The sequence below is a fragment of the Ambystoma mexicanum genome, chromosome 3q (genome assembly GCF_040938575.1).
Source record: "Ambystoma mexicanum isolate Mex_15411 chromosome 3q, UKY_AmexF1_1, whole genome shotgun sequence".
Lineage (NCBI taxonomy): Eukaryota > Metazoa > Chordata > Amphibia > Caudata > Ambystomatidae > Ambystoma > Ambystoma mexicanum.
In genome coordinates this window covers 760512045-761009923 of record NC_090926.1, presented here as the reverse complement: position 1 = coordinate 761009923, position 497879 = coordinate 760512045, and the positions used below count along the sequence as shown (strand labels likewise).

Genomic DNA, 497879 nt, shown 5'->3' with positions numbered 1-497879 from the left:
GGATACAGAAAACAGTCCCCAAGTGCAGGGCTTGCCGGAAGGCAGTGCAGGAGTGCGACTGCTGGGGGAGGGGACCTGGGCCCGAGATCAGAGGGTGACCAGGAACCAGTGCAATTTCAATGTCAGCCAGGAAGTCAGCAAGGGAGAGGAGGAGAAAAAGCAGAAGCAAAGAGAAAGGTTTTGAGGTGCTTCCGGAACCAAAGATGATTCTCCTCAAGTTTCAGGAAGGCTGTTCCAGAGGGTAGCCCCAGCCAAAGAAAGAGATCTACCACCAACACGTTGCTTGGAGAAGCGACTGACCCTGAGGGAGTTTGAGGTAGATGAGCGAAGAGCTCGAGATGGAAGGTATTTAGGGAGAGAGAGTTGAAGGTATTGAGGCTCCAGGCCGAAGAAGGTCTTATGGACGATGCAGAGGGTTTCGAACTTCATCCTTGCAGCCACTGGGAGCCAGTACAGAGATTCCAGTCCGGAGAGATACGATCCCAGGGCTTGAGGCCAAGGACAAGTCTCGCAGTCCTGTTCTGGATAAGTTGCAGAGGGCGGAGAGTAGAAGCAGGCAGATTTAGAAAGAGGTTGTTGCAATAATCCAGCCTAGAGAGAACCAGAGCTCTGGAGACCGTGGGCTTCTGGGGGAAGGAGAAGAAAGGAAGAATACCTCTGAGGCGGTGCAGCTGGTAGTGTGACTTCTTAGCGATGTCAGAGATGTGAAGAGAGAAGGAGAGTGTAGAGTCAAAGATGACCCAGAGGTTTTTAGCCATGCAGGAGGGGGCAGGATGAGGGCCAAGAGAGGCCGACCAGTGAGCTACAGGAAAGGAGGGAGTGGGTGTGCCGAGGAGGAGAATCTCAGTCTTACTGGCATTAAGGCAGAGGTCATTGGCGGCACACTACTCTTGGATAGCAGACAGACAGTCAGAGATGAGGGAGGTAGAGGAGGAGGCTGAGGGTAGCCTGAAGATGAGCTGGGTGTCATCCGCATAGCACTGCAAGTTGGGGCAGAGAGCGGCGATGCGGTGGGCCAGGAGTGCCAGGTATTGGTTGAACAGCCAGGGAGAGAGGTTAGACCCCTGGGGGACACCACAGGTAGAGAAGAAGATAGCAGAGAGGAAGGACCCCAGTTGGACCTGGGAGGGTCGGTCGGAGAGGAAAGAAGTCAGCCACGCCAGAGCCTGACCAGTGATACCCAGGTTATCATGGAGACGGTTGAGCAGGATGGCATGGTTGACAGTGTAAAAGGCAGAGGAGAGATCAAGCAGGATGAGGACACAAGGAGTGTTCGAGTCAAGGTTGGAGAGCAGGTCTTCACGGATGTTCAGGAGAGCCATATCCGTGATTCTGGCAGCTCTGAAGCCAGACTGATGGTCATGAAGACAACCAACAGATTCAGTGTGGAGATTAAGCTGGGAGATGGCCAGTTTCTCCAGGAGCTTGCCCAGGGAGGGAGTGATGGAGATTGGGCGATAGTTGGCCGGGCAGGAGGGGTCAGCAGAGGGTTTCCTAAGAAGAGGGTGCACAAGGGAGTGCTTCAGGGGTGATGGGAAGACTCCAGTGGCGAAGGAGTGATTGCAGATATCAGCCAGGGCAGGTGCCAGGGAGTCGATGTGATGCTTGATAGTTTTGGAGGAACAGGTTTGAACCTGTTTCGATGAGACTTTCATAGATCGGACTTGTCTAGAAACCTTGTCTGTGGAGAACAGTGGAAAGGCAGAGAAGGAGGGAGGAGAGGTGGCTGCAGAGAGGCCAGAGAAAGAGCAGGGAGTGGGGGGAGGTGAGGAGAGGACAGGAGGTCCTGAGTTTTAGAGATGAAGTGAGAAGCCAGTGCCGTACAGATGGCTTGGGAGGGGACAGGGGAGGTAGAGACTGCGGCAGGATTGGCCAGTTCCTTGCAGATTTTAAAGAGTTCAGCTGAGTTGTTAGAGGCCGCAGAGACGCGGGCTTGGATATGTGCTCTCTTCTTGGTTAGGACAGAGAGCCAGTATTGTCTTTGCAGCAGGCGGCAGGCCAGTTTGTCAGAGGATGTACATGAAGCACGCCATTTCCTCTCGGCCACCCTACACTTGCGTTTTAGGGTGACGAGGTCAGAGTCATACCATAGAACGTGCAAAGCTTATGTTGTTTGTTCACAGTCAGCCATCATTCAAATGTCAAGGGAATTACAGGAGTAACAAGTCCCTCACCTCACGTGTGTCCGTCCCACACATCCAGCATGGCCGCCAAAGGAGACAGGCACGACTCACAGGTGGTACGCCTTCCAAAACCAGCAAACAGCACACCAGACCTTTGTGAACAATGATCAGAATACAGTAGATTCAGAAGCTTAGATTAAAAAAAGGTAATGGATTTAAAAGTCAATAAAGGTCTTCTAGATCAGGATTTTGCAACATTTGACTGTTCAGATGTTTTGGAGCCCAACTCCCTTCAGGCCTAGCCAGCATAGTTAATGGTGAGGGATCATGAGAGTCACAGTCCAAAACATGTGGTGAGACGGAGATCTCGGTCGCCTAGCCTAGATGGCACCAAGGGACAGTTACATGTGTCATTAGGTTTTTGGGTCCAAATGCACCGAAATGCAGATTTCTATGATGCTCCATCATTACAAAAACAAATGATCTAAAACTTCCTTTCCAAAATCATTCTCTGCACCTTTCTCACAAACACTGGCTTGCCTCAGATTTTAAGTCCCCAAAAAAGGTGAGCGGGCTCAGTCCTTCTAAAGAGCACATACGCCATAAATATTGAGATAAACAGATGTTTCACACAGCAGACCATTGGCAACAGTATGTCTGGAGGATAGAGCAAATATCCTGACTTTTAGGATTGTCCATGATATGTGCAATGAGTCAAGGAGATGGCTACAACATTCTGAGAGAAAGTCCTTTCTTCAGGCAAAAGCCCTTCTGGATTTTTTTGTTGGTTCAATTCCTAGCGGCATTACCGACTGGTTCTTTGTAATGTACCTTCAAATGTTCGTGGACTTTGTTAGCTTGTGAAAGCTAGTCAACTGGATTATTTTCCACAGAGGGACTGACCCATCTACCTGAAACTGTGCAAATAGAGCCTGAGCCACACTGCATGATTAGTTTGTTTTGGTGTTTTATGTAGAGCTGGCATTCTACTTTGAAACTATGCTACATGCTACCACAGCAAAGAAGAAAGACCTGGTACAGTAAATAGAGCAAGACTCAGTGCACCACATGTTCAGTGCTGTGGACCAAGATCCTGACAGCTCATGCCAAGGTATACACTCCTAAACTCCCTTTTCTATAGGCAGGATGCCAGAGTGGCCCCAAGGATATTCCCAAGTGAGGGAGTGCTTCAATCTGCGAAGTCCAAACTCGATGCACAGTACCATTTGTCTGCTCTCTTAGGAGTCATCCCATCGTGCTAGTATGCTTTTGGGGTTCTATTGGTGGTGTGACGACAGGGCCCATTTTAAGCCAGTGTGGGGCTCTACTGGGAATCATATGCATAAGTGCCGCCTCCCAAACTCCCTATGCATGCTGTATTAATCATGCTTAGTGCATATTTGTGTTTTTAGGAGCAAATTGTCAATTGGTTTGTTTTGTGACTTTTCAGGAAATGGCTCCAAGAGAGTCCATGCCCGAAACACCCAGACCAGAGCCCTCCCACAGCTAGTTTCATCTCCTGATGACATTAGCAGCTTGACTCGCTTGTAATCCATCTCGTCTAATGTGTGTCTAGATCTCCGAGGATCAGTCCTCTCCTCAATATGTCGGGGCACGAGCGGGCAATGGTGCAAGGGTGGTTACGTGTTTTAAGTGGGATGAAAAATCAAGGGGGTGGGGCTATAAAAGGGGGGCAGGCTAGGTGATGGTCAAGGCCTGAGATATTCTGGGTGTCTGCTAAAGGGGGGGCAGGTGGCTTTACCCCTCTCCAACCAACGTCTGCAACACGCAGTCATTGATTACAGAGGCTTGGATTCCTTGTCTTTGTTTTCTCTGGCCCAAGCCAACAGTCATTAACTGCTGCTAGCAGCAGGTGAAGCAGAGTTCTCAGCTGTGTGATGGGTGACGATTAACAGGTGGGGAGTTAAATCTCCCTCTGCTGGTACATGCTGTTAAGCCCCATCGCACCACTGGGGACCCTGCTTCATCCGCTGCATATAACAATTAATCTGGTTTTCAGTTTAAGAAAACAATTTTACTTGATAATTTAGTTTTTTTTAATTAAAGAGTTTGGAACACGGAGTTCCAAATCCTGTAAAAATGCAGGATAAGCTTCAATGGACCATTTTCGGACCCTGAAAAACACCAGTTGGTTTCTTTATATTTGGAGTTATGGGAATGCACACCAACTACCATTTAGGCCATGCCCACCACTCAAGCCACACCCCACATTAGAGTCACCCTCCCCGTGATGTCTCATCCCACTTGAAGGACAGAGTGTATCACTGTACAAAGGGGGAAGGGGGTCCAGTTACAAGTATATTAGAGGTTGCTGAGTTGTTCTTCGAAGATTAGGGTCTTTAGGTCCTTCCTCAAGTGTAGGGCTGACCCTGTAACAAGAAAGAAACCATCAGGTAACGTCCAGTACCAAGTCATGTACAGGGAGCTCTCTATTGTTTTGCTTATAGTCCCTGAGCAGGGAATAGTTAATTGCCCAGGACCTGAACAAATGCCAAGCTACAGGGGTGGACTGCGAAACAAAAGCGTCCCTGGAAATAACGTTCAAAGTGGCCCCATATTACACATTTTCAGCAAACCCAAACCCTTTCCCTATGAGAACACATACAAATTAATTTAGGTTGTCACACAGGCTGCAGAGGCCTAGCGGGAAATCTCCAGGGTTCCCTATAGGCCAGTCCACCTCTGCCAACCAACTTCCATGGTCAGCCCACAATTCATCATGTCTGTTAAGAAAACAGTTCTAATTCTCAGCAGATGAACAGTCGACCGGAGTTTATTAATTGAGGTTTCTTGCAAGAAAACAGACAGCATCCCATCCTGACCCCGAATCCCAGCTAACTCGCCCTGCCCCACCAGCTCTGCTGCCCTTATACATCTCAAGACGCACGACCCCACATCTTGGCAGAGGCCTGCGTAGGCCTTCCGGCACATAGTTTCCACCTACCACATAGCAAAGGAACTCATTGCAGTCCATTCTCTACTTCCGTAGCTCTCCAGTCTCACGTGGTTATCGACTTCCGGGTCATGGTGTTGAATTTGACATGATCCATTTCGTCCCCCTACGGCGACGCACACCCCCTGACGCACATTCTATTTTAAATCAGTACAGTCTATAAAATGGTGGGCCGATGGCCTTCACGCACTAACCCAGTGCTTGTCAAAAAATCCTGAGCTCGGCAACTTCTTGGGCACACACACATCTAGTTCTTATTATCACCTAGATTTATTTGCTTCAGTGTGAAAACCCTCAACAGAGTCTGCCGTGAGCTGAAGAAAAATAACAGACACAAAGACTAGTGGTATGTGGGTATAGCGAAAACATCAAAAGGGTAAAGAATGTTTTATAAAAAAGAAAAAACCTGGATAGCGTGTACGCTATTTTCATTACCCACCCCACACACGATCGTATCCAGTCATGATGTCCACATGTCCTAAACAATTGTGTTGCAATCCGGTCAGCAGCCCATTGTTGCATGTCAGCTGGACCTCCCTGCTGGGCGAGGGAGCTCCTGTGTGCGTTGGGTAGGCCTGCGGGCCATAGCGTCCATCAATAAACACGTCCTCATGGTTCGAGGTTTAGCGGGGAACTGCATGTGCCTTCCGGCTATTTTAATTAACTTGTGCGTAGCGTCTCGCAATCACGCGGTGATGTGACGCGTACATAACATCCCTCTTTTTCCATAACGACAAAATACATAAACATTTCCCGACCTTACTGTTTAGCCATGTAATAAACTCAAGTTCGACTTAGCACACAAATGCTCTCAGCTTACCCGGGGGCTGCGGACCGTCCTCAGGTGGCATCCACTGTAGTGCTGGCAGTGCGCCACTTCAGCAGCTTCCTCCTCGTCACGCTCGCCATCCAGGTTGGGGTCTACTTCTTCCTCCGTTTGGTCAAAAGGTTCCAGACTTCATGCTGTCTCCATCAGTGTCGCATCGGGGTGGTGTGTTTTTTCACTCTGCCTCTGTGTCTGGTTCTGATCTTCTGTCCACATTTCATCCGGGACACGCTAGAACCATGATGCGTTCCTCATAATAGTCTCATAACCTCTGCTGGCTATCATTGTCCCTTCTCTCCTGATTTCTTTCCATGGTGCAAGGTCATAACGAGTCGACAGTTTGGCTTTTGTTGCATTTCTCAGCACCAATACTTTGTCCCCCACCTTGTGTCTTGATTTTCTGGCTCGTCGCCTGGTGCTCATGTGGACGCTAGCTCTCACCCGCCTGGATGGGTGCGCCCCTTGTCTAGTCTCTTCACTGACCTGCTGGGATGATTTGGTATTGACGAATTAAGGATCGTTCCATACATCGGATCTTCCGGGGGGATTGTCTGTGGAGCTATGTGGGGTCACACTGTAGTTTTGCAAAAACCTGTATAGGTCTACTCTCCATGGGCTGTTCTGGGCCTTCGCTATCCGCAACACCTTGTTTATGGTTCTCATGAACTGTTCGGCGTCGCCGTTTGCTTGTGGCCACCATAATGTAATGTGGTGGTGGCAGATATGTAGATCGTCCATGTATTTAGTCAGTTCCTTTCCTTGGAACGGCAGTCCATTGTCGCTCTTGATGTATCTCGGTAATCCATGTGTGGCGAACATCTTTTCCAGAGCAGGGATCGCTGCCTCTGCCAATGTCAACTGAATAATCTCCACTTCAGGGTATCGTGAATAGTCTTCCATGGCAACCAACAGGTATGTTCCTTCCTGCACCATGCAGAAGTCAACGCTGATCGCTTCCCATTGCGCTGAGCCCCTCTTCGCAGACTGTATTGGCTCTGGCCTCGGGGGTGCACTGGTCACCTGGCAGGGGTGGCATGACTCGATGCTCTACCTTTGCCACTATTTGGGGGAACCACACCCTGTTTCGTATTCTGGCCTTGGTTCTCACCATCCCTTGATGTCCCTTGTGCGCCAATGTGATTATGCAGTCCTACAGGCTGGCGGGGATGAGGAATTGTGTGCCCCTGTGAATTAGCCCTTCACTTGTGATGGAGAGTTCCTGGCGAACCGCAAACGTTCCTGTCAAATAGTCTCTGGCGGCCTCTGTGCATTGTTGACATTTCGGAGGAAAGTTTTCCATTCGTCTGCAAGTATTGTGTTCTTTATTATGTCGCAGCATGGTTCAGCTCTGGTGGCTTCCGCGATTGTCAGTGATGCTGATGGCTTTCGGTTTCATTGTGCTGATGATTTGGCAAATATGTTCCTCTGTTTCTCTGGACGACTCCACCTCGACAGGTGTCGCTTCCGTCGGGTGCCTGGATAGGAAATCCACTGGGTTATCACCTGGTTGATACACAAGGTCAAAATCATACTGCTGGAGGTGTAGGAGCCATTTGCCAATCCTGGCTGGTGGATGAGGTGATGATCCCATGAATATTGGCAGTAGCGGCTTGTGCTCAGTGTATGCCTTGAACCTCCACGCATAGAAGTACAGGTGGAAATGTATGCAACCCCATAAGACCGCAATGGCCTCCTTCTCTATGTGCGAATATCTCTGTTCTGTCGGAGCACGCGACACATAGGCAATTGGTTTTATTTCTCCCGTGTGCAAAGGTTGTACTAGGATTGCTCTGAACCCGACGGGGCTGGCATCGACATATAGCTCTGTCTGTAGTGTCACATCGTAGTATGCCATGGTGACAGTGGCGTAACACAAAATGTGGGGGCCCCGCTGCGAGCCATGCTGAGGGCCACCGCACCCTAACTCAGCAACAACTCACGGGTCGTGCCACACTCTGGGCCGGCCTAGATTATCACGCTTGCACAATACGCACGAACGTGCTGCTGAAGGGGTATGCCGCAAACTGCACTAGGAGAAAAATAAATGGGCCTCATTACGGGTCTGGCGGTTACTCTGTGAGTGATACCGGCGGGTTGCCGCCAGACCTGAAAAAAATGACTGCCGTCTGATGTCCCGGTAAAACAGGGGTATTACAACCCCGGCGGCCGGGAAGTCAGGTGCCGGTAATTCTGTAAATCCCCATTCCCATGGAGTCATATAGTACTCTATGGGAATGGGGAACACAGAAGCACCGGCACTGTTAATAACGGTACCTCCGTTACGGTCTGCTTACTGTGGCCGCTGTGCCCAGCAGGGTCAGACCTGCCGGGCACAGCAACTCCGGCAGGCAGACCCGTAGTGTGCCGGTCCAGTAACAATGATGCCGTAGGCTTACCGGCACCATTGTTACTGGACCAGCACACTTGTAATGAGGCCCAATATGTGCTTTAATGCAATATACAGCACACTTGCTCAGAAAAACTGTCTAAAAAGCAAGAGTGTTTGCCATTTATTTGTAGGGTAACACCAATCCAATACAAGCAAGTCACCAACAATGCATGCCATGCCACATTAAAAACATGCCCCACTGGCTGCACAATGTAGACCAGTGTCGACATGTGATAACAATACAGTAAAGCATGCCAGGCCACATTTAGACATACCTAGACTGGTTTCACCAAAATGCCAGTTGATGCAATAACACTCATCAAGAAGAGAGCACACATTCAAGCCAGGGTCTCTGCGGCCTCTAACAACACGGCCAAACTCTTTAAAATCTACAAGGAACTGGTCAATCCGGTCGCAGTCTCTACCTCTCCTGTTCCCTCCTAGGCCCTCTGTATAACTTCAGTTAAAACTCAGGACATCCTGTCCTCTATCTCCTCTTCCTCTCCCTCTCCCTCGCCCTCTTCCTCTCTTGGTCCCCATTTGGCCATCTCTACCTCTCCTCCTCCTATCTCCTCTTTCTCGCGTGACGGGATTTCTAGACAAGACCGATCTATGCAAGTGTCATCCAAACAGGTGCTCCCCTGCTCCTCCAGAACAATCAAGGACCATATTGACACCCTCGCTTCAGCCTTGGACAATTTCTGTAATCACTCTTTTGCCACTGGAACGTTCCCCTCTCCCCTTAACCACTCCCTTGTGCACCCACTCCCCAAGAAGCCGTCTGCTGAACCTACCTGCCTGGCAAACTATCGTCCAATCTCCATCAGCCCTTTCCTGGGCAAACTCTTGGAAAAGCAGGCCGTCTCCCAGCTTATTCTCCACACTGAATCTGTTGGTTGTCTCCATGACCATCAGTCTGGCTAAAGAGCTGCCAGAGGCACGGCAACTGCTCTCCTGAACACCTGTGAAAATCTGCTCTCTAAAATTAATTCCAGCGTTCCTTCTGTCCTCATCCTCCTTGATCTTTCCTCTGCTGTTGACATGGTCAACCATGCCATCCTGATCAATTGACTATGTGAGAACCTGGGCATCACGGATCAGGACCTGGAGTGGCTGACCTCCTTCTTCTTGGACTGCCCCTCCCAGGTCCAACTTGGTCCCTTTCTCTCCGCCACCTCTCTCTCTTTACCTTTGGCGTTCCCCAGGGCTCTATCCTCTCAACCTGGTTTTTCAACCTCTACTTGGCCCCTTTGGCAACCTGATCTCTACCTTCTCCTTAACTTTCAGTGTTATACGGATGACACTCGGCTTTCCTTCAGGCTCCTCTCCTCCCTCGCTCATTCCTGACTGTCTATCCGCGATTCAGGATTGGTGCGTCTCCAACAATCTCTGCCTTAATGCCAGTAAGACAGAGATCCTTCTCACTGGGACCCCTGCCCATGCATTCCCTCTCTCACTCTGTCCACCCACCTTGGACCCTCTTCCTTTGCCTTCCTGCAAGGCAAACAACCTTAGTGTAATCTTAGACTCCACTCTCTCTTTCTCTCCTCACATCGGGGATATCGCCAAGAAGTCCCTCTACCAGCGGCTCCTCCTCAAAGGGACTCTTCCCTTCCTCACTTTCCCCCAGAAGCTCACTGTCTCCAGAGCCCTGTTTCTCTCTAGGCTGGACTACTGCAACAACTTCTTTCTCAATCTGCCTTCCTCTTCTTTCCACCCTCTCCAACTAATCCAGAACAGGACTGTGAGACTTATCCTTGGCCTCAAGCCCAGGGATCGTATCTCTCCAGCCCTGAAATCTCTCCACTGGCTCCTAGTGGCTGCAAGGATCAAGTTCAAGACCTTTTGCATTGTCCACAAGGCCTTCTGGGGCCGAACCCACACTACATCCAACTGTCTCTTCCAAAATACCTTCCATCTCAGGCCCTTCCACCAGCTACCTCCAACTCTCTAAGGGTTAGACGCTTCTCCAGGTAGAGAGTGGGGGGTAGGTCTCTCATCTGCAGGTGCCTCCCTCTGGAATGGCCTACCTGCCCCTCTCAAAATTGAGCAGACCACCTGAAGTTCCGGAAGCAGCTCAAAACGTTCCTCTTCTCTGCTTTCTCTCTCTCCCTCCCTTGATGGCCTACCTGTCTGACGTACCCACTAGTTGCTTGGCTACCCTGAGAGCCTAACTGAGTCCAGGCTCTTTCTTGATCAGTCACCCTTGCACTGCCTCCTGGCCTACCATGCACTTAGGGGCTGTAACTGTAACCCTACCGTTCCTTGTTCTCCTTGCACTACCCAGAGCCGCGCTGCACTTATTAGAGCATTATTGCCTTGTTTTCCCCTCCCCTCTTCCTTGCACTTCCCCCCCTCCCTTTCCCCTTGCATTTCTCATTCTCGCACGATCTGAATGCCATAAGGCTTAGTAAGATTGTTTGTCTTCCTTCTGTCTTCCCTCCCTTGTCTTGTCGCGCCTAGAAACACCTGTGTACAGGCGTGTTATAAATGACTTTTATCATATCATTTTATCACAGATGCCCAGAAAAATATACAATGCCGCCGTAAGAAATGGCTAGACTGGCAGTACCCAAATGCCAGTCTAGCCAGGTAATTACTCTTAGCAGGACTGCTTTATCAGAAATGCGCAGTAAAAAAAAAGGCATACTAAACTGAGGAATGACTAGACTGACTGCACCAAAATGACTCTAGCCACTAATACCACATATCATGTGCCTGCTTAGCCTGCACATGGACAACCATTATGATTTATTGCACAATCCCGCCCCCACCCATCCCCTCTCCCTCCCAACCCTCTACCCCAGGGGTGCACAACTGATTTTGACAGAGGGCCAAAAGTACCTTACATGAGGGCTATAGTGGGCCGAAAAGTAAAAGTGGGCAGGGCAGTAGGCGGGACATGTCAGGAGACTTTTTCAACCCCCAATTTGTATTAAACACATGGAAAAAGAATATGTTTTTGAGGGGTAACGATTTTTATTGCATTTCAAACTTACATTTTGTACTACACATTTTCCATTGTTATCATTTATTTTGATTTAGTTATTGTATATCGTCTGTTTAATTAAATTATATATATTTTATTGACCCTTGATTGGACATTCTGTTATTTTGGACTGCTATAGTTTGCTGTTTGGGTTGCCCAAGAAGAGTATGGCCTTCGTTGAGTCAGGTTTCCTCAAAAAAGCAAAGAATGTACATCTCCAAACTGTGCCTTTTTTAGCATTATTATTGAGTTCACTCTTGGAGTGCAACACTATGCCCCATGGCTCCCACCCCCAACCAAACACTATGCCCCATGGCCCCCTCACCCCCAACCAAACACTATGCCCCATGGCTCCCACCCCCAACCAAACACTATGCCCCCTGTCCCTCACCCCCCAAGCAAACACAGACGCGAACCCCCCACCCCCAACTCAGCACACACACTCTCAAGCATACACCATGCACCCATACAGACCCAAACCCCCCAACTCAGCACACAAACTCTGAAGCATGCACCCATACATGCACCTCAACATACACAACACGAACATTCAAAAACAAACATTCATGCACATCCGACACGCCCCTATCTCATCATACACAACACAAACACTCAACAACAAACATTCATACACATCCGACACGCCCCCCACCCCCTATCTCAACATACACAACACAAACACTCAAAAACAAACATTCATACACATCCGACACGCCCTTCCACCCCCATCTCAACATACACAACACAAACACTCAAAAACAAACATTCATACACATCCGACACGCCCCCCCACCCCCATCTCAACATACACAACACAAACACTCAAAAACAAACATTCATACACATCCGACACGCCCCCCCGCCCCCATCTCAACATACACAACACACTCAAAAACAAACATTCATACACATCCGACACACCCCCCCACCCCCATCTCAACACACACAACACAAACACTCAAAAACAAACATTCATACACATCTGACACGCCCTCCACCCCATCTCAACATACACAACACAAACACTCAAAAACAAACATTCAGACACATCTGACACACCCCCCAACCCTCCCCCCCATCTCAGCATACACAACACAAACATACAGCAGAACAGACCCGACACACAAACACAAACACACAGACCACTTACCGGAGACGTGCTGGAAGGCAGGTAAGCCGGAACGCTGGCGAGGTAAGTGGAATCGTACTACGGCTGGCGTGGCAAACAAGGTTGAAATGCCTTCCGGCATCAAGCCTTACTGGCCACGCCATCAGTAGTGCTGGCACTCCATTGGTGCAGCACACCCGCACTACGTGGCTCATAGGAGTGACGTGATGCGTGTGTGCTGAGCCAATGACGGCCAGTGTTTTGTCCGGCCCGCAAGACAACAAAGACTTTCCTAATGGAGGGCGGCCGATGCTGCTTGCGGGCCGGAAAAAACAGCATGGCGGGCCGCAACTGGCCAGCGGGCCGTATGTTGTGCACCCTACCCCAACCTCCAAAATGAACTCCGTGGCCCAGAATTACCTTCAAATCCCTCTTCCTTGTCCCAGAGCTTACATATTAGGCTCCTTGCCTCATAGGTAAGTACTGGGATGAGGAAGAGTGGGACTATGAGTAATGAAGAGTACAGGTAGCAGAGTCAGGCATTACCTCCATGCACCTCTACCTCATCCCAGTACTTGTGTATGAGGCAGAGTGCCTCATTCACAAGTACTGCCTCATACACCAGTACAGGGACGAGGAAAAATAGGGCTAGGAGTAATGGCGATTACCAATAAGTAATCAAGGCATTAAACACAAGTAGTTGCATAACACCATCGAGTTAACTGGGCTTCAGCACTCCCCCCTGAAATTTTGGGCTATGTTGACTCAACCTGGCTGACTTTCAGAGCAGTTGCCGGACAGAACAGGACACAGATGTTAAACGGCACCTGGGTTTCACTGTTAACAAGGGTGCAGCAATTACTAACGTAAAGCATTTCACTGTTAGTACCTGCATTCAAACAGCACATTTTTTAGCAATTTAAATCGTGATGTGGGTTTCGTACTTGTATGTCAAGGGAGTGATTGGAAGGGTAGTGAGGGAACAGGAAAACGCTCATTCTCACAGCAGTCCATATGTGGGTGATTCCAGACTTAAAGGAGAGAGTTAACTGCTTGTAACATTGAAGTTGCACTAGAATAGTCTCATTAAAATGCGTAAAGAAGTTAGATGTCCCCACACAAATAAGTTTGCCCCTCCACCACCGCCCGTGAAGTTAGCCCCTCTCCCAACATTTGAAGGATCAGCCCCCTCGAAATGTAGGTTTTGTTGTGCCACTGAACACGGGCACACACACCATTCACCATATACACACACGCACACCCAGCTATACATACATTTAAGTGTGCACTCTTTAACCATACAGGCACACCCAGTGTGCACCCTTTCACCATACAGGCACACCCAAGCAGCCACCCGTACATTTAAGTGTGCCCCCTTTCACCATAGAGGCGCACACACACCCAGACAGCCACCTATACATTTAAGTGTGCACTCTTTCACCATGCAGGCACACTCAGGCAGCCACCACACACACACACAACACACACCATGGGGTTCAGGGGAGCCCTATTACTTCAAAAAGAAATTGTCTCTTTCAGTCATTCTGACTTCATAAATAAATTATTTCCGTTAAGGACCGAACCATAACGGAAATAATTTCTTTACAAAGGCAGAGTGACTTCAAAAATAAAACTATTTATTTTTGAAGTCATAGGGCTCCCACCACCCCATGACATGGAGTCCTCCAGCCTGGGGTCTTCCATGTCATGGGGTGGGGCGAACACTCAGACTTCAAAAAGAAAGTTTCTTTTTGTAGACACTATACCTTCATAAAAATATTTCTGTTAAAGAAATTATTTCTTTATGAATGCAGAGTGAATTCAAAAAGAAATATAAAAAAAAAAAACATTCTCCAATTGGGGCTACAAAACCATTATATTAAAAAAAGACAGTCACAAGGGGGCACGGATGGGGTGGTGTTCAAACAGTTAGGATGCATGCTGAGCAGTCGAAAAGCAGAGGACATGAGTTAGCGGGCCCCCCGCACCGCAGGGGCCCCATTACGCCAGTGCATGGTGGGGTCCGCTGATAGGGATGCTTTGATGTGTTTCAAAGCTTCCTGGGAGCGTGTGTTCCATTCCCACTTGATGCTCAGTTTGGTCAGCTCCCTCAAGGGTTCCGATATGGTAGCCAAGTTTGTTATAAATCTGCCACAGTAAGTCACCATCCCTAGGAGGCTACGCACCCCCGTGGGTGTGGGCGCCCGCGTTGCTCCCTTGGCATCTGCAACTTTGAGCGGGTCAGCTGCTACCCCATTATTGTTGAACACGTAGCCAAATAAAGTGATCTCCTCCTTCAGGAATTCACACGTGAATGATGAGTCCTGCCGTTTCCAACCTGTCAAGTACCACTTCCAGTCTGAGCAGGTTTTCTTCTCTAGTGCTGGCGTGCACAGGGATGTCATCACTGATGTTTAGTACCCCTGGTATGCCCTGAATCACCTCCTGGATCACCTGCTGAAAAACTTCCACGGCAGAGGATATGCCAAAACGCAACCTCTTGTATCTCCTGAGGCCAAGGTGGGTCGAAAAGGTTGTGAAGTATCTCGAGTCATGGTGTAATTTTAGCTGGTGGTATCCAGTGTTGAGATCAAGTTTGGAGAAGAACCGGGAGCCTGTGAGGTTCGTCACAATCTCATCCAATGCTGGGGTGATATGATGTTCCCTGATTATTGCTGCATTCGGAAGGTGCATGTCAATACAGATCCTCACCTTCTCCAGTTGTTTTGTTTTCTTCGTAACCACACTCCTTGGCAACTAACACATGCATGTGAAACGGTGTCCTCCTGCATTGTACCATCTTGGGTTGCACCGTTGGGTCAATGTGTAGTTTGACCAACTTTCCTTTCAGGCATCCAATGCCCTGCAGGAGACTTGGGCGTTTAGTCAGTAGATCACTGATTTTGTTTCAGTCTGTAATGTCACAGATTAACTTTATCAGTCCTAGATCCTCTGCAGAATCCCAACTGAGTGGGTATCCTATGCCCGCATTGATGACGTATACTTTGGACTTGATCTCCTTGTCTCCCCTGCTAAGCGATTTTCTTAATCGTTCAACGACCAGCAGTGGTGTTTTGAGACACATACGCGAACAGTAGGGTGTCTGTGTGTTTCTGTGCTGGCTGGGGTTTCATCTGCTTGAACATGTCTGCAGGCATACCGTTGACAGATGCTCCCGTGTCAACCGTCACTGACAGTACCTTGCCCCTGTATATGTATGCAGCACCTGGGTCTCCTCTTCTTCTTCGGTGTGCGATCGCCTTGTTCTAGGGCCGAGATGAGGTGTATTTTGCCTTTTTGCCTACGTCCCGACTCCACTGCTGCTGCCTCTCCATCGTCGTCATCCCCGGTTTCGTCTGTGGAGGAATTATCCCCAGTCGCAACGAGGGGGGTGTCTGCCTGCTTCTTCTTCCTGGGATACACTTTTGGCGGTTGGGATTGGGTGCATTAGGGCAGGCCTGACGATCGACATACGCAGGCCCCACTTTCCCAGCACTGCTTTGTAGAAGGGTGGCGACGCTTAAACATGCCTTTAAGTTCAGAATAGGTGATACGACCAAGGAATTGGATTTGAGCAAGGAGACCATGCAACTAGGGAAAAAATTATTGAGGAACGAACATTGACCAACAGGTAAGTGACTGTGGCCGCATCTCTTTACATATTTTTCCTCTGGCAGCCGTAGACTCCTGTTACACCTTTCTATCCATTATGCCCCTTGAATTCAATTTTCCACTTTTACAAAAACAGAGTACAAAACAAATGTGAAAACAGTCTAAATAACGTGTTGTTTATTTGGTTCTTGGTGTGCTTCAGTGCAACCTTTTCAGAGCATCATTAAAAGGAATGACATGTTTTAGAAGCATAAATGATCAAAATGTCATCACATTGTTACAACGCAGATAAGCACTACAATCTACACACAATTAAACTATAACATATATTCGTATTTTTGCAGGTTCATTTCATACCATTACCACGTTAATGTCTAATGGTTAAATCAGCGACAAGCAACACACAGCATGAATTAGGCGCACATTCTTAAGATGGTAGTGGCTCTGTCTTACTTGCTATAAAGCGAATTTATTTTTCAAGATAGGCGCCGCCAGGATATTGATATCAGTCGCCCGGATGGCATCCTTTATCTGGGAGAGAGCAACTTCCCAGAGGGTAATTATTGCAATCGTTAATGCCGGCGTTGACCCCGCCATGCATCTGCCCCAAAACATTGAGGTCGCAAATCTTGTATTGTTATCATGCACAAAATGGCCTGCACGTTCTATACGTTTGTTGGCCAATGTCGGGCACTGTGTGAATAAATGCCTGCGTTTCTACTTTGCTGTTCTCTTGGCACAGGCGGCAGATTAGACCTCCCTCGATGTATTGACACGGGCATTTACTGCGAGACTTGGCAGTTGATTGAATCTGGTTAGCATGAATAGTCGCCTAACTCAAAAACCAGGAAATAACCTTACATCTTGTAGTATACTCTACATTTTGTAAAAAATGTAAATGCCACCTGAAAAGTATGCTTTGCAGGTAGCATTTACAATGAATTCCCATGGAGTCTGCCTGCTCTGTGCAGGTACTAAAGGCAAGCAGATTCCACGTGAATCCATTCATATTACACCTGCATGCAACGTTCATGCAGGCGAGAAACCAGGCGGCATTTCAATGAGGTGGAATGCAAGCTGCAAATCCGAAATCCATTTCCTGCCCCGGCTCCTCCTTCAAATGTATTGGAAATCCCCTGGAGAGTAGCGGCAAGGCATAAACAGCTTACTTCTTGCTTTTACGCCTTACTTTGCCACACCACCCCATACAAAATGACCGCCTTCTTAGGAGTGTATCAGAAAGCGAACGTTTGTTGCTAAGCCTGATTTTACAACTGCCAGCACTGCGAGCCACAGGGGGCTCTTGCTGGAAAAACGCTCGCACTCGCCTTCAGGAGGAGGCGGAGCCCGCCAGCGCCCACGTGACGGATCACGTGCCCGGAACTCCATTTAACTCTGCTGCAAGCGCCCGAGCGGCGTGTGATACAGCCTTCTTAGGAGTGCATCAGAAAGCGAACGTTTGTTGCTAAGCCTTATTTTACAACTGCCAGCACTGCGAGCCACAGGGGGCTCTTGCTGGAAAAATGCTCGCACTGGCCTTCAGGAGGAGGCGGAGCCCGCCAGCGCCCACGTGACGGATCACGTGCCCGGAGCTCCATTTAACTCTGCTGCAAGCGCCCGAGCGGAGTGTGGTGCAGCCTTCTTAGGAGTGTATCAGAAAGCGAACGTTTGTTGCTAAGCCTGATTTTACAACTGCCAGCACTGCGAGCCACAGGGGGCTCTTGCTGGAAAAACGCTTGCACTCGCCTTCTGGAGGAGGCGGAGCCCGCCAGCGCCCACGTGACGGATCACGTGCCCGGAACTCCATTTAACTCTGCTGCAAGCGCCCGAGCGGCGTGTGATACAGCCTTCTTAGGAGTGCATCAGAAAGCGAACGTTTGTTGCTAAGCCTTATTTTACAACTGCCAGCACTGCGAGCCACAGGGGGCTCTTGCTGGAAAAATGCTCGCACTGGCCTTCAGGAGGAGGCGGAGCCCGCCAGCGCCCACGTGACGGATCACGTGCCCGGAGCTCCATTTAACTCTGCTGCAAGCGCCCGAGCGGAGTGTGGTGCAGCCTTCTTAGGAGTGTATCAGAAAGCGAACGTTTGTTGCTAAGCCTGATTTTACAACTGCCAGCACTGCGAGCCACAGGGGGCTCTTGCTGGAAAAACGCTTGCACTCGCCTTCTGGAGGAGGCGGAGCCCGCCAGCGCCCACGTGACGGATCACGTGCCCGGAACTCCATTTAACTCTGCTGCAAGCACTCTTGTGGCGTTAAGACCGTTGGAGACAAGCCCACAGGCTGTTGTGCGGCTGTTTGGCGCTGGAGGAGCGCATTATAAAGGTAATTTGACTGCCGGGCCGTATACAATTTCTGATTCATATTTCTAGGATCTTTTGTGCGGAGTGTTCAGCACAGTGTGAAGCTAGAGGCTCAACATGGACTCTACATCGACCGTGAACTTCGGCGACGCGGTAAGCACTCAGGTACCGAATACCCATAGTCGCTCGAAATTGCCCGGTGCCGGGGGCTCAATGGGGGACAAAAGTGAGGTAATGAGTGGCGCTCAAGATCTAGGTAAGCCAAGCTCTCTGCTCCTTGCTGCGCCCGTACCCCCCACTGACGGTATGTTCCACACAAACAAAACCGCTGCCTCCCCAATCCCCCTCTCACGCACCCCTCCCTTTTCCACCCCCCCGGTAAACTCCTCACCCGCCCTGGATAAATTTCACTTCTCACCGTTGCGCAGCTCCTCTATCAGTCAGGTCGGGTCGCAGTTTGTGGTATGCGACGGGGCCAGTGGAGACGCACATGCACATGGCGATGAAGTCATGACAGCAGAGTCAGGTAAAGCTTGCGGAGCCGAGCGAAGTATAGGGGAGCAAGCGCGAACTGGAGACTCGCTGCCCGAGAGTGGGGTGGTGCCTGCGAGGGAGCTAGCAAGGAACAAAGGCTTCTGTCTTCCACAGGAAGAAGCCTCTTTTGCAATAAAGCAAAAATGAATAATAAAATCAATAATAAAGTCAAAGTACCAAAAACATTTATAGCAAGTATTCTATATGAGAGTATTAAAGCAGCAGTATGTTTGGACGGCATGGAAAGCCCCCAATCTACAAAAATAAAAAGTACAGCAGTAAAACAAAATGCACGGAAATTGTGTGAGAAGGACAAATCAAACCTATTGTCCTCCCACAACAAAGAAACAATGTGTGTTCTGGAAAAGAGTCTCGCACAATGTAACACACACAAATCACCTAATCTCGTGACACAAGAAAAAACAAATGCAAAAACAAACCTAATCAATGGGGCAGGTGGCCCTCTGAAACAAGTTCCCATTCGGAAACTTAAACCGCGCGCCTCGTCCCTCTCAGGAATAAAGACCATAAGATGGCACTTCAAAAATAAAGACTTACTCTCCTCTCAGAAAGATCATACCATGGTATCTAGGATTATGGACTCCAAACAGCAGCAAATTGAAATGGAAATGGAAATGTCAGACCATGACCTTCTTCTAGCGTCTGGCCGATGTGAGGAAACAATGTCTCAGGACTAACAGCCAGAAATAGACAAAAGCGGCTCCAGAAAAACACTTAGTGGTGAAATGATTACAGAGACCGAAGGAATTAAAAATGTTCCCGCAACAAATGCAGCTTCTGACCAACAGAAACAATCTGAAAAATTGGGTGAAGCCCAAAAAATATCTATAAATGAACCAATAAGCACCTCAACTCCACAGACCGTTCGAACAAAAAGGCAATATTGAGAGGCAGAAGTAAATAAATCTACTGCTCTTATGGTCCTGGAAAAAAGGAAAAAAAATTAAAACAAAAGTGCTATGATTGTAAAAGAGGAAGTGAACACAAAAATCACTTCAGAACTGCAAGACGATGTCTTTCTTCCACCACGAATATCTAATGAAGATGTACCTCAAGAAATAAGTAGCAGCATGACTTCGGCCACACAGCCGGATGATGAAGAACACATCGTGCCAAGCCCAAACAGCATGGAATTAAAAAAAAACGATTTTGGAAGAGAACAAGTTCCGTCACAAAATGCATGGCCATTAATAGACATTTGTGCAAACATGCAAGCTGCTGTAGGGTCAATGATGACGATAGCTCTTGCTCCATATTTAAAGATTTATGAGGCACTACACGAAAACTGTAAGGATCAAGCCTATGTATTGGCACAAATCCAAACTAAATTAACTAAGGTGGAAAAACAGTTCGAGGTCGAAAAAGAAAGAAAGACACAACAAAAAGAGTCAGAAAATGACATAATCAAGACTCTAAGCGACCTAATTGAAGAGGCTCGGCAAGATAAGAGAGCTTTCTTGCACTGTTTCAGTGACACCATCAAGCTACTTAAATCAGAGAGCCAAAAAGACTACGTCCAATCTGAGAACAAAAGCACTCCAACAGAAACACTGGACACAAACCCAAGGCCATGCGAGGAACAAAGAAGGGTAATTGAGACGGACTTTCGGAGTAGAAAAACTGAAACAGCAAGCACTTGTGTGATAGATCAAATGGACAGTCGAAATCTGCCAATAGGCAATCGAAGAAATGAAAGAAACTTGGAAGAGGCCTTGAATAACGGGCCAATGGTACAGGCTACACAACATAATGACGGCCAAAATCAGCATGATGGTATTTATCCTTTATTCTCCATTGAAAATATAAAAGAATCAAAACAATCAGACAAGGTTGATAAATCAAAGGACGACTCAGAAAAACAACAAAAAAGAAGTTGTGGAAAAATTAGACAAAAAGCCTAAAAACTTGCCAAACCAAAAACGATCGACATTTGAAGGAACACGGCAGTTTATCAGAAATCTAAAGCCTATTGGACAAGAGACAACGAATCCTATTCAACAAGTGCATATAACGAAAAAAAAAGGATGAGCCACTACAAACAAAAAAACAGGATCGAGAACATATCAAAGATGTGGAACTAGAGAGTACCTTAGAAAGCTCCTTAAATGAGTCAAATGGCCAAGAATCTCTACTACTCTTATCAGTATATGAGAATGAAAGCTCACAAGAGTCAATGGAGTACTGTGAAGATCCTAGAAACAAGGAAAACAAATCACCGGAAAGTCTAGAAGCTTCGGCTCTGACCTTTCAAACTCTGCATGAAAAAAGAATGCAAATTGAGAAGAAAAATGATTTGGAAAAAAAGCAACAACATCTGCTTAATGCTATGATTGAACAATCTAGCAAAGGTTGGGTAAGAAAGAGCACAAACGTAAATAAGAGCTCAGGATTGAAAAGCTCCTATGAATGTGATGACACCAAGGGTAGAAGGAGCGATAAGAACAAATCAGAGCCCTCTAATAACCAAAACCATTTATACAAATTAAGAATGGAGAAAGTTTTAAGAGCAAAGGACGGTCTGATCTTAAATAGATCAAATTTAATGAAACTCTTGCATAATGTCCCTCAATTGAGAGTTATAGAACCGAAAGACAAATATTGTAGAATTCCTGAACAAAGAACTTACGGACAGAATATGCATACACTTAAAATCAAAGGCGGTCATGAACTCAATATGGCTAGCAGCAGATGACCTCCGAGTACTGGGTTTTGATGTCAAAATAGAAAATCAACAACAGAGTGAAAAAGACCCAAAAAAGAATACACCAAAGAAAAAAAGCTCTAAAGAGCCAAAACATGCCTGCGGGGATCAAAGTGAAGATGAAGTGGACTGTAGACCTATACAGTTCTCTCTGACAATATTACGGGGCCCAAATGCTCTTCGGATAAAAATCAAAGGAAATGAGAAATTGAATCTAGCTTCCGAATCGAATACTGAGCTTGCTATTAAAACAAAAATTGATACAGAAAGCTCATGGGGATGGTTAGCAGAAACACTGGATACAAAATCAAAAGAAACAAAAAACTAGATCGATGGCCAGGATCTCTGAAGAAAAACAAAATTTGCCTCCTGGAATACAAGAGGTTTTCATCATTTGGTTGAAAAAATAAATAACGAAATTATGACCGCAGACATTATTTGCATTCAAGAGTGTTGGCTGCAAGAAAAACCATATTTACATGGTGCGACCTGTTACCTGAACAAAGCTCTCAAAGGAAAAAAAGGTACACCTTCTGCAGGCCTCTTAACCATTATAAAGAATACGTATGGTGGAAATGTAATACGTACGATTCAACCATCCTCTCAGATACAAATAATAATTCTGCAAGAAGATGTAGAAGGAAATGGCAATCCAAACGAAAGAGGGAAAAAAAGACTCTAATCATCTTTAACCTGTATTGGAATGTTAAGGCCAAAGATGGACAAACCTTACTGGAAACACTTACCAACTATCTGGATCAACTGAGATCAGAATACGATAATCCAGCATTAATTTGGGTGGTGATCTTAATATCTCCTGTGATAAAAATAAGAATAACCGGGTAAAGATGACGAATCACAATTGACAAAAACAATCGAGAGCGAGAAAATGGCAAATGGAAATGGAGAACCGTGACCTTTTACAAGTGAATGGTAATGTAGAAGGAGATTTAGAAGGAAACCCCACATGGGCATCGTACAATTCAATTGCAACTCTGGACTATTTCTTTGTAGATCGAGAAACTTTTGGCACAATAATGTCTCTAAACATTCTACCAACAAAAAGTAGTGATCATGAAATTCTAATACTCACTTGCTTAGAGACAGACATCGCTAATAAAAATGACAAGGAACAAAGGAAAATTTGGCCAACTGAAGTTGACACAAATGAGGGTCGAAACAAACTGAGAATAACAACTAAAGTGATTCCTCTGTTAACTAAATCAATAAACAAATGGGAATCTACAACAGGAAAAGATGTTGAGTATGAAACTTGTCTTACAATTTTGGCCACTGAAACTAAAAGAAGGAACACAAAAAACAGGGTGCACCATTTAAACGCTGAAATAGCGGAAAAAAAACCACAGTTAGCACGAGACTTAAGAGCCCTGAAAAAATAGAATATTGCTTGTGATGATATGGCAATAAAAAGTAAGGCACTCAAAAAAGGGCATCGAAATTGGATCAAATCCCATAGGGCGATATTATTTCAAAAAGACTCTGAACAGATGCTTATGGCAACACGAAATAAAAACTCAAAATACTTATGGTCTTTGCTAAATCAAAAAGGAAATCAACAAGGTGAAGAACAACTTAATCCTATACATGAAAGCAAATGGGAACAATACTTTGAAGCAAAATACAACTGTGAGCTTGCAAATGAGTTATTCCCTCGAGTAACCAACAAGGAAAATGGCTGGGACATCAAATTTACGAAAAGTGAAATTTTAGCATTGATCACGAAAGCGAGTAGATCCAGAGCCCCAGGGCCGGATGGCCTGACAAATGAAATATTAAAGCAAGCCCCAGAGGTATGGGCAAACATGTGCTTTGTACTCTTTACACGAATAGTAAAAATAAGGCAGATTCCAGAATCTTGGAGGACATCTATTACTATTACGATACATAAAAAAGGAGACAGAACATGTCCAGAGAATTATCGTCCAATATCACTTTTGGACGTCATAGGTAAACTCTTTGCTGGTATACTTCTAAAAAGATTAAAGGAATGGATTCAAATCTCTGGTCATTTCGATCATAGACAAGCAGGTTTCGTAGAAAAAGTAGACTGTAGTCTGAACCTCCTAATTCTAAATCTATTAAAAGCAAAGACCATCCAAGAAAATCAAAAACTCTTCATCGCCTCAATAGACATGGCGGCAGCATTCGACAGAGTGGATCGACAAATTCTCTGGGCTAAAATGACAGAAAAAGGCTGCCCGATAGATCTGATAGAAGCTATTAAAACTCTCCACACAAATACATCGATGCGTGTGAGATTGGATCGAAAGGGAAATCTAACAAAGGCAATCGTGACAAAGTGTGGGCTAAAACAAGGATGCCCACTAGCTTCCATACTCTACAACTTCTATATCTTGGATGTAAAAGATTGTTTGGAACCATTAAGAGCTTGCTCTCCTAAAATAGGAGAAACAAAAATAGGTCACCTACTATATGCAGATGACCTTATAGTGATGGACAAAACCCAAATCGGGCTACAGAGGAAACTGGAAGCATTAAACACTCATTTGAAAGAAATCAAACAAAAAATTAATCCAGAAAAATCAGTCATAATGATAATCCCAAAACCAGGTCCCAATACCAAGAAAGCTTTCAAATGGCACATAGAGAATGAAGCAATAAAAATAGTGAAAGACACAAAATACTTTGGAGCAATCGTGAGTGCGAATTGGAGTGAGCAACCTTGGATCGATTATCTACAGCGAAAAATGGATCAATTAACATCACAGGCATTAATATTGAAAAGGAAGTTTTGCAAATTCTCCATTCGCCCGATTGTAGAATTTTACAACGCTAAAGTAATACCTACCGTAACATACGCAGGAGAAATGGCCCTGAGGATCCCATGGGAAACGTGGGACAAACTTGAAGCCAGATTCTGGCGTAAATTGCTGAGAATTCCTATATGTGTCCCAATAAATATTATACGGCACGAGCTGGGATTGTACTCTATGCAAGCTCGAATAGTCTGGAAAACACTGGCCACCTATAGAAAAATCTTGCTGGAAGATTGTCCAAAACAATATCAAATACTAAAGAAGGAAGGAGGAAGAATTTCCTTTTGGCCAATGGACGAATGGAAACTGAAATGCAGGGAATTACTGCAAAATATGAACGTATCAATGAGAGCCCTGTGTCAACATCCGAAGAGGGTAAAATTACTTCTACTATCTATTGATTGGGCAGAAACAGAACGTGCGAGAGAGCGAATTCGGGTCATCATACCTTGTCTGAAAAGATAACTAGATGCCCACAGATATTGCCAGGATATCTAGAAAAAAGCGCCAATCAGAATCATAGAGATCTAATATTGCGATTCCGTTTGAACATTCTAAGAACAAGGACAAATCTGGTCAGATATGGCCTGGCAAAAGAAAAACTTTGTAGACTATGCAAACAAGAAGATGAATCGACTCGACACCTAATCATGTTTTGCCCTGAACTTAGAACTGAAAGGGGATGCATATTACAACCAATATTTCTCCAGCATGTGATCTAGATTCCGACTTATGGTGGTCAGCCTTATATGACAATCCAAATAGGAAAATTACCAAAGCTTTAGGAATCTTCCTTGAATCGATGTCAAAGAGACTTGAAATGATCTAAAAACACAATGGACAAAATTTGTTTCTTAACACATAGCCAAACATGGATCCACTCTGATGCAGAACTAAGAAAGAAGGAAAATAATGGGTTTGGCTTGTGTATGTGGATGAGGGAAAAATGTGTATATAAGCAAAAGTTTGTATTTTTTTACGCTAAATGCTTTAAATAAAAAAATGTAAAAAATGACCGCCTTAGACTTTTGCTACATTCCGAGATTGGTTTGGCACTCATAGACCGGCTGCTGTTACTTAACATTCATAATGTTTATTGCAATCTTAGGTCTATTGCTTCCATAGCTTGTTTATCCAGACTGCGTGTTGCACCTCTGCATCCATACACTGTTATTGCCTTCATACATTGGTAGAGCTTCCATAGATTGATTTTCCATCCTCAGATGGTCTGTTTCACCTTGGCATCCATAATCTGTCTCGAAATCACAGATCGACTTTGCCTCCATATATCGATTCTGCACCTATAGACTGTTTTTGCAGTTATACATTGAATATGTATTCATGGCCATTTGTTGCACCCATAGACTGTTGTTCATCCTGTATGCTGAATACGGGCTCTGTTGCATCCATATATTGCATGCGTATTCCATGCCCTGTTGCAGCATTCATGGTTTCATTTGCATCTCATATACTGGTCTGATCTTTGCACCATAGACACCATTTCCTCCATAGATTGCTGGTCCCCCCTTGATTGATTTGCAACCCACATATTGCTCCCAATGTCTGCACCTACGGATGGATCGTTACATCCATATAGGATTTACTAGACCAATAATCTATTGCTGCACCCATAACTTTCTCTCCTTTTGCTACACTTCATAGTTGGACTCTTACATGACAAATATATGCCTACACTCTGGTTAGTCTTGCTGTCTACCACCCAGAAACCACATATTTCTTTATCCCAATCTGACGGTAGGTCCTGTTGAGGAAAGCACATGACCTACATTATACCTGTGATCAAAACAAAATGATGGGTCCTGATTTACAGACTAGGGGTACCGCAGGTATACATCAGACAAAAAAATCATTGAGCCCCCTTTGTTCAGCATTTCCCAAATCAAATCATAAAACAAAATGCATTAAAATGCGTTTCGCTATCATTTCTATATTACATTTTGGCGAAACCATACTCATTCTTGACCCATTACTTCACGCCTTCAATAGTGTCTATAACAAACATGACATTAAAAGAAAACCTATTTGAGCATTTCACACACATTCCCAAAACTAATCCAGTACATAAAATCTACAGTCCCAAAATGTTGGACATCGTTATGCATCGACAAACCATTCCACCATGTATCAGTCCTAACATGAATCCCATATCCTTTTCCAGGTGAAAAGGACCTGTGAGGTACATATCAGATTGATGACACTACTAAAGGCGGCAAGTTATCTTTAAATAAAATACTTGCTGTGCACTCACAGTATATATTAAGTTTACATTAAGGTGGTGGAGTCTAAAATTGGCACAATTCCTGCTGCATGCCGTTTGTTTGGTTTGTGAGGACCCATGAGGAGGGGATAAGATAAAATTCACTTCCTCCTCAGCTCTAGTCAATATTAAAGGGAATTCCAGTAGAAATGTTGCCCATCTTCCTCCCGATGGTGGAACCTCTTGTGTGACCACGGGGTCTCTAGTGCTATCCTTTATCTCAATGTAACTTTTGTGGTATATTGACGGTCATAACCAAAATGTAGGACATCCTGACCTCACTCTCCTCGACACCCTTCCCTTTCCCTTCACCCACTATCAGGCCTCCCTTAGCCCCCCTCTCCCTTTCCCTCCTACTCTCCTCTTTCTCGCCCATATCACCGGATGAGGTCTCTTGACAAGTTTGCTCTATGATAATCTCTTCCAAACAGTGGTCCCCTCTGCCTCCAGAACTATCAAGGAGAACATGGCCTCCATTGCTCCAGCCTTGGCTGATTTCTGCAATCACTCCTTTGCCACCGGCTCCTTCTCGCCACTCCTCAAGCATTTACTTGTGCATCCTCTTCTCAAAAAGCCTTCTGCCGACCCCTCCTGCCCAGCTAACTACCACCCTATCTCCATTGCCCCCTTCCTAGGCAAACTCTTGGAGAAGCTGATCATCTCCCAACTGATCCATCACACTGAATTTGTTGGTTGTCTCCACGACCACCAGCCTGGCTTCAGAGCAGCCAGTGGCACAGAAACTGCACCCATGAACTCCTGTGAAGACTTGCTCTCCAATCTCCATTCCAACTCTCCTTCCATTCTCATCCTTCTTGACTTTTACTCTGCTTTTGATACAGTCATTCATACCACCCTTTTAAACTGGCTCTGTGATATCCTTGGCATCATGGACCTAGCACTGGACTGGTTGACCTCCTTCCTCTCTGACTGACCATCCCAGGTATAACTGGGCCCTTTTCTCTCTTTCATCACACTCTCCACCTGTGGCGTCCCTCAGGGCTCTATCCTTTCGCTGTGGCACTTCAACATCTACCTTGCCCCTCTAGCCCATTTGATCTCCGCCTTCTCTCCTCACTTCCAGTGTTATGCAGACAACACGCACATGCCGCTCTCCTTCAAGTTTCCCTCCACTGCCTCCTCTTCCTTCCTCTTTCATTCCCGGCTGTCTGACTACTATTCAGGCATGGTGTGCTGCTAACGATCTCTGCCTTAATGCCAGTAAGACTGAGATCCTTCTCATTGGGATCTCATATCCCTCCTTCCGTGCTACTCTCTGGCCGCCCTCCATGGGCCCCCTCCCCTCATTCTCTTGTGATGCAAAAAACCTTAGGGTCATCTTCAACTCCTCTCTCTCCTCACATCACAGACCTTGCCAAGAAGGCCCACTTCCAGCTGCACCTCCTCAGAGGCATTCTCCCTTTCCTCATCTTCCACCAGAAACGCAATGTCTACAGAGTTCTGGTCCTCTCCAGGCTGGACTACTGCAACAGCCTCTTCCTCAATCGATCTAAATCCTACCTTCGCCCCCTTCAACTAATCCAGAATAGGAATGCAAGACTTTTTCTTGGCCTCAAGCCCCGGGACTGCATCTCTCCAGCCCTAAAATCTCTCCTGGTTGCTGCGAGGATCACGTTCAAGACCCTCTGCATCATCCACAAGGCTTTCTAGGGCCTGGGACCCTGCTACATCCAACTCTGTCTCCCTAAATACCTCCCTTTTAGAGCCTGTGTGTCTTCTAGCTCCAACTCTCTGCAGATCAGATGCTTTTCCAAGTAGAGAGTGGGGATAGATCTCTCTTTTCCACAGGTGCCTCCCTCTGGAGTGGCCTCCCTGCCCCTCTCAGACTTGAGCCGGATCTCCTTAAATTCCAGAAGCTTCTCCAGGCTCTCCTTTTCTCTTCCTTCTTTCCTCTCCACCTCCCCTGCTAATGTCCCCCTCTGACTCATTTTGACTGGCTGCCTGGTTCCTTCCGAGTCTTATAGGGCACAAGGCCCTCCTCAACCAGTCTACCCCAGCACTTGGTCTCCCCTGGCCACCCACTCCCTACCTGCACGTGTCCTTCCAGGATCCCTCCCCCTTGCACTAGCCTGGCTGTGCCTGCACCCGTTGCCCCTGTTGAGCCTACCCATCCCTATCCTCGCACTTAGCATGTAGATCTTCTGTCCCCTGCACTCTCTGCATTCAAATGGCACTTGTTTACCTGGCCTCCCCTCAGCACTTGCCTACCCCATGGGCCTCTCCCCCCCTAACTCCTCCCCCTCAGCAACTGCACGCTCGCTACTCCAACCTGCACTTCCTTTCCCTCCTTAGCATTAGCGCCTTCCTCCCTCCCCTGCACTTCTTGTTACTGCACTTGCACGATCAGAATGACATGGCCTAGTAGGACCGTTTTGTTTTCTTCATTCAGGTTATCCTCCCCCCACCCTTTGCCTTGTTGCGCCTTGAACCACCATTTGTTGTATAGGCGCATTATAAATATCCAATAAATTAATACAAAATAAAAATGCCTGTGTCTCCAATTAAGTCTCAATACTGGTGGGCACAATACACAGCTACAGATGAACTCTGTGTACTGTCTGCCAGATACCGGGGAAGTTGGCCCTCATATAGGTGTATGCCTACCTTTCTATTCTGGTATTGACTATATCAGATAGGTCTCTCCACTTCGCCAGGCACAGGCTTCTACTGCTGAAAAGGATCACACTTGCAATCAAAGTCCCTTTTCCCCTTTAGTCCCTGTGGAAGCACATATTGAGGCGCAGCAATAGATGAGTGGGACAATCAAGTCTTCTTTTCTTTATCTTAGTTAGAATCGTGGGCTAGAATGCCTGTAGACCAGAGGCGTCGCTGGGGGAGGATATGTGAGGGGCTATAGCCCCGAGTCTTTTGGTTGTAGTCCCGGATAGAAGCTCAGGGACTACAACCAAAAGGCTAGCTAGTCCCAAGTCCCGACAGCCCCAACCTTAGTGTATCCCTGGATCTTTTCCAGACCTAGCAACATCCCTGCGGTAGAAATATTATGATGGCACTTTCCGTTCCTTAGTTGGATGTGTGAGCTGACATGAAGGGGCTAGAGTCTCCCCAGAGCATCCCGCAGAGTTAAAAAACAACACCTGCCACCCCACCACAGGAGTCCCGGAACATATTTGCAACACAACTACTGCAAGGTCACAACCAAGTCACTAAAGCATGCCCACAGTATCTATGGCAACAGACGAAGGCAGAGGGAGGAAGAGACAATCTTTTATTCTAGCACTGGTTTGGCCACTCTTGGGAAAGCTATATGTACTAAACCCTAAATAGTGCAACCACACACCCACCCCCGAGGAGATAGATGCTAAGTGACAAACAGTAAAAGGTCTTGTTTTTATAAAGGTGTGCAGTACAGCTGGCTTCTTGTGATGTAAAGGGATAGTTTCTAAAGGATGTCCACTCTATCTGACTTTGGCTCTCTTCCTCCTCTGCATAAATGCTGAGCCATACTAATGTTTCACCTCTGTTCAGTATTCGGTTTTCTGTCTCTTGTTGGTAAGGTCACAGTCCCAATAACCCTACATCCATTTGAGGTCCACCTTGAGTCCTATTGCAATGGCATTCGGGAGGAATATCACCAATCTTTGCTCCAACTGACGCCGTTGTTTCTCTGATAGGGCCTCGCTGCCACCTTAACGGCTCCTCAATGATGCAGGTGCCACTGTTCTCAAGATACTCTGAATCTTGGAAATGTGTCTAACAGTATTGCATCTCATTTCGTCTTAATGCCGCTTCTCTGCTGTTTGATGCAGGTTTTGGCTGCAAGATGTCTTCTCTTTGTATCTTTTACTGCACTGTAATGACATCATAGGTCTGACCATTGCTGTATTGCAATTACTCAGGGATCTTGGTTTGCATGGTTTAAGTAATCACATGTGCTCCACTGTGGTAAGGTTGGTATAAAGGCATACAGAGAAATTCCCACAGGGGTAGTGTTCAATCACTTTCGAGATCGCCACCAGAGGTTAGCTCGGAGGAATCCACTCCCATAAATGTGCAAAGGGTCTTTCCTTGTAAGCAAAGAGTGGAGACAATTCAGGGCAAACATGTACACCCTTCCACTATTGAAATGCACCAGCTGCAAGCACTCTACAGTCGGAGTGGGGCGTGAAAGCCCATTGAAGTGGCTAGTTAGGTCTTACTACCTTCTTTGAACCATTTATGTATTTTACATTTGTAAAGTGCACTAAAACCAGGGGCACTTAGGCGCTGGTTGCAGTACAAGAGGAGGCAGGTACATAGCATAGTTGTCATATAAACTAATCAGGCGAGAGGTAGCGGTAGATCAAGTCAGTTGAAAAGCCAGGTTTTCAGATATTTCCTGAAATGCCAGTAGGACTGTTCCGAGAGCAGTAGTGAGTTTCATAGTGTGGCAGCAGCGATAGGGACGCTAGATCCTCCTGCTCTGTTGCGCTTGAATCCCGGAGTAGTGAAGCGTGTGGCTCTCCTGGAGAAAGATTTAGTGATTCTGTGAGACAAGCATGAAGGGGCTGTATTTGAGAGCCTGCGATGAGTAACGGTGAACACTTTAAATATGATGCGCTCACGAATTGGGAGCCAGAGTGCTTCTTTCCTAGCTGCTGTGATGTGGTTACGCTTGGAAATATCAAGTGCAGCACAGAGGGTGTTGTTTTGGATAACCTGTAGTTTGGTGAGGTTCCTTTCTGAAGTAGTTGCGAAAAGGGCCTTACAATCGTCTAGCTTAGAGCCAATAATGGCACAGGAGATGGTGAGATGGATGTGTGTTGAGAGGAATGGTTTACAGGCATTGATGAGTTTGATAGTGTGGGCAGCGGAACATGCGATTGAGTTGACATTTTGTGTCATGTTCAGGGTGGTGTCAAGGTAGACACCCAAGGTTTTGACTGGGTGAGACTGGGATGTACAACCCGTCAATTGTAAAGGCTTGATAGGCACAGTCGAGTTTTGAGAGAAGGTTTTGGGTGCCGACGATGAGGATTTCTGTCTTGTAATCATTAAGACAGAGTTGATGGGCTACCATTCCAGCCTGGATGGTCTCATAGACGGGGTTAATGGTGGCGGAGCCCTGAAGATAGTTGCAAGAAAGTGTGAGGAGGATTTGTATGTCATCTGCATAATTAGTGTAGGAGATGCCGAAGGAGTCAAGGTGATCAAAGAGCAGTCGGGTGTATATGTTGTAGAGTGTGGGAGGGATGCAAGAACCTTCAGGGATGCCACACGAGATAGGAGCTGACTGGGTGACAGAGTTGCCGATAAAATCTCCAGGCAAATCTGTCAGCAAGAAATGAGGCAATCCAATTGGTGGTTTCAGTAGAGAAATTAGCTAAGTAAGGTGGTGGCAGAGGTTTTGCTGGTTGACAAGATCAAATGCAGCAGAGAGGTCAAGTAGGAGAAAGAGAGCCGATTTGCCCGAGTCTCTTATGTCATCAAGTTGGTTCTTTAGGTCAAACAGGATAGATTTAGTTCCATAGCCGGATGTAACGCTCACCTGGTATCCACAGGGACGTCACTCAGCCTGTTTTGACCTCTTACGATCTCAAACCCTTCCCTGGAGTCTACTCGACTGGAGACTGGTCCTGAAACACAGGATTGGTAGAGTTGAACTCCCTATTGTCTCTGTGTGCTTGAACCCCTTCTTTCCCGGGGTACAACCCTTCCCTTTGATCCATAGCTCACCTTGTTTTCTTGGAAAGTGTGCTCTCCGTCCAGGGGCGCGTTGATTGATGCAGGTTCGTTGCTGCCTAGTTACTTCACTGGCAAGAGTCCGACAGGTAAGTATAATGAGGCTTTTGAACAGTTCTCTGACTTCGTTCCTTTCCTTCCTTAGATGATGGCCGGCGTCCGGGGATGGCGACGTGCTGCTGAGATGAGTAGCGCTGAAGATGAGTGAGAGCGCAATGCGCAATGTGCGATGCAACACTTTCGTATTTGTATTGAACTGAGTTCTTTTTCTGTGCCTTTTAGGTGCCACGACGTTTTCAGCATGGATGCAGGTTCTTTTTTTTTATTTTTTTTTTTTATTGAAACTTCAAACTTGAATGCCTCAGTGCAAACACTGTGGCATCAGACTTTTGTTACAACATACTGATTTTGTTGGTTTCTTCGCTAAACACACAATTTAGTGCAAAAATGACGACAATTTGTCGATCAATTATCATATAAAAGCCTCCAACTCTAAAGAGTCTATAAAATCCACCACGGCGCAAGTTAATTTCACAGAACTACCAGCCATTGCATATGACCACCAGTCTCAGGATTCAGGATTCACTGGACTGAATTTTCCCAAGTGCAGAATCCGTTTTTGCATGGTCTGAGTACATTTGGTAAGAAGGTGTTCTAAAGATTCAATTTCTTTCAGGCAGAAGCGACACTTATTGTCATTTACATCCTTTGAGTGACGAAGCCACATCATCGCCCTGGTTTTTATTGAATTTAGACGAATACGCAAAAATTGTTCACGATGATGTCGGGAAGGACAATTTGTTAGGTAGCGGCATGGTGCACCCAACTTATGTGCTCCCAATCCGGAATCTAAAGACGTTGGCATTTTTAAACGTTGGTCATTATTTTGAATCCAACATGAAAGTTCAAATTTTTTCTTCACGGATTGCGGTCTCATTACCAAAGCTTCTACTGTTACATCGGCGTGTGTTAGGATCTGTTCCATACATTGTTTCCACTCTTCAAGGAGATTTGATTTTCCTGTGCCTGGTCTGGTGGAAAAAACTTGATAAGCTGGTGGAATTGGCATTGAGATAATTTTCTGCAAAGCCATCAAGGATTTCCACATGACACATGCATGAAGAGAATTCAAAGAGAGTTCGTATCTTAGCTGCCTCATTGAAATATAAGCCGGTAGCTTCAAGACTCACCGCCAAATGATGCCTTCTAATTTCTGCCAAAAGATGATGTCAATGTTCCATCCCGCTTCAGACCCAAAAGCAATAGCCGGAAATACTTTTTGGGTATAAAATGTCAGTACGGGAGTTGAGGTGAATTTTCTGTAGGTTTTATTCAACAGCTGAGCTTGGATACTAAATTGAATCATTCGATTTGTCAAGTCACTCTTCCAATGATGTTCGCACAGTGAATTATTAAAGGAAATTCCCAGGTATCTTATTGAATCTACCACATCCAGATGTTTCTTGTCAATTTTCCATCTAAATTGACGTTTGTTTTTGGTATTTGTTCGACCAATGATGATAATCTTGGTTTTTTCAGTATTTAATACCAAGTCATTTTTATTAAGATAGTCATGTAGATTTGGTATTTGCCATTGTAAACCTATCGGGGTCTTATCTAAAAGGACCAGGTCATCAACATAAATGATGCATCCGATTTCTGTGTTGTTTAAAGTAGGCGGGAAACATCTTACGTTTTTGCGATGAGCTGGAATATCAGCAATAAACAGTTTGAATAACTCGGCAGCCTTGTTTCACGCCCATATTTGTAGATATTTGGTTATTCAATCTTATGCTTATGACGGTGTCTGAATACAAGGCTCTTATAGGTTCAATTAAGTTGCTGGGACATTTCCAATTTTCCAATTTTTGCCATAATTTGGATCGATTAATGCTATCAAAAGCACCCCGTAGATCGATGAAAGCTACATACAATCGTGTTTTTGTTCTTAAACTTTTGAGATTCAGTATAGTCATTAGTAGGAGGTTCACTTCGACACCAACACCTTTGGTAAAGCCTGTTTGCCATATGTCTGGAATTTGTTTCACTACAGACCATTGTACCAGCTTCTGATGTAAAAAAAGAAGCAAATATTTTCCCAATAGTATCTGAAAGGGCAATCGGGCGATAGTTAGTTGGATCTGCCCGATTACCCTTTTTATAAATGGGGACAACTATTGCTTCACGCCAAGAGACCGGAATCGTCATTGTTGCTGATAGTCGTAAGAATAATGATTCCAGGAACATTGCCCATTCCTCATCATGTTTTTTCAACATTACGTTCGTTATTGAATCTGGACCGGCACATGTGAATTTTCCAGGGTCCGTATTACAGCTTTTATATCTTCGCCTCAAATTTGCATGTCCCATGATGACAAATTGTGTTCAGCAGGTCTTATTTCTTCATGATGTGGATTACTGAAGATTTTTGCGAAGTGAAGTTCCCATTGCAATGCATCAATCCCATTTGACAAAGTAGAGTGATGTTTTGAGTTTCCTGTGTTCAGGATTGCCCAGATTTCCCGTGAATTTTTCTGGACTGTTTCATTAGTAACTCTGCTTTGACTTGCTCAATGATCATTTTTTGGGATTTTAACCAATTCCGATACAATTGGCGACGCTTTTTAATTGCAGTTTTGATGGACCCTATTACAATTTCCTCACATCACGTCGCATCACCTTTTTGGCTAGCGTCAATAATGTTGATGAAATATGTTTATGTTTTTGTCCCATGACAGAATTAGAGGTTTTTTTCCAATCACGAAATCTGAAAGCAGAGGAACATAGTCAACCGACATTGCTTTATCATTGAGAATTTTCTGATTAAGTTTTTGTATTTTGGAACCATCTATTCTGAGGCGATTTCCACCGGCATTCACAGAAACTGGTATTTCGTGTATTCTTGTTTCATTTGTCCATTCCACTGGGCAGGCAAACCGCAACAAGTTATGGTCACTGCTTGACATAGGAGATATTATAAGTGACAAGTCCTTTTCAAATAAGTTTCTGCCGGTTATGAATAAAAAATGCGGTGAGCAAGCACGGTATGCAGCGCCTCTAGATGTTTCCACGCTAACCTGGAGTGTCTTTTCCCTCTTACAGATGGATGAGAAGTTCCGGAGACAGAGTTCCCTCAGAGTGGCTGGGATTCAGGTAAGCGTTTGAAGCTCGTACAGTCTTTAAAAAATAAGCGAAGATATGCTGAATGCTTACTAATGCCTTTTTTCTGTTCTTTTCCCTTAGGAAGCGGCGTGCTGGGATGGGGATGACACCACCGAAGATGCCCGCAGAACAGAAGAAGCAATGAATGATGGGCAGAAGCGCCGCAAGGTAAGGCTGTTCCCAACGGTGTTCTTGTTCTTGCAGGAGCTGAGCGCAGAAGAAAGATGCAGGCCTACTGGACACTGATCCGAACACGGTGAGTGTCACGCTGCAGGTGAAGAAAACACAAAGCATGTTTCTCAGCCTGGGCATGGCTTAAATAGTCTCTGGGTATCCCAGGTGTCTCTGGGATGAACCACACCCAAAAGACTAGACTGCACATGCAGTTCTGGGAACCGAAATATGTGGGGGCATCCATCTTGTCCCCATCAATGCACTACAAGTCCAATCCCCAATGTTATCCTATGGGAGTGAGTGAGTCTGGTGCCACAAGCGCCAAGTCTGACTCCAAGTGGGTCTTTGGAGGGATGGAGAGGCCCTTGAGGGCCATGTAGGTGATTATGGCCTGGCTCCAGCCTGACATCTTGGAGAGCTGGGGACATGAGGAGCAGGAATCATGACACCGGAACGGAATCCTGACTGGTGGGGGCTGAGGATGTTGTGCTGTTCTTGGTTTTGTATCTGGAAATAGGCTGCACGGTCTAAGATTTTGAGAAGGAACAGGACTGTGGTGATGGGGCAGTAATTAGTGGGAATGGATAGGTGAAGCAAGGACTTTTTGAGGAGGAGTGAGTTCCAGGCTTCTTTCAGACTGGTGGAAGCAGAACAGGAAGCAAAAGATGAGTTTAGAATGGCAGTGATGATGGGAGATAAGGCATCTGCGCAGTCTTTGATGAGTGAAGTAGGACAGAGGTCTTGTTTGCAGCATGAGGGTTTAAGGCCACTGATGACCTTAGTAGTGTCGGACTCGGAGATAGTCCGACATTGAATTGGAAGATGGTGAAGGGTGGTGGTGGAGGGAGAGGGCAGGGCAATAGAAGTTGGGTTTTGAAGCAAATGACTGCTGACTTTTTTGGATTTTATTTTGGAGCATAAGAAACTTACCCAGGAGGACACCTTGGATCTAGTCACACCAGGTGTCATCTATGATGAGGTCAGGGGAGGAGAGGAAGGTGTTTCAAGCTCACACAGGATGGCGAAGAGCTCTTGAGAATCAGAATTGGCCCTGGACATTCTTTCATTGTAGACGGCAGCTATGGCGTCATGAATGCCTTGCTTGAATTCTTTGGAGATGGTGGTGAAGCGTGCCTTATTGATTTCAGTGGGGGTTTTGCACCATTCGGCTTCGATGGCACGTTGCTGATAGATTGGAGGTGCTGGGTGAACCCAGAGTTTGTGTGCGGAATGCTTAGCCTTCCGTGGTTTTAGAGGGGCAAATTGGTTTATTGTTTGGGAGACAGTATTGTTGTAGAGACCCACAAGCATGGTGGTGTCGGCCATATGAAGGTCAGGTGGAGGAGTGATGAGGGGCTTGGACGGTATGAGTGGTGGTGAATGGAGATAGGTGGACTTGTAGGGAGGTTGGAGGGAAGTAAACCCTCATAGTTGAGTGATGCAGTGGCAATGGTGCATTAACGTAGGTGTATCTTTCTGATGGGGAGGGGGAAAAGGGAGCTAGTTGTTGAGGTGAAGTGAGTGCGGCTGGCAAGACAGTTTGCCAAGGCTGAAGCATGGGAGCTGGATTAGATGTAGGCAGCTAAGTCTTGTTGTAATAGTGGCTGGGGAAGTGTGGAGTGAGCATGTGTCAGTGCAGGGTGGTGTACATTATAGTGATGTCCCAGGGGGTAGCAGTGGGGTGGGGGGGTAATTTGGTGGGTGGTATAGAAGAATACACAATCAGGTGGCAGCAGGCAGGTGGTGGTGGTGGTCACATACCTGCAGGATGGGAATAGGCAGGGTGATGAGGCATCCAGGTCGTCTGTGCCTGCACAGGCCCAGACAGGCAAAGGCCTAGTGTGTAGGCCTTGAGTGTGGTCACTGACTTCACCTGCCTGCTTGCACTGGTACCCACAATAGGAGGCAAAAGTGGCCAACCAGGACAGCTAAGGGCAGGGCAACTTGGAGGTAGGTGGTCAGTTGATGGTCGGCGTGATGGAGGTCGGCAACAGCGGACATCTTTGAATGGAACCAAGGCTCCCAAGTATCAATGCGGCGACCACACAGAATGATCAGGCTGGACATCGTGGGGACACAGAGGCGAGGCAGCTCCTCTCTTGCAGGGAGTCTGGCGGTCGAGTCAGCCCAGACAGGCAAAGGCCTTATGTGTAGGCCTTGCGTAGGGGCTGCCGACTCTACATTGCCTGATCAAAAAACAACAGGACTTTTTCCATAGTTCGCACCCCTCAATCCTGCAACACTAGATACTGACCTGAGTGTGGTCTTTCTCTTGGTTGGAAACCCTGTTTTGCCAGTATGTTAGATGATTTTACAACCCTGACCAGGGAGCTGTGGAAAAATCACTGACTCTAAATCATACATTTTCCATTTAACTCTGATATATGATCTCCTAGTATAGGGATACAATGACATTATAAATTTACCAGTTAGGTTTTATTAAGTACCAGCCACAGCATAGCTATCATGTATTAAATCAATTTTTGGGTAGATGCAGTATTCACAGCGGCTAAATCAAACACACAGGGAACACTTTAGGAATACGTCCCCACTTCTCACACATAGGAACAGGACTGGTCAACCCTGAATCATGGCCAAACTCATCCGGCACGCTGATGCATCAGCTCCCTCTCTCCCAATCTTTCTTTTCTCTCTGCCCATATGTTCACTTTTGTTTTTATGCATAGTTCACCATTGACTAGACAACATGAGCCTTGGGGATCACCTCTGAGCTTGATTTCAGAGTGGTACACATACCCAATAAAAGCAGGTTCCCATACTTCAGCAAATCTCTAGTCCATCAAGCAACAGCCCATCACGCAACCACACATACTAAAAAACATTCTATCGATGCACGGTACTAACAAGTGCCAAACTAACATATCATGTAACTAGAAGTACCACAAACTCTTCTACACCTCCACCCCTGCACTGACTCTTGCTTCCATCATGACACTCGGGAGAACATGCATCCATCCCCTCCTCCATATGTGCACATTCTCAGTTCATCAAGGCCTTGCTACCCCATTCCCCTCCATTCCCCTCCTTCCTACCACAGAGCTGGGACTGGAAACCCAGGCTGGTCCACTATATGCCATTCTCCAGACAAGCTTGAGCACCGGGGGTCACTACTGTGGAAACTGACACAGTACAAATGTGTCTTACATTAAAGTATTTGGCCCGCTACCCAAAAGGAGGCAAGGACATTGGTAAGAAATCGCTCATTCAGTTGTTCTTCCCTAATCCAACCCATACAAGTTTGATAATTCATTTTATTTATTACAATACATTGGTTGCCCTGACCTAGCACTTTCTTGCTGATGACTGATGCAATTAACTTTTTTTTTTATCTGTCACTAACATCACTTTCTCTGTAGTGCAATGACACCAACAGGCAAGAGTGGAGGGGAGAATAAAGCATTTTGTTTCATGAAATAGTGGTAAAAAAGCTGCATAAATCAATTTAAGTGCCAACACAAAAAAGCCCATATTAAATTGCAGATGAAGTATATAAACTAAAATGCAGAACATTGTTTCGTATGTAACAAGTACACCAAGTTGTGTGTTCTCGACCATGAACCGTCATGGTACAAGAGAAGAGACCAATGCCTCCTGATTAAATGAGGCAAACAGAAAGAAAACACAAACTGGTTTATTTTGGCACATGTGTACAAGTCAGCAGCCATAAGAACTCTACATCCATCCTTCTTGACCTTTGTGAAACAGATTGTAGCAGTGGATGGTATCAAAGTCCCCATTGCCAGGCAGTGGTGAAGCAGAGAATCTCCATCATCCAGCGGCTTCTGATCCTCATCTAGCACAGGTGTACTGCTGCTCCGGCAGAGGGCTGGGTAATGTAGAAGGTTGGTGTGCCACTGTATTGCTCCTGTTCAGAGTCAAAAGAAGATAAGATGCTTAGAAAAGAGATGCAGAGTACCTTGTCACATGGGGCCGATGATGTGCAAAAAGTCATGATCAATTTATCCCACTGATGTGGCTATTTATAATATGATATTGGGATTGCTTATCACTAGTATTAATTAGCTACTATTCATTAGCCCAGTACTACGCTTCCTCAACATAGTACTTACTTATATAGGACATTTATATGACAAATGTTACTTGGCAAGTAATAGTCTTTCTGGTACTGGTATCTGTTAAGTCACATGATTTGCATATTCTGCCATCTGGTGGCTGGTCCAGGGCTTTAAAAGTTGTTTACTTCCAAAGTAAAAGTAGGCTTCAACAAGTGGCATTCCTATCACACTATCAATCTACACGTGCAGGTTCCCACAATGCCCCTTAGTGCCTAGCCCTTAGATGGTTTGTTTTATCTAAGTGTGTTAATGTTAGCGTACATGCCAACCCTACCAAAGCGGGCAGGAGACACCCAATTGTTTTAAACACAAATGTTGCTATTTTCTACTTTCTCCCTTCTAAAATAATTCCAACCCCAAAGCTGCCAAATTGGAAATTCAATTCTCCAGGTTTCTGTGAGAAAATCTCCCTCAGAGGTGGGTGCATGTGACTCTAGATAAAAGCACCAGAAAACCTATTGCTGGGAAAATTACTGGGCAAATAATGTTTGTTTTATGGGGCTTGTAAATCTGTTTAGACCAACATGCTTTGAATAGACGATCGAGCAGTGTTTTTGTGTGGAGGTGTGCAAATTGAAAACATAGCATAAACAAGTTACAAAAGGACAGCCAGATCCAGCTCCAAATGCCCTCAAGTGTGTGAAGCTATGCAATCGTATTGTACAAATGTGTGCACTGAACTCCACACATTGACGCTTGGCAAAAATTGCCTTGTGAAAGACAAGCATTGCTCCTATTCCTCTGGCAGAGTCCTCCCATGTGGTTGCTGTCACTGCCTTTTGTGCAAGTGCCCAGCATTCCTGAATATAATGTAAAAGATATTTTTCAGTGCTGGGTTGTAATTGTTTATTTGTACAGCGCCTATACACAATTGAAGTGCTTCAAAGCGCTTCAATGCAGGAAGGGTACAAGGCAAAACAATAGTCATTCTAAGGCCTTGACGTTTCCGAATAATCTAACAAAAATTAACTATTAAAACGCTATATAAATTCAATAAAATACAAATAGTATACTAGGCCAGAGGCATTTCTACTAGTGCAAGTGCATAACAGGAGGGAAGGAGAGAGGGAGGGGGAAAGGGGAGAGCAAACCATCACGCGCCTATTCACAAGTGTTTCAGGCGCGACCACGCTAGGGAGGGAAGACAAAGGGAGGACAGGACAAAATGAACTTGCTAGGCCTAGTGCATTCATGGTTGGGCAAGTGCGCAGACAGGAAGTGCGAGGGATGGGGAGAAGGGACAAGTGCGCCCACTCCATCAGGGCCTGGGTTAAGTGCAGAAGAGGGTGCCTTTCACATGGAACGTATTCAGAGTGCAGAAGTGCGAGTCATAGTGCATAGGCCCGGCGGTAAGTGTAGGACTGGCGGGGGAGCCTGGAACTTGTGTGGCTCTGGAGGTACACTAGGCGACCAGTCAGCGAACTGAGCAGAGTTGGGGAGGATAACGAGAGAGGAGAAAAGGGGGTTAGCAGGGGAGAGGGAGAGAGAAAGAGGAAGAGGAAGGTCTAGACGAGTTTACGGGAACTTGAGGAGATCTGGCTCAAGGAGGAGAGAGGCAGGGAGGCTGTTCCAGAGGGAGGCACCTGCAGAGGATAAAGTTGGTTCACTCACAGAGAGTTGAAAGAGGCCGAGCGGAGGACTCTGGAAGGGGAGTATTTAGGGAGAGAGCATTGTAGGTAGTGCGAGCCCCAACCCCAGAATGCCTTGTGGACGATGCAGAAGGACTTGAGGGAAGCCAGTGGAGAGATTTCAGTGCCTGAGAGATGGGGTCCCTGGGCTTGAGGCCAAGGATACGTCTCCTGGTTCTGTTCTGGATACATTGAAGAGGTTGGAGAGTCAAAGTAGGAAGATTGAGAAAGACTGTTACAGTAGTCCAGACAACAGAGAACTAGGGCCCTGGAGGGGAAGGTGAGAAAGGGAAGAATACCTCCGAGGAGGTGAAGCTGGTTGTAGGACATTTTAGAGATGTCCGAGATGTGAGAAGTGAAAAAGAGAGTGGAGTCGATGATGACCCCCATATTTTTTGCCTCACTAGTGGGTGAAGAAACAGGATTAAGGTAGGCCGGCCAGAGTGCAAGTGGGAAAGTGGAAGGAGGGGTTCCAATGAGGACGATCAGTGTCTTACTGGAATTAAGGCAGAGATCATTAGCAGCATACCAGGACTGAAGTGCGGACAGACAATCCGAGATGAGCGAGGAGGAGGCCCAGGGTAGCCTGAAAGAGAGCTGTGTGTCATCCGCATAACACTGAAAGTTGGAGGTGAAAGAAGAGATCATGTGGGCCAAAGGGGCCATGTAGACATTGGGGGATAAATAAGATCCCTGGGGGACACCACAAGTAGAGTCAAATATTCGACAAATATCACTTTTCAACCTCCCCTGACCCCCTCACCACAGAAAGGGTGGGCTGGGCGGAAGGGCTGGGCCAGACGGAAGGGCTGGGCCGGGCCAGGTTGAGAAAGGGTGGGCGGAAGGGCCGGGCTGGGTCGAGAAAGGGTGGGCTGGGCGGGGTCGAGAAAGGGTGGGCGGAAGGGCAAGCCTGGGTCGAGAAAGGGTGGTCGGGGTCAAGAAAGGGTGGGTGGAAGGGCCAGGCGGGGGTCGAGAAAGGGTGGGTGGAAGGGCCGGGCACGGTCGAGAAAGGGTGGGCGGAAGGGCCGGGGGTTGGTCGAGAAATGGTGGGCCGGCACTTCCAACTGGGGTCAAGGAAGGGTGGGGATGGTCAAGAAAGGGCGGGGAGGGTCAAGAAAGGGTGGGGAGGGTCAAGAAAGGGCGGGGAGGGTCAAGAAAGTGTGGGCGGGAGGGCCGAGTGGAGGTCAAGAAAGGGTGGGGAGGGTCAAGAAAGGGTGGTCAAGAAATCCGAGTGGGGGGGGTCGAGGAAGGGTGGGCGGGAGTTCCGAGTGGGGGGTCGAGGAAGGGCCAAGTGGGGGTTGAGGAAGGGTGGGTGGGAGGGCCAAGTGGGGGTTGAGGAAGGGTGGGTGGGAGGGCCAAGTGGGGGTTGAGGAAGGGTGGGTGGGAGGGCCAAGTGGGGGTTGAGGAAGGGTGGGCGGGAGGGCCAAGTGGGGGTTGAGGAAGGGTGGGCGGGAGGGCCAAGTGGGGGTTGAGGAAGGGTGGGCGGGAGGGCCAAGTGGGGGTTGAGGAAGGGCGGGCGGGAGGGCCAAGTGGGGGTTGAGGAAGGGTGGGCGGGAGGGCCAAGTGGGGGTTGAGGAAGGGTGGGCGGGAGGGCCAAGTGGGGGTTGAGAAAGGGTGGGCGGGAGGGCCAAGTGGGGGTTGAGGAAGGGTGGGCGGGAGGGCCAAGTGGGGGTTGAGGAAGGGTGGGCGGGAGGGCCAAGTGGGGGTTGAGGAAGGGTGGGCGGGAGGGCCAAGTGGGGGTTGAGGAAGGGTGGGCGGGAGGGCCAAGTGGGGGTTGAGGAAGGGTGGGCGGGAGGGCCAAGTGGGGGTTGAGGAAGGGTGGGCGGGAGGGCCAAGTGGGGGTTGAGGAAGGGTGGGCGGGAGGGCCAAGTGGGGGTTGAGGAAGGGTGGGCGGGAGGGCCAAGTGGGGGTTGAGGAAGGGTGGGCGGGAGGGCCAAGTGGGGGTTGAGGAAGGGTGGGCGGGAGGGCCAAGTGGGGGTTGAGGAAGGGTGGGCGGGAGGGCCAAGTAGGGGTTGAGGAAGGGTGGGCGGGAGGGCCAAGTAGGGGTTGAGGAAGGGTGGGCGGGAGGGCCAAGTAGGGGTTGAGGAAGGGTGGGCGGGAGGGCCAAGTAGGGGTTGAGGAAGGGTGGGCGGGAGGGCCAAGTAGGGGTTGAGGAAGGGTGGGCGGGAGGGCCAAGTAGGGGTTGAGGAAGGGTGGGCGGGAGGGCCAAGTAGGGGTTGAGGAAGGGTGGGCGGGAGGGCCAAGTAGGGGTTGAGGAAGGGTGGGCGGGAGGGCCAAGTAGGGGTTGAGGAAGGGTGGGCGGGAGGGCCAAGTAGGGGTTGAGGAAGGGTGGGCAGGAGGGCCGAGTGGGGGGGTCGAGGAAGGGCGGGTGGGCATATGGAGTGGGGGGGGTCGTGGGTAGGTGGGTGGGTTTTACGGAGTGGGGGGGTCGAGTAAGGGTGAGTGGGGGGGTTGGAGGGTTAGGGCAGAGTGGGGGTCGAGGAAGGGTTGGTGGGAGGACCGAGTGGGGGTCGAGGAAGGGTGGGTGGGTGTCACGGGCCGAGTGGGGGGGTCGAGGAAGGGTGGGTGGGTGTCACAGGCCGAGTGGGGGTCGAGGAAGGGTGGGTGGGTGGCACGGGCCAAGGGGGGGGGGTCGAGGAAGGGTGGGTGGGTGGCACAGGCCAAGGGGGGGGTCGAGGAAGGGTGGGTGTGTGTCATGGGCCAAGGGGGGTCAAGGAAGGGTGGGTGGGACGGGGGCCGAATGTGGTTCGAGGAAGGGTGGGTGGGTGTTCCGGAGGGGGTACCGAGTGGGGGTCGAGGAAGGGTTTGTGGACCGAGTGGGGGTCGAGGAAGGGTGGGTGGGAGGACCGAGTGGAGGTCGAGGAAGGGTGGGTGGCAGGGCCGGGTGGTGGGGGGGGTCGAGGAAGGGTGGGTGGGAGGGCCGATTGGCAGTCGAGGATGGGTGGGAGGGCCGAGTGGGGGTCGAGGATGGGTGGGTGGGAGGTCCGAGTGGGGGTCGAGGATGGTTGGGTGGGAGGGTCGAGTGTGGGGGTCGAGGATGGGTGGGTGGGAGGGTCGAGTGGGGGGGTCACGGATGGGTGGGTGGGAGGGCCGAGTGGGGGGTCGAGGATGGGTGGGTGGGAGGGCATAGTGGGGGGGGTCGAGGATGGGTGGGCGGGAGGGCCAAGTGGGGGGGTTGAGGAAGGGTGGGTGGGGGGGTCAAGGAAGGGTGGATGGGGGGGCCGAGTGGGGGGGTCGAGGAAGGGTGGGTGGGAGGTCCGAGTGGGGGGGTCGAGGAAGGGTGGGTGGGAAGGCCGAGTGGGGGGGTCGAGGAAGGGTGGGTGGGGGGGCCGAGTGGGGGGTCGAGGAAGGGTGGGTGGGAGGGCCAGGGGGGGTCGAGGAAGGGTGGGTGGTCGGGCCAAGTCGTGGGGTCGAGGAAGGGTGGGAGGGCCGAGTGGGGGTCGAGGAAGGGTGGGTGGGAGGGCCGAGTGGGGGGGTCGAGGAAGGGTGGGAGGGCCGAGTGGGGGGGGGTCGAGGAAGGGTGGGTGGGAGGTCCAAGTGGGGGGGGGTCGAGGAAGGGTGGGTGGGAGGGCCGAGTGGGGGGGGTCAGGGAAGGGTGGGTGGGAGGTCCGAGTGGGGGGGTCGAGGAAGGGTGGGTGGGAGTGAGGGCTGAGTGGGGGTCGAGGAAGGGTGGGTGGGAGGGCCGAGTGGCGGGGGTCGAGGAAGGGTGGGTGGGAGGTCCGAGTGGCGGGGGTCGAGGAAGGGTGGGTGGGAGGGTCGAGTGGGGGGGGTCGAGGAAGGGTGGGTGGGAGGGCCGAGCGGGGGGGGTCGAGGAAGGGTGGGTGGGAGGGCAGAGAGGGGGGGGAGTCGAGGAAGGGTGGGTGGGAGGGCCGAGTGGGGGGGGTCGAGGAAGGGTGGGTGGGAGGGCCGAGTGGGGGGGGTCGAGGAAGGGTGGGTGGGAGGGCCGAGTGGGGGGGGGTCGAGGAAGGGTGGGTGGGAGGGCCGAGTGGGGGGGGGTCGCGGAAGGGTGGGTGGGAGACCCGAGTGGGGGGGGTCGAGGAAGGGTGGGTGGGAGGGCCGAGTGGGGGGGTCGAGGAAGGGTGGGTGGGAGGACTGAGTGGGGGGGGTCGAGGAAGGGTGGGTGGGAGGTCCGAGTGGGGGGTCGAGGAAGGGTGGGTGGGAGGACCGAGTGGGGTCGAGGAAGGGTGGGTGGGAGGTTCGAGGAAGGGTGGGAGGGCCGAGTGCGGGTCGAGGAAGAGTGGGAGGGAGGGCCGAGTGGAGGTCGAGGAAGGGTGGGAGGGAGGTCGGGCCGAGTGGAGGTCGAGGTAGGGTGGAAGGAAGACCGGGCCGAGTGGAGGTCGAGGAAGGGTGGGAGGGAGGGAGGGCCGAGTGGAGGTCGAGGAAGGGTGGGAGGTCGAGGAAGGGTGGGAGGTCGAGGAAGGGTGGGAGGGAGGGCCAAGTGGGGGTTGAGGAAGGGCGGGAGGGCCAAGTGGGGGTTGAGGAAGGGTGGGCGGGAGGGCCAAGTGGGGGTTGAGGAAGGGTGGGCGGGAGGGCCAAGTGGGGGTTGAGGAAGGGTGGGCGGGAGGGCCAAGTGGGGGTTGAGGAAGGGTGGGCGGGAGGGCCAAGTAGGGGTTGAGGAAAGGTGGGCGGGAGGGCCAAGTAGGGGTTGAGGAAGGGTGGGCGGGAGGGCCAAGTAGGGGTTGAGGAAGGGTGGGCAGGAGGGCCGAGTGGGGGGGTCGAGGAAGGGCGGGTGGGCATATGGAGTGGGGGGGGTCGTGGGTAGGTGGGTGGGTTTTACGTAGTGGGGGGGTCGAGTAAGGGTGAGTGGGGGGGTTGGAGGGTTAGGGCAGAGTGGGGGTCGAGGAAGGGTTGGTGGGAGGACCGAGTGGGGGTCGAGGAAGGGTGGGTGGGTGTCACGGGCCGAGTGGGGGGGTCGAGGACGGGTTGGTGGGTGTCACAGGCCGAGTGGGGGTCGAGGAAGGGTGGGTGGGTGGCACGGGCCAAGGGGGGGGGTCGAGGAAGGGTGGGTGGGTGGCACAGGCCAAGGGGGGGGTCGAGGAAGGGTGGGTGTGTGTCATGGGCCAAGGGGGTCAAGGAAGGGTGGGTGGGACGGGGGCCGAATGTGGTTCGAGGAAGGGTGGGTGGGTGTTCCGGAGGGGGTACCGAGTGGGGGTCGAGGAAGGGTTTGTGGACCGAGTGGGGGTCGAGGAAGGGTGGGTGGGAGGACCGAGTGGAGGTCGAGGAAGGGTGGGTGGCAGGGCCGGGTGGTGGGGGGGGTCGTGGAAGGGTGGGTGGGCATATGGAGTGGGGGGGGTCGTGGGTAGGTGGGTGGGTTTTACGTAGTGGGGGGGTCGAGTAAGGGTGAGTGGGGGGGTTGGAGGGTTAGGGCAGAGTGGGGGTCGAGGAAGGGTTGGTGGGAGGACCGAGTGGGGGTCGAGGAAGGGTGGGTGGGCATATGGAGTGGGGGGGGTCGTGGGTAGGTGGGTGGGTTTTACGTAGTGGGGGGGTCGAGTAAGGGTGAGTGGGGGGGTTGGAGGGTTAGGGCAGAGTGGGGGTCGAGGAAGGGTTGGTGGGAGGACCGAGTGGGGGTCGAGGAAGGGTGGGTGGGTGTCACGGGCCGAGTGGGGGGGTCGAGGACGGGTTGGTGGGTGTCACAGGCCGAGTGGGGGTCGAGGAAGGGTGGGTGGGTGGCACGGGCCAAGGGGGGGGGTCGAGGAAGGGTGGGTGGGTGGCACAGGCCAAGGGGGGGGTCGAGGAAGGGTGGGTGTGTGTCATGGGCCAAGGGGGTCAAGGAAGGGTGGGTGGGACGGGGGCCGAATGTGGTTCGAGGAAGGGTGGGTGGGTGTTCCGGAGGGGGTACCGAGTGGGGGTCGAGGAAGGGTTTGTGGACCGAGTGGGGGTCGAGGAAGGGTGGGTGGGAGGACCGAGTGGAGGTCGAGGAAGGGTGGGTGGCAGGGCCGGGTGGTGGGGGGGGTCGTGGAAGGGTGGGTGGGAGGGCCGATTGGCAGTCGAGGATGGGTGGGAGGGCCGAGTGGGGGTCGAGGATGGGTGGGTGGGAGGGCCGAGTGGGGGTCGAGGATGGGTGGGTGGGAGGCTCGAGTGTGGGGGTCGAGGATGGGTGGGTGGGTCGAGTGGGGGGGTCGCGGATGGGTGGGTGGGAGGGCCGAGTGGGGGGTCGAGGATGGGTGGGTGGGAGGGCATAGTGGGGGGGGTCGAGGATGGGTGGGCGGGAGGGCCAAGTGGGGGGGTTGAGGAAGGGTGGGTGGGGGGGTCAAGGAAGGGTGGATGGGGGGGCCGAGTGGGGGGGTCGAGGAAGGGTGGGTGGGAGGGCCGAGGGGGGGGGTCGAGGAAGGGTGGGAGGGCCGAGTGGGGGTAGAGGAAGGGTGGGTGGGAGGGCCGAGTGGGGGGGGTCGAGGAAGGGTGGGAGGGCCGAGTGGGGGGGTCGAGGAAGGGTGGGTGGGAGGTCCAAGTGGGGGGGGGGGGGTCGAGGAAGGGTGGGTGGGAGGGCCGAGTGGGGGGGGTCAGGGAAGGGTGGGTGGGAGGGCCGAGTGGGGGGGTCGAGGAAGGGTGGGTGGGAGTGAGGGCCGAGTGGGGGGGTCGAGGAAGGGTGGGTGGGAGTGAGGGCCGAGTAGGGGGGTCGAGGAAGGGTGGGTTGGAGGGACGAGTTGCGGGGGTCGAGGAAGGGTGGGTGGGAGGGCCGAGTGGCGGGGGTCGAGGAAGGGTGGGTGGGAGGGTCGAGTGGGGGGGGGGGGTCGAGGAAGGGTGGGTGGGAGGGCCGAGTGGGGGGGGGTCGAGGAAGGGTAGGTGGGAGGGCTGGGTGGGGGGGATCGAGGAAGGGTGGGTGGGAGGGCCGAGTGGGGGGGGGTCGAGGAAGGGTGGGTGGGAGGGCCGAGTGGGGGGGGGTCGAGGAAGGGTGGGTGGGAGGGCTGAGTGGGGGGGGGGTCGAGGAAGGGTGGGTGGGAGGGCCGAGTGGGGGGGGTCGAGGAAGGGTGGGTGGGAGGGCCGATTGGGGGGGGTCGAGGAAGGGTGGGTGGGAGGGCCGAGTGGGGGGGGTCGAGGAAGGGTGGGTGGGAGGGCCGAGTGGGGGGGGGTCGAGGAAGGGTGGGTGGGATTTCCGAGTGGGGGGGTTGAGGAAGGGTGGGTGGGAGGGCCGAGTGGGGGGGTCGAGGAAGGGTGGGTGGGAGGGCAGAGTGGGGGGGGTCGAGGAAGGGTGGGTGGGAGGGCCGAGTGGGGGGGGTCGAGGAAGGGTGGGTGGGAGGGCCAAGTGGGGGGGTCGAGGAAGGGTGGGTGGGAGGACCGAGTGGGGGGGGTCGAGGAAGGGTGGGTGGGAGGTCCGAGTGGGGGGTCGAGGAAGGGTGGGTGGGAGGACCGAGTGGGGTCGAGGAAGGGTGGGTGGGAGGTTCGAGGAAGGGTGGGAGGGCCGAGTGCGGGTCGAGGAAGAGTGGGAGGGAGGGCCGAGTGGAGGTCGAGGAAGGGTGGGAGGGAGGGAGGGCCGAGTGGAGGTCGAGGTAGGGTGGAAGGAAGACCGGGCCGAGTGGAGGTCGAGGAAGGGTGGGAGGGAGGGAGGGCCGAGTGGAGGTCGAGGAAGGGTGGGAGGTCGAGGAAGGGTGGGAGGGAGGGCCGAGTGGAGGTCGAGGAAGGGTGGGAGGGAGGGCCGAGTGGAGGTCGAGGAAGGGTGGGAGGGAGGGCCGAGTGGAGGTCAAGGAAGGGTGGGAGGGAGGGCCGAGTGGAGGTCGAGGAAGGGTGGGAGGGAGGGAGGGCCGAGTAGAGGTCAAGGAAGGGTGGGAGGGAGGGCCGAGTGGAGGTCGAGGAAGGGTGGGAGGGAGGGCCGAGTGGAGGTCGAGGAAGGGTGGGAGGGAGGGCCGAGTGGAGGTCGAGGAAGGGTGGGAGGGAGGGCCGAGTGGGGGTCGAGGAAGGGTGGGAGGGAGGGTCAAGGAAGGGTGGGTGGGGGGGGTCGAGGAAGGGTGGGTGGGAGGGTCGAGGAAGGGTGGGAGGCCCGAGTGCAGGTCGAGAAAGAGTGGGAGGGAGGGAGGGAGGGAGGGAGGGCCGAGTGGGGGTCGAGGAAGGGTGGGATGGAGGGAGGGCCGAGTGGGGGTCGAGGAAGGGTGGGAGGGAGGGAGGGCCGAGTGGGGATCGAGGAAGGGTGGGGTGGAGGTCAAGGAAGGGTGGGAGGGAGGGCCGAGTGGGGGTCGAGGAAGGGTGGGAGTGAGGGCCGAGTGGGGGTCGAGGAAGGGTGGGAGGGAGGGCTGAGTGGGGGTCGAGGAAGGGTGGGTGGGAGGGTCGAGGAAGGGTGGGAGGCCCGAGTGCAGGTCGAGGAAGAGTGGGAGGGAGGGAGGGAGGGCCGAGTGGGGGTCGAGGAAGGGTGGGAGGGAGGGAGGGAGGGCCGAGTGGGGGTCGAGGAAGGGTGGGCCGAGTGGGGGTCGAGGAAGGGTGGGAGGGAGGGCCGAGTGGGGGTCGAGGAAGGGTGGGAGGGCGGGCCGAGTGGGGGTCGAGGAAGGGTGGGAGGGAGGGATCCGAGTGGGGGTCGAGGAAGGGTGGGAGGGAGGGACCGAGTGGGGGTCGAGGAAGGGTGGGAGGGAGGGCCGAGTGGGGGTCAAGGAAGGGTGGGAGGGAGGGCCGAGTGGGGGTCGAGGAAGGGTGGGAGGGAGGGCCGAGTGGGGGTCGAGGAAGGGTGGGAGGGAGGTCCGAGTGGGGGTCGAGGAAGGGTGGGAGGGAGGGCCGAGTGGGGGTCAAGGAAGGGTGGGAGGGAGGGCCGAGTGGGGGTCAAGGAAGGGTGGGAGGGAGGGCCGAGTGGGGGTCGAGGAAGGGTGGGAGGCAGGTCCGAGTGGGGGTCGAGGAAGGGTGGGAGGGAGGGCCGAGTGGGGGTCGAGGAAGGGTGGGAGGGAGGGCCGAGTGGGGGTCGAGGAAGGGTGGACGGGAGGGCCTGGTGGGGGCTGAGGAAGGGTGATCGGGAGGGCCTGGTGGGGGTCGAGGAAGGGTTTGCGGGTCAAGGAAGGGTGATCGGGAGGGCCTGGTGGGGGTCGAGGAAGGGTTTGCGGGTCAAGGAAGGGTGATCCGGAGGGCCTGGTGGGGGTCGAGGAAGGGTTTGCGGGTCAAGGAAGGGTGATCCGGAGGGCCTGGTGGGGATCGAGGAAGGGTTTGCGGGTCAAGGAAGGGTGGGCGGGAGGGAAGGGTGGGTCGAGGAAGGGTGGGAGGGAGGCCAGGCCGAGTGGGGGTCGGTGAAGGGTGGGTGGGAGGGAGGGCCGAGTGGGGGTCGAGGACGGGTGGGTTGGACCTCGGGCCGAGTGGGGGTCGAGGTAGGGTGGGTGGGAGTTTCGGGCCGAGTGGGGGTCGAGGAAGGGTGGGTGGGAGGGCCGAGTGGGGGTCGAGGAAGGGTGGGTGGGTGGGAGGGAGGGCCGAGTGGGGGTCGAGGTTGGGCCGAGTGGGGGTCCAGGAAGGGTGGGTGGGAGGGGGGGGCTGAGGAAGGGTGAGCGGGAGGGCCTGGTGGGGGTCGAGGAAGGGTTTGCGGGTCAAGGAAGGGTGGGCGGAGGGCCGGGTGGGCGTCAAGGAAGGGTGGGTGGGTGGGCCTGGTGGGGGTCAATGAAGGGAGGGTGGGAGGCCCAAGTGGGGGTTGAGGGTGGGTGGAAGGGAAGGCTGAGTGGGGTCACAGAATGGTGGGTCGGTGGTACAGGGGGCTGAGTGGGGATCGCGGAAGGGTGGGTGGGATGGGGGCTGAGTGGGGTCCCAGGAAGAGTGGGTGGGTGGGATGGGGGCTGAGTGGGGTTCCAGGAAGGGTGGGTGGGTTCGGGACGGGGGCCGAATGGGGGTCGAGGAAGGGTGATCCGGAGGGCCTGGTGGGGATCGAGGAAGGGTTTGCGGGTCAAGGAAGGGCGGGAGGGAAGGGTGGGTCGAGGAAGGGTGGGAGGGAGGGAGGGCCGAGTGGGGGTCGAGGAAGGGTGGGTGGGAGGGAGGGCCGAGTGGGGGTCGAGGAAGGGTGGGTGGGAGAGCCGAGTGGGGGTCGAGGAAGGGTGGGTGGGAGAGCCGAGTGGGGGTCGAGGAAGGGTGGGTGTGAGGGCCGAGTGGGGGTCGAGGAAGGGTGGGTGGGAGGGGGGCCCCGAGTGGGGGGGCGGGTCGAGGAAGGGTGGGTGGGTGGTTCGGGGGCCCCGAGTGGGGGGGGTCGAGGAAGGGTAGGTGGGAGGGAGGGAGGGCCGAGTGGGGGTTGAGGAAGGGTGGGTGGGAGGGAGGGCCGAGTGGGGGTCGAGGAAGGGTGAGTGGGTGGCTGGGGGGCCCGAGTGGGGGGGGTCGAGGAAGGGTAGGTGGGAGGGAGGGAGGGCCGAGTGGGGGTCGAGGAAGGGTGGGTGGGAGGGAGGGCCGAGTGGGGGTCCAGGAAGGGTGGGTGGGAGGGGGGGGTCCAGGAAGGGTGGGTGGGAGGGCCGTGTGGGGGTCGAGGAAGGGTGGGCGGGAAGGCCTGGTGGGGGCTGAGGAAGGGTGAGCGGGAGGGCCTGGTGGGGGTCGAGGAAGGGTTTGCGGGTCAAGGAAGGGTGGGCGGAGGGCCGGGTGGGCGTCAAGGAAGGGTGGGTGGGAGGGCCTGGTGGGGGTCAATGAAGGGAGGGTGGGAGGCCCAAGTGGGGGTTGAGGGTGGTTGGAAGGGAAGGCTGAGTGGGGTCACAGAATGGTGGGTCGGTGGTACAGGGGGCTGAGTGGGGATCGCGGAAGGGTGTGTGGGATGGGGGCTGAGTGGGGTCCCAGGAAGGGTGGGTGGGTGGGATGGGGGCTGAGTGGGGTTCCAGGAAGGGTGGGTGGGTGGGTTCGGGACGGGGGCCGAATGGGGGTCGAGGAAGGGTGGGTCGGAGGGCCGAATGGGGGGTCGAGGAAGGGTGGGTGGGAGGGAGGGAAGGCCTGGTGGGGGCTGAGGAAGGGTGGGTGAGAGTGAGGGAAGGCCTGGTGGGGGCTGAGGAAGAATGGGTGGAAGGGAGGGCCTGGTGGGGGCTGAGGAAGGGTGGGTGGGAGGGAGGGCCTGGTGGGGGCTGAGGAAGGGTGGGTGGGAGGGAGGGCCTGGTGGGGGCTGAGGAAGGGTGGGTGGGAGGGAGGGCCTGGTGGGGGCTGAGGAAGGGTGGGTGGGAGGGCCTGGTGGGGGCTGAGGAAGGGTGGGTGGGAGGGAGGGCCTGGTGGGGGCTGAGGAAGGGTGGGTGGGAGGGAGGTGGGGGCTGAGGAAGGGTGGGTGTGAGGGAGGTGGGGGCTGAGGAAGGGTGGGTGGGAGGGAGGGGCTGAGGAAGGGTGAGTAGGTGGGAGGGAGGACCTGGTGGGGGTCGAGGAAGGGTTTGGGGATCAAGGAAGGGTGGGCGGGAGGGCCTGGTGGGGATCGAGGAAGGGTTTGGGGGTCGAGGAAGGGTGGGTGGGAGTTCTGAGTGGGGGTCGAGGAAGGGTGGGAGAGAGGGCTGAGTGGCGGTCGAGGAAGGGTGGGAGGGAGGGCCGAATGGGGGGGGGGGGTCGAGGAAGGGTGGGAGGGAGGGCCGAGTGGGGGATCGAGGAAGGGTGGGTGGGTTTTTAGGCGGGAAGGGTGGGGGTTGAGGATGGGTGGGTGGGCAGGAGGGGGTCGAGGAAGGGTGGGAGGGAGGGAGGGCCTGGTGGGGGCTGAGGAAGGGTGGGTGGGAGGGAGGGCCTTGTGGGGCTGAGGAAGGGTGGGTGGGAGGGAGGGGCTGAGGAAGGGTGGGTGGGATGGAGGGAGGGCCTGGTGGGGGTCGAGGAAGGGTTTGGGGGTCGAGGAAGGGTGGGTGGGAGGGCCGAGTGGGGGTCGAGGAAGGGTGGGAGGGAGGGTCGAGTGGGGGGTCGAGGAAGGGTGGGAGGGGGGATCAAGGAAGGGTGGGAGGGGGGTCGAGGAAGGGTGGGAGGGGAGGGCCGAGTGGGGGCTGAGGAAGGGTGGGTGGGAGGGAGGGCCTTGTGGGGGCTGAGGAAGGGTGGGTGGGAGGGAGGGAGGGAGGGTGGAGCTGTGGAAGGGTGGGTAGAAGGGAGGGAGGTGCTGAGGAAGGGTGGGTGGGATGGAGGGAGGGCCTGGTGGGGGTCGAGGAAGGGTGGGTGGGAGGGCCGAGTGGGGGTCGAGGAAGGGTGGGTGGGAGGGCCGAGTGGGGGGTCGAGGAAGGGTGGGAGGGAGGGCCGAGTGGGGGGTCGAGGAAGGGTGGGAGGGAGGGCCGAGTGGGGGTCGAGGAAGGGTGGGAGGGAGGGCCGAGTGGGGGGTCGAGGAAGGGTGGGAGGGAGGGCCGAGTGGGGGGTCGAGAAATGGTGGGACGGAGGGCCGAGTGGGGGTCGAGGAAGTGCCGAGTCGGGGTCGAGGAAGGGTGGGTGGGTGGGCCGAATGGGTGTCGAGGAAGGGTGGGAGGGAGGGCCGAGTGGGGGTCGAGGAAGGGTGGGAGGAAGGGTGGGAGGGGGGGTCGAGGAAGCGTGGGAGGGAGGGAGGGAGGGCTGGGTGGGCGTCAAGGAAGGGTGGGTGGGAGGGCCTGGTGGGGGTCAATGAAGGGAGGGTGGGAGGCCCAAGTGGGGGTTGAGGGTGGGTGGAAGGGAAGGCTGAGTGGGGTCACAGAATGGTGGGTCGGTGGTACAGGGGGCTGAGTGGGGATCGCGGAAGGGTGGGTGGGATGGGGGCTGAGTGGGGTCCCAGGAAGGGTGGGTGGGTGGGTGGGATGGGGGCTGAGTGGGGTTCCAGGAAGGGTGGGTGGGTTCGGGATGGGGGCCGAATGGGGGTCGAGGAAGGGTGGGTCGGAGGGCCGAATGGGGGGTCGAGGAAGGGTGGGAGGGAGGGAAGGCCTGGTGGGGGCTGAGGAAGAATGGGTGGGAGGGAGGGCCTGGTGGGGGCTGAGGAAGGGTGGGTTGGAGGGAGGGGCTGAGGAAGGGTGGGTAGGTGGGAGGGAGGGCCTGGTGGGGGTCGAGGAAGGGTTTGGGGGTCAAGGAAGGGTGGGCGGGAGGTTCTGGTGGGGATCGAGGAAGGGTTTGGGGGTCGAGGAAGGGTGGGTGGGAGTTCTGAGTGGAGGTCGAGGAAGGGTGGGAGGGAGGGCTGAGTGGCGGTCGAGGAAGGGTGGGAGGGAGGGCTGAATGGGGGGGTCGAGGAAGGGTGGGACGGAGAACCGAGTGGGGGGTCGAGGAAGGGTGGGTGGGTTTTTAGGCGGGAAGGGTGGGGGTTGAGGATGGGTGGGTGGGCAGGAGGGGGTCGAGGAAGGGTGGGAGGGAGGGAGGGAGGGCCTGGTGGGGGCTGAGGAAGAATGGGTGGAAGGGAGGGCCTGGTGGGGGCTGAGGAAGGGTGGGTGGGAGGGAGGGCCTGGTGGGGGCTGAGGAAGGGTGGGAGGGAGTGAGGGCCTTGTGGGGGCTGAGGAAGGGTGGGTGGGAGGGAGGGCCTTGTGGGGGCTGAGGAAGGGTGGGTGGGAGGGAGGGAGGGGCTGAGGAAGGGTGGGGGGGAGGGAGGGAGGGAGGGAGGGAGGGGCTGAGGAAGGGTGGGTGGGAGAGAGGGAGGGCCTGGTGGGGGTTGAGGAAGGGTGGGAGGGAGGTCCGAGTGGGGGGGTCGAGGAAGGGTGGGAGGGAGCACCAAGTGGGGGTCGAGGAAGGGTGGGAGGGAGGGCCGAGTGGGGGTCAAGGAAGGGTGGGAGGGAGGGCCGAGTGGGGGTCAAGGAAGGGTGGGAGGGAGGGCCGAGTGGGGGTCAAGGAAGGGCCAAGTGGGGGTCGAGGAAGGGTGGGAGGGAGGGCCAAGTGGGGGTCGAGGAAGGGTGGGAGGGAGGGCCGAGTGGGGGTCGAGGAAGGGTGGGAGGGAGGGCCGAGTGGGGGTCGAGGAAGGGTGGGAGGGAGGGCCGAGTGGGGGTCGAGGAAGGGTGGGTGGGTTTTTAGGCGGGAAGGGTGGGGGTTGAGGAAGGGTGGGTTGGCAGGAGGGGGTCGAGGAAGGGTGGATAGGGCCGAGTGGAGGGGGGGTCGAGGAAGGGTGGGTGGGAGTGCCGAGTGGTGGGGGTTGAGGAAGGGTGGGTGGGTTGACAGAGTGGGGTTCGAGGAAGCATGGGTGGGTGGGTAGGGCCGAGTGGGGGTCAAGGGTGGGTGGGTGGTAGCGAGGGAGGGCGGAGTGGGGGTCGAGGAAGGGTGGGTGGGCGGGAGGGCTGGCTGGGGAAGGGTGGGTGGGCGGGAGGGGCTGAGGAAGGGTTGGTGAGAGGGAGGGAGGGCCTGTTGGGGGCTGAGGAAGGGTGGGTGGGAGGGAGGGAGGGCCTGGTGGGAGTAGAGGGAAGGGTTTGGGGATCAAGGAAGGGTGGGAGGGAGGGAGGGCCGTGTGGGGGTTGAGGAAGGGAGGGAGGGAGGGCCGTGTGGGGGTTGAGGAAGGGTGGGAGGGAGGGAGGGCCGTGTGGGGGTTGAGGAAGGGTGGGAGGGAGGGAGGGCCGTGTGGGGGTTGAGGAAGGGTGGGAGGGAGGGCCGTGTGGGGGTTGAGGAAGGGTGGGAGGGAGGGCCGAGTGGGGGTCGAGGAAGGGTGGGAGGGAGGGCCGAGTGGGGGTCGAGGAAGGGTGGGTGGGTTTTTAGGCAGAAAGGGTGGGGGTTGAGGAAGGGTGGGTTGTTAGGGGGCCGAGTGGGGGTCGAGGAAGTGTGGGTAGGGCCGAGTGGGGGGTCGAGGAAGGGTGGGTGGGAGGGACTGGTGGGGGTCAATGAAGGGAGGGTAGGAGGCCCCAAGTGGGGGTTGAGGGTGGGTGGAAGGGAAGGCTGAGTGGGGTCACAGAATGGTGGGTCGGTGGTACAGGGGCTGAGTGGGGATCGCGGAAGGGTGGGTGGGATGGGGTCTGAGTGGGGTCCCAGGAAGGGTGGGTGGGATGGGCCCCGAGTGGGGGGGGTCGAGGAAGGGTAGGTGGGAGGGAGGGAGGGCCGAGTGGGGGTCGAGGAAGGGTGGGTGGGAGGGACGGGCCGAGTGGGGGTCGAGGAAGGGTGGGTGGGAGGGACGGGCCGAGTGGGGGTCGAGGAAGGGTGGGTGGGAGGGACGGGCCGAGTGGGGGTCGAGGAAGGGTGGGTGGGAGGGACGGGCCGAGTGGGGGTCCAGGAAGGGTGGGTGGGAGGGGGGGGGTCGAGGAAGGGTGGGTGGGAGGGAGGGCCGTGTGGGGGTCGAGTAAGGGTGGGCGGGAGGGCCTGGTGGGGGCTGAGGAAGGGTGAGCGGGAGGGCCTGGTGGGGGTCGAGGAAGGGTTTGCAGGTCAAGGAAGGGTGGGCGGAGGGCCGGGTGGGCGTCAAGGAAGGGTGGGTGGGAGGGCCTGGTGGGGGTCAATGAAGGGAGGGTGGGAGGCCCAAGTGGGGGTTGAGGGTGGGTGGAAGGGAAGGCTGAGTGGGGTCACAGAATGGTGGGTCGGTGGTACAGGGGGCTGAGTGGGGATCGCGGAAGGGTGGGTGGGATGGGGGCTGAGTGGGGTCCCAGGAAGGGTGGGTGGGTGGGATGGGGGCTGAGTGGGGTTCCAGGAAGGGTGGGTGGGTTCGGGACGGGGGCTGAATGGGGGTCGAGGAAGGGTGGGTCGGAGGGCCGAATGGGGGGTCGAGGAAGGGTGGGTGGGAGGGAGGGAAGGCCTGGTGGGGGCTGAGGAAGAATGGGTGGAAGGGAGGGCCTGGTGGGGGCTGAGGAAGGGTGGGTGGGAGGGAGGGCCTGGTGGGGGCTGAGGAAGGGTGGGTGGGAGGGAGGGCCTGGTGGGGGCTGAGGAAGGGTGGGTGGGAGGGAGGGCCTGGTGGGGGCTGAGGAAGGGTGGGTGGGAGGGAGGTGGGGGCTGAGGAAGGGTGGGTGGGAGGGAGGGGCTGAGGAAGGGTGAGTAGGTGGGAGGGAGGGCCTGGTGGGGGTCGAGGAAGGGTTTGGGGATCAAGGAAGGGTGGGCGGGAGGGCCTGGTGGGGATCGAGGAAGGGTTTGGGGGTCGAGGAAGGGTGGGTGGGAGTTCTGAGTGGGGGTCGAGGAAGGGTGGGAGAGAGGGCTGAGTGGCGGTCGAGGAAGGGTGGGAGGGAGGGCCGAATGGGGGGGGGCGGTCGAGGAAGGGTGGGAGGGAGGGCCGAGTGGGGGATCGAGGAAGGGTGGGTGGGTTTTTAGGCGGGAAGGGTGGGGGTTGAGGATGGGTGGGTGGGCAGGAGGGGGTCGAGGAAGGGTGGGAGGGAGGGAGGGCCTGGTGGGGGCTGAGGAAGGGTGGGTTGGAGGCAGGGCCTTGTGGGGCTGAGGAAGGGTGGGTGGGAGGGAGGGAGGGGCTAAGGAAGGGTGGGTGTAATGGAGGGAGGGCCTGGTGGGGGTCGAGGAAGGGTTTGGGGGTCGAGGAAGGGTGGGTGGGAGGGCCGAGTGGGGGTCGAGGAAGGGTGGGAAGGAGGGTCGAGTGGGGGGTCGAGGAAGGGTGGGAGGGGGGGTCAAGGAAGGGTGGGAGGGGGGTCGAGGAAGGGTGGGAGGGGAGGGCCGAGTGGGGCCTGAGGAAGGGTGGGTGGGAGGGAGGGCCTTGTGGGGGCTGAGGAAGGGTGGGTGGGAGGGAGGGAGGTTGGGGCTGTGGAAGGGTGGGTAGAAGGGAGGGAGGTGCTGAGGAAGGGTGGGTGGGATGGAGGGAGGGCCTGGTGGGGGTCGAGGAAGGGTGGGTGGGAGGGCCACAGAATGGTGGGTCGGTGGTACAGGGGGCTGAGTGGGGATCGCGGAAGGGTGGGTGGGATGGGGGCTGAGTGGGGTCCCAAGAAGGGTGGGTGGGTGGGAAGGGGGCTCAGTGGGGTTCCAGGAAGGGTGGGTGGGTTCGGGATGGGGGCCGAATGGGGGTCGAGGAAGGGTGGGTCGGAGGGCCGAATGGGGGGGTCGAGGAAGGGTGGGAGGGAGGGAAGGCCTGGTGGGGGCTGAGGAAGAATGGGTGGGAGGGAGGGCCTGGTGGGGGCTGAGGAAGGGTGTGTTGGAGGGAGGGGCTGAGGAAGGGTGGGTAGGTGGGAGGGAGGGCCTGGTGGGGGTCGAGGAAGGGTTTGGGGGTCAAGGAAGGGTGGGCGGGAGGGCCTGGTGGGGATCGAGGAAGGGTTTGGGGGTCGAGGAAGGGTGGGTGGGAGTTCTGAGTGGGGGTCGAGGAAGGGTGGGAGGGAGCTCTGAGTGGCGGTCGAGTAAGGGTGGGAGGGAAATCTGAATGGGGGGGGTCGAGGAAGGGTGGGACGGAGAACCGAGTGGGGGGTCGAGGAAGGGTGGGTGGGTGGGTTTTTAGGCGGGAAGGGTGGGGGTTGAGGATGGGTGGGTGGGCAGGAGGGGGTCGAGGAAGGGTGGGAGGGAGGGAGAGAGGGCCTGGTGGGGGCTGAGGAAGAATGGGTGGAAGGGAGGGCCTGGTGGGGGCTGAGGAAGGGTGGGTGGGAGGGAGGGCCTGGTGGGGGCTGAGGAAGGGTGGGTGGGAGGGAGGGCCTGGTGGGGGCTGAGGAAGGGTGGGTGGGAGGGAGGGCCTGGTGGGGGCTGAGGAAGGGTGGGTGGGAGTGAGGGCCTTGTGGGGCTGAGGAAGGGTGGGTGGGAGGGAGGGCCTTGTGGGGGCTGAGGAAGGGTGGGTGGGGAGGGAGGGGCTGAGGAAGGGTGGGTGGGAGGGAGGGAGGGCCTGGTGGGGGTCGAGGAAGGGTGGGAGGGAGGTCCGAGTGGGGGGGTCGAGGAAGGGTGGGAGGGAGGGCCAAGTGGGGTTCGAGGAAGGGTGGGAGGGAGGGCCGAGTGGGGGTCGAGGAAGGGTGGGAGGGAGGGCCGAGTGGGAGTCGAGGAAGGGTGGGAGGGAGGGCCGAGTGGGGGTCAAGGAAGGGTGGGAGGGAGGGCCGAATGGGGGTCAAGGAAGGGTGGGAGGGAGGGCCGAGTGGGGGTCGAGGAAGGGTGGGAGGGCCGAGTGGGGGTCGAGGAAGGGTGGGAGAGAGGGCCGAGTGGGGGTCGAGGAAGGGTGGGAGGGAGGGCCGAGTGGGGGTCGAGGAAGGGTGGGAGGGAGGGCCGAGTGGGGGTCGAGGAAGGGTGGGTGGGTTTTTAGGCAGGAAGGGTGGGGGGTTGAGGAAGGGTGGGTTGGCAGGAGGGGGTCGAGGAAGGGTGGATAGGGCCGAGTGGAGGGGGGGGTCGAGGAAGGGTGGGTGGGAGTGCCGAGTGGTGGGGGTTGAGGAAGGGTGGGTGGGTTGACCGAGTGGGGTTCGAGGAAGCATGGGTGGGTGGGTAGGGTAGGGCCGAGTGGGGGTCAAGGGTGGGTGGGTGGTAGCGAGGGAGGGCGGAGTGGGGGTCGAGGAAGGGTGGGTCGGTGGTCAGGAGGGAGATCCGGGCGGGGGCTGAGGAAGGGTGGGTGGGCGGGAGGGCTGGCTGGGGAAGGGTGGGTGGGCGGGAGGGGCTGAGGAAGGGTTGGTGAGAGGTAGGAAGGGCCTGTTGGGGGCTGAGGAAGGGTGGGTGGGAGGGAGGGCCTGGTGGGAGTCGAGGAAGGGTTTGGGGGTCAAGGAAGGGTGGGAGGGAGGGAGGGCCGTGTGGGGGTTGAGCAAGGGTGGGAGGGAGGCCCGTGTGGGGGTTGAGGAAGGGTGGGAGGGAGGGCCGTGTGGGGGTTGAGGAAGGGTGGGAGGGAGGGCCGTGTGGTGGTTGAGGAAGGGTGGGAGGGAGGGCCGTGTGGGGGTTGAGGAAGGGTGGGAGGGAGGGCCGTGTGGGGGTTGAGGAAGGGTGGGAGGGAGGGCCGAGGAAGGGTGGGAGGGAGGGAGGGCCGAGGAAGGGTGGGAGGGAGGGCCGAGTGGTGGTCGAGGAAGGGTGGGTGGGTTTTTAGGCAGAAAGGGTGGGGGTTGAGGAAGGGTGGGTTGTTAGGGGGCCGAGTGGGGGTCGAGGAAGTGTGGGTAGGGCGAGTGGGGGGTCGAGGAAGGGTGGGTGGGAGGGACTGGTGGGGGTCAATGAAGGGAGGGTGGGAGGCCCAAGTGGGGGTTGAGGGTGGGTGGAAGGGAAGGCTGAGTGGGGTCACAGAATGGTGGGTCGGTGGTACAGGGGGCTGAGTGGGGATCGCGGAAGGGTGGGAGGGATGGGGTCTGAGTGGGGTCCCAGGAAGGGTGGGTGGGTGGGATGGGGGCTGAGTGGGGTTCCAGGAAGGGTGGGTGGGTTCGGGACGGGGGCCGAATGGGGGTCAAGGAAGGGTGGGTCGGAGGGCCGAATGGGGGGTCGAGGAAGGGTGGGTGGGAGGGAGGGAAGGCCTGGTGGGGGCTGAGGAAGAATGGGTGGAAGGGAGGGCCTGGTGGGGGCTGAGGAAGGGTGGGTGGGAGGGAGGGCCTGGTGGGGGCTGAGGAAGGGTGGGTGGGAGGGAGGGCCTGGTGGGGGCTGAGGAAGGGTGGGTGGGAGGGAGGGCCGAGTGGGGGTCAAGGAAGGGTGGGAGGGAGGGCCGAGTGGGGGTCGAGGAAGGGTGGGAGGGCCGAGTGGGGGTCGAGGAAGGGTGGGAGGGAGGGCCGAGTGGGGGTCGAGGAAGGGTGGGAGGGAGGGCCGAGTGGGGGTCGAGGAAGGGTGGGAGGGAGGGCCGAGTGGGGGTCGAGGAAGGGTGGGTGGGTTTTTAGGCAGGAAGGGTGGGGGGTTGAGGAAGGGTGGGTTGGCAGGAGGGGGTCGAGGAAGGGTGGATAGGGCCGAGTGGAGGGGGGGGTCGAGGAAGGGTGGGTGGGAGTGCCGAGTGGTGGGGGTTGAGGAAGGGTGGGTGGGTTGACCGAGTGGGGTTCGAGGAAGCATGGGTGGGTGGGTAGGGTAGGGCCGAGTGGGGGTCAAGGGTGGGTGGGTGGTAGCGAGGGAGGGCGGAGTGGGGGTCGAGGAAGGGTGGGTCGGTGGTCAGGAGGGAGATCCGGGCGGGGGCTGAGGAAGGGTGGGTGGGCGGGAGGGCTGGCTGGGGAAGGGTGGGTGGGCGGGAGGGGCTGAGGAAGGGTTGGTGAGAGGGAGGAAGGGCCTGTTGGGGGCTGAGGAAGGGTGGGTGGGAGGGAGGGCCTGGTGGGAGTCGAGGAAGGGTTTGGGGGTCAAGGAAGGGTGGGAGGGAGGGAGGGCCGTGTGGGGGTTGAGCAAGGGTGGGAGGGAGGCCCGTGTGGGGGTTGAGGAAGGGTGGGAGGGAGGGCCGTGTGGGGGTTGAGGAAGGGTGGGAGGGAGGGCCGTGTGGGGGTTGAGGAAGGGTGGGAGGGAGGGCCGAGGAAGGGTGGGAGGGAGGGCCGAGTGGTGGTCGAGGAAGGGTGGGTGGGTTTTTAGGCAGAAAGGGTGGGGGTTGAGGAAGGGTGGGTTGTTAGGGGGCCGAGTGGGGGTCGAGGAAGTGTGGGTAGGGCGAGTGGGGGGTCGAGGAAGGGTGGGTGGGAGGGACTGGTGGGGGTCAATGAAGGGAGGGTGGGAGGCCCAAGTGGGGGTTGAGGGTGGGTGGAAGGGAAGGCTGAGTGGGGTCACAGAATGGTGGGTCGGTGGTACAGGGGGCTGAGTGGGGATCGCGGAAGGGTGGGAGGGATGGGGTCTGAGTGGGGTCCCAGGAAGGGTGGGTGGGTGGGTGGGATGGGGGCTGAGTGGGGTTCCAGGAAGGGTGGGTGGGTTCGGGACGGGGGCCGAATGGGGGTCAAGGAAGGGTGGGTCGGAGGGCCGAATGGGGGGTCGAGGAAGGGTGGGTGGGAGGGAGGGAAGGCCTGGTGGGGGCTGAGGAAGAATGGGTGGAAGGGAGGGCCTGGTGGGGGCTGAGGAAGGGTGGGTGGGAGGGAGGGCCTGGTGGGAGCTGAGGAAGGGTGGGTGGGAGGGAGGGCCTGGTGGGGGCTGAGGAAGGGTGGGAGGGAGGGAGGGAGGGAGGGAGGGAGGGCCGAGTGGGGGTCGAGGAAGGGTGGGAGGGAGGGAGGGCCGAGTGGGGGTCGAGGAAGGGTGGGCCGAGTGGGGGTCGAGGAAGGGTGGGCCGAGTGGGGGTCGAGGAAGGGTGGGAGGGAGGGCCGAGTGGGGGTCGAGGAATCCGAGTGGGGGTCGAGGAAGGGTGGGAGGGAGGGAGGGCCGAGTGGGGGTCGAGGAAGGGTGGGAGGGAGGGAGGGCCGAGTGGGGGTCGAGGAAGGGAGGGAGGGAGGGAGGGCCGAGTGGGGGTCGAGGAAGGGAGGGAGGGAGGGCCGAGTGGGGGGGTCGAGGAAGGGTGGGAAGGCCGAGTGGGGGCGTCGAGGAAGGGTGGGTGGGAGGGCCGAGTGGGGGGGTCGAGGAAGGGTGGGTTGGAGGCCCAAGTGGGGGGGTCGAGGAAGGGTGGGAGGGCCGAGTGGGGGTCGAGGAAGGGTGGGTGGGAGGGCCGAGTGGGGGGGGGGTCGAGGAAGGGTGGGTGGGAGGGCCGAGTGTGGGGGGTCGAGGAAGGGTGGGAGGGAGGGCCGTGTGGGGGGTCGAGGAAGGGTGGGTGGGAGGGAGGGCCGTGTGGGGGTTGAGGAAGGGTGGGAGGGAGGGCCGAGTGGGGGTCGAGGAAGGGTGGGAGGGAGGGCCGAGTGGGGGTCGAGGAAGGGTGGGAGGGAGGGCCGAGTGGGGGTCGAGGAAGGGTGGGAGGGAGGGCCGAGTGGGGGTCGAGGAAGGGTGGGTGGGTTTTTAGGCAGAAAGGGTGGGGGTTGAGGAAGGGTGGGTTGTTAGGGGGCCGAGTGGGGGTCGAGGAAGTGTGGGTAGGGCGAGTGGGGGGTCGAGGAAGGGTGGGTGGGAGGGACTGGTGGGGGTCAATGAAGGGAGGGTGGGAGGCCCAAGTGGGGGTTGAGGGTGGGTGGAAGGGAAGGCTGAGTGGGGTCACAGAATGGTGGGTCGGTGGTACAGGGGGCTGAGTGGGGATCGCGGAAGGGTGGGAGGGATGGGGTCTGAGTGGGGTCCCAGGAAGGGTGGGTGGGTGGGATGGGGGCTGAGTGGGGTTCCAGGAAGGGTGGGTGGGTTCGGGACGGGGGCCGAATGGGGGTCAAGGAAGGGTGGGTCGGAGGGAGGGAGGGAGGGAGGGCCGAATGGGGGGTCGAGGAAGGGTGGGTGGGAGGGAGGGAAGGCCTGGTGGGGGCTGAGGAACAATGGGTGGAAGGGAGGGCCTGGTGGGGGCTGAGGAAGGGTGGGTGGGAGGGAGGGCCTGGTGGGGGCTGAGGAAGGGTGGGTGGGAGGGAGGGCCTGGTGGGGGCTGAGGAAGGGTAGGTGGGAGGGAGGGCCTGGTGGGGGCTGAGGAAGGGTGGGAGGGAGGGAGGGAGGGAGGGCCGAGTGGGGGTCGAGGAAGGGTGGGAGGGAGGGAGGGCCGAGTGGGGGTCGAGGAAGGGTGGGCCGAGTGGGGGTCGAGGAAGGGTGGGCCGAGTGGGGGTCGAGGAAGGGTGGGAGGGATGGCCGAGTGGGGGTCGAGGAAGGGTGGGAGGGAGGGCCGAGTGGGGGTCGAGGAAGGGTGGGAGGGAGGGAGGGCCGAGTGGGGGTCGAGGAAGGGAGGGAGGGAGGGCCGAGTGGGGGTCGAGGAAGGGAGGGAGGGAGGGCCGAGTGGGGGTCGAGGAAGGGAGGGAGGGAGGGCCGAGTGGGGGGGTCGAGGAAGGGTGGGTGGGAGGGCCGAGGGGGGGCCGAGGAAGGGTGGGTTGGAGGCCCAAGTGGGGGGGTCGAGGAAGGGTGGGAGGGCCGAGTGGGGTTCGAGGAAGGGCGGGTGGGAGGACCGAGTGGGGGGGGTCGAGGAAGGGTGGGTGGGAGAGCCGAGTGTGGGGGGTCGAGGAAGGGTGGGTGGGAGGGAGGGCTGAGTGGGGGTCGAGGAAGGGTGGGTGGGAGGGAGGGCTGAGTGGGGGTCGAGGAAGGGTGGGTGGGAGGGAGGGCTGAGTGGGGGTCGAGGAAGGGTGGGAGGGCCGAGTGGGGGGGGTCGAGGAAGGGTGGGAGGGCCGAGTGGGGGGGTGGAGGAAGGGTGGGTGGGAGGGCCGAGTGGGGGGGGTGGAGGAAGGGTGGGTGGGAGGGCCGAGTGGGGGGGTGGAGGAAGGGTGGGTGGGAGGGCCGAGTGGGGGGGGTGGAGGAAGGGTGGGTGGGAGGGCCGAGTGGGGGGGTGGAGGAAGGGTGGGTGGGAGGGCCGAGTGGGGGGGGTGGAGGAAGGGTGGGTGGGAGGGCCGAGTGGGGGGGTGGAGGAAGGGTGGGTGGGAGGGCCGAGTGGGGGGGTGGAGGAAGGGTGGGTGGAGGGCCGAGTGGGGGGGGTCGAGGAAGGGTGGGTGGGAGCGCCGAGTGGGGGGGGGCGAGGAAGGGTGGGTGGGAGGTTCGAGGATGGGTGGGAGGGCCGAGTGCGGGTCGAGGAAGAGTGGGAGGGAGGGCCGAGTGGAGGTCGAGGAAGGGTGGGAGGGAGGGAGGGAGGGAGGGAGGGAGGGAGGGAGGGCCGAGTGGAGGTCGAGGAAGGGTGGGAGGAGGGCGGGAGGGCCGAGTGGAGGTCGAGGAAGGGGTGGGAGGGAGGGAGGGCCGAGTGGAGGTCGAGGAAGGGTGGGAGGGCCGAGTGGAGGTCGAGAAAGGGTGGGAGGTCGAGGAAGGGTGGGAGGGTGGGAGGGCCGAGTGGAGGTCGAGAAAGGGTGGGAGGTCGAGGAAGGGTGGGAGGGAGGGAGGGCCGAGTGGGGGTCGAGGGAGGGCCGAGTGGGGGTCGAGGAAGGGTGGGAGGGAGGGAGGGCCGAGTGGGGGTCGAGGAAGGGTGGGAGGGAGGTCCGAGTGGGGGTCGAGGAAGGGTGGGAGGGAGGGCCGAGTGGGGGTCGAGGAAGGGTGGGAGGGAGGCCCGAGTGGGGGGTCGAGGAAGGGTGGGAGGGAGGGCCGAGTGGAGGTCGAGGAAGAGTGGGAGGGAGGGTCGAGTGGGGGTCGAGGAAGGGTGGGAGGGAGGGTCGAGTGGGGGTCGAGGAAGGGTGGGAGGGAGGGCCGAGTGGGGGTCGAGGAAGGGTGGGTGGGTTTTTAGGCAGAAAGGGTGGGGGTTGAGGAAGGGTGGGTTGTTAGGGGGCCGAGTGGGGGTCGAGGAAGTGTGGGTAGGGCCGAGTGGGGGGTCGAGGAAGGGTGGGTGGGAGGGACTGGTGGGGGTCAATGAAGGGAGGGTAGGAGGCCCAAGTGGGGGTTGAGGGTGGGTGGAAGGGAAGGCTGAGTGGGGTCACAGAATGGTGGGTCGGTGGTACAGGGGCTGAGTGGGGATCGCGGAAGGGTGGGTGGGATGGGGTCTGAGTGGGGTCCCAGGAAGGGTGGGTGGGTGGGATGGGCCCCGAGTGGGGGGGTCGAGGAAGGGTAGGTGGAAGGGAGGGAGGGCCGAGTGGGGGTCGAGGAAGGGTAGGTGGGAGGGAGGGAGGGCCGAGTGGGGGTCGAGGAAGGGTGGGTGGGAGGGACGGGCCGAGTGGGGGTCGAGGAAGGGTGGGTGGGAGGGACGGGCCGAGTGGGGGTCGAGGAAGGGTGGGTGGGAGGCACGGGCCGAGTGGGGGTCCAGGAAGGGTGGGTGGGAGGGGGGGGTCGAGGAAGGGTGGGTGGGAGGGAGGGCCGTGTGGGGGTCGAGTAAGGGTGGGCGGGAGGGCCTGGTGGGGGCTGAGGAAGGGTGAGCGGGAGGGCCTGGTGGGGGTTGAGGAAGGGTTTGCAGGTCAAGGAAGGGTGGGCGGAGGGCCGGGTGGGCGTCAAGGAAGGGTGGATGGGAGGGCCTGGTGGGGGTCAATGAAGGGAGGGTGGGAGGCCCAAGTGGGGGTTGAGGGTGGGGTGGAAGGGGAAGGCTGAGTGGGGTCACAGAATGGTGGGTCGGTGGTACAGGGGGCTGAGTGGGGATCGCGGAAGGGTGGGTGGGATGGGGGCTGAGTGGGGTCCCAGGAAGGGTGGGTGGGTGGGATGGGGGCTGAGTGGGGTTCCAGGAAGGGTGGGTGGGTTCGGGACGGGGGCTGAATGGGGGTCGAGGAAGGGTGGGTCGGAGGGCCGAATGGGGGGTCGAGGAAGGGTGGGTGGGAGGGAGGGAAGGCCTGGTGGGGGCTGAGGAAGAATGGGTGGAAGGGAGGGCCTGGTGGGGGCTGAGGAAGGGTGGGTGGGAGGGAGGGCCTGGTGGGGGCTGAGGAAGGGTGGGTGGGAGGGAGGGCCTGATGGGGGCTGAGGAAGGGTGGGTGGGAGGGAGGGCCTGATGGGGGCTGAGGAAGGGTGGGTGGGAGGGAGGGCCTGGTGGGGGCTGAGGAAGGGTGGGTGGGAGGGAGGTGGGGGCTGAGGAAGGGTGGGTGGGAGGGAGGGGCTGAGGAAGGGTGAGTAGGTGGGAGGGAGGGCCTGGTGGGGGTCGAGGAAGGGTTTGGGGATCAAGGAAGGGTGGGCGGGAGGGCCTGGTGGGGATCGAGGAAGGGTTTGGGGGTCGAGGAAGGGTGGGTGGGAGTTCTGAGTGGGGGTCGAGGAAGGGTGGGAGAGAGGGCTGAGTGGCGGTCGAGGAAGGGTGGGAGGGAGGGCCGAATGGGGGGGGGCGGTCGAGGAAGGGTGGGAGGGAGGGCCGAGTGGGGATCGAGGAAGGGTGGGTGGTTTTTAGGCGGGAAGGGTGGGGGTTGAGGATGGGTGGGTGGGCAGGAGGGGGTCGAGGAAGGGTGGGAGGGAGGGAGGGCCTGGTGGGGGCTGAGGAAGGGTGGGTTGGAGGCAGGGCCTTGTGGGGCTGAGGAAGGGTGGGTGGGAGGGAGGGAGGGGCTAAGGAAGGGTGGGTGTAATGGAGGGAGGGCCTGGTGGGGGTCGAGGAAGGGTTGGGGGTCGAGGAAGGGTGGGTGGGAGGTCCGAGTGGGGGTCGAGGAAGGGTGGGAGGGAGGGTCGAGTGGGGGGTCGAGGAAGGGTGGGAGGGGGGGTCAAGGAAGGGTGGGAGGGGGGTCGAGGAAGGGTGGGAGGGGAGGGCCGAGTGGGGCCTGAGGAAGGGTGGGTGGGAGGGAGGGCCTTGTGGGGGCTGAGGAAGGGTGGGTGGGAGGGAGGGAGGTTGGGGCTGTGGAAGGGTGGGTAGAAGGGAGGGAGGTGCTGAGGAAGGGTGGGTGGGATGGAGGGAGGGCCTGGTGGGGGTCGAGGAAGGGTGGGTGGGAGGGAGGGCCACAGAATGGTGGGTCGGTGGTACAGGGGGCTGAGTGGGGATCGCGGAAGGGTGGGTGGGATGGGGCTGAGTGGGGTCCCAAGAAGGGTGGGTGGGTGGGAAGGGGGCTCAGTGGGGTTCCAGGAAGGGTGGGTGGGTTCGGGATGGGGGCCGAATGGGGGTCGAGGAAGGGTGGGTCGGAGGGCCGAATGGGGGGGTCGAGGAAGGGTGGGAGGGAGGGAAGGCCTGGTGGGGGCTGAGGAAGAATGGGTGGGAGGGAGGGCCTGGTGGGGGCTGAGGAAGGGTGTGTTGGAGGGAGGGGCTGAGAAAGGGTGGGTAGGTGGGAGGGAGGGCCTGGTGGGGTCGAGGAAGGGTTTGGGGTCAAGGAAGGGTGGGCGGGAGGGCCTGGTGGGGATCGAGGAAGGGTTTGGGGGTCGAGGAAGGGTGGGTGGGAGTTCTGAGTGGGGGTCGAGGAAGGGTGGGAGGGAAATCTGAATGGGGGGGTCGAGGAAGGGTGGGACGGAGAACCGAGTGGGGGGTCGAGGAAGGGTGGGTGGGTGGGTTTTTAGGCGGGAAGGGTGGGGGTTGAGGATGGGTGGGTGGGCAGGAGGGGGTCGAGGAAGGGTGGGAGGGAGGGAGAGAGGGCCTGGTGGGGGCTGAGGAAGAATGGGTGGAAGGGAGGGCCTGGTGGGGGCTGAGGAAGGGTGGGTGGGAGGGAGGGCCTGGTGGGGGCTGAGGAAGGGTGGGTGGGAGGGAGGGCCTGGTGGGGGCTGAGGAAGGGTGGGTGGGAGTGAGGGCCTTGTGGGGGCTGAGGAAGGGTGGGTGGGAGGGAGGGCCTTGTGGGGGCTGAGGAAGGGTGGGAGGGAGGGAGGGGCTGAGGAAGGGTGGGTGGGAGGGAGGGAGGGCCTGGTGGGGGTCGAGGAAGGGTGGGAGGGAGGTCCGAGTGGGGGGGTCGAGGAAGGGTGGGAGGGAGGTCCGAGTGGGGGGGTCGAGGAAGGGTGGGTGGGAGGGAGGGAGGGCCTGGTGGGGTCGAGGAAGGGTGGGAGGGAGGTCCGAGTGGGGGGGTCGAGGAAGGGTTGGGAGGGAGGGCCGAGTGGGGGGGTCGAGGAAGGGTGGGAGGGCCGAGTGGGGGGGTCGAGGAAGGGTGGGAGGGAGGGCCGAGTGGGGTCGAGGAAGGGTGGGAGGGAGGGCCGAGTGGGAGTCGAGGAAGGGTGGGAGGGAGGGCCGAGTGGGGTCAAGGAAGGGTGGGAGGGAGGGCCGAGTGGGGGTCGAGGAAGGGTGGGAGGGCCGAGGTGGGGGTCGAGGAAGGGTGGGAGGGAGGGCCGAGTGGGGGTCGAGGAAGGGTGGGAGGGAGGGCCGAGTGGGGGTCGAGGAAGGGTGGGAGGGAGGGCCGAGTGGGGTCGAGGAAGGGTGGGTGGGTTTTTAGGCAGGAAGGGTGGGGGGTTGAGGAAGGGTGGGTTGGCAGGAGGGGGTCGAGGAAGGGTGGATAGGGCCGAGTGGAGGGGGGGTCGAGGAAGGGTGGGTGGGAGTGCCGAGTGGTGGGGGTTGAGGAAGGGTGGGTGGGTTGACCGAGTGGGGTTCGAGGAAGCATGGGTGGGTGGGTAGGGCCGAGTGGGGGTCAAGGGTGGGTGGGTGGTAGCGAGGGAGGGCGGAGTGGGGGTCGAGGAAGGGTGGGTCGGTGGTCAGGAGGGAGATCCGGGCGGGGGCTGAGGAAGGGTGGGTGGGCGGGAGGGCTGGCTGGGGAAGGGTGGGTGGGCGGGAGGGGCTGAGGAAGGGTTGGTGAGAGGGAGGAAGGGCCTGTTGGGGGCTGAGGAAGGGTGGGTGGGAGGGAGGGCCTGGTGGGAGTCGAGGAAGGGTTTGGGGGTCAAGGAAGGGTGGGAGGGAGGGAGGGAGGGCCGTGTGGGGGTTGAGCAAGGGTGGGAGGGAGGCCCGTGTGGGGGTTGAGGAAGGGTGGGAGGGAGGGCCGTGTGGTGGTTGAGGAAGGGTGGGAGGGAGGGCCGTGTGGGGGTTGAGGAAGGGTGGGAGGGAGGGCCGTGTGGGGGTTGAGGAAGGGTGGGAGGGAGGGCCGAGGAAGGGTGGGAGGGAGGGCCGAGTGGTGGTCGAGGAAGGGTGGGTGGGTTTTTAGGCAGAAAGGGTGGCGGTTGAGGAAGGGTGGGTTGTTAGGGGGCCGAGTGGGGGTCGAGGAAGTGTGGGTAGGGCGAGTGGGGGGTCGAGGAAGGGTGGGTGGGAGGGACTGGTGGGGGTCAATGAAGGGAGGGTGGGAGGCCCAAGTGGGGGTTGAGGGTGGGTGGAAGGGAAGGCTGAGTGGGGTCACAGAATGGTGGGTCGGTGGTACAGGGGGCTGAGTGGGGATCGCGGAAGGGTGGAGGGATGGGGTCTGAGTGGGGTCCCAGGAAGGGTGGGTGGGTGGGTGGGATGGGGGGAGATGGGGTTCCAGGAAGGGTGGGTGGGTTCGGGACGGGGGCCGAATGGGGGTCAAGGAAGGGTGGGTCGGAGGGCCGAATGGGGGGTCGAGGAAGGGTGGGTGGGAGGGAGGGAAGGCCTGGTGGGGGCTGAGGAAGAATGGGTGGAAGGGAGGGCCTGGTGGGGGCTGAGGAAGGGTGGGTGGGAGGGAGGGCCTGGTGGGAGCTGAGGAAGGGTGGGTGGGAGGGAGGGCCTGGTGGGAGCTGAGGAAGGGTGGGTGGGAGGGAGGGCCTGGTGGGGGCTGAGGAAGGGTGGGGAGGAGGGAGGGAGGGAGGGAGGGCCGAGTGGGGGTCGAGGAAGGGTGGGAGGGAGGGAGGGCCGAGTGGGGGTCGAGGAAGGGTGGGCCGAGTGGGGGTCGAGGAAGGGTGGGCCGAGTGGGGGTCGAGGAAGGGTGGGAGGGAGGGCCGAGTGGGGGTCGAGGAAGGGTGGGAGGGAGGGAGGGCCGAGTAGGGGTCGAGGAAGGGTGGGAGGGAGGGAGGGCCGAGTGGGGGTCGAGGAAGGGTGGGAGGGAGGGAGGGCCGAGTGGGGGTCGAGGAAGGGAGGGAGGGAGGGCCGAGTGGGGGTCGAGGAAGGGAGGGAGGGAGGGCCGAGTGGGGGGGTCGAGGAAGGGTGGGAAGGCCGAGTGGGGGCGTCGAGGAAGGGTGGGTGGGAGGGCCGAGTGGGGGGGTCGAGGAAGGGTGGGTTGGAGGCCCAAGTGTGGGGGTCGAGGAAGGGTGGGAGGGCCGAGTGGGGGTCGAGGAAGGGTGGGTGGGAGGGCGGAGTGGGGGGGGTCGAGGAAGGGTGGGTGGGAGGGCCGAGTGTGGGGGGTCGAGGAAGGGTGGGTGGGAGGGAGGGCCGTGTGGGGGGTCGAGGAAGGGTGGGTGGGAGGGAGGGCCGTGTGGGGGTCGAGGAAGGGTGGGTGGGAGGGAGGGCCGTGTGGGGGTTGAGGAAGGGTGGGAGGGAGGGCCGAGTGGGGGTCGAGGAAGGGTGGGAGGGAGGGCCGAGTGGGGGTCGAGGAAGGGTGGGAGGGAGGGCCGAGTGGGGGTCGAGGAAGGGTGGGAGGGAGGGCCGAGTGGTGGTCGAGGAAGGGTGGGTGGGTTTTTAGGCAGAAAGGGTGGGGGTTGAGGAAGGGTGGGTTGTTAGGGGGCCGAGTGGGGGTCGAGGAAGTGTGGGTAGGGCGAGTGGGGGGTCGAGGAAGGGTGGGTGGGAGGGACTGGTGGGGGTCAATGAAGGGAGGGTGGGAGGCCCAAGTGGGGGTTGAGGGTGGGTGGAAGGGAAGGCTGAGTGGGGTCACAGAATGGTGGGTCGGTGGTACAGGGGGCTGAGTGGGGATCGCGGAAGGGTGGGAGGGATGGGGTCTGAGTGGGGTCCCAGGAAGGGTGGGTGGGTGGGATGGGGGCTGAGTGGGGTTCCAGGAAGGGTGGGTGGGTTCGGGACGGGGGCCGAATGGGGGTCAAGGAAGGGTGGGTCGGAGGGCCGAATGGGGGGTCGAGGAAGGGTGGGTGGGAGGGAGGGAAGGCCTGGTGGGGGCTGAGGAAGAATGGGTGGAAGGGAGGGCCTGGTGGGGGCTGAGGAAGGGTGGGTGGGAGGGAGGGCCTGGTGGGGGCTGAGGAAGGGTGGGTGGGAGGGAGGGCCTGGTGGGGGCTGAGGAAGGGTGGGTGGGAGGGAGGGCCTGGTGGGGGCTGAGGAAGGGTGGGTGGGAGGGAGGGCCTGGTGGGGGCTGAGGAAGGGTGGGAGGGAGTGAGGGAGGGAGGGCCGAGTGGGGGTCGAGGAAGGGTGGGAGGGAGGGAGGGCCGAGTGGGGGTCGAGGAAGCGTGGTCCGAGTGGGGGTCGAGGAAGGGTGGGCCGAGTGGGGGTCGAGGAAGGGTGGGAGGGAGGGCCGAGTGGGGATCGAGGAAGGGTGGGAGGGAGGGCCGAGTGGGGGTCGAGGAAGGGTGGGAGGGAGGGCCAAGTGGGGGTCGAGGAAGGGAGGGAGGGAGGGCCGAGTGGGGGGGTCGAGGAAGGGTGGGTGGGAGGGCCGAGGGGGGGCCGAGGAAGGGTGGGTTGGAGGCCCAAGTGGGGGGGTCGAGGAAGGGTGGGAGGGCCGAGTGGGGGTCGAGGAAGGGTGGGTGGGAGGGCCGAGTGGGGGGGTGGAGGAAGGGTGGGTGGGAGGGCCGAGTGGGGGGGGTGGAGGAAGGGTGGGTGGGAGGGCCGAGTGGGGGGGTGGAGGAAGGGTGGGTGGGAGGGCCGAGTGGGGGGGGTCGAGGAAGGGTGGGTGGGAGCGCCGAGTGGGGGGGGCGAGGAAGGGTGGGTGGGAGGTTCGAGGAAGGGTGGGAGGGCCGAGTGCGGGTCGAGGAAGAGTGGGAGGGAGGGCCGAGTGGAGGTCGAGGAAGGGTGGGAGGGAGGGAGGGAGGGAGGGAGGGCCGAGTGGAGGTCGAGGAAGGGTGGGAGGGAGGGCGGGAGGGCCGAGTGGAGGTCGAGGAAGGGTGGGAGGGAGGGAGGGCCGAGTGGAGGTCGAGGAAGGGTGGGAGGGCCGAGTGGAGGTCGAGGAAGGGTGGGAGGTCGAGGAAGGGTGGGAGGGAGGGAGGGCCGAGTGGGGGTCGAGGGAGGGCCGAGTGGGGGTCGAGGAAGGGTGGGAGGGAGGGAGGGCCGAGTGGGGGTCGAGGAAGGGTGGGAGGGAGGTCCGAGTGGGGGTCGAGGAAGGGTGGGAGGGAGGGCCGAGTGGGGGTCGAGGAAGGGTGGGAGGGAGGGCCGAGTGGGGGTCGAGGAAGGGTGGGAGGGAGGGCCGAGTGGAGGTCGAGGAAGAGTGGGAGGGAGGGTCGAGTGGGGGTCGAGGATGGGTGGGGGGTGAGGGCCGAGTGGGGGTTCGAGGAAGGGTGAGAGGGAGGGCCGAGTGGGGGTCGAGGAAGGGTGGGAGGGAGGGCCGAGTGGGGGTCGAGGAAGGGTGGGAGGGAGGGCCGAGTGGGGGTCGAGGAAGGGGGGTCGAGGAAGGGTGGGAGGGAGGGCCGAGTGGGGGTCGAGGAAGGGTGGGAGGGAGGGCCGAGTGGGGGTCGAGGAAGGGTGGGAGGGAGGGCCGAGTGGGGGTCGAGGAAGGGTGGGAGGGCCGAGTGGGGGTCGAGGAAGGGTGGGTGGGAGGATCGAGGAAGGGTGGGAGGCCCGAGTGCAGGTCGAGGAAGAGTGGGAGGGAGGGAGGGAGGGAGGGCCGAGTGGGGGTCTAGGAAGGGTGGGAGGGAGGGAGGGCCGAGTGGGGGTCGAGGAAGGGTGGGAGGGAGGGCCGAGTGGGGGTCGAGGAAGGGTGGGAGGGAGGGCGGGCCGAGTGTGGGTCGAGGAAGGGTGGGCCGAGTGGGGGTCGAGGAAGGGTGGGAGGGAGGGCCGAGTGGGGGTCGAGGAAGGGTGGGAGGGAGGGAGGACCGAGTGGGGGTCGAGGAAGGGTGGGAGGGAGGGAGGGCCGAGTGGGGGTCGAGGAAGGGTGGGAGGGAGGGAGGGCCGAGTGGGGGTCGAGGAAGGGTGGGAGGGAGGGAGGGCCGAGTGGGGGTCGAGGAAGGGTGGGAGGGAGGGAGGGCCGAGTGGGGGTCGAGGAAGGGAGGGAGGGCCAAGTGGGGGTCGAGGAAGGGAGGGAGGGAGGGCCGAGTGGGGGTCGAGGAAGGGTGGGCCGAGTGGGGGTCGAGGAAGGGTGGGAGGGAGGGCCGAGTGGGGGTCGAGGAAGGGTGGGAGGGAGGGAGGGAGGGAGGGCCGAGTGGGGGTCGAGGAAGGGTGGGAGGGCCGAGTGGGGGTCGAGGAAGGGTGGGAGGGAGGGCTGAGTGGGGGTCGAGGAAGGGTGGGAGGGAGGGAGGGCCGAGTGGGTTTGCGGGTCAAGAAAGGGTGGGCGGGAGGGAAGGGTGGGTCGAGGAAGGGTGGGCGGGAGGGCTGGGTGATGGTCAAGGAAGGGTGGAGGTGAGGGCCTGGTGGGGGTCCAGGAAGGGTGGGCGGGAGGGCCTGGTGGGGGTCGAGGAAGGGTGAGCGGGAGGGCCGAGTGGGGGTCAATGAACGGAGGGTGGGAGGCCCAAGTGGGGGTTGAGGGTGGGTGAGAGGGAAGGCTGAGTGGGGTCACAGAATGGTGGGTCGGTGGTACAGGGGGGTGAGTGGGGATCGCGGAAGGGTGGGTGGGATGGGGGCTGAGTGGTGTTCCAGGAAGGGTGGGTGGGAGGGAGGGCCTGGTGGGGGCTGAGAAAGGGTGGGTGGGAGGGAGGGCCTGGTGGGGAGGGAGGGAGGTGGGGGCTGAGGAAGGGTGGGTAGGTGGGAGGGAGGGCCTGGTGGGGGTCGAGGAAGGGTTTGGGGGTCAAGGAAGGGTGGGCGGGAGGGCCTGGTGGGGATCGAGGAAGGGTTTGGGGGTCGAGGAAGGGTGGGTGGGAGGGAGGGCCGAATGGGGGTTAAGGAAGGGTGGGGGTCGAGGAAGGGTGGGTGGGAGGGAGGACCGAGTGGGGGTCGAGGAAAGGGCCGAGTGGGGGTCGAGGAAGGGCGGGTGGGAGGGATGGGCGAGTGGGGGTCGAGGAAGGGAGGGTGGGAGGGAGGGGCGAGTGGGGGTCGAGGAAGGGAGGGTGGGAGGGAGGGGCGAGTGGGGGTCGAGGAAGGGTGGGTGGGAGGGAGGGGCGAGTGGGGGTCGAGGAAGGGTGGGTGGGAGGGAGGGTCGAGGAAGGGTGGGTGGGAGGGAGGGCCGAGTGGGGGTCGAGGAAGGGTGGGAGGGAGGGCCGAGTGGAGGTCGAGGAAGGGTGGGAGGGAGGGAGGGCCGAGTGGGGGTCGAGGAAAGGTGGGAGGGAGGGAGGGCCGAGTGGGGGTCGAGGAAGGGTGGGGAGGGCGGGCCGAGTGGGGGTCGAGGAAGGGTGGGAGGGAGGGCCGAGTGGGGGTCGAGGAAGGGTGGGAGGGAGGGCCGAGTGGGGGGGGCGAGGAAGGGTGGGTGGGAGGTTCGAGGAAGGGTGGGAGGGCCGAGTGCGGGTCGAGGAAGAGTGGGAGGGAGGGCCGAGTGGAGGTCGAGGAAGGGTGGGAGGGAGGGAGGGAGGGAGGGAGGGAGGGAGGGAGGGAGGGAGGGCCGAGTGGAGGTCGAGGAAGGGTGGGAGGGAGGGCGGGAGGGCCGAGTGGAGGTCGAGGAAGGGTGGGAGGGAGGGAGGGCCGAGTGGAGGTCGAGGAAGGGTGGGAGGGCCGAGTGGAGGTCGAGGAAGGGTGGGAGGTCGAGGAAGGGTGGGTGGGAGGGAGGGCCCAGTGGGGGTCGAGGAAGGGTGGGAGGGAGGGCCGAGTGGAGGTCGAGGAAGGGTGGGAGGGAGGGAGGGCCGAGTGGGGGTCGAGGAAGGGTGGGAGGGAGGGAGGGCCGAGTGGGGGTCGAGGAAGGGTGAGCGGGAGGGCCGAGTGGGGGTCAATGAACGGAGGGTGGGAGGCCCAAGTGGGGGTTGAGGGTGGGTGAGAGGGAAGGCTGAGTGGGGTCACAGAATGGTGGGTCGGTGGTACAGGGGGGTGAGTGGGGATCGCGGAAGGGTGGGTGGGATGGGGGCTGAGTGGTGTTCCAGGAAGGGTGGGTGGGAGGGAGGGCCTGGTGGGGGCTGAGAAAGGGTGGGTGGGAGGGAGGGCCTGGTGGGGAGGGAGGGAGGTGGGGGCTGAGGAAGGGTGGGTAGGTGGGAGGGAGGGCCTGGTGGGGGTCGAGGAAGGGTTTGGGGGTCAAGGAAGGGTGGGCGGGAGGGCCTGGTGGGGATCGAGGAAGGGTTTGGGGGTCGAGGAAGGGTGGGTGGGAGGGAGGGCCGAATGGGGGTTAAGGAAGGGTGGGGGTCGAGGAAGGGTGGGTGGGAGGGAGGACCGAGTGGGGGTCGAGGAAAGGGCCGAGTGGGGGTCGAGGAAGGGCGGGTGGGAGGGATGGGCGAGTGGGGGTCGAGGAAGGGAGGGTGGGAGGGAGGGGCGAGTGGGGGTCGAGGAAGGGAGGGTGGGAGGGAGGGGCGAGTGGGGGTCGAGGAAGGGTGGGTGGGAGGGAGGGGCGAGTGGGGGTCGAGGAAGGGTGGGTGGGAGGGAGGGTCGAGGAAGGGTGGGTGGGAGGGAGGGCCGAGTGGGGGTCGAGGAAGGGTGGGAGGGAGGGCCGAGTGGAGGTCGAGGAAGGGTGGGAGGGAGGGAGGGCCGAGTGGGGGTCGAGGAAGGGTGGGAGGGAGGGAGGGCCGAGTGGGGGTCGAGGAAGGGTGGGAGGGAGGGCCGAGTGGGGGTCGAGGAAGGGTGGGAGGGAGGGCCGAGTGGGGGTCGAGGAAGGGTGGGAGGGAGGGCCGAGTGGGGGGGCGAGGAAGGGTGGGTGGGAGGTTCGAGGAAGGGTGGGAGGGCCGAGTGCGGGTCGAGGAAGAGTGGGAGGGAGGGCCGAGTGGAGGTCGAGGAAGGGTGGGAGGGAGGGAGGGAGGGAGGGAGGGAGGGCCGAGTGGAGGTCGAGGAAGGGTGGGAGGGAGGGCGGGAGGGCCGAGTGGAGGTCGAGGAAGGGTGGGAGGGAGGGAGGGCAGAGTGGAGGTCGAGGAAGGGTGGGAGGGCCGAGTGGAGGTCGAGGAAGGGTGGGAGGGAGGGAGGGCCGAGTGGGGGTCGAGGAAGGGTGGGAGGGAGGGAGGGCCGAGTGGGGGTCGAGGAAGGGTGGGAGGGAGGGCCGAGTGGGGGTCGAGGAAGGGTGGGAGGGAGGGCCGAGTGGGGGTCGAGGAAGGGTGGGAGGGAGGGCCGAGTGGGGGTCGAGGAAGGGTGGGAGGGAGGGCCGAGTGGGGGGGGGCGAGGAAGGGTGGGTGGGAGGTTCGAGGAAGGGTGGGAGGGCCGAGTGCGGGTCGAGGAAGAGTGGGAGGGAGGGCCGAGTGGAGGTCGAGGAAGGGTGGGAGGGAGGGAGGGAGGGCCGAGTGGAGGTCGAGGAAGGGTGGGAGGGAGGGCGGGAGGGCCGAGTGGAGGTCGACGAAGGGTGGGAGGGAGGGAGGGCCGAGTGGGGGTCGAGGGAGGGCCGAGTGGGGGTCGAGGAAGGGTGGGAGGGAGGGAGGGCCGAGTGGGGGTCGAGGAAGGGTGGGAGGGAGGTCCGAGTGGGGGTCGAGGAAGGGTGGGAGGGAGGGCCGAATGGGGGTCGAGGAAGGGTGGGAGGGAGGGCCGAGTGGGGGTCGAGGAAGGGTGGGAGGGAGGGCCGAGTGGAGGTCGAGGAAGAGTGGGAGGGAGGGTCGAGTGGGGGTCGAGGAAGGGTGGGGAGGGAGGGCCGAGTGGGGGGTCGAGGAAGGGTGAGAGGGAGGGCCGAGTGGGGGTCGAGGAAGGGTGGGAGGGAGGGCCGAGTGGGGGTCGAGGAAGGGTGGGAGGGAGGGCCGAGTGGGGGTCGAGGAAGGGTGGGAGGGAGGGCCGAGTGGGGGTCGAGGAAGGGTGGGAGGGAGGGCCGAGTGGGGGTCGAGGAAGGGTGGGTGGGAGGATCGAGGAAGGGTGGGAGGCCCGAGTGCAGGTCGAGGAAGAGTGGGAGGGAGGGAGGGAGGGAGGGCCGAGTGGGGGTCTAGGAAGGGTGGGAGGGAGGGAGGGCCGAGTGGGGGTCGAGGAAGGGTGGGAGGGAGGGCCGAGTGGGGGTCGAGGAAGGGTGGGAGGGAGCGCGGGCCGAGTGTGGGTCGAGGAAGGGTGGGCCGAGTGGGGGTCGAGGAAGGGTGGGAGGGAGGGCCGAGTGGGGGTCGAGGAAGGGTGGGAGGGAGGGAGGACCGAGTGGGGGTCGAGGAAGGGTGGGAGGGAGGGAGGGCCGAGTGGGGGTCGAGGAAGGGTGGGAGGGAGGGAGGGCCGAGTGGGGGGGGTGGAGGAAGGGTGGGTGGGAGGGCCGAGTGGGGGGGGTGGAGGAAGGGTGGGTGGGAGGGCCGAGTGGGGGGGTGGAGGAAGGGTGGGTGGGAGGGCCGAGTGGGGGGGGTCGAGGAAGGGTGGGTGGGAGCGCCGAGTGGGGGGGGCGAGGAAGGGTGGGTGGGAGGTTCGAGGAAGGGTGGGAGGGCCGAGTGCGGGTCGAGGAAGAGTGGGAGGGAGGGCCGAGTGGGAGGTCGAGGAAGGGTGGGAGGGAGGGAGGGAGGGAGGGAGGGAGGGCCGAGTGGAGGTCGAGGAAGGGTGGGAGGGAGGGCGGGAGGGCCGAGTGGAGGTCGAGGAAGGGTGGGAGGGAGGGAGGGCCGAGTGGAGGTCGAGGAAGGGTGGGAGGGCCGAGTGGAGGTCGAGGAAGGGTGGGAGGTCGAGGAAGGGTGGGAGGGAGGGAGGGCCGAGTGGGGGTCGAGGGAGGGCCGAGTGGGGGTCGAGGAAGGGTGGGAGGGAGGGAGGGCCGAGTGGGGGTCGAGGAAGGGTGGGAGGGAGGTCCGAGTGGGGGTCGAGGAAGGGTGGGAGGGAGGGCCGAGTGGGGGTCGAGGAAGGGTGGGAGGGAGGGCCGAGTGGGGGTCGAGGAAGGGTGGGAGGGAGGGCCGAGTGGAGGTCGAGGAAGAGTGGGAGGGAGGGTCGAGTGGGGGTAGAGGATCTGTGGGGGGTGAGGGCCGAGTGGGGGTTCGAGGAAGGGTGAGAGGGAGGGCCGAGTGGGGGTCGAGGAAGGGTGGGAGGGAGGGCCGAGTGGGGGTCGAGGAAGGGTGGGAGGGAGGGCCGAGTGGGGGTCGAGGAAGGGTGGGAGGGAGGGCCGAGTGGGGGTCGAGGAAGGGTGGGAGGGAGGGCCGAGTGGGGGTCGAGGAAGGGTGGGAGGGAGGGCCGAGTGGGGGTCGAGGAAGGGTGGGAGGGAGGGCCGAGTGGGGGTCGAGGAAGGGTGGGTGGGAGGATCGAGGAAGGGTGGGAGGCCCGAGTGCAGGTCGAGGAAGAGTGGGAGGGAGGGAGGGAGGGAGGGCCGAGTGGGGGTCTAGGAAGGGTGGGAGGGAGGGAGGGCCGAGTGGGGGTCGAGGAAGGGTGGGAGGGAGGGCCGAGTGGGGGTCGAGGAAGGGTGGGAGGGAGGGCCGAGTGGGGGTCGAGGAAGGGTGGGAGGGAGGGCCGAGTGGGGGTCGAGGAAGGGTGGGAGGGAGGGCGGGCCGAGTGTGGGTCGAGGAAGGGTGGGCCGAGTGGGGGTCGAGGAAGGGTGGGAGGGAGGGCCGAGTGGGGGTCGAGGAAGGGTGGGAGGGAGGGAGGACCGAGTGGGGGTCGAGGAAGGGTGGGAGGGAGGGCCGAGTGGGGGTCGAGGAAGGGTGGGAGGGAGGGAGGGCCGAGTGGGGGTCGAGGAAGGGTGGGAGGGAGGGAGGGCCGAGTGGGGGTCGAGGAAGGGAGGGAGGGCCAAGTGGGGGTCGAGGAAGGGAGGGAGGGAGGGCCGAGTGGGGGTCGAGGAAGGGTGGGCCGAGTGGGGGTCGAGGAAGGGTGGGAGGGAGGGCTGAGTGGGGGTCGAGGAAGGGTGGGAGGGAGGGAGGGCCGAGTGGGTTTGCGGGTCAAGAAAGGGTGGGCGGGAGGGAAGGGTGGGTCGAGGAAGGGTGGGCGGGAGGGCTGGGTGATGGTCAAGGAAGGGTGGAGGTGAGGGCCTGGTGGGGGTCCAGGAAGGGTGGGCGGGAGGGCCTGGTGGGGGTCGAGGAAGGGTGAGCGGGAGGGCCGAGTGGGGGTCAATGAACGGAGGGTGGGAGGCCCAAGTGGGGGTTGAGGGTGGGTGAGAGGGAAGGCTGAGTGGGGTCACAGAATGGTGGGTCGGTGGTACAGGGGGGTGAGTGGGGATCGCGGAAGGGTGGGTGGGATGGGGGCTGAGTGGTGTTCCAGGAAGGGTGGGTGGGAGGGAGGGCCTGGTGGGGGCTGAGAAAGGGTGGGTGGGAGGGAGGGCCTGGTGGGGAGGGAGGGAGGTGGGGGCTGAGGAAGGGTGGGTAGGTGGGAGGGAGGGCCTGGTGGGGGTCGAGGAAGGGTTTGGGGGTCAAGGAAGGGTGGGCGGGAGGGCCTGGTGGGGATCGAGGAAGGGTTTGGGGGTCGAGGAAGGGTGGGTGGGAGGGAGGGCCGAATGGGGGTTAAGGAAGGGTGGGGGTCGAGGAAGGGTGGGTGGGAGGGAGGACCGAGTGGGGGTCGAGGAAAGGGCCGAGTGGGGGTCGAGGAAGGGCGGGTGGGAGGGATGGGCGAGTGGGGGTCGAGGAAGGGAGGGTGGGAGGGAGGGGCGAGTGGGGGTCGAGGAAGGGAGGGTGGGAGGGAGGGGCGAGTGGGGGTCGAGGAAGGGTGGGTGGGAGGGAGGGGCGAGTGGGGGTCGAGGAAGGGTGGGTGGGAGGGAGGGTCGAGGAAGGGTGGGTGGGAGGGAGGGCCGAGTGGGGGTCGAGGAAGGGTGGGAGGGAGGGCCGAGTGGAGGTCGAGGAAGGGTGGGAGGGAGGGAGGGCCGAGTGGGGGTCGAGGAAGGGTGGGAGGGAGGGAGGGCCGAGTGGGGGTCGAGGAAGGGTGGGAGGGAGGGCCGAGTGGGGGTCGAGGAAGGGTGGGAGGGAGGGCCGAGTGGGGGTCGAGGAAGGGTGGGAGGGAGGGCCGAGTGGGGGGGCGAGGAAGGGTGGGTGGGAGGTTCGAGGAAGGGTGGGAGGGCCGAGTGCGGGTCGAGGAAGAGTGGGAGGGAGGGCCGAGTGGAGGTCGAGGAAGGGTGGGAGGGAGGGAGGGAGGGAGGGAGGGAGGGCCGAGTGGAGGTCGAGGAAGGGTGGGAGGGAGGGCGGGAGGGCCGAGTGGAGGTCGAGGAAGGGTGGGAGGGAGGGAGGGCCGAGTGGAGGTCGAGGAAGGGTGGGAGGGCCGAGTGGAGGTCGAGGAAGGGTGGGAGGTCGAGGAAGGGTGGGTGGGAGGGAGGGCCGAGTGGGGGTCGAGGAAGGGTGGGAGGGAGGGCCGAGTGGGGGTCGAGGAAGGGTGGGAGGGAGGGCCGAGTGGGGGGGGCGAGGAAGGGTGGGTGGGAGGTTCGAGGAAGGGTGGGAGGGCCGAGTGCGGGTCGAGGAAGAGTGGGAGGGAGGGCCGAGTGGAGGTCGAGGAAGGGTGGGAGGGAGGGAGGGAGGGAGGGCCGAGTGGAGGTCGAGGAAGGGTGGGAGGGAGGGCGGGAGGGCCGAGTGGAGGTCGAGGAAGGGTGGGAGGGAGGGAGGGCCGAGTGGGGGTCGAGGGAGGGCCGAGTGGGGGTCGAGGAAGGGTGGGAGGGAGGGAGGGCCGAGTGGGGGTCGAGGAAGGGTGGGAGGGAGGTCCGAGTGGGGGTCGAGGAAGGGTGGGAGGGAGGGCCGAATGGGGGTCGAGGAAGGGTGGGAGGGAGGGCCGAATGGGGGTCGAGGAAGGGTGGGAGGGAGGGCCGAATGGGGGTCGAGGAAGGGTGGGAGGGAGGGCCGAGTGGGGGTCGAGGAAGGGTGGGAGGGAGGGCCGAGTGGAGGTCGAGGAAGAGTGGGAGGGAGGGTCGAGTGGGGGTCGAGGAAGGGTGGGGAGGGAGGGCCGAGTGGGGGGGGTCGAGGAAGGGTGAGAGGGAGGGCCGAGTGGGGGTCGAGGAAGGGTGGGAGGGAGGGCCGAGTGGGGGTCGAGGAAGGGTGGGAGGGAGGGCCGAGTGGGGGTCGAGGAAGGGTGGGAGGGAGGGCCGAGTGGGGGTCGAGGAAGGGTGGGAGGGAGGGCCGAGTGGGGGTCGAGGAAGGGTGGGTGGGAGGATCGAGGAAGGGTGGGAGGCCCGAGTGCAGGTCGAGGAAGAGTGGGAGGGAGGGAGGGAGGGAGGGCCGAGTGGGGGTCTAGGAAGGGTGGGAGGGAGGGAGGGCCGAGTGGGGGTCGAGGAAGGGTGGGAGGGAGGGCCGAGTGGGGGTCGAGGAAGGGTGGGAGGGAGGGCGGGCCGAGTGTGGGTCGAGGAAGGGTGGGCCGAGTGGGGGTCGAGGAAGGGTGGGAGGGAGGGCCGAGTGGGGGTCGAGGAAGGGTGGGAGGGAGGGAGGACCGAGTGGGGGTCGAGGAAGGGTGGGAGGGAGGGAGGGCCGAGTGGGGGTCGAGGAAGGGTGGGAGGGAGGGAGGGCCGAGTGGGGGTCGAGGAAGGGTGGGAGGGAGGGAGGGCCGAGTGGGGGTCGAGGAAGGGTGGGAGGGAGGGAGGGCCGAGTGGGGGTCGAGGAAGGGAGGGAGGGCCAAGTGGGGGTCGAGGAAGGGAGGGAGGGCCGAGTGGGGGTCGAGGAAGGGAGGGAGGGCCGAGTGGGGGTCGAGGAAGGGTGGGCCGAGTGGGGGTCGAGGAAGGGTGGGAGGGAGGGCCGAGTGGGGGTCGAGGAAGGGTGGGAGGGAGGGCCGAGTGGGGGTCGAGGAAGGGTGGGAGGGAGGGAGGGAGGGCCGAGTGGGGGTCAAGGAAGGGTGGGAGGGCCGAGTGGGGGTCGAGGAAGGGTGGGAGGGAGGGCTGAGTGGGGGTCGAGGAAGGGTGGGAGGGAGGGAGGGCCGAGTGGGTTTGCGGGTCAAGAAAGGGTGGGCGGGAGGGAAGGGTGGGTCGAGGAAGGGTGAGCGGGAGGGCCGAGTGGGGGTCAATGAACGGAGGGTGGGAGGCCCAAGTGGGGGTTGAGGGTGGGTGAGAGGGAAGGCTGAGTGGGGTCACAGAATGGTGGGTCGGTGGTACAGGGGGCTGAGTGGTGTTCCAGGAAGGGTGGGTGGGAGGGAGGGCCTGGTGGGGGCTGAGGAAGGGTGGGTGGGAGGGAGGGCCTGGTGGGGAGGGAGGGAGGTGGGGGCTGAGGAAGGGTGGGTAGGTGGGAGGGAGGGCCTGGTGGGGGTCGAGGAAGGGTTTGGGGGTCAAGGAAGGGTGGGCGGGAGGGCCTGGTGGGGATCGAGGAAGGGTTTGGGGGTCGAGGAAGGGTGGGTGGGAGGGAGGGCCGAATGGGGGTTAAGGAAGGGTGGGGGTCGAGGAAGGGTGGGTGGGAGGGAGGACCGAGTGGCGGTCGAGGAAAGGGCCGAGTGGGGGTCGAGGAAGGGCGGGTGGGAGGGATGGGCGAGTGGGGGTCGAGGAAGGGAGGGTGGGAGGGAGGGGCGAGTGGGGGTCGAGGAAGGGAGGGTGGGAGGGAGGGGCGAGTGGGGGTCGAGGAAGGGTGGGTGGGAGGGAGGGGCGAGTGGGGGTCGAGGAAGGGTGGGTGGGAGGGAGGGCCGAGTGGGGGTCGAGGAAGGGTGGGAGGGAGGGCCGAGTGGGGGTCGAGGAAGGGTGGGAGGGAGGGAGGGCCGAGTGGGGGTCGAGGAAGGGTGGGAGGGAGGGAGGGCCGAGTGGGGGTCGAGGAAGGGTGGGAGGGAGGGCCGAGTGGGGGTCGAGGAAGGGTGGGAGGGAGGGCCGAGTGGGGGTCGAGGAAGGGTGGGAGGGAGGGCCGAGTGGGGGTCGAGGAAGGGTGGGAGGGAGGGCCGAGTGGGGGTCGAGGAAGGGTGGGAGGGAGGGCCGAGTGGAGGTCGAGGAAGAGTGGGAGGGAGGGCCGAGTGGGGGTCGAGGAAGGGTGGGAGGGAGGGCCGAGTGGGGGTCGAGGAAGGGTGCGAGGGAGGGCCGAGTGGCGGTCGAGGAAGGGTGGGAGGGAGGGCAGAGTGGGGGTCGAGGAAGGGTGAGAGGGAGGGCCGAGTGGGGGTCGAGGAAGGGTGGGAGGGAGGGCCGAGTGGGGGTCGAGGAAGGGTGGGTGGGAGGGAGGGAAGGCCTGGTGGGGGCTGAGGAAGAATGGGTGGAAGGGAGGGCCTGGTGGGGGCTGAGGAAGGGTGGGTGGGAGGGAGGGCCTGGTGGGAGCTGAGGAAGGGTGGGTGGGAGGGAGGGCCTGGTGGGGGCTGAGGAAGGGTGGGAGGGAGGGAGGGAGGGAGGGAGGGCCGAGTGGGGGTCGAGGAAGGGTGGGCCGAGTGGGGGTCGAGGAAGGGTGGGCCGAGTGGGGGTCGAGGAAGGGTGGGAGGGAGGGCCGAGTGGGGGTCGAGGAAGGGTGGGAGGGAGGGCCGAGTGGGGGTCGAGGAAGGGTGGGAGGGAGGGAGGGCCGAGTGGGGGTCGAGGAAGGGTGGGAGGGAGGGAGGGCCGAGTGGGGGTCGAGGAAGGGAGGGAGGGAGGGAGGGCCGAGTGGGGGTCGAGGAAGGGAGGGAGGGAGGGCCGAGTGGGGGGTCGAGGAAGGGTGGGAAGGCCGAGTGGGGGCGTCGAGGAAGGGTGGGTGGGAGGGCCGAGTGGGGGGGTCGAGGAAGGGTGGGTTGGAGGCCCAAGTGGGGGGGTCGAGGAAGGGTGGGGGGGCCGAGTGGGGGTCGAGGAAGGGTGGGGGGGCCGAGTGGGGGTCGAGGAAGGGTGGGTGGGAGGGCCGAGTGGGGGGGGGGGTCGAGGAAGGGTGGGTGGGAGGGCCGAGTGTGGGGGGTCGAGGAAGGGTGGGAGGGAGGGCCGTGTGGGGGGTCGAGGAAGGGTGGGTGGGAGGGAGGGCCGTGTGGGGGTCGAGGAAGGGTGGGTGGGAGGGAGGGCCGTGTGGGGGTTGAGGAAGGGTGGGAGGGAGGGCCGAGTGGGGGTCGAGGAAGGGTGGGAGGGAGGGCCGAGTGGGGGTCGAGGAAGGGTGGGAGGGAGGGCCGAGTGGGGGTCGAGGAAGGGTGGGAGGGAGGGCCGAGTGGGGGTCGAGGAAGGGTGGGAGGGAGGGCCGAGTGGGGGTCGAGGAAGGGTGGGTGGGTTTTTAGGCAGAAAGGGTGGGGGTTGAGGAAGGGTGGGTTGTTAGGGGGCCGAGTGGGGGTCGAGGAAGTGTGGGTAGGGCGAGTGGGGGGTCGAGGAAGGGTGGGTGGGAGGGACTGGTGGGGGTCAATGAAGGGAGGGTGGGAGGCCCAAGTGGGGGTTGAGGGTGGGTGGAAGGGAAGGCTGAGTGGGGTCACAGAATGGTGGGTCGGTGGTACAGGGGGCTGAGTGGGGATCGCGGAAGGGTGGGAGGGATGGGGTCTGAGTGGGGTCCCAGGAAGGGTGGGTGGGTGGGATGGGGGCTGAGTGGGGTTCCAGGAAGGGTGGGTGGGTTCGGGACGGGGGCCGAATGGGGGTCAAGGAAGGGTGGGTCGGAGGGCCGAATGGGGGGTCGAGGAAGGGTGGGTGGGAGGGAGGGAAGGCCTGGTGGGGGCTGAGGAACAATGGGTGGAAGGGAGGGCCTGGTGGGGGCTGAGGAAGGGTGGGTGGGAGGGAGGGCCTGGTGGGGGCTGAGGAAGGGTGGGTTGGAGGGAGGGCCTGGTGGGGGCTGAGGAAGGGTAGGTGGGAGGGAGGGCCTGGTGGGGGCTGAGGAAGGGTGGGAGGGAGGGAGGGAGGGAGGGCCGAGTGGGGGTCGAGGAAGGGTGGGAGGGAGGGAGGGCCGAGTGGGGGTCGAGGAAGGGTGGGCCGAGTGGGGGTCGAGGAAGGGTGGGCCGAGTGGGGGTCGAGGAAGGGTGGGAGGGATGGCCGAGTGGGGGTCGAGGAAGGGTGGGAGGGAGGGCCGAGTGGGGGTCGAGGAAGGGTGGGAGGGAGGGAGGGCCGAGTGGGGGTCGAGGAAGGGAGGGAGGGAGGGCCGAGTGGGGGTCGAGGAAGGGAGGGAGGGAGGGCCGAGTGGGGGTCGAGGAAGGGAGGGAGGGAGGGCCGAGTGGGGGGGTCGAGGAAGGGTGGGTGGGAGGGCCGAGGGGGGGCCGAGGAAGGGTGGGTTGGAGGCCCAAGTGGGGGGGTCGAGGAAGGGTGGGAGGGCCGAGTGGGGTTCGAGGAAGGGCGGGTGGGAGGACCGAGTGGGGGGGGTCGAGGAAGGGTGGGTGGGAGAGCCGAGTGTGGGGGGTCGAGGAAGGGTGGGTGGGAGGGAGGGCTGAGTGGGGGTCGAGGAAGGGTGGGTGGGAGGGAGGGCTGAGTGGGGGTCGAGGAAGGGTGGGTGGGAGGGAGGGCTGAGTGGGGGTCGAGGAAGGGTGGGAGGGCCGAGTGGGGGGGTCGAGGAAGGGTGGGAGGGCCGAGTGGGGGGGTGGAGGAAGGGTGGGTGGGAGGGCCGAGTGGGGGGGGTGGAGGAAGGGTGGGTGGGAGGGCCGAGTGGGGGGGTGGAGGAAGGGTGGGTGGGAGGGCCGAGTGGGGGGGGTGGAGGAAGGGTGGGTGGGAGGGCCGAGTGGGGGGGTGGAGGAAGGGTGGGTGGGAGGGCCGAGTGGGGGGGTGGAGGAAGGGTGGGTGGGAGGGCCGAGTGGGGGGGTGGAGGAAGGGTGGGTGGGAGGGCCGAGTGGGGGGGGTCGAGGAAGGGTGGGTGGGAGCGCCGAGTGGGGGGGGGCGAGGAAGGGTGGGTGGGAGGTTCGAGGATGGGTGGGAGGGCCGAGTGCGGGTCGAGGAAGAGTGGGAGGGAGGGCCGAGTGGAGGTCGAGGAAGGGTGGGAGGGAGGGAGGGAGGGAGGGAGGGAGGGAGGGCCGAGTGGAGGTCGAGGAAGGGTGGGAGGGAGGGCGGGAGGGCCGAGTGGAGGTCGAGGAAGGGTGGGAGGGAGGGAGGGCCGAGTGGAGGTCGAGGAAGGGTGGGAGGGCCGAGTGGAGGTCGAGAAAGGGTGGGAGGTCGAGGAAGGGTGGGAGGGTGGGAGGGCCGAGTGGAGGTCGAGAAAGGGTGGGAGGTCGAGGAAGGGTGGGAGGGAGGGAGGGCCGAGTGGGGGTCGAGGGAGGGCCGAGTGGGGGTCGAGGAAGGGTGGGAGGGAGGGAGGGCCGAGTGGGGGTCGAGGAAGGGTGGGAGGGAGGTCCGAGTGGGGGTCGAGGAAGGGTGGGAGGGAGGGCCGAGTGGGGGTCGAGGAAGGGTGGGAGGGAGGCCCGAGTGGGGGTCGAGGAAGGGTGGGAGGGAGGGCCGAGTGGAGGTCGAGGAAGAGTGGGAGGGAGGGTCGAGTGGGGGTCGAGGAAGGGTGGGAGGGAGGGTCGAGTGGGGGTCGAGGAAGGGTGGGAGGGAGGGCCGAGTGGGGGTCGAGGAAGGGTGGGTGGGTTTTTAGGCAGAAAGGGTGGGGGTTGAGGAAGGGTGGGTTGTTAGGGGGCCGAGTGGGGGTCGAGGAAGTGTGGGTAGGGCCGAGTGGGGGGTCGAGGAAGGGTGGGTGGGAGGGACTGGTGGGGGTCAATGAAGGGAGGGTAGGAGGCCCAAGTGGGGGTTGAGGGTGGGTGGAAGGGAAGGCTGAGTGGGGTCACAGAATGGTGGGTCGGTGGTACAGGGGGCTGAGTGGGGATCGCGGAAGGGTGGGTGGGATGGGGTCTGAGTGGGGTCCCAGGAAGGGTGGGTGGGTGGGATGGGCCCCGAGTGGGGGGGGGTCGAGGAAGGGTAGGTGGAAGGGAGGGAGGGCCGAGTGGGGGTCGAGGAAGGGTAGGTGGGAGGGAGGGAGGGCCGAGTGGGGGTCGAGGAAGGGTGGGTGGGAGGGACGGGCCGAGTGGGGGTCGAGGAAGGGTGGGTGGGAGGGACGGGCCGAGTGGGGGTCGAGGAAGGGTGGGTGGGAGGCACGGGCCGAGTGGGGGTCCAGGAAGGGTGGGTGGGAGGGGGGGGGTCGAGGAAGGGTGGGTGGGAGGGAGGGCCGTGTGGGGGTCGAGTAAGGGTGGGCGGGAGGGCCTGGTGGGGGCTGAGGAAGGGTGAGCGGGAGGGCCTGGTGGGGGTTGAGGAAGGGTTTGCAGGTCAAGGAAGGGTGGGCGGAGGGCCGGGTGGGCGTCAAGGAAGGGTGGATGGGAGGGCCTGGTGGGGGTCAATGAAGGGAGGGTGGGAGGCCCAAGTGGGGGTTGAGGGTGGGTGGAAGGGAAGGCTGAGTGGGGTCACAGAATGGTGGGTCGGTGGTACAGGGGGCTGAGTGGGGATCGCGGAAGGGTGGGTGGGATGGGGGCTGAGTGGGGTCCCAGGAAGGGTGGGTGGGTGGGATGGGGGCTGAGTGGGGTTCCAGGAAGGGTGGGTGGGTTCGGGACGGGGGCTGAATGGGGGTCGAGGAAGGGTGGGTCGGAGGGCCGAATGGGGGGTCGAGGAAGGGTGGGTGGGAGGGAGGGAAGGCCTGGTGGGGGCTGAGGAAGAATGGGTGGAAGGGAGGGCCTGGTGGGGGCTGAGGAAGGGTGGGTGGGAGGGAGGGCCTGGTGGGGGCTGAGGAAGGGTGGGTGGGAGGGAGGGCCTGATGGGGGCTGAGGAAGGGTGGGTGGGAGGGAGGGCCTGGTGGGGGCTGAGGAAGGGTGGGTGGGAGGGAGGTGGGGGCTGAGGAAGGGTGGGTGGGAGGGAGGGGCTGAGGAAGGGTGAGTAGGTGGGAGGGAGGGCCTGGTGGGGGTCGAGGAAGGGTTTGGGGATCAAGGAAGGGTGGGCGGGAGGGCCTGGTGGGGATCGAGGAAGGGTTTGGGGGTCGAGGAAGGGTGGGTGGGAGTTCTGAGTGGGGGTCGAGGAAGGGTGGGAGAGAGGGCTGAGTGGCGGTCGAGGAAGGGTGGGAGGGAGGGCCGAATGGGGGGGGGGCGGTCGAGGAAGGGTGGGAGGGAGGGCCGAGTGGGGGATCGAGGAAGGGTGGGTGGGTTTTTAGGCGGGAAGGGTGGGGGTTGAGGATGGGTGGGTGGGCAGGAGGGGGTCGAGGAAGGGTGGGTTGGAGGGAGGGCCTGGTGGGGCTGAGGAAGGGTGGGTGGGAGGGAGGGAGGGGCTAAGGAAGGGTGGGTGTAATGGAGGGAGGGCCTGGTGGGGGTCGAGGAAGGGTTTGGGGGTCGAGGAAGGGTGGGTGGGAGGTCCGAGTGGGGGTCGAGGAAGGGTGGGAGGGAGGGTCGAGTGGGGGGGGAGGGGGGTCGAGGAAGGGTGGGAGGGGAGGGCCGAGTGGGGCCTGAGGAAGGGTGGGTGGGAGGGAGGGCCTTGTGGGGGCTGAGGAAGGGTGGGTGGGAGGGAGGGAGGTTGGGGCTGTGGAAGGGTGGGTAGAAGGGAGGGAGGTGCTGAGGAAGGGTGGGTGGGATGGAGGGAGGGCCTGGTGGGGGTCGAGGAAGGGTGGGTGGGAGGGCCACAGAATGGTGGGTCGGTGGTACAGGGGGCTGAGTGGGGATCGCGGAAGGGTGGGTGGGATGGGGGCTGAGTGGGGTCCCAAGAAGGGTGGGTGGGTGGGAAGGGGGCTCAGTGGGGTTCCAGGAAGGGTGGGTGGGTTCGGGATGGGGGCCGAATGGGGGTCGAGGAAGGGTGGGTCGGAGGGCCGAATGGGGGGGTCGAGGAAGGGTGGGAGGGAGGGAAGGCCTGGTGGGGGCTGAGGAAGAATGGGTGGGAGGGAGGGCCTGGTGGGGGCTGAGGAAGGGTGTGTTGGAGGGAGGGGCTGAGAAAGGGTGGGTAGGTGGGAGGGAGGGCCTGGTGGGGGTCGAGGAAGGGTTTGGGGGTCAAGGAAGGGTGGGCGGGAGGGCCTGGTGGGGATCGAGGAAGGGTTTGGGGGTCGAGGAAGGGTGGGTGGGAGTTCTGAGTGGGGGTCGAGGAAGGGTGGGAGGGAAATCTGAATGGGGGGGTCGAGGAAGGGTGGGACGGAGAACCGAGTGGGGGGTCGAGGAAGGGTGGGTGGGTGGGTTTTTAGGCGGGAAGGGTGGGGGTTGAGGATGGGTGGGTGGGCAGGAGGGGGTCGAGGAAGGGTGGGAGGGAGGGAGAGAGGGCCTGGTGGGGGCTGAGGAAGAATGGGTGGAAGGGAGGGCCTGGTGGGGGCTGAGGAAGGGTGGGTGGGAGGGAGGGCCTGGTGGGGGCTGAGGAAGGGTGGGTGGGAGGGAGGGCCTGGTGGGGGCTGAGGAAGGGTGGGTGGGAGTGAGGGCCTTGTGGGGGCTGAGGAAGGGTGGGTGGGAGGGAGGGCCTTGTGGGGGCTGAGGAAGGGTGGGAGGGAGGGAGGGGCTGAGGAAGGGTGGGTGGGAGGGAGGGAGGGCCTGGTGGGGGTCGAGGAAGGGTGGGAGGGAGGTCCGAGTGGGGGGGTCGAGGAAGGGTGGGAGGGAGGTCCGAGTGGGGGGGTCGAGGAAGGGTGGGTGGGAGGGAGGGAGGGCCTGGTGGGGGTCGAGGAAGGGTGGGAGGGAGGTCCGAGTGGGGGGGTCGAGGAAGGGTGGGAGGGAGGGCCGAGTGGGGGGGTCGAGGAAGGGTGGGAGGGAGGGCCGAGTGGGGGGGTCGAGGAAGGGTGGGAGGGAGGGCCGAGTGGGGGTCGAGGAAGGGTGGGAGGGAGGGCCGAGTGGGGGTCGAGGAAGGGTGGGAGGGAGGGCCGAGTGGGAGTCGAGGAAGGGTGGGAGGGAGGGCCGAGTGGGGGTCAAGGAAGGGTGGGAGGGAGGGCCGAGTGGGGGTCGAGGAAGGGTGGGAGGGCCGAGTGGGGGTCGAGGAAGGGTGGGAGGGAGGGCCGAGTGGGGGTCGAGGAAGGGTGGGAGGGAGGGCCGAGTGGGGGTCGAGGAAGGGTGGGAGGGAGGGCCGAGTGGGGGTCGAGGAAGGGTGGGTGGGTTTTTAGGCAGGAAGGGTGGGGGGTTGAGGAAGGGTGGGTTGGCAGGAGGGGGTCGAGGAAGGGTGGATAGGGCCGAGTGGAGGGGGGGGTCGAGGAAGGGTGGGTGGGAGTGCCGAGTGGTGGGGGTTGAGGAAGGGTGGGTGGGTTGACCGAGTGGGGTTCGAGGAAGCATGGGTGGGTGGGTAGGGCCGAGTGGGGGTCAAGGGTGGGTGGGTGGTAGCGAGGGAGGGCGGAGTGGGGGTCGAGGAAGGGTGGGTCGGTGGTCAGGAGGGAGATCCGGGCGGGGGCTGAGGAAGGGTGGGTGGGCGGGAGGGCTGGCTGGGGAAGGGTGGGTGGGCGGGAGGGGCTGAGGAAGGGTTGGTGAGAGGGAGGAAGGGCCTGTTGGGGGCTGAGGAAGGGTGGGTGGGAGGGAGGGCCTGGTGGGAGTCGAGGAAGGGTTTGGGGGTCAAGGAAGGGTGGGAGGGAGGGAGGGAGGGCCGTGTGGGGGTTGAGCAAGGGTGGGAGGGAGGCCCGTGTGGGGGTTGAGGAAGGGTGGGAGGGAGGGCCGTGTGGGGGTTGAGGAAGGGTGGGAGGGAGGGCCGTGTGGTGGTTGAGGAAGGGTGGGAGGGAGGGCCGTGTGGGGGTTGAGGAAGGGTGGGAGGGAGGGCCGTGTGGGGGTTGAGGAAGGGTGGGAGGGAGGGCCGAGGAAGGGTGGGAGGGAGGGCCGAGTGGTGGTCGAGGAAGGGTGGGTGGGTTTTTAGGCAGAAAGGGTGGCGGTTGAGGAAGGGTGGGTTGTTAGGGGGCCGAGTGGGGGTCGAGGAAGTGTGGGTAGGGCGAGTGGGGGGTCGAGGAAGGGTGGGTGGGAGGGACTGGTGGGGGTCAATGAAGGGAGGGTGGGAGGCCCAAGTGGGGGTTGAGGGTGGGTGGAAGGGAAGGCTGAGTGGGGTCACAGAATGGTGGGTCGGTGGTACAGGGGGCTGAGTGGGGATCGCGGAAGGGTGGGAGGGATGGGGTCTGAGTGGGGTCCCAGGAAGGGTGGGTGGGTGGGTGGGATGGGGGCTGAGTGGGGTTCCAGGAAGGGTGGGTGGGTTCGGGACGGGGGCCGAATGGGGGTCAAGGAAGGGTGGGTCGGAGGGCCGAATGGGGGGTCGAGGAAGGGTGGGTGGGAGGGAGGGAAGGCCTGGTGGGGGCTGAGGAAGAATGGGTGGAAGGGAGGGCCTGGTGGGGGCTGAGGAAGGGTGGGTGGGAGGGAGGGCCTGGTGGGAGCTGAGGAAGGGTGGGTGGGAGGGAGGGCCTGGTGGGAGCTGAGGAAGGGTGGGTGGGAGGGAGGGCCTGGTGGGAGCTGAGGAAGGGTGGGTGGGAGGGAGGGAGGGAGGGAGGGCCGAGTGGGGGTCGAGGAAGGGTGGGAGGGAGGGAGGGCCGAGTGGGGGTCGAGGAAGGGTGGGCCGAGTGGGGGTCGAGGAAGGGTGGGCCGAGTGGGGGTCGAGGAAGGGTGGGAGGGAGGGCCGAGTGGGGGTCGAGGAAGGGTGGGAGGGAGGGAGGGCCGAGTGGGGGTCGAGGAAGGGTGGGAGGGAGGGAGGGCCGAGTGGGGGTCGAGGAAGGGTGGGAGGGAGGGAGGGCCGAGTGGGGGTCGAGGAAGGGAGGGAGGGAGGGCCGAGTGGGGGTCGAGGAAGGGAGGGAGGGAGGGCCGAGTGGGGGGGTCGAGGAAGGGTGGGAAGGCCGAGTGGGGGCGTCGAGGAAGGGTGGGTGGGAGGGCCGAGTGGGGGGGTCGAGGAAGGGTGGGTTGGAGGCCCAAGTGTGGGGGTCGAGGAAGGGTGGGAGGGCCGAGTGGGGGTCGAGGAAGGGTGGGTGGGAGGGCGGAGTGGGGGGGGTCGAGGAAGGGTGGGTGGGAGGGCCGAGTGTGGGGGGTCGAGGAAGGGTGGGTGGGAGGGAGGGCCGTGTGGGGGGTCGAGGAAGGGTGGGTGGGAGGGAGGGCCGTGTGGGGGTCGAGGAAGGGTGGGTGGGAGGGAGGGCCGTGTGGGGGTTGAGGAAGGGTGGGAGGGAGGGCCGAGTGGGGGTCGAGGAAGGGTGGGAGGGAGGGCCGAGTGGGGGTCGAGGAAGGGTGGGAGGGAGGGCCGAGTGGGGGTCGAGGAAGGGTGGGAGGGAGGGCCGAGTGGTGGTCGAGGAAGGGTGGGTGGGTTTTTAGGCAGAAAGGGTGGGGGTTGAGGAAGGGTGGGTTGTTAGGGGGCCGAGTGGGGGTCGAGGAAGTGTGGGTAGGGCGAGTGGGGGGTCGAGGAAGGGTGGGTGGGAGGGACTGGTGGGGGTCAATGAAGGGAGGGTGGGAGGCCCAAGTGGGGGTTGAGGGTGGGTGGAAGGGAAGGCTGAGTGGGGTCACAGAATGGTGGGTCGGTGGTACAGGGGGCTGAGTGGGGATCGCGGAAGGGTGGGAGGGATGGGGTCTGAGTGGGGTCCCAGGAAGGGTGGGTGGGTGGGATGGGGGCTGAGTGGGGTTCCAGGAAGGGTGGGTGGGTTCGGGACGGGGGCCGAATGGGGGTCAAGGAAGGGTGGGTCGGAGGGCCGAATGGGGGGTCGAGGAAGGGTGGGTGGGAGGGAGGGAAGGCCTGGTGGGGGCTGAGGAAGAATGGGTGGAAGGGAGGGCCTGGTGGGGGCTGAGGAAGGGTGGGTGGGAGGGAGGGCCTGGTGGGGGCTGAGGAAGGGTGGGTGGGAGGGAGGGCCTGGTGGGGGCTGAGGAAGGGTGGGTGGGAGGGAGGGCCTGGTGGGGGCTGAGGAAGGGTGGGAGGGAGTGAGGGAGGGAGGGCCGAGTGGGGGTCGAGGAAGGGTGGGAGGGAGGGAGGGCCGAGTGGGGGTCGAGGAAGCGTGGTCCGAGTGGGGGTCGAGGAAGGGTGGGCCGAGTGGGGGTCGAGGAAGGGTGGGAGGGAGGGCCGAGTGGGGATCGAGGAAGGGTGGGAGGGAGGGCCGAGTGGGGGTCGAGGAAGGGTGGGAGGGAGGGCCGAGTGGGGGTCGAGGAAGGGTGGGAGGGAGGGCCAAGTGGGGGTCGAGGAAGGGAGGGAGGGAGGGCCGAGTGGGGGGGTCGAGGAAGGGTGGGTGGGAGGGCCGAGGGGGGGCCGAGGAAGGGTGGGTTGGAGGCCCAAGTGGGGGGGTCGAGGAAGGGTGGGAGGGCCGAGTGGGGGTCGAGGAAGGGTGGGTGGGAGGGCCGAGTGGGGGGGTGGAGGAAGGGTGGGTGGGAGGGCCGAGTGGGGGGGGTGGAGGAAGGGTGGGTGGGAGGGCCGAGTGGGGGGGTGGAGGAAGGGTGGGTGGGAGGGCCGAGTGGGGGGGGTCGAGGAAGGGTGGGTGGGAGCGCCGAGTGGGGGGGGCGAGGAAGGGTGGGTGGGAGGTTCGAGGAAGGGTGGGAGGGCCGAGTGCGGGTCGAGGAAGAGTGGGAGGGAGGGCCGAGTGGAGGTCGAGGAAGGGTGGGAGGGAGGGAGGGAGGGAGGGAGGGCCGAGTGGAGGTCGAGGAAGGGTGGGAGGGAGGGCGGGAGGGCCGAGTGGAGGTCGAGGAAGGGTGGGAGGGAGGGAGGGCCGAGTGGAGGTCGAGGAAGGGTGGGAGGGCCGAGTGGAGGTCGAGGAAGGGTGGGAGGTCGAGGAAGGGTGGGAGGTCGAGGAAGGGTGGGAGGGAGGGAGGGCCGAGTGGGGGTCGAGGGAGGGCCGAGTGGGGGTCGAGGAAGGGTGGGAGGGAGGGAGGGCCGAGTGGGGGTCGAGGAAGGGTGGGAGGGAGGTCCGAGTGGGGGTCGAGGAAGGGTGGGAGGGAGGGCCGAGTGGGGGTCGAGGAAGGGTGGGAGGGAGGGCCGAGTGGGGGTCGAGGAAGGGTGGGAGGGAGGGCCGAGTGGAGGTCGAGGAAGAGTGGGAGGGAGGGTCGAGTGGGGGTCGAGGATGGGTGGGGGGTGAGGGCCGAGTGGGGGTTCGAGGAAGGGTGAGAGGGAGGGCCGAGTGGGGGTCGAGGAAGGGTGGGAGGGAGGGCCGAGTGGGGGTCGAGGAAGGGTGGGAGGGAGGGCCGAGTGGGGGTCGAGGAAGGGTGGGAGGGAGGGCCGAGTGGGGGTCGAGGAAGGGTGGGAGGGCCGAGTGGGGGTCGAGGAAGGGTGGGTGGGAGGATCGAGGAAGGGTGGGAGGCCCGAGTGCAGGTCGAGGAAGAGTGGGAGGGAGGGAGGGAGGGCCGAGTGGGGGTCTAGGAAGGGTGGGAGGGAGGGAGGGCCGAGTGGGGGTCGAGGAAGGGTGGGAGGGAGGGCCGAGTGGGGGTCGAGGAAGGGTGGGAGGGAGGGCGGGCCGAGTGTGGGTCGAGGAAGGGTGGGCCGAGTGGGGGTCGAGGAAGGGTGGGAGGGAGGGCCGAGTGGGGGTCGAGGAAGGGTGGGAGGGAGGGAGGACCGAGTGGGGGTCGAGGAAGGGTGGGAGGGAGGGAGGGCCGAGTGGGGGTCGAGGAAGGGTGGGAGGGAGGGAGGGCCGAGTGGGGGTCGAGGAAGGGTGGGAGGGAGGGAGGGCCGAGTGGGGGTCGAGGAAGGGTGGGAGGGAGGGAGGGCCGAGTGGGGGTCGAGGAAGGGAGGGAGGGCCAAGTGGGGGTCGAGGAAGGGAGGGAGGGAGGGCCGAGTGGGGGTCGAGGAAGGGTGGGCCGAGTGGGGGTCGAGGAAGGGTGGGAGGGAGGGCCGAGTGGGGGTCGAGGAAGGGTGGGAGGGAGGGAGGGAGGGAGGGCCGAGTGGGGGTCGAGGAAGGGTGGGAGGGCCGAGTGGGGGTCGAGGAAGGGTGGGAGGGAGGGCTGAGTGGGGGTCGAGGAAGGGTGGGAGGGAGGGAGGGCCGAGTGGGTTTGCGGGTCAAGAAAGGGTGGGCGGGAGGGAAGGGTGGGTCGAGGAAGGGTGGGCGGGAGGGCTGGGTGATGGTCAAGGAAGGGTGGAGGTGAGGGCCTGGTGGGGGTCCAGGAAGGGTGGGCGGGAGGGCCTGGTGGGGGTCGAGGAAGGGTGAGCGGGAGGGCCGAGTGGGGGTCAATGAACGGAGGGTGGGAGGCCCAAGTGGGGGTTGAGGGTGGGTGAGAGGGAAGGCTGAGTGGGGTCACAGAATGGTGGGTCGGTGGTACAGGGGGGTGAGTGGGGATCGCGGAAGGGTGGGTGGGATGGGGGCTGAGTGGTGTTCCAGGAAGGGTGGGTGGGAGGGAGGGCCTGGTGGGGGCTGAGAAAGGGTGGGTGGGAGGGAGGGCCTGGTGGGGAGGGAGGGAGGTGGGGGCTGAGGAAGGGTGGGTAGGTGGGAGGGAGGGCCTGGTGGGGGTCGAGGAAGGGTTTGGGGGTCAAGGAAGGGTGGGCGGGAGGGCCTGGTGGGGATCGAGGAAGGGTTTGGGGGTCGAGGAAGGGTGGGTGGGAGGGAGGGCCGAATGGGGGTTAAGGAAGGGTGGGGGTCGAGGAAGGGTGGGTGGGAGGGAGGACCGAGTGGGGGTCGAGGAAAGGGCCGAGTGGGGGTCGAGGAAGGGCGGGTGGGAGGGATGGGCGAGTGGGGGTCGAGGAAGGGAGGGTGGGAGGGAGGGGCGAGTGGGGGTCGAGGAAGGGAGGGTGGGAGGGAGGGGCGAGTGGGGGTCGAGGAAGGGTGGGTGGGAGGGAGGGGCGAGTGGGGGTCGAGGAAGGGTGGGTGGGAGGGAGGGTCGAGGAAGGGTGGGTGGGAGGGAGGGCCGAGTGGGGGTCGAGGAAGGGTGGGAGGGAGGGCCGAGTGGAGGTCGAGGAAGGGTGGGAGGGAGGGAGGGCCGAGTGGGGGTCGAGGAAAGGTGGGAGGGAGGGAGGGCCGAGTGGGGGTCGAGGAAGGGTGGGAGGGAGGGCCGAGTGGGGGTCGAGGAAGGGTGGGAGGGAGGGCCGAGTGGGGGTCGAGGAAGGGTGGGAGGGAGGGCCGAGTGGGGGGGGCGAGGAAGGGTGGGTGGGAGGTTCGAGGAAGGGTGGGAGGGCCGAGTGCGGGTCGAGGAAGAGTGGGAGGGAGGGCCGAGTGGAGGTCGAGGAAGGGTGGGAGGGAGGGAGGGAGGGAGGGAGGGAGGGAGGGCCGAGTGGAGGTCGAGGAAGGGTGGGAGGGAGGGCGGGAGGGCCGAGTGGAGGTCGAGGAAGGGTGGGAGGGAGGGAGGGCCGAGTGGAGGTCGAGGAAGGGTGGGAGGGCCGAGTGGAGGTCGAGGAAGGGTGGGAGGTCGAGGAAGGGTGGGTGGGAGGGAGGGCCCAGTGGGGGTCGAGGAAGGGTGGGAGGGAGGGCCGAGTGGAGGTCGAGGAAGGGTGGGAGGGAGGGAGGGCCGAGTGGGGGTCGAGGAAGGGTGGGAGGGAGGGAGGGCCGAGTGGGGGTCGAGGAAGGGTGAGCGGGAGGGCCGAGTGGGGGTCAATGAACGGAGGGTGGGAGGCCCAAGTGGGGGTTGAGGGTGGGTGAGAGGGAAGGCTGAGTGGGGTCACAGAATGGTGGGTCGGTGGTACAGGGGGGTGAGTGGGGATCGCGGAAGGGTGGGTGGGATGGGGGCTGAGTGGTGTTCCAGGAAGGGTGGGTGGGAGGGAGGGCCTGGTGGGGGCTGAGAAAGGGTGGGTGGGAGGGAGGGCCTGGTGGGGAGGGAGGGAGGTGGGGGCTGAGGAAGGGTGGGTAGGTGGGAGGGAGGGCCTGGTGGGGGTCGAGGAAGGGTTTGGGGGTCAAGGAAGGGTGGGCGGGAGGGCCTGGTGGGGATCGAGGAAGGGTTTGGGGGTCGAGGAAGGGTGGGTGGGAGGGAGGGCCGAATGGGGGTTAAGGAAGGGTGGGGGTCGAGGAAGGGTGGGTGGGAGGTAGGACCGAGTGGGGGTCGAGGAAAGGGCCGAGTGGGGGTCGAGGAAGGGCGGGTGGGAGGTATGGGCGAGTGGGGGTCGAGGAAGGGAGGGTGGGAGGGAGGGGCGAGTGGGGGTCGAGGAAGGGAGGGTGGGAGGGAGGGGCGAGTGGGGGTCGAGGAAGGGTGGGTGGGAGGGAGGGGCGAGTGGGGGTCGAGGAAGGGTGGGTGGGAGGGAGGGTCGAGGAAGGGTGGGTGGGAGGGAGGGCCGAGTGGGGGTCGAGGAAGGGTGGGAGGGAGGGCCGAGTGGAGGTCGAGGAAGGGTGGGAGGGAGGGAGGGCCGAGTGGGGGTCGAGGAAGGGTGGGAGGGAGGGAGGGCCGAGTGGGGGTCGAGGAAGGGTGGGAGGGAGGGCCGAGTGGGGGTCGAGGAAGGGTGGGAGGGAGGGCCGAGTGGGGGTCGAGGAAGGGTGGGAGGGAGGGCCGAGTGGGGGGGCGAGGAAGGGTGGGTGGGAGGTTCGAGGAAGGGTGGGAGGGCCGAGTGCGGGTCGAGGAAGAGTGGGAGGGAGGGCCGAGTGGAGGTCGAGGAAGGGTGGGAGGGAGGGAGGGAGGGAGGGAGGGAGGGAGGGCCGAGTGGAGGTCGAGGAAGGGTGGGAGGGAGGGCGGGAGGGCCGAGTGGAGGTCGAGGAAGGGTGGGAGGGAGGGAGGGCCGAGTGGAGGTCGAGGAAGGGTGGGAGGGCCGAGTGGAGGTCGAGGAAGGGTGGGAGGGAGGGAGGGCCGAGTGGGGGTCGAGGAAGGGTGGGAGGGAGGGAGGGCCGAGTGGGGGTCGAGGAAGGGTGGGAGGGAGGGCCGAGTGGGGGTCGAGGAAGGGTGGGAGGGAGGGCCGAGTGGGGGTCGAGGAAGGGTGGGAGGGAGGGCCGAGTGGGGGTCGAGGAAGGGTGGGAGGGAGGGCCGAGTGGGGGTCGAGGAAGGGTGGGAGGGAGGGCCGAGTGGGGGGGGCGAGGAAGGGTGGGTGGGAGGTTCGAGGAAGGGTGGGAGGGCCGAGTGCGGGTCGAGGAAGAGTGGGAGGGAGGGCCGAGTGGAGGTCGAGGAAGGGTGGGAGGGAGGGAGGGAGGGAGGGCCGAGTGGAGGTCGAGGAAGGGTGGGAGGGAGGGCGGGAGGGCCGAGTGGAGGTCGACGAAGGGTGGGAGGGAGGGAGGGCCGAGTGGGGGTCGAGGGAGGGCCGAGTGGGGGTCGAGGAAGGGTGGGAGGGAGGGAGGGCCGAGTGGGGGTCGAGGAAGGGTGGGAGGGAGGTCCGAGTGGGGGTCGAGGAAGGGTGGGAGGGAGGGCCGAATGGGGGTCGAGGAAGGGTGGGAGGGAGGGCCGAATGGGGGTCGAGGAAGGGTGGGAGGGAGGGCCGAGTGGGGGTCGAGGAAGGGTGGGAGGGAGGGCCGAGTGGAGGTCGAGGAAGAGTGGGAGGGAGGGTCGAGTGGGGGTCGAGGAAGGGTGGGGAGGGAGGGCCGAGTGGGGGGTCGAGGAAGGGTGAGAGGGAGGGCCGAGTGGGGGTCGAGGAAGGGTGGGAGGGAGGGCCGAGTGGGGGTCGAGGAAGGGTGGGAGGGAGGGCCGAGTGGGGGTCGAGGAAGGGTGGGAGGGAGGGCCGAGTGGGGGTCGAGGAAGGGTGGGAGGGAGGGCCGAGTGGGGGTCGAGGAAGGGTGGGTGGGAGGATCGAGGAAGGGTGGGAGGCCCGAGTGCAGGTCGAGGAAGAGTGGGAGGGAGGGAGGGAGGGAGGGCCGAGTGGGGGTCTAGGAAGGGTGGGAGGGAGGGAGGGCCGAGTGGGGGTCGAGGAAGGGTGGGAGGGAGGGCCGAGTGGGGGTCGAGGAAGGGTGGGAGGGAGCGCGGGCCGAGTGTGGGTCGAGGAAGGGTGGGCCGAGTGGGGGTCGAGGAAGGGTGGGAGGGAGGGCCGAGTGGGGGTCGAGGAAGGGTGGGAGGGAGGGAGGACCGAGTGGGGGTCGAGGAAGGGTGGGAGGGAGGGAGGGCCGAGTGGGGGTCGAGGAAGGGTGGGAGGGAGGGAGGGCCGAGTGGGGGGGGTGGAGGAAGGGTGGGTGGGAGGGCCGAGTGGGGGGGGTGGAGGAAGGGTGGGTGGGAGGGCCGAGTGGGGGGGTGGAGGAAGGGTGGGTGGGAGGGCCGAGTGGGGGGGGTCGAGGAAGGGTGGGTGGGAGCGCCGAGTGGGGGGGGCGAGGAAGGGTGGGTGGGAGGTTCGAGGAAGGGTGGGAGGGCCGAGTGCGGGTCGAGGAAGAGTGGGAGGGAGGGCCGAGTGGAGGTCGAGGAAGGGTGGGAGGGAGGGAGGGAGGGAGGGAGGGAGGGCCGAGTGGAGGTCGAGGAAGGGTGGGAGGGAGGGCGGGAGGGCCGAGTGGAGGTCGAGGAAGGGTGGGAGGGAGGGAGGGCCGAGTGGAGGTCGAGGAAGGGTGGGAGGGCCGAGTGGAGGTCGAGGAAGGGTGGGAGGTCGAGGAAGGGTGGGAGGGAGGGAGGGCCGAGTGGGGGTCGAGGGAGGGCCGAGTGGGGGTCGAGGAAGGGTGGGAGGGAGGGAGGGCCGAGTGGGGGTCGAGGAAGGGTGGGAGGGAGGTCCGAGTGGGGGTCGAGGAAGGGTGGGAGGGAGGGCCGAGTGGGGGTCGAGGAAGGGTGGGAGGGAGGGCCGAGTGGGGGTCGAGGAAGGGTGGGAGGGAGGGCCGAGTGGAGGTCGAGGAAGAGTGGGAGGGAGGGTCGAGTGGGGGTCGAGGATGGGTGGGGGGTGAGGGCCGAGTGGGGGTTCGAGGAAGGGTGAGAGGGAGGGCCGAGTGGGGGTCGAGGAAGGGTGGGAGGGAGGGCCGAGTGGGGGTCGAGGAAGGGTGGGAGGGAGGGCCGAGTGGGGGTCGAGGAAGGGTGGGAGGGAGGGCCGAGTGGGGGTCGAGGAAGGGTGGGAGGGAGGGCCGAGTGGGGGTCGAGGAAGGGTGGGAGGGAGGGCCGAGTGGGGGTCGAGGAAGGGTGGGAGGGAGGGCCGAGTGGGGGTCGAGGAAGGGTGGGTGGGAGGATCGAGGAAGGGTGGGAGGCCCGAGTGCAGGTCGAGGAAGAGTGGGAGGGAGGGAGGGAGGGAGGGCCGAGTGGGGGTCTAGGAAGGGTGGGAGGGAGGGAGGGCCGAGTGGGGGTCGAGGAAGGGTGGGAGGGAGGGCCGAGTGGGGGTCGAGGAAGGGTGGGAGGGAGGGCCGAGTGGGGGTCGAGGAAGGGTGGGAGGGAGGGCGGGCCGAGTGTGGGTCGAGGAAGGGTGGGCCGAGTGGGGGTCGAGGAAGGGTGGGAGGGAGGGCCGAGTGGGGGTCGAGGAAGGGTGGGAGGGAGGGAGGACCGAGTGGGGGTCGAGGAAGGGTGGGAGGGAGGGAGGGCCGAGTGGGGGTCGAGGAAGGGTGGGAGGGAGGGAGGGCCGAGTGGGGGTCGAGGAAGGGTGGGAGGGAGGGAGGGCCGAGTGGGGGTCGAGGAAGGGTGGGAGGGAGGGAGGGCCGAGTGGGGGTCGAGGAAGGGAGGGAGGGCCAAGTGGGGGTCGAGGAAGGGAGGGAGGGAGGGCCGAGTGGGGGTCGAGGAAGGGTGGGCCGAGTGGGGGTCGAGGAAGGGTGGGAGGGAGGGCCGAGTGGGGGTCGAGGAAGGGTGGGAGGGAGGGAGGGAGGGAGGGAGGGCCGAGTGGGGGTCGAGGAAGGGTGGGAGGGCCGAGTGGGGGTCGAGGAAGGGTGGGAGGGAGGGCTGAGTGGGGGTCGAGGAAGGGTGGGAGGGAGGGAGGGCCGAGTGGGTTTGCGGGTCAAGAAAGGGTGGGCGGGAGGGAAGGGTGGGTCGAGGAAGGGTGGGCGGGAGGGCTGGGTGATGGTCAAGGAAGGGTGGAGGTGAGGGCCTGGTGGGGGTCCAGGAAGGGTGGGCGGGAGGGCCTGGTGGGGGTCGAGGAAGGGTGAGCGGGAGGGCCGAGTGGGGGTCAATGAACGGAGGGTGGGAGGCCCAAGTGGGGGTTGAGGGTGGGTGAGAGGGAAGGCTGAGTGGGGTCACAGAATGGTGGGTCGGTGGTACAGGGGGGTGAGTGGGGATCGCGGAAGGGTGGGTGGGATGGGGGCTGAGTGGTGTTCCAGGAAGGGTGGGTGGGAGGGAGGGCCTGGTGGGGGCTGAGAAAGGGTGGGTGGGAGGGAGGGCCTGGTGGGGAGGGAGGGAGGTGGGGGCTGAGGAAGGGTGGGTAGGTGGGAGGGAGGGCCTGGTGGGGGTCGAGGAAGGGTTTGGGGGTCAAGGAAGGGTGGGCGGGAGGGCCTGGTGGGGATCGAGGAAGGGTTTGGGGGTCGAGGAAGGGTGGGTGGGAGGGAGGGCCGAATGGGGGTTAAGGAAGGGTGGGGGTCGAGGAAGGGTGGGTGGGAGGGAGGACCGAGTGGGGGTCGAGGAAAGGGCCGAGTGGGGGTCGAGGAAGGGCGGGTGGGAGGGATGGGCGAGTGGGGGTCGAGGAAGGGAGGGTGGGAGGGAGGGGCGAGTGGGGGTCGAGGAAGGGAGGGTGGGAGGGAGGGGCGAGTGGGGGTCGAGGAAGGGTGGGTGGGAGGGAGGGGCGAGTGGGGGTCGAGGAAGGGTGGGTGGGAGGGAGGGTCGAGGAAGGGTGGGTGGGAGGGAGGGCCGAGTGGGGGTCGAGGAAGGGTGGGAGGGAGGGCCGAGTGGAGGTCGAGGAAGGGTGGGAGGGAGGGAGGGCCGAGTGGGGGTCGAGGAAGGGTGGGAGGGAGGGCCGAGTGGGGGGGGCGAGGAAGGGTGGGTGGGAGGTTCGAGGAAGGGTGGGAGGGCCGAGTGCGGGTCGAGGAAGAGTGGGAGGGAGGGCCGAGTGGAGGTCGAGGAAGGGTGGGAGGGAGGGAGGGAGGGAGGGAGGGAGGGAGGGCCGAGTGGAGGTCGAGGAAGGGTGGGAGGGAGGGCGGGGAGGGCCGAGTGGAGGTCGAGGAAGGGTGGGAGGGAGGGAGGGCCGAGTGGAGGTCGAGGAAGGGTGGGAGGGCCGAGTGGAGGTCGAGGAAGGGTGGGAGGTCGAGGAAGGGTGGGTGGGAGGGAGGGCCGAGTGGGGGTCGAGGAAGGGTGGGAGGGAGGGAGGGCCGAGTGGGGGTCGAGGAAGGGTGGGAGGGAGGGAGGGCCGAGTGGGGTCGAGGAAGGGTGGGAGGGAGGGCCGAGTGGGGGTCGAGGAAGGGTGGGAGGGAGGGCCGAGTGGGGGTCGAGGAAGGGTGGGAGGGAGGGCCGAGTGGGGGTCGAGGAAGGGTGGGAGGGAGGGCCGAGTGGGGGGGGCGAGGAAGGGTGGGTGGGAGGTTCGAGGAAGGGTGGGAGGGCCGAGTGCGGGTCGAGGAAGAGTGGGAGGGAGGGCCGAGTGGAGGTCGAGGAAGGGTGGGAGGGAGGGAGGGAGGGAGGGCCGAGTGGAGGTCGAGGAAGGGTGGGAGGGAGGGCGGGAGGGCCGAGTGGAGGTCGAGGAAGGGTGGGAGGGAGGGAGGGCCGAGTGGGGGTCGAGGGAGGGCCGAGTGGGGGTCGAGGAAGGGTGGGAGGGAGGGAGGGCCGAGTGGGGGTCGAGGAAGGGTGGGAGGGAGGTCCGAGTGGGGGTCGAGGAAGGGTGGGAGGGAGGGCCGAATGGGGGTCGAGGAAGGGTGGGAGGGAGGGCCGAATGGGGGTCGAGGAAGGGTGGGAGGGAGGGCCGAGTGGGGGTCGAGGAAGGGTGGGAGGGAGGGCCGAGTGGAGGTCGAGGAAGAGTGGGAGGGAGGGTCGAGTGGGGGTCGAGGAAGGGTGGGGAGGGAGGGCCGAGTGGGGGGGTCGAGGAAGGGTGAGAGGGAGGGCCGAGTGGGGGTCGAGGAAGGGTGGGAGGGAGGGCCGAGTGGGGGTCGAGGAAGGGTGGGAGGGAGGGCCGAGTGGGGGTCGAGGAAGGGTGGGAGGGAGGGCCGAGTGGGGGTCGAGGAAGGGTGGGAGGGAGGGCCGAGTGGGGGTCGAGGAAGGGTGGGTGGGAGGATCGAGGAAGGGTGGGAGGCCCGAGTGCAGGTCGAGGAAGAGTGGGAGGGAGGGAGGGAGGGAGGGCCGAGTGGGGGTCTAGGAAGGGTGGGAGGGAGGGAGGGCCGAGTGGGGGTCGAGGAAGGGTGGGAGGGAGGGCCGAGTGGGGGTCGAGGAAGGGTGGGAGGGAGGGCGGGCGAGTGTGGGTCGAGGAAGGGTGGGCCGAGTGGGGGTCGAGGAAGGGTGGGAGGGAGGGCCGAGTGGGGGTCGAGGAAGGGTGGGAGGGAGGGAGGACCGAGTGGGGGTCGAGGAAGGGTGGGAGGGAGGGAGGGCCGAGTGGGGGTCGAGGAAGGGTGGGAGGGAGGGAGGGCCGAGTGGGGGTCGAGGAAGGGTGGGAGGGAGGGAGGGCCGAGTGGGGGTCGAGGAAGGGTGGGAGGGAGGGAGGGCCGAGTGGGGGTCGAGGAAGGGAGGGAGGGCCAAGTGGGGGTCGAGGAAGGGAGGGAGGGCCGAGTGGGGGTCGAGGAAGGGAGGGAGGGCCGAGTGGGGGTCGAGGAAGGGTGGGCCGAGTGGGGGTCGAGGAAGGGTGGGAGGGAGGGCCGAGTGGGGGTCGAGGAAGGGTGGGAGGGAGGGAGGGAGGGCCGAGTGGGGGTCAAGGAAGGGTGGGAGGGCCGAGTGGGGGTCGAGGAAGGGTGGGAGGGAGGGCTGAGTGGGGGTCGAGGAAGGGTGGGAGGGAGGGAGGGCCGAGTGGGTTTGCGGGTCAAGAAAGGGTGGGCGGGAGGGAAGGGTGGGTCGAGGAAGGGTGAGCGGGAGGGCCGAGTGGGGGTCAATGAACGGAGGGTGGGAGGCCCAAGTGGGGGTTGAGGGTGGGTGAGAGGGAAGGCTGAGTGGGGTCACAGAATGGTGGGTCGGTGGTACAGGGGGCTGAGTGGTGTTCCAGGAAGGGTGGGTGGGAGGGAGGGCCTGGTGGGGGCTGAGGAAGGGTGGGTGGGAGGGAGGGCCTGGTGGGGAGGGAGGGAGGTGGGGGCTGAGGAAGGGTGGGTAGGTGGGAGGGAGGGCCTGGTGGGGGTCGAGGAAGGGTTTGGGGGTCAAGGAAGGGTGGGCGGGAGGGCCTGGTGGGGATCGAGGAAGGGTTTGGGGGTCGAGGAAGGGTGGGTGGGAGGGAGGGCCGAATGGGGGTTAAGGAAGGGTGGGGGTCGAGGAAGGGTGGGTGGGAGGGAGGACCGAGTGGCGGTCGAGGAAAGGGCCGAGTGGGGGTCGAGGAAGGGCGGGTGGGAGGGATGGGCGAGTGGGGGTCGAGGAAGGGAGGGTGGGAGGGAGGGGCGAGTGGGGGTCGAGGAAGGGAGGGTGGGAGGGAGGGGCGAGTGGGGGTCGAGGAAGGGTGGGTGGGAGGGAGGGGCGAGTGGGGGTCGAGGAAGGGTGGGTGGGAGGGAGGGCCGAGTGGGGGTCGAGGAAGGGTGGGAGGGAGGGCCGAGTGGAGGTCGAGGAAGGGTGGGAGGGAGGGAGGGCCGAGTGGGGGTCGAGGAAGGGTGGGAGGGAGGGAGGGCCGAGTGGGGGTCGAGGAAGGGTGGGAGGGAGGGCCGAGTGGGGGTCGAGGAAGGGTGGGAGGGAGGGCCGAGTGGGGGTCGAGGAAGGGTGGGAGGGAGGGCCGAGTGGGGGTCGAGGAAGGGTGGGAGGGAGGGCCGAGTGGAGGTCGAGGAAGAGTGGGAGGGAGGGCCGAGTGGGGGTCGAGGAAGGGTGGGAGGGAGGGCCGAGTGGGGGTCGAGGAAGGGTGCGAGGGAGGGCCGAGTGGCGGTCGAGGAAGGGTGGGAGGGAGGGCAGAGTGGGGGTCGAGGAAGGGTGAGAGGGAGGGCCGAGTGGGGGTCGAGGAAGGGTGGGAGGGAGGGCCGAGTGGGGGTCGAGGAAGGGTGGGAGGGAGGGCCGAGTGGGGGTCGAGGAAGGGTGGGAGGGAGGGCCGAGTGGGGGTCGAGGAAGGGTGGGAGGGAGGGCCGAGTGGAGGTCGAGGAAGAGTGGGAGGGAGGGCCGAGTGGGGGTCGAGGAAGGGTGGGAGGGAGGGCCGAGTGGGGGTCGAGGAAGGGTGCGAGGGAGGGCCGAGTGGCGGTCGAGGAAGGGTGGGAGGGAGGGCAGAGTGGGGGTCGAGGAAGGGTGAGAGGGAGGGCCGAGTGGGGGTCGAGGAAGGGTGGGAGGGAGGGCCGAGTGGGGGTCGAGGAAGGGTGGGAGGGAGGGCCGAGTGGGGGTCGAGGAAGGGTGGGTGGGAGGATCGAGGAAGGGTGGGAGGCCCGAGTGCAGGTCGAGGAAGAGTGGGAGGGAGGGAGGGAGGGAGGGAGGGAGGGCCGAGTGGGGGTCGAGGAAGGGTGGGAGGGAGGGAGGGCCGAGTGGGGGTCGAGGAAGGGTGGGAGGGAGGGAGGGCGGGCCGAGTGGGGGTCAAGGAAGGGTGGGCCGAGTGGGGGTCGGGGAAGGGTGGGAGGGAGGGCCGAGTGGGGGTCAAGGAAGGGTGGGAGGGAGGGAGGGCCGATTGGGGGTCGAGGAAGGGTGGGAGGGAGGGCCGAGTGGGGGTCGAGGAAGGGTGGGAGGGAGGGCCGAGTGGGGGTCGAGGAAGGGTGGGAGGGAAGATCCGAGTGGGGGTCGAGGAAGGGTGGGAGGCCCGAGTGCAGGTCGAGGAAGAGTGGGAGGGAGGGAGGGAGGGAGGACCGAGTGGGGGTCGAGGAAGGGTGGGAGGGAGGGAGGGCCGAGTGGGGGTCGAGGAAGGGTGGGAGGGAGGGAGGGCCGAGTGGGGGTCGAGGAAGGGAGGGAGGGAGGGCCGAGTGGGGGTCGAGGAAGGGTGGGAGGGAGGGAGGGCCGAGTGGGGGTCGAGGAAGGGTGGGAGGGAGGGCTGAGTGGGGGTCGAGGAAGGGTGGGAGGGAGGGCTGAGTGGGGGTCGAGGAAGGGTGGGAGGGAGGGAGGGCCGAGTGGGTTTGCGGGTCAAGGAAGGGTGGGCAGGAGGGAAGGGTGGGTCGAGGAAGGGTGGGCGGGAGGGCCGGGTGAGGGTCAAGGAAGGGTGGACGTGAGGGCCTGGTGGGGGTCCAGGAAGGGTGGGCGGGAGGGCCTGGTGGGGGTCGAGGAAGGTTGAGCGGGAGGGCCGAGTGGGGGTCAATGAACGGAGGGTGGGAGGCCCAAGTGGGGGTTGAGGGTGGGTGAGAGGGAAGGCTGAGTGGGGTCACAGAATGGTGGGTCGGTGGTACAGGGGGGTGAGTGGGGATCGCGGAAGGGTGGGTGGGATGGGGGCTGAGTGGTGTTCCAGGAAGGGTGGGTGGGAGGGAGGGCCTGGTGGGGGCTGAGGAAGGGTGGGTGGGAGGGAGGGAGGTGGGGGCTGAGGAAGGGTGGGTAGGTGGGAGAGAGGGCCTGGTGGGGGTCGAGGAAGGGTTTGGGGGTCAAGGAAGGGCGGGCGGGATGGCCTGGTGTGGATCGAGGAAGGGTTTGGGGGTCGAGGAAGGGTGGGTGGGAGGGTTGGCCGAATGGGGGTTCAGGAAGGGTGGGTGTCGAGGAAGGGTGGGTGGGAGGGAGGGCCGAGTGGGGGTCGAGGACAGGGCCGAGTGGGGGTCGAGGAAGGGCGGGTGGGAGGGATGGGCCGAGTGGGGGTCAAGGAAGGGTGGGTGGGAGGTCGGGCCGAGTGGGGGTCGAGGAAGGGTGGGAGGGAGGGCTGAGTGGGGGTCGAGGAAGGGTGGGAGAGAGGGCCGAGTGGGGGTCGAGGAAGAGTGGGAGGGAGGGCCGAGTGGGGGTCGAGGAAGGGTGGGAGGGAGGGCCGAGTGGGGGTCGAGGAAGGGTGGGAGGGAGGGCCGAGTGGGGGTCAAGGAAGGGTGGGAGGGAGGGCCGAGTGGGGGTCGAGGAAGGGTGGGTGGGTTTTTAGGCAGGAAGGTTGGGGTTTGTGGAAGGGTGGGTGGGAGGGGGCAGAGTGGGGGTTGAGGAAGGGTGGGTAGGGCCGAGTGGGGGTCGAGGAAGGGTGGGAGTGCCGAGTGGTGGGGGTAGAGGAAGGGTGGGTGGGTGGACCGAGTGGGGGGTGGAGGAAGCATGGGTGGGTAGGTAGGGCCAAGGAAGGGTTGGTGGGTGGTATGCGAGGGAGGGCCGAGTGGGGGTCGAGGAAGGGTGGGTGGTCGGGAGGGAGGGCCGGGTGGGGGCTGAGGAAGGGTAGGTGGGCGGGAGGGCCGGGTGGGGGCTGAGGAAGGGTAGGTGGGAGGGAGGGGCTGAGGAAGGGTTGGTGAGAGGGAGGGAGGGCCTGGTGGGGGCTGAGGAAGGGTGGGTGGGAGGGAGGGCCTGGTGGGGGTCGAGGAAGGGTTTGGGGTCAAGGAAGGGTGGGTGGGAGGGAGGGCCATGTGGGGGTTGAGGAAGGGTGGGAGGGAGGGCCGAGTGGGGGACGAGGAAGGGTGGGTGGGTTTTTAGGCAGAAAGGGTGGGGGTTGAGGAAGGGTGGGTGGGAGGGGGCCGAGTGGGGGTCAAGGAAGGGTGGGTAGGGCCAAGTGGGGGGGGTCGAGGAAGGATGGGTGGGAGTGCCGAGTGGTGGGGGTTGAGGAAGGGTGGGTGGGTGCACCGAGTGGGGTTTGAGGAAGCATGGGTGGGTGGGAGGGCCGAGTGGGGGTCAAGGAAGGGTGGGTGGGTCGATTGAGGGGTCAAGGAAGGGTGGGTGGGAGGGTTGAGTGAGGGGTCGAGGAAGGGTGGGTGGGAGGGCTGAGTGGGGGGTCGAGGAAGGGTGGGAGGGAGGGCCAAGTGGGGGTCGAGGAAGGGTGGGAGGGAGGGCCAAGTGGGGGTCGAGGAAGGGTGGACGAGAGGGCCTGGTGGGGGCTGAGGAAGGGTGATCGGGAGGGCCTGGTGGGGGTCGAGGAAGGGTTTGCGGGTCAAGGAAGGGTGATCTGGAGGGCCTGGTGGGGGTCGAGGAAGGGTTTGCGGGTCAAGGAAGGGTGATCCGGAGGGCCTGGTGGGGGTCGAGGAAGGGTTTGCGGGTCAAGGAAGGGTGATCCGGAGGGCCTGGTGGGGATCGAGGAAGGGTTTGCGGGTCAAGGAAGGGTGGGCGGGAGGGAAGAGTGGGTCGAGGAAGGGTGGGAGGGAGGCCTGGCCGAGTGGGGGTCGAGGAAGGGTGGGTGGGAGGGCCGAGTGGGGGTCGAGGAAGGGTGGGTGGGAGAGCCGAGTGGGGGTCGAGGAAGGGTGGGTGTGAGGGCCGAGTGGGGGTCGAGGAAGGGTGGGTGGGTGGGAGGGCCGAGTGGGGGTCGAGGAAGGGTGGGTTATTCGGGGGGCCCGAGTGGGGGGGTCGAGGAAGGGTAGGTGGGAGGGAGGGAGGGCCGAGTGGGGGGGTCGAGGAAGGGTAGGTGGGAGGGAGGGAGGGCCGAGTGGGGGTCGAGGAAGGGTGGGTGGGCCGAGTGGGGGTCGAGGAAGGGTGGGAGGGAGGGCCGAGTGGGGGTCGAGGAAGGGTGGGAGGGAGGGCCGAGTGGGGGTCGAGGAAGGGTGGGAGGGAGGGCCGAGTGGGGGTCGAGGAAGGGTGGGAGGGAGGGCCGAGTGGGGGTCGAGGAAGGGTGGGTGGGTTTTTAGGCAGGAAGGGTGGGGGGTTGAGGAAGGGTGGGTTGGCAGGAGGGGGTCGAGGAAGGGTGGATAGGGCCGAGTGGAGGGGGGGGTCGAGGAAGGGTGGGTGGGAGTGCCGAGTGGTGGGGGTTGAGGAAGGGTGGGTGGGTTGACCGAGTGGGGTTCGAGGAAGCATGGGTGGGTGGGTAGGGTAGGGCCGAGTGGGGGTCAAGGGTGGGTGGGTGGTAGCGAGGGAGGGCGGAGTGGGGGTCGAGGAAGGGTGGGTCGGTGGTCAGGAGGGAGATCCGGGCGGGGGCTGAGGAAGGGTGGGTGGGCGGGAGGGCTGGCTGGGGAAGGGTGGGTGGGCTGTAGGGGCTGAGGAAGGGTTGGTGAGAGGGAGGAAGGGCCTGTTGGGGGCTGAGGAAGGGTGGGTGGGAGGGAGGGCCTGGTGGGAGTCGAGGAAGGGTTTGGGGGTCAAGGAAGGGTGGGAGGGAGGGAGGGAGGGCCGTGTGGGGGTTGAGCAAGGGTGGGAGGGAGGCCCGTGTGGGGGTTGAGGAAGGGTGGGAGGGAGGGCCGTGTGGTGGTTGAGGAAGGGTGGGAGGGAGGGCCGTGTGGGGGTTGAGGAAGGGTGGGAGGGAGGGCCGTGTGGCTGTTGAGGAAGGGTGGGAGGGAGGGCCGAGGAAGGGTGGGAGGGAGGGCCGAGTGGTGGTCGAGGAAGGGTGGGTGGGTTTTTAGGCAGAAAGGGTGGGGGTTGAGGAAGGGTGGGTTGTTAGGGGGCCGAGTGGGGGTCGAGGAAGTGTGGGTAGGGCGAGTGGGGGGTCGAGGAAGGGTGGGTGGGAGGGACTGGTGGGGGTCAATGAAGGGAGGGTGGGAGGCCCAAGTGGGGGTTGAGGGTGGGTGGAAGGGAAGGCTGAGTGGGGTCACAGAATGGTGGGTCGGTGGTACAGGGGGCTGAGTGGGGATCGCGGAAGGGTGGGAGGGATGGGGTCTGAGTGGGGTCCCAGGAAGGGTGGGTGGGTGGGTGGGATGGGGGCTGAGTGGGGTTCCAGGAAGGGTGGGTGGGTTCGGGACGGGGGCCGAATGGGGGTCAAGGAAGGGTGGGTCGGAGGGCCGAATGGGGGGTCGAGGAAGGGTGGGTGGGAGGGAGGGAAGGCCTGGTGGGGGCTGAGGAAGAATGGGTGGAAGGGAGGGCCTGGTGGGGGCTGAGGAAGGGTGGGTGGGAGGGAGGGCCTGGTGGGAGCTGAGGAAGGGTGGGTGGGAGGGAGGGCCTGGTGGGGGCTGAGGAAGGGTGGGAGGGAGGGAGGGAGGGAGGGCCGAGTGGGGGTCGAGGAAGGGTGGGAGGGAGGGAGGGCCGAGTGGGGGTCGAGGAAGGGTGGGCCGAGTGGGGGTCGAGGAAGGGTGGGCCGAGTGGGGGTCGAGGAAGGGTGGGCCGAGTGGGGGTCGAGGAAGGGTGGGAGGGAGGGCCGAGTGGGGGTCGAGGAAGGGTGGGAGGGAGGGCCGAGTGGGGGTCGAGGAAGGGTGGGAGGGAGGGAGGGCCGAGTGGGGGTCGAGGAAGGGAGGGAGGGAGGGCCGAGTGGGGGTCGAGGAAGGGAGGGAGGGAGGGCCGAGTGGGGGGGTCGAGGAAGGGTGGGAAGGCCGAGTGGGGGCGTCGAGGAAGGGTGGGTGGGAGGGCCGAGTGGGGGGGTCGAGGAAGGGTGGGTTGGAGGCCCAAGTGGGGGGGTCGAGGAAGGGTGGGAGGGCCGAGTGGGGGTCGAGGAAGGGTGGGTGGGAGGGCCGAGTGGGGGGGGGTCGAGGAAGGGTGGGTGGGAGGTCCGAGTGTGGGGGGTCGAGGAAGGGTGGGTGGGAGGGAGGGCCGTGTGGGGGGTCGAGGAAGGGTGGGTGGGAGGGAGGTCCGTGTGGGGGTCGAGGAAGGGTGGGTGGGAGGGTGGGCCGTGTGGGGGTTGAGGAAGGGTGGGAGGGAGGGCCGAGTGGGGGTCGAGGAAGGGTGGGAGGGAGGGCCGAGTGGGGGTCGAGGAAGTGTGGGAGGGAGGGCCGAGTGGGGGTCGAGGAAGGGTGGGAGGGAGGGCCGAGTGGAGGTCGAGGAAGGGTGGGAGGGAGGGAGGGCCGAGTGGGGGTCGAGGAAGGGTGGGAGGGAGGGAGGGCCGAGTGGGGGTCGAGGAAGGGTGGGAGGGAGGGCCGAGTGGGGGTCGAGGAAGGGTGGGAGGGAGGGCCGAGTGGAGGTCGAGGAAGAGTGGGAGGGAGGGCCGAGTGGGGGTCGAGGAAGGGTGGGAGGGAGGGCCGAGTGGGGGTCGAGGAAGGGTGCGAGGGAGGGCCGAGTGGCGGTCGAGGAAGGGTGGGAGGGAGGGCCGAGTGGGGGTCGAGGAAGGGTGAGAGGGAGGGCCGAGTGGGGGTCGAGGAAGGGTGGGAGGGAGGGCCGAGTGGGGGTCGAGGAAGGGTGGGTGGGAGGATCGAGGAAGGGTGGGAGGCCCGAGTGCAGGTCGAGGAAGAGTGGGAGGGAGGGAGGGAGGGCCGAGTGGGGGTCGAGGAAGGGTGGGAGGGAGGGAGGGCCGAGTGGGGGTCGAGGAAGGGTGGGAGGGAGGGAGGGCGGGCCGAGTGGGGGTCAAGGAAGGGTGGGCCGAGTGGGGGTCGAGGAAGGGTGGGAGGGAGGGCCGAGTGGGGGTCAAGGAAGGGTGGGAGGGAGGGAGGGCCGAGTGGGGGTCGAGGAAGGGTGGGAGGGAGGGCCGAGTGGGGGTCGAGGAAGGGTGGGAGGGAGGGCCGAGTGGGGGTCGAGGAAGGGTGGGAGGGAAGATCCGAGTGGGGGTCGAGGAAGGGTGGGAGGCCCGAGTGCAGGTCGAGGAAGAGTGGGAGGGAGGGAGGGAGGACCGAGAGGGGGTCGAGGAAGGGTGGGAGGGAGGGAGGGCCGAGTGGGGGTCGAGGAAGGGTGGGAGGGAGGGAGGGCCGAGTGGGGGTCGAGGAAGGGAGGGAGGGAGGGCCGAGTGGGGGTCGAGGAAGGGTGGGCCGAGTGGGGGTCGAGGAAGGGTGGGAGGGAGTACCGAGTGGGGGTCGAGGAAGGGTGGGAGGGAGGGCCGAGTGGGGGTCGAGGAAGGGCGGGAGGGAGGGAGGGCTGAGTGGGGGTCGAGGAAGGGTGGGAGGGAGGGAGGGCCGAGTGGGGGTTGAGGAAGGGTGGGAGGGAGGGCTGAGTGGGGGTCGAGGAAGGGTGGGAGGGAGGGAGGGCCGAGTGGGTTTGCGGGTCAAGGAAGGGTGGGCAGGAGGGAAGGGTGGGTCGAGGAAGGGTGGGCGGGAGGGCCGGGTGAGGGTCAAGGAAGGGTGGACGTGAGGGCCTGGTGGGGGTCCAGGAAGGGTGGGCGGGAGGGCCTGGTGGGGGTCGAGGAAGGTTGAGCGGGAGGGCCGAGTGGGGGTCAATGAACGGAGGGTGGGAGGCCCAAGTGGGGGTTGAGGGTGGGTGAGAGGGAAGGCTGAGTGGGGTCACAGAATGGTGGGTCGGTGGTACAGGGGGGTGAGTGGGGATCGCGGAAGGGTGGGTGGGATGGGGGCTGAGTGGTGTTCCAGGAAGGGTGGGTGGGAGGGAGGGCCTGTTGGGGGCTGAGGAAGGGTGGGTGGGAGGGAGGGAGGTGGGGGCTGAGGAAGGGTGGGTAGGTGGGAGAGAGGGCCTGGTGGGGGTCGAGGAAGGGTTTGGGGGTCAAGGAAGGGCGGGCGGGACGGCCTGGTGTGGATCGAGGAAGGGTTTGGGGGTCGAGGAAGGGTGGGTGGGAGGGTTGGCCGAATGGGGGTTAAGGAAGGGTGGGTGTCGAGGAAGGGTGGGTGGGAGGGAGGGCCGAGTGGGGGTCGAGGACAGGGCCGAGTGGGGGTCGAGGAAGGGCGGGTGGGAGGGATGGGCCGAGTGGGGGTCAAGGAAGGGTGGGTGGGAGGTCGGGCCGAGTGGGGGTCGAGGAAGGGTGGGAGGGAGGGCTGAGTGGGGGTCGAGGAAGGGTGGGAGAGAGGGCCGAGTGGGGGTCGAGGAAGTGTGGGAGGGAGGGCCGAGTGGGGGTCGAGGAAGGGTGGGAGGGAGGGCCGAGTGGGGGTCGAGGAAGGGTGGGAGGGAGGGCCGAGTGGGGGTCGAGGAAGGGTGGGAGGGAGGGCCGAGTGGGGGTGGAGGAAGGGTGGGTGGGTTTTTAGGCAGGAAGGTTGGGGTTTGTGGAAGGGTGGGTGGGAGGGGGCAGAGTGGGGGTTGAGGAAGGGTGGGTAGGGCCGAGTGGGGGTCGAGGAAGGGTGGGAGTGCCGAGTGGTGGGGGTAGAGGAAGGGTGGGTGGGTGGACCGAGTGGGGGGTGGAGGAAGCATGGGTGGGTAGGTAGGGCCAAGGAAGGGTTGGTGGGTGGTATGCGAGGGAGGGCTGAGTGGGGGTCGAGGAAGGGTGGGTGGTCGGGAGGGAGGGCCGGGTGGGGGCTGAGGAAGGGTAGGTGGGCGGGAGGGCCAGGTGGGGGCTGAGGAAGGGTAGGTGGGAGGGAGGGGCTGAGGAAGGGTTGGTGAGAGGGAGGGAGGGCCTGGTGGGGGCTGAGGAAGGGTGGGTGGGAGGGAGGGCCTGGTGGGGGTCGAGGAAGGGTTTGGGGTCAAGGAAGGGTGGGTGGGAGGGAGGGCCATGTGGGGGTTGAGGAAGGGTGGGAGGGAGGGCCGAGTGGGGGACGAGGAAGGGTGGGTGGGTTTTTAGGCAGAAAGGGTGGGGGTTGAGGAAGGGTGGGTGGGAGGGGGCCGAGTGGGGGTCGAGGAAGGGTGGGTAGGGCCAAGTGGGGGGGGTCGAGGAAGGATGGGTGGGAGTGCCGAGTGGTGGGGGTTGAGGAAGGGTGGGTGGGTGCACCGAGTGGGGTTTGAGGAAGCATGGGTGGGTGGGAGGGCCGAGTGGGGGTCAAGGAAGGGTGGGTGGGTCGATTGAGGGGTCAAGGAAGGGTGGGTTGGAGGATTTTGAGTGAGGGGTCGAGGAAGGGTGGGTGGGAGGGCTGAGTGGGGGGTCGAGGAAGGGTGGGAGGGAGGGCCGAGTGGGGGGTCGAGGAAGGGTGGGAGGGAGGGCCAAGTGGGGATCGAGGAAGGGTGGGAGGGAGGGCCAAGTGGGGGTCGAGGAAGGGTGGACGAGAGGGCCTGGTGGGGGCTGAGGAAGGGTGATCGGGAGGGCCTGGTGGGGGTCGAGGAAGGGTTTGCGGGTCAAGGAAGGGTGATCGGGAGGGCCTGGTGGGGGTCGAGGAAGGGTTTGCGGGTCAAGGAAGGGTGATCCGGAGGGCCTGGTGGGGGTCGAGGAAGGGTTTGCGGGTCAAGGAAGGGTGATCCGGAGGGCCTGGTGGGGATCGAGGAAGGGTTTGCGGGTCAAGGAAGGGTGGGCGGGAGGGAAGAGTGGGTCTTGGAAGGGTGGGAGGGAGGCCTGGCCGAGTGGGGGTCGAGGAAGGGTGGGTGGGAGGGAGGGCCGAGTGGGGGTCGAGGAAGGGTGGGTGGGAGAGCCGAGTGGGGGTCGAGGAAGGGTGGGTGTGAGGGCCGAGTGGGGGTCGAGGAAGGGTGGGTGGGTGGGAGGGCCGAGTGGGGGTCGAGGAAGGGTGGGTTATTCGGGGGGCCCGAGTGGGGGGGTCCAGGAAAGGTAGGTGGGAGGGAGGGAGGGCCGAGTGGGGGGGTCGAGGAAGGGTAGGTGGGAGGGAGGGAGGGCCGAGTGGGGGTCGAGGAAGGGTGGGTGGGAGGGAGGGCCGAGTGGGGGTCGAGGAAGGGTGGGTGGGAGTGCGGGCCGAGTGGGGGGGGTCGAGGAAGGGTAGGTGGGAGGGAGGGAGGGCCTGGTGGGGGTCGAGGAAGGGTGGGTGGGAGGGAGGGCCGAGTGGGGGTCGAGGAAGGGTGGGCGGGAGGGCCTGGTGGGGGTCGAGGAAGGGTGGGTGGGAGGGAGGGCCGAGTGGGGGTCGAGGAAGGGTGGGCGGGAGGGCCTGGTGGGGGTCGAGGAAGGGTGGGTGGGAGGGAGGGCCGAGTGGGGGTCGAGGAAGGGTGGGCGGGAGGGCCTGGTGGGGGCTGAGGAAGGGTGGGCGGGAGGGCCTGGTGGGGGCTGAGGAAGGGTGGGCGGGAGGGCCTGGTGGGGGTCGAGGAAGGGTTTGCGGGTCAAGGAAGGGTGGGCGGAGGGCCGGGTGGGCGTCAAGGAAGGGTGGGTGGGAGGGCCTGGTGGGGGTCAATGAAGGGAGGGTGGGAGGCCCAAGTGGGGGTTGAGGGTGGGTGGAAGGGAAGGCTGAGTGGGGTCACAGAATGGTGGGTCGGTGGTACAGGGGGCTGAGTGGGGATCGCGGAAGGGTGGGTGGGATGGGGGCTGAGTGGGGTCCCAGGAAGGGTGGGTGGGTGGGATGGGGGCTGAGTGGGGTCCCAGGAAGGGTGGGTGGGTGGGATGGGGGCTGAGTGGGGTTCCAGGAAGGGTGGGTGGGTTCGGGACGGGGGCCGAATGGGGGTCGAGGAAGGGTGATCCGGAGGGCCTGGTGGGGATCGAGGAAGGGTTTGCGGGTCAAGGAAGGGTGGGCGGGAGGGAAGGGTGGGTCGAGGAAGGGTGGGAGGGAGGCCGGGCGGGGGTCGAGGAAGGGTGGGTGGGAGGGAGGGCCGAGTGGGGGTCGAGGAAGGGTGGGTGGGAGAGCCGAGTGGGGGTCGAGGAAGGGTGGGTGGGAGGGGGTCGAGGAAGGGTGGGTCGAGGAATCGGGCCGAGTGGGGGTCGAGGAAGGGTGGGTGGGTGTTACGGGGGCCCGAGTGGGGGGGGTCGAGGAAGGGTAGGTGGGAGGGAGGGAGGGCCGAGTGGGGGTCGAAGAAGGGTTGGTGGGAGGGAGGGGCGAGTGGGGGGTCGAGGAAGGGTGGGTGGCCCGAGTGGGGGGGGTCGAGGAAGGGTAGGTGGGAGGGAGGGAGGGCCGAGTGGGGGTCGAGGAAGGGTGTGTGGGAGGGAGGGCCGAGTGGGGGTCCAGGAAGGGTGGGTGGGAGGGGGGGGTCGAGGAAGGGTGGGTGGGAGGGAGGGCCGTGTGGGGGTCGAGGAAGGGTGGGCGGGAGGGCCTGGTGGGGGCTGAGGAAGGGTGAGCGGGAGGGCCTGGTGGGGGTCGAGGAAGGGTTTGCGGGTCAAGGAAGGGTGGGCGGAGGGCCGGGTGGGCGTCAAGGAAGGGTGGGTGGGAGGGCCTGGTGGGGGTCAATGAAGGGAGGGTGGGAGGCCCAAGTGGGGGTTGAGGGTGGGTGGAAGGGAAGGCTGAGTGGGGTCACAGAATGGTGGGTCGGTGGTACAGGGGGCTGATTGGGGATCGCGGGTGGGTGGGATGGGGGCTGAATGGGGTCCCAGGAAGGGTGGGTGGGTGGGATGGGGGCTGAGTGGGGTTCCAGGAAGGGTGGGTGGGTTCGGGACGGGGGCCGAATGGGGGTCGAGGAAGGGTGGGTCGGAGGGCCGAATGGGGGGTGGAGGAAGGGTGGGTGGGAGGGCCGAATGGGGGGTGGAGGAAGGGTGGGAGGGGGGGGGTCGAGGAAGGGTGGGAGGGAGGGCCGAGTGGGGGTCGAGGAAGGGTGGGAGGGAGGGCCGAGTGGGGGTCGAGGAAGGGTGGGAGGGAGGGCCGAGTGGGGGTCGAGGAAGGGTGGGAGGGAGGGCCGAGTGGGGGTCAAGGAAGGGTGGGAGGGAGGGCCGAGTGGGGGTCGAGAAATGGTGGGACGGAGGGCCGAGTGGGGGTCGAGGAAGTGCCGAGTCGGGGTCGAGGAAGGGTGGGCAGGTGGGCCGAATGGGTGTCGAGGAAGGGTGGGAGGGAGGGCCGAGTGGGGGTCGAGGAAGGGTGGGAGGGAGGGCCGAGTGGGGGTCGAGGAAGGGTGGGAGGGAGGGAGGGAGGGCCGGGTGGGCGTCAAGGAAGGGTGGGTGGGAGGGCCTGGTGGGGGTCAATGAAGGGAGGGTGGGAGGCCCAAGTGGGGGTTGAGGGTGGGTGGAAGGGAAGGCTGAGTGGGGTCACAGAATGGTGGGTCGGTGGTACAGGGGGCTGAGTGGGGATCGCGGAATGGTGGGTGGGATGGGGGCTGAGTGGGGTTCCAGGAAGGGTGGGTGGGTTCGGGACGGGGCACGGAATGGGGGTCGAGGAAGGGTGGGTTGGAGGGCCGAATGGGGGGTCAAGGAAGGGTGGGAGGGAGGGAAGGCCTGGTGGGGGCTGAGGAAGAATGGGTGGGAGGGAGGGCCTGATGGGGGCTGAGGAAGGGTGGGTGGGAGGGAGGGAGGGCCTGGTGGGGGCTGAGGGAGGGAGGGTGGGAGGGAGGTGGGGGCTGAGGAAGGGTGGGTGGGAGGGAGGTGGGGGCTGAGGAAGGGTGGGTTGGAGGGAGGGGCTGAGGAAGGGTGGGTAGGTGGGAGGGAGGGCCTGGTGGGGGTCGAGGAAGGGTTTGGGGGTCAAGGAAGGGTGGGCGGGAGGGCCTGGTGGGGATCGAGGAAGGGTTTGGGTGTCGAGGAAGGGTGGGAGGGAGGGATGAGTGGCGGTCGAGGAAGGGTGGGAGGGAGGGCCGAATGGGGGGGGGTCGAGGAAGGGTGGGAGGGAGGGCCGAGTGGGGGGTCGAGGAAGGGTGGGTGGGTTTTTAGGCGGGAAGGGTGGGGGTTGAGGATGGGTGGGTGGGCAGGAGGGGTCGAGGAAGGGTGGGAGGGAGGAAGGGAGGGCCTGGTGGGGGCTGAGGAAGAATGGGTGGAAGGGAGGCCCTGGTGGGGGCTGAGGAAGGGTGGGCGGGAGGGAGGGCCTGGTGGGGGCTGAGGAAGGGTGGGTGGGAGGGAGGGCCTTGTGGGGGCTGAGGAAGGGTGGGTGGGAGGGAGGGAGGTTGGGGCTGTGGAAGGGTGGGTAGAAGGGAGGGAGGGGCTGAGGAAGGGTGGGTGGGAGGGAGGTTCAGGAGGGCCTGGTGGGGGTCGAGGAAGGGTGGGAGGGAGGTCCGAGTGGGGGGTTCGAGGGAGGGGGGCAGGGGGGGTCGAGGAAGGGTGGGAGGGAGGGCCGAGTGGGGGTCGAGGAAGGGTGGGAGGGAGGGCCGAGTGGGGGTCGAGGAAGGGTGGGAGGGAGGGCCGAGTGGGGGTCGAGGAAGGGTGGGAGGGAGGGCCGAGTGGGGGTCGAGGAAGGGCCGAGTGGGGGTCGAGGAAGGGTGGGAGGGAGGGCCGAGTTGGGGTCGAGGAAGGGTGGGAGGGAGGGCCGAGTTGGGGTCGAGGAAGGGTGGGAGGGAGGGCCGAGTGGGGGTCGAGGAAGGGCCGAGTGGGGGTCGAGGAAAGGTGGGTGGGTTTTTAGGCGGGAAGGGTAGGGGTTGAGGAAGGGTGGGTTGACAGGAGGGGGTTGAGGAAGGGTGGGTAGGGCCGAGTGGGGGGGGGTCGAGGAAGGGTGGGTGGGAGTGCCGAGTGGTGGGGGTTGAGGAAGGGTGGGTGGGTTGACCGAGTGGGGTTCGAGGAAGCATGGGTGGGTGGGTAGGGCCGAGTGGGGGTCAAGGGTGGGTGGGTGGTAGCGAGGGAGGGCGGAGTGGGGGTCGAGGAAGGGTGGGTCGGTGGTCAGGAGGGAGAGCCGGGTGGGGCTGAGGAAGGGTGGGTGGGCGGGATGGGCTGGCTGGGGAAGGGTGGGTGGGCGGGAGGGGCTGAGGAAGGGTTGGTGAGAGGGAGGGAGGGCCTGTTGGGGGCTGAGGAAGGGTGGGTGGGAGGGAGGGAGGGCCTGGTGGGAGTCGAGGAAGGGTTTGGGGGTCAAGGAAGGGTGGGAGGGAGGGAGGGAGGGCCGTGTGGGGGTTGAGGAAGGGTGGGAGGGAGGGCCGTGTGGGGGTTGAGGAAGGGTGGGAGGGAGGGCCGTGTGGGGGTCGAGGAAGGGTGGGTGGGTTTTTAGGCAGAAAGGGTGGGGGTTGAGGAAGGGTGGGTTGTTAGGGGGCCGAGTGGGGGTCAAGGAAGGGTGGGTAGTGCCGAGTGGGGGGTCGAGGAAGGGTGGGTGGGAGGGCCTGGTGGGGGTCAATGAAGGGAGGGTGGGAGGCCCAAGTGGGGGTTGAGGGTGGGTGGAAGGGAAGGCTGAGTGGGGTCACAGAATGGTGGGTCGGTGGTACAGGGGGCTGAGTGGGGATCGCGGAAGGGTGGGTGGGATGGGGGCTGAGTGGGGTCCCAGGAAGGGTGGGTGGGTGGGGTGGGGGCTGAGTGGGGTTCCAGGAAGGGTGGGTGGGTTCGGGACGGGGGCCGAATGGGGGTCGAGGAAGGGTGGGTCGGAGGGCCGAATGGGGGGTCGAGGAAGGGTGGGAGGGAGGGAAGGCCTGGTGGGGGCTGAGGAAGAATGGGTGGAAGGGAGGGCCTGGTGGGGGCTGAGGAAGGGTGGGTGGGAGGGAGGGCCTGGTGGGGGCTGAGGAAGGGTGGGTGGGAGGGAGGGCCTGGTGGGGGCTGAGGAAGGGTGGGTGGGAGGGAGGTGGGGGCTGAGGAAGGGTGGGTGGGAGGGAGGTGGGGGCTGAGGAAGGGTGGGGGGGAGGGAGGGGCTGAGGAAGGTTGAGTAGGTGGGAGGGAGGGCCTGGTGGGGGTCGAGGAAGGGTTTGGGGGTCAAGGAAGGGTGGGCGGGAGGGCCTGGTGGGGATCGAGGAAGGGTGGGTGGGAGTTCTGAGTGGGGGTCGAGGAAGGGTGGGAGGGAGGGCTGAGTGGCGGTCGAGGAAGGGTGGGAGGGAGGGCCGAATGGGGGGGGGTCGAGGAAGGGTGGGAGGGAGGGCCGAGTGGGGGATCGAGGAAGGGTGGGTGGGTTTTTAGGCAGGAAGGGTGGGGGTTGAGGATGGGTGGGTGGGCAGGAGGGGGTCAAGGAAGGGTGGGAGGGAGGGCCTGGTGGGGGCTGAGGAAGAATGGGTGGAAGGGAGGGCCTGGTGGGGGCTGAGGAAGGGTGGGAGGGAGGGAGGGCCTTGTGGGGGCTGAGGAAGGGTGGGTGGGAGGGAGGGAGGTTGGGGCTGTGGAAGGGTGGGTAGAAGGGAGGGAGGGGCTGAGGAAGGGTGGGTGGGATGGAGGGAGGGCCTGGTGGGGGTCGAGGAAGGGTTTGGGGGTCGAGGAAGGGTGGGTGGGAGGGCCGAGTGGGGGTTGAGGAAGGGTGGGAGGGAGGGCCGAGTGGGGGGTCGAGGAAGGGTGGGAGGGGGGGGTCGAGGAAGGATGGGAGGGGGGCCGAGGAAGGGTGGGAGGGAGGGCCGAGTGGGGGTCGAGGAAGGGTGGGAGGGAGGGCAGAGTGGTGGTCGAGGAAGGGTGGGAGGGAGGGCCGAGTGGGGGTCGAGAAATGGTGGGACGGAGGGCCGAGTGGGGGTCGAGGAAGTGCCGAGTCGGGGTCGAGGAAGGGTGGGCGGGTGGTCCGAATGGGTGTCGAGGAAGGGCCGAGTGGGGGTCGAGGAAGGGTGGGAGGGAGGGCCGAGTGGGGGTCGAGGAAGGGTGGGAGGGAGGGCCGAGTGGGGGTCGAGGAAGGGTGGGAGGGAGGGCCGAGTGGGGGTCGAGGAAGGGTGGGAGGGAGGGCCGAGTGGGGGTCGAGGAAGGGTGGGAGGGAGGGCCGAGTGGGGGTCGAGGAAGGGTGGGAGGGAGGGCCGAGTGGGGGTCGAGGATGGGTGGGAGGGAGGGCCGAGTGGGCGTCAAGGAAGGGTGGGTGGGAGGGCCTGGTGGGGGTCAATGAAGGGAGGGTGGGAGGCCCAAGTGGGGGTTGAGGGTGGGTGGAAGGGAAGGCTGAGTGGGGTCACAGAATGGTGGGTCGGTGGTACAGGGGGCTGAGTGGGGATCGCGGAAGGGTGGGTGGGATGGGGGCTGAGTGGGGTCCCAGGAAGGGTGGGTGGGATGGGGGCTGAGTGGGGTTGCAGGAAGGGTGGGTGGGTTCGGGACGTGGGCCGAATGGGGGTCGAGGAAGTGTGGGTCGGAGGGCCGAATGGGGGGTCAAGGAAGGGTGGGAGGGAGTTTAGGCCTGGTGGGGGCTGAGGAAGAATGGGTGGGAGGGAGAGCCTGGTGGGGGCTGAGAAAGGGTGGGTGGGAGGGAGGGCCTGGTGGGGGCTGAGGAAGGGTGGGTGGGAGGGAGGGCCTGGTGGGGGCTGAGGAAGGGTGGGTGGGAGGGAGGGCCTGGTGGGGGCTGAGGAAGGGTGGGTGGGAGGGAGGTGGGGGCTGAGGAAGGGTGGGTGGGAGGGAGGTGGGGGCTGAGGAAGGGTGGGTGGGAGGGAGGGGCTGAGGAAGGGTGGGAGGGAGGGGCTGAGGAAGGGTGGGTAGGTGGGAGGGAGGGCCTGGTGGGGGTCGAGGAAGGGTTTGGGGGTCAAGGAAGGGTGGGCGGGAGGGCCTGGTGGGGATCGAGGAAGGGTTTGGGGGTCGAGGAAGGGTGGGTGGGAGTTCTGAGTGGGGGTCGAGGAAGGGTGGGAGGGAGGGCTGAGTGGCGGTCGAGGAAGGGTGGGAGGGAGGGCCGAATGGGGGGGGTCGAGGAAGGGTGGGAGGGAGGTCCGAGTGGGGGGTCGAGGAAGGGTGGGTGGGTTTTTAGGCGGGAAAGGTGGGGGTTGAGGATGGGTGGGTGGGCAGGAGGGGGTCGAGGAAGGGTGGGAGGGAGGGAGGGCCTGGTGGGGGCTGAGGAAGGGTGGGTGGGAGGGAGGGCCTGGTGGGGGCTGAGGAATTTCGGGCCTGGTGGGGGCTGAGGAAGGGTGGGTGGGAGGGAGGGAGGGAGGTTGGGGCTGTGGCAGGGTGGGTAGAAGGGAGGGAGGGGCTGAGGAAGGGTGGGTGGGAGGGAGGGAGGGCCTGGTGGGGGTCGAGGAAGGGTGGGAGGGAGGTCCGAGTGGGGGGTTTGAGGGAGGGGGGGTCGAGGAAGGGTGGGAGGGAGGGCCGAGTGGGGGTCAAGGAAGGGTGGGAGGGAGGGCCGAGTGGGGGTCAAGGAAGGGTGGGAGGGAGGGCCAAGTGGGGGTCGAGAAATGGTGGGAGGGAGGGCCGAGTGGGGGTCGAGGAAGGGCCGAGTGGGGGTCGAGGAAGGGTGGGAGGGAGGGCCGAGTGGGCGTCGAGGTAGGGTGGGAGGGAGGGCCGAGTGGGCGTCGAGGTAGGGTGGGAGGGAGGGCCGAGTGGGGGTCGAGGTAGGGTGGGAGGGAGGGCCGAGTGGGGGTCGAGGTAGGGTGGGAGGGAGGGCCGAGTGGGGGTCGAGGTAGGGTGGGAGGGAGGGCCGAGTGGGGGTCGAGGTAGGGTGGGAGGGAGGGCCGAGTGGGGGTCGAGGAAGGGTAGGAGGGGGGGGTCGAGGAAGGGTGGGAGGGAGGGCCGAGTGGGGGTCGAGGAAGGGTGGGAGGGTTTTTAAGCGGGAAGCGTGGGGGTTGAGGAAGGGTGGGTTGGCAGGAGGGGGTTGAGGAAGGGTGGGTAGGGCCGAGTGGGGGGGGGTCGAGGAAGGGTGGGTGGGAGTGCCGAGTGGTGGGGGTTGATGAAGGGTGGGTGGGTTGACCGAGGGGGGTTTGAGGAAGCATGGGTGGGTGGGTAGGGCCGAGTGGGGGTCAAGGGTGGGTGGTAGCGAGGGAGGGCGGAGTGGGGGTCGAGGAAGGGTGGGTCGGTGGTCAGGAGGGAGAGCCGGGTGGGGGCTGAGGAAGGGTGGGCGGGCTGGGGAAGGGTGGGTGGGCGGGAGGGGCTGAGGAAGGGTTAGTGAGAGGGAGGGAGGGAGGGCCTGTTGGGGGCTGAGGAAGGGTGGGTGGGAGGGAGGGCCTGGTGGGAGTCGAGGAAGGGTTTGGGGGTCAAGGAAGGGTGGGTGGGAGGGAGGGAGGGAGGGCCGTGTGGGGGTTGAGGAAGGGTGGGAGGGCCGGCCGTGTGGGGGTCGAGGAAGGGCCGAGTGGGGGTCGAGGAAGGGTGGGAGGGAGGGCCGAGTGGGGGTCGATGAAGGGTGGGTGGGTTTTTAGGCAGAAAGGGTGGGGGTTGAGGAAGGGTGGGTTGTTAGGGGGCCGAGTGGGGGTCGAGGAAGGGTGGGTAGGGCCGAGTGGGGGGTCGAGGAAGGGTGGGTGGGAGTGCCGAGTGGTGGGGGTTGAGGAAGGGTGGGTGGGGGAACCGAGTGGGGTTTGAGGAAGCATGCGTGGGTGGGAGGGCCGAGTGGGGTTTGAGGAAGCATGGGTGGGTGGGAGGGACGAGTGGGGGTCAAGGAAGGATGGGTGGGAGCGTCGAGTGAGGGGTCGAGGAAGGGTGGGTGGGAGGGTCGAGTGAGGGGTCAAGGAAGGGTGGGTGGGAGGGCTGAGTGAGAGGTCAAGGAAGGGAGGGTGGAAGGTTCTGAGGAAGGGTGGGCGGGAGGGCCGAGTGGGGGGGTTGAGGATGGGAGGGCCGCGTGGTGGGGGTTGAGGAAGGGTGGGTGGGTGGACCGAGTGTGGTTTGAGGAAGCATGGGTGGGCGGGAGGGCCGAGTGGGGGGGTTGAGGATGGGAGGGCCACGTGGTGGGGGTCAAGGAAGGATGGGTGGGTGGTAGCAAGGGAGGGCCGAGTGGGGGCCGAGGAAGGGTGGGTGGGTGTTTCAAGTGTGGGCTCAAGGAAGGGTGGGTGGGAGCGTTGAGTGAGGGGTTGAAGAAGGCTGGGTGGGAGGTTCGAGTGAGGGGTCACGGAAGGGTGGGTGGGAGGGCTGAGTGAGAGGTCAAGGAAGGGAGGGTGGAAGGTTCTGAGGAAGGGTGGGCGGGAGGGCCGAGTGGGGGGGTTGAGGATGGGAGGGCCGCGTGGTGGGGGTTGAGGAAGGGTGGGTGGGTGGACCGAGTGGGGTTTGAGGAAGCATGGGTCGGCGGGAGGGCCGAGTGGGGGGGTTGAGGATGGGAGGGCCACGTAGTGGGGGTCAAGGAAGGGTGGGTGGGTGGACCGAGTGGGGTTTGAGGAAGCATGGGTGGGTGGGAGGGCCGAGTGGGGGGGTTGAGGATGGGAGGGCCGCGTGGTGGGGGTCAAGGAAGGGTGGGTGGGTGGTAGCGAGGGAGGGCCGAGTGGGGGCCGAGGAAGGGTGGGTGGGTGGTCAGGAGGGAGGGCCGGGTGGGGGTCGAGGAAGGGTGGGTGGGTTTTTAGGCAGGAAGGGTGGGGGTTGAGGAAGGGTGGGTGGGAGGGGGCTGAGTGGGGTGTCGAGGAAGGGTGGATGGGAGTGCCGAGTGGTGGGGGTTGAGGAAGGGTGGGTGGGTGAACCGAGTGGGGTTTGAGGAAGCATGGGTGGGTGGGAGGGCCGAGTGGGGGTCAGGGAAGGGTGGGTGGGAGTTTCGAGTGAGGGGTCGAGGAAGGGTGTGTGGGAGGATCGAGTGAGGGGGTCGAAGAAGGGTGGGTGGGAGGGCCGAGTGTGGGGTCGAGGAAGGGTGGGTGAGAGAGGACCCAGACGAGAGAGAAGCGTGGGACACCCATGGAGGAGCCACTGTAATAGAGGAGGGTGGAACCTCAACAGAACATAAGGGATTATATCCCTTAGCTGCTCACCCAGCCACAGGATACACTAACCCGACCTATGTGCCTACCCCAGCCACTGCTCCGCCACCACCGTACATTACCGCCCCAATTACTACTCCACCCCAAGACTATAAAGGGCAGAGAGAGTTGGAGGAGGCCCTGGAAGCGGCGCAAGTAGAGTTGGCAATACTGAGGACATCACAGAGTGAGGGGAGGGTGAAGGAGACTGGACTAGATGAGTGGAGGGCAGGAGACATTTTATTTACATTGGATAGTATTACTATAAAAGATGCGCGTGTTGAGACTACAGAGGGTGAGGGTGGACGATCAGGAAGCACAGGGTATGGGACAGTGGGGTCCGACAGAGAAACAGACAGAGTTAAGGGAAGATGAATGGGACACAGTAGACGAAGCCGAGGATGATGAAATGAAGGGACAACGGGCACCAGAGATATCACCACGACTAGAGAGCTTGTGCGGACCACGATTAAGGAATAGGTATGGCCGAGTGTAAGTGGTATATGGAGGGAAGGGGACAGGCACGCAGATGCCAATGTTACATAAATGTCCGGGGAGGGAACATTATGTGCCCTGGGTACAAATGGATAAAAATAACTTGATCAAAGCACTCCCGCCCCTTACTGCTGGGGCTGGGAAGTGGATTTACGCCTTTGAGAAGCAGACAGAAGATGTCCCGCTATCTGTGGGGGATATTAAAACTTTGCTGGAGTCAATTGTTGGTGACTGACATATGGGTCAAGGCGGGATATCCGGGAGTTTAATTGAACAACGATGCTCATGATGCTCATGACGGGGCATCTTTCAACAACCTTAGGGCCCAAGACTGGGATGCACTATGGTTGCTATATCTCGACACCCCAGACTTATTAAACTTCAAAAGATGTGGAGGGTGGAAAGGGGGGACCAGTGGGACCGATCAGTTCCCTTTTTTTTTTTGTTACAAAAAGGGGCTTACCCAAGGAGGTGCAGAAAGCACACGACAAAATAGCGGGTATTGATCGAAAGGGTGGGCAGGGATTCACACAATCATAATACACCATTGTAAAAGAATAAAGGAGTGCAAAAAGGAAGCAGCGGTACGGATACAGGCAGAAGAAGCAAAACTTGTAAAGAGAAGGCTAGCTAAAATAGCTGTAGAAGGGGCGGCACCCACTTCTGCGCCAATAGAAACTACAGGCACCCGCAGATGCAAGGATAGCTGCATTCTGGCCAGGAGGAGGAGGAGGAGGACAAGGGCAGCGGGATGGGCAGCACCAGCAACCCGGCTCCGAGTGGCAGCAAGGAGATCAGCAGCAGGGAAGAGGTGTGTTTAGAGGGGGGAGGTGAGATTTGTAGGGCTTGGAGGGATGGGGCCCGAGGTGGTGGCATGGGGCCCTCACAATGTTGGAGCTGCGGGAAATGGGGACACTTTACAAGACAACGTAGGAGCAGACAGAGAGCAGGATATAACACATATAGCAACTATTGTCCACAGCCCCAACAACGACAGCTCCAAATACCAACTTCCATACTGTATGAGATCCATCAGGAATATACCCAGCTGCCCCTTACCCCCTAAATGCACAAATACAAAACCCACAAGCCGCCCAGCCAGACAGGCCCCCACCCAATGCATTACATGGAGGACACATGCCCACACCTGATGCTGTACCAATGGCACTGTTGCACCTTACCAGGGGGTCAGCGTCATGGGCGGCAACCCTTTTTCATTCCCTGGTACAAAGACATACCCTGACTGGGACAGCCCACAGAGAGCTCTCGCGTGCTCAGTACTATCCATGATAGTCCACCCTGACGAGGAACCCTTGGTGAGCGCTGAGATAGGAAATTAACACTTCATCTTTAGGGTTGACACCGGTGACACTAATTCATGCAAGGGAAACTTCCCGTTATCGGGTGAAACTCTATCTGGGGCTGTCGCCACGGTTCCATACACTAAATAGGTTGACATTATAATAGGTGGGGGGTTGTGCAGTCTCCCCCGTTATACTCTGAAAGTTCCCCGATATACTTGTTGGACCGCGAACTGCTTAGAAAATTGAACATGATTATCTCCTTTACAGATAGCACGATTGTCTGTGCCACCCCAGGAATATGTGCAATGAATGCAACAGTCATCATATACGCAAAAGTGGGAGAAGTAGTCGTTTGCAGAATTCATGTGGACCCAGACATGTTTATGTACGGGATTACAGTGCTTCTTGAGGCAGTATGCCAAATTGGCAAAGGTTGCTGATTTCATTTTCTGCCCTGTAGTGGCTCCCGAGTTAGTGGAAGGAACAATATTGTCCCTAAATTTGCAAGGTCTGGTGATTTCAGCAAAGCAAATGGTTGTTCTAGTGATTGACCATGAGGGGAGCGAGTGGTGCGCAGTGCTCTGTATTGATGCTACAGTACCTCTTAGGGAGGACTGATTGTTGAAGATAAACCCAACAATGGTGAAATTGTATTGGCTATCTGTCTCGCCTGTGAAACTATGGTACAGTACCGGAAGGTTCAGTGTCCTCTCATGGCCCTTGCCACCCGCCCCACTTCACTGACTGAGATTTAGAGCAGGTACCCGAAAGACTTTGGACTGTGAACACCAATGATGTAGGGCTGTTACGAGGAGTGACCCTGGTGCAAATAACACTGAAGTTAGGTGCCATTCTACCCCGAGTGAGACAGTACCCCCATCAATGATGGCAGAGGAAGGGATTAAGGACACCATCACTGCCCTATTAAACTAGGGAATAATAGTCCCATCCACCTCACCATGCAACACGGCTATCTATCCTATAACAAAAGGCAAAGGGGTCAGTTGGAGGATGATCCAGGGCTTATGGCCCCTAAATGACATTGTACAGGCCGAATTTCCTGTGGTTCTGGACCCTGCGACAATACTTTGTAACATCCCCAAGGCAGCGACCCATTTTACTTTGGTGGATCTTAAGAACGCTTTCTTTTACATTACACTGCACCCTGACTCACAATACATCACTGCCTTTACACATGGGGGAGGGGGGTGATATTTAAAACACAACAAGACTGCCTCAAGTTTACTCCGAGGCCCCAAGAATCTTAAACAGAATTGTATAAGGGTACCATACCCCATCTGCCCCTCAAACTGAGTACAGATAACGTGATAGGCTGATCAATGGTTCCAGTATTGCAAAAATCAGAATTATAGTGCATTTTGAAGATGAAAAAGTGCATATGGAGCGACATATTTTTTGGGGTCAGAATGACCCAGGAAGTGAAGGGTGCCTCAGGTATTACACACATGAATATGTAAAAATATATTCTGGAAACTGGATAGAAAATGAGATTTGCTCAAAAGTAAATAATGATTCACCGCTTGGTAGCGAGGCTGAAGAGACTGAGATAGATTTTAAAATGGATGCCAAAACACAAAATGGCATTGTGAGACCAGGTGTTCGAGTCCGGACTCATGCTGACATTGAATATTGTTTGGCAGCATATCACTGTAAGATAAGCACGTCTGAAAGGATATATTGAGAATTTTTGGCAGTGAAAGTAGACATGATTGATGGTAAATCAGATAAAGGAAAGTTACCAATTAGTACAGATCAGCTGCTTACTTGGCAACAAATTAAATGAGCTCATGGGGTTTTTCATGGTATGAGCTGCCAATTAAATTTGGCAGAACATTGAGAAGCAGATGTGGACTGTTTTTTAAAGGATGTGTAATTGTGTCTGACTGGGCCTAAAATAAGCTGATCAGTCTATGTGTCAGTCAGTCAGAGCTTGCCAAGAGTGACTAATGTGGGCTTAGTGAGTGACAGATACGCCAACCAATCAAAGATAAGGAGGGCTTTTATTCTGGCTAAGAGAACCAGATCAGAGATGTATCCAGAATTTGCATGAAAGTATTGCATCATTGAAAAGACCTATATAAGCAAGCTGATTGCAGCAGCTATGTGTGCCACTCCAGTGTATCTTATGAACTTGTATTAAGGATGACTGAACTTGTAGCCGGGCGTTCGTTCTTCCTTTGGTCCAGTCGCAGTACGTGGATGATCTGCTGGTGTGCAGTGACAACGAACACCAGTGTAGAAAAGATTCCATAACACTCTTACAGCTCTTGGCCCGCAAGGGGTACCAAGTTGACAAAAAAATTACAGTATTGCCTGCAGGAAGTACTATACTTGTGGAAATTAATATCTGTGACCAGAAAAAGAAGAATACCTGATCACGCTGCATCTGTGTGCACCACTCCATGGCCTACCACAGTGAAGGAGATGCAAACGTTCTTAGGCTTTTGTAACAATTGTAGGGCCGGCATACTAGACTATGCAGCCTACACTAGGCCCCTTTTGCAGGGCCTCAAAGACTGATAACCAGATTGTATGGACAGAAGACATGCTTATCAATTTTGATGCCCTCAAAGAAGTAATATCTACTTCCCCAGTATTAGCCACCCCAGACTAAACTCAGAGTTTTACCTGTTTTCTCACTCCAACGGGCAGTTTATGACTGCAGTACTAACACAAAAAAGTACGATAGGCCACAAACCATTGGCTTACTACAGCGGCATGCTAGACTCGGCAATGCAGGGAAAGTTTGCATACTAACAGGAACTCGCTGCTGCGGCAATAGCAAATGAAGGGCTCCAGTATAGTAATGGGGTGCTCCGTCACCTAGTATGTGGAGCACACAGTGTTTACTATCCTGGTACGGTCAAAGTTGACTCTAACAACGAAAAGACAGTCAGCCTACGATATCATCCTATCCAGCACAAATATCCAAATTTTAAGATGCAAAACAGTAAACCTGCTAACCTGCTACATTTCAGACTGAAATGTGCACATGGCCCGGCATGACTGTGTCTTATGAGGGGGAGGAGGAGGACAACATTCCCAAAGCAAAAGATTGCCCACTCCGGGGGGGGGTCCTCTTCGTTGATGGGTCAGTGACAATTGACCAAAGCACAGGCTTGAGACACACTGGGGCGGCTGTTGTGCACCTGACGGACGATTAATACGAACCCTTAGTTGACAAGAGATTGCCAGTACACTTTTTGGCTCAGGCGGCAGAGCTAATAACACTCATAAAAGCGCTACAAGCATCACATAGGTGCTACATGACCATCTATTCAGATTCGGCATACGTCACTAAAACAGTACACGCTGATCTTGCACAGTGGAAGATTAGGGGTTCAGGAGGGCTGATGGGTCCCTGGTTCAACATGCCACACTATTAGATAGGCTAATTTTTCGCACTCCCCCCCCGCATTTATATGGGGGGGGTCACATATAAAAAGGGGGGATGTCTATGCTGCCTATCAAAAAACACCACTGTTTATAATATATCTATTACTAACACAATTACAACTATAGCTTTACTGTCCCTAATACACAACAGCAGGAACGTAACTTTACATGCCAGCACCAACATTTCTGTCTGTTACAGGCACACACCTGGGTTCAGGATTTTTAAAATTCATAGCTAAGTCCTTGTTGTTTCCCAGTGTTTTTCACGATACAAGTTTTTCCAATGGCACTAGTAGTTCTAAAATTATTAATGGATATACACAAGATTCTAGGTGCACAAAAAGACAAACAAAAAGGGCAAAATACGATGCCTACCACGGACTTGCTGTACAGACGATGTACACCACCCAGAATTGTCAAATAGTTGGTACACGGACATGAGCACAGATGGGAGAGATGAGGCGAATGGAAGTTATGTGTGTTTGTTGATACTGCATGCATCTGGGGTCCCCAAGGTCTTAGTGCCACAGAAAGTACCCATTCTAGAGGCTCAATGCCTAGTCCATCTAGCGCTATGCAGGATACGATGCACGTTCCAGGGACATACCGGGAGGCTCGAAGTATCTGATCCAAACAGATTGCAACGCAACAACAATCCTAAAAGCATCCATTGTTTGCCAAGACCGCATTTGGTGTTGCAAGGACTTAAATACGTGGCAAACAAATGGCAAGAAATGATGCAGAGTTTCATGGCTTGATAGGGTTCGGAAGACAAGGTCCTGGCTCGGGTGGACACAGTATGTTCACCATTCTGGATTGAGCATATCACAAAACGAACAAGGATAGAGGCAGTGGAAAAAACAGTTAAAGTGCACAGAGAAGAAACATATGAACTTTGCTTTTACAATGAGGGAATTGTGTCCGTAGGCGCCAATCAACGTAATAAAACTTTGCTCATCCTAGACCTCAAGAAAGGCACAGCTGCAGTTATGGACTATTACTGGGTGTGTGATCAGCAGGCGTATTTGCACCTTCCACCATCATGGGGAGTGGCTACTGTTTGCTCGCTACCTTAAACTCAGCACTGCTTGTAATACCAGAAGAGCATCTCCAAGGGGGCCGGTGGACTCATCCTAAACAATGGCAGTTCCCACCTCCGATGTGCCTACCAGAAACCCATTGCAGGCCCCGAAGTTCCACATGCTTCTTGAAATTGAAAGAAAAGAACTGTTGCGGCGAAAGAAAAGATCTAACTATTCATCTTGCGTTTCATCCGAACTTCTCAGCGAGATACCCGATGAGTATAGGCTATTCAGTGGCACAGAAACGTTCTTTATGTCACTGTTACTGCCTGGGGTCCAAGCAGCTGCTAACACCAAATGGCTTGAAATAGTATGCTAGAAACTGATACAGCAGGCAAATGACACAGAAAAAGGGTTCAACACCATAAAAGTAGAGTTGCGGGCCCTGAGATTGATGACGATGCAGAACGCTACGTTCTTGACCTCCTCACAGCGATGGAAGGAGGCATGTGCAAAAAGATTGGAGATTCCTGTTGCACATTCGTGGTTCCTAATGATGCAGAGATTTTGAGGTTAGGGCAGTCGAAGATTTTGAGTTTTTCAAAGTTTTGGATTTGAGGATAGTGTCTGGGATATGTTTTTTAATTAGTTCTCATTTTTTAATTATTAGCAAGGGCCGTCGACGCGCCTTTCGACGCACGGTCGCTGGTACCCGAGGACTTATCTTTTTTGGTTGCAGTGTTGGAAACAGACTTCGGTGTCTGCTTTAAGGGCCTTTCCTGTGGCGAACGCGATAGCCCAGAGGACAGGAATTTTTCAGACCTTCCCTGTGGTTTATCGGTCGCTGACGTGGTCGACGTCAGCAATGGGGGGGGGGTGTTTAGTGTGGTGTGCAATGCGGGTGCTTGTGCCGCCGGGTGGCGTCTCTATAGCAGAAACGCCAGCCTGCCTGTTGGAGTCAGGGGCTCACAAGCGGGAATCCGTCCGGTCCCGATCACCCTCGGCATCACTTGGGACGCTGATGGTGCCCATCGCTGGAGGCTCCCTCAACGTCCATGGTAGCCTTGGCCTGCATGGCGTGGTTGGCCACGTGTTTAGTCTTCCGGTCCTTTAGTGTCTTGGGCTGAAACAGTTAGCAGGACTTGCACTGTTTTTCGGAATGGTCCCTAGGAAGCAGATATTATACGCACTGTATGAATCCTTCCAGGGAAACTTCCTGTTACAGGAAGGACAACATTTCAAATGATGTGTTTTTCATAGTATGGAAAGATGGCAGCTCGGCGTTGTAAAAGGAAGAGTAGGGAACGGGCATTCTCCAAATGAAATGAATTATGACCTCCCCTCACTCTCTCTACTGTGCAGGGCCGAGGCCCGTTGGGGCCTATATAGGCTGCACACAAAGTTCGTCGAGATGGGTAAGTCGTTGTCATAGACGTATGACCTGGACCTCGAAAGCCATCGCCAGAGGTCTTGCGGTGTACGGCCGTCGAAAAGATAGGAAGACAGTCTAAATTTAAACTTCTTATAAGTAATGGCGTTAGCCAGAAGAAGGACTGACTATGATGGCGGAATAAAACAATCTAAGGGACCTCGACGCATGATGGACCATGGGTACAGGAGACATCACACTAGGGATAATATTACGGGCATGCTCTGTCGACGTCCCTTTTCGAAAACAAAAAAATGCAATACTCTGCGGCTACCAGTAGATGTCGGCCTATGCATAGCATGTGATCTAAGCAGATCCACAAACCTCCGAAAAAAAACTATATACTAAATACAAAGTATCCTAACTGCACTCTACTGTAAAAATTGATAAAGCGAGACACAGGGCATCATCACAACGTAGGTGGCCGCGGAATGAACGGTGCCGGTAAAGGACTGGCACCGTTCATTCTGGGCCACCACATTACGAGGTCTGCAGCGGGCCCCGCTCTGGACGTCTGGCCAGACCAGACGTGCAGAGCAGGACCCGCTAGCAGACCAGGATGCTAACAACGGGCCTGTCATTAACGGGACCGTTGTTAGCATCCTCCCCATTCCCATTGAGCCCTATGGGGGCTGAAATGGGAATGGGGATGTACCGGGTTCGGGTCCCGCGAAAAGGGGATTACCGGGTCCTCCAAGGTCGGAATGGCCCGTTAAGTCCCCTTTTGCAGGACCAGGACTCGGTACCCGGTTTGGGGGTAGCCATGCCGCTAGAAACAGCATGGCTACCTCCAAACTCGTAATGAGGCCCATAGTCTCTCCATATGGACAGTCTGAGATTAGTCAGTTTCCCCATAAGAATGTGCAAAGCAGGCAAGGGAAGTAAAGAAGGAGGCTTTACTCAACTGCAAAAAGTCCAGATATGGTTCAAAACAAGCAAAAGGAAAATGGGTCCCATAGGAAAGATTTTCTTTTTGCACCTTTCCCTCCATAGATTTCTAACAGAAACATTTGATATGGTGTGCAGCCGTGTGGAGGACGCTTGTCATAGGTGCTAGGGTGGTGGGGAGAAGGCAGGTGCAGGGCATTTCCTCCATCCTGGGGAGATAGGACCACGGTTTGTGTGTTGGTTGTTAAGATGGTGTAAGGTAGAAAGAAGTTGATTTTCCAGAATGCTACCTAAATCATGAAAATATTGGCTGTATTTTCAGGACACATTTTCCTGAAAATGGAATTCATTAAGACACAAATTGTCTGGGGGGAAAAGAGAGTAAGAGGCACTGTAAAGTGTACAGGGGGAGGGAACGCATGCAACATTGGGAGGAATCGAGAGAATATAGTCATAAAATGGCATTTTGGGAAAGCACACTGAGTGTGGCTCACAGATCCTATTTTCAGGTGTTGCCATGCATTCTGAGTTTTCTTTGCCATCTGCATTGTTAAAGAGAGGTGGCTGACTATATGCAATCCCAGACACCTAGGCAGCGCATCAACTGCAGGGCGACGCCTTCAAGGGTCTTGGCAGATGGCAAAGTGTGGCTTAGTGTGGGGTTATTGAGAAGCAGGAATTCCATCTTCCTGGGGTTCATTCTAGGGACAGCCACATCTGGATCATGGCAAGATATGCCTCGAGTTGTTGGAGCTCCAAAGCTGATATTATCAGGCAGAGTCGTTTCATTGTTTGTGCATTCACAGATGTGAATGTTATGGTTGCTGAAGAGGGTTCCCATGGCACCATGTAAAGGTTTAAGATCGTGGGTGAAAGGATGAAGCCCTTTGGGACACAAGAAGTGATGGGTAGGTAGTAATATGATAGCATCCATATGGCCAAACAGATGGTGAATTTTGAGGTAGGAGAGCCAGGGGACAACGTTATCCAAGACTCTCATGCTTTTGTGTAGTATGTTGAGGAGGAGTATGACTTGCTCTCCAGTTTTCAAATGTTTCAGAAAGATAGAGGTATGATATGATATATGATATGATATGGCATTTGTAACGCGCCTATACACAAGTGTACCAGGAGGCAGCAGTTTCTGTCAGAGTATACGCAGTGAATCATTTATCCCTTGGGGGAAGGTGGTGGATGGCATTGTACTGCATCTGGATCTGAAGCCCAATTTAAAGTTTCACAGGAGGCTGCTGATGCTGATGAGTGTTTAAAGCTGTGTGTCGAAAGCTTTTTCCAAAGATCTTGCCTAGGAAAGGATGGTGTGTGATAATCTTAGATCTGAGTCAAGCAATGTTTTTATAAACAGGGGATGATTGTTCTGGTTTTGAGTAATGTGGGGAAGGTGCATCAGTGATGGCGACATTGAGGATTGCTGGGATGGGGTGGAGGGCTTTTGGCCTTTGAGGATAATGTGTGTTTGGTTGGTGTGTATTGAGCCAATGATGTGGGAATCAATGAAACCCCATTAGAGCACAAGCAGCCATTAAGTGTGAATCAGTGATATGCCTTTCGAAGCAGCACAGATGTGATATGCATCTCTCTGTATTGCAAGACATGGTCAGAGAAAAGTCTAAGATTAACATGGGTGAAGGATACTTTAGAATATACTGCCTCCAAACATTCATTATTTCACCAAAGACTGAAAAGTCAAATACCAACCTTGATGTGTTCCATTGCTCTATCAACTGCCCCAGCCTCCAAGAGGGTAACCGTGCAGCCCCCAAAGCCTCCGCCAGTCATTCGGCTGCCATACACACCCTCCACATCCAGCGCAGCAGTCACCAGGGCATCCAGCTCTGGACAGCTGACTTCAAAGTTATCCCTGGGAGAAAAGGCGGGAGATGTCATCCGTCGTGCATTAAATCACACACCTGTGCATAGGATTACTGACAGGTTTACACCAACGGCATACGTGTACATTGATAACTTATCAGAATACAAACATGTCCACAGGATCATACCTGTAATTAGGCACTTATATAGCGCTACGAACCCTCAGGTATCTGAGCGCTGCTTATTATTACCCACGGTGTGTGGTGCTCATTTATCGACCTCGGAAGGATGAAAGGTTGAGTTTGACCCTGCCGGGATTCGAACCTGCGTTAGCAGGCTCTGCACGGATGTCAAAGCGAGCGCTCTACTCGCTGTGCCACTTGACCGGCTGTACACACCAATCACATACCTTCGTTCACTACTCAAACACCTGTACACAGAATCTGTGACAAAGTCTCCTACATCTGCCTGGGGGTATTGGATGGGGTGGTCACAGAGAACAGATGCCACCACCCCCAGCGTGCTGATGGATCAAGAGGAGGTACACACAGAATTACCTGGACCACCCCTCATTCCCCAGGTCCTTGTCAGGGGACTATTGCATAAAACATACCAGGACTAAGTCTGTCCCTTTAGGGATATCTGGTGTGTAGACCACCCCCAAAATAGTCATGGCCCTTTGTGCTATGGTTCCTTTCTGATGCGGCCCTTGGGAAATAAATATGTAATAACTTTACAGTAGCAGGAGAAGTATGTCAAAAGTGGGGTGTGACGAATGGGAGCGCCAATGTCAGATGAAAGGAGATGAGGCCTGAGGGCGGTATCGTGTACAAAGAGAATCCACGATAGTCATCATTTTTATTTCATGGACTCTAGGGCCACTTTTAGGGCCCCTCAACATTCTGCTTTTTTCACCTATGTTCTTTATTTTTGGTGCCAGAGGGACTTTCCGTGAAGTCCCCATGCCATTACATTGCTTTATACCTAACTTAAGGTATATGGTATTTTGTCTCCCTCAACGTGCCCAGCACCAAGGGTGCCTCATGGGTCTAACATTTGTCCCCTAGGGTAATTTTATCACACAGGTTTTAGGGAGTAGGATATGGCATGCATTACTCACTCATTGCACCCAAAATCCCTCATGCGTCGAGGTCCCGCCAATTGTATTTTTCTGCCATGAGGGAGCCCAATGACTATCATGAGTGAGTATATACAAAAGAGAAAGTAGTAAGACATCTATGTTCCTTCCACCTGAATGGGGAGGAAGGGTGGGCGCATGTGAATCTAAGCAGATACAATCATCTGAAATGCTATTACGGTGAGTAACACATGTCCTCTGATGCTTGTTAATCTGCTTAGAATCACATGCTGTGCATAGACTAGCGAGCAGTTCCCGGAGTTGGAGGTGGGTTGTGAGAAGGAACAGTAGTGAAAATATGTCTTAGTACTGCTTGTCCCACCTGAGAATCACACCTAGAATGAGTGTGTAAGCAATAGTGTTTTGTAAAGGTGTGTACAGAAGTCTAGGTTGCTTTTTGCAAATGGGCTCTAGGCGAACATTTGCAATGAATGCTATGGAAGCCACAGTGCCTCGAGTAGAATGTGCTCTAGGCTTGAAGGGCAGGTCTCCCTTAGCAAGAGAGAAACAGAGTGTGATGCAATTGACAATCCACCATGAGATGGCTGATTTAGAGACAGGATCCCCTTCTCTACCAGCTGCCACTGAAACGGAAAACTGATTTGTCTTTCTCAGGGGTCTAGTTCTTTCCAGGTAAAACAGGACTGCCCTGCGCACATCTAATGTGTGTAGGCTTCTTTTGGCCAAGTTAGTGGAATTTTGAAAGAAAGTAGGCAGATCTATTGATTGGTTCACATGGAACTTGGAAATAAATTTAGACGCAAATCAAGGATAAGTGCGCAGAACCACCTTATCTCTGTGGACCAAAGGGTCTAGAACTGAAAGGGCCTGTAGTTCACTAACTCTTCTTATAGAAGTGATAGCCTCTAGGAAGGCTGTCCTATATGTAAGATCCTTGAGACTTGCCTTATACATAGGCTCAATGGGAGACCTCATAAGTCTAGTCAATACCACATTTAGGTCCCATCTGGGAGCCTGGTTAGAAATGGGGCGATTAATTCTCTTAACCCCTTCCATGAAAGCCTTAATAACTGGTACTTTCCACCACAACACCTTCTGTTGTGATGTAGTGTAGGCTGAGAGAGCAGCTAGATGAACCTTCAGGGAATTCAACACCAGACCAGAGTCTAGTGAGTCAGGTACAACACAATGTGTATAGGAGAGCAGTCAATGGGATTGATGCCCTTGGAGTTGCACAAGACAACAAAGTGCTTCCATTTACTGGAATAGCAATATTGGGAATTAGGTTTTCTCGCCTCCCTAAGTATGTCCATGCATCTCTGAGGGAGTTGTAGGTGCCCGAACTCTATAACCTCAGCAGCCAGGTCACTAAGTTCAAGGTTTGCGGGCATGGGTGAAGTGTCTCCCCCTTGTCTTGAGATAACATGTTGTACAGGCAGGGCAGTTTCATTGGAGAAGATCGGGACATCTCCATTTGATGAGAGAACCATGATTGGCAGCCCACATGGGGGCCACTAATATCATGGTGACTGGTTCTTGGTGCATTTTGTGCACGATCTTGTTGAGTAGGGGAGTCGGGGTGGGGAAAAGCGTAAACAAATTTCCCTGACCATGCAATCCAGAGACCGTTCCCCTTGGATCGGTTCTCGGGGTACCTGGTGACGTAATCTTGGCATTGAGCGTTCTCCAGAGTTGCGAACAAGTCAATCTCTGGGAAGCCCCATAGTATGAAAACATTGGAGACAATGTCTTCATGTAGTCGCCATTCGTACTCTACGGGCAGTGGGAAGTCTCTGCTGAGCACGTCCGCCAGAAGACAGAGTTCCCCTGGAACGTGTTGGGACAACAGGAACATCCTGCGTTTGAGAGCCCATTTCCAAATGTTCTCAGACAGCTTGGAGTGTGTGTGCTCCCTTTCTTGTTCAGGTAGTACATGGCTGTGGTGCTGTCTGTGAGGATAATCACCGTCTTCCCATGTAACTGTGTCTGAAAGGCTTTCAGTGCTTTGAATACAGCTAACAGCTCCAACAGATTTATGTGGTTGGATGCTATTTCTGGGGACCACAGGCTGTGCACTGTCTGCTGAAGCAGGTGAGCCACCCACCCCGTGAGAGATGCGTCCATCGCGAGAGTGGCTTCTACTGCAGGGGTGGTGAAGGCCTTTCCCTTCAAGTGGTTTTCCCTCGACCACCACTGCAGAGAGAACGAGAGCTGGCGAGACAACTACCAGATCTTCCCATTGTCCACTGGCCTGACACCACTGGCTGTTGAGCCACCCTTGCATGGGACGCATGCGTGCGCAGACGCACATGAGGAACCAAGTCAATGCAGGATGCCATTATTCCTAACAGTCGCATGGCTTTGTGCACCGTCACCTCTCGACTGGCTACATACTGAGGGATCTGAAACAGCATGTTTTGAACCCTCTCGCTGGAGTGGAAGACAAGGCCGTCTTCTGTCCGAATTAGAGCCCCTTGAAACTGTGACTTGACTGGGGTCTAGGCTGGATTTCTTCTCGTTGATGGAGAATCCCAGGCTGAATAAGAGGTCTATCGTCTTTTGAGTGTTCCGTAGGAATCCCCTGTTATGAGCCAGTCATCGAGGTAAGGGTAAACCGGGACGGATTCTCTGCGCAGGTGCGCTGCTGCCACTGCCAGTACCTTCGTAAACACCCTTGGCGACGAGGCAATGCCGAAGGGGAGTACTTTGAAATGTTAGTGCTTGTCCTCTATCATGAACATTAGATTAGGTCTTGTCGGTGTGGCGGCAACATTGAAATATGAAAGTATGCATCTTTCATATCCAATGTTGCCATGTAATTCCCCTGTATAAGCAGCAGGATTACTTCCTGCAACGTGACCATAGAAAACTTTTGAGGTTTGACAAATTTGTTCGCTGGGCGCAAGTCTAGCACAGGGCGCATGGTGATATCCTTTTTGGGTACAAGGAAGTACACTGAATAAATACCCTTATTTACCTGTAGAAGAGGGACGACTTCTATGGCGTCCTTTTCCTGCAGGATCTCGACCTCTTGCAGCAGGATGCATAGGTGTCCGGCGTTAGGCGTCTTGATTTTGGCGGTCTGAATTGAGGTGTTCGCCAAAATTCTATGCAGTACCCATGGGCAACGGTCTTGAGTACCCACTGGTCTGTTGCTATCCCCTCCCATGCATGAAGAAATGATGTTAGACACCCCTGACCGGGGTGGCATGAGAGGGACCTGGATCTGAGGGTCATTTTCTGACCTGAGGCCAGGGAGCTTCTGGGGGTGGAACTCCGGCCTCTATCCTTTCCACGCCGCTATCCTCTAGGTGGATACATGGTGGTGGTTTTAGATCATTGTCCTGAATTCCAGTCGTTTCCTGAACCATACTGGTTATGAGGGGAGCAAGATTGCCCACGAAAGGAACGACGAGAGCTGCCCCTCTCTGTTGTGAAGGATTTCGAGTAATCTGTTGTAAGGACTTGTGAGCCTCATGTTATTTTTGTCTCAAGTACTTCGTTCATGGCCTTGCCGAACAAGTTGGTTTCCTCAACCAGCTTGTTTATTAAGGCTGCCTGGGTTTCAGGCTTAAAACCAGAGTTCCTCAACCAGGCGCGCCATTTTAGTAAGGTACCCTGGGCCAAGGTTCTTCCTGCTTTCTCGGCAGCGTCCAAAGTGTTCTTAAGAACGTTCTGATTCACTTGCTTGCCTTCCGATACAATTGCAAGCAACCTAGCCCGCATTGGTTCAGGAACCTCTTGTAGGCCCTCTTGCAGCAGGTTCCGCTGTACGTCTGCGTAGCTAGCCAACAGAGTGGTGTTATTGGCTATACGGGTGGAGAATGCAGCAGCAGTTGTAACCCTTTTTCCCAGTGCATACAACCTTTTGGATTCTTTATCAGGCGGTACCTCACCTGTAGACAGGGGTACACCCGCCCTCTTTCCAATTATGGTAACTACCAGAGAATCTGGGGTGGCATGGCCCTTGATCTAAACAGGGTCGGTAGGAGAAAGGAGAAAAAACTTCTCTACCCTGGGATTAAGCGCTGTGGTCTGAGCTGGTGTCAACAATGAAGGCGCCAGACGTCTCTTGATAGAGTTCAGCAACGGAATGGCCCGACTGGCAGGAGGCTTTTCCTTTAGTATGTCTTCTACAAAATCCAAATCCGGCACAGCCTCCTGTGTGGCAATTTCAAAATGTTCAGCCGCCTTCTTTAAGATGGCGTTAATCACCATCTGATCATCCACAGCTGAAGCTTGGTGGACTGGAGTGGTGGGGGGGGGGTATCCATACACAGAATGTCAGGTTCCGGGGTAGGAGTAGGGGACGCCCAAGGTTGATTATCAACCGGATGGCTGCCTTCCCAACCCTCCATTCGATCCACAGGATCAGTAGGGTACCCGAAGGGAGCATCATCCTGTACATAGGGGTCCATGGGGACTTCATAATCAGTAAGGTCATAAATATCCTCTTCATGAGGATCCTCAAAGGTCCTCTGAAACTTGGCCATAGGCATATAAGGAAGATCCTCACAAGATCTTTTGGGAGCAGACCTCTCTGAAAATGTAACAAACTTCTCCAGTCTGTTCATACACCCCTCAAACTTCTCCCTGGTCCATGATGATGAACCAGAGGAGTCCAATGGAGGAAATGGGTCCTTCCGACTATCTTCCTCTCTAGAGTGTCGAGATTTATCTCCTAAAGTGTTGGATAAAGACAAAGGGCTCTCAGAGTAGTCCTTTCGAGGCTCTGTGCGTTGTGATGTGCCTCTAGACGCGTCTCTAGGCCGTTCTTTCTGTTTCGACATTTCTTTTGACTGTTCCTTTTGTTTGACTACCGAAGCGATCCTCACGATACTATTTCTGATGCTCGGGGTAGTATGGAGGTGTGCCGATTGAGCCGGTGGCTGCACGGTGGATTTCAGCACCCCTGTCTTTTGGTGCTAGCGCCCTTTCCTTTTGACTGCCCAGACGCATGCCCAGAGCTGCCGATCATAAAGATCAGTGGACCCCGTCGAAGTATCCGACGAGGCCATTGGCGTTTTGGAAGACTTTGACTGGACCGCCGAAGCCGATGCTTGGGTTGTGTGTTTTGTGTGGGAATCTTGTGCGTCCCTGTCACCGGCATGCATCTTCCCCATAGCAGGACTTGTGCCTTTCGGGGCCGGCGACGGATGCTGCGGCTCGAAAAATTCTCTGCCGTATGTAAAAGTATGGAACGAAGCCCAAGTGGCTGCTTCACAGATGTTACGAATAGGAACACCCCACTGCAGGGCAGTAGAGGCAGCCATACCCCTAGTAGAGTGGGCCCGTAGGCCTACCGGAGGGTCCTTACCCGCCAAGCGGTAATATTCAGAAATTGCTAAAATAATCCATCTAGACGAAGTCTGCTTAGTTACAGCTTGTCCCAAACGCCCTCCACCATAAACTATAAAGTGCTGATCATCCACCCTGACCCAGGACATGCATGAAATGTAGAAACGTAAAGCTTTCCTAGGATCTAACCTATGGAGCCTCTCCTCGTCCTTACCAGGATACGGAGGAGGATAAAATGCTGGAAAAATGACCTGGCTTAAATTAAATTCCGACACCTCTTTCGGAAGAAAGGAAGAACGAACTCTAAGGACAACCCTTTCCTTATGAAACACAGTGAAGGGTGGCTTAACTGAAAGTGCCTGTAACTCACTCACTCTGCGAGCAGAAGTGACCGCAACTAAAAATACTGTTTTCAGGGTTAACAGTCTCAAAGGACAAGAATGTAAAGGCTCAAATGGAGCACCCATTAGAAACTTGAGAACAAGGTTCACATCCCAACCGGGCACCTGGAAAGGTGACAGAGGGAACACATTAGTGAGCTCTTTCAGAAACTGAAAAATTAAAAGGGAATTTAAAATAAGAACACTCCTCAGACGAGCGCTTAAACATGGACAGCGCCGCCAGGTAACCTTTAATGGTACCCACTTGCAAGCCCTTGGGGGCTAAAGAAAGCAAAAAAGACAGAACCACAGGAATGTCACATGAAAAAGGATCCACATTCTTAACCTTGCACCAGTCGCAGATCTTTCTCCAACGGCAACGGTACAGTAAGTTTGTTGCCGGCCGTCTGGCCGAAGGCAACACCTACATGACGTCTTCAGGGAGGTCCCAATCCTTACACCTCAACCTTTCAGAAGCCAAGAGTGAAGGTTGAGGGATCTTACCTCTGGATGGAGAACCTGACCCCCCTCCCGTGAGAGCAGATTGTCTCGGTGGGGAAGACGGCGTGGAGGGCAGATGGACAAGTCGAGAAGGGCCCACGGCGGAGCAATGAGGATCAGCCGGGAACCGAACCTCCGTAACCTCTGCAACACTTGCGGGATGACGGGGACTGGAGGAAACGCGTACAGCAGTGGGAAGGACCACTCCACCACAAACGCGTCTCCTAAGGCTCCTCTTGGAGGAAATTCCCGCAAGCAGAACCTTTCGCACTTCCGGTTGACACTGGACGCGAAGAGATCCACTTGAGGGGTCCCCCAGAGGGCGAAGATCTCCAGGAGAATCTCCCGAGCCAACTCCCACTCGTGAGAGAGCGCGCTCTGCCTGCTCAGAGCGTCTGCCGTCTCATTTTCGTCTCCGGCCAGATGAACTGCCGAGATCGAAATTCCCTGCTGGATGGCCCAGAACCAGAGCTGCATCGCCTCCCTGCACAGAGGAAGTGACCATGCCCCCCCTTTTTGTTGAGGTAGTGCATGGCCACCGTGTTGTCCGTCAGAATCAGGGCATTCTTTCCTCGCACATTCAGCAGAAAAGCCTTCAGGGCAAGCCTGACGGCCCTCAGCTCCAACAGATTGATATGGAGTCAGGACTCTGACGGAGACCAACGACCGCCGACTGTCAACTCGTTGGCATGAGTTCCACAACCCATGAGGGATGCGTCCGTCACGATCGTCCCCTCCAGCCAGGGTAGCCAAAATGGAGCCCCCCTCATCAGAGTGCCTTCGTCGGCCCATCACAGAAGGTCCTGAGTGACTGAGGGTGGCACCTGAACGGGGGTCCGACATCCTGCCTGAGGACTGTGACCACTGCATCTTGAAAGCCCATTGCAGCGATCTCATCCGCAACCGGGTCTCTGGCACCAGAAGAATGCAGGATGCCATGAGGCCGAGCAGCCTCAAGAACTCGAATGCCGGGAGACTCTGGGCACGTTGAAACTTGTGTAGCATCTGCTGAATGTGATGAGCCCTCACCTGGGGAGGAAAACACTGCCCCAGGGACGTGTCGAGCACTGCTCCGATGTACTGGAGCCGCTGAGTTGGCGTCAAGTGGGACTTTTTTTAAGTTGAGGGAGAATCCCAGCTTGTGAAGTGAGTGGCAGGTGACGGACAGATGATCCAGGACTTGCTCGGGAGAGCGCGCCCTGATCAACCAATCGTCCAGGTAGGGGTAGACGTGAATCTCCCCTTTCCTGAGATACGCTGCCACCCCCACCATGAGCTTGGTGAAAACCCTCGGGGCGGAGGTCAATCCGAACGGCAGGACCCGAAACTGAAAGTGTGAGTCGCCCACCGCAAACCTCAGGTACTTCTTGTGCTTGGGATGGATCGGCACATGAAAGTAAGCGTCCTTGAGGTCGAGAGACACCAACCAGTCCTGAAGTTGAAGGGCCTGGAGGACTTGAGAGAGAGTAACCATCTTGAACTTGTCCTTCCTGAGGAGCTTGTTCAAACCGCGCAAGTCCATGATGGGTCTCAATCCCCCGCCTTTCTTTGAAATAAAAAAATAAGGGGAATACCATCCCTTGTTCCTCTCCGCTACAGGCACCAGTTCTATGTGCCTTTCTCCAGCAGGGACTGAATTTCCTGCGCAAGGAGCGGATCCGGACTCTTCAAAGAGCGATTCCCTGGCAGATTGTCGTGAGGCCTCTGCCGGAAAGGAAGACAGTAGCCGTGGGCTATGATCTCGAGGACCCACACATCTGAAGTAATGGCCAGCCTTTCCCCCAAACGGCGTACCATGGGACATGGCCTCATGACTGAGCTGAAGTGGCTGCAGCATTGCCTGAGGGTAAAGAGGCAACTACCCGAGCGGCCTTGGCACCTCGAGTACCCTGTTTTCCACCTCTGGCACTCCTACAGTGGCCCCTTTGACTAGCAGCTCCTCTCAATCTACTAAAGGATAAGTAATATCGAAAGGAACCTCCCCTCCATTGCTGTCCCCTAGAACGAACCACGGAGGTTGGCGAACTGCAGCGCTCAACGACTTCGCTGCAGCTTTGGAGGTCTGCAACCTCAAGGCTCTCGTCAGCCTTGCTGCCAAAAAGATTTTCACCATCAAAGGGCATGTTGAGGAGCCGGGCTTGCACATCAGGAGCAAACCCCGACTTCCGCAACCACGCAAACCTGTGTATTACGGTGCTCGCCGCCATGGACCGGCTGACACAATCTGCCATGTCCAGACCCGACTGAACGGACTCACATGGCATCCTTACCATCCTGCACCATGGCAAGAAAACCATCCCGTTCCTCCCCTTCGGGAATATCATCAGCCGCTAACGAAATACAGTTCCACAGAGTGTGCGTGAAACGCGACATGGCACACACGGAGTTGGCTGCCTGCAAAGCCATACCCCCTGAAGAAAACACTTTCTTCGCCCAGCCATCAAAATGCTTGTCGTCCCTATCAGGAGGGATGGTAGGGTACGACGCCTGCTTTGCTGGGGCCGTAGCCGCCTGCATCACCAAACTCTCCAGAGTGGGGTGCGTGGTCAAGTAGCAGGGGTTGTTACTGCCTGGATGGCATTTTCACGGCAAAGACTTGTTCACTGTCGGGAGACTCTCCGGGGCAGTCCAAGCCGCCGCCACCCTTCTTTGCAAGGCCATATGGAAGGGCAGTACCGGGTCAGTTGGTGGACCTTGGTCGAGGATATCCGTCAGGTCATCCTGCAGAAAATCCACTGGTGGCGCAGACCACCCCAAGAATTCTGTTACCCTCGACATAAGGGGCCGGTACAAGGACTTGGCATGGGTGCCAGGCTCAGGCCTACAGAACTCCACCTCCGGAGAGGTGTCCAGACCACTGGCGTCATACAATGACTGCCGCAGGTCTTCAATCTGGCTATGCCCAGACAAAATCTCATCAGGTACCTCTTCAGGAACCATACCTTCCTCAGACCCTTCATCCACCTCAGAAATATAATCCAGAGGCTGGAAGGAGGGCACAGAAAAAGGGACAAAGACATCTGTAGCCTTGGCCAGAGCCTTTCTAGGGGGTTCTACCGTGCCACGGGCTACCTCCGACAAAACAGCCTCGAAAGGCGTTGATGGAATCGGCGTCTACGTCGAGCGTGGTGCCGACAGCTTCGACACAGTCCTCGAGGGCGGCGCCCCGAGCGTGTCCTTCGACAGCCTGGGCACCGATGGCATCAACGGCTTCCCCGAAGGCAGAGTCTCGAGAGAGTCCCTCGATGACCTCGGCGCCGTAGGCGTCGATGTCTTCTTCGAAGACTTCACAGGCTTCGACGGTCTCGAGGCCGCCGAGGACCGGGACCTGGAACGGGCATGTCTAGAGCGACCAACCTTGTCCGACTGGGACCTCGAAGGCGACCTGGGATCGCGACGACCACTCGAGCCCAAAGGCGTGCGAGTGGTGTCTCTAGCACAGTCACGGCCGGCGTCTTTCGGCGGCATGGACGGACCGGAGCCCTGCGACTGAAAAATAGCCATCATCTCCTGCCGAAAGGAATCCCATTCGGCAGGAGTAGAATGCTTGTTGGGACAAGCAACCCAGCGACAGGCGGAGTCCTCGGACGAGGACGGGGAAGGCGACCAGTGACGGCACTTCCGTGAGTGCCTCAAAGAGGCAGAGGAATGGCGGGACCTACTCCGGGACCGAGACCCCCCAGACCGACGACGACAATGCGGAGAGTCGCCCCTCGAATCGTCAGTCGAAAGACCGGTGGACTTCAACTTCGGGGCTTGGCCACCTTACCTACAGAAAGCTTCTTCTTACACTCCCGCAAGGCCTTCGAAGTAGGCGACTGGCAGTCCACACAGTCATCCGTGTCGTGGTCCCCACCGAGGCCCCAGAGGCAAGCGACGTGCGAATCTGTCAACGACATCTTGGACCCACATTCCCGACACTTCTTAAAACCCGGCCGCGGGGTAGAAGACGACGAGGACATCATATAAATTCACAAACTGAGCTGGGTGGCTAAATGGCCGCGTAAGAGGACGCGTTCGTGAAGAGCTCCCATGATCCGGCATCGATCCTTAACATAAATTGCAGTTTCCAGCTGAAATTGCACGCCGGCAACGTCGCCGTGTGTGCATGAATATCTGCGGCATGCTTTGAGCGCTGGAGGGGCCAGATCAGGTGCTGGTGCGGGGAGTTGCCGCTTGAAAAGGATGCGAAGTGCCCACAGCTTGGAATGGGCAAGATGGCGGCCCTGAACAAAGGGCCATAAACTGACGGCAGCGCCGGAGCGGGAGTGCTCGCAGGAGCGGTGTTCGTGTGCCCGGCGCTGCAGTACGAGGGCACTGGTGCCCAGCCTGGAGGCTTGGTGGCGGACCCAGACGGTAGGAGGCCGGCGGAGCTCAGAGGCAGATACAGCTGCCCTCGGTGTGTTCGGAGGACAGGGGACCCCGCCGGGCTGCGCCACAGCGTGCTGCACAGAGTGGGTACATGTGCCCCTGTGCGCGTACGAGGTAAGCGGACCGGCTTGTAAGGAGGAGGGAGCACCGGCTCGCATTGAGACTCGGCTGCCAAGGAGATCATAAGCAACATGGTCAGAAGACTTCCTTAACGGAATGTTCACTCCGATGACAAGGAATGACTGTGGAATAAGGAAGGACTGAGTGCGGAGTACGGCCTGAAGAACGTCGGGTGCCATCTTGCAAATCACACAAAGCAGATCAGGAGGGAGACCCCAGAGTAGGATTTGCCCGACGGAGACACTGAAGAAGCTAGAGTGTTAGGTTCCACCGAGGGCGAGGCTGTGATCCGTTGACCCTACACTCCGACGTTGGCCTCTATTAGGCAACCAACGTGGCGACAACCTGGCGGTGTCCGACTGCCTCCACGACACCGGCTTGCAGATTGAAGCAGTTAGCCTTGTGGACAAACGGACGAAGGAGAACTCGACCCATTTCAGAGGAGTCCAGTGGGAGCAACATCCGTCCACATTATCATTGAGGACCAATGGGCCAGGCCACGCCGCGATCGAATTGGAAACTGATCTCCGCACTCCAGCTGATGGAGGGAGACACGAGACGTTGACCGAGGTCAGACCAAGAAGTGATCAGTCCACAACAGGAGGTTAGTCCGCTGCCCGCGCCCCCACACGCTCAGGGTGCCACAAAAGTCTTTAAGTGCCAGACTGCGAAGAAGACAGGGTCTCAGACTCTTAGAACGCGAGCGCACAACAGGGATATTCACTGGGCGTGAGGCAGCTTAATCTGCACCATACGTAGGCTGGTTTATGGCGAGGCAAACATCCTAAAACCTCGGCAGGAATAAATAAACACCACACACGGCAAGGAAGATAGGCGGAGTGCTAGCTCAAACTCCTGCAACAACATAAACTACGCCAGATGACACCACCCTGAATTAGGGACACCCAGGAGGACGAAAGCACTGAAGAGCTGCACAATGAGTAATAACCCCACCGTCTGAGACATAGCAACACATTGAATATTTGCCTCATTACTAAGAAAGAAAGGGAAAAGTGAACCAATACTACTGACTGTGGAAAAACATGCACTAAACTAACAGGGTTACCTCGGATAATAGGAACAAACCCTACAGGGCATCTACAGAGCGGAGAGGCAAGGAATACATGCAAGATCCTACAATAAAATCGAATTGGCAAACGACTGAAAAAGCATTCACATCTGCAGTACGAGGGCACTGGTGCCCAGCGGGGTACTTTGCATGCTGTGGATTTGGTCCGCGTGCACCGTTGCACTGAAATGTCCAATAAACCCCCCAGACTGAGGGTCAAGCAACCCACACTAGAGGACTTTGCCAGAACGCCACCAAGCACAGAAGGGGCCAGGAAGAAAGAAAAGAACCCCAGCGAGGGTTCCGGCCCTATGGGCAACCAGGAGGTACTGGAGGCAATTACAGACCTGTGTCACAAGTCTCTCCCCTTCTCACCTGTTTGTTGTGTACTTGCGACCTTCTGGGATTTCTTCTTCTTTACGGTCCAGGATTTGTATAGACCCGAACACCGATCTTCGGCATCCAGCGTGAGAGTAGCGGTTCAGTTTCCAGGAGCGTTCAAAAAGTCCAGGGTAATTCCAGGAAGTAATTAAGGTACGCTCGGAGGCACGTGAATCGAGCGCGCAAGGTTTTCCAGGAGATTGGAGAGGGAAGGGAACAGGAGGGGATTCAAGGAACTGGGAACAAGGAATCAAGCGAGAGCTCTGATCGAACTCTGGCTAAGCACGTCCGACTACCGGTAGCGGTAGCGTTGAGACGCGCAGAGCCGCGGGGCGTGTCTCTTTTGTAGAATGAGCAGCGTGGAACACATAGACTGATCCGGAGGATTCCGTTCCGGGCGGCCATGTTGAAAGGATAACGGCATGCAATCCCCTGCGAGTCAGGGACCAGGAGGTCCAGAAAGGACGTAGACGGTTCATGACAGCATGCCTCCTCTGGAAACCAGATCCTCCGGGTTTTCCCGGATGGATCAGATGAAATTGTCGAAGCAATCTGGGAGCATTCATGTTTGACACGGGTTCCCAGGTACGCTCACTGGAAGGGTACCCTTTCCACTCAACCAGATATTGTAGTTGACCACGTCGATATCTTGAGTCAGAAATCCTGGAAACCTCGTATTCCAGTTGATCATTTACAATAACAGGGGTAGATCTAGGAGCTGTTCGGGATGACTGAATGTATGGTTTTAACAGAAGTGTGAAAGACTGGATGGATTATTTTCCAAGATTCAGGTAACCGAAGTCGAAAGGCCACTGGGTTGATGATTTCTTGTATGGAAAAGGGACCGTAGTATCTGGGAGCCAGTTTATTGGGGCGCAGGTGTCGAGGAAGGAGCTTAGAGGATAACCATACCTTATCTCCTACTGAATAGGAAGGTCCAGGTCGTCTTTTAGAGTCAGCATAACGTTTGACATCTTCTCGGGCCCGTTCTAGGTATTCCTTAACCTCCTTATGTACTGTGATGAGGTTTTCGATCCAGGAGTCTACTGCAGGTACTGGAGTAGGATGTGGGAGTACGGAGGGTAGGACAGATGGATGGAATCCTTGACTACAGTAGAAGGGACTGGTCTTGATAGCTGAATGATCTGAATTGTTATAGACGAATTCAGCCATAGGTTTTCGGAGTGACCAATCGTCCTGAACTTTGGTGGCGAAACATCGTAGATATTGTTCGAGAGTCTGGTTCACACGCTCCGTGGCTCCATTGGTTTGTGGATGGTAGCCAGAGGATAAGGCACGTTGGATTCCCAGAATAAGACATACTTGCTTCCAAAATTGAGATATGTACTGAGGTCCTCGGTCTGAAATAATCTTGGAAGGCAACCCATGAAGTCGGAATATGTGTTCAAGGAAAGTTCTGGCAAGGTCTGATGAGGAAGGTAGTTTGGATAAGGGTGTAAAATGAGCCATATGAGTAAACAAATCAATAGTGACCATGATTGTTGTGTAGCCTCTAGATGGTGGTAATTCCACGATAAAATCAGTGGCGATGAATTCCCAGGGTCTTGTTGGTATTGCTGGTTGGAGTAGGAGTCCGGCTGGCTTCTTATTATCGTGTTTGTTCTGATTGCAAACTGCGCATGTTTGGACATGGATCCTAATATCATCGTTCATTTTGGGCCACCAAAACTGTCTTTGTACTAGATGGAGAGTGTTGGTTATCCCACGATGTCCCGAATGTAAGGTATCATGACATAGACTTGTGATTGTTTGTCTCAGTCCAGGAGTGGGAATGACTAAGCGATTATTTTTGAATAGATACCCGTCCTTAGCTGTGAGATTCCATCTGTTATTTCTCTTGTGCTCCTTCCAGAGGTCCGAAAGTCGAGTTTGGACTTGGATATTCTCCAGGAGGGCGAGTGCTTGGGCAACAAAGATCGTGTGAGGAAACATCTTTGGAAAGGTCCGATCCTCAGAGTTCTCATAGTCAGGACGTCTGGAAAGGGCATCAGCAATTATGTTTTGTGATCCAGGCACATGATGGATATGGAACTGGTACTGGGCAAAAAAGAAGGCCCAACGGGCCTGAGGACTGTTCCTACACTCCAAAGATTGTAGAACTTGAAGATTTCGATGGTCCGTACGGACCTGGACTGGATGCCTAGCTCCCAGGAGTAGATGTCGCCATTCTGTGAAGGCTTGGCGGATGGCTAGCAGTTCCTTTTCCAAGACGGAATAATGAGTCTCACTGGGCGTCAGGGTTTGTGAAAGGCAAGCAATGGGGTGCTCCAATTTGTCCTCAAATTCCTGTTTTAGTACTGCTCCTATGGCGTAATTGGATACATCCGTCTCCACTAGGAATGGCCGGTTTATATCGGGTTGAGCTAGGATGGAGTCTTGAGTAAACTCTGTCTTTAATCGTTGGAATGCCTTGTCTTTATCTGTAGACCAGAGAAATGGAGCATCTTTCTTCAAGAGAGCAATGATCATTTGAACAATTTCAGAGAAGGACGGTATGAACTTTCGGTAAAAATTGGCACGTCCCAGGAAAGATTGAATCTGTTTCACGGATGTGGGAGCCGGCCAAGATAGTATGGCCTTTACCTTTGAAGGATCCATTCCAATTCCTTCTGGACTAAGGACAAATCCTAGGTAATGAACAGAAGTGACGTGAAACAGGCATTTCTCGGGCTTAGCTAGGAGTTTGTGTTCACGTAATCGTTGTAGGACTGCCTTAACATGCTCTTCATGCCTTAGAAGGTCCTTGGATTGGATCAAGATGTCATCCAGGTAGACGATAAAGAGGAACAGCATGTCCGAGAACACCCTATCCATGAAACGTTAAAAAAACTGCTGGGGCATTAGCAAGTCCAAAGGGCATGACCAGATATTCAAAATGGCCAAAGGGAGTTCTAAAGGCTGTTTTCTATTCGTCACCTTCCTTTATATGAATGAGATGGTAAGCACCCCTTAGGTCTAATTTTGTGAAGATGAATGCACCTCTGACTGCTTCCAGGAGATGAGGGGTAGAGGATAATGGTCCTTGAGAGTGCACTGATTTAGACCACGGTAGTCCACACATGGTCTGAGTTCTTTGGTATCTTTCTTTGGAACGAAGAACAATGAAGCACCCGCTGGAGATTTGGACGGGCGTATGGTGCCATTTTCCAGGTTAGTATCCAGGTATTCTCGGAGAGCCTTCTTTTCAGGTTCAGATAATATAAACATTCTGCGGAAAGGAATCACAGCTGTGGGTTCGGTATCGATGGCACAATCCTCTGGCCTGTGAGGAGGGAGAGCTTGAACTATCGCGGTTGAAAAAACATCAGAAAAGTCTTGGTAGGCCCATGGGAATCTGGATGATGTTAGAAACAGTGACTGGACTTTGTTGGTTCTCTTGAAAGTCTCTAGAAGGCTTTGGTAAGGTATCCAGGGATAGGCAGTGAGCCATACAATATTAAGATCCAAGAAACAGTGAGCCGGCTGCCCAGTTGATGTAAGGATTGTGCCTCTGCAGCCAGGGCATTCCAAGAACCATCGGATAACGGGCTGATTTAATGAGGTCAAATTTGATTCTCTCTTGATGGTGATTAATAGAAAGTAGGATCTCTTCAGTCTGAAGGGTAATGGGTCCTGAGGAAAGAGGCCTTCCATCAATTGCCTCTACTGGTTGCATTGTAACTCGGCTTTCATGTGGAATGTTATGCGCAGTGACCCAAACTTGATCTAGAAATACGCCCATAGCTCTGCAGTCAACTAATGCCAGGATGGGGTAGGATTCTGTCTTGGAAGGCGATAGTAGGGCCTGAAGAACCACAAGGTTATTTTGTCCTGGAGAGTTCAAGGATGGAATTGACATGGAGCAAACATCTCTCTCCCGACACTGTGCTCCATCTAGGATCGGGAGCTGGCGTTTCCCGAACGCCGTGGAGGAGCAATGGGACATTCTTTCACAAGATGTTTATCGGAGGCGCAATACATGCATAGACCAGTATGGATTTGTCGCATTCTTTCTTGAGGGGTAATGGGTCCACGAAAGGCTCCTAGTTGCATAGGTTCTGGGTCCGGGTAGAAGGAACATTAGACTCTGCTCTAGGGGCATGTTCCGTGATGGTCTTTTGGAAACTTGCCTTAGACTTCCTCTTCTCTGCTCTGCTCTTCTTTCTTGGATTCGGAAATCTACCTGTAAGGATAGATCCATAAGAGCCTGGAAGGAGCTTGGGCGGGCCACCCTAGCGAGCTCATCTTTTATTTCTTCGATCAGCCCCCTTCGGAAGAGTGTAAAACTAGCTTCTGTAGACCAGTCTGCTTCTTTCACAAGTTGTTTGAAATGAGTAACATAGGTGAGCATATCCTGGGACCCTTGTTGAAACTCGAGTAGTTTCTCTTGAGCAGTATACACCTGCTCTGGGCGATCAAACATTTCCTTAAGGGCTCTCACAAAGCCATCATAGTCATCCAGGAGAGCGTTGCTTGTATTGACTAGGGGGGTTGCCCAAGTCAATGCATTTCCAGTGAGGTGAGAGATCATAAAACCCACCTTTGCTCTAGGAGTGGAGAAGTAGTAGGGCTTGAAAGTGAAGTGAACTAAACACGAATCAAGGAAGGCACGTAGAGTCTTGGAAGAACCGTCATACTTGTCCACTATTCCTCCCAATATTACATTTTCTTTGGTTGCGGAATCACGTGATATAACTAGCTGCTTTAATGCTGCGTTCTCTGCCTTGAGGTTCTGTACCTCCGTTGTTAATTCCTGCATGCCTCGCATGAGGTCTTGAACAGCGGCTTCCATCTCTGAATCTGTATCGTTTTTAAGGCGTCTCAATCTGTCACAAGTCTCTCCCCTGCTCACCTGTTTCTGTTGTGTACTTGCGACCTTCTGGGATTTCTTCTTCTTTACAGTCCGGGATTTGTATAGACCCGAACGCCGATCTTCGGCGTCCAGCGTGAGAGTAGCGGTTCAGTTTTCAGGAGCGTTCAAAAAGTCCAGGGTAATTCCAGGAAGTAATTAAGGTACGCTCGGAGGACCGTGAATCGAGCGCGGAAGGTTTTCCAGGAGATTGGAGAGGGAAGAGAGCAGGAGGGGATTCAAGGAACTGGGAACAAGGAATCACGCGAGAGCCCCGATCGAACTCCGGCTAAGCACGCCTGACTACAGGTAGCGGTAGCGTTGAGACGCGCAGAACTGCGGGGGCGTGTCTCTTTTGTAGGATGAGCAGCGTGGAACGCATAGACTGATCCGGAGCATTCCGTTCCGGGCGGCCATGTTGGAAGGATAACTGAACGCAATCCCCTGCGAGTCAGGGACCAGGAGGTCTAGAAAGGACGTAGACAATGGTTCATGACAACCTGAAGGTGGCCTGGGAGACCAAGATGGGCCTAGCAATGGACAAACTGGAAGCCGCACTTGAGCTCAAAGTAGGAGCAGTGCAGGAGGACGTGAACCTTCTCCGCCAAGATGTAAGGTCACTGGCTGAGCGCACGGGGACCCTCAAAAAGGAGGTGGCCCCGAACATGGCGGCCCGTGCGACTCATCGATCAGAACTCCATGCACTAGCGCAACCTGTGGGCAATCTGGAGAACAGGGCGGAGGAGGTGGAGGGACGTGCCCGCAGAAATAACATTCGCATTGTCGGATTGCCGGAGGGTGCCGAAGGAACTAGCCCCACAGAATGTATCGAGTCCATGCTACTACAGGAGATCCCTGGAGGAGCCCTATCCCAGGGGTTCGCCGTAGAGAGGTCGCACATGGCCCTGATGAGGAAGCCACCGCCAGGGAACCCTCCTAGGCCAGTGATTGCTAAGATCTTAAATTACCGAGACCGAGAAAAAATCCTGGAACACTTTCGGAAGGGAGGCACGATACAGAGAGGGGCTGCGGTCAGAACGGCATACCCAGATTACACCTTGCAAGTACAACGCAGCCGTATGAACTTTGGGTCGGTGAAAAGGAGATTGCGGGAAGCCGGCCACAAGTACATGCTACTCTATCCAGCTAAACTGAAAGTATTCCACAAGTGCAGAACCTTGTTCTTCCACACTCCTGAGGATGCTATGGGATGGCTAGGCGCGCAGAGCTGCTCCCAGGAATCAGAGATCCAGGAAAACGATGGCGAAGATAAGTAGCAAGTGTTTGGAGCTTCCTGGGTGCTGTAGCAAGTGACATTGGGACTTGAATATAGCATTACATGTAATTGATGGGGGTACAAGCCTGGGGCCGCAGTAATAAATATGATCTGGGGGCACTGGAAACTTTTCGATAATAATGGGGGAGCTACGCGGAGCCCGACCACATAACCCCCACCTAGTAGCTTAGTTAGGTCACTGGTAGTCCGGTGACACCCTGCTGGGCTCTGGTCCTGGGATTCTAGGGCAGAGCCAAACGCGGGGAGGGCCTGAGATCCGGGGATGGAGCTGGGCATGTGTTGGGGTCGAGGTTGGAGGGGGGGGGTGTAGGGGTGTGCAGTGGTTTGAAGTTGGGGAATTGGGGGCGGGGATGTGGGTGGGAGGGGCGATGGATGGGAGGGAAAGGGTAACGAGCCAAAACGTGAATCTCCAAAGGTGGGATAATAGATGGAGGAGGAAGGTGAGACACTGTAGTCATGGCGCCAGGGTGCCTTAGAGTGGTCACCTGGAATGTCAGGGGCCTAAACAGCTACCTGAAACGTAACAGGGTGGTGATGTACCTGAAAAGGATGAGGATTGACATAGCGTTATTACAGGAGACCCACCTCACTAAGGAGAAACTAGAGGTGGTCAGGAAGAAATGGAAGGGGTGCATGGGGGGGGCCACGTACTCTGCATATGCTAGAGGGGTCATCACTTGGGTGGCACCGCATGTACCGTTTCAGCTGCTACAGGCTGTGGCGGACCCGGACGGCAGACTGCTTGGTGTTAGAGGGTTGTTAGAAAACCGGGAAGTGTGTATTTTGAACCTGTACGCCCCTAACCATGACACAGCGCCCTATTATAGGACGCTGTATAGCAAAATCAGCCCCCTGCTAGGGGGCGGGATCCTGTGGGGCAGAGACTTCAACTGTGTACTTAACCCTAGGGTGGACAGATCGGATGGTAAATCAGACAAACCCACCCCAGCAGCATGGGTGCTGAAGGCCCTCCTGAGAGACTTCGACTTAACCGACGTCTGGAGGCTGCAGCATCCCGTTGATAGACAATATTCACACTATGCGGCACCGCAAGACCTTCACACGAGGCTGGACTATGTGTTCACCTCCACAGGGCTGGCAAAAGAGATCGAGGGAGCGGAATACAAAGCCAGGGTGCTTTCGGACCACTCCCCCCCCTAGCCCTGGAGTGGCGACACCAACCCCCAAGGACGAGGATCCCCACCTGGAGACTCAGGGCCGAGGCCCTGCTGGACCCGGGATACAGTGAGGACTTAAGAGAGGCGATCACTGAATACTTTGAGATCAATACTGGTAGTGTTAGCTCCATGGGGAGCATGTGGAAGGCGTTCAAGGTGCTTATGCGGGGGGTCGCGATATCGAAATCCAAGGGACTTCAGGGAGGTTTAGAACAGGAGTTGAGGAGAATTGAAGAAGAGCTGGAGGAGATGGCACGCAGAGTGGGAACTTCTAAAGAGGATAGAGATAAGATAAGGCAGCTACAACAAGCTAGCGGGGAATGCTGGGACAGGCTATGTAATATAAGCTACAAGAAGTATGTGGAAAGAAAGCATGCAGGAGGAGATAAGCCGGGTAGGTTGCTGGCTTGGCTATACAAGAGCGAGAAGCTGCGACCAGTGATCAGGGAAATAGAAGGGGACGAAGGGCAGACCCGGAACACCCAGGAGGAGGTAAATGTGGAGTTCTTGAAATATTACAAACACCTCTATGGGGACCCAGGTGGCCCAAGAGACCATGCAATCAAGGAGACGCTGGAGGACGTGGACCTACCAACTCTAGATGATGCGGAACGTGCTGACATAGATGCCCCTATTACAACAGAATAACTCGAGCTGGTAGTCCAGCAATTGCCCACCTGTAAAGCCCCTGGGTCAGACGGGCTGCCGAGCAAATTCTATAAAGCCTATAAACAGGAACTGCTTCCCCCGCTGCTGGCCATGCTTAATTAGTCGTACGAGCAAGGCAGACTACCGGAGTCCCTGAGAGAGGCGATGATTATTCCACTCCTGAAGCCGGGCAAGCCTAGCACGAGCTGTGGATCGTATAGACCCCTCTCGATGCTTAACCAGGATAGTAAAATCCTTACTGCCTTCCTAGCGAACAGACTGAAGGCTGTTATTGGTAAACTGATACATGTAGACCAAACAGGCTATGTCCCGTACAGGAACATAACTGAGAACCTTAGGAGGCTACACCACATCATTGACCAAACAAGAGAAGACCCAGGAGAAATAGTTATAGTATCATTGGACGCGGTTAAGGCCTTTGACTCAGTTAGATGGCCTTGGCTGATTGCGGCCTTAGAGGGTTATGGAGTGGGTCCCGGGTACCGCAGATGGGTGGAAATGCTATACAGCTCCCCGATTGCTAGGGTTAAAACAGGGGCTATTATCTCAGATAAATGGCAGCTCAGTAGGGGGACCAGACAGGGTTGCCTGTGGTCACCTATGCTATACATACTGGCGCTGGAGCCATTGGCCATCTGTCTGAGACAACAATACGAGATAGGCATCCGAACTTCAGGGGGTATGCATCTTGTTTCCCTATATGCAGAGGATATATTGTTGTATCTGCGCTATCCGGAGGAGTACATGCAGTATATATTGGAGATGATGGAGCAATTTGCTGCCCTCTCCGGCATAGCGGTGAACCCCATGAGGTCCAGTGTGTTCCCCCTGGGGAGGTACAGACATGTCCGCCCTGAGAGCTTGCCTATACTGCCAATAACTTGGTGTACTTGGTGAAGTTGTTCCGATACCTCGGAATAGACATACATCCTACAGCGGGTGAAGAACATGTACACAACACGGTTAAGGCAGTGGCGGGAATCAAAAATAGCATGGGATTCTGGTCCAGGCTACCCCTGGCTATGGTGGGGAGAGCCGCTTTGCTCAAAATGGTAGTCTTGCCCAGACTGTTGCATTTTTTTGTTAACATCCCGCACGTGATCCCGAGGTGCTTTTTCGCAGGTCTCCACGGTTTGTGCCGAGGCTTCATTTGAAACAACTCCAGGAACATGGTGGCCCTTTGGAAATTGCAAAACCCGTGCGACAGGGGGGGGATAAACTTTGAACTGTATTACCTGGCAGGGCAGTTGCAGTATGTAGCGAGGTGGCTATCTGATGATGAGGCGGATGAATCTAGGTTGCTGGGCGGGGAACCGGTCCCCCTTCTTTCTCAGAGAGGTGGTGTGGCTGTCCAAACCAAGGGTCTGGGAGATGGCGGGGCTTCTAGTACTGGGCTGGGAGCTGTGGCATAGAGCGTGGCAGACAATGGGACACCCAGTTCCGTTCTCCACGCAGGTACCGCTGGCGGCGCTATGCATGGAAGGCCCCCAACTGATGCAGGGGGTCCGCAGGTACTGGGAACCAGTAGGCCTGCCCACCCTGGGAGACATATGGCAAGAGGGGGAGGCGATAGAGTTCCTGAAACTGATAGAGGATACGGGATTGCATGAAGGGCAATATATAACATACATTAGGATGCTGAAAAGGGTGCGAGCAAGGTGGCCACCGGCGGTACTCACAGTGCAACCAGATGCCACCATGGAGATGATATATGATGTCTTGGAGGGCGGGCATGAGGTTTCTCGTATATATGAGCTGCTGGGGACCAAGGTGGGGAAGGAATTGACTCAACTGAGACAAAGGTGGGAAGAAGAGGTGGGGGAGCCCATGACGGAAGGGCTCTGGGAAGGGGCCCAAAAATATCACAAAAAAGTGTCTCGGAACGCTAGGCTCCAGCAGATCCAACTGTATGTCACGCATTGAGCATACCTCACCCCCAGTAAGATCGCCAAGTTTGGTGGTCAGGCGGCTCAGAAATGCCCTAGGTGCGGGGAGATGGAAGCCGGACTGCTACACATGTTCTGGGCTATCCGGAGGTGGGAAGGTTCTGGTCAGAAGTGAGGACACGCTTAGTAGGATGCAGCATCGCCATGGAGGTGGAGTCGGCCTGGGCGTGTATGTTGGGGGGGGTTCTCTAGGCCACGCAAGTCAAGGCATATAAGCAAAATGAAAGACCTAGCATACATCCTGGCCAAACGAAGGATAGCAATGGGGTGGAAAGCGGCCCAGAGACCAAAGATAGAGCTGTGGTGGGCTGACCTCCTGAAATGGGCAGAGGCAGAAACCACAGTCTGGTTTGAAATGATATGTAGAGGGGGGAGGAGGTAGGACCCCTAATTGAATGGAGACAGCTGGTGGCCACCATGAAAGGCCCACCTCAGTCCGATCACAGTGATGCTTAAACAAATACCGAGACGGTAAACCCACCTGAAGGAACATAAGCTGATAAGAGATAATTTGGCTCAAGTTGGAGGTGTGGGGGGAAGGGACTTCAGAACTCAGCGTGTAACATTATGATGGTGAACTACTTGTGGATGTCCTGAGTTTTGTAATGTTTGGCGTGTTGTTACAAAATAATAAAAATGTTTAAAAAAAATTCATTAAAAAAAAAAGAAATTCACAAACTAACCCTTTTGAGGAACCGAAAGAACAGAACTCAGAAGAGTCGAGGCGCTCCGAGATCTCCGAAGCGAACACGTTCGCGGAAAAAACAGAACTGAGGCTACGGGCGTCGTGCGCCCTACTTATAACATCCGGTGAAGTCGGCTCAATGAAGGCCCTCGAGGACAATGTATCGACGCAGGACGCAGAAATATTTTCCGAAGCAGCACAGCTGTGGTGATTACTGTCATAGATATGGAATACTTCAGAGGACCCAATCCCCTCGAAAGTTAAGTTTTGGCTTCACTAAGGGTGCAAGCTATTTTATCGCATTGGTAGCAGCCGATGTACCATGTTGGTAGTGATTTGGGTACCAATATTGTGTTTCAGGGCTTCCTTTGTTCCTGGTGACCAAGATAGGCTTCAAATGGGTGTGCTGACCAAAGCCCACAATCTCCCTCTTTCTCCCTCAGTCTCCCTCTATGAGGCTGGCTATGACTAAAGAGCAGTCCTATGGACCAAACAGCATGGCTGGTCTTCTGATCCTTCGCCAACAGCCCCTTTAGTGATTGGTGGAGTTGCCTTTGGCTCAGGGATTTAGGCTTTGCCCTGCCCCCATTTCTCTATCTTGCCGTTATGTTCCTGCAACTTGGCGGTGGCTGGACTGCTGAAGGTGTTTTCCCACACTTCACGCAATTAGCCTTTTTTGAAGCCCTCACTTGCTGAATGCAGTGGCTTGGACATATTCTGGTTTGGATCTTTTGCCTCTGGAGGTCATATGCAAGCTTCCGGAAAACTCCTGCAGACTTCCCACATCGGCTGGGTTGAGCCTTCCACTCTGGAACTGTTTTCTGGGCCATTTACTGCTGCTTCCAGCCAGGATCATCTGATTGGCTGTAGGGCACTGCTGGTGTCCAGAACAGTCGTGAGGTTGCCCTTATCTAGCCATTTCTTTAGCTTTGGATATCCAAGAGGCCTGCGGTTGTTGTCTGCGCCCTGGGATAGTTTGCCGCTATCCAGTCTTCATCTTTAGTACATCAAGGCACTGGGATCTGTTTGTGGGGATTCCCTCACCCTTCCTGAGTCCTTCCCACCGAAATCTCTGATTCAGGCTTGAAAGTCCACGCTATGGCAAGGTCTTAGTTTCTCTTCTGGTCTGTCTGGGCAATCGCTGGTTGAAGGTGGTAAATCACACCTGGAAGAGTAGCCATGCACTTACTAGGATGTTTCGTGCTGCCGGAGCCATTTTCATGAAAACCAAAAACACTAGTTCCTACCTTTTGATGTTAGGGTGGGTGATTTCTCAAGATACTCCACCTTGAGGGTCCCGCTGGTCCAGAGTTGAGATTATTTGGATGCAAGAATCTACCACAATTCCCATAGACTTCTACTGGAGGTCCTACTGCTCTGCTGCTTTGATTTAAGTTTATTTATCAAGTGCCGAATGTGGTTGAACGTATCGGACAGTCGGTACCGCATCTGGGCACAGCTATCAATGCAAGTGGAAAAAAAACACTTCAAGAAAAAAAAAAAAAGGATTAGGGGTGTTGAGAAGATTTTTTAGCATCAAGCCTGGTGGACTTATTTTAGGAGGCCACTCTCGTTATGATGAACAGGGAGCTCTGAGAGGTTAGCCAAAATGCATTCAAGGTATATGGAGGAGCAGTCAAGGCTTAGTCTCAGGAGAGTACGAGTGGGGGTCAGGGACCCTCAATGAGAACACAAAGTATGGCAAACAATAATTCCAATTTAGACAGCAAAGTATACAAATACAGTTATTTATTATAGATCTTCTGAACATGAATATGTATAGTCAGCATATGTTCAAGCTCTGCTACTAAATTATAGAATTCTCTGTAAGCACAGTTGCTCACTGTGGCCTGGAGGTGGTCTATCAGTCATCTATCAATGTACACGGAACTGCGCGATTGTGCCTTTCACCCATTTTCTTAAAATGGAGGCAATGCTGATTCACCTATCCTTATCTGCCTGTCCGACCTTTCATGTTCTAATAGTTTGCCATCCTACGCCTGACTTATCCTTCCCCTTGGCCTTCGCTGTGGTTGCTGCAAATTTAAAATTGCTATTCCCCAATTTAAGTATTACTGTTGACTTTGACTTACACCCTAATGACCCTACTAATCACTCCACTACTAGCTTTATAGCAGCAATCGAGGATGTAGGCCTTTCTCAGCTGGTTCAGCAGCGTACGCATACCCTTGGCAACACACTTGATCTAATATTTGCAGCTAGTAACACTGAACGCAGTGTTTTCTGCCCTATCTGTTCTCTGGATAGGCCACTTTGTTGTACCTTTTACTGTTAACATTCTGGTGGCTCGACTTGTGTAATCAGGCCGTCCAAGGCCCTTCCCAGCATAAATTGCATCCGACATACCCTGCTGACATTTCTGCTCAGATGGCCAATGCCTGTATGTCATCTACTAAAACGGATCTTGAAGGCCTTTATTAGATATTCACTACCACAGAAAATAATCTAGCTCCCTTGAAGTCCTGCCGTCCGTGCTCCCACCCAGCGAGCCCTGGTTTACCCCTCAGTTAGCTGAACTTGGGATGGAGGGCTGGGTATTGTCCAAGCATGAGAGTCAGATTTCGGAGCTTGAGGCAAAATGCTTCCCTTTCACTAATCATGTGGAGGTGGCTCTGAATCAGTCGAAGGAGCTTTTTCAGATAGTTAAGTCACTGTCTTCTATGACCACTGAGGAGGCTTCGGTTCTCCCCTCCTAAGCCTTATGTGACTCACTGTCTACCTGCTTCATTGACTAAATTCTGGCCATTCACCAGAATATTGCCTCTTCTATTGCGCCAACTCCTTTTGAGGCTGACCCTTCAACAATTGGAGTTGAGATGGCCTGTTGGTCAGTCTGCCCACATTTCTGTTCTTTGGATATCATCAATACCACTCAGAAGATGAGGCCGGCTTCTCCTTTGGACTCAATTACTCTTTCTACTATTAAATCGATCATAGAGGGCAATGGAATCACTGGTCTCTCCCTTACTCTCTTCTTTCATGGAAAAATCCTCCTTTTTTTAACCCTTTTTACTGGCTTCAGGCCAGGGTGAGGTACAAAGTTGGTGCTTATCTTAGTCGTGGACGATCTAGCACGATTGTTCGATCAGGGTGGGGGGTCTGGCGATGATTCTTTAAGATCTATCAGCTGCCTTTGACACCGTTGACCACTCCACCTTGGCTGCCTAGAGCCAGTATCTCCGGTTCGGTCCTGTCCTGGTTTGGGTCCTTTCTTGGTAAGAACACAGTCACACTTTCTCTTGACACTTTTGTTAGGCAAGATTGTGTGCAGTATCCTTTGAGAGACTACAGCAACCTTGACCTCCTGGCAATAGGAACCCAACCTTTGGTATAAGTCTGTACTACACAGGTTGGTAGTGTGGCTGAGCAGCCAGGCTTATCTCAAGAGGGGTCAATGTGAGCAGTAATATTGCAACACAGTTTCACAGTGACAATTATTCATATAAACACTTATACTCGAGGTTTCTTGATTAAACAATTATTAATTTTACAGTCAGTTATATAAGCCTTCTTCATAAGGGAACAAAACATGTAACAATTATAATACACTTCAAAACACACTCCGTTTCTCTAAATCAGATGATACCCATTAGGGATGGCACACAGACACTTCCTACACCCTCAAGTGACTTAAATAGCTACGACACTGTGGACATTGATCTATCGCTGGTACATTTAGAGCAATACTGAGTTTAGGTGTAAAAGATTAGATAGAGGAATACAACAAAGATTAACAAACAATTAATTAACTGGTAAGTACTTTTTAAACCTTCCAATGCAAAGTAAATTAACCCTTTCCTCAGAGAAAGGCAAAGGCACAAAGTAAGAGGAGTCTCTCAGAGAGCCAGGACAATCAATGTTAGTTGAACAAAGTCTAGGGGCGCTGAAGATCTTCTTGAAGGTAAGTAAAAGTCTTGCACAATGTTTTTAGAAAAGTTTGTAGAAATAAGATTCACTTGAAGGGCCAAAGCTGGCAGGCTTGTGAGGGGCAAAGCTGCAAGCGGCTCTGCAAAAGCAACCAAGACAAGTCTCAACTGAGGGCAAGTAAGGCTACACAACAAGTTAAGTCCTCTTAGGTTTATGGTACCTTTGGTTAGAAGAAGTGGTTCCAGCTGGCTTCTGTTCCTGTGTAGCTCTGCAGATCCTGTTGTTCTTGTGCCTCAGTCATGGGGACAAGAGGGAGGACCTCTGCAACACAATGGGAAGGTCGGCAGCAGCAAATGTCAAACTTCAATTCAGCTGCACTTCGCGGTTTCAGCTCTTCGTTTCTACAGCAAATAGCAACACTGCAGTTCTCGGATACCACTTCAGACTTTCCTCGCATCTGGGATCCAGCACTCTGTTGAGGTGGCTCAGGCTTGGTCAGTCCTGCTTCAGGGAAGTCCGGAGGATCTTCCTGGCACTCGAGTCCGATTTAAAAGCGATGCACTCAATCTGGTGTTCCTCTCCCTGGCACTTCGATTCCAGCAGCAGCAGAAGTACAGTCAGCTCCGAGAGGATGTCCAGACGAGTTCACTTTGGGGTTGATTGGTCCCACCAACCCATGGGGAGAAGTCGTCATTGCAGGGGTTCTCTGGTCGAGATGTATTCGGAGCTTCAGCACAGCAGCAGGGCTTCACTGGGCAAAACAACGGTCCAGGAGTTGCAGCAGGCATCTCTTCCAAGTTCTTCTTTGTATTCATTCGTCCAGTGGTCGACTCTGCCTTCCAAGCCAAAAAGCCATGCCTTTTACTCAGGTTTCTCCCATTCATTCCAGCCAAGCTGTCAATCACACAGCAGGGTGGCTGTCCTCCAAAGACAGCCAGCCAGCCAATCAGCTTTGGGTGCATTCTGTAACTAAGGGGATTAAGACCAGGGAGTTTCTGGCACCTCCCTCACTTCCTGCCCCTGCCAGACATACCCATGAATCCTGCCGAAGACAAAATGAACAAATGTACCAAACCTGGTTTGTCGACAGAGTAAATCTCAAAAAGGACCGTTCCAACAAGAAATGGCAAAAAAAGAAGACCAAGGCCATTTTGACGAAATGGGCACCCATGGGTGCCTTACTGCAGCTGCGAACGCAGCCCGCGGTAAAAACACCCAATGGTAGTAAAAAGTAAACCACTGCCACCAGCCATTAATCGTAGAAAGGGTAACATAAAAATGTTACATGAGAAACGAGACAAAGGGGATACTAAGTAACCCCTCCAGCATCCTAGGGTGAGATAGTGTGTGCTGGGTGTAGAAAGTTACAAAATGTAAGTAAAGTCAATTTCACTCTACTGCTCTTGGAAACAGTAGTTTTACCAAGAGAACGTATTTAAACCTTTGGGAAATCTAGGAGATGTCCCTGTGCCACTGCACTGAAGGTGCTGTGTGTCACAATGTGAAAGATTATGCCTATGGAGTTTGTCAGAATCCAAAGTCACAAGAAACACAGAGTCCAAATCACAAGAAAATACATGAGAGTGGGAAAAAGGTCTCACTCTCTCCAGGTTAGGAATTAAAAAGTCCTGAAGTCCAGCAAAAGAGCCTGGGGTCTGTAAGGTAGAAGGGAATTAGCACATTTCTGAGAATTCTCCCCAACAACTTTCAATCTGATCCTCTTTCTATCACCTATGGGGTTCCCCAGGGTTCTGATCCGTCTCCCATTCTGTTTAGTGTCTACATTCATTGCCTTTGCCCTAATATTTTACCCAATGTCCACGATGAAGGGGATACCCATCTTTAAAGAATACATTCAGCCTTTGGACAGGCTTATTCAGTCCCCGGGTTCCGATGCTTCTCATACGCTGATGATACCCAAATTGTCGTGCGACTCGATCTGGCAGCAGCTGACATGGCTGTTAGTCTGCATGGCTGCGTGGAGTCAATCTAAATTGACTGAAGCTAAATGCTGACAAAACAAAAGTTCTGGAGGTTGGGCATTCTTCACCTTCCTTCTTCTGGAGACAGGCCTTCTGGCCTATTTCTCGGGCCCTCTTCCAACCCCAGTGGCGGTGGTGAAGGACCTGGGCTGCAAACCTCTGCGTGTGTCTGTGGAAGCCCGTGCAGTATGGTTTGCAGAAATGGATACTTCAAACATAAAATCCTTTGGAAGGTTCTTTTTACATGTAAACCTTTGCAGTCCTGTGATGTCATCTTCCATTCTTGGAAATTATGTTACTCACCGTAGTGACTAAAGTACTCTTAGTCCTTAGTCCCCTTTCCTCCATATTGCATGGGCGTCCCTTCCAAGGGACAGGAGACGGAACCTTGTTCACCAGAAAAAACCTTCTTCCCCTTTAGATTTAGAGGGGTGCGGCCCAGTGAGCATGCGCTGCCCTGATTCAGCCCTCCAGCACCACACCTCAGTCCCCACTGACACGTCGACAATAGATTTAACATTGCCTAATGACACCAGTATTATTAGGGGGGAGGATGGTGGGACGTATAGATGAAAGGGGACTAAGTACGTTAGTCACTACGGTGAGTAACTTATAATTAATCTTACGTCCCGTCCTCTTTCCTCCATACTGCATGGACGATTACAACTGAATGTAGCCCCAGGATGGAGAGGAGAGCCTACTTAAGCAAATAGGTTCTTGAGAACTGCCTGTACGAAAGCTGCATCAGAGCTAGAGCCGGCATCCAAACAGTAATGCTTGCAGAAAGCGGAGGGAGTGGCCCAGGTGACCGCCCTGCTTATGACTTGCCAAGGGACATGGCGCTGGAATGCGATGGTCGTTGCCTTGGGCCTGACTGCGTAGGCGTGCACGTTGGCTAGAAGCGGCTTGTGCTGGCCCTCGTACGATTCCTTGATGAGGGAAACCATCCAGCGAGATATGGAGGCCTTGGAGGCCTGATAGCCTGGTCTTGCGCCTCCGAAAAGTGACAAACAGGGCGTCCGATTTGCGGAAGCCATTGGTCCTGTCCAAGTAGAATTTCAGGGCACGCCCGACAACCAGGCAGTGCAGCCCTCTCTGTGCTTCGTCCTTAGGATCGGCAAAGAACGTAGGAAGGACTATTTCCTCGTTCAAGTGGAAAGCAGACGGTACCTTGGGCAGAAATGCTGGGTGTGGCTGCAGGACTACTTTGTCCCTGTGGAAGGTAGTAGTATATGATTCCAAGGCAACCAGCGCCTGTATTTCGCTGACTCTACGAGCCGAGGTGAGGCCGACTAGCAAGGCCGTCTTGATGGTGACCAGCCTGATGTCCGTGGACGCCATTGGCTCAAAACGGTTTGTGTGCCAGGGCGCCCAAAACAATATTGAGGTCACACACAGGGTGCAGTGTCTTGCCGGGCGGGTAGAGCCTTGCGAGCCCAGTCAAATGCTTCTTGACAATAGGATTGGAGAAGTTCCTGTAAACCCCGATGGCTGCAAGGTATGTATGGCAGGTGTCCACCTGCACACCAGAGTGGGTGAGGTGCGCCGAGAAGGGGAGCATCTGATCCAAGGTACATGCCAGGTGGTCGATTTCCTTGCAGTCTGCCCAGTGGCAGAATCTGGTTCATTTACTTTCATACTGGGCCCTGGTAGCCTTGCTCCTTGTGCCCTGTATGATTTCCAGTATGCCTGGGAGAGGCTGAGGTGCCGCAGCATTACCTGCTCAGGTACCGTGCTGCGAGGGCTAGTTTCTGTGGTGCGGTGTGGATGACCCTGCCCCGCTGCTGTGCCGATTGCCAGTCTGCACAGAGGAGGGGATCTGGTGGCTCCCTGCTTGTTGACGCAGTACTTGCTGGTCGAGTTGTCTGTCTGGATGAGAACAACCTTGCCCCTGAAAAGTGGTAGGATTGCTCTGAGAGCTAGCCAGATGTCATTCAGCTCTAACCAATTGATGTGGTATTCTTGCTCCTGTCGGGTCCAGGTGCTGTAGACTGAGATATCGTCCAGAGTGGCTCCCCTGCCCTGGAGCGAGGAGTCTGTGGTGATGGTGGCCTGCGGGTTGGGCGGCCGAAAGGACTTGCCCATCCGTAGGTTGCAGGCCCTGGACCACCATGTTAGGTCCGGGTGTAGAGATGGTGGAAAGTTGATCATCTCGGATTGGGAGCCCCGCTCCTGGTTCTATGAGGCCACGAAGTGCAGCTGAATCCTCCTCGTCGTCAATCTCGTGTGTGGGAGGGCTAATAGGACCGCCGCCAAAAGACCCAGGAGGATGCTGGTACCACCATGCAGAGGTCACCTCTCTGCTGAGGAAGTGGGTGGTGGCCCTCTTGATGGCCGAGATCTTGTCCTCCGACGGGAAAACCTTCTCGGAGCATGTGTCCCAGATGAGGCCCAAGAATGTCAGAGTCTGAGTGGGCTGCAGCTGCAACTTCTTGAGATTGAGTGAGAAGCCCAGATTGTGCAATGTGTTCATAAGGGCACGGGAAGAGTAGTAGGATAGGCTGAGAGCAAGAGTGTATCCCCCTCTATCTGCCTGTACTTGGCATCCAGGGTTTGATTGACCATCTGGGCCTAGTGGGCTTAAGCCAACCCTTCTTGGCCAGGGAGACTACATCGGTCTGCAGAGGAATCCCTGTTTTGGCAAAGGGGCGTCGCGTGAGGACTTGTTAGGCAGAAACCTGCGCAGTTCCCTCTGGGATCACTGCAAAAGATTTAGGACTACAGGTGTTTGGCAGTAAACCCACTTGGTAGCAGTCTGTACCACACAGATTCACTTGGTAGCTGTGGCTGAGCAGTGAGACTTCCCTCAAGAAGAGTTAGGCAGTATACAGAGTACTCACAATAGGTCAAGAGAACACAATAGAACAAGTAAACACTGACCAGGGCTTGGTGTAAAAGAGATATAATTATTTATTTAAAACCACATCTAATAATAGTAAGCAATTCAAAAACATGGTCACTAAAAGATATACACTCCCTTAAAAGAATATTAGACAAGTCTTAAGTAAAGCCCCACTTATTTTCAGACAGCAGTGAGCGCTTAACGTAGATGGCGCTCTAATAATTCTTTTTTAAAAAAAGGCAGAAAAAAGCAGAGAATAAATTGAAACAGATCCCAACACTTTTTCACAAACACAACAAGAGAGAAAGGCAAAGTAACACCGTGAATTCAGAGTCAGTAGGCCTGATCCGCTTTAAAGGGATGGACTAGTAAAAATGTTTATTTAAAAAATAGATAGGCCACATAAAAAATAAAATACTAGCATCCTCCGTTTTAAAACTTCCTATGTAAAATTTTGAGCTATTCAAGCTCAAAATTCAAAAAAGCAAGCACAGGGGCGCAGCCATTTTGTGAAATGGAGGCCCTCCTGTGCTGGCTTTTGCTTTTGCGGCACTAATGAAGGAAAAGCCAGCCAGCTGTAGTAAACAAAGTCTACCGCTGGGTGGCTTTCCCTTGATTAGTGCCGGGACTCGGAGGACGCGGACCGGAGACCAGAGCAGGAAAGCTGCAGCTGAATCTCGGTAAGTGCTATTTATTTTTTTTACAAAAAATAAGCACTAGCTGCGTTTTTTTTTTTAAGTTTTCCGGGCTGGAGGAGCCCGGAAAACTTAGAAATAAAACCGCAGCTTTAAAAACGTATTTATGTTTGCGGTCGCGACCGCAAACATAAATACAACGTTATTGTGTTGGAAAACGCTGCGGTTTTTCTTTCCAGGTTTCTCAGGCTCCTCCGGCTCGGAGGAGCCTGAGAAACTTGGAAAGAAAAAACGCAGCGTTTTCCAACACAACCGCGTGTGTTTCTGCCTGCTGTGGCTATCACTTTGGGTCTCCGGTGCTCCAGCACCGGAGACCCAAATTGAAAGCCACAGCAGGCAGAAACACACGCGGTTATGTTTACATGCCGCGTAGTGTTTCTACCTGCAGCTGATTTCCCATTTGGGGCTCTCGGGCTCCCCGTGGGGAGCCCGAGAGCCCCAAATGGGAAATGCTAAATGCTGCGTTGTCTGCCTAAATCTGCTTTCCCATTTGGGGCTCTCGGGCTCCCCGTGGGGAGCCCGAGAGCCCCAAATGGTAAAGCAGATTCAGGCAGACATAACGCGGTTGTGTTGGAAAACGCTGCAGTTTTTCTTTCCGAGTTTCTCAGGCTCCTCCGAGCCGGAGGAGACTGAGAAACTTGGAAAGAAAAACCGCACCGTTTTCCAACACAATAACGTTGTATTTATGTTTGCGTCGCTTCAAAAGCGACCGCAAACATAAATACAACATTTTTAAAGCTGCGGTTTTATTTCTAAGTTTTCCGGGCTCCTCCAGCCCGGAAAACTTACAAAAAAAAAACGCAGCTAGTGCTTATTTTTTGTAAAAAAAATAAATAGCACTTACCGGGATTCAGCGGCAGCTTTGCTGCTCTGGTCTCCGGTCCGAGTCCTCCGAGTCCTGGCATTAATGAAGGGAAAACCACCCAGCGGTAGACTTTGTTTACTACAGCTGGCTGGCTTTTCCTTCATTAGTGCCGCAAAAGCAAAAGCCAGCACAGGAGGGCCTCCATTTCACAAAATGGCTGCGCCCCTGTGTTTGCTTTTTCGAATTTTGAGCTTGAATAGCTCAAAATTTTACATAGGAAGTTTTAAAACGGAGGATGCGAGTATTTTTTTTTTATGTGGCCTATCTATTTTTTAAATAAAAATTTTTACTAGACCATCCCTTTAAGAGAATCAAAACGAAATGTGTCCAAAGACACACGGTTGTAGTGCACAAAAGTCTTGTAACGGTTCAAAAAGGAGTTGGACCAAAGAAAGGGACCAGTTAGAGGGTCAAGGCGGCCAGCCCAGTCCAGAAGGTTAAGGGGTTATTATTACCTTGTAGCAATCTTTAGAAAGGGAGGCCTGGCGGCCACGGTACCTCAAAGTGGTGAGAACACTCCAGCGGGGGCAGTTGTTCCTGGCAGCAGATGCAAGTCGGTGCTTCGTCCGGGGGAAGAGAGGATCTCGTCGGGGAGGAAGACAGGAGTCTGTTGCACTGCCAGGGAAGGAACCAGCCGCGGAGTTTCTCAGGTACAAGGAGCGGTCTGTTGATTCGTGGTCCAGTGGTAAGTGGCTATCCGGCTGCCGGGGTGCTTGGCACGGGCAGTTCGACCACAAACCGGTCTGGGGTGCGAAGAGAAGAAGGTAAACTGGTTGTGCCCACCAGTCAGGGGAAGATGCCTCTCCAGCCGGGAGATCTTCTCTGTCGTCAGGAAGTGGTGAGTCGGTTCCGCAGGGCTCCACCGGTGGTGTCGTCGTGGTAGGTCGGCTCAGCTTCTCCCTTGTCAGATTCTCAGGTCCTGTGGTGACTTCTGAAGTTCCAGTCCCCAAAGCCCTGCTTTTATGCAGCATACCCCCATTCACTCAGCCTAGCTGTCAATCAAACATGCTAAGTGGTGAGCCGGCCGGCTCACCACTTGAGCCAATCACACAAGAGTGCGACTTGAGTTACCAAGGTAACTCAGTCCAGGGTGCCTAAACACCCTCCCACACCCCCTGTGGTACCCAGACAGAGTGGCACCACTTTTGGAGGCTTCTGTGGAGAAGCCCACCAAAAAGTGGAACAAAGGGCTCGACTTGAGTTGGAGTCACAGAAGAGAACACAAACGCCATTTTAGAATCGAGTCCTGGCAAAAAATACCAACCGGCGAATTAATATTCATTAAATAAACCGGCGGTGTGTTCGAGGCTATGAGAATTAAATAATTAAAGTTGGTAGCCTCAAACAATGGGAAAATCCCATAGAGATATATTTGCGGTCGAATATAAAAAGTAGTTTCCACTGCCACCAGCCAAAACTCGATCAGGGGGGACGGAGACGTGCCCCCTCGACTAACAGACCCTGGGGCAATCGAATTGCCCCGACCAGTACGTCCACAATATGATGGTTTGTACTGGTTTCTGTTAATAATTTGGGACTAGTAAAGCCAATGGTGACTTTACATGCCCTGGGAGACAGTAGTCAGTCCCAGGGTATGGAGTCTATGGTGGGGTGTAACTATGGCACCCCTATGTTACTGCATGGAGGGTGCTGTGCAACACACATAGTAAAAACACATGAGACCCTATGGAGTAAAGGACCCCATAGCCCATAAAACACATTAACAGTCAAAGGAACACCATAAATCATGTCCAAGAGTGGGAGAAAAAGAGTCTCACTCTTGGCAGGAGAAAAAAACAAACTCCAGAAATCCAGCAAAGCTGCTGGGGGACTCACTAGGTTAGGAAATTCAGCCTAAAGAGAGAATTCTCCCTAACAGGACTTGAGCCAGAACCCCCTCTGCCGGCTGCTCAACCTCGGGCTGGGGTAGGCCCAGGTATTCTGCCAGCCCAGCAAGACATTTGTGGAAGGCCCTGGCTGAGGATGGCGTGACCGGATCCTCCTCATCATCCGTGTCCTGCAGATCAGGAGGATCCTGTGGAGGAGTAGTTGGAGCCAGAGGCTGGGGCACAGGGACCGCAGTCGGGGGCTGAGGAGGCGGCAGAGGCTGCACCGGGGCTGGGGGTGTCAGCGGAGGCACTTGTGGTGCTGCTAGCATAGTCGGGAGGACTTCCCTGATGGTGTCCTTGAGGATAACCCCCTTCTGAGGTGACTTCATGAGCCTGAGGAACCTCTCGAAGAACCCCTCTCTTCACTGGTCTGATGGGGGCAGGGGGTACAGACGGGGTAGCCGGGGGCTGCTGGATCCGCTGCATACCCTGCCCTGCACATAAGAAGGGTAGGCTGTCGACCACGTACCTGGTTGAGGCCAATCCCACCTCGACACTCGTTCTTCGCTGAACTCCTGGAATGGCGTCGGACGGGTGCCTCTGTCTGGCACGGTGCCAGTCTTGTCGAGCTGCCTGCCACATGCCTGTGACGTGTTGCTCGGCTCGCTAGGCCCAGCCTCCTCCTGGACTCTTATATATGGATCACAAGGCCTACCCTGCTCCTCGGGCCTAGGCCTGGTAGGTGTGACACCCTCCACCCGGGGGTCGGTAGAGCTGCGTTTAGGCACCCCTCGGACGTATTGTCGGCACTAGGGTATAGCGCTTCTGCCATATTGCTGGTATAAGGGCGGAGCCCCTCAGATGATGATCCGGTACAAGAACCTTCCGGTCCCTCAACACTGCCACCGGGAGGATCCGAGGATCCCCCGGCCCGAGGGCCGGTAGCTGAAACAGCCTAAGTGCACATGCTGGTCCAAGGACCTGACGGTCCCTCCCATGTGGGAGAGTCCTTGGGAAGGAGTCTCCTTTGCGGGGTGCAATGGAAAATTGTGGCCCTTACTTGGGCCTGGCTCGGTGTTTCACGAAGTTCTTGAGGTCCTCTGGAGGTGACTTCTGGAAGACCTCACTCCACCTGGCTAGTAAGTTCTTCAGCGCTTTCGATGACAGCGAGCCACGCGCTGAACAAGCCTGCCAACCATGGTCTGGGCCAAGGCAACGTAGACAGAGGGTGTGGGGGTCTGAAGTTGGGAAGAGCCTGTTGCAGGATGGATACCTGCTGAACCCTGTGGAAGTCGACATGCGCCGGGGAGGAGGCGCCCGAGGACCGAGTACCTGAATGATAAAAAGACAAAGAGAAGAAATATCCGCGCGTGGAATTACATGGCCGAAGCAAAACCCAGGAGCACTGGTGAATTTGGCACATTCCCATTGGCGCGGAAAAGGGGACTGAGGTGTGGCGCCGGAGGGCAGAGTCAGGGTAGGGCATGCTCCCTGGGCCGCACTCCCGCGCACCTCTAAATTTAAAGGGGAAGAAGATTTTATCTGGTGAAAAAAGTTCCGTCTCCTGTCCCTTGGAAGGGACGCCCATGCAATATGGCGGAAAGGGGACGGGACGTAAGAGTATGGTCAACTACTATAACTTTCTGTACCTAGCTCAGCCTTGTTATCTCTTCAACAGGCTAAAGGTGGTAGAAAATTCTGCTGCCAGAGCTTTCACTGGCACCTCTTTTCATGCTTCCATCTCGCCAGTCCTTCCCCACCTGCACTGGCTGCCTGCTGCATGCCGTATTGAATTCAAGGCACTCTGCATCGTCCATCATGCTTTTTATGGAGTTGGTGCAGGGTACCTTCAGGACAAATTCCGTCCATATACTCCCACCGGGCTTTAAGATCAAAGCATGCTTACGCACGCAGGTGGGAGGACATGCTTTCTCTGTGGCAGGAGCAGTTCTGTGGAACAAACTGCCATGCTTCCTATGTGCGATAAACAATCATCCGTTGTTTCGACAACAATTTAGACACTTCTTTCCAATCTCTTTTCTTGGTTCCCAGCTGCTTTTCCTCTCAGTCTCTTGAGCGCCATGATGCCTTTATTGGTGTAGGTCTGTGCTATACACGTTCTATTTACATTAACATTCAAATATACATCAAATAACTTGATTAGCAAAGCAGGTAAGTTTTTTTGGATGCAGTAAATAATGCAACCAGATCACAAGACAATAACCTAAAGTGAACGGAGCATAGCACAGGGGCAACGCACTGGTCTTGGAAGCAAGAACACGCAGAGCAACATAGGTTTGAATCCCAGATCCATGCTTAGAAACTGAACTCAGGTATGGTATTTGGCGCGTTAGAAAAAAACTATTAAATAAATCAAATAAATAAGACATACAAACCCTGAACTGAAAGGGGCCTTGTGCCCAAAAGTCCCAGGAGCCAAACATTTTCTCACCAGAATGTCTTCTCTGTAGGTGGGTTTCAATAGGCCTGTGTTGGTGATCGTTTTAAAGTTCTACAACAATTTTACCAGAAGTATGAAGGGTTTTCCTTTCTTTCAAACTCAAGACTAACCCAGGGTCAGGATACCCGACACAGGTTCGACGACCAAAGGGGATTGGTCTGCAAGAAAGGAGAACTCTTGTATACCTTTGGTAAAACAAATTAAGAACTTTGAAACAATCTCTTCAATCCACATGCCTGTATTGGGTTTTGGCTAACTTATCAGAGTTCCTTTTTCTTCATAACCAGGGTGATATGATATGGCATTTATAACATGCCTATACACAAGTGTTTCAAGGTGCGACAAGGGGGGGGGGAGGGAGGACAGACATCCTACTAGGCCAGGTGTCATTCAGATCACGCAAGTGTATGATGGGATGGGGGAAGGGACAGTGCAGTACATGGGAATAAAATAACAACAATAAGTAAAAGTAACGGCCAACAGGTGGCAAGTACAGACATCAGGTTTCAAGTGCTGGTGGTGGGACTGTAAGGGTACATAAACAGTCCACAAGTGCGGGGGTTCCCATGCAGGCAGTGCAGGCGTGTGGGACTGGCGGGGGAGGGACCTGGGCCCGAGATCAGAGGGTGTCCAGGTAACCTGTGCAGTTCCGTTTACAGCCAGGAGGTCAGCAGGGGAGGAGGAGGAGAAAACGCAGAAGCAAAGAGGAAGGTTTTGAGGTGCATCCGGAACCAGAGATGGCTCTCCTCAAGTTTAAGGGAGGCAGGGAGTCTGTTCCAGAGGGAGGCCCCAGCAGGAGAAAGATCTACCACCAATTCGTTGCTTGGAGAAGCGACTGACCCTGAGGGAGTTGGAGGCGGATGAGCGAAGAGCTCGAGAAGGAAGATATTTAGGAAGAGCGAGTTGAAGGTATTGAGGCCCTGTGCCCCAGAAGGCCTTGTGGACAATGCATAAAGTTTTGAACTTAAACCTCGCAGCCACTGGGAGCCAGTGCAGAGATTTCAGTCCTGGGAGAGAAGATCCCTGGGCTTGAGGCCAAGGACAAATCTTGCAGTCCAGTTCTGGATGAGTTGCAAAGGGCGGAGAGTAAAGGCAGGCAGATTTAGAAAGAGGCTGTTGCAGTAGTCCAGCCACCAGAGCTCTGGAGACAGTGAGCTGACGTCAAAGATGTGAGGAGAGAAGGAAAGTGTGGAGTCAAAGATGACCCCAGGTTTTTAGCCTTGCAGGTGGGAGCAGGAAGAGTGCCAAGAGTGCTACAGGAAAGGAGGGAGCGGGTGTGCCGATGAGGAGAATCTCAGTCTTACTGGCATTAAGACAGAGGTCATCGGCGGCACACCACTCCTGGATAGCAGACAGACAGATGAGGGACGGAGAAGAGGTGGCCAAAGGTAGCCTGAAAATGAGCAGAGTGTCATCTGCATAACACTCAAAGAGGGTGGCCTCATAAAATCGGTCCACAAGGCCAGATTCTAGAAATCCATCTTAACAACAAAAATTATAAATCGCACAATATGAATGTAAAAATTCAACTGAAGATAAACCTTGCATTCGTGACAATGTTCCATCCCCACTTGATTTGCTTTACATACAGAAATTCTTATTTCAATAAAAAAGTAGGTTTTAATTTTGGACATCTGTACAGCAACAGTACGATCCGAGAGTAAATAGTGGAGTGTGCCTCGGTGAAGGTGTAAAATGATACTTTGTACAAGTGATCATATGTTGTTTTCATTGTATGCCATAACAGTTCTATAAAAAGCAAGCATTGAAGGAGTCATTCAAACCCAGCTCCCATTTCCTGTTTCCAAGTTAACTTTTCAAACCTCTAAACTACCAATGTTGTGCTCATATATATCATATGATAGTGACGACCTGTATTGAGTTTTATCTTGAGTACTATGCACTTGGCACCATCTTGGAGATGACATAGAATGTCTTATATGCAGAAGAGTAGTTAATATAGCATTTTTGTTATGGCTAAAGCCTTGCACATGGGCAATTCTGTGCAGCAGTGCGGTTTGTCTTTCAGACTATCTGTGAATGGAGAAAAAAGAAAGACACGTTTTGGAGGCTGCTCACTAAGATATACCATCTGTTATCATGGCAAAGATTTCATAGCTTGTCAACTGATATTACAAAATGTCCATGATTGTTGTGACTCTTAAGAATGACATAGAGAGGTGGGAACTATTCAATCGCTCGTTATGGGGGTAAGTTAATGCATTAAAAATGGTTTTGGCTCCCAAAATCAATTATGTTTTAAGCATGCTCCCGCTTAATATTGAGAATCACTATTGGAAGGAGTTGGACAGGCTTGTTCAAGGGTTTTTGTGGGATAAGAAGCCCCCTAGGTTACGATTATGGAAGTTACAACTGCCCCTAGAGAAGGGTGGCTTAGGTGTCCCTAATTTCAGGGCCTATCATCTTGCATATATTTGTGATTTCATTGTTGATTTCTTGTCACCCTCGCCCGACGATTGGGTTAGGGCTGAGACGAGGCTTGGGCCCATTATCACCAAGGGCATTACTGACTTCGGAATCGGGAGGGAGGAAAGCGAAGGATCCACTGACGGCCTGTTTGAGGAGCTCGTGGTCGAAGCTGGCTGGGTTTTTGGGTATGGATGCGTACAGGAATCCGGATGCTTCCATTTGGCTGAATCCCTCTGTTAATTTGGGGAATAAATCTTTGTTCTGGCCGGATTGGTTCTTGGGGGGTGTTCATTGGATTGGTGACTTACTCTCAGAAGGTCATAGGATGTCTGCCAGGGAGTTGCAACAACGATTTAAGATTGACAACTTTAGGGTTTCAGACTATAAACGGTTGAAGGCTGCTATTGGTGGGCTTGTTCCTCAGGAGAAGGCGGATGTGAACTTTCTCACTAGGAAATCAATGGTGGGTGAGAGTGGCCGGACTAGCCGGATGTACAAACGGATTGTGAGTGAATATAAGGGCAACGATGGGCTAAGAGACGAGTGGAGTAAGAGGCTTGGTGTTGTGATAACAGTGGATACTTGGACGAGGATGTGTGCGAATGTCAGTCTGTGTTCCCTGAGCCTTTCTGAAAGAACGAGACAAATAAAGATTCTGAATATGGGTGTACTGGACCCCGGAAAGATTGTGGAAGAGGGGTTTGAGGGATGGACCGGAATGTTGGACATGTGCTCTTGAAAATGGTACTTTCGAACGTGTGTTCTGGACCTGCATGAAAGTTAAAGATTTTTGGAATGACATAGGTGGTGTTATGGAAAGTGTCTTGGATAAACAAGTTTGTTTGGATTTTGAAACGCTAATTCTGGGGAATGATCTGAACTTGGAGGAGACCAATTGCCAAAAAAAAATTGATATTTCGGGGTGACTTGATTGGGGAAAAAAAATCATCCTACGAAATTGGAAGTCTAATGTAGCACTATTGAAGGAAGAATGGTTGAATGAAATGCAGTCTTGCAGCAGTTGAGAAATGTATATATAGGAAACATGGCAAGTCGGGATGGTTCATGAAGATTTGGGGTGGATTTCTGGCAATGTACTGCACCTGAATCTTGAGTACTTTTAAATGTGAACTGTGTACATATTGGGGAGTGGGGGCGGGGGTAAGGAGTTTGGAGTTATTATGTTGTAATGGTTTTATTCTTGTAATTTGTATATATTTGTATCTATTATCGTTATTGCTTTAATTTTATGTAAATCATAAATAAAACATGAAATTATTTTTTGTTAAAAATGTCAATGGAGAGTATTGGCAGTGCAAAAACACCCAAAACCCGGGAACACTGCTTTTTTCCCCCATGTTCTGATACATTCACTGCTGCCGCCACTCAATTCAGAGAGTCCTTCCCAAATATGTACAGCTCCAGAAACAACTTAAGCCTGGCTATAGGGCTCTGCTTCTAGGCAATATTTTTATTTTAGTTGGGATTTCTTTTAATCTTTACCTGCTTTTCTCTCCTTGCTTTTATTTTACGTTTGTGCAGCGATATGATAAATAATAAACCAAGATGCTTTGTTTTTGCCTCAAGGAAAATATGAAATAAAACTGAACGGTTCTGCAGCATTACTCAAGATCAAAGGCCCATGAATGTCAGTGCATGTGGCTCATCACACAACAAATCCCCACTAATATTGGGTGACAGCCTGACAGGTGAACAAGAGCAGTAGGTTTAGAGGGGGTGTTTGTGGCCACGTTTTCGCTATGGCTCCCAGCCTCCATTTTCTTGTTTGTCAAGGTCGTTGGTTATTTTGCTATTTCTTCCGCTGTAACGTCAATTTCTGCGTCAATTTCTGTTCCGCTATGACCATCCTTGATCATAGTTTGAGAACCGTTTCCTTGAAGTTGTTTAATTTCACATCCAGCCTAGAAGTAGATGTTTTCATTCTTTGGAGCATTTGCATGAGAAGGTCAGCAAGACTCGAAGGCCTCTAGGTCTTCTTTGCTATTCCGCTAGAAAAGAAACTATGCCCTACTTTCTCTAGAGGGTTTCTTAAATGTGTACATGGATTGGGAAAAATTTTATATTTTGGCCATCAGAAAAAACATCTCTGTGTGTGAGAGGCAAATCATGTGTTAAATGTGATGAGGTGGGTGGAGTTACTGTGGGAAGATGGGAAGATGAGCGATAGATTATTGTAGACTTATTCACCGCCTGATTAAAGCTAGTTATCGATCAAGGCTCATAGTTGGATTGGCTGTGCTACTCGATCGGAAAGTAGTTTCAAGCATAGGACTCATTTCTGTTAGTGGTCGTTTTTTCCTATATCTATAACACTGCGTTTTATTGGGTGTGTTTGGAGTGGGGAGATTGGTTCTGGGTTAGGATGTATTGCCTGGCATGTGGTGGTTGGGACAGTTCTTGTTTTAGTTATTTCTTTGGTGAAAAATGTACCCGGGTCAACCAGAAATTAAAACCAAAATGATTTCTACATCGATGGCGCTTTTTAAAATTCTTCTCAATCTCCCAATTAACTCCTTTCAAGAAATGGAGGTGTCCTACTTGCCCCTACTTCTTATCAGGATATTATTTGCCTAATGTATCAAGTATCTTCTGGTTGGCACACTTTAGTATCTCCTCGCTATTCACACATTTACCCAAACCAACTTAAACTTTGCTTGAGCACACGACTGCTAAAAAAAAGCAGGTGGAAACCAGATCATCCTTAATTTTAAGACCTTACACAAGTTTTCCATTCATCTGGAAAATTATGCAGAGTGCAGTAACTATGCACTTGCAGGCCCATACAGACCAATGTGCCTGTTTAGGGACCTATCAATCACAATTATGACCAAGTGTAGTACAGAGACAGCTACTCTGCTGATAGCCGATGACATCCTCTGAATTACCAGTGGCACTGTGACATGTTTGCTGAGGTTTCTGGATCGCTTAGAGGCTTTATGCATAGTGAATCATTGTCACTCCTTTCCATTATTTCAGCATGGATGGGCACAGAGTATGGACCCGGATTGGTTTTACTATCTGGCTGGCTTGCGGTAACCCTTTCAGATTTAATCTTCAAGTCGCCATGACTTTTTAAGTGATATGCAGCGTGGCCATCTCCTTTGTTCTTCCTTCTTTACATCAGGGGTGTGCTACCTGTGACTCTCTAGATGTTTTGGACTACAACTCCATTATTCCTCACCATTGACTACGCTGGCTAGGGCTGATGGGAGGTGTAGTTCAAAATATTTGGAGGTTACAGTCCCCTGCTATGCATGGAGCCACTGGGAGTTCTGGTCGCAGGATGCACCTGAATGCAGTTATATGAAGGCATTCTTTCAGATGAGGGTTTCTACCACAATGGAACCTAGATGGCCAAAGTAAGCCTTACATTTAATAGTATTTCTGATTTGGCCCTTAGAAATCTACTCCTTGGCTCAATCGTTGCAAACAATCCAGGAGGAAGAGGTATTGCTCCATTTTCGTCTTGGTCTGTGTGGTGCCTCGTTTTACATTTGAACACAAAACTCCCCTTGCAAGTTCACCAGAAGGACCAACTAGATCATCATTAGCTATTGCTTCTCCTGACTGAGTCTTTTTGTTTCAAGGTGTCCATGTTAAAGTTTTACACTTTACCACTGTGGCAATGTTCACTTGGTCAGGGTCTGCTGACAGTCCTGTGCCCTCTAAAATCTGATTTTTATAGAACGGCCTGCTTGGAAGCAAGAGCTGGGAGTTTTGACTACATAACCCACCCATCCTAGCCTTTCTTTTTTGATAGCCTTCTGAGTCTAGAATTCTATTTAAGCTTTGTTGCTTGGTGTATTGCCCAGGCATTGGTTGTGTGCCAATGTGTCAACCCAGCCTTCAAATTTCATCTATTAGGGGGGATAGGAAATGTGAGCATTCAAAATCTGTCAATGCAACTGTCCTCAGACTCAAAAGCAGGCCTTATGAGGGGCTCGAAGAATTCCCTTCTTGTTGCCTGGAGTTTGACTCCCTCACGAATTGTATTTTTCCCAGAACTAACAACATTTCTGTTGTACTATATGTACTGCCGTTCTTAGCAGTTATAAATATGTTCTCGGTTTCTGTATTGAACGCAGGCTGGCTATTAGGGCAAGGTTTATGCTTTAGTAAGTACTTTAAATGAATAAAAATAAAAACAGATGTTTGGGGTATTCAAAAGGGAGCTGGTCTTGTTCAGATGTGCCAATAAATGTAATCTCTTCGCTCTTGGATGGCGTGGATCTTCTTAAAGGGTTACTTGCAGTGCGCACATAATCGACCCCTGGTGGGGCAAACTGAAAGGACGAAATACCAGGAAAGTCTGTTGCATCCCCCCTCAGTGATAATGCCCCGTTTAAATTCATCACCCCGAACAATTTCAGCATGCTTGCTCCTCAATTTCCTCACATCACTGGTGTAATGCTCTACCAATTGAGGTAAAATGCTTGCACAGTGACTTTTGTGTTGCTTAAATTAAGTGAGATTCAGACTGCCTTTGCCAGTGGGAAACCTCTTGAATCCTGCGTAAGGGCGCTTCCAGAGTAGCATATGACCAGCTATGGTTGTGTAGGGGAAGGAACTATAGATAAATACACATATGTATGGTATTGTGATACCAGAGCACCGACTACACGCCTTTGTATGGAATCGAACCACCTCAACATTGACTGTACACATGTACTTGGTCGGGCCTTTGATTATAGATTCAGGTCGTCACTTAACACAGGGATTTCTGCATATGCAAAAGCGTTCCCCCTGCCTGCCCCTACAGCACTCAGAAATTCTCAGTGTCTGTTCCCCCCAACTGATTCTACTGGATGTCTGCCACACTCTCCACACCCATGAGTCTAGATACCTGAGGGAGTTGTGACTCTCCACCATTAATTTTCCGAACTCCTTGTATTCTCCAGACTTCAAGCACTCCGCCCCTCTGGAGGTTCGAGCGATCTCACCAATGACATGACTGGCACGGCGGAACATCTCTTGGTCCATTTGGGCCTTTGCAGCTACACAAGAGGGTGATAGAAAATAGAAAGGAGGTCGGATTTTTATATCTGAATTCGCATTTATTAGACAAGATGGTGATATCTTTGGCTAGGTTCTGTTCAGACTACTTCATTAAAGACCTTGCTAGTAATATGTATCAGTAGTAAGTTGGGAGGCAGTTCCTGGGTTATTTATTTTTAATTTAGATATTTATACTGCACCCAATGGACCCAAAGACGTAATGGCGCATACAGACAATGCAATAGTACAACATGAAACATAAAACATAAAGCAAAGTAAAGTACAGCATAACAACCAGATAAACCCAAAAAAAATGCTAATCGTCCCATGGCAGTGCAATTAGCGGATCAAAAAAGCATTAACAAGAAGCCTTCCGATCTAACAGGGCACTTAAAGTATTAATTTACAGTTTGTGCCCCCTCTGGGGAAATATTATCACATGCTAAGGTAGTGTGGTAACGTGCTGGACCCACAACCCACTATAACGCAGTCACTATTCGATAGAGAGCACCAGTCACTTAAGTCAATACAAGGTGATACACTGTGATAACTTTGAACAACTAGACATGGGTGTCTCAGGAAGGGATATTTAATTAGCCCATTTCAAACACTACCAATGTATGTTGGAATGGCATGTGAGTTGCAAAATGATTTCATTTGCGGTGGAAACTTTTGTTGAAATCAATAGGGATTTATAAAACCTTTGGGGTTTTCAGTAGCTCCTTTGCTGGGGGTGATTGCAAGTTTCTATCCTTCAAAGGAATGTTACAAAGCACTTCACTGGAAAGGCCCTAAACACTTAAACTGAAGCAAGACTAAAATAGAATTTCACATGTGCGCATAGTGAAAATGGAAGCACAACATCTCAAAGTGATGGTTCGGACATGGGGGAGGCGGGAAACGAGATGTTGGTCTCTGAATTAGGTGTGGCAAAACTAAAGGTCAGAATATTCCAATCACCAATGATCCTCTTGAAAGGAGACATTACAGATCACCAGTGCCCAATTCTGACCACTTGTGAATGCAGCAGGTATGGGAAAACAGCTCTAGTGGCTTGGTGGACCGATGCAAAATGCGCTTACAAAGATGGTGCTATATCTATGGGAAAATTAAAAAAGAGAGGAGGGCACCACTTGTAAATATAGTCTTTAAGTGATTGCATAAAATGATGAAAAAATACAGAAGTGTATTTTAAAATATTTTCTCCTGGAGCTGCCAGTCCATAAACGGTCCTGTAGCACTAGGACCGATTCAAACACATAATCTCCAAGAAACAAAGTGACTCCACTTTGTTAGGAAAGGCGCTTCACAGTTAGCCCCAATTAGGTTGCTAATACTTAGTCTACTACAGAATATATCAGAATGTTAATCAAAAGAAATTCAGAAAGTCGTAAGTTTCATAGCAGGAAATGTTTAATGCACATTCCTGAAGTGTCTACTAGTAAAGTTTGTCTTCGTAAATCACACAATAAGTGTTCATCTAAGATTGCCCATAATACTCTGGTACCTTCATCAGGGCGGTATTATAGCAAAAAATGATATCACATGACTGTTATTGTAACAACGTTCACAGAATGCATCACAATACACACATAGCAGTCATTATCAAAAATATTTACAAAAGCACATACCGATCCGTGAACCACATCCGTTTTGATAGATTGTGGAGAGAATGAAACAAAAAAGCATTCCAATTAGTTAACTGTAGTGATTGTGCATGTTCCGTCTATGTATCAGCCATAAAGGCAAGTCATACTTTAGTCATGCCAAAAAACGCTTGGATCGTAAAGTTGTGCGGTTGCACAACGGGTAGATCTACAAGAAAAGAATTAAATGTAACTATGAGTCACCCTCGCAAACTTTCGAGGGTTGAGCATATATGCCGCTGGATGTATCAGTGCTTACCGAGCAGCTTGCAGGACGTGTTTGCCGGGAGAGCTGCTTCTAACGTGCTCGCGGTGGAATTGCTTTCGTTTTAAATGTTACCATGGAGACGGTGCGAGGCGTCGTGGTCCGTCTGGAGCACGTACGCCTCGCGGCCCACCCCCGGGCGCAAGCCCTGTGTCGGGGATGTCTCCATGGTGACTGACACTTGGAGGATGCCTACACGTAAATTGAATCTCATGCCTGCGGGGACTTAAAGGAACCAATGCTAGTTCCAAATGAATCGCGTATGGAAATAGTTCTGTATGCATGTTCCGAAAGAATCGCGTATGGGGAACGTTCTGAATGGTGCACTGTGGTATCTATTCTGTATACCTAACAACGATCACATTATTATTTATACTGGGTCCGGTGGGAACCAATGGATGAGAGTTCCTGGGGTTTACACGGATGTGTATATGCTTAGCTCAAATTGAGAAACGTGTAGCTATCATATTGTGTACATTAGGTCCCTAACAGACCAACGACTTATACTAAGTGTGCCACTTTAAAGCATATTCATTTAAATACAAAATGCATCTGAAAAAGCGAAGTAGAAATTACAAAAATGCACAAAAGTCATTTGTTAAACATAGATCCGAACTGGGCCAACAAATTGATCAAAATCTTTGGAAATAAGAGCATGATGAATACAATGTGCTCCACCACTCTAACGGAGGCAACAAGGCTAAATCAAAAAGGTTAAAAATTGCAACACAATTTAAGTGAATACACAAAAGGCATGTGAAAGGGAGCCATAGAGACAAGGAGCAGAGGGTCCACATCTTCATAAAAAAATCAAAATATAGCCAAAACTATTAGTTCAATTACTCCAAATGATATTACAGGAAGCACATGTAGTTTATTTCTTCATTAAGCCCCTTTAGAGTGAGGGAGCTTAGACGGTCAATCCAAAAGGTTTCTCTTTGGTCCATCTTCCTTTGGAAATTCTCATGCGTGTCTCTTCTGAAAACCACTTCTAAAATTACAAAACGGATCTGGGCTTGGTTGCGTTTCCTCTCATCTCAATGTCTTGATACCGCTGAGTTAGGATTGTGGTTCCTTATGCATGATCTGTGTTCATTCCATCTAGTCTTAGCTACTCTGAGTGTCTGACCCACATAGTACAGTCCACATGGACATTTTATGGCATAAATTACGTTGTGATAGTCACATGTAGCAAAGTTCTTGAGTCTAATTGTCTCCCCTGTGTGGGGATGCTTAATTGTTTCTCCTTTTATTACATAGCCACAATTGCTACAATTCAAACAAGGGAATGTCCCAATCTTTTCTGTGAGTTTCTTCTTCAGTGCTGGTTTAGTTTGAACTAATCTGTCCTTTAAGTTTTGACTCCGCTGGTAAGCGAATGTGGGAGTTTCTTTAAACAAGTGTTCCACTCGATGATCACATAGTAGTGTATTACAATGTTTTTTGATGATGCACTTAATGCGATTACTTTGACATGAATATTTGGACACAAAGACAAGTGGAGGAGCTTGATCCTGCTTAGTCTTAACCTTAAGTAAGTCTTCTCTGCTCTGAGTGGCTACACGAGATTGAGCTGTGCTTATCTCTTCTTCTGAATTTCCTCTGTCTAAGAACTTTTTGCCCATTTCTTGGATAGCCATCTGGTAATCTTCTGGGTCACTTACCAATCTTTTCACCCTCAACATTTGGCTGTATGGAAGGTTTTTTATGAGGCTCGGTTGATGGAAGCTGAGGCGTTGTAGTAGATTGTTCCGATCTGTTGGTTTCCGAAAGATGGTGGTTTGATATCCCATGGTGGTAATCTTAATGTCTACATCCAAGAAATGGATATTGGTGAGAGAATATTCCCGAGTAAATTGAATGCGGGCATCTATGCTGTTGAGATATGTAAAGAAACTAAGCAGTTCTTCTTCTGTGTCTTTCCATACTCCAAATATATCATCAATATACCTAATCCAAAGGCCCAATTTGGAATGCCAATGTTCATTCTGTAGTATATTTTCGGATTCAAATTTGTGCATGAAAGAATTAGCATAGGAGGGAGCCATGGTGGATCCCATAGCTGTCCCAGCTACTTGGAGATAGTATTCATCTTTATATCTGAAGTAACAGTTGTTACTAATGAACTCAAGAAGTGCCATTATGAACTCCTTTTGGGCTGGTATCTCTTCAGCATTGAGTAACATCCACTCCACCGCCTCACCCCCTAAGTCGTGGGGGATCGATATGTAAAGACTCTTGACGTTGATTGTAAAACAGATATTATTGCAATTGAATGTAGTTGAATTCAACAGTTGTAAGAAATGCGTGGAGTCCTTGATGTATGTATTGGTTTTTTGAATAAGCGGTTGCAGAAAATAATCCACGTATTTGCCTAAAGGTTCTAGTATACTGTTCATCCCTGCTACAATGGGTCTCCCAGGGGGTTTAACCGGATCTTTATGCACCTTAGGGAGCATGCAGAAGTGTGGTATTCTGGGGTGTGGATTAGTCAAAAATTTCTTGGTATGGTGATTGATCCACTCCAACTCCTCCGCCTTATCTAACAAAGACTCCAAGTTTTCTTTTATCTCAGGTGTTGGGTCATGTGCCAATTTGGCATATGTATTAGCATCACTCAGTTGTCTTTCACATTCTTGTTCGTATTCTCTTGTGTAAAGCAGTACTAGACCTCCTCCTTTGTCTGCAGCCCTTATTCTGATCGATGGATCTCCATATAAATCACGTATCAACTTCAGTTCATGGGGTTTCATATTGCGTGGTGAATGTCCTTTAAACTTATGTTTTTCAAAGTCTCTTGTAAGCTGTTTTTGGAAGATTTCTATGGACGGTATACTTATTGGAGGAATAAAGGTGCTTTTACTTCTGAATTCTTTTAGTTCTGCTTCTTACTTGGCTTGTTGATCTTCCAGCTCATTAAAGAATACTTTAAGCTTCATCTTTGTGATGAGTTTGTAGGGTTCTATTTTGGACTCAAATAATGTGCTGTCGTGCGTTGGAACAAAGCTTAGACCTTTCTGTAGTGTTTCTGTTTCTTTGCTGGTCAATATTCTGGTTCATTACTATGTTCTCTTTTGTTGAAGTCTCGTGTTGGGTTTCCCTTTTGGTCTTTCTCCTCCCCGTCTCGTTCTCTTCTTCCTTTGTCTAAAAAAGAAGCCGCTGTACTCCTAGATGGTGTCTCTTCTGTTACTCTAGAGGAACCTGAAGTGTTTGCCGTGCTTGCTTCTTCTCGATTTGGGGTTTCCCTTTCTGTATCTGTCCCCGAACTAGAAGTTTCACTTGAATTTGTGGGCTTGGGTTTCCTTAGTGGAGGACCATATTTGTCCATCCAATTATAAAACTTCATCTTTGAGATAGTCGTAAGTGTCCCTTTTGAACTTGCAAATTTTCTTGGACTCCAATTCTGTTTTATAATCTGCCAATTTCTTTCCTTTCGGATTAGATACTCTAATTGTTTGATCTGTTGTTTAGGATCTTGTCGTTTACTACTGCCAGTTCCAAAACCACTGTCTATATTCTGTAGTAGACTAAGTATTAGCAACCTAATTGGGGCTAACTGTGAAGCCCCTTTCCTAACAAAGTGGAGTCACTTTGTTTCTTGGAGATTATGTGTTTGAATCGGTCCTAGTGCTACAGGACCGTTTATGGACTGGCAGCTCCAGGAGAAAATATTTTAAAATACACTTCTGTATTTTTTCATCATTTTATGCAATCACTTAAAGACTATATTTACAAGTGGTGCCCTCCTCTCCCTTTTCATTTTTTGATTTTTTCACTTGGCACAAAGAGGTGGAGCACACAACCCTGAAGAATTATTTAATAGAGAACACAAAAGGATTGCTGGAACTGAAATAGGATGTCATACACCGACATCGAAGCCCTGACCACAAACAGGGCAGACACATTGGGCTTTTCATCTGAAGAAGCGGATGCCATATTAGGTCTTATAAAAGACAGTGGTTTTGGAACTGGCAGTAGTAAACAACAAGATCCTAAATAACAGATCAAACAATTAGAGTATCTAATCCGAAAGGAAATAAACCGCAAACTGCATGCAATAACTTTAGGGAGATACCATAAAAGTCAACGGATCCCAAGAGGGCTACGCATCCAGTTGCGTCCGACATTGTGCAAGGAGAGTAAGACTTTCGTGAAGAAATGGGAAGCTATACTTAACAAGTGCTCGTTAGGCCTCATATTGCTGACCATACAGGAGTTGGCAAAAGATATAACTGATCTTAACAAAGAAATCCAAGAGATGGAAGAGGCTTTGGTAACAACATTGAACAGAGAAGAAGTTGACTCCATCCTTCAAGAAATTAACGAGAAATTGGCAGATTATAAAACAAAATTGGAGTCCAAGAAAATTCGCAAGTTCAAAAGTGACACTTACAACTATCTCAAAGATTAAGTTTATAATTGGATGGACAAATATGGTCCTCCACTAAGGAAACCCAAGCCCACTAATTCAAGTGAAACTTCTAGTTCGGGGACAGATACAGAAAGGGAACCCCCAAATCGAGAAGAAGCAAGCACGGCAAACACTTCAGGTTCCTCGAGAGTAACAGAAGAGACACCATCTATGAGTACAGCGGGTTCTTTTTTAGACAAAGGAAGAAGAGAACGAGACGGGGAGGAGAAAGACCAAAAGGGAAACCCAACACGAGACTTCAACAAAAGAGAACATAGTAATGAACCTATCTACCAGAATATTGACCAGCAAAGAAACAGAAACACTACAGAAAGGTCTAAGCTTTGTTCCAACGCACGACAGCACATTATTTGAGTCCAAAATAGAACTTTACAAACTCATCAGAAAGATGAAGCTTAAGGTATTCTTTAAAGAGCTGGAAGATCAACAAGCCAAGGAAGAAGCAGAACTATAATAATTCAGAAGTAAAAGCACCTTTATTCCTCCAATAAGTATACCGTCCATAGAAATCTTCCAAAGACAGGTTACAAGAGACTTTGAAAAACATAAGTTTAAAGGACATTCACCACGCAATATGAAACCCCATGAACTGAAGTTGATAGGTGATTTATATGGAGATCCATCGATCACAATAAGGGCTGCGGACAAAGGAGGAGGTCTAGTACTGCTTAACACAAGAGAATACGAACAAGAATGTGAAAGACAACTGAGTGATGCTAATACATATGCCAAATTGGCACATGACCCAACACATGAGATAAAAGAAAACTTGAAGTCTTTGTTAGATAAGGCGGAGGAGTTGGAGTGGATCAATCACCATACCAAGAAATTTTTGACTAATCCACACCCCAGAATACCACACTTCTGCATGCTCCCTAAGGTGCATAAAGATCCGGTTAAACCCCCTGGGAGACCCATTGTAGCAGGGATGAACAGTATACTAGAACCTTTAGGCAAATACGTGGATTATTTTCTGCAACCGCTTATTCAAAAAACCAATACATACATCAAGGACTCCACGCATTTCTTACAACTGTTGAATTCAACTACATTCAATTGCAATAATATCTGTTTTACAATCGACGTCAAGAGTCTTTACACATCGATCCCCCACGACTTAGGGGGTGAGGCGGTGGAGTGGATGTTACTCAATGCTGAAGAGATACCAGCCCAAGAGGAGTTCATAATGGCACTTCTTGAGTTCATTAGTAACAACTCTTACTTCAGATATAAAGATGAATACTATCTCCAAGTAGCTGGGACAGCTATGGGAGCCACCATGGCTCCCTCCTATGCTAATTCTTTCATGCACAAATTCAAATCTGAAAATATACTACAGAATGAACATTGGAACTCCAAATTGGGCCTTTGGATTAGGTATATTGATGATATATTTGGAGTATGGAAAGACACAGAAGAAGAACTTCTTAGTTTCTTTACATATCTCAACAGCATAGATGCCCGCATTCAATTTACTCGGGAATATTCTCTCACCAATATCCATTTCTTGGATGTAGACATTAAGATTACCACCATGGGATATCAAACCACCATCTTTCGGAAACCAACAGATCGGAACAATCTACTACAACGCCTCAGCTTCCATCAACCAAGCCTCATAAAAAACCTTCCATACAGCCAAATGTTGAGGGTGAAAAGATTGGTAAGTGACCCAGAAGATTACCAGATGGCTATCCAAGAAATGGGCAAAATGTTCTTAGACAGAGGAAATTCAGAAGAAGAGATAAGCACAGCTCAATCTCGTGTAGCCACTCAGAGCAGAGAAGACTTACTTAAGGTTAAGACTAAGCAGGATCAAGCTCCTCCACTTGTCTTTGTGTCCAAATATTCACGTCAAAGTAATCGCATTAAGTGCATCATCAAAAAACATTGGAATACACTACTATGTGATCATCGAGTGGAACACTTGTTTAAAGAAGCTCCCACATTCGCTTACCAGCGGAGTCAAAACTTAAAGGACAGATTAGTTCAAACTAAACCAGCACTGGAGAAGAAACTCACAGAAAAGATTGGGACATTCCCTTGTTTGAATTGTAGCAAGTGTGGCTATGTAATAAAAGGAGAAACAATTAAGCATCCCCACACAGGGGAGACAATTAGACTCAAGAACTTTGCTACATGTGACTCTCACAACGTAATTTATGCCATAAAATGTCCATGTGGACTGTACTATGTGGGTCAGACACTCAGAGTAGGTAAGATTAGATGGAATGAACACATATCATGCATAAGGAACCACAATCCTAACTCAGCGGTATCAAGACATTGGGATGAGAGGAAACACAACCTAGCCCAGATCCGTTTTGTAATTGTAGAAGTGGTTTTCAGAAGAGACACGCATGAGAATTTCCAAAGGAAGATGGACCAAAGAAACCTTTTGGATTGACCGTCTAAGCTCCCTCACTCCAAAGGGGCTTAATGAAGAAATAAACTACATGTGCTTCCTGTAATATCATTCGGAGTAATTGAACTAATAGTTTTGGCTATATTTTGACTTTTTTATGAAGATGTGGACCCTCTGCTCCTTGTCTCTATGGCTCCCTTTCACATGCCTTTTGTGTATTCACTTAAATTGTGTTGCAATTTTTAACCTTTTTGATTTAGCCTTGTTGCCTCCGTTAGAGTGGTGGAGCACATTGTATTCATCATGCTCTTATTTCCACAGATTTTGATCAATTTGTTGGCCCAGTTCGGACCTATGTTTAACAAATTACTTTTGTGCATTTTTGTAATTTCTACTTTGCTTTTTCAGATGCATTTTGTATTTAAATGAATATGCTTTAAAGTGGCACACTTAGTATAAGTCGTTGGTCTGTTAGGGACCTAATATACACAATATGATAGCTACATGTTTCTCAATTTGAGCCAAGCATATACACATCCGTGTAAACCCCAGGAACTCTCATCCATTGGTTCCCACCGGACCCAGTATAAATAATAACGTGATCGTTGTTAGGTATACAGAATAGATACCACAGTGCACCATTCAGAACGTTTCCCATACGCGATTCTTTCGGAACATGCATACAGAACTATTTCCATACGCGATTCATTTGGAACTAGCATTGGTTCCTTTAAGACCCCGCAGGCATGAGATTCAATTTACGCGTAGGCATCCTCCAAGTGTCAGTCACCATGGAGACATCCCCGCCCCACGGCTTGCGCCCGGGGGTGGGGCGCGAGGCGTACGTGCTCCAGACAGACCACGACGCCTCGCACCGTCTCCATGGTAACATTTAAAACGAAAGCAATTCCACCGGAGCGCGTTAGAAGCAGCTCTCCCGGCAAACACGTCCTGCAAGCTGCTCGGTAAGCACTGATACACCCAGCGGCATATATGCTCAACCCTCGAAAGTTCGTGAGGGTGACTCATAGTTACATTTAATACTTTTCTTGTAGATCTACCCATTGTGCAACCGCACAACTTTACGATCCAAGCGTTTTTTGGCATGACTAAGGTATGGCTTGCCTTTATGGCTGATACATAGACAGAACATGCACAATCACTACAGTTAACTAATTGGAATGCTTTTTTGTTTCATTCTCTCCACAGTCTATCAAAACGGATGTGGTTCACGGATCGGTATGTGCTTTTGTAAATATTTTTGATAATGACTGCTATGTGTGTATTGTGATGCATTCTGTGAACGTTGTTACAATAACAGTCATGCGATATCATTTTTTGCTATAATACCGCCCTGATGAATGTTTTATCCGAAATGCATTGGCACCAGAGTATTATGGGCAATCTTAGATGAACACTTATTGTGTGATTTACGAAGACAAACTTTACTAGTAGACACTTCAGGAATGTGCATTAAACATTTCCTGCTATGAAACTTACGACTTTCTGAATTTCTTTTGATTAACATTCTGATATATTCTGTAGTAGACTAAGTATTAGCAACCTAATTGGGGCTAACTGTGAAGTGCCTTTCCTAACAAAGTGGAGTCACTTTGTTTCTCGGAGATTAGCTATATCTAATGGGAGCCAGCACTGTGAGGAAGTTTATGGGTGGTGCAGTGAAGGCATGTGGCCAGGGCAATTGACAACCTACTCGACTAGCAGATTGCCTTTCCCTGTCGCTTGCAACAACCTATGGTGTGATCAGGCCCAACTAGAGCCAGAACCCATAGACTATGGGGTCCCGGTTGTAGTAGCAAACTGGAACCACGCCCTGGATAAAGTTCCACTGCATCCATTGCTGGTGAGGGAATAGCCACGATTTACTGTGGGTGCAGTTGGGGAAGAAGGAGGAGAGGGCGGCAGTCATTTTTTAGCCACGTTATGGCAGATCGGTGGAATCAGCAAGTGATGGGGGGGGGGGCCTTCTTTAATCCAGCTCACATTCTGTTAGAGACAAGGTAGTGTAGGGGCCTGCAGAGGCACAACCCCTGAAAACTAATTGTGCACGTGGTTTAAAAGAAGTGCAGGCAGAAATGTTAGTACTCCAGATATCAGTCAACAAGATGGAGAAGTTGTCCTACTCTAGGGAGGCCCACTTTAAGGCACTTTCAGGGCAACTTAAAAGCTCAGAGCAAGGATGAGGTGTTGGAGGATCAGTTGAAAATGTGGAACCCCGGAAGGGAAGAGTGGACCAGATTGTAGCTCAGATACAAGACACAGGATTTTAAGAAGGAGCCCCACTGAACATTTCAGGCGGGCCCCAATCGTAAGGATCCTCAGGGCTCCAGGCACAACGTCTTATGAAGTTTTCTGTGAACTGCTCCAAAAGGTATTTGTCAGATAAAGTGGGCTGATGAACTAATAGAGAGGCATACACATTTAAGAGGGCTTACTACCTCGCCTCAAGCAAATCATCTACTTTTCTGGTGAATTCTGTAAGGACAGTGGAGGCAGTCCTGCAGGAGCTGGATGCTAACGACGTCCTTCAACAAAAATTGGCACAAGTTGACTCTATGGACTCCGAAGTTAGAACACTTCTCTTTCCTAATAGGAGTAAGATGTCCCTAATGCGACTGAGTAGACTTGTGCATATCAGGACACAAATGGCCCAAATGAATTTGCCTCAGTCTAGGATCATGCTAGTCTTAAAGGCATGGTCTAGTAAAACTTTTTATTGTCCCTACAGGTCGGCCATGTTTTTTTAAGCCTAACTGGCTCGATTTTAGAAAACGTTCCTATGGACCTTACCCGAGTTTTCGTCCATTAAACGCACGCGAAAACAGGCACCAGGGAGCCGCCATTTTGTGATAATCCTATCCCTTACCGCATCGCCCTGGCTGACCTGCTTCTGCAGCACTAAATCAATTCCCCCGCCCTTGAGCCTGACATTATCCAAACATTCATATTCCCCGCCTCTCTCCGTGACGTTACTGTGCTGCATAGGCAAACGCGCCCAGTCGTCTTCTACGCGACTCCACACAGAACCCGGAAACCAACACAGACCATCTCACAACACAGCGCGCCACAATTCAGAATATGAAACTGTACTTTAAAATCAAACAGCAACACGGTACATTTGGTAAAGTACATTTATTTGACATTAAATGTTTAGAGAATATTCAGCAATTGCCATATGAACTCCGAAAGCCATTTATTTTCTTTTATCTGTATCCGCCATGGTACACAGGGTGTTGCTTTTCGTTAAAAGAAGCACTTTGGAAGCACGGTGAACCGCAAGGCTGTTCCATCAACTAGGCACTAGTCCATCGTAAAGGTTGATATGTTGCTTCAAGCCACTGGTACAGCGTAAGGGCATGTGGGCCCTTGGCGATCGTCCCATAAAACTGTCAGTGTGCTCCAGTTGTTCACACGAAGCTTCAGGTGTCTACTGTAAAAGCCATCTGCTGGTGTCTCAAACCGATGGCAGTAGCAGAAGGGGAGCAAATACCTGTTATGTAAACAAAAAAAATTATAATTAATCTCGCCAGCCGATCTTCATTAATATTACTCATTTTATTTATTACAGCCGATCAGAAACTATTTGCTTGCAAGGATAGTTCAATGGAGTATGTTCGGCTCTAAAATCAATGCGAAAAGTAACGAAATAAATCGAGGCCAACACACAATGATAAACGACAGTTAGTCTACATGCGTGAGGAATGATATGATATATGATATGGCATTTGTAACGCGCCTATACTCAAGTGTTTCAAGGCGCGACGAGGCAGGTGGGGAACAAGGGCAGACAGACAACGATCCTACTAGGCCAGGTGTCTTTCTGATTGCGCATGGGGAAGGGGGGAGGCGGGGGTAAAAGTGCTGTACATGGTTAGTTGAATACAAATTAAATAATAGGGCCAGCTGGTGGCAAGTGCAAGGTAAATGCCAGGTGAAGGGGCTGAAGGATACAGAGACAGTCCCGTAGTGCAGGTAGGCAGTGCAGGGAAAAGTGGCTGGGCCAAGGACCGAGATCGGTGAGACCAGTGGACCTGCATGCCCATGTGCCCACTACGAACACGTTTTCCTTGCTTTTCCTAGCTCTTCATTCATTCATTTATTCATGCACCCATTCATTAAATCTTCATTCCGGTATAAAAGCGTGTAAAGATTTACTTACATTATATTTGAAATTTCCATTGTGTCTCTTCGTAATGCAGTCTGTAAAACGGACCGTGCTCTTGACAACGATTTTTCGTATACTGAACTAAAATGAAACTCAGTCTAGTTTCTGAATTTTCAGCCTTATCGTCTTACGTTATTGCGCACCCCCTTCAAATGTAGTTCTTTCGGCATGGTCCCTGTCTCAAGGTCAAAAAACAATAGACCCTTATACTTCCAGTGCGACTTGTGGGCCTCATCTGGGCGCGAGCTGAAAATCAAAGCCGCTATCCTTCGCATTCTTTATTTGCAACATCACGTAGTATAGGCATCTGTGAGAACTTGAAGTTTAGAATCCCTCTATGTAGTGCGCCTCAATGTGCAAATGCGAACCGGCTTCTCTCCCAAATGCCACGGCCCGCTTGGAGCGTTCTAAGTGCCCCAATTTTGTCCCCGTTGTCTGCGAGCTTTGCAGCCCAAATTGAGACATTTAATTTTTGGCGGAAGGTCAGGGAAAGTATAAAGTACCACAGGAGTTGAGTTAAAAGTGAGATTTATTGTTTGTTTTATTATTTGCAATACGCAAGCCTCCCCTCCATTAACAGTGCGCAACATTTACATTTACATGAGATGAGACATGAGAAAAATATATACATACACATATATGAGGTGAATATAGAGAATTCAAAGATGACACCCAGCTTGTTCGCCACCCATGATGGTGAAGGTAGGGGTTAGGGTTACAGGTACACTTTACAATAACATTTATTTACAAAAAGACAAACGTATAGCAATTATTTAAACCGGGATTTGTACTTCACAACCAGCTGTGCTTCGGGTGGGCATGGCACAGTCGCAATGTTCGGTGGCAATGGATCACTGCTCTGCACAGAAATGTCCAAAATTCCATATCTGTGCTTCTCTAACACAGCAACAATAAGGCCTTTCACAAAGTCGAACTGCATTTCATCATAGACTGGTTTGATCACCCATTGCTTACTTCGTTTTGAAAACACCTTAGTGTAGCGAGGCATCCTTACTTTACCCCTAGTCCTAGATTGTTCACGTCCGACATTGCTAATATGGGCCAAGACCGCTAGTAGAGTGCGATGTTTCATGCCCCGAAAGCTAAAATGCAAGCGCTTTGGCCTGTACTTTAGGCACATATTGTGGAACACCTCCAAATCTCCTGCGTGACAGAATTCTGTCAGTCCTCTCAAATCTCTTGATAGAGTTTTGTCGAAAACAATGAAGATGGAATCAACCACTTCTTCTTCCGTGCCTCCTCTGGGGACAAAGGGCCATGTTCACATTGGTGGAAATGTTGATTTGCTGTCCAGCGGTGAACGTTGGTACAGTGGTGCATCAGTGACCGCCATTTTTCAAGTAGTATTTCCACTGACCCTTCACAAGTTTTTGAGCTCCACCAAAGATGGTTGGTGATAGAATGGGACCACTGCAAAATACTTTCAAACCTTTTTTTTTTTCCCTGCAGCCGAGATTTTCTTACTGATTGATTTAGCAAGATGCCATACGTCAAATTGATGATTAATATGTGGGAACTGCTCTCTCGTCTTGGCAATTGAAACGTGTCTGTCCGTGGCTATGAGGTCAATGTGCATTCCCCTTGATTGTAGATATTCCACTGATTTTATAAATCCTAGTTTCTCCATGGGTACTGACGATGTACATTGTGTTACCTGCACGACCACTGAACTCACAATTTTCTTACTATCCATGTCCTGAAAGTGGTAGGTGCAGTACTTGGCAGAAAATCCAGGGCTGTCGCACTGTCCATCGCCGGCTAGCCTGAATCGTTTGCCTTCGAATGTACTTGCTACAGACAATTGTTAAATTTTCCAAGCATCACTAATGGCCAGAAACAGATAATCACGTTGGTATATGTAGTACAGCGCTTTAGAAATGAAATGGAGTCCCACAAACTGAAAGAAATCCTCTAACTTTCTAAAATTGGAGCCACTAAAAAGTGATGCAGCTGCACACAGTAGATTGCCTGCTGGCAGTTTCCCCAGCATCGGTTGTGCAGACCATGAGAACCTATGATTTAATCTACAGGCAGCATTTATTTTGACGTTACTGCCTTTTATTTGACGAGTCACATTAATCAATGGCTTCCCACATACTTTCCCTCTAATGGAATGCACACATTTCAGCATACTTATAATTTCCATCAAACAACTGTTGAATACAATGTATTTGCTCTCTTTCATTAGACTGTCTTCCTGCGTCAACGTTGTTTCGGCCTGTGACGTTGCGGAGATTTCAACACATTGGAAAGTAATATCGCTGATATCAAGTTCTGATGCCTCTATGGATGCTGCAGCTGGTTCATTCTCTGTCATTTCGACATCTATTACTTCGACATTGATGGGAGAACACAACAATGTCGACAGGGTTTTGGGTGGCAAATTTTTGGCGGGTGTAGATTGTGTGAATTGATCTGCAACTACTTCAGAGCTATCTTCAATACATTCAATAACATCTTCTTGTGGTGGTGCGGTCGCACTGTAGCTATGGTCCAATGCAACTTTGCTGTAGTCTCCAAACACAGTTAATTCATGTTCTGGCCATTGGACATGAGCATCTCGAGCCTGAACACGCCTTGCCTCAATTAATAGGTCCTCCATAGTGTACATGGTCTGACAAGCAACATCTCTCATTCGCTTCACTGTCTGTGTATGTATAGTTCTGACACCCACGGGTAACTGGAGGAGAGATTGGAAAAGGGATGTTCAGTTTAAACACGAGATGGAGTGTAGTCCAATTGACTGTAAAAAAAACATAAAATAGTCCCCAGCACAAACATTTTTTTAAAGTTATGAACTGTTTGTAACAAACCTTTTTTTGGTTTTTTTTCTTTGCAACTTTTTTGACTCGACCTTCAACATCTGCACGCTGTAGCGCCGATTCGTTTCCGCATGTCCTTCCTTCCTCTTGCGCTGCAACGACTATATTTTCTGTATCCGCATAGACAGCACGGAATGAGGCTCCATTGTCTCCCTGAAACATAGTACTTTCATTACTATGTATCAAAATATTGTTAGCATAAAACACACGTGAGGACGAACACACGGGTACATCTCAATAGCCAAACATGATTTAAACATTGTGTGCAACAATCAAACAAGTATTCGACCAGTGATGATCTATTTCGATGGAGCTGTCAGTATCCATACCTCTGGCTCTGCATGGACTGCCATGAATGGTTGTATTGGAGAGGAGGCATCAGCATCTCCCTGAAACACAGTACTTGCATTAGTATGGTTTTCAATATTAGAAACATAATACACTTCGGGTCGACGGCATAGGTACATATAAAGAGATAACCACAAATGATGCATTGTCTAAAACAATCAAGGAAAATTTAATTATGCAGATTTCATCGACTTATTTCTCCGATTCTTTTACATCTGCATCATCTAAATGGGATGTTGTGATTGTAGTGGAAGCTTCGTCGTCTCCCTGAAACACAGCACTTGCGTTAATAGGGAAGAAAGTATAGCAAATGGAATCACGTTATATGATCACGCATGATGGAGCTGTCAGTATCCATACCTCGTGCTGCTGAAGAATATCTATGGATGTTGCAAATGAGTGCGCACTTCCGAAAGCTGTTGCGCCGATTCGTATACGCATGGTCCCGCTTCCACTTCCCCTGGAATTACTTGAATGTCAGGCTCTGCATCAAGTGCAGGGGTTGATGCTCCATCAACTTCCTGAAACATAGTACTTGCATTAGTGAGGATTACAATAGTGAAAACATAACACACCTGGGGTCGACAGCACAGTGTAACGCTCACCTGATTCCCGTAGAGGCGCCGGTCTTGACTGGGCGTATACCGTATCTTCAAAGGTGATGTGTAACACACGGCTGGCTCTTTGGGCTGGACCTCTGTGCACTGTATGTCTGACTCGAAGGGTAAGATGTCTGCAGATAGAAAATATGGGATTAATGAACTGGGTTATTGAATGTCTCTCTCTTCTTCCCTTTCTCTTCTCCTGTAGAACCCCAAGGTTAACGCTCTCACCTTAGGTAAGTGAACGCCGTGCTCTCCATCTGCCTCGGGGCAGGGTGCTGTAACCAGTTTCTTCACTGGATAAGGGGAGCAGGCCTCTTGACTTCAGAGGACTGCTGTCCGTCGTTTACTGCACGAACGGTAAGTTTCGAGTAATTCTAATGTCTTTAAAAGTCTTTAGTAATGATGTCTCTTGTTTTGCAGGGTTCCGGCGATGGCGGATGACGGGCTGAAGTGAGTTGAAGATGGAGCCCGTGTGATGAATAGAAGCGCCTGGAAGCACGTAAGTAAGCGCTTGTTGCCTGCTTCACGATGCGCTCTAACTGTCTTTTTATTTTGCAGGTACAAGTTCGGAGCGGCTGCAGGGTGCCAGAATACCCATTGGGTTAGATGTGGAAAGGAGTAATGGCACGTGAGTATTAAAGTTCCCCAATGTCTCTAAACGCACCTTGTTTTGTCTTTCAGATGCGGGATGCAGCGCCGAAGGCCTCCGGAGCGCACAAAGAGTAGGTAAGCCTTTGTCTTTCAGATGCCGGAATGCAGCGCGAGGCGTTGGTGACAGCCGATGGACCAGGTAAGTGAAGCGCTGTCACTGAAGACCGTAATGCTAACCTGTTCTTTCTTGTCTTTATAGGTGTTGCTGAAGATTGGATTCAGGATGGTAAGCCTTTTTCCTTAGGCCAGGATCAGATGCAGAAGACACGGTGAGCGTTCTGCTGCAGAGGATGCAGAATAACGCAAAGCAAGATTCATCCATCGGGTGTGGTTTAAATAGCCTCCTGTAGTGCTTAGGTGTCTCCTTCCACAGCCACGCCTAGGTAAGAAAAGAGTTCCTGCTTTCCAGAAGAGTTCCAGTGTTCTGAACCTAGGGAGTGGCTCCTGCCCCACCCAACAGGAAAAGTAGTTCCAAACAGAAGAGGATCAGAGGCTCAACTGGCAGGCAAGTAAGCAGCCTGGTCTGCTGCAGGTAAGTCCACCCAAGCATTATGAGCCCGGCGCTTCCAGCGCTGGAACTGGGAATATTTATGAGCCTGGTGCCACTGGCGCCAGGACGGGGTCCAAAAGGTCCCAATTGGGACTGGTTGGCACTCGGAACCTGGGTTATGGATCTGCTTCCAAGGGAGTTGGGAAAACCCTGACCTTTTGGAAGCAGAGATCATGACACACAGGTACATATCAACGGCTAACCACGAATGAAACATGGTGTAGAACAATCAAAGGACAAGAATTCCAGCTCTGACGATGACGCTCGATGGAGCTGTCAGTATCCATACCTCCTGCTGTTGAAGAGCATCTAGAAATGTTGTAGATGAGGCGGACGCTTCAGCATCTCCCTGAAAGACAGTACTTGCATTAGTATGGATAACACTAATTATAACTGAAAACAAACACCAGTGGACGATAACTAAGGTGTATATCAATTGGAAAGCACTAACCAAACATTCGGTAAAATAATTACACGATAGAATAAAACTATTACTTGACATGCATAAAACAAGTCTGTAGCGGATTAGCCTAGTAAGATTACCTGATACGCACTAGAAGTGGTTGATAACTGCGACCACATCAAGGATGTAGAATGTTCTTGCTTCAGATTCAAGGGATAGTCAAGAAGTTTTAAAGGTAAATTATTGATTGATAATGAAATGCCAATATTAAAAATAGCCATGTAAGGCGACACAATACTTGAAAAATGCTCAATACAGCACAGTTCCCTGTTCCCATATATATACATTGCGTTTGTGGGTTATGAAATCGAAAAAGAATATATTGATAAATGTCATTATTCAAAAAACTATACACTCATATCAATATCGAAATTAATACAAGGGATAGAACACCTACAATATCAATGAATCCATTCGGCTACCTACACACTACCGCAAGGCCTAAAGCTAAATCTGGACACTTGACTCACCGGTGGCGGAATGTGGACGAATAGAGTGGGAATAGCGTTTTCGAGCAATTTCCGTGTCGTTCGCCGTTTATTCTTCTTTTTTACCCAAGATGTTGTGTACATGTCCAAGGAAAAGTGCCGGCTGCAGATGCGGTATCGATCACCCCTCTTGTCCTGTAAGACTTGTTGGACTCTACTTTCCAGCTCATCCAGTGGATATCCGCAATGTCTGACCCATTCTCTTATTCGATCAACAGTTTTCGGGAATACATGCATTGTAGTGCCTTCATATTTCGCATGGGTCTTCGAAGGGCAACCGCTAATCGAACAGGCAGGCATTGTTGATAAATCTGAAAAGTAAATATCGACATTATTATACAATCTACAAGAATAAAGATTTGATACAAAAGTAAATGAATCTTACAATGATCAATGCTAGGTTTGTTTTGGTCTCAGGAACTATACCAGTTCATTATGTGTGGCTTAGTATTTGGATAAGTTGCAGAAATTTATAAATGATGTGACTAAAATCTGAACATGTGACTCGTCCCTTGGATGTTCTGTCTTGCACGAGAAGGAAACATGCTTACATTATAGACTGGACCCCCGAAGGATGCAATTCGATGACAATTGATACAGATGAAAATAAATAGAACTATTGATAGCGTAGCAATGGAAACTCAAGTCAATAGCAATGAGACCAATGAACATAGCACTATTGTGTACTCTACTCGCAAATAGATAGAAATTTAAAAATCTGCGAAATATAACTAGGATACATGGCCTTACCTTGACCAACAAACAGTTGGATTCAGTAAGCAGAGCAGTATGTTGCAGGAGAATAGGTGGGTGGCCACGGGTAGCACACTGATGGGTTTGCTCTAAGCGGTCACAGAAGTTCACGGATAGCACGACGACAAGCAGATTAGCGTAGATCTCAGTGGTTGCCAGGTAACACGTTCAGGAGTTGACTTGCAAAGCACAAAGATGTTCTCATGAGACATATCAAGTGGTTTATAAAGTACTAGAAACAGGGGTGTGTTTGTGAATGAATGACGTATGTATGTCGTGGTCTTAGGGGGGGCGGCCTGCTTGAAGGGGAGGCCTGGCTGGAGAGACGGGGTCTGAGGAGGCCATGTGAGCGATGGCCCCTGGGCGTGGGATATCTTTTGAAGTGTACATGCAGTTTGGCACCTTAGCCTTTCGCGCCCCTGACGGCCCCCCATGCCAGCGCTCATCCACTGGTGCGAACCGCCTTTGATAGTATATCGTTGCTTATCAATAGCAAATGCCACATACCAGAGATTCTTGTGACCACAGACCCACACTTCAACCGGTGTATTATAGTGGTCAAGACCCTAAGGCCTGTATAATCCAATGGTGATTGTTAGTATATATATATATATATATATATGTGTGACTTTTATAGAGACATAACCTACTGAAAGACTTTGAACAAGTGTTATTTAGTGCATGCATTATCGAGAATATGTTATGTTAGCTTAGATAGATAGTGACCACCCTGCTTCACAGCGACCAGACCTTCACCCATTCGGAGCACAGATGTCTGACGTCCATCCTTGAATGGAGACACACTTGATTCATTTAAAAAATCGAAACAACCGTTGTTAAAATATATGTGGTGTTTTATTTTGTATCTTATTTTCATGACACAAAAATACAAGACTTTAAAGATTATACAGGTCAGGTTGCAGCACAGCGAGAGAAAATCCCCTGTACTGACCGCTGTCACTCGGGAACGTTTCTCTAATGGCACGAACGGCACAGGCAGGTATCACTCTTCGAACGCGGTGTCCAAGCCTCCCGTGGAGCCACCATGTAAAGGAACCAGCCTGTACCACCTGTGAAAAGGAATGAAACAAACTGTTTTTAAATGACCAAGATAAGTTTAATAAACGTTTGTTGTCAATGACAATTCTTGTAACTAATGACATTCTGCACAGACAAATGCTATCTAGACAATGCACACTATTGAACGACTTACATGCGTTACAATGATATGTAGATGTAATTTTGGATATAGTAGAAGAACATGAAATAGGAGTGGCATGACAAGCAGAGTATACTTACTCGTTACTCGGATTACGAGGACGAACAGTTGCGCGAAGTTCGTGCATAAGCACCATCATTATTCTCAACACGGCCCGTGTGAGGCAGGCTGCCCTGAAGTCTGGCAGCTCGGTGATGCATTGCGGTCGTGGCTCACCTTCCGAAATGTAGGCCAGGCATCCAGAGTTTTCTCGGCAGCAGCAGTTCTTCTCCTCGGTTGGCATTAGCTCGCACCGATTGCATGTGCACCAGGTGGAGACGCCGTCCATGCGACTAGGCCCAGGCTCTTCATCTGTTGATTCGTCCTGCCAACTGCCGTCTGAATCCCCATCGTTTTCGCGTGCTTCCGTTTCCAGTAGTTCCTCCTCGGTATACTCGGGCTCGTACATGTAGGGCATTATTGTAGCCATTGTGTGGTAAACAAAGTAAAATAATTTACCAAGATGGTACAGGTGTTCACACGGGCTACAAGTGGCGAAGGTAGCTGACCAGAGCACAGAAACGAGTCACAGAATACTCAAAGTAACACAGAGAGAGGAATGGAATCGAAAATCTGCTGCTGTGTGTTGTGAAACGGTCTGTTTATACTTATTGAGGAAAGAGGCGTCCTGCCATTTCCATGGCGACACGTCATTAGCTGAAGCGCAGCGAATGTTGACACAAGAAGTGCTTTGGCGTTGGGAAATGGGCGTTACAAGTCTGCTGATGACAGGCTCAGGGGCGGGGGATATGATTTAGTGCCGCAAAAGCAGGTCAGCCAGGGCGATGGGGGAAATGATAGGATTATCATAAAATGGCAGCTCCCTGGTGCCTGTTTTCGCGTGTGTTTAATGGACAAAAACTCGGGTAAGGTCCATAGGAAAGTTTACTAAAATCGAGCCAGTTAGGCTTAAAAAAACATGGCCGATCCGTAGGGACAATACAATTTTTTTACTAGACCATGCCTTTAAGGGTTTATATTATTTTCTTTATTTTGACACTTATTTAGCGCACAAAACCGAAAGGTATCTAAGTGCTTTTAGTTAAAGAATACGGTTACAGTAAGTGTTTCAGGTTACAGAAAAGGAAGCTTAGGAGGTGAATTACAACGTGGAACGTGCAAATGGTAAGTAATAGATCATACGCCAAGTGCAAAAGAGAAGTACATGGTGATCACATCCATTGGGCCTAATCCCATGTTTCCCGGCGGCCGCAGCACACAGATGCAAAGTCAAATCAAAATCAAGGGGAAAATACATGGTGCCTACCCCATGTTGCAGGGCGGTTGCAGCACACAGGCGAACAGGGTGGGTGGGGGTTACCCACAGCATCACAGGTGACCGTGGGGTGCTGGGTACACAGCATCACAGGTGACCAGGGGGGTACACACATCACAGGCGACCGGAGGGAGGGGGGTACACACTGCATCACAGGTGACAGGGAGGGGGTACACACAGCATCACAGTGGACCGGGAGGGGCGGGGGGTTACACACAGCATCACAGGTGACCAGGGGGGGGGACACAACATCACAGGTGACCATGGGGGTACAGACAGCATCACAGGTGACTGGGGGAGTGGGCGGTACACACAGCATCACAGGCAACCAGGGGGCGGTGGGGGTACACACAGCATCATTGGTGACCGGCTGGGGGGGTACACACAGCATCACAGGCGACCGGCGGGGGCGGGTACACAGCATCACAGGCGACTGGGTGGTACACACAGCATCACAGGTGCCTAGGGGGCGGTGGGGGTACACACATAATCACAGGTGACTGAGGGGGGTAAACACAGCATCATAGGCGACGGCGAGGGGGTGGGCGGTACACACAGCATCACAGGCGATCGGGGGAGGACACACAGCATCACAGGTGACTAGGGAAGGTGTGGGAGGTACACACAGCATCACAAGCAACCAGGGGGAGCATACCTGTAGTGGACAGGGAGCAGACAGGGGACTTGGATGTGGGCCTTTGGTAGGGGCCAGCTGAAGCCTGCCAGTAACCCCTGAATGGCTATGAAGAAAGGGCCAGCCAATCGGGGATCAGAAGGAAGAAAGGCAAGGCAGGAGGGGTGCCTGCAGAAGAAAATCAAAATGTGGCGGCCATTATGAAAGGCCCACGCCGTGCACAAAGCAAGCATGTGGCCAATGTTATCAGGCCCTGGATACAATTTAGATACTGCGCTCGCAATGTAGATGAACCAAACAAGAAATAGCACTACTTTGATGCCAGCAGTCAGCTGGTGCAGCGTGAACATTTGCAGATGATTTTTAACGTTATGCCAGATTTTCAAATAAAATCAAATGATGCCATCCAAACACACAATATATGCCAGCCACATACCCCTTTGATGCTACGGGCAGAAACGATGTAATAGGAGGCTCTAGCGTCACCCATATCAGTGGGGAGGAACCAGGAAGGGTTCCTCTCTCCAAAGAGGTCAGCTGTAGTGGTAAATTACACTTTTGTGGATTCTGAGGTGGCCAAAGCTTTCCTGCAGAAAATGACCAAGTGTGGTACATGCTCCCACTGTCCGAGCGAGTTATCCTTAAATATAATGCTCCAAGTTTTGTCAAACTTTTGTTTATTAGTTGCCTTACCACTGTTGTCCAATTGCTTTTCCGATGTTGAGGTTGGGGCAGAACTTTGGGTTGATCATTTACTCATTTGGGGACCTGTCCACTACTCATGTTTTTTCTTTTACTTTCGAGAACCAGTTTGTTTGTTGGGATGGGTGTCCCATTATCAGTCTTAGTTTGCCTACCTGTAAACCCCGTTTTTTTTTCCTGGACCAGGGAGGCATAGTATTATAACTACTCCAGGCCAGGAATAGACCCCACTGACATCACCTGGTTTTCAGGTCATGGTCCGGGCAAGGATGTACTCTTCCCTTCCCCGGAACTGAGACAGTTCCCATGTATACCACCCCACCATCCCAGACAAGCTGCTCTGGGGGCTGCTAAGCAACCTGCAAATAAAAGGCTATTCATTCAGGAGATGGCCCACAATTTTGAGTTCCGGATGTTAATGAGGCACAGTACACCAGAGGGGGAGTTTTGGTGCCCTTTCAGGCTTTTAAATAAAAAAATCACTTGCCATCTGTTCTTCTCCATGAGAGACCGCACCCTTTCAGTTTCCCATTCCACTTGCTGTATGAAGTACAAGGTAGAAGATGCCATGTAAAACAGACTCTCAAAATATTAACTTTGACCGAGTTCCCAACTTCACATACCTTAGGCCTCTTACATTCATGTCAACCCTTCCATTAGCCCCTCAGACACTTCGTACATTTTTCCCTTTCCTCGCCTACCTGACAGCTGCAGACTGCCATTACTTTAACTTGTCAGTTTGTATTAATTAGTCACATCACATAACATATAGTGCACAGTACCTTCTTGTTGCAGCACGGATGCTTAAGTTCCTTCCAAATTTAACTTCATCCCTCCCAGCTCTGCCGCGGTCACAGGACACTTGTTTGCACTCCATAGGTTGTGGAAGCCTTCACTTCTCATAGGTCTTTTTAAAACCCTTAACTCTCCTTATGGGACTTTAGGAGCCCTTCCTCCCTTTGTGCGCTTTGGAAGCCCTTTGTGGTGTTGTGTTTTTGCTTTCACTTATGGGGCTTTAGAAATCTGCATTTTCTCCATGGTGGTGCATTAACTTAGCCCTGTGCTTTAATGGGACTTTGGAAGCCTGTTTTCCCTCTGTACCACAATGATTCATTCACGTCCTAGAGCTTTGGGAGCCCTTTGTTTCTTTTCCTCTGTGGCTGTTGCAAGGCTATGTTGGACTCCGCCCAGGCCCGCCCACCTGAGCTGATTCAGCGTTCACCAGCACATATCGTGCTGGGCCCCGGCCTGTGGCTCTCCGGGTAAGTACTTCTTTCTCTGCTCTCCCCTTCTGGCCCTGGGGAGAGTGGATTACATGCAGGCCACCCGGCGGTGCTGGTGGTCTCCCTGGTGCAGCCGGGGTCTTCATCTTCATTGCCCATCTCGCCTGGGGTGGGCGGGCTTTCAGCAGCATGGCCATGATCTTCCCCCGGGCCGCATCACACATGTGGCCCGGGACTTTTCTCACCACCGGGCCACGCTTCGGTTCTGGCCACCACACACGGCCAAAGACTGGGGCATCATCTTCAGCCAGGCCACACTGCACATGGGGCCCAGGTCTTCGGCCGACCCGCCAGGACTGGCGGCCGGGTGGGATGCAGACTCCCAGGCCACGCTCGCATCTTGAGGGCCGCCCCCACACACACAGCCCCAGGTGCGGGTGTTTCTCTTTACCCAGGGTGCGCCGCGCCACACACGGGGCCTGGGGCAGTCTATTACGCTGGGCTGCAGCAGGCAAACGCAGCCCGGCTCATTAAAGAATGCCCAGTGGGGTCGTTCGAGGCCACAACCCCACCAGGGAACCAGCTCTTCTTTTCTTTCTCCTTTGCTTTCCTTAGGAGATCCTCTTTCTGTCTTTCCTATTGCTCCCCCTTCCTTCAACTGTCACCTTTCAACTTTTTTGGTTGGCAGGGGAGACCTGCCATTGTCCTTCAGCGTCAAGATTTCATGTGTCCCCCATGGTGGGGATCATGGTACAGTCAGGTAAGTTGTAAAGCACATACACATTTAATTAAGCTTTGAATAAACTCCTGGTGTGTCTTGGCTTTGTTTATATATTTATTTATATGCTTCCCATAACCCCCATCTTCAAAGGCCCCTTTTGGGGCCGGAGGTTACATACCCTCTTCTTCATTTCCTTAATCTGCTTTAATGTTCCCTTTTTTACGTGTGGCGTGTGGCGCTAGAGCATTGTTCGCTCTCTGCCAGTTCTCGTCATTGAACAGGTCTGGTACGTCGGCTCTAGGGAAAACAGAAAGAATCTAGCGAGCATGTGTCTTAGGAGGCATGGTGTGAGACAAAGGGGTACTGCACATAAGCAAGCTGGCACGGGGGGGTGTTGGGATTTCTCTCAACTGCCACCGTCCTCCTCTGGGGTATCACTGGCTCTGGATTTCTCCCTGGTATGTCCCTCCAGCCTAGGCATAGAGGGGTTAACTTGTCAAGATCTGGCTTTCCATGCGGCTTTTTATGCTCTTCCCAAACTCCAAAAAGACAGCCTAAATCCTCCAGGGAGACCGATTGTGTCAGGATGTGGTTCAATTCTAGAACCAATCTGCTAATTCATAGACCACTTTTTGAAGCCTCTAAGCCAGCAAACACCCACGTACCTAAGAGACACCATGTCTATCTCCAAATTTGAAGGACGCCAATTTAACAGCGAACAGGAAATCCTAGTCACCATGGACGTAGTCAGCCTCTACACCAACATCCCACAAGAAGCAGCGGTAGAGTGTATTCGACATCATTTAACCCACTTTATGACCTAGAAAAGAGTTCCCACCAACTTTATAGTGGAACTGCTTGAAATTGCGTTAACCAATAACTTTTTCACCTTTGATGACGAATATTATCTTCAAACAAGTGGAACCGCTATGGGAGCAGCATTTGCCCCTAGTTTAGCTATCATTTTTATGGCAGAATTTGAAAAGCAACATGTCATTGACACATACAACCCTTTCCTAGATAAAATCTTCTCGTGGTATAGATATATCGATGATGTCTTCTTGATATGGAATGGGAATGAAAACAGCCTTACCTCATTTTTTGAGTGGATCAATGCCCAGACCCAAGAGATAAAATTCACCATGCAAAAGAGCAACGCTGCCATTAATTTTCTGGACCTCACCATCTTAGTCAAGAATGGCAAACTACAATGTGATCTTTTCACAAAAGAAACTGAGAGAAATACCCTACTTCACTACAATAGCCATCACCCAAGAAACCTAAGGGATAATCTCCCATATGGTCAATTTTTGAGACTTAGGCGCAATTGTACAGAGATGGATACATTTCAAGAACATGCCATAAAACTACAAAGTAAGCTACAAGAAAGAGGGTACCCAAGAAAACTCGTCAGCCGGACTATAAAAAGAGCAAAATATACGCCCAGAGAAAGCTTGCTAACACCAAGATTGAACAATCTGGATCAAGAGAACACTCTCACATCCCTGACACAACCAAACTAAAAGGGATATTGAAAACATTTTGGCCCCTGGTACAATTAAGCCTGCCAGAAGAAAAGACACCAAGAATGGCGCTCAAAAGATCCAAGAATCTTAAGGACATCTTATCACATGCCAGACTAGAGAAGAAGTCACAAAGATCCACGCTCTGGAACATGCGGGAAATAAGGGGGCACCACCCCTGTGGTACCTGTACAGTTTGCCGCTTCACCAGAAAAATGTCTTTATTCAAAATTGGTGAAAAAGACTGGGAACTCAGACAGTTCTCTAATTGCAAAACAGCTAACGTGATTTACATTATTGAATGCCCTTGTGGTCTCCGCTACGTGGGTCAAACAACTCGCCAAATCCACAAAAGGATAGGTGAACACAGATCTCGCATCCGCTGCAAATCTGCCAATGCCCCAATGGTACAACACTTCATTCAAAATCATCATGGCCCAGACGATATCCTGTGGTGGATAGCAGACTCCGTACCTAACACAAGCAACGCCACTAACTCTCTCAACCATAAAGAAGCGTGGTGGATTTTTAAACTTAAAAGCATTACCAACGGCCTTAATGAGATGGACCCCACTCGCTTCTGCAGATAATCATACATCTACGGGTCATATTCTTCACCTCATGAGTACTTCTTTTACCTCTCCTGCCTTTTGAAGACACCATCATAGATGGCTTAGAACTATATCCATTTCTATTCTTCGTCCTCACCAGCTCTCAGCATATTATATTCTTTATGCTTCTTCTTTTTTGTTACCTTGTAGGAGCCGCTTGCTCCCCAACACGGCACCTACTACTATATTCCCGTCCGAATAAGAGCAACCAATTACTCCTTCTCCAAAAATATTTGCCTACAGCATTACTTTGTTTCTTACATTACCCCGTCTAATATGAGTTGCCCAACATATTTGGTCCCCAGACTTCCTCTAGAGTCAACTCATTTGTACTCCAGACTTCATAACAGCCTACATAAGCCACGGGGTAACACATTACCCTTCCATTTCATTTCATGTTTGCAAGGTAATGGACACTCCGTTAACTCACGCGCGTGAGCAAGTGACTAGCATTCCACTTTAGCAGGCTCACCCAGAAACGCCTTCCACTTCATGTTCGCAAGGTAATGGACACTCCATTGCCTTACGCGCATGAGCAAGTGACTAGCATTCCACTTTAGCAGGCTCACCCAGAAACGCTACAGGAGCGCGAACACAGACATGCGCACACGTCGGGCAGTACAGTAAACACTACCCGGGGCGCGCATGCGCAATTCAGTACAGCCGTACACAGTTCGGCTTTTCCTTGGTGATTTTTCTCGTGTGTACGTGGCGCTCTACTCGCAAGCTACACACGCGACTTCGCTCACAAATCTGCAGAAAGCTCGGGACTCGGTTTTCAGGTAACTAGACCCCCTATCCCTGCACAATTTTCAGACCATATTTGCATTATCCAAGGACACGGGCACTTATATCTCGCTCTTTTTTAACAGCCCAAGATTATAAAACGAATTTGGCACAACAAAGTCACCATTCCACACGGGTCCGTAATCCTGCGGACACCAGCCGATTAACCGGCATCCCATGCCTCTCATGTGAATTTCCACACAGAAGCCTCCCAGCAAGGTGAGCGTTTGCCTTGTTTGACGCACCCAAGCCACCATGGTCCAGTTCTGATCATCCATAACTGTTAACTTACCCAAAATTGTATGTGTTTTTGACTCCTGTAGCCCTTCACAGCCTGCAGTTATCGTTTAAAAGCCCCATTTTTTCCTGCACCTCACGCTACTTTGGTGCTACAAGCAATCTCCAGATACATGCAGCATTGCAGCCCCCAAGGTCAGTCCTTTTATCTCCCTTGCCGCCTGATTTGATTGTGGTGTACCAAAGTCTTGGAACAGACTCTGTATTGTGTTTTTAAACAGTTTTTAACTCTCAACTCAGACACTAATAGTGTCCTTATATCTCTACCCTAGGGAGACCTACCCCAGGCCCAAGATGAAGGCACTCTGCCGAAACGTCTTAAGGACCAACATTTATATATCTATCCTGGTCCAACATCTTTTTGATCTACTTCTAGACGTCGACCATGTATTCACCCTCCAGCCTGGCTATAGACAACAAAGAGTTTCCGCATTTTTTGCTTCTGTTTGGATTGTCTTGTATTGAATACACATTAATCACTTGTCACAAGAGGTGGTGGTTACACAGTGCTCTTTATAGCATTATCTTGTTTTATCATTGCATTTTTGCAATTTACCTTGTCATAATAATTGTGTAAGGGCTAGGCTAAGACTGAGAATTAACCTCCCTGCACACCCAGTATTTGTGAAGAATTTGTTTGCATTTTTGTTTGTTATCTTTACAAATACCTCTTTTTGAATACCACTGATGCATGACTACTAAATGCATCCAGCAGCAAAATAAATTTAAAAGCGGTCTGAATGATATCTATTCTTGTCTGAACTCCTCATTGTACATCTTCACATTTAAAGTGTTTTTGTATTTTCTTGGACACAATAGAAATTACCTAGGCCTACTACAATCAATAAGTAGCCCCCCTAAATGTTACATGTCAGAACAGACCCCATTTGTTAACCAATTTCCATATGGGCGTAGCAAATATGGATGGGTTGCAGTATTAAGGCAGGTAAGTGATGCTCCGAAGAAAACAGTTCTAATACAATGCTATTAGGCGCGAAGCGGGTGTCCCAACGATTGAGTGAAAAGGGGAACTGTCCCTCTAAGGCCAGTATGGCCAATTATCATTTTCATCGAAAAAGGAGACTGGTGCTCCAATCTGAAATACTGTAAATAAGAACAATAGTGAGCGGAGCAGTCTCTTTGTAGAGTACATTAGAAGAAACTCTGGGTGATCTTACGACCTGCGCTTAATCAATGATTATAATTTAATATATAAAGGGGAGGAACAGTAGCGTGGCTACTCAAAAGTTAGGACACTCCACCGGTTGTCCCTAAAGTGGAAGATATGAGCAAACACCTTAGTAGGAAAAGGGTGTTAAGATGCAGATACTATAACAGATGTTCTCAGGCATTATCATTATTAAGCACATGATAACAGATTGAAGATTTACAGATTAATATAGTGATTTTATTCTAAGGTACATATAGCGTCCGTGCCATCAGTGCCCTAAAGCGCATATAACGGCTGGCCGTAACCATCTGTGCCGACACGTGTTTCACGCTTGCATTGCCATGAAATGGCTCCAGAAGTGGATACACTCACTACGTTGTTTCAGTTAGAGAGCACAGGTGTGCTATTGGTATGGCGCCATCAGGATTATTTGCCAGCCGTAGCTGGCGCGCATCAGGCGGGAAAAATGTTTCCCCTCCTAGCAACCTCAACCTCCTGAACCCATCATATATTTATTACGGGTATGGAAATAATTATGCACAGTAAATCAATGCGAGAACATCAGCAACTATTTTAACTGACCTTATGTCTACACTGGTACTAATACTCACCCAGAAAGTGACAAGATTCATGTACACCAATAGAACATCTGTACTCTCTAACTGAAACAATGTGAATGTATTGGTTTGTGCATTGTCATAAAAATCTGCATGAGTGAAAAACGTGTTGGGGCAGATGGTACGGAGGTTGTATGCACTTTAGGGCATTGTTGATACTGCGCTATATGTTCCTTAGTTGTAATCAAATCTATTACTTACTGTGTACATTTTGACTTATATTATGCCAAGACTAACCAACAGAAAATTACTCAGGCATTACCATTATTAAGTATATCTTTGAATGTGGGCTACAAAGAGGTGTGCGCATATCTTTGTAGTGTGCTTTGCAATACATGAGAATGGCAGATCAACAGGATGTGATCCAGTTAGTGGAATTATGTACATGTACTTTACACCATGTATTTATACATGGTGTAAAGTATTTGATAGTGTGTCCTATGTGCTATGCAGGGTAAAGTCAAGTACTAGGGGAGAGAGAAGGTGACACTTTAAATCTCCTTTGCCCCTTCCCTGTGTTCAAGGTGCATTTTAAGAGCAGTGTTGAAGGCCTATAGAGAGACCATGTTCTTGAGATCAGCAGGGTTGGGAGTTCCGGTGCTTTGGTGCAAGAAGGGCGAAGGAGCGCAAGGCAGCGGAGTGCGGGGGTCAGAGAACTATCAAAATGATCAGAGGAAGGTCAGGTTCTATTGTGATGATCAGTAAGCATACTAAAATCAGTTTCAAGTATGTTCAGCTAGTACAGTAAAGGCAGGCAGTATTAGTCTCAGTTATCACATCAGTGCCAGAGTCCATTACTCCCACTTACCATAGTAAGGGTAATTTATAATGGGTCGGTCTGAAATCTCGCATTGATCTGCTAAGTGGGTATAATTAAATGTCAGTCTTACTGTACTAACTCATCAGAATGGAATCCTGCACAGTCATGCTAACTGGGCATGATGGAATTTGGCACTTCTGTACAAACTGGGCATAACACTATTCAACAGTACTGTACTACATGGCCATAATGGCACTGGACACTAGCGTCCTAAATGGACATAAGAGAAGCTGGAAGTGATATGTTATGTTGCTGTATCATTGCTATTGGTGATGGTAACTTGGCAAGGGCTTTTGTACTTGGGCATTTGATAACGATCTCTTTCACTCCAACACTCCTCTCTACTCCCAATCTCATAATACAGGGTTACAAGGTGCATCTCCACACGCCAGCACTCGTTCTGGAGAAACTGTCACTGCCCCCCCCCCACTCTCACATCAGAAATGTTCATAACCCACGCTGCAGGGGACCACATTCATCCCTCAACTCCAGCACATCCAGTGTTCCTACACACAGGGTCCAGAATCCCTCTTTTCAACACTGCAGACCTGAAGTTAGAAGGCACTGAAACTCTTACAAACACAATGCCACGATAAATGCTCTGGTCCCTGCCCTGTTGTATGCCCGCGTGATCTCTGTTCTGCCCATAGGCCCTTCTCAGGTCTCACCTTCCAGGCTCTGATTCGTAACTTCTCTCAAACTGGGCTTCCCCAGGAGCTGGGCAGCTTCCTCACACTGGCGCCGACGGCTGGGGTACTCGCTTCCAGTCAGCGTGTGTCGCACATTGGAGTTGGTTATGAGCACCACCAGCTTGGGGTCGCTCAAAGGGATCAGCTTTGCCTCCAGAGACCTTCAGAGAATGAAAGAAAAAAAGAAAAGATATTCATCTAATCAATGCTTTGTTGAATGCTCTTATGGAGGTGATGGATCAAGAGTCTAGGACTACAGGAATTTTACGGCAAATACAACTTCTGAGCCAAAGAAGCAGTTTCAATCATACATTGCAACCAGATTTGTAGCTTTGCTGTTTTGTCTGTCTGATGGACCAGTTTTACATGACCGTGATCTGTGGACAATTATCGATCACTAGTGGTGAGTGCACATTTTGATGACCAAGTTATGGTTACTTTGCTAACCATAACTGGTGAGTTTCACTGACTTTATTTTTGTGTTGCAAGCATCAGTTCATTTTAACTACATTTTTTTCAATGAATGTCTACATTTTTTTTTAAAAAACAGAAGTTTAAATTATAACCATCTCCAGTGAATTTCAAAAGTAATTATTACAGAAGCGCAACCATAAATGTACTTCAAGTTTTCCATTGAAAACTTATTTGGCATTTTAATGACATACTCTAGCAATCTGTGTCAACTGCCAGCAGTCACAGTGCACACAGGATGGACTTGAGCATGATCCAGGCACAGTAAACCTCTCTGTAATAGCCGCTACACATGTCCTGTGGTCATTCATCGTAAGCCATTCAGCCATGGTGTAAGGCACTGAGCCATGACACGGGCATAATAATACAAATGTGAACAGTACGCGCTGGGCATGGCTCCAGACCGCTCTCACTGGGCAACAAAGTTAAGAGAGAAAAAGTATGTTGGGGCCTCCCCTACCTACATGAAATCTCACAAATGTTTATAGTAGGCGCTATATAGTTTTAGTAAGGGTCATGCAATTCTATCCGTGGGGCACACGTTAAAAACCTCCCAAAAGTGCCTTTTTTATGGTTAATTTCAATCAGTATATCCGGGAACGAAAGTTTTGCAAAACCCCACATCCAGGTCGGGATCGTTGGAAAGCAGACATTCCACCCCTAGTGGGCACACCCTTACCCTCTCTGGGTTCAGATGTGCCCATTGGGTACTGCCATATACCCATTTGAAACATTTTCTCGTATTTTAATCCAAAAATGTGAATCCAAGATGAATGCCAGGAACACATTTTTCAGCCTGACTTCAGCCAATCACAATTCTGAATGACTCTTACCAGTTGGGGCCACAGACTCAAAATCTCAATCTATTTGTCACATGTTAACTCCTTTGTTTCCTTTTATTTTTCATGAAAACTGTTGGATGGATTTTCACCAAACCATGTTAAAATCACAAAATTCTGTGGAGAGCACCATGTTACACAGGTTGGGATACAAATCCTGCCAGCTTTTTTTGCTGCATGCAATAACAAATATTCACAGTGGGAAACAACTTATAGGACCCACCCAGCTAAACACACTCTGCCACCCCCTCCCAATTTCAAATGTTTACATTTAAAAAAGTCTTAGAGTGGTAGATGGATGTATGGCGCATAGCTGCGAACCCGTACGTGCCCATGAAGGAGACTACGGTTGCTGGGGTCAGAACCCTGCGTGGGCGTTGCGCCGACCCCCTGGATTGCCTCGTGGATAGTGAGGTTGGTGCAGTAACAGTGCTCGTCTGGAGAGCGAATTCGGCCCATGGTCAGTGGGGGCAGGCTGCACTGTGGGCCGCTCCTGACTTGCCACCGACAGCCCCCGAGAGACACACATCATTGGTACCTGCTAGCCTGGGCACTCGGAACCCCGCTCACACTGTAAGCAAGGCTTTGTCACTCAGGGACAGATGCAGGCCCACAGATTGCTTCACTGAGGGTCTGGTGAGTGGGTCAAGGAGATCACCCATTCCTCTTACAGAGTCCAGCACGCAACAGCAGCCTCTTTCCTACCCTGCCAGCGAGAGCCATCGCCCGCGACCCAACAGCCCCATCTGTGAGGCCCAGTGGCCAGGGAGGGCCCGTTGCAGGCCGGACCCGCAGTTCGACACAAAGAATGGCGGGCAAACGCGCCGACACAAGAGGCATGGCGGGTGCCGCCCCTTAGTGGGGGTTACCCAGCCAACCTCCTCCCCCTCCTCAGAGGCAGGGGGGCGGGCCCCAGAGTGCAAGAGGTAGGCCCGCCCCCGGAAGTGGGGAGGGACACCGTCGGAAGGGGGACGGGGCGGGGTGCCGAGGGAGCGGGGAGTCCTATAAAAGGTCCAAGTCGAACGGGCCACCACTCTCTCTCCCTCGCCACCTGGCCTCGCCTGAAATACGGATTGCATTTCGGTTGGGGGGACACAGCGCCACGCACAGCCATCTAAGGAGAATCCTTACATTGGCAGCATTTATGGGAAGCAAGGGTTTAGCAAGTGGGACAGGCATCAGCATTGTGGGCACATTCTGCCAAATTGGGTGCAAATGAGGAGCATGTGTCATATTCAGCAGACTTTAAGGGTGGCTGCCGCGCAGCGTCGGTTCAACATTGCATGTTGTCACTGGAAATTGGCCGCCGCGCCACGTTAAACATAGGTTGGGGCAGCAAGCTCATTAGCGGGAGGCAGGGCTTGAACTAGTGGAACACGTATCAGCACTTGGGGTGGCCACCGCGCCACCTTATTTTGTCACCACATACTTTATCACAAAGGGAGGGCTGCCACGCTATTGCACGACTGTCGACACCTTTCACATATGGGGTGTACTAGTACAGTAAACGGAACGTGCATCCACAATTTTGGGTCGCCACGCCCAAAGTCAGGTGGGCACCATGTTTCGCAAGAGCGGCCGTCATCAGGCAGAGCATTTCTTCATTCATGGGGCAGGTTAGGTTCGAGCAATTACTGTTGCACGCCAGGTCGGGGCAACGGATGCTCCGCGGACGCGCTTGGGGAGCAGCGGTTTGGGAAAATGCGGTTAGGTCGCACCACAGTGCCATGGGGCAACAGTGGCACTGTGCGGCGGTTCTCTTGTGTAAAGAGCACACCTTAGGAGGCAGTCACCCATGCCGTGGCGAAAATGTTGATTGTCCCCCGCTGTTGCATATTTTCCGAGTTTTTCCTGCCATTGCGGACCTCCGGACGGTGCAATTTTCGATTTACATACCGGGGCGAGGGAGAGGGCGGGGGCAGTTTGGGCAGACCTGCCAACACACAAGTAGTTACCAACCACTGATGCCGAATGAATGCAGCAGCATGACTGTAGTGACACAATCAATTTTGTCTCCAAATAGGTTAACATGTCGACTCATGCAATCACAGTCAACCCAGGGCTCGACGTCGTAGAACTCGTATTAATGGAGGACGGGCACAGAGAGGAGGAAGTGGCGGGATAGTTGTCGGCAGGGCGTTTTATGGATGCCCAATCTTGGGCAGAATACGCCGCCCTTGCGGAGGTCATAGGGTGGAAGGCAGCCATCGCAAGGACGGGCGGCCCATCACCGGCCAATACGAACGCAACCCCTGGGTCCAACCAGGAGGCGGACAAAACAGTAATTGAGGCCAAGGACCTTTCACGCAATGAGATCGGCAATGGGGCCGACCCACCGCCACCGAATAGCGGCCAGAAGGTTAGCACCGGACGGAAATGAACGGCAAAGACAAGTGGGGGCACACACCAAAAGAAAACAAAAAAGGGATCTGGAGGAGGAGTTAGCTGCATTAAAGGCACACTTTGGGGCGCCGCCTGCGGGCCCCCCTAGCGCCCCCTAAGCCCCGCTGCCCACACCACAACTTCAGAATCTCACACCCAAGCTGGTCACTTCCCCCGACAGGGAGGTGGGGGCTGGCCTGAGCAATGAGCCCTCGAACAGAGATGGCGAGTCTGAACTTATACAAATGACTGCGAGGGCAGTGTTGGTACTACAAGAACCAAAAGCTACGCCAGCCCCCTTGGTTGCCAACAACAAGGGGCCAGTCACCACGGGGGCAAGCAATGTGTGGCGGGGGAAGGATCAAGCGGTTACCAATGGTAGGCCAGCCATCAGCGCAGCGGTGGGGAGCGGAGCGGGCACCCAGTGGAACGTGGACAAGGAGGGGGCAGGCACAAAGAGCCTCACTAAATTACCAGCCGTAACAGGGGACGATTACTCCACCTGGCTCCTCCCCGAATGGGTAAAGAAGCAGATATGGGCGGGGAAATTCATAAATTTATTGTCCCTTCTCGAGCATGATATGAAAGGCCAAGATACATTGCAGGAAGCAGGTGCGAGAGAAACAGTGAAGGCCAGGAAGAGAGTGAGACCAGCGGAAACGCTGGCGAACTGGCTGGCCGCATTCAAGATACTGGCTCAAACAATCCATCAAAAAGACCCGGCCCTAGGGCCGGCATTAAAAGGGTACAGGGAGCGCGTCATACACAAACACAACCAACTAGGGGGCAACAAATGGCTCCTGAGGGACCAGCGCTTCCACCTAAGGATGGAACACGACCCTGATCTTAAATGGGACAACAAATCTGTGGAGGACTGGCTGGGGTCCACCAGGGGGACCATTGAGCAGGCAGACGGCACAATCATTCTAGCTGGAGGGCGCGCCAAACACAGTGCCGACCTAGATGAGGGATTCTCGACAGGGAGGGCAGGAACTACCATGGTACCCATAGCGCCCAAACCGGGGGCATCAAGGGAAGGAAACGCCGAGCCAGCCACATGGGGACACGGGAGCAGCATGCCACACCTGGGCCGGGCAGGCACGAGATCAGCATTGACGGCAACTGGGGTCAGTCAGGCACAAGGGGCTCCGAGGGCAGGGAGTGGAGGGCTGCGGAATCATCACAATGGAAGGGCCCCGCTCTATTGCAGATTCTACAATGACGGCCTAAGCAATTGGGGCACAAACTGCAAGTTCAAGCACTCCTGCTCTATGTGTGGCGCACAAGGCCACCCAGCAAGAAGTTGCAGGGGACGGGCGATGGCAAACGAACTAATGAAACAGGCTCAATAAGAATTTTCCGCAGGGGGCATAAGGCTCCAGGCTCCATTCTGTCGTTTATTCAATCAATGCTAAATGTCTGTGTAAACATGCTGTATATTAAAATAAACATGTATTTCTTTAAGGTGGCTATTTATCTGGTACTGCAAGGAGAGAATGGTCAAGGGCACTCACACCGGCTGGAGCAAACAAGCAAAGCCACAAGGGTAATACAGGATCGCCAGGGGCCCAAGGGCGGGGCGGAAAGGGGGGGGTGGGCAACGGACTGGACAGTAAAGGTCTTTCTCCGATCAAGGCCGATAGGCTGCTCCCTTGGCTATCACAGTATCCTTTGGCTAGAGAAAGACCTGCTGGCGGGGGGGGGGGGTTTCACGATGGGGTTCCGCATCCCCTACAAAGGGCCCATAGGTGCCAGAATAGCAAACAACCTAAAATCAATCCATGAGTGGCCTGAGGTGGCCCGGGACAAAATCAGCAAAGAGCTGGCATTGGGCAGGATTGCAGGCCCGTACCAGTCAGCACCATTGAATGATCTGATCATTTCACCATTAGGGATCGTACCAAAAAAAGAAAAAGGGCAAATTCTGCCTCATCCACAACCTATCCCACCCAAAAGGGGGAGTGGGGTGGTGGGGGGTCGAGGGGGTCAGTCAACGACTGGTTGGAGGAGGCGGATTGTTCAGTGTTGTATGCGTCTTTCGACCAAGCGGTCTGCCTGGCCTGCATAGCGGGAAAGGGGGCCCTACTGGCAAAGGTGGACATAGAGGTAGCTTTCAGGCTACTACCCATGCACCCGGACAGTTTCTTCCTACTGGGTTTTCAATTTCAGGGGCAGGTGTACGTAGACAAATGCATGCCGATGGGGTGTAGTATCTCCTGCGCGTACTTTGAAGCTTTCAGCTCCTTTCTGGAATGGGCATTGAACAAACGGGAGAGCAGGGGAGGCAAAACTCATTATCTAGATGATTTCTTGTTTGTGGGTAGGCGGGATTCAGACGTATGCTCCTCACTATTAAAAAATGTCATCTCCTTAGCCGAGGAACTGGGGGTACCTCTAGCAGGTGAAAAGACGCAAGGGCCGTGCACAAAACTAACTTACCTGGGGATCGAAATAGACACGGAGGTGGGGGCATGCCGCCTACCCAGCGACAAGATAGAGGAGTTCATGGCTGACATCAACACGGCATTATCAAGCGACAGAATCACTGTAAAAACCATCCAATCCTTAGTTGGAAAGTTTAACTTTGCCGCCAGGGTCATCCCGGCAGGGAGAGTTTTCGCAAGGCAGCTGGCAGCAGTAACTCGGGGTACAGCGAATGGCTGGCACAAGATACGCATGGGGTCAGGCCTGAGAGAGGATCTGAAGGTATGGCGCACATTTTTGAGGGACTTCAACAGGGTATGCTTATGGCAGTCACCATGGACAGCTTGCGCACAGCTGCAGCTGTTCACCAATGCCGCAGGCAGGGCGGGGTTTGGGGCCATCCTGGGTAGGGAATGGTGCAGGGGCGATTGGCCTAATGCATGGAACAGGAATGGCTTGAGCAAAAACAAACGTACTCGAATTATTCCCGGTGGTCGCGGCACTGCATATTTGGTCGCACAAATTGACGAACAAACGCCTGGTTGTTTGGTCAGACAACATGGCAGTAGTCCAGGTGGTAAACACCAATTCAGCACGATGCCCCGCCACTCTGTGCTTGCTGCGTCATTTGGTCCGCAAATGTCTAAACATGAATGCAGCTGTGAAAGCGCGCCACATACCCGGGGTTGTTAACACAGCGGCCGACACTCTCTCATTCACAGATGACACGATTCCGGAAAGCGCATCCCCAAGCACTGCCCACAATGACTCCGTTCAACGACCAACTGTGCCAGCTAGTGAGTTGGGAGAAGGAATGCGACAGCTAGCCACAAGGTCACTGGCGGGAAGCACAAGAGCCAGATACAGGGCCAACTTTAACACCTTCTTAGAGATCTCGAAAGACATGGGGGAATTCAGCGATGAAGAGAAGGTGGACGGTTTTGTGCTCTGGGACAAAGGGGCAGGGAAATCAAGGTCATGGCTCACGGTGCACCTCAGCGCGGTGGCATTTCACAGTCAACTAACAGGGTGGCACGATCCAACCAAAGGCTTTCTGGTGAGGGCAGCGCTGAAAGGTTGGGACAGGGACAAGGGGTCCCCACAGACAGCGAAAGAGAGGAGACCCATCGATTTCGAACTACTAAATAAAGTCATGTCTGCAACTGCAGTGGTCTGCTACTCATGGCACGAGAGCACCATGTTCAAAGCATGCTTTGCTTTGGCCTTCTTCGGGGCACTATGGGTCAGCGAGCTGGTGGCAAGAGCAAAAGGAGACCACACTCACAGGGCCCTGCTGGTCGGTGACGTATCATTAAGGGACGAGATAATGCACGTCACAATAAGACTGTCCAAGACTGACCAGGGGGCCAAGGGCTGTGAGCTGGCATTGGCAAAACTAGGGCAGGAAGCCTTCTGCCCAGTGGCAACCATGGCGGTGTACTTAGCAGCCAGGGGCGGAGGAGAAGGCTACATGTTCACACATGAAGATGGAGCCCCCCTCACACAGTTTCAATTCAGAAGGGTGTTAGCCGCAACCCTGGCAAGATCCAGTGTCGACCCGTCACTGTATTCCACTCATTCATTCCGCATAGGCGCAGCAACAACAGCGAGCAGGGAGGGCTTGGGGGGAGGACATGGTCAAAAAGATTGGGAGATGGGACATGGACAAATTCAAACTATACGTACGGTAACCCACGATGTGGCCCCGTGGGGGACGACGGCGGGGGGGGACGGGCAGGCAGGACCAGCGGCGCCTGGGAACAACCGTGCATGATGCTAAAGCACCCTCTCATGTCTTTACAGAAACCACCCGGGTATGGGTCGTGGGACATTCCTTCGTGTCCAGGGCAGCAGTAAGAGCAAGGACGGCATTCAGAGACAGCAACCTGGGCCTAAAAAAAACACAGATTAAGCGGATCACTAAGGCAGGCCTCCAAATCAACCAACTATGGGCCACATTGGAACAAGCGGCTCAGCAACACCCATCACCTGACATTTTGTTGCTACACATCGGGGGCAACGACCTGGTGGCGAAAGGAAGAAGGGACTTGTTGGAACTTCTGAGATCGCTCCTCACGAGGATTGGGGGGGTGTTCCAGTGCACCAAGGTCATGTGGTCTGAAATGACACCTGGGCAAGAATGGCGTTGCCGTGGAAACCTACAAACAACAGTCACAGACAGCCCCCAGCGATGCGCTGGACGGCTGGTCTTTTCGGTATACATCGCACTCGATACGAGGTGAGTGCACACACGGACGTTTTAGTCCATAGTATTTTCATTGTCGGATGGGTCTATATTCATGCCTAGATCCGAGCGTCTCGGAACGCCCGTTACTTTTTTGGAACGCCGGCGGATACCGGTTTGAAATCGAGCTAAATCCCATCACGCTACTCGGCTGCACGTCTCTGGACCCAGGTTAGGTGGAACCTGGCCGCTCCATGCAAAAGTTTATCTGCCCCTCTGTGTTGCACAGCCTTGACTGTTCACTCTGGGGATGAGACGTAGTTGGTTAGATGCCCCTCTGTTGGTTTGAATTAATTAAATCCTGTACCCCATTTTAAGGTGTCTTTATGTTGTGCTAGGAGTCGCTTTGAGGTTGTAGTGAGGTATTCACTACGCATGTAGTTAGGTTCTCCCTATTTAACATATGCATACTTTCCCCCTCCCCGTAGGATACTGAAATACTCAGAATCCCACGCCTACCTGCTACTGGTCCCAGTCGTGCACTGAGGTCCCGTAAAGTTTGGTTCTACGAATTGACAACACCTATTGCTGATGGATTATAAGGTTAGTGTTCTAGCGTTTCTCGCTAGTGATTGAATTAAGGTCGAGTATGTTAATTATTAGTGATTATATCTTTTGGTTACTTTCTAGAGATCTGAACTGTGAAACATTATGAAGAATGGGAACAAATAGTTACCTTAGCCCTGAGGATGGATTCTGCGATAATCCGAAACGCGTTGGCAAATGATTGAATCTAATGGTGCTATTTGGAATGTGTTTCAGTGACTTTAATGAGTTCATAAAAACGCTAGTGTGAATGTTGTAAACACTAGTTACTTATGTTTTTATTTGAAAACATTTGGCGAATTTTGTCGTGTTCTGGAAAATCGCTATTCTTGTTGTATTAAAACAAAAAAAACCTATGTTTATAGCTTTGTTGGAACATTTTTGTACTTACCATATTGGCTTCATTGCCAGTACTTCAAGTTTACTATGATTGAGCACCTGCTCTCTACTTGAGAGCTATGCATATTAATCACTTATGACATAGTGAATTGCTCTAATTACCTAAGGGATATTATCCCGTGAGGAGTGCATATGGGGTTACCGTGTGGAAACTCACGGTTTTGTTTGTTTAGTGTTTAATTTGCCCCGAGTGGCCTTGTGGCTTTTACCCCTTTGCACCTGAAGTTAATTCAGAACTCTAAGTTGTTTTTGAATACCCCTTGTCTTTAAAAAGTAATATTAGCAAGTTATATATTTACGTGCTAGTGCCTCCCACCCCCCATTGTTTTGCAAGAATGGAGAGGGGCACAACGTCACGGGGCAATAGAGGTGACGAGGAGAAAGGCCAACTCCAGGATGGGGGGGGTTTCTTGAAAGGTAGAGGTATGGTATGGGTACGGCACCGACTCATCACCTTAAAGGTACCCGGTTATTTCAGTGGAGACGGAACACACCTGTCTGATGTGGGCACCGCTCTCATTTCCTAGGAATGGAGGGAGGCCCTAAAAAATTCAGGTTGCACCTAGGGGCTGCTTGGGGTTACTGGCCGGGGGGGGGGCGCGAGGGCCTGAGGACAGGCAACGGATAGGAGCGCCTGAAGGGGTGCGACCTGCGCAGGCTGGGGGGGACTCTCAGCCACCGGCAACCAGCAGAGAGTCTTGGAGGAGTCACAGGTCGATCCCTTTAGCAAAGCACTGGCAGGCCCATAGAGGAATGCTCAGCCAACAGCTTAGATCTTACGGCGCCCCAAGAGTACCAGACTCAGGGGAGGCCCTGGGAAAAAAGAGGAGGGATTTAGGGGACTTGGAAGCCATTTCCAACCCAAAATGCAGGGGGCGGGGGGAAGGAAAATAAAACTCAAACTCACAGCAAAGGTCTTCAAGGGAAGTCGGGGGAGCAAGAGCAAAGTATGGGGGCTCAGGTAACGTTGCCAAACAGTAGGGGGAAGTCAGTCACGGAAGGAGGGAGACACAGAGGGGGAGCTGGGGGATCAAAGACAGGGCTGGAAGGCGACAAGAGGGAACAGGGGGGGCACAAGGTCCAAGGAAGCGACGGGGGGGGGGGCCAGCCCAAGGCTGGGGGATAAGAGACGGGGCTACTTGGGGGGGGGAACGAGAGAATGGGGAGGGGTGTGGGGGGAGAATGGAGCCCAAGGAACTGCAGGGGAAGAAAGTCAGGGAGGGGGGGGGGTGGCCTACCGTGTAAGAATATGGCACCAGGAGAGGGGAGGAGCAAGCCGGAGAGAGGGAGGGGGAGGGCTAGGGACTACAGAACTCGACGGGGGTGAGGATACTGGGTAAGACCTCGATACTGGTTAAGACCTCGGAAGTGGGCCTAGGGGGGAGGGCACTGCGAGCACGGGTAAAAATGCATAGCCCGGCCCCGGGGACCGCAAGGCAGAATGGGGACACCTGGGGGGCATGAGGCATTGAGGTAGGGCTAGAGTATGATGTTGTGGGGCACCGGTAAAAGGTGTCTGTATAGGAACCTACGTAATAGCGTGGCACCAGAGTGGCTGCCTATTTTAGCTAGAACCAGGACATAGGACACTGAGACGAGTGTTAGGGGGGATTAGAAACAAGTATTTTAGAGCAAAGGGGGTAAATGTCAACAAGTGCGACACAAGGCAACACATCGAATGGCCATGGGTAGAGAGAAGTTGGTAGCAAGGGCCAGGCTCAACCCGAGGCGTCCACCGGACATGACAGTGACGGGGGTGGACAAGGGACACCTACCTAGGTAGCCTCATACAGTGTAGAAGAACCTGTAGTGTGGTGAATTTACGGATCGCCTGTAAGATAACTCCAAGACTTTATACAAATAAAGCTGCTGTGGCATCAAGATTTCCAACTTTTACAAAATTGTGTGACTTGTTATTACGGGTTACGGGGGGGCAGGTACGGGGGGGTGAGAGGGGGGCTGGCCCAAGCAGGGCAGGTCGGAGGGGGAAGGGAGGAGGGGGAGCCGTGGCAATGGGATGCTCCCGCTAAGGCTGTGTCCGGTGAGGATCCTGCCGTGCAGCTAATCCCTGTATCCCAAGCGTGAAACACCCACAGCAGCAGCTCATATCTTGCTCCTCATCTGCCTGAGGCCTTTTCGACTTGGGGCCGCCAAGACAAACACCCGCCTCTGACCTTTGCAAAGCAACCTGACCCGCCGCTTTATTGGGTCTGCATGGCCAAACACCACAACAAACCAGCAGTCCTCCATGCGCTGATGAATGCCACCTCAGACTAGGAGAAGCACCACAAGGTCAGTGTCACTGCACAGGTCCACACAACTGTAGCCCAATTCCAACTCTGCAGCACAGCACAACTTAGCTACACGATAACAGCACTGGAGAAACAGGCCACAGGCCTAGAATATCAGGTCAACGAAATAGAGTCCACCACGTGTGAACAATACAATGAACTGGCAGAGCTGACCTGCATGGTTGAGACACTGGAGGCCTCAGCAGAACAGCTTGCTGTAAAACAGGAGGACATGGAAAACCGTGGTAGGAGGACCAACATCCTGATTAGATGCAGACCACCCCTCATCCAAGACACAGGCTGGAGAGTTTTACCCTGAGCCTCTTCAGAGCCATCCTCACACTCCCTGCTGACAAACACATTGCACTGGACCGCACCTATAGGGTATACTCCACGTTTCAGAAATCTAAAAACATAAAACCGGATCTTCCCTCAAGTTGGCACGGTCCAAGGGCGAACTGCACTATAAAGACATTAAGTTGCAACTGTTACAAGACCTAGCCCAGGCTACGATGGCCAAACGCTGCTCATTCAAAGATGCAACTGCCTCGCTGAGGGAAAGAAATGTCAAAAATACCACTGGGGCTTCCTCTGCTCCCTCCAATTCACCTTGCAGAACAAAGCCTGGATACTTAAAGGTCCAAGAGAAGCCGAACCCCTCCCTCCATCTCATGAGCCGAGGGGGACAAGCCTAGAGCTGGCTGCCCGGGACAAGGGTTGAGAGGGGCCACAGACCCAAGGCGGGGACTGAAAGCTCACAAGTAACCCCACCCAACAACAAATGAAGATGAACTGCCCTCCTCGGCCGACGCTCACCCAGCCTGAGCACCCTCATCCTGCGGGCCACCACGGTCGCCCTGCTTACACCTCCACTTCACGCCTACTGAACCTGTCCAGCAGCTCTGGCCCCACTCCAAATGCTCCTCTTGAACTTCCTAGGTTAATATGCCAGGTGTATTCATGTAGCACATCCCAACGAATGCCCCTTTAAAAATGTTACTGTTGTAGTTTTGCCATTTCTGACCCGCCACGGCTCTTAGCTTAAAGCTGGATCACTTGGGTCGCAATGCTTTATTATCCCTGTCTCTCTTTGATGTGGGTTATCATTCTCCCTTCAAAGCCAAGTTCCCACCAATGTCAATCTTGAACAGGCGCAGCCCACCTCGCTGCTGCACCACATCTCCAGATGTCCAGCCCAGCTGACCCAGAGTCCCCATCGACAGCCCCGATAACCACCATTAATGTCCAGGGGCTGAACTCCACAAGGAAAAGGAAGGGTATACTGCAGCTCCTGTGTCAAATAGCAAAGGGCATTGCCCTTATCCAGGACACCCACCTAACAAGGGGAGACAAAACCTGCCTCAGAGACCGCAGCTTCGCCCAGCAACAATTTGCCTCCCGAAGCTCCAAAAAAGGGGTGTAGAAATTCTCATATCTATGGAGTTACTGTTCACCAAGATAGCTCTTCGCAGAGACCCAGATGGTCGATATGTATTTCTGAAGGGTAACCTGGGAGGACACATGCTCACTCTCGCCTCAGTCTATGCACCAAATGAGGATCAGACCCCCTTCTTTGAAAAGCTGGGAGCCACACAATCAGATTTTTGTGGAGTGTCTTAATTGTGGGTGGGGACTTTAATTCCATGCCAAACCCCAAACTGTATAAATATGCATCTCCCACCAGCTTGGCCTACCGCAACGCCCTAGCCCTCAGACACTCTTTTCGCACCCTGAATGTAATGGACACCTGTAGAGTTCTCCACCGCACGGAAGGGGATTACTCATTCTTTTCCCATGTCCACAGACGCCACTCCCGCCTCCACATGCTATTTTTTTTTTAAAAGTAATTTATTGGTGTTTTGTATTAAGCGCATACAAATACAAACATATAAACTGTATTCGATAACAAGTAAAAAAAGAGAAAAATGATAAAAACAAGAACATAAAAACGACAGTCTTCATGAGGTGTGGTGCATGTCTCTCGGGTGAATGTGAGTAAAGAGAGATCGCTTGTCTCGAGGAATCGGCGGAGTCTTCTGTGGTATCTCAAGCGTTCAGTTGTAGCATATTGTTGGGAGTTGTCAAGGGGGTTTGTGGTCTGCGCTGAAGGATGTGTCTCTCAGTAGGGCCTTCCAGGAGTCTAGGGTGCCACTCGCCATGTCTCCGGTGGAGTTGGCTCCATCTTGCCAGGCTCTGGTTTCAGCTGCTGTCCATCTCTGCATCTCCTTCAACCAGTGTTCGTGTCTGGGGCCGGCTGGTTTCTTCCATGCCATGGCTATGGTTCTCTTTGCTAGGATGCATGAAATGTCCATCATTTTTACAAGGTGTTTGTGTTTAGTTGGTCTGGGGTAAGTGCCCAGTAAGCATTCTCCTGGTGTCCACTTATATCTTTCCATTCCTACATCTTTGCAGGTCTGTTTGATTTTGGACCACAGTTCCATCGCTTTAGTGCATGTCCAGAACATATGGATCAGGTCCGCTCTGTCGTTCCCGCACCTTGGGCATGCCGGGGAAGCTTGTTTGTTGAAGGAAGCCACCCTGTGTGGAGTCATGTACGTTCGATAAAGGACGTGCAGCTGGATCTGACCGAATCTGGAGTTCCTGGACACTTTCTTGGGGTATATTAATGCTCTTTCCCATTCCTTGTCTGTGAGCGTGGTTCCGTTATCTGCTTCCCATTTCGCCTTCAGTGCCTCTCCCTTGGGGTTGGGTTTATCAATGAGTCTGTTGTAGAGCCTGGAGATCGGTCTCCATCCGTCCCCAAGATCGTGCATTTCCTGCAGTAGCGGGTCTGGAGTGGGCTCCTCTGACATCATCAGCGTAGAGGGAAATCACGTTGTGGGCATTGCCGACCTTGATGCCAGCATCGAAAAATTGTTGCCTAAAATATACGGCAATCGGCTCCAGGCCAAGTATATATAGCATAGGCGAGAGAGGGCATCCCTGCCTAGTGCCCCTCTGTATCTGCCAGGGTTCTGACACCGTTCTGCCTGTCTTCACTCTTGCGGTTGGAGAGTTATATAGTACCGTGATCCATCTGATGAAGCCCTCGCCAAACCCAAATCCTCTCAGTACCTCGATAAGCCACTCCCAGTAGATGGAGTCGAAGGCTTTGATGGTGTCAAGTGAGAGCACCGCTAGGTCTTCATCCCTTTCATAAGTCTCTGCCATGATGTGTTGAAGTCTTCTCAGGTTGGCTGTGGTGTTGCGACCGGGAACAAACCCGTTTTGGTCTTCGTGGATTATGGAACCCAGCACTCTGGCGAGTCTACCAGCTAGTATGGTGGTGAGGATCTTGATGTCATAATTTAGCATGACCAGAGGGCGATAGGAATCGCAATCGGTGGGTGTTTTATGTGGCTTGAGCATGGGAATGATTATTGTCTCCCTCATGGTGTTGGGTAGGACCCCGTCTGTGTAGGCCTCTTGATATACTTCGTGCAGGATTGGGGTGAGGGTGGATTCGTATGTTTTATAGAACTCAGATGGGAGGCCGTCACTTCCGGGGGCCTTGCCGGTGGCGAGCGATCTAATTGCTGCCTTCACGTCCTCGGCCGTGATCTCCTTCTCTAGTTCATCCCTCTGTTCGTTGGTGATCTTGGGGAGGTCAATCTCTTCCAGTGTATCGATGATTTCGTCTCTGGGAATTTGTTTGTCGTGAGTGTACAACCTGGAGTAGAATTTGGCAAATGCCTTGTTAATTCCCGTCTGCGTCCTGTGAGATGTCCCTTCTTCGTCTAATATCTCGGTGGGGAGCTGCTTAGGATGTTCTTTCCTGCATAGCCAAGCCAATAGCCTACCAGGTTTATCTGATTCTTTATGGGATCTGGTGGTGTACGTTGCGTAGTCGAATTTCTCTAATCTGTCCCAGGAGGATTGGCAGTTTTCGCGGAGCTCTTTCAGTTGCATCTCAATTACTGGAGTGATGTTAGAGGAAGATTCCAGGCGTGTTATCTCCAATTCCTGTGAATCAAGGGACGCCTTTAGTTGCCTGCGAGTGCCACCAGCTTTCAATATTATTTCACCCCTTGCCACCACCTTCATGGCCTCCCACAGTGTGCTCCAGGAGGATACTGAGCCCTTGTTGGTGTCAACGTATTCTTCAAGTTTTTCGGTGAGGTCCTCTTTGAACTCTGGGTCTTCGAGGGCCGCAACAGGCATCCTCCACATAGGGATGGGGGGTCTGGGACCTTTAAGCTGCCATTGCATGATCAGTGGTGAATGGTCGGAGACCGATCTGCCCAAATATTTGGAAGACTCCACCAATTGCATTTGTTCTCTATCAACGAAGAGGTAATCAATTCTTGTGTAGACTCTGTGTGGAGCCGAGTAGTAGGAGTAGACCTTTTCGGAGGGGTGTTGTTCTCTCCATATGTCCGTTAAGTAAAGCTGCGATAGTGCCTCTTTCATGGCGCTCGATGCAGGGTTTTTTGTTTGGGGAGGAGGTGTTGATCTATCCATGGCAACATCCACCACGCAATTGAAGTCACCGCCCCATATGAAGGTTCTGTCTCGGTGTTGCGCCAGCTTTGCACTGATCATTCCGAGGTGCAATGGTATCCCGTGGGGTGGAAAGTATGAGTTAGCTAGGCATATCGGTATTTGTTCTATGGTGCCCCACATGATCACAAAACGGCCTTCTTTATCAGTCTCGTATCCTTGTAGCTGAAAGGGGACATTCGGGTTTACCCATGTGAGCACACCCCTTGCATATTTGGAGTAGGGGGATCCCTTCAGCGTCCCATCCCATCGGTCCGCTAGTTTGGCCATGGCATCTTCTGTGAGGTGTGTCAATTGAAACTTTCTTCCTTCGGAGGAAGGATTGTATGCGGTTCCGTCGGAGATACGAGCCCATCCCCCTCACATTCCACGTCCTCACGCTGAGTTGTGACGCCATTGGATCAGTGTATCGGGGCTGGCGGGGGGTTCCATCCCTGGGGCCTGGAGTGACAACGGTCCGTATTTAGGGGGTCGGGGACAGGGACGGCCTAAATTTGTACTTCTTATTGCATTTCTTGCACCCGGCGTATGTTTCTTCGGCAGTGTAGATTTGAAGTCTGTGTAACTGTTGGAACAAACAACATAACTCAAACTGGTGCGCCCAGCGACTACTCTCGTGTCGTGGTGCTCGGGCGCTCTCGAGCCGTCTAGGCCCATCCGGGCTTCGGGCGCGAGTTGGGTCTGGTGTTGGCCTGACCCGGGAGGGTTGTTCGCTGGGGGTTGGGCTGGGGCCCGGCGAGGAGGCCGAACGAGGGTCGTTTCCGTGTGGCATGCTGTTACTGGATTACCTTCTGATATCCGGGTTCAATTTTTGCTGGGCTGTCTCTGCGTTGTATGTGTCCTGTTCAGGTAATCTGGGGAGCTCAGTCTTTATTATGTGGAGTGTCCTTGCCGTCGGCAAGGTTGTTGTCCTCGAGCCACATGTTGGCGGCCTCTGGGTTTTCGAGAAATATCGCTCGTCCTTTATGTATAACTTTCAGACATGAGGGGTAGAGCAGCCTGTATTTCAGATCTAGCTGGCGGAGTCTTGCTTTGATCGGAACAAAAGAATTTCTCTCTCTCTGGACTTTCTGGGTGTAGTCCGGGTATATGGTTATCCTAGAGTCTCACCTTTCGATGGGACCTTCTTCCCTGGAGTGTCTCAAGATGGTTTCCCTATCTTGGAAGTTTAGTATCTTGGCAATTATTGGTCGGGGATGCGAGCCGGGGGGGGGGGGCGTTTTTGGAGTGATCTGTGGGCCCTCTCGACCGCGAATCCCTGTGTCATCTTACCGGCTCCAATCTCTTGCAATAGTAGGGATTCTACGTAGGTTGTGGTGTTTGGGCCCTCACTTCCCTCCGGAACCCCCAGGATCCTGATGTTGCCTCGTCTGGCCCGACCTTCAGCCTCCTCTGCCCTTTCCTCGAGAGCGTGAACTTTCCGTTTCAGATCGGCAACCTCAGAGCGTAATGATGCGGTCGCCCCGGCCGTTTCTTCTGCTGAGTTCTCAATAATCGTCACTCTCTCCGTCAGGTTGCGTGCATCCTGGCGGATAAGTTGAATGTCGATTTTGAACTCGTCTATTTTGGAGTCTATGTGGGTCCTCCATGAGGCTATGGCTTCCAATATTTGAGAGTGGTTGTCTGTGGGTTCACCCTCTTTTGTTTGGGTGTTTTCGGCAGCACTAGGTCTAGCCTGGGTGGGTGTTTTCGGCTTGGCAGCAACAAAGGAGTCCATGGTGGCTGCTTTGGCTTTATACCTGGCGGCCATTTTAGAGCGGCTCTAGTGTTGTGACTAGGGCTCTGTGTTGGGGTGGAATTTCGAGTCCCTACTACCAGGGCTTGGTAGGTGTTCACAGGGTTGCTGTGAGTTCAGTGGAGATGGTAGGGGGTGATTAGGAGTGCCTATCCTTGGGTCTAGGTGGGCTCCCAATCCCCGTTGTATGGATCCAAAAAAGTGGCTTCTATTTCTTAGGGGCCGTTGTCTTCCCCCTTATCTGGAGGGCTACTAATGTTCGTAAGGCACTGGGTGATGGTGGTGGTGGTATTGGGGGGTTATAGAGGCAACTCGTGAGGTGTCTGTGTCACTGACACACTTATATGTGACCCCAAGTGCCAGGGGGCTGTGGGTGATTACCTCTCGTGGCTGTTGCAGGGTCTGTCTCGGTCTGTCCTGCCGTGCTGCTTCCTCCGTAGCTCCGGTGTTCCGCCTCCTGGTATCCGGGTCGCCAAGGGATTACGGGGGGGGGGGGGTGTGCCGCGGGTGCTGCTCCTCCGTGGTCTCGCCGCCGGGTCAGCTGCCGCATAGGAGTCGGGTGTGGGCCCGGGGACCGTGTGTTCCCTCTTCAGGCTGTTCGCGGCGCTGGCGGCGTCCGCGTATCACGGGCTAGGGGTGGTTGAGCGGCTCCGCTGGATCAGCGGTCGCAGAGCGGAGGGGCCGCCCGACGCAGGCTCCGGAAACTGGTGTGAGCCTCAGGTTGCCGCCGCACCCGGGTTCCTCGGTCCTTGGTTCACTGCCTCCTACTCGGGCAGTAACCGCCGACGGTGGCGCTTCTCCGCGGCTTCGTTACTTGGCACGCGGCGCCATCTTGTTTTCTTGCGAGGCGGGGGGGAGTGCAGTTCGGGGCCGCTGGTGTCGTCTCGGGGGTCCGATTCCCCGATTAAGCGAGCGGGGCTTGTCGGGATCAGTTTCCCCCACCTCCGTGGACTTTTATTATTGATGCAGCTTCGCTCGAGCCGGGATAGAGGATCTGGAAACGGCGTCTCGGCCGGAGCTCGGCGGATTAGCCTCCGAACGCCTTCGGCTCCAGGCCACGCCCCCAACTTAATTTCGCCTCCACATGCTATAACTGTCCCGAGACCTGGTTCCATTTTTATTGGTGTGAAAACTGGGATTAGACACTTGACGGATTACTCTCCAGTTTCCGCTGACCTCCTAATACATGGGCTCTCCCCCAGGCCAAGACCAGTGAAACTGTGATCTATGAGGATACATGGAAAATTATTAACTAATACTTTGAGCCACACACAGCACCGGCCATGCCTTGGAATACCCTTTGGGATGTCTTTAAGGCAGTCCTCAGAGACTAATTCATTGCCAAGGGGACAGCATTCATTAAGGACAGAGAAAGCACCAGTAGCCAATTAGAGGCAGAAGTCAAAGACCTAAGAAAAACTCCATAAAGCCTCCCACTCCTTTAGGGTCCGCCAGATGCTCCGGAGAGCCAGAGCTAAACTGGAAGCACATTAATTCAACCACATTGGGCATGCCATTGCTGCAACAAAGCAGAGATCTCCCACCTTTACGCACCACAATATGGCGAGACAGAAAAACGCAATGTGGTGTTCCAATACTTCTCCCAGTTCATATCCACCGAATCACGAGGCGCGTCAGTGCAAAAAGCAGATTACATTAGAAGAGCTTGCCTCCCTAGGCTTTCTTCGGAGGACAGGGAGTCCTACGACTCACCAGTCTCTAAAGTAAAGAAGAGGTGGACGAGGCAATATCCTCCCTCCCCCCAAATGAAGCACCATAGGCCAGACGACTTCCGCACTGACTTTTATAAGTTATTCAAAGCCCAGCTGGTCGGTCCCCTAATTAGCCTGTGTAACTCATTCTTGACCTCCAAGGCAGTGACCCAAACCCTGGCAGAGTTGCATTGGGCCTTTTCCTGAAACCAGGAAAACCAGAGGACAATTGCAATTCTTATCATCCCATTGCCCTGTTGAACTCAAACGTGAAAATATTTGGTAAGATCCTGGCCAACAGGCTCTCAGCGGTCCTACCATCCATTATTCATGTCGACCAATCCAGCTTCATCGCAAAAAGACGCACTCAAGACAGCGTCCGTAGGACGCTAAACCTACACAAAACAGGCATGCGCCAGAATCTAAACTTCTCCCTTGTAGCGCTAGAAAGGCGTTCGACTGCCGAGATTGGGGTTTCCTGGAGCAGGCCTTAGTGGCGTTTGGGTTCGGTCACAACTTCAGATCGTGGGTTCGGGCCATGCAGGCACTGCCCACAACCCAGATCAAGGTGAAGGATCATGCTATGCCCCAAAACATCTCAGGGGTTAGCACCAAGGCTGCCCTCTATCCCCCCTATTATTCGCATTAGCAATGGAACCCCTAGCAAGCAACATTCGGTTGCGTGCTCACATCCAGGGATACCAGCGGGACCTACTTCCCAAAAAACAGCCCTCTACGTCGAAGACATACTCCTGTTCCTTATCCCCACTGAGCAATCCCTCCCTCACACGATACGAGAGCTCGAAGAATTTGGGGTATGCTCTGGCTAAAAGGTTAAATATAACAAATGTCACGGGCTGAATGTCTCAGAGCCGACAGAGACGATCCTCTGCTTGGAAGACTAATTCCCCTTGAAACGGTGGAGCGAATCGTTCGAATATCTGTGAGTTCACATCACCCAGCGGAGAGACTATCTCCTCAAGTACAATTTAAGACCGCTCGAGACCTCCCTCCTCAGACATGGAAAAGTGGGGCCCCCTGGAGATATCGTGGCTGGGGCGCATTCACTCGATGAAAATGCATGTCCTCCTGAGACTCCTCTACCTCTTTAGCAGTCTCCCAGTTCAGATGCGCACATCATCTCTCCGGAACACTGAATAGATGTGTAACTTCATATACAGGGGCAAACACTCTAGGGTCTCCAGGAGGTTCCTGTACAGTTCCGCAGTAATAGGCATCCTGGGGGTCCCAAGCGTACATCAGTATCTCATGGCAGGCCAGTTGGCGCATCTGAGGAAATGGGGCGGGGCCTTCACAGGCACAGGGTGGCCACTCCTGGCACAATCTCCCACCAACTTCCAACTGGCATACCTGCTGTTCCTGCGGAAGGGGGGGATGATTACGAGGCAGCCCTTTGCTGGACTCCTCAATGGTGACTCTATTCTACTGTGACGCTGCCCTTAGGCTCTAAGACATTAATCTGGACCCGAGCCTCCTCTCCCTGGTGCTGGGGAACCTGGACTTCACCCCCAGTCTGGACCTTAGGGTGTCCCCCCCACTGGTTTGGGGGGAAAACCAGGCCAGCGCCAGGATTGTTACACCCGTGGCCTCCCATGTTCCTTCGAAGATTTTAAAGGAACATTTTCTTTGCCAGAAACCGAACAATAACACTACTGCCAGCTCATACACTGGATCAAGTCCAGGGAAATCCGCTGCAGAGGTACTAGGGAACCCAAAGCCTTAGAATTGCTCCTCAGCAGCTCGTCAAGCAAGAACAACATCTCAATCATTTATAAGCTCCTGAATAGACATGCCTCTGATGTAAGACTGCCACACATGGCGGCTTGGGAAAGGGGCCTTCAAATGGATAGCCCCAATGACTCATGGTTGTATCTGGGCGAGAGGGCAGAAATGCTCCAAATGTATCTGTATTAAACAAAATGCCTATAAAATAATGCTACACTGGTACTTCCCCCTCGGCCCCCTCCACTCAGTGCTTTCATAAAATCTCCCTGGGTTATTCACAAATGTGCTGTAGGGGCTGAGGTCAAACAGGTACACTGGAGCATATGTGGTGGTCATGCCCCCATTCCCAATTTTATTGGAAAGAAAGGTTATCGAGAATTAGGGGAAATCACAGGGTTACAGCTCCAGCCCTGCACACTTACTCTGATCCTGGGGGACACCGACCAAGACGGTGCATAGAACCAAAGCGGTGATAGGGCATTCCTAACCAGCCAACTGCTGATGGCAGCTCGCTTGACCTTGCGTGGTCATGGATAGCCCCGCAGAGGCCCGTACTGAGCCTATGGTGGGCAAGGAACTAGGAGATTTGGGCCTCAGAAAAGAACAGCTACCCTGAACAACAAGCTACTGACGCTTTCCTGAATTTGGCTCCCATGGGTCATATATTGTAGGGACATGCTTGATGCCCGACCTAAACCCAACACTTTGCGCCATTTATCCTCACTCTGAATCCCCATACGCCTGGTTAGTAACATCGCCTGACACCGAGGCGGGGGAGGGTGGCTCTCCAGCCAAACAGAGATCAAAACCAGGGCTTCCACCTTCAGAAGTATATCAAGCAATTGGGACTAAGCTTCACATCTTCATCCGAGACTGGGATTAAGCTTCTCATCTCCATCCGAGACTCATCCTTGCTGCGTGTGTTAATAGATTCCTTCCTGTGCATGTATAATGCGCTCATTCATGGCCTTGCGTTTTCCCTACTTATTTTCCCCCTCTATTAACTCAACCAAATGTCGCCTACTAACACAGCCTTCTTGTTTTTTTTGTTGCTTTAAACCCTTATATGCATCCTGTAATTTGAAACATTTCAAATAGAGTTGAGGGGAAGAAAGTGGCCTTTCTATGGTGGTCCAGTTTAGCCACAACTACACGATAGTTCTCGCCGACTCTAATATGTGTATGGATAGGATAGCAGACACATTTATAATTTCCCAGTAGACAGGCGGGAAGTATGGGGAAACGAAAAGAAGCGGCGAGCCTCCGTGCCATAAAGAAAGATTTGACAGATGTAACCACATGGCAAATTTACATTCAGGGATTAAGGCTGACTGGATATTTAAAGACTGGCTCGCCAGAACACCACATTTGAAATGATTTCATGCAGTTTCAAAAGATGTGCTGGTCTTAATTTAAGGATAGCACTCTTTACAATGGTGATGTTTTTGTATGTTTGAATGTGTGAAAGAAACCGCGTGCGAGCCTGAAGGGTGAAAAAAAAAACGGTCCATGTGAGAAAAGGGCTGAGAGCTGATTGGGCGGCAAATTAAAGAGGGTCCTGCACCATCAATTGGGCATACCATTTGATAATTTATAATGAAAATCATAGACAAGTAGGGATATAGGAAACATTTTTTTAAAGTGTCTATAGGAAAATATGACAATGCATTACTTACCGTAAAAGCATTTCTGATGGTTGTATCTGCTTAGATTCACATGCTGTGCATAGGTCCGACATCCAGTGGTCACTGCGGAGTATTGCATTTTGTTTTTCGTAGTCGAAAAGGGGACGTCGACAAGGCGTGTCTGTAACACTATCCCTATAGTGACGTGCATTGTACCCACAATCCCTCACGCGTCGAGGTCCCTCTGTTTGTATTTTTCTGCCCTGAGGGAGCCTTCTAGATGTGAGTGAGTACAGAAAAGAGAGATATAAAAGGAAGTCTATGTTCCTTCCATCCGAGCGGGGAGGAAGGGTGGGCGCATGTGAATCTAAGCAGATACAACCATCAGAAATGCTTTTACGGTAAGTAATGCATTGTCTTCTGATGTTTGTTAATCTGCTTAGAATCACATGCTGTGCATAGACTAGCGAGCAGTACCCGGAGTTGGCGGTGGGTTATGAGAAGGAACAGTAGAGAAAAGATGTCTTAATACTGCCTGTCCCACCTGGGAGTCAGATCTTGAGTGTGCATCTAGACAGTAGTGTTTTGTAAAGGTGTGCACAGAACTCCAGGTAGCCGCTTTGCAGATGGACTCAAGGGGAACATTTGCAATGAATGCTATGGATGCCCCAGTGCCTCGAGTGGAATGTGCTCCTGGCTTGAAGGGTAGTTCTCTCTTAGCAAGAGTGTAACAGAGTGATGCATTGTACAATCCATCTAGATATAGTGGACTTAGAGACTGCATCTCCTTCTCTTCCTGCTGCCACCGAGACAAAGAACTGATTAGTCTTTCTCAGTGATCTGGTTCTTTCCATGTAGAACATGACAGCTCTGCGTACATCTAGACTTTTTTCTCCCAAGTTGGAAGGGTTTTGAAAGAACGTTGGTAGTTCTATAGATTGGTTTACATGAAATTTAGAGATGAATTTTGGTGCAAACCTTGGGTGTGTGCGAAGAACCACCTTATCCTTGTGAACTGATACGAAGGGGTCTAATACAGAAAGAGCCTGTAGTTCACTTACTCTCCTAATGGAGGTGATAGCTATTAGGAAAGCAGTCTTAAGAGTGAGGTATTTAAGAGTTGCCTTGTTCGAAAGGAGTGCCCATGAGTCTAGAAAGTACCACGTTTAAGTCCCATCCGGGAGCTGGGCTAGCTATTGGGGGGTGTATTCTCTTTACCCCTTCCATGAAGGCCTTTATAACTGGTATCTTCCACCACGACACTTTAAGTTGGGAAGTGGTGTATGCAGAAAGTGCCGCTAGGTGGACTTTAATGGAATTAAACACTAGACCTGAATCCAGTAAATGCGTCAAGTACAGAATAATGTTAGTGGCAGAGCAGTCAACCGGGTTGATGTTCTTACTTCTACACCAGATGACAAATCTTTTCCACTTGCTAGAATAGCAGTGGCGAGTATTGGGTTTTCTGGCTTCCCTGAGGATGTCCATACATCTCTGAGGGAGATGTAAATGTCCAAATTCTATGATCTCAGGAGCCAGGCTGCTAAATTCATGGTCTGAGGGCATGGATGCAGTGTCCTGCCCTTGTCTTGTGACAGCATGTTGTACGGGCAAGGAAGTTTCATTGGGGGAGATAGGGACATCTCCATCAAGTGAGCGAACCATGGCTGCCGGGCCCACATTGGGGCCACTAGTATCATGGTCACCTGCTCTTGGTGCATCTTGTGCACCACCTTGTTGAGGAGGGGAGTCGAGGGAAAGGCGTAAACAAATTTCCCTGACCATTGAATCAACAGACCGTTCCCCTTGGACTGGTTCTGGGGGTACCTGGAGGCGTAACTTTGGCATTGTGAGTTCTCCAGGGTTGCGAACAGGTCTATTTCCGGGAAACCCCATTGCGTGAAGACGTTTAAGACGATGTCTTCTTGCAATTGCCATTCGTACTCTTTGGGTAGAGGGAAGTCTCTGCTGAGTTTGTCTGCTAGCAGATTGAGTTCCCCTGGTACATGTTGTGATAGTAGGAACATGTTGTGTTTGAGAGCCCATTTCCATATATTCTGGGACAGCTTGGACAGTCCTGGAGAGTGAGTGCCCCCTTGCTTGTTGAGATAGTACATGGCTGTGGTGCTGTCTGTGAGGACCATCACTGTTTTTCCTTGTAAGTGTTCCTGAAAGGCTTTCAGTGCTTTGAACACTGCTAATAGTTCCAGCAGGTTTATATGTTTGGATGCTAAGCTCGGAGTCCACACTCCGTGAGCAGTCTGATGGGATAGGTGAGCCCCCCATCCTGTAAGGGATGCGTCTGTGGTTAGAGTGGCTTCCACTGCGGGTGTGGCAAAAGTTTTCCCTAATAACAGGTTTTCCTTTGTCCACCACCGTAGCGAGAGAACCAAGGCCTGCGAGACCACCACTAAATCGTCCCATTGTCCGCTGGCCTGACACCACTGGCTGTAGAGCCACTCTTGCATTGGGCGCATGCGCAGGCGCGCGTGAGGTACCAAATAAATACATGACGCCATCATCCCTAGCAAACGCATAGCTTTGCGTACCGTAACCTATCGACCTGCCACATAATGGGGGATCTGAAACAGCATGTTTTGGACCCTCTCGTTGGAGGGGAAGACGAGGCCGTCCTTTGTTCGAATTAGAGCCCCTAGGAATTGTTTGATTTGGCTGGGGTCTAAGCTGGACTTCTTTTCGTTGATGGAGAAGCCCAGTTGGGACAAAAGGTCTACGGTCTTTTGGGTATTGGAGAAGCATGTTTCGTAAGAATCCCCTGTTATGAGCCAGTCGTCGAGGTACGGGTAAACCGGGATGGATAATCTGCGCAGGTGGGCCGCAGCCACTGCCAGTACTTTCATAAATAACCTTGGTGCAGATGCTATCCCGAAGGGTAGTACTCTGAAATGGTAGTGTTTGTTCTCTATCTTGAACCTGAGGTATTTTCTGTGCGCTGGCAACATTAAAATATGAAAGTATGCATCTTTCATGTCTAGTGTTGTCATGTAATCCCCGTGATAACAGTGGGATTACATCCTGCAAGGTTACCATACGAAACTTTTGGGGTTTGACAAAATTGTTCGCTGGACGCAGATCTAATACAGGGCGCATGGTTAAATCCTTTTTGGGTACAAGGAAGTACACTGAATAAATACCTTCTGTTACCTGCGATAGGGGGACAGCCTCTATAGCTTCTTTTTTCAGTAGCTCTTCTACTTCTTGAAGAAGAATAGTGAGGTGTTCCGGTGTCATGCGCCGGTTCCGTGGGGGTCTGAATTTTGGGGAACCGTTGAATTCGATGCAGTATCCGTGGGCTATGGTGGATAATACCCAGCAGTCTGACGTTATTCCCTCCCATGCTGAAAGGAACGATGTTAGCCGGCCCCCGACCGGTGATGCATGGGAGGGGACCTGAATCTTTGGGTCATTTGTTGGTATTGGGTGTGGGGCCTTTTGGACTGGAGCCGCGCCCTCTTCCTTTGCCACGACGTTGGCCTCTCTGACTGAACTGGGTGCTTTGGTTAGAGGGCCAGTTGGTAGCAGAGTAAAATTGTTGTTGGCTTTGCTGCTGGCGTTGGCCACGAAAGGAGCGTCTATTGCCATAGCTGCGTCCATTAGGTGGCCTAGAAATTTGGTCAAGAGTCTTGATGGTATCAAACTCCTTCTTCGCATGTTCTAGGGCCTCATCAACTGCTTTCCCAAACAGATGCGTTTGCTCTATGGGCTTATTTATTAGGGAAGCCTGGGTTTCTGGCTTAAATCCCGAATTGCGCAGCCAGACATGGCGTTTTTGAGAAGTATTCCCTGAACCAGGGAACGTCCAGCTGTCTCTGCGGCATCCAAGGGGTTCTTTACGATGCCCTGGTTTACAAGAGTTCCCTCTGATATAGTAGCCAACAGGCGTGAACGCGGGGGTTCTGGTGCGTCCTCTGCTTCGCTGCGCAGCTTGCTCCACTGTGCATCTGCGTAGCTAGCTAATAGGGAATTGTTATTCGCAATCCTAGTTGAGAAGGCGGCGGAGGTCGTGATTCTCTTCCCAAGTGCATAGAGCTTCTTGCCCTCTTTGTCAGGTGGTGCCTCACTAGTAGATAGTGGTACCCCCGCTCTCTTTCTTGCGTTAGTAACTACCAGAGAGGCCGGAATAGAATGTCCCCTGATGTACAAAGGGTCAGAAGACGAAGGGCTGAAGAGCTTTTCTATCCGAGGGTTGACCCCTCTGACTAAGGCCGGATTGGAAAGGGAAGGAGTTATTCTTCTCCTTATAGAAGCCAGGAGTGGAATGGACTGACTGACCGGGGCTTTTTCTTTAATAACTTTTTCTACAAAGTCTATGTCCGGAAGAGTCTCCCCTGTGTCTATTTCAAAATGCGCTGCTGCCTTGCGCAATAGTGCATTAAGTGAAGGCTGGTCATCTATGGGGGAGGTGTTCCCAATAGGTGAGTCCTTGGGAGGAGAAGGGTGAAAGACATCAGGGTCTGAGTGCACTGATGGAGAGTGCCATGGCTGTGAGGTAGCTGTATCTTCCTCAAAAGCTCCTGCGCTAGTGTAAGGTTCTTCCTCAAACCTCTCCTCCTCACTCTCCACCTAAACACTCCTCATCTTCCTGGAGGTATTGCTCCTCTTCAGTGAGGTCATATGCATCTGTAGAAGGGGGAAACAGCCTAGGAATCTTGACCCTAGGGTCATCCTGGGTCCATTCTCTTGGTCTTTTGGGTGTGGGTGGGTTTTGGCTACCCAAAAACCTCTCCATTTTTTCCATAAAAGAATGGAGTCTTTCCATGGTCTCATGGGGAACCCCTGAATAGTCTAGAGGGGGGAAATCAGTGTTATCACCTTCAAAACGCTTCGAACGCTCCCACAACGTCGACGAAAGGTTTCTGTCGCACTCAGAAAAGCCCTCCGGTAGTTCAGAAGTGCCTTTAGATGAATGGGGCAGTTCCTGGCTACTCTTGTGCTTTTTCGGCGTTTCTATTTCCTTGGGTGCGGTATTCGACGCCTGTTTCGTCGTCCGCTTACGTTTATCCTCGGAAACAATTCTCGCCAGACTCTCGACGACGAGTTCGTCAGTCGAGGGTTCTGGAGTCGGCGTTGCCTGCGCTGCGCGTTGTTTTTCGACGGCCACTCTATGGAGCGTTACGTCGGATGTTTTTGAGGTAGCGCCCGTGTTAGATGAAAGCCCAATCGCTGGTCGCGGCTGCGTTTGCGGGTGGGGCTTGAGACCCTTGCGGTCTGAGGTCGACGCCGGAGTGCCCTGCGTCCCCTTCGGCGCTGGTGGATCCTTCGTCCTCGATGAAGAAGAACCGTGGGTTGTGTGCTTAGGCCTATGGGGTCTGTGTGCGTCCTTGTCGCCGGGGTGTTCATCCCCATAAGCAGGGCGTGAGCCGAGCCCGTCGGGGCCGGGGACGGACGTCGAGGAGCGCGAGCGCTCCTTCTGGGGGTTAATGACTTCCGTAACGGACGTCGAGTTATCACCCTCCTCGTCACTTTCTGTAACAGCGGCAGCGGGTGAGGAAACTGACTTCGACATAGCGTAGTCCGCCCACCTCTTAACTTTCCGTTCTTTAAGTGTTCTTGGTTTCAAGAGCTTACAGGCCGCGCAGCTGTCCTCTTTATGATCGAGGGGCAAGCAACGATTACAGAGCTTGTGTTTGTCCTTCCAAGTGTATTTGCCCCTACAGCGTGGGCAAAACTTAAAAGGTGTCCTCTCCATAGCTGAGGCGATAAAAACTGGTGATAACAACCCCAAGGGAAAGATAGGGGAGAAAGAAAGACATTGTCGTTACGAGAAGATAAAAGTTCGAACCCCCACTCTCCCTACTGTATGTTGGCCGGCGAGGCCTGGCCACGTGTTCGGCAGCGCCGAGGGATCTCCTCCGTCTCTTCCTCTCCGTCGAAAAGTTGCACGGCGGAGAAACAGCTTCACAGCTAACGTCGAGGGGAGGGATCTTTACAATAAGTATATATTAAGGACCGAGGTCCGTAGTAATTGTTTTGCAATGTCTCTCTAGGAGCTCCGCGTAAGGCGACCATAAGCTGGGCTGAAAAAAACAATCCGAGGGACCTCGACGCGTGAGGGATTGTGGGTACAACGCACGTCACTATAGGGATAGTGTTACAGACATGCCTTGTCGACATCCCCTTTTCGACTACGAAAAACAAAATGCAATACTCCGCAGTGACCACTGGATGTCGGACCTATGCACAGCATGTGATTCTAAGCAGATTAACAAACATCAGAAATATATATTTTTTCTTTTTTTTTTTTTTTAGAGAGAAAAGCATATACACCTTCAATCTTCTTTCTTTTTTTTTTTTATAAAATCCATTTTGGTAAAACAGAGGCAGAAAAGGGGCTGTGTCTGGCACTTCGTCAGAAAGATAGTCATCCTTTTGACTTGCAACCGATACAGAGTGACAGATCTAGCACTAGGTTGGGAAAAGCTAGAAGTCGATCTGACCAGATAATATCGGAAAAACAACAAAGTCCTGGTCTGAGGTCCCTTAAGGTTTCTGGTGCAGGAACCTCCCCTCTTAGGAGAGGAGAGGTAATGCTTCAAGTACACAATATGCTCTGGACCATTCTCCAGAATGCACCGTTTGACGCATTTGGTGAGTGGCTTAGGAGAGGTTGACATTGAACTCCTAGAACGGTAATGAGCTTTGAGCCCAGTGGCTCGCATAAGACAGTGACCGGCCATGACTTATGACGTACTGGGAGGGTTAGCAAGCCACTTGCTGCAGAGCTCATGGAAAACTTTGTGTGTCACAGGTTGCAGAGCACAGAAAGTAAAACATTTGACAGGGTCACCAACTCAGAAATATTAGTGGTGGGCAAAATGTCTTCCAGAAATACGCATGCCTTGTGAAGAGAGGTTTTTCTGAAAAAGCAATCTCTGAGGATTGACAGCTTGCATTAAATGCATCGTTCTTTGTCGTGTAGAGGTCGGTTGGGTACACTCTTATACTGCTTCTAGAGCAGAGCAGTTTATGCACAGGACTGAAACATAATAATTTGACTGCACAAAAACAAATGGGTTGACGGATTAAAAAACAGATATGGGCCTTTTATAGAAAGGTTATTAGTGCTGCCGCAGGTGACATGTTTGGTAAAAATAAAGTGATGAATTGTGCATCCAGCTATATAGGATGCACAATTCATCATATATTGTGAATATATGATGAATTTAAAGTTGCCTTACTTGAGCTTTTCCTGAATAAATGTAAATGAATGCACTGTAGACAGCAAACTTTAAGCCATATTTTATTTATTTTGGCCCTTGGTTTATTTCAAACCTTTGCCAGTTCATGATTACAATAAATATGTTTTAAAAAAAACAAATTTCAATGTTGAATCCTTTTGTCTATGTTTCATTAATCAAAACATTGATATATAATCACAAAAAAAAATCATCTTCAAGAGTGAGAGAAGGGAAAAAGAAGAAAGAAAAATGAAGAAAGGGGAAAAGAAGAAGGGTATACACAGCAAAGACAACCAAGATAAAAAAAAATTAGGCCAACAGCATAAAAAAGAAACATCACTTATACTAACAGGGAAGCATTTCATAGTATGTCAATCCTGTTCGAGCAATAGAGCTGTTTTGAATAATTAATCCAAGAAAAGAGTTACGGCAAAAATTGCTTTAAAAATGTTCACCCCGGCACATGTCTTCAATACTTCAAGTTGGAACCTCATTTATAATAGAACTAAGATATTTGGTTCTTATGGTTCTCAGTTCAGGGCAATAGAGAGACAAGTCTGTTAGTGTTTCTCCTGGGTTTTGGCACAATCTGCAGACATCCATTCGGTTTGTACTTTGCTTTCTTGAATTAAGAACTTGATTGGTCGGTAATAGGTTCTTTCTAATGAGCATAAAAAGACTGCGATGGTGAGGGTTCAGATATTTAATCAGATATCTGGGAAGTATGTTCATGGCTTTAATATATTTATTTAGATGTTCATAAAGTTATTACAGTCCTTCCTCTGTCTCAGTTTTTATCCAGTCCCAGTGCCATAGTTTGTTAGTTACATTTCTAGTTTTAGGTCTGTTTTGTCCAAAATTGCCACACATTTTTTTAGACCAGAGATGTTGCACCCAATCCACGGAGAGTCCCTTGGTTCGTTGAAGAATACGAGAGTAATCATTTTCCAAATTCTTTATGGATAACTGATTCCTGCGTTGCTACGTTTTTAATTTTGGATCTTAATTCAACTCTGCGTGGTGAGTCGTTTATGCTCAGATTTATATTCAATTCCGAGGTATCTCATGCCTCCGACTTGATCTAGTTGTTCATTTCCAAACCGCCACAGGAACTTTTGTTGTTTTCTTTTCTCTTTTAGACTTTCAGACACCAGGACAACTGATTTTGAGGCATATATTTAAAGATCATTTGCTTCTACATATGAATGTAGGCAATTCAATTTTCTTTGAAAGCCAAGTGGCGTTTGATCTAGGATGATGGGATCGTCGGTGTATAGTATCCACCCCACCGGCATTCGATTTAGTTTCGGGGGGGGGAAGGAGTCTTCAACCACCATTGCCTGTTACAAGTCTAAAATAAACAAGTTGAGTAATTCGACCGCCAATGGGCAGCCTTGTTTCAAGCCACAAAGAGTCGGTATCTTTGTCGTCACTAAACCATCCCGGTTTAGACAAATATGTACGGAGGTGTCCGATGGTACGGGTCTAGGATATGAGCTGGGCAACCCCAATCTGTCCTCTTTTTCCACGAGAGCTCTCCGTTTACAATATCTAAGGCTTGTGCAAGATCAACAGAAGCGATATAGATTCTCCTTCCATTCTTCATAGCTCTGAGTTTTAGGGTATTCAGTATGAACAGGTTCAAGCAGCAACCTACTCCTTTGACAAAGCGTTTCTCTTTGATCGAAGTGGTTTACATTTTTTTACCCAATCTCGTAATTTGAGCAGAATTAAGGCGGCAAAGATCTTTCCAAGAACGCCAAAAGGACGATTGGTCAATAATTTGTTGGATCCATCCCGTTGCCTTTTAAAAAAAACAATAGGTATTATAATAGCAGTTTTCCATGATTCAGGGATCTTCCTTTGGGTCAGGATCTCGTTGAATAATGGCATGCATAATTCAGCCCACTCATCAGGGCTTTTTTAAGGATGCAAATTTGAGAGGCCATCAGGGCCCGGGGCGCGGGAATTACTGGCTCTACTAATTATGTCTTTGATCTCTTCTTTTTCCAGGGTCAGGGACCATGTTGATGTATGCCATAGAGGGGTCAATGTCGCAACTCCTGATGTTTTCCCGTAGAGTGTGCCGAAGAACCATATCCACTCGTCTTCTTGTACTGCATTACATTTGGAAGATCTCTGTTTCTCTCCCGTTTCATTTAGCAGTAGCCAGAAGCATCTCGAGTCAATGGATACTAATATTTCCATCATGTGCTCGGCGTCGTGCTGTAGCATACGCTCTTGTGGCTGAATAACCAGTTTTTATACTGTTTACAGTTTCTTTCTCCACTTGATCTGTAATGGTCCTTGTACAGAGCCCAATTTCCTGATTTATTGGTTCAGTTGGCGTTTCCTTTGCACCACTTCTTCCTCATATGCGTGTTTAGAATTAGATTGTGTTTTTCGTTCATAGGGCCTTGTCACAATGAAATCGCTAAATACAGGAGCATAATTAGGTCCAATGCTCAGCTTCTTTTTAAGCGCACGTTTGTAGTTTTAAATGATTGGCCATACGTTCCGAGGTATTAAGTGTAGTCTATTTCTACCTGGGCCAACCACTAACTGGTGGTTCCATGTAGTCACATTAGTCATGATCATTGTGATCCATTTTGATCACAACTAAAGATTTGACATGGGGGGGGGGGGGGTGGACATTTGCTGATGCAAAAAAGTAATCCAGAATAGATGCTTGTTCTCCTCGCCTCCTTGTAGGGGCCGCAGGTATGTCTCCAATGGTTTGACGATTCAGAAAGTGGATATTTCGTTCATCGAGTTCCATTTTCCACTACTTGACTTTCAAATTTTCCATATCTGTTTTGACTCCAATCTGAACATTCAGGTTGTATAGCTCCTTTCCTATAAAGTTAATGTTTAAATCTCTGCATAGAATTAGCTTGGGCTCAGTATATTGGGTTTTACAGTCGTCAATCAGTGTCATGACTTCGTCTATGAAGCATTGTGTCTTCCAGGCCACAGGGTTCCCATACAGTTCGACGACTGCCAAACAATCAGGAGTTGAATCATCATTTTTCTTTTGTTCTAAAACCATTAATTGTATATGACAGTTGGGGTTTCGAACATAAACCACGTTTAAGCCCAGGCCAATTTATGGCAATATCATTAGGCCTGCAATCGGTCTCCGTTTCAAACCTTTTTGTGCCGGGTTTAAGAAGAGAGAGTAACCATCTATCACGGGGGGGCAGGTGGGGAGAAAGATAGTCAAGTCTCCTGGAGAAAAAGAATATCGTACTGTGTTAAGTCAGACTTTACATTATTGAACAGATGACTGAACCCTCTGGTGTGCCAGCTGGCAATTGTAATAAAATTCATCTACAGGTTTTTTTGGCTGTTATTGTTCCTTATTTAAGTTTAAAGTCTTGGCTATCCATCCCCAGGTCCCCATCATCAAGATTCGTGTGTTTGGTTTCAGGCAATATTATTTCTCTTTTTTAGTCGAATTGACTGTTAATCATTATCGTGAATGACGTGCTTCTCCCTTTTAGAATCCCCTTCAACGTCATGCACCAAATCATTTATTTTTGGTAGCAAAAAGCCAGCAATGCCACATTTTCTTAAAGTTCTGTCAATTACAGTATGGTCCATCTGGTTGGTACCGGCAGGAGCTGCCTTAGACCTTTGTGGCTCACAGTCTTCAAGTGTAGGGTCTGTTGTATCAAACCCAAAAAGGCCAAAATGACTCTGCTGATTCTAGGAGTAATGAGTGTATGATCTTAGAATCGATGCGCATACTTACGAAGTCAAACTGATTAAGTATTGGAAACTCAATTGCTGAGATGTCGCTCGATTCTAGGTTTTGCAGCTTAGGGATGTGTTGAAATAATCAAAACATATTTGAACGATTCGGCATTAACCCGTCGTCCACAGAGAGCATTCTCTCCAAGATGATTTTTGACTTCCCAACGTTACATTTTTCCAGTAGTCCATTTCTTTGCTGGTCTCGATTATAAGAGTTCACAGGCTTAGGATCAACTCAATCTTTACTCTTGTGTGTATCATAAGGGGCTTAGAAATCTCTAGCCAGTGATACTCGTGAAGCTTCCTGGAATTCTATCAAACCTTTGATTCAGCTGATTTTCTTGCATGTTGGTTCCCTTCTTATCTTTCACGTTATCCCCCCTTTTCATTGGGGTTTCTTCCCGGCGGCTTTCTATAGTTAAAGTTTCAGAGCTTCTTTTGTCTTTAAATGCAGCAAGTGTCCTTAGGCGCCTTTCCTCCAGGGTCATGAATTTCAGTTGTTGTATCTCTAAGAGTGAGGTATGAACAGTGCTTCCTGTCACTGATGTTTCAATTCTATCCCCAAGGTGCATTGCCAATTTCAATTAATTCAGGGATGTCAAGGGTACAGCAATATGTGTAAGTTCCTCATCTTCCTTGTCACAGAATGAGATTTCTTGAATCTCCAGGTCCTTGTTCTGGTGTTTATCATCTCCATTTAGGAGTCTTTTTGGTTGTTCACTCATTTCAAGTTGCGTGAAATCCGTTGCTACTACCACATTGGTGAGGCATTTCTTAGTGTTACTACTCTTGATTTCTGATTGAATCAATTCTCCTTCAGGTTAGGATTCTTTTAGATTGCGGATGAATACACAAGACTCATTTACTTTTGACACATTCTTGGAAGGGATGCATTTTATTTTTTTTTTATTTGTTGCTGTTGTGAACGCGTGTTTTTCCTGCAGATTTGCTTCTTTTTCTTCCGGGAGTAAAATATTTCATAATTGTTATTACTATTATCATAGGTTTCTATTGTCTGTTCGTTACTCAAATCGATGACTGTTGTCAATGCTTGATCAGGCTGGGAGTTCAAACATGGTACTTTGGTTTTTGATTTATTAGCTGTTTCAATGTTGGAGGCATCCGCCTTTTCCCGACTTCACAGCTAACAACGTTTCTTCTTTTGAAGTTTGCCCTAGTTCGCTCTAGTTCACTCTAGTTCGCCAGCCAATGACTTGGAGGCTCCGACTCTTGAGCTTTTTCAATGCCTTGCACTTCTCCTTGATAGACATTTGGGGTGGTGAGTATTGGCGGAGGAGTAAGAATTTTGCTAGCTTTAATCAGGACTGAGGCATTAAGAGGAACTCTTTTCACTGTTACTTTCCCCCCATTTCAAGATTTCTTTCGCCACGTCTAGTTGCACTTTTTTGTCTGCTTCTACCTCTATCATATGATCACATAGTAGTTTCTGAAGGAGTCCTTCTGTTTCTGTTTCAGGATCCAGCCTTTGCTGAATATGAATTATGAAAGCTTCTATATGAATCCATTTTGTGTGCGTCATAGCCAACAATGTGGCTTGATATTTATAGTTCTCGCTGATGAATTCATACAATTTCATAAATGGTGCCAATTATATTGCCAAGGCTGACATAAGACTGTATTGTGTTTGAAAACTCATCTTGTCATGTTGTTGGTGGCGTGAGGTCTTGCGTCTTCTCTTATACTTGTCTCTTCCTAAACTGGGATTATTTGGTCGAATGCCAGATGATTCGACAGAGGAATCAGCATCTGTGGTTGTCCGAGATATAGAACCTGCTGAATCTTCATTTATTGCATACTGCATTGCTCTACAAATGCATTAAGATTCTTTATAATTTCTGCTTTACCTCGAAGGCTTGTCTTTCTTGAGCTTTGGTTAAGTTTCAAGTTTGAGTTGGATGGAATGTGATCCTCAGTGGAATTTTCTACGGACTACCTGGCCAGGAAAATATGTTTGATTCCTCATGACACTGGTGGAATCACAGGGCGTGATATTTTCAGGACTTTGAGAGTTATAGTTCAACTGCACTATGCTTTCACTCTGCATATCAAGAACTTGTTGATCCTTAGGACGAAGGGAGATTTACGAGAATGGGATGCATCTTAATTGGGAGGCAGACATCCATCTTTGAGGGCTTGCCTCACCCTCCCCTCCTCTACCACCCCTACTTAATATGTTCAAGGAGCCCTCCTTAACGCAAGAAGTTGTTGTTTCAGCTGGGGGTTCTCTTCTCACATCTTAAGACCCGTCTCTGGTGTGGGTTGGTGAATGCTCCCGAACTAGTCTGTTTGTTGTATTTGATGGGTTCATTATGTCAGCTGTGGTAATCAAAGTCGAAAATTGTTCTAGGCCAGGGGGTCATTATAAGGATCTGCCCAGGCTTTAGCTCCAATGAGTCGTCTTTTGCTCTCTTTTCTGCCCAGATGAGGGCACTGGGGACTCGGGACTACGTCAGATATGTCAATATTTCGGTCTATGGACATTTCACTACGCATTTCCTGACATTCCACTCTTTCTTCGCATCGCTTTCTTTGGGTAAGGCATCTACCGGCTCATCCCGCACTTCTAAATATGTAGTTAATTCAGGCTCGTCATTAAGATCATCAGCCTGCTCCGCTATACGCACGAGGGATAGCAGAGGAGGCAGAAGAGGTGTGGAAGAAGGGAACAGAAGCAGGGAGGGGGGCTTGACAGTGGGATCGCTTGAGGTAACTTGCTCCATTGCAGCGTTCATAGACGCTGCAGAATTCAAATCAGGGAGAAGGGATGCAGATTCACTGTTATGGGCTTCCACCTTCTTTCTATGCCGTTTTACACATGAATCAAGGGGAGAGTTATATGTTGCTGCCGATAAAGTAGACCGCAGGCAGAGAGAACGTTCAAACAGCATAGGAAGAGCACTTTTACTTTGATGCAATTTTGTAGTAGCACCGCTGCCCGCACTGGGCGGCACCGGGCTTCTAACACACTGGGTTTCATGCACTTCATGCATTGTCATTATCAGAGTTTTTTCTGCATATTAAAATACCAATTTAGGTGCAATGATCAACGTTTTAGATTGATTGTTGGTGTTCATTAAATCGCTGTACCTGGGCTGGAGAAATGCTTGGCTTCTTGTCTGTTGTGCTGCACTCGCACTGGGGTTCATTATGCCTCTACTCCTCAGCAGATGAGTGGATACAAATTGGATACAAATTGATGTTCTACGAGGCTCCTCCGACTCCACGGACAGCATGGCAGCCACTCTGCGCTGCTCTGCGTGTGGATGGTGTTTTTGAAGGAAAACTGCCTCTGACAGCAACCAGGAAAGAAAGACCAAATGGGCTGCAGCACACCAGCACAGACAGCCACTGTTCACCACTCCGCTATCCCATATTTAGCCTGCGACTGGAAGCCAAGTTCCTTTGGGCTTAGGTTGTGGTTTGCAATCAGGGCGGTGCAACACTGCTGCTGGAAAACTGAAAACTAGGTAAGCACTGCATGCGCTATTGTCACAAAGACTGTATAAAGTGTTATGGAGAGATCTCAAATACCATACCCGACCTGCAGTCTATGAGCAAGGCGTGGCCCTCCTTCCCCATCACAGAGATGAACTGGTCCATGATGCCACAGGGCATGCCTGCAAATGTGTGCTCTGCCTTTTGACACGCCATGGCCTTGGACACCTGATCACCATCATCTGGAGTGCAAAGAGGGGGGAAAAAGGAAAAAAGTTGAATTTAGAACGGGCCAGTTCATGCCAATTGATTAAAACTCTGTTCTAACGGCTGGTCAGAAATCGGAAGAAATCCTGGTGGACTGTTGCCCTTGGAAGGCTTGTGGTTCTGAGAAAGGAGGTTGTGACTGGCATATCACCCTCTGTGCCACAATTGTGCCCATCTTTCAGAGCCACAAGCCTGACATGGCAGGGACTCTTTCCCAGCCATAGACTTCACCTGGACAGAGCTGCTGCAGGAAAGTGTAAGCTGCGACCTCCAGCGAGGCAGAGCTGGACAGGCCTCCACCCAATGGGACATCACTGGAAATAACTGCATTGAAGCCAGGCACGGGTCCAGCTGCGGAAGACAAAAGAACGGGTTACTCAAAAGATCGGCTAGGAAGCATTTCAAAGAGGGGCATGCCAGTGGCTATTCCCTGTGGCCACTTCACAAGAGTTACAATATCAGCCTCTGTAAAAAGGGCCAGACCCACAGCACAGCTCACCAAATTAGAATTGCGGACCCCCAAAGACCAACAATTCTTGTCTGCACATATAAGTTCCCACACCAGGGAAGCTAATAATTGAGTTAGTCAAGTTCCAATAAAAAAAATGTAAACTAAAAAAAAACACTAAGCAACTCTGGAAGAAGTAGGGAGAATATGGAAGGGTGGATTGAGTTTTAGTCACAGACAGTGACAATAGGTTTAGAGGGGTTAGAGGAATCCCGATTCATTAACTGTGCCTGTTAAGAGTGATTTTTCCAAAGCCAGCTAAATCTGTATGCACAATTTTCATAACTTTCATATTTTATCTACTACAGTGAAAACATGTTTGATTATTTGTGGTTTTCAATAGCGGAGGGGATTCCAGAGATCCAATATTGTAGATACAATTTATGAACTGAAGTTACACACTGTATTTTTCACATGTAAATGGGGTATACAGATTTAGAGAAGTTTTGTAAAATGTACAGTTTGTGATTTTTAAATAATACTGATGATATATTTTATTTATATCGTGCTCATACACAAGAGTTTCAGAGCACGAAAAATTGAATAAATATATTTAAGAATACCTAAGTATATTTTCGAGTTTAAATGTTGACAACAATAGTAGTAATCGAGGGAAGACCAAGATTTTCTTTCGGTTTCTTTTCACAGCTTCCATTAGTGTATTGATGACTTATGCCCCGCAATAGCTGCGGTGGTACAATAGCTGGAGGCCCTAAATATTCTTGAAGCTTGGTCTAACGCTATCCCACGATTCAGCAAGTACCCACGGTGTAAGTAAGCCCAAGGAGGAAGCCTCCCGCAGTGAGAACCCAGGACGCAATAAACACAGCAGCACCACGGCAGCAACAGGAGCACTCTGCAGGAGTCGGATCAAAGGGAAGCGGGAAGATACAGCCAGTAGGCAAGAAAATGCTCCACCAACGGAGGCAACGGCTAAACACAGTCCAAGAGCTCTAAAAAGCTATTCAAATTTAATTTCAAGTCCAGGAAGACCCCTACCTCTAGGCAATTGGGCCAGGGTATGTTGCCGGGGGTGGAACACTGCAAGTGAGCTAGAGATCAGTAAGCACAATCAGTCCAAACAGCAAAGAAGACTAGAGGAACTCAAGTAAAGGGATTCCACCAGTCAGGAGAAGCAAGGATAAAAAAGGACACATGAGCCAGCGACCAGTAAAGTATAGATAAACCTGGATTCTTAGCAGGAATCTTCCACAGTTTCAGGTTACAATACAAAACATCCCCAAGGTGTACCCACAGACATCTACGGCCAGGCCCAGCCAGTCCACCAATCACATTCCAGCCAGCACACAAAGGCTTTATAAACCATCAATGGCATAGGCAATCTCAAACAGGATGTAGTTTAGGAAGTTGGAGCAATAGTCTACACCAGTTTAAGCCACAACGGAGGCTGCATGGTTGCCCTCAAGGTGAGCCCTTGTCAGCAAAATGGCCATTTTAGGTCTTTGTCAGTGATCTCAGCTGCCTTCACTATGACAGTACACTAGAAGTAAGTCCACAAAACAAAATGGCTGGCAGTGGTGAACCTAAAGTACATGTGTACCCTTACGTCTACCATACAAGTGTATTGGCCTACCAAAGCAGTAGAAAGGGCTACACGTATAGTGAGCCAAAACTGAATTACAGCTGCCACCAGCCTATCCAACAACACAATTACAAGGAGAAAGAATCACGCTGGGACCTGAATAGGCGGTTTTAAAAAACACTCAGCCCTGGTAGTCATAAGGGGTACGAGGGGCAGTAAAAAAAACCTGAACAGGGGTTGCAATGACAGGGGACTTTAGTAGAAGTTTCTCCAGTCACAAAAATAAAGTAAAAGCATGCAAGCCAGCAAAATGTTTGGGGAACATACAAGGTTATGGGCAAGTACCCCAAGATTATCCATCGGTCAGAGACAGCTGTACTGAGAACGAGAGGTAGGTCTCAGCCACATGCAATGAGATATGGCCTCACTCGCCCCTTGGTCGATCAGGCTATCTAGGGGCATGATAAAGCAACGAAAATAGAATTCCAAGGACTTTTTTTCTATAGAAAAAAATAGGAATAAAAGGTTTCCATTGGTAGATTGTGATACGCGAGGTTAGGGAACTACATGTGTGAGTATTTTCTTAATTTCTATATTAGTTTTTACTGATGTGCCGAGAAACGCTATAGTGAGCAGTCCGTTGTGCACATTAGTTTGATGTTTTAGGAGAGTGACAGTTGACACGGACAGTGCACCGTTTGGTTAGCAGATAGTTTTTTTTTTTTTTTTTTTTTTAAACTTTTATTTTTATTGGCAGAGGTTCACAGGGTACAAACATCGGAACAACAAGCATATGAATCGAGTGGCTCGTAGAGCCGTCAATGGGCCACAATAACATCTTTACAACAATGACTGCAATATTGTACAAACAAAAGAGGAGGCTGGATAAGATCACAATGCATGGGTGGGTGCCAGGGATGGACAAGACCCCGTTGTGGCATCAGACAGGTTATTGAGATATGTGGTGAATTCACTCCAAATGTTCTTAGGACGAGAACGAGCAGGCAGCGTAGCCAGATAGTCCTCCTCGCAGTTCCTTGACCATGTGAGCATGCCCAACCATCTCTGAGGGGTCGGGGGAGAGGAACATCGCCAGGCCTGAAGTATACACTTCTTGGCAACCATGCAACTTATGTCTAGAAACTTTTTCAGGCGTTTAGTTTCCTCGGTGCCCCAAACCCCAAATAGAACTGCCAGAGGGTCGGGATCGACAGTGGTTTCAGTTACCGCACTAAGTGTGTTCATGACCCCTCCCCAGAAATCGGACAGCTTGTGACAGGACCAGAACATATGGAGGTGATCAGCATCTGTGGCCTTGCAACGAGGGCAAAGGCGCACCTCGGAGCGAGCAAACCCAGAAGTCCTGTGCGGTGTGTAGTATAGCCTGTTGAGGAGTTTATACTGCATGGCCCGAAAGCGAAAGTTGAAGGAGACTCTTTTGGTGTGGAGGCACATGCCATCCCATAACCCATCCGGTATCTCTAGACCCAACTCATCAGCCCATTTGTTGCGCGCCCCAAGGATCGGGGCAGGGGAGGCAACCTGCAGGATGTGATACAGTGATGAGACAACCCCCCGTGCCCCGCCCGAATTGGCAATGTACGCTAAAGCAGGGTCGTCTGGGGGTTCGTTTGGGAAGGAGGGCCACATAGTGCGGAACGAAGCACGAAGCCTGAAGTATTGAAGGGTCTCTAAGGGAGATTTGGTATGACCCGGCCTCCACGTCCGGGGATCTATAAATTTGCCCTCTGGGTAGAAGTCAGATAGTGCCCTATATCCCAAAGCCTCCCAGTGGCGGGTCAAGGCCACATCGTGCGTGGGTTCCAGGCCCGGGAAGGCCCACACAGGCAGCCACTTGTAATACGGAGAAGTCCCAGGCGACGGGCTTAGTATGTGTGACCAGGCGAATAATGTCGCGGCTAAGGGGTCAATGGGGGAGTCCGGTGCGTAGTGTCGGTGCAGCACTAGGGTCATCAGATTAATACCCGAGGATGCCAGCCGTTCCAGCTTGACGTGAGGGCGTCCCGGGGCGCCAGGGTACCAGTGGGTGGCATACTGGGCTTGGGCCGCGAACCAATATGTAGCCAGGTCAGGGGCAGCCATGCCCCCCCGCCTGTACGAGAGTGCCATGTCAGTCCACTTTTTGCGCACCGCACCAGAGTGCCAGAGGAACTGTGCGCAGAGTGTGTGAAGCTTAGTGAAGTATGCCCTCCCAGGCCACAGGGGCACATTACTAAAGGTGTAAAGGAGCTTGGGGAGGAGGATCATTTTGATCAGGGACAGTCTACCCGCAAAGGACAATGGGAGAGTGCGCCATCGTGAAATTTTTTCTTCAGGAGTCCGCGCTACAGCGGAGTAATTATCGGTGAGTAGGGTGGGTTTAGTGAGGGATACATGTACTCCCAGGTATTTAATACCGTTAGGGGCCCAGCGCAGAGGATATTCAGAAGCAGGGTGTGTAGTAATTTTCGTAAGCGGGAAGATCTCCGACTTGGAGTAATTGATCGTAAAGCCGGAATGTGTACCAATGCGAGTGATGTCTCTCAGTATGGGGTTGAGATGGGTAGCGGGATCCCTGATGTAAAGTAGGACATCATCTGCATATAGGGATATGATTTCAGGCTCCTCTATTAATCTTATACCTTTGCGAGAATGTCTCGAGCGCACATAGTCCGCCATCGGTTCAATCGCCAGTGCGAAGAGAATCGGCGAGAAGGGGCAGCCCTGCCGGGTGCCTCTGAAAAGCGTGAAGATCTCAGATGTAAGAGAGTTAACACGAACCCGCGCCACGGGGGAGGTGTACAAAAGTCTGATGAATCCTATCATGTTTGGACCAACACCCATTATCTCGAGGACCAGCCACATATACTTCCAAGAGACCATGTCAAAGGCCTTCTGGGCGTCTAACGTAACCGCCACAGCCTGGGCATCCTGGTCTATGCGGGACATGACATTAAACAGTCTCCTGATATTGTGGGAGGTGGACCTGCCCGGGACGAAGCCCGCCTGGTCCTCATGCACAAGGTGCGTCATTATCGGCAAGAAACGGTTGGCAATAATTTTAGCGAAGATCTTTGTGTCCAGGTTCATGAGAGAGAGGGGTCTATATGACCCACATTCGTCTTCCGGCTTGCCCGGTTTGAGCAACACCGTGATTACCGCTTCACGCATGGAGGGGGGAAGGATGGAGGTTTGTAGCGCCTCGTTCCATACCTCGAACAGACGAGGGGCCAGGACGGCAATGTGTTCCTGATAAAAGTCGGCGGTGAGGCCGTCAGGGCCAGGCACCTTGCCTTTGGGCAAGTCGGAGATGGACGCTACTATCTCGTCTAATGTAATCGGGGAGTCTAACTGGTCCCTAGTCTGTTGGGAAATCTCTGTGGTAGGAGTTTGCCCGAGGAGTTCGCGCATATGTTGCTCGGCGTGTTCTGCGGGCTGGGAATAGAGGGAGCTGTAAAACTCAGTGAATGTCTCTAGTATTTTCGGGTCCGCCCATTGCACGTCCCCATTCCGATCCTTGATGAAGGAGACCTGTGTACGGCCCAATTCCCCCCTAGCCAGGGTCGCAAGCGTTTTCCCAGGTCTATCGCCCTCCCCATATCTCCTGGCGGCCTGTGGGCGACTGAAATAACGGACTTCGGAGGTGGCCAGTGTATTATATACTTGAAGTTCGTCAGAAATCTGGGCAAGAATGGAGGTGTCAGAGCCGGTAGTGGCGCGTTGCTCAAGTTGTTTCAATTTGGCCTCAGATTGCCCCAGGGCAGTTCTAATGGCCTTCAGCACCCCGGCCTCCCGGGAGATGGACATGCCCCTTATATATACTTTGAAGGCCTCCCACCTAACCGCTGCGGTCGTGTCCTGGAGAGAGTTAAGTTCGAAGAACGACTCGATATCCGCTAGTATTTCGGCCTTAAACACGATGTCCTTTAGGGCCTCGGATTTAAAACGCCAAGTGCTGACCGTTGGAGCAGTAGTGCCTAATTTCAGGGACAATGTGATTGGGGCGTGGTCCGAGAGCGTGCGGGCCAAAATGCCCGCGCCCTCCACTCCGCCCATTACCTCACCGGAAACAAGAAACAGATCTATCCTGGACGAGCTGTCGTGTACAGACGAGTAATAGGTATATTCGCGTTTCTGCGGGTGGAGAGTCCTCCAGGCGTCACAAATGTTGAGGGATTTCATGTGACCCCGTAGCATGCGCGCCGCGCGGGAGACTGCCCTAGGAGTCGTGGATGTTCTGTCCAAGACAGTGTCCAATATCAGGTTTAGGTCTCCTCCCCATATAATGTGCACTCCCACATAACCCAGAAGTATGGTGGCTATTGCGTCAAAGAATTCCGGTGAGTCCACATTGGGGCAGTAAGTGTTGACGAGCAGGTATTCCCTATTGACCAATGTACAGTGTAATATAACGTAGCGACCTTCGGGGTCGATGTAGCTTTTATGAAGTCCAAACTTAATTGATTTGTGGATAAGCGTGAGAACCCCCCTGGACTGCGTGGAGTAGGAAGTGAAAAATCTGGCGGGACCCCAGGATGGGGCAAATGCCCTTGGTATCAGACCATTGGAGTGTGTCTCCTGCAATAGCAGGATCCTAGAGTTATGCCTGTTGGCATACGCCATGATCTTGCGCGCTTTGGTATGGTTGCTAAATCCTCGAACATTCCAGGACATTATGACAGTAGGCATTTTAATCGTAGCCATATTCAACCGCAGTATTCATCCTCAGTGAACATCCCAACCCAAGTGGCAATGTGGGCCTCCGTAGTTAAAACAGCATGCGCGCTTGCGCCCCGCCAGCATGCGCCCAGCGAAACCTCGTGTGCCTTTTGAGAAAACAACCCCCTTCCCACCCCCCACCCGCACCACTAACCGTGAATCAGCAGTGTACCCATCACCCACCCTTAGCCGCCCGACATTAGGCCAACCACAACCTGGCCAGAACCCCCCAAGGGCCCAACAGGGGCCAACCCATAACAACAGAACAGAGAAAAACAGTGCAATCGCAATGGGGTGCGCCGTTGCCACGCACTAGCACGCCTAGAGCCAGCGGCTCTGTTACCAAACAAACAGTATCAGTGGACTCCCAGCGCGAGTCCCCGCCCACAAGCGGAAATGTGGGGACCACACGCAAGCCCCTGCGGCCCCGCAGCCACCAGACCAGTGTCAACAAACGATTAGCATCTACCCCATGTGTCCCCTGAGTGGGGAACTGGAGCGGTCTTAATGAAGTGGGGGTCTCGCAGTAGTGCCGCTTAGGGAGGAAAACATGACAGTTGGGCAGCTAAACCTCACAATGTTGGACCCATGTACAGCGGCAACCCAGACCAAAGGAGGAGTAGGGCCCCGGCATCCCAACCCGGGCAATAACGAGTGCATAGACCATCACAGTGAGATAGCGTAATCACAAAGACAGCAAATGCAGCGAATAAACCCTTTCCTCGACATTCCCTCAGTTCTCATCAGCAAGGCCCTGGAGCGGTATCTCCATTTCAATAAATTTCGCCGCCTCTTCAGGGATGGTGAAGAAAAAGAGTTTGCCCCTGTGGGTGATTTTGAGTCTGGCAGGAAATAAAATGGCATATGGGACTTTGCGCTCCCGAAGCATCTTCTTGACGCCAAGGAACTGACGCCTTTCCTGCTGCACAGCCACTGAGAAATCCGGGAAAATTCGAATAGTGTTAGACTCCAAGCGCAGCTCACCCTTCTCGCGTGCCAGGCGGAGAATGAGGTCTCTGTCCCGGTAATTGAGGATCTTGGCTATAATGGGCCTGGGGATATCGCCAGGCTTGGGGCGCGGGGACAAGGCACGGTGAGCTCGCTCAACAGTGAAATAAGGGGAAAATTCCGGGTCCCCAAGCAAGTCCTTAAGTAGGCGCTCGACCGCCTCCTCCATACGACCCTTCAGGGCGGTTTCGGGAACCCCAATGATGCGTAGGTTGTTCCTACGGGAGCGGGATTCTAAGTCGTCACATTTGGCCCTTACGCTCTTCATGTCACGCGACAAGGCAGCCACAGTGTCCTGTAGTGTGTGTAGGTCGTCTTCGTTGGTCGAAATCCGATTCTCGGCCTCTGTAATTCTGGAGCCAGCCTGATCGACACGTGTTTTGAGCGAAGCCACATTAGCATTGATGTCGTCAAGCTTCTCATGAAAGGAGGCGAAATTTTTTGCCATCGATTCCATCATGGCAGTAAGATCAGGGGATGGAGCCCCGGGGCTCTGCTCGATATCAGGTTCCTCTGGCGTAGTTGATGCGTGGCCCCCCTCGGATCGAGGGACCGCTTTGGTAAATTTGTCCATGGCACCCCCTCTAGCGCCGCTCTTGGAGCGATTCGACATGGTCGACGGAAGAGAATGAGAGGGAGATGCAGAGCGAAGAGTAGCCAGATGTAGCGGCCCGTTCTGCTACGGGCACGTAGGAGGTGGCCAAGTAGGCCTAGGTTGGTAAAGCCCTGAGCCGGGAGACGATATGCGTGGGAATTGAAGATATGAAGCCAATGCAGGGCTCAGCAGAGGGACCGGCAGCCCACCCAGCACAGACCCAGTGATGGACTCCGCCAAGGCGAGCAGCGCGTAGTCAATAAGAGGTTGGGGCGCTGAGAGGGCGAGATGTGCGGAAGAGATGCCGCAGAGCCAGTGGGAACGGTCCGGTGCGGTAAAGTTCGCCGCCAGTGGCGGGCCCGGTTAACGTGGCGAGGATCAAGCAGGACCAGGGAGGCGGGGGTCCGTTAGGTGTGGAGCAGGACGCCCACCCTAGAGGAGGTGAGGTGCAGCGTAGGCCCAGGAGCGGAGTGAGGTCCCCATGCAGCCCCAGCAGCGGTCCATACATCCAGGCCTCAGCTGGCCATCCCGCCGGGAAGAAAAATACAGTCACCCCCGGATCTCACCTCGCAGTTCGCCGCACAACCGGTCAGGTCCAGGCAGGGCCGCCGCAGCACGCCGGACCTCCAGCAGCCCCCCGGGAGCGGAGGGAGAGGTCGCAGATCCGTGGGTCGCCCTCAGGGTCCGCAGCCGGGCGGGGGACGATCGCGAGCGGGCCCGCCAGCACACTCCCTCAGCCGCGGCCCGACAGCCGGCGCAGCAACGTTCCTCCCCCCGGAGGGGCGGGCAGGCGGAGATGGTTGTAACTCCGGGCCAGTGGCGTAGAGGAGCCGCGCCTAAGACGCAGGCACGATCCAGCAGCAAAGTGGGCGGCGGCGAGCGCCGAGTCGGGGCCCGAGAGACTCGGGAGACGAACGATGGCACAGGCCGCGCCGCCGCCCGCGTAGTTCGTGGGTGGATTGCGGGTACCCGGAGTCCGATTTCTTCCAGAAGTTGTTGTGGAGAGAGCCCCCAGCAGCAGCCGTCGTTAGTGCGAGGCAGGGTACCAGGATCAGGCAGGGAGCCGCAAATGTAATCGGATAGGTGGCGGCTAGGCGTGGAGCTCGAGCGCTAAGCGGCCATCTTGCAGGCTGCTCAACAGCGCCCCCTGGTTAGCAGATAGTTGAGTCTATATTTGATAAGTAAGTTCTTTGCAAAGAATTGCACATGAATATGTTGTTGAACGGCTGAGTTGTTTTCATTTAGGTGGATGAAATAGTCCCTACATTTCGAAGAGTGCGAGTGGAGGGCCAAGCTTTTTCTACCCTTGCACCTGCTATGCGGAACTCTCTCCCGGATCAGTTACGGGAGGTGAGTGTCCACCTGGGCTTCAGGAAAGCTCTGAAGACCTTTCTGTCTTTTTTTTATCTGTATCATAGAGGTTCTCCCTCCCCGGCTGTTTCTAGCGCCTAGATGTCTCTGGGCCATAGTTTAGTGGTTTACAAAATGCTATTACATTACAAATACAGGATGCTTAGATCTTCAGTTTGAGTGATGTGGTAGGTCGTTAATATCACTTGCATGAAGGATAGAATATACAACATACCACGCAGTGTGCACTCTGGGGTTTTATGTTCAAAAGAACAGAACTATTGGGACTCTAGACTGTTACTCAGGGGAAGCACATGGAAATGATAGTTCATTTTGGACCCCACTTCGGTGTGGTCGATTGGTGTGATAGTATAGCTGAAGTTTTACACCTGGGGTGGTGGAATTCGTTTTAAGGTTGAGATTTCGTTTATAAACCTTATATTTATTACTAGCAAAAGTACCCGTCGTCCGAATGGGTTTTGTAGAGAGACACGATAACACTCATCAATTGATATATGCAAATATCTTGGAAACAGTGCATCCTTGGGCCTTGAAACATGGTTTTCGAGGTCTCCATGTTCCTCGTATCGGGACCGGTCCTTCTACGACCACATTGATGTTTTGCTGATTTCAGGCAACCGTCTCATCTGTGAAGGTGCTGAAGTCCGGGGAAAGGGGTGGGATGTCCAAATGTTATGTAGCCAATCATGTCCGGAGGGATCCTTACAGGTAACTATGCAGAATGTGGTGCAGATTGGTGAAACGGTGTGGCATTGTATAAGGAACAACGCTTCACCAAGCCACAAACCCACACATTTAAAGTTTTACTGGAATCCAGGGAAAGCAGTGGGGTGTCCACATGTCGTGTAGCCAGTAATGTCTGGGAGGTCCTAACGGGTAACTATGCAAAATTAGGTGCAAATTGGTGAGTGTGGAATTATATAAGGAACAATGCTTTGCCACAAACCCAGCCACCCACACATTTTCACTTTTATAAATATAGATAGATTATGGGCTGAGAGCTAATCTACCTTCATCAAATGGAGTGTTAGTAATTTACTCCAAAGAATAATTTGTGAATTTTGTGCGTGTATTCTAATGTAGATGACATGCTCTGAAGAAGAGTTGTTTGAACTCGAAACACGTCAGACCGCATAAAAGAACTTGCATGCCATCACTAAGATTTTAAATTGTGTTTGTAACTCTGCTTTGTATGAAACATTCTGAACTGACCATTACTTGGACGCTGATGATAATGTTCAATTAAATGTTCATATTATTTAAAGGAAGCAATGACTACCTGCATATTATTTAGGACGCGATTATTACCTGCGTACGATTCATTATAAAAAAAAATGTATAGGATTGGGCAGTGTGCAACAATTGTCCACATTGAATGATCGATGTGGCCCATAGTACGAGATCAGACTTCAACCACAGGATGCAATCACAGCCCACGGGTACAGATTGGATGATCAGGCCTAAACTTAGACCTCAGTCAAAGACGGAGTTCAAGCCTCCTTCACAGCTCCAAGGTCAGGCATCCATCAAACAAAGTGAGATGGATTCTTAGTCAAAGGCCGTGATATCTGGGCTAGGTTATGTTGTGAGGGGACTGCATGTTTGGATGTACCCTTTACGAACATGTCACAGTCAGGCGAGGAGGAGGAGGAGTCGGGATGAGGGGGAAGCGTGAGGATATTAAAAAAAAAAGTTAACAAAGCGAGAGAAAGTCTCTGTGTCCTTTTCCTTTTAAATGTAATACATTCCGGCCAAAAACCGGTGGCATGGAAACAAGCCCGTTTCCGAGTGCAGCCACGTCTGCTGCGACATCCAGTGAGGCTACGTGGGTAGCCATCCATCCTTGCGTCCACCGACGCGTCCAGTAGGAGCCCCTCCGGCGTCCTGCGTCCACTGACGCGTCCTCCATTCTCCTGCTGTTAGAATCCAGCCCAGAATGTTGCCAGTGGCTACGGCGAGACGGCAGAGCGGGCCAACGGCCGCATGTTTTCCCCAGAGGCTGAACTGCTGCATAATACGCGAACCGTAGTGCGCACGTCGGGAGGCCTGGGAGCCTCATTCCCGTCACTGCGATGAGTTGCATTGCGCAGCTGAGCCACGCTGCCGCGGCCTAGGCTGCCTGGAGAGCCATCACATGGCCAGAGGTTCCCATATACACGTTGGTGTGGCTGCTAGTGAAGTGGAACACGGAAAAAGCACGTGGTTCTGTCAAACCATATGAATTGTTTAAAATCACACCTAGTCCTCAGCATTAATTTGATTTTGAATACTTATGACATGCACCTGACGAGCTAAATCGTATCTGGGCACAGATTGCACCAGCAAACGGGCCGCCATTACATAACGGACTGCCCCAAACGAACTAGAGCAAAGCTGAAACCTGAAACCAATGTTGTTTCTTTATACTGTAACCCACCTGTGCCAGCTATTTAAATAGGTAGGTTTTCAGTGCCATACAAAACTGATCATGTTTTTTTGGGACTGAATTTCCTTTGGTAGTCTGTTCCATAGTTTAGGGCCATACACACAATCTACGGTCACCTCTAAACACATGATTGGACCCAAGAATTTCCAAGAGCAGCTGGTCACTGGAACCACCGGGGTGGTACAGCCGAATTTTCACAGATAGGTATGATGCAGCCATATTATTTACACTCAAACACAAAGCACAGGATTTTAAAATCTATCCGGTCCTTCACTGTGAGCCAATGCAAAGATCATCAGAAATTGGAGATTGGACAGCATTAGACCCTAAGGGAAGTGAAAGAAAGAAATCTTAAGATTTCATAACTACATACTATTGATTTATGTTACATGTGACGGGTCCCACATCAGACTACCGGCACTGCTGACTCCCAGCAGAGCACCAGCCAACACCAGCACGTTCACACTGGCATCGTGCAGCAAGGGCCACGCGTAGAGCTGCGGACCACACAACATTGCTGAGGAGAGTGGAAGGTAGATGCCAGGAGTGCTGAGTAGGCTTCCACATACAGGAGGCAGTGTCCCGGGCGCCGCAACAGCTGATAGACAACAACATAATTGAGACGGCAACTGGTCCCACACAGTGAATCTCACCCCTGGTCATAGTGCCAAAAGAAGAGAATAAAATAAGACTATGGGTGATACCAAGAGGACCGCCAGTGAATGAGGCCGTGTTGTCCTCAGCTCCGCTCTCTGCGAATAAAAGAAACAGGCCGGGCATTCGTGATTTGGATGCAGGCTGGGCAGTGAAGCACCCAGAAGAGGCAGAATGGAGGGGTGACGCAGGTTAGTAGCCTGGTACGCCCCCGGGAGAGGAGCGGCCCTCGTAGATGCAGAGGCACGGAAGGCAGTTAACAGAGGAGCTGGCTTGGGAGAATATGTCTTGCAGCGATGCAGCAAGAGTTGTCGGGCAGCTGAAACGGAGGTAAGGAAGGCAGCGCAGAAGAGAACCCCAGGCAGAGTAAAGGAGCCAGAGCAGAGGAATTGAACGGCCGGTGAGGGGGGGGATCGTGGCGGGAGTAATATCCCCATACAGGATGGCTGCCTAATAAGGATATATTGGACCCCTGGGGTTGACCGCGTGTTCCCTGAAGGAGCTATTAAAGTAAGCCACGGTGGCTGAAGTAGACCATAGTGTGGAGGCCTGCGAGATGGAAGAAAGAAAGGGTGAGGTGTGGGCAGCAGGTCCGGTGGCAGGCGTGGGAGGAAGTAAGGGAGTCGGGACCGAGGAGGCAAATGCGCAAACTGAACGGGAATGCCAAGAAGATAGCATCCATAGGAACGCCATCAGAGCTCTTGGAGGTGGAATAAAGCGGGAAAACAACAGATCCGCAGTGGCAAAGTGGAAGTTGGAAGGGCATACAGAGGGAAGGAACCAAACACTAGCTAAGTGGCATGTGCATAAGAGAAGCATAGGGGAAAGAGTGAAACCTAACATTTGCAATTTGCACAGTTATAATTTCCCAAAACAAGTGGTTGTGCCATACATTCTGGTGGTGAAGGGACACTCAGATGCCAGGAGCGAAAGGGAAGGGCACTCAGGCCAGCAGGAGGCAACCCCAAGGGGCTCAAGAAGGACATTTGGAGCGCTGTTGGAGGCAAGGTGACGGGGGGCAAATTAAAATCAAAGAATGGAGACACCAATGAGAAGATAAGGGGCGCCCAAGAGTCTGTAGAGATGCCTCTTAGTAAAGAAGATCAAGGAATGCCTCAAGAATATTGAGGGGAGAAAGACCAACACGTTCCAAGAGCAGTTTGCATCATTGCGAGACGAACTTAGAACCTCGTTGACCGAAGTCAAGGGTGAAGTGAAGACACTAGGAGAAAGAGTGGATGTAACTAAACAAGGTCTGGTGGAGACATCGAAGGAGGTATGTCAGAATAGTGAACTGTTGGACCAACCGGTTAGGGTCTCCCATAATCTGGAACTGCAAGCAGACGACCCGGAGAACAGGTCACGTCAGTCCAATATACGTGTGAAAGGTTGGTGTGAAAAAATCCCGGACATAGACTTGAAAAACACAATGCAACAATGTTTCGGGAACTTGCTGATGGATGTGCAGCCAGAAGAGTTTGGGATTGATTGAATACATAGAGTGGAGAGCCATGGGCCAAGTTACGCAGGCTCTCTTTACAAAGCATATCCCATATAAGTGGACGTTTCCATTTGGACTGCTGTTCAGCTTAGAAGGAGTGCAACATCATTATTACAATGTGTGCAGATGGCCTAACATTGTTGAATTTGGAGGAAGAGGATGGCCAAGAAGATAGACAACCAAGGTCCTCCTTCCAGCGAGGGGTGAGACAGTGGGAATGGTCCACGGTACTGGGAGGTTGGGTGGTAGAGGGGCAAGATTGAAAGGTCCGGGAAGAGGAGGCCAGGGATGAGGGGCGGAGGAGGGACAGGGATAGATTCTTGCTGAAGGGAGGGGATACAGCCAATATGGGAGGGGGAGAGGAGGTAAGAGGAGGTTGATATTGGTTACCTACCCTGGAGCGGAGTGCTGCTGTGTACTATTTTGGAATCTGTGGGAGGCGTTAGGATATTTCCAGATGGGGGTTACCTCACATATTTTCATGGACCAAGGCTTGGGGGAGTGTTTAGTTGGGTGTTTTGGGGCGTGGGCCGGGGACAAATGGGCGGAAGGTGAAATTATCTGGAGATTAGGGAATAACAAAGAAGGCTATAGATTCTATTCCTATGTCTTATATTTAAAGTCTTATAGCTTAATGTGAGGGGAGTAAACTCCCCAGTGAAGCATAAAAAAGTGGAAGCATTAATGAGAAGGGAGGGGGGCGGAAGTTATCATGCTACAACAAACACATATAAAGAAAGCTGAAAAGTCGGCTATTAGATGGTGGCAATTCTGATGGGGTTCAGAGATACGCTTAGGGCTAAGGTGGTGAGGGTCCAGGTGGATGTGGAGGGCGGGGATCTCTTTGTAATAGTGCAATTGGAGCATGAACAAGTCACCATAGCAATGGTCTATGCACCCAACTCAGGACAGGATAGCTTTCTGCGTGAGGTGGCAGCGAAACTAGAGTGCTTTGCAGTGGGTGAGATTTTTACTCTTAGGAGATTTTAATTTGATATGGGATCCCAAGAAGGATAGGGATAGGAGGGCGGGGATCATCACTTCCATCATGGGCACTGAAGGAAAGCTTTGATTACCTGACCTTACGAGACGTATGGCAGACCAGGAACGGAGATGAGAAGGGATACACGTGTTTCTCACATATCTATCAATCTTTGTCAAGAATAGACTACGTGTGGGCAACAACTAGGCTGATGGGAGAGGTGAAGAAGTCGAACTCAGGTCAATCATGCCACACTGCTGTTATCGATTAAGGAACACGTGCACAGTAGTGGGTTGTGGGCAATGAACGATTAAAGGGTGGCAGAGGTTATTGGGGACAAGATAGACCAGTGTTTTCAGGCTAATGATAGCATGGATTTTTTGCCAGAGGTGATTTGGGAAGCCTTCAAGCAAGTGATGCGAGGGGAACTCATTTCATTAAGAGCACAGAGGAAGAAACAGAGAATAGCAATGGAGAAGGACTTTGAGTCCCAATTAAAGAATACCCAGTACGCCTTAGTTAAGCGCCGAACAAAACCACTGCACAAAAGTCTAAGGGAATTGCAGACGAATTGGAGCTACCCAAAGGGCAGAGAGATCATAGTTAGCAACTAAGCAGAAGTATTATATATGGGATAAAGCAGATAAGTTGCTGGCTCGGCAGTTGAAGGTATCAGAAGCAGCTAGGATGGCCCAGCCAATTGTACAACCGGACGGGTCTACTGTCACTGACTCAGAGACCATTTTAGAGGCATTTGCCAAATTTTATGAAATGTTATATGCCTCGGGAGGTCGGACCCACAGGTTGTGAAACAATACTGTTTAGATATATCAATACAGAAAATAACACCTATAGATAGAGATGGCCTTGACGGGGACATAAGGGAGGATGAGGTGGAGACAGCTATCAGGGCATTACCCATGAACAAAGCCCCTGGGCCGGGCATTTTACAAGAAGTGTGCAAGCAAGTTGACCCAAAGCTTGGTAGGGCTATTTAATTCAATTGCAGTTAAAGGGGGAGTGACAGCAACTATGACAGAGGGGAAAGTAGTGGTGTTTGGGAAACCGGTTAAAGACCTGACCAAATATGGGTCATATCGACCTATTTCGCTGATGAATATAGACGTGAAAGTGTACACAGGGGTGTTGGTGGCGAGACTGGTGCCTCTTCTTCCAAATTTAATTACTACAGACCAATCCGGGTTCATTAGGGGGAGACACACATGGGATAATACAAAAGAGTCATTCACTTGATAGAGAAGGTTAATGCAAAGCAGATCCCAGCGGTATTGGTGTCTTTAGACGCATAAAAGGCATTTGACCAAGTGGAGTGGGCTTTTTTGTTTACTACAATGGAAAGTATGGGGCCAAGTTTATACAGATGGTTGAGGCAAATTACAAGGCTACCATAATGCGTTTGTCGATTCACAAGCAATTATTCAGTAAAATAGAAATATGATGAGGTACAAGGCAGGGATGCCCATTGTCGTCACTGCTTTACACTATATACTTAGAGCTGTTCCTGGTCAAACTCCGGCACAAGGCGGTAATAAGTGGTATCCCTTCGGAGGGAGGAGTATAAAGTTGCCACCTTTGCAGAGGACATGCTGTTAACCTTGTTACACCTTGGACCCCACTTCGTATTTCACAGATGGAAGGATGGCTACCATAAAAATGGTGATACTCCCAAGGGTGCTTTATTATTGCCAGACTCTCCCAATACCAATCCCGCATCAGTTTTTTTCACAGCATTGAACAAAATGGTCTTAAGATTTATATGGCACAATAAAACTCTGAGGGTAGCATTGCGCATCTTAATGGCATCTAGGGATAATGGGGGGTTGGGACTTCCGAATTTTATAAAATTGTACGAGGCCGCACAGCTGGGAGTGCTGAGGGAATGGCTTATGGGGGAATTTATGGAAACCCTGGGCTAGGATGGACAGGGCGGTAGCAGGGTGCCCACTTGAGGGGATCCTCTGGCTATATAGGCAGGACCGAACACAGAACACATGGATAAGTGATATACTGACCTGTGTGTGATATATGGGACCACCTACTTGAAAAGGGGTGCATATCTACGCAAGTGCCCCCTTCCCTCCGTTATTTGGGAACCCACAATTTCAACCAGGAACCATACAGGGAGTGTTTAGACAACGGCAGAAGGTGGGGTGTACAAAGTTGCGGGACATGATGCAGGGGACCGAGATTCGCACTTTTATGGAATGTAAGCCGGACACAGGACTATCGGAAACCGATAGAATGGAATACTACCAACTGCGACACTGGATAGCCAGCTATGGGGGGAGGGCAGCAGCGGGGAGAGATCTAACAGTGTTTGAAAAGTTCATCACTACACGCACTGGTAACAAACAACTAGTATCAAAGCTTTACTCGATTTTATTAAAAGGGGACTCCGATCAAACTTGGGGTTATATACATAGATGGGAAAGGATATTGGGGATTGATATACCAAGGGAACATTGGGTACTTTTGTAGGCAAAAATCCCTAAGCTGATGAGGTCGATCCAGGTTAGAGAAGCTTGGTATAGAATCATAGTTCAATGGCACTACTAGCCAGAGAAATTTGATAAAACATACCCGGCAAGTATGGATCAGTGTTGGAGGGAATGCGGCATGAGTGGGGATTGGAAACACACCTGGTGGGAGTGCCCAGCACTTCAGGAATTTTGGGAGGAGGTCACCACTCAGACAAGGGTAGCATTGGATGCAGTTTTGACTCCAAGAGAATAGATGCGTGGGTTATTTGATCCGGGGGTCTGCCTGCCTTCTAGGGTGCATAGTAAAGCTTTAATGTTAATGATTATAGCTGCATGGTTGGTCATTGCGAAATTTTGAAAATAGAAAATGCCCCCAACGACAAGGGACTGGTTATTTAAATTGTGGGACTTTATGGCAATGGAATGGATGATGTATAAACTTCAGGGCGAAATAATTAAATTTCAACAACATTGGTCAATGGTTCTGGACTTCCTTAGTGGAGACTATGTACGTCATTGGTGCCCACACAATATGACAATATTGGACATAATGTAATCCCGTAATTGTGCAGAGTAGTAAAACAAAATGAGACTATTGCTTCTGCTGGAGGAGGGTTGGGTGGGGGGGTGGGTTTAAACAAAAAAAAAGAAATAAAGAAATATCAGACTATGGGCCTCATTCCAGGGTTGCCGGTCTGGTAAAAAAGTGGCGGTAACAATGGACTACGGCACTTTTACCAGAATGGAAAACTACGCATGAGGCAGACCACCATAGGCGGAAACATTGCCACTGGTAAACAGACATCCATTAAAAATGTGGGGAACGAGTCTAGAGGTGCTCCCAATGCAGCATGGAGAAGATGAAAAGGTCACACCTTCCACTGACACTTCCAAACATCACAATGCTGCCACTGGCTGCAGTCAGTATTGACCTGCAGCTGCTCCAGGCCAACATAGCCCTGCAGAAGCTTGAGGAACAACAGAGGGCACAAGAGGCACTGGACAGGAGGATGAGGAGGAGAGGCGCCATGCAAGGCATGCACACATACCCAATGTACGGCCCACACCATGGACCCTCAGTGACATAAATCCTAACCCTGTACCGCCTCGACAGGGAGAGTATAGCATATGTCCTCATCAGGATCCAGGGAGTCATTGAGAGCAGGATTGACATCCGCACAGCCATACCACTGCTGGTGAAGGTAGTGTCGGTCCTGCATTTTCTAGCAACGGCACATTCCAGACTAATGGAAGTCAGCTGCATGGACTAGCACAGCCAACATTCTTCAAAGTATTGGTGGAGGTGCTGGATGCACTCCTGCTGCATGTGGGACAGCATATTGCACTCCCAACCACCCTGACACAGGTGAATGCCACTAAGGCAAGGTTCTACGCCATGGCAGACATGCCCAAAGTGGTAGCTGCGCTGGATTGCACGCATGTCGAGCTGGTTGCACCCCATGCCCAGGAGGAACTCACAGGAACCATAAGCAGTACCATGCACTGAACGTCCAGGTTAGCTGTGATGCAGACCTCATGATCACTCACTGCTGTGCCTGGTTCCCAGGCTCAACCCATGATGTTATGGTCCTGAGCAACAGCATGCTGCCAGCGTACATTGAGGGGCACAGAGGACAACGTACCTGGGCATTGGGTGAGTAGAAGTCACAATACACTGAGACAGCTGTATTGGTGGGGAGTAAAAGGGGGGGCAGGGAGTAGTCACAATGCCAATGATTGGTCTGGGAGGTCCCCCACATACACCGGACCCACAACCTCCCCAATCCCCTCCTGCCGACGAGAGGCTGCTGTACACAGTCATGTGACATGACGCACTGAGCAGCAGTGAATGGCTATATTGTGCAACCCAAACAGGTCACAGACACAGGACAACAGCTACCACAATGCAACAGTGCCAAACACACAGAAAGCATGGCTTGCAATTGGGCCCGGACATGGGTTTGTAGGTGAGCAGAAACCATGTGTTCAGGGGTGCAAATGTCCCTCGATGAGGTGTACATCCAACATGCCACAACACACCCCTGCACCAATGACAAATGGCACGGTCAGCAGGAGCACCCATCCGATCATCATACAAGTGAATCAATGTGCTGGATGGCACACTGTGCGTCAGAATGGGATGCCGAACCACAGAGACACATTGTGTGTGTGGAAGGACACGTGCAAGCTACGGGCCTGCATCACAGCAATGTGAACCAGACACATGGGGTGCACACCATACATAAGATGTGTGTCAGATGAAATGACACAGTGGGACCCCTCAGCAGGAAAAGACACGGCATGTGAACCAAATCAGTCCTGTGTGCGCACAACCAGGGCTGATAGGCATGTAGGGTGTGAGCATCATTAAGCATGTATTACAGCCCCCGCTATGTAGGTGGGGGCTCTCACTGGAATGGCCCACTGCCCCCATCAGACTTGAGCAGGACCCCCTTAACTTCTAGTGACTTCATCAAACTATGCCCATCCCTACCTCCTTACCACTATCTCTTCCTTGCCAATCATCCCTCTGCCACTGACACCTGTGGCCTGGACCTTCATGCCACTCACAGGTTACCAGGCCCCTGCCAACTCGACACCACCACCCTCCTGCCCCCCTTCCCACCACCACCCTAGAGGGCACCCCACTCGGTGGATGTGCACACCAACCCTGGGTCCACTCCGGCTTAGCACCCTCCCACCCTGGAGCCCCTCAGTGCTTCACGCCGGGGCCTGCATCAGCACTTGCCCATAACCTATGCCCCTCCCCTATCTCCTGCATGTCTCTTTACAGCACTTGAACGTCCAAATGCCACAAGGCCTAGTACGGCCACGATTGCATATGTACTGTCATTTGGCATTGTTGTTTACTTCTCTTGTCGCTTCCCCATATTGCTGTGTTGGGCCCGGAAAATCGTAGTATCAGCGCCTTATGAAAGGAACACTAATTGAAATGAACATAAATGACAGAAAAGTACACTCCACATCCAATGGCCATATGCAAATAGGTGCTGTGCTACCACATGTGACCTGCCCTGTTACACTGATCATTGTGATACTGCTGTAATGATGCACCCATCCATAGTACCCAATGACATGCTCCCATGTCTGTCCTTCTTGCAGGTGGCTCCGGATATCTGAAGTTCCAATGGTTAATGACTCCCCTAAGGAATCCCCAGACACCACAGGAGGTGGCATACAATTGTGCCCACATTCGGACCAGGGTGGCAATTGAGCGCACATTTGGCCTGTGGAAGGCACGCTTCCGGTGTCTAAATCGTACAGGGGGAGCTCTGATGTACAAGCCAGACAAGGTGGGCAAGATCGTGCTTGCACGAGCCATGTTGCACAACATATGCATCCGGCATAACATACCCCTGCCCCCAGAAGTGGACATGCCCTTCTCACCCCCAGATGATGATGCTGATGCTGTGCCTGTGGGTGGCACACATGAGGACACTGTGCGTGCAGAGGCCAGGCTGGGTCGGATTGCTCGCCAGGAGCTAATTGGTAGCTAATTCTACCATTATCCCTAGCAATGCATCCTTCACTGTTAAATGCACACAATAAAGGCATGTACACAATGATTAATGTCTGATCAAGGGTGCAAGTGTAAAGTATTTATATTGTAAAGTGTCAATCAAAATATACATGTATTGAGCATCACATCACCCGCCCAAACAGTACACATCAGCAACATTACTTTGTTTGCGCCTCACTTTAAGGCGCATTTGGGCTTGGGGTATGCTTCCTGGAGCCTTGTGGTAGGGCGGCGCATGGAAGGTCGCCTAGGTGTGCTTTCATGTGACCTCTCAGTGGGCGTAGTGGAGGTTGAGGGTTCGGAACCCTGTGCACGGATGTATTGCAGCATTAACTGCATGGCCTGTGTTAGGGCCTCTGCTGAGGCAGATGTGGCGTATGTGTGCTTGCGAAGTATGACCATGGCAGCTGTTGCATTACCTAGGGCACGTGCCATGCGGCGGGTGCACCCCTGCATGCAGTTGCGTATTTCACGTATCTCGGTTAGTTGTTTCCCTGCCATTGTGTGGATGTCCACCTGCTGGCGCTCTATCTGGTGCAGATGTGACCGTATTGCACGCAGGTTGACATCAGGCAGTGGTGGCGGGCTATGTGGGCTTAGGGATGTGACTGGACTGAAGCCAGGTGTGGTGTCCCCCTCATATTGCTCATAAGTCTCCATGGTCACATCCTGTTCCCCATTGGAGTCGGGCTCCTCAGTAATATCCACCTGTGGAATCTGGCAGCAGGCATGGCAAAAGGTGGTGCTGGTGTGTGTGGGGGCGCTGTCCTGTGGCACATGTACACTGTCACCGCCTGTGCTGTAGTTGGAGGGCACAACAGTGTTTGCAGGTGGCACTGGTGCCACTGCCAGAGATGGTGGTGGCTGGGCAGCTGCAGGTGTTCCCGCTGGTGGCTGGGTGGGCCCGCAGAACTGAAATGGTGCCCGCTGTGGCCTGCAGTGGGTCTGGCCTGCACAGGAGTGGTGGCTTTCCTGTTGGCTGCATGCAAGGGTCCTGCCTCGTTGCTGTCCATGGAGGAGGCACCTGTTGGGGAGACGAGATGAGTTGTTAGCTCTTTGCCACACATGTCGTCAGTCATGCATTCTACCCATCCTATGATGTGTGTGTCCCAGTGTTGTTGGTATCATGCGTCATACATGGGTCATATTCTTCAGATGGGTGGCCATGCAGGGGCTGGGGGGGGGTGAGGATCATGCGTGGTGGAGCAGGGGGTTATGCTGGGTGTGTGTGATGTGCATGCATGCGTGTTCATCGGGGTGCTACTGCCATGGACGGGTTGCAGTGCATGACATGCCATGGGTCAAGCCACTTGCCATGCCCGTTACTCTCTGCTCTGCTGGTGGATGCATGCAAATGGGAGGGGGATGCACATGTACATGCACTTGTACTTACTGGCATCTTCTTGGTTCCCTGCTCCTGTCTCAGCGCCTCCAATGCCCTAGATCCCCTCCATGTGGAGGATGCTGCTGAGGTGCTCCTCCCACAGCGGGAGTTGTACGGGTTCCATGGTGCCGCCACCAGTGGCGGTGCACTCCCTCCTGTGCTTGGCTATGGCTGCGCGGACCTTGGCCTTTAGGCAATCCCACCTCTTCCAACAGTCCTTTCTTGTCTGGGGAGCAGTCCCGACAGCTGTCACATTGGCCACCACCTCACCCCATATGGCACTCTTGCTCTGGCAGCTTGTCATGCACTGCCTAGCTCCAAACAACACCTCTGCATACTGCAGCGCATTTTCCACCAGGGCTGTATGTTCAGCATCAGCAAACTTTTGTTTGCGTTGGCAGGAGTCCTTGCCTGGTGTGCTGTGCTCCTGGGACACCTTTTTCCGGTAGTTCTGGGCCTGGATGGCTGTGAGAACCAGGGGATTCAGTTGGCTTGGGGTTTTTATAATGGCTGCTGCACTTCTTCCGGTTTCCGCAGCATTTCTGTTTCCCGCGCCGGTATAAACGCCATTCCGGTGTTACACCCATTTGTTTGTGGCGGATCCGTTAGCTCTGTCATTTTCTATCCGGTATTGCTCGATGTTCTACCCCTTCATCCGCTAATACCGGCAATCAGTACAGCAGGGATTCCGTTGCACACCCAGCAGGAAACACTAAAACCGCATTGCCAGCAGGGCTCAAGTCGAGGGTGCATGCGGGTGGACGGGGTACAACCACTTTTTTCAGAGGGTGTCATCGGCTGCACAGGATGTAATCGGCTGCAGAAAAATTTCAGGAGGCCATCAGGCAGCTGCTCATCCCAGTGAAGCCGGCATTTAATTACTCTGATGACATTCTAATATCCCAGGAAGAACATGATCATGCCCTCATGGCTATGTGTGACATCCCGAGTAGAGCTGGACTTACATTGAACTATGAGAAGTGCAATATCAGCAAGGACAAACTACGTTTCCACAACCACATCCTCGCCCAACATGAACAGCCCATGGCACCGGCAAGTTGTGTCATTGCCTATGCCAGCCGGGCGATATCCCAAACAGAAAGTGCATACTCACAGGCAGAGAAAGAAAGTTTGGCTGCAGTCTGGGCATGTGAGTAATTCCACCACTTCGTAATAGGGAGATTCACACTTGTAACTGACCACCAAGCCCTCCGGTCTGTGTTTGCAACCAGAGGACGAAGATGCAGCTCAGGATAGAGAGATGAGGCATCCGCCTCCAGGAATACGATTAAGACATCATCCACAGGCCAGGACGGACAACAAGCCAGCCAACTACATCTCACGGCACCCGAGTTCAAAGCAGCAGTCACTGCGAGAAGGGGATGCAGAGTATCTTTGCTACTTAACTCAGCAGGCCATGACACCGGCACGGACAATGGAAGAACTGGCACAGGTATCACATGAAGATCCGTCCATCAGCATGGCCAGAGAACTAACAAACACCAACAAGTAGAAGGACTATGAGCAACAGTTTACGCGGCACAGAGGTGTCAACAAGCAAGAAATAGAATGGAAGGCAAAAACATGTACGGAGCTAGCCATGTCAGAACAAGGGATACTGCCGAGAGGCTGTCACCTCATCCTACCATACTCCCTGCCAAGGGGCCTGGTGTTGCTGGCACACGAGGGACACCCAGGGGTGTAGGCGACTATGAAGATGCTCAGGCAGACTGTACAGTTCCCGTTCATGGATGTCGTGGTGGAGGAGGCGGTCAGGAAATGTTTCCTGTGTCAATGTGTGGCCAAGAGTGATCTGCCGCTCCCACTACAAGTGACAGTAATTCCCAAGATGTAGTGGTACAAGGTCGCAATGGACTTCTATGTATCATTGGAAACTGGAGACTAGTTACTGGTGATCATGGATGAGTTTGAGGTTTCCATTTTTAAAGAGGACTGCCTCCACAGCATTCACTCAGGTGGTGGGGGCATTCACCACACCCTGAAAACGGACAATGGGCTGCCATTAAATGGCCAGGAGTTCCACAAATTCACGAAACACCCAAGGTTCACAAACCAGACGATTACTCTGCTGTGGCCTCAGGCCAATAGCATGGCGGAACGTTTCATGTCGTATATAAAGAGGACAATACAGAAGGGATGCCACATCAGATCTTGTGCCGAATGTTGCGACACTACAGAAACACACCCCACACTGTGACGGGAGTACTGCCCGGTGACCTGAGGAGAGCTTACAATGTAAAGACACAGCTACCCCAGGCAGAAGGATTGAATCGGGCCCAGGCAAGAGAAATGGAAATCATGGAAACAAATGTACGAGAGAGAGATGCCCGAGACAAGGAAATGGCCAAAGAGAAAACTGACTTGGTGAGAAAGGCGAAGATGAAGGGCTTTGGTGAAGGAGATGAAGTCCTAGTAAAGCAAAGGATACAAAGAAAGACTGATTTGAGATATAAGAGCATGCCATTGCGAGAGACAGAAGTGAAAGGGACAATGGTCACTGCCACCAATGGGAAGAAGGAAGCGATCAAGAACGCGTCGTTCTTCAAGTATCTAGTACCTGGGGGAGACAGACTCTGACCAAGAACATACCAGGGTGCAGATTACACAAGAAACAACACGAGAAGAAGAAGGAGCCGTATAGCAGAAAGGGCCAGTCCCCCTAGAAGTCGAGAAGATGGGGAAGACGACCGGCCGAGACGGATCATTAAAAGACCCAGCAGACTCAGTGAAGAAATATGAGATGGACGTAAGGAGATGTATGGGTAAGGTGTTGTAAGGGGACTGCATGTTTGTACGTGCCCTTTAAGGACACATCAGGGGAGGAGTAGCAGTCAAGACAAGGTGTTAGGGAGAATTCTCTCTTTAAGCTGAATTTCCTAACCTAGTGAGTCCCCCAGCAGCTTTGCTGGATTTCTGGAGTTTGTTTTTTTCTCCTGCCAAGAGTGAGACTCTTTTCCTCCCACTCTTGGACATGATTCATGGTGTTCCTTTGACTGTTTATGTATTTTATGGGCTATGGGGTCCTTTACTCCATAGGGTCTCATGTGTTTTTACTATGTGTGTTACACAGCACCCTCCGTGCAGTAACACAGGGGTGTCATAGTGACACCCCACCATAGACTCCATACCCTGGGACTGACTACTGTCTCCCAGGGCATGTAAAGTCACCATTGGCTTTACTAGTCCCAAATTATTAACAGAAACCAGTACAAACCATCATATTGTGGACGTACTGGTCGGGGCAATTCGATTGCCCCGGGGTCTGTTAGTCGAGGGGGCACGTCTCCGTCCCCCCTGATTGAGTTTTGGCTGGTGGCAGTGGATACCACTTTATATTCGACCGTAAATATTTCCCTATGGGATTTTCCCATTGTTCGAGGCTACCAACTTTAATTATTTAATTCTCATAGCCTCGAACATACCGCCGGTTTATTTAATTAATATTAATTCGCCGGTTGGTATTTTTTGCCATTCGATTCTAAAATGGCGTTTGTGTTCTTGGCTGCGACTCCAACCCAAGTCGAGCCCTTTCTTCCACTTTTTGGCGGGCTTCTCCACAGAAGCCTCCAAAAGTGGTGCCACTCTGTCTTGGTACCACAGGGGGTGTGGGAGGGGGTTTAGGCACCCTGGACTGAGTTACCTTGGTAACTCACGTCGCACTCTTGTGTGATTGGCCCAAGTGGTGAGCCGGCCGGCTCACCACTTAGCATGTTTGATTGACAGCTAGGCTGAGTGAATGGGGGTATGCTGCATAAAAGCAGGGCTTTGGGGACTGGAACTTCAGAAGTCACCACAGGACCTGAGAATCCGACGAGGGAGAAGCTGAGCCGACCTACCACGACGACACCACCGGTGGAGCCCTGCGGAACCGACTCACCACTTCCCGACGACAGAGAAGATCTCCCGGCTGGAGAGGCATCTTCCCCTGACTGGTGGGCACAACCAGTTTACCTTCTTCTCTTCGCACCCCAGACCAGTCTGTGGTCGAATTTCCCGTGCCAAGCACCCCGGCAGCCGGATAGCCACTTACCACTGGACCGCGAATCCACGGACCACTCCCTGTACCTGAGAAACTCTGCGGCTGGTTTCTTCCCTGGCAGTGCAACGGACTCCTGTCTTCCTCCCCGACGAGATCCTCTCTTCCCCCGGATGAAGCACCGACTTGCATCCGCTGCCAGGAACAACTGCCCCTGCTGGAGTATTCTCACCACTTTAAGGTACCGTGTCCGCCAGGCCTCCCTTTCTAAAGATTGCTACAAGGTAATAATAACCCCTTAACCTTCTGGACTGGGCTGGCCCCCTTGACCATCTAACTGGTCCCTTTCTTTGGTCCAACTCCTTTTTGAACCGTTACAAGACTTTTGTGCACTGCAACCGTGTGACCTTGGACACATTTCGTTTTGATCCTCTTAAAGCGGATCTGGCCTACTGACTCTGAATTCACTATGTTACTTTGCCTTCCGCTCTTGTTGTGTTTGTGAAAAAGTGTTGGGATCCGTTTCAATTTATTCTCTGCTTTTCTCTCCCTTGTTAAAAACGAATTATTAGAGTGCCATCTACGTTAAGCGCTCACCGCTGTCTGAAAATAAGTGGGGCTTTACTTAAGACTTGTCTAATATTCTTTTAAGGGAGTGTATATGTTTTAGTGACTGTGTTTTTGAATTGCTTACTATTAGTGCCTGTGTGTTTTTCTAGATGTGGTTTCAATAAATAATTATCTCTCTTTTACACCAAGCCCTGGTCAGTGTTTACTGGTTCTATTGTGTTCTCTTGACCTATTGTGAATACTCCATATACTGCCTAACTCTTCTTGAGGGAAGTCTGACTGCTCAGCCACAGGTACCAAGTGAATCTGTGTGGTACAGACTGCTACCAAGTGGGTTTACTGCCAAACACCTGTAGTCCTAAATCTTTTGCAGTGGTCCCAGAGGGAACTGCACAGGTTTCTGCCTAACACAAGGAGAGGTGTGAGGATATATAATTAAAAGTTAACGAAGCAACAGCAAGTCTCTGTGTCCTTTTCATTTTACATGTAATACATTCCGGGCAACAAGTTACAGATACTGTTAAGCAAATGAAGGGGTCAGGGGATAGTTCTTGGTAGAGGTTCTCATGGGACTAATTGCTGCTGGCAATAAAAGAAGAGGTAGAAGAGGTAGTGTACAGCCCTCAGCAGTTAGTTATGCTACAAATAGTGTTCTCTCGCTACCATAACATCAGAGTATATTCACAGATTCATGCACATTGATAAACCAGCAGCCAACATTGATGTGACAGGAAAGTGCAAGTCAACAGTAATATAGTTTTATCCGTACATACACACACACACAACACTTTCGCCTTACCGATTTACCGCTTCTGCAGTTAGTCGGATAAAATCAGAACATACTGTACACATCCCTAAACTTGAACTGTAAGGTCTCAGTTTAAGTGTACTTTTAAGTAAGGTTTGGGAAAGTCCATCAAAGTGTAGCTGAGATTTCAAAACCTCTTTGGACAGCCATGAGACGTCCGGAAGTATCCCACAAATGTAAATGTGCATTAAGAGCATATGAGCAGTCTTACCTCTGTAGTGCTGGATAACTCCTTTCACATAGTTAAGCCATCTAGGTTTTCCAGGTGTTAGAGGGCTGCCTTCTCTGGGGGCTGCAAACCTCACCATCCTGGGTTCATCGGCTTCCTTTGAGGTGGTTATGAGTGAGATGACTCCATCGTCTGTTCGGCTGCCAACCATCACGGTCACAAGGGACAGAGCCTGTGCACACAAAACAGACATGTGTCCAACACATGAATACTAGAGCATCAGCATCACCATCAGAAAGACCTCCATACATACACAAACACATCACAGAATTTCCACACTTTGAAACTTATTTGTAATGGTGATATATTTACATTCAATAAGTCAACCTACTTTTACTAATACAAGCATACTTGACAAAGCCCCTGCATGGGGAGGTAGGCTTTAGGATGGTGGTGTGTAAAGAAAAAAAACAGGTCTGAGAAATGCATACAGGAAAGGAAGCTGCTGTGTTGCTGATAACTTTTTCAGCCATTTGGAGGACAAACTCCTAAAGTTTCCAAGGGAAAACCCTTTTGAGTATTGTGACCGTGGAACCACACAGCAGAGGCGCAAAAAGCATTGGAGATGCTGGAAAGAACCAGTGTGTCTACCCAAAGCAGCTGGGGACCCTGGGGAATGCCAACATGCATTTAGATGGTATGAGATTGCTGATGCAGAAAATACAAAGTTTGTTTAAATGCAGTCAAGGAAAAATATAAAATCAGCATCCAGTTTTGAATGTGGACAAAACGGTATGAAGAAAAGACCTGATCAAGTATAGATGTATGAGATGCTAGTGTAGGGACAAGTTTGCAAAGAACTGTGATAATTAAAGAATTTTGAAACACATAAAGAAGCCCTGGCAGGTGAGAACACCAGACAGCTGAAAATGTATCAAGATTCTGGGCAGGGGAGTATACCAGAGAATCAGAAAACCGTAAAGAAACATCCTGACAAGCGAGTATACCAGGCATCTGAAATTGATGAAGATTCTTGGCGCAGGAATATACCAGGTGATCTGTAAATTTATCACAAATACTGTAGAAAGACCGTTACAACCCTTATTGTTTAAACACGAACTCTGTGAGTCCAGTGAAGACACAAAGGAACTGTTAGCTAAAGGAACATTTTTGTAATTCTATCTAAGAATCAAGGGGAAGGGGAACAACCTCTAGATCCAACAATCTTTACCTTGAAGAACATTTTAATTGGAGTCATTTTTAGACTTTTGGTTTTCAACACGTTTTGCCATCATCAATATAAAGACATTTCTTTGCACCTTTTGCTATTCTGTTTGTAGTGTGAGGGTCAGAATAAGGTGCTTTGGGCACAAGACAGGCCCTTAGCTACAGTTTCTATGTAGGAAGGTTCCTCTTTAGAATAGGGCTAGAGAGGTATTTTCCCAACCCCTATAGTTTAATAAAAAATATCTGATTTTGAAAATATGACAACTTTGTGCCCTACTTTCATTTCTGACCCCCCCATAGGGTGTTAGAAGTGGGATCAAGCTCCGCGGACAAACTCAGTAACAGAGCTTCAAAAGGGGACCGCATTCTAATACCTACAGGCTTAGTCCTCATAATCCCCATCCTGGAACCTACATTAGACTTGCCTCCAAGTCAGATTTAGCCGGGTGGTATAGCTTAGACATATTAGCAGGCATCATCCACCACAACAACCGGGGAGTTATAAAGATACTAATGAAAAATAACGGCAAAAAAGCCCATCAAACCAACGTGAGGAGAGAATATCCCAGGGGATTTTCCAAACGGCTCTGTTCCCCAAACCCCAGGAAATTAAGACTAGTAAAGCAGAAATTGGATACTAGGGATTTGGGGAGGCAGACAGAGCCTCGTGTTACACCTGAGGCAGCTCCTCTTCCTATGACAGAAAATGAACCTGAAGACATCCCCGATTTAGCCTTTGCCCAAAGGAATGATCCCTTGCTTGCCGAGCCATTTCTTCAAGCCTTACCCGAATGGGAGGGAAGGAAGAAGGGTCGACCATTTTTTTTCTTGAGAACTTGGCCATTGCATGGGAGGTCATAATGGACCTGATGGTACCCATAGGTTACAAATTGTGGTGTCCAAAAGTCATAAGAAAATTGTGCTGGAGATCACCCACTCCCATCTGACAGGTGGACATCTAGGGACAACCAAAACCCAAACACAGATCCTCAACCGGTTCTATTGGCCGGAATATATGACGATATAAAGAACTTTGTGGCCAGGTGTTCCCTATGTCAGAAGGCCAGTATCCAAATGCTCCCTTCAGTTCACCTGCAGTCCCTACCTATAATAGCCGCGACCCTTTTTAATCTGTATTAATCTATATTTGGCTGACCTTCGTGAGGCCTTTATTATACCACATCTATGTCCAGTAAAGGTCGGCACTCACCTAACCAGCTGGCTTGCTTATGCAGATGACCTCCTGCTACTAGACCACACCCCAAAAGGACTGCAATCCCTGGTAACTGCATTGAATAGGTATGCATTTACAAACTGTCTCTCAATTAACATCGCTAAAAGTAAAACAATGTTATTCTCTCGTAAATGACTATCCAGTGTGTCCTCAATTGTTCCAACTTGGAGTGTGTGAGCTCGTACAAATGTCTTGGTCTCTGCATTAATACCTTCAACTGGTCCACTAACTGGCTGGAAACTGAAAATAAGTACATGAAACATGTTAGAGCAATTACTGCATATATTGGGCATCCAGGTGGCATCTCGATATCGACAGTGCTGTTACTTTATCGAACAAAGATACTGCCCATCCTCTACTCTGGCACTGAAGTTTAGGTTAATCGCTATCTAACCAAAATGTATTGCTTTGAAGCAATGACTCTACGCAACCTCTGCAGAATGCCACGCGAGCCATCGATTGAGTATCTTTACTTGGATTTCAACCTCAATGGAATAGATCGGAACTTCATTCACAGGGTTGTGATGTGCTGTGAACACCTGCGGGATCTTCAGAATGGCACCTCAATTGTTACCTTTTTCTCTGCATTCCTTCAATTGGATAGATGTAATTCTTTAGGGACACTAGGAGCAGTTACATCGCTCCATCTTAAATGGCAGGTAGGCTGTGTTAATCTAGCAAAAACAAAGAGGTGATGGCTGGAAGGTTTAGAATTAATCTTAACCACTGGCAATGCTCTGGGCAACCCTCCAGACCACCGTTCTTCGCCTGCCAAGCCATTACAGAAGGGAAAGACCATATGCAAATCAGGCTTGGCCCCACCCCAAAAGGGGCAGTCCAGCCCGAACTGCCAGGCCACATCCCTTCTGCACGAGACCACAAGCATCCCCGAGTGGGACGGGTATGCCCAGACGTGGGTCCCGTGCCTGCTGGGCCTGGAGACCCAAGCTACTCCTCACTGATGAGCCCCAACAAGGGCGAAACATGTTTGGGGATGCTTGTGGTCTCGTGCAGAAGGGATGTGGCCTAGCAGTTCGGGCTGGACCGCCCCTTTTGGGGTGGGGCCAAGCCTGATTTGCATATGGTCTTTCCCTTCTGTAATGGCTTGGCAGGCGAAGAACGGTGGTCTGGAGGGTTGCCCAGAGCATTGCCAGTGGTTAAGATTAATTCTAAACCTTCCAGCCATCACCTCTTTGTTTTTGCTATGTCACCCCGAGTGGGACGGGTATGCCCAGACGTGGGTCCCGTGCCTGCTGGGCCTGGAGACCCAAGCTACTCCTCACTGATGAGCCCCAACAAGGGCGAAACATGTTTGGGGATGCTTGTGGTCTCGTGCAGAAGGGATGTGGCCTAGCAGTTCGGGCTGGACCGCCCCTTTTGGGGTGGGGCCAAGCCTGATTTGCATATGGTCTTTCCCTTCTGTAATGGCTTGGCAGGCGAAGAACGGTGGTCTGGAGGGTTGCCCAGAGCATTGCCAGTGGTTAAGATTAATTCTAAACCTTCCAGCCATCACCTCTTTGTTTTTGCTATGTCACCCCGAGTGGGACGGGTATGCCCAGACGTGGGTCCCGTGCCTGCTGGGCCTGGAGACCCAAGCTACTCCTCACTGATGAGCCCCAACAAGGGCGATACATGTTTGGGGATGCTTGTGGTCTCGTGCAGAAGGGATGTGGCCTAGCAGTTCGGGCTGGACCGCCCCTTTTGGGGTGGGGCCAAGCCTGATTTGCATATGGTCTTTCCCTTCTGTAATGGCTTGGCAGGCGAAGAACGGTGGTCTGGAGGGTTGCCCAGAGCATTGCCAGTGGTTAAGATTAATTCTAAACCTTCCAGCCATCACCTCTTTGTTTTAGGCTGTGTTAATCTGTCATCCTCCGGTGACCTGTATTTAGTAAAATCACAGCTGAAAACTGTGCTAAGCCAATTCAGTTATGAACAACACTTGATGAATGTATACACCAAAAAGCCCAGTGGCACTTATTGTGAACATAGAACAGTCCGCCAGACAAAACCAACATATTTCGACGCCTTCACAAATAGCGCCATAATGCGTCAAAATTTGTTACTGAAATTTAATTTAAGCGAAGCACTTGCAACCAAATGGGCACTGCATGGGCTGGATAGATCAGAACGCAGATGTCTTTGCGGCATCCCCGTTTTAGAAACCTTAGTTAATTTACCGATTGACTGTGAGAGCCGAATATTAATTGGGCAATGTTAAATGCGCTCGTATAGCAACACCCATGATTGTACTGACATGCTGCAGCTCTGGACGATTTGTATTGAGTGCAACGATCATAATTTGATATTTCACATGGTCAAACTTTATTGGAGATATGTAGAAATTCTGAAACTTTTAGGTTGTTGTAACAGAGTAATATTAACAATCCTATTGAGGTCTTGACTTCTTTTAAATAGTAAATGATGAATTTATCTTATGACCACCAGTTTATGATTTTATAAGATGTCTCATTTTAAACAGTAATGTTTTTATGCCTTTCTGTTTGTCTGATCAATTGCCTGTATATTTGCTCAATGGTGTGTACTTGTTATTGTGTTAACTGGTTTTATTCCTTCTGTGTTTGTATATACAAAGCCATTTGGCTAAATGTATATTATCAATAAATAAATTAAATAATATATATACCGTTTTCACTCATAGGTATGGATATAGTTGGACCCCTAAAACCATCAAAGTTGGGAACTTTCTGAATCCAGTGAAGACATAAAGGAATTGTTAGCTAAAGAAATGTGTTTGTCATTCTGTCAAAGAATCAAGGGGAAAGGGAACAACCTCTATATTCAAGGATCTTTACCTTGGAGAACATGGTCATTGGAGTCATCCTGAGACTTTTGCCATCATCAAAATAAAAGAAATCTCCTTGCACCTTTTGTTTGTGTTTCTTTTTGTTTGTAGTGCGAGGGTCAGAATAGGACACAAGGACGGATTTCTATAACAAAGGACATCCTGACACAAACATTTTGGTTTCTTGGTAGGGAAGTTCCTCCTTAGAATAGGGCTCGAGGGGTATTTCTTTCCAACCCCTTTTGTTTAATACAAATATCTGACTTTTGACTATGACAACTTGCTGCCCGGCTTTCATTTCTGACCCCTCAAAGTATATACTATGATGCTGCCAGAGAAACTTCACCTCGCCCACTTACCGGAATTCCTCTGGTTTGACCACCTCAAAATAAAAACATACTACTGCGAGATCCCTGGCAGAGATCAAAAGCTCTTCCTAGGCAGACATAAAACAAGCATATGTTATTGGGGTTGGGGATTGACTCAGAGCTTCTAGCCTGAAAAGGAAGGGGGAGCCCATTTTAATTAGCTTGTAGGCCTTTTTGACTCCTTTACAAGAGGCTACTTTCATGAAGGGTTGGAATCTTAACCTCCTCCTCCTCCCAACCACCATTTTCCAGTTTCAATGCTTCCTCCTTAAACCTCACAGCAGCTCCTAGCCTTCATGCAGTGTTCCTGCGGGATTGAAAAGAGGCTTGCTATTCCCCATTTTTACATGGTTCCCGTTGTTGGGGCAAGGCATTTTAAAGCCCCAACGAGGGAAAGATATTTACAATCCGTAAAGTTTTAGGCCCAAGTGCAGTAGAGTTGAAAGGCAAAGTTGTCACTAAAACATGGCATTCAATGTAGTTAGAAGATTTAGAGTCTTTTTTTATTAACAGATTACAGTTACAGTAGGTATTAACATTATTAGTAGAATGGACAATGTATTGCACAATGTACCATTTGCAACACTTATGAAGCGGGAAGCTTCGCGCACATGGGAACAAAAGTTAACGTGGGGAAACTGTAAATGTGAGGGTTTGATAAAGTATCAAATGTAAAAACATTACAGTATATGAAAACATCATGGAATGTGCAAGGATTTTTCACTCAGTTTAAAAGTCAGTGTAAGTTTCAGAACTTATTGATTTGCAGGGAAATGGATTTTCGGCTGCCCTAGAAGGCAGCATGACCAAGGTCATGATAGGGGGATAGAAGCGAACTGCATATGGCCGGCTTCGGAGAGGAGAGCAGGGTGCAAAACTATTTTTTCAGAGTAGTTATGGTTGGATTGAATTGTAGATACAAGAGGCAATTTCCTTGGACGCACGTAGGTTCTTGCATGGCAGAGTGAAGGAAGGGTTAGTTCATAAACCACGTGCAGGCACAGGGTTTTCATGGGCTCCAAAGGAGATAGGTAGGTTGTGGGTTAAAGACTATCAGGTCTGAGAGGGCAGTGGCAACATGACAAACAAATAATACAAAGACGCCCGAGGGTTTGAATTTTATGGTTGTTGCAAAGGAATAATAGCTCTGTACAATCACCATCTGAAGTTAATGGATTTCGGTCACATTGTGTGAATAAATGATTGTTACAATCATATGTTTGCTTTTTATGTGGAAGTTGTTTTGTGCAACGCTATGTACTAGTTCCTCGTTCTGCAGTGGTAGCTCCTGTTGACCAGTTACTGCTGGATACCCAGGAGCTGCTTGTAGCTCCTGCTTATCCCATCTGAATTTCGAGGCCTGCCACACCCAGCATTAATTCAGCTCATTTACTGCCCCAACACACAATCCAAACTTCCACACTTAATGGCCCGACTTCAGGGCCCTTTAAAAGGCTTGTGGCTTTGTCTCAGACCTAATGCTATTGGCTCCTTTAACTGAAAAATTGAACCAATGGTGTCAAGAGAGGAAGGAAGTAAAGCGAGAGAGAGAAAGAGAGAAAGAGAGAAAGAGAGAAAAAGAAAGAGAGAAAGAAAGAGAAATAAAGAGAACCCACCTGAAGGAAGCCACCTCCCTAGTTGAGCTGCGCCACAGGAGAGCAGGTACGCAGCCGAGGGCGGAAAGTGGGAGAAGGGCGACGAAAGGTCTGAGGCGCCCTTGAGAGGCAAACCCTGGGAACACCAACCAAGGGGTAAACCACACCAAAGAATCAGCAGCCATGGAAGGCCGATTTGCCCAAAAGCGGTGCAACTACAGAATACAGAATGTTCTGTTATCCAATTTTGTAAAGTGCTTGTTCGCCCGAAGGCATCTTGACACTGGGGGACAACCTAAAGACAACCAACTTCACTCAAAAGAGTAATGTTCTGAGGAGACACCTGAATTCCAGATGATTGCGGGTCGCTCTTAGTGCAAAAGGCAAAGCATTCCACAATTTACCAGCAGCTATATAAAAGGCCCGGCCTCCCATCCGAGAAAGACGAAACCTGGGGATCACCACCAGGCAGACATTAGTGGAACGAAGATCTCAGCCCAGACAATAAGGAACACATCTATCCCACAGATACACTGCTCCCTGCTGATAAAAGCTTGATGAGCTAAGCAGAGAGTTTTGAATTTAAGGCGCCTGGCCACTGGAAGCCAGTGCAGAGTTCAAAGAACTGAAGAAGTGGGAGTACCATAGGGTGAGTTTGTAGCAATACGAGCTGGTACGTTTTGCAGTACTTGGAGACGATGGATCAGTCCCACTGGTAGAGCAAAGAACCGGGCATTACAATAGTCCAGTTGGCTAAGCACAAGAGGAGCCACAACAGGAGAGGACTGGGTAGAAAAGGAAGAGCCGTCCGAAGAATCCTCAGATGAAAGTGGCCGGCTTTACAAACTGCACCTACCTGAGGAGTCATAGAAAGAGTGGAGGAAAGGACAACTCCCAGGTTTTTCTCCACCATCACAGGAAGAGGGAATTACCCAGTGTAGGGGGGCAAAACGAAGGAGTCCAAAGCAAAGAAATAGGGGGAGAACCCACCCAATGAAGTGGTGAAGCGAACCAGAAATTATCCTACAATGGGGTGAACTGTACAGTGCTTAATTTGTGGAGCCGTTTGGCATGGCTCAGCCCTGGCACTTATTTCTGAGCCCCAGCACAGCACTTATTGTCTCAGTTTGATTACAATGTGGTGTTTCAGCAACTTTATTATTTCATCAGTCAGTCAGTAGCAACCACAGAACAAGCAACAACAGTGTGCACTGGGCAGGTGTCTCTGCATCCTGGGCTGGCTCATTGCAATCCATGAGCCTGATGACCCACACCGACATACGTGGCAATGCTATTTATCCATTTCATGACTAACACAGAGATGGAAGGTGACCATGCTGGGTGCCCTTGCTGGTCATGTCCACACACGGTTTCAGTCAGCCTGCATAACATTGGCACAGCTCCACTACTGGAATAACCAGAAGCACTGCAACAGCACAGTGGGTTGACAACATTAGGACAGCAAGCAGCACCAACACCTGGGAAATGCTAGGGAAAAGGACATTGCCAACGAAGAGTGGATGTCTTGAGTGCTGTGATGAATCCTACGGACACCTCAATTCCCTGCCTAAAGTCTCCTCCCAGGTGGCCACCAGGGAAAGGCGAATGCTTTCTGACCCTGACCTTGGGGTGGGGAGCGGGCAGGGGTGGAGTTCTGCGGGAGGAGAAAAGGCCCAGTTGAATGAGAGGACTCGATGGGATGAGACACAGTATTTTTCTTCCTCTAGGAAGGATGGCTCCACAATGGCAAAGTATGCAATGGCTCGTTGTAACAACCATCTTGCTGTTCCACAAGATACACATGTAAATAGGGGTGAAAACAATCACAAACTCTGAGGCCGTGGGAGAAATAAAAACCCTTCTAAAATCCTGGAGACTTGTAAAGTTAAAGAACTCCCTAATGCCAAAAAGGTACAGTGAAAGGAAATCTATGAATAATAATGACTTAAAAGAACTGGCTTCCCCTTTTCAATCAAGTCTGATGGCTAATCCTTATGATATTCCTTTAAAGAAGGTTACAATGAACAGATTTGGGTTTAAAAATAAAACTCAATAACCCAATTCTGCAATTAGGGACTTCTAGTCCCATATTTCCCTAGGTAGTGGAACGAGGAAGAATACTAAAAGGATACCATGTTGTAGGAGTGGTCAGATCATTAATTTAAATGACCGACACCTGACGAAGACAGAGAAAGTTAAAAGGCCCCTTCAAGTGCAGGCCATAGGAAAAAGCAGATGAGGCAAGAAGCTGAAGCAGTGTGGTTCATGCAGGCAGCCTAGGCAGAAGCTGAAGGAGAGAGAGGATGCCGGGACCACTGTTTAGCAGATATCAGCTGCCGGACATGAGAGGGTCACTGTCTCAAGTCCTGAAGTGCAGAGGTTGCGGAGCGGCAAGCAAAGGTGAGGGAAGCTTTCCTTCCCAGGAGACTGTCTCGGGTGGCTGGTGTGCACCCGAGGGCCTCAGGAGTGAATGGAGCTCCTGTTGCAGGTGGTGCGGGCAGCAGCAGACTAAAAGAAGCAGTTTTCCGAATCGCGAGGAGCCACGGAAGCAGAGGTCTTGCAAGCGGCGAGGGGATCGGAAGTACAAGCCTTACCTGGTGATTTGACATGCTGTTAGTGACACCAGAACGCTCCGTACCCGCTTGCATGGACAAAGCAGGCACTCAGTGAATATGCAGCACTCGCGTAGGAGTGAAATTAACTATGAAAGCATTTGTGAATACCGGAAACATTGAAAAGCAGTTAAAGCAGCATTCGCGTATGAATGAAAAGTAAGTTTGAAATTCATTAATACCGAACCATTGTAAAACAGCAAAAACCTTATGCAACCAAGCCAAATGACTAGAACCTTAAATATGTGAATTTGTGGAAAACCCAACAACACGGTGGGGCAATATTGCGTAAAAAAAAATAATAATAAATAAATAAATAAATAAATAAAATAAAAAAAAAATAGTACCTACAAGCATTGCCCAATCCAAGAGAGACTGAAACCAAGGCAAATACAATCCAACAGATGTAACCAACAACAGGAGGGGGAAATGAAAGGTACATTAGTTGTGAAACCTGTTGCCTGCGTTTTGCACAACATATGGTAAAAACTGGGATAAACTCACATTGCCAAAGTCAAGGGAGAAGCAGAATAAAATCCTAATATTGTCAGCATTTGGTTACTTGTGCAGATGGGAAACCGGAGTGTCAAAAGGCTGCCCTTCTGGAAAAGGATATTCAGAAGGTGAGGAGCATTATTGAAAGGCACCAATGTCAATCTTGTTTTCCCTGAAGATTTGTTGAAAGTTGAAGCTGCAATGTGTTGAATATTGTGAAGCTGTTCTGAACCTTTTGCCAGTAGATCTTAATTACAAAAGCACTTGTGGTAAAAACATTGTTTGGGCAAGGGAGTATACCCGGATGGCCAACCTTTGGAGGAGTAGGCCTGGCATGTGAGTAAACCAGGTGTGAACTGAGGTAGTAGACCTGGCAGGGAAGTAAACCAGGTAGATGTTGGTGAAGTGCTATGAATTGATCCTGATGAAAACCAATTTATGTTGACTGTGGTACTGAAGGTAGAGCTGTGTAAAGTTATTAAAAAGAAGTTACATTCCTTGAGAACTTATCAGTTGTGGCAAATCATCTTGACCAAGACAACTATTGTTCCTATTGATGAACTGATAAATTGTCCTTTGTCTAAGGAGGATAAATTGTGCACTTTGAACCTTCTATGTGCTTTGTTGAATCACATGAGTTGTTGGAACTTTCTGTTAACATGCTGAAGTTGCAAAGAACTGTGTTGGAACGTTGTTGCAAACCAGGATTTCCTTCATTTCTTTTCTTGAACTGTGAAGCAGAATCCTGTTTAATCTGGGGAAAGGGAATTTGCCCAGGTTACAAGGAGAGACTGTTACATTACGAATCGAATCATTTTTGTTTTGAACTGCAATGCATTTCCTGATCTATTTGTTGTATGTATAAGTGTGAGGGACAGGTATCCTTTGTTACAGTGTTTTCTTTAGTTTATTTAGGCAGGGAAACCTCATCAGGGTAGGGATAGTGAGGCATTTATCCAACCTTCTAATTTAATAAAATGGCATTTGTTGAGAAACCTTCACAAACTTGTCTGCCTCACATTTCTGACCCCTCACTGTGCCAACCTACACAAGCAGATCCTGCTGCAGTGTTTGACAAGAACGTTATTCTGCTCAGTAATGATTTTGCTTGCATTTCGTCATCAATTTGCCATAAAAGGCAAGCATGTTTGCTCAGGTTTTCTGTGACCAGATAGTCAATAAGTTTAACTTGCCAACTAAAGAACCACAGCAAGATGTTAATAATAATTATATAAAGAAGCACTTAAACGGGTCTCATTTGAAGGCCCAACTAGTATGTTACCTTGTTCTGTTGATTGATATTTGTAAATCACATGCCTGCCATAGTCAGTGCATCCATCAAACCTAATGAGCATGTGCGAGGCACAGCATTAATCTGAAATATGTTGACAATGTGGAGAACAGCCGTGTTTCGTGGCAACAATGGCAGGGAGTTGCCCGCCCGATGTGTCACAAGAATACTAGGAAAATGTGGGCTGTAGCACTTTTGTTTTTACAAATTAAGCACTGGAACTGCACAAAAGAGTCATAAGCCCAGACATGATTTTTATCACCTCTACAACCAGAGCCTTTCCTCCACCCCAATGGGATTGTGCTGGATCCGCCCAGTAGGGGTTGTGGTAGTTATAGAGGTAGAGAGAATTGGATACCTGTCACAGAGCATCAAAGGGAGAGAGAAAAAGAGAGGGGGACAGGGGGAGGGAGAGAGAGCGCGCGAGAGAGAGAGCGTGAGAGAGGACAATAAACCCCTGCAGTGGGCTAGCAATCCTCACTTATCTACCCATGGCTGATATACTAAATGTCATTCAACTTATGAAGTGACTACTGTTGAACCTTCTACCAAACGAAACATCCACTGTAAGACAATTTACTGCAATATACACAGATGCCACTTATACACACTTAAAGCACATGTACAAAGATTCTCAATGAATGTTCACACCCTCCTGCAAAGAAATAAGTAATAGAAAGAGACTGCAATTATTGTGATTAAGCATAACACGCTCGGGAGGATAGCTCAGCGGCAACGTGCTTGCCTTGGAAACAAAATGACACGAAGCAACACAGGTTCAATCCCCGGGTCCGCGCTTAGAAACCTCTGGGTATTAAGCGCGTTATAAATACGCAACTAAGAGACACATTCCTGTAACAGCACCTCGATGCCCCCGGGCTGTGAACGCGCTTTAAAAATGCAATTTTCAAAAATATATATATATAATAAAGGTTATTAATGAAAACACATCTATCATGTTTAGCCTTAATCCCTACTTATAATGAATCTGTCATATATGTAGAGCTTTAATAGGAATTGCTCTTATATTGAAAGGTATCTTAAAAGGGCATTTTTCATGCAAATTGGCTCTCTCCAAAACGCCTCACGGATATTAATAACTCTGATAGTACCTTGCTTTTAATACATCTTCCCTTTCTCAATGTGATTTCAAACCAGGTAAAACCCATCATATTCACACCACTCCAGTAGAGAACTGAACACGGACACCAGGAAGCTGGAGGGAGGCTCAAGTTGTACAATCCCAAAAAGCATGAAAGCCACCTGAAAGAAATCATGGTCTCGAATAACTGTAACAGGAGCCTTAAAAGAAATTAGCGTCAATTGGATTAACCATGATGCAAAAATAAGCCAAATCCAAATATAATAGTTCAATGGGTTTGAGCCATGCGTTTGATGCTACCATATACAGCTCAATGAAAAAAGGATGGTTCTCTCAAAAAGTCAAAAGGAGAAGCTTTTTGAGCCTTTTCAATAAAAAAAATAAAACTGTTTGTGCTACAAATATCCAGGTCAGAAAAAGGAGCACAAAGAGCCCCTCCCTTGTCCATAAACCAGAATGGAGAGCGCTGTCCACCTTGGGTCCTCAGCTCAGCTCTGCCTCGACAGCACTCTGTGTTAATCTCGAACAGCACCCCTTTAACTCCTCCCAGAAACCCTTGTTATAGAACTTCTGAATTGTTTAGGTTTCATATTACACTGGAATTCAAAACATATGCACAGAGCGCATCCAACATATTCCATGAGAATATGTTTACACATTCTGAAGGAATATGGAACATCGTATTCACCGAGCTTCACAGGACTTAAGGCCTCCTAGAATATCCAACCATGGCTGCCTTATTAAGAGTAAATTCAGTAGGTGGGAGATCAGCCCAGACCATGGTTTATTATTAAAGGGAACTTCTGGGACCATGTATATAAACAAAACAGCCACTGGATCCAAGCCCAGAACCTATGTTTACAGTGTTCTCTCATGTACCATAAACATATGATAACCTGGCTTGAAGCCCAGACTTCACGGAGGGCAGCAAAAGATTGTTTAATTATTTATTTGTGCACAGTATATGAATACAATTCAAATATAAACACAGGCCTCATTTTACTGAAATGCATGAATATATTTTCTTCCAGCTCGGCTAAAATACATGACAGGCTTGAAGGGTCAAGTAGCCCAAAAGGGGCAAAACTAGAGAATGTCAAAACAAAGAGGTGAAGCGAACCTGAGAATCATAAAGCCTAGGGGGCTGAATAACCCACGAGGGGTTGAACCAGAAATTATCCCACAGAGTGGTGAACAGCATAAAAGAATCATAAGACATGGGGGGGGGGTCGAGAATCCCACAAGTGACTGTAATAGAGAATAATGCACAAAGGAGTGAACCCAAAACCCAGAACGATAAGGCCTGGAGGGCCAGAGAGCTTATACCAGGCTGAGGAATTCGAGAACTTTAAACTATCAATTTTTCCTGAGCAAACAAACTCCTAAGCATCAAGAGGAGGCCACACGGGTTGTGAAACCCAGGAAAGAAGTTGAAGAAAGACATTCACTTAGAGGGAGTAGAACTTTGTGAAAGATAGAAACTGTATGAGCCTTCTGAACACTGTACTTAACAAGACCTTTTTGATCTTTGAACTGTATCAACAGGCCACAGCCTGAAGAGAAGGAGAGAGACTCTTAAAACATTATTGGTGGGAGTCTGGGACTAGCCACCTAATGCCTAAAATAGTGAGCTTAACTAGTTTAGCGAGAATGTATGTTACTTATGTTATTAGTGGTAGCGAGGGAATGGGACAGATCAGGTTTGGGACGGAGGACTGAGCCTTTAGAAGACATACTGCCAAGCACTGGTTTTATTAATTATTTTCCTTATTTTTTAGCATAGGGAACACAATCATCAGTGTAGTTGGTAGGGATAGGAGAGGTGTTTCTTTTTTCTTTAATAAAATTCCTAGCTATATCATTTCCTCTGGTCTGTCTCCTATCTCTTGGTCATCACACTGTCTTTCACACGGCACAATCCCTCACCCACCCCCGGACTCAAAGGAAGACAAACTGCCACCTCCTCAAGAAACTATCCCTTAACTGCAAACTCCCTCAAAATGACTGTCCCATCACAAAACAGCAATACCTCGTCAGAATCATGTAATACTCTAAATAAGCTTCTCCAACGGCACACCAACACAAATGCATACCTAAATCAGGATCCCATCTCAGCCACTGTCCTGAGAGTGCAACACTTCCTGTTCTGGAGGACCTTTTTAACATCACCACCAAAAAGCAGACAGCCCTTCTAGTTCTCCTCAAGCTCCCATCACTTTCAACACCATCGACCACACCATCCTACTAAACATCTTCTAAAGATAAAACGGTTCTCTACTGTTTTACCTCCTTCCTCCGCGACAGGACACACTTTGTCTCCATATCCCCTGACCAATCATATCCAACCCCAGTCAAATACAGAGCACCACAAGCATCTTTCTCATCTCCCCTTCCATTAAATCTGCAGGTTGAATCCCTCAGACAGACTCTTGGTGGCCACAACATTCACTTTCATAAATACGCAGAGGACACAAATATACTTCCAAATACCCTCTCCTCTCAGGCACTGTTTTCTCCACTATAACCGAGTGGATGGCCACCCACTTCCTAAAATTCAACCCATCCAAAACTGAATGCCACCTCATCTGCCCCCAGACTCAAAGCCAACCTCGCCCCCTGGTTCAAAGAACTCACAATGGACAACCCACACATATCCTTATCCACACCAGTCAAAGCCCTTCGCTTCACAATCAACCCCCACATATCCTTCGCACACCACATAGCCACCATTACCAAAACATACATCCTGCAGCTACACATCATATGCAAGATAAGACATCTTTCCCCTTGATGACTGAGGTTCAGGCACTAGTTCTCTCCAAGATGGACTAAGGAAACACAATCCACACTGGACTAATCAACAACCCTTTAGTGCTCTTGCAAGCGTAAGGAAAAAACAGCAATACTCATTCAACATCTACCCAAACACTTGCACATCACCCCAGCTCAACTGGCACCCCATACCCCAGAGAATTGCTTTCATTGGACTATGCATCGTACATAAAACCATCCACCCTAACATCACATCCTATTTTGACAACAAATAGAAACCCTTCATCCACACAAATACCAGACAGTCCAACCAAAATATCCTAACACTGTCCACTCTGCAAGCTAACCTGAACACAATACATGCCTTCACTCAATAGAAACCCAGAGTTTGGAATGCATTCCTATCCCAAATCCTGCACCTTTCATAAAAGCCTCAAAACCTACCTCTTTCTTTACACCTAATACAGCTATACCACGTCCCCTGCTATCCTTTCTCCAACCTAGACTTCCTATCCAGTTCTGAAAACAATGCAACTAATTTTTCATATCCTCCCTTTGAACTTTGTAAGATGCTCTGAGACCCTCTGGGCAGGGCCAGCACTTTACACTTTTAAACAAACAAATATTTATCACCAATTAATCTCCCCAAAGAGAAAGCTCCCAGATAGAGAATTGCAGAGCAGGAAAAACGAAGACTCTAGATGGCCTCTCCAGCTTTGGAAAGGGTGCTTTAAGAAGCAGTTTAATCTTAGCTGTCTTGGTAAAAGATCCAGTCCTTGGGCACGGTAGCAAAAGGGGAGTTTGTGAAGGGTTGGGGGCTGAAAGGAGCAGTGTTTGAATTTGGTTTAGGAGCCACTTTTGATTTGCTCCCAATTGGAAGAACCACCATCTTTGAAGTAGATTCCCAATTCCCACCATTCCAATCAGGACACTCAAACAACTTAATCGACTGATTAAACATTCGAAAGACCTGGAGACTGCTTGTTCCTTGTCATGTGTTTACAAAGGCATCCCATTTCCATCTTATTCAACCCTAGATAATTGTTTGTGTGTGGTTTAAATAAACAATTTTGTTTGAATATTACCCTGGTTCAGTGTATAAGTAAAGTTTTCCACAACATGATCGGCAGATGCCTAGCCCACTTTACTGGAAATTACCTTATTTTCTTTGTTGCTTAAGAAAGTAAACATACAATGCAAAGCAAATTGCTACTATAAGAATATATATGCTGAAAGTTGACTGCCTCGTTTTCTATTTGTAAGAAATACAAATATCTGCATTAAGAATGTTGATCATTGTAAGCAAATTTAATGCATTTAGGAAGCATATAGAACTAGGCCTCAAGTTTAGCATTAGGCCTGATTCAACTAAGAAAGAGAAACCACTTCTGTCAAGTATCTACAGGCAGAATGGTGAAGGATTGCTTTGCCTATTAACAATGTATTTATTCACACGCTTAAAACCGCAGCACGAGCAAATGAATTTAAAGGAATGTTTTCACTGCCAATATTACATGATGGTGCAATAAGAAGATTGGTTTGAGAAGGCCACTGCTAGAAGAATCGCACTGTTTGATTGTAATCACTGCATGCAGCTGCACATTTCTCATATACACTGGACACTGACCATGAGCTTCTGAACTGGTCTGGCTTCACATAGCCTACCATTGTGTTAATAAGGGAAGACTGAAGCCATCCTTGGTGAGGTCGTATGGGGATCACTGTCCTCGAATGTTCCACTCATTGTATTGCAACCGTTTGGCTGAAAAGGGTGCAGATGGGTGTTGATTGAGGGGACGGGGCAAACAGTCTGGGATTGCATGGGGACCTGTATGATGTTCCTGTCCAAGTTCACCTGTAGTGTTTTTTTGTTAAAGATTTGACAAACTATCCTCACCCGAGATAAGTGTCCAGCGTCTGTTTTCCACAACATATTACAACATCATTTTGTACCCAATTCTGGTCTGCCTTATTTATAGGTACAGAAGACTCTTGGTGGCAGCCTTTTATTTGGTGTTCGAACATGATTTGGACTTCTTGTGCATTGCCATTTTTGCAGTATTTGTGGCACATTCGAGAGAATTCCTTTTGTCCTAGTCTTCATGGTCTTGCCCATTGACATCTGCTGGAAAGGCTAACACACATACCTTATACTAGGAAGCACCGAGAGAGAGGAAGTTGCAACTCGACAGGTCTCAGAATATGAATCCAAGCAAACGGAAGAGGTATTTGCATATACATTTTGATATATGGGCGCCACAAAGTAACTGCTTTGTCGCTGCATAAATCAAACATAAATAAATTACATTTTGGTTTTCCCGCAGCAACGCGATTATCTCACAAGAATTGAAGCCCCAACCATTGTTTGGGAAGGCCTCCCAGGAACTGCCACAATTCTAGTGGCACGATGCCAGGCATATTTTTCATCGGAATGTTGTGTGCCGGAGCCCAAACAAGTCCTTGAGGGTTCCTTTGGGGGCCTGCATTCAGGGGCAGGAGTGGAGGGAGTTTGAATGAGTGTGTATTGACTGTTATGGAGGGGAATGAGGGCAGAAGGGCGGTTCTCTTTTTCTGCTTCTAAGCAGGTGCCAACAGATCCCATGTATAACAGATCCTGCAATCTCCACCCCTCTCAGTACTCTCCCCTTCTGTGTCCGGTAAGGCAACCACACAAGTGTCTATGTAAAATTTCCCACTCTATGTCAATAATTTTAGTGATCACTATTCCAACAGGGCAACTGGCTGAGGTCAATTAAAATACAAAGAGTATGCCGAGACCAGGCAATTTGGATTACTCCGGCTTCTAAGCACTGCAATGAAAAAATTGAACCATTTAAAAATGGGTTATCATAATAGATACATAGTTATATCACTATTGTATACCCAATTTGTAAATGCTACTGAACCAAAACAATGCAATCAAACAAAATCTTAACGAAGAACTTGGGCCCTTTTAGGTACTTCAGTATTTCTTCAACCCCTCCCCCCGCCCCATTCTCCCGTCCAACACACCCACAACTCTCACGGAAAGGTACAACAACAATTACAAGGATCCATGTGTCAAAGCAGAAAGAACATAAGATGATAAAACAATGTCTAGTAATGACCAAGGGAGGGGTCCTACTCCTGCCCTAATTGCTCCAACTTCAAGAATCTGATTACAGGGAATGTTAAATATTACCCATATTACAGAACAGTGGATCCCTGTAAGACATGTTGGCACAAAATGGCACCTATGGCAACATATGAACAACCAGCACATTCTAAAGCAAGCGAGAGGATGCAAAAAACAGGGGAATTGAGCACAAGTCGAGCATCAGACTTAAGTGACAAGGTATCAGTAGCACGTGACAACTGAAAAGGCGAAACATAACACGAATAAAGTTATTTCGAAAACGGTTAAAAAAAATATGCATGATCCATGAGGCATTTGGTGTACTCTGTTCCACTGGTGTTCACCCAAAAGGCTATTGGTCAGGTTTTAAACTTGACCTTACACACACTACCTTGCCTTCCCCTACCACAATGAAGCACATTGGCGACTGCTTGCCCATGGCAGTGATTTTGTCTAGCCTGAATGTACTTCTTATTGGATATACCATTTGTACAATGCTTTGAGTATGTGTGGATGGTCCATATTTCATATTTGCCCCATGTCATTCAATAGTGTTTTCTCTGTGTTGGTTTCCGGTAATAAATCCATGACTGCAAGTACCAGAATGCATTCAAAAATAACAAGGATTGGATAACAATCTTCCAAATGTCAAGGGACAACTATGTATAATGATACCAGATGCTTGCATTTTGTTATTGGTTTTTCAGTGTCTAGGTCACCAACTTAAACGATTCATAAAAATAAGTTTAAAAAAATGTTTCATAAGGTGGAAATTCTCAGATTCAGTCTGATCCTTGTTATCTCCACCAACCCCCTCCTCACCTGAAGTCTTTATGACTGAGGTACCGTCTGAATCAGAGTCCCAGGATTCATCCGTTGGTATCTCCTTTCTTCTCTGTCTCCAAGAGTCGCTGGGCTTCTTGGGCGTCCTTACTCCTGGTTTGGTGCGATGGGTATGGGCTCCACTAGAGGCCACTTTGCCTGAGATGCAATTTGCCTGGCAGTGGGGACCCCAGGGAGCCCACCCCAGACCAGGGAAAAAGCCTTGCCGAAAAAACCCTGGCAGGTTGTGATATCTTGCTGGGACTACTGGTCCCAGAATGCACTGAGATACTGAAGGAGTAGGCAAAGTACACAATGGCTCCAAATAAACACCCAAGAGGGCAGCAGCAGGATACTAGGAGTCCGGAGTGCTAGGTTGCAGAAGAATATCAGGTTCCTCGCAAGAACTGCGAGTTAGGAAAGAGGGAGTTCCAAGAAGGTAAGGTAAGCAGTAGACAGCATACAGCGGAACAGCCGTCCGAGAACGGCAGAAACGGAAAGGGGAAGCCGTTCGGAAAGCGGCCAGGAGGAAAAAAGGAAAATAACACACGAGCGCTGGGAAACACTTTCCAAATACTGGAAGTTGCAACGCAAGTGCGTTAGCAACTTCCGGGAATATAAAGTCAAAAGACTAGAACGCGCATAGCGATTCCAGGGAAGGAGTCCGTCTTCTACCTTCTTTCCAGTCTCCATCTTGGGTATAGTCTCCACGGCGGGCGAGTTGTGACAGTATGACCCCTTTTCAGGCCTCCACCCCCTGGTTTTCCGGGATGGAGGTGATGGAATCTCCGTAGTAGACGAGGAGCAGAAATGTTCTTAACTGGTTCCCATGTGCATTCTGACCTTGGGTATCCTTTCCAAAAAACCAGGTATTGTAGTACACCTCTTTTGTATCTGGAATCCATGATGTCGGAAACTTCATATTCCTCAGTGGTCTTTGGAGACTTTTGAGGGGAGCTTTTTGTCTTTCGTGAATGAGGGTCCTCAATATATGGTTTAAGGAGTGAGGTATGAAAGACAGGATGAACTCTTTTGAGAATCGGGGGAAGGTCCAGTCTAAAAGCCACAGGATTGATCTTGGCTGAGATACGAAAGGGCCCAAGATACCTGGGTGCAAACTTTCCTGCATGAACCCATCTGGGTAAGTACTTGGTGGATAACCACACCTGCCTTCCTACTTCCCACTGAGGATTTGGGCTTCTTTTTTGATCTGCCCATCTTTTACAGTCTTGTCGAGCTTTTGCGAGATTGGATTCTGATACTCGATGCATCCTCTGTATGGTATCCAGTAGATGATCCACTGAAGGTGTGTTTGTAGGAGGGATACCAGAGAGAGGTATATGCTTTGGGTCGTAACCATAGGTGCACTTGAAAGGACTCATGCCTAGGGAGGTATGTCTAGTGTTGTTATAAGAGAACTCGGCCATGGGCAGAAGATGGAACCAATCGTCTTGTTCTTGGTTACAAAAACACCGTATGTACTGTTCAAGAGTGGCGTTCAAACGTTCAGTTTGCCCATTGCTTTCCGGGTGGAACCCTGAGGAAAGAGATCTCCTGATTCCTAATGTTCTGCACAGAACTGTCCAGAATTTGGACGTGAATTGAGCGCCTCTATCTGAGACTATATTGGTGGGAATCCCATGTAGCCTGACTATGTCCTTCAGAAAGACTTCTGCAGTCGTGCTGGCAGTAGGGAGTCCTTTAAGAGGAGAAAAGTGAGCCAGCTTGCTAAAGGAATCGATTGTGACCATTATGGCGGTGTGTCCACAGGATTCTGGCAGCTCCACTATGAAATCCGTGGATATCTGTTGCCAAGGTCCTTCGGGCTGTTTTTCTTGTTGTAGAAGTCCTAGGGGTTTGTGGTAATCGTACTTGTTTTGAGCACACACAGGGCAGGTCTTTACATACTCCTTCACATCCTTAGCCAGGGAAGGCCACCAAAATTGGCGAGATGTTAACTCTAGTGTGGCTCTTTGGCCCTTGTGTCCAGCAGAGGGAATATCGTGACACCAGGACATTGCTTGTACTTGGAGTTCTCGGGTTGGTATATACAAAGCTTCCTTTTTAAAGAGAAAGTTGCCCTTCCCTTTCAAATCCATTTCTGAACTCCTATTGTTCTGTTGTTCCGCTTTTACCCGTTGCAAAAATGTGTTTATGTTGACGATGAATGTCTTCCCTGCTAACATAAGTTCCTGTTCTGGTAGATCTCCCGAATCTTCACCCATACTCAGAGAAAGGGCATCTGCCAGAGTGTTGTCCTTTCCTGGGAGATAGGTGATCTCAAAGTCAAATTGTGAGAAGAAATACGCCCACCTAGCATGTCGTGAGTTGCGGCATTCCATCTTTTGAAGGACTTTAAGGTTTTTATGATCCGTACGGACCAAAAACGGGACTACAGAGCCTTGTAGCAGATGTCTCCATTCCTCACACGCTTGTCGGATGGCCAGGAGTTCTTTTTCTAACACGGAATAGTTGCGTTCACTAGTGGTCAACGTGCGTGAAAAATAAGAGACAGGATGTTCTAAGCCGTCTTCCTCCTTCTGTAGTAATGCTGCCCCGATAGCACCAAGGGAAGCATCAGTTTCCACTATGAACGGGCGTGTTTGATCTGGTTGTCCGAGGATCGGAGCTGTTACAAAAGATCTTTTCAAGGTTTGGAAGGCTTGTTCAGTGCCGGAATCCCAATGGAATTTCACCCCCTTTTTAAGAAGATTGGTGATAGGTAGAATAATCTCAGAGAAATTGGGGACAAACTTTCTATAGAAGTTCGCTAGTCCTAAGAATCGTTGGATTCCTTTGACATTAGAGGGTACAGGCCAATTTGTAATGGCATCCGTCTTGGCTGGATCCATCTGTATGTTATCTGCAGATAATATAAAACCCAAATATGGTACTGTGGATGCCTCAAATATGCATTTTTCGGGTTTAGCTAGTAGACTGTTTCTCCTTAAACGTTGTAAGACTTCTGTTACCAAGACACGATGTTCAGCCAGGGTGGCAGAAAAGACAAGAATGTCGTCTAGGTAAACGACCACTGAGGAGTAAAGCATATTTGAAAACACATTGTCCATGAATCGTTGGAATTGTGCCGGTGCATTGACTAGTCCAAAAGGCATTACTCTATATTCGTAATGTCCTAGAGGTGTCCGGAAAGCCGTCTTCCATTCATCCCCTTCGCGGAGTCTTAAAAGGTGATAAGCTCCTCTTAAATCCAGCTTGGTGAAGATCCGGGCCCCCTGGACAGCTTCAATGATGTCCTTCATTAATGGCATAGGGTATCTATCTCGCACTGTAAGACTATTCAGACCTCTGTAATCTATACAGGGACGTAGTTCTGTTGTTCCTTTCTTTGGAATAAAAAAGAGAGAAGCCCCTGCTGAGGAAGATGACTCTCTAATAAGGCCGTTCTCTAGGTTGGTGGCAAGGTACTCTTTCAGAGCTTGCTTTTCCGGTAGTGACAACGGAAACATTCTCCCGAAAGGCACAACTGCTTCCGGTGTCAGATCAATCTTGCAATCTTCTCTGCGATGTGGTGGTAGAAGGCGGGGTTGTGTGTCTGTGAATACATCAATGAATTCCTGATAGGGAGCTGGTATCATGTTGACACTGAAGGAATGATGCAGTGTTGCTTGAATGACTGGGGTGATTTCTGTAGTTAAGCAATGTTGACTGCAGTACTGTGATTTGAAGTCTACTGTATTCAAACTCCAATCAATGTGAGGATTGTGCTTTCTTAACCAGGGAATACCCAGTATTACCGGAAAATGTGCCGCCCTGATCAGATCAAATGAGAGGTATTCCTGATGATTAGCCATCTTTATCTTCAACTCCTGTGTTTCGTGACTAATTGGGCCTGATGTTAGTGGGGTACCATCGACTCCTTCCACCGGTATAGATCTGATCTTCGGTCGTCTGGGTAAGAGATGTTCCTTGGCCCACTTATCGTCCACAAAGTTGCCAGCCGCTCCACAGTCTAACATGGCTATGCACTCCACGGACCCTGTCGGCTCCCATTCTATTAGTATCTTGATCACCATAAGACTGCAACAGTCCAAAGCCGAAGGATGCGCTAAGTGACAGGGATTTATGGTGTTCACCCCTTCCCTTTCCCTGTTTAAGGTTGGGGTCCTTCGTTTCCCTGTCTTTTGGGGGGTACTGCAGGACAATCTCTTAATAGATGGCTGTTCGACCCACAATACATATACAAGCCGAAGTCCCTTCTTCTTTTGCGTTCGCTAGTAGATAGAGGTCCACGTGTGGTTCCAATTTGCATAGGTTCTTCCGTGGATCTCTTTTCAGGCATCGAAGAGGGGTTTGGTCCTGATAAAAAATTGCGTGGTCTTCTTCTTTCTGCCTTCCTTTCTGCCATACGGAACTCTACTTGTAAGACTTAGGAGACCAGGTCTTGGAAAGAATTAGGTCTGGCAACTCTTGCCAGTTCGTCCTTAATGTCTTCGTGGAGTCCTCTTCGGAATATAGTCTGTTGGGCAGTTTCGGGCCATCCTGCTTCTGCAGCTATCCTTTGAAATCTCACAAGGTACGTTTGAACATCCGATGACCCTTGTCGTATGTCGAGTAGATTTTCAAAGGCGGAATACAAGACCTCCGGTCTCTCGAACCTTTCTTTTAGTCGTTGTGTGAATAGGCCGTAATCAATGAGAACCGGATCTGAAGTAGTAACAAAAGGCGTAGCCCATGCCAGAGCGTTGCCTGTCAGATTGGATATCAAGAACCCAACCTTAGTTCTGTCTAATTCGTAGGTCCTGGGGCGAAAGGCGAATTGGATTGTGCAGGCATCCAAGAATTCTTTTAATTTCTTTGGGTCCCCATCATATTTCCCACACGACAAGGGAAGAGGGAGTAGTTCTCCTCTGTTATCATCCCGTTGAGGTGCCCGTTGTCCCAACTGTTGAACCTGTTGCTGTAATGCTGTATTGTCAGCTCTTAGGGACTGTACTTCAGCCGTCAGGGCCTGGATGGCATTTACCATTTCTTGGTATTGTTCTAGGGAGGCCATAATCTCTGGGCGTTGCAATCTCTCAGATTCAGTCTTCTCTCAGATTCAGTCTGATCCTTGTTATCTCCACCAACCCCCTCCTCACCTGAAGTCTTTATGACTGAGGTACCGTCTGAATCAGAGTCCCAGGATTCATCCGTTGGTATCTCCTTTCTTCTCTGTCTCCAAGAGTCGCTGGGCTTCTTGGGCGTCCTTACTCCTGGTTTGGTGCGATGGGTATGGGCTCCACTAGAGGCCACTTTGCCTGAGATGCAATTTGCCTGGCAGTGGGGACCCCAGGGAGCCCACCCCAGACCATGGAAAAAGCCTTGCCGAAAAAACCCTGGTAGGTTGTGATATCTTGCTGGGACTACTGGTCCCAGAATGCACTGAGATACTGAAGGAGTAGGCAAAGTACACAATGGCTCCAAATAAACACCCAAGAGGGCAGCAGCAGGATACTAGGAGTCCGGAGTGCTAGGTTGCAGAAGAATATCAGGTTCCTCGCAAGAACTGCGAGTTAGGAAAGAGGGAGTTCCAAGAAGGTAAGGTAAGCAGTAGACAGCATACAGCGGAACAGCCGTCCGAGAACGGCAGAAACGGAAAGGGGAAGCCGTTCGGGAAGCGGCCAGGAGGAAAAAAGGAAAATAACACACGAGCGCTGGGAAACACTTTCCAAATACTGGAAGTTGCAACGCAAGTGCGTTAGCAACTTCCGGGAATATAAAGTCAAAAGACTAGAACGCGCATAGCGATTCCAGGGAAGGAGTCCGTCTTCTACCTTCTTTCCAGTCTCCATCTTGGGTATAGTCTCCACGGCGGGCGAGTTGTGACAGAAATATTGATAAACCCCCACTGCAAACGGAAGCATATCGGACTGGGAAACAGGAGAACACATGTTTGGATTTCCAAAACCACCTTTATCCCATGGAGCTGAAAGAAAGACCATTCTGTTGCATTAGGGGACACTACCCCATTGTATTTCATTACGATTCACCCTTAACCACTGAACTGACCTAACCCAATACAAAATGGGCTAAATGGTATTTACTCTTCCCCATGAACCTATTTTTCTTCCCATTACCTCTTCCCTTTTTTCACATTTTCTTCCCAGTTTCCCTTTCCCAGTTACCCCCATCCTTCCCTGTATACTCCCATCTTCACCCCCCCTTTTTCACCCAACTTAGGTTTAAAGTTTTTAATTTGTCCTCATAGCAAGTTCCTGTGAACTACTAGCCAGAGCACCCTGGAGGCCCCTCCCTACCTCTACTTGGTCTTGGAGTGACAGCGCTAGGACTTCTTGGTGTTAATAGGAAGTCCTTTGGAACAGATAGTTTTTCCAGGCTACCAATGGACATGGGCCTACTAGCGGAATAACCTCATTATAAAGCCTGGATTTTCCTAGCGATCTACATTTTTCCGAGTCATACTCTTCCATGTCCCCATTAAAGGATAGGAGGTTGACCTGCGCCCAGATAGCAAGAAGAGAAATACATTTATGTTAGTTTCTACTCTCAGAAAGCGAGAGCGAGTACAAGAAGCATCACTCTCAGGGCATCTCTTTCTGAACAGTAGGCAGCATTATGAAAACCACATGTTCCTGGGTGGCAAGAATTAGATGAGGACTGGAAGAAAAGAGTTGGACTCGGATGAAGATTACCCACATGTAATCTGGTCATTACTCATCAGCCCTCTTCCTTGTGCCCATCCAAAGAAATTAGGATTTAAGAAGTAGGGCCAGAGATATTCACAGCAGAACCCCATAGGAGAGAACAGCAGCAGTCGGTGTAAATGTAATCTGGGCATCTACTGTGGCACAGTTCATAACAGCCAACCTCAAAAACAGCAGAACAATCACTCTGGGCCACTTTGTAGTGCAACAGGGCCATAGTAGGAGAGGCCCACATAGTTGCATGACACACGTAAAGTGAAGCAGTGCCCCTGTAAGCCACCCAACAATGTGGACAGACCCCGAATCCCTTCAGACATAGAAACCGGAGCCATTTCATGTGCCAGGAAGATGGTCATCCTTATCCATCTAAGAGAAGGAACCTTAGGTTTTGACCCCAAGTGACCCAGACCAAAAGAGATCAGGAGAAAATCAGTAGCTTGGATGGAAGCAGTGCAATCAACTTAAAACCTAAGCGGATCACCCAACACGCAAATACTGAACCTCTGCCAATTCCACATCCCCAGGCGTGAACAATGTCCTCGTTCTGGTGGAAACATGACCAGACCTTTGGCCTGAAAGGGAGGGGGTGGCCACAGAATCAGAAGTCTCCTCAGGAATGTAAGTGAGGAGACCAAAAGGAGAGCCCCTTACTCACCAAGAAAATGTGGTGACTGACTAAAGTAGTGATGTAAAATTCCTTCATATTTTGAAGTCATTGAAAAAATATGAAAGAAAATGGAAATCTGGGGGGGGGAATGGAAATAGAATACAGATGTAAATTCACTTTGATACTTTACGAAAATAAACGGTATTATATAAAGCTATGTTTGCTCGTGAAAGTACAATGTTTGTTATGTTAAAGTGTAGTGGCTAGCATGTACATGTAATCCGAACGGAAGCACTGTAAATTGAGAATGGATCCCTTGGTAGACACATCTGATGAAGGTCTGGTTGATGGCCCTTATTGGTACATGAAAATAGGCGTCCCGGAGACGGACTGCAGCAAGGAAATACCCCTTGTGGATTTGCAGGATTATTGTCTGGAAAGTTAGCTGTCTACAGGCCCCCTCATTTGTAGACCCGCTTCAGGACTGGCCTGTAATCCCCATAGGGCTTCTGAACAAGGAACAGACTGGGATAACTGCCCATTCGAAATTCCTGTCGTGGAATCGCTACGACTCCTTCCTTTTTGAGGGGTGCCCGAGTGCCTTTTCTTATTGGCAATCATTTGGCAGGGTCTCTTGGAGAAGATGCAAGCACCACTCTTGGAAGTGCTGGTTTGGCATTCACTCGATCCTATGCCCTCTCTGAGGTGTTTCAACAGAGGCGTTGCTAGGGGGGGCAAAGGGGGCTATAGCCCCTGGTCTTTTGTTTGTAGCCCTGGATAGAATCTCAGGAGCTACAACCAAAAGGCTGGCTAGCCCCCAGTCCCGACAGTTCCGACATTAGCTTAGCCCCAGGTCTTTTCCAGACCTAGCAACACCCCTGTAATCAACATCCACATGTCCTGGGTGGATGTTTCCCACAGTTTCATAAAGTCCTTTAAATGGCCTGCCTCTGGACCTCCTGCTCTCTACAGGATGGTCAATCACGATTTCTGTTGGGACTGGGGCTGAGTCATTACAGTGGCAGATGGTGGGGGTCATTCTGGAGCAGGGTCATGGGGGTGGCAGATTTTAGGGGTCATTCTGAAGTAGAGGTGCCTAGCAGATGCCCCTGCCTTGAAAGCGCTAGCTGTTTTGTGACCCCCTTGACTCCAAAAGGTTGTCTCCTGAGCAAATCCCCTCAACACCATGGTCACACTAGAGCGCCCCTATTCCTGTCCTCTGCTGACTTCTTCATAAAGGGCCTCCATTTTAGGAACAAATAGCCTGGACCCTGGAACAGAAGGGAGGAGCAGACTCTTCGGGATGGACTCACATTTTTCAGTCTCATCAAGAGCCTACGACGTGCAGGACAGACATTTTTTGCTCAATTTTAAAAGCTGCGTGCATTTTCTACTTGAGCAGCAAGGTTATATGAAAATCTGTTCCCTTGGCAAATGCTTTTTAGCGTTCAATCGTGAAGACAAGCTTGAAGAAATGTGCATATTTCACGTTGACGTACGTAGTCCCGCCACTTCTCTTTTTTAGGACTTGAGCCATGCTCACCACGCATGCCCTGGACAGTTTGAAGCTTGTTGTCACTTTAGTCCATTGTGCCCACTTGAGGCAAGGTTGCTGCAGAAGTTACAGCCCACGTCATTGCCTTCCTTCGCGATTTCAAAACAGTTTGTCCCCTTAAAAATCAGTAGACCATCGAATAAAACGTGTCTTTGTTCTAGAAAACAATTACTCGAAGGCGAGTTAGCAATTCTCCATATTGCCACAAAGGGGCAGCACAGTCAATGGACTGCCTGTTCATTAGGAAATGAGAAAAACGCATTTCCTTCTTAGTTGGTAGGTTCTCTTTTTGTTACCATTGTTTATCACATAACCTGGGCATTTGTCCACCTCTGTACCAACACACTTGCTCATTCTAATCGCCCCTTAGATACACCACCCAGGAAAGGTGCAGAATGACACACAATCTCCCCACGGCTCATTCAGAGTCTGTATCTTGCCTCTGGTCGCCAAAAACACTGCCACGCCAAAGGTGGGTCCAAGCCCACCGCGGCTCCCCCTTTCCTACTTTCTAATTCCAGCAGCTTTGTACAAAAATTCCAGTAAAACAGATCCATGCCCGATAATGACAAATGCACTCCGTCCTTCAAATAGTATTCAGGGGACTTCAAACTGATCAGGCCATGCCTGATCTGGGGGAAACCTCTGCCTGCAAAATTTCGCCATTGCCCAATTCAACTTCCTCCTCTACTTTTCCACAGCTCAATGGCTTTCAGCGCCCCTCCATTCCTGCCTTGGGATGAACTCAGACCACAAGATCTCGGTCTCGGCCAACTGCAAGGACAACTCCTGCAAAGAGAACATCTCCCCCCCCCTGCCCAAGCTTATCAAATCATTGCCACCGAGATGGATAATCAAGACGTCTGGCCTGTGCTGCTTACCCAGCAATTTGCTGATGTGACCTTGCAGCTCTGCCCATCTCTTGCCCGGCAACCCATGCCACCAAATCCAGTACTCGCTGTCAGTCAATTCCTCTCTTTCTGCTATACAGCTGGCCCTGGCCCTAGACACAAATGAATGCCCCACTACCCAAACGGACCGTCTCCACCTTCGGGCTGCTGTTAGTTGGAAGAAGATGAGAAGGAGGTAATTAAAACTACATTTTGTCCAGCCTTATGTACCTCTTGAAACACCCAGACTTCCATGCCCCAATTCTCATTATTGCTTCCAGACCCATGCCTACCTCGGCCCCTGATGTGGCCACCCCTATCCTAAAGGAATGTGTACCAAACACGCCAGCAGTCGCCCCCATACCTACCAATGCCCTGTCCATGACCCTCCTGAACTGGAAACGGCTCAAGACCAACCCATCCCCATGCAAGAATAGAGGTGACCCTGCTCCCACCAGTTGCCTCCCCTGGGAGCTAATCCGTTAGCCCCTCTACCGGACACACTATGCTCCCCTAGATGGCATAGAGGGTGACCGTCCTCCCCTTGCCCTTCTGATCGGTCTTGGACTTAAATAAATGCACACCGATCCTTTGTTAACTGCACATCCTTCACCCTTAAACCCAGAGCCCCTTCCCTCCCTATTCTCCGGCACCAGCTTGCTTACTCTAAAGGCTCCAAAGAAGGCCAGTGAAAGGGCAGCCAAGAACAAATCCCTCTCTCTTTCGCTATGGCAAACCGTCCTTAGGGTTAAAATTAAACTGTGCAGTTTCACAATATCAGTGCTAAAAATAGCTAAACAGCCACGTACAAACAGAAACTATGTGGCACCACACCTCAAAGGCGCCCTACTTAACGTCCGCTCTCTCACCGCCCATGCTCTGGAAATTAACGATCACATCTCTAGTCAGGACCTAGATATATTAGCCATCACTGAGACCTGGCTACATGAGGCTTCCGGCCCATCCATAACCTTAGCCATACCCACAGGCTACTCTATCCTCAGACAAGATAGACCTAATAAATTAGGAGGGGGGGTTGCCCTAATCTTTAAAGATACCCGTCATCTCAGGCCTATTCTTCACCCATGGGAAGGTAATGCAGACATACTATCAGCCAAATTGTCTCTCACCCACACAAACACGATCAACATTCATGTCATCTACCGGCCCCCGGGACTCCCGTCAGATTTCCAAGGGCAAATCACCCAACTACTCAGCGAAAACATATAAATAATCCACCAAAACCATCCTCTTAGGGGATCTAAACTTAGGATTCAATGATCCCAATGACAAAGCTGCAATTTCATTCCTAAAGGACCTTACTGACTTAGACTTCTCACAGAAAATGATGACCCCCCACCGACTCCAAAAGGTGGAATCCTGGATTGGTTGGTCGACCATAATTGCAACTCCATCACCTCTAACACCTTCTACCCTTGGAGAGATCACAGCTGCATACAAATCACCATCCGCACAGCACAAATTACTAAAATCACCATACACAAATCTGACACCTTAGCAAGAAGCTCCAAAAAATTAACTGCAGATAACATATAACCCCTTCTTGACATCCAATGCCTAGCTCCGCCCTTCTCGCAAGACCCAAAAATCCTAGCAGATATTCTTATGGACACTCTTACTAACGCAATCAACACTATTGCACCCCTAGAAGAAAAAAAAGAAGAAAAGTCTTTCCACTCAAACTCATGGTTCACAGATGACCTCCAAACCCAAGGCAATAACAAACGCCAGGCGCAAAAAAACTGGCAGGCTAACCCCTACGATACAACTAACCCCTACGATGCTACTAAAGAAATGTTCAAAGATATCGCTACAAATACAAATATGCCGTTTTGCATGCCAAATCTCAAGCCTACAATCGTCGAATATCCGACGCCAACTCTCATTCGAAAGAACTCTTTACCATCTTTAAAGGAACTTACAGTTCCTCCAATCTCCACTGACGAGATCGTCAAAGATTAAGCTTGGTGCAATAGCATTCAAGCCGCTATGCTAAAAAAAAAAAAAAAAAAAAAAATAGACCTCCTACAACATAAAATCCTTGACCATTACAAGGCGATGTATGCCCTCCTAAGATCATCAAGGACTGCGCTGAACTACTTGCTCCACTTATTAAAGCATTCAGTAATGCCTCCTTTAAGACTTGCTCTGTCCCTGACAGCCTTAAAGAGACGTGGGTACGCCCCCTCCTGAAAAAGTCAACTTTATACCCCGCTCAGCCTAACAACTATAGACCTATAACAACAGTCCCCTTCCTTCTCAAACTATTAGACAAAGTAGCTCACAGCCTAATACAACTTTACCTTGAAACAAACTCCATCCTAGGAAACAGATAGTCAGGATTCCGTAAAGGTCACGGAACCGAAACAGCTCTGCTGGATCTAAAAAAACAAATTACCAATATCTTGGACACATGTAAACCCACCCTCCTTCTCCTCCAAGACCTCTCAGCGGCGTTCGACCTAGTGGACCATAAAACCCTCACTGCACACCTCTCCCACTCAGCACATTTCTCCGACCAAGCCACCTCCTGGATCACATTCTTCCTAGAAGGTAGAGCCATGAAAGTTTTATCAAACACATCTAATGCAGCACCCACCATCATACACTGTGGTGTCCCACAGGGATCATGTACTGCTCCCACGCCATACAATCATTTCACAAAGCCTCCTTTTGATAAACTCAATGCACTTGGGATCGCATATACCAACTATGCAGACGATACCCAAGTGCTCCTTCCCCTAACAGGCTCATATCACAAAGACGCCCTAGCTCTACAACAAATATACGCCACAATTCAGTGTGGGTGGACACTAATGGCCTCTGCCTTAACAGGGATAAAATGAAGATCCTTATTCTTGGCCAAAAGTCTACATTTGCCAAGTTAGACAATCTCTACACCAACTTCCACATTGACAACTGCACCATCCCAGTCTTATCATCTGTCAAAACTCCAGGTGTCCACATTGATGCGACACTGTCCATGAATAAGCAGGTCAACGCCATTGTCTCCGCCTCTGCCTTAAGCACCAAATTCATCAATGCCGTCAGACCATTGTTAACCAAGGAAAACTGTCTCTCAATAGCTAGAGCTACCATAGGTGCTAAGCTTGATTATTGCAATGCTCTCCTAGCCAGCACCTCTGTAAAAAACAAACAGACTTCAAATCACCCAAAATAACTCCCTGAGAGCAGCCTTGAGCATTTCAAAAAGAGACCACATTTCACAAGTAAGACAGTCCGTTCACTGGCTCCCTGTCAAAGAACGTATTACATTCAAGATTCTTACTACAACACACAAATGTATCTACCGCACAGCACCGCCCTATCCCTCAGACACAGACCCGTCGCCACCAGACCCACCAGACTATGCTACACCAACCAACTCACTGTACCGCGTATTAATAAGGCTAAAGCAGGAGGCATAGGTTTCCCATACCTAGGCCCAAAACTATGGAATGTGCTTCCCACTGCCCTAGGAGCAGAAAGTTCTCGCCCTACCTTTAGAAAAAACCTCAAAACTTCTCTTTAACTAAAATTACCACTACTATCGGTTTGACAAACTGTCCATTGCAACTGTACATTAATCATGCTTGTATGTGTTTCTATGTGTAACTACGTTCCTGTTCTCTCGCTGTAACTAGCGCCACGGTGCCCTCGGGCTGCTGCGCGCTTATCAAATACGAATAAATAATAATAATAATAATGGGCCTACTCACATCAGGCTTCCTCTCTGTCTGCTTTGCCCAACCCTTCATTGCCATCACAATGTAATGCTCTTTGGTAGGATTGGGCCCCCCCCCCAGCTTGAAAGAATGCGCTATTGCCACCAAATGATAAGAGGCACGCACTGGCGCTCCCCTCTGCCTTTCCGTCAAGCTTTCACCTTGAAATGCCAGGAACCGGTCCCAGCACCCCTTGTACCTCCTTGCTGTGCCGGGAGCCAGTGCCGTGTAGATTAAGGAACTCAGATCCCACCCCCCCAATCATGCCCCACCACTGTACCTTCAATGGGGTCATCCTCGTGTTCGCCTCTGGACAGTTCCCCCAAAATCTCTCCCACTGTAAACGTGAGAGAGCGTCAGCGGCATTGTTTTTTAATCCAGGAATGTGTCGCGCTCTAACTTCCGTGTTTAATTTAAGCAGACTTGTTGTCAGCTCCCTCAGTAACCTCAGTACGCTCCTCACGTTGCTGGACGTCCCTTGATTGATGATCTGGACCACTGCCAAGTTATCAGACCAGAGCACCACCCTCCTGTTAGCTAATGATTTTCTCCACAGCTTGAAAGCCACCACGATAGGGAACAGCTCCAGTAGCGTGATGTCATGGTAATCCCTCCTGATGCCGGCCAGGCCTGGCCACACCAGTTGCTCCCCAGTATGGCCCCAAAACCTTGTGAGCCCGATGAGTCAGTAAAGAGCTTTAGTTTCTTGCTAGTGGCCCACTGCTCCCGCCACAGTAGTACCCTGTTGAACTCATCCAGGAACCCATCCCACATTCTGAGATATTCTTTCAGCTCTGTCCCCAGCCGCACATGCTGGGAAGCCTGTTGCAACCCCCTCGTTTTGAGCTCAATACTCCTGGTGAAAACCTTCCCTGCCGGGATCACCTTACCCGCAAAATTCAAGTTACCCGCCAATGATTGACGCTCCCTCAGGGTAGCCTTACTCCTGCCCCTCAATTCCCTGATTGGTTCCTTCAGTTTCAGTTTCATCACATTGTCCTTTGGCAGCCTACACTCCCCTTCAACTGAGTCTCTCTATTCCCAGGAATGTAAGCCTAGTGAGTGGGCCGACTATCTTCCCCTTGGCCAAGGGGACCCCCTTCCCCTCCATCAATGCCTGAAACTTGTTCATGAGTGACCCATAATAGTCTGTCCCCTCTTTCCTGATGAACAAGAAATCATCAAGGTAATGCATTACCCCACCTCCCTCTGCTTCAAAGCAAACTCGAGAAAGATACTAAACTTCACAAAGTAAGCGCAGGAAATAGTGCAACCCATTGGTAAGCACCTGTCGTAAAAGTAAGCGTCCTTTACCTTGAAGCCCAGCAAATGGTAGCTTTCCTTGTGAATTGGCAGTATCCGGAAAGCCGACTCAACGTCAGCCTTCCCAATCAATGTGTCTCTCCCTGAAGTCCTCACCAGCTCTACTGCATCGTCAAATGACGAATTATGGACCCTGCACTTCTCTTCGGCTATGCCGACGTTAACAGAGGCACCCTCAGGGAAGGAAAGGTGCTGTATGAGGCAAAACTGACCCTCCTCCCTCTTTGGTATCAATATCAGGGCTGACACTACCGCATTCTCCAATGGCGGGGAGGTGACAGGACCTGCCACCCTCCCCAGCTTAACCTCCTTAGCCACCTTTTGTGCCACCAGCTCAGGCATTTTCAAAGCTGATTTTAAATTGTCTGCTTCCCCGCTCCCCACCACCCGCTCGTAGGGGATTCTAAACCCCCACCTGAAACCTTCCCACAGCAATTAAGCATCAGCGCTATAGGGATATGTATTTAGAAAAGAAATCATTGTATGCAGGAGTACGGGAGTAGGCAAGTGGGTCTCAATGACGCTTGGACTTCTCTTTGGGTTTAGCGCTACCTCTCTGCTTTCCCTCGTGGGCGGAAGAGCTGTGGTTCCCTGCAATTTGGCCACCTGTGTGTTTAAATCTGCAGATCTTGCCAAAGGGGCAATATCCATCCTCAAATTTCCAGCAAACTGCCTGCTCCCCCTGATAACTGGGCCGATCATTCCAGGAGGAGCGCCCGCGAAAGGACCCCCTTATCCGATACCCGTAAGACCCACAATCTCTTTTATGATGAGGCTTCTCGCCCTGAGCCTTGTCCCCAGTCTCCCTTGAGGGTACCATTTTCTCAATGTATTTCAAAAAAAGGTAGCAGGCGCTCCTCTACAGAAGGAACATGGCATGATAACCTGTTCTGAGATGAGAGTTTGCAGCACGCTTTTTGCTCACTGTACCTTTCACAGATGGCAAATATCCATTTGCATATCAGTCTCTGTCCCGCCTACATGGGCAGTCCAGCACCAAAATACTATGGCAATTCCTCTCTGAACAAGAGTACCAACAGCAACCCCATACACGTGTTTCAGCCTGAAGCTGCGCCTCTGAGCACAGTGAGCAGGGAGTCCACGTCTGGTTGCCCCCAGGTAACTCAGGGTGACCAACCCCAAGTTCCTTATAAATATTTTAAAAAGCCATAGCAAAGACTGATAGGCAAATGGCTATTTCCCACCTGTGAAAGGTACAGTGAGCAAAAAGCGTGTGCTGCAAACTCTCGTTTCAGAACAGGTTATCATGCCATGTACCTTCTGGAGAGGAGGGCCTGCTATCTTTTTTTGAAACATTTTCTCAATGTACCCCCTGACATCAACCTCATCCCAGGACATCGCGGGCCAAACCTGGTTTTCTAGCCTGAAACCCCCGTTATATTTTAGCCAGGCGTCGCCACCATAAGTCAAGTACAATGTATGTATGTACTGCTCATAAGCAAACAATGACCCTGCATCCTATGGCAATTTCTCTATTGTGATGGATGGCAGCATCCTGAAAGCTGCCAACCAATTGTGGATGTTCTCCTCTACCTTTGGCCTCTCCCTATCCTTTTCCGTCTCCTTCTCAGACAATTTGCACAAGCCTATCCTCACTGGTTCCATTTCTAACAAGGTAAGGATCTAAAAAAAAACTCCTTCTGCCAAATCCTCTCCTTGTAGGCCAACGGGATGTGCCAAACCAAAGAGTTCCCCGCGACCCGTACTGGGGCAAAGCCCGGCATTGCCCTCCCATACTGCGTGGTGTCACCCCACACAATACCCTGTCCTCGGCTGACCGCCGGTGTTGCTATCAGCTTCAATATATGCTTGAACACCCCCTGCAGGGGTTTCCCTGGACAGCATGGCTGCTTGATTACCCCACACTGGTCCCTGCCGGTGTCCAGTCAAATGGTCGAAAATAAAAAAGATCGAATGACCATTTGATCGACAGTCAAATGGTCGAAAAAAAAAGGTCGAATTTTTTATTTATTTATATATTTATTTTTAGTTTTGGTTGGTTAAAAAATATTTTTAATAAAGAAAACAGGGGTTTGGGGGGAACCCCCCATTAAAAGAAAAAAAAAATCTACCATTTTTTTTCGACCATTTGACTGTCGATCAAATGGCATTCGATCATTTGGTTTTCGACCAAATGACTGGTAACCGTCCCTGCCCTGGCATGCCTGCCAGTGTTGCCAACACCTGCTGCAACTGTCTAACAACTCCCCCCCCTTGGCGGGGTTTCCCTGGGCATTGAGGAGGCTTGACTCATGCCCCTGGGGCTCGACCACCTCCCCCCCTCCACGACCCCCAACCTCTGATTCTCACCCTGATTCTCAAAAGCATTTACATTTCTGCACATTTAACCATTTCCCCATGCCTGTAAGCATTACCTGAACATACCTTTAACCTGCTCCAAGGATGCAGGTCTTGCTGCTGCCACCACCGCCGAGTTGGCCACAGGTGCGCTGGGTGCACTGCCGCTGCTCCTTGGAGCCTCCACAGGTAAGGTTGCCGGATTGGCCACAGGCTCCTGCTCTCTCCACCTGCCTTTAGCTCTAGCCCCTGGTGTTTTTCTCTTCTTGACCGCCTCTTCCTGCTGCTTACTGGCTTTAGCCTTAGCAGTCAGATTCCTCTTCATTGGTGGTTCCTCCTCACTGGGCCTGCTTTCCTCTTCGTCCTCTATGGTCTGGATCTCCTGCATCGCCTCTTCAGCTGAGAAGTTAGGGAACAATAGCAGTGATTCCAAACTTTGGCTTGGTCCAGCTGCTTCGTCGTTCAGCTGCGTTGCCACCATGTGCAACCAATTTGGCCCATGTTTGGCAGCAGCCATCCGTGCCATCAATACAAAATGCTCCATATCTTTATCAGGGCAGCAAAACCCTGGTGTGCCCTGAAGCTGTGTGGACATTTCCCTTATCGCACTGGCCTCCTGGCACACGCACTGTAATGGATTTTTCTTTAGCAGCAACCCCCAGGCACATGCAATGCAGCAGATTGTGCTTCGCTGCAGGCTTTGGGCAGTAAGCGTTGTCCTCCCAATGCTTTCTGGTGCAGCTATGATGAAGGAAGCCAAGTGCAGGAAAGCAGGCTAAATTTCTCTTGCACTGCAGGCCGGATTCCCAGCGTTCTAACGTGCCCGCTCCGCTTGTGGTCAAGAAATGTCTCCCAAATGCAATTTTCACCCAAATGCAGCCTGGGTCACACGGGCCGGAATACACATAGCGTGGGCACTCAGCGCCTTGCCTTCCCCCCCCCACTCTATCCGGCCCCTCTTGCCCCCCCCCCATCCCTACTACCCCCCTCACCCCCCCTCTCCGCATCAGTCATCCCATGCAGGCGGAAGCAAGAATTGACACGACACCAGTTTATGATTGGAAGGTTAACATGCCTCAGCAGCTTTATTTGCATAAAGTCTTGGAGTTATCTTACAGGCGATCCGTAATTCACCGTCACTGATATACTATTCCAAGTGCGGCTACCTAGGGCTTACCCCCCCCTCCCCCTCCCCATCGTCCTCGTCACGCCTCGGATTGAGCCCGGCCCTGGCTATCCACCTCTCTCTACCCCGGCCGTTGTTGATGTCAATTTTGCCCCCATTTCCCCCTGCCCCTTGCTAGGTCTTTGTTGCGGATGCCCGACCCCCCCGCAAACTTACCCCGTGTCCTAATCGGGCTCTAGCTAAAACCGGCAGCCACGCGGTGCCTCGCTAATGTTCAGGTTCCTATACCGGCACCACCACAAGTGCCCTTACAATTTCCTATACCGGCACCACCACAAGTGCCCTTACAATTTAATTTACGTATCCGTATTTGGGTCGGCACCGCCCTCCGATGCCGTCCCCCACTTTCTGCCTGCCTAGTTGGTCGTCGCTTGCGACGTCCATCTAACCTTTTCTTACCAAACTCTACTCAGCCCCCCCTACGCCTTCGCGTTGTTCCGGTTATTGGCATCCCAGTCCTACCCCCGCTATGCAAAACCCCCCCCCCAGGTCTCCCTCCTGTGTCCCCGAGCCCCCAGAAACCTCGCAATTCCCTCTCACTAAAGGCGCCCCCCCCCCAACTGCAGCCTTAGCAGGTGTCTTCCCCCCCTTGGCTGGTGTCGTATCTCTTCCGGATTCCCTGTCCCTCGTACTATCTTCCTTTCCCAACTGTCTCCCCCATTCCCCCGGTCCCCTTATGCTGCGCCCCGCCAGGCCCCCTCTTTCCTGTCCTTGCTGGCCCTCCTTGTCCGAGCTCCCCCCCCCCCGATGTTCCTACCTTTCTTACTCCCTCCTCCAGCTCCCCCCCTCTTGCCCCCCCCCTTCGTGACGACTTCCCCCTGCTGTATTTTTGTCCCGGTAGCATAACCCCCCGTATTCTCCTCTTGTTCCCCCCCAACCAGCTTCACTTGCTGCCCTCTTTTGGTTTGTTGTTCGTTCCCCCCCCCCCCCGCAATTTGGGTCTTGGAATTGTCTCCCAAGTCCCCTACATCCCTCCCCTTTTTCCCCAGGGCCTCCCCCAAGCCTATTGCTCTTGGGGCGCCGTGCATCTAAACTCTTGGCTGCTCATTCCCCTGTGGGTCTGCTGGCAGCGCTTCGTAAGGGGATCGCAATGTAACTCCGCTGGGCGACCTGTAAAACAAAAGAAAACATTTTTTTTATTCACATACTTTTTACCGGGAGGGTGGGTGGGAAAACGAACGCTGCTCCGACGCGACGGGAAACCGAGGGAGGATGTGTGATTGCTCACACAAGTCCGGGCTTTTATGGCCGGCTTCTCCCCGGTTTCCCGCCCTGCGCCTCTGCTTTCGCGCCCTTCAGGGGGGGCGGGCCCTGTATTACGTCATCATCCCGCCCCCCGGCGCGTTATTTCTTACGGGCGTGGGGGGGGGGGAGGGCGTCCTGGACCGCCCCCACTAAGGGGCGGCGCCCGCCATGCCAGCTTTCCTGGCGCGTTCGCCCGCCGTAGCGCGGGCACTCAGCGCCTTGCCTTCCCCCCCCACTCTATCCGGCCCCTCTTGCCCCCCCCCCATCCCTACTACCCCCCTCACCCCCCCTCTCCGCATCAGTCATCCCATGCAGGCGGAAGCAAGAATTGACACGACACCAGTTTATGATTGGAAGGTTAACATGCCTCAGCAGCTTTATTTGCATAAAGTCTTGGAGTTATCTTACAGGCGATCCGTAATTCACCGTCACTGATATACTATTCCAAGTGCGGCTACCTAGGGCTTACCCCCCCCTCCCCCTCCCCATCGTCCTCGTCCGGGGGACGCCTCGGATTGAGCCCGGCCCTGGCTATCCACCTCGCTCTACCCCGGCCGTTGTTGATGTCAATTTTGCCCCCATTTCCCCCTGCCCCTTGCTAGGTCTTTGTTGCGGATGCCCGACCCCCCCGCAAACTTACCCCGTGTCCTAATCGGGCTCTAGCTAAAACCGGCAGCCACGCGGTGCCTCGCTAATGTTCAGGTTCCTATACCGGCACCACCACAAGTGCCCTTACAATTTCCTATACCGGCACCACCACAAGTGCCCTTACAATTTAATTTACGTATCCGTATTTGGGCCGGCACCGCCCTCCGATGCCGTCCCCCACTTTCTGCCTGCCTAGTTGGTCGTCGCTTGCGACGTCCATCTAACCTTTTCTTACCAAACTCTACTCAGCCCCCCCTACGCCTTCGCGTTGTTCCGGTTATTGGCATCCCAGTCCTACCCCCGCTATGCAAAACCCCCCCCCCCAGGTCTCCCTCCTGTGTCCCCGAGCCCCCAGAAACTTCGCAATTCCCTCTCACTAAAGGCGCCCCCCCCTCCAACTGCAGCCTTAGCAGGTGTCTTCCCCCCCTTGGCTGGTGTCGTATCTCTTCCGGATTCCCTGTCCCTCGTACTATCTTCCTTTCCCAACTGTCTCCCCCATTCCCCCGGTCCCCTTATGCTGCGCCCCGCCCCCTCTTTCCTGTCCTTGCTGGCCCTCCTTGTCCGAGCTCCCCCCCCCCGATGTTCCTACCTTTCTTACTCCCTCCTCCAGCTCCCCCCCCTCTTGCCCCCCCCTTCGTGACGACTTCCCCCTGCTGTATTTTTGTCCCGGTAGCATAACCCTCCGTATTCTCCTCTTGTTCCCCCCCAACCAGCTTCACTTGCTGCCCTCTTTTGGTTTGTTGTTCGTTCCCTCCCCCCCCCCCCGCAATTTGGGTCTTGGAATTGTCTCCCAAGTCCCCTACATCCCTCCCCTTTTTCCCCAGGGCCTCCCCCAAGCCTATTGCTCTTGGGGCGCCGTGCATCTAAACTCTTGGCTGCTCATTCCCCTGTGGGTCTGCTGGCAGTGCTTTGTTCAGGGATTGGCCTGTGATTCCTCCAAGACTCTATGCTGGCTGCCGGCGGCGGAGAGTTCCCCCCCAGCTTGCTTTCACAGGGCACTCCCTGAATTTTTTATGGCTGGCCCCGGATCCACCCCTGAAGTTGCCAGAGTTCCCTCCAATACCCGCCTGAACTGAAAATTAGTAAGGGGGGTTCGGTCCTTATGTAGGAATAGATACCCCGGCTTCCCCCCCCCTGATGGCAAGGTATGCCGTGGTGCATACCACTGGACAGAAAGCCTCCTGTCCCAGTTTGGCCAACCGCAGTTCGCTTCCTTTGGCCTTCTGGTCTGTTTTGGAGATCCTAATATTGACCGATAACCCCTCCCCAATGTGGCGTACATCCCCCCCATCGTAAGGCTCTGCCGCTCGAATCATTCTTGGCTTTGGCTACCAATTCACTTATCCGCAGCGCCCCAAAGAAGGCCAGTGCGAAGCATGCCTTAAACATAATGCATTCGTATTGCGAGTAGCACACCCTTGCGGTTGCCGCCATCACCTTTTGTAACAGCTCAAAATCAATGGGTTTCCTTACAATGTTGGGGGGGGCCGTTGCCGTGACTGCCCCTGCCCTGTCCCATCCTTTTATTGCAGCTCTCACTAGGAAGCCTTTCGTCGGGTCCGGCTAGCCCGCCAGCTGGCTATGAAATGCCACTGTCTGCTGTGGCACAGTGTTTCTTTGTTAATTAATTTCACCCCTGGGCAGCCTGGGTGTACCGAAGTCACATGCGGCACAGTTTTCTTTAACACAGTTACAACCCCAGGTGGCCCGGGTGCACACAACTAAATACGGCACCGCTTTTCACCTCAAGGCGACCCGGATTCCAATGTCCTCCCTCGTCGCCCCGGCACTGCTCTTTCACCCAGACTGCCACCCAGGTCTTCCCGACGCTCACCTCTTGTACTGCTTTGCAGGCTCCAGTCACGTCTCACTCCCTCGCGGCTTCGCTCCCGATCGCCACAGTCACCGGCTTGCTGTGGTCTTCCTCGCAGCAGCTCCCCAGCAGCTTCCTTGCACACCGCAGCTTCCTCGCACACCACAGCCCTGTTCCTCCGCAGGGCAAAACACGAGCAGCATCCACTTCTTTCCAACGTCGTCCTGGAAACACAAACACTGGAACGGCCAAATAAAATCACAGCAGTACCTTTGGTGTGGCGGGCGTACTCTGCATGAGCTGGAATCTCTTGCAGCAGGAACCGAACAGACACAACAGGCAGTCAGAAATAAAAGATGTTATTGACCAATATAACAATACAATTATAACACTTGCAAGGATCAATGGCTTGTTTGCCCCTGGCAGGATTAGAGCTGATAAACTGCTGTTCAAACAGTGATCACAGCAGCAGGTGTGAAGCTCTGTGAGAAATATCACTAATTTAGCTCCTTGAAGTGATGTTCTGCTAAAGAAATATTGGTGCAACATGATGGGCATTTAAGAGCCAAATGGTCAGACTCTCCCTTTTATCCTTCATAGATCAATAACATTACGGCTATTGAGTTGGGTAACACCCGATATAAGTGAGGCAATGCAGTAAGCACTATATAAAAAGGGAAGCATTGAAAAAGTGAATAGGTTTGGCTTTACAATAGTAACGTCCTTCCATATTGCCATGTACTGTATTGTAAATGCCCAGATGCACATAGCATACAGCAGGTATTTGCACTGGCTGCCTGAGTAGTCGGCTCAAATGATAAGCATTCCCATCTAGTACCCAGATATTCACATCAAGCCAAATACTCCCACCAAATACTGGAGGTGCTTACATCATCTGCCAAGAATTAGAATCACGTCAAGATACTCAAATCGTATACCATGCATTGCTATCAATTCGAGGTACTCATATCACATGACAGTTATTTATCTAATGGACAGGCATTCAGACACATGCCAAGGTACCACCACTCCTGAAGAGGATTTCCATTAAATTCACAGGTACACTGTTGCTAGTGATTACCATAAAACTGCCCCAGCACACATACCTATCTCACACGTTCCCATGGGATGCACCTGTACTCATTTCATTGCCAAGGATTGTCACCAAGTGGGGTGAGGAGTCAGAAATTAAAGCTGGACATGTTTTTGGTTAAAGACATTTATTTAAAAAAAACAGTTTGGGAAAATGCCTCTCTGGCCCTATTCTAAAGAGGAACTTCCCTACCCAGAAACCAAAAACTAAGGATTTGTCTTTGTTATGTCAGTAACTGAAAAGCCGTTCTTGTGTTCAAAACATCCCATCCTAACCCACACAATACAGCCAAAACAACAAAGGGGTGGAAGGAAATGTCTTCAAATTGATTTTGGCAAGTGTTCAAAACCAAAAGTAAAAGAAGGACGCCAACGAAAATGTCAAGGTAAAGACCCTTGGATCCAGAGGGTGGTCCCCTTCCCCAGGATTCTTAAATAGGATGGCAAAAATATAACAATTTCAGCCGATTGGTATAGTTGCCTGCCAGGACTACCACAACAGCATATACTGTGAGGTGCTTGGTATATCCGTCCATGGTAACATTTACTCAAACCTTTCCCCCAAACTGTCAGCTCATGCATAGGCACTTGATTGAGGTTTGTCTTTGAACTTTGTCTTGACTGCATTCAAACACATTTTAGGTATTTTGTGCATCAGAAATGTTGTGCCATTTCGAACATTTGTTGGCGCGCTTATCAGAACGCACCGGGGTCCCTAGCTGCTTTGGGCAGACTCACCGATTCCTTCCAGCGTCTCTGACTCTGCTCACGCCTCTGTGGTGTGGTTCCTTCACCCACTTTAAAGCGTGTAGACGTCCTTTCAGCATTATGCACAGCTCTGCAGTCACACGCCAGCTTTCCTATTCAGCCTGGACTGGAGAACGCCATATATTCGAACAGCCCAACATCCAGGAGCTCCTGTATGTCTCTCAGCATCTCAACGGCCCTTCTTGCTCGCACGCAGTGTTTCTCCTCCTGTCCTGGTGGCCTTCTCCATTCCACCACACTGGCCCATGTACCTGATGTTTGTGAGCCTCAGCATGGGGTTCAACGTCTTCCCCTGCACTGCTCGATCCAATAGTGCAGTTGCCATCTTTAAATGTTGCACACACTGAAGACTTGGAAAAACAACTAGCCTGCATGTTTTACTTCGAGCTCCTGTCACTTTGCACAAACTACCTCATCCTCTTCGTCTCAGTACCCGAGTGGTTATGGAAGTTGGAGTCCATTAGAAACAAAATGTGTTGTGTGAGTTGTGGGTGTTTGGGTCATATGTGGGTGCCTGACTAGAATGACAATAGGCCATTAAAAACTCTGGTATTAGAGGGTCTCCCTCATGGGAAAGGGGGAATACAGCGTCTTGTCCAATGAAGTAAAAACATCTCCCAGGTAGTTGTCTGCCCCCATGTTATCCTCCCTCATATAACCCCCCCCCCCCAGAGACAGGCTCAGGTAGCGTCTGACGTCCCCTGACCCCATGGGAGGAGGCCACTGCCAGGGAATCCGCGATGACTCCATTGGATTCATCACAGTGATAAGAACTCATACCATTTCTAGGCATTTGCCATTTTATACCCAGGTACTCCCACCATTGCCAGAAAATACCATTGAATGCTCGGGTACTCAACCCTTTCCAGATAGTTACATCAAATACCCGGGTACTCAAGCCTATTGCCAGGGACTACAATCTAATGCCCAAGCACAAAGGATTACCATCAAATGCCCAAATACTGATCCCTTTGCAATTGATTATCAACAAGTATGCATCCTTTGTCAATCAAGGCCATCAAATGCGCTTGTAATCAACCTCTATAAAAGGGGTTGTCATGGAATTACCAGTTGCTCACCTGCCCCATTAAAAGAGGGGTTGGTCAAACTATAAAAAGGTACTCATTTCAAGGTAGGGATTGACATCAAATGTACAGGCAGGCACTCTATTGCCAGTGGAAACTATCATTGCTTGGTAGTCAATCGACTGGATGGGATCATCATCAAATTCCCATGTGTCTATCTCACTGCTGAGGGTGGCTATCATATTCTCACCTACTCTGCAATGGTTTCAGTCAAAGGCCAGGCACTCATTCCTTGTCAAGGAATTGCCACCAAATGCCCAGATACTCACCAAACTGCTTGGCTCCCTAGTAATGTGGGTATATAGGATGGTAAGGGCAGCAAAGACAAATGAGCAGCTGTACTGCACCCCTTTCTTTATAATGGCATTAGAGAGGAGCCAGAATTAGGACAGGAGTGTAACATCCCTGCACTTCATTGGCAGTCTACTCACTGATCCCATTGAGAACAGGAGCTGGTGGAGCACAGTATCAGCCCTCTGCAGGGACTTCAGTGTCTTAGGCAGTCGGCATGACAGAGAAAGCAAGTGACATGCATGGTGTCCCTTCTGCCCAATTTCACACAAAGCAAGTCAGTGCCAATGCCAGGAAGGTGGAGCAAGGGTGATTTCAGGAATGACTTGTATCACTGATGTTGTTGAGCGTAATATTTTAATAAATGCTGCTTAACTAGTTTGTGGGTCACCAGTGGGGCTGTTGGCTGAGGCCATGAACCAGGGGCATGTTGCAATCCTATAGGGCTCCTCTTTACTAGGTAGGGAAATGCAGGCCTCAGAGTGGTGCAAAATTCTCCATAAAAGATTACAAAATGGCTGTTTAGGCCAAGGGATCCGCAGGTCAATAGCTGAGTTTGTAGGTTTAAGCTAGGTCTTAGATCTGGCATGGGAGTCATGAATAAGGGTGGTGGTTCACCAGTAGTTAATGGGGAGAGAGGTGGCTACAGACCCTTAATAAGGGGAAAGTGGCCATATGGGGGGGGCTGCAGTTTGCATGCCATGGCAAGTGGCCACTTTAGGTGGGTTGGTGGTGCCGGGGGCATGGCCATAGCAAAGTGACTAGTTGCCATGGCTGCAGGCCATGGCCAGTGGCCATTCTGGATTGCTTCGGAGTGCATTGGGCAAGGTTTCCACGAGGCAGGGCTAAAGACTGTGCTCAGTGGAGCCATCATGTAGTTTGAGAGTGCCCAGAGTAGGGCTGAAGGCCCTTTCACCAGGCAATGACCAGTGGGCACATTGGGTGGCTCAGGAGTGACCTAGGCAGGGGAAAAAGCACTGGTACATTCAAAGTAGTATGGCGGGTTGTCTGAAATTCCCATCCTGACATGTGGGGGAAGCAAGCATTATGGTCTGGCCACTACCCCATGTGTCACTTAACTGGTGCAAGGAGTGGAATGATCAGGCTCACCAACCCCACCAAGGTGCAGTAACGCTCCCTTGGAGGTGTTACAGTCCGCTGCTTCTCAATAATATAAGTTATTGACATCAGGGATTTAGAAAAACGCCATACACCACCCTCAGACAACATTGCCTAGAAATTCTCTTTCATCCGGGATCAAGCAGAGCATAACCCATTAGCCATTGCCCCATTAGACCCATTGCTGATGCTGAACGCTCATCATACAAACCAACTGCTACTTATTTGGGAAATGCAATCACGGAGTCTGTGCAAAAATAACCAAAAAGCTCCCAAATATAATGGCCACCGGGTGCATGCGACTGGCTGCACATCATCCCAATCGCGAGGAACGTAGACTATGTAGTTTGTCATTCCAGACAATCCCAAAACTACGGTTGTATACACAGGAACCAGTGGAGTCCCAAGATGGCAGTGATGCTATGAGCTGCTTTTGTAGATGTGGACAAACAGGTGTGGGGAGTATCCCAAAAAGACCATACAAAGCGAGCACTGCACACAGATTCAAATATTCTTTAAGCGAATTATGAACAAAAAGCCATTCAAAAACTCTTGACACTAATCCACAATTGCACCAGCCAATCTGAAGTAACTCCCCAAAAGAACTATAAGAGTTCAGACTATAAGCAGGCAAGAAAGGGCAAAGAGGTTTGGAAGACAGCCTGTGGCCTAACTGTCTCCCCTGTCATGGCTGACATGCAGCAGCTACCGTGGAGAGGGCTAAATCAGCATACTGGCACAAAAGAGGACAGCCGGCTGGACGAGAGGTGGACCTAGTGTATGGTACCAAGCCACACAGAAGAAAGCCTAGAGGTGTAGTGTTTCCAGGAGAAAAGTTACCAATGGAAATAAGGTGACAAAATGTCCCTGAAAATGACCCTAAATAAGGGGGGGGGGGAATGCTCATTGAAATGGAAGCTGTGAAACCCAACAATTAAGAGAGACAGTACCTGAATGCTGTGAACCCATGGTCTGGGAGAGATCTAAACTTCTGCAAGGATGGTTACCTAAAACACAATAAGAACTGAAGAAAACACAGAGAAAGGAACCGAAGAACCTGGTAACTGGGAGAGGTCTTCAGAGAGCCACTCAGGGCAGGAAGACGTAGGACGGGTTTAGACTGTTACTGTTAGTGAATCTTGGACAAACTTTCTCAGGACAAGTTATCTATCTTGTGTTGTTAGCGTGGGGCCGGACATTTAAGATTAGACGTTTCTGTTGGCAAAACCTGGAAACATTTGTCTTTATGCTTAAGGTAACCTGGAGGCTAACCGACTTGTTAAGGTTAGGGTTTTAGAACTTTCTGTTGGCCACATCATTTCAACCCGGCTTTGTAGAATAGGGTGTCCCAAGGAGGGGCAAGAATTAAGAGTCGCTTAGGAAGTATACGATTTGGAGACTTATCCATGAAGGTGTTGGACATGGGAAGAAAGCTCCAGTTTCTGTTCACCCATTTCTGACACTGTTCACTTTAGAAGGCTTGCAAGGGTTAACTACTTTTACCCCAATTCCCATAGGCATTTCTCCAAGCCCTTCCTTGGGGAATCAGCTAATAAAGTCATATGTTGAACTATGTTTAGCATGTGTCGTTGCTCTGCCTAATGGCCACTGTCAGTTCCAAAGTGAATATAATTTTTAAAAAAACAAAAGAATTCCATACAAAAACGTGTTAAAAACCAGACCCTGTGGTAAAGTTGTTTTTAATAGGGCCCATTGTGGTTTTCTTGGGGTTAGCCTAACTGTAGTGAAGGCAAGTGAGTGCATAGAGGGGTGCAATTTGCCCCCATATTAAAGAGCAATGCTGTTCAGCGTGGCCAGCGGGAGGGTTCATGGGCCTCTAGTGGCCACAGGCCATGCCGAGGTCCTTCGGGAAAATCTGTGGGTATGCAGTGATAAAATCGCAGCAAAAATGCTGTGGTTTGACCGGGTAAAGGTGTACCCCCTTATGCCATTTAAGGGAAGCGGAGGTTGCGGAGGTGTCACCCGCTCCCTTTAAATGGTATAATGGGTCCAGGGGTTGCAGGGGTGTCCCCTGCATCCTTTACATGGATTGCAGTGGCAAAACCACAGCTTTTTTGCTGCGATATTTTGTGTGAACAGCCATTTTTGCCACCATTTTAACACATGGAACCAATCTGTGTCTCTGACCCGGAATGCCACCAGTGGAATACATACCAACTGTGATGCCTGTTATCTACCATTAGGGTCAATGTGACCCCTTTCCGGGCCGGTGCACTGTGAATCCCCAGAAAGGGTGTTTTCATGGACCTTAACTCAAGCAGGCAATGGGGAACTAAAACATTGCTCAATATGTACTTCAAGCACGCTTACCCGGACGCCCGCATGCAATCTAGCCACTTTGCCCCTGGTGGCTGGATCCCGCTCTGGCTCTTCCCGCTAGCTCTTTGGCTTATGGGCCCAGGGACTGCGAGTCCTCTTTGCACTTTGTTCTGTGATTCACGGATGGTATGACCTACAAGCACCACATTTGCAACTATGCCCATGGTGTATCCTGCCATCATGGCGTTTTGTTCCTACAACACTTGAAATGTTTCTTTGCTATGCACTTCTTCCTCCCCACCCCCCTCACTCAGGTCGTGATGCTCCAATTACTGATAATAACCCTTTTTGTTCCCTCCGCCCTTAGTCTAATGTCCCTCCTCCCCTTTTCTGCTTTGCACCCTGAAGTAGGATTACATACTGCAATCCGTGCTGAACAAATCAACAAGACATCTATAGAATGTGGATGCTGAGAGGCAGAATATACAGACAAACTAGGAACATTTACAGTGACATAAGGCAAAATGTAAAGCAATGGGGCAGTTTGGGGGTATTTGAAGGGTCATGGAGCACAACCTGGGTTGGGATTCAGATTGAGGGTCAATGAAACTGACATGGGGCAAAAGTTGAAGCTACGTAAATGACATGAGGACGAATCAAGGGACCAGGGAAAGTATTATTTTAACATTTACATTTGTTTCCCCTACAGAACAACTTGTACATCCTATGGCCTTTGCAACAAAATCATTTAAAGGGACTGCTGCTTGCAGCACGATGCTGACCCGGTAGGTGGGATTGGGGGTTCCTCCATGGCCTCCATCCCAAACATTCCCTCACGTGGGGCACAACCAGACAGTCTGAGCACAATCCCTTAACAGAGCCCCCCCCTTCTCACATTCTGCATATGGGAACCACAGACAGACACTGCCAAACAACCCCAGTGACAGATTGCAGTAAGATCTGTGCGATATGTGGGGCACACCGCAGCGTATGCTCCTTCCTCCCTGTGGGTAACCTGCCGGCACATCTGGTTGTGATGGCCACTGGCCAACTAAGGAAATTTGAGCCTCCTGGTGCATAGAATAACTGTAATTTTCTCCAGTCTTTGTGTGTCTGCCAACCCTCCAATCTAAAATGGCAGCCCCACTAGATTAACAATCAGCCCGTAATGCCATTCAGGGCCTCCTGAGCTGGCCTCGCTAGTGATAAGCTGCTCACAGTATGCTTAAAGGCCTCAGGCTTTTAACCATTTAGGGCAAACTAGCCCAGGTGGCTCGCAGAACGGTGGCTTGTCAAAGGAAATTGTCTCTTTTCCAAGCTCACTCTTGACCTAGACTTGGACTCCCTTCATCTACTTCAGGCCCGACGCCTCCCTGCTCCATTCATGAGAGCCCTTCAGCCTTGTTGCCTGCTCCTTTCCAATGCACTTCATACCCCTCTCCTTTTACCTGGTTTCCTCTTCCCTCTCTTGTACTTGTACGTCCCCCTTCTGTATCTGACCCACACTCTTTCTCTCCTCCTTTGAATTACCCATCATTTCCCTCCCTCTGTACCCTATCTGGAGCCACTTTCAGTCCTCTTCCTGGTTCACGATGTTCCCCTTCCGACATGTAGCCCACCCCCCCACCCCCCCAACCCCACGCTTCGATTTCTGGGGTATATATTAACTTCCGATGCTTGGGTCTCAGTGACTTCCAGTACCACCTACCTAGCTTCCTTGCACTCCTCTCCCTTCCCCCAATCCTCGTTCTGCGACAGCACATTGGACTCTCTAGGGAAGCCAGCACAATTATAGGGTTGCAATTGCTGAAAGAGGGACAGAGCTACAAATCTGCAACTGGTACACAGGAGGCAGTCTAATTGGCTCTGCGTTCTCTTTCTATGGTTCTTAGCACTAATGTTGAGACCAAGTTATTTTCTATGAAGCCTTCCTACTCACCAGCAGATTGTGTCCCTACCACTATACTGATATGATATGGCATTTATAACGCACCTATACACAAGTGGCTCAAGGCACAACGAGGCAAGGAAGGGGAAACAGAGGGAAGACAGAGACAGCGATCCTACTAGGTCAGGTGACATTGAGATTGTGCAAGTGCAGGGGAGGGGAAAAGTGCGGGGGGAAGAGCGGGGGCAGTGCAGTGCATAGGATAACAGTAAAATAAATAAGACAATAAATAATAAAGTGCGGCCAGCTGGTGGCAAGTGCAGGGGTAAATGCAGACATCAGGTGTCAAGTGCTAGTATGGGCTGTAGGGATACAGAAACAGTCCCCATGTGCAAGGGATGACAGGGGGCCAGGTCTGCTGTAGATAGAGTAAACAATACTACAGGTAGAGAAACGGCGGCTGGCCGGTCTTGTTTGTGAGAATCTAGATGTTTAGGCTAGTAGCCATGATTTTACCATGGCTCTGAATGGCCAGAATGCGGCTTCCGATCTAATTGTAGTGGGGAGGGTGTTCCAACATTGTGCTGCGAGCACTGGAAAACTGGAATTACGGACATATACACAAGAGGTCTACAAGGGAAAGAAATTGAGCAAACGAATGGACATATTTGAGTCATGGAACATGTTCTCGGATGACGGATGACGGTGAGGGGAGAAATGTGCCACGGCATCAATGATGCTGAACCAACATGAGGCCCTGTGCGAAAAACCCTCGGCTCCCTCGGCTCCCACTCCTCCTCCTCCTCCTCCTCCTCCTCCTCTTCCTTCTGAACACGAGAGTGAAGGGGAAACAGCAGGGGCACAAGGATTCTATCCAGAGAGGGAATTGAGAGCAGTGGCAAGGTACTCAAAACCAATATTTGCACCTCAGCATACAGCTAAAGGGAGTGTCAAAGCTAGGCCGGACAAACAGCTACAGGAACATAAAGTGCAGGTGAAAAGAGAGCGCAGCGAGAACCAAAGGTGCATAAAAGATAACGACCTGGGAACAGAGGGGATATTGGAAGGACTGGAGAATATAGCATTACATGAGTGGATGGGACAACAAATATTGATTAAATTAGATGGGAAGATAGCGGGAGGAGCAGGAGGACCAACTAAGGAAACCATCTACTGGTGCGGGGCTGGGAAGTCTGGCGCAGAGCATGGAGAACTGTAGGCGATCCAGACCCGCTCTCTCAGCAGGTCCCGCTGGTGGCGCTCTGCGGGGAAGACTCCCAACTGTTCAAAGGGGTCCGCAGATACTGGGAACCGGTGGGCCTTGCCACCTTTGGAGACATATGGCAGGAGGGGAGGTATTGGAATTCCAGAGGCTGCAGGAGGAGACAGGGGTGCATAGAGGCCAATTCATTACTTACACCAGGCTTATGAAACGGGTGAGGGAGAGGTGGCCCGAGACGGTATTGGTGGAAGAACCCGATGCCACCCTAGAAATGATGTATGATGTCTCGGAGGGCGGGCACAAAATATCTCGGATATATGAGCTCCTGAGCGCAAAGGCAGGGAAGGAGCTGCTCCAACTGAGGCTTGACTGGGAGGAGGAGTTGGGAGAATCCATGACAGAGGGACAGTGGGTTAGAGCCCAGAGGTATCATAAGAAGGTGTCCCGGAATGCAAGACTCCAGCAGATCCAGCTGTATGTCACCCACAGAGCTTATCTGACCCCCGGCAGAATAGCCAGGTTTGGAGGCTCGGCTACACAGAAATGCCCCAGGTGTGGGGAGGAGGAGGCAGGGCTGTTGCACATGTTCTGGGCTTGCCCAGAGGTTGGGAGATTCTGGGAAGAAATAAAGACGAGAATGGCCAGTGGGTGAGTGGTGCTTGATGTGAGGTCTGCTTGGGCATGCATGCTGGGGGGTTTTCCCAGACCACGTAATTCAAAACATATTAGCAAGATGAAGGACCTGGCCTATATCTTGGCCAAGCGCAGAATTGCAATGTGCTGGAAGGCGGCCCATAGGCCTAGAGTGGAGATATGGTGGGCAGACCTCCTAAAATGGTCAGAAGCAGAGACGGCGGTATGTTACGAAGCAGTCACTAGGGGGAGGGGAGAGGAGGAAGTAGGCCCCCTGATTGCCTGGAGACAACTGGTAACCTCGATGGCAAACCCCCACCATGTCAATCATGAAACGGAGGACTCGAACGAATTGACAAGAATTGAGATACCTTGAAATGCTTATGCAGATGGCTCGGAGAAGTCGCCTCGAGTTTGTGGGGAGGGAGGGGGGTGGACAGAGGATAACACTGAATAATGCGATGCCTTATTATTGATTATGAAGATCCTAAATGGTTGTAATGTTTGGTGTGTTGGTTGTTTTAAAATAATAAAAATTGTTACAAAAAAACCAACAAAAAAAACTAAGGAAACCATGAATTGTAAGGACATGAGTGAAGTGAGGGAATGGGCAGAGATAATGGAAGAGGTAAACTGGCAAGAGAGGGAGGAAAGGGAGGATCGAGAAAGAGTACGAAGGGAGAAACAGAAGACAGAAGAGCGAGAATGCGAACAAAGGGAGATACGAAGGAAGCAAGAGTTTGCAGAAATGGTGAGGAAAAGGGAAGACGAAGAAAGGGAAAAGCAAGTACAGATTAAGAGGGAGAAGAGGGAGTTAGAAGCAGAGCGGCTTGCAAGAGCGCAATGGCACAGGGAAGAGGAAGAGCACGCTGTGAAAGAAGTTACAGTAAAGTTGGGTTTAGCACGTTCTGACGATAACATGGAGAGGGGAGAGCAAGTAGAAAGAGACTGAGGGAAAAGCTACGGTAGGGCAGCTATAGTGCCAGACAAAAGCAATACCGGGTCCTCCGCGAGGTGGGACTGTGGGAGCATAATTGACATAGAAGAAGGGCAGCGGGAAGGCACAGTATTAAGATGACTATGCTTCCAAGACAACATTGACAGTGACGGCAGAGATACAGAGTCAGACGATGACTTTGGCGGGAGCGAGTATGAGGAGTTTGTCCGTCGGTCTCGAACCAAGAGTACTAACCGAGGCATGATATGGGAAGCCAGCAAAGACATGGGCAGATTGCGGGGCGACAAAGATAAGAGGACACAGCACTCTAGTGTCGTATTGCACAGCGTAGAAAGCGTTACTCCATATATGCAGAGACGTAGAGACCTTCCAGTGCTCAGGAGGAGAGAATAGGCGAGGGCGTTCACCAAAGACCCTATGACACTAGACAGTGAGGCTGGACTGACAGTTGCCCTTATTGGAGAAGGGAGTGTGCGACCTCAATACATACCATGGTGTAAAGATGGACTGGACCATGGCTTGTCTGCACAGAATTCTTGTTTTTTTTAAAAGAAATATTCAGAAGTCTCCATAAAATAAAATAAAGCCAAAAAGGCACAGAAAGTCTTTTCTTAAATAAAATACAAAAATTAAGGAACTCAGAATCCTTGCTGGTATCTTCCAGAATAAGGAAGTCTTTCCTTCTTATAGTCCTCATAAATCCAGCAGGGATCAGGTGCTTTCCCTACAGAATCATCTCGTCTCTGAAAGAGTGTGGAAAAGAACACATTAGTCCTTTCTTAGTTTCAGGGTTATATAGGGGCTGGTGACTAATTATCCAATCAGGGTCAAGCACACAAGAAAAGTTATGAATATCTCCTCAAGCCCCGCCCCTTTCCTTCATCGATTCCGGCCACCGCAATGCTTTGCCTCGTGGTCTTGGTGTCAGGGAACCAACATCGCTTCTCTTCATGTCACATTCCTCAGGTATGGTTTCCTGCTATCCAGTATGATTTAGCATAAGGAACGAAGGTAACGCTAACCGTGTTCCTCCATTCAATGGGACCTCGTGTTCGTGTGTTGACTCGCCTTGGGAGTCAGCCTCGAGGCTCGGGACCCTCCACATGGTTTGCTCCCAGCACGCCCTCGCACAACCAGCAGTGTTCTCATCCCGTCGCACCCCGGGTGGAGTGCCACTCATCACAGGCTCCTCTGCTTCGGCTTCACGACTTGACGCCACATCTGCCTCTCTCCTTGGCACAGACAACTGCGGCATGGAGGTCCCCACCGGCATTGCTGCACCCTTGAGACTCTTACCCACGTGGCAGTCCCCAAGACCGGAACGGCCCCACCACTCGCCCTCCAGCAACTCGCTCTCTCCGTCGGATTCCCCACAAGTGGGGCCCTTACACATGGCAACAGATAGACAAGGACAACTTGAGGTGTAAAAATGAAGGAGGGCGAGGCGCGCACTCAAGGTCCTGGTCAATTAAACCTGTTGCAAAAAATATATATCTGGGTTAAATCCCAAAATGGACAAGTATTCGCCCTCCTTCATTTTTTCAAGTTGAGGTGTAAGCTATGCTCGTTAACTGCGGGAGCAGGGAAATGGATATACAAGATGGAAAGACTAACAGCAGGTCAGACATTAGCGGTGGGGTACACGAAAAAGTTTACTCCCAGCGATTCTCTGAGAGGTTGCCGATGACGTATGGAAAAGGGCCAGGTAACCAGGAGTAACCGCCCAGAACACAGCACATGATATTTACCTGTTTAACAACTGCTGAGCAAGCTCTACGAGTGCAGTACCCAGACACCTCAGACATCAGCACGATCATGGCATGCAAAATGGGAGAAGATGAAGACCCCTTACAGTATATTCAGGCGATTCAAGAAAACTTGAAATGCGAGAACCGTAGGACAAGACAGTGGGTTTATTCTATCATATTCTATGTCAAGGGTTGCCAGAGCAAGTGCCAAAACAACTTAAGAAGATAGTGGGGATGGAAGCAAAACCGTGATCAGAAATTCAACTCACCATAGTACACTATTGGAGGCTAATGCAAGAGATCGCGAGAAAGAACCTCAAGGAATGAAAGCAGGAGGAGGCAAAGTTAGTGCAGAAGAAACTGACAAAATATGCCATAGAAGAGCGATGTTGACACCTACAGGAGGACAAAATGCACCAAAAACACCCACGGTGGGAGGTTTCATGTGGTGGGGGATGCGCATCACGGGTTAAGAGGAAGAGGGAGGCCGCCTAGGGGCTGTGGGTTCGGACACCCAATACAGCAAGGACCAGAGTGGTTCTCCGGGGACGGGGGTACCCAAGGCAAATGAGAGAACTACCCCAGTGCTGGGTATACAGACACATGTCAAGGGTATATAGAAGCAGACGGGGGATGCAGCAGAATGGGGGAAATACAATTTCAGCCAACATATCAGAGGGAACAGACTGAGTACTATGCCCAAGACCGGACGCAACGACAAGGACATCGAACACATACCCACAGACATATCAACCTATGACGCAGACACCACAGATGCAGACCCAAGCACAACTTTACCCACAGGCACCACATGTGCCACAGATGCAAAATAATATAAAGCCGCTGCACTTGGCACAACAAGGTGACGGGACACAGATGAGCACAGAATCCATGGGAATGACTCCCATTCGGAAAGTAGGAGGGACTACTGTGGTGGGGGGCAACCCATTCTCAGAGATCCTGCAGTCATGAGGGGAGGTATAGAATGTCAGGCAATGCCATGAACATGCAGGGAGTTTCTGGGGCGATGGAATTGGTTACTTTTACAGACGATGACTTTCTACAGGGGAGCATGACCTACCTCTACCCATATTCCCAACAGACACCAGTCAACATTATGGGGAGAGATATCATGAGCAAACTTAATATTAACATCTCATTCACTGACAAGGGGATACTGTATTCCACACCTGAAATTCACCTCCTAAACAGGAGGGAAATTATTAAAGCTTATTGCAGGCGCACGGTACAGAGGGTGGTGTCAACAGAACTATTTTGGTATGGAGCTGAAGTGATAATAGCATGGCTCCTGGGAATACAGGGGAAATTGTGGCGCCTTCCAAATGAGTACATGTTCAGACCAGAGTTACCATTAGACGAGAAAGAGGGAACAGTAATACCATTAGAATTAGAGGCAGTAATAGTGGGAGAAGACAGCATAACATTACACAGGACAGATGACACTGTAACAGACGATGAACTGTTCAAAGATAACTGTTCAGATCACATGGTTGTGTTTGACATTAGCATTACATACTGGGAGAAGATACACTACAGGGAGGTACCACAGAGAATGGCGGTGAGGCTACAAGCACCGCCGCCATTTCTCGAGGAAGACCGGGCAAAGGTCCCCAGTGTTTTATGGACCACAAGTCCCTATGACGTGGGGCTATTGAAAGGGATACGAGCAGTGAAGATAAAACTTAAGTAAGGAGTGATAAGAGCTAAACAGTATCCCCTGTCGAGGGAGGGAGACGAGGGCATCTACGAGACAATTGCAGCCCTAGTAAAGCAAGGCATCTTAATACCATCAGAATCACTGTGCAACACAGCAGTGTACCCTGTGAAAACAGGGGGGTGGTGGGGTTGTGTCATTTTATACAGGACTTGCGCCCTCTGAACCAAGTTGTTGAAGCAGAATTTCTGTTAGTTCTGATTCCAGCAACAATTTTGTGCAGGATCCTACGGATGCTACCTACTTCACGGTTATAAACTTGGAGAATGCCTTCTTCTCTATGCCACTACATCCAGACTCACAAGACCTAACTTTGTTTCTATATAGAAATAAGAAGTGGAAATACACTAGACTTCCTCAAGGGTATCGCAAGTCCCCTTCTATTTGACGGGTCCTCCAAATGGACTTCGGCAATGAACAGTCAGTGTTGTTATACAATACTGTGAGAAACCTGAAGGGACCTCCCCGACTAGTCCCCTGGGATCTGTCATCCAGGTGGCCAGGACAAAGCCATCGCTATTGGATCAAGTTCCTGGGGGTGGACTAGTGAGGGAGGATCACCTGGATGGGGGATCCTCGCGGAGTGGAAGTGGGACACAGACGGGTGAGACGCCGTAACCCGCTTTTTACAACACCTTTGCCCCAACCTACCACGTAGGATATTCAGAATCACTGCCCGCCTCCCTTTTTCCACACGGACACCTTTGCACACCACAAAAGACAATGGACTAACACTAGAGCTGTTGACCTGACATGTGCCAACACAAGGGTCATGCAAAGTCAGGCCATTGACCACAATCGCACACACCTGATGGCTCTTTCCTTTCCCCACAGGGATAAAAGGTGGAGCACAAGAGCACAATACGAGCAAGGCAGACCACACGACAAGAGAGCTAACTCAGCGCTGCAGGTCAAGAGGAGGAGACAAGGACAGAAATTACCTTGCCCTTTCCGACCCCAGCCCGTGAAACCTCTGCAGAAGGAATCGTAAATATTGCCACCGTGTGTTGCAGCAGAAGTCAATGGTACACAGGGCCCTCCTCTGCTGATAACCAAGCTGGGAAGAGGCGCTTGCCAGTGTGGTACCGCCCTTGACTCCAGAAACAAGAAAAGCCAAGCGGCTCATCACAGCCAGTGAGTCGAGGAAAGAGCCGATAAGAAACCGAACAATGTTGAACAAAAGTAGCAAGCGGTTAACTGACGAAAGTACAAAGAACTGTTGATACGCAAGGGGAAAACCAACTATCGAGGAGTAAGATGCTATGTGGGTGCTCACTCTGGAAACTCTGGCCGGTTACCCAGTTACCAGAAGGCCTTGGGAAAGGCGAGAAAGGGGTCCAAGTGGTAATACAGGGGTCTAATAGAGTCCTCTGTACAGTTGAAAGTGTTTGTCAGGCAGATTGTAAAGAAAAGGGAAATTAATCCTACATTGAAGAAAGTAGAAGAAATTGTGTGATTGGCAAAAGTTGGCAAGAGTGAATCCGACAGAGGGATGCCAATGAAAAGGAGGCAAAGCCTAAAAGTCCAGATGAAAAGTGTGTTGACAAGAGTGAAGCCGGCAGAGGAATGTCCACAGTGAACTGTTTAAAAAGACTTAAGATTTGTGAATGCCAGAACTGATATTGATTTGAAAGGATAACATTAGAGAAGTATCTGAGCCCGGAAGAGGGGGATCCAGAGGTGAAAAGCCATCACCCACTGGAAAAAGCCATAGTGAACCTGACAAATGTAGGTAAACATATGAGAAGGGTCTGAGCCCGGAAGAGGGGGTCCAGGGGTGGAAAACCATCACCCTATCGACAGTTGAATGCAATGGAATAAATCTTTTGAATACAAGCCAGAGTGAACACTATGGAAGAGGCTGATATTCGGGAGGGGTCTGAGCCCGGAAGAGGGGGACCCAGGAGTGAAGAATCATCATCCAAGTGCAATCAGAACCAGAACTTTAAAAAAAAATAATAATAATTTTATTCAAACCAAACAACAATACAAACAATCCCAACACGCAGTGTAGTTTACAACAATTCCATTAAACACCATTTGTATTTCCATTTTGCCACTGCTTCCCAGGTCACACCCTCCATTATGAGCCTATTTATACTTTGCGTTCAACATCTGCAACATGTGGCCAGGTCTCACTATCATCGGATTCCGTCGGGTCCGATATAGATCCGAACAGTTTCGCTATTAATAAATTCCATGCCATCAAGGTACCTACTTCTTCTCCCCCACTCATGCTGCTCGCCTCCTGCCATACTACCGTTTCGGCCTCTGCCCCTTTCTGTAACTCCTTCCACCATACCTCCACCCGTGGCTTGTGGCACTTCTTCCATCCCATGGCGATCCTCCGTTTTGCTAACACGTATGCCAAGTTTCTCAGTTTCTCAACATGTTTAAGTTTCCATGTTCTGGGGAACCCTCCCAGCAAGCAGGCCCAGGCCGTATCTATGACAAGCGTGACCCCTTTTGTCACTAATTTTTGTGCCACTTCACCGCAGAAACATTCGATTACTGGGCATGACCAAAACATGTGTGTCATGTCAGCATTTTCCATGTCGCACTTAGGGCACGCCTGTCGCCCAGCGTTTCGGAACTTGGATATCCTCAGAGGGGTCATATATGCTCTATGCGTTATGTACAGCTGTATTTGTTCAAGTCTGGCGTTTCGTGACACTTTTTTGTGATATCCCAGGGCGCGTTCTCACATCCCATCTCCCATTGGGGCCCCCACCTCCTCCTCTCAATCGAGTCTCAAATGTGTCAATTCCTTCCCCACCTTGGTCATTACCATCTCATACAATCTAGAAATCTCATTGCCCCCCTTCCGATATGTCATATATTGCCCCCACAGTAGCATCTAGTTCCTCTGCCAACACTATTTCGGGCCACGTTTTCTGAATTTTCTGAACCATCCTATGGTATGTAACATATTGGCCAGTATGTAATCCCACCTCCTCCCCAAGTTCTTCGAAATCTCCAATGGTCCCCTCTTGCCAGATGTCCCCTAACGTTACCAGCCCCACCTATTCCCAGTAGGTTCTGATAATCACCCTCAGCTGCTTGTCCCCTCCTGCTAAAGCGACCAGCGGTACTTGCGGGGAGCACGGGAATGGGTCCTCCATCATCCAACATGCTCGATGCCACATTTTCCACCCCATCATCATCATCATCCTAGGGCGCTCCTTCATATCTGTCTCAGGCAACCAGATCATCTCCCTTAAGTAAAATGGGGTACAAACCCGCCCAAACAACCTATGTTCAGGGGTCACTTCGTCGGAGAGCCAATTCGCCACATATTGTAATTGACTTGCTATATAGACGACCTCAAAATTGGGCAGCCTGATACCCCCCTTTTCGTAGAAGTTCTGCAACTTCCATAGCGCTACTCTATTCCGGGTACCATGCCATAGGAAGTCCCTGCACACACTATTCAGTTTAGCGAAGAACTTCTTTGGATATTACTAAAATAATGTAAAAGCCTAGGTAGAACCACCATCTTAAGCATTGCCCCCCGTCCCATTATAGCTAGGGGCAACTTCTCCCAAAACTTCATGCATTTCCGGATTTTCTCAACAGCTACCTCAGTGTTGTGCTTCTGTTCCTCTTCTGCGGTGTGATACACATCTATACCAAGGTAACGGAAAGAACCAATCACCCATGGTATCTGTAACACCGGCAACCTTTCCTCCGGGGTCCCCTTATAGCTACCTAGCGGGAATATACTAGATTTTTGAGGATTTACTGCTATGCCGGACAACCCCGCGTATTTCTCCATCACTTCAAGGATATATTGAAGATTCTCTTCCGGGTATTTCAAGTATAGTAAAACATCATCCACATATAAGGATATTAGATGCCGCTCCTCCCCAACCTCAATACCTATCATATCGTATTGTTGCCTGAGGTATATCGCTAGGGGCTCCAGGGCTAGGATGTAAAGCATCGGGGACCAGGAGCACCCCTGCCTGGTACCTCTACTAAGCTACATCTCTCGGATATCACTGATCCCGTTCGAACTCTGGCTAACGGCTCACTGTATAGCATTTTCGCCCACCTGATATAACCCGGCCCTACTCCGTAACCTCCCAGGGCCGCTAGCAGCCATGGCCACTTAACGGAGTCAAAAGCTTTTACTGCGTCAAGGGATACAATCGCCATTTCGCCTTCATTTCTATCCGCCCATTCGATCACACGGTGGCGTCTCCTATGATTATGGGTCATATTCCTATTCGGGACATAGCCCGTTTAATCCGGGTGGAATTACTCTCTGCAATCTGTTTGCCAGGACAGCCGTCAGTATCTTGCTGTCCTGGTTCAGCATCGACAAAGGCCTGTAGGAGCTACAGCTACACCCCGGTTTGTTGGGTTTAGGGAGCGGTATTATGATCGCTTCTCTGAGTGACTCCGGCAACCTTCCCATCTCAAACGCTTCGTTAAGCATGTCTAGCATTGGGGGGGGGGGCACTTCTTCTCTATATACTTTATAAAATTCGCTAGGGAACCCATCTGCTCCTGGGGTCTTACTGGTGGGCAACTGCCTCACAACCTCCTCCAACTCCTCCAGGGCAATTGGCGCATCAAGCTCTTCTCTCTTCTCTCTCCTCATCACTTATCTTAGGTAGTCCCATATCTTCTAGTGTTTCGGTTATCTCCTCTGACTACTCCCCTCCTTGTCCCCGTATAGCACCCTGTAATAATCTGCAAATTCCTTGTTGACTCCTTCTTGAGTGTCTACTACATCGCCATCTTCTCTAGTTATTGTCCTAATCGGGGGTCTACGGGTCTCAATCTTGTACAGCCACGCTAAAAGCCTGCCCGTTTTATCTCCTCCCGCGTGCTGTCTTTCTACATACTTTTTATAATTGAGGTTATAGAGCCTTTCCCAGTGTTCCGCACATTGCTGTTGTAGTTTAAGTACTAGCTCAGTGTCCACACTGCCACTTTCTAATGTTCTTTCTAGTTCATCTTCAACTCTTTGTAGGTCAGCCAGTACCCCACCTTGCAGGCCCTTTGACTTTGCTATGGCTGCCCCCCGCATCACCACCTTAAAAGCTTCCCATAGTGTACCCACCGAGTCAACACTACCAGTATTCGTTTCAAAATAGTTAATGATCTATCTCATCTCTTGTGTCCTCACGAAAGACCGGATCTTTGAGTGCCTCCGCTCGGAGGCGCCATGTCGGAATCCGCGCCCTCGGGGGGCAGTATTGCCACCCGAGGACCAGGGGCGAGTGATCTGAGAGGACCCTCGCCTTGTATTCTATTTGAATGCTCTCCGCAATTACATCCAGCGTGGCAAAAACACAGTCCAATCTCGTGTGTAGCTGCTGAGGGGCAGAATAATGCAAATATTGCCTATCATTGGGATGTTTTGTTATCCATACATCTACCAAGCCGAAATCATCTAGTAACACCTGCAATGCTTTGGCCGCTGGGGTAGGCCTGTCAATCCTGCTATCAGATCTATCCACCTTGGGGTTCATTACACAATTGAAATCCCCGCCCCAAATAACGCGCTTCCCACACACATACTAAGGTTGGTGCACAAAGTCCTGAAGTATGCCGCCGTGTTATGGTTGGGGGCGTACTTATTCACGATGCATACCTCTTTATTCTCCAACAGCCCTCTCAATATAACCATCCTCCCGTCAGTCTCAGCCACTTCCTGTAGCAGCTGAAATGGGACATGAGGCGCCACCCAGACAAGCACTCTCCTAGCGTAAGCAGAGTACGACGATCCCACCACAATCCCTTTCCATTTTTTCCCCAACTAGCTCCAGCTTCTCCCGCGTCAAATGCGTCTCCTGTATCAATGCAACATCTATCTTTTGCCTTTTCAAATACAGCATGACCTTATTCCTCTTCATATAACTGTTAAGTTCCCTGACATTCCACGTCACTATCCTGAGATATCCCATAGCGCTCTGATATCTTCCTCCCTCATTTCCAACCGAACCCTCCTGGTCATGCCATGCAGATACAACCCTTATGTTTAAACTAAACTCCCCAAAACTATGTACACACCAAACTTCCCACCTCCCTTCGCTCCCTCCACCCAACCCTTCCCCAACAACGCCCCCTCCAACTGTTGCCCAGCTCCATCCCTGGATCTCAGACACCCCCACATCTAGCCCCTTCCAGCACAAACTTATGCTCAGGGCTCAGTAGGGTAAAGTCGCCCTAATGGCCACTTAACTATTAATATTTCGGGGGTGGGTTGTTTCCATCCTATTGCTCCTATTTCCAAATGTATTACGAATTGTGTTAACCCTATGCAATTTCCAATTACAATTTACCTACTATATTCCAGTCCATGACGAGCACAAGGCCCGAATGCTATCCAGTGTTCAACCAGTCTCGCTTCCCGGTATAATCCGGTACCCCCAATGTCCGTGGCACCAGTTTTTCAGCCATCCTGTTCCTGCCGGTCATGGTCCACTTCTTGTTCCGGGCAGCCTTGCAGATGCAGCCACGTTACCACCTCCTCGGGAGTGTCAAAGAAGAGCGCTCTGCTCTTATGTAGCACCTTCAGCTTTGCCGGGTACAGGAGCATGTACTTGATGCCTGCTGCTCGCAGCCTTCTCTTGACGGCCACGTAGCTGTATCTCAGTCTCTGCACCAGCATCGTATAATCCGGGTATGATGTAATGTTGGCGGATGCTTTCTGTATTGTCCCACCCTTACGGAAATATTCCAGGATCTTCTCCCTATCTCTATAGTTCAAGATCCTCGCGATGATAGGTCTTGGCGAGCCCCAGGTCGTGGTTTCCTCATCAAGGCTCGGTGCGCCCGCTCCACCGTGAATCCCTGCGAAAGCTTATCTGCTCCTATTTCTTGTAGGATCATGTTTTCCACGTAGTTTGTAGGGTCTTGGCCCTCCTCCCCCTCCGGCAGGCCGACCACCCGTATGTTATTTCTCCTCGCTCTTCCCTCCGCTTCTTCCACCCGATTTTCGAGGTTAGCAACCTGCTGTTTGAGCACATGAACTTCCTTTGCATTATTTGTGCTGACATCAGTATTGGTCTTTACGGCACTCTCCATCCCACTTGTTCTCTCCGCCAGCCCCCTGACATCTTGCCGTAACAGGGTAAGTTCAGTCCCGACCGCATCTATTTTGCCCTCCAGGGCTGTCCGTAAGTCCGCCGTTGCCACGCCCCACTTGGTGCTCAGCTCCGATATACCCTCCAGGATTGATCTCCTTCTGGAGCTTCTTCAGCAGTGGTCTCGGACGCGCTCCGCTCCGATGTTGTGGGGGTCCTCTGCGCTTTCGCAAAGACCTCCATTGTGGGTTGTTTGGTCTTGGTTCTCAGACTTTTCACCGACATGATGTAACCTTGCCCACGTGTCTGGCTCCGGCCCGGTGCGGCTTAGTTGTTGGGGTCTCTGTATATCAACCTACACCAATTGTTACACATGAAGTTGTGGGTGGATTGTAACTTTCCGCGTCACAATTACCTTTCAGTGTCCGTGCCCGTTATCAGCAGGATGCCGTCTTCTGCATCTTCAATGCTTCTTCCTGGTCTCTGCATCTATCAGAGGCCGATGGTACATACAAGATGCATATACTCATTTGCTGCGTCCCAACCCTTACGAGGCCGCTTCACGGTCCACCAGTGTAATCCTTTGTTCAGGATCGGTCGCCATTTTGTTTCAGGCGGTACAGGTCTCGGCGCCACTTATTGTGTCTGTATTTGCTCATCCACTCCTCAGTGCAGCTTCGGGATGTAATCCCTGCGTGCTCGACACTTCCAACCTATTGTGGGAACGCTGTCATTCTTCTTGTCCGTTTCGTGTATACATCGTCCTGGTCTAGTGGGAGCGCCAAGGACGTGCCGCCTATCTCATGGCCCGGTGGCCCAACGCTGTGTACATCCTCTCGGGCTATTCGTGGGCTTCTCTCCGGTAGTCGGCCGCTCACTGTTCCATCCGCCGCTGCACGCCTGCAGTCCATTCACTGCCAGCCTGGCACCCGATTTCAAGTGCCGCTGGGGGTCCCTTTGTGTTGGCCAGCCGCCATCTTAGTATCAATTGCGCCGCTCCCGGATCAGGACACAAAGTGGCCTAATTCCATCTGCTGTGTCCACTTTCTCCCGCCGATACGCTCATCTACTGCCTGAAGTATTAATCCAGATGCAGTATCTTTTTTCCGCTGGAAGCAGCCGTTAACACATGCGTTTTGCTTCGAATCAATAAGTCGGATCACAGAGCTCCAAGGAATCGCAGCCTACTCCATGGCTGCTTGGCCACGCCCCCGGCCAGAACCAGAACTTGTGTTTATAATTTAGAAGAAAAGAACAGTTTGTGGATCTGACCCCAGAAGAGGGGGATCCAGGTGTGAAAAGGCATTGCCCAACGTACAAGCAGGAAGGAACATTTATTTATTATTTTGAGACACATCAGGTACTTGGAGGCAAGAGACTTTTTGTAGAAAAGAGACTTAACCACCGACGGTCTCGATATCTGCGAACCGGAACTGTCGTCTCGTGCTGTGCTCAGTAGTCCCACCTTGTCCCGTGCCCAAAACGTGGGGAAGGGAGACCCCGGCTACCACATCCTGACTTTTCATTTAACACTTCTTTCTTTCTAGTGAATATTAACCCACTCTCTTTTGTATTTAGTAGACACCACTAGGACTGCCTTATTATTTTTTAATGGTCGTAGCTTGCTCCCATCTTAGAATTAGGTTTAGATTAGGCGTTTTTCTAACCCGCATATACAGTTTAATATACACAGTTGAACTGTGATCACTTGTGTCTGTCTTTACTGTTGCCACCATGAGTTCCTTACAATACGTAGACTACATCAAGATTTGCAGAAAAAGAGAAATGCAGTGTAACGATGACTCCATGCACATGTTGACTATACTAGCATACAAGGTGTACAAGGTAGACAAGGCCAAATTACAATATTGCCAGAAAGAAGTATTATATTTTGGGCAGCTGATACCACAAGATGGGTGAAAAGTGACGCCAGAAAGAGCCGAGGCAATACGCAAGACTCCAAAACCCACAACCATAAGAAGTTTCTACGACTATGTAATTACTGCAGAACGTGGGTATTGGACTACAGCACTTAAAGTACGCCCTTGTTAAGTGCACTGAAAGAAGCACAAAGAGTGGAGGGCACCTTACAGTGGACAGAAAAAATGACCAAGGCATTTGAAGAGCTGAAGGTAGCAATATGCACAGCTCCTGTGTTAGGGATCCCAGACTGACAAATTCTTCTTATTCTCGCACTCCTATGGAGTAGTAATGACTGCAGTACTGACACAAAAGATAACCATGGGTCACAAACCATTAGCATACTACAGCGGGAAATTAGACCCAGTGATAAGAGGGCACTATGCATGCGGGGTGGCACTAGCTGCTGCCACTCCGTAGTGGACAAATCAGCGAGTATTACCATGGGATGCAGCACCACTCTTTTTGTGGAGCATGCTCTCTTCGCAATACTGGAAAGGCCCAAAGGTACATTAACAACACAAAGAGCTTTGGGGTATGAGGTGTTACTGTCAAACCCAGCTCTCAAAATAGTGAGATGCTGACTTGTCAATCCAGCATCATTTGTCACCAAACCCATAGAGGATGACGACTACGTACACGACTGCACTGGGAACATAGAAAACCATGACGACATCCCGAAAGTACAGCAGAACGCACTTGAGGGGGGGGAGACGTACTTTATATTGGTGGCTCGTCGACAATTGATCAGACAACAGGAGAAAGACATAATTGGAAGGCGGTTGTGAGGTTAAAAGAAGATAAGGCAAGTGAGGTAGTAGTGAGCGCATGTTTACTGTCACATTCTTCAGCACAACCGGAGCTAGTAGCTCTAGTATTGGCAGTGGAACATAGCAAAAACAAAAGAAGTGACAGTTTATTCAGATTCAGCCTATGTGATATCCACAGTGCATTCTGGGCTGTCACGTTGGCGGAGGAGGGGCTTCCGACGTACTGATGGGTCACTGGTACAGAACTGGCAGTGGTGAAATGCTAGGCCCACACGGGGGAGGGGGATCCCGTCTCGAGCGGCAACGAAGCAGCGTATGCAGAAGCAAAAACTGCCGCTTATTTTAGGGATATTTTAGAAATGGACGCTTCGTCCCCAGCGCATAACCATGTACAAACAATGGTATTGAAAGGATAGAATACATTACCAGTGACAAAGATTATGGAATTGTAGGAAGCGGCACCAAGAGAGAACGATTTATTGGTGAAAAGGGGATGCTCAGTAACTCCGTCAGACGCCCTATGGCGGCAAAACAACACAGGGAAAGTAGTAATGCCATTGTTATTATTGCCCAATGCACCAACACAGTTACACCATCCTACGCATATGGGAGGAAGGATGTACTTGCTGCTCATATTGGAGAAGACTGGTTCTGTCCTAATATGGCGGAACATGTGGCAGAATTTATGACCAATTGCATTGTGTGTAAACAATTCACAGCAGGTCACACAATAAGGGTGGGGAGAGGAGCCATGCCTCGCCCAATGGTTCCATTCCAACACCTTCATGTCCAAATATGCCAGGGCTACCGCTACATGATAGTAATTGTGTGCCCATTTTCCCGATTAATCGAAGCTAGTCCCTGTTCACATCCTGATGCCATCAGAGCTGCAAAATTCCTTGCTTGGGAAATATTCCCACAATGGGCCATTTGTGAGGTCCTGCAGTCTGACAATGGCACTCACTTCGCCAATGAGATGTTTCATCACACCCTTGCTAAGGATACAATACAAATTTGCTTGTGCCTATCGCCGGCAAGCAAACGGGAGTGTGAACGCCTCAATGGGCTGTTCAAAGAAGGCATTGCTAAAATAAAGGAATTGTTAAACAATAGCTGGTTGCATTATTTACCTTTGGCCTTATTTGCATTGCGCAACAAACCAGGGTTCGACCACCATGTAACCCCACATGAGGTGGTAACGGGGCGACGCATGATACTTCCACTAGCTCCTCCCACTAGGGCATCGTTAGATGCGGAAAAAATGTCTGATGCATTGGAACAGGAAATGGAGTACACTGCTTCCTTGATGGCTAGTGCCTCTTATTTCTCGTCAACTGCAGGGACCACGTGAGAGGCCCGAAGCAAGAGAAGAGAACAACAACCCAGAAGCAAACAAAGAACTTTTGAAACCGCCACAACTTTATCAATTAGACAGTGCGCTTTTGCAGGATTTACCCGCAAATGGGACCATATCTTGTTGAGGAAGGAACAGATCGAGCAGTGAAATTGCAAAACAAAAAGGCCTGGAATTACCTTGGCGAAATCAAGCCCTGTCAAGCAGCGGCCTCTCCTAGCACCAACAGCGAAAGGGCCAACGTTCTACAAGCAGAAGAACAAGGAGAGCATCCAGGAACATCACAGCCCAGCAAAGGCCAACCTATGATTACGCTCTCCAGAGCAAGAGAGATAGGGAAAAAGACTTCCTACACATCCAGAGTGAGGGCATACCGTCTGGTTATTGTTTTTATTTCTGCACACTGACAGCATTCATTGTGAAAGCGCAACTGCGATTACTGGATTGTTCCATGCTTCCCCATGGCCCTCACCTCACAACCTTCCAAGGCCAATTTGTTCACTTTGTTAGGAGATCTAACAGTGCAAGAAGAAGCCATCCTAGTGTATTCTTCTGTGTTTTCCTGGCGTATTTGTCCCACACATACCCACAACTGAATAGAGGAAATCCTTCAGTGCTTGCAGTACTTTATGATCCTAGAATACGCACTGCCTGGGAACAATTATTTTTCCTAGCAATGACAAAGCATCACGTTTGCGTGCCTTGAATTATTAAAGTACTAACACAATAACGCATTTCTAGCACATTGCAGGTGGTCAATATTCATTTTCAAAGCTACACAAGATTCTGAAGAGGAGTAATTAATGGGTACCATTATTAAAGGTGTGCTAATTGTGTCTTGTGTCTTCTTTTCTTTTGGTATTTTTGCTCTTATTTTTGGCGAATGTCCTTTGTTATAGAGAATAAAGCTGTAACCCCTACTAACAGAGCCACAATTTCGGCAGGTGGAACTACCATGTCAAGTTTCCAAGTGGAGCAGGAACTCCACACCACTGCTGGAGCAGTGGTCTCATCTGCGTTACAACAGCGCTTTGAGGTAAGCCCTCAGAGCACATTTCCATTGCCCCACTACAGCGCTCCTAAATTCGCCGATATTGCAAGGACTGGGCTGCAATTGTGCCCGTACCTACCGCCTGCATCTAGATCTCACCGCCGACCTGCTGAGCCTCAAACTGCATTATTTTCATGCAGCCACCGCCTAGAATCCATTGGCACACAAGTGACCAATAGCCACTCCAAAATGGCTGCTCTCCGCCCATCAGCTTAAACCAGACCGGCACACCCCCCACTAGAAATCGCTCACCGGGATTGGCTTCTGGAGCCCTTATACCAGCCAACTGCACCCAGGCAAGGCGTGAGCCGGCCGACAGAGCGAAGGACCACAGAGAAAAGGACAACTGCCTGTCTGTCCCTGTCCAGCCCTTCCAGACGCCATCGCCACAAATCCCTTGTCCACCCAACTCCCGCTCCCTCCGCATACTGAGCAGTCCACAGCCCGGTTGACAAAAGGGTAAGTCGCTGCTTCGCAAACAACTTACTCAGCGATACTGTACACTGCCGGCACATATTTCCAAACTGCACCGCAAGCTAGCTTCAGGCTCCCACCTGCAACCCATACTGTGGGGACCAAACTTCCATTATTTTAAGTTAGCCTACTTCTTTTGTCGCCTCCTTGAATGCCACTGCCAATTCCTATTACTATTTTCTATCTGCAGCTCTCTACTATAAGGACATTAAATGATATTCAGCCCACACCCTAGCATCCTTTCCGAAATTATTAATAGATACTCACTGCAATTATCTTGTACTGCACACGAGGGAACTGGCCACCACTACCCGGTGCTTGCCGCAAAACAGCATTGTCCTCCATGACTGCACTTCTACCAATGGGCGTTGCCTGATTTAGTTGCGACACGTATCTCATCTAACCTAGCACACCCTACCTCAGTTGTGTTGTCCATTTAGCCTAAGCAATTCCTACTCTGTTTGCATTCACCTGCTACTGCCTACTGCCTGTCTCAGTAGTGTTTTGCATCACGCTCTGCACTGTCCAACATTTTAACATTAACCTATTACCTCTACTGCATCTAGCTCTCTACCTTTGCTCCACCCTCCCACAACTACTTACTCGTACGCGACACTTTCACACAACTGGTCGCTCGTACACTCACCTTGGGGGTTCAGCTAGAATTCGCCTATGTTAAAATTGCGCCTACCTGTTTGCACACTACATTTTTAGCCTTACTGTGACTTTTGAACCTAGATGAACCCAATGTTGAAATTGCACCTACCTGCTTTTTTTAGCCTTACTGTGACCTCTGAACTTAGGTGATCCCCCCAATGTTGAAACTGCGCCTACCTGCTTGCACATTGCCCTGTTAAGTCTACACTATGATTCTTGAATCTAGGTGAACCCCTACTGCTGAAATTTGCCACCTGCACACTGCATGCTTTAGCCCACATTGTGACACCTGATTCTAGATAGTGTTAGCGAAGTAATCAATACTTATAACTACCCTGCCTACCATGAGTAGACACATGAATACCCAGACCTACCTATTCACAATTGGTTTCCTTACAATCATGGCCTCTGTCACCTTTAACACTAGCCCACCCACAGATAGAAACATGATACTTAGGGCAAGACTACCTTGCATCTATGAACCTAAAAGAAATAGCGTAAACAAGACCACTGGACTCCATTCTACCCATATCCCATATCAAACACAGGCAACTAAAACAGACACCCTAATTCCCATGCCCACCCACTCCTACACAAAGAAACACCCGAGCCAGATCCATGGTAGCCCAAGCCACTGAAATTGCAGACATTCTAAACAACGGTAATCTGGACCTTCTTGCCATAACAGAGACTTGGCTCCACGAGGCAGCAGGACCTACCCTGATGTTAGCTGTACCTGACAGTTACCAGATCCTCAGAGTAGATAGACCCAAGGCCAAAGGCGGTGGCCTAGCCATCATCTCCAAAACCACCTTGCCCATCAGGCTAACCACCTCACCTCCCTGCGCATCCTGCGAAATACTCTCAGCTAAACTGCTGCTATCCAATAACCGTACGCTGACTATCCACTTGATTTACAGGCCCCCAGGACCTGTAGGAACCTTCGAAGATGACCTTACTAGTCTCATATCCATGGGTGACTTCAACATTGGCTTCAACGATCCAGACAACAAAAACGCCCACTCTATAACTGCCCTACTTAATGACCATGGGCTCACCCAAAAAGTCCTCGCCCCTACACACATCAAAGGGAGAACCCTCGACTGGGTATCCGAACTCAACTGCAACATTGCCATTACCAACACGATCCCTCAACCCTGGACGGACCACTATTTGATAAACTTCACTGACGCACTTGATCTACTCAGCCCCAAATACATCAGCATGATACCCCCTCTCCCTACTAGAAGTAAAAAAGATATTACTACCGAAAAGAATAACACTGACCCCGACACCTTAGTGGATACCTTCAACAAAGCTATGACCATTGCACTAGACACTATTGCACCACCCAAACTACGCAAAGGCAAGCAAGAAGCCCACCTGAATGCCTGGTTCACACCCCAACTCAAGGATCTAAGAAAGCAGAAAAGAAAGCTTCAAGCTTTCTGGCACAACTCGCCTACCGACAACAATAAAGCTAAATTAGCCCAACTCTCCAAATCCTACAAGAAAGAAATTACCAACACAAAAAGAAAAATCTATTCAACAACAGAATCACAAATGCCAAATCAAACACTAAGGAACTCTTTTCCATCCTCCGGGAAATGGAATCCCCCCCTTCAACCAGTTTACACTGTCCCCAAGGACAAGATATGGTGTACTAACATACAAAACGCCCTATCGAATAAAATCTCTACCCTCCAACTTAAAATAACCAATAAAAAGGACTCTCTGCCCCTCTTTGATCAACAAACTCCATTGACCACTGAGCTCACTAACCCTACCACACCCTTCAGCTTCAAAACTATCTCAATCATTGACACTGAAAAGGTCATCCTCTCCCTGAAACCATCCAACTGTAAGGGCAACAGTTGCCCAGCGCAAATAATAAAAGATGCAGCTAGAGACTTAGCCCTGTTTATCTCGAAGCTCAAACTCTTCCTTTAAATCAAACACAGTACTGACTAACTTGAAAGAATCTTGGGTCCTCCCCCCTACTCAAAAAACAAACCCTTGATCCATCTATCCCAACTAACTACAGGCCCATCACCACCGTACCCTTCCTACTCAAAATCATCGACAGAGTAGCCTACCTAAAAATTCAAGATTATTTGGAAGCCAACCATTTACTAGGCTCTCGGCAATCGGGCTTCCGCCCCCTCCATTGCACCAAAACAGCCTTGCTAGACCTTAAGACTAAAATTGAGGAGTTAACGGATAGCGGAAAAACAGCTTTGCTACTCTTACTGGACTTGTCAGCAGCCTTTGACTTGGTGGATCCCGCGGTTTTATGCAACCACCCTAGGCTCGCTGCCAACTTCAGAGGGGAATCTATAGCCTGGGTCCAATCCTTTCTAGCCAACCGGACTATGAGAGTTTTCTCTACCTCCACCTGCGCTGATCCTATCTAAATAACATGTGGAGTCAAACAGGGCTCCTGTGTCTCACCCACCATGTATAACATTTTCACCAAGCCACTGTTTGACAAGTTGGACAGACTGGGCGTCACCTACACAAATTATGCAGATGACATCCAGATCCTCATAACCCTTTCGGGCAACTATGAAGCAGACCTGGCCTTGGTGAATAAGATATACATCCTCATTCAGGCATGGATGGCCACCCATGGCCTCTGCCTGAACAACGGTAAAACTGAGATCCTGCTCCTCGGATCTGAACACAACCTAAAAATTTGTTTTAAAAAACCCGAACTACACATCTTTCAATATCGACAACAACATCATTAAGGTTATGCCTGAGGTAAAAACTCTAGGATTCTATCTGGACTCCTCGCTCACCCTTACGAAGCAAGTCAACGCCGTCTCCTCTACAACAACTTACACCTGCAAACTAATTCGAGCTGCTAGACCATTCCTCTCCAGTGCCAGCTGTCTCACCCTGGCCAATGCTCTTATGTCTAGACTAGACTATTGCAATGCCCTGTACTCAGGAGCCAACAAGTCTGTCACTGACAAACTTCAAAGATTGCAAAACAATGCCCTAGGAGCAGTGTTGAACATCCCACGTAGAGAGCATATCTCCAAATACCGGACAGAGGCCCACTGGCTAAACATAAAGGACAGAATCCTCCTCAAAACCATATCTATCACTTCCAAATGCCTAAATAATCTAGCACGTTTTTACCTATCCGAGAAAATCACTGGGAGATCCACAACCCGACCTACGAGATCCGCCAACACATTCATGCTTGAAATCCCTAGAGGAACCAGTTTCCCGGTCAAAGCTGCGCAATCATGGAACACACTCCCAATTGACCTCAGACGCCCACTACCTTATGCCAGATTAAGAATTAACGCTCTCAAATGGCTTCGCACTAACGACCTGTAACCTTCCCCCCCCCCCCATGGCCATTCTACCCTCTTGACACTTCCCTGACCACTACGGCACCTAACATCAACACCGCTACTGACACACTGAACCTGCTTGTCCAGAACAGTAGGCGTTCCCTAATATACGCAATGTTAAGCCTGATCCATGTTATGCATATGATAAGATATTCCATCCATTTTTCACCACTGGCAACTGTCTGTACTGTATTATATACTGTAGTTTACTTTGTATTTACATGCATGTATTAGCCTGTGGAAGGCAATGTAATTAAGCTTCGAGACTTCTTGTACTGCTGCGCCCAGCTGCCTAAGGGCTCGGTGCCCATTATCAAATGAACAAACAAGTGGCGAGGTGAGCACTGCCAGACCAGTAAGGAGAGGTAGACGCAGTGCTGATGTAGATAGGAGGGGTTGATTGTTATTTCACTGATACTGCTCAAGTATCCAATAACATGTGGTATAAACACATGACTAAAGTAGGCAAGCAAACCACTTGGGAGAGCTGCTATGGTTGTTCTCTAATCCCCTATGCCATGAGTGCCTCCAGTGGCACTGAAATACCAGCAGCAAAAGCACAGTGCCTTATGTACCTGTCGATGTGTACTACCCGAGGACGATTCCATGGGACAGCGGCAACCTTGAGATGGATGTCCAAAACAACATTTCCCTATGAAGATAGCTACATAAAAACACTTGACATGATGGACAATTATTGGAAAAAAGACCAGGCCATACAATACATAACTGACGGCCCACAAAAAGGAGAGACAAAAATGATAACACTGAAAGAATTACCATGTCCGAAGAAGGGATTTAAGGAAATAGGAGGATTGCCAGGATGCTGGTAATGACCAGAGATGCTTGTGTACGGCCAAGTATACACACGCTCCTAACAGTTCCAGTGAACACAGTAAAGGAAGAAAATGACAAATGCCTAAAAGAATGGGACGCAAGTGCGAAATTATTGACCTGGGTAGAAAACGAAGCTAGACCAATGCACGTAATAGCACTGAAGAAAGCAGCATTAGGTTTCTAGAACAATGGAGCAGTAAAGGTTGTGGATAACAAAGAATGCAAGCGAACGGTAAAGTGTCCAGGCATGAAAGTTGGGACAGCTGTACTGATGGATCATTATTGGGCCTGTGGATCTAAGGCATACAAGAACCTGCCACACAACTAGTGAGGAGTATGCTCGTTGGTGCACATCAACACGACAGCACTAGTAGTTCCACAGAAAGACATCAAGACGGACAACTTCCCTAAAATGGACAATACTGGAAGAAAGAAGAGGTCAGTAGAATTGACTAGGGTGAAAAGACAGAACTACATATCGTCAGCATCAGAAGCTTCTCTGGATGACGTACCAGTGGAACACCAGTTGTTCAGCAGGACAGAGATGTTCTTCGCATCAGTAGTTCCAGTAGTATAGACATGCACAATGGCAAAACGGATCCAGATTACGAGGTGGGAGCTGATGCAGACAAACTCAACTGTCAAGAGCTTTAACAATATAAAAGAAGAGCTCCGAGCAGTAAGGTTGATGGCCCTCCACAACAGATATGTTCTGGACCTTCTCACAGCGATGGAAGGAGGAGTTTGCGCCAGGATCGGGTCTTCTTGCTGTATATTCACACCAGCAAAGGGTAAAGCAAACGGGACACTTACGGAAGCACATACTAGACTATCGAAAATGCATGCCAAAATTGAGGAAGAAGCAATGGGTTCAGGAAAAGATTAAAAATGGCTGTCATATATATTCTCATGGATGGAGAATGGACTAAAAGTATTATTAGCAGCACTGATACTAGTATTATTGACACTGTTTGATAAGGATATGCATAACACAATGCAGAAAGACAGAGAAAACAGTAGGGATGAACATAGTAGTAGTTAATAATGGTGAGAAGGACAAGATAGTAGAAGCTTGAAATAAAATAAAGACGCAGATAAAGGAGCGTGCACTGCTCCCGACTGAAATGATAATATTTGAAGATCCCAACGACTACAAAAAATATTGGGCTAAATGGCTATGGTGCAACCCAGCAGGAGAGTGCTGTTATATGACATGCAGTTTAGATGACCATGCAAACTACTATGGAGATCTTGGAGGAGTGACAAAGATCTGACTCCTGAGAGCGACAGTGAAATAGGTTTGGAGATGTGCTCGACAGGTCGACCAGCGGGAGGACTGAAGAGAAGGTCCCTGGAATGGCCCTTGTGTCCCCTATATGCATGACAGATGAAGACTGAGAAACGAGAGATGCCAGTCACTGTTTGGCCAGCCCCCCAGGAGGGCCAGTAAATTCTACTCATGCAAGCAGATATTCTCTTAGAAAACCGTTCAAACCCTATCCAGTTGATGTCTTCGCGGTACCACATCATTGGACCAGGTTGACTATTGATAAAAATACAGCCTTGTTGACATCATTAGTGACATCACGACATAGTAACATTAGTCACAAAGTAAACTTGCATCCCTGCACGAAGTTACACAGACATGCACACAAACGAAGAACATCCATACAAATGTAAGGAAGGAACTCGGGTCGTCCTGCACCCCCATCACTTTAGAATTAGGCAAGACTTCTTTTAGGCGCTATTATATGATATATGATATGATTGGTTAATTATAACGTGCTTAATACCCAGAGTTTTCTAAGCGCGGACCCCGGGACTGACCCTGTGTTGCTCAGTGTCATCTTGCTTCCAAGGTGAGAATGTTGCCCCTGTGCAAGCCGCCCGAGACGGGGGAGGAGGGGCACTGGAAAGGCTTTTTCATGCAAATATAAAATCACATACACAGACATGGGCATGCACTGAAAAAAGGTAGTTATTTTAAAATATAAAGCACAATGAACTATTAGCTGGAGAGATTTGTAATGTCAAATCCTATGCATTTGTAAAATCTTAGTACGGTATGAGTCAAAAACTCCCCCTCTCTTCTGGAAAGAATGCAGCCTGTACTAAAATTGGAATACAGGTTTCGTGGTGTTCGCAGCACACAAAATGAATCACCAGCTGTCTGGTGTCTGTCGAGGGCCCATGCAGGCTAAAATGGGATTGACAATCTCATGCAAAAAATGCAGAATTATCAAAATAAGGTTTAAAAAGGAGATTATAGGACTAGATAAAAACATGAATAGAATGAGTGAAATATGGATAGAATAAATCAAAAGGGTGTAAAAAAATTGTTTTAGTTTTTCCTGGGGCTGGGCCTTAAGGTTTGTAAAAGTCTGCAGGGTTGCAGTGCCTTTCAGTGTAATGTAGCAATATGTAAAGTAGCATGTCTTGACAGAAATCGCTGACAATGAAGAAAGGAACACTTTGGAGCATCCCAGGACGGTTTGGGATGGAGTCATCGGCCGGATCCAGTAGCACAACTGCAGCAAGTCAGGCGTATATAAACCCCTGCCTGGCATCACTGTGGCAGGAGAAAGAACGAATGAGGGACAGGAGAAGACCGTTCAGGGAGTAATACCCTTTGCTCCCATCCTCATTTCTGTAAAATTAAAATTGTTATCCTTACAAGATAGACTCTTGGCCTTATTTCCCTAAAGGGTGTATTGATTCTGGTGTAAGCATAATTAGGGACACCCTTACAATTAGGGACACCCTTACACGCACTTCTGTAGTAGGACAGATACACGAACATACTGTCAGAAACTTGTTCTCTCTTGCATTATCCAAACGCAAGAAAGCAAGAGGCACTGTGCAAGCTTGCAGCTGCTTATTGCAGCTAACAATATGAAATTTAGGGGATGTATAAGGAACCTGGAGGAGCCAAATACTAGTAACCCCTAAGAAGAATACCACAACATATGTATGTGTACAAAAAACATAGAATAACTGTAGTGTAATTGCATGAAGCCACAGGCCTCAGAATAAGGGGCAAAAAGTAGGGGATTCTGCAGTACGGAGCACAGGGCCAGTGCTCAGAGCCAAAGACAAGGGCAGGGGGACAATTCTTGGCTCCAGGGGCAAGGAGTCACCTGCAAAATAACAGAATAAATCCTCACGAATTGCAGACCAAAAGAGCTCAGTTTTGCAGTCCTCAACCACGTGACTCGACCGAGCTGACCAATCGCCATTTACCCATGGTGGGAAGAGGAGCTGTTCCCTGCAAAGCAGACAAGAACTGGTACATGTGTTTCCCAACAAAGATTGCAATCCGCAAGCACTCTCTCAGGCTAGGTGGTTATACCAGTGACAACAATTGGGACACAGTCTTTCTCATAACCTTGAGAAGATACACTGAGCGCTGTTAACAGAGCAAGGTTCCAGGCCTGGAGGGACTTGCTCCAGCCAATCAGGGAGCCCATATCCTGGGGTGGTGTGTAATGGGCAACGGCCAATGGTAGTTGTGCGACCCTGCAACAATGTAATAGATAGTTTTTGGGAAAGTCTCAGGCAAGACCATCTGACATGGAAGGACCAGTTAGGCCACTCATCTCTATAGGTAATACCACCCGAGCCACCCAATAGAATGGGCTCTTAAGTTTTTGGGTTAAGGTTAGCTGTTGTGACACCATTGTGTAATAAAAACTCGTCACAGGCTCAGGAGCTGCGATTACTGGAGAATTTGTTTTTCCCTGTATAATCCCTGTCTGTTATGGAAAATAAAGGACAGCTCTAACTTGCCCTTGGCTGAGTCCTCCATCATTGCTGGGGGAGGGTTAGTTGGGCCCTGGGTACTCTGCTCAACGGTACTGTAGCACGAACCCCAGTCCTCTGGTATACCTTTACAAAATTGGTAGCAGAGGACGTTTCACTACATTTGTTCAGCACAGAGCCGCCTCATCTGTCGCAACGCCTGGAGGGCTGTGGGGCAGCCCACAGAACACAAGGAGCACACTGAGGTGCATCCAGTGCAGAGCCTGTCAGAAGCCTCCTTGGAGAAAATCCTGACCACGGTCCGTGAGAAGCCCAGCAGACCAGAAGGCCAGAGTGGCAGTTTTGGGGAGAGCCAGTGACAGAGCAGCGTCAGCAGATCACAGAGTGCAAGTATTGACTCAGCCATGCAGCAAATAGGGGAGGTGAGGAAGAGATACTGGGTGTGGGGTGGTGTTCAGTATTGTTGGAAGTAGTGTTGAGCATTGCTAGGAAACATTCGATCTTGAGATCGGTTCAAATATTGGATGTCCTGTGGATTGGGCGTTGTAGCTCGGGTCATGGATGATGGTATCCCTTGTGTATAGGAGTAAGTAAAGGAAGCTAGCTTGAACCGCAGAAGGTGTTCTTCTGGTTAGGTCTTGCTGAGGCATTTTATCGACAAGGTGATGCTGTAGGTACAGATTGAGCTTGTGAAATTTTGGTATCCCCTGTTAGGAGGCAGGACAACGGCCGTGGGTATATGCTGTTCGTATTTGTCTAAGTGTTGGTGTTAGTATAAAGTGTTTTGGTCAAGTATCAGCAGGGTTTGTTTCCTTCACTCATGCATTATGGAGTCGACGTCACCAGTAAGGTTTCTGTATAGGACTTGATGAGCATAAGAAGGTGCAACAGAGTTGTGGTGTTCCAAGGCGGTGTGCGGACATCCAATGCACAAGATTAGTCGGTGTGCTTGAAAAGAGGGTTGCAAATGGGAGGTGCATGCAGCACTCCCATGATATGGATTGAGAATCGTAGAGGCTTGTGAATTTGTAAAACAAACTGTCAATTTAAAATTTGAAGTGAAGTGTATTTCTTGAGTGACAGCGAAAGTATCGAAACACCTGACTTGGGGTGAAGCAAGTATCAAGAATAATGTATCATGGAAGTAACGTGGTGGACACACCCTAACTGCATATGTGTCGGTCTCTGCCGCAATATAGGGACAGCATTTGTAAATATAGCGCAGAATGGACACGGAGCACAGAGGGTAAACTGCCTAAGCCTTGGCCAAAAGGTGGGACCTTCTCTAAATATGTGCAGCAACCATTACGGACATATGCACAAGAGGTCTACAAGGGAAAGAAATTGAGCAAACGAATGGCAATATTTGAGTCATGGAACATGTTCTCGGATGACGGTGAAGGGGGGAAAAATGTGCCACGGCATCAATGGATGCTGAACCAACAGGAGGCCCTGTGCGAAAATCCCTCGGCTCCCACTCCTCCTCCTCCTTCTGAACACGAGAGTGAAGAGGAAACAGCAGGGGCACAAGGATTATACCCAGAGAGGGAATTGAGAGCAGCGGCAGGGTACACAAACCCAATATTTGCACCTCCAGCATACAGCCGAAGGGAGCGTCAAAGCTAGGCCAGACAAAAAGCTGCAGGAACATAACGTGCAGGAGGTGAAAAGAGAGCGCAGCAAGAACCAAACGTGCATAAAAGAGAACAACCTGGGAACAGAGGGCATATGGGAAGGACTGGAGAATATAGCATTAAATGAGTGGATGGGACGACAAATATTGATTAAATTAGATGGGAAGATAGTGGGAGGAGCAGGAGGACCGACTAAGGAAACCATGGATCGTAAGGATATGAGTGAAGCGAGGGAATGGGTAGAGATAATGGAAGAGGTAAACTGGCAAGAGAGGGAGGAAAGGGATGATCGAGAAAGAGTACGAAGGGAGAAACAGAAGGCAGAAGAGCGAGAATACGAACAAAGGGAGATACGAAGGAAGCGAGAGCTTGAGGAAATGGTGAGGAAAAGGGAAAAGCAAGTACAGATTAAGAGGGAGAAGAGGAAGTTAGAAGCAGAGCGGCTTACAAGAGCGCGATGGCAAAGGGAAGAGGAAGAGCGCACTGTGAAAGAAGTTAGAGTAAAGTTGGGTTTAGCACGTTCTGACGATAACGTGGAGTGGGAGAGCAAGTAGAAAGAGACAGAGGGAAAAGCTACGGTAGGGCAACTATGCTGCCAGACAAAAGCAATATCGGGTCCTCCGCGAGGTGGGACTGTGGGAGCGTAATTGACATAGAAGAAGGGAAGCGCAGAGGCACAGTAGTAAGATGACTATGCTACCAAGACAACATTGACAGGGACGGCGGAGATACAGAGTCAGACGATGACTTCGGCGGGAGTGAGTACGAGGGGTTGGGGCAACCTGTCCGTCGATCTCGAACAAAGAGTACTAACCGAGAAATTATATGGGAAGCCAGCAAAGACATGGGCAGCACTCTAGGGTCATATTGCACAGCGTAGAAAGCGTTACCCCATATATGCGGGGACGCAGAGACCTTCCAGTGCTCAGGAGGAGAGAATTGGCGAGGAAGTTCACCAAAGACAAAGACACTATGAGACTAGACAGCGAGGCAGGGCTGACAGTTCCTCTTACTGGAGAAGGGAAGTGCGACCTCAATACATACCATGTGTAAAGATGGACTGGACCACAGCTTGTCTGCACAGAATTCTTGTTTTTTTTAAATGAAATATTCAGACGTCTCCATAAAATAAAGCCAAAAGGCACAGAAAGTCTTTTCTTAAATAAAATAAAAAAATTAAGGAACTCAGAATCCTTGCTGGTATCTTCCAGAATAAGGGTGAACTCTATTGTCTTTCCTTCTTCTAGTCCTCATAAATCCAGCAGGGATCAGGTGCTTTCCCTTCAGAATCCTTTCGTCTCTGAAAGAGTGTGGAAAAGAACACATTTGTCCTTTCTTAGTTTCAGGGTTATATAGGGGCTGGTGACTAATTATCCAATCAGGGTGAAGCACACAAGAAAAGTTATACATATCTCCCCAAGCCCCGCCCCTTTCTTTCATCGATTCCAGCCACCGCAATGCTTTGCCTCGTAGTCTTGGTGTCAGGGAATCAACATCGCTTCTCTTCAGGTCACATTCCTCAGGTATGGTTTCCTGATATCCAGTATGATTTAGCATAAAGAACAAAGGTAACGCTAGCCGTGTTCCTCCATTCACCGGGACCTCGTGTTCATGTGTTGACTCGCCTTGGCAGTCAGCCTCGAGGCTCCGGACCCTCCACATGGTTTGCTCCCAGCCCACCCTCGCACAACCAGCAGTGTTCTCATCCCGTCACACCCCGGGCGGAGTGCCACTCATCACAGGATCCTCTGCTTCGGCTCCACGACTTGATGCCGCATCCGCCTCTCTCCTTGGCACCAACACCGGCGGCGCCGAGGTCCCCACCGGCATTGCTGCACCCTTGAGACTCTTACCCACATGGCAGTCCCCAGGACCGAAACGGCCCCACCACTCGCCCTCCGGCGACTCGCTCTCTCCGTCGGATTCCCCACAAGTGGGGCCCTTACACATGGCAACAGATAGACAAGGACAACTTGAGGTGTAAGCTACCCTCGTTAGCTGCGGGAGCAGGGAAATGGATATACAAGATGGAAAGACTAACAGCAGGTCAGACATTAGCGGTGGGGGAGATTTACTCCCAGCGATTCTCTGAGAGGTTGCCGATGACGTATGGAAAAGGGCCGGGTAACCAGGAGTAACCGCCCAGAACACAGCACACAATATTTAGCCATTTAACAACTGCTGAGCAAGCTCTACGAATGCAGTACCCAGACACCTCAGACATCAGCGCGATCATGGCACACAAAATGGGGGAAGACGAAGACCCCTTACAGTATATTCAGGCGATTCAAGAGAACTTGAAATGCGAGAACCGTGGGACAAGACACTGGGTTTATTCCATCATATACTATGTCAAGCGTTGCCAGAGCAAGTGCCAAAGCAACCTAAGAAGATAGTGGGGATGGAAGTAAAACCGTGGTCAGAAATTCAACTCACCATAGTACACTACTGGAGGCTAATGCAAGAGATCGCGAGAAAGAACCTCAAGGAAAGAAAGCAGGAGGAGGCAAAGTTAGTGCAGAAGAAACTGACAAAATATGCCATAGAAGAGCGATGTTGACACCTACAGGACAAAATGCACCAAAAACGCCCACAGGGGGAGGTTTCATGGGGTTGGGGGGATGCGCATCACGGGTTTAGAGGAAGAGGGAGACCGCGTAGGGGCTGTGGGTTCGGACACCCAATACAGCAAAGACCAGAGTGGTTCTCTAGGGGCGGGGGTACCCAAGGCAAATGAGAGAACTACCCCAGTGCTGGGTATACAGACACATCTCAAGGGTATATACAAGCAGAGGGGGGGATACACAGAATGGGGGAAATACAATTTCAGCCAACATATCAGGGGGAACAGACTGAGTACTATGCCCAGGACCGGATGCAACGACATCGAACACATACCCACAGACATATCAACCTATGACGCAGACACCACAAATGCAGACGCCAGCACAACCATACCCACAGGCACCACATGTAACACAGATGCAAAATAATATAAAGCCACTGTACTTGGCACAACAAGGTGACGGGACACAGATGAGCACAGAATCCATGGGAATGACTCCCATTCGGAAACTAGGAGGGACTACTGTGGTGGGGGGCAACCCATTCTCAGAATGGAATGTCATTATACCCTCAATAGAACAGCCAACAGACAGACCTGATGTGTTCCATCCTATCGATTACACCCAACCCAGCGGAGGAACCACGTATAGGGGTGACGATCAGTGACAATACTTGCTCCTTTCTCTTAGACACAGTGGCAACTAGATCCTGCAGTTGGGAGGGGAGGTATAGAATGTCAGGCAATGCTATGAACACGCATGGAGTTTCTGGGGTGATGGAATTGGTTCCTTTTACAGACGATCTTACACTTTCTATAGGGGAGCATGACCTAGCTCTACCCATATTCCCAACAGACACTAGTAAACATTATAGGGAGAGAGTATCATGAGTAAACTTAATATGAACATCTCGTTCACTGACAATGGGATAGTGTATTCCACACCTGAAATTCACCTCCTAAACAGGAGGGAAATTATTAAAGCTTATTGCGGGCGCACGGTACAGATGGGGGTGTCAACAGAACTATTTCGGTATGGAGCTTAAGTGAAAATAGCATGGCTCCCAGGCATACAGGGGAAATTGTGGCGCCTTCCAAATGAGTACATGTTCAGACCAGAGTTACCATTAGACGAGAAAGAGGGAACAGTAATACCATTAGAATTAGAGGCAGTAATAGTGGGAGAAGACAGCATAACAGTACACAGGACAGATGACACTGTAACAGACGATGAACTGTTCAAAGATAACTGCTCAGATCACGAGGTTGGGTTTGACATTAGCATTACATACTGGGAGAAGATACACTCCAGGGAGGTACCACAGAGAATGGCTGTGAGGCTAAAAGCACCGCCGCCATTTCTCGAGGAAGACCTGGCAAAGGTCCCCAGTGTCTTATGGACCACAAGTCCCTATGACGTGGGGCTATATAAAGGGATACGAGCAGTGAAGATAAAACTTAAGTAAGGAGTGATTTTACCAAGAGCATCTACGAGACAATTGCAGCCCTAGTAAAGCAAGGCATCTTAATACGATCAGAATCACTGTGCAACACAGCAGTGTACCCTGTGAAAAGAGAGGGGGGGGGGTTGTGGCATTTTATACAGGAATTGCACCCTCTGAACCAAATTGCTGAAGCAGAATTTCTGTTAGTTCTGAATCCAGCGACAATTTTGTGCAGCATTCTACGGATGCTACCTACTTCACGGTTATAAGCTTGAAGAATGCCTTCTTCTCTATGCAACTACATCCAGACTCACAAGACCTAACTTTGTTTCTAAATAGAAATAAGAAGTGGAAACACACTAGACTTCCTCAAGGGTACCGCGAGTCCCCTTCCATTTGACGGGGTCCTCCAAATGGACTTTGTCAATGTACAGTTAGTGTTGTTATACAATACTGTGAGAAACCTGAAGGGATCTCCCTGACTAGTCCCCTGGGATCTGTCATCCAGGTGGCCAGGACAAAGCCATCGCTATTGGATCAAGTTCCTGGGGGTGGACCAGTGAGGGAGGATGACCTGGATGGGGGATCCTCGCGGAGTGGAAGTGGGACACAGACGGGTGAGACGTGGTAACCCGCTTCTTAGGACACCTTTTCCCCAGCCTCCCACGTAGGATATTCAGAAACACTGCCCGCCTCCCTTTTTCCACATGAACACCTTTGCATACCACGAAAGACAATGGACTAACACTAGAGCTGTTGACCTGACATGTGCCAACACAAGGGTCAGGCAATTGATCAGAATCACACACACCTGACGGCCCTTTCCCTTACCCACAGGGATAAAAGGTGGAGCACAAGAGTACAATGCGAGCAAGGCAGACCACACGACAAGAGAGCTAACTCAGCACCGCAAGTCAAGAGGAGGATATAGATGGCGCAAAGCAAGCGGGTGACAAGGAGAGAAATGACCTTGCCCTTTCCGATCCCAGCCCGTGCACCCTCTGCAGAAGGAATCGTAAAACCGCGAACAATAGCCACCATGTGTTGCAGCAGAAGTCAATGGTACACAGGACCCTCCTCTGCTGAAGCTGGGAAGAGGCACTTGCCACTGTGGTACCGCCCTTGACTCCAGAAACAAGAAAAGCCAAGCGGCTCATCACAGCCAGTGAGTCGAGGAAAGAGCCGATAAGAAACCGAACGGTGTTGAACAAAAGTAGCAAGCTGTTAACTGACGAAAGTACAAGGAATTGTTGATATGCAAGGGGGAAACCAGCTATCGAGGTGTAAGACCCCATGTGGGTGCTCACTCTGGAAACTCTGGCCGGTTACTCCGTTACCAGAAGGCCTTGGGAAATTCGAGAAAGGGGTCCAATTGGTCATACAGGGGTCTAATAGAGTCCTCTGTACAGTTCAAAGTGTTTGGCAGGCAGATGATTGTAAAGAAAAGGAAAATGAATCCCACATAGAAGAAAGTAGAAGAAATTGTGTGATTGGCAAAAGTTGGCAAGAGTGAATCCGACAGAGGGATGCCAATGAAAAGGAGGCAAAGCCTAAAAGTCCAGATGAACAGTGTGTTGACAAGAGTGAAGCCGGCAGAGGGAAGTGAACTGTTTAGAAAGACATTAAGATTTGTGAATGCCAGAACTGATATTGATTTGAAAGGATAACATTAGAGAAGTATCTGAGCCCGGAAGAGGGGGATCCAGAGGTGAAAAGCCATCACCCACTGGAAAAAGCCATAGTGAACCTGACGGAGGGAGGTAAACATACGAGAAGGGTCTGAGCCCGGAAGAAGGGGTCCAGGGGTGGAAAACCATCACCCTAGCGACAGTTTAATGCAACGGAAGAAATCTTTTTAATACAAGCCAGAGTGAATACGATGGAAGAGGCTGATATTCGGGAGGGGTCTGAGACGAGAAGAGGGGTACCCAGGAGTGAAGAATCCTCATCCAAGTGCAATCAGAACCAGAACTTGTGTTTATAATTTAGTACAAAAGAACAGTTTGTGGATCTGACCCCAGAAGAGGGGGATCCAGGTGTGAAAAGGCATCGCCCAACATACAAGCAGGAAGGAACATTTGTTTATTATTTTGAGACACATCAGGTACTTGGAGGAAAGAGACTTTTTGTAGAAAAGAGACTTAACCACCGAAGGTCCTGATATCTGCGAAGCGGAATTGTCGTCTCGTGCTGGAGAAGCTCGAGCATGTGCTGTGCTCAGTAGTCCCACCTTGTCCCGTGCCCAAAACGTGGGGAAGGGAGACCCCCGGCTACCACATTCTGACTTATCATTTGTGAACACTTCTTTCTTTCTAGTGAATATTAACCCACTCTATTTTGTATTTAATAGACGCCACTAGGAATGCCTTATTATTTGGTCGTAGCCTGCTCCCATCTTAGAATTAGGTTTATATTAGGCATTTTTCCATCCTGCATTTACAGTTTAATAAACACAGTTGAACTGTGATCACTTGTGTCTCTCTTTACTGTTGCCACCATGAGTTCCTTACAATACGTAGACTACATCTTGATTTGAAGAAACACAGAAATGCAGTGTAAGGATGACTCCATGAACATGTTGACTATATTAGCAGACAAGGGGTACAAGGTAGACGAGGGGTACAAGGTAGACAAGCCCAAATTAAAATATTGCCAGAAGGAAGTATTATATTTTGGGCAGCTGATAGCACAAGATGGGCGAAAAGTGACGCCAGAAAGAGCCGAGGCAATACGCAAGACTCCAAAACCCACTACCACAAGACAAATACAGAAGTTTCTACGACTATGTAATTACTGCAGAGCGTGGGTATTTGACTACAGCACTTAAACTATGCCCTTGTTAAGTGCACTGAAAGAAGCAAACAGAGTGGAGGGCATCTTACAGTGGACAGAAGAAATGACCAAGGCATTTGAAGAGCTGAAGGTAGCAATATGCACAGCTCCTGTATTAGGGATCCCAGACTATCAAGACAAATTCTCTTATTCTCACACTCCTATGGAGTAGTAATGACTGCAGTACTGACACAAAAGACAACCATGGGTCACAAACCATTAGCATACTATAGCCAGAAATTAGACCCAGTGATAAGAGGGCACTACGCATGCGGGTTGGCACTAGCTGCTGCCGCTCCGTAGTGGACAAATCAGCGAGTATTACCATGGGATGCAGCACCAATCTTTTTGTGGAGCATGCTCTCTTTGCAATACCGGAAAGGCCCAAAAGTACATTAACACAGAGAGCTTTGGTGTATGAGGCGTTACTGTCAAACCCAGCTCTCAAAATAGTGAGATGCTGACTTGTCAATCCGGCATGATTCGTAGCCAAACCCATAGAGGATGACGACTACGTACACGACTGCACCGCAAACATAGTAAACCATGACAACATCCCGAAAGTACAGCAGAACGCACTTGAGGGGGGAGAAGTACTGCTCATCGACAATTGACCAGACAACAGGAGAAAGACATACTTGACGGCGGTTGTGAGGTTAAAAGAAGATAGGGCAAGTGAGGTAGTAGTGAGCGCATGTTTACTGTCACAGTTTTCAGCGCAAACAGAACTTGTAGCTCTAATATGGGCAGTGGAACATAGCAAAAACAAAAGAAGTTACAGTTTATTCAGATTCAACCTATGTGATATCCACAGTGCATTCTGGGCTGTCACGTTGGCTGAGGAGAGGCTTCCGACGTACTGATGGGTCACTGGTACAGAATGCACTCCTATTGGGCAGACTAATAGAGGCACTCCAGCTCTCAATGCGCATGGCAGTGGTGAAATGCCAGGCCCACACGGGGGGTGGAGGGGGATCCCGTCTCGAGCGGCAACGAAGCAGCGTATGCGGAAGCAAAACCTGCCGCTTATTTTGGGGATATTTTAGAAATGGACGCTTCGTCCCCAGCGCGTAACCATGTACAAACAATGGTATTGAAAGGATAGAATACATTACCAGTGACACAGATTATGGAATTGTAGGAAGCGGCACCAAGAGAGAAAGATTTATCGGTGAAAAGGGGATGCTCAGTAACTCCGTCAGATGCCCTATGGCGGCAAAACAACATAGGGAAAGTAGTAATGCCATTGTTATTATTGCACAATGCACCAACACAGTTACACCATCCTACGCATATGGGGGAGGGGGTGTACTTGCTGCGGATATTGGAGAAGACTGGATCTGTCCTAATATGGCGGAACATGTGGCAGAATTTATGACTAATTGCATTGTGTGTAAACAACTCACAGCAGATCACACAATAAGGGTGGTGAGAGGAGCCATGCCTCGCCCAATGGGTCCATTACAACACCTTCATGTCCAAATATGCCAGGGCTACTGCTACATGATAGTAATTGTGTGCCCATTTTCCCGATTAATCGAAGCCGGTCCCTGTTCACATCCTGATGCCATCAGAGCTGCAAAATTCCTTGTTTGAGAAATATTCCCATGATGGGCCATTTGTGAGGTCCTGCAGTCTGACAGTGGCACTCACTTCGCCAATGAGATGTCATCACATCACACCCTTGCTAAGGATACAATACAAATTTGCTTGTGTCTATCACCGGCAAGCACACGGGAGTGTGAACGCCTCAATGGGCTGCTCAAAGAAGGCAATGCTAAAATAAAGAAATTGTTAAACAATAGCTGGTTGCATTATTTACCTTTGGCCTTATTTGCATTGCGCAACAAACCAGGGTTCGACCACCATGTAACCACACATGAGGTGGTAACCGAGCGACGCATGATACTTCCACTGGCTCCTCCCACTAGTGCATTGTTAGATGCGGAAAAAATGTCTGATGCATTGGAACAGGAAATTAAGTACACTGCTTCCTTGATGGCTAGTGCCTCTTATTTCTCGTCAACTGCAGGGACCACGTGATAGGCCCGGAGCAAGAGAAAAGAACAACAACCCAGAAGCAAACAAAGAACTTTTGAAAGCTCCACAACTTTATCCAGTAGACAGTGCCCTTTGCAGGATTTTACCGGCAAATGGGACCATATCTTGTTGAGGAAGTAACAGATCAAGCAGTGAAATTGCAAAACAAAAAGGCTTGGAATTACCTTGGCAAAATCAAGCCCTGTCAAGCAGCGGCCTCTCCTAGCACCAACAGCGAAAGGGCCAACGTTCTACAAGCAGAAGAACAAGGAGAGCATCCAGGAACATCACAGCCCAGCAAAGGCCAACCTATGATTACGCTCTCCAGAGCAAGAGAGATAGGGAAAAAACTTCCTACACATCCAGAGTGAGGGCACACTGTCTGGTTATTGTTTTTATTTCTGCACACTGACAGCATTCATTGTGAAAGCGCGACTGCGATTACTGAATTGTCCCATGCTTCCCCATGGCCCTCATCCCACAACCTTCCAAGGCCAATTTGTTCATTTTGTTAGGAGATCTAACAGTGCAAGAAGATGCCATCCTAGTGTATTCTTCTGCGTTTTCCTGGCGTATTTGTCCCACACATACCCACAACTGAATAGAGGAAATCCTTCGGTGCTTGCAGTACTTTGTGATCCTAGAATACGCACTGTCTGGGAACAATTATTTTTCCTAGCAATGACAAAGCATCACGTTTGCGTGCCTTGAATTATTAAAGTACTAACACAATAACGCATTTCTAGCACATTGCAGGTGGTCAATATGCATTTTCAAAGCTACACAAGATTCTGAAGAGGATTAATTAATGTGTACCATTATTAAAGGTGTGCTAATTGTGCCTTGTGTCTTCTTTTCGTTTGGTATTTTTGCTCTTATTTTTGGCGAATGTCCTTTGTTATAGAGAATAAAGCTGTAACCCCTATTACCAGAACCACAATTTCAGCAGGTGGAACTACCATGTCAAGTGGCGAGGTGAGCACTGCCGGACCAGTAGGAGAGGTAGACGCAGTGCTGATGTAGATAGGAGGGGTTGATCGTTATCTCACTGATACTGCTCGAGTATCCAATAACATGTTGTATAAACACATGACTAAAGTAGGCAAGCAAACCACTCGGGAGAGCTGCTATGGTGGTTCTCTAATCCCCTATGCCATGAATGCCTCCAGTGGCACTGAAATACCAGCAGCAAAAGCACAGTGCCTTATGTACCTGTCAATGTGTACTACCCAAGGACGATTCCATGGGAAAACGGCAACCTTGAGATGGATGTCCAAAACAACATTTCCCTATGAAGATAGCTGCATAAAAACACTTGACATGATGGACAATTATTGGAAAAAAGACCAGGCCATACAATAAATAACTGATGGCCCACAAAAAGGAGAGACAAAAGTGATAACACTGAAAGAATGACCATGTCCTAAGAAGGGACTTAAGGAAATAGGAGGATTGCCAGGATGCTGGTAACGACCAGAGATGCTTGTGTACGGCCAAGTATACACACACTCCTAACAGTTCCAGTGAACACAGTACAGGAAGAAAATGACAAATGCCTAAAAGAATGGGATGCCAGTGCGAAATTACTGACCTGGTAGAAAATGCAGCTAGACCAATGCACGCAATAGCACTGAAGAAAGCAGCATTAGGTTTCCAGAACGATGGAGCAGTAAAGGTTGTGGATAACAAAGAATGAAAGTGAACGGTAAAGGCTCCAGGCATGAAAGTTGGGACACCTGTACTGATGGATCATTATTGGGCCTGTGGATCTAAGGCATACGAGAACCTGCCACACAACTAGTGAGGAGTATGCTCGTTGGTGAACATAAACATGCCAGCACTAGTTCCACAGAAAGACATCAAGACAGACAACTTCCCTAAAATGGACAATGCTGGAAGAAAGAAGAGGTCAGTAGAATTGTCTAGGGTGAAAAGACAGAACTACAGATCGTCAGCATCAGAAGCTTCTCTGGATGATGTACCAACGGACGTCGCATCAGTAGTTCCAGTAGTATAGACATACACAAAGGCAAAACGGCTCCAGATTACGAGGCGAGAGCTGATGCAGACAAACTCAACTGTCAACAGCTTCAACAATATAAAAGAAAAGCTCCGAGCAGTAAGGTTGATGGCCCTCCAGAACAGATATGTTCTGGACCTTCTCACAGCGATGGAAGGAGGAGTTTGCGCCAGGATCAGGTCTTCTTGCTGCATATTCACACCAGCAAAGGATGAAGCAAACGGGACACTTACGGAAGCAGATACTAGACTATCGAGAATGCATGCCAAAATGGAGGAAGAAGCAAAGGGTGCAGGAAAAGATTAAAAATGGCTGTCATATATATTCTCATGGTTACCCACATGGATGGAGAATGGACTAAAAGTATTATTAGCAGCACTGATACTAGTATTATTGACACTGTTTGATAAGGATATGCATAACACAAGCAGAAAGACAGAGAAAACAGTAGGGATGAAAATAGTAGTAGTTAATGGTGAGAAGGACAAGATAGTAGAAGCTTGAAATACAATAAAGACGCAGATAAAGGAGCGTGCACTGTTACTGACTGAAATGTTAATATTCGAAAATCCCAACGACTCCAAAAAATATTGGGCTAAATGGCTATGGTGCAACCCAGCAGGAGAGTGCCGTTATATGACATGGAGTTGAGATGACCATGCAAACTACTATGGAGATCTTGGAGGAGTGACAAAGATCTGGCACCCGAGAGCTACTGTGAATAGGTTTGGAGATGTGCTTAACAGGTCGACCAGCGGGAGGAGTGAAGAGAAGGTGCCTGGAATGGCCCTTGTGTCCCCTATACACATGACTGACGAAGACTGAGAAACGAGAGATGCCAGTCACTGTTTGGCCAGGCCCCCAGGAGGGCCTGTAAATTCTACTTATGCGAGCAGATATTCCCTTAGAAAACCTTTCAAACCCTATCCAGCTGAGGTCTTCGCGGATACAGGTACCACATCATTGGACCAGGTTGACTAATGATAAAAATCCAGCATTGTTGACGTCATTAGTGACATCACGACATAGTAATGTTAGTCACGAAGCAAACTTGCATCCCTGCACGAAGCTACACAGACACACACACACACACGAATAACATCCATACAAATGTTAGGAAGGAACTCGGGTAGTCCCGCACCCCCGTCACTTTAGAATTAGGCAAGGCTTCTTTTAGGCGCTATAATATGATATATGATATGATTGGTTATTTATAACATGCTTAATACCCAGAGGTTTCTAAGTGCGGACCCAGGGAACTAACCTGTGTTGCTCCATGCCGTCTTGCTTCCAAGGTGAGCACGCTGCCCCTGAGCTAGCCGCCCGAGACGGGGGAGGAGGGGCACTGGGAAGGCTTTTTCATGCAAATATAAAATCACATACACAGACATGGGCAGACACTGAAAAAAAGGTAGTTATTGTTTAAAATATATAAAGCACAATTAACTATTAGCTGGACAGATTTGTAATATCAAATCCTATGCATTTGTGAAATCTTAGTACGGTATGAGTCAAAAACTCCCCCTCTCTTCCGGAAATAATGCAGCCTGTACTAAAATTGGAATACTGGTTTCACGGTGTTCGCAGCACACAAAATGACTCAGCAGCTGTCTGCTGTCTGTCGAGAGCCCATGCAGGCTAAAATGGGATTGACAATCTCATGCAAAAAATGCAGAATTATCAAAATAAGGTTTAAAAAGGAGATTATAGGACTAGATAAAAACATGAGTAGAATGAGTGAAATATGGATAGAATGAATGAAAAGGGTATATACAAAATTGTTTCATTTTTCCTGAGACTGGGCCTTAAGGTTTGTAAAAGTCTGCAGGACTGCAGTGCCTTTCAATGTAATGTATCAATATGTAAAGTAGCATGTCTTGACAGAAATCGCTGACAATGATCCAGTAGCACAACCGCAGCAAGTCAGATGTATATAAACCCCTGCCTGGCATCACTGTGGCAGGACAAAGGAACGGCTGAGGGACAGAAGAAGACCGTTCAGGAGCAATACCCTTTGCTTCCATCCTCATTTCTGTAAAATTTAAATTGGTATCCTTACAAGATAGACTCTTGGCCTTATTTCCCTAAAGGGTGTATTGATTCTGGTGTAAGCATAATTAGGGACACCCTTACAATTAGGGACACCTTTACACGCACTTCTGTAGACAGAGGACAGATACATGAACATACTGTCAGAAACTTGTTTTCTCTTGCATTAGCCAAACGCAAGAAAGCAAGAGCCACTGAGCAAGCTGGCAGCTGCTTATTGCAGCTAACAACATGAAACGTAGGGGATGTATAAGGAACCTGGAAAAGCCAAATACTAGTAACCCCTAAGAAGAATACCACAACATATATATGTGTAGGAAAACAATAGAATGACTCTAGTGTAATTGCATGAAGCCACAGGCCTCAGAATAAGGGGCGGAGAGAAGCAGATTCTGCAGCACGAAGCAAAGGGCCAGTGCTCGCAATCAAGGACAAGGGCGGGTGGAACATTCCTGACTCTATGGGCAAGGTGCCACCTGCAAAATAACAGAATTAATCCTCACTAATTGCAGACCAAAAAGCTCAGTTTTGCGGTCCTCACCCACGTGACTCGACCAAGCCGAAAAATAGCCTTTTACCTGTGGTGGGAAGAGGAGCTGTTCCCAGCGAAGCTGACAAGAACTGATACATGTATTGTCCAGTAAACATTGCAATCTGCAGGCACTCTCTCAGGCTAGGTGGCTATACCAGTGGCATCAATTGGGACGCCGATTGGACCATTGCTGGCTGTTTGAATGGTGCAGATCCTTACCATTGATGGGCTTGGACTTGCTTCCAACCACGATTTAGGATAAGACTCCTGTAGTCATTTCTTCAGATCAGCATTCCCTGAAGAATAAACCAAGCAGAAGGCCTGGTCTGGTCTGGGCCTATGAACCAGGAGGATCCCAAGGATCGAGCATGTCCCTAGAATAAGCCAAAATCCATGTCCATCCAGAAGAAAGAATGAGCAAGGACTGATAAATAATCACAGGAAGGGAAGTTGAAAGAGGCATTTGCTGGTGTCTTTTTCTGGAACTGTGTATCGGACGAGAAGCCCTTTTCTGACCCAGACACATTATGGTGGGATCAGAAACCAGATACCATTATATTCTTTGGGTAGAAGACCCTCATGATACCTTTTTGTTAAGTCAGGTTCATGTGGGGGGGGCATGAATCAGGCTAGGATAGCTTTTCTGGATGGCGGACTGAATTATTTTTCAAGACATCCTGACAAGCACCCTTTTAGACTTCTTTTTCTTAAAGAATCGGGCTGAGAACTCCATGGATAGTATTGGCTTGTGTGTTCAAATAAAGAACGTTGCTACCAAAATTGCCATCTTACCTGCCTCGTGATTCTGACTTATTACAACTTATAGGGTATTATTGCCCTCGAGGAAAAGAACAATAAGGGAATGTTTTTAGGGAGCACTGTAATGTATGTCTGAGCTATGGCATACACGTGGTATAGAGCGTGAAACTTGGGCTAACTTGCCCAAGTGGTGTGCGGGTCATAAACAAAATCACACAAGCAGTGTAGATTATTTGAGGTGTAAAACAATTAAAAGATAACATTTGTTGTCAGATTTTCCTACCCTGTCGAATTTTTGTAGCCCGGCATTATTGATATTTTCCTGCAGGTAGGAATTTCTCATGGGTAGGAGAAAATGACAAGACCTTTGCTGTCGGATTTTCCTACCCTGCCAAATGTTCCTATCTGTGTATGTTTTACACTTTCTTGCAGGTGGCAATTTCTGATGGGTAGTCATTGCTGTCAGATTTTCCTACAGTGTCACATTTTCTTACCTCTGTATTGTTTACATTTTCCTGCAGGTAGGAATTTATGATGTGTACGAAAAAAATGACAAGACGTTTGCTGTTAGATTTTCCTACCCTGTCACATTTTTCAACTTCTGTACTTTTTACATTTTCCTGCTGGTAGAAGTTTCTGATGGGTAGCAAAAATGTCAAGACCTTTGTTGTCAGTTTTTACATAGACTGTCAAATGTGCCTACCCATTAAGTTGTACCTACATTTTCCTTGGGTTCGGGTTTTCTGATGGGTGGAAGAAAATTAGATGACCATTCATTAATTTGACATTACCAATGCTGTCAGATTTTCCTAGATAGGAATTTCCTACATGTAGCAACACGTGTAAAGAGGGAGACCCGTATTTGCCCACAAATGACAAGATAAGATCTACATTAAGTAACTAGTGTTGTATTGAACGCTGCGTGCAGGCAGCCTAACAGCGGACTCTGCCCTTAACCGCACCCCCATCCCAACCCACCACCCTCGATTCCCCACCCACAAACTTTGCGAGCCAGGAGCTACTGGCGCCCACCACGTCCTCCTTACCATAGGCAGCACGAATCCACGGTTGTAATCCGTGTGCTCCCCGATCAGGTTCACCCGGCCAGGGGCAAACACTGCTATCTTGGGCTCGGTGCCCCCAAATGTGGCGGCGTACACCCGGCGCGCGGAGGCTAGCAGCGCCCTCTTATCCTGGGGAGCCTCGGACATGTTGAACGGCTGGAAGAAGAGGGGCAAAGATGCTCCACTGCAGGAAACCTAGCTTAGGACTTTATTTGTTTACAAAGCACCGCCGTGTACCTGGAGTTAATCGAATGGCGCCTTGTTAAATAATAAGTGCATGCACCTTGCAAACCGAACTTTGATTTTTTTAGTCCAAACGTCGGTATATGCGCAGCAGGTCTCTGAAGAGAACGTCGCCGTTTGCCTGGTCAGTCTCGGGAACGTGGCTCGGCGTCCGATGGTCCAAACCGAGCGTCGCTTTCACTGTTTCTTTGTTGCAGGCACTGTAACCGAGTGTCTCTTTGTTGCAGGCTGCAGAAGGTGCGCGTGTCCCTCACCCCCAGCTGGCGTAGAATTTGCCCAGGCTCTTTCCGTAGGTACAGGAGACGGTTCTGTGCAATTGAAGACAGCTCTTAAAACGCTTCCTCTTCCCTGTTTGTAGGTTACCGCCCCCTCTCAGTCCCTCCTCTTCCTACAAAAAAGTAATAAACAACAAGCATTGGCAAAGCCAACAGTTGGGCATATGTTAATGTTTGTTAATGTTAAAGGTATTTATATAGCGCACCGTCACCAGCGGAGTTGGTCCGCAGGCGCTCTGGCGGATCTGTAAACAAGAATGAGGGTGGTTAGGGAGAGTGGGAGAAGTGGTGTGCTGTTGGAGGCTTCAGTTCGGTCGGTATACTGAGCTATACCATAGCTGAGCTTTGGTGTGCTTATCGGACCGGGTGAGACCTCGTGTGTTGTTGGTGCTGTTTGTTGTTGATGCAGTGTGATAAAGTGTGTGCGGTTTGCTGGGCGAGAGATGGTTGTGTGAATTTACCGGGTGGGTTAGGTATGCAGAGATTTGAAAGTTGGGTTATTGGGGTCTGTATCCTGGTTTTTGTACATCTTGTTCCATTTAGATTGTATTCCTATGGGTGGGGATATTGCTGATTACCTTTATTGGCGTCCGACTATTGCGTGTGATGGCGCGGCACTCTCCCATCTGTTTTCTAATGAACTTTGTATAATGTGATTGGGTATGTCTATTTCTCTCCCTCAGGTGCAGGAGCTGAGGATTGGGTGCTCCCTGTTCCCTTGCTATCTGCTGTGGCATAGGTCTGCTGGAGCTTGGGTATGGTTCAGGCCAGGGTGCTATTGATGAATCGACCAAATCCTTCCATCTTTGTCTGCCATTTGTATTCAGTCTTTAATGTCCTCCTATCATGGTTATGATAGGTATTTGCCAGGCGCTGCCATAATGGTAGTACCTGGCCATATGAAGACAGGTGGGAAATGGTGCAATTACCCGGGCATATGAAAGCAGTGCCGGGCAAATGTATATCTAAAACCTATGCACACGCTGTAACTGTTGCCTTTGTCAATGCTTGTTTTTAACTGGGCGTGAGTGCAAGGAACAGGTATAAACCAAGTATACCTTTAGCCACTTGATTAAGATATTTCCAAAAGTACATTTACAGCTACAATCGTGCCAATAACCCTCAACAGAATGCTTCAAATTAACACTGGGGGACCAGCGTTTAATGTTATAGCTTGATAGATCTAGCTCAAAGAGATTGCATGAGACATGTGATTTGGACAGGTAGGGAGTAGGTATGGCCAAAGGAATTAGCGTGGCTATGGGCAGTCAGTGGATTGGAAAATAACCAAACACCCACCCTCCTCTGCCTCAAACAGTGCGCCCTTCCTCGCTTATCTTCTCCTAGCTGTACACCAGTGCAATCGTTTTGGCTTATAGATAGGGGCTTAAGCATCACATAATAGCCAAAACTAAAAATGAACCAGTAAAAATTGTCCAACCGAGATGAGGTTAGATGGTAACACAAGCATTGCATCAGTTGTCAGAACTGGTACAAACCCATCTGGGAAAGCTCAACTGGATCATTGAAAAAGTAATCCCTTTCAGAATTGTGCAAGACCACTTCCCTTGATGTACAATTATGCATTTACACATTTAAAAACAAGGCTTTTTTATTTTATTTATATTATTTTTGGCAAAGTGACCACGATCATAAAAGCAACTGAATAATGCTCATTACTCAGCGGTAGTGGATGGGCAAGTCATATTTAGTGCTTGTTCAGCAAATATCAAAAGGGAACTGTGTTTTGCACAAGCAAAGCCTTAAAGTGCTTTGAGGCGGCAGTGAAGGAGAAGGAAAACAATCCAGATTGGGCAACATGAGGGAAGAAAAGGATTTGGGGAGTGGGTATCAGAGCTAACATTTTGGTAGCACACAGATGGCAAAGAATGGTGTGAAAGAGCTAATAAGGCATGGATGGGCCCTGCAAGGTGTTAATAGCATGACCTCTAGACAGGAAATAGTTTATATTAAGGAATTGTCCTACTCACATCAAAAACAGTGCCCTAGTTGTCTCAGGAACTGCATAATGAAAAAGGTTACATTCACAGGATTTACCAAGTTTATGCAAAAATAATTGAAAAGAGCAAAGAGTTCCTTAGCCCAAAAATTGCATTTCAATTATTGAATACAAATTGGTGATTCGGTGTAGGGGCAAGTCAGGCATAAGGGTCAGGAGGAAAGACGATCTGGTTGAAAAAAAGAGTAGATTAGGTTATTGAGATTTATACTGCGCACCGCTGTCATTTTCATGGTCTCCCCATGCTCAGGCTGATCTGAAAAGGAAGACTGGTTAGGGAGGGTTAGTTAGTGGGACAGAGAGGGATAGCACAAGAGCGCTTTTGCTGTGCTTTTGGTAACTTCAGTTTTGCAAAAACGATCGCTGTGTGTTGCTTTTGCTTCTAAATGGCATGGGTTTGGTGTTGTTTTGGTGTGTGGGTCTGTATAGTATTGTTTGTGCGTCTGGTGTAGTGCTTTAGATTTTGGGTCTCATCACAAGTCCGGCGATGAACCGGCACAATTACCACCAGGCGCAAATATCATTACCTCCAGGTTGTGCGGCGCAATCAACATCGTATCACAACCTGGCGTGAATGCGCCCCTGACACCGACTGTAACGCTATCAGCGTCCGTCATTTATAGTGCCACAATAAGGGCTAGCAGCACTAATATCGCTACTGCCGGCAAATCCGGCGCTATTAGCGCCGGCGGAAATTGTGTCATCGCCAGAATGGGAAGCATCGCGCCGGCCATTTTGAAAAACACAATCAATTGGATATCACCACTACCTGCAGCATTCCGGTCCTCTTAAGCTGCAAATATGTCCCAAGAGAGGCTACGAGGCAAGGGGGCTGAACATTCGCTGAGAAAGCCTACATTTAGTGAAGGGGTGCTTGCGGTCCTCACAGATGAGGTAGTGGCCCACTGTGAGGAGCTGTATGGAAGCAGGCAAAGGAAGACCAGTGACCAGGTGTGGACAGCAATCTAGAACACCATCACCCCGAAGGTCACAGCAGTTTCCAGTGTACCCCGTTGTCATGATGCCTACCCCCTGGGACCCATACCAAGTCCAGCAACCCCGGAAGCAGGCATCAAGTTACCCCAAGCAAGCCCAACAACCCCCACTAGGGGCTATTTGGGTGCAGTCCTGGTGCCTATGGCACCAGTCTCATATGGAGAGTCAGTCCTGGCGCCATAGGCGCCAGGCTCATAGATTAAAACTTACCTGAGGAAGACCATGCTGCAAGAGCTCCAAGCCAAACGAGGCTTGGAAGGGACTATTTTACCTAGGGACTATTTTTTACTCGGGTGGGGCTGGGGAGGAATACTTACCTGGGACTACTTTGGAGGCTATTTAAACCACGCCCGAAGAGCAGCACACGCTTCGAGTTATTCTGCATCCAGCAGCGTAACGCTCACCGTGCCTGCAAGTCTGCATCCAGTCTTCTGCCACGCCTGCCTCGAGTTTGGAGCGCCTAGAAAAAGGGAGAAAGAAGGAGAAAAGGTTAGAACAAGAGCAATACCTTTGATCCTTACCTGAATTCCCGATCCATCGCGCCTTCGAGCTGGAAGAAAGAAGTTATTTTATGCGCGTCGCCTCACCTGCTGCAGCGCCGCGCTGAACTCACCGGCCTTCGCCGCATCTTCACATTTCACCGCATCCTCCTGCATGTTCCCGCCGCACTCCGGCACCTAAGGAGAAGACAAGAACAGCAAGGTGAGCCAAGGGAATACACAGAGGAATACCCCCCATAGACTTACCTGATTTTACCACCGGGGGTACTATTCTTCTTCACGGGTCGGCGCAGCTTCCACTGCATCCTAGCCGAACCCCAGCTGCTAAGGGGAAACAAAAGGACAGCAAGGTGAAACAAGGGACTAACAAGGGGAACCCTCCTCACCACAAAAGACTTACCTGATTTTACCGCTGGAGGCATTATTCCCCAAGACTTCATACTTTCTCTCAGCGCCTGAATAAGGGAGAAAGCAACAGGTTACATATGGACATTATTTTTTCGAACTGTGTTGGATAATACAAATCCTTACCAGAACATTACCGGTTGCCACGAGGAACTCTTCAGTAGGGTCAAGCTGCAACCTGCAAGGAATCGGACTAGAGTGTAAATCAGGCATTTGAACTCTTACGAACTACATACTTCCGGCGTCTTGCCGGGAATATCGGAGTCAATCTTGTCCTGGAACTCACCAATTCCTTCAAGCCAGTGAAGCAACTGGTTATCTACGCACCCCTGCGCTCATTGCAGGATGGAGAGCTCATCTTTTCAAATCATCAGGTGAGACTATAAGAGGGGACATCCAAGGTGATCAGTGAGGAGAACAGCGGGGTGGGGGGATTTACGCTCAACTCCACGAGTGGTTAATTCCCTTTCTCCATTTGCAGAAGAATATTCCTATGGGCCAAGCAAACAAAGCTAGGTGGGCCAGTCCAGTCTGTCATCTCGGCCCTACGCGTCACATTGGAGGAGGCCGCAGCAGTCCCTGTCCAGATCGACGCCTCTGTGGGAGCCAGGTGAGCGTGACACCCATGATAGTGAGGACTGCCGCAAGTGGAGGAATGACCTGAGGGGAAGGGTGTCCCAACACCGCTGTGAGTCCCTGGCGACAGGAGGAGGCACTGTCGAGCCACTGCACTGGTCCTCACCGCCTGGGAGGAGAAATGTAGTATGGTGCTGGACCCCGAAGGGATAGAGGGAGTCGGAAGTGCGGAGGCGGGAGCCAGGAGGCAGGAGGTGAGCGAATCCCCCCCAACAAATACATGCACAAATGACAACCCAGCATAAGAAGCCCCAGTGAACAGAGACACAAGTCAGCAACCGCGAAACTGGGCATACAGACAGGGCAGAATAACAGGGTGGCACATCAGCCACCCTCCACAGCAGCCATGGGGCATGGTAACAAGAGCACCCCTGAGTGTCACAGCAGTAGGAAGGGCAGCCAAGTGAACCAAACAAATGCCATGCACACCACACCCCTACTGGCACACCCTGTGCTAGCGGGATTAAGGTGTGTGAGTGACCATGACACCGTGCAACAGTCACCCCAGCCTGAAGCTGTCCCAATAGGCCTGCCCCATGAGCGCATGGCAGACAAGCCACAGGGAAGTACACATCCCACACACACAGACATGTGCTCAGCCTGCCAATCACTGTGCATCACAGTACAGCCCTGCTGTCTGCGCAGCATTACCCCATATAGCCATGACAGTGCCATGGAATAAGCCATCCCTTCACCACCACCATGTGAGTGCCACCCGGGGAGTGGATGTGGGGCCATGAAGGTCCACAAGCACCCAAATACAGGCCAATGACCAACAGGCCATGGGTCTCACACCCATCGCCACAAGCAACCCCAGGACGGTGGTCCCGCATGCATCCTTCCTTGGCCAGTCATGCCCATTTGCCCTGCACTCCTGCCATACCTATAGAAAGCAAGCCAGCAACCATGCCTTCTAAGCCCTCCAAGATACAGCCCTCAGCTACTAAAACTAGCCAGACGAATCTAGCCCAGAATGCCCCCTGAGCTGCACCCTTATTAATGCCCGCTCCATCAACGCACATGCCCTGGGCATTCACAACCTTATCACTACCCACAACCTAGATATGCTTATGATCACGGAAACATGGCTGCATGAAGCCTCCGGACCTGCCCTATCCATAGCTCTGCCAACAGGTTACACTTTCGTCAGACAGGACCGCCCCGCCAAAGGAGGAGGCGTAGGCCTCATAGCAAAGGATACCATATCCATTAGGAAAATTGACAAAGCCATGGAGAATAACAATGATAACCTTCTTATAAAACGGAACCTATGCCACAACTGCTCCATTGCCCTGCACCTCGTCTACCGTCCCCCAGTCCCCTTGGGTGACTTCCAGACAGCCCTTACCCACCACATATCAGACAACCTAACAAAATCAACCAAAGCCATCCTCCTAAGAGACCTCAACCTAGGCACCTACGATCCCAAAGATCCCACAGCTAAGGCATTAAACAATGCACTTGAGACACTAGGGTTCAGTAACACCATAACTGACCCTACTCACACTCAAGGCAGGTACCCTAGATTGGATTGCCCAGCACAACTGCCCACTTACTATTACTGGAAACTCACCGACTCCTTGGTCTGACCACCACGTCATCCAGTTTGAAATCCCCAACATAAGGAATACCCACCATAACAAGCCACCTCTTCCACCAGCAATCTCCAGTAGCTCTCACCAGCTCACAGTAGAAAGGTTACAACCTCACCTACTAGTGCCGGCCTTCAGGCCCCACTTCTCCAGCGACCCTGAGACTCTGGCACTAGCCTACAACACCAATATTAAACTAGCAGTGGACGCTGGGCAGCGCGAAACTCAGTGGCCTCGGGGTCCCAGACCTACAGAAATACCAAATGGCGGCTCAGCTGTCCTGTATCCAATCGTGGCAAATCCTTACCAACCGCCCTAGATGGGTGGACCTCGAACAGGCGCAACTACCCCTCCCGCTGCGCTTTCTCCCACATATCCCCCCTCCGGAACGGCGACAGTGGCGGAATCTTCTGGCGTCAACCAAACACACCATTTCGGTATGGGACAAGGCGTTGAAACAGAAGAGGATCCCGACGGGGCTCAGCCCCCTCTCCCTGGTGTTTATGAACCCGACCTTTTCACCTGGTCTGTCTGCCCGGAATTTTAAGTCCTGGATTGCAGGAGGCCTGGAGACCCTGGGACAACTTTTTGAAGGGGGCCAACCCTGCACCTTTGAGCGATGCAAAGAACTCTTTAGGATCCAGGAACAGGATAGATTCACATATACCCAGCTGCACCACTGGTGCACCCATCCACAGACTCGCCAGGCAGCTATTCGCCCCCCCACAGCCATCGAATTGACCCTTAATGAACTCCCGCCCCGAGGGAGAATCTCCACTCTATATAAACGCCTCCAAACGGATTTCTTAACCTCCAAGACTCGGTATATGGCCCTATGGGAGGCGGACCTTGGCCATCCGATTGAAGACCAACAGTGGGTTGACATCTGGTCCCGGGCTCACACCTCCTCATCCTGCATCACAAACAGAGAATGCGCCTACAAGATCCTCCTCCGTTGGTACTACCCTCCCCTAAGACGTCATCACATGAACCCCAAACTCGACCCACAATGCTGGAGACAATGCGGCCAAATAGGCTCCTTCTTTCACATGTGGTGGTCCTGCCCCAAGGCTCAAGCCTTTTGGAAACAATGCTTAGCGACGATAGCAGACATCACTCGGGTGCGACTGCCCTTGGACCCCGAACCTATTCTCCTTGGAGCACCGATCCCCGGGATCTACCCAAGGTCTGGTCCTAAAGCCAAACTATTATCCCAATGCTTGTTGGTGGGCAGGAACGTGATAGCCCACACCTGGAAAACGACGGAAGGCCCGCTCATGCCTTTCTGGTGGATGAAAGTCTGGGACATCTTGATCGCTGAGAAGGTGACGGCTGCCGGGGCAGGCATTTTAAATCGCTTTCACAACACCTGGGGTCCGGTTTTGGACTTTGACCAAAGGTTCCCGGCCCTGACATTCAAGCCCCAACTGGCCAGGAGAACTGTTCAAGATGGAGATCCCAGCGGGGGCGTGAAGACGGAACTTAAGACCTGAGGGTGGGGTGGGAAGAGCGTCAAGTGGTATTGCTTTATGCTTCATGTCGCAAATGATTAAGCTTTGTATTGTCATAACCTGCCTATTTATAATAAACATGTTTAAAAAAAAAAATAATTGCAGTGGACACTATTGCCCCCTCACATCCCGGAAAGCCAAACCTACCAGACATGCCAATGCTTGGTTCACAACATACCTTCTAGAACTCCACTCCAAAAAAATAGCTGCCCTTTCCCTATGGCAAGCGAATCACTCGGACACAGCCAAGTTAGAATTCCAAAACCGCTCCAAAGAATACAAAAAAGCCATCATCAGAGCCAAAGCCTCCTCTTTCACATCCAGGATCTCGGATGCCAAATCAGATACCAAAGATTTTTTCAAACAATCCTGGCTGCTGCGGTTAGGTCTAACATGGCGACATCAGAATATTTGGGATTTGGTGTTTTTCAAAAAAGGATTCCTTTTAATAACCAATGGTCGCGTCTCACCGGATGGAGGGTTAAGCCAAGAAAAACCCCTGAGACTAGGTAAAATGTTTAAATGATCCGGAATGATACAGCGCCCAATAATCTAGAAAATGTGTTTTTATTATATTTGCAAAGTGCCCTTAAGTGATGACACGTGTTTCGGTCTCCCTGAGACCTTTTTCAAATCAGGCCTATTACTTAGTCATAGCTCCATAAGTACTAACAAAGCAAATGTTGGTGTAACGCATAAAACATAATCCAACATGAACATATAATTTTACATGAGTCAAAGCAAAAGTTGCAAAGTAGAATGATGGACCACAGTCATAATAATTATAAATTAACACCATAATACAAATGTGAAAAAATGAGAGAAATAAAAATTAAACAGTTAAAAATAAATAAATTAAATGCCAAGGCTTTGAAGCACTGGAATGGTTTTTATTAAAACACGGGGAAATAAATATTCACAAAGTATTGGCAATAGAACTTATCAATATCATCCTTTTTAAGAACTATTTCAGATTTAACGGACAATTCTTTTTGCAAACTTCAGGTACCTCTATGGGGTCATCAGTTGCACCCTCCTACGCGAACATATTTATGTATTTTTTTGAGTGCACTCATGTTCTTAATGAATCAATGGATCAATGTGGAAAGATAAGATCAAAAGTTGGTATAGATATATCGACAATGTTTTTGGAATCTGGAGAGGATCTGAGCAAGAACTTCTAACATTTTGAGAATATCTAAACAGTTGCAATGAGAGAATTCAGTTTACAATGGACATTGGTAAACTAAGTGCGAATTTCCTTGATGTCACTATTGAAATAACCAGCACAGGACTCAAAACTCGAATCTATAGGAAACCACCTGATGTGAACAGCACCCTACATTTCCAAAGTTTCCATCCTAAACATTTAAAAGAAAACTTACCATACAGCCAACTTTTCAGGGTTAAAAGAATCACATCAGAATTGGACAGATTACAGGATGAGTACACGACTATGAAGTCCAGATTCAAAGATAGGAGTTTTCCAGAGGATCTGATCAACAAAGCTATACTAAGAACGGAAGCACAAAGCCGTGAAGACCTACTTGAGCCAAAGATCAAAAATGAAAAAACGAACTTAATTCATTCACTGAAGTACTCTAGTCAGAGTTTTCAGATAAAACAGATTATACACAAAAACTGGGATATAATCAAAACAGACCCACAATAGAATCGCCTCTTCCCGGAACCCTCCATGCTAGCATACAAGCGAGGAAAAAACTTTTGCGACAAATTGATCAAAGCAGAAAAACGGAAACCAAGTAACCAAACCCTCATGTCCAAACCTAAAAATGGTACTTACCCGTGCCTCAATTGCCAACATTGCTCTAATGTAATAAAAGGAGATCATATTCGACATGGCAACACTGGGAAGAAAATTCCACTAAAACAATTTGCAACTTGTGATTCCAAAAATGTAATTTATGCTCTGCGCTGTCCCTGTGGGAAATATTACGCAGGGAAGTCCACCAGAAAGGCCAAGGAAAGATGGACTGAGCACAAGTCTAATATTCGCACCAGAAATATCAAATCACTAGTGTACAGACATTTTAGAGACCACCAACATAGAGTGGCACAAATGAGAATGGTGATACTGGAAGTAGTACACCCACTTCCCAGAGGAGGAGATCTACACAATCTACTATCACAGAGAGAACTCTTTTGGATACATTGCTTGGACTCACTCACCCCTCTTGGTATGAATGAGGACTATTATCTAGGACCTTACCTGTGATGAATATACCATCTAACCACAATTTCCCATAACTACCTCTTTTAAAGTACCCTCCACTATAATCCTCTACATGACTTGGCTAAGTATCTACATGCACCCTGCGATTTATCTATGGTGATTCATCACAGTAGATGAGTTATTAGGATGTCATTACCCCCTGCTATTGCTAATATTCTGTGTAATATGTACCTACATACGTTTTGTTTAAATTACACCTCATATGGTGGATGATATTGTTTTTACAAAAAATGTTAATATGAGGACATCCTGTGGAGACATTATATATCTGTTTTTGAAAAAAGGTTTTGAAAAAGGCTATGTTAAAATGTTACCACATGTGGTGGAATGTATATGTGAACAATGTGTCATAAATGGTTTGCATTTCAATTGAGTGTAAGTTATGTAATCAGACCTCTATTTTTCTAAGCGAACAGACATTTAGAGGACTGTTAGATTCCATGTACTAGGCTCGACCCTCATTCCTCTCACGTTATGTCCTTTCACATTTACATGTGTGCGGTTTACTCATCCTCTCTTTTACATTCCTCTATCTTTGTGACTTTCCTTTTAAGGTGTGTACGCTTTCTTAGCGTTAACCAATCTGTCTCACATTCTGCGCATGTGCGGCGAATTTGTTGACATGGATTTCTGACACCGGCACTGCCGTGTCGTCAGATCCATGACGTGGTCCTATCAAAAAGCCTTCTTGACACGCATGCGCGTTGAGACAGGTCCCGACGCACATGTTTGTTCATACGTCATTCAAGAATTAGGTATTTAAGAAGGCACACATTGTGTGAGATGCATCCTTTTTCTGTGGGACTCGGCACACCATGGTTGCTTTGCCGGATTCTCTGTACTGTATCAAGTAAGTGTCATGGCTGATTCCGTCGGTCTTGCCAGCACGCTCCCTTTACTTTGGGCATGTTTAAACTTATTTTCACTTTCCCTCTGCAGATGACTTGACTCATTTGCAATACCATCCTTTGAGAGCCATCTTTTGAAAGACCCCTCCTCTCCTTTTATTGATCCGTCCTGCAGGACTTACTCAGACCTTGTTGTAAGTAGAGACCTTTTCTCTTCTTATCATTTCTCCTCCTACTACCACTTTGGTTTACCCATGTTCTATTTCTGTAGCGTTGAGGCAAATGATTCCTCCAAGGCATCCACTTTATGTTCCATTGGATACCTCTTTACAACTATGTTACCACCATAGTTGGTAAGTAACATTTTTCAATCCTTCTTCCATTTGGATTTGATTTTCCTCTCAGCCCTCCAAGGACCCCTCCTAAAGTTGAGTTTTTCCCTTTGCAGATTAAATTGGTTAGAAGTTATGGTCACAATCCTCTTACAAGTAATTCCACTGTAATAAGAAATAGCTGACTGTATTTCACTAGTATTACCACACCTGTTTGACACACTTGACATTAAATTAGTTATTTCTTGTATCGAATAATAAATGATTGAAATGAAATCGTAATGTACATTATATATGTAATCATATATGCAGTTATACTAAGATGTACTTTTCTCTATCTTTTTCTCGAATTTTGTGAAATATGATTTTGCCCCTGAAGAAGAGTTTATACTCGAAACGCGTTGGGCCTAAAAACATTGTATAAATAAATGTGATTGATTGTTTTTTACATGAACCTTGTGAGCTGGTTATTTACTCCTACTGCCCCACCAACTGAACTATGAATTGCATTATATGCATTAAATGTTATGAAATTGGTTATATATAAACAACACTGAATTACTGATCTGCTCCACAGATACTAGATAGTGTGCAGGGGACGGGAGTTCCTAAATCTCTAGGAACAGCCACATTTTGTTCTTTCATTTATCCAACCTAGTTGCCAAGGTTGAGCTTTGTCTCCCCCGCACCTCAAACAATCCTCAATCTCAAAAAGGTTACTTGAAATTCAACTTGTTAAATTCTTTTCCAAAACATAGGTGTGCCCTGGTGTTTGTGCTTGTTTGCTTTTTGACATTTCTGATTGTGTCATTGTCGTGTTTATTGATTGAGGTGATGTCACACAGTGGTGCATGGCTTGTGCCACGTGAAAGTGTCAGAAATTGTTTATCAGTCCCTGGCGTGGCATTCTCCCATCCCTCACGTCATCTCTGGCAATGCGTTCATTTGCCTCTGCCACAGGCACTGCTTCCTCATTCCGTGGGGGTGGCGTGTCCACATCAGGGGGTAGTGGAACATTTCTCCTCAGGCAGATATTGTGCAACATAACACATACAAGCACAATTTTCCCAACTTTCACTGCAGTGTAAATCAGGGCTCCAGTGGTACGGTCGAGGCAGCGAAAATGGGCCTTCAGGAGGCCAAAGGTACGTTCAATGCAGGTCCAGGTCCTGCTGTGAGCGTGGTTGTAGGCATTCTCTTGCAGTGTATGTGGATCACACACAGGGGTCATTAGCCAGGGCTGTGGGTATCCAGAGTCCCATACATGGGTGGAGGCAAAGGCATTAGTCACGGTGTAAGGTGTGGTGGTGGACTTACACAAGATCAGGTCAATGGACTACTTGCGCATGCAGATGGGCCTTCATTTTACGGCATGTGTCTATTCATTTAGTGTCAATGGTGCCATGCACTGTTCATGCTTCACATTCACCATGTTCCCTTGCAGCATATGTTGTGTAGGGTGTCTGTCGGTGACATGTCCAGCAGACATGCTGGCTGTCATGTGGATGTGTATTCACACTGCATTGCGCATGTTGTTGGGTTCCCCATTCATCGTCCCTGGGTGTCTGTGGCAAGGGGCATTATGGGCTGGCCACACACGGGTGCATGGCTATGGCCCTACCAGGAATGTTTTGCTGTGTGGGATTTTGGCCATTTCTCTGCATTGCATTGGTGGGTGCATGTTGCATTGTGGTACCTGTAGTCATGTTGGTGTATTTGGTTGACAGTGTATGTGTACTTCTGCTTCTCCATGCAGGCAAGTCCGACATGTGCACGATCCTTGGTCTGTACTGTGACGTTGGTGCGGGAGGTGGTCAAGTGCCGATTTCACATTTGCTTGTCATGCCAGCCTTTGTGTGGTCATTTAAACCCCCCCCACACCCTCTATTTGGGCATGTGACCCATAGCACATGTGTGCAAGCTTTTCTACTCCCCAATATCCATGTCCGTTGTCCTCTGTGCCTCTCTATATATCCTAGCAGTGTGCTGTTCCGTAGGACCATGCCATCGTGGGTGGAACCAGGGTAGTGGGCACAGCAGTGGGTGATGATGAAGTTGGGGTTGCAGGTCACCTGCACATTCATGGAGTGATAGTGCTTGCAGTTTCAGTACACTGCTTTGTGGGCCTGGGGGGCCACCAGCGCAACATAGGTACATTACAGAGTAGCGATCACATTTGGCATCTGGGCAATGGCATAGAACTGTCCCTTCATGGCATTGACCTGGGCTGGGGTGGTAGGCAGTGAAATGTGACGTTGCACTTTCCGCAGGAGGGCTGCAAGCACCTGGACCAGTACTGCACAGAATGTGGCTGTGCCATGCCGTGCATCATGGCCACAGAGTACTGGAAGGTGCCAGTTCCAAGGAATTGTAGGATGAACACTAATTTAAGCAGTGGGGGAACATCTGTCCGGATGTTGATCCTGCTCCCTATGTCGTCCTGTATTGTGGTGAGCAGCTCTGTAATGGTCTCCCTGTTGAGGCGGTACAAGGTAACCAACTGGTTGTCAGTGATGGTCCAAGGTGAGGTTCTGATGCTGGGGATAGGGGCATGCCTTGCTTGGCATCTCCTGCTCCTCCTGCTCCCCCCACCCCCCTGTACTCCCTGTGCCCTGTCCTGGTTGTCCAGCCTCTCGACTTCCAAGCGCAGCATGAGCAGCTGCCTGCCTCAGCTCACAGTGGCTAGTGGCAGCATGGTAGGGGTGTGCCTTATGTGTGCCTCTGGGGTGGATTGGGATCACCTGTGGCTTAATTTCAGGCACCTGTCTTCATTTACATCCAGCTGGAGGCAACAGTGCCGTGTTTTTGACGGTATTAGCGCCGGTTTTGGGCACTAATACAGCCGGACATGGACCTTTGATATGGCTGTGTTTGCGCCTTGTGTGACCTGCTGTAATTGCGCTGGCTGTAATTGCATCTGCTGTAATTGCATCATCTGTGATAGCGCCGGCTGATTTTCAAGTCAGCGGTATTTGCGCCAGCTCATGATCTGGCGGAGAGGTATTGGTGGTGCTAATTCCGTTACCACCCTTTTTAGCGGTTAACGCCAGACTTGTGATCAAGCCCAAAGTGTGTTGGTGTTGAGTGGGACGTCGGATGAAGTGTGCCGTTTGCTCAGTGATTTCAAGTTTGTGGTGTGGTAGAGGTATGTGTGTGTTGTATTTAGTGGTTGAGTGATGAATTATTAGGTAATTGAAAGTTTTAGTAGGTATTGTGTTGATGATGGTCTGCGCGTTCTTGTAGATTACATTGTTTTGATTAGGCTGAATTCCTTATATGGCGATTGGCGATATACTGCTTTCCTTTCATTGGGCCAGCCCAGTTCGGTTGATTCGGTTTTGGTTTTAGTTGTACAATAGTTTGTGGTGTCTCTCTTTGGGCTGAGGTTTGGTGTTTCTCTTCAGTAATACTATTATTTAGGTGGGTGAGTTAAAGAGCCAGGTTTTTAGTTGTTTTCTGAGTTGTAGGTGTTCTTCTGCTGTTCTTAGTTTCTGTGGTAGTGAGTTCCACAGTTTTGCTGAAATGCAAGAGATGGCTGATCCACCGTATTAGAGTTTTTAGTATTGCTTTGGTTCGAGGCAAATGTCATTGCTGGATCTGAGGGTTAAATTCGGTCTGTAAATGCAGATTTATTTCCTGTATGAATTCGTTGCTTGGCTGGGTATTGCTATGAGGGCTATGCAAAGGGGTCTGAAGTAAATCCTTTGGATTTCCAGTAGGGGAAGACTCACATTGGCAAGTACACACAATGGTTGGGATTCAAAGTGGCAGCATTTTCACAATGGCAAGCGTTTTCACAGTGTCAAAGTGTTACAGTGGCAGGGCTCCAGTGGCAGAACATCTCATTGGTTGTAAAACTTGCAGTGTCAAAAAAACAGATGGGGCAAAAAGTACCAGTGGCAAAACTCACTGTGTGAAAACCTTGCACTGAGGAGATCTAGCCGTGGCTAAACCTGGTAGTGGAAGAAACTCATAGTGGGGTAATCCCACAGTGGAAAACCCTTACGATGGCAAGATCGCACATTGGCAGAATCTCAGGGGCAAAATCCGATAGTGGCAGAATCTCACATTGGCAGACTCTCAGTGGTAAAGTATCTTGAAGAGAAAACCTGGGGAAGGGAGCAATCCCCTGGAACTGTGAACTTTATCCATTGGGAACTTTTGTGTTGGAACTACGCCTTTCATTTTGAACTTGAACATTTGGGCACTTTCAAGGTCAAAGACATTACCTTTTTCACCTTAGAGTTTCTTTTAGACTGTGAGGCCCAGAACAGTATTTCAGACACAGGACATTGTTGCTTTGACATGGGACAGACACTTAGTTTTGGTTTAGGTTGGGAAGCACCTCCTAGAATAGGGACAGCAAGGCATTTTCCAACCACCCTTTTATTTGGAATAAATGTTTAAAGCCAAATCTATGAGCTATCTGTGCCCACATCTCATTCCTGGCACCTCACAGAACCAAGATATTTCCTTGACATGCTCAGAGGTACCTGGAAAGAAAGAGAGGAAGCAGTTTTACCCATCTACCAAACTGCTCAACGCTTAATGCAACACATAGCGATAGTGAGAGTGCTGGTGACTAAACACCTAGAACCTACAAGAGAATCAAAAGACCCAATATGATAAAAAGGTTGTTCCACATTCCTTTTCCGTGGGACAAAAAGTATTGGTGTTGCAGTCAACTTCAGATCAAAGGATACTCTCTAACTGGTTCGGAACTTATGAGTTCATAGACTAGAAAGGCCCTTATAATTATGTAGTCACCCAACCTGACCGTAGGCAGAAGACCCACATCTACCACATCAATCTGTTAAAGGAGTGGAGGGTTGACCCTGCTGAAGGCACCTCAGTCACTATGGCCTCTCTATTAACTGAAGGAAATCAGCACGATAGTCGTCTCTCCTAACTTAACTTTGTTCATACCATATGAGCACCCCATGAGAAGGTGGTCAATTTAAGATCATATTGGATCCCAGAAGTCAGAAGGAAGGCAATCCACCGGGAAGTGGAAAGCATGTTGGAGGCTGATATAATCAACATCGTGTGAGAGCCCCTGGTCTTCGCCAATAGTCCTTGTTGCCAAACCAGATCAGTCGTGGAGGTTTTGTATATACTTCTGGAAGTTATACTCCATCTCCAAGTTTGATAATTATCCTATGCCTGGGACCTATAATCTGATAGACAAACTGGGACAAGCGAAATACCTCTCCACGATTGATTTTACAAAGGGCTGTTGGCAAGTTCCTCTAAAAATACAACGCTTTTTCCACTCACTGAGGGTTTTTTCAATTTGATGTTTTGCCTTTCTGATTACATGGGACAACTGCCACCTTCCAGCGCCTAATGGATAAGGTGCTGCAACCCTTTTCACACTTCTGTGGCGCGTACCATGGCGATATTCGAATACATAGTGAGATTTGGGAGGAACACCAATTCTATCTGTATGTAATCATGACGGCACTGAGAAAGGTCAGACTAACTGCGAACCGTAAGAAATGCCACCTGGCGTAGTGAGCCGTCAAACACTTAGGGTTCTTCATGAGTAACGGTTTAGTACAACCCCAGGTAAAGAAGGTCAAAACTGTACAACTCACGACCCCACCAAAAACAAAAAGAGAACTCTGAGCCTTCTTAGGTCTTACAGGGTATTACCGTTGGTTTATCCCTAATTATTCAACAATAACTTCTTGACTAACGGATAAACTTAAGAATGCAGAGCCCCAAAAACTCAAGTGCCAGAAGGTAGATCAAGATAGTTTTGACATGCTAAAACATATTTTATGTAATGAGGCCGTGCTGAAGGTCCCGGCTTTAAACAGGGAATTTATCCTACAAACATATGCCTCTAAACGGGGTCTTGGTGCTGTACTCTCACAGGAATGTGAGGTAGTGGAACATCCTGTCCTATATGTTAGTTGGAAACTTCCTGAGAGAGGAACATTATGCCACTATTGAATTAGCGGCCCTTGCCATCAAATTGGCGATAACATATTTAAGATATTACTTAACCGCAGAGGTGTAGATAGGGTAGCACCTGAGCGGGCAAGGCCCATCCAAAATCTGTAAAAGCTCACTAGGCAGCGCTGTGTGGGCATTTACAGATGTTAATGTCACTGCTGTGGGCCCAACTACAGTAGCCTCAGGCTCCACTTATTAGACAATCCAGGCTACGCCTCTGCTTAACCAGAAGAAAGTTTTGGTTGGTAACTGACCATTCCCGCCTGACTTGGTTAAGCCTTAAAAAAGATACCAACCCTAAAATAATGTAATGGTTCTTCGATCTCCAACCCTACTGCTTTGTCGTAGAACATCGGAAAGGAAAGGAGCAAGGGATTTTAGATTTCCTTAGAAGGTTTCCCATCGGAGAAGAAGGGGAAAGCAGGTTCACATGGGAAAGGTTATGTGACAATTCACAGGATCTCTTTACTCCCCCCCGCCGGGGGAGCACTTCCCTGTGAGGCTATGAAAGTTAGTCCGCTATGCAACAATACCCGTGGGGGTGGTGGTAAACGGGACCTCACAGAGCGAGACTCCCCTCTTGGGGACAAGAACTCCCGTTCCATGAAGGAACTCCCTGCCCCACTTTCCTATGAACCCCTCAGACCATCTCTGCCACAGAAGACACAACCTGAACAAACCACTGTTTGCTATTGTAATACAACTTCCAGTATTCAAACCCAACACAAATCCACTGAGAAGAAGAAGAGTGCAGGAGCAGTGCTGATCACTCCTCCATCTCCATAGCAAGAAGAGAACACTGTGAAGAGTGAGTACCACAGAGCAATAAAGAATACTTCGGGGAAAGAAAAGAAGTACAAAGATCCTCTTCTGGGGGGCACCCAGTTCAGATGCATAAAAAGCAAAGAAGGACTTGCATTAGGGAGTTGTGGTCACCAACCAGGTGTAGCCTGGGAAGTTCAAACCTGTGAGAGAGAAGCCAAGACATTCCAGAAGGTCCTCGGTCGAGATGGCATGGAGAACGAAGAAGGAAAGCAGTGCAGGATCTGGCAAGGAGCGGACTCGTGTGTGGCAAGCATTGCCAGGTGGTGGCGTGACCTCGAGGAGGTGGACCATGCAGTCTGACAACGACACAAAGACCATCCAGCAAAATGCTCCGCAGAGCTGTGGAGAGTGAAGCAGAGAATGAAAGGAAGATGCTGGAAGTGTTTATCGACACAGCGTGATCCCAACCCCGCAGAAAGAACCAGTAACGCCAACCTGGCAAGTTAGCGTTAACGAGAACAGCAGGAGACCCGGAGAGGCCACGGGCAGGTGCTGAACAGCAGAGAGTATCATGAATACCGAGAGGCTCATCATACTTGTCCCAGAAACTGTAACTGTAGTAAAGAGTATAACGAATACAGAGAGACTCATCAAACTCTTCCCAGTAACTGTAACAGTAGCTAAAAAAATAACGAATACTAAGGGACTCCTCATACTCTTCCCAGTAACAGTTAAAGCAGCAGAGTATATAACGAATAGCAAAGGACTTCTCTAACTTGTCCTAGTGATTACAAAAGCAATAAAGAGAGTTAAGAAAGTCAAAAGACTGGTAATACCTGTCTCGGTGGTTGGGAAGACCAAGACAAAAGCAGTAAAGAGAAACAGAAGAACCGACATGTTGGGTCACATAACTGGCCATGCTTCGAAGATAACAAAGTGGCAAAAGGGACCGGGGACACTGGTCTCTGTGGAATGAGAGACTGTGAAACAAGTACAAGTGAGAGATGTTGATACAAAAGAAATCCAGCGGAGTAGAGGCCAAGACCCTGAAGAGGTGAAACAAGGAACTGTAAATAAGTTAAGAGAGGGGATACCTGGGAGAATGTGGCAGAGTCCTCTTGAGGAATTAAAGGAACTGATTAACTACGTCACAAGGAACAATATCAGGATAGACTTATTAAGGTCACAAAGGCCTGTCCAGGAGAAGGCAATCATTCTCTTGGAACCCCTTTTTATTTTGTTGGTTGATGCAAACCTTAGTGATAGGGTCAGAATAGGGTAGTTTTTGGACGGAGGATGGACTATTTTGATTTGAACTACCTCACTGACAACGAGCACCCTAGTTAGATTTAGGTTAGGTAGGGGAAACCCCTCTTTGCTAGAGACAGATAGGCATTTTGTTTATTATTTCAATAAAATCATAGGTAGAAAGGCCACGTCTTTGTCCGCCTCCTTCTTCTGATCTACCACACTCGGCTTTTCTCGCTGAGGTGATGTCTAAGTTCCATAGCTCACAGGATATTGTTCTTCTGATCTTCCATGCAAACCATTCCTCCCCTGAAGAGGAGAGTTGGCATAAGTTAAATGTCAGGAGGACAGTGTTAGGTTTGTACATATGTCCAACACAATATGTCATCCGATATTACAAAGTTCACAAACCTGAGTCTGAGGCAGCAGCGAGGATGAGAATGAAAAGCCCCCTGGCAATTCCTTTCCAGCCTAAGCCAATATTTGCAATGTTGGAATGAGACCGCCAGAGAGACCCTCTGGGGAAGAAAACCCTGCTTGCTCTTGGAGAATGGGCATCCTTTTGGATGTTGGCCGTGAAGAATGTAGCGCGTTTAACAGGAGAGGCAGCTTCTCCTAATGATGACTGTTAATGCAAAGGAGAATATTAGTAAGAGTGTTGAAGGAAGCTCCTTGTCTGTAAAGAATGTAAGATCACCCTGAACATAGGGAAGCCGCAAGTATGCACGGATCCAGAAGGGAGTCTGTTGATGTGATGACTGCTCTGATGTCTTGCGGGTGGGACGTGAGGGCAGGATCTGCAAGACAGCAACTGGTAAGTGAGGCTCAGTGGGGAACGAGAAATGCAAGGAAAGAAGACAGAAGAGCGAGAAAATCTTACTGGAGGCATCTTTCCGACACTCCGAGAAAGTGGCGCTGCGGCTGGAACTGCAGCGGAGCATGCGCAAACATCCAGAATGGTAAGTCAGTGTTGCTCGTTGTCGTAGCAACAATGGAACTGGAGCAATCCCTAAAATGGGGTGAAATGATTACGGCTGGGAACCGGGTTAATGATTGCCTAAGAAAGAAAGCAGGGGCTATGTGCTGGAGGTTATCTTGTCTGCATGCATGTGGGAATGTAGAGTTGAACTGGATCGGAACGTAGGAGCAAAACCAGTATTAGCAGAAAGCCCTTGGGGGAGAAGAAGTCAGAGATGAAGACGGGATAACACACAAGGAACAAAGTGTAAGATGCAGAGGTATGAACTCATGAAGCGTTATGCTATGAAGAGTAGCAACGCTCTGAATTCTTGGTTGAGACGCCAGATATGCCTTCCCTGGCAACGGGAGTGGAGTCAGCCTCAGAGCAGCATTGAGTGAGGCTGGAATGTAGCTGTGGCTACGGGCCGCCATATTGGAGGAACTGCAAGAGATAGTACCCACTTACCTCCAGCGGTGCCAGATCGACCAGCGCCTCCTGTGGGCCATGACAGACAGTGCTAATGTACTTTGGGAAAACAACAATCTTTTGAAAAGTGGATGACATGTTTATGACATTTGGAGGCTTGAGGGCAGACAGGAACTCCCGGTTGGCCTTCATTAGCTGGGGAATTCGGTCTTGTATTCGCATGGCCAAGAGGCGGCAAGGGTCTGCATCTAGGAAAGACTGAGGGCCACTCAATAATGAACATGGCGATATTCTGGGCAGATGCACAGGACATTTGAATTGCGGCTATGTGGGCCAACCCGAACATGTTCATCAAAAATTATCAGCTGAATGTGGCTAGTGAGGCAGCCTCTGCTTCTTGTACTGAAGTTCTGAATTCTGGCACATACTTCGGGAAGTGGGGGTCAGGGGTATGTTAATAAAGTTGCTGATGGGCTGTGTAACAGCATACAATGGGCATTGTTTGGTGTATCATAGGCCCCCTCATCGCTGTAGTTGGTATTCCTCAAAGGTAAGTACTGGGACCAAGAAGCAAGACATGGTGGCAATGCTTAGGTTACTTACTGGTAATGACTGGATTACAGAGGGTGATAGTCATTACTTTGAGTACAAATCTTCCTCGTCATCTTCCTCACTCATGCCTGCATCCTTCCCGGGACACCAAGCATCGCTTGAATACTTAAAAGAAAAAAACATTTTGGGAGAAATCCTGGTTTCCCTCCCCCTCACTTCCTCTCCCTCCCGCGTCATTAAAACGACACATGTGCGAGTTTGCCCTCTATGTACCCAAGCCCTCAATCCCTGCAGATTGGATGGTCCATTACCAGGGCTCGGAAGGCGACAGAGGGTGGTGAGGAGGCAGAGGTAGACTCCGCGTAATAATGCTTTCCCCCTGTAATCAGGGCATTTCATCAACTACCTCACTTCCTTCAGAGTACACCCAAGTCACACAAACGAGCCACTGACATCAGACACAGAGACAACTCAGAGACTGCTGTAAAAACAATAAATATTTATTTTAGTTTTAACAGAAACCATCGACCTTTGAGAATACGCTGAAATAGGTCACAACATTAAATTGTTGCTGACAAAAACCCCTCCCCAAAGGATAGGTCAAAGTCGCCCCCTATCCTTAGGCAACAATGGAGAGTTAATGTTTGAGCCGAAGCCTAGGCAGCAGCTATGCAGACATCAGATAAAGGGATGCCTCAAGTCTTGGCACAAGAGGCTGCTCCCCCCTGGAGGATTTTCACTGCACTATGTGAAGGTTCAGTAATGCTAGGCGGAGAAAGGTTTCTTGATTTACCAACATTTGCCATTTTATTGAAGAAATTATGCTCAATTAATGCCTCACTATCCCTACTCTCCTGAGGATTTTCCTGCCTAACTAAAGCTAAGTGAACACACTCTAGCACAGGATAACTGGCGCTCGCACTAAACGATAAGTACACAAAGAAAATAAATGTCAGTGTAACATCACATTTTATTTTTATTTAATTGTTTTTTTTACACACTTAATACCTGAGTTCGGTTTGTAAGCACGGATCCTGTATTCAAACCTCTGTTTCTCTGCATGGTCTTGCTCCGAAGACCAGCACATTGGAACAACATTCACAGTCTCTGAATAACCTAATTTCCTGGGTGATTTCCCTTCCCCAGGATTCAAAGTCAGGTCTATTAGTGTTCAACCAAAGAAAGAAATATCTCAAATCAGTTCTTGATGTTTTAAAGTGAATGGAAAAATGGGTTAACCTAGGTTCCACTAGCAAATCCCATCTTCTTGGTTAAATATCCACTTTCCACTTCCTCCAAATAGCACCAATGGCAATCCCAGTCACAATGCTTTGTCACTTCACTCAAGAAGACTTGCCACAGTTCAAAAGGAAATGCAATATCCACTAACACCAGTGATATACTGTTCTTGGTTAACAGTTTATATTCCCTTGGTTACAGTTTTGAGTTCCACAGTGGTATTTCTTTAAGGATAACTTCTTAGTGCAACTTTAACAACTTCACTTCTACATGGCTTCACAATATGTCAGGATGATTTAATAGTACTGCTGCTTCAACATTTAACCACTTCACTTCTACTTCATTTACTATGAGAACAGTCCTCTTTGTCTCACAGTACTCATCTTGGTTTGGACTACTACTACAATATTGCATCCACTGGCAATCAGAAATACTACTACTGCTTCAATACTTTGGACTACTACCACAGCTTCAGGGAGTTGTACTTTTAGACAAGCTTTGACAAGATATACTTCAAAGTACTTCAACAACTTCAAGTAGGCAAGGCACTCTTCCTCTGAATAACGTGTACCACAGTCTCTGGCACTACAGGTTGTGTCACCTTGAAAATAGTCTTTACAAGAAGCCAGTCTCCATTACCCAACATTATCTGTGACAAGGAAGAGGGATGCCGAGTACCAAGACGGTTATGTAGCCACATGAACATTGCCTGCACCTGAGGCCGAGGAGGCGGTATAAATGGCCTGCTCAGATGATGCTAAAAGAATGGAACGCTTGCAGGAGCGGCTGGAGGTGGAGGTGGAACCAGGGAGATGCGTCCCATGAGCTGGAGAGTCATTGCAGCGGAAGCAGATTGTGGCGAAAGCACTTGAAAGGTCTCTGGTAGCAGAGCTAGCCTGCATACCTCCTGGAGATGGAGGGACTCCCTCTCCATACAACCGAGGCAGCAGAGATCCTGGAGGAGAGGAGCGCCGACCCAGGAGCAGTGACAGCCAGAACAAGCCTGACACCGCAGAGAAAAGCACCTGGAGACAGCATACCCAGTGAGTTAAAGAAGCCTGAATGAGTCCGGGATGCTGAGGTATGGACCGCGTGGTTGCTGCAGGTCGAGTCGCTCGCAAGTGAGTGAGGGACCATTTAGGCAATATGAATGCCGGTCATGATTGAAGGAAATACTTTTGATAAGCACGATAACTCGTGGCTGATGAGAAACCGAAGGAAAGGTTTTTGTTGTGAATACCAAACTGTAAAAGAGATGAAATTGACAAGGGCAAGAGAGGGACCGGGAAACAGGAATATTTGAACTTGTGAATACACCTGTGAACAGAGTACAAGTTCCCGGCAGAAAAGTAAACTGGGAATTTGCTGTTGGTTTATTCAATGTGATTGATTTGAATGAAAGGAAACCTTTTTGAATACCGATCCGAAAGAAAGCAATTGTGGTCGAATACCAGTTTGATGGAAAACAGTTTGGTGCAACTCCCTGATAAAAAGGAACTGCATAACCTGAGAGAATAAGCATTGGAAAGCGCCATAAAGATATAAGGAACTGAGAAACGTGAAATCATTGGCATTGGCAGAACTCTGTGAAGATTTGAAAGTGCAACAAGTGAATGGTGGCAAAACAAGTAGTAAAGCATGCAAAGGCTGTGAAACAAGAATGAGTCAAGTAACACAGTGAAGCTGAAACAGTGGCAGTGTGCCTTAGAATAAGAAGCAAGTAAAGCGTTTCGGTTGTGTGACCTGTAATGGATGGACCATGTGATCCGACAACTGCACCTAGACCGAGTACACCCACCTAATGGAAAGCCACTTAGCTTGTGATTGAACATAAAGGAAAACTTGTATGATTTAAAAGCCAGAAGAACTGGGAAGTATACCAAGGAATTGTGTTGTATTGAAACCTTGAGAGACTTGAAAGCTTTGGGATGGGAACCTCGCTTTTGTAACATGAGCTATCTTGAATCCTGGGGAAGGGAAAACCCTTTTCCAGCAGGCATCATGTAGCAAGACACGAACAACAGATTCAAACTTCAAACAAAATGTATTTATTAACTTAAATGTTGGGATGTGTAAGGCCTAACTTACCCTCTTCTAAGGTGGGATTTCCCTAGCTAAAGAAACTAAGGCCAGTCTGAGTCAGTAACTTCAACTTAAAAGTCTGTCTGTGTCCAAGAGGGGTGGGGGTTGGATGACGTCCCATGAGAGTCAATACCATTTCCCTTCCAGAAACTTCAGGGAGAGTATTCTGGCCTCACCTTTTACAAATATGGGTAGACTAACGTGATATTGGGACATGCCCAGAGTATTCTTGGGCGCCACCCAGGACAAAGCAGCAGTCAAGATTCACAATAGCGAAGATAAATATCAAAGAAAGCATGAAGGAAACTATAGAGAAGGATTGTAAACTTTGTTTTCTCTCTCTCTCTCGCTTTGTTTCTCTTCTCTCTTTTGCCCTCGGTCATCGGTAGAAGCGGCTTTCTGAAAAACATACTTGGTTCACCACTATTGAACACCTTGTGAAGTGAAAGAAACTAGCTCTTTGAAATTGAACGAAAGTCAATTCACATCAATTTGAATTCTCTTTTAAGAAACTGTGTTTTTGTTTGTAATGTATATGTCCTGATGAGGTGCACCAGACGGAAATTGTATAGAGCGTTCTGGCAGCCCGAAACTCGAGTCGACAACACCATAGAGCCTACTCCTCCCAGAGTTGGCTCTAATTTGGCTTTATATAGATAAAATATGTGAATTAATATGTGTCCATAAGTAATCACTTTGGAACATCTACCCAGTGTTTTACTTTTAAAAATATTGTTAATTAGGCACTTTTGGAACAACTAAAATACTAACCCAAATGGATGGGATGTTCTGAGTTACAGAACAAAATTATCAGGATTGCGTTTTTTGCACAAGTATGAGTGGTGTCTTTTGTATGTATGGGGATGAAAGAGTATGTAAGGAATGATATGTGAGATGTGAGCTTTTTTTGTTGATGTGATAAAATGTGTGTTCTTGACAACTGGTTTTTTATAGATGTGTTATTAATATATTTGATATGCTCTTGTTTTCTATAATTAAAATATGATCAAATAAACTTAAAATAAATTAATTCTGACATGCTGTCTTGTGTCTAAAACATACACCCTTCAAATAGGGTTGTTGTCTTGGAGGGGATTATGCAGCGTCTTCACGCATAAATTTACATGAATTAATAGGAGGGTGTGCACTTATCCATGAATAACTGCAGTTTTTGTTTGTGTCCAGAACCTATGCTTGCCCTCACAACTAAGCTATACAATGTCTGGGGATGTCAGCAAAAAATGAAATAGTGTTCCAAATAAAGTTCTGGGCTTCTTCCAGCTTTAGGCTTACTTTCCAGCTCTGCTTCCCCAAGTTCAAGGCAGTTTCAAAACGGCCACGTGGTTCCCTTCCCCAAAGCTACAACACAGTCCCAATATGACCTCAGGGTTCCCTTCCCCAAGGCGACAATTCTTCCAGCTTGCCAATATACAATCAGTGCAAGGGTCTCATCATGAGTTGGGCGTTAGGCCTGAAACCTGGCGGTAACGGTATTAGCGCCACCAATACCGCTCTGCTGGATCAGGACACTGCACTCTTAACACCAGACTCAAAAGGTATCAGCGCTATTACTGCCAGCGCTATTAAAGCCAGCGCAATTACAGCCGGCGCTAATAGCACCAACAACACACAGTGCTATTACAGCCAGATCACAACTCCATGTAAGGCAGTATTAGTGCTTAAAACTGGCACTGATACAGCCGAGAAACACCTCCAGCCTACAGTTGGAGGTAATTCAACCTATGTGCAAGACTCGCCCAGGCCCCAAACACTGCTACCAACACCATGCAACCATTATTTGCTGCAGCTGGGACAGCGATATGCTCATTCTGCGCCTGGAGCTTGAGATGCAGGCCAACCAGGCCAGGGAACAGGGAGTATCAGGGGCGCAGGGTAGAATGATGAGGAGGAGAGGGAGGAGGAGGAGAACTGCACCAGCAAGGCGAGCAACCATCCTCAGGCTCTCCTCCTGGGTACTCAGTGAGACCCAGTTGTTTACTGGGTACCCCCTGAACCCGGAGATAATCATGGAACTGCTGGCCACAATCCAGGATGAAATCAGGAGCAGGATCCGGATCTGTACAGCAGTGCCCCCACTGCCGAAGCTGGCGGCAGTCCTGCAGTTCCTGGGGACCGGCACCTTCCAGCACTCCGTGGCCATGATGCATGGCATGGCACAGCCCACATTCTGCGCAGTCCTGGGCCAGGTGCCAGATGCCCTCCGGCGCCATGTCAACCGACACATAGCATTGCCCACCACCCAGGCCCAGGTCAACAACATGAAGGCATGGTTTTATGCACTGCACAACTGCCCAATGTGGTAGCATCCATCAACTGCACCTATGTTGCGCTGGTTGTGCCCCAGGCCCATGAGGCTGCATACAGTAACCGGAAGCACTACCACTCCCACAATGTGCAAGTGACATGTGGCCCTGACCTCATCATCACCCACTGCTGTGCCCACTAACCACATTCAACACACCACTCCATGGTCCTATGCAACAGCACACTTCCAGGATACATGGAGAAGCACAGGGGACAACAGATCTGGATAGTGGGTGAGTACAAACGCAGCAACATATGCACAGTGAAGCACAAGAACAGAAAGGGGGCTTGGGGTTAGCCACAATTTAAGTTAGCACTGCATGCCAAGAAGATGCACTGGCAGCACCTGGGCAGTAGCTGCACCTACGAAGGTGGGCATTCAAGGGTGTATGCACATGTCGTACACACCTGGAGACACACATGCTGACGGACACACACTGCTGCCATCATAATGACACATTGAACCACATGAACCACAATGCATCTTTAATGTTGCACAGCGCAGATCCACACAGCAACACCCAACAGCATGTCCACCCATGCCACAGCCTTCTGCCCATGTGCAGTCACCTGGGACATGCCACTGAACACCCTCCACAATAACACTGGGTGCACGTACAGGACAAGGAATGTAAGGCAGGAAATACAAAGGCTACACACCCATCACACATACACATTGCATGGGCAGGAAGCACACAATAATGCTCATGGCTAACAATGCTTAGATACATTGAGACAAGTACAAAATCATGAATGTCCTTGCGAGATTTCAGTTAAACAAATATTAACTTGTCCTAACACTATGCCCCCTTACCCAACCCACCATCAACACCCCAGCACACTACCCTCCTCCCCCACCCTCCACCAAAACCCCAGCACAGTTCCCCTACCTTCCACCAACACCCTAGCACACTATGCTCCCCACCCTCCACAAACACCCCAGCACATTATCCCCCTCCCCTCACCCTCCACCAACACCCCAGCACACTATCCCCCTCCTCTGTGTCCATGGCAAGGCCCCTCAGGCAAACACACTACCCCCCTCCCTCCATCCTCCACCAAAACCCCAGCACACTTCCCCCCACCCCCAACCTTCACTAGCACACTATGCCCCCACCCTCCACCAACACCCCAGCACATTATCCCCCTCCCATCACCCTCCACCAACACCCCACCAGACTATCCCCCCTCCTCCCACCCTCCATCGTGTCCATGGCAAGGCCTCTCAGGCTAACAAGAGTCATGTCGTTTCCGAAGGCCTTGCCCTCTTCTCCCAACTCCCAGCATCCAGAGAACGTGAGTGCAGCTGGCGCAGGGACCTCCGCCTAGGGATTGACTGAGGAGAATCCTCTCCAGGGGTGGTTGAAGTTGAAAGAATAGATGTAGCCACCTGCAGCTGCTGGCGTTAGAGGGCATTGCACTCCCTGATCTCTTCTCCAAGGGCAGAGATCGCCTCGCACAACTTGTGCACCCTTTGAGCAAACCCAGTCAGTGAAGCTGTGCATGCCGTGATGACAATCCTGGTCCTTGCATTGTTTCGGGCCATCCTCCTCGTGGCCCCATGGATGGCATCACAGATAGCCTCCATATGGTAAGTGTGTGCAGTGGCATTTCTCTCCATTTGCCTTCATTTCATTTAGCCACTGCCAACAGGGGAACCATAGGTGCTGGTGTCGGTGTCAGGTTGGAGTGTGTGTGTGCGCCGGCGGCGTGGTGGGACCTGGGGGTTAGGGCTGTGCTCCAGGGAACAAACTGGGCTCTCGGGTGTGGTGGGTGGTGGACGCTGCAGAATGCAGCCTGGTGTCGGGGGCACTGCCGCCTGGTGGCTGTCACTGCTGCTCCTCTCCCCTTGTTCCTCCGGAGACACGGTTTGCGGGGGGGGTGTCATCCCAGGCGGTGTGGACTGCAACAGTTGTGTCCCCAGTGGCAACAGGTGTGCTCCTGGTGGGCTGGGTTGGTTTTGTAGGCGAGCCCCTGCTGCGGCTAGGGGTGGTGGGGTGTGTCTTGCGCCTAGGGGTGGCATGTCATCCACTTCGTGATGTGCTTGTGGTAGTTGTGCGGGAGGACGCACGTGCAAATGGCCCTGCTTCATCCTCGTCCCTTGATATCTCTGGTGATGCTTGTGTGCCTGTAGGGGGCATGGGGGATGGCGTTACAACAAAATCTCTCACATGTTTTGGCATACACAACGGTAAATACATGGTGACGGGTTTGGCCCCTGGCTGTTGGACTGATGCTCAGGCCTGGTCTGGTTGCATTTGGTAGTGGATTGGCAACAATGGGTACACGTGCTGTAAGCAGGGGGGCACATTGGGGAATTGCATTTGGATGTGGTGGCATGGCAGGGGTACATTGCTGGCCCAGCTGTTGCTTGACTTGCATGCATCTGATCCCCATGACCAACAGTTACACATGCTGATTTGGGGCGGGCTGGTACTTGTCACTGCCAGGTCGCGATGGGGCACTGCTGTGCCTCCGCCATGGCTGTGTGGTGCATGGCCCTTAATTGTGACCCTTAGCTGCCCTCCTCACTACTCTGGGACACAGGGGTGGCCTTGGTGCATGGGCACAGGGTGCTGCGGTGGGTGCCTGTAGTGGCTCACACACACTGCCACCAGTCGCAGTGCCCGGTTTATGGGTCATTCCACTGGGGGATGAAGTGCTAGATTGTTGTAGTTACATGCATATTGGGAGGGGGGTTTGACTCACCTTCTGTGTCCTGGCTGCCAGCACCCTCCTGGGCTCCTCCAAGACCCTCAATCCCCTACATATTGATGACAGTGCTGCATTTCTCTTCCCAGGGCGTAAGGTCCAGTTCAGGTGGTGGGCTCCCCTCTGTGGCCAGGCTGACATGTCTGTGCTTGGACAGGAGTCCCCGAACTCGCACACGTAGGTCTTTACACCTTTTATGGCTGTTTTCCCTGTTCTAGAGAATGCGGCTGACAGCAGACACCTTCTGGCTCACCGCCTGCCAGTTTTGGGTGCAGCGCTGGGATGATGTTTTCCGCTGTCTGGCGCAATAGAGCTCTGCATGGTGGGCCACAATCTCATCCGTCAAAACCACAAACTCTGCATCTGTGAATTTGGGCTTATGCAGGCGATCTTGGGCTGCCTTGCCCCTTACCCTCTCCTGAGACATTTCAGATACTCTTGGATTGTGGATGGCTGCCATGGGCTATCATTTTTGGTGGATCAGACTTGCAAAATGTCCGTTGCAATGCTTCCTGTTCCAGCTGTGACACATTTCCCACCAGCGCTAATAGTACCAGAACTGGTAGTGCTATTGGCACTGGGTTTTTGAGCGGTAGCCTGCCTTTCCGACGCCGTTTCCCCCGGCGCAATTAGCGTTAACGCAGGGGCCATATGCGTGTGCCTGCATACTTGTGATGCAGTGCTATTTGCATCACGGGTCCCAGTGGTAATGCTATTTCCGCTTGGCGGAAATAGCACCCGCTTACCGCCCAAGTCGTGATGAGGTTGCAAGTCTCTTAAGTCTTATGACCAGTTCCAGGTCACTTTCATAATCCTTCAGGTACAGTAGATACAGATTGCTATCTTTACCATTCACTTCAGAAATCTTAGTTATCAGTGAAGATTCTTTATCTGGACTTTCCTTGACTTTTCCAGACAGGGTACTCTGGGTCTAGACGCAGCTGTCGGACCACATTGTCCACCCATTACAGGCCAGGCAACCGATAACGCTTGGTTTCGTGGCCACATACGTTTCCCTCACATCACGCCTATGCTTTAGTTTGCATTCACTGAATTATCCTTGCTATTCTCTTGGCCTTGCCACCGTTTGTTTCTGCCACATAACTCACTTCGTGGTGCTCACTCTCTTTCGCTCCCTTGTTTTGACAAACGTCATGAATGTTCATCACTTGCTTTTCACCTTATTCATAACGTGACATTCTTTGCTTTTTGAAAATGTTCATCATGTGTGTCTCACACCTGTTTCCATTTCTTTCATGGGTTTCTCAAAGCTTTCCCTCAGTTCGGTACTCACTAATATTTGTGCAGCATTTCTTTACTCCTATATTCAATAACACATGCTTCTTATTTAAGCTCCTTCACTTTAAAGATCAGCCTTTTTTGTTCATATTAAAAAAAAACTTTCTTTGGGTTCACAATCACTTGCGCATCTATTTCATTTCAACTGGCATCACTGTATTCCTTGCAGTAAGTAGCCCCAGGAGCTCTCCTGTACAAGTTATCCTTCTATTTCACTCACCGGTCCTCAGCGGCTTCTCCGAGCAGTCTCTCTCTTCTAGGCTCAGTGCACACTTTCTGTGCGTCTGCGAGCAATGCTTGCCTGCTCCGAATCCTGCTGTTGGCTGCCGGTAGCTCCGCCTCTCTCTGACAGATGCTGCTGGTGGCCCGCAGCACCTGTGAGACCTATGTGCCCCACAACTCTGGCTTTGGGCAGCAGTCAGTGAGGACTCTGTCAGCTCTGGTCCTCGCCCTGCCCGCTCGGGCCCTGCTGTCACAACTTCCTGACCGCACACACTAGCGTCCTGGCCTCCAGGCAGGACTCTCCTCAGCAGCCTTCTTTTCAGCAGGACTCCAACCCTCTCAGGCTCGTTTCTCCTGACCTGGTGTCTCTCCTCCTGGTCTTTCTCTCCCTGCAGCCGGCTCCTCCTTTTATGCACCTGCATACATGCCAACATTCTGTGACCAAAAATCTGTAGGAATCTTAAAGTTTCAAAAATAGTCAGTCGAGGAGGTAATGATAGGAATAGGGCGCGTCAGCAGCCCATTGTCATTGAATGAGCCCGCCGCCGCGGGTGCATTCAATGACAATGAGGCGCCTGCCACGCCTTCTGCCATCACGCCAGCTCGGGGGAGCCCTTGAAAGACTCACCAGAGTTGACGTGGTGGGGGGGCTAATGGCGCCTTTTGTGAAAGGCACTCGCGGCGGAGGGGCGCCTTTAGCCCACCGCAGTGGACGCCTTTTACATCAAAGGCCTGCATGCTGCGCCTTCTCCCGCTACGGCAGCTCGGGGAAGTCCTTGAAAGACTCCCCCGAGCTGGCGTGGTGGGGGGCTAATGGCGCCTTTGACCAAAAGGCACCCGCGGTGGAGGGGCGCTTTTAGCCCACCGCCGTGGGTGCCTTTGACATTAAAAGCCTGCATGCTGCGCCTTCTCCCGCTACGCCAGCTCGGGGGAAGTCCTTGAAAGACTCCCCGAGCTGGCGTGGTGGGGGGCTAATGGCGCCTTTTGCCAAAGGCACCCGCGGGGGAAGGGCGCTTTTAGCCCACCGCCGTGGGTGCCTTTGACATTAACAGCCTGCATGCCGCGCCTTCTCCCGCTACACCAGCTCGGGGAAGTCCTTGAAAGACTCCCCGAGTTGGCGTGGTGGGGGGCTAATGGCGCCTTTTGCCAAAGGCACCCGCGGCGGAAGGGCGCTTTTAGCCCACCGCCGTGGGTGCCTTTGACATTAAAAGCCTGCATGCCGCGCCTTCTCCCGCTACGCCAGCTCGGGGAAGTCCTTGAAAGACTCCCCGAGTTGGCGTGGTGGGGGGCTAATGGCGCCTTTTGCCAAAGGCACCCGCGGCGGAAGGGCGCTTTTAGCCCACCGCCGTGGGTGCCTTTGACATTAAAAGCCTGCATGCCTGGCATTCTCCCGGTACGCCAGCTCGGGGGAGCCCTTGAAAGACTCCCCGAGCTGGTATGGGCAAAAAAAAAAAATGTAAAAAAAAAAAAAATTTTTTTTTTTTTTTTTTACAAAAAAAAATCGGTATTTGATGTCAAAAAATCGGTAGGCGGTAGGACTGCTTAAAAAGCGGTATCCTACCGCCTAAATCGGTAGGGTTGGCAAGTATGTACCTGTAGCTCATTAACAGGTTGCAGGTGCGAGCCCTTGTGTGCAATTGCCTGACTACAATTACCGGTGTTCTCTGGACATGCCTGACCCTCACAATAGTCTCCAGGCCTCCTCCTCGTCTCAGTACCAGAGTGGTGCAACTGCATGTTAGTGTGTACAACGCTTAATCGCCTCTTCCTCGTCCCAGTACTAGAGTGGTATGACTGAGGGGATATCAAAGGAAGTGATTGGCAATAACCTATAAGGGTAGAGGGGGGTAAGGTTTGCTCTCACAAGGGAAAGGGGGATACCATGTCTCACCCGTAGACACCCTCTCCCCAATCCCCAAGGACCTTCCACCCGGTGATCCTCCCTCGCATCTCCATCCCCAGGGTCAGGATCCAAGAGCGATGGCCTTTCTCTGGCCACGTGAGAAGAGGATCCAAGGGGGGTAGGTATGAGGATGCCCTCAGGTTTCTCACAGAACCAAGGGCTGGAAGAAGCTCTGAACCTTTATTTGAACACTTCTCATTTGATGCTGACATCCCTACACATTGTATACAATTAGATTGAGGGCAAGTATAGGTTTTGGACACAGGCAGACATTTGCTTTGGTCTTCCTGATACAGACTATCATTAGTTTCAGTTAGGAAGGAAAATTCCACCTTAGCATAGGCCAAGTTAGACCTTTTCACAACACTTGTATTTTCTTTAATACATGTTTATAGGCCAAACTTTATTCAGTTGTCTGTGTCTGCTTCATGATGCCTACACAGTACTTATTCTTAAAAGATCTTTCTATGAACAAGGTTTGCTCAGATGTAACAGAGTTTGTACCCTGGGTCACAGATATTATATGTGGGTTAGGAACATTATAATGGCAAGATGCCATTACCTGTTTTGGCAACCCAGAAAGGCATTTCCTTTCAGAAGACACATGGGAAGACCTTTAGGCAGGGTTTTAGTGATGGATTGGTAGGTTTCACAACTATCGGTGGTAAAGGAACCCAAACCTTGGCATATGCCTCCACTACAGTTGCTGTTACCTATTTCCTCAAAGTGGCAGAGAAAGTGTGGGTCCTTTGGCCATCAGCCCCAAATATCACTAACAGTGAATCACACTTTCTAAAAGAAGTCACTCTTTCTAGGTAAAGAAACACATCTCTACGGACGTCTAATGTATGCAATTGGGCTTCCTATTTGATGAAGGATGGCAGGCAAAATTTCTGGTTGATATGAAATGCTGACAGTACCTTTGGCAAAAGAAGGCAGCCGCTCTGTCTGAGAAAACCTGTAAGCAGGGCTGATTGGCCAAACGAAAAGCGATTCTTGCCTGGACCGCATGCTGAAGTTATGTTGATCAAGAATGTGCAAACCTGCAACAAATAGAGTTGAAGGACCATGTCCAGAGAATGAGAAGACAAGAGGAATTGACTCAAGTGTCGGCTGTTTTGTTGTTGAAACGCCCCTCCCCCAAAACCTCCCAAATGTGAACTGCGCTCATTGACAACAGGTTCAGAGAGGCTGACCCTGTCTACCTACCCTGATTCACATAAACCATGGCCACCATGCATGTTTATTTGATCCTTCACCATGTGCCCCTGCAAGGAGTAAGGGAATATCTTGAGGGCCTGATAGACCCCGCTAACTCCTTCCAATTTGAGGACCGACTGGCCTCCCAATGCGACCATCTGTCGTGGGACACCTGGTTTTCCATGGTTGTAATGCACACTGGCATCTGTTTTTACCACTTGGGACAGCAGGACCCCACATGGGAAGATAGTTGCTGTTAAAAAAAACAAAAGAGCCTGTCTGACCATAGGCCAGAGGTGTAAGGAAGCATTCAGGTGGTCCCTCGGAGGAGACCAGTGCTTGAGTGATGACTGGCCTGAGGCACATGTGGGGCCAAGGGACAACAAAGATGGAAGCTGCAATGTCTCCGTAAGTCCCCCATCAAGTTCTTGCCATTGCCTGTGGATGACTAGGTAGCTTGAGGAGATGTGGACGAAGGTTGCAGATCCTGTCCTCTGGCAAACAGACTACCCTCTTGTCTGCCTGGAATCTGGCACCTATAAATTGAAAATCCTGTGATGGGATCAGGGAGGTCTTTCTCTAGTTCAGCAGTATCACAAACTGCTGCATAATATATATTCATGCAGGTAAGGGTGACCAGGAATGCCCCTGACATGGATCTGAGTTTTCACAGATGCCAGACTATTTGTAAACACATAGGGAGCAAAGGGAAGTACTTGGAGCTGGAAGACTTTCCCCTAAACCCTAATGCACAGAAAGGGGATGATGTGTTGGCCAGATCTGAATGAGAAGATACACATCCTGCATATCTAGAGAGCCTAGTTTCCCCTGCTTACTGTAGGGATAAATTGCTGGAGAGCCATCGTCTTGAGTCAACGCTCCCCGATGCACTTGTTGCAGTATTTGAGGTCAATTAAGGGACGCCACTCATCCGTAAGCTTTCACACTCAGAAGAACATGGAAAAGAGTCCTTTTGTCCTGCCTGCCTGAGCAACCTCCTCTATGGCTTTTTTCTGGAGAAGGGCTTGTATGCCTGTCAAAGGGGCTTGCTGCTTCTCTGGGCTTCGGCGTAGTGGCATCTCTCGAAATCTTGAAGGCGGCGGAATTGTTACGCTCACCTGGTATCCACAGGGACGCCACCCAGCCGGGTTACTCACTGGTATGCTTCTCAGTTTTGCCAAGATGTGGTCTGCGGGGAAGGTTCTGCCTGAAAATACAGGAGGACTGTGTTCAAGACTGGCCGACCGGGGTAAGTATCCTCCCTCCACCCCCGTATGATTTCAGCTCCTCAGGGGCCCTCTCCTCACCTTGTGGTAGAGTTAGGCATGCTCTCCGTCCTGCCTTCTTTGCAGGGGTGCGTTGTCTTTCGTGGGCGTGTGCGGTCCAGTTACTTCACTGACGCCGGCCCGTTTGATATTGTTCAGGTAGGTCTTATTGCTGTTCTTTAGTATTGTTAGTATCCTGCATGCCTCTCTTGTTTAATAATGCCTCTTTTTCTCCCTTAGGTATGCAGAGCTTCAGCGCGCCGAACTGGCATGGTTGAGCCCTGCAGGTAAATGATGGCGCTTTAAGAGCGCTACGATGCGGTAAGTAAGCGCTATGCGCAGCGCTGCGATGGCTTGCCTTTGCTAACCTGTTTTGTCTTCTTTCCTTGCAGGTCGCAGTGTTCTTCAGCGCATGTGGAATTTTCTGGAGTGGTGCCAGCCAAGAGGTGACCAGCCAGGTAAGCCTTTTGAGCAGTTCGTAATTTGCAATGTCTCTTCTGCTTTCTTAATGTTGCCTCTATCATCCTCTTTCAGGTCGTGCAGTCTGGGAGGCTTGCAGATCCAAGGAAAGCTGTTCTCAGGAGCTGCGAGTAACTAAAGATGAAGACTGCAGGTAAGATACTGCAGCTAATGATGTTCCTTTTGTCTCCATGCAGGTTCTGCTTCTCCGAGGTTCGGGAGTATAGCTGGACACGGTGAGCGTCACGTTGCAAGCTGCAAAGTAACGCAAAGCGTGTTGTCTTGCTCGGGTGTAGTTTAAATAGCCCCAACAAAATAGTCCAGGTAAAGTAGTCCCTAGGCTACCACACCCAAAACACTAGACCGCATAGCTTGGTCTCGAGGAACCAAGCTATGTGGATGCCTCCATGTTGGCTGACAACACAATAAAGTAGTTCCCAAGCACATTGTGTTTCATGGTGTATGAGCCCCAAGAGGGTTTTGGAAGAGGATGCCAGGCTCTAGAGGCCCAAGTCCTGACTCCACCTGGCCAATGGGTTTGCCAGAGGGGGTTTTGGGCGAGGGTCATGACAAGAATGGAACTTGATCAGGTAGCCCCCTCTTACTACAGAGACTGCCCAAGTATCTGTGATTTCTGCTTCACAAACAGGAAGAAAAGTTAACAGACGACAACCACCAGGTCGTCCAGTCCAATGGAGGGGACAGCTGCTATTGCTCAAGTAGGTTTATTCAAGGCTCTGGACTGACCTGCTTTTGGCTGATAATGCAGCCTGCTCATTTGATGAAAAGGGCATTTAAAGCTCCTTCGAGAGGACTGGATCTACGTTGCTGGAGGATTAGGTTTTGCCTGCAAGATGATAGCCCTCTGCTGACCTTCAAAGACCCTTTTCACAATCATACCAGTTTGACATGAATATACCTCGCCATTACTCAAGGCTTGTAGGAAGGCTTCTAAGTCTTTCTGGACTGAATTTACTTTATAAGCAATGTAATAGGCAGTGCATAATGCCAGGCTGGTCCCGGCAAATGATTTCATCAACGCAGCCCCCACCCTGCAGTCCAAAATACCAATGAGACATGGTTCACGGCCAGCTCTGTCACAAGCTTGGACACTCTCCTCCCTGACGGCTACAAGATCCACTCCGCGCCCAGGTCCAATTGTTCCAGAGTGGGTGTAGCCCTGATCCTCCCTGAGTGGATTCCCGCCTCTGTCATTCCTTCCTACGCAGGCCTACTTCTCTTTTGAATGCCTCATCTGCAGGCTCTCTCTCTCTCCTAGCCATTCCCTTACTGTGGCTACCATCTATCAGCCACCTGGTCAGATCTCCTCCTTCCTCTCTGAGTGGGTGGACCTCTCCTTTTCCATCCTTGTGTCGACCACTCAACTCCTCCTTCTTGGAGACTTTAACATCCACCTGGATGCTTCCTGTGCTTCCTCTAGACTCTTTTGCGACCTTTGCAACTCTCTCACACTCTCTATCCTCCCCTCTGGCCTGACTCACTCTGCGGGGCACACTCTGGATATTCTGACCTTACAGGCCTTCCCCTTTCTATCCCTCTCACCACTCCTCTCTCCTGGAGTGATCACTTTCTCCTTTCCTCCCAGCTCACTCTCTTCACCCCTCAAACCATGCCAACTCCAGCACTGCCACCTACCTTCTCGGTTATCCGACCCATGAAGCATGTGTCAGTTGAGGCTTTCGCCACCACTTTCTCACCCCCCGCTCACCCTTCCGCTGACTCACACCCTGACACAGCCCTTTCTATGCTCCACTCTGCTATATCTGATACTCTTAATGTTCTTGCCCCTGTCATGAGGACTGGCTTGAAGCCCAAAGCCAAGTGCAACTCCTGGTACAACTCAGACCTCGTCACCCTTAAACAGAAGTGCAGGGTGGCTGAGAGGAAATGGCGTGCTTCCTGTACATCCTCTGACAAACTGGCCTGCTGCCTGCTCCAAAGGCAATACCGGCTCTCTGTCCGTACCAAGAAGAGATCCCTCATCCAAGCCTGTGTCTCTGCAGCATCCAACAACTCGGCCAAACTCTTTAAAATCTACAAAGAGCTGGCCAATCCTGCTGCAGTCTCGACCTCTCCTCTCCCCTCCCAGGCACTCTGCACGGCCCTGGCTTCTCATTTCATCTCTAAAACTCAGGACATCCTGTCCTCTCTCTCCTCCTCGCCCCCTCCGCCCTCTACTCCCCACTTTTCCTCTGGCCCTTCTGTGGCCACCTCTCCTCCCTCTTTCTTTGCCTTTCCCCTGTTCTCCCCAGACAAGGTTTCTAGACAAGTCTGATCTATGAAAGTCTCCTCAAAACAGGTTCTCCCTTGTTCCTCTAAAACCATCAAGGACCACATTGACACCCTGGCTCCTGCCTTGGCTGACTTCAGCAACCACTCCTTTGCAACTGGATTGGTTGTCTCCATGACCATTAGACTGGCTTCAGAGCTGCCAGAAGCATGGAAACTGCTCGCCTGAACATCCGTGAAGACCTGCTCTCCAACCTTGACTCCAATACCCCCTGTGTCCTCATCTTACTTGAGCTCTCTTCTACCTTTGACACGGTCAACCATGCCATCCTGCTCATCCGTCTCCGTGATAACCTGGGTATCACCAATCAGGCCCTGGCATGGCTGACCGCTTTCCTCTCTGATGGACCCCCCCAGATCCAACTTGGGTCCTTCCTCTCCTCTATCTCTATCTCTACCTGTGGTGTTCCCCAGGGGTCTAACCTCCCTCCCTGGCAGTTCAACCAATACCTGGCACTTCTTGCCCACTACATTGCCACTCTCTGCCCAACTTTCAGTGCTATGCGGACGACACCCAGCTTATTTTCAGGCTCCCTTCCACCACCTCTTCTCCTTCTGTCATCTCTGACTATCTTCCGCTATCCAGGAGTGGTGTGCCACCAACGATCTCTGCCTTAATGCCAGTAAGACTGATATTCTCCTCATCGGCACACCTACTCCCTCCTTTCCTGTTGCTCTCTGGCCAGCCTCTCTTGGCACTCTTCTTCTCCCACATGTGAGGCTAAAAACCTCAGGGCTATCTTCAACTCCACTCTCTCCTTCTCTCCTCACATCTCTGACGTCTCTAAGAAGTCACACTACCAGCTGCACATCCTCAGAGGTATTCTTCCTTTCCTCTCCTTCCCCCAGAAGCTCACTGTCTCCAGAGCTGTGGTTCTCTTGAGGCTGGACTACTACAACAGCCTCTTTCTAAATCTGCCTGCTTCTACTCTCTGCCCTCTGCAACTCATTCAGAACAGGACTGCGAGAATTGGCCTTGGCCTCAAGCCCATGGATCGTATCTCTCCAGGACTGAAATCTCTGCACTGGCTCCCAGTGACTGTGGAGATTGAGTTCAAAACCCTCTGCATTGTCCACAAGTCTACCCTGGGCCTCATTACCTTCAACTCTCTCTTCCTAAATATTTTCCTTCTCTGGCTCTTCGCTCATCCGCCTCCAACTCACTCAGGGTCAGTCGCTTCTCCATGCAACAGGTTGGTGGTAGATCTCTTTCTTTGGCTGGGGCCTCCCTCTGGAAAAGCCTCCCTGTCTCCCTGAAACTTGAGGAGAACCATCTCCGGTTCCGGAAGCACCTCAAGACCTTCCTCTTTGCTTCTGCTTTCTCTCCTCCTTTCCCCTGCTGAGCTCCTGACTGAAACTGCACTGGTCACTTAGCTAACCTGTGATCTCAGACACAGGTCCCCTGCCCCGCCAGCTGTACACCTGTACTGCCTCCCAAGCATCCCTGCCCTTGGGGGCTGTGTCTCTATCCCTACAGTCCCCTCAAGCTCTTGACACTTAATGTCTGCACTTACCCCTGCACTTGCCACTAGCTGGCCGCACTTTTTACCTATTGTTTTTATTTATTGTATTGTTTATGCTGATCTTATGTATTGCACTGCCCCTTCCCCTTCCCCCTGCCCCTACCCTGGCACTTTCCCATTTCCCCTCCCATGCACTTGCGCGACCTCAATGTCACCTGGCCTAGTAAGATCGTTGTCTTTGTCTTCCCTCTGTTCGCCCTCCCTTGCCTCGACGAACCTTGAAACACTTGTGTATAGGCGCGTTATAAATGCCAGATCATATCATATCAATGTAAGACCTATTAAGTCGAATAGCTCTGGAACCAGGTCCTCCCCTTCCAAGTCATAAATCTTCATGAGGAATTCATGGTAAGAAGCCTTATCTAGCCCTGGCATTCCTGCAGGATGACATTCCTAATGTCATTGAGTTTTCCAAATATCATTGAGTGACATCCAAGCCGGATTCCTCCTTATAGAATGATGCCTAAATAGGGAATGGCAAGGGCCGGCGCCTGGGAAATGTCCGATTTTCCCTGAAATATGTGATCATTTCCAAGACAACATCCTTTGGGACATAGCACCCTGTGAATATTACGTTCCCTGTTTTACTCTCTCCAAGTGCTGGAAGAAGTTGTGGAGAAAGTTGAAGAGGATGATGAGTGACAGCCAAGCCGGTTTCCACCTTTTAGAATGATGCTTAAACAGGAAAGAGGAATGGGCAGAGCTTGGGGAAAGTCAGACTTTCCCTGAAATGTGTGATAATTTCCAAGACAACATCCCTTGGGACATAGCACCTCTGAATTTTAGGTTCCCTGTTTTCCTATCTCCAAGAACTGGAAGAAGTTGTGGAAAACGTCGAAGAGGACAGTGAGGAATAAGTATGTCTTCTATGCAACCTCCTTGGCCTCTTGTCCCCTCTTGGACAGGATGTCCAGTATCCTGTCCAGCTGCTTCTGGGAGACCTCCTGCCATCAGGGATTATTAGACATTTGTCTGATCTTACAGTCTCTTTTTCCCTCCATATCATTATGGCTGTAGAACTGCTGCCTAGTAGTTGCTCAGTTTAACCCAAAACATACCTTGCTCCAAAATGTAAACTTGCAAGTTCCATACGCATCCCTTCCACTTCTTTTCAGTCTACAGCCTAGAAGGGAAAGACCCATGTGAGTAGTGAGATATGGGACACAGACACAGTGATGGAGTTTTCTCACAAGTCGTCATTTATTGAAATAATAAAGGGTGAGACACACACCTATCTTTCCCTAACCTAACAAAACCAAGACTAAAGGAAAATTACCTATTGTCCAAACACTGTCTGTCCCTCACACTATCACATACAACCAAATCATAGAGGAACCATTTGGCAGTTTCAACTTTGTAACTCAACATATATTCAAATATAAGGAAAACAGAAACTTGTATGATCAGGGTTGGACCCCCTTCCCCTGGATCAATTCAGGAGAATTTAAACCCGATTTCATTTCATGAAAGTTATTGTGCCTCGTTCCACTCTAGGTGGAATACGCAGTTATTTGTCTCCAATATATCCTTCACTTGGCAAAGTGATTTCCCAGTTCAAAATGTTTTCCCTTTCTTAGTACAATTGTTAAAGCGTCCACTTGACAGTTCAAAAAGTATTTTCCTTCACAAATAACACCTTGATGAGAACTAATCATTCACAGGTTCTACTTCAGTCAGGATGGTTACACAACAGTTCATCAAACATAGAAGTGGAATTGACAACTCTGTTCGACACAATCCGTTAAAACCATCTACCACATTTAACCCATGACTAACCACTATGTGTCCCTTTCCTGGTATACCTGCGTGCCAGGATAAAACTCCTCCTACTACTCCTACTATTTGTACTCAGTGGTAAAGTTTGTTCCTGACTTTCCACACGTGGCTCTTCAATGGGGAAAGTTAAAGCAACAACAGCTTCTGTGATAAGTCTCTGGACTTGCAACACCATTGGCTTATAACTTCTTTCATATACATGCTGCACAGAAGGGCAAGGATTCTTACATGCATGTAGGTGCCATTGGCAATGAAGGTTTCAATTCCCTCCCCCATGCTTTCTACATGGAGGGCTTTTCCACTGCTGTCTCTTATTTCTTTCCACACCCTATTGTCTGTTGTCAATGTGACTTACAACTCCAGTGACTGCTACATTCAATCTGCCTTGATATTTCTTGGCTTTGGCAATGTCAGTAATAATGTCCCTTATTTGAATATCCTTCTTTGCGAAAACTGTATTCCCTTTGTTTTATATGTGCCCTTCTTTCGCTTGAGCAATGCAGGTTACAACGTTCTCTTATTGGGTCTCTCTTTTAGGCAAGTCGCATTCACTTTGTTTAACAATTGCAACCTTTTGGTTTGGGAAATGTGGGTTACAATATTCTTCTGTTCACCCTCTCCCTCTTGGATAATTACATTCAATATGTTTTTTTTTAAATGTTCGGCATTCAAAACTTTTTTCTTTTGAAGCGGTCTATGTTGGAACGCCCATGGTTACCTAGTTCAGGACAACTCACTGGTTTCTCTTGGCATCTCATCCAGAACAGCTTGTTATACGTTGCTGCTTGTCATGTATTCACTCGCGGGGTACAACTACCGTGAGCCTCGTGCTGCACGTGATGCCTCTCGCTGGAGCTCACACAGCTCCACAAACGCTCCGGTGAAGTCCTCACACCGGAGTGCGTAGTCAGATACAGAGACAGAGTCTCTCTTTCAGAACAGCTGGTCTCACCACCACTTCCAGCTGTGCGTCCTCTGCATCTCCAGGGCACTAAGACCTTAAACAAACTCTCTGTACAGTGTCCCGCTATCGGTAAAGCGGCGAAGCCAACCTCTACTTTCTCCTGCTGCTTCTGAGGCTCCTGGTGCCACAGCTTTCTACTGACCTGCACCTGACAAGCTCTTAAATCTTTAAAGGTCCTGCTCAGGTGTGGGTCACTAGAACAACTATACCGCTTACTATGGTCTAGTAACTCTGTGTCCCTCTTCCTCGTCACAGTAATAAGAGCATTATGGAACCTGAAGTCCATAATGTTCTTAGTTGTATTAACAGGAAAATCCTCAATTTGACAAAAAGCTGTTGATTCCCCCATGTAATCTTCCCAGAGAACACCACCGCCAGGGTCAGGATCAGTAGTGTCTGCCTTTCCCTGGCCACGTGAGAAGGGTTCCAGGCCAGATTCCTTGGGATGATAACCTCTGATTCATCACACCCACCCACTTCCTCTTACATCTACTGTCCAGGATACAAAGGTTACTGGCAACAATAGCCCAGCCTGAGCACCTCTGGAACCTGAAACCAAAGCTTTTTTTGGGGGAGGAATAACCTGCGGCCCTGTCAGTAGGATTCAAGAGAAAGTGATTTGTGGGGTTTGCCCGCGTGCTAGTGGGCCTGTGAAGGCAGACAAAAAAGAGGCAGAATGGGACTTGCAGGCATGTTTTGACGACCCGAGAGGAAAGGGGGGTTAAAGCCAGGAGGCTCTCCAAAAAAGCAAGTATTTTTTGTAAAGTATCTGAGGGACCATTGGCAGTGTCTGAAGAAGGTTGCAGTCATCCATATTCTGCAAAAAGACAGAGGTGTGTTAGCATAAAGCAGCATTGTATATTGTAAAAGAATCATTCAAACTCACAAAGGGTGGGAATGAGCAGAGAAATTAGCAAGGCCATGGGCAGTCAATGGGTGGGTAAAAACCCAAACATCATCTACAGCGTTTGTGATACTCCTCATCCCACTGAACCCAATTGTTTTTCCTCATTCGATTGACTAGTTTCTCTTTCCTATCACCTCCTCCCAAACCTCCCCTTCCTTTCCACACACTACGGTCTGGTGCCACCCTGACAGGCTCACAATATACCACCTTACGTACAAGGCCAGGCGCTACAAGGTGGTGATGGGCGCCATATAAATATTAAATAACATAACATATCCCACCTCCCTTTAGCTGTACTCCAATACAACAGTTTTGGCTTACATGTGGCGCTTGAACGCCATCTAATAGCCAAGCTTAAAAATAAATGTAAAGTGCAGTCGACCCCCCCAAACTATTGGGGGGCCTGGTTGCGGTAAAGCACCCACAGCCTCCCATGAACTCTGCCAAAATTAACCACAGAAAAAACATAACTGAAACATGAGATGTGAAAACAAGTCTATTCTCCTGTCTAAAACACAGTTATATTCCTGAGTGTCAAATTTAAGTTTCCCAAAGAAAGGCGTTTTTGGCTATTGCATGAATGTATGAAATTATTGCAACATATTTTATTTGCATGCAAATAACTGTCTCTTGCACAGTGTCATCCTAGATTGAAAGAATAGAAACACATTACCTCCACGTCCCTCTTCCTTGTCCCAGTACTTACCTTTCAGACCCCGCCTCCCACACAGGAATCATTTAACTTTTTTCTTGAGGTATAAATACCTCCTACTTACCCATAATCTGTACATAAAAAATGTCTGTCCTCCAGTGAAGAACTGACATTTACCTGGTGGAGGGCTCTGCAGAACAACATAGCAGGGCCTCCTTGGTTCCTCCTCCATCGGGCTGCAGAGTTTTCCTATGGGACAAGGGGGTTCAATTCCATCAGGCTGCAGAGTTTTCCTATGGGACAAGGGGGTTCAATTAAGCAGTCTCTGTATTAACGGTGTTTAGTCCTCTTGGATCCCCTGTAGGGCAATTGCAACCAAAGAAGGGCTTGCTGACCATCCACATCTAGCTACAATGTGCCTGGGGCTGTCTGGTAACCAGTGTGGTTCAGAGGGGTTAGGATGGTCCCGAGTTGGGCCTCATTCTGGCTCAGTTCAGTAGCCGGGCTGGCCCCATGGTTGGAAGCATTGGGAGCCACTATTGTTTGTGTGGTGACACAGCTACCAGTGTAATGGTTCCGGTTTTGCTGCATTCACCACAGGGTCTCTCTAACTGTCAGCACTCACCAGTGCAGTCCAGTGCATGGTTGGCTGCTTAATGCGATTGGCGGTGTTCACGGCTGCTGTGGCCTAAAAGAGACACGGAACCCAGTTGTTAAGGTTAAAGGATCACCATGTCTCCAGCAAAAATTCTTCCTGCCACGGTGCACTGGTCTATGGCTCGGTGCTGGCAGGAAAGATGTTTTGCAGGATTGCCCCCTCCAGCTGACCTGATTCCTGCAGATGCGAGGGCATGGACATGCCTTAAACACTCTGAAGACTCTTCTGGTTCAGGACAGAATTAAGAACATTGTGTTACATGCCATCTGTTAATTTTTGTGTTACAGGCCATTTGTTAAAATGAAGAGGCACAAATGCCCTATGTAGAACAGAATGCTCTTTGAGAAATCGCTCTTCCCAGACAACTTTGCAAAGCAGATGTGATTATAAGTCTCCTACAGGTGGACAGCGAGGTTTGTATTTTTGACGTGCCTGCTGTAATGCCATGGCTAGTACATGCAGTGCCAAAGTAGATAGCTTGGGGTTCAGCTCCACCACTGCAGCAGGGAACCAGCCCAGCTCCTACTAAGAAGAGACCCATGGTTATGATGTGGTCTATGATCCCCTCCAGGGAGAGAAAGTGCCTGGCCACTTCGTACTATTCAAAGGGGATATCAAGTAGGTGTACCCCCTTGCGTAATCGAATAGGACCCGAACACCCATTCCAAGGAGCAGACTGAATTCGAGAGCCAGGTCTGGTGCCTTCTTATAACGGCTGGACAGGCGGGCGATTGTGAGGGTTCCCCGGTCTCAGCAGGGTCTGATGTTCTATTCTTGGGTATTTCTGGTCCCAAATACCCTTCGGGTAATTCAGGTTGATGCTACTTCTAAAAGCCCAGATCATTGGCGGAGGGGATACTAGCTGTTGTCATTGCAGTTCCACTACCATCCTGTCCAACAGAGATTCTCTGACTGCTGCTTTTGTGTGTACAAATTAGTGACTCTATTGGTGGCTCTCTTCCATTTGCAGGAAATCCGGATACTCACGAAATTAGATGATTGGTTGGTTCAAATCAGACAGAAATGGGGAAATACAATCTCCCCTCCTCCAGGTTTTCCAGGCCTCTTCAGGAATGAGGATTCATAATAAAAATTGCAGAGGTTTTTTCTTGTCCCTCCTAAGATTGGATCTTTAGAGGGGCTCATTCTGCAGAAGACAAGCAACCGTTTTCTTCCACACGAAAGTGCTCCTCACTTCAGGCTGTTATGAGAAGGGTTCTGGGAGATGAGGGGCCTCAGCACCTGACCTTCTGAGGGGTTCAGAGTCACATGGCTTCTTGTGTTTCTTGGTCCGTTGGGCATGTCTTCTCCTCAAGTCTCCCATCTCCTGATTTGTGGCTGATTAGCAGTCATGCAAATACTGGATCCTAGTGTCACATGACGTAAGAGGATGCGAGGGGTCAGAAATGATGGGCAGACACAAAGTTATAATATTTTCAACAAGAGACAGCTTTATTAAAGGAAAGGGGTTGGAAAAAGGCCTTTCTGTCCCTAGCCTAATGAGAGTTTCCCTTACTAGGAAGCTAAAACTAAAGATCAGCCTGTGTCTCGTTCTCAAAACTATGCAAACTGTCCTTGTGTCCAAAACGTATCTGACCCTCACACTAAAACAAACAATCAAAGGTGTAAGGTAAATGTCTCTTTTATTTAGCAAAAAGTGTGTAAAAATGAAAAGTGAAAATTCAACAAACAATACTTAAATCCGGGAAGTGGTTCCCTTCCCCTGGATTGTTTCAGGTAGAAAAGCAAAAGTGTCCTTTTCAACCAATGATTCCTTAAGAGCAGTGAACATTTCTCTTTTACACAACACTTTCTACAAGATGACAAAAAGTATCTTTTGAAGAATAGCAAAAGTGTTTCCTTTCCACAACAACTCTTAAAGAATGGAAAGAAGGGCGAACGTGCCTTTTCAAACAATGGGCCTCATTACGACTTTGCCGGTCTGGAAATAAGGGTGCTGGTAAGCACACAGGCACCCTTATTTCCGGTGGTGCCGGTAAATTATTACGAGTCCGGCTGCAACCCGCCGGTAGTACCCACAGGGTTACTGCCACACTCGTAATGAAGCCCAATGACTCCTCAGGATTAGCAGAAATGTCTATTTCACTCAACACTTTCTTGAGGATGTGTTACCTGGTATACTTCTCTGCCAGGTATCTCTTTTCCAAAGGCTCACTGCCTGATGTGCGTCTTTCACCAGGACTTCTTACAATGTTTTCTTCAGCATATTAAAAATGGATTACCTGGTATACTGCCCTGCTAGGAGTCGCCTTCTGGGTTTTGCAGATCCCCTGGTATACTCTCCTGCCAGGTATCTTTCTACCAAAGGCTGACTTTCTATGTTGTTCCCGTTCAGTTTAACACAGTTGTACTCCTTCACTGTTTATACTGTTTTGACTTTAGGTGTTACTTGTTACGACTTTTCCCATATTAACATCTCATATATGAAGACTGAACAAGTTCTGTCTGTTAACTTCTTCACTGGTATTTATTTGCTTGTGGAAATGTGTGTTCCAATTTTCCTCAATTGACATCTCATATATGGAGACTTGTACAAAATGTGCCTTTCAACTTCTTCCTTAGTATTCAATTGCTTTTGACAACTTTTACTCCAGTTTTCCCCATATTGACATCTCATATAAGGAGGCATGTGTAGATTGTCTTTCTTTATTACTTGATTGATATTCAAAACAAGTTTCCAATGGTTTGTACGCCTATTGGTATGCCCCAGGTTTCCCAATACTTCTGGGGAGACTCACTGGTGCTCGCTGGCTTTTCTGACCCATGGTGTATGGCTGCAGCGAAGTCCTTGCTTTGGGAAAGCGTTTCGCACTTTGCAGACCCTTTTGCAGTTCTCCCGTCGGCTTCTCATTCATCCGCTGGTTGAACTGCTTCTCGTCAATTCGACTACGTCCCTGACAGCCTCTCTGCTGCTGCCGGCTCCCCAGCGGTCCTCCTGCAGTACCCGTTGTGCTTCTCTCGGTCTCTCGCCTTTCGGGTAGGAAGCTCTTGCTTCCTTTAGTACAGTCTGTTCTCGGGCATCTGCCTTCGTTTCTGCTTCCTGCTTTGCCCGCTCTGCATCTCTTGTCTCCACCATCACTTCTAATTTGAAAAGGCGCACCATTTTTAAATGTCCCACACAGCTGATTCCCATCACGACAACTAGTCTGCACGTTCAGCTTGGTGTTTCTTTTCATCTTCATTAACTCCTTCTCCCTCATCCTTGGCTCAGTACTTGAGGTTTTATGGGAGTTGGAGTCCCTAGGATGAATGTGTTTTTTAAATTTGCATTGCATTGGATTTATGACTAAATCAAAACCATTAGAAACGGATAGTGTTATACATATGAAGTGTGAATGGTATCCTGTCTAGCGTGTTTGACAAGAAGGGACTTTAGAGTTTTACAAATGGAAGGATTTGTATAATAACAACATGTCATCAGGAATTTAGGAGTTATAGGGTCTTCTTCATTTGGAAGGGAAGAATGTCACGTCTCTCCTGATGGGATACCCTCATCTCCCTGACAGCCATCTTCTCCCATGTGATCCTCCCTCCTAATAGCACCCCCAGGGTCAGGATCAGGTAGCGACTGCCTTCCTCTCGCAACAATGAGATCTTAGGCTCCACAGTATTCATCACAAAAAGCACTGGGTTGGTAGCTGTGCATGCAGAATCTTTGAAACAGGATTCGTGATGGGATGCATGTTCAGATCACTGCCCCTCCCAAATGATTTAGATTGCGTAAAATATATTAACACGTGGAGAACACGTAAAGGGTGGTGTAGCGGGAAGGGTGAACCTCATGGGGGAAGCAACTGGTGGGAGACACATGTACTGTGGAAGCTCACACAGGGGAAAACCAACCATTTGCTTTACAATTGTGTCACGTAAAATACATTGTATGTGCGCAATGTTTATAGCATGAACTAACACTGCATTTAGGAGTAGGCCTGAATCCTCGCAACAAAGTGTTGGAAACATAGAACAGTGTGGCCCCATCTCTTGCTTGAGTATCACATTCCAATTTCCTGGCACGGTAGGTAACATGCACGTACACCCACATATAAATGTATCTAGCCAGACCTTTGAACAATTAGGAAGGAATGCAAGCAGGCAAATGGGAGAAGGGATGCGGCCCAGTATGAAAGACATACTCATGGGAGCCGGGGCAGAAGTCCTGAGTTGCCATAACATGAACTGAGATTTAGGTACTAGCGACCCACAGAATAATGGTCTTTCCATTTAAGCTCATTAATGCCAGCAGACCCTACCTATCAACCTCCAATTGCACTACACTAGCTAGAGCACTATTACTCTCAAAAGTAGACTATTGTAATGCTCTCTACTTGGGTACCAGCCAAAAGAACATCAACAAGCTCCAAGTTATCCAAAATAACGCACTTAGATCAGCACTGAACATACCCAAACGCGAGCACATCTCTGACGCTAGATGCTCCACTCATTGGCTATCCATCCCACAGAGAATCCAATACAAAACACTCTCCCTCACACACAAATGCTTATCTAACCACGCACCCAGATACCTCGCTGACAACTTTACGCTTCACATCCCATCTCACCCAACCAGATCAGCCCAAACATGATGCTTAAATATCCCCAGATTTAAGCTCCAAAAAGCAGGCGGCTCAAGCTTCACAGTGCTCGCCGCAAAACTCTGGAACTCACTTCCAGTTGATCTCAGATCCGAACCTTCCTTTCACCTCATTAGACACAGAGCAAAAACATGGCTACTTGCCAAAGAAGCCCAAACGCCAACTCAATACTAACGTTAGCCACACAAATGTGTATAGTCAATTTTATGTAACCACCTGTATATATTGTTGAACATAGTCTTTACTATCTGTAATGCCTACTCTGTACTGTTTTTTGCAACTTTGTAACCATGACAAACTACCAGATGTACAGGAATAATACTGTTAAATCTTTCATGAATTGGATGGAATAATGGGACTCCAGGCCTTCCTCTTAGGATGGGTAACTGATACAGGGGGGAACAGAGAACATGTTCTGTGATTTGTACCAGGGAGAACAAAGGGTCATACCAATGCTTATAAGATTACAGCGGGGAGGCATGATGCGTGTCTGGGTTGAGAAAAGAGTTGCTTTGTTTGCAAGGACCAGGCTGACCTCAAAGTTATCTGCCGAGATCATGTTGACGACCAGGTGCACATCACGTGGTTAGAAGTAAAGACAGAATGGTGTCTTTTATAGTTTAATCAATTACTTTGCAGCACTTCGAGGTGAAGAGGCCGTTACCCACGTGTGTAAAGATGGAGCAGAAGATGACACAACCAATTGAAGAAATGGCCATATGTGACTATTATTAATTTATTTATTGCATTTGTTATACGCCCAAACCATTAGGTATCACAGCATAGGTTACAGTAGGCTATACATTTCTGGTTACAGTGGGGGTGGTTGCACAGAAATAGCACACAGTTAGAACAACTATAAAAAACAAGGCATATTGGGCCACAGCAAAAATATTTACAGCAGGTTATCAGTACAGTAAGCAGGTTAGGATAGAATAACCCTTGCCTAGTCTTTGTTAAAGAGCCACGTGTTTAGGGATTTTTTGAATTTTGGGTGAGAGGGTTCGCTTCTCAAGGTCATTGGGAGGGAGTTCCAGGTTTTAGGGGCTAGAACTTGGATACCCCCCCCACACTCGTTAGTTTGAAACGTGTGACACAGAGTTGGGAGCGGCAGTTGGATCTCAGTGCTCTTGTCGAAAGTGTTAGGCGTTACTGTATTAGTGGGTTCCATGTGTTAATATCCCTGCAAAATATCGCCATACACAAATATCGCCATATTTTTGCAGCGATATTAAGGCATGGAACCTGCAGGGGACACCCCTGCAACCTCCATATTATTTTAAATGGAGCGGGGGGGGGACCCCCACAACCCCTGCTCCCAATAACCCCAAATATTATCCCCACTAAAAATATCACCTGTGGTCGTTCCTGGCGACCATATATACGGCAATATTTTTGTTAGGGATAATATTACCTGATACCTATTAGTGAGGTGGATGGGGGCTGTCTTTGCTATACATTTGTGCGTGATGCAAAGCGTTTTGAAAATAATTCTTGTCTTAATAGGTAGCCAGTGAGCTTCCCTTCTGATCTTTGAGATATGGTAAAAAGTGTTTATGCCAAGTGCTGCTCTGAGGGATTTATTTTGTAAGAGTTGTAGATTGTCGAGGTTAGCATTAGATACGCCTAGGAGTAGCACATTACAACAGTCTAATTTAGACAACATTAATGCACGGGCAAGAGTAATACAATTTTGTGGGGTCCGAAATTGCCGGCTAAGTGCAATTAATTTGGCAGTGTATGCGGTGGCTGTTGAGAAGTATTGGTGTGCTTAGTCAGGGTAAGGTTCAAATCTAGGTAGACACCCAGGGTTTTAACCTGATTGAGAATCGGGATGGGTGTGCCATCAATGGAGACAGAGGAGTAGTCAGAGTGGAGTGATTTGATTTTAGAAGGAGCGCCCACAATGAGGATCTCTGTTTTCTTGTCATTGAAGCAAAGACTATTGACTGCCATCCAGTTCTAAATGATGGCATAGATATTGTTTACTAAGATTGTGTCTTGCTTGTGGTTCCCTGAGATGGGTATCAGGATCTGGGTGTCATCGGCAAAGTTGGTATAGATGACACCCATGGCATCCAGGGCAGCGAAGAGAAGCTTAGTGTAGGCATTATATAGGGTGGGTGAGAGGCATCAGCCTTGCGGTACGGGATCCGCTGCTTCCTTGCCTATGGCGACTCTGGAGGTTCGGTCTGCTAGGAAAGATTTCACCCATAGGGTGGCATCATGGGAGAGATGGAAATTATTTGCCAAAGTGGTACATAGCTTATCGTGATCCACCAAATCAAAAGCAGCCGATAAGTCTAAGAGGAGTAGGATGCAGAGGTTACCTAAGTCTCTAATGGAATCCATTTGGATTTTAAGATCCAGTAGGGCTGTTTCCGTACTGTGATTAGGCCGAAAGCCAGATTGTCTAGTTCCTAGTAGATTGTTTGATTCCAGGTGGGCTTGGATTTGGGAGTATGCAATTTTGTCTATTATTTTCAGGAGGAAGGGGACCGTGGTAATGCGGCATTAGTTGGTGGGAACTGTGGGGTCTAGTGATGGTTTTTCAGGAGTGGTGTAACCCACGCTTCTTTGATGCTAGTGGGGACTGTTTTAGTTCTGAAGGAGGCATTGATGAAATTGGTGATGATAGGGGAGAGCGTGGATGCGCACAATTTGATTAGTTTAGTGGGAAAGCAGTCCCCTTTGCAGTTTGAAGGTTTGAGCTCAGCTATAATCTCCTGGACCTGTTGTTGGTGGACCTGGGCGGATTTGAACTGCAGTTCTGGTTTGGCTAGCTTTGTATCCTGAGATAGCTTTGAAGGCCATTTGGTGGCTAAGAGTTTTTGTTTGGCTAGGATTCTGTCTTAGAGCTTTGTTATTTTGGCAGCAACCGCCTTCTGGATGGTCGTGCACCACTCTTTGCTACCAGGCATGATGTTGGAAGTGGGGATGAGGTTTTCCAAATCGCGTAATATGCCGAAGTACTCTTTCAAATTAGAAGCTGCATTGTTGATGCGGGAGTTTAGGGCGTTGGCTTTGTGTTCAATGACAGACTTTTTGTAGATTTTGATCACTTCATGAAGTGATTTGGCCGTGTCTGTAGTAGGGGATTTTTTATGATCATGTTCCATTGCTCTTTTATTCCGCCGAAGGGCAACCAGTTCTTGATTGAACCAAAAGTCTGTGCGTTTGGCCGAATGTGGTATTTTGCTTATGAGTAGGGGTAGAGCATCGATAGTATTTTTTAGGCCGTTGTGGTAATCACTAGCAGTGCTGCTAGGATCTGCCTGAAGTTCACGTCATGCATCTCAGTGCAGAATGCACTTGCTTTGTCGTCTTGGGTGTCATTGTAACCTAGGTTAATGTCCATTAGGATTATGAATTTAGTATTAGGCTTGAGATATGGTGTGATGACTAGCAGTATTTCCAGGTTTGGGTGACTGGGTTGGTTGGGTGCTCGGTAGATGACAAGGATATAAGTAGTTGTTTTGGGCTCTGTTGAGATTTTTAGGAGAAGCATTTTGTATCCCTCAATGGTCTCTAGGGGGCATGTTCTCAGGTTTAAGATTGTTTTAACGATGATAGCAACACCTCCTCCTGGTGAGTTGATGCAGTCTGCTCTATGTAGTGTGAACTCAGGGGGGATGGCTAACGCTAGTAGTGGGCCAGATGCTTGGTGAAGCCAAGTTTCTGTGAGGACTAGAAAGTCAAATTCCTGGTCTAGGATCAGGTCGTGCGTTTCAATGGCGTGGGCTCCTAAGGAGCGCATGTTTAGTAGGGCACCTTTAAGCGTGTGTGCCTTTTCTGTTCGGGATTGGGGGTGCTGGGTCTAAGGTGGAGTGGGCAATGGTTGGGGTGAGGAGGTTAAGGGGTTAGTTGGGCTCCTTGAGTGAATGTTCTGATGTCTAATCGTGAAAGGTTTCTGACCACTATGGGGTTGTTTGGGCGATCTGCCCAGGGTGTAGTTGATGCTCAATCTTGATGCAAGCCTGATTAGTCTGTTCTTGCCTGTGATGGGTCGCAGAGAGGCTGCGGGGAGCGCAGTGTTCTGGAACTGAGCCTAGATGTGCGGGGTGAACCTATGATGGGAGTGCTCTTTTTATGGTAGTGGTCAACTGGCACAGGTAAGTCATGAGCGTGGGGGCCTGGCCCTGTTTTTGCTAGTGTTGATACTTTGCTATTCCTGTATTGTTCTTATTGGAGTGTTTGGGTGGGAACGGCTGGGTCTTAGGGAGAAATGGGTTTGGGCAGGGGAGGTGGTGATGACGGTGGAATCCTACTAGTGCTAGACTATCATGCAATGGGATGAAGGCACCACCTGTACATCGGGCTGCTTTCTGTTTGTGAGGCGCTGGGCTCATGGTAGGAGACGTAGGGTACTCTTGCAAGACAGTGTGGCAGTGTTATTGTAGTCAGAGTAGTAGTGTACAGAGCAGGCACATATATAGTCCAATAACACTGGGTACTAGATGCAAAAAATGTTAGGATGGCTATCGGCAAGGTACAATGGGCGCTAGATGCAATACATGCTAGGATGGCTATCTGCAAGGTACAATGGGCGCTAGATGCAATACATGCTAGGATGGCTATCAGCAAGGTACTGTGGACACTAGGTGCAAAACATGCTAGGAAGGCCATCAGCAAGGTACAGTGGGCACTAGATGCAAAACATCCTAGGATGTCTATCAGCAAGGTACAGTGGGCACTAGGTGCAAACATGCTAGGATGGCTATCAGCAAGGTACAGCGGGCACTAGGCACAAAACGTGCTAGGATGGATATCAGCAAGGTACAGTGGGCACTAGGTACAAAACATGCTAGGATGGCTATCAGCAAGGTACAGTGGGTGCTAGATGCAATACATATTAAGATGGCTATCAGCAAGGTTTAATAGGCATTTGGATGCAGAGATAGGTAAAGTGGCAATATGCAGAGGAGTTAGGATGCTTTAGCATACAGTTAGGCAAAATGCAGGTTTAGGCACAATGTGGGTACTAGGGCCGTTTATGCAGGTAGTATATTGCGGGTGTTAGACGTTACCATCGAGGTAGTGAGAGAGTGTAGACAGTTTGACATGTGGAGCGTTGGACGCTACAAGGGAAGCATAATCCTTGGTGGCGTGATGACCAAGTTAGGTGTACACCAGTAAGGCGAGTGCACGCAGATAGTCGTACTGCCGAAGTAGTCGGTAGATTGAGCGCGTTGATGTTGTAGAAGTCACTTGGGGCCCGGGTCTGTGGCGATGGGCTATGGACGAGTGGGCTCTTAGGGGGTAGATAATGTCCAAGGAAATGGACGAAGCAGTGAATGGCAGATGCCTCAGGCAGTAAAGTTATGGGTAGGTACTGGTAGGGAAAGAGAAGTTAGCTTACCCTAAGAAGGTGAGAATAGGCGAACTTTGCGTGCATTCGACGGTATGTGATGCCCCTTTGGCCCATTCTGGCATGGACAGACACAGACAGACTGTGAGCCTTAGGTAAAAGGCCTTCGGAGAATAGGCCGGCTATTGCCTTTTGGTGATCGCGGAACTGGCAAATAGCTCACAGCAGTCAATCAGGACAACTGGTAGCATTCAAGTGTTGCTAGGCAACATGTAAACATCTTGCAGCAGCCATCTTAATGATCAGCACACGTGTTGCTGCGCGATCAATAGGAAGAAAAAGCAGCTGCTTGTAGCATGTAAATAGGTGGTAGCCAATGTAGGTAGGGGATCAATACTATATATTGAATGCGTCATGCGTGATGATTCCTATGTTTATAAGATGAAGAGAGAGAGCTCTGTGGCAGTGCACTTATAATACTCTTTCGCCATGTTCCTTTTGTAAACAAAATAAAGCTCTTGTTCTTCTCGAAAAAGGGTGCACCTAGCCTTTTTCCATGGTCTGGACAACACAATGAAGAGCAATCTTGCCAAAGATGCGGGCAGTCTGGGTTGTGGGTGCCATATCCATCCAGGAGAAGTTGAGCGGGGTGGGCCTCTTCTGGTCCTGAAATAGGAGGACAGTATCTGCCATTGCAAGGCTCTGAGGAATTTCTCTTGGCAAGTAAGGGCCCGGACTGTGCTGGTCAAAGTGGTCAGTGCCATAGCCATGGTATGAATCAATTGCCTGGGTGAATTTGGGAGGTGTCCCTGCATTCTTGGCTTAGGAGTTAGGGTCCTGGGCAAGAAGTTCCCTTGTCCTCTATAATTATTTACTGAGGAGGGTGGAGAATGTCGAGGCATACCCCTTGGCAGAATGCTCCATAGGTCTCAGGAGTTTTTCCTATCAGACAGAACATTCTTGGGGGTCTGTTTGAGTTTCAGGACTTCCATCTTAGACCTATTTGCCTCCCCTTCATCGGCCAAAGGCATCAGGTTTTCCTCTTGGTTCCAGATGCTGGACGCCTGGGAGATGGACGGCTTAGGCTGGCATCACAGGTTTTATATGTCTTCCCTCCCATTCCCCCAAACCCCTCAATTGGATTCCGTCCTTTCTGCATCTTCCTTCTCAAGGAGTTTGAGAGATTCTTAGATGGCCTTGCCCTCTACAAGCGAGTTTGGTTACAGATGCTCGCATGATCCAGTGGTCAGTCTGGTAATGGGAGAGATATATGGTATGGGCCTTAGGCCTGCCTGACCACATGGCAGCAACCATTCTTCATTCATTTGGCACAGTACCCTGAAGGCTTATTATGGATCTGGGCCATACTTGGCGGCTTGGTGTGATAAATCGCGTGCCCCCCACTTCAGTGCGTTATGGATGCCATTTGGCAGTTTCTGCAGAATGGAGTCAATAAGGGAGTAGCAGGTTCCGTGCTTCGTGCCCAGTGGCAGGCCCTTGAAGCTTCAAGGGGGGCTCAGACAGTAGATGGAGAGTGAAGCTTTGTTGGGAGATCCTTAAAGCTCTGGCTTCTTGTAGGCCTTCAAATAAAGGGTTTCCCCCTTCGAATTTCCCTTAGAAGTATGTTTTTTTACAAGCTCCAAAATATGCTCATACGTCTTTATAGACTGAATGTTGATAAACCCATGGATGGCTCTTTTGGGGTTGGGAGTGCTTTGGGATGGTAGGGAGCTACTACCCATGGTGTTTGTTAGAATAATTAGTGATGGGATGCTGCAATGCTCAGTTGCATGAGTGTCTCATTGGGTCCCTTACACATATTACTGCTTGGGTACAACTCAAAGGTAAGTACTGAGACAAGGAAAAGGGACGTGTCGGTAGTGCCCCAATTACAGTAATCTTCATTACTCCTAGTCCTACTCTTCCTCATCACAGTACTGACAGCCCTCCTCACCCACTGTGGTGCGTAAGGTCCCATGAACCGGCTTAGGAAATTGTAACTAAGGGTTATGGGTAAGTAGGAGGTTGTGAGGACATGCTCTCATGAGACACGGCCACCGTCGTAGCATCACAAGATGGAAAGTGCGCATAGGCGAACCCAGTGCGTTTGCTAGGTGGAGTACGAGAGCGGCCGGTGCAGCATGTGGATGCACCCCGTGGATGCACCCCGGCACTCCTCCAGGCTCAAGGCTCAATCTACAGTCCTATTTACAGCAAAACGACATTAATCCTGGATTATATGTTACACGTGTTGCATTGAAGTAACTGCATGCTGTATTTCTTTAATTTACATTGCAGTAATAAACACGTTATCTGCAATACTGTGTGGAGTGTTTAATTAAGCCATTACATAATTGGCAACGAGAATCAAGGTAGCAACCCACCTTCTCTTCAGTGCAAGGTGCAGAGCCTCCCCCAGCATTTTTGCAGTCCCCTGGTAGGCCTGGGATTCTATGGCCACAATGGGAAACCTTGGTTACTTCGTATCTGGAGGCCGTGGGTGGCACAGAATACGCTGCCGTAAGGAAGAGGCATGTTACTCAATGCCATGCGGGTGGCAGACCAAAGGTCATTCGCCGTCTTGAAACCAGAACCCGTCGATGGGGACGGTGATGGCGCATTTAAAGAGTCCATCCGCCGGATTGTTAAAAGATTTTCCAATGGAGCGAATACCGTGCTGCATCGATTATGGTTTTACACTAAAAGTAGGATAGCGAGACCCCCCCCAGAGTTGGTTCTTGAGCGAGAGACGTGGGACGGTGTCCCCCCCACATGAGAGAAAACCCGGAGAAAATCGGAGGCGGCATCGTGGTGAAATCAACATCGGCGCTCTGAGGCCTTCGGCGCGGCGTGCGTCCCGCGGAACTTCCAGTCCAGGCCTGCGTATATGCGGGAAGAGCCGCCTTCTGTGACTGACCCGGCGCACTTCTTGGAGCTCCGTGAGGAACCTGCTGTGCACTACTGCTCAGTGCGGCTAGGAGCCCCCTCTTGGGGCTCGCTGACACCCCCGCCGCGGCACGGTAAGCGGATCCTTCGCCCCCCCCTGCATCGCGGGGCAGCTGTCCCCTCCACTGCTGGTCTTTGCCGGCCTGTCCTCGGCCTGACGGCACGGTGGGGCCTCATCCTCCCCCCTACCTACCCTCCAGGGGGGCCCTCTCCGGTGTTGCGGGAACGGCACTCGCTGCCTGAGAGGTGATACGCTTTGGCTGCGCAGCCGGTGAGGAGGGTGAAGGAGGACTCTACGAGTACATATTGGAACAAAACTCGAGAGGCCCTGGTGGCCTGTGTCCGTATCAAGAGCTGGTCCTTCGCGCTGTCCCGCGACTACGGGTGCTAACGTTACATCAATAGGAGACCGCTAGGACATTTTTCACCCCGCCAAGTGCTTTGGGGTGCCGCCCTTCATGGACCCTAAGACCAAGTTGGCGAAATACACGTTTTCACCAATTGCCAGATCCCCAGGGCCCTCCTCGATTTCTACAATGTCGACAGCAGGATCCGAGGCTGCCGCGACCAAGGCGGATGTAGCTGATTTGCTTGCCGAACTGAGGGGCATGCGAGCAGATATTGGTAACAGGATAGATAAGATCACGCAGAGGATGGACAAACTGGACGACAGGCTCGAGCAGGTTGAGCACAACCAAACATCTCTGAACGTACTGGAAGCACAGATGGATCACCGCATTGCAGACATATCGAACAGAGAAGACGAATTGCGCCTTAAGGTCGACGACCTCGAAAATAGGGAGCGTCGTAACAATATTCGAGTCTTTGGTCTTCCTGAGAAAGAGGGTGAAACCGAACTAGACCTGAAGCAATCGTTACACACTATCCTGAAGCTCCTCTACAACGATGACTCAATTGACGCACCTAAAATTGACCGAATCCATAGGGCTGGAGGTAGACCGGGGGCCCCGAGATCGGTCCTGGCTCGATTTCATAACTATGCGGACAGAGCACGAATCTTGGACAAGGCCAGAAACGCCCCACAATTGTCCTTGGAGAACTCCGACATTTCTCTCTACCAGGACTTGTCATCCCTCACACTAGCAATGAGGAAAAAGTGCTCTCCGATCACGAAAATGTTGAAAGACAAGGGCGTCAGGTACCGATGGGGGTACCCATTCTCCCTCACCTTCGAATGGGAAGGCTCGACATTGAGACTTGTCACGGAGAAGGACATTGTTGACTGTGCTTCGGATCTGATAGGTTCGCCGGAAGGTGCCCCCTCTCATGAGGATCAAGGAACATCTGGTGGTGAGTGGAAAATCAAGGCTTCACGGCGGAGGAAGATCCCAGGTTCTAGGAAATTCAGAAAGATGAACACCTCCCAGGACATGGAACACTGACAAGGTGCCTGAAGTGCTTTGGCATACCCTTGGGTAAAAGGTAAACTGGGCAAATTACTCCGCCGAGGGGGTTACGAACTCATGCATAAGAGTCAACCTCCTGCTATGAGACTTCCATAGATGGCCTGCAGGCCAAATTGTGAAAGGTCACTTTCTCCAAGTGTGAGGTATCTTTAGCTCTGTGTGTCTCAGACGCTCGGAATGTGATATGGCGTAATACTCACATTGCGCTAGCTCCTGGGGGAGGGTTGATGACTCTGTTATTGAATTATTGTTATTGTTAGGTGCACACAAAAGTTGGGGGCTCACTGATATATGTGACTTTATTATGGTAGGACCGCCTGTGTTGCGGTCTCCACTGGTGGTCCGAGTTCGGCTGGGTGATGTCAACCTGGGCGAATCGGGCGCCGAATGTGTTGGGGATGGGGTGGGGGGTGGGGGAGGGGGAGGTTGAGGAACACACACTTTGCATCAATCTTGATCCAACAGATACGCAGACGCACCTTGGCCACACTGAGGTCTATGGTATGCATCAGACGATTTGGTCGTCGGCCTCCGTGGGATTTTCTGGGATCCACTCTTATAATGACGACCCATGCATAACGATGGCCGGCAGGACATGTGCCGTGGCAGAGATGGAATGGCCGCCCACGATCACTAACTACACCTACGATGGCACTCGCACCCCGTAGGGACACATTACGCATTTGCACACTCAACGTCAAAGGCTTGAACTCTCCCACAAAACGATCAATGGTGGCCAGGGAATTCAGAAGATTGAATGTAGACATCTTGTTCCTTCAAGAAACGAGATACCGGAGGGGTGAGGAGAGAGCCATCCCGTCACGGGAGATTGGGCTCGCCTACTGGAGCTCGGGTATATTGAAAAAGGCAGAGGTGGGAATTCTGGTTCGCAAATGCCTCCGAATGACAATTCTTGACATATGGACGGACACTGAGGGTAGGGCGATCACGGTTGTGGGTAATATAGGGGGCATAACAATCACTCTGGCCACGCTCTACGCACCCAATCAAGGGCAGAATCGTTTTCTTCACAAAATCTCTGAAAAGGTCTTTAACATGGCTAAGGGGCACACGGTCCTGGGCGGGGACTTTAACACATGGATGGACAGCTCTATTGACAGGCAGACCAGGGCCGATGCATTAGACCCGCCCAACACTCGAACTGAGGCTGAAATTAAGTCTACCCTTGATCTTTATGGCCTTGTAGATAGCTGGCGACATCTACACCCGTTGGACAGAGGTTTTACCTTTCACTCCCTCCCCCACGACACACTCACACGCATCGACTATATCTTTCTCTCCAACGATCTTCTACGTGTGCTGCAAGCTGCCACTATATATCCCTCCGCATGGTCAGACCATGACATGGTTGCAATTGATATATCTTGGGATGAGCTGTCACCCCGCAATACCAAATGGAGGTGTAACGAATCCCTCTGGGCTGACCCGGTCTTTAAGGAGACCTTTGAAAATGAGATTGAGCAATTCTTTCCCACTAATGATACAGGGGAGGTAGGGAAGGTAGCTGTGTGGGAAGCAGCCAAGGCTACTTGGAGGGGAATCCTTATAAGGGAAGGGGCCCGAAGGAAAAGGGAACGTGCCCTGATAGAAAGGGGCATTAGGGAGAAGCTCGCCGTGGCTCAGAACTTGGCACAGACCACCCCGTCTGACAGACCTAGGTATTTAACTGAAGCTAAACAACTCAGAGAAGAATTGAGGATTCTTATTGCTGGCAAAACAGCCCAGACCTTACAGTGCCTTAAGCAAAAATATTACGAGAAGGGGGACAAAGCAGATGCTCTGTTAGCAGCTCGCCTCCGTGCGCAGAGAGCGGAGAGATGGGTCGATCGAATTGAGAGGACTGATGGCACTCTGATAGATACGACGGTCACGTCCCCGAAGGACATACAGGAGGCATTTGCCTACTTCTATGAAGATCTATATATGTGTGACCCCCCTCCCCCTATAGGAAGCGTAGACGCATATCTTGAGGGAGCGCGTCTTCCCACCCTCACAGGTGCGGAGGCCGAATCCCTAGATACCCCGGTCACGGAGGAAGAAGTGGAGAGTGCCATTAAGAGGCTGAAAATAGGGAGAGCCCCAGGGGATGATGGATTTACACCGGGTTTCTATAAAGCATTTTCCACCCTCCTTGCCCCCTTCCTAGCATCCTTGTTTAACCATATTTTCAATACAGGACAGGCCCCCCGTCCTTCTCTCAGGCCCTCCTGGCTGTAATTCCTAAGGAAGGTCGAGACCCCAAATACTGTAGTTCTTATCGACCCATCTCGCTTCTTAACATCGACGCTAAGGTGTATGCTAGAGTCATTGCGGCTCGGCTCGAAACATATCTTCCTAGATTGGTACACTCTGACCAAGTTGGCTTTGTTCTTGGCAGGCAGGGCGCAGATACCATGCGGAAAACACTCCACTTACTACACGAGGCACAGGGAATGAAGGGGGACCCATCTCTTTTGTCGTTGGATGCTGAGAAGGCTTTTGATAGAGTGTCTTGGGACTTTTTAGAAAGAGTGTTGGTGTCATATGGGTTGGGACCGAAACTCTGCCGCGCCATTAAAGCATTGTACACCTCCCCCACGACATCGGTGGCGGTGAATGGAGGATATTCACGCTGGTTTCCCCTTGAAAGAGGTACGAGACAGGGTTGCCCACTGTCAGCAATATTGTTTGTGATGTCCCTTGAACCATTGGCGCAGAAACTAAGAAGTGACGGTAGAGTTAAGGGCATCACGGTGGGAGACAGGGAGTACAAACTGGGGCTATACGCGGATGATATCTTGCTTCACCTGACCGACCCCTTAGACTCGATCCCAGCTGCGTTTGATATAATTGAGGAATACGGTGCATTGGCCGGCCTAAAAATCAACACAGGGAAGTCAGTCCTCCTCCCGATTGATAAGAGTAGGGATTCCGAAATCGTACGCTTTGCCCCGCTAGGAGTCCAAGTCAGCCTTACTACCCTCCGTTACTTGGGCATTAATGTCACCCGCGACCTTGACTCCTTATATGGAGCTTACTTCCCACCACTGTCACACGCTCTACAGAAAGATAGCCAACGGTGGTCCAAGCTCACAATCTCCTGGATGGGCCATTTAAATGCCATAAAGATGGTCTTTCTCCCTAAGATATTATATTTGTTCCAGATGCTCCCCGTTAGGATGCCCCCGGAATACTTCATGGATGTGCGAAAAATGTTTTTGTCCTTCCTGTGGCAGGGCCAGAGACCTAGAATTCCAAGACCCTTACTCCAGCTCCGCAAAGACAACGCAGGAGTAGGCCTCCCGGACATGGAAACATATTACAGGGCGGCGCAACTTAGAGTTCTTGTCCCACACTTTAGGCAACGTTCGGAACCCCAGTGGATAGCGCTGGATAATTATCACCTTCGTCCCTTTATTGTGCCCGAATGGTTATGGGTCCCCAGATCCCAGTTGCGTGAAAGAGTCAGATCCCACCCTATCTTAGGTACGTTATGGGCAATTTGGAAACCAGGCAGGAAAATGATGGGAGTCACGGCATGGCCATCTCCCTTGGGTCACCTTTGGTCACCAGGGATCCGAGACGCAATCCCAGAACCGGGAAGCTATGAAACGTGGTACCAAGCGGGGCTGGAAAGAGCGGGCCAATTATGGCGCGACTGAACCTTTATAACCATACAAGAGCTCCAGGAGGCGCTTGGCATAGGCACGCTTTCAGTCTTCCTGTATTTGAGACTCAAAGGGGTAATGACAAGGTCAATCTGGAAGGACCAGCTGCAGAGGGATCTTACCCCATTTCAAATGATCCTTGATCGATGTACGGGCTCCAGTGGTCTGATAAGCGCTATGTATTCGGCCCTGATCGAGACTGATATCTCCCCCTCATTGGTGCTTAAGGGCAGATGGGAAGCAGATATGGGCAGACAAATCTCCGAAAAGCTGTGGCTAAACATCTGCAGACGCACTGCGAAATCCTCAATATCCTGCCAGTACAAACTGCATGCCATAAAACTTTTGTATAGATGGCAGTACGACCCGACCAGGCTTGCCAAAATGTATCAGGGGGTTAGCCCATATTGTTGGAGGGGCTGTGGGAAGCGGGCTGGTTACTGGCATATGTGGTGGGGGTGTGCCATGGTCCAGACCTACTGGTCAGAGGTTCTTAGCTGGATCAGGGATCTGGACGATGAAGAAAGGGTGAAGCAGCCAATGTTTATCTTGTTTGGTCTGATCGAAACAGGGGACGAAGTTGTAAAAGCACCTAGGATGGTACAGGGTCTGCTGATGGCTGCACGAGCCTGCCTCACTATGGTGTGGAAGAGGCCCAAGCTCCCTAGTAAAACTGAATGGCTTGGGGTTGCCCAGAATCTCTATAGAATGGACTACCTGACCGCCGCTTTACGCGTAGATCTTACTGATGTCGAAAGTGCCTGGTCTGAGTTCAGAGCCAAGCATGCCTTGTAAAGACAATGTGTGCAGTATATTGTTGCGATTTGTGCCAATAATGATAACAAACGAAGATTTTTGTTGTGGCGGCTCCTTGGGTCATGTTATGTGTCCTGGTCGGATATCATATTTATACTCGAAGCTTTCTGGTGTTGTCTCATTGTTTAATGGTGTTTCTCAATCACGTATTTGGAGATATTAGAGAGGGGGGGAGGGGGGAGGGGGGGCGAGACTGGGTTTTGTTGATCTTATTCATTATACTGTTTAATTTTCAGGAACTACTGCACATGATATATGAAGATGGTACTTGCCTTACATGCTCCCTCTACTTATTTACTGAAGAATTTTGGATGTAAGTGACTGTTGAACTTGTACAAAATCAATAAATCTTGAATTAAAAAAAAAAAAAAAAGTAGGATAGCACGAGCCGGTGGATGACTACGTCACTAGATTGAGGGAGATGTGCATGTTTGGAGAGAATACAGAGAATATGATATCTGACATGTTGGTTATGCATACCAACTGCAGAAAAGTACAGGGCAAGTTCATACTGGAAAAGGAATTACAATTGGATAAAGCAATTCAGATAGCCAGTGAAGAGGAAGAGATCTCGTGCATGCGCAAAGAAATGTCGGAAAACCGTGCAGGCCGCCGACGTTCATATTGTACAATGGAAAGCTCAAAAGACAAACTCAGGTAGGTAATAGAGTAAAGATGAGAGGGGAGAGAAGAAGGAACACACAAAGATATAAAGGACGATCTTGCTCGCACAAACAGGCCCGCTACCCTGGCGGATTTAATTAGTGCAGCTCTTCAGACTGACTACCGGCTGTCTGAAAGGACCACAATTTTCACAAGCCACTACTGCTAGCCCTCTTTTTCCTGCTGAAGGGACAGCAATGGATGAGCCTATGCAAATAGGAGCGGTCTGAGGGCTGTTAACAGTGTCAGACACTCATGGTGGCAACAGTAAAGACAGACACAAGTGATCACAGTTCCAGGGTGTTTATTAAACTGTATATGCAGGTTGGAAAAAACACCAAATCTAAACCTAAATCTAAAATGGGAGCAAGCTACGACCATCAAATAATAATAAGGCAGTCCTAGTGGCGTCTTGTCAAATAAAAGGGCCTATACTAAGAAAACCTATTGCCAATCCTTACGCTAAATACAAACAAAGAGTGTGGGATAGGGTTCACAGGAAAGAAAGAAGTGTTCACAAATAATAAGTCAGGATGCGGTAGTCGGAGTCTCCCTTCCCCACTTTTTGAGCACGGGATAAGGTGGGATTCCGAAGCACAGCACACGCTGGAGCTTTTCCAGCCTGAGCCAACTGTTCCGCTCGCAGCTATCAGGGCCTTCGGAGTTAAGTCACTTTTCTACCAAAAAGTCCCTTGCCTCCAAGGACCTAGTGTATCAAAAATAATAAACAAAGTATTCCTTTCCATATGCTTGCTGAGTGCTGATTTCTCACCCTTGGATCCGCCTCTTCTGGGCTCAGATCCACAAACATTTCTTAATGATGTCAGGACCTTCGGTAGCTGGGTTTCTTGCTTCTGAGGGCCTGACAGGTTCAAAATTACCAAACAAAAGTTCAACAAAAGTTCCAAAGTCCTTCTTCTTATTGTACTTGGGTGCTACCTCTTCACCCCTAGGGCCCCCTCTTTTGGGCTTAGACCCCTTTTGAATATCAGACTCCCTCTGTTGGGTTAACTCTGGCATGGATTCAAGGATTTTCTCTCTTGCATTCAAGGGTCGGTGGGTGATGGCTTTCCTTCCCTGGATCCCCCTCTTCCGGGCTCAGTCCCTTCTCGAATGTTAACCTCCCTCCATTGGATTCACTATGGCTTTTCAACACAATCTCTCCTGTAACATTCACAAATCTTAATGTCTTTTTAAACCGTTCACTGTGGACATCCCTCTGCTGGGTTCACTCTTGTCAACACACTATTTACTGGGACTTCAGACTTAGCCCCCTTTTCATCTGCATCCCTCCGTCGGGTTCACTCTTGCCAACTTTTTCAATTCACACAGTGCGAGATTCACTTCCCTTGGCTTTTCCTTCATTTGTCATTGACAGTACAGAGAATGTTTCTAGACCCCTGTATGACCACTTTGACCCTCTTCTCACGCTGTTCCCAAAGCCTTCTGCTAACAGGAGTTTCAACAATAGGATAATCGCCCAGAATTTCTCAAGTGAACACCCACGTGGTGTCTGACTCCTTTGTAGCTGGTTTTTCCCTCTAGTATCAAAACAACAGTTCTCTGTATTTTCTTTAATTAGCCGTTTGCTACTTTTGATCAACAAAGTTCTGTTTCTTATCGGCTCTCCCCTCGACTCACCGGCTACGATGAACTGCTTGACTTTTCTTGTCTATGGAGCCAAAGCCGGTACCACGGTGGCAAGCGTCTGCCCTCGACTTGGTTATCAGTGGAGGAGGGCCCTGTGTACTGTTTTTGTCTGCTGCAACACACGCTGGCTATTGTTCACGGTCTTACGATTCCTTCTGCAGAGGTTTCACAGACCTTGGCCGAAAATAGAAAGGAAGCTTCTCTCCTTGTCACTCTCTCGGTCCGAGCTGTCTTTCTCCTCCTCTTGAACTACTGTGCTGAGTTAGCTCTCTTATTGTGCATTCTGCCTTGCTCGTATTATGCTCTCGTGCTCCACCTTTTATCCCTGTAGCGAAAGGAAAGGGCTGTCAGGTGTGCGTGATTCTAGTAAATGGCCTGACTGATAATCGGTTGATGGTAGTACACGTTCTTCTCAGCGGTCTTGGAGAGAACATTTGGGAAGTGCCAGCTTTGATTGATAGTGGGGCAGCTGGCAATTTTATGGTCATTGTATGGGCTGACAAAGAGGGAATCCCCAGGAAGGAACGTAGAATGGATCAGGCTGTGGAAGGCGTCAACGGTCAACCGCTTTGTTCTGGTCCCATCACACATGTCTCTGTACCTATGTCTGTGACCATATTTAAACACCAGGAAACCTTAAGCTTTGACCTTATCAGAGCAGCACATTTCACTCTCATCTTAGCCATCCCATGTCCTCGGCTTCACAACTCTCACATCGATTGGAAAAGGAACACCATGAGCTTCTCCTCAGAATACTGTACTTCCCCGTGCTTTGATCTTGGTCCTGAAGATGTACCTTCTTCTATGTCTTATGCCAGGATCCAACCTGCAGTCATCAGTATTTGTTGCGTCTCAGAAAGATATCAAGCCTTTCTTGACGTTTTTCAGGACCAGATCCCGAGAGAACTGCCCCCTCACCGGCCTGAGGATGGTTCTATCGATTTAATGCTGGAGGCAATCATACCCTTTGGACGAATATATTCCCTATGCTTACTCGAAAACAAGGCCCTCAGGGAGTACCTGGACAGCAATCTGCAGAACGGCCTTATTAGACCATCAAGGTCTCCCGCAGGGTCATCCCATTTTTGTATTCCTAAGAAGGATTGCAAAGAACTAAGACCCTGCATAGACTAAAGGGGTCTCAACCATGTTACCATCAGAGACAGATATCCTATGCCCCTCATCAAGGATTTCTTGAAGCTGTTCAATGAGCTGTGATATTCACCAAGTTGGATCTCCGTGGCACATATCACCTCCTTAGGATCTGCAATGGGGACAAATGGAAGACCACATTTCGGTTGCCATATGGACACTATGAGTACCAGGTCATGCCTTTCGGCCTTGTCAATGCACCAGCTATTTTCCAACGATTCATGGAGAGATTGTTTTCAGATTTGCTTTTGTCTATCAAGACGATATTCTTGTTTTCTCATCATCTAGAGACAAACATTGTCCCCGGACGATAGATCAGCGGCAATGTGCTCACCTTGGAAACAAGACAACACAAGGCAACACAGGTTCGATCCCTGGGCCCGCCCGTAGAAACCTCTGGGTATTTTAAGCGTGTTTTAAATATGCAACTAAGACATATTCCTGTAGCAGCGCCTCAATGCCCACGGGCTGTGTGAGCGCTTTAAAAATGCAAATAAATAAATAAATACATCAGAAACAACTCGCTGAAGTGTTACACTGACTTCGCGAAAACCATCTCCTGGTTAAACCAGAAAAATGCTTGATTGAAGTTCCCTCCATTCCTTATTTAGGTTTTGTTGTATCGGACAAGGGTGTAGAGATGGACCAACGTAAGATCTCAGGCATTCTTCAATGGGCATCCCGTCCTTGGTCAAGGAGATACAGAGATTCCTTGGCCTGGCAAAATTTTATCGTAAATTCATCTGAAACTTCTCAGGCATCATCTCCCCATAACCGCCCTACTTAAGAAAGACACTCCATTTCGGTGGACCTCTCAAGCCGAAGAAGCCTTTCTTGGACTCAAGAATGTGTTTTGTTCTGCATCAGTTCTCAAACAACCTGATCAAACAGTCCCTTTTATAGTGGAGACTGATGCTTCCGAAGAGGCCATAGCAGCTGTATTGAAGCAGTTGGTGCATGACCAAGAACACACAGTTGCTTATCTTTCCAAATCGTTGAGCCCTAGTGAGAGAAACTACTCAGTGATCAAAAAGGAGTTACTTGCCATCAGACAAGCCTGCACAGAATGGAGACATCTGCTTCAAGGTGATGCATATTCTTTTGTTGTCCACACAGACCATCGGAACCTTAGGATTTTGCAGCAGATGGACTGCCAAAATGCACGACAAGCTCACTGGGCTCACTTCTTTGCACAATTCGACTTTCATCTCACCTACATCCGTGGAAGTGAAAACTCTCTAGCCAACGCCTTGTCTTGGAGTCCTGCGGTTCTTACCGACCAGTACCTACCGTCAGAGTAGATAATCCAAGATGAGAAGATGATGTGCTTCGTCTCATTTCTCCAGAAGGAACAGAAGGCATCTTCTAATGTCAACCCTTTTACTCAAATAAGGACGGACCAAATGTGGATACAGGAAGATGGTCTATTCTTTTCAGGAGACAAATTGCTGGTTCCCACTCACCCTCTTCAACTCCAGATCATGGCAGGTTGCCATGACTCCAAGTGTTCAGGACAGAAGGGAGCAGCGGGCACTTTGGATCTTCTGACACAATCTTTCTGGTGGCCCACTGTCTGCCAAGACGTTAAAACCTATGTAGAGACCTGCCTTACATGCACTCAAGGAAAGTATTGTACAGCTAAAGCCGTGGGATTTCTTGAACAGGTTCCTACCGCGGATCGACCTTGGAGTCACCTTACAACTGATTTTGTTGTTGACTTGCTACTTTCTCAGGGATGTACTGCCATTATGGTGGTTATCCATTCCTTTAGTAAGTAAGATAGCGCATTTCATTCCTCTTCCATGTGTGTCACAAGTCTCTCCCCTTCTCACCTGGTTTTCTTTACTTGCGACCTTCTTGGAAGTGCCTTCCTTCTTTCGCACGGTCCAGGATTTTTACAGGCCCATGTGCGAGTCTTCGGATTCCAGCGTGAGGTTTGCAATGTCCTGTGCTGGGTAACGTTCAAACATCCAGGATCGGGAACCAGGAAGGGAACAATGTCCTGACTGGGAGGTATTGAAGTATTGTAGGACCGAGTACAGAAAGGATCCAGGAAGGAAACGCGGAAGTAGGAGGGTAAGGAAAGGGAATGACCGGGAAAATATAATCAGGGAATTGGGAACAAGGACTAGAAAGGAGGTGCCGAGCGGACTCCGGAAACACATGTCTGACTACTCCAAGCAGTAGCGTTGAGACGCGCAGAGCCGCAGAGGCGTGGCTGTTTAGTAGGAAGTTGGACGTAACGCGCAAAGGCTGGTAAGCAGTGTTTCGAAAGGGACGGCCATGTTGGAAGGAACACAGAGTTCAGACCTCGGTGCATCATGGACCACGAAGTCCAGAATTGATGTAATCAGCGGTTCATGACAGTATGCTTCCTCCGAAGCCCTGCACCTCTGGGTTTGCCTGGGTGGATATGATGATATCTTTGTATCAATCGGGGGGGGGCATTCATGTTAGAGACAGGTTCCCAGGTGCGCTCACTGGGAGGATATCCTTTCCATTCGACCAAATACTGGAGTTGACTTCTTCTGTAGATGTAGTCACATATCCTGGAAACCTCGAATTCGAGTTGGTTATTGACAATTACTGGAGTTGGTCTTGGAGCAGTTCGAGTGGATTGTACAAATGGTTTTAACAGAGAAGTGTGGAAGACTGGATGGATCCTTTTCCACGACTCTGGAAGTCAGAGTCGATAGGCCACTGGATTAACAATTTCCTTTATGGAGAAAGGTCCATAATACCTGGGAGCCAACTTATTTGGTCATAGATGTCGAGGAAGGAGTTTTGAAGACAACCAAACCTTATCTCCTACTGCATAGGAAGGACTAGGCCTTCTCTTAGTGTCTGCATAGTGTTTAACAACTTGTTGGGCCTTTTCCAGGTGTTCTTTGGCTTCCTTGTGCACATTGATCAGTGTTTCAATCCAGGAATCGACCGCAGGAACTGGGGTAGGATGTGGAAGAACGGAGGGTAGTACTGAAGAGTGAAATCCTTGGCTGCAAAAGAACGGACTGATCTTGATAGCTGAGTGATCCGAATTATTGTAGGCGAATTCGGCCATAGGAATCAAGAGTGACTATTCATCCTGTACCTTGGTGGCAAAGCAATGAAGGTACTGTTCCAAGGTCTGGTTGACTCGTTCAGTTGCTCCATTGTTCTGTGGATGATACCCCGAGGACAATGCGTGCTGGATCCCCAATATGCGACATAGTTGTTTCCAAAACTGGGATATATACTGGGGCCCTCTGTCGGAAATGATCTTGGAAGATAGTCCATGGAGTCTGAATATGTGTTCCAGAAAAATCCCAGCCAATTTAGATGAAGATGGTAGCTTGTACAAGGGTGTAAAATGAGCCATGTGTGTAAACAAATCATGGTAACCATTATGGTCGTGTATCCTATGGATGGGGGTAATTCCACGATAAAATCTGTGGCGATGATTTCCCAAGGTCTTGTTGGTATCGCTGGTTGGTATAAGAGACCCGCTGGTCTTCTGTTTTCATATTTATTCTGATTGCATACTGCACAGGATTGGACATAAGTTCTTACGTCGTCTTTCATCCTTGGCCACCAGAACTGTCTCTGTATAAGACGGAGGGTGTCGGTGATTCCACGGTGTCCGGAATGGAGGGTATCATGGCATAGATTTGTGATCTTATGTCTCAGCTCTTGTGTGGGAATAGCCAGTCGTGTTTCCTTGAATACAAATCCGTCCTTCATCTTGAGATTCCTTAAATTGCTTCCTTTAAACTCCTTCCAAAGTTCAGATGACGGTGTCTTGGCTCGAATATCCTCCTGTAGTGTAATGGCTTCAGCAACGAACACTGTGTTAGGAAACATCTTGGGAAAAGCCCGGTCCTCAAGGGGCTCATAATCAGGACGTCTGGACAGGGCATCAGCTATGAGGTTATGTGCTCCAGGAAAATGGTGGATTTGGAATTGATATTGGGCAAAAAAGAAGGCCCGGCAGGACTGACGGCTGTTTCTGCATTCCAGGTATTGTAAGACCTGTAGGTGCCGATGGTCCGTACAGACTTGTACTGGGTGTTTGGCTCCCAGAAGGAGATGACGCCAGTCAGTGAAGGCTTGTCGGATGGCTAGCAACTCCTTCTCCAGGACGGAATAATGAGTTTTTCTAGGAGTCAAAGTACGGGAGAGATAGGCAATGGGATATTCCATCTTGTCATCAAGTTCTTGTTTCAATACTGCTCCGATGGCGTAGTCGGATGCATCAGTTTCAACTAGGAAGGGTCATCTGTATCAGGTTGAGCTAGAATAGGGACTCGAGTGAACTCCGATTTCAATCGTTGAAATGCTGACTCCTGAGCTGAGGACCACTGAAACGGAGTGTCTTTCTTTAAAAGTGTGACAATAGGGTGTACAATGTCGGAAATTGTGGGTATGAATTTCCTGTAAAAGTTAGCTAGCCCCAGGAAGGATTGAATGTGTTTCACAGTGGTAGAAACAGGCCAAGACAGGATGGAATCAACCTTGGAAGAATCAATTCTGATGCCTTTTGGGCCAAGAACAAATCCGAGGTAGTGAACGGTTGATACATGGAAAAGACATTTTTCAGGTTTGGCCAGGAGCTTATGTTCACGTAAACGCTGTAGAACTGCCTTCACGTGTTCTGGGTGTTTCAGAGGTTACTTGGAGTAAATCAATATGTCGTCCAGGTATACAATGACGAAAAGGAACAACATGTCAGAAAAAACTCGATCCATGAAACGTTGGAATACAGCGGGGGCATTAGCAAGTCCAAAGGGCATCACCAGATACTCAAAGTGGCCAAAGGGAGTTCTGAAGGCTGTTTTCCACTCATCGCCTTCTTTTATACAAATGAGATGGTAGGCACCCTTGAGATCGAGTTTAGTGAAGATGACTGCACCCCTCACTGCCTCCAGGATGTCCAAAGTAAGAGGTAATGGGTAAAGGTCCTTGAGGGTACATTGATTGATGCCACGGTAATCCAAACATGGTCTAAGCTCCTTGGAATCTTTCTTAGGAACGAAGAAGAGAGAGGCTCCCGCTGGGGACTTGGAAGGCCGAATAGTTCCGTTTGTTAGGTTGGTGTCCAGATATTCTCGGAGGGCCCTTTTTTCTGGCTCGGATAGAATGAACATTCTTCCAAAGGGAATTACAACTGAAGGTTCAGTATCAATGGCACAATCTTCAGGCCTGTGAGGTGGGAGAGATTGAACAATGGCCGTTGAAAACACATCTGAGTATGTTTGGTAAGCCTGGGGAATCTGGACAATGTTGGAGACTATTACTGAGGATTGTCAGGGTTCCTGGAGATTTTCTGAGGGGCTTGGCAAGGTGGTAAGCGATAAACAATGGGACATGCAGTGTTCTGATCCAAGAAACAAGGAGCCTGCTGCCCAATTGATGTATGGGTTGTGTTTCTGTAGCCAAGGCATGCCTAGGTTCAACAGGTTGCATTACCTCTTTTGTTTCTCGGGGAATGTGATGGCTGAGGGCCCAATCATGATCTATGAAAATGCCCATGGCTCCGCAATCCACTAAGGCCAGGATGGGGTAGGATTCTTTTTTGGAAGGTGACAGAAATGTCTGTAAAATCACGAGATTGTTCTGTCCTGGGGAGTTCAAGGAAGGAATTGATGAGGAGCAAACATCTTTCTCCCAAAACTGTGCTCCATTTAGGATCGGGAGCTGGCGTTTCCCGAACGCCTATGCGGCGCAATAGGACACTCTCTTACAAGGTGTTTATCAGAGGCATAATACATGCACAGCCCTGTATTGATCCGACGGATCCTTTCTTGTGTGGAAATTGATCCTCGGAAGGCGCCTAGTTGCATGGGTTCTGGATCTGAGGCCTATGATGCAACGGCTTCTTTCTTGTAGGGGTGGTCTGTGACTGCCTTTGGGGATGTTGGCTTAGACTTCCTTTTCTCTGCCTTTCTTTCCGGGATCCGGAAACCTATCTGTAGGGAGAGGTCCATGAGAGCTTGGAAGGAGCTTGGGCGAGCTACCCTAGCTAATTCGTCCTTTATCTCATCAATCAGACCTCTTTGAAAGAGGGTGAAGCTTGCTTCTTGGGACCAATTGGCCTCTTTTGCTAGTTGTTTAAAGCGAGTCACATATGCGAGCATATCCTGGGACCCTTGTTGGAATTCAAGCAGTCTTTCTTGTGCACTATACACAAGTTCTGGGCGATCAAACATGGCTTTAAGGGCGACCACAAACCCATCTTAATCATCCAGGAGTGCATCACCCGCATTGACTAAGGGGGTTGCCCAGGTTAAGGCATTGCCCATGAGATGTGATATCATAAATCCCACCTTAGCTCTTGGGGTGGAAAAGTAACACGGTTTGAAGGTAAAATGTACCAAACAAGAATCAAGGAAGGAACGGAGGGTTTTTGATGAGCCATCGTATTTGTCCACTACTCCTCCCAACAAGACACTTTCTTTGGCTGCAGAGTCACGAGATAAAACTAACTGCTTTAATGCTGCATTCTCTGCCCTAAGATTCTGGACTTCAGTGGTTAATTCCTGCATACCTCGCATGAGGTCTTGAACTGCGGCTTCCATATCTGCCTTTGTATCAGGTTTGAGGCATCTCAATCTGTCACAAGTCTCTCCCCTTCTCACCTGTTTTTCTTTACTTGCGACCTTGTTGGAAGTGACTTCCTTCTTTCGCACGGTCCGGGATTTATACAGGCCCATGTGCGAGTCTTCGGATTCCAGCGTGAGGTTTGTAATGTCCTGTGCTGGGTAACGTTCAAACATCCAGGATCGGGAACCAGGAAGGGAACAATGTCCTGACTCGGAGGTACGGAAGTATTGTAGGACCGAGTACAGAAAGGATCCAGGATGGAAGCACGGATGTAGGAGGGTAAGGAAAGGGAACGACTGGGAAAATATAATTAGGGAATTCGGAACAAGGACTAGAAAGGAAGCGCCGAGCGGACTCCGGCAACACACATGCGACTACTCCAAGCAGTAGGGTTGAGACGCGCAGAGACGCAGGGGCGTTGGTGTTTAGTAGGAAGTTGCACGTAACGCGCAAAGGCTGGTAAGCAGTGTTTCAAAAGAGACAGCCATGTTGGAAGGAACACAGAGGTCAGACCTCGGTGCATCATGGACCACGAAGTCCAGAATGGAAGTAATCGGCAGTTCATGACAATGGCCCTCATTACGACCCTTGCGGAAATTGACTGACCGGACCGCAACAGCGTAAATAGCGTTTCCGCCATTGCACGAAGGAGCAAAGTGCGGCTAATTACGACCCATCGGGCACGAGCATTACGCCATGGCGGAATCCGAAAGGCTGCGATGGCGGAAATGACCCCAAAACGGCCCTTACCGCCGCCGTACGCTGCACCAGGTGCAATACCGCCACCCATCTTAGCGGTCACCGTAATGAGCGGGCACCGTAATGAGCGGGCACCGCAAATTACGGGCACCGTAAATATACGGAAACGGAAGTAAAAGCATGTGGCCGGAACGGGAAACAGCACGCCGCACAACTATAAAATCCGAATCCCAACACAACCATTAAAAATCCGACCCTGACACACATCCCAACCCGTTAGCAACCCCAGTTAAAAAAATAAATATGGGAAAGGTAGCCAAGAAAGCGTGTGATCGCAAGCGGCAGGTCCACTTCTCCCGAGAGGAACTGACCGTGCTGACCGAGACCCTGCAGGAAAATGCCGCCGTCGTCTTCTCCAGTCAAATGACCAGGACGGCCCTTGCCAACAAGAAGGCCATATGGGCCCTTGTGGCACAGCGCGTAAGTGCGGTGGGGACAACACCCCGCACGCCACAGCAATGTCGCAAGCGGTGGGACGACCTGCGGATCCGCGTACGCAGCATACTTTCTGCGAACAGGAACATCGCCACAGCTACCGGGGGGGGATCAGAGTCGCCCATCAAGTTGACCCCCTGGGAGGAGATCTGCGCCTCCACCATAGGAATGGAGAGCATAGAGGGAGTCGGAGGGATGGAGAAAGGAGTGCCGACATCCGGAGAATCAGGTAGGTTTGCCAAGAGAAACAATGCGAAATCCACAAACCACGAACATGTGCAGTACCATGTGACCCCATAGTGCAATACATACTTTGCCCTGACAGCGCCCTCTAAAAGTCAGAATGAATAAACAAATTAATCAAGATGCCATAAACAACCCCTACATGTGCAGCATGCACCCCCTAACTGCAGGCAGCCAAATGAATGCATCCTCAATCCACACGAAAATGAGACCACCTCCAAGGCCCAGTCCCATATCAGCCTCATGTACCACCCCAATGCATTTGATACGTTGCCATTCCAAATCCGACAGACCCATAACTAACGCTCGCCCCTCTTTACTCCACCACAGGGTCCGATACCAACGACGAGCTGCAGGACACCCCTACCAGCACGCCTGCAAAGAGGGCCAGGACCAACGTCCCAAGAGCCTCCACCTCAGGTGCAAGGATCAAGACACGGCAGCAGCAGGAATCAAGTGCCAGCACACTGGAGGGGACTGCAACAGGCACCCCAGCAGCCAGCAAGTCCACAACCCCAGCACCACAGGTCCCCCCAAAGAACGTATCTGATGGCACTGCCTCTGGTGGTAGCAGCACCATAGGTGACACAGCTGTCATGCCAGCATGCTCCGACACGGAAAACAGTGCTGGCGACGTAGGTACCATCCATGACCTTTCCCAATCCCCCTGCATGTTCCATCCCCTACACCATGACGAAACCACGCAGGGGCACCCTGAAGACGACGACTGGCCAACCCCCACAAGTCCTGTGCCAAGGCAACATGTGTTGAGCAGCCCCCCTGTCACACCACCGCAAATGTCCATGGCCCAGCAGAGGCAACAGTCCCTCGACCTGCTGATCGAGCAACAGCAGGAAGCGTCCACGCTACTCAAGGACCATGCAAATGAATGCGGGGGTTCCAGGGCAGCCATGGAAACATCCACCGAGACACTCAGGGCACAAATAGAGAAAAGTAGTGAGAGCCTCAGGGGAGAAATGGAGAGAAGCACCGAGAGCCTGAGAGCACAAATGGAGAGAAGCACCGAGAGCCTGAGAGCACAAATGGAGAAAAGCACCGAGAGCCTGAGGGGGGAACTGCATGCGACGTCCAAAGACGTTTGTGCTGAACTTGCTGCTGTGCGCCGTGTGCTCTCGGAGCTCTCACAAACCCTCAGAGACATGCATGGACGCGAGCAGGCAGAGACGTCATCCGTGGCAAGTTCCGTCCAGGGCAGCCCCCAACGCAGATCTGGCAGGAACCTGCGCTCCACGGGCAGGGGTGCCCCTGATACCCGTAGAGGGGGCTTGCAATAGCGTCTACCCACGGGCAGCATGCATATTTGGACACTGGTGTTGGGGGGGGAGGAAGTAGGGTGGAGGGGGTGTGTTGGGCTTCACTGGGTGGCGGGTCCATAGGGTGTATGAATCAAATCACATTAACAATACAGCACTTCATTATCATCCAATGACATGTGTGGACATTGATATTTGCGTACGAGGCCTTCATAGGCGTACAGTCCACTATGTGCCTGTACTACACACACACAGTGCCACAGGTCCCCTTTCCGTGTAATAGGCACCATGCGTGGTTGCTAGAAGCATGCATCTATGATGCTCTGTCGGATTGCACGTGCATCCTGTGCCTCATGGACTCCTTGGGGTGCCTCCACATCCCCACCCTCATCATCATCATCTTCAGGTGCATGCAGTACAGCGTCAGGGGGCATGGGCACATTCCTACGTATGCACATGTCGTGCAGCATGACACATGCCATGACCATCTTAGAAACCCTCTCATGGCTGTACATGAGTGCCCCGCCAGACCTGCTGAGGCTGCGGAAACGAGCCTTCAGTAGGCCGAATGCCTGTTCAATGACCACACGGCTACGTGAGTGGGCATGGTTGTAGTCCTCCTCATGCTGGTTCTGTGGGTTCCGGATTGGTGTAAGGAGCCATCTCTTCAGTGGATACCCGGCATCACCTGTATGGGACGAATAAAGGGTGTCAGTGGAATGATAGTGCTAAGTAGCCCCCCCCCCCTCCTGCAAGGTCATTGACGCATCAAATGGGCCACGATGTCATGCATGGAATGAGACTCACCGAGTAGCCAGGATCTGTGCCCTGCGTGTCGCTCCATGTAGCGTGGTATTCTTGTGTTCCTCAGGACCATAGAATCATGGGTAGATCCTGGAAATCTGGCACAACAATGCGTAAAGATCTTGTTGGAGTCACACACCATTTGCACATTGATTGAATGAAATTGTTTCCGGTTGCGGTACTGGACCTCCATGGCATGTGGGACAACCAATTCAACATGGGTGCAGTCGATGGCACCAATGCAACCCGGGATGCCGCCAAGTGCATGGAATCCCACCTTTGCGTTGGTAATCTCCTGGTACGTGCGTGGTAGTGTGATGTGGTCGTCGGCGTGCTTCAGGAGGGCATCGTGCACTTGGGAGAGTGTCCGTGAGAACAGTGGCTGTGAAATGCCATGCAACTGTCCCACTGTGTGCTGGTAGGTGCCTGTGGCCAGGAAGTGGAGTACAGACACCACCTTCAGTAGGGGTGGGATGGCGGTTGGGCTATCTATCATGCTCACGAGGTCAGCATGTGTCATGTCCACAATGGCGATTATGGTGTCCCGGTCCAAACGGTAGAGGGTGTGGATCTGCTCAGCAGTGAGGTTGAACGGATCAGCTCGGAGGCGTGGGATTGCGGGCCGCCTGCGTGGTGGTAGTGGCAGTGCTTGTGGGCCTTGCTGACCCTGCCTTGCCCTCCTCCTCCTCCTTCTCCTCCGTCTCCCCTGTGCGCCCGGTTGTTGTACCTGTTGTTGTTCGTCGTCTTCTTGTAGTTGTAGCACTTGCAGTGCTATCTGGTGCCCCAGGCCCAACATCGCTAGTCCTGCCGGTAGCATTTTGGAGTGGGAGTGGTTGTGGGAGGGGTTTGGGTCTGCTATATATGTGCTGTCGGCCTGTATGGCCTCCACCTGTGCTGATTGAATGAATCTGTGGCAGATGCAATCCCTTCTGGCCGAGCACGTCCCGCACGTAAGGCTGCATTTGGCCGCATGGCATCTTGGGATTGGAATCATGTATCAAATCCCGATGGCAGTGTGATGTACTTTGACTGATTTTCATGCTATGCTCCCATTGTTACACATGCTATGATTGCAGCCGCTTACATACCTGTGAAGAGTCAGTGGTATGTAGGGCTCGATCGATGGCCGACCCTCATGCAGCACAGTATCGTACTTCACCGACGGGCGTGGCGTCCCATTTGTGATTGCAGCCAGTTAGCATTATGACACACAGCCGCACTACATTGATGTAATTGTGAATGCAAGCGTTCACAGAAGCCTTTTCGACGTAATGTTGCAAGTGAGGAATTCGAAGGCCAGCATTTTTGGTTGCGAAGTAGCGGTGAGGAGACGCCCACAGGTCTGCCTGGAAATGTAACGTTCTATTGTTGAATGTCCTTGGGACAGGGCCCATAACGAGCAAGCAATGAATGACATGAATTGAATGGGATGCGCAATAGCGTAGTGGACGATAAGGCAGGACGTTCCCAAGTCCATCTAGCTTCACGACACTACAGATCCGGCCAGGAGCACAGTGGTTTTTGCAGACTGCATTACGCACAGACGCGATGGAAGTTTCACATATTATGTGAGTGAATGTTCATGCGTTTTCATTGCGGGATGAGGGAATGATGAATGGATGCATGGACAGATGATTCCATTTAGGGTCTGCCATGTACATGTGTTTTTTGATTCAATCCCCTTCCCCTGCGCTATGTGATGCAAGGCTGCCATAGTGGGACTTACGTCTATCTGCCCTTGTCGGATCCTCCCTGTCTCGACGCGCCTTCATACACTTGTGTCTAGGCACGTTACTAATCCCATGTCATGGGTTCTATCTTGACGGACGCATGCACAGTAACCGACGTTGCCAATGGTGTATTAACCTCGATTGGTTTCGTTATGTATCGATACTGATTTAGGGGTGTGTATATTCCTTTGGAGTGGGCTAGCATGCATATGGGTGTGGATTTGGTGTGTTGAATGAAGATAGTGATGCATCATGTGTCATGTAGTGCAATCGGTTAATTTGTGTTTCATTTTGGTGACAGGTATCTCCTGCCCTATTGCAGATGCCATCTGTACGCCACTCCTCCAGATGGTTTTTACTCTCGACACCTGCAGCTTCGGGTGAATCAGTGGAGCAGCATTACGATCTTATGGGACGATCGCCAATGGGCCACATGCCCTTACGCTGTTCTGGTGGCTAGGTGCAACATTTCGGCCTTTCAGCTGGACTAGTGCCTGCCTCATGGGACGGACCTGCGGTTCTTGCCGCTTCCATGTTGCCTTTTGGAACGTTGATGTTGGCCCTGTGTGCCATGATGGTACAGGGCGTCACACAAGTGGAAGCTGGTCAATTATTGCAGATGCAGCCCTCGGTGATGATGGATGTTTTGGTGTTATTTTACAAATTGCTGTGAGGCCTTTGTCATTTGGATGTGCATTTAAATTGTATTCCGATATTTGGCGTGTTGCGTTATTCTTTGCAGGTGATGTGGCGATTTTCGATTTGTGGCGGTATGTATTGCGAGATGATCTGCATTGTGTTCCGCCTTCTGAGTTGAGTTGTGTGGTACAGTACTGGCCGCTTTTGCCTACGTAGCACAGTGTGGTCACGGATAGGGGCTGCCATTGTGACTGTTTACATGATGTGCTGTTCAGGGGCGGGGGATTGGCTTTTGGCCGACTGGTGCCTGTCAGCCAGGTCGATTGATGGTATGATGGGATGTTCAGAATGTGGCTGGTCACAGGTGCCTGTGTTTGCGTGCGTTTGTTGGAGGGGGACTGGGGTCATGTCCATTGGAATAGCTTCTGTATTCATGCCATCTGTGCCCTGCAGCTCCCATCGGCCCCTCTTGGGATGTGCCTGGCTGCTCAGTCACTCTGCCAACTTGTGTGGTACATGCTTCTGCTGATGGTTGGTTTGTTTACTGGCAAGAGTACAGGTCTGGTGCAATCCCCCTCAGGATGCTGTTTTGGATGTTGCCTTGCGCTGGTGGCAAGCGATGGGGGACTACTGTTGTTTTGTGTCATGTGTTCTTGATTTCCATTTTGATGTCTTGTACCTTCACATGCCTGTGCTGCATCAGTACGGCTATGGTGAAATGCCGTACATGGATGCCCACTCACGGGGCGCTTCGAACACCTGCATGCATTTCTACGTTGGCATGCATGGGTGAATTGTAGATTTCACTGGTTGCATGGTGTGAGTACATTGCGCCTGCCAGGAGTTGTGCAATGTGGCCAGGGAGTGGAGTACAGGCACTCAGTGGGCCATTTACGGTTGGTTCACGATGCCGTATTTCTCGCCATGGCGGAATGGTCCATTCCGCCATGCCTGATGGCGTTAGGTACATGTCCGCTAGGGTCGGAATTGGCGTACCGTTGCACCATGGTGGTGTTTGCGGTTTGGCATGGTGCGCGCGCGCGTGCTTAGTGCAGTTAGCGTTGGCGTTCACTACGGTGTCGCTAATGGCTTCGTACTTTGCGGTGACGGGTCATAGTCGCACCGAGCGCTTTTCGATGGCGGTATTGCATTTCCGCCATCGTTTTCCCCTTTCCGCCAGGGTCGTAATGAGGGCCAATGTGTACCTTTGGCCCCTCAGATGGCCAGGGTGTTTTTTAAGGAGATTTTCCGAATACATGGATTACCAGACACCATTCTCTCTGATCAAGGCTCTCATTACACCCCCTTTGAAAACCTTGTGTACTCTTCTTGGAATTGAGAGGGTTTTACCATCCAGCTACCTGTCACGACCCTTACCCCAGACCCCCACCAGCAAGTCCACTTGCCAGGAAGGACCAGGGCTCGGGGCTCCATTAAGGCCTTGAAGGCCTGGCAACCACTCCCAAGATTCTCTTGGGGCCTGTCCTGGCGCCTAGGGCGCTAGGCTCATGCACTCTGAAGAACATGTGTAAGGGGACTACTTTTTTCATTTAGGCCTGCAGCCAACATGGAGGCACCCACCTAGCTTGGATCCTAGGAACTAAACTATGCGGTATAGTGTTTTGGGTGTGGTGGCCTAGGGACTACTTTACCTGGACTACTTTGTTGAGGCTATTTAAACCACACCCGGACAAGAAGACACACTTCGCGTTACTTTGCAGACTGCAACGTGATGCTCACCGTGTCCTGTGATCCCCACAAGACTCAGAGAAGCGAATCTGCAGAGGAGACAAAAGGGACATTGTTAGCAGCATTTTACCTGCAATCTCCATCCAATTATCCGCTCTCAGCTCCAGTGAACAGCTTCCTCTGGATTCCGCATTCCATTCGGACCGAAAGATGTGAAAGAGGAGAGGACAATATCAGAGAAGGCACATTTGGCATTGCTAAATCACAAACAGCACAAGAAGCTTACCTGGCTGGTCGCCTCCCGGCCGGCACCGCTCCAGAGCTCCACACGTGCTGGAGAAGCACTGTGACCTGTAAGGAAGGAAGAAAACAGGTTAGCAAAGGCAAGACAAGGCTGCGCTGCACATAGCGCTTACTTACCACATCGTAGCGCAATTCACGCGCCATCATTTACCGGCGAGGCCCAACGCAGCCAGTTCACCATGCTGAAGCTCCGCACACCTATGGGAGCAAAAAAACATTATTAAACAAAGAAAGGCATGCAAGGACAACAACGCCATATAGAACTGCTGCAATACGACCTACCTGAAAGACATCTAAGTGGGCAGGCGCCCGTGAAGTAACTTGGCCGCACACGCCCACAGAAGACAACACGCCCCTGCCAAGAAGGCAGGACGGAGAACACGCATAATTCCACAACAAGGTGAGGATAAGGCTCAAGGGGCTGAAGTCACACGGGGTGGTGGGAGGATACTTATCTCAGTCGGCCAGTCCTGAACACAGCCCTCCTGCATTTTCAAAAAGAACATCCTCCCTAGACAACATTTGAGAAAACTGGGAAGAAGGTACCAACAATCAACCCGGGCTGAGTGGCGTCCCTGTGGATGCCAGGTGTGCGTAACACTACCACCCCCAGTCTAACAGGCAGATGGAGAGGCTCAACTACATCATGGAGCAGTACCCTTGAGCACGCTGGAACAACATTCTTCCACTCCTGGAACCAGCGATTCAGGTGAGGAGGATTCCACTGAATTTGAGAAGGAGGAGCGTCAGTGTCGAGAGGTGAATTCCCCACATTACCAGGGAAAATCAAGAACTATGTACACAAAATCTGTCTGAGACAAAATGCAGTCCCGGTGAAGCACAAGGTGAGACCCGTGCCCGCAACCGCAAGAAGTGCTCACCAGGCCCAACTCATGAAAATGGTTAATGAAGGCACCATTGAAACAGTGGAGTCCTCCTTATGGCTGAGACAAGTGGTAAAAAAACAACAGTCAAACGACATCAGGGCGTGCATCGACCTGCGTAGTCTAAATATGGAAGTGAGAACTATCAGTTACCCGCTACCCTGCATAAATGAACTAATACTCGTGATAAAGGTGGACAAGTTCTTTTAAAAATTAGATATGAGAGACGCTTACCATCAGATAAGTCTACACAAAGAGTCAAAGCCACTAACAGCTCTCTACACCCCCATGCGGCACCTACCAATTCACCTGCATGCCCTTTGGGTTGTCTTCAGCCGCTTCAAAGGATGATGCACTCACTGCTGCGTAATGAAGGTAATTTATCTTATTTTCAAGACAACATCCTTATCTATGCAGATGATGAAGGATGTGGTCCCAAGGAAGGTCCTTTTGAGATTTCAGGAGGCAGGGGTATGCTTAAAATATGAAAAGTGCAAGATCAAATTGAGTGAGTTGGAATACCTGGGATATACCATGTCACAGGATAGTATCAGTCCCAAGAAGAATCTGCTGCAAGCCATAATTCAAGCACGAGTCCGACATCAAAAGAAGAACTAAAGTCCTTTCTAGGGCTGGCAGAGTACTACGCAAAATGTATAACCCAGTTCGCTGAAACCACAGCTCTGTTGAGAGACCTCTTGAGGAAAGGGGCGGAATATGACTAGCTGTCATAAATCACCCAAGTATCTTATGTAAAAGGATACAGGTATAACCATAAAGGATACACTTGGTAGGGCTCTTCTGGATCCTTGATGAGGCAAACGGCTTGAAAGTAGTGAGGTCAAAATAGACCTTCCAAATGATACAACTCTCTGACTAATAAAACAGGCAGAGAGAGGGATCACTGGAAAGGGCGTGGGAGAATCATTGGAAGTCACCCTAGGATACAATAAAGTATAATGAGGAAGTGTCCCAACATAAACTCTCACTAATAGCACAGCAATAGCAACTAGGACAACACTAACCTGTAGATTCTGATAACTGGGGCTCCGCCAACAAGTCTTTGAAGTAATCCAAATAAGGAAACAACGACAAAGGGAGGGAAGGTTAGTAAGGTAAAACGTATCCCGAACGGCACGAGGCTCATGCTAGATACCGGGTTGGTGCACCACAGGATAGCGTCCAAAGTACTGTGCACAATCACCTTCTAATAACAGTTGTCGGCAGTACTTCCTTTCCCACGTAGAACAGAAATAAGGAGTAGAAATCCACCTGTTATCTCATCACAGGTTCCAGGCTTTAAATCAAAAGCATAGCAGAACTTGCGTGTGGAATTACACGTGCAATGGTACACACAGCCAGGAACGGTACGTTAGAAATTCAGGAACCCACGTGTGTTTTTACACGCGACAAACTTACACACAGCCAGGAAAGCCGCACGTTCAGAGTTCAGGAACTCGTGTGTGTTTTTACAAGCGACAAACTTACACGCGGCCAGGAAAGCCGCACGTTCAGAGTTCAGGAACCCACGTGTGTTTTTACATATGACAAACTTACACACAGCCAGGAAATCCACACGTTCAGAGTTCAGGAATCCGCGTGTGTTTTTACACGTGACAAACTTACACGCAGCCTGGAAAGCCGCACGTTCAGAGTTCAGGAATCCGCGTGTGTTTTTACACATGACAAAAGTACACAGAGCCAGGAAAGCCGCACGTTCAGAGTTCAGGAAACCGCGTGGGGTTTTACACACAACCAGAGTACACGCAGAGGGAACTGCCAGAACTCGCGTGTGCAGGGAAAGCTATCTGTTGGTCTTCTAGTAGACAGCTGCTGACGGTACCGTGTAGAAAAATACACGCGAACAAGGAAAGCTGCCGTAACTTCTTGGAAGCACTACAGGAGTTCACGTGTGGAAGCAACACGCACAAGGAAAGCCAAAGAAGTTGCTGAAGAGCTACGAGGATGCAGATCAAAGTTTCAGCTACAGGGCCATGTTGGTTCAATCAGAAGCAGCTAGCAACTTTTCCACGCTGCTTATGAACATAATGCAGTAACACACGTGACAATCCCTAATCACGTGAATTCAACAACGTGAATAATGCAAACGTCGTTTTCCAGGCAAGATATCAAACAACCTCCATTTTGAATAGAAAGACTTAGTAGTTCTATGGGCATAACCAGTTCTGTGTGAAGACAGTGTTCCAGCTCCCGAGATAAGTTGCCTACCATGCATGACAGTGCCACCCCCCAAAGGGGCCGCCACACCCCTCTGTAAGTGAAATTTACGTAACAAAGCAGGTGCATGGATATTGGAAAGAGGATCCCAGGATCTATCTTCGGGACCATATCCCTTCCAGTCCACCAGATAATATGGTTGACCAGAACGAAGTTGCATATCCAGTATCTCCTGTACCTCGAATTCAACTGAACCTTTCACTGAAACAGCAACAGGCCGTATAGGCAATCTAGTAGTATCAGAGCACGGTTTGATGAGTGACACGTGAAATACTGGATGCACTCGCCATCGCTGTGGCAATGCCAGACGGACAGCAGCCAGATTAATCACGTTGAGTACCTCATATGGACCAATGTACTTAGGCAACAGCTTCTTTTTGCCAGGTATATGCAAGTTCTTAGTAGACAACCATACTTTCATTCCTGGTTTGTAAACTGGTGCCGGCACTCTGCGACCATCAGCATAAATCCTATCTTGTCTTTATGCCTGCTCCAATTGTTGTTTCACTTTTGCCTCTAAAGTTTTGAGATCTCTGATATTTTGGCCTACTGCAGGCGTATCCATGGACAAACCAGAATCCAAAGGAATGGATCTGGGGTGTTGCCCATACAGAGCATAGAACGGAGAAGTACCTATGGCACTATGATAGGAATTGTTGTAAGCAAATTATGCGGCTGGGAGAACAGTTACCCAGTCTGATTGGAACTGAAGACACAAACACTGCAGGTATTGTTCCATGGTACTATTGACCCTCTCTGTCTGTCCGTCCGTTTGTGGATGATAAGCACTGGACATCCTATCATCAATAAGCAATGCAGAATTCACTGCACTCCAAAAATGCGAAGCAAATTGTGAACCCCTGTCGGTAATTACCACTGAAGGTAAACCAAAAAACCGAAACACATGCCGGATGAATAAATCAGCCAATACAGGAGCTGTTGGTAACCCAATACAGGGAACAAAGAGAGCCAATTTAGTAAAGTAGTCCACCACAACCCATATGGTATTGTAACCATTATTCCTTGGTAGTTCAACCACAAAATCCATAGATATCATATTCCATGGTTTGTTTGTTTGTTTGTTTATTGAATTTGTAAAGCGCACCGGACCCGAAGGTAGCAGGGCGCAGAAAGGATATGCAAAGCTTACAAAGTTACATAATGGTAAACAGTATACATTGACAAGTGAGATACACGATAGGTAGAGCTCAGAATGTGCCGTTACAAGATTTCAGAAATGTTATTTACATTGTAATGTGCAGAGGTATACAGTGGTATGCATATATAGTAAATGTACATGGAGATTTATTTACATTGTAATGTACAGAGGTTTACGCTCTAGGGGTGGAGTGTCATGTAGTACAACAGTATAAAAAGCGATTAGTCTTCGGATAGATTAAGGTGGGTGATAAGGTTCTTTCTGAAGGTTTGTGAGGGACAGGTAAAGATCGTAGCAAACCCACTGGCTTGCCAGGAGTGTTCTTGCATTGGATGCACACTGAACATGTAGAAACATAATCAATCACATCTCGTGTAATGGAAGGCCACCAACACCATCTCTTTAGCAGCTCTAGAGTTTTCTTTTGTCCCGGATGGGCGGCCACAATGGAGTCGTGCCCCCACCCGAGGGCCTTGTTCCGAGTGGTATCTGTTGGTAGATAAAGCACCCCTTGTGTGAAAGGCAAGCTGTTGGGTATGTCTAGGTTTTTTTCCTGAGCCAATCGTGGATTTCGTACAACCCAGTCCTGTAATTCTTGTTTTAGAGAAGGCTGTGCAGAATAGCTACATATCATGTGGTCTGCCAACAATGTATTTCGAACCGGGGGTCCTTCTTTCACATCCTCACCGATGCAGGATAAAGCATCCAATTTGACATGTTGTCTGGCAGGGCGATATGTAATTTGGAAATAGTATTGAGCAAAAAACACATGCCATCTAGCCTGTCGGGCTGTAAGAAATTTCATAGTTTTGAATGCTTGAAGGTTACAATGATCTGAATACACCACCACCTGATGTTTGGCCCCAAGAAGATGATGTCGCCATTCCTGGAAGGCATCCTTGATTGCAAGCAATTCCCTTTCAGTAACGGTATGTTCTGTTCGTATGGAGCTAGCTTACGAGAAAGAAATGCTACTGGATGCTCCTCCTTGGTTTCCGGCCAAACTTGGGAAAGTACAGCTGCTATAGCGACACTGGAAGCATCAGCTTCTACAATAAACTGACAATCGGGATCAGGATGTTGTAGTACAGGTGCAGTGGTAAAAGCTTCTTTTAACATCTCAAATGATGCTTGTGCGTTCTGGTTCCAACAGAATGGTACCTTTGAACTAGTCAAGGCTGTCAATGGGGCCACTGTCTTAGAGAATAAATGAATAAACCTGTGATAGAAATTCGAAAAAACCTAAGAAAGATTGTAGTGACTTGACATTATGCAGAATGGGCCAGTTCAATATGGCCTTCACTTTGGAAAGGCTCATTCGTACGCCATTGTTGGTAATATCGTAACCCAAGAATTCAACTTCCTGCGTATGAAAGACACATTTCTCAGCTTTAACAACCAGTTTGTTCTCTCAGGGTCTTTGAAGGACAGCTGACACATGCCTCACATGTTCTGGGAATGACGATGAATATATAAATATATCGTCCAGATAGATTACCACGAACTGGTCCATCATGTCTCTGAAAATGTAATTCATGAAGAACTGAAAAGTGGTGGGAGCATTACAAAGGCCAAATGGCATCACCAGATATTCAAAAAGGCTGTACCGCGTCTTAAAAGCGGTTTTCCACTCGTCGCCTTCACGAATGCGAACCAGGTTGTATGCTCCCCGTAAATCCAATTTAGAAAAGTACATGGAAGTACCTAGCTGATCAACAGGACATTTATCAGTGGTAAGAGCCCGGTAATCTATGCAGGGTCTTAGATCTTCTTTTTTCAGAACAAAAAATAACAGAGAGGCAGTAGGCAATTGAGATGGCCATATGAGCCCCATATCGAGAGCTTTATCTATGTACTCTTTCAAGACTACATCTTCTTCGGGGGTTAAAGAATAAACTCGACCAGTAGGGATTTTGGCCCAAGGAACCAGTTCAATCGGACAGTCATACTGTCTATGTGGAGGCAGCTGCTCTGCCTGTCCTTTGTCAAAAACATCTGCATACTCAGTATACTCGCATGGTATATGTGTACCACTCTGATGTATAGCACTGATAATAGCTGAACCTTCCTCCAAAGAGGCCAATATATGTGATTTAGATGACACCACCTGATTTGTAAAACAATGTTTGTTACAATACACAGATGGATATTGAATCTGTCCCGTAACCCAGTCAATAGTCGGATTACGGAGAGTCAGCCAGGCAAGACCAAGCAATAGTTTGTAATGAGGAGCCGCTATTACATCAAAAATCATCTCCTCTGAATGGCCGTTTGGTAAAACCATTCGAATAGGTACAGTCTCTTGAGTTACCATACCCGAAGTCAATACTGACCCATCCACAGTGCTCACTGTTTCAGGTTTGTCCTTGGTTATCAGAGGTATAGAACATTTCTTAGCATATGTGATGTCAATGTAATTATTCGTGGCTCCTGAATCAACCATAGCCCTGGAAGTTATTTCTTGGTTTGCAAAATGTAACGTCACCTCCACAGCTATAGGCGCAAAAGCTGGAATTGTCTGTGAGTCCGATGTAGCACTTGACACAGGGACTCCTGCTAATGTCGAGTTTTGGCGTTTCCCGAACACTTGACTGGTTTCTTGGGATATGTAACCAGTAAATGCTCAGATGAACCGCAATACATGCATAAATTGTTTTTTCTGCGGTTCTCTCTTTCTGCGTTAGATAATCGACCCCTCACAACTCCAATCTGCATTGGTTCAGGTTCATTGGAGGGAGCTGCTGGTACATCAGTACGAACAGATGCTTGCAAGAAAGGTTTTTTCTCCCCTTTACGAACATTTCGTCGAGCGTCGATTTGCAGAATTAGATCAAGCAGTTCTGTGAACCCTGTAGGGACCACAGGAACGGTAGACAAGGCGTCTTTCAATTCTTCCGAAAGACCCTTGTAGAAAACAGCCGTTTTCTTATCTTCAGGCCATTGGGTCTCGGCTGATAATTGGTTAAATTTGGCTATATACGCCAATAAGGTTTGATTACCCTGTTGTAGACTAAGCAACTCCAAATCTGTGGCTTGAGTGGCATAACGCATATCAAAGACCTTATTCATGGCTGCCAGCAGGTCATCACAATCGTAAAGCAAGGGGCTATTTGTCTCCAATAAAGGATTAGCCCAAGCAGCAGCAGTACCCTCCAAATGAAAAAGCACAAATGCTGCCTTTGTAGTTAAATCGGGAAACAAATTGGGCAGCAGAGGAAATGGAGTCGGCACTGATTGACAAAGGTTCTATAGGTTTTTGGATCAACAGTGAACCTTTCCAGGGGAGCCGGAGGAAACTGTGTTGGTATAACCACTTGCACGGCTTCCCGTTGTGGTGCCGGTGTCCCGGGTCCAGATGCCGTGGCTACTGGAGCCTGCACTCCCTGAGTAGAGGCATGCATGGTGTCTTGCATAACATCCATGCAATGACGCAATTTATCCTGTGCCGTAATCATTTTGTTTCTCAAATTACTGATTAACTGGGTCAAGACCGCTAAAGGATCCGTACCCTCCATGGCTTCTGATTCTGTCATAAATCACCCAAGTATTTTATGTTAAAGGATACAGGTATAACCATAAAGGATACACTTGGTAGGGCTCTTCCGGATCGTTGATGAGGCAAACGGCTTGAAAGTAGTGAAGTCAAAATAGACCTTCCAAATGATACAACTCTCTGACTAATAAAACAGGCAGAGAGAGGGATCACTGGAAAGGGCGTGGGAGAATCATTGGAAGTTAGCCTAGGATACAACAAAGTATAATGAGGAAGTGTCTCAACATAAACTCTCACTAACAGCACAGCAATAGCAACTAGGACAACACTAACCTGGAGATTCTGATAACTGGGGCTCTGCCAACATGTCTTTGAAGTAATCCAAATAGGGAAACAACGACAAAAGGAGGGAAGGTTAGTAAGGGAAAACTTATCCCGAACGGCACAAAGCTCATGCTAGATACCGGGTTGGTGCACCACAGGATAGCGTCCAAAGTACTGTGCGCAATCACCTTCTAATAACAGTTGTCGGCAGCACTTCCTTTCCCACGTAGAACAGAAATAAGGAGTAGAAATCCACCTGTTATCTCATCACAGGTACCAGGGTTTAAATCAAAAGCGTAGCAGAACTTGCGTATGGAATTACACGTGCAATGGTACACACAGCCAGGAACAGCACGTTAGAAATTCAGGAACCCGCATATGTTTTTACACGCAACAAACTTACACGCAGCCAGGAAAGCCACACGTTCAGATTTCAGGAACCCACGTGTGTTTTTACACGCGACAAACCTACACGCAGCCAGGAAATCCGCATGTTCAGAGTTCAGGAACCCGCGTGTGTTTTTACACGTGACAAAAGTACACGCAGCCAGGAAAGCTGCACGTTCAGAGTTCAGGAAACTGCGTGGGGTTTTACACGTGACCAGAGTACACGCAGACAGAACTGCCAGAAATCGCGTGTGCAGGAAAAGCCGTCCGTTGGTCTTCTAGTAGACGGCTGCTGACGGTAGCCTGTAGAAAAATACACGCGAACAAGGAAAGCTGCCGTAACTTCTTGGAAACAGCTACAGGAGTTCGTGTGTGGAAGCAACATGCACGAGGAAAGCCAAAGAAGTTGCTGAAGAGATGCGAGGACGCAGATCAAAGTTTCATCTACAGGACGCCATGTTGGTTCAATCAGAAGCAGCGAGCGACGTCTCCACGCTGTTTATGAACGTAATGCAGTAACACACGTGACAATCCCTGATCACGTGAATTCAACGACGTGAATAATGCAAATGTCATTTTCCAGGCAAGATATCAAACAGCCTCACTTTAGAATAGAAAGACTTAGCAGTTCTATGGGCATAACCAGTTCTGTGTGAAGACAGTGTTCCAGGTCCCGAGGTGAGTTGCCTGCCATGCATGACACTAGCACCAGGGGCAAAAAGAAGCGTTTGAGGAAGTAAATATCCCATGCTTGAAACCGTTCAACCCATTAAAGGCAATCTACATAACCACAGATGCTAGTCCATATGGACTAGGAGCCACTATGACTCAAAAGAAAGTTGACATGGAGTACTTAGTGGCGTTTCCATCTAAATCACTGTCTGAGGCAGAAGAAAACGATTCCATGGTAGAGAAGGAAATGCTAGCCTGTGCCTGGACAGTGGAGTATTTCAGGACTTGCGTGTGGGGCACGAAGTTCCATTTGGTCACGGACCATAAACTACTGATTCACATGCTGAGCCCCACAGGTATGAAGACGTCCACTCCAAGGCTGGCACACATAGCAGCCAACCTCCAAGAACATACCTATGTGATCAAGTACAACAGGTTGGAAGAATGTACAAGCAGACTGCATGCCACGTCTACCAGAATGCAGAGCGTCGGCAACCACATTTCTGCAGGATGAATACGTGGTGGCATTGGTGGGTGATTTAAAAAGCAGACAATTCTTGAAAATGAGTGAAAATCATTTTTCCTGAAGGATTGAGGCCATACTGGAAAGTAAGCGACAAGATTTATGAAGCTGACAGGTAGCTAATGAGAAGAGATCAAGTGATACCGCCCCTGGGAATGAGAAAAGAGATTCTGTGCAGTCATATGCTGGACATTTGGGTGGTAATATGACCATACTGGTGGCCGTGCATGGACTAAGACATCAGAGCAATGATGGAAAGATGCCAGGAATGCATCAACATCGATAAGCCTGGTGCACTGCTCCCTCTTTCTTCTCCTCACTCTGGCCATCCTCTATGGGCTCTCCCCCTTCTCCCTTATCTGAAGCCAGAAAACTTGGAGTCAAAGTCCAACTTTCAACTCTTCCTTGTAAAAGGATTCTCCCTTTTCTCACTTTCCCCCACGGGCTCAATGTTACCAGAGCTCTGGTTCTCTCTAGGCTAGACTACTGCAATAGCCTTCTCTTGAATCTACCTTCTTCCTCTCTACGACCTCTCCAGCTAATCCAGACTAGGGCAGCAAAACTTATCCTTGGCCTCAAGTCCAGGGACTGCATCTCTCCTGCCCTAAAATCTCTCCACTTGCTTCCGGTTGCTGCAAGGATCAAGTTCAAATCCCTCTGCATCATCCACAGGGCTGTCTGGACCCTGGGACCACGCTATCTGCAACTTGCTCTTACTAAATACTCTCCCTCTAGACCTCTATGTTCCTCTGGTACCAACTATCTGTGTGTCAAGCATTTCGCTAAACAGAGGGCCAGAGGCCGATCTCTTTCCACAGCTGGCTCCCTCTTATGGAACAGCCTCCCCCTTCCTCTTCGTCTTGAACCGGACCTCTTTAAATAACAGAAGCTCCTCAAGACTTTCCTTTTATTTATTTTTATTTATTCGTATTTTTAAAGTGCACAACAGCCCGGGGGCATAGTGGTGCTGTTACAGAGATGACAAGCTTGCTGGTTACAGTGGAGGGCAAGGTGGTTGCAGCGATATTTGCATTACAGAGCAATTTTGCGAGACATAGTAGAGATACAGACATGAAGTGATACAGTTAATCTTGAGGTGTGAGGTGAGGTGGAAAGGGTGTATGCGGAAGTAGAGATTTAGGTAAATAGTGTAGTTTTAAGTGATTTGCGAAAGGGAAACGGAGGGTTCTGCTCTGAGTGAGTTGGGAAGGGTGTTCCAAAGCTTAGGTGCAATGTGGGGGAAGGCAATGCCGCCGGCTTTGGTTCTTCTTGTGGTGGGTATGCAGAGCTGGTTAGTATGACGGCTTCTTTTGGAATGGTCGAAAGAGTTCTTGAGTATGGTTTCGGACAAGTAAGAAGGTGCGGCTAGATTGATGCATTTATGAGTAATGATGAGGATTTTGAAATTGATTCTTTCCTTTACTTGGAGCCAGTGTGCATTTCGTCTTGCCTGGGATAAATGGTCAAATTTAGGTATGTGCAGGGCCACGCGTAGCGCATTATTTTGCACTATTTGGAGCTGTTGAGGTTTTTGGTAGAGGTGTCTGCTAGGATGGCATTGCAGTAGTCTAGTCTCGCTCCTATGGTAGCCCTGGCGATGGAGAGGCTATTTTGGGAGGTTAGGAAGGGCTTTATGGCATAGATGAGTTTGGTGGTGAGCGCGGATACGGAGGAGATGGCGCGGACCTGTTTCGTCATTGAGAGTGTGGAGTCTAAGTAGACTCCTAAGGTCTTCACAGATACGGAGACTGGAATGTTCGTGTTGTCAATGGTGAAATGGGAATAATCAGGGCCAAGTTTGGCTAAAATTTCCTTTGGGGCTAGGATGATGACCTCGGTTTTATCAATGTTTAAACAGAGTCCATTGATGGCCATCCAAGTTTGTATGGTGGCGTATATCTGAAGGAGGGCTTCTGTGTCTTGGATATAATCTCCAGTGAGGGGGAGGAGGACTTGAGTGTCGTCGGCATAGTTAGTTTATGCTATGCCGAGCACATCCAACAAGTCAGAGAGGTTTGGTAAACAGGTTATAAAGGGTGGGTGCAGTGCATGATCCCTGAGGGCCTCCACAGTTGATGGTATTAGGGGATGCATTGGCCAGGTCTGAGTATTCTGGGTATACTTTCATGGCCCTTCCGTCTAGGAAGGAAGTTATCCAGGTGGTGGCCTTGTGCGAGAAGTGTGCAGCGTTGAAAAGGTGGGAGGTGAGGATGTTATGGTCAACAAGATCAAACGCAGCGGAGAGATCGAGGAGGAGCAGGAGGGCAGGTTTACCAGTGTCCATTATTTTGGTGATTTGATTCTTTAAGTCTAAGAGGGCGGTTTCTGTGCCATGCCCTTGCGGAAGCCTGACTGTCTTCTGCCCAGGATGGCGTTAGTTTCCAGATAGTGCTGGATTTGGTTATGGGCGGCTTTGTCTAGGATTTTGGGGAGGAAGGGGACAGTAGTGATAGGGTGGTAGTTATCTGGCGAGGTGGGGTCAAGGGAGGGCTTTTTTAGTAGCGGGCGACCCCAGGCTTCTTTTAGGCATTGTGGTACGATGCCTGATGAAAATGAGGAGTCAATGAATGCAGTAATGATAGGTAGCAGTGAATCTGAACATTCTTTGATAATGGTTGGAGGGCAGATGTCCCCTTTGCATGTGGATGGTTTGATATTTTTTAGAGGGTCTGTGACTTCTAGTTCTGTAACGTCTCTGAAGACGAAGAGGGGTGTTTGAGAGAGTGGCATGTGAGAGGAGGGTGGTGGGGGGAGTTTTTATTAAGGAGAGCCTTGCGCTGAGATGCTATTTTATTTTGCAATGTTTTAACTTTGTTGAGGAGGGCGGTCTGGATGCTGGAGCACCAAGCTTCATCCTTAATGATTTAATCTGGACTAGAGATAGGTGTGGTGAGCTCCTTAAAGATAGAGAAAATTTCTCTTGATTTAGAGTTGGCTTTAGAGATTCTTTGATTGTAGAATTCTGATTTGGCATGAAAGATGGCTTTTTTATAAGTACAGGAGATTTCTTTGAATTCCTTGAGAGAGGATTGGTTGGGCGCTGACTGCCACTTGATTGGGGCTTTACATTTCTTGGTGCGGAGAGCTGATAGTTCTTCTGTGAACCAAGAGTTGGAGTGCATGGATTTCTTTTCTTTTTTTTCTTCTAGGGGTGCTATGGATTCAATGGCTTGCGTGAGGACATGGGCATAGGTGTTGGCGAGAGAGGTGGGGCCATTATTGAATGGCGGTTTGAGTTCAGGGATATTGAGAAATGGGGCGAGGTTGGTTTTAGTGAGTTTTTTAGAGTTTCTAACTTTAGCCGGTGGGGCATGAATGCGAGTCTTGTGTGTGGCAGTGGTGGGAATAGAGAATTGTATATAGTGGTGATCTGTCCATGGGAGGGTTAGGATGTCAGTGATGGATGATGAGCAGTTATGGTCAGTGATCCAGTCAATGGTTCGGCCTTTACAATGAGTGGGAGCTGTAACTTTGTGTTCGAACCCTAGTTGGGTGAGTTCTTTGGCAAGGGATGCGGCTGTTTTGTCCTTAGGGTCAAGTAGTCCTAGGTTTTGGTCACAGAGTAAAATGGTTTTAGTGGAGCTTTTGAGGTTGTTGCCGATGATTTGCAGGAGTTGCTTTTGGTAGTCTGAGGGAGATCCTGGCGGCCTGTAAGTAATTATGATGTTTATGGTACATTTACAATTAGGAGAGAGTGAGAGCTTGGCAGTGAGGAGATCGGCATTGTTTTCCCATTGTTGGTTGCATATTCTAATGAAAATGGTGTTTTTGTAGATAAGGGAAACACCTCCGCCTTTAGATGTCTTGCAGTCCTGTCTCAGGATGGTGTATCGTAGGGGGAGGGCGAGAGAAATGGAGGGGCTGGAAGCTTCATGGAGCAGGGGTTTCGGATATGGCTAGTAGGTCTAGTTTGTTGGAGGCGATGAGGTCATTGATTTCGATGGCATGGGCAGGGATAGAGCGGGCGTTGATGAAGGCGCATTTAAGGTCAGTGTGTGTAGGTGTCGGATGGAGTTGTTTGTGGGTGCTGGTAGTGGCGGTGCGAAGAGTAGCGGGTGTGTGTGGAGGTGAGTGGTGTTTGTTGGGTGGGGAGAGTTGGAGGGATGGGTGGTGTGTGTGATGTTGGGGGTGTAAGTTAGTGCATGTTGTGGGTGTGCGAGTGCCAAGTCTGCTGTTCCTAAAACGGGTGGTGGGTGGGGTGCTGTGGAAGGTGCTGTGATGCTTGGTGCGAGTTCTGAGTCCGCAGAGCCTGTAGTGGAGGTGGGCTTGTCCAGTCAGTTTGGTGTTTTGAGAGCAGCTGTCGGTTTGGCGTGCAGTGGGATAGGGGTCAGGTGGTGGTATGAGGTCAGTGTATGTGGGGGGCATGCTGCAGGTTGCCCAGAAGGTGAGGGTGATGAGAAAGAGGGAGGAGAAGGTGAAGTTAGGTGGGGTGCGCTGATATGGTGGTGTTGAGGTGTGAGTTCTGCTGGAATACATTTGTGCAATATAGATACAGTATAATGTTTAAGGCAAATCTAACTAAGCATAACAAATAACATAGCATTTAATGGCTAGTGCGCTAGTACTGAAGAAACTGTATAGATTTATAAAGGTAGTGACATAGTATGCTGACAGTTTGTGTAACAGGTTCTATTGGCAATTGTCAGGGATTAGTATTAGAAAGATAGGTAAACAATAAGTGAAGTGCATATTGGGAGGGACACAGAGTGGGCAATACAGTAGTAGTCGTGCAATTGGAGGTATAAAATGACACAAATCAGTTGAATCACTGTATGCAGCGCTCAGGAGTGAAGCGGTGCAAATTACTGATATTAAAACTAGCAGTGATATGATATGATAGTTTATTTATATAGCGCCTATACACAATGTGTTCCAAAGCGCTTAATGAATAAATGTGCATAAGCTAACAGTAGAATATCACCAGCAGTAGGTTAGAGGCAAATACTTGTGTATCATGCACGCAAGAAGATATTACTGGCAGCAGGCGAAGTACAGAATATACAGATGCAGGGTAATGATAGTAGTAGGAAATCGGGCAGGAGCGTTGCTGCAATTTTTGGAGAATCACGGCCTCATCAGGCAGGGATAGGGTTACACCTGTGCAGACGTTATTTTGCTTTTACAGCAATTGCAAGTGCAGCGAAAGGGGTTCGAGGACTGTGGAGATTAGGCTTGCTATAAAGCATATAGATTGGATATGCTAGACAATACAGTTAGTGTCAGGGGAATCATGGTGTTTGTGCTGACATGGGGTGGTGAACAGAGTACAATTGTCAGTATCAGCCAGTTATGATGAAATGGGCCGAGTCTCACCGGTAGTAGTAAAGAGGTCGGATCTGGCGAAGCCGGAGCACTGTAGGTGAGCCGGTCGAGGCGTTGAAGAGCACAAGGACATGGAGCAGCTTGCAGCGCGGCACGCTCGCTCAGCTCAGTCAGGGGAGTGGCCCTACTTCCTAGGCCGGCGATTGGATGCAATGTAAATATGGTCAGCCAGCCAATCAGGAACAACGAAGGACAGGCTTGCAGTAGGACGTGGTCAGGCAGCAGTGCTTTTCAGGGCGGCGGCCATCTTGAGGCAGGATGCCTCGTGTGCAATGCAATAGCCGATGCTATTTAAATCAGTGCATTAGCATGAAATGCTGCTGAAGGAGAGACAAGCACATCAGGGTGTAGCACGATTTTAAAATGGTAATGGGCATCAGCTGCAGAGAGCGCGGATCGGATGCTCGCTGAGGGGCTACAGGGCAGACTCTAATTCTGCCTGAAGCTTACCTATGCAGCACGGCTCTTCATGGATGGGTGACGGCGACAGTGTTGGGGAGCTCCTGCTCTGGCATTGAGAAGGCTCCTCCCCTCCCCTGCTGATCTCATGGTCACTGTAATTGGTGACCAGAGCCCTTATGTGTCCTTTGGGGCCCTAGTTTCTCACACCTAATCAGCTTCAGCCTCCGTCTATACACAGCACTTGCCTTGGCACTTACCGGCCTTCGTCACTGTAAACCTGCACTTAACCATTTTCTTTTTTTTACAGATGTTAGCTACCTAGCACTTCCTACTCTGGGCACTTACACCTGCTGCTCACTCACAAAATCAGACACCCCAGCACTTACCCCTCTCTCCGTTCCCCCTCCTCTCTCTGCACTTGCACGCTCTGAATGTTAAAAAGGCCTGATAGGTTTGTCTATATCTTCTGGGTAGTAATTGTTTTCTCTCCCATGTTCCCTCCCTGTTGCCCTATGGGCCCTTTAAAACGCAATTTATTTGTTGTATAAGCACCTAACAAATGCCCAATAAATAAAATAAGAGACTCAAAGTACGTCAAGCACTGGTAATACCCCACTGAGATTCCCCAAGGGGTGTGCCACAAGATCGGCCTCGATTTCATTGGACCACTCGCACCAATGCCACACATATGGAGTGGTAATGATAGACTATCTATCACAGTGGGTAGAGGCAGAATTTGTGACCAACATCACCACAGCCACAGTTATAGAAGTGTTAAGTGCACTCTTTCAGAGGGAAGGTCTACCGAAAGAGATAGTGACCGACAACGGGGTCCAGCTAGTATCAAGAGAAATTGAGACACTTTTGCAAGACCATAATATCAAACAAATAAAAGCAAGTCTCTATCATCCCCAGGCCAACGGGTTGGTAGAACTGACCAATGGGTTTATTAAAGGTGCCCTGCCGCTGGCTGTGGCATCTGGTATGGACCCCTACAAACTGTTAAAAAAGTGGTAGCGGCCCACTGCCTCACTCCCAATGCTACCACTAACGGGTCTCCCTTTCGCATGTTGAGAGGGAGGAGGGCCGTTTCCACTCTGGTATCCCCACTGTTATCCAAAGTGAGGCAGGATGACGCTGTCAACACCAAGGATGTGGTGTGGAGAATTCAAAAGAGAAAAGATCAGATGAAACTGTGGAATGACACCCGCAGATCAGCCCAAAGGACTGAGGTAAAAGTAGGCAACATAGTGAAAATAAAGTCACCGCACAGGGATCAAATAACAGGATCCAGGTACAGTCAACCCTTAAAAGTGGTGCAAAATAGCACTAATCACGTGTGTCCTCTAGATGGTAAAAAGTGGAACCTAGAAAGAGTTGCGTTATTCAGAAGACGGCTCCCGGAATCAAGAGAAGAGTCCATGAGAGAACAAGAGACACAGGAGCAAGAGGCGGACATGAAACAGGAGAATGTAAGAGGAGAGAACAGACCGGAGGAGATTCAAGAAGTGGATGAAACAGGAGACATCACAAGTGATGAAAGAGACTTGCAAGGTGAATGGAAGATGCTGATACCAGCCACAGAGCGAGTTCAGGAACGGAGCCAGTGGGCCTCATTACAGGTCGGGCGGTCCGGAATTAACAGTGGCGGTAAACCCGCCACCACTGTTAATTCCGGACTGCCCGATCCCGACTCCTGCAGGCGGGAGGTGATGTTCCCGCCAGGTCTGACCTGGCGGGTTTAACACCGCCCACCTGCAGGCGGACGTGGAAACACCAGCACCATCACGAGATGGTGCCGGTGTTTCCATGATCCCCGTTCCAATTGAGTCCTATATGACTCAATGGGAATGGGGATTAACACCATTCCGCCTCCGGAATTCCTGGGTCACCGGGGTTGTAATGCCCCGGTAATTCCGGGAATCACGGAGGCGGAATGGTAATACGGGTCCGGTGGTAACCAAGCGGTTTTACCACCTCGGTTACCGCCGGACTCATAATGAGGCCCAGTATTTATATTTTATTTTTGTATTTTATTGAATTTTATAAAGTGCTTTTATCCAAATCACTGTACACAGTTAAAAACAACGGTACACAATTATTGATTTAGAGTAATTCAGATATCAAATCAGAAAGCAAACAATCAAGGACTGTGAAGTAGGTGGTTTTTCAAAGAGATCCGAAAAAGAGAACAGACAGTGATAGATCGAAGGGATAACAGAAGAAGGTTCCAATGAAAAGGGGCAAGGCGCTCAAAAGAATGAAAGCGAGACTGGGCGCAGGGTAGGCGGGGGACAGTCAACTTGAAATGAGAGGAAGAGCGAAGAGAACGAGAAGGAGTATAGAAGGACAGCAGAGCAGCAAGATAGTCTGGGGCTAACCAATAGAGAGATTTAAAAACGAAACAGAGAAAATGAAATTTAAATTGAGAATGAAAAGGCAACCATCCAAGAGATGCAAGTGAAACTGAAATAGTCACGGTAAGAAAGCAGGAAGAGTATGCAAATGGCATAATGGTAAATAGATGTCAGAGGAGCAAGATGAGAAGAAGGAAGACCAAAAAGCGTAACAGATTAATAGAAGAGTCACGAAAATATAAGAGAAGAAATAAGCAATTTAGTCACGTGAAAAGTAAGAGAGGGACAGACCTTGCGAATCTTGTGCAAGTAAAAGCGACAAGAGCGGGATGTAAGGGAAATGTGATGGGTAAAAGAAAGATTAGAGTGGAGATAGAGACCGAGATTATGAGCAGTGGGAGAAACAGAGAGAGTTGATGGTGGAAAGGAGATAGATGGTGGTGGAGAGAATGTGTTGGCATGGCAAAATAGGACCTTGGTTTTCCCAGCATTAAGAGTGAGAAAGTGCAAAGCCATCTAAGATTTAATGCCTGACAGACAAGAAGTAAGAGTGTAATGAATTTCAGGCGTAAAAGAAGAGAAAGATAGGAAATGTTGTGTGTCGTCAGCGTAAAAGTGATGGGAGATGCCAAAGGAAGAAATCACAGGAGCGAGTAGAGAGGTATAGAGTGAAAAAAGAAACTGACCCAGGACTGAGCCTTGGGGAAAGCCGTGCTCAAGAGGGAATGGTGAAGAAACCTTTCCAGCCTACGAAACAGAAAAAGTTCTATTAGAAAGATAAGAAGAAAACCATGAAAGAACTGAACCCCTAAAACCAAAAGAGGTCAGAGAGTCCAAGAGCAGAGAGTGGTCCACAGTGTTGAAAGGGGCAGATAGATCAAGAAGAATAAGAAGAGTGTTTAGTGTGACGAGCTGACAGAAGAGAGTTGAGTACACACATTAAAGCAGAGTGACGAGGGCGAAACACAGAAAACGTGGTAGGAGAGATCATTAACAAAGAAAGAAATCTGAGAATAGACAAGGCGCTCCAGAAGCTTAGATAGGTAAGGTAGAAGAGAAATAGGGCGGAAATTAAAGACAACAAGAGGATTTGCTGGAGGTTTTTTTAGAATAGGAATAATGATAGCGTGTTTAAAAGTTGCTGGAAAGGTAGATGTTAAAGAAAGAGAGAAAATATTGTACAAAAGAAGGTTAAATTATAGGAATAAGAGCAGAAGGAATAGGATCCGGAGGGGCTGTTGTAGGATGGACTTTGGCCAACAGTAGTGTTATGAAGACCATCCCTGAATAAGAATCGTCCCCAACGTGAGAGGCAGAGAGCAGATAAGTACAAGTACTTTGTGATGGGGTAGTAACAAGCTGCTCGACAAAAGGCAGTATTTCAGGATGTGCTTGCGCGAAACATGGTACCGACCATAGCCTCGCGAAAGAGTCTGTGGCAAGACAGGAGGCTCCTATTATGCATTACAATCTTTCCTCTGAAACCACAGCAGCAGAGAAAAAACTTTTACAAACAAAAAACTTTGAAACACGGAACTAAATAGAGTTCATGTCAATATAAGGGGAAACTCCCCAATCCATCATGGAGGACAGGTCATGCCCTGCAGGAGACCAATGGGCAGGGACCCTCCTCTATATAAGTCCTTTACTCCAATCCCAACTCCTCTTTCTTTGCTGCTGACACCACAGCTAAGTCACTCCTTTCGTTGTGTTTTGCATGTTAGTCAGTAGTGCTAGGCCTTATCAGTATATTAAGGCCGTAAATTGTGTAAAGTTCATATATATATTGGTTCCTTTATTGTATAAGGGAAGTTGTTCTGCTTTAACACTGTATCTGGGAGGCCGCGTGCGGCCGTTGCTTTAATTAATGTGTTGGGGGCGTGGCCAGCACGCATGCGGTGAGGACAAGCTTCCGAAGTGCCCCTGTCCGTGATCCTAAAGAAGGATTATAATATTGCTTTAAATCATCTGTTACTGAAAGAAAACTACACATAAGTGTGGGGGAACTGGTTTCCAACGCTTGACGCTACTCCTGGAGGGATTCGGAGCTGCAAAGACGGAAGACGCGAGGATGAAAGTGGAGCCCCTGCGACTCTCAAGATGGCAGCGCCCGCTATAGAATGAAAACGCTGCAATATACAGGAGCGAGCTTGTCTAACAGTGGAAGTCTGCCGCAACATACAACATTTTCCTCCTTTTATTTTGGCAGGGTGAAATGCCTACCTTTTGGCCGCACCTAAGCCAGCAACGGCGTATTAACTGCTGCACAGAATCGCACCCAGCAAGTTGGAGCCAGAGGCGCCAACACCAGGAGCCACCCCAAGGCAGAGGACGGACGAAGTTGCCGGACACCGAAGCGACGGTCGGGTCGGTATAAGCTGACACCGCGCTTGTGACTGGAAGCTCGGGGATCAGCAGAACGAACCGTTGGGAAGCACAAGGAGGCAGCGCCAGCGACGGCCGCCTGGACCGCGTGAGCCGACCGCGACTCCGACCAAGCGGCGAAAACAAAGATCCAGCACCTGGGGAACACAGTGAGTCGGGAGGAGAACGTGTCGGACCCCCCCCATCATTAAAAATAAGGGCACGAGTGTGTGGCAGGCCCTAGTTCACACGATCATCCAGCTGGGGGGAGACGATAACTGGGCCTGCAGGCCCAGAACCGGGCTGGGGAGCCTGAGGAATAACTCGAGTGTGGCAATACGAGCTGTAAGCAGGCCTGGAAAAGGCACTAGGGCTCGCGCAGAGACGGGCGGACACCTGGAGTGAACTGTAAGTGCGTACAACGGTGCCAGCTAAGACAACTGATGTGTCTCACAGTGGACAGAGCGCTAACGCTCGCCTGACTCAAAGGCAGCTGGGGGTAACCGCACCGTCTGGCGCCCCGCATTGACACATGCTGTAAACGGGTGCCAGCTTCGGCACAAGTGCACAAATCTGGACAATAGCCCCACCCTTCACAAAGGACCAGAACCCACACAAACGGGAACAGGATCTCCAAACACTAACAGTAAGCAGCAAACGCACTAAATCATAGGCAAATAGAGCGGCAATAAGTCAACCTGTAATCGGCCTCATGGACACTCGCCCCCCAGCAGTAAACCAACAGTAAGGCAAGCACCATAAAACAGATGACACAACGGGGGCAGGGAACAACCAAGAGTGACAAAGGCAGCAACCTGGGCTGCACCCTGGCCAACTGAACTGGGAACAAGAGCGAGTAGCGCTGAGAAGTGCTGCCCCAATTTGAAACTGCCAAGCACCTGCCCGTCAAGGGGATCCAGCCAGTGCCGCGCTTTTGGGGATAGAACGACAGCAATACGACAAGGGGCCACCAAATTTGACAGCAGAGTAACTAAGTCCGACCCGCCACAGCGGACTGGGGGCCCTGAGGAAGGTGATGTCTCCTCCTAAAACCAAATCGAAATCAGTTACGATGGACTCCTTCACAACTGTTAAACCAAAACAACAACCGCAACAAGATACTGCAACCACTGAGGAGCCGCCCCCACAAGAAGAGGACCCCAAAAACATGCAAGTCCTACAAGCAATAGCAGCACTCCGCACATTTATTGACAATAAAATAGAGGAGGTAAAATCGGACATGCAGCTCATGCGCCAGGACGCCCGCAACTTAACAGAAAGGGTGACTGTAACGGAAACCACCCTACAGGACAACGTTGAGAGTACCCAGGACCTGAAGATAAGAATCCAAGTTCTGGAACAAAAAGTGGCGAGACTGGAGGCACGCTCTGAGGATGCTGAGGGACGTGCCCGTTGGAATAACATCCGCATCCTAGGTGTCCCGGAGGACATGGAGGGCCCAGACCCAACGGAATTCATTGAAATGATGCTGCAACAAGAAATAGGGCAAGGGAAACTCGCCCAAGCGTTCTCTGTAGAGCGAGCCCACAGATCGTTACAGAAGCGTCCCCCACCGGGGTCACACCCGCGCCCAATCCTAGCCAAAATTCTAAACTTCCGAGACCGAGAAACAATACTGCGGTACTCGAGGGAAGGCGGAGAGATCAGGAGAAAGGACTCTACAATAGTCATGTACCCTGACTATACCCTCACAGTGCAGCGAGCAAGGAACTCTTTCATCCCAATGAAAGCAAGATTACGGAAACGTAACCTGAAGTACATGCTGGTCTACCCGTCACGCTTCAAGGTACTTTAAAAGGGAAAAGCGATATTTCTGGAGACCCCAGCTGCAGCAAACATGTGGCTTGAGCACAACGATCTTACGGATGATGGAGAAGAACCAATAAAGTCAGACATGAAATAATCAAGCACCTGCTATTGTAAAAAGCGAAACTGGACTCTCCCACAATAACACATGGAACAGACAACTATACCACATTTGAAACTTACCATGAGGACAGCAACATCGGACAGGAGCTCAAAGGACCACGTAAGAAAACGAAAAGTGACCCACCCCACCAGAAACTGTGCAGGCGACCTGCCTACACCCCACCCATTCCGAAAGGCCAGGAGTGGCCTAGAAGGCTCGGGACCCCCTGAGCGCTGCAAGTTGGAAGCAACTTCTGGGGGCAGTTCAAAGTTGTTTTGTTTGTTTACCTCATCCACCAAAATGAGAGTTGTACAAGTTAATAAGTCTCCAAATTGTACCACAACAAGGGCGGGGGGAGCGGAGTAGGGGGAGAACTGGCTGAAACTGGGTGAGCAAGCGGAAGAAGTTGATAGTTTCCGGACTGAAGTTGCAAACAACCCCATCAAGGGACCGAGATACCTGAACCCCCCCCCCAAAGCACTATGGCAACTAGAATAAAAATAATGACATGGAATGTGAGGGGCTTGGGAACCTATCTGCGACGGAACAGAATCAAGTCCTACTTAAACAGAAAGGGTGTGCAAATAGCATTACTACAGGAAACACATTGCACAGAGGAATCTATGGCTAAATTGTGTGAACATTGGGGAGGAAAGGGAGCTGGAAACACCTACTCCAAATACGCCAGAGGAGTATATACCTAGATTCACCCCCAACTCCCATTCCACTTAATTAAGTCGGAAAAAGACCCGGAGGGCAGGTTTGTGATAATATGGGGCTGAGTGGAGAAAACAGAGGTATGTATAGTGAACTCTCATCTCCCTAATAACAACATTCCGGCACACCTGAACACAATGTATGCCAAAATCACGGCATACAGAAATGGCCTTTTTTCTGGTGTGGAGATTTTAACTGTGTGCATAACCCTGAACTTGACAGGTCCCAGCCCCACCCGAAAGTCCCATCTGCAGCTACAACAGCTTTAACCCTAATGACGAACAGGTTAGACCTTGCAGATACATAGAGGGAGTTGCACTCAGACACACGAGGCTACTCATACTTCTCATCCCCACATGGCCTGCACACGAGATTATGTCTTTATAAGCAAGGAACACCTATCACAAATAGGTGAAGCACAGTATCTGGGGAGGACCATCTCAGATCATTCACCACTCCTGGTGGAATGGAACCACACTGGCCCTAGACCCCCTATACCTATGGTGGAGAATGCCTGTGGAGGCCCTGAGTGACCCAGCGTTCAAAGAAGAGTTGCACGACTTCATAGATAACTTCATTGAGGTAAACACGGGTAGTGTCGACCGCATGAGCATGATGTGGGATGCCCTAAAAGTAGTAATAAGGGAAGAAATTATAGCAAAAGCGGGAGGCATTCTAAAACAGCTGCGAGATGAACTAAACCAGTGGGAACGAGAGGTTAAAAGATTGGAAGCCACCCCCATAGACACCCACCAGAGGGAAGCCAACCTTAAAACACTCAGAGTTAAATGCATGACAGCATGGGATAGACTAGCTAAATTTGACCACACCACCAAAACGAACATAGCGCACTCGGAATCTGACAGGCCGAGCAGACTGCCGGCCTGGCTATGCAAAAAGGAACACCCCAGGCACACAATCACAGCACTGCAGGACACAGAAGGCAATATACAACAAACGCAACAGAGTATAAATGACACCTTCAAGCATTTCTACGAACACCTATACTCCCACAAGGATCAGGTCCCCAGTGAACAAATAACAGACACACTGGAGGAGATAGGACTTCCCAGGCTGTCTCCTGCACAATCCGAAGCCCTAGATGCAGACATCACAGCTGAAGATATAGATGAAGCAATCAAATCCCTGGCCACCTGCAAAGCTCCTGGGAGCGACGGGCTACCCACTGAGTTTTATAAAGCATACAAGACCTCCCTGACACCCCTATTACATGAGGTCTTCCAAGAGGCACACGAGAGAGGGATACTACCCGAAAGCATGAGAGAGACCCTTGTGATCCCGATTATCAAGCCCAACAAACACACTGACAAATGTGATTCTTACTGACCACTAGCCATGCTCAATTATGATGTGAAATTATTGACCACAATTCTAGCTAAGAGGCTGGCTAAGCTAATAGGTGATATTGTACACATGGACCAGTGTGGCTTCGTACCGGGCCGAAATACTGCCATGAACTTACGCAGACTGCAACATGTTATAAAGCAAACTGACACAAACACAGAACCATACACGCTGCTAACCCTCGATGCCCTTAAGGCATTTGATTCCATATATTGGGAATGGCTGGTGGCTGTCCTTGAGGGTTTCGGCTTTGGCCCAGGGTTCATTAGATGGATCAAAATACTCTACACAAAACCTAGAGCACGGGTAAAGAATGGGAGATATGTATCAGAGGCTTGGGACATATGCAGCGGCACCAGGCAGGGATGCTCGCTATCCCCCATGCTTTATATAGTGGGACTGGAGCCCATCGCCATCTATTTTTGGAAGCAATTTTTTGATGCAGCGATACGCCTGGGTGGAGTGGACCACATCATTTCACTTTATGCGGATGATGTACTGCTATATGTTAGAGATCCACATAATAACATACCTACAATGCTAGATGTCCTGGACAACTACTCTCGGGTCTCAGGCATACAATTCAGCAAGATAAAATCCTGACACCACATCCGAGACACCCCTACTACAATCCATGATCTCCCCGATGCATTTAGGGAACTTATTTGGGCCCCCCATCAACTGCTGCGAAATGCCCCCTTCTTAGCCGCCCTGGGAAGGAAAATATGGCACAGAGCAAAGGCACTTACCCACCTAAAGCACCCATATTCCCCAGAAATACCGATGATGTCAGACCTGCGCAAAACAGATACTGACCGGCAACACATCAGACACTGGGAAAAGAAGGGAGTATACACATGGGGAGACTTGTACACTGATGGAACCTTTAAGGAATTTGCGACACTCCAAGAGGAAGATGGCATTCACGCAGACCAATTCCTATGGTACCAGAAACTACGCACTACAGCGCGAAACAAGTGGACAACATGGCCAGAGGAATCAGAAACAGACCCCTTGATTACATTGCTGTATAACCTAGGCGAGGGATGGAAACCAGTGTCCCAAATTTACTGCCACTTGAGTGACACACTTAACCCACGGAGTGCAGAACTGAAAAGTAAATGGGAGGCCGAGGTGGGTCAAGAAATAACAGATGGGACAGGGCACTAGTGTTTCCTAAAGCAGTGCCCAGAAATCATAGATTCAGGCTGATACAACTAAACCCACTGCACTGAACATACCTAACCCCATCCAGGATGGCGAAATTCAATAACAAAAACACAACCTAACTGTGCCTTGTGTGGGGCAGATAGAGCGGATCTGCTCCACACATTTTGGTCATGCGACAAAACGCAGTCCCTTTGGGATAAAATAAAGTAGACAAGTGAAAAGGCAGGATTGACCGGGTACAAGTGGACTCCGGATCTATGCCTTCTGGGAAAATACCCCAGACCAGCCAAACGCAAGCACCTGGCAGAATTAATGGATATAATGTGCATACTGGCGAAAAGGACTATTGCAATGTCCTGGAAGAAGCCCACTGGACCACAGCATAAAGTGTGGTACAAAGAACTTGAGCGGTGGGTGAACGCTGAAACAAAGGCATGGGAAGATAGCGTGGGCAGATCCACGGAAGCTTCTGAGCATGACACTAGTAGCATGGAAGGAAATCATGGGAAATTTAGTTCACCCCTCAGACGATAAACCCCCATGAACACGAATAGTCAACAGAACACAGATTTGGGAGCAAAGTTACGGTACCTCAGGAGAGACTAGATACAGCCCAAATGGGACCTTACTGGCTCGAGGCTCTCCCTCCCCCCCCGCCCTGACACCCTCCTTATGCTAAAAGACATGGACCCACCCTGTTGAGACAAAACAAGGAGACAGTTAGAGTTGTTTTGTTTAAAATGTTAATGTTTTTATTATGAGATACTCACTGTCCTTTAATCACGGGCATGAAGTGTGTCATGCAAATGTAATATGTGGGATGTATCAACCCACTCATCCAAGCCCTGCAACATCACTGTGCATTGCTGGCAGCCGAAACATCATAATGGCCACTGTAAAGCATGTTGCTAGCTAGAAATCACCAGAAATTGCACAGTGAAAACCTGAAAAATAGACCACCATCTACTTTTGCCTATGTCAGTGGTAACACATGAGACCACTGCCAAAAACCACCATTGGGCTACCCACAAAGTAGCCTGAAACCACTTGGAAATAACAATGCTGATTGAAAAAAGAAACACAGAGCTGTTTGAAAATCTGTTTTCTTGATTGTCAAAAATGTGCTAAAATCATGGCTCACAAAACCACCAAAAAGATTCAACCTTCTGTTGGGTGTTCCACATTATTCTACTGCAAGAATCCATATCAATACAATATCAGCAAGAATCATATGCTATCAGAGCAACATCCCCTTTTAAAGATACTGATGGAAAGACAGCTGTCAAAAATGGGTGCAGTACCGTTACTCGCCTCCGACAGGTGCTGGCGATTTATAATTCTAACAAGGGGACTGGTGTTTCAGAAGTTAAATATGCCAAAGAAGAGAATTCCATCAAAATGCCATATAGAGTGCCACACATTGATTTAATGTGGAAAAAGACTGGATTTAAAGATATGTTGCTTATTTTAAATGTATAAATGTATTTTTTTTTACAAGGAACTATGTTTCAATTGACCAGAAGGTAATCTGATTTAGTTAAAACTTTCAAGAGGCTGTCTTTCCCTGAGAACCCTTAACACCTTGGGCCTTCCCACCAAAAGGGAGGATGTCACATGGACATGTTAATCAGTTGGGGAGGAGATTCCTCTGCTGGCAGGAGAAAGAGACAATAGAGTCTTTCAACTGAATAGGAATGCTAATTTGGGTGTGGCAGGCCAACAACTGCTGTGGCAGGAAACAAGACATGTGACACTCTGAGTCAGCCCAGCTCTAGGGGGCGGACCAAACTGAGATGTGAATTGAATTGAAAGCAAATGTATGTTTTATAAAAATGCTTATAACAAATTGTACCAAGCTGACAAAAATATGAAACTTTGGGATTATTGAAATGAAAAATTCACTCACAATTTAAAACTAAGCTGAAATCTGTGCGATGTTCTAAGACTAAACCCCGGAATTTATTCATGTTGTAGCTACTAGATTTATGTTCGGAACAGGATAAATTACAGAGATGTGCTCAGATGGAGTGCGTATGCCTGTGTAAAATTTGGTGCAGAACCAATATTGGGAAACCCACCAAAAGCGCGAATAAGTTGTCATTTCTGAACCCAAGCTCATAGGAACATGGGACTTGAACAGAGACATGCCTTAATTAATCTGTGATGTGTATATGTATTATGAACGACTTGTGTATCTGAGAAATATGTTTTTGGGGAAAAATAGATTTTCTATGTAAAAGCAAAGGGGAGGGATTTCAGTTAAGCCATCACTCTGACACATATGACACACTGCTCCTGTCTCAAATGAGGGGAAAGGAAATTCTCTAACCTATCAGGATCCTTAGAGGGTTGGGCATAGAGAGCCAGCCTCCCCACCCACTTTGGAAACACATAAATAGGGACTGCTGAGACCCAGAGACACACACATTTTTTTCCACTCATCATCCGATTTCTTGGCGAAGCACCCTGCAGGACTCCAGACTCCAGAACTTAGACTCCAGACTCCAGATAGCTCCAGAACCAAACTCTAGAACCCAAACTCTAGAACCTTGAAGCATAGAGGCATAACCCACAAGCTGAACGAATTTCAGCAGGCTTCAGAATCTTTTGCAAACCTGATTCTAACCCCTAAACTTCCACGGGGCCTAACCAAACCATTCAACAGCCTGGCTGAGCTATGTTGCTTCTAGCTAAGAACCCTGTGCTAGAACCAAAATCCAGACCCAGGGAGAGCAGTGCTGTAACCCAGAACCCGTCCGATCCAGTCAGAGAGACCGAGCAGACCAGAGGCCGTGCTGTGAGCAGAACCCAGTGCCTGAGACCTGTCCGGTGGCGAGTCCAAACCTTTGACCAGATCTGTGACGGGCCCATTCCATTCCATCCCAAAGCCTAGGAGTGAGTATTTAGCCTAGAACTGTACATAGTCATCTCTTAGTTGAAAGTAATCATATTCAATCCATTTCAACCTGTCCAAATCTCTTGTGTCTATCCTAAATTCTTCTCTCCTACACATAATTCTTGATAATTGTAGCAATAAGAATCTCTGCGCTGATATTTTCTGAAGAGGGACAGGTGTTTAGACAGACAGAGATCTGAGCGGTGGCGCCGCGGTTCTGGTGGCTGCCCGTTGAAGGTCTTGCTTCTTCATAGCTCCTTATTATTAATCCATATTAATTCCTACTCTTTAAAGCGCGATCTGTCATTTCTTCACAAAAACCTCCGTAACTTTTGAACTGCACGTTCCAATTCATTATAATTTTCCGTAATTCGCGTTTCAAAAAGTTGCCCCGAATTGCAATTTGGCTCAATTTAATTTTCTGTCAAAATAGTTGGTTCTTGTTTGCAACTGCTGAATTTTGTTTTCAGTTTGATAATCATTCATGAATCATTGCTAGTGTTGACCTGAACTCATCCAAAGTAATCTCATTCATCCTGAATCTCCTTTAGTGAATTAAAATAATTTTAGCATATTTTCCCATCCATTGTAATCACATTCAAAAGCATTTTTGACCTGTGTTTTAAAATCATACCTGTTCTCTCTAAGCTTGCTGGGGGAACTGGGATTGAATTGCATTGTTGATTAATATTCCTAAAACCTGTGTGCCCTCATTTCCATCTCTTCATATTGCATAGTGGGGACAGTGAGTAGTCACAGGGGGGAAAACGTGATCATATTGTCTTTTGATTGAAACCATATCAAGTTTATTTTTGTGTTGCATTTTCCCATCTTGCATTTCCTTGAATCATATAAAGTATTCTCTGCTACCTTATCCTTCCTGTTCCTACTCCTAAGTGATTAAAGAGTTGTTGATATTGTGACATTACCCATTACTGATTACTGTTCATATTCATAAGTGTGCTATTCAAATATTATTTTATTCATAAAAGTGTGATATATATATTGTTCAATTCTTCAAATAAACCTTTTATTTGCAAAGCAAACCTACTTCTTAGCTCAGTGAGGTCAGGGGGATTCAAAGAGAGGGGCGTTATATAAGGGTTCATCATCCAGATTTAAAGAACTTTGACATAAAAATATATAAATAAGGGCTTCCATTGGGCATCCCATAATAAGCATTGACTTAGTTGGAGTGCTGGATTGAAGTCACTTACAGATTGGGGGCTCGTTGCGGGACTTCTGGAGTAGATCTACCACTTGTGCAGCTTAATACAGTGTGCTAACTGATAGGATACATAAATCCTGTTGGACTACCACGCTGTGTTACGCTGTAAAAGCACCCCTCAGAAAAAGGAACACTCTCAGGAAACGGTCTGTTTTGCAAAATAAAATAATAAACCTCTGTAAGTCTGGAAGGAAATCAATTTCCAGAATGGCGACATTGGTAGACATCAAGATAGCTAAAGAGCACCTCTTACATAAGCTATTTGTGAGAGGTGAGTGGACTGAGCAGGACCAGAATGCATGGTTGCAGGTGATCACACAACAGGTCACTGCAACTGGGTTAGATATCTGGAGAGATCAGGGTCCCTTACATGTGGCCCTGAGTGAACTATATATGGCCCCTAAGGCCAAGAATGAGCACGACAAGATTGTCAGGATAGCGGCATATTTATATTTATATATGGGAGCCTTACAGGACAAATGTGCTGAAGGCCAAGATCTGGCAAGTAGGCAACTGATGGCATTAGAGAAGGCCCAATCTGATCTGGACTCTTCTGAGCAGAGGCTGCAGAGGAGCCAGGAGTCAGAAAAGGAAAGTAGGCAGTATATAATTAAAATAAAAGATGATATGGGTATCCTGCAACAGGAAAGGGCAGACTAGGACACCAGAATTCGGGCCTTGCAGAAGGAGTATCAGGAAGGTTTGGACTCCCTACTGCAGAGCCAGAAAAAGCTGGAGCAACAACTGGACTTCAACAGGGCATGCACAGAGCAGGTGGCCACCCTGCAAAGCCACCTAGATAGAGTGAAGGCAGAGAGCAATAAATTGATTTTGAAAGACCTGGACACCCAGGCAGAATTTGAGGAAGAGCTCCAGAAAGCTGGTGCCCTTCAAAGGCAGAGGGATGACCTGGTGGCACAGAGACAGGCTCTTGCTCAGGAAAGGGACACCTTAGGCCAGGAAGACTGCCACTTAAAAGGGAAGCTGGAGGAAAATCATCTGGCCCTCCAGGGACTGGGGGATCTCCAAAAAGAGCATAGAAACTTGTTGGAGCACACCAGGAGGGTAGAAGATGCTCTGGCAAGAAAGGAGCAGGCCAGTAGGGATGGGACTCAGGAGGTAACCCTCCTGCTGCAAAGACTGGCCCAGTACTCCAGGACAAACCAGGAGGCACAGAGAGAGAATGAGGCTCTCTGCCAGCACAATGATAGGCTCCAGCAACAGGTAGCCATGCAGGAGAGCCTGATAGAGCCTAGTAAGGCCTTGATTGAGGAGCAGAAAGCTCATGCTCTTGCATGGCAACAGGGAGCAGGGGCTTATAGAGATGAGGTCCGCTGGGAAAGGGAAACACCTGAGCCTAACTTCAGGAGCCCTAGTACCAGAGGCCTTCATCTCTCCCAATACCTGCACTCTGCCACCCCCATGTCCCCTGGCCCACATGAGCCCAGGGCCACGGGGATGGCAGATTACTATCCAGTCAGAAATATGGGACTCATGGACCAGTACCTCCCAGGCATTGATGGGCGGGCATCTGGGTATGGGCACCCAAGTACTGTGAAGTTTAGTGGGGAACCCCAGAAGAGTAGGCCCACTAAGGGCATCTTGAAAACCTCTTCCCAGGTAGGTCAGTGGGGGGGGGGGTACCCATCAAATCCTGGGAGCAAGGAGGAATCAGAAGACTCCTCTGAGCGCCCCAGAACACAGGAGGCTGGGTCCCCACATTCTGCCAGCCATTCCCAGGCTTGCAGAATCCGGGAAAACCTGGAAGATCAGACGGGCAGCTCTGGGAGCAGTGCTTCGGAGTCAGAGGATGAATGGACCAGGGTTACCCGAACCAAGAAGGCCAATAAGGCAAAAAAGGGCCTTGCTTAAGGTCCCCTTAAAACAGATTAAGGCAATAAGGAGTGTCATCACGCCTTATCACAAAAACGCCAAGTATTCTGTGTGGGAACACTTGGAGCTCTTTGGGCGAATGATGGAGACTTTCCATTTGAAAGACAGCAGTAGCTGCATTCAGTACGTAAAATGGACATTCTCCCCAGAATACTCCAGTTTCTTTGCAGTGCTGGAGGACCAAAATCATTCAAGATGGTCCACATATAGGGCGGCCATCTTAAAGCACTTTTCTGTTCATAGAAATCCCCAAGAGGTTCACAAGGCAGCCTACAATTTACAATGTGGGGAGGATCAGGCCCCACAGAATTTGTGCAGGAGTTGAAGCGTGCCTTTGTGCAGACTACCAGAAGGGTGCTCACGGACAGTAAAGAATTTGTTAATACGTTTTTCCATGCCTTACCCAAATACATCATGACCCAGCTAGTGAGAGATTTTCATGAGAAAAGGTCACTAGACTGGGTCATTGAACAGGCCACCCGAATCTATGAGGTGCAGAAGCCCATAGAAAATAAAAATAATGCTCAGAAAAGCCCCAAACCGACCAGCACCCCTGCCGCTGCTAAGGTGGCAGAGGTAAAGGTTGTCCCCATTTTAGATTTGGAGATCGGGGGGCCTAAAAACCTGCCTGCACAGAATAATTCTAAGCCCAGAAGGCCCTCGGGCCAGTCACAGACAGGGAGTCAAGGAGGTAGTCCCACAAATGGGGTCCCTCACTCCCCTGACTATGTAAATCCCCGCAACAAGGGAAACTGACCCATCCTGGGTTATGTGTGGACTCCTCCAGCCCAAGGGGGGGGATCCAACCAAGCACCTAACCCAGGGAACATCCCTCCTAACTTCCCACAGGAGGACAGAAATTCACCAAAACCCAGGCAGAACTTTTTCCCCAGGTATCCACAAAATTTCCAACCCCAAAATCATCCATCTTTCTTTCCCCACTTCCCTGAGCCCAGACCACCTAATCCGGGAGAGGGAAGGCCAAGGGTGGAGAATTACCCAAATCTTCCCAACCCGAGGTATTACCAGAGAAGGGATAGCTACCCTTCCCTGGATCGGCCCAGGGGAGAAAACAGAACCCCGTATCAGCCTGCGCGGGTTTCACAGCTTGAGCACCATGTCCAAAATATGGCACATGATCTGGGTTGCATGCTGAGGGCCCAGCAGAACCCTCAGATGAGCATGCCGGCACAGAATGCCCCGAACTCTGGACCTGGTGCTCCAGAACAATGACGGGGGCAGCACCCCGATAACTCACCGGTTCCCAGGGAGGAGGCACAAGGGGAAGGGGGTGTAAAGCCTTGGAGGAAGCTTCCTTCCCCACTTGTAAACAGCCCTGGAAACCCAGGAACCAGAAACAAAATCTCCTGCCCCTGAAAATCTGCCACCCAAGGAGCAGAGGGAGGGTAGGAGAAACAAAGGACCCAAACAGACCCATTTTGAGGAGGAGGTACAGATCTTCCAATTTGAAGGAGAGGGATCCTCAGAGGATTCTGGGAATAGGATCTTCTCCTTCGGAGATGGGGGAACTCCTTCCGAATGAAAAATGAGTCCCAAGGGATAAACATCCAAACTGGGTAGATGTGGGGACTGAGCTAGCGCTCCCCATCATCCCATCCCAGAACCAACAACATCAAAATCCCCTGGTTCAAACCCATCCTGGTGACTGCTTCCAAAAAGGGGGAGGCGGCCCAGAACCGGAACCAGGGGAACTCAAAACTTCTCCTATCTCCTGTTGCCAACTTTTTCTTTCAGATTCCCAAGACTCCCCACAGAATTCTGCCCAAATCTCTTCTCTCTCAATGTCCAAAACCAGACAATTAGCCCACCAGTTGTCCAAAAATGTGCATTATCTGTACCCCCTTGCGGAGAAGGAGGGAAGATACTATGCCCCGGTTCAAGTACAGGGGCAGGGTACAATTTTGGCACTGGTGGACACTGGGTCCCAAGCTACCCTTCTGTCCAAAAAGGCCTTTGATGAACTGAATTCAGGAAGGGGGGAGAATTACCAAATTACTCTCACCTCTCTTCCTGGACAACTTCAGAACTTTGACGGGAAGGAAATTCCCGTCGAGGGGACTGCGGATTTGGACATTAAAATTGGGCGACACAAGGTGAAACACCCGGTCATAGTAGTGACTCCAGAGGGCACCCCTTGTTTACTAGGGAATGACCTCCTGAGAAGGTTGTCACCCCTAATAGATTGTGTAAACAAGGTCCTCTGGACCCAGACTAGCTGACCAATAAAATTGAAACAGAGTGTCAACCATGTTAGTTTAAATGGCACCTGCCACATGGTTGAACAAAAATCTGACCAAGTAGAATTTCACTTCAAGAACAACCAAATTCCAGACGTGACAGTAATAGCAGATGGACAACAGACTGGTAATGTGGGGTCCTCTCTATTTCTGAAAATCAACCTTCCTTCCAGTTTAAGGTGGTATTCCACACTGGAAGGAAACACTCTGAAATTCTTTACCAATCCACAATCAGACATTCCCACTCCAATAGTCCAGAAAGATGTGAAATCAGCTCAGAGCCTGGCTGATATTCAGCAAATTGGAGAGCAGTTGTTCATCCCTGTTCAGTTAAATGAAGGGAAGGACTCTGTTCTCGCCCAAGTGTGTGTGAACAACGGTAAGAGCTTCATCAGCGAAGCCATGTTCCGCCAATCCCCAAAAGATCCAGTCATTCCCACATTTAGACTCATAGACAAATGGGAAATAGATCTGGAAACACCCAATTCCAAACATCTCCTGCCAAGCAGGTGCATGCTCAAAATCTCCATTGGCAACAAGAGCATAGTTCTTAATTGTTGGGTCGTGCGAGACGTCACTGCCGCCTTTTACTTAGGCAGTGACATTCTCAATCGCTTTGCCATTAGTTTGGACCTAATAAACTTCAAAGCTTGGTCCCGATTAGCGGACAATCCCATGAGCTTTGGTGATCCAGAGAAAGCATTTAGGTCAGCTCAATTGCTACCTTATGCAGTTGAAATTCAGATTGGAGAGGAAGTCACCATCCCAGAAAGGACACGACAACTCTCCCTGGAAGTGAAAGTTAAAAGAGGACAAAAATTGAAAAACCCTGATGCTTATATTCATCTGAATGTTTCTCTCCCACAGCAAGGGTTGGGGGTAAACCCAACACCACTAGTCAATATAGAACATGCCACCATTCCAATAGAGGTGGATAACAGCGACTTAAAGAGTATCACTCTAGCCGCAGGCACCATTATTGGAATGGCGGTTAATGACCGACATTTTTCCATTGATCTAGGAAATTAACTGTTAGGACCAATCCCCAAGGACTGTTTTGACAGTGACGACAATACATCACCACACAGGATCTTTACCCGGCATGGGGGGAACTTCCTGGTGTGCACTTCCTGCCCTTATGGTAAGGAAGATGTGACCTGTGACTTCAGGAGGGATGAGGTGATTTTCCAGGTCCATGAGGGCTGCCTTTCCCACCTGAAGCCACCCTTCCAAATCAGCACTCTGACCAGGGACTTCTCCACTCAGCTGGAGGAGGCCGCTGAGATAGCGAAACCAGAAGTCTTTCCAGGATTCAGGCAGATGGTTGAAGAGAGAGTCAACCAAGCTAATGCCTGTGAGACTCTGGAGCAGAAGCAAAAGTTGAAACAAGTTTTCTTGGATTCTCAAGATCTCTTTGCGGTGGACTCATATGACTGTGGTCGCACCGACATCCACACAACAACAATTCCCACAGACCCTGGTATGACTCCAGTGTTTGTGAAGCAATATCGCTTGCCTCTCGCATCAATGGAGTCCCTGACTGAAATCATTAAGAACCTTGAGTCCCGTGGGATAATCCGTCCAGACCACAGCACCTTCAATAATCCGGTGCTGGGGATATTGAAGCCAAACGGCCAGTGGAGACTCTGCGCCGACCTGAGAGAGCTCAACAAACGTGTTCATACTTCCCAATGGCCTCTTCCCTACATTGACCAAGGGCTGGCCCAGATCCAGGGGTCACAGGTATTCACCGCAATAGACCTGACCAATGGATACTGGACTGTACCTGTCAGTAGGGAGGGCCAATACAAGCTGGCTTTTACCTTTGGGGGCCAGCAGTACACATGGACCCGGACTCCCTTCGGATACCTCAACTCCGGCAATGAGTTCAACATTTTTCTGCATAAGGCCATGCCCGACCTGGGTGAGAGGGGTAACCTGGCTTATGTAGATGATGTCCTCATCAAAAGCTCAACTGTGGAGGAACACATAGCGGAGATCCGTTATGTTCTGACACAGTTGAGGGCCGCCGGAGCAAAACTTTCCTTTCAGAAAGCACAGTGGTGTAGAACCCGTGTTAATTTCTTGGGGCATGAGATTACTCCTCAGGGTCTCTGTCCCCAGGAAAAGAAAGTGGAAGCACTCCGGAAACTGAAGGACCCCACAACTCTGCGGGAACTACAGAGCCTCCTTTGTCTGACTAATTACAGCAGAAAGTTCATTGAGGGCTACGCAGAGATCACCAGACCCCTGATTCATCTTTTGAAGGTGGGGTCAAGTGGGAATGGGGTCCAGAACAATCTGAGGCAGTAAGACAACTCAAAAGAAGCCTCTCACGAGCGCCTTGCCTAGCTCATCCTGTCAGAAACAAGGAGTTCTTCTTGGAGACAGGGTTCTCTAATACATGCTTGACTGCAGTATTATACCAAAAGCATGACAAGGTCAATAAAGTAATCTCCTATGCGAGTAAAACTTTATCCTTTGTGGAGGAAAAATTCAACGATTGTGAGAAGGCACTCCTGGCAATGGTGTGGGCATCGAAGAATTACCGCCCGTTTATCCAGGGGGAACACATCATAGAGGAGATTCCACACCAGCCTCTGCAATATCTCCAAAGTGACAGAATCCGGGCCGGAAATGTGAGTAATTCCCGAATTACCTCCTGGATTCTGTCAATGCAAGGCTTTCCTGTGGAGGTCAGATATGGCCAAAACAAGAAGAGTCCCCTCGTGCAAGGTCTGGCTGACTTGCATGATTGTGCCAGAGAAAACTGTCTCGAGGACGAGAGTCTAAACATCAAGGACAACATGGAGGCATACCTTAATTCCTCACACAAAGTCTTCAAGTGTGAGGGAATGCCCACTGTCTATGTGGATGGATGCTCTTACCATCTTGACAACCACGGGGAAAAAGAACTTGTGGCTGGCGTAGGGAATGCATGGGTGAATGAGTCCCCGGAACCCTCCACTGAGTACAAGATTGGTCCCCGAAGTAGTCAAGTGGCAGAGTTGATGGCTGTGCATCAAGCCATCCTCACTGCTGTCCAACATCAACTCCACGAACTGGTCATAATCACAGATTCAGATTATGTCTCTCTTCTGGGGGGGTTCCTCCTTAGGTAAGTGGAGGAAGTTTATCTTTTCCCTAGGAAGGGAGAATCTCCCTCAGTGGCATAGAGGGGTCTGGGAGCGGTGTTATTTTCCATTCATGTTATTACAGCCTCTCTGTCACTTGGCGTTTCAGCAACTCAGCATTAGCCATCCGCACAAGTGTCTGTCAGTAGGATTGCTCAAGGAGACACTTCGTTAGTGACTGGGTTCACTTAGCCGTCTGCATGGCAGATAAACCTTTTTTGGTTCCCTCTGGAGATTGTTCTGCAATAAAGTGCTAGCACAGTGTGTTGGGGTGTCTGGATAGTTCAGATGTACTAAAACGAAGGTTAGTCCTCCTCCATAAAGCAGCTTCATATTAACTGTTTAGTGATCAGTTTTATTTGCAGTCGAGAGTCTTTCTCAAGACTTGGTGTTTAGTGGGTCCTCCTTCGGTTGCTTTATGTTCCCCTAGGAGTTTTATCAACCATGGGGAGGGGATAGGTCCAAGCACCTAGCGTTTCTAGCAGGGAGTTCAGGCATCACTAGGATGGGAGCAATTGGATGTAAGATAGGTTTCTCTTTGCCAAATTTGTCTCTTAAGCGTCAGGTTTATGTAAATATCTCCCTATGGTCATGATAGCAGAGTTCCTTTTTGCAGGGGTTCAGGGGGTCTGAGTGTCTCCGTCTTTACAGCTTGACGACTTTAGCTTTTCCTGTTTTTTTTTTTGAAGGATTTGGGGAATATCTCTGTCATCAGTGTCGCCTGGTTGGGCTCTTCTTAGTAAGGATGTCATTTAACACCTACCTGCTGGGTTTTAGGTGTGGCCCCTCTCTTCCATTCCACTTCTGCCTCCAGAAGACAATCTTTTTCTGGGTTCAGAAAGGTTTACTGGTATAAAATGGTGTACTTAAGGACAGAAGCTACTCCTCACTGATGAGGCCCAATAAGGCTGAAACATCTGGTGAAGCTTGTGGTATTGTATAGAAGGGATGAGACCAAGCAGGACTTGGGGTACACTCTTCTGGGTGCACAAGGCCCTCAAGTCTTTTGCTTTTTAGCTCCACCCAAGCAAGCTAGGTGGTCCTATAACATGTTAATAAGGCATACATGCCAACCCTCCCGATTTAGGCGGGAGACTCCTGATTTTTTCATTAAAAACCGTACTATTTGTTACTGTCTCCTGCCTAAAATAACAATATCCCCAATGCATTCCTATGGGGAAAATGCATTCTCCCGATTTTGGTGCTGAAATCTCCCTCTCAGGGGCTTCAGAATGTTGGCATGTCTGATAAGGTGTCCCTTTGACTCCCGCTTGGGCCTTCTACCAATGGTTTGCTGTTCCAATTCTGTTTCTCCAGGGTAGTGATGTGATTCCTTTCATCTACACATGGGATGGAACCAACAATCCTTTCACCCCTTGTTGGGGGTAAAATTCTTTATCTCCAGGAGAATTAAGTGTTTAACTTCTTTCGTTTATTGTCTAGGTACCATAAATTGGTATGACTTTAAGTGTTTTAAATGTTTGATGTTGAAGACAAAGGAGCTAATTATTCCTATGTTTTCTCCTGCCTATTACTACAGGAAGACTTTTGTCTGGTGTTTCCCCCGCCCCTCTCTTTTTAACCAGTTGGTTTTGGTGGCCGGTGAGGAATGCTGGAATTGGCACATCTTTCTAGTTCTTGGCAGTGAAGACTGCTATGCCTTAGGACACTTATTGGGGCAGCTTTGCCTGGGGGAATACTTTTGCAATCAGTTGATTGGTCAAAATAGAAACATTTAAAACACTTCTTCTCCTATTATTATTATTATTATGGTATTGGTGTATTGATCATTTTGTAATTAATATGATGCAAGGGCTTCAAACTTGCATAATAGGAGCCTCCTGTCTTGCCATAGAATAACTAATCCCCCTCACTAGCGTGAGAAGGGGGTTGAGATTCTATTAAAGTAAAGGAGGCAAGTATTATCCCATCCACCCTTGATATAATATGATATGACATTTATAGCGCGTCTATTCACAGGTGTTTCAAGAGAGAACATTTAGTTTGTTGTTCTTCCCATCCACCCACCCTTCTTTGTTTGTTGTTCTTACAGCTTCAGGCTCAGATGTTCTGTTGGGGAACGTTAGTAACAGTTACAAGATGTGGAGAGTGGTTGATCCGAGTGCTTTGCTGGATTGTGTTATCATCTGGTTTGTGCAGTGGATGTCTGGTTCAAGACATCTCAGAAAGAGGAGTTGGGATTGGAGTAAAGGACTTATATAGAGGAGGGTCCCTACCCATTGGTCTCCTGCAGGGCATGACCTGTCCTCCATGATGGATTGGGGGGTTTCCTCTTACATTGACATGAACTCTATTTAGTTCTGTGTTTCAAACTTTTTTGTTTGTAAATGTTTTTTCTTTGCTGCTGTGGTTTCAGAGTAAAGATTAAGGGGCCGATTCATGGAATTAATGTGCGCTGAAAATTCCCGCGCAGAGGTGCCAAAACGTGCGATTTGCAGTAAAAGTGCGAAAATCGCAGTGCAAGTGCGAAAATCGCAGGGAAACCAGCGCACATCGATTCATGGAAGTCCGTGCGCGAGAAAAACATTGGATGTGCGCTAAAAATGTGCGCCGTGCACGCCGGCGCACAGGTCATCCAACAGCGTGCGCCACGGCCAATGCGAAATCGCACATAGCGCGGCGCACATCACAAAAGTAGGTGGAACACGGGGCGTAACACTCGGAATGGGGAACAACGCGTGAAAATATGGGCGTCACGGGGGAAGTACAGGAGGCAAGTGCGCGGAACGCCCACACGCTCGCCTACAACCCGTATTCATGGAATCGAATAGGGCAAACCAGCGCACGGTCAAAGACGCGCACAGGGCCAAACAAGTACGCCACAAGAAAGCAGGCGGTAGCGCCCCTGCGCCTGAAAAAAATGTGCGCCAAAATGTGCGCTAACAAAAAGCACCCATATACAGCCATGATGAATGGTCCATACAGTGTCCCTCTAAGTTAAATGAGGTGCAAAGGGGTACTGACAAACACGGACACCCGCTGTGTGAAAAATAGCATGTGCGTGGGCTCCTGGGTGCGCGGGGAGTTCCACACGCGATTAGCCTGGGTACGTGTGTTTCGGGGTGTGCGGGAAGTTCCGAACGCGATTGGCCTGGGTACGTGTACTTCGGGGTGCCGGGGAAGTTCCACACACGATTAGCCTGGGTACGTGTACTACGGGGTGCGCGGGAAGTTCCACACGCGATTAGCCTGGCTACGTGTGTTTCGGGGTGCGCGGGAAGTTCCACACGCGATTGGCCTGGGTACGTGTACTTCGGGGTGCGAGGGAAGTTCCACACGCAATTGGCCTGGGTACGTGTACTTTGGGGTGCGCAGGAAGTTCCACACGCGATTGGCCTGGGTACGTGTACTTCGGGATGCGCGTGAAGTTCCACACGCGATTGTCCTGGGTACGTGTACTTCGGGTGCGCGGGAAGTTCCACATGCGATTGGCCTGGGTACGTGTATTCCGAGGTGCGCAGGAAGATTCACACGCGATTTCAGCAGGGTACGTGTATTTCGGTGGTGCTGGGGAATGCTACACGTGATTTGGCCGTGTCGGTCCTCCCAGGTGTTCCCTCTATACCCTCCATGGCCCCTGCAGGCAGCCCACACCACAGGGGACTACCCTGCACCCCTGCTCATGTCCCACAGGCAACCCATCCACCATGGCCATGCCCACCAGCCAACCCACATGTCACCTTGCACTACTGATCACCAACACATGTCTCCCAGCACCCCCACCCCCCAGCATCCAGGGGCACCCTCCACCAGGCCCCCACACATGTCTACCACCACCCCCACCCCCCAGCATCCAGGAGCACCCTCCAGCAGGCCCCCACTCATGTCTCCCTGCACCCCCACCCCCCAGCCACCAGGGGCACCCTCCACCAGGCCCCCACTCACGTCTACCATCACCCCCACCCCCCAGCAGTGCAGGGGCAGCCTCCACCAGGCCCCCACTCATGTCTACCACCACCCCCAACCCCAGCATCCAGAGGCACCCTCCACCAGGCCCCCACTCATGTCCAACTCATGTCTACCATCACCCCCACCCACCAACAGTGCAGGGGCACCCTCCACCAGGCCCCCACTCATGTCTACCATCACCCCCACCCCCCATCAGTGCAGGGGCAGCCTCCACCAGGCCCCCACTCATGTCTCCCACCACCCCCACCCCCCAGCATCCAGGAGCACCCTCCACCAGGCCCCCACTCATGTCCAACTCATGTCTCCCACCACCCCCACCCCCAGCAGTGCAGGGGCAGCCTCCACCAGGCCCCCACTCATGTCTACCATCACCCCCACCCCCCGGCAGTGCAGGGGCAGCCTCCACCAGGCCCCCACTCATGTCTCCCACCACCCCCACCCCCCAGCATCCAGGGGCACCCTCCACCAGGCCCCCACTCATGTCCAACTCATGTCTCCCACCACCCCCACCCCCCAGCAGTGCAGGGGCAGCCTCCACCAGCCCCCCACTCATGTCTACCATCACCCCCACCCCCCGCAGTGCAGGGGCACCCTCCACCAGGCCCCCACTCATGTCTCCCACCACCCCCACCCCCCAGCCACCAGGGGCCCCCTCCACCAGGCCCCCACTCATGTCTCCCACCACCCCCACCCCCCACCAGTGCAGGGGCAGCCTCCACCAGGCCCCCACTCATGTCTCCCACCACCCCCACCTCCCAGCAGTGCAGGGGCAGCCTCCACCAGGCCCCCACTCATGTCTACCACCACCCCCACCCCCCAGCCACCAGGGGCACCCTCCACCAGGCCCCCACTCATGTCTCCCACCACCCCCACCCCCCAGCAGTGCAGGGGCACCCTCCACCAGGCCCCCACTCATGTCTACCATCACCCCCACCCCCCAGCATCCAGGGGCACCCTCCACCAGGCCCCCACTCATGTCTCCCACCACCCCCACCCTCCAGCAGTGCAGGGGCACCCTCCACCAGGCCCCCACTCATGTCCCTTTGCACCCTCACCCCCCAGCCGTGCGATTTGCCTGGGTACGTGTATCCCTGGGGTGCGCGGGTAGTCTCCAATGCGATACCATCAGGGTACGTGTATTATGGGTCCGCGTGAACTTCCACACGCGATACCAGCAGGCTACGTGTTTTACGGGGTTCGCGGGAAGTTCCACACGCGATTGCCCTGGGTACGTGTATTTCGGGGTGCGCGTGAACTTCCACACGCGACTGGGCCTGTGAGAGTGGGGTACGTGTATTCCAGGGGTGGGCGGGAATATTCACTCGCGACTGGGCCTGGGAGAGCGTGTTACGTGTATTCCTGGGGTGGGCGGGAAGATTCACACGTTCGCCTACGACGCGCCGAAAAAGAAATGGTCCAATCCTGAAACACGTACACCAGCATGAAGCAGGCGTACGTCGACCCGCGCAGCATAAAAGTGCGCGCAAACAAGCTCAGACGCCAGGATGAATATACCGTTCCTAGCAGCAGTGGCCGTGGGTTACCAAAGGAGGAGGAGGAGGATAGTGAGGGCCTGAATTTTCACTCCCAGAACCAGCCTTTTTGGGATGCCTGATGACCAGGTGTTTGGGAGGTACAGGTTTCCACCACACATAATACTGGACCTGGTCAGTGAGTGGGAGGATGACCTCACATCACCCACCCTGTGCTCCCAAGCACTCATCCCCCTGGAGAAGGTCCTCAATGTACTGCACTTCTTGGCCACTGGATCATTTCAGCGGACAAGTGCCATAGTGGGTGGGGTGTTACAGGCCACGCAGTCACGCTGCCTACACCAGGTCTTGAACATCATCACTGCACGCCCATCAGTCCGTAGGCACATATACCTGCCCAGGACACCTGCAGAAAGGCAGGCTGCCGCCCTCGATTTCTGCGGTGTGGCACAATTCCCCAAAGTGCTAGGTGCCATTGACTGCACCCATGTGGCACTACGTCCCCCCAGGGCATCTGAGCACATCTATAGGAACCGCAAGCACTGGCATTCCATCAATGTGCAGGTAGTATGTAATGCCAAGGGAATCATCACCTCAGTATATGCCAACTATCCAGGGTCCACCCACGACAGCTTCATTTACCGAATGTCTACCCTAAGCCGGGACCTAGAAGCTGGGCGGCATGGCGATACATGGCTGCTTGGTGAGTATGAATGCCACTGCACATGCATGCATGTCAGATGCAGAGTTATGTCACTACCCCACTAATGATACCCATCACCTCCTCACCAGGGGACAGTGCCTACCCTCTGAGCACCCACATGATGACGTCAATTCGGAACCCCATCACGCCTCCCGAGGTAAGATACAACACAGCCCATATTGCAACCCGGGGCATAGTGGAGCGCACATTCGGAGTGCTTAAGTCACGCTTTCGCTCCCTCGACCGTTCTGGCGGGCAGCTGTTATATGCGCCCCCAGTAGTGTGCAGGATCATAGTGGCAGCATGTGTCCTGCACAATGTTGCAACACGCCGGGGCCTGGCTGTGGACATGGTGGTGCCCCCACATCCCCAACCACATGCACGCCCGCTGCGCATGGGAGGGGAGAGGGAACGGGGTGAGGTAGCCCGTACGCAGCTGGTGGCTAATTACTTCACATAGAAATCACACCCCTGTGGAGTGCACACAGCCCTGGCACATACCATCTGATAAGCAATGATGACTCGACCTGACAATTATGACCAACAAAGGGACAGTCAACTGTCAGAACCATAGCAGCCTGAGATTGTTCATGTGGAAGTGTCACAATGTGTGCATCCCTACCTACACAAACACCACCAATGCAGTGTCATCAAAAGACACACTTCCATGCTGCAGAAATGAATACCCACTTGCAAAATACTACATGAAAACAGTGCCATGTCACCCAACCCCTCCCTGGCACGGCCACACAACACACCATGGCATGTCATGCAATGTGAGAGCAAACAAATTAATCCCCACAACATGCCCCAAGTGTCACCAGCTACAGTGTCCCTAATGGAAACATGGCCACACATGAAATGCTCACAGTAATGCAGGACCTACAACCCACATTACCAAATACTTACCAAGAATACCAATCACCTACACAACCTCCAACCTACTTTAAACATGACATTACAGACTTAAAAATGTGCTAGCCTCACTACCTGATGATGCTAGCACTTCGAACACTTCCAAGTATACAGTGTTAGCACCACGCAAGAGTGTAGGTGCACTGCTTACAACATGGACTCCAGTTCCAAGGTGGACCGCCTTGTGAAGACATGAGAAATGGACCTGCAATTCGGAGGATGAGATGGATGCAGAAGCACATATCAATACACCATGCAGTGTACAATACAACAACAATATGCACTATGAATGTAAACACAGTATTGACTACAGACTGCCCACACATTGAATGGGAGTCCAATGTCACCATGTACGTCAATGTCACTTGGGCACACCCTTTGCAAGCCCATGGAAACGGGAAGCAGGAGGGGTGTGTGTCACAAAAACCCAAGCATCTGAACCAAATTCATGA

At 51.2% G+C, this 497879-nt stretch overlaps 1 protein-coding gene across 3 annotated transcripts; it reads right to left on the bottom strand.

Moving 5' to 3' along the window:
• Positions 1-39327: 39327 nt before the first annotated feature.
• GALK1 (galactokinase 1) lies at positions 39328-468793 on the bottom strand. 3 transcript variants are annotated; one of them, XM_069654753.1, is made up of 9 exons: positions 468664-468793; positions 413074-413138; positions 277571-277760; positions 249484-249603; positions 249092-249227; positions 211639-211820; positions 179585-179735; positions 133772-133934; positions 39328-39577 (listed from the first exon to the last, which is right to left on the bottom strand). In XM_069654753.1, the coding sequence occupies exons 1-9, from the start codon at positions 468743-468745 to the stop codon at positions 39506-39508; spliced, it is 1161 nt and encodes a 386-aa protein (XP_069510854.1). In that variant the 5' UTR covers positions 468746-468793; the 3' UTR covers positions 39328-39505. The 3 variants fall into 3 exon arrangements, with proteins under 3 accessions (XP_069510854.1, XP_069510855.1, XP_069510853.1); XM_069654754.1 differs by lacking the exons at positions 413074-413138; positions 468664-468793 and adding an exon at positions 372235-372548; XM_069654752.1 differs by lacking the exons at positions 413074-413138; positions 468664-468793 and adding an exon at positions 371934-372540.
• Positions 468794-497879: the final 29086 nt, after the last annotated feature.

Coding starts and splice junctions, on each gene's coding strand:
- GALK1 (XM_069654752.1), bottom strand. CDS start 372,098: ATGTCCGAGGCTCCCCAGGATAAGAGGGCGCTGCTAGCCTCCGCGCGC. Junction 277,761..371,933: donor GTGGATTCGTGCTGCCTATG/GTAAGGAGGACG, acceptor TTGTGTGCACAG/GCTCTGTCCCTTGTGACCGT. Junction 211,821..249,091: donor GCCTTGCTCATAGACTGCAG/GTCGGGTATGGT, acceptor CATTCTCTGAAG/GTCTCTGGAGGCAAAGCTGA.